Source organism: Puma concolor, chromosome A1 (genome assembly GCF_028749965.1).
Source record: "Puma concolor isolate L17-30 chromosome A1, mPumCon1.1.hap2, whole genome shotgun sequence".
NCBI lineage: Eukaryota > Metazoa > Chordata > Mammalia > Carnivora > Felidae > Puma > Puma concolor.
Genome location: NC_141667.1, coordinates 60,718,187 through 61,259,277, shown reverse-complemented (window position 1 = coordinate 61,259,277; position 541,091 = coordinate 60,718,187). Strand labels below are relative to the sequence as shown.

General features: G+C 43.5%; 3 protein-coding genes and 1 long non-coding RNA gene across 7 annotated transcripts; 2 read left to right on the top strand and 2 right to left on the bottom strand.

Moving 5' to 3' along the window:
* The first annotated feature begins 17,995 nt into the window (after positions 1 to 17,995).
* Positions 17,996 to 34,247, top strand: LOC147584184 (uncharacterized). Its single transcript, XR_015253608.1, has 2 exons — positions 17,996 to 25,294; positions 26,008 to 34,247. It is a non-coding gene; the product is annotated as an uncharacterized LOC147584184 (long non-coding RNA).
* A 55,566-nt stretch (positions 34,248 to 89,813) lies between these two features.
* Positions 89,814 to 93,614, bottom strand: FOXI1 (forkhead box I1). Its single transcript, XM_025924707.2, has 2 exons — positions 92,971 to 93,614; positions 89,814 to 91,499 (listed from the first exon to the last, which is right to left on the bottom strand). The coding sequence occupies exons 1-2, from the start codon at positions 93,545 to 93,547 to the stop codon at positions 90,940 to 90,942; spliced, it is 1,137 nt and encodes a 378-aa protein (XP_025780492.1). The 5' UTR covers positions 93,548 to 93,614; the 3' UTR covers positions 89,814 to 90,939.
* A 17,398-nt stretch (positions 93,615 to 111,012) lies between these two features.
* Positions 111,013 to 529,467, bottom strand: DOCK2 (dedicator of cytokinesis 2). The gene is made up of 52 exons (XM_086712812.1): positions 529,318 to 529,467; positions 509,389 to 509,472; positions 498,617 to 498,657; positions 497,478 to 497,533; positions 496,889 to 496,985; positions 494,101 to 494,249; positions 481,480 to 481,615; positions 479,056 to 479,210; positions 474,477 to 474,558; positions 468,712 to 468,847; positions 466,065 to 466,140; positions 465,016 to 465,092; positions 464,296 to 464,421; positions 462,963 to 463,087; positions 457,747 to 457,845; positions 455,880 to 455,952; positions 455,665 to 455,768; positions 453,719 to 453,902; positions 453,499 to 453,596; positions 451,812 to 451,901; positions 450,714 to 450,814; positions 449,740 to 449,874; positions 421,369 to 421,477; positions 409,838 to 409,908; positions 407,938 to 408,044; positions 373,778 to 373,926; positions 347,404 to 347,499; positions 206,913 to 207,011; positions 203,816 to 203,910; positions 193,223 to 193,301; positions 182,777 to 182,877; positions 182,628 to 182,686; positions 171,496 to 171,644; positions 161,983 to 162,068; positions 155,037 to 155,193; positions 153,097 to 153,137; positions 149,633 to 149,723; positions 148,775 to 148,894; positions 145,289 to 145,378; positions 143,120 to 143,224; positions 140,692 to 140,833; positions 135,975 to 136,056; positions 134,445 to 134,529; positions 132,812 to 132,898; positions 127,194 to 127,370; positions 125,682 to 125,765; positions 119,336 to 119,473; positions 117,666 to 117,793; positions 115,172 to 115,343; positions 114,076 to 114,196; positions 112,446 to 112,588; positions 111,013 to 111,558 (listed from the first exon to the last, which is right to left on the bottom strand). The coding sequence occupies exons 1-52, from the start codon at positions 529,358 to 529,360 to the stop codon at positions 111,496 to 111,498; spliced, it is 5,493 nt and encodes a 1,830-aa protein (XP_086568938.1). The 5' UTR covers positions 529,361 to 529,467; the 3' UTR covers positions 111,013 to 111,495.
* Positions 209,058 to 330,034, top strand: INSYN2B (inhibitory synaptic factor family member 2B). Of its 4 annotated transcripts, none has more exons than XM_025924914.2 (5): positions 209,060 to 209,349; positions 308,316 to 310,542; positions 311,665 to 311,739; positions 326,968 to 327,200; positions 329,146 to 330,034. In XM_025924914.2, exons 2-4 carry the CDS (start codon positions 309,197 to 309,199, stop codon positions 327,152 to 327,154), a joined length of 1,608 nt encoding a protein of 535 aa, XP_025780699.1. In that variant the 5' UTR covers positions 209,060 to 209,349; positions 308,316 to 309,196; the 3' UTR covers positions 327,155 to 327,200; positions 329,146 to 330,034. The 4 variants fall into 4 exon arrangements, with proteins under 4 accessions (XP_086569218.1, XP_025780699.1, XP_086569087.1 ...); XM_086712961.1 differs by lacking the exon at positions 329,146 to 330,034 and adding an exon at positions 251,287 to 251,462 and having other exon boundaries at positions 326,968 to 327,423; XM_086713092.1 differs by lacking the exon at positions 326,968 to 327,200 and having other exon boundaries at positions 209,058 to 209,349.
* Positions 529,468 to 541,091: the final 11,624 nt, after the last annotated feature.

Here is a 541,091-nt window from a genome sequence, read left to right as displayed (position 1 = left end):
TAGGTTGTCTCATTTAATTGTTCCAGCCGTGCAAAATAGCATTACCCCCATTTTACACATGAGGGAGTTGAGCTCAGAGAGGTTTACTGTTGGGCTTGAGATCATTCAGTTGGGAAAGGGCAGGGCCATATGCCTACTACTCCCTCACAGCATCTCTGATGTTGTAGGGGGTGTTTGCTTAGAAACTCCTCTCCCCCACATCCTTTCAATGTATCCCCTACATCTTTTTTTTTTTTAATGTTACTTATTTATTTTGAGAGAGACATAGAAACTGTGAACAGTGAAGAGCAGAGAGAGAGGGGGAGAGAAAATCCCAAGTAGGCTCCATGCTGTCAGCACAAGCCCGATGTAAGACTCAGTCCCACAAACTGTGAGATCATGACCTGAGCCAAAATCGAGAGTTGGATGCTTAACCGACTGAGCCACCCAGGTGCCTCCCAACATTCTTAAGAACACTCCAAAAACTTATGTGTTTGTTTCCTTGTCTTTCTTTTTTGCTAGACTGTGAGCTTGTTGAGGCCTGTATTGTCAGGCCTTTATTTGCCCCTGAATTGTCAAAACTTAGTCCAGTGCCTGGCTCAGAGTAGGAGCCAGGGAGTATTTATTGAGTGAATAAGAAAATCTTCACCCATCTCCTAGAGAAGGGAGGTAGTTGGAGGGCAATGTGTGTTTTAAACAACATTCTCACTGGCTTAATTTTCTTTTATACCAGGACCACAGTTTGGGAATTTTTGCTGGAATGCTCAAAAAGGACTGTCAAGAAGAATCTAGAAGTTTCTAGTAGCCTAGTGTGGTTAAAAGAGCACAGGTTTAGAATCCTGTGGCTCTGGTTTTACATCCCATCCCCTCAGTTTATAAGTTATGCATTCTAGAATACTTATCCTCTTTGAGAAGTCAGTGTCCTTATTTGTAAAGTGAGGAAATTTCAGTATTTACTTAATAGGGCTATTGTGAAGATTGCATTTGGTCATCTGTGCTAACTGCTTGACACATGAATATATAAATTTCCTATTTTTGTAGAAAAGAAGGGTCATAATTTCATGGCTAGCCAAGAACATGGATGAGGTTGGTACTTTCTCTCCACCTGACCTCAAAGTTCCTGTCACGCACAGACTACTCTTCCTGTGGTTTATTCTGGAATGAGGGAAGAGGAAGTTGGCTCTCTGGGGGTCCCTGACAAGCTGACAGATGTCTCCTAAGGCAGCTTTCAACAGAGAGCTCTTTATTATTATTATTATTCTTTGTGATTTACAGTGTGTGCCTACAAGCCTCTGGGCACGATCACGGAGTAGGAATGGAATTAATAAATTGGATCTGGTTCTTGCTTAATTCATGGCTCTGACAAAATTAAAAATGGAGACAGGTAGGAGAGCCTAAACAAACAAAGTGTCCCAAAGCCTGGATTCTGGGACACATAGTGCTGTAGGAGGAACACTCCACAGCCAGAACTGTGGCTAAAGCCAGGCAGACATCCAGATGGAGTAGAGAAGCCTGAGAACACCCTAGAAAGCAACAAATCCTTTCCAAAGGAAATCCAAACCTGTTGGATTTAAGCAACCCACGAGTCTGGGATCATATATGCATGGGTTCAAATTCTGAGTGTACTGCTTATTTGTATAATCTTAACAAATGGCTCAGGGTCACTCAGCTGGTTATTTGCAGAACTGGATTTTGATGCAAATCTGAACCCAAGCTTGTGGTTTTTAGCCATTTTAAGAGAGAAAAAATAATTTCCCCTCTATCCTTCTAAGTTCGTGGTTGAGACCCCCTATAGTAAAAGAATAATAAGAGAAAAACAGACAGAAGTTTATTAACATTGTTAAAAAACAAAAATGCAACTGGGTAAATTTTATTTATTTATTTATTTATTTATTTTTTTTTTGGAGAAAGAGAGCATGTGCACACACAAGCATGCATGGGAGAGGCAGAGGGAGAGGGAGAGAGAGAATCTTAAGCAGGCTCCCTACCTAGTGTGGAGCCCGATGCGGGGCTCAATCCCATAACTGTGAGATTATGACCTGAGCCAAAATCAAGAGTCAGAGGCTCAACTGACTGAGCCACCCAGGTGCCTCCAACTGAGTAAATTTTAAAGATCTTGCTGACCTCATTCAATGATTCATGAATCTGGCAGCATCCCATCTACTTGATAGAAAGGAGCTCTGAGGAGCTGTACAAACAAACAAAACAACAACAACAACAAAAAACCCCAAACTTATAGACAAAGGGGAGAAGGAACTAGGAAGTTATATTGGGCAAAAAACTATGTTGGTTATTGCAAGGTTATTTTCCTTTAGGGATGGTAGGGGTCTATCACGCAGAGTACCTAATAAGCACCGATCAGGTGATTCCTGATCGACTGGTTTAAGATTCCATTTTGGGGAGAGCTGAAACGGTAATTTAATTAAGTCTGGGTTTGGTGATGTGAGGTTTAATGTAAGTGACTCCATTTTGGGGATGTTGTCTTATTGTTAGCAAAATGTATGTATATGTCATGTAAACATGGGAGAAAAACTGAATACCTCTCCAAGATATCCCCAGACACCAGCTTAAACACTATCTTCCTCTAGACAAAAGAAAGATGTTGGGAAGGGGAGGAAGATGGCCAATTTGGGGGAGGTTACCAGAAAAAGCATAAGAAGTAAGGATAAGTAAGGATGAAGTCTGTGCCTTCCCCACTAATAAGAGTTTCTTGTGACTTAGACTCATCCTTCTCTTCTTGGTAGAGAGAGGGAGACACTTACAAATGGAGACTTTCTTTATGAATGTAAATGTCCCTTGCAAAAGGGTAACTTCTACTCTGTTTTATAGCTTCTCCTGTGTCTGCATGTTCTCAAAAATAATCAGCTCAAAATAATCCTTGTGCTGAAGAGGCACATTTTGGGGTGGTATATTATGCTACCCTTCACCGTTATATTGTTTATGAACATAGTATGGCATATTGTCATTGCTTAAATATTTACTGCATAACTATGAATTCCTTAAAATGAATGCCTAGTATACAGAAGGGGTTCAATTTATGCATGCTAGAAGTTTTGCTGTCTTAGATTTTTTTCCCCCTGAAATTCCTCACCCCCTCAATACCCCACTCCCACTGCACAAGTACAAGTATATTGATCACTGGAACAAGCGTCTTTGAGGGATACATCCTGAGACCTTCACAAAATACCAAATTCACAATATAAAAATAATATCTGCATAGCATGGGGCTGTCTTTCAAATATCATTTCCCCCCTAAGTCATGAGGCCCCTGGGTAAATCCTCACATCACACATTAACTATTGACTTTCCCCCCTATCATCCATCCTGTGGACACACTTCACAAAGAAACATAGTTCTAATCTTGCAAGAATTGCCCTCGTATGTGCTGTAGAGTCAAGGAGTGATGCAAGGGGGCAATGGGCAGTGGTGGGGCTCTCTGCCTCCAGCTCAAGGTCAGCAGGATTCAAATTCACCCCTCAGCAAGATGTCAACCGGCCATGTGTCACTCAGTACCCTTTGGGGTGCTGGCCCATAGTAAAAGCCAGCAAATGCCAGGCCAGAGTCAGTAGTGCTGTGAAGGCCCTGGGGGCCATTCCTTCCCCAAGGCCAGGCCCAACCTTCTTTTGGACCACAAATACCCTCTCCTACTTTGATCGTGAATTTTCTAACATTTCCAGGCTTACATCTTATCCTACTTGATGTATTGTTTTTAATGTAAATTTTTTCCTAGCCACAAAACTAAAACCATCACGGACCACCAGAAAAGCACCCAGAAAGAAAAACAAACAAACAAACAAATCACCGGTCATCTCTCCACGTAGGGAATACAACTGCTAACATTTTTGGCAAAGCCTTCCTTTCTACTCCCCCCACCCCCATCCCACTCCACTGTACAGCTTTTGAAAAGAGGTATTCCCTCAAATGTTCTCATGTTTAAGAAAAGGGGAGAAAAGGGTCCTTATGTTATCCCTTCCAGAAAGAACCCAAGTAATCCCTATTATGTAAACTCTTTCAAAGAAACAGTCTGTTCAAAACTGTCCTGAAGTCATTTGTTGCTATGGCAATGCTTGGCCCAAGAGTGCAATAAACAACCATCCTGACTCCAGCCTCTAAACAGAAGCTGCCATTATCTCCCTCAGAGCTCTTCAGGGGGGCTCATTTTGCCAAAGTTATTCATTTAAATTAGCAGCTCCTTTCTTAGTCACTTGAATTTCTTTTGCTTCCTAGGAAGCCACACCAGGGGGCTGAGAAAGCAGTTAGGGCAATAAATTGAGAGGCTGAGGACTGGGGACAGCACTCCTTCCGTGGTGGCCTTCTGTGGATCTGCGATAAAGGCAGGTTCTTTTCTCTGCTGGGTACACAGTCTAACATCTTAGATGCATGTCACCCAGGGCAAAGTAAGGTTGGGTGTTGGGCTTAGGAGGACAATTATGGTGAAAGTTCTGACAACAGCGTAATCAACCCAGGTAACTTTTCTGAACTAAAAATACGGAGCAAATCTCACAGAGAGTATTTTGGAAAGCTTTTTGCAATTTTATGTACAGCTGCAGAATATTATGGCTGAAGGGATGAGAGGTGGGAGTGGGGTGGGGAAAGATATTCAACATGCTTAACATGCATGATTTCATTGGATTCTGACGACACTCCTATAGAGGCAGGCAGCATATCTTTTTTTTTTCTTTCCTGTTTTACAGATAAGGAAGCAGAGACTTGGAGAGATTAAGTGACTTGCCCAAGATCCCTGACCAGAAAGTGGTAGAGCCAGTTTCAAACTCTTGCTCTTTATCTTGGAAACTGCTTTCTTGACCCTCACACTATACTGCCCCAAAGGGCTGGAATAGACATGCATGGAGCTCCTACTCTATGCACAGAGTGCTGGAGATTTTACATACGTTGTTTAAATGTCACAATTGGCCTGTGTAGGTGTTATCATTCCCATTTGTCAGATGGGGAAGCTGAGACCCCAAGAAGTGGTTCACTCAGGTTTGTCCAGCCAGCTCTAGTATACAAGGGTTTGAACTCATGGCTGCTAGACTTCAAAGCCTATGCTTGTTCGTCTACACAGCATTGCCTGGTACCTAGAAATCATTAAGCCCAACACTGTCTTTTTACCAACAAGGAAACAGAGCCCTGGAAATACTAAGTGGCTTGCCCAATGACATCCTTCAAGGTCTAGAGACTGCCTCCCTCCAGCCTGAGCAGGCAGATGGAAGAGAGTTCATTTGCTCTAAGCTGGCCTGGTGTGCATTAGGTCAAGTCCCAAGGGTGGCTGTCTACAAAAGCTACTGTACTTGAAGAGTGTGTGTTCAGAGTGGGATCACACTGGAGTCTTGGGCCATTTATTCTCTATTCCTGGTCATCTTGTCCCCCTAACCCAACTCCTATGTCCAGGAGAATTCATCCTGGAAGCAAAGCATCAAAGGCCTTCCTCCAAACAACATTTCTGACGTTAGCCCTTATTTATTAGGACTGTTCCCTCCCTGCTGGGTCACTGAGGCTGGTGGTATGGCTTCCAAAGGTCACAGATCCTGTCAATCAGGTTCCCAGATGACCTCCTGTTGCAGGTTCTGGTAACTGCTCTCCCCTCTTCCCCTTCAGGCTAGGGGTAGAAATGGTGCCCGGCTGTTTTTAGCCACAGGGGTACTGACCCAGAACCTTCTGTTTTACCCAATCTTGCCCACACTTTTATAAACTGTCTCTTTAATAATTGTCCAATTTGAGTATTTCCTGCTGGGACCATGACAAATACACTCCCCCAGTTATTCTCTGACTCATCACCCAATTTCTTTCCTGCCCAATACTTACCACATTCAGTAATTGTTACATTTATTTTGTATTTGCTTTCTTAATGTCTTTTTCTCCCCAGAATGCAAACTCTGGGGGACCAGGACTTTATTGATTTATTATAAAACATCGTTCCCTAAAGTCAGGTTGGCCATCTTCACAGCCCCACTGTCAGTGTTGTGGGAGCTTGCAGGAATGATTGGTTGCAATTGGCTATAATGTTGGTGACCATCTCAAATGAAAGGGCTCTTCTAAGACTCTTTTTCAGGGTGCAAGGAAAGGTTGCATGTCCGATTTACACCTGGGCCTGATTGCCATTTGTTTCTCTGGATTTGTCCTGGATACTTTCTACTGTGATGATGCCCTCAGGATCATAATTATCATCATGTCGAGGTCAAATGCATCTCGGCCAGCAAGCCATGGCCACCAAGTATGTGTGCTAGGTAGTGCTTCGGTGCTGGGGACTGTAGCCAGGAGAAAGGGAAACCCACCTGTGTGGGACCTGACCTGCCTTTGGCTGTGGTTCTCAGATGGGTGTTCGTTGTCTGGCCAGACACGCTCAGAGAAATCCCATGGAATGTACACTTGGGAACAGAAATGAAAACTCCACTCACAAGTCCATCCGGATAATTTATCAAGGGATAGTCAGGAAGAGCTGTTCATTTGGTGCCTGAAGGAAGACTCACATTTCAGACCCACAGGGACGAGCACTCTCAAAATCATGGGTCCCAGGGATGCCCCTGGCTGCCTTCGGAGGATAGTCTCAGCTTCACTTCACTAGCCAAAGCTTTTAGCCTTGCATTAGCTGCAGGGGCAGATAGCACTGAGCTTGAATTTCAGGCTCTGAAGTCTTCTAACTTGGTTCAAATCCTGGCTTTCCCACTTAAGAACTCCAAGACTCTGGGGCGCCTGGGCGGCTCAGTTGGTTGAGCGTCTGACTTCCCCTCAGGTCATGATCTCACGGTTCGTGGGTTTGAGCGCCACGTTGGGCTCTGTACTGACAGCTCAGAGCCTGGAGCCTGCTTCAGATTCTGTGTCTCCCTCTCTCTCTCTCTGCCCCTCCCCCCCACTCATGCTCTGTCTCTCAAAAATAAATACATGTTAAAAAAATTAAAAAATAAAAAAAAGAACTCCAAGACTCTGAGCAGCTTACATACAGATTCCCATCTGTATGATGGGAATGCCTACACCTTCTCCTGAGGGTTGTGAAGGTTAGGCTGAATGAGATAATGCAGGAAAGCCACTGAGCGCATACTCAATGAAGGGTAAACTGCAATTTTAGGGAGATGTCAGATTTCCCATCTGCCAGTTCTGCTCGGTAATTTTTAAACAACCCAGTTTCCCAGCCACTTACTCTTGCATCCTTTTCCTTTGAGTTTCAGTGTTTTCTTAAAGTAGTCATTTAGATTGTTTTTTATTTCCACTCCAACCAAAAGCTTAAAAGGTTTAGTTGTCATTCCTTTGAGAACCCTGATGGGCAGGTTACAGAAGATGCTTAGTGATAAGAGGTATTTGGGCTTCCCAGTCCTGCCCCAGGACTCTTTAGCCATCTCTCCTCACCTAGGTTCATTCACCTGGACCCAGGAGTGTTTTTGGAGCCAGGGAGCATGTGAACTAGTGAAGGAAGTGCAGGCTCTGGGCTGGACAGATCTGGGTTAGAATCCTGAATCTGCCACTCACTTAGATGTGCGAATTCATGTGCCCTGCAGAGTGGCTCTAGCCCCAGTTTCCTGATTTGTGAATACTGTGTGAGAAACATTTGGGCCCAGGGTTCAGAAATGGAAGCTATTTCTATTATGCTGAGGGTTTTATTCTTTACCCTGGAGGAGCTGCTAATATACTTGGGATGACAAAATGAGTATTTCTGAAATGCCTATGTTGGGTCAGATAGTGACTCCTGGTTAAAGTTCTTGAGGGGCTTCCGGGTGGCCCAGTCGGTTAAGCGTCTGACTTCGGCTCAGGTCATGATCTCACAGTTCGTGATCTCACAGTCCTGTATCAAGCCCTGCATCGGACTCTGTGCTGACATCTCAAAGCCTGGAGCCTGCTTCAGATTCTGTGTCTCCCTCTCTCTCTGCTCTTCCCCCACTCGTGCTCTGTCTCTCTCTCTCTCATAAAAATAAATAAACATTAAAAAAAAAGTTCTTGAGCCATTGCATTTCTGAGCTTTCTAATCGCATTACAGATGGCTGCCTGGGACTTCAGTATAGATCTGATCAAAGGCTAATTTCTTCACTTTCTTTCTTCCTTTTTGGAGGGAGTATGCTGAAGTTCGCAATTAGATGCTCAAAACAGGACAATTCCTACAGGTAGTACTGCCCCTGTCTGCTCCACATCATTCAAAAGAGAGCAATGACCCTGGCAGGTGCTTTTGAGGTGTGGGGCCTGCCCAGTGTTCAGTTCTTCATCACGGCCGAGAAAGCTGCCCACCGGCCTTGCCACTCGCTCTCCAGCTCTACCCAACCCTCTGCCATTCCCCAGATACACAGGTTGCTCTTTGCGGCTTTGCCTTGACCGCCATGATGCCCTCCCCTCCTGTTTTCTCCTTGTCTGTTACTTCTTCCAGGCACAGATGCTGTGGCACACCAGAGCTCTAAAGCAGTGCTTCTCAAAGCATGGGCTTTGACAGGGGTCAGTTTGCAAATGGGTGCTGGTCTACAAGGGGAAGGGCAAAGACAGCAATTTGACAGAGTAATTTTATGTCTGTTGAATCTAATAACCATAAGTTTGTGGTATGATTTTGTATATCTCTGCTTTTTAATTTTCACTTTTCTTATCGTTTTTTACAGAAACATTGGTGAGGGAACAGAAACAAAAAACAGAACTTGCTCTACCCGCACCTGGTCTGAGAAGCACTGCTCCAGGCTAATGTTACCAGCTTTGCCTTGATTGTCCCTGAGCCCTCCCCAGCCCTACCGTCCTCCCCATCTCTCCTTTCCACCATATTCCTGCTCCTACCTGCTTCCGGCCTTGAACCTACAGATGTTGACCTTCCTCCTGCTGGCGGCTCTTCTGACCTCTCCCCATTTAGCCTCTGCCCCCCAGCCATCTAGAGCAACTCAGATGTGACTTCCTCAGCCAGACCTTCCCAACGCACCCTCAGTGTCAGGGCTCTCCTTGTCCTCTTGTAACATGTGTTGTTCCTCTTTCTTCCGGGCACCTGATCCCCGCTGGAGAGTTTCCTGGGAGCTCCACTGTTTAATGCTAGACCTACCCGATCCCCCCAGCTGCATGAAGGCAGGCACCACCGTACTGGCTTGTCCATCACCATCTCCTGGTTTCCTGTAAGATGCCTAGCACATATGAGGTGCCCAGGGAACATTTTTAGTTTTGGCTCATTAAATGATTGAGGAAATGGATAATCAACGGAACTCAAAGATCACTATAGCCATATTAGTGAACCATCTGTCTGCCTCTGGGAAGAGTTGCTCATTTCATCTTTCTGACCTCTTATGCTTTACTAAGCCTTTTCTAAAAATTGCATTTCTTCCACCATATACTCCCCCAAAAGCAAGGCCTTGGCATCAGGGAGAACTGAGTTTAAATCCCAGTTTCTCTACCACCCAGCTGTACGACCTTAGGCAAGTGATCTGAGCTGAGACTCAGTTTTCCTCATTTATAAAATGGATATAGAAACACCTACTTCATAGGATTCTTAGAAAATTAGATGAGGTAGTAAAATTCAAACCACTGAGCAGACCTGTCCAGAGTAGATGCTCAACCAGTATCAATTCTTTTCTCCTCCCTTTTCTCCTCCATACTCTGTTATGACTTCACAAAGCCACAGGCAGTGCCTTGGTCATCATTGTACCTCTGGAGCTTGAGATACAGCAGGTGCTAAATAGAAGTGTGTTGAGTGAACGGATAAATAAATCATTATTAAATTATTATTATTAAGTTGTTAAATAAAAAGTAATTTTGCCAAGTGATCAATATTTTCTGTTTCTTAATCCACAAAAGGGGAGATAGTAAGCTTTATTGCTAAGAGAATTAAAATAATGTATGTAAGTGCTTAACACAAAAGCGTTCAATAATTGGTAGTTGTTATCATTATAAATAATAAAAACAATACATTAGATGGTATCTCCCAATCCTCAGGACCAAGTTTGTTGGAAGTAAATCAAACAAGCAAGTCAAAAAAAAGAAAAAAAAAATGCTGTGAACAGTGGTTTGGCTTGACTCCCCAGGTGTCTTGAGGGGGTGTAAGTAGGTCCCAAGCACTAACGCGAGTCTGGCTATAGTCAGGAGAGACAGCAGGGGGTGCTGTTTCCTCATTAAAGAGACAGCCAACTCTCACCGGTGCAGCTTTGATCCAGATTTTGAGAGCCGAGTTCGGCTGCAGGTTGAGGAGCAGCAAGTTCCTGTGGCAGGAATCCTGCAGGTTCTGAACAGAGGTCCCCTGACTAAGACTCCCATGTCTGGGGCCCTACATGTCAGCCCCTGTGGTCTTTGACTGGCTTTGGCCTGCAGGCTAATCACTCAGCCTCTTCTGCGTTGCTACCCCGAAGGGAGGCATCACAGAGGACTCAAGAGGGAGAGAAGCAGAGAACAGGACCCTAGCACCTCAAGGCGCCCTCCCCGCTGCATTTGGTTCTGTTCCCCTCACCAGACCCCACCGGGGGCAGGTGGAGACAGGGGTGGTGCTGAGGCTGCTGAGGGCTGCCCTTCCTTATTCTCTCTGGCACAAAGTCTCCCGTGGGCTAGCCCCAGCCTTTAAAGAACACCCGGTGTTCATCAGAGTACGAATATATAGAAATACCTACAAATAAAAAAATAGGGTGTTTTAAATTTGTTCCAAAATCCTGTTGACAGTGGAGTGGGGGAGAATGTAAATGAAACAAGGTTGGCCGCGAGTTGAGTTATGTGTGACGACACATGCAAGTTCACTGTACTTCTCGTTCTACTTTGGAATATATTTGAAATTTTTCCAAAAGGAAGTTTTTAAAATGGGATACATCGTGCCTTGCCTAAGATTTTGCTGGGCAATATTAGGAATCTCTCCAGTGAAGACAGAGGAGGCAGGCTACAAAGTAGCACTGGTAGGTGATGTTTATTATTCTCAAAAGTCAGCCATTATCAGAGCTGGATAAAAAGAAAGATGACAGGTAAGCATGTTGAAGCAATTCTTCCAGAAGAGGGAGGAAGATAACATGTGATTGGGCCTTGAAGCGTGCATGTAAGTTAGTCAAGAAGATAGGAGCAGACTGGGGCGCCTGGGTGGCGCAGTCGGTTGAGCGTCCGACTTCAGCCAGGTCACGATCTCGCGGTCCGTGAGTTCGAGCCCCGCGTCGGGCTCTGGGCTGATGGCTCAGAGCCTGGAGCCTGTTTCCGATTCTGTGTCTCCCTCTCTCTCTGCCCCTCCCCCGTTCATGCTCTGTCTCTCTCTGTCCCAAAAATAAATAAATGTTGAAAAAAAAAAAAAAAAAAAAAGAAGATAGGAGCAGACTTACCATGTATGTTAATTGCCCTACGCCTGGAATCAGCCATTTCTCCCATGAAGCCCTGTTTCTTTGTACTGGTTAATGGCATTTAGGGCCTATAGTCTGGAAGGGTTCCTTTTAAAAACATATCCCTACCGCCATTATCATACCTAAATATTTAACAATCATTCCTTAAAATACAAATCCTCTTAATAATTTTTTTTTAGAATTTATTTATTTATTTTTGAGAGAGAGAGAGAGGCAGAGAGAGAAGGAGAGAGAGAATCCCAAGCAGGCTACGTGCTGAGAGTATGGAGCCTGACCCAGGGTTCGATCTCACAAAATGTGAGATCATGACCTGACCCGAAATCAAGTCAGACGCTTTACTGACTGAGCCACCCAGGTGCCTCTATAAATTCTCTTAAAATAATAACTCTCATGTGAAATTTTCAAGTACATTCACTTATCTTGGCCTTCACATCCTATTCTCACAACTTACTCTTCAAAATTTATTGTGTGAGGCAGTAATGCTAACAACGTGCGCTAGTCCACCATGTGAGGGGCTTCACGTAATTCACTAACACTTGCAACATGCCAAAGGGTAAGGAATACTACCCCCGTTTCAGAGAGAGGAAAACTGAGGCTTAGAAATGAAATTACTTCCTTATGAATAGAAGCTCATACAGAATAACGTAAGTGGCCTAATTCTGGGCCCTCTGCTCTTTGTTCTATGATACGCAAGGAATAGGGCATATGTGGAAGGCAGACACAATCATTTTGTTTCAGACGTTATCATTTTAAAATGTCATTTAAATATATAGTATTTGTTACTGGTTATTATGATTCGTGCTATCCTAGTCTATATTTAAGCAACCCCTCATAAAATAAATTATCTTTGTCTTGGATGTAACTAGTCTTTTTAAAAAGTATTATTATTGGAAATAACAAAATTTCACCTCCTAGTTTGGAGAAAAGCTTGTGTTTATTTTTTCCTTCTTTATAGAGGACTTGAAAGCCAAGGATCTTAGTGAAATCAATTTTAGGGATTTTCCAGAGAGGGTTGCAAACTGTTTATCAAGTTCGCATTGATTTCTCCCCCACATGAATTGCCAACTACACAAGTAGAACAAAGAGGATTTTCTTTCCTCCTCCTTATAGCCCTCCTAAAGAAACGTCTTTGAAACAAGAATGCAGAAATAAATACACACATCCATGGTCCTCAAGGCTCTGAGGTTACAATCTGTAATTATTTCTCTTGTTTAAATTGACCACATAGTACTATTATTCACTTTGTTTAACATACACTTAGTATGAGGCAATGTTCAAATCACTTTAGAAATGCCTCCTCATTTAATCTTCCTGTGAAAACCTCTCAGATAGATGTTATCATCATACCCATCTTATAGATGAAGAAACTGAGGCACAAAGAGGTAAAGTAATTTGCCTAAGGTGGTACAGCTAGTAAGCTATGGGGCCCTGATCTGAGTCTGTGTGCTTAACCACTATGTATGCTGCCTCTTCAACTGTGGGCCTCCTCGGAAGCAATGTTCACGCCCACAGGACTGAAGACCCTGTAGCTAAGAGCCCATTTCCTGTTGGTCGATGGACCTGAAAAAAAAAAGTACCTTCGATACTAAGAATGATCTTGCCTGACTCGAGGTTTCAGACCAGATTAGCAGAACTCTTCTCTCTTGGTTCTGGACAAAGGAGATTAGGAATTTGAAATGATGTCCTTTATTTTTCTTAATCAAGTTTAAGTTTGACAAAGAAAACAGAAATCTTGTTTGTGGGGGTTGATTCTGCTTGAGGCCAGACCACCATGTGCTGTGAGACATCCAACTTCTGGATGAAGACTCCATTCTACCTACAGGTAGTCAGGCTTCCATGGCAGCGGCCAGCTGAATATCTGTCTGATGCTTTTGCCTTTAATACGGCTTTCACAAGAATCATCATGATAATAATTATAATAACATAACAAATCACAATCATAGTGGCCAACATTTATCCAGTGTTTGCCAGTGCTAAGAGCTCCCCGGGTCTAATGTTTGATGATGCTCACAATAAAGCCATGAGAGAGAGCAATGCTTGTATGCATTTTACAGATGAGGAAACTGAGGTGCAGAGAAGTTAGGTAACTCGCTTCAAGTCACAGAGCTGCAGATTTGGGTTCAAAACCAGGTCTGTCTGACCAGGGCCTGAGTGAGTTTTCCAAACTGCCCTCACATTATAGAATCATGGGCTTAACTTAAAGCCCTCATCAATGCACATGAGAATTCAGTTTAATGTTTCTCTTTAGTTTTCCTTTCTTTTTTTAATTCACGGACCAAATATTTCCTGTGTCACTGTTCTGTACTATGATATGGTCAATAATGGGAAACAAAACATAGTTCTTGCATCATGGGACTAAAAAGAACTAAAAGGGAGAGAGATTGGGCCTTTCCATGGAGATTAAGAGGAAACAAAACAAGCTAGTATCCTGGTCCTGGAGATTCCTTAGAAGGGGCACTTCTCCAGTCTAGGATTTAGGGAAGGCTTCCTGGAGAAAGTGACATCTAGGCTGTGACAAAAGGAACAAACCAGAGTTTAGCAGGAAAAATTGGAATTAGGACAAGGGGCATACTGGGCATAAGGAAAAGCATTTGCTCAAATATGAGACAAAATCAGACACTTTTCAGGAAAATGCCAGAAATTTAGCATGATCTGATCTGAACTGGGGGTGAAAAGGGGCAGTAAGAGAGAAAACTAGAAAATTAAGAACTGATTTTTTTAGGGACTTATATGCTCTGCAAGAGTTTACATTTGGCTCCTGGGGTGGTAGGGAAACTTCCAAAGGGGGTTCTGTCTTGGGATGCCCATGAACTGTCAGCCACAGAAATCAGCCTTTTCTGGCATACTACTTAAGAGTTGAGGCCTGACAGTGGGACTGGCCATTTGGTAAGGAGACCGTCCTGGGACAGTCAGAATGCCTGATGATGGTAATGTCAGCACCTGGTAAGTTGCCAATGATTTCTAAGTTCCCTGTGGTTGCTCAAAAGCCAGCTAATGCCCCAAGGCAGGATGTCATTCATGATACTTTTTAAAGATGCTTCTCCAGAAAATGAAGGTTACCCACCCAGTGCATAAGAGTGGTGCCTGGGATACTGAGTAGAGATTAGGAAATCAGGTGTGCATCTTGGGAAAAATGGTTTATTAATTGGTATGTAGTTTACTCTACTATGGAAGAAAACCATTTACTTATTTGAAATATTACACTTTTATAGAACTTAAGAGTTTGGGCTTTCAACTCAGACATATACCAGTTCAAACCTGGGCTTTGTTGTCTATTTGCTGAAGCACTTGGGGCCACTTATGACACTCTTTGTGCCCAGGTTTCCAGGTCTCTAAAATGGGGATACTAAGAGTAACTACCTTTTATGGCATTTGGGACTATTAGGTCAATTAAGTGAGACAATGTAGAGAAGGTATTTACCACCGTGCCTGGCATGTAACATTCAATAAATAATGGTGAACATTAATATTTCAGGTAAGTCTCCTTAAGAGCTGAATGACAAATAACTCTCAAAGGTATCACATTTAAACACTGGACATGTAAAGCTGAAGGAATGAATTAATAATGGTAGAATTTCAGACAGAGGGGAAGAATTAGGACACAGAACAGGGTTGAACCATTCTTGGAGTAATACCTTTAGCTTATCATACCACATCTGACAATCCCTTTCATTCTCCCTCTCTCTTTTTAACATTTTATTTGGAAATAGTTTCAAACTTACAGAAAAGTAAATATACCCATTAGATTAATCTATTAACATTTGGCCTCATTTGCCTTTTTTCTCTGCACACAAACATGCAGTTGCACCCACACTTTTCTTTTTCTTTTTTGTTTCATATGCTCTTATTTATACTTTTTCTGAATCAGAATCTCACCTTCACACACACCTTTTCTGAGCCATATGAAGAAGTTGCCTTTCACCTCTGCATCCTGTACTGTGTGTTTTCTAAGGATGAAGGTGTTCTCTTACATGATCACAGCAGAGTCACCAACACTACAACTTCAAGGTCGATACACCATTTTTATCTAGTCTACCATCCACATTCCAATTTTGTCAGTTGACCACAAAAGGTACTTTATAGTGCTTTTCCCTTCAAGGCAGTTTCCAGTCAAGAACCAAGCTTTGCATTTAGTTGTCATTTTTGTTTGGTCTCTTTTAATATGGAATGTTCTCATCCTGTTCTGCCTTGACATCAGTCTCTCTCTCTCTCTCTCTCTCTGAAACAAAAAAGGGGGCATCAGACATACCTTGGTTTGAATCATGGCTTTCTCACTTTAGGGGCTGAGAGACCCCCAGCAGCCTATTTCATGTGCCGAGCCTCGGTCTTCTCATCTGCTAGATGGGAACAGTAAGAGTCTATGGTGGGAACTCCATGAAACCATGGGTGGCGCTAAGGCACTTGGTGAGGAGCCTCGGACCTAGTAAATGCTCGGTGCATTTGATTAATGTAATAAGCATACTGTTATTAATAATGTGTTAGTAATGTAATGTTATCAGCGTAGCTCTGCCATTTCCTTGCTGGGTGACCTTGAAGCATTAGCTTTGTCTCTCAGAGACTCAATATCCTTGGCTGTCAGAATGGAGCTTTTATTTTTATTTTTTTTTTAAGTTTATTTATTTACCTGAAAAGATAGAGAGAGACAGAAAGAGAGAGAGAGAAAGAGAGAGGAAGCAAAAGAGCACACAAGCAGGAGAGGGCCAGAGAGAGGAGAGAGAGAAAATCCCAAGCAGGCTCCACACCATCAGTGCAGAGCCCCATGCAGGACTCGAACTCACGAACTGTGAGATCATGACCTTAGCCGAAAGCAAGAGTCGGACGTTTAACTGAGCCACCCAGGAGCCCCCATGACTGAACTTTTAATAGCTTCCTCCTGGGATTGAAGGACACACAACAAGTGAAGTGTCCAATGTCAGGCTGGCACGTACAAGTGTTAGGTAACACCTGTTCCCTTTCCTCTTAAAATGCCAGGTAGCTTCCATCGGCAATACCTCCTGCCTCCACTTCCCTTGTCATGCAGAATTCTCAAGAGGCAGACTTTGTGGAAATTAACTCCAGGGGCAAAGCCCTTACAGCAGGTGCTGTCCCATGAGAAGTTCTGGATCTCCAAAGATTAAGGCTATGGAGCAGAAACTGGAGACCCCACCCTCCCCGTGGCAGCTTTTCACCAAGTGTATTTTGGAATAATCTTTTTTCTCTGTTGGTCAAACAAATTGCCATCGTGGGTGTGGTGGGTGTGGTGGGGGTTTGGAGGAGGAATGGCGGTGCTTGCAGACTCACTGTGATTCATTGTTGATCGAAATTAGAGTTCCAGGATCTTTGTAACCTTCGTGTCCCTATGGAAACTCTGACGTGGTGACCACTGAAAACTGAGCTCTCCAGGGCTGTCCGAAATGCCCACAAGTGTCAGCAGCGTCACCTCCTCAGGGAAGCATTCTTTGCCCTCTGCACCCAATGTTACCCCTGTCCCCCAAAATCACACACCCTGTTTTATCATCTTTTTGACACTTAGTCCTGTCTGATAGCTGGTCTGGTTTTTCTGTATATCTGATTCTTACCTGTTCTCCCTGACTAGGATATAAACCCCAGATGTCAGAGAACATGATTGTGTTCTTCTCCACTGGATCCCCAGCCTGTGACATGGTGGTCACCAATTTCATCGGTCACCAATATTTGTAGGCTGAGTAAATGAATCTTCTTCCAGTCTGATCTCCCTGTGATGATGGGACCCAGTAAAGGTAAACCAATGAAACTCACCATGTGTTGGGCCCTGTCATGACTTTGGTCTCTGTGATGGACAGGTTAGGACTGAGTTAGGAAGATCATGACATTTGACCCCTGGGAGCCAGAAGACCAGCTTCCAGACAGACCTCAATTTGTATCTCTTTCTTACAAGCTGGGTGACCATGGATAATGCACTTTACTTCTCTCAACCCTCTTTTTCCTCATCTGTAGAGTGGCTATAATAATATCTGCACATTCCTCAGGGACTCCTGAAGAATCAGCTAAGAATACATTTTTACAGAAAATGTCATTCAGGTAGTTACTACTCTTTAAAGCCTTGTAAATTCAGATCCTTCCTCCTCAGGCAGAAATGGAACGATCACTGTGGCCAGGGCTAATGTGACACCCAAAGCCCCCAATAAAATAACAAATTTATTTTTCAACCAAATCCACAGAAACACTTGGTCTCGTTAGATGTCAGTATCCTGTGCAACAAAAGGGTTGACAGAGTGGCCTTTAGCAGTGAGTATGGGGGATACATCCTAGAGAAAAGAGGAAGGAGAGTCACTGCTCCTGTCCTCCCTCTGCTGCAAACTCCCCTTGCCCAAAGCAACACACATCCCCCATTCGTTCAACATCTCACACATCTGTGTTTAGCTCCTCAGGAAGCCAAGTCAGCAACATCTTGTCCTGAGATGTGGCTTGAGTATGGCCTGCCCCAGGGGGCCTTCCTCTGGGTGAATCTGTGTAATCCGGCTTGCTTGTGGACAGAGGTAGGTGGCCTCTAGCTCAGAGAGGCAGGCTGCAAGTGACCTTCTCTAACTTGACTCTACAGGTTTGTTTGCAAGAACACAGACACGCGAGTGGCCCCTGACAATATGTGTTCCGACATCATATACGGGGCATATTTTGCTCAGAAACATGCCCTGTTAGTTGTTGAAACCTTTTTTGCATTCCCTGAAACAAATGACACTATAGTGTATTTTCTTTTGGGGGGCAGTAAATAAAAGTCTTTTATGTTGACAATGATAATATTATATTCTGCAATCTATTTGCATTTCTCTATTCTGTGGATTTTATTGCTTGGTATAAATCCCCAGGCTGAGGCACATTAAGCTTCACTGAGGGAGAAACAGTGCATTTTATCAAAGGGCTGGACAGCTACGCGCACAAGATGTCACCTGCAGGGATTGGTTTTTGCCCAGATGTGCAGGGAATATGTATAGGGGGAAAGAAATGTCCGTGCGTGTGCAGGTTTTGGCAGGTGCGCATGAAGCCTGGAAGGATTTTCTTTGGATCCACAATCAAAATGGATTTCCAGGAGGGACCTTGTCTGAGCACATGCCTCTTTCATGTGCTGCATATGGCCCCATCCCGCCAGGCAGGTCCTCAAGAAAGCGATCGGCACCTGCTTCAGCTCTGGCCAGAGCTCGTTGGCCCACGTGGTGGGCGGAAAACTGAAAGGAGGACAGAGAAGCATCTTAGAGACTCGAGGAGGAGTTGAGTCTCTCACCACCTTCCTGCAGGTCGTCTGAATACTTCTGAGCACAGGAACCTCTTCTCTCAACAGGCAAGTCAGTAGTTATTGAGATAAAACCACAACACAGACTCGAGCCAGGGTTAATATCAACCATCCGCTGTCCACAGAGCACTGACTGTGGGCCATGCATTGTGCTAAGCACTCTCATTTAATCCTTACAACAATCCCTGTGAGGTAGGTGCTACTACTACCCCATTGTACAGATGGGGACACTGAGGCCTAAAGTTCCACAGCTGGTAACTTGCAGAATAGAAATTCCTCCCCTGGGCCGTCTGACTCCAGCTATAGCTATTTATGGCAGGAGAAAAATAGGCTAAGTGTGTCTTAAAAAACCATCAGTTGTGGTCACACAACCACTCCAAATATGAAGAAAACAATGAAACAGCAGTGGTAATGGGATAATAATATTATCCCATTATATCGTGGGATTATGTTGTCTTGTTGTCTGGCATAAGTTAATTTCCATAATGTTTTTCTATTTCAGTCAAAGCGGTCTTCTTTTTTTTTTTTTTTTTTTTCCTCTTCTAGTGACGTTTCCCAGGTGTAGAAAGTGGGAATATGTCAGGCAGCTACATTTGAGAGTCTTTGTCTCTATTAAAGAGTTTGATTGTAACTTCACCCCAAATCCCTTGGAAAAGACCAGACAGTCCCTGCTCCAGCTCCACTTGGAAGAACATCGCAAACGTGGTGGTTTCTGGGCCACTGGTTAGGTTAAGCAAATGGGTTTCCAGACATTCAACCTTTAATGGGAAAGTTCTGTGGCTTGGATCAGTAAAATCATAAAGTGCTCATTTAATTATGTTTCAAGCCCATTTATCTGTTTTTGAGTCTAAGGAAGATGTATTCCATCAGAAAGGGTAGATACAAGGGATGAGTAAATGATTTTTCTCTTTTTTCCCTTGACTCATTTGAACAGCTGCTTCCAAATTGAACCTTTAAGTATGGCATTTGTGAGTGAAATTGCCCCCTTTTATTTGCAAGGTAATTGAATCTCATTTTTCACTTTCCATTTCCTTCTAGAAGAATCAAAATGTTTTTAGAACTTGGCTTCTCCGTGGGCGATTTTATAAGGTGGGAACTTCAGCATCATACAAGAGACTGGTGTGCTGATGGCATTCAGGACAATTCAAGACAAGGGCAGTCAGGCCTGTTCTCTGCAGCTGAACCAACCCCACCAACCCCTGAGAGCATATTGATTTCACTGTGTTTGCACTTGAAACACCAAAGGAATGTCCACACCTTGTCCTTGGGCCAGGGCTGAGGGATAGGAGAGGTAGACCTTTGTCACCCTTGAAGAAGCTGAGGGGCACTATCACTCAGAGGCAAAGCCTGGAACCGTGAGCTAAATTGGCTTAGATTTGTGTCTCCGAAAGTGCTGGACAAATGAGAGCTGATTTTAGGTGGCAGGTGGATGGGACTTTAAATGATCTTGAATCCCATAGTAACATAAGACTATGTTTCCAACTGTCTTTCAATTCTTCTGATTGCATAAAGGGCAAAGTCTCCGTTTGATGCTCTGCCTTTAACATTTTTCTCATCTTGTTTTTTAAATAAAAGACCAGGCCTGAGTCTTGGGCCTTTAGAAGGTAACAGTTTATGGTTTCCATTTAATAACATTGTTTCATTTTTTATTGTTTTGTTCTTATGATAACTTTTGACTGATGGCATTTTAAAGGTCGGATATAAAGTTTTATTTTAAGACAATGGGTTAAGATTTTTTTTTACTTTTTTTTAAAGGTTATTTATTGATTTTGAAACAGAGAGAGAGAGTGAGAACTAGCAGGGGAGAGCAGAGAGAGGAAGAGAGAGAATCCCAGGCAAGTTCCTCACTGGCAGCATAGATCCTGATGCAGGACTCTAACTCATGAACCGTGAGACCATGACCTGAGCCTAAACCAAGAATCAGATGCTTAACTGACTGAGCCACTGAGGCGCCCCAAGATTTTTTTTTTTACTATTAGTAAATGATGTTTGTGGTTGTGGCAAAACTCACCTGCATGGCATCTGAGCGCTACAGCCTGGGATGCACTGGTTTCAGTGGACCAGCAGGAAACTGGAGGAAGATTGGTTTCTCCCAAACTCACAGATGTGATTCCCAGTCATTCCTCTGCCCTCACCAACTGGGTGCTTAGCTCGCTTGAGCTTCAGTTTTCTCATCTGTAAAGTGGGTGTTACGAGCAGCTGTAGGAAAGCGGGCTTCTTCTGTTTCCTAAGACCCAGACGCTGACCTCTTGGTGGAGCCTCAGGAAGTCAGGCTCTCTTCCTTTGAGGTTAGTTGCGTCCTGTTTCCTTCATGCAGAGGCTCTGAGTTTGCCGCTGGGTGGGAGAAAAAGTGAGTCACAGTTCATCACCCCTGCAGCCTGGAGGAGAAGTGTGCTCCCGAGGCCAGAGAATCAAGCAAACCCATCTGACCAAGATGGCTCAGCAGCATGAAGGCCGAAGATTTGTGCACAGGCAGGCTTTCCCTTCTCAGGCAACAAATCTTTGGCAATCGGAGGCAGGCTCTGGATTAAGCTTAATTAAAATTCAGTCTTAATTAGGGCCATTACTTAAAATCAACTCTATGTAATGAAGCTGTGTAATCATAATTAAGCCCAGAAATGGAATTAGGAAGCACAGAATGTTAAAGCCAAACACAGATGGGCCCAGGGCCTATGAGGACAGAGACAGGACTTCTGGATTCAACAGAATTTCAAATAGCTAAGGACCAATGATTGCATTGATGCGAACCTTGATGGCCATCAGGACAATCAGAAAGAGGATTCGGGATACATGGGACCCCAAGATGCAAAGCTTGTGTGACATTACAGGCAAGAGGATGGGGCAGCATCAGGCAGAGGGGACCAATGTATGTTGAGGAGAAACAGGGGCACTTAGCAACATTTTACATTGACAACTTCCTCTGTATCCAGCACCGTTCTGTTGTGTGTGTGTGTTTTTAAATGTATGAGCTAATTTTATTTTCACGATCACTCTGTGAATGGGTATTATTATTTCCTCCAACTTACAGATAAGGAATCTGAGGCTCAGAGAGGTTAAGTAACTTGCCAAGGTCATGCCACAAGTAAGTGGCAAATACTAAAGGCTGCACAAATGGTACTTATTATTATAAAGGTACTATCTGTCTGTTTAACTCTGTTGGTCAGAGTTAGTAAAACCTACAAACAACACATGTGCAGAAGCTATACCTAAGTCCCAAGTGAGGTCACTTACCCATGATTGTCCCCAGATCCAAAGCCTATGCCTCTATTTTATTTTTTTTAAGTTTATTCATTATTTTTTAAGTTTATTTATTTGAGAGAGAGAGAGAGAGAGAGAGAGAGAGAGGCAGAGAGAGGGAGAGAGAAAATTCAAATGTCCACGCTGATAGTACAGAGTCCAATGCAGGGCTTGATCCCATGAATTGTGACATCATGGCCTGAGACGAAATCAAGAGTTGGATGCTTAACTGACTGAGCCACCCACGTGCCCCAAGCCTATGCCTCTAACACTGTCAGGATAGGTCAGGCATTTAGGTTCAGAGAGGAAGGTACTATCAGGTACTAATTCCAGAACTGCAGAGCTGGAGGGGGAAGAGAAAGGAAGAGAGAGTTCCATCTGATACTTGTTTTTTGGCTTAGCATTTTAGTTTTCCTTGCTCAGGAGACCCTGGGAATTATACTCAGGAGTGGAAAGGGGATGTTCGAGCACCGGTAGCTTTCCCTCCCTCCCTGAGCTCCCTATTGTTCAGAGCATGGCTCATGTCTCATACCTCTTATGCCATCATCTATCTGTCTATCTATCTATCTATCTATCTATCTATCTACCAGCTCTTACACCGTGTGTGTGTGTGTGTATGCACACAAATACCATGCTGTCCCAGAAATACTGTCCAGTCTAGGGTGCCCTCTCAGACTCTTGTTTTTGCTCTCAATCAAGTCAGACCAGCAGGAAGGACTTCTCCATGCCCAGATTTAGAACCAGATATGCCATTGGTGCTGGAAATGTCCTGTGGTTCATGTTTCCCAAACAGCCTCAGGCCCACCCAGAGATTCCTCTCAGTGTCACTCACTCCACAGTGCTCACCTCCAGTGATGGGGACATCACTACTTACTGAGTTAAATCCTTCAGTTCTGGAAGATAGTGTAGAAGGGACATTTGGCTTAGGCCTAGGCCTAATGATCATGAAGGCCTTCCAATTCCAGACTTTTGATATCATCTCTAAATGAGTGATACACACAATCCATATGTGGAAATATTCGTTTGTTAAATGCAAATGTTTCAGTCATATCACATTTTATTTTATTTTTTTTGCAAGGATGTGTTAGCCTTCCCCATTTTTTTATATACCAGGAACCTGATTGTAAAAGAAGACACATCATGGCCTGGTCCACTATCTACATCTAGGAGGCCCCAGGAATTATCAAAGACCTTTCCATTGCAGTGTTTCCACTCTGTGTGGAGGGTTAGGGAACATTGGCTTGGTGAGTGCCTCTTGCTTATGCCCTGGGTGTCCTTAGCATGGAGGCATGGGAACTAGAGGGAGGTCTTGCTCTGATTAAAAGGGGTTTAAGTTTGCTGCCCAAGACCAACATTACATAGCCAAGAGCACTGCTGTTTTGAGGAGGAGGGCAAACTGTGGGGGGAAGAGAGGCAGTGGCCAAGTCAGGTTTCTCAGGATCCTAGAGACCCTGCTTGGTAAGGAACGGAGCAAATTCCTTGTGCACATGCCAGGCCGCCGAACCACACAGTTCCAGGGGCACCCTACGCGTGGTGTTCTATGCAAATGTCTCCCAACGGGGTTGTGCCACATGGAGGCCCTGATGCAAACCCCAATCCCAAAGGGCACTCCCAAAGTAAGCTGGTGCTACATGAGGGGGCTGAACCCCAGATTGCAAGGTATTCACAGACACTGGCTCATGAGGAGGCCACCGTCCCTCTCCCACCCATGACCTCTTTGTCCTTTATCCTGAGAGCATCTGCCTCTATTTACACTAAATAGCTCCAATGCCGTTTGCTGGTTCCTGTATTTTGGGCAAGCTGAGCTGGAGGCCCCTGCAGCCGGTCTGAGCAGGTAGCTGTGCTGGTGATGGTCACGCGGAAGGTCCTGCTCTTCCAACAAAGTTTAGCAAACACCTTATCTCCCAGAAAACAGATGAGGTAATGTTTATGAAAGATCACTCTGTCCCTTTCCACTGGGCTGAGGGGTGCCAGTGTGACCAACTTGTGCCAGAAGGTGGACTCTCCTCAGCCACCTTGCTCCCCCATTCTCCTCTCCTGCTCCCTCATTTGGGTAGGAAACCTCACTTATGTCCTTTCTCACCGTAGATGGTGGGAGAACAGGACTCTCCATTCTGGACAGTCCATTCAGGACTCACCTTGGCCTTTGTGTCCCCACTTTTCAAGGCACATTCACAGCTCCCTTATGTGAGGAAACTGAGGCAGAGAGAAGTAAAGCATCTTGGCCAAAGTTACAGGCAGGGTGGTGGCTGCACTGGGGACCCAGGGTCCTACTTCTGAACTGCTTTATTTGTGATCACCATTCATTTAAAGATTCCTTATTTTTGAGATGGCTGGCTGGATGGATGGGTGGGAGCTAGCCATAGAGACAGATCAAAGAAAGATAGCTCACAAGCAAGTAACAGGTGGAAAGATAGAGATGATTGTGTAAGTGTAGATGGTTCCTGAAGGATACAGAAAAACACCGTGGACAATAGTTGCTCCAGGGAAGGCAATGGGGAATCTGGGTGAGAGAGACTGCTTTTTATTCTTCTTTACCTTTGCTTCCTCTGAACTGTTGAAGTATTTTTCTTGCACACATATTAGTTTTTTAAAATGTTTGTTTATTTTTGAGAGAGAGGGAAGGAGAGAGAGAGAGAGACAGCAGGGGAGGGGCAGAGAGAGAGGGAGACAGAGAATCCCAAGCAGGCTCCACACTGTCAGCGCAGGGCCTGAGGCAGGGCTCAATCTCAGGAACCGTGAGATCATTACCTGAGCCAAAACCAAGAGTCAGATGCTTAGCTGACTGAGCCACCCAGGCACTCCTGTACACATACTAGTTTTAAAAAATTCCCTTTTCTACTTTTATTTGTGGTATGATTTTCATGTGTTTGTCCACAGGAGAGATTGGAAGCCCACACTCCAGGAAAGTCACAAGAGGCTCTAGGAAAAGAACAGCGGTGGTGGAAGGTGGGTGACATTCAGTCTTTGGCGTCTGAGAACCCATGTGGCTGCCCCGGTTACCTCTATCCCTGCCTCCGTTCCTGGAGGGCCTGTTTGCAGAGCAACAGCAGACATGTTTATTTCACCGGTGCTTGCAAATAGGACTGATTGGAAACCACCTATATCCCCACAACTTAGAACTCGCTAATGATCTTCAGCTGCATAATGGAATACCATGCAGTCGCTAAGAATAAATCAGAAATCCTATACTTTCTGCGTTCGGTGTTAGATTCCACAGCGGAACAAACACCTCTTGGCTTATGCAGTCTGGTTTCATGGATTGCACAGGCTCCTTGGTTGATCTGAATGTCAACCTGGGCTGGGGGCTGCTGTTCAGCGTTTAGGGTTCCTCTGAAGGGAATGCAGAGAAGTCAAGTCAAAATGTGCCAAAGATGTTACCAACAATCATGTCTTGGTTGTGATACTTTGAGTAACTTATATTATTTTTCAGTTTTTTCCTTCCATTTCCAATATGCAAATATACTTCCTAATTAAAAAAAATAAACGTTTATAAAGAATCTTGTAGATAAAGAACAATAACAGAAATCACTGCCCAGGAGGACTGGAAGGAAATAAGACAAAATGCTGCCTTTAGATGGTAAGATCATAGATGATTTTTTTCTCCTTATCTTTATATTTTTTTGAATCTTCCGCATTTGATATGTTTACTTGCATAATTAGGCATTCATATTTAAGATGGCTTTTTTTTTAAATGGGTGGAGAGGGGAAGATAGATGATGCTATTGAAAAGCCAGAGCGTCAGACTCTCCAACGCCTGTTCATGTTAACTGGTTGCTATTTCATGGGCCCCTAAAATGTACAAGTCACTGGGCTGGGGGATACAGAGGTGAAGGAGATGTGAATCAGTCAATCAAGAAAGTCACAGTTCGTTTGAGGAGATAAAACCCTTTCTGGTACAAGATACAGGGTCTCATCCTAGAGCATAGGCTATCAGAGTAATTATCATAATGCTAGGGAGAAACTTCTCTGCGTGTCTTAACCGTGTCAGTTTGGAGCCTCAGTGTCCTCTCCTGTGAATGTAGCCTACCCCACAGGATGACTGTGGAGGTCACATGGAGCTGCATGTCCGGGGCTCAGCAAGGTGCTTTGCAAACAGTTCATCCTCAGCACGAATCACCATTGTCGCCATGGCTCTGGGCACCACACCTGCTATTTAGAAGTCAGGTTTACACAGATGTGACATACCTGGGGTCTGAACCCACCTTTATCTGATCTCAAAGTTAATGCTCTTGCCCCAACCAGCCACTGTATTTCCCCTCTAAGTTTGACCTAAATGTCTTCACCCTTCAGTCTGGCCAGGAAGAAGATCTACATGTTCATGAAAACATCAAAGGAGAAATAAATGTGAAAGAACATCAGGGGAAGATGGACTCATGTCTTGGAGTAAGATCTTGCAACTTTGTCATTTTGTAGTTTGTGTCTCTTGGTGGAGGAGATTCCATCCACAGCCAGTGGTGGTGATCCAACACTGCTGGGCCATTCCTGGTTCCCTTGCTGTGAGTGTGACACAGGGTGCTGGTCCGCTCTGGCTGAAGGGAAGAGGGTCATGAATGGAGAGCAAGGGGAGGCAGAAGGGTGGGCCAGTGGGATCCGGGAGAGCCCCAAGGAGCTGGGCAACCAAAGCCAAGAGGAGCACACCAACTGCCCATGGGCTAAGGTCGGAAGTCTGGGGAAGCTGAGACAAAAAAAAAACAAAAACAGGGGTTCAGCAAGGGGCACACAGATACTCAAAGCAGAGGGGAAATTCTACTTATGGACCTTCATGGCATTCCAAAATTAGTTAACACCTGGGAGAGGCTAAATATTGATAGTTTTTCTCCCTGTCCCTCTGGCCAACTGTCTTTTTAGGGGTCCCCGTTAGCCCCATTGTAGCTCAACCCACCTCATTCCTTTCCATTCTGTTCACCCCACTCTGTGCCAAGCGCTGCTTGGCGACACCAGAGGACTGTGTGTTGGGATAAGGAAGAAACAAGGTAAACGTATTACATGACTAGTGCTGTCTTTCGGGCAGGGGCAACAAGGTAGCTGATGGGCTGAGGTGGGCAGGAAAGGCTTCCAGAGGAGCAGGTACTGAGCTGAGTCCTCAAGGACACTGTGAGCAGCCTCCCAGCACATCTGAGAGAGGAGGGCGATTTCTGGAAAATACATAAGAGTGACGGATGCCCCTGCCATGTGCCTGGTGGATGTCAGCTTCTGAATTGCAGGTGTGTTCAGAGGAGATCTGGGGCCATGAGGCTACCACACAGGTGGAGTGGCCTCCAAAGGGCATTGACTGACCTGCTGAGGGATCTGTAATGAGGGGGAGAGACAGGTCTGATTTGAACTTGGCAGTGGGTGTCCATGTGAGACAATATGGAGAGGTACCTCTGTTATCCTCGGTATTGTGTCTTCATTTGGGGGAGAAGAAATTCTAAATTTATCATTTAATCAGATGACTTTAGAAAAGTAGCTATCTAGGTGCTGAGAAAATTGGTTCATTCATTCATACTTCATTTATTCTTTCAAAACAATGCTTGTACCTCAGTTTATATTTCCTACTGCTTAAATTTCTGTGGTGTCTACACAGATTGTTAAGGCATTGTTCCAATCTCAAGAACCTTAAAAACAGAAGGAGGGGAAGGTGAGGACTAACCCCATGGTGTTAACCCATAAACTGAGCTGGTCACATCACCACCTCACCACTACTTAAAATGTCCCAGTGGGTTTCTATTTCTCTCAGGAAAAGTACAAACTTTTATCCAGGCCAAAACATCCCTCTATGGCCTCACCTCCTGAGACCCATCTCTTAGCACCTCCCTTCTTTTCCCTCCGTGCCAGCCTCATTGTCCTTTATGTGGTCCTTGCCAGACTGTCTTCAACCACAGGCCCTTGACACATGTTGTTCCCTCTTCCACTGTCATCTCCCTGGGTTCATGTGCACTCATCCTTCTAAGTGCACATCAATGCTGCTTCCTCGGGGTAGGCTTTCCTGGTCTATTTAAATTGACTCCGACCTTAGTACACAACTCATACTCCATATTACATCCTTCATAAGTCTTATCCCAGTCACAAGAATTTTTCATTAATGTACATGATAACTTTATTAATATTTGTATTCACCAGACTGTAAGCTCCATGAGAACAAGGGCTGTGTCTTTCCAAAAAATCAACTTTACTGAGGCATAATTTTTGTGCAACAAACACACCCACTTCACACGCACATTTCAATGAGTGTTGACAAATTTACACAAAAATGGATTCACTGTGTAACCACCAACACGGTCAAGATGGGGAACATTTCCATCGCCTCAAAAAGCTCCTCTGTGCCTCATCCCAGTCAACTCTCTGCTTTGCTTCCTGTCTCTATAGATTAGCCTTTTCTAGAGTTTCATATAAATGGAACCATGCAATAAGCATTGTTGTGTCTGGCTTCTTCCATTCAACATAATGTTTTTGAGAGTCATCCTTGTTGTTGTATCAGTGGTTCATTGCTTTTTGTTGCTGAATACTCTTCTCCAGTTGGTTCATGGAAATTGCCTGTGTCTCTTCAGGTAAGCCTTTAGCTCCTTAAGGACAGAGGCCACATTCTTTGACACCTCTGATACTTGGTGTGGGCCTAGGCACATAGGAGACCTTTGGGAGTAGCAGAGTCCATCTTCCCTGACCCAGGGCATGGGAGTGGCCACTCTGTACCCACATTCAACAGTCACCCTGATACTCACAGTCTTCCCCTCCATGCCCACAGGCTGACCTTCTTGGCCCAGGGCTCCCAAGCACATTTACCTCCTTCAGAATCAGTCTGATGCCTCTCACAGCAATGCAGAGAAGTCCTGGGCCAGCCACAGCAGCCTGGGAGATCACAGGCAGATCAGATCCCTCTGACACTGGGCACGTTGATTTCCTTAACTGCCAAACAGAGACACTGCTGTCTACCTCACAGGGCCACTAAGTGGGCACATGTGTGTGGAAGTGCCACTTGAAGTAGAAAACACAATACTACACAGTAAGAGTGAATTTAATCATTTAATGGAATTAACAATGGCCTGTGTTACTTGGGACCCCTTTTCCCTCTCAGAATCTTCAGTTTCTTTACCCATCAGATGAAAAGTTGAGCTAGAGTTCCCTAAGATGCCTTCTGTCTTGAACCTTCTTGGATTCTAAGGTGCTGGAATATGAGACAAAGGGCCTGATGATCCAGAATTAGAAAAAAAATTTGTGTGATTTTTTAGAAAACAACTGACTTCTCTGAAAGTTCTCTTCCTGAGTAAAGGATTCAGCTCTAGTTGTGAGAACAAACCAATGTTTTTGCATTAATAGCCTTAAATCTGCCACTCTTTCCAAGCCTGTCATGGAAAGTACTAGAGCTCCTTTCTTCCCATGTGCTGGCTGGTGCTATGTGGCACGTCTTTTGCTGGACTAGATCTTTGATGGGTCCCCATTACTGGAAGAGCAGGAACAGCCTCCCCTTTTGCAAAAGCCAGTAGTTCAGTTCAAATGACTCTTTGTGGGCCCTGTCACTCAACAAAGGATTCCTGAGGGCCCAGGTGTGTTAGGGGCTTTATAAGTGTTGTCTCTCTCTCTCTGCCTGTGCTGGTAGTCTTAGACCAAAATTTAAGATGGAGAAATGGCTCAGTGAGGTGTGTAAATGATCAAGTTGGAACTAAATCACCAGGTCCTCCTTTCTGCTCTAATAGGCCCTGCACTAGGCCCAGGGGATTCCAAAATAGTTCAGTCACACTTGAATTCTTAGAGGCCAGGAAGCGAAAGCAATAGTTTAATATTTATTGAAGAGAAACCCAAGGCTGTCAAGGTTGTCACTAACTCACCATCTCTTTCAACTCCCTCATTTTACTGATGAGCCGACAGGGGTCCAGAGAAGTGGTCTGACTTGCCTGGAGTGACGCAGCCAGCTGGCTGCCAGCAGGAGCTGTTACCCAGGCCTCCTGACTCCCAGATTGGGGCTTTCATGGCCAGAGCATGCCCTGGGGCAGAACGGGGACTGTGGCCAGAAACAAGGAAGTGTGGAATTAGGAACAAGGCTATATTTCCAAATCACTGTCTCCAGCATGCCGGCTGGGAGCGAAGAAGAAGAATGGCGTTCTGGGAACCAGTCAGCAGAAACCATTTCATAACTGCCCTTAAAATAGTACAATGCTGTGTCCTTTTCCCGTGACCTCTGGCAGACTGCAGGACAAATCTCAGAACAACCATTTTGTGAGACTGCATTTCCTTGCTCCCCCCCCCCCCCCCGCACCGAGACCCTCGCGTCAATGTAAAGACCCAAGGACCTCGGAGTAGCAATTCCCATTTTGCAATCGGTACCAACTCCGTTTGCTATTTGGTCCCAAACCCCCTTTGTTTTGAAAAATCTTGGCTAACTGTTAGGTTGTGTTTATTAATCAGTCCCCAGTTATTTCCCCCATTCTATCATTCTCAAAGACAGAGCCTCCAGATCAGTGTGAGGTGATCAGTGAATCGGTGGACACTGGCAAGGGCCCTGAGTGCCCACCACCCATCAGGGCTCATGCCGGGTAAGCATGCAGCCACCTTGGCTCCTTGGATCTTCCCACCAACCCTGGGAGGTCGGTACCCATTTTCCCCACCTCAAGTGCAGTGAGCAGCGTTCAGGAAGGCCATCGTGCCAGGACATGGCAGAGCCAGGAAATCTGAGCCCTGCGCTGTGCTGGCAAGGCTCCCCCATTAGCCTGGGTGTCTTACCGCCATCAGAAAGAGCACGCAGGCACTCTGAGCCTCGAGCCCCTGACTGCCTCTAGGGGAAGCCCTTCTAGAGTCTGAGGTGTCTGAGGAGCTGTGGAGGGGCAAGGTAAGATCCAGAAGGACCCCCAGCCATCCCGGGAACACTGGACAGGGCCACACAGGGCTCCTCAGCAGTGGGCATGGTGACTGCTCAGCCAACAGGACACAGGCTTTGCACAAGCGGGCACATTCCCACAGATGACTCAGGAGGCAAGACGATAGGATGGGGTTTGCAAGTCAGACCCAGACGGGCCCATCTCATAGCTGTGTGAACTCGAGCCTTGCTTTTCTCACCTGTAAAATGGGGCCAATACAAGCTACCTCAGTGTTACTTCAGATGATCTGGTGAGAGAGGTGTTGCCTGATGCCTGGAAGATAGTTAGGGCTTAATAATTGAGAGCTGCCCTTCTTGATGCAGGGCGGGTGTTCCTCTGAGTCCCCCTTGGCCACAAACTTGGAATATCCGATTTCTGCTTCACCCAGAGTCTGCAGCACAGTAAGACTGTAGGCGGCTGTGACCCAGGTCATCTGCACCGGCCTCCAGAGCAGCCCTCTGTGAGCCACTGACGCCCGTTGCCAATCGGGGTAGAAGCATGCCTACTCCATGCCACGACCTGGGGCGGCCCCCATGCCAGGACAATGGTGCTGGAACACTGACCTAGAGAAGCTGACCATAAATGGGGGTAAAATGGGGGTGCTAATGGTTCAGAAGTTTGTTTTTAGGGAAGATTTAATGAGGTAATATAGGGAAAGGACAGTGCCGGGCTCATAATATGTGCTCAGTAAAACTTAGCCGTAATCATAAGAATTATTATCTCCTAGTGGCCAAGTAATATCTTATTCTCTCAAAGGCCATGTAGGGGTGCAATCATCACTTTCCCATTTTACAGATGGGGAAGTCAAGGGGAGTGGCAGGAACCTCCCCAACACACAAGGTGTAGATCCTTTCACTTGCACCCCGTGGCCATCCAGGTGGCTCTGGCTGGGCTCTGGGCACCCAGTGGGCAGTGGTGAGGTGGTGCCTTGTGCGGGAGCAGAACCCCTCGAGGCTCTTCGACCTCCCTCACCCTCCCGGCCATTTCAGACTTTCCCCCCCCCCCCCCCCCCCCCGGCCACTTCCAAGCACGCCAGGACTCAGGCACAAAGCTGCAAGAGCTGGCCTCCAGGGGGCAGCAGGAGCCTGGGAAACTCTAGGCTGGCTGAACTAGGAAACCGAGTGCCACAGGCTAGCCAGGGTGCCCTGGGGGGAATGCTGACCGGCTGAGGGCCATGCTGCCTGTGCCTGGAGCTGAACTCAGGGCTGGGATGCAAGAGAGGGGGAGGACGGGAGGGCACTGAACTCAGATGCTCGGCCTCCTCCTGGCCAGCTTGTTTCTGTTCTGCTCAGTAAATAGAGGCTGCACTGATCCAGGTGCCATGGAGGATTAAATGTGCACATTCCCAGCCCTCCAGAAAGTGAGGGAGGCCAGTGCAGCCTGGGGAGTGCAGGACCAGGGGGTTCAGGTGGGGGGTGTGGGGTGCATCATGACGGAGTCTGTCAGAGAGGGCATCTTCCAAGCCACCAAAGACCATGCAGAGACCAGGATGTTCCTTAGAACTGCACCTGGACCCCTCTGGCCTCTGCCTAAGGAACTTGCTCACCACCTTGTGGTTCTAGGGTCCGTGAAGGGCCAGATTCCTGGGCCTTCCCCAAGCCTTGGAGTCAGAAGGTCTGTAGTTTTAGCCAGTTGTCCAGGGGACCTTTGCGCAGGCTCACATCTGACAGCCTCTGCTCTGAGGCCACAGAAGGGATGAATACAGCTGTTTATTGATCTCTCCTTGCCAGGCCCTGAGCTAAGTGCTCTTTAGATACCATTCTATGTATTTTCCCCCCTTCACAATATTCCTTCGTCTGTTCTTTACAAATAACGACCTGGACTATGTCTCAGAGAGGTGAAGCGATGTGTCCAAGGGCACACAGCACTTAGTACCTGAAGCAGGATCAGAACTCAGGGCAGTGTGGTTCTAGAGCATGCCTGCTTTCACTCTCCATGTAACCAAGCATGGGTTAGAGAAGCAGCAAAGGCTGTGCCTAGCCCATGGCCAAGGGAAGGAGCCAGGATGACCTTGGACCCAAGAGAGGGGCCTATCTTGGACTCTGCAGCTTGGGGCCTGGCACATAGCAAACACTGAAATGCTTCGACTTCTGTTTTTTAACATTTGGAGACAACAGGGAGAGCAAAGCCTTCTGTTCTCCCCTCCACCCCGGTCCCTGCCAGAGATGGTTCTGTCCTCCTGGTCAGACCAGAGTCCATGTGGCTCTGGTCTCGAACCCTGTGCATCTTGGCAGGAAAGGGGGTGGGGGTGGGAAGAGAAGGGTCTGGGTCTAAGGTTCCCTGGCAATCTGTTTTCCGACTCCTGAGCTCCTTGGAAGCTGGACCTTCCAGATCTATTTCCTTCAGTGTCATTATCTGAAACATAGATCTCCTGCGTCTGGTCTCACTGGCAGTTTGCAAGTATTCTGTGAGATCATGTGGGAAGAGAGAGGCCTGCAAACCCAGATGCGCAGTTCAAATGTCTACCATTACTCAGGACAACTGCTCAGAAATTGGGATCAGTGTGGGGCCATCAGACGATGACCATCTCTCTACCCCACTAGTCAAATAAGATTCAAATAGTCCACTGGAATGGGCCTGTGGCGGCCTCTAGCTCTGTTAGTTTAGACAGCCTCTCTCATCTGTGCCCCCTCACCCTCTCTAATCTGTCTCTTTCTTCATCATTCAAATTAGTTATTTGAATGACCAGAAGCCCGGATTTCCTTCCCGGGCCCAGTGGCCCCCAACTTGCCCAAGAACTCTCTTCCCTCGGGCTTCTGCAAACTGAGAAATTCCAAGATTCCCACCATGCTCAGTCGCTCCTTTGGCCACCTGACACTGCCTGCTCAACACAGGGGGCCCACAGGTCATCAGCGAAGCACCCACTTCTCCCCAGCCTGCGGAGACAAGAAAGAAAGAGGCCACATGTGCATCCTTAGGCTTCCTACACAGGTGCATCTCTTCTGTGCTTTGGCCAAAGGTGGACTTAGAATGTTGATGGAAAAGTCACAGGGAAAAGAAACACACAGAGATAGTAATAATGCTGACGGTTCCTGAGCAGAGAAATGACCTTCAGACGCTACTCACCTGTGGTGGCACCAGATCCCTTTCACCTTTGGAATCTCTCTGGTCTTCCTGTTCCAGAACATCTTCAGCTCGTGGCTCAACCTGCAGGGGCAACTATGACATGGTGACAGCTCACTGGCTCCTTAGAGATGGGCTCATGTCTCAGAATCCCCCAATTTGGGCAAGTGCTTTCCTCTCTCGGTGCTTCCATTTGCATATCTGTAGGATGGGCTCTCCCTACCCCTGCTCCCCTGATCTCAGATTAGTGGGAGGGTCTGATGAGATGGCCTGTAGATGTGAATGCTCCACACTTAGCACACGTGGGCCCCACCCTCTTGCCGAATCTCCAGGCTTTCTAGAATGTTGTTAATTGGTAGTGAATAAATCTCTGACTCCTCAAATAAGGATAAAAAGACTACTTTCATTTGACTTGACCCTGCAATTCTGGGACTCTAACCAGTAGAAATGAAAACGAAGGATGCAAGGATATGGATGATTATCACCACGCTGGTTGTATTTGTTACGAGGGGACTAGAAGAACCCTACAAAACTAATATGCATCACTAATGGAGAGGCGGAATAAACTATGGTATGACGATCACTCTGTTGGATTAAGCAGCTATGACAATAAAGAAAGTTTTCTTTTTCTTTTGATCTAGACAGACAGCCATGATGCATTCAGTAAAAAATACATGTAGGGATATATGTATAGTGTTATTTTAAAAAATATCCTTCCTTTCCCCTTTACACACACAAATTGTGTGTGTGTGTGTGAGAAACGAGATAATGTCAGAAGGCCAGTGCACAAAAAACTCCTCAGTGAATGAAATGAGAGAATTAAGTCTGATAATCCTACCATTTCCCTCTCTCAAAACGGGAAGTGTTTTCATATTGCAGACTCTCTACCCTATGATTACCTCTGAGAGAGCGGATAAAGCCAACATTGTCACTCATTTCTAATCTGGGGCTTGTCAGCCTCAGGCCAAGATCAAAATAGAAGTTGTGTGTGTGTGTGTGTGTGTGTGTGTGTGTGCACGCGTCTGTTTGGAGGAAGGAGGAGGGAAAGGTATTACCTATTAGATACCTTCTGCATATCTAGGAACATGCAAGGTGTCTTCACACACGTGCCCCAGTTCAGTGAATACAGACACAGCCCTGCAGTGAAGAGATTAGCCTCATTTTATGAACAAGGACAGTGAGGTGTAAAGGGTTTGTGACCGTCTTGCTGAAGATTACCCCCTCAAAGGCTGAGCCGGAGGCAAATAAGCCATCTGATTCCAAGTCAATTCGGGGTGGTCCCAAAGGCCCCACACTGGAAAGCTTCTGCTCTGAAACAATACTAGTTTGATAAGAGCAGAAACAGAGAGATTGCCAACATTTATTGAGCCTCAGCTCCATCCTGGCCAGACCCTTTGTACCTATTTCACATGAATATCTCAGTTAATCCTCACAAGGACCCAAAGGTAGGAACCACTATTATTCCCATTTAACAGATGAGGAAACTGAGTCAAAGGAGGATAAATTGTGGAAGAACCCAAACTCAAAAAGTGAAGAAAAGACATTTGAAGTCAGGCAGTCTGACTCTGGAGGCTGCCCCTTCGAGCCCCTGGGGACACAGCGGATTGTTGCCATGGCCCGGGCACTGGAACTCCCCAGCCAGCATGCCCTTTCCATGTAGCCAGGCTGATGTCAGTCCCCAGGCACTGCTTGAAATGAGCAAAGCCAGATGGGAGGAGGCTGTGAGGCTTAGGGTGCTCTGGTTTTCCTCTCACTTGCCTTGGCTGGTTTTAATGAAGCTTGTAGGGGTGACTTTGGCCTTTCTCTAGGTCATCTCAGAGCATCTCTGTTCTGACATCCTCTTGGACCTCCTGTGGCCCACTCCCTGGAAGTACAGCCCCAGCTACCCAGGCCTCAGGGGCAGTGACGGCCAGCTTTCTCAAGGGTTTTGCTCAGGATTGGGCTACCTTCCTTTTTTTGGGCTTCAGCCATTTCTTTCCCACCAGGACCATTTTTGTCATTTCTCATAATCACCTGAAACATTATTTACTCTTTTAATTTAAATCATCTTACTGTTTGAACAGGGGCATCTGGGTGGCTCAGTTGGTTAAGCATCAGACTCTTGGTTTCATCTCAGGTCATGATCTCATGGTTTGTGGGTTCGATTCCTGCATTGGGCTCTGTGCTGCCAGAGTGGAGCCTGCTTGGAGTTCTTCTCTCTCTCTCTCTCTCTCTCTCTGCCTCTCCCCTGCTGTCTCTCAAAATAAATACATAACCTTAAAAAAATTAAACACACACACACACACACACAACAACCAAAAACCCCCAAAACAAAAAATAAACTTTGTTTTTAAGAGGAAATCTATATCACTTCTACAAACAGAAAAGCAGTGTGGCTAACCATAACTAGAAGGTTACTGTAAAATAAAGATGATAAAGCAGAGCAAAGCCATTCAATCCCCGAGACACTGCAGCCTGCAGAGGTGCTGAGCCTAACAGGCCCACCCTCTCTCTTTTAAAATGAGAGAGAGAGCACTGGAGAGGCACCAGCTGAAGGCCTGAGAGAGGCCTGAGACACCCCCATGTGCCTGGGTGCCTTGATTATTTTTTAACTTTTTTAACGTTTATTTATTATTGAGAGACAGAGCACAAACGTGGGAAGGGCAGAGAAGGGGGGAGACACTGAATCCGAAGCAGGTTCCAGGCTCCCAGCTGTCAGCACAGAGCCCAACGCGAGGCTCGAACCCATGAACCGTGAGATCATGACCTGAGCCAAAGTCAGACGCTTAACCGACTGAGCCACCCAGGCGCCCCAGATTATTTTTTAATAATAAGAAAAATTTACATGGTATTTGACAATAATAGTGATGATGATGATGAAGACTTTCCCAAGACAATGTGGCCTCCCCATGTGCCATCCTGCCGAGGGTCCAGGTGTCCTGCCTAGGCATTTGGAAGGCAGCTGAGGTGAGCAGGTCGGAGCTGTGGCTGCTTCTCCTCAGGGTGGGGGGTGGTTTTCAGTGCAGCAGGTCAAGATGCGGGAGGACACGAAATCAGTTCCAGCTCCAGGACTTGCAGAGCTAAGGAGGCAGCATAGCTCATCCCAGATTGTGAACGTTCTAGCAGGCCAGAACTTGCCAGAGGTTGATCTTTGGCAAGTAACTCAAACCCTTCTGAGCTTTCCTGGGGAGAATACAACCTACCCTGAAGAGCCACTGCGAAGCTCACAGAGGTGCTACCCCATGGTGCTCGGATCCACAGTGTAACTCCGGCGTCTCGACAAGCAACTGTCTGTGCGAGGTTGGGCGTGTAACTTTCCCTTCATGGACCTGGGTCCTCTTACTAGCAAATCAAGAACCTGCTTAGATTGGAGGTCCCTAACTACACCCACTGGAGAAACCCAATCTTCACATGTGTTTTGTAGGCTACAGAGTGTTTTCTGATTGGCTGCCAACATTTAAAAATCAGGTACTTGGAATTAGAAATCCAAATTTTGCATGTCTCCTGAAAAATCAACAAGTCCAACCACATTGGGCCCACATGGTATCTTTGCTGAGCACTGGTTAGGGACTGCCCAGAGATGGAACTCACCGACATGGGCTTTTTAGCCATTTAAGTTATTGGGTGTTTCCTATTCACAGCAGCTATATTTTACAGGTGAGGAAACTGAGGCATGGAGAGGCTAACTTAATAACTGACCCCAGGTCATACAAAGATGGATGGAGAGCCAGGACTGGAAGCCATTCAGTTTGGTTTTATGTGTCTTTATTTCATCATGCTGCCTCTTAGCCAGGGAGCCCTGACTGTGCCTGATGCTGGGGTGACACACAGGGGCAGAGTGAGGCTCCCAGGATAGGGTCTCTCAGTCCTTCCTCTGCTGAGGAGGCAAGGGTGAGCTCTACTCTGCCTCTCCCTCCCCATCCAAGCCAGAGCTGCCAGGATGGAATGTACAGGAGCTCACTGAAGGTGAGTGAAGTCAAGCCTCCCCCTCTAATGATGGCTGGCGTTGACCCTGAGGGCAGCCCCTGCCCAGGCCGGCCCCCAGCGGCCCACAGGGTGCAGGGCTTTCCATGCACTTGCTCTCTGTTTTGGCTTGGCAGAGGTGCATACCTGGTTCCCCAGTTTCTCCAGCCCTCCTGTTTACTCTGCAAATAGCCAAATGCTCCACACTGTCATTTAGAGGCCAGGGGGTGGCTGCCTCAGGGCACCAGGCGGCCTGGGCCTGTTCGAGCTATCCTGGGACCTGCCTCACGCACACGCGCCCAGAGCCCATTTGCCTAGGAGTTAATGGGCCCCCACCCCCCTGCAAGGTGCAGACACGAGCCAGGGAGGCAGCCAGGGAAGGCGGAGGGGAGGGTGTGTGGGAAGGGGGTGTTGCTGGGCTCTGGCTGATTCAGCTCCCTTTGAGCCCTGTGACCTTGAATCTCTGGGGGCATGGTGCCTCAGTTTCCCCATCAATAGTTGACCTTCCAGAACTCTGGAGAGAAACAGACTCATGGATTAAGAAGATTCTGGTGAGGCATCTACTGTACACACGGCAGTGGGACGATAGCCACAATATTTAACATTTATCGTAGTTAGAAACATTCAACACCAGGTATTGGACTGAACCTTTGAAAATTGGTCATTGAAGTATATACCACATATCAGAAAAGTGTACAAATTATAAATATTTCACTCAATGAGTTTTCATACACTCAGATGTCTGTGCAGTTAGCACCCAGATCGTGAAGCAGCATGCCAGGAAAAGTCCTCACACACTCCTCTGGCCACTACCCACCACCCACTACCCACCACCTGCCTCGCATTATCTCTTCATCCCAGTTCCAAGAGTAGGCACCAGACCATCTCTTTCATTAATGAAAGAACAGGGACCTAGAGTGGTCAGCCACACCAACTAGGCCAAGACCTGAACCCAGGTCCCTTTCCTCCAGATCCTTCATGTTAACCGCTGTCCTGGGGAAACGGTAGACATAGGCTAAGGTCCACATAAGGTCTTAAAACATACACATCCTTGTTTTCTAGTCACTGTATTTTCAACACTGTTTCTTCATCACCTCCTCCAGGCTGGCCACTTTGTACGCCCTAGCGTCTCCTTTGTTGATGGAAAGAGCAAGCACATCAGATAACACTCAGGATCTTAGTAACTCACCAAATTCTGTCTGCAGGCCTGGGATGCTGGGATGCTGTATGGTCTCAGATCCAGCAGCCTTCCATGACTCCTCCAGGTCTACAATTCCACTCAGCCCAGAAAAGGGAATTAGGAGGCTCTGGGAACAGCTGCTACATAGCCCTGGATTCACAGCAGGTCACGATGCCTCTCTTAAGCTTAAAAACATGGTAGTGGGATGTTTTTGGCTTCACATAATAAAAGACCTGGCAAAAGTGGCTTGGGCTGAGACTTCATTTACTCTCCCACATTATAAGAACTCTGGAGCCATAAAAGTTCCTCATGTCTCTTTGATCTTTTGCACATTGGTTGGTCTTGGGCTTGTTCCTTCATTGCACCATGGGGTCTGTAACTGCCAGCGTCAGAGTTACCCACATCAATGTCCAGCCAAAGAAGCATGTTTTCTTCCATGAATGGATTACACGCACATGTACAAGGAAGCTTGGGAAAGACAGTATCTTGCTTTTCTCGTTTCCATGATGGGAAGTAGGTTCTGCTTGCAGGGAAGAAGCGGGTGTGGGTTGCGGGACAGTGGCCGTTGGTAGGGTACTCAGTAGCACCTCCCACAACTGGCAAAGAAGAGTCCATTGCCCACTCTGCCAATATAATTCCACAGGAGTCTCCCATGTGGGACATGGACTGATGTGCCTAAGGAGGCTTCTGCTGGTGTCAGCTGCCCCCGCAGGGGCCTGTTCTCTAGTCTCTCCCCTTTCTGCTCATCCCAGACTGCTCACTTCATTCATGTCCCATCACATGAGAGGATGGGGAATGTAAGCATGGAGAATCTCTTCCTACAAAAATTGCTTGCCTCTAGAATCCACAATATGCCAGGTTCTGTGCTGAGCACCTAATCCATTGTTTCATCTGTCTCCACAACAATCCCCATTTTACAGATGAGGAAGTTGAGGCTCAAAGAGGTGAAGGACTTGCCCAGGGACTTCTCGTTCCATCTGTATGAGAAGAAACTGGAGTTGGAATCCAGTTCTCTTTGGTTCTACACCTGCCTTCTTAGAAGCTATTATTAAATCATCCTGACTTAAAGGCTGTGAGACTCCATTTCTACAGCCTGAGCTGGAGCCCTAATTTTCATTCTGTTAGCATCTCTCTGGCTTAAGGCCAAGGAGGCAGTGTCCTCCTTTCCCTACCTGGCCTGGTCTCAGCTGACCCCTAACCTAGGTCCTATCTTCTGTCTGACTCTTTTGCTCCAACTAGTTACTTTCTTTGTGTATGTGAGGGAAGGGGGAGCAGGGTGAAGGAGGGGGTCACTTCTTCCTGCCACCTTCAGGAGTGCCTCTCTCCAGGCAGCTCAGACTCATAGCTACTCTGAGCCCCCTGATCTGCCCCCGGCAGGTCTCCGGAGGTACATGAGCAATCAGACCTGATCTTGGAATCGCCGACGTGGAAAATCCAGGGGAACAAATCCTGTTGGCTCTGGGCAGGTGCAGTTGTCACTGTCCCCGGCCCCACGTTCTGGCTGGCCAGCCCCCCTCCTTGGGCAGGAGAATGAAGGAGCAGAGTGCCATGCTCTCACATGAACACGCCCACGCCGGGCCCAGCGGCCCCTCTGCTAGAACAAACCTGTTCCCCATCCTGTTAAGAAAACCCATTGGTCAGAGTGAGGTTGCGCCTGCCAAATAAACATAGTTAAGCTTGTTGTGCGTTTTCCCCAAAATAAAGGCCATCAGATACCCCCAATCTCTAGAGGCAAGATTCTTAGGGAAATGACCCCCTCCTCTAACTAGTCCCAATAAGAAAATTCTGCCCCAGGGGAGAACCGTCAGACGCACAGCAAATAATCTATCACATCTTGTTTATCTCCCTCTCCATATCCTCTTCTCTGGATCTGAAATGCTCTTATAGGAAGGACAACTCATCTTCCTTGTACAATGGAGCTCTACTTGAGGGTAGAGAGCTGGTCACCAACATATATTTTTGAAACCCCTGCAGTGGGCTGAGGTTGTCCTCTCCAGCTTAGAGCACTGTACTCGCCTAGACCAGTATCCATCCATTCGTCCATCCATTCACCCCTCTGTCCAATAAGCATTGCTGAGTGCCAGCTGTGTGCCAAGGCCTGTGCCAGACACTGAGGAGCAGGGAATGTACAGAGTTTATTGGGCAGTGGAGGAGACAGACAGGTCACCCTGGGACCACAACACAGGAGCTATGTGCCTTGATAGAGGTCCATTCATGCCTCACCCCAGAGCTTTCAGTCTAACTAGGCTTTGCTATCACTTCAACTCTTTCAGGAGCAGAGGATGTTCTCAGGAAACACCCAAGGCAGGGAGTGATCAGATTTGTGTTTTAGGAAGATCACTCTGGACTTGAGAGGGTAAAATTGGAGGCAGACACAAGCTGAGGGGCTGACCCAGAGGTGGGAGGGTGGTGGCCCCAGCTGGGGCAGATGAGGAGGGTGTCGGGGGTGGGGGGAGCTGGAGAAGGGAATAGATGGAATGGGATGGAATAATAATTTAGAGGGTGGTGGCAATAGGACTGGATGAGAAATAGGATGGCATGGTAAGGAAAAGAGAGGGTCAAAGTGACTCATTGGGCAATTGGGTGGACATGGGGTCTCATGAGCAAAGGGATGCTGAGACGGAGGGATGATTCACCAGATCACTCACAAGTCAGTGGACCCAGAAGTGCAGGCACCTAGACTTCCTGTCAAAGCACTTGCATTCCAGGAGATGATGACTCTGGGTTTCAATAGGAAGAGGTTGTGTTAGCTTAGGAGAGGGAAAAGATGTGTCCCCTTAGACCAGTGGTTTTCAACTCAGGATTCTCAACCTAGGGAATGTTTGTCAATGTTGAAAGACATTTTTTTGGCTGTCATAACTTAGGTTAGGGAGTGCTACAGGCATCTAATGTGTAGAGGCAAGAATGCTGCTAGACCTCCTATAATGCACAGGGCAGTAGCCATAATATTACGATCCAGCTCATAATGTCAATAGTGATGAGGTTGAGAAACCCTGCCTTAGAGAAGGCAAATAGTGAAATTCAATCATGGAGGCTATGGAGCTAGATGCTTGGGTCCGAATCCCAGCTCTACCAGCTCATGGGCAAGTTACTTAGCTTCTCTGTGTCTCGTGTTAAGGGAGGCAACGCATGTCAGCCAGTAAGCCTTGCACATTTATGTTGAACTCTTTCTCGGTTTCATTAATTGCACCAACCCCTTACAAATATTCACTGAGCATCTCTAAGATGTCAAGCACTGTCCAGCAAGTAGAAGTCATGGTGGTGAACCAAGCAGTGGTGCCCCCGCAGGGGCACAGGAGACGGAAGCTGTTGTCAGTAGTTAGGTCAAACGCTGGTTCTGTCAGCTCAGCTGTGTGGCCCAGGAAAGTGATACCTTCACAAGTCCTGATTTTCTTATGTGAAAAGTGGCTATGATGAACCCTATCCCACAGCTGCTGTAGGGCTTAAGTGTTCCCAAAGGGTCTGATCCATAGATACCTTCAGTACACTTCAAATTTCCCTGCTTGTCCTGGCTCCCCCAGGGTCTGGGCTGCAACTCCTTTTATAACCAGGCAGGGCTTCCTCTGTCCCTGAAAATCAGCCCCGTCAGCCCTCAGACTGCCCATTCCTGGCCTGGGAGCCTCCAGGAGGGTTGAGTGGAGGTGTGTAGGCCCGGAACCCTGCCGTGTATACCTTGAGGGTGCCTACCCTGCAGAGCAGGATATGGGGAGGACGGAAGTTTCTCCCAGCCAAGAATGTAAGCACTCAGCAGTCCCATTTCTCATCTCTTTGCCTGGACACTGCTGCCGGAAACAAGCAAGGCAATAAATGTTTTAAATGTAAGGTAATAAAAATTTGGAAAAAAAAAATTGAAATCCTGCCTGAGTGCTAGCTCCTGAAAGGGCCCGTTTGTCTTATTAGAAGGCAGGTGAACCGGTTTTAATGGAAACACTGTGGCAGAGACCTGGCTCAGCCAGGAAGGGATCCCCATGGGCCTCAACCCCTGTGGCCTCGGTGTCCTAAGGTCTGCTGCTCCTGGGGGCAGGAGTTAGATTCCCTGAGAAACCTCCCTGGGTCCCGCTGGGCTGGAAGACCTCACAACCCAGTGTGCAAGAATCAGATGAGAAGGGGAAGAGGAGAGGGGAGGTGAACCGGGGGTTTTAATCCTCTTTTGGCCTCACACTACGTGGCACTGTCACTTGTGAGGTATTGCACTGGGTGCTCCGAAAATGCATCCCCTCAAAGCCTTACGGCAGCCTTACCGGGTAAGAGAATGGACTGTGACAGCAGGTACACCTGAAACGCATTGGCACTTTGATGGAGCTGGCACCCTGTTTGAAGAGGCCCCCACTCAGGGTCTTGGAATTCCAGGGTCAGCATCTGACATTGAGGGCCTCCTTCAAGGTATTGCCTCGTATTAGTCCCTGTCCTGTTTTGTGACCTGAGGACAGTGACTTTTCCAGGCCTGCATTTCCTCAGCCGTGAAGTTGGGTTTCAACAGCTCCCACTTTCAGGGTCACTATGAGTATGGAATGAAATGGGCTGTGGGAAGGGACTTAGACCAGGGGGAGCACTTCCTGAATGTTAATTGATGTCATTGCCAGGCTGATTTACAGATGAGGAAACAGGCTGAGAAAGGTCACACAGCTAGGAGGCAGAGCTGAACCAAAGCCAGCCTGGGGTGGGGGTTTTGAGTGAGGTGAGGGCTGACGCCAGGCATTTGGAGTTGAGGCCTGGGGATGGGGTGAAGAGGTAGTTGCAAGGTCAGCTGTCTCCGCACCTGCCGGTAGCAGCATTGGGGCATTGTTGTCAGATTCGGGAGCTATCATAGCATTATGGCCAACTTCTTTGAGAATCTGATGGAAGCTAGCAACTGTCTCCCCCCAAAATGCACCCCAGCCACCCCACACAACCTGGGGGAGGCATATAATCTCAGGAGGTAGGGACCTCTCTGAAGCTGTCCTTGGTTTGCACATGAAAGAAACTGTTGATTTTAGGATATTGCATGGGGGCAGAACAACATGAACCCTGGCCCATCCCTTTTCAGGCCCAGCTATGCTCAGAATTTAAGTCCATTGCTTTCTCTCCTCCTTTGCCTTTGCACTGTCCCTTCTTCCCTTGCTAGGACCTGCTTGGATGGGAAGGCAGAGCCACTGGGGTTCCCAAGGGTCCCAGGTCTCCCTCCCCCCCACTGCTTGGGAGGGCTTGAGTGGTCCAGGTTGAGTTCCCGTGTCGTGAGCTACCCCTTGGCACCTCTTCCTGCTATAGGCACCACACAGAGTGTGGGGCCAGCTCAGGTCAGAGAAATGGAAAGGGGACTGCAGAACTGATTTACTAGGCATCCCCCAAATTATGCAGGATATGTCTGTACTTTTGCCATGGTCCTGATAATAAAGTGTTACAGTGCTTGGTATATAGTCAGTGTCTCTTCCATTCAACAGTAAGATCTTTGAGGATACCGGACAACAACTTTGTTCTGTTCATCCCCGAATAAGAGATGGAAAGAGATGGACTGGAGGGGAGAGAGGGAAGGTGTCTGAACATCATAGTTTCTGCTGACCTAGCTAGAACCTCTTTCTATAGGCTGCCAATGCTGAGAGAATATGAGGTTGGAGCTGTAGATTGTTGGGAGCTATCTGGTCGGAGAGAATGCTTGTAACACAGTGGTGGAAAAAGTGAGCCTTGGCAGGATCATTAGAGCCCCTGACTCCAGCCAGACCTGAAGGTACTTCCTCGTTGTATCAGCCAGTGGTTTTTTTTTCTTTTATTTATTTATTTCTCCCTAAAGCTAGGTTGCATGGGGTATCTGCCACTGCGACTGAGAATCCTGAGTGATATAGAAGCAGGGAAGGAGTCTAGGGGGCAGGAGGAAGGGAGGGATGGAGGGGTGGAGGGATGGAGGGATGTCTGCAGCGTGCAGGGAGGCCTTTGGTACTGTGCCAGTTAGGATATATCAGAGGAATCCTAAGGCCTCCGGGGCCTCTTTGGTGTAGATGGATGGCTGGGTCAGAGAAGAGGGAGTCAGTGCCAGAGGAAGGGGGAAGGGGGTGGGAGGAGGTGGGCTGGCTGAATCCCTGGGAGGCGTGGAGACAAGATTAGCTGAGGCCTGAGCAGCAGCTCCCAGTGTTTACTGCAAACAGAAGATGGTGGCCAGCCTCTCCTGGACCTCAGAGGGGAGGGAGTGGTTGATGGGGGACTCCTCCCCCTGCCCTTCTGTGTTATTAAAATAGCAGAGGTGGGGAGTACCGGGTGGGGTTAGGGGAGGTCTGTAGGTGGGAGGGGGTGTCCTAATCTTCAGGCTTTTAGCCCTTCCTCCCTGTAATCTTAGCTTCTTTTGCCATTCAGATTTCCCCTTGCCCTCTAGGTCCCAGCAGACCTCCTTCTGTGCTCTCCCCACCTCCACACCCCGCCCCCACTGCTATTCAATGATCTAGATCCAGATCCCGACCTGGAGATCGGGATTTTGTCAAAGTTCTCAGGTGCTTCTCATGCCTTTCAGGTTTGGAAACCCCCGACCTAATTCAAAACTCTGTATTTTACAGATGGGTGACTGAGGACCGAGAAGGAATAAGCTTGTTCATCATCACACAGCACAACAGGAGCTGGGACCCAGGGCTTCTGAGCAAAGCAACAATGTTGTGTCAGGTCTCAGGGTTTGCACTGTTGATCCCAGCAAGACCTGGAGTGCTGTTTGGAAGAGGGCGAGAACACAGGCCTACCTGTGAGTTTGAGGTCCTGCAGACCTCAGGAGCAGGGGGGAGGCCTAGAGCCAGCCCTCTGTGCTGTGAGATGGTACAGACTATGGGTTAAGAAAGAGTCAGGTGGTCCCAAATGAGGGCTGAGGAGGAAGACATCCACCCAGATTCAGGGACTGGTCACGCCTCAGCATGATGGTCAATGCCTTTCTCTCCTCCTTTGGCTTTTTCAGGTTCTGGCAAAGCCTCACCTTCAAATAAGACAGAGTCACTGGGTTTTAATCTCTTGCTGCTCAAGGTATGGGCCCTGGGCCATCGCCTGGAAGTTTGCAGACGTGCAGAATCTCAGGCCCCACACCACCCCTACTGAGTCAGAATCTGTATTTTAACCATGGAGAGAATTCTCACACACACTTCAGTTTGAGGCACACAGTTATATCCACCACCTAGTGTGAGGTTAGCACAGGCAATTCTACAGCAGTGCAAACTGGCCTCGTTTATGTATTTGGATGTGCTGTGAAATGTTTGGTGTCAAATGTGTTTTTGCTAATCAGGTCTTGTTGGAAATCCACAAGAGGAATTGCTGAGTTAAAATAAACAGCAGTAGCCACCTTAAGTGTGGAAGCCTTGCTCTGTAAAGCAAAGCATTACAACCTCCTTTAGGAAGTTTGCATGTTTTCTTATTAAATGTACTTCAACTAAAGCGTGACTGTCCATCCAACATGCTCATGCCTGTTGCAGAGTTTGCATTTGGTTAGCTTTTGGTTGTACCAGGAGCTTTGCTGAGCATTTTATACCCTTGACCCCACAGAACCCTCATACCTTTGAGGGAGGTATTATTTCTATTCCCACTTAGCAGATAAGCCAATGAAGGAATAGACAGGTGAAGCGATTGGGATTCTGCCTTTCATCTTGCCTTTTACCTTTGTTTTATAATCTTTTCCTCGCCATGCCCACACCCCACCGTCCTGTGCTTTCTTAGATTCTGTATGTCTACCTGGTATCATTTACCACAGGGCCATACTATTGGCCAAAGCGTTTGCCCCTCTCCTGCAAGTCAGCTTGCCTGGACTTGCTTTTCCACGTGCAGCCTGGCTGCCGAGGCTGAGCCCCACCGACCTTACCTAACTCACGTACCAGGCCAATATTTCTCCTGCGCTAAATCATCCTAGAGGCAGGTACCACAACTAGGGACCACCCCTGCAGCCCAAAGCCCGCCAAATTATTCAAACTGGCCAATCCTAAACTGTTCACCCTGCTCTGCCTTGCTGTTTCATGGAAACCTCAATAAAGCCTGGAGCCTAGGCCTCTCCTCACTTGGGACAAAAACCTGATGCTTCTTCCCATGCAGCCCTGCATGGTGGCCCCCCCTTCTCGGGAAATGTAAATAATGAAAATTGTTCTTCTGTGGCATTGACCTCTCTGTGCTGTCACTCAGTTACCTCCATTAGTTGATACCCACCCCCATCATTGCCAGGCCTTGACATTTCAGACTTCGTTCCCTGTGGCTTCTGGCTTCTGGCATTTACTGAAGGTTGCTGTTGCAGTGCCTACCATGTGTCTCCTGGGATACGAGGCCACTGTACTCCCCGCTCTGAGGGGCTCCCAGGAAATTGCTTGTCCTGGAACTTGAACTTGGTGAGATATCAGAAAAGTATTGTGGGCTGGTCTGGGGGATTCTGAGTGTTAGGGGATAATTTTCCCTGAGTCTCTTGTATTTCTATGTGTCTTGTAAACTGGCTATGTCTGTTCCAGACTATCCTTTTAAGGATGTTTACATAGCGAGTGGACTTGGAAGATAATGGTAGTGTTTTCCTCTAGAACAAAGAGCAGATTTGTTTACAATCCAGAATAATAGAGATAACGTCTCCCTCAGGACAAAGGCCAAGTGGACCATCATAGAATATTAAGATTCCCTAAGACTGGGTTTTTTTTTTTTTTTTTTTTTCCTGTAGCACACCTTGCTGCATGTGTAAGCCTCACCTGGCCCTCTTCAGCTTGTGGGAAGTGGGACAAGGGAAACTGGTGTACATATGTAGCTCATGCTGCCTGCCCTGCTGTGAATAATAGTCCTTTGTCTCTGATCCGGGAGTCTCAAGTCTTATGCCGGCATCCATAAGACTGTAGCAGGCAAACTTAGTAGCATGCAAGCAGGGAAAAATCTTAGATCCTACATGATTCTTGACATTGGAGTCTTCTGGTTCGTGGAATTAAATAGACAAGCCATGCTTCCCTTGCAAAACAGAACTGGTCCCCTCATGAAGAAAGCTAAAAGAGGGTCATGATAGTATAGAGTATCAAAGCACTGGATGTGTGATATTTACCCAAGAGAATTGAAAACATACGTCCACACAAAAACCTACACATGGATATTTATATCAGCTTTATTCATAATTGCTAAAATTTGAAAGCAACCATGATGTCCTCCAGTAGGTGAGTGGATCAATAAACCACGGTACATGCAGGCAATAGAATATTATTATTCAGTGCTAAATTCTGAATATTATTCAGTGCTAAAAACTAAATGAGCTACCAAGCTATGAAAAGACACAGGGAAAAGACACAGGGAAACCTTACATGCATATTACTAAGTGAAAGAAGCCAACCTGAAAAGACTACATATTATACATTCAAATTACATGACATTCTGGAAAAGGCAAAAGTATGGGGACAGTAAAAAGATTAGTGTTTTCCAGGGGTTGGAGGGAAGGAGAGGTGAATAGGAGGTGCACAGAGGAGTTTTAGGGCAGTGAAAATATTCTGTGTGATACTGTGATGATGGATCCATGCCATCATGCATTTATCTAGACCCATAGAATGTACACCCCCAAAAGCGAACCGTAATGTGAGCTGTGGACTTTGGATGATCTGTCAGTGCAAGTTCATTGATTGTAACAAATTTCCCACACTGGCAGGGGATGTGGATAACTGGGAGGCTGCAGGTTTGGGGGCCCAGGGGGCATATGGGAAACCTTTGAATCTTCCTCTTAATTTTGGTGTGAAGTTGATGGGGGGAGGTGGCAGGGAGGGGTGGGTGCGTGATGGGCATTGAGGAGGGCACCTGTTGGGATGAGCACTGGGTGTTGTATGGAAACCAATTTGACAATAAATTCCATATTAAATAAATAAATAAATAAATACTGCTTTAAGAAAATAAGGTCTTAAAAAAAAATTTTTTTTTAAAAGCCCTGGGTCTGGAGTCAAAAAGCCTTGGCTTGAAGCTGGACACCTGACTTGGAATAATTTGAGCCTCAAGGTCCTCATCAGTAAAGTAGGGCTAAAAATTTTTCCTGTTGCACAGATTGTTGTGAAAAATAAATGAGAGAATGAGATAATAAGATTAAAGGAGTCAGAGCTTTACCAATGTTAGCTTTTGTTATTATTAAAAAAAATTTTTTTAATGTTTATTTATTATTGAAAGACAGAGAGAGACAGAGTCTGAGCAGGGGAGGGGCAGAGAGAGAGGGAGACACAGAATCTGAAGCAGGCTTCAGGCTCTGAGCTGTCAGCACAGAGCCTGACACAGGGCTCAAACTCGCAAACTATGAGATCATAACCATGAGATCATGACCTGAGCTGAAGTCGGCCACTTAACCGACTGAGCCACCCAGGCTCCCCTCCTTTCTCTCATTTTTATAAAAAGGTTCTATCATGGTTTTTTTTTTTTAATTGTTTTAAGTTTATTTATATCAGAGAGAGAGAGAGAAAGAGAGCACAAGGGACAGAGGGGCACAGAGAGAGGGAGACACAGAATCCCAAGCAGGCTCCAGGCTCCGAGCTGTCAGCACAGAGCCCGACACGAGGCTCGAACTCACAAATGGGGAGATCATGACCTGAGCTGAAATCAGATGCTCAACCGACTGAGCCACCCAGGGGCCCCCAGATTTTGTTATTATTATTATTATCGTGGTCAGTTTTTAGCCTCTGGTCAGTCATTCATTTCGAGGCAATTTCTGAGGCTGGAGGGAGTCCTTGATGGCGAAGGGGCCTCCAGATCAGTTGGGCAGCAGCCCTGCTTCCAGCTCATGGCTCTGGGATGCACTACACACCTCACCTCTGTGCTGCATAGTCTCTTCAGGCGCCTTCTCCACCAACTTCACTTTCTTTATTAGTCTGCTCAGGCTGCTATGACACAAAATATCATAGGCGGGCTGGCTTAAACCGCAGGGAGTTATTTTTCACAGTTCCGGAGGCTGGAAGTCCAAGATCAGGGAGCCAGGATGGTCAGGCTCTGGTGAGAGCCCTTCGTCTGGCTTGCCAGTGACCACCTTCCTTTTCTCTGACTCCTCACATGACAGAGAGAAAGCATTGGTGTCTCTTCTTATCAGGGCACTCATCTATCTCATCAGGAGGACTCCACTCTCATGACCTCCTCTAAACCTAATTACCTCCCAAAGGCATCTCCAAATACCAAAACATTGAGGGTTAAATCTTCAACATACAAATTTCAGGAAGACACAATTCAGTCTATAGAATTCTCTATGTTTGTCCACCCTCCTCTGAGCCCCAGGAGGTTAACCTAGCCTCCACAACTGCACCACCAGGCCCCCTTTCCCTCTGGCTTTTGATTGGGGCCAGCTAACTGATGGCACCAGAAGGAGATTGAAGGGCCAAAGGAAAGAGAGGTCAGAGTATTTGTTTCCCCAGGTGCTTCCCTCTGGATCACAGGAGGCACAGCTATTCCTCTGTGGGTGTCTCTCACAGCTACAGATCTGGCTTGGTTCAGATGATCATCCCCCTTTGCCCATGCCCTGGGGTGGTGATGGCATCATGTGGTTGGCGCCTGAGTGTGTTCTCATCCCTTCTGGATTTCCCTCGGCCCTGTTAACACTTCAGTAAATAGTCTCTTCATTAACTTCTCCTCAATTACCCTTCCTGAGTGTGCCATCTGTTTCTAGCCAGGACTCTGTCTACTAGAGCCCAAGTCTCCTTCAACACAGCCCAATCTCAAAAGCCGGGGATTAGCAGTCTTGAGAGGGTGCCAGTTACAGCTAGGGTGTGATCAACCCAGGCCTCCTTCCTTTGCCTTCTCAAAGTTTTTGGCTTCAAGACCACTAGGTATTCATAGAAATTATTGAGGACTCTATTTGAATCCATAGTTACTGTATTAGAAATATAAATAAGAAAATTTAAAAACACTTATCAATTATACAAAAAAGAAGCACAATACGCATCAAGACATAATGTTTTATACAAAAGGCTATATTTTCCAAAACCAAACAATTATGACAAAGATGACATCGCTTTATGTTTGTATAAATCTCTTTAATGTTTGGCTTACGAGAAAGCAATTGAATTCTTGTATCTCCTTCTGCATTCAGTCTGTTGTTTTTTTTTTTTGAAGTATATTGAAAAATAAGTGATGCTCTGCTGTTATTTTGAAACATTTCTTTGTATAGCAGATTTTCTGAAACTGGCAATAATATTACCAATCTCACCAGGAGTCTTTAAACACTCAGAAATTGTCACGTCCACCACGGCACATACACATTTCCCAAAATTCTTTTTTTTTTGTTTGTTTGTTTTTGCATAAAAGCCCTAATTTTATCAATGCATCCAATCCTGTCAGGCTTTCTTGAATTGACAGGTTTACTTCATTTTGTTTTCAAAACAATGTCTGTCAAGTACTCAAGATGGAGTAACCACAGTTGTCTGTCAGGTGTTCTTTCAGGTGAAAATGGCGTGTCATGGAGAAAGTGGCTAGTTCAGCTTGCAACTCAGACTGTGGCACACTCGATCCTCCTGGAGTCAACCATTGTACACAGATGAACTTCAAATGTAGCCCTTCTGCATTGGGTATTCTTCCTGTTTTATTCCACAGAATATTAAGGACATCTGGGCTCCAGGGTTGAGACTTAGTAAGACTAGTAATCTGTACTGTGTCATCAAGAGCATTCTTGAGTGAAACTAGCTTTTCTCCCTCCACGTCAATGGTGGTGAAGAAGACAGTGACCAACAGTGCAATGTGAGGCTACCACCTTGATTCCCTCTGAGCTTTAGCACTTTGATCCCCTATTGCTTCTGTACTATCAGTGCAAATGTCAACACAGTAAAGAAGGCAAATAATGTTTTAGTATTATCATTAAAAGAGTTTTGACCCTGCAGATCCTCTGTGGGGACCCCCAGGGGTTCTCAGATCACTCTTTGAATTTTTTTTTAATGTTTATTCATTTTTGAGAGACAGAGAGAGACAGAGCGTGAGTGGAGGCAGGGCAGAGAAAGAGGGAGACACAGAATCCCAAGCAAGCTCCAGGCTCTGAGCTGAAAGTACAGAGCCTGACGTGGGGCTCAAACTCGTGGACCATGAGATCATGACCTGAGCTGAAGCCAGACGTTTAACTGACTGAGCCACCCAGGCACCCTTCAGATCACTCTTTGAAAACCAGTGCCCTGTAGCATAGAACAAAGTAATGGAACTGCTGACCACATCTTTATTTTGTTCAAAGACCTTTTCTACCCTGAAACTCACTTGAGCCTCTGGAATCTAACTTCTATGAAGGCAGAAAGTCTTTGCAGAATTGGGCAGTGCCTACATGTGAGATGCCAATAAATAATTAGAAAGATTATTAAGAAGAAAGGTCTTAAATACTTAGAAATGCTATAAATTGTTAGAAAGATTATAAATTATTTGAAAGATTATTAAAAAGACTTAGAAAGATGGTTTAAATTCAAGGTAAGTAAACAAAATAATGTATGCTTTTGATCTCTTCTGAAAAAAGTATTAGCTAAATGGATGTAATAAAATATTTAGCTTAAGAGAAACAGCACTCTGAGCCTCACTTTTTTTATCTGTAAAATGTGCACAATTTAATATGCTACTTATCAAACTTTTCCATCTGAGGATTTTATAGAGCAAAGGAAAAATAAACAGGTATTTCTTGTGTTAGCCAGAAGCAATCTGCATTGAGCAAACACATTTTCTGAAATTTCCTGTTTTATTTACTACAGTTTTGGGGGACCTTGAAATTCTAGTCCACAGAACACCTTCCTTCCTTCCTTCCTTCCTTCCTTCCTTCCTTCCTTCCTTCCTTTCTTCCTTCCTTCCTTCCTTTTTTGTAGGAGCAAAACCAAAAGTCTGTTCTAAAAGGAGGCTGATGGCCTGCCTGGAGGCAAGGGAAGAACCATATAACCATTTTGAGCCCGGGACTATGTCTGGAAGAGCTTGGTCCTGGTAGATTTTCAACTAAGAAATGAGAGTTCTTGCCCAGAAGGAAGAAATAGGCCTGGAAGTACGCATCTGGGCAACATAGAGGTCACAGATGACTCCCCTCCCCACCCCAGAGGACTTAGTGTCACATGAGATGTCTGGTCTCAGGGCACTGCATTCTGGCCACAGGAAAGCTGGATGAGTTGTACAATGCAAACAATTGGAGTCTGGAAAGCATAATATGACTCAGGTGACTCTGAGGCATCACATGAGGAATCCAAGGCTCAAGAAGCTTGAATAACTTGTCCTAAGTCACATGGCAAGGCAGGTGGCAGAGCTGGACCCGGCACTATAGCAGGGCCTGGTGGGTAACATGTATGAGATAAGTGGACCTGGTGGGAAACACCTGTCCGTCTCTAGGAAGCAGCTGTTACTCAGAGGCTCAAAATGTCAGCTTACTCTTTCCAAATCTTCCATATCTTTCCAGATCTTTTTCAAATGGAAGCAGGAAATGTGTTTTGTTATGTGAAATTCCTCAATTTCGAATGATGGTAATTCATGCAATAAATTTAAAGACCCATGTGGGTCAATATACAGTCAGGGGTCACCATCATGTCTGTGTGTGCTTTCTTCTGAAAGGAGAAATGTTGTGAATTATGCTGGAGAGATAAATGAAAGCTCTTGAAGATTAAGACGAGCCCAATAGGTGAAGAGCCTTCAGATATAAACAAACCTTCGCTTTATAGCTGCTCTCAAACTGATATTTAGAGATTTGGGTTGAGACAAATTGAGTAATCCTATATACACCCGAGTGACATATTTCAATATTTAGGCTACAGACTAGGCTTTGATCTAGCCAGGAACAGCAAGAACTTGGGGAAAAAGTCAAGTGAAAGTTAGCAGTCCTGATTGTTTAGGGTTGCAATTAAGTTAGATAGGAAAGAATCATGTTCTGAGGATTTTTCCCTTGCAAACCAAAGCAAAGGGGATGTGAAATAGCAATCAGAGGCAACGCACTTCTGGAAAATGCTGAGTAATGAAGCGCCTATAGAAACAAATCCAACAAAGCAACTTGAAAATTAAAGAGAAGCTGGGTTGATGTCCTCTTCCCTAGTTTAGCCAAAAAACTCCAGCAAAGCGACAATGCCAACCCATCGTGGCTCTCAGGGGACCTGGTTCAAATCTCAGTCCTGCCCCCCACACCACCTGACCCGTCACTCTCCCTGCTAGCTGCTATGATCTGTTCCATGATGGGAACCTCACTGAGCTTTAGGGCTCCCGTGGATGAAATGGGAACTGTAGTACCTGGGGAGAGGGCTGTTAGAAGGAAGGAGACAGAGAGAAACATCACAGCTCTCCCTTGCTGAATGCTTGCTGAATGTCAGGCATGAATCATCTCACTTTGTCTCATTACATCCACATTCCTGCCTCCATCATTGTTGTCAAGAGGTTTATAAGCCCCTAGCATGTAAAATAGTGCCATTTGTATTATCGTTTTCATTATAGATGATGTGTATGCCTCGTAGGCCAGGGCAGGGGGCAGCTTCTCTGAGTCCTATTATTGAAGCCCTGGGAAGCCTCCCTTCACACAAGAATCCTAAACAATCTTGCCCGGGGAGAACCATCCTCGAGAACAGACGTACGCTCTCTTGTCTTTATATTCTAACCCTTGAATTGTAGTAAGCAATTTGAAATGAAAGTAGACTGTCTTTCTGGGTAAGTAGATTTGAAGATTTATCTTTTAGATCTACCCACCTCTCACGTAATGCTTGCCCTAGCACTGGGAATAAAGTACCTGCTACATAAATGTCGCAGAAAGTAAGTTTATTGTGTTTCTCCATTTTAGAAAAGTAATTTAAGTTTGTTATAATGAGCTTGGGAACTACAGGTGGTGGGAAGAAATAAGCTCTTAAGGGCAGCAGGTAATGCTAAGTGGTACAGGGGTCTTTGGAAAGCAAAATGCAAATCCCAGCCTAGAAACTAGAGGGTTGGAGGGTGGAAGCTTTCTTCACCAAACCCCAGGAGGCTGCGACGCATGGCTTATTTGTGTCTCAACATCATCTTGCTCCTCTCAACATGTCCTGGGCGAACCATAGTGCCTGGCAGGAGGAAGATGCTCTGTAAAGTTCTAACTTCTGCTCAGAGTGTGTGCAGAAGTGCTGGGAACAGGGGAGCTTCTGGTAGTCATAAGACCATGAGGGACACTAGTAATTCGTGGGCAAGAGCTAGGGAATGCGAGGAACAGTCTTGCACCCCTAAAGGTCAGGAACACAGAGTTCTGTGTGCATGAATGCATGGAGTCTGGAAGAACACACAGCCTGAAAACTAATGGTGTTAACCCTCTGGGCTGCAGAATCATGAAAGGTTTGGGGTTTTGTATCCTTTTTTCTTTTCTTTTCTTTCCTTTCTTTTTCTTCCTTTCCTTTCCTCTATTTTCCTTTCCTTTCCTTTCTTTCTTTCTTTCTTTCTTTCTTTCTTTCTTTCTTTCTTTCCTTTTTTTTTTGTTTTTTGCTTTGTGCATCTGTATTTAAAAAAATTTTTTTTTCCTGGAAAAGAACTTAGGTGATGCATGTGATGGGGTCAAGAAAAAAATAATGTATTTTCTTTCAGATTTTTTCTCTAAAGATAGGAATTACTTGCAAATGCAGTAGAAAGAATCACAGAGTGAAGAATGAAATAATTGAAGGAAGTAATTTAACATTAAGAGAGTAATGATCAACGGTTGGAAACCCTCCTAAGGGGCAGCCTACTTGACCCCAGTGGAACCAAGAGGTGCATAGAGTCCCTTCTCTTCCTCCTGGTCCCACCACAAGCAGGTGGCTACGTGAAATGTAGAAGGTAGCTTATCAGCCAGGGCGGGAACAGATGCTATCCCCGAGGCCAAGACCCACACAAAGGCCTCAGCCCCCACTTGTATTTCTAGCCCGTTCTCCCAAGATCCCTGACAGCCATCTGATAAGATGCATTTAGCTGTCTAGTTTGCATGGTCCTGACAATTTTCATTCAAAACATATGCAAATACTGGGGGCCGATTTCTGGGGATAGAGGCCGTGGTGAAATGCTTCTAAACTTTTAACCAAATGAATCTATTAACCTCAAGAAGAGGAGCTTCTGATTTCAGACTCTATTTGCATCAAAAGGACAGTTAGACCCCTGTCTATTCTTTTCCTTATCTGGCGGCTTATCTCATCTCTGGGAAGATGGCAATTAGCAGTGCGCCTGGTGACTTTCCCAAAGTCACTGGGATCCTTGGCTCCTCGTGCGGTGGTGATGGCTATGAGGCCCCTGAACTCTCCAGCCAGGCCCTGTGTGAGATGAAGCCTGGGCGGGCTCAGGGCACAATCCCAAGCCACTAGGTAGTGGTTGGAGCCAGCGCTCACCAGAAGCAGGCTCTCGGGTCCTCTGGGCACCTGCCTGGTGTGTTTATACAGCGGCAGGGTCGGCAGTTGAGGAATTAGCACACAAAGAGAACAGTGCTGCACAAACCCCGCTGATTAATTAATACTCTGACCACAGTGCATCTGGGGTGGTAACCCAATATGCTGCCAAGGGAAGGGGCTAATTTCCAGGGAGACCAGGATAATTTTTGCAGAGGCATTTCCTGCTTTCTTCCCCAGGCCTGGTGGGTTTAGGCTCTCGTCTCCTGAATCCCAGACTGGACATCCTACATTAAACCAGTGGCCTTGGGCAACACCAGCTTCACAGGCTTGCAACCAGTGCAGTCCCACGGGAGCTTACAGGAACCCTGACCTTAGTTTCATGCCCTGATGTCACCACCTTGAAGTTCTTAACAATTTTTAAGGGGGAGGGGCAGAGAGAGAGAGAGAGAAGAGCACGACGCAGGACTGGAGCCCACAACCATGAAATCATGAACTGAGCCAAAATCAAGAGCCAGATGCTTAACTGACCCAGCCACCCAAGCGCCCGTCTTAATAATTTTTTAACGAAGTTCCTCCTTGTTCAGCCTGCACCATGCCCCACAAACCATGTAGCCAGTCCTGGGCGTGGGTGACAGCATGGGGCCCTGGGGATTGCTGGAGTACCTGCAGCTTCTCAAAGACCTTTCCAATTATCTCCACATTCCACACTCTCAGGTACCTGTTGCCTTCAGCCAAAGATTCTGTCACACACCTCCCTGTCTTTGCACTTCATGTTCCTTGTGCCTCATAAACTTTCCCCTTTCCTCATCCTCCTGTAGACTCCTGTTCATCCTTCAAAACCCCGGAGCAGAATCTTCCCCCCCCTCCCCCAAACGAAGATTGCTTTAAAATCCTGCAGGCAGAGTTTGCCCCATCCTCAGTGCTTTCAGAGCCCCTTAACGCTTCCATTGGTGCTTTTGGTGAACTACATCATGGTGATGCTTCTGTCTCCTGGGAGTGTTTAAAAATATTTAAAAATATTTACCAATTGGTATGGCAGAAGCATCGACCAATGAGAGTTGATGGAAGGAGGCCAGACACAGACAAAGAGCAAGATCTCTGGAGGACCCCCCATGGGACCTGGGGTTAACCCTTCCCTTTCTGGTTCATGGGAGTCAGAGGGCTTTAGGAGCCCAGGGCAGAGTGTAGTTGATCAACTATTAGGGAGTATTTCAACTTTTTCAAAGTGTGTATTGTTGTCCTGGTGCATCCTGGCTGACCTGCAGAGCCGAGAGCTCCCCACTCAGAAATGAGCTGACTTTCAGCACAGGCCTTGTGTGGTTCATCTCTCCGTGCAGGTGTCTGGGACAGGGGTTGGTCCAGAGCTAGTACTCAGAAGAGGAGGATGGAGGGGGTGGGAAATGATCTGCAGTAGCTGGGTTCCGGGGCATCCTTCTCGGGGGTTAGGGAATAAGGAGACTGCTCTGAAATCAGGAGGCATCCATTTCTCCAGCTTTCCCCAAAGGACCCTCTACAGGGAATGAGTCCAGCATATTATAAGGTGTCCTGCAGTAGCTGGGAGAAAACACAAGAAAAAGGAGTCAGTCTCAGGCCATATACATATAACTGATGAATTACTATTACAGAAACACACGCACCTACATACAAACATACACAATCTATAGATGTGTGCTATTCACACACGCCACCTACTCCCCAATGTACCCCCACATACCCTAAAGCTGGGAGTGACCCACAGAATCCAAAGAATGGCCAAGGCAGCCTTCCATGCTGGGTTGGAAGGGTGGCCAGAGGGTGGGGGTGGCAGGAGTTCCCTGGAGGGAGAGCAGCTTGGTGCTGGAAGGGTCTGGAGAAGCAGAGGCAGGAGCAGAGGGCACCAAGGAGGGGCTGGTTAAACAGGGGGTGCAGTGAGGCACCACCCCAGCTGGGGCAGAGCATGGATCTCAGGAGGTCATGGGGCAGGAGGGTACAGAGGGGAAGGTTATGTAAAGGGGAGAGTGTGGAGCAGGGAGGAGGCTGGCATTGTGCAGAGAACCTTCCATACAGCAAGCGTATGCTAGGTACCTTGCAGACATCATAACTTCTCATTCCCACTGTAACCCTCTGAGGTGTGAATGATCTCATTTCACAGACCATGGGCAAACTCATGAAGTGGCTTGCCCAGGACTGCAAAGCCATGGATTGGAGCCCACATGTAGACCCAGGTCTTCTGGGCTCCTAAATCCCCTGTTATTTCCACCTTGCACCCAGTGGGTAGAGCTGTGTATAGTGACCTTTATTCCCTGCCCCGTACTTCTCCTCTTCCCAAAGGACGCACTGGAGTGTCTGCCCCTTATTACATCTCCACAAACTCTAATTGGGAACAAGTGGGTAATACAGCAGTGTAAGGGATTTTGGCAAGAGCCAGGTTTCTCAACTTCGACACTGTTGTCATTTGGGGCTGGATCATTCTTTGTTATTTGAGGCTATCCTGTGCCTTATAGGATGTTTTTTTTTTGTTTGTTTTTAAATGTTTATTTATATATTTTGAGACACACACACACACACACAGAGCAAGCGGAGTGTGGGGAAAGAGGCAGAGAGAAAAGAGAGAGAGGGAAAAAGAGAGAGAGAGAGCGAGAATCCTAAGCAGGTTCTGTGCTGTCAGAGCTCAGCCTGACAGAGTTCCATCTCATGAACTGTGAGATAATGACCTGAGCTAAAGTCAAGTGTCAGATGCTTAATGAACTGAGCTACACAGGTGCCCCTTGTAGGATGTTTAAAAGCCTCTTTGGCTACTAGCATCATTCCTTCTTCTCTACCCCCAGTTGTGACAACGAAAAATGTCTCCAGGTATTTCCAAATGTCCCCTGGGGGGGGGGGAGTTGAACCCCATTAGTTGAGAACTGCTGGGTTAGACAGATGGCTAGCTTATGAGGATCTAGAGGGGATTTTACAAGTCTCCTAGCCCCTCTGCATTGATTTCCAGCACTCCAGCAGAAACATGTCCCTCTTGTTTAGGTGATGATGAGTCAGGCTAAGCAGCAGGGGGGTTGACACCATGACCTCCGGAGGGCCTTCTGGGCAGCCTTGCTGATCTGGGCGGGCACCGGCCCCGCCCTCCCCCATGGGCGACTGGGCTCCCATAGAGCGACCTTGTCAGCAGCGCTCTTCCTCCTGCACCCCCAGGACGGCAGACCCAACAGCCAATTATGAAAATGAAAAATCCAGGTCTTGGCCTCAAATGAGTATTTTCCTTTGGTGCTTTGAGTCTCCTGTAATAAGCTCCTGGTCACCAAGGAATCCCAGGAATGTGGCCTTGATAATAAAAATAGGCACCTGGCCCAGAGGGGCCCACTCACTGGACTGGCACAGAGGCCTGGACAGGCGGCCTCCAAGTCCACAGCTGCCCCTCCCCTGCTGGGCAAGGGCACTTGCTGAAACTGCTTGTCCCCTCTCAGCCCTGGGCCTGTCTCTACATCCTTCTTCCAGAGCCTCGCTGCAGCTCCTGCTTCCTTAGGAAAGTGAGAAGCCTTATAAATGTGTGGCTTCATATCAAGAGAAACAAAACACAACACTTCCACCTCCAACCTAACATGGTTTGATTGTTTACTTCCTCTTATGCTATCACCAAAAATGATACTCTTCTCATTTCCATTTTAAAGAAGAAGAAGTTGAGGCACAGAGAGGTTAAGTCACTGGCCCAAGGGCTCACAGCTGACAAGTAGCTTTGCTGGGCTGTGAACTCAGACAGCTGTTTCAGCTTCATCTGCCAGGTGACCAGATTGTCTGGGGCCCTGGGGCTGACACCAGGGGTACAGGAGATCTTGACTTTGAGTGTACCCTCCCTGGGTGGCTGGGAGGGTGATGAGCTCCGTAGGAGACTGAGAACTCTGGTCGCTCCATGTCTCCCTGGCTGCAGGAGTCTTACTCTGTAAAACAGGAGGGTTGATGGGGAGGAAGGGCTATGTGACCAGGCTGCCCAGGGAACCCACCTTCCTCGGAGCTCCTCCCGAGATCCTAATTCTTTCATATTTTACCCCAAAAGAGCATGCTCCCAATTCAGGATGCCAGTCGATGGCATTTCCCCAGGAATAAATATAGGGAGGCAGTGTAGGGCAAAGCCTTGGATCCTCAGAGGGTAGGGTTAGGGCCATTTCTGCTATTTGATACTATGTGCTCTCAGCCAAGTTACCGAACACATGGGCCTTCTCATCTATATTTTGGAGCAAATGAAACCAACTTCTAGAGTTGTGCCATTCAATGAGAAAATGAATGTGGAGCCTTGAGCACTGGGCACACTGGGCATACTTGGAACACTGGGACCCTCTAGAGTTGTTTGATTATTATTTTGATGGAAGAGGTAGGGCATCATCTAAGGCCCTTGGGCCCTGAGGCAGGTGGCCAAACATCTCTTGGACTCAGCTGGCTCACCTATAAAATAAGGGAAACACTGAAGTCCCATTTCAGGGCATAGGGAGCGTCAGGAGGTGGGGACACACGTGCAGAGGCCCAGAGGTGGGTACTGCGCTGGCTGGTTCAGGATTCCAGGTAATGAGGATGCCCAGGTAGGGATACAGGAAGGCATTCACAAAAGTTCCGGCTACAAAGTGGGCTGGCTCCAGTTTTGAGACTGAGATCCTTTCCTGGCTTCTGAAGCCCAGGGACTTGTAAGTATAAGAGACAGTGACACAACCGAAATGGTTGTTGACTCTGTGCTTTGTCCCCAGCACCCGTGGGGCCCGGAGCTGGGTTCCTACAGGAGTGAAGTTCTGCAGAGTGAAGTGAAATGAACAGCTTAGAGAGGCCAGGAAAAATTCCAGGGTGGGAGGCTCCAGGGGCAGGTATCTCCTCTTCCCCTGTGCCCTGGTCCCTCTCCCACAAACACTATCATGTGGCTGATTGTGGGCACCGAGAACCTAGGACAGCGACTGGACTGGAGCACAAGACTACTAATAATAGCCACTAGTTATCAAGGGCTTTGTATGTACCAGGTACCAAGCTAAAATCTTCCCAGGCATTGTCTCATTTCATCCTTACCAGGGCTCTCTGGCATAGGGATCGTGTTCCCTGTTTCATGAAGAACTTAAGGTTCAGAGAGGTTAAGCACTTTGCTCAAGGTCACACAGCTGGCACATGCTAGGACCAGGATTCAGCTACAGGTGAGCCAATCGAAAGGCTTTAACTTTTACACTCTTCGCAGCCCTTCCAGAGACCTGTTTCTCTTAAACTTGTGATTAAGGTAAGGCAAGCACCCTATGAACCTCCTTTCCAAGCTCCCTGAAGAGTTTATCCTACTGCATTTGGAGTCAAGTCAGTTCAAGCCATAGGGAGTGACTTCTGTAAACTGTATTTTCTATATCCAATGTTCTGAGACACATCATCTTCTTTTATTTTATTTATTTATTTATTTATTTTTAATTTTTTTTTTCAACGTTTTTATTTATTTTTGGGACAGAGAGAGACAGAGCATGAATGGGGGAGGGGCAGAGAAAGAGGGAGACACAGAATCGGAAACAGGCTCCAGGCTCTGAGCCATCAGCCCAGAGCCTGACGCGGGGCTCGAACTCACGGACCGCGAGATCGTGACCTGGCTGAAGCCGGACGCTTAACCGACTGCGCCACCCAGGCGCCCCAATTTTTTAATGTTTATTTTTGAGAGAGGGAGAGACAGAGTGTGAGTGGGGGAGAGGCAGAGAAAGAAGAAGACACAGAATCTGAAGCAGGCTCCAGGCTCTGAGCTGTCAGTACAGAGCCTGACGCAGGGCTCAAACTCACGAACTGTGAGATCATGACCTGAGCCGAAGTCAGATGCTTAACTGACTGAGCCACCCAGGCGCCCCCATATCATCTATTTGAAGATGCACTGTTGGTTTAATGATGACCTTTGGAGAGGAAATAAAGGAAGGGCACATTAATCTAATGTTCCTAAATTCTTCTACTTTATATCACGGGTATATGAGCATCTTAGGATGGAGGAAATACTGGGCCAGGATCTGTGTTGAACCCATGACGTAATAATAAGGTGTACAGGAAAATTCATGCATTTATCTGTTCTTTCCAGAATACATGCATTTTGTATGTATTTTTTATTAAAGTGTAATTTACATATGGTAACATGTGCACGTATTAACTGAACTCCTTCCTATGTGTACACCCACATAACCACCATCTCTTCAATGACTGTTTATTAAGCGCTAGTTTGAAGGCCAGGGATACAATGATGAACATCATTGGCAAGGTCTCCTCCTTCCACGGGGTGCAGAGTCCAGCAGAGAAGAAAACAATAACCAAGTAAACAAGTCCACAAATTATTACAATAGTTCTTGTTCCACAAATTATTGCAACGGTTTTTGTATTACGAGAAAAACCAAGTGGTGTGTGAAGATGAAGAAGAAAGAGGAAGAGTCTCTGTTTTGCATGAGGGGAGAGGAATCTCTCCTGCAGGCAGCTGGCCCTTGAAAAATTAAAGTTTGTGGTCCCCAGGGGAAAACATTACAGGCAGGGAGGACAGAAAGTGTGAGGTCCCTGAGATGGCAGAGAGCTGGCGTTTGAGAAGGTCAGTGAAACTGGTAAGATGTGGGTAACAGGGAGAGGTGGGCATTGACCAAGATATGCCTGGCCTCAACAAACATGGCAGGGATTTGGGCATTGCTTCCGTGTACAGATGCATCCTATCTAGTGGTATTGATGGTACGGTTGAGAGGCCAGAGAAGGCTTCACAGTGTGGTAACTTCTTTTTTATTATTATTTTTTTTAGAGAAAGGGGGGAGGGAGCAGAGAGAGAGAGAGAGAGAGACAGAGAGAGAGAGAATCTCAAGCAGACTCCATGCTCAGTACAGAGCCCCACATGGGTCTCGATTCTACGACCCTGGGATCATGACTTGAGCTGAAATCAAGAGTTAGACGCTCAAATGACTGAGTCACCCAGGTACCCCGAAGGTGGTAACTTCCGACTGCCAGCTGGCAAGACAGAAAAAGGGCGCGTTCCAGGCAGGATTCTGTGTGTCCAAAGGCTCTGTGGTAGGAAGCAGGGAGTTTGTTCTCTAACACACTACCTGGTTGAAGGCTGGTGGAAAATGAGGAGTGGGGTGGGAAGTGTAAGCAATGAGGTAGAAATGGTGTGCAGAAACCAGTCCTTAGTGTGCATCAAAGGACTTTGAATTTGTCCAGAAAACCTGCCTCAGAAAGAACTTCTGAGCAGTGCCTAAGGTGACTTGGAGATAGCACAGATATGGCATGTGGTTAATCCCCAGAGACACTGGGGCTCTCTGAAAACTGCAGTGTATGGGTCTCCCATGAGCATCACAGTGCCATGTATAGAGTGCCTGGAGCACCACTGTCTGCCTTAGAAGTCCTATTTCAGGAAAAGTGCTACGTTTTATTTCGAGATCCACAGTGTCTGGACATAGTAGGTGCTCAATAATAGCTAATAGAGTGAATGGATTCCAGTCTCACATGTACCTCTTACCGCCACCCTGGCCGTCCATCCATTGCCCTAGCATCCCCTCTCTGGACTCACTCAGCACTCTAGATGCTCACCCATCCCTTTCCACCCCAGTAGAACAGAGAAGTAGTTATAGGCCATGGGGTTTAGACAGACTTGGGGTCAAATCCTGGCTTGACTGCCTGATTATTGTGTGATATTGAGCAAGATAGTTAACCCCTATGAGACTCTGTTTTCCCGTTCCCCCAAAGAGCTACCTAGTTCCCAGGGCTGTGCAGAAGACTCAATAAGCTAATGTTCATAGCAAGCCCTTCATAGGAAAGGAAGATGTCCCTGTCTGGTCTTGGTCCACCTGCCACCACCCACAACAGAACAGAATTGACCAGAAGGGTAGAAGCACAAGCTGTGGAAATTAGCAAAGGGTATCTCTCCCTCACGTGCCTCATACCAAAGGCTGGCGTTCTCCAAAGCTGGTAGTAATCTGTAAAGTAATCCAAGAGAAGAGTATATACTCCGAGATCATTCAGGGATAAGCTCGAGTCTTCTCTGCAATGACTATGGTGACTCATGAATCATGGAGAGAGATGCCCACTACTCTGTCCTTCCCACCACATGTGCCAACCGTGACTTGACAAACATTCCCTGCATCTCCAGCATGAAAAGAGCTTCTCACTCACTGGTGTGCGATGTTTAATTTGAAAATACAACCTGAGATGATAAGGATGGGGAGATCTAGATAGCTCCAGAAGCCAGGACTCAATCAGATACTTCTAATTTTGAAAGAAGCTCTCTGAACGACTTTTCTCAGAACACTAAGACTAAAGGGGCTGGTTATCTCTCCCTATCTCCTCTCCCATCCCCAGCCAAGGCATTCCCAGGATCCCTGGCTTGAGTGGAGTGATTCAGGTGTCTGGACTACCACCAGGGTCTTCCTTGGGCCAGCAGGTGGGCCCAAGGGTGATCCAGATGCCTTCAGGGGTCCAACAGGGACAGGAGAAAGTCAATCCCCCATGGGCTTCTGCATTCCAGACATATATTAAATATCAAATAATGGATGATGTTAAAAACTCTCAGGATGCTAGACACACAGTCAAACCAAATACATGTGCAAGTTGCTTAGGAAGATGCTTAAAGATCCCACTTGGAATGGAAGAGGCTGTATTCAAATCCAAATTTTTCCCCCTACTTATCACCCAACTTTGGAATATTGATTGGGATTAAGATAATGTGCAAATTAGTAATAAATAGTGTCATCTAAGTAAGATAAAAGTAAAAATTCAAATATCAACAGTCCATGGTTGATATGGTAGTCTTTGGTGCTGAGGACTTAGGCTCTGACATGCATGAATCCTCCCAAGGTTACCTCATAGGCCAATATGGATGCTTAAGCTCCTGCCATCATGCCCACATTCTAGTTGACAGGAAGAGGCAAGGAAAGAGACAGGGAAGCCCCCTGCCCCATTCTCCTTTTAAGAACACTTCCTGGCATTGCACATACCACCTCAACTTAAATCCCATTGGCCAGCTTTAGTCATCTGGCCACATCTATATAAAAGGGAAGCTGGGCAATGTCATTATTCTGGTTGTCCATGTGTCCAGATAACAACTGGAGAGTACAGACCTAAGGAACTAGCAAATATCATGTATTGAGGGACAAACAGCAGCCTGTGCCACCATTGGGAAAAATCACTTCCTTTTTCTGATATCCATTTTATTCATTTGTAAAATGGAGTTAGTAGTAGTATTCCTAGGGTCATTAGAAGAATTCACCGAGATTTTGTAAAGTGCCAAGCACGTTGCTTAGAATACGGTGAGGGCTCAATATCTTTCAAGAAATATTAGTGTTCTTGTGACACATGACTCTCGCCTTTGAATATCTACAATAAGAAGCAGAGGGGCTGTGCTTTCAAAACCCAACCCAGGCTGTATTCAAGCCCACTCTGGATGGACTTAATGTCATGTTACCTCACTGGCAACACCTGGTTTGAACGGGGAGCAGAGAGGATGCTCACAGGGGGATCAGCTGTAGGTATTGTCATTATCCCTATTTTATAGATCGGTATACCCAGGCTCACAAAGGTGGAAGGGCATATGCAAGGTCATCTAGTTAAGTAACAGAAAGTGCTAGAATTTGAACTCAATCTTCTTCCCTGGGCCTGGCTCCTAACCACTACACCACACTGCCACTCTTGTATGAATGCCCATGGACATTTTCTTGGGAAGTGTCTCTCATGCTGCAGGGACCCATAGCCAACCCTGTGTGCTCCAGCAGGATGCTTCTTGGACACTCCAGCCTGGGGATGAACTTGGTGGCCCCATCCACATCCTCTGAGAAGCTCTGCAATCCCAGGGCTGCGGGGGAAGCTGGGTTTCAGTGGGATAGGAGTTTCCTTCTGGCAGTCACCCTCCACACTCCTCAGTACCACAGCGCTGCAGTGAAGGGCTTGTGCAGGTCCCAGCCTGTGCTCTGGGTGACGTCACTGTGTTTTACTTTTTCACAATCACTACCAGTGGGTGCCCATCCGGTGCCGGGGCTGTGATTGGGGTTCCGGGTTGGCCGACATACACAGAAAGAACCACAATTGCTTGGGGCCTTCCACGTCCAGCAGCCAGGGAAGCCAAGCCAAGGAGTACTGCCAAACCTGCCTCCGATTCTGCCCACAGGGAGGAATTGGTGACAACAGGGCTCCCTCTGCCTTCTCCTGAGCTTTGGACACTAGTGCCTGGGGACCTAATACAGAGGATCCAGGACCTGGCCCTCCTTGCAGCTGTGCCTTAGAAAGTTCTAGAAGAAGTGCAAGGTGGTGGGTAGAGGAACTGTAGGGATGTAGAGAGAGGTCAGCATCTGAGAGTCTGTCTTTGGGCTCTTATCCTCACAGTATCTCCTCACTGCTCAGGCCGGCTGAAGAATAGGGGCCAAGATGGGGAGAGAAAAGGGAAGTCCCAGGGAACTGGGGAAACTGAGGCTGAGTACGACCAAGGTTCCAGTCTTAGAAGTCACCTTGGAGGGTTTAGATTTTACCCCAGGAGGATGGGGAATTAAAGGTAGGTTTAAGCAGAAGGGATAAGTGGGGTATGATTCAACTAGTGTTCTAGAAAGATCTCTGAAGCAGTGTAGAGGTCGATACCAAAATCTGTATCAGTCAGGGTCCTCCAGAGAAATAGAACCAACTGGAGACACACGTATCTATGTATATATAACCTGTATATATATAACACATATAACCTGTATATATGTTATATAAAACCTGTGTGTGTGTGTGTGTGTGTGTGTGTGTGTGTGTGTGTGTGTATATATATATACATATATAAAACCTGTGTGTGGGGGAGGGTGTGTGTATATATATATATATATATGGGTTAAAATTTATAGGTATATAAGGAGGGAGAAAGAAAGATTTCTTTCAAGGACTTGTTCACAGGATCATGGGGGCTGGCGAGTCTGAACTCTGAAGGGCAGGCTAGCAGGCTGGAAGCTCGGTCAGGAGTTGACGTTGCAGTCTTGGGGCAGGGAGACATCACCAATATGCTATGATGTGTGCCCAGAGGCCTCTGGGGGATCTAGGGTAGGCCATGCCCCTGAGCTGTGGGACGGTTTCTGCCCAAAGCTGACCTTGGTCTGGGCTTGTCTTCTCCTGTGTCAGCACTTCCCCTGCACTGCACCCCAGAAGCCATCAATGTATCTGTCCAATCTGAATTGTAGACTTCTTGAAGGCAGAGGCTGTGCCTTATATCAGGGCACACTACATTAACACAATGCCTGGTTCATGGGAGGTGCTGAATAAATATGAAAGAATTCATGAATTTCCACCCAGAACCCACACCTGTGTCATGTGTATTTCTCACCGTCTCCCATCCTCCTTCCTTCTGGACCTACTGGACACTCCTGAGCCCACCTGTAGGACAGAGGTGCTTACAGGCCATGGGGTATCGCCCTGGGGCTGAATTGTGGTTCTGACATTCACATGCAACCTGTATATAAATAAGGTTTGATGAATTGATCAATTGATTCATTCTTTTTTTTTTTTTTCCACATGCCTATTCATTAAACTTTTGTATCTAGGTAAGCCAGATTCAGGCGCTGGATTCACACAACAGAGACCAGCTATGATCTCTGATCTTAACAAGGTCACCACCTGGGCAGGGGAATTCACACACACACACACACACACACACACAAGTAATAATAAAACAGTGCATCTTGAGGACAGTGATAGGAGAGGTAAGCACAGGGTGTTAAGGGAGCATGGGGAGGGACACCTCAGCCAGTTGGAAGGAGGGCATCTGGCTTCTGCTGGAGGGGGGAGCTGAGCCGAGCCTGAATGTTGTGTAAGAGTCTCAAGGTGGAGAGCAGAATGAAGCTGGCAGGGAGAAAGCAACCCAGGAAAATAGTCTGGCCAGGGCAGCCCTGGAGCCCAGCAGACTGCAAGGCAGAGATTTCTCAATAGAGCAATCCCTTGGCACTCCTGCTGGGAATTGAGTTATATTTCTTCCCCAGGCTTTTCAGCATCCAGGCCACCTGCTCATCTGGTTCTTGCCATAAAGAATTCACCCCGTGCCAGGCTGCAATGAGACCTTCCTCCCCTCCTCCTTTCTTCCTCTCCCCCTGGCTTGGCACATATCTAGTTCAAGGGAGGCTGAACCAATGGGGAGGGACTGGCTGAGTGGCTGAGGAAGCCAGGAAGGACAGTGGGACAACCTCAGCAAGCTTGCTGTCTGCAGATGCCAGGCCTTGTAATCCACAGAAATCCACACCTGTCCAGTGCAGGCTTAGGTGTTCTCCCTTGCTCTTCCCATCTGTAAAATGGAGCTAGACAATCACATTCCAATTAGGTGAGAGCTCATCAGCCATTTTATGCCCTGAGCGCAGCACAGAACTAACCAAGGGGAGCACTGAATGTATTTGTTGAATAAATGAAAGGCCGGAGAAGACAGATACTAAACATGTGATTGCAAGTGGCAATCTGCTTTCCCTAGGCAAAGCAGACCAAGAGGAGGCTGCTTGCCTTTAGGGTCTCCTGAGGTTTAGGAGTGGTTTTGCTTATTTTCTCCTTGGGGCAGAGGCTGTGTCTTAGGGGACCCAGCAAACGGCCTGGAAAAGCCAATGAACATTTATTAAATGACCACCATATGCCAGCTGCTGTGTTTAGGCCCCTGTTGAGCGGGCTTTCTCTTGTACTTTTCACCACGGCCTCTCGCACAGTTGAGGGCCCTGAGGCACTTATATAACTGGTACTCCTCAGACATTTATGGTTAGATCAAATCACTCGGTTTGATTTAGACCAGAGATTATAAAAGGATTTCATTTCATGGGCCAGCATCTCCTTGTATGGGTCAATTAATTTGAACGCTACACTGCGAGAGATTCTGTGGCTGTAGTGGGCTAAATTGTGGCCTCTAAAATGATAGGTCCATGTCCTAACCCTTGGAACCATGAATAGGATCTTACTGGAAAGTAAGTGTTGAAAAATTTGGAAAATTAAATTCTCAGATGCAATTAAGTTAAGGGTCTTGAGATGAGCATATCCTGGATTACCTAGGTCCATCCTAAAATCATGGACAAGCATCCTTTTTTGTTTTTGTTTTTTTTACACATTAAGATCTAAGTGATATTCTTTTTTTTTTTTATGTTTATTTGTTTTTGATAGCACGCATGCACATGGGAGCGGTAGAGAGAGGGGGGGAACAGAGGATCCAAAGCAGGCTCTGTGCTGACAGAAGAGAGCCCTATGTCGGGCTCACACTTATGAACTGTGAGATCATGACCTGAGCTGAAGTTGGACGCTTAACCGACTGGGCCATCCAGGAGCCTGGTGAACAAGCATCCTGACAGGAAGCAGAAGAGAAGACACAGGGAAGAGGAGAAGGCCATGTGGAGACTGGGCAGAGCTGGTGGGAAAGCAGCCACAAGCCAGGAATTCCTGAATCCACTGGAAAGTGGAAGAGATAAGGAATGATTCTCTCCTAATGTCTTTGGAGGGAGCATGGCCCTGTTGACACCTTGGTTTTGGATTTCTGGACTCCGGAACTGCGAGAGAATAAATTTCTGCCATCATAAGCCCCCCAGTTTGTGGTGATTTGTTAAGGCTGTGCTAGGAAACTGATACTGCGGCCTTCCCAGAGCTCAGCAGGAAGGGGCACCATGACAGATGGATGATGTCTGCACAGGCAAGGGAGGGCAGAGGGGCAGGGCTGAGTATCGGCCAACTCTGATTTAGATCAACCGGGTCTTTGAGCGGGGAGACTTCGTTTGCATAAGCACATGCCAAATCATCCTATCACCATGATTCAGCACCAAATGGCACAGAAGTTCATCAGGACTTCCATCCTTTAGCTGAAGGGAGGCAGGTGAGTTGTGGGAAGCAGTGGCACGTCAGTATCCATTGTTGTTGGCTGAACGAAATAATCCTGGAGGCAGAAAACCTTTGGGGAACTTGGGAAAAGTGAAGGTAGTACCTGGTCATCTTTCTCAGTCCCCGCCTGCCACCTCTAGGTAGGACCACCAAGAATCATCCAGAAGAGATACGGCTTGATGTTGGTGGAGAAGTCATCCTGGAATGGGGGCAGATTCTACTTTTGCTGGTGTCACCCATTCTAGAATCTAACAGTCATTCCTGTCATTCCTGTCATTCCTGTCGGGGTCTCCATCATCACCTCTGTGATGAGGGTGTGACTTCACACCAGCACTTAATCCTTGGTTTTTCTGTCCTACCCACAGCAAAATATCAGCCAAACTCACACTTCCATGTAATAAGAGGGCAGTCCAATGTGGGTTCAAGCATTTGCAGACATGATCTCAAGCCCTGGCTTTTATCTTTCCCTGTGTGATCTTGGAGAACTTCCTATCACTGGTCCTAATTTTCCTCATCTGCAAAATAGAAAGAAAATAATATCAACTTCAAGGTGTTACTTTGAGGATTCAACTAGATCACAGAAATAAATGTGCCCAGTACATACACTTAATGCCTGTGCAAAACTGTTTAAAGACAAAACATTGACACAGACACACAAAATCTGTTGACCTACAGAATTCTAGACCCCTTTACTGAATTCTAGACCCTTTTACCTGTTCCTATATATTTTGTGCCCTGAACCTTTGGTGATCACCATTTATTGGGTGCTGTGTGCCAGGCACTGTGTCAAACTCTTTATGTGTCACTCAATTCAGCCCATCACAATCGCCAATCAAGTAGGCGCTATTGCTATACCCATTTAACAGATGAGGAAACTGAGGCTAAGAAAGGAGAGCAGCATGCCCAAAGTGACCTACTAAGTAGAAATTCTGTCTCTTAGCCATCATATGGCTCAGCCTCCTCACTGAGGACTCCCCTGCAAATGCTCTTTCGCTGCTCGGTATGTGGTGAGTAGACCCCAGGGTCCTATGATCCCTTTAGCCCACAGACTCCTTGGGGAAAGGGAATGAGCTCCTTTGTCTTTAGATCCCAAGCACTCCAAACTGAGTTTGGCATAGAGTAGCAATTGCCTAGGAGGGCAAAGTGAGTGAATAAAAACTGTCTTAACAAAGTGGAACCTTTGTGCTCAGACGAAGGAGATCTCAGTTCTTATCCACCTTCCACCTTTATTTTCTGGGTGACCCTGTGCATGCATGGCAGTTATTTCTTTTGTGAAATGGGGCTAATAATACACTCTTTGCTTTGACATGGAGGCAGGGTCAAGGGATCATTTTGAGAACGTTTCAGTTTGAGCAGAGCTAGATGATGACTATCTGGTTCATGCCATGTCCCCAATAGCACCCAGCAGACAATAGGTGCTCAGTGGTTATTTGCTGTATGAGTAAATGACTCAGTGCTCTTCTTGGCGGTTTCATAGTTATTAAAAGCTGCAGAATGAGCTTTGAACTGTCCTGGTTTGGAGTGGGTCTCTCCACACTCCTGTAGGAACCAGCTGAAAACAGGGTGCTGGGTTAGGGGTAGTCCATACACTCACCTGCTGTTGCCTAGGAAGGGTTAAACCTTGGGCAGCTTGGTCTGGGTGCTCTCCAACCCTGCCTTGCCCCATTACTTTGCCTCCAGCTGAGATTAGTCTATTCGTTTACTCATAAACAGGTGGCACACTCCACCTGGGCAGCTAGAGATAAGGGCAATTTTCAAGCTGAAGCACTAAATGCCGCTCTCTGTGCCTCAGCCCAACTGCTACCTTTGTCTCAGGAGTCTGGGAGGCTGTCTTTTTTTAGGCAGCTCTGCATCCTTTGGAAACCCCATATGTTTAAGACCTGGGGGGCCAGGAATGGCAACACAGACAGAAATGAAATCCATGATCAGGCTCCCAGAACTGAAGGAGTCTTGGGCCAGGAGAGCATTAGTCAAGTCCTGCCAAACCTGCCAAGTCAGGAGTAGTCTGGAGAACCCTCAATCCAGAACTAAGGCTAGATCTTCTCAAGGCTCCAGAAGCCTTGAAATTCTTTATTTCTAGTGCCATATAATCTCAATTCTTAGGCCTTCCTCCCAGTATGTCTTCCATGCCAGTCAGATAATAGGCCCAGAGATGTCCCTTAACAATCCTGGTTACCAGCAGCCCAACAATTCATGCTGGACCATGGCCTGTGAGTCAAGTCTGGCTCACTACGCTTTTTGTATGGCCACAAGCTAAGAACGGTTTTTACATTCTTTTTTTTTTTTTTTTAAATGTATTTATTTATTTATTTATTTACTTACTTATTTTTAAATATGAAATTTATTGTCAAATTGGTTTCCATACAATACCCAGTGCTCATCCGAACAGGTGCCCTCCTCAATACCCCTCACCCACCCTCCCCTCCCTCCCACACCATCAACCCTCAGTTTGTTCTCAGTTTTTAAGAGTCTCTTATGTTTTGGCTCCCTCCCTCTCTAACCTTTTTTTTTTTTTTCTTCCCCTCCCCATGGTCTTCTGTTAAGTTTCTCAGGATCCACGTAAGAGTGAAAACATATGGTATCTGTCTTTCTCTGTATGACTTATTTCACTTAGCATAACACTCTCCAGTTCCATCCACGTTGCTACAAAAGGCCATATTTCATTCTTTCTCATTGCTACGTAGTATTCCATTGTGTATATAAACCACAATTTCTTTATCCATTCATCAGTTGATGGACATTTAGGCTCTTTCCACAATTTGGCTATTGTTGAAAGTGCTGCTATAAACACTGGCTGATGCATAGGGGCAGTTGTACCCCAATGTTTTTATTTATTTTTGAGTCAGAGAGAGACAGAGCATGAGCAGGGGAGGGGCAGAGAGAGAGGGAGACACAGAATCTGAAGCAGGCTCCAGGCTCTGTTTGTCAGCACAGAGCCTGACGCAGGGCTCGAACTCAGACTGTGAGATCATGACCTGAGCTGAAGTTAGATGCTTAACTGACTGAGCCACCCAGGCACCCCTGGTTTTTACATTCTTAAGTGATCTTAAAAAGTCAAAAGAAGACTATTTTGTGACAAGTAAAAAGTATAAAAATCAAATTTCATTGTTCATAAACAAAGTTTTATTAGAAAAAGGCACATCTATTTACCTACAGTCTATGGTGGCTTTTGCGCTCTGCAGAGCTGAGTAGTTGCTGAGGTTCTAACAACTGAGGCCATTGCTTGGTGTGTTACAAATCTCAGGGATGCCACATGACACTGTCAGATGTGACATGTGTAAAATCTATTTGCAGTTCAGCATTAACACGTGAACATTTGCAATTGATTTTGATGGTAGGTGATACTCACTTTGAATCCCTATTAAATGAAATATTATCCCCATGAAAGACTCCCATCTTTTTTTCTTTTTTAAATATTTTTAAAATATTTATTCATTTTTGAGAGAGAGAGACAGAGCACGAGTAGGGGAGGGGCAGAGAGAGAGGGAGACACAGAATCTGACGCAGGCTTCAGGTTCTGAGCTGTCAGGACAGAGCCCGACATGGGGCGTGAACCCATGAACTGTGAGATCATGACCTGAGCTGAAGTCAGACGCTTAACCAAAGCTGAAGTCAGACGCTTAGCCAACTGAGCCACCCAGAAGACCCAGGAATCCCATCTTCTTATTAGTGGAAATGTATTTCAAAAATTGGGGCTCAATTATTATTATTACATTTTTTCATTAATAAAATTTGAGAGACTTTCTTTATTCTCTCTTGCACCTTTATAGTGTCCTAAATTTTGCTTCTTGGCCTGCAAAGCCTAATGTGTTTGCTATCTGGTTCTTTACAGAAAATTTGCTGACCTTTGACCTAGACTGTGCCAGAAACTTCTTTATTTTCATCTCCCAACTCCACATCCTAGGTTGTCTTACATCCATACAGACCCTAGCAATCCTTTACAGACTGTAGTCAAGTTTGGGTTCAAGTGTTCTCACCACCCTAAGGGGGCATAAAAAATTCACAGGAAGACCTGTTAAGATGTACCCCTTGTCCTGGCCTCCTGGACAGCTCTCTTCTTCCCTCCTGGCATATCTGGTTAATACTCTCAAGGAAGCCTGTCCTACTCACCAAGCGCTCATTGATTTTTCCTCTCCTCTGCTCTGAATCTCCATAGGAGAAATTTAATTCATCCTGGCCACTCCATGGATCAATTGATTCCAGACCAATGGAAAATTAATTCCCTTATGTAAACATTTATCAAACATCGTGTTAGTGGCTAGATCAGTGGGAGATCCAATTGGCATGGATCACAACCTCCAAGACCAAGTGGCTTAGGGATTCCAGATTCCCCTGGGAGTCAGGAATCTTGAGCCTAGATTTCGAGATATTGCATAAGTTCCACCACTTCTTAACTGTGTGACCTTCTCAAGTTGCTCTGTCTTTCACGGTCTGCATTCCTTCATCTGCACAAGATGGGGCTCAGGCTGAGTTAGGACCAGGCTAACCCGAAGAGTTACTTTACACTAGCTAAGTTGGCAGTGAGGCACCTGTGCTGGGCTAGCACTGAGTACTGCCAACGTACTCCTTCTTTCCAAGCAATAAACCCAGTCCTCTAGACTCGCCCATCCCCAGTCTCAGACAGAATGTCTCTGTAAGCACTTGCAGCCATGTCCTCCCCACCTTCTGCCTCACCCCTCAACCGCAGGCTCCCAAGGATTCTGGAGCAGACTCACCTCCCATAGCCCCAGGCTCAGCCAAGCCCAATTTCTTCATCCAGGATCAATTATTTTTTTCCTCTTCTTACCTTAAAGAGTAATAATGAATCACACTGTCAAGCCCACAGTCCTTTCTATTATTCCCTCTGCCTTGGATTTCCTCTTTGGTTGTGTAATTTGGCCTTTACGATATCCTTCCCTTGCTAACAGAACTCAAGCACTCGGGAGGAGGTGTTGGAGGACATTTGGTCTCCTAAGCCAGGAGCATGGGGAGTTCTTGATTCCTACCTCTCCTCACCCCCATGTCCCTTGGAGCTTTATTCACCCAATCCTGCTGCCTATTTCTCTCAAGAATGTCCCAAATTGACCCTTCCTTCCAAGCTCCACAGTCCTATTCTCTCCCTCTCTTGGTTTCCTGGGACTCCTTCCTCTTTCCCTGTAATCTACTCTCCACACAGCAGCTATGGGGACCTCTGTCAATGCAGGCCTGGTCACAAGGCTCTCCTCTCCTGCTTAAATCATTCTATGGCTCCCCATTACCCAAAGGATGAAGTCTAGGTTTCCTTACATATTGGTGGCTCACAGTTAGATCTGACATGATTTTTCTGTCCTAAAGAGTAGTTTCTAAAGTTGAATTTGGAGGTCTTTAGTAGAGACATAGGCTCAGCTGAGCCTGAAAGCATCTGAGTTTGAGTTGCCACTAGGTTCTTATTCAGCTTACCTCTTGGAATGGATATTTGTTACTCCCTCCCCACCCCCCAGATTTGCATCCAAGTCCTTTTTTCTTTCTTTTTTTCTTTTTTTTTAGGGAAGAATTCTGTGTGAGTCTTGGAAGAAAGCAGGGTCTGGATGCCACCTCTCCTATCCAGGCAGAGTGGAGGTGCAGGACCCAGCTCGGTCAAGTGCATGTTGCCCCTTGGGCTTTGAGTTTTGGGGAATGGCCCTGGTACAGAACTACTCCTGAAAGAGCAGCAAGGTGCTGGCACTGTGGTTCTAAACACAGGGCCCCAGCGGCTGACCCAGACTGCAGTTCCTGTACCCAGTGTTCCTAGCCCTCACCTCTCTCGTGAACCTGCTTCTCTGGCTTATCTTAGAGTCTAAGAGTCACTCAAGGGCCTTCCTTTGTGTCTTTCTCCACTTATTGATATGCAAAGTGAGTTTCTGTGGCTACTAATAAGATGCCCAACTGCTGCCCCAAGTCCACACCATCTATGGGCCCTTTGTTCCCTAAGCTCAAATCTCTGACCATGTTCTTCCACATCCCTAGAGATCTGCACCTGCTGGTCGTAGTGGGAGAGCAGCCAACCCTACGATGGGGGTTTTTTGTTCTGTGAGCCAATGAAATTTTCCTGGGTGGGATTTTCCATCCTTTGACACCCAAAGAGTCCTATTACAGTCATTAAGTCATAAATGTTATTAAATTTAGAAGACATTTATTGAGTATCAGCACTGGGTCAGGCTCAAGGGGAGATCAGCACTAAGTCCCCTTGGCTAGCCCTGAATTGTTTGTCCACCCTGGAGCTGTTTCCAAGGAAAAAATCAGGTGCTGTTATTAGAAGGAGGAGATGGGGAATAGGTCCTGAGCAGAAAAGCACAGTAGTCTCAGTGGATACTGGTGATCGTCTTTATCTTATTAATTCTGAAGTTAAGGAAATGTGCTTTCGTTAGGAGATAAGGGACCCTGAGTGGGAGCAGACAGGAGACAAGCTGTGGACCGGGTGTAGAACCGGCCTTCTCCAGCGAGGGTTCATGCTGAAATCCCCAGTGCTAGAAAGAAAGGACGGTCTAGACCACTTGCTCTGAGGCCTGCCCACAGCTAACTTCCTGCTCACATCTACTCAGATTGCCTTGGTGCAGATTCACCGTTTTCAAAATTCTTAGAGAGAGCCACAGAGAGAGAACATGGGATGTCTTCACTACCTCTTCCCACACCATTCTTCACGGATGAATTCAGGATGCTCCTAAGGCTGATACTCAAACACCTTGCCCTGTCTAGTCAAGCTTTTATCAATCTCTCCCGTGTCTCTGTGCCTCAGTTTCCTCATCTGTAACATGAGACAGTTTGAGTTGACTGCACTATTGACCTTGCGAGACTGCTGTGAAGATCAAGCCTAAGATTCCAGTTTTGAAACACACTGAAACGTTCAGTCTGACAGAAATATCCGCCAAAATGATTTAGAAGGTAAGTATGTTCTGTCTTTACCTGAATTCAACCATTTGGATGGTGGTGCCCTGCTTTTAGAACTCCAAGTCCTTCCCAGGTCCACAAAAGTTCTGCCTGACCTGCCCCCACCAAACCTCCAATATTATCATGTGTCCCTTTCCGCTTTGGGCCTTCCTTCTGATCCTCAAAAATGGAAGACTCCCACAGGATCATGCCTTGTGGTGACCTCTCCTGCCTCACTCAGAGCTGTCCTCTCCTCTCTCCAGTCAGGCTCAGCCCAAAGCTCACCTCCTCACGGAAGCCTTCCCTGATACCTCACTTCAAGTCAGGGGCCCTGATGCACATACTTGTAGCACTGGACTTGGCCTTCTTCGCTCTGATCACAATGGCAGTAAATTAGTTATTTGCACAAGGGGTTGATTTATGTCTGGCTCTCCTGCTAGAATATAAGCCCCTGGAGGGCAGGGACTATGAGAGACATACTCCGCGCTCAGTCCCATAGTCCAATTAAAAGTTCGTAACAAGTATTTACTGAAAAAAAGAAAATGAATAAATGCATTAATTAAATAATTTAATTCCTTTTCTATAGTAGATATTGGGGTAGATACTGATTATATCACATATTTTACCCAAATCAACGGATTGGGTAGAAAAATCCAAAGGCAGTTGGGAAGCATTAACAGATTCACAGGCAAATCTGCTCATTTAGAGAGAAACTTCATGGAAAGTATCATCATTAGTAACTTTACAATACAAGCTATGTAGTGGTCATTTGGGCCAACAGGCAGGGAAAATCTTCTTTTGTAATAGTCAGGAACAAAAAAGATCCTGAAGCTGCATCCAATATTGTCTTTGTAAATAATTAGTAAGCATGTACTATTCATAAACTGAGCAAATAATTGGGGAGTGCCTCCCGGGTGCCGGGCTCTGTGCTGTGCCCTAGGATGGCTGAGATGAACCAGACAGACAGTGTCCTGCCCTCAAGCAGTCTAAATGGGGATTTGGAAAACAAGCAAGTAAATAAATGACACAGTCCTGCAGAAAGTGTTTTCAAAAAACCCACTTTTGATGAATCATGAACCGCTCCATAAATCAGGCACAGCAGCCCGAGTGTACAGAGGAGGGGACTGAGGCTCAGAAAGAAGTGATCCACCCAAGGTCACCGGGCTCATGAGTGGTGGGGCTGGAGTTTGTTCTCCTCTTTGTCACACAGGGACTTTGTTTCCCTCTTTGCCTGGCACTTCTTGTGGCCAGATTCGTGTGGAAGATGCCAGAGGCTTTGGTGATTGAGATGGAACTGGAATTTTGCATAATAAGGATTTACTGAGCTGCATCTGGATGGCTCAGTCTGTAGAGCATCCAACTCTTGATTTTGGCCCAGGTCATGATCTCACAGTTCATGAGTTCGAGCCCTGCGTTGGGCTCTGCACTGACAGCTCTTGTCCCCACCCTTCTGGAAACCAGGGTATCATCATCTGTATTTTGGGGAAAAAATAGCCAATTTGAAGTGTTGCTGGTGCCCTTTAATTGGCAGACATATTCAGGGGTGGTCCTGGGGTGGCTGTGAGTCCTTCAAAGCGTCCTGAGCTTAGTCTCTTCTATTTCTCCCTCCACACAAACTCTTGTCCCCACTGCTCTCCCCTTTAGTTGTGATGAAATCCAAACTGTTGCCAAGTCCTGTGAGGTCCTGCTAGTTTCTTCCCCTTCACTTTGCTCACCACCCCGGTCTTGGGGTTATTCCTCAAACATGCCATGCTCTTTTCCTCTCCAGGGTCCTTGCACTTTACTGTCCCCACCGTCCTGGTGGAGTGGTCTTCTTTCAGCTGTCTGCATGGCTGGCTTCTTCACGTATCCAAGTCTCTGCTCCATGTCACCTCACTCACTGTCTGAGCCCTGACCCTGTTTGGGCTTACTTTATAGCAATGATCACTACCTGGCCTAGTATTCAATGCTAATATAATTATATAACCTGCTTGTGTTTTTTGGCTGTTTCCCCCATTAAAAATTATGGGGGAATTAAAAATTAAAAATTTTTAAAATTTTAAGTTCCATTAAAAATTAAGTTCCACAAGGGTACGGACTTTGTTCCCTGCTGTGGCTCCTACACCTAGTTCAGCACCTGGCACAAAGTAGGTGCTAAAGAGAATCTTGTTGAATTAATTAAATTCACAAAGTTAGAGGGACTCCCCCCTGCCACTCCACCCCACTTAGCTAGCTAGTCCTTCGGGTTTATAATGAGAAGTTTCCCCTTGTTTTAGGACCCACAAGGGCACCACCTGCGTTGTGTTTCATGTGAATGAGTCTAGCTATCCATGTGGGGGTGAAGTGGTATCTTACTGTGGTTTTGATTTGCATTTCTCTGATGACTAATGTTTGCAAGCATCTTTTCATGTTTTATTGGCCATTTGTAAACCTTCCTTGGAGAAATGTCTATTCAAATCCTTTGTCTCTTTTAAAAATGGGTTGTCTTTCCGTTATTGAGCTGTAAGAGTTCTTTATACATTCTAGATACAAGTCCCTGGTTAGCTATACAATTGGCAAATACTTTCTCTTACTCTGTGGCCTGTGTATGCACTCTCCTGTTGGTGTCCTTTGAAGCATGCAAGTTTTTAATTTTGATGAAGTATCTAACTTTTTCTTTGTTGCTTGTGCTTTTGGGTCAGATCAAAGAATTCCCTATACCTTCTACTTAGGTTCATATGCTTTTATGTCTTAAATTTAGGTCTTTGATCCAGTTTGAGTTAATTTATGTATATGGTGTGAGGTAAGGTTTCAACTTTATTCACTCACATGTGGCTCTCCAGCTGTTTCAGCTTCATTTGCTGAAAAGATTTTTTTCCTTCTATCGAATGGTTTGTACCCTTGTCAGAAGGAGTGGACAACAGATGTGTGGGTCTCTTAACCTTATTTCACAGGTCCCTATGTCTACCTTTGTGACAGTACTACACAGTCTTAATTACCGTTGCTTTGTAGGAAGTTTTGAGATCAGGAAGTAGAAGTCCTCCTACTTTGTTCCTTTTTTTATTTTTGATTTTTTTATTCAGGATTGTTTGTTCTGGATCCCTTGTAGATCCATATGAATTTTAGAATCAGCTTGTCAATTTCTATAAAGTAATCATCTGGGATCCTACTAGGAATTGCATTAGATCTGTAGATGAGTTTGGGGAGTGTTGTCATTTTCACAGTGTTAAGTCTTCTGATGTAGGAACATGGGAATATATTCATTCTTGAAGGATATTTTCTTATGTCTTGTGTTTGTGACTCAGGCAGCCAGTCAACAATGACAATTTTGTTCTTTCCATGGGCTACTTAAAAAAATGGCGAGGGGCCACCATAGACTCTTGGTTACTGCAGGGTCGTTAAGTCCCTAGCCTGGATACTGAGCCAGGAAGCCAAGGCCTTATTGATAGGCTCTTATTGAGAGAGTGTAGAAAATGTCACCAGGTCAAGGGTAGGATTCATGCAGGTAACAAGAGACCAGGCTTACCTGAGGTGAGGGCCTTTATCATTGCCGGCAACATCTGTCACAAGTGCTGGCCAACCTACTCCTTCCAGAATGCAAATCACACCTGGACGGTCCCATAGGAGGGACCACCTGCTCCAGCCAGACACAGATGGGGTCGTCCCCTCAAGGAAATGAACAGGAGAGAGCTGCCATGTCAGCAACTGTCAGAGCAGGAGCAGGTCTGACACTTTACCTCCAGGAACACAGAGTTGCCCAAATGCATCCCTCAGGCATTACTTTTGCTTGTTTTCATTTCGTTTTGAGCCATAATCATGTCTTACCTATAAGCTCTTCACTTGCTATGTTTTTTTGAAATCAAGTCACGGTTTCCTAAAATAAACATATTGGACCTTTATGTCATTACTTTGCAAAGCGAACCAGCATCTCTTGCTATAGAGAGAAGGCAACAGTAAAAGTAAATACAATTAAACAAACTGTTATTCAATTACCATGGGATATCATCTCCTCAAAGGGCTGTAAGCTTCTGTTAAAAAAAGAGATTAGCAAGATTAGGGAGGTGCTAAAGACAGGCCGGCACCCAGCTGGGGATTTCTCCTCAGCTGAAACCAGGCCTGAACAGGGAAAAGACAAGCTTTGGCCCAAGGATCAGTGTCATTTAACTCCTTGTCTATGAGTCACCTAAATCATCTTGTGTGCACCAGTGCCATGAGTCCCACATGCTCGGACACACAGCTGTACCTCATCAAGATTTCACAGGCATTCCATGAATAGTGAGGAGGGTGAGATGATTACTGTTATACTCATGAGAAAGTTGTGGCCTCAGGGACTTGTCTCATACAGTGGCAGGAGCCAAGGTTTGGACTGAGGCAGTCACTTTCCAAAACGTGCAATGGTTTTATTGTCTGCTGCGTCCTCTCCCCCCACGAATCCAGCTTCTGGGACCCCAGCATGGAAGAGTTAGATTCAAGAGCTATCTCTCTTGGCCCCAAGTTCATTCCATGTCTCTCTTTGTGTCAGTAGTTTCTCTCCCACGTAGGCTGGACTGAATTGTCCCCCCAAATTCATATGTTGAAGCCCTAACCCTAATGGGACTGTACTTGGAGACAGGGCTTTTAGGAGGTAACTAAGGTTAAATGAGTTCATAGGGGTGGGGACCTAATCCCACAGGACTCCAGAAATGTCTCTCTGTCTGCCATGTGAGGTCACAGCGAGAAGGGTGACCATCTCCCAGCCAGGAAGAGGAAGCTCTCAGCAGAACCTGACCACACTGGCACCCTGATCTTGGACTTTCGGCTTGCAGAACTAAGAAATAAATGTCTGTTGTTTAAGCCATCCAGGCTATGGTATTTTGTTATGGCAGCCCAAGCTGATGAAGACACCAGATCTGGGGGATTTAGGAATCTACGTTGTCATTGATATGGTCTCACCGACACTCCATGACAGTGCAGACAGCTTACAGAACCACCCTGGTCTCTCACACCTGCTCTGTCACTAGGGTAAGGCCTCACTCTGTATGCCCATCATCTGAGAAATGGAGATAATTCTCATCTACCTGTCAAGGTTCTTCTGGCCATCAGAATATGAGCATGGATGTAAAACAGATGGTCAAAGCTAAAAGGAGCTTAGGAGTTTAGTTTGTTCCACTCTTTCCTCTTCCAGGTGAGTAACTTAGGTGCCTGAGGGCCTGGGCCACATAGGGCCCAGGCCAGAGCTTGGGTCGGGGTGTTCTCCCTACCCACCCACCCACACACACACCCTGTCAAACGCTTTCTTATCTCCAGGCACCATACTAAAGTAAAAGCTGCTGGAGAAAGTGAGACTGCTCTCCTTGTAGCAGCAGAAGAGTCATCTGTGTCCAAACTCACCCTGACGTGGATTGTGCCCTCTCCCCGCGGGCTCCACAGTCCCAGTGCCGAAACGGCTGGTTATGCTCTCTTCCCACGGTTAGCCCTATTAGCATTCCTCCCCCCTCTGCTCCACGTGTCCCATACCAGGCCATTACCCAGAGCCAAGACAGCACCATGTGTCCCTGCCATGTCAAGCTCCAGAAGAAAGTGCCCCCCCACCCCCCTTCATTCCAGCAGAACTCTCTCCCGAAGGATGCCACTCTTGTATTTATGGCACCATTTGCTTCCAACCATAGTTTCCTTCAGAATGTGTGGTCTTTTCTAAATAACGGCCACCTCCCCTCCCTTCTCGCCAGAGGTGAGGCAGATTGAGAAACCTGGCAGGACAGGGCCCAGCCTATATGGAAGACCTGGTCACAGACCTGGCAGGGTGGAAGAACTTGGCATGCCTGGGCGGCTGGTACCCAGCAATTTGCTCTGAGCTGCATTGGCTTGGTCAGGCAGCCCTATTAGGAAGATTAGTATTTCTCCTTTCCCTCTCATTTTTATTGTTGAAGGACGTTGGGCTTGTGGGCCAGATAGACCTGGGCACAAGTCTTGCCTCTGTGGGAATGTGAGCAAAACAAGGTCTCTAAGACACCTTTCCTTACCTGTTCAATGGGGAGAGTAATGCCCACCTGGCATTATTATTTTAGCATTTGGCTCATGGGAGGAGCTAAAACCATAAGAGCTCTAATATGAGACTTTGCCTGTATCAGCACTTAAAGGTTTCTAAAGCTCATTCAATATCCAATATCCAAACTCGTGCTTATTTTATATAGAAGGGGAAACCGAGGCTTGGAGGGAGGGGGAGTGCTTTGAAGTGTGCAGTGATGAGTGGCAGGAGTCAGACCTGCAGCCATGGCTGTGGGTGAAAGGGCAGTGCTTCGGGGCAGCTGGGAGCTGACTGTCCTTCCGGGGCTCTCTGTCACAGGGAGTGCAAGCAGTGGCTCTCCCACCCCGTCTTTTTGAGCATTTTCTCCAAGGTTAAGCTGGAAGTTAGTTGTCCACAGGAAATGTAAATCTGAGGCACGCCTGAGTCTAAGAGATTGGGAGATGCTGCCTCATTTATTTTTTTTCCGGTGCTATGTGCTGGGAGCTTTGAGGATTGTTCTGGATCCTGGGAGCCATAGTTGGGGAAGAGGGTCCTCAGGATCCACGGGGCTCTGGGAGGAGCTGGTAAGTGTGCTGGTCCACACTGCGGACAGCATAGGTCCTTTGAACCCCAAAGATCGTATGCTGAACGTCGGTGACGTGTGCAAAACACAGAGGTTGGGGAGAAGTCTGCCATCTCCTCACAGGCAAGACATACGAGGTTTCCAAGGCGGTCAGTCCATCCCAGCAAGGATCCAGAAGGCAGGCAGTGTGCCCGGGTAAGGAATGGCCCCATGTCACTGCCCCAGCCTCTGGCCATTAGATAGAAAGGAACAAACATGTACAGCATGACCTAAATTGTATATCCATTTCCTCGCTGCTGGGTCAATACAGACCAAGAGCTGCAGCAGGGGAACAAGATGGGGATTACTCAAAGAGACAGACTCTCCTGACCATCTCCTGTGTGCCAGGCATTTTCAAATATAAATTCTCATTTAATTCTTGAAGGCTATGGTGATGGTAAGTAATGTCTAAGATTATGAACTCTGATATCCCGATTCTAGCATTTACTAGCCTGTGATGTTGGCCAAGTTACACTCTCTGATTCTTGGTTCCTTGTCCTTAAAACTAGGCTGACAATTACTTAAAAGTTGGTTGTGCAGGTTAAATGGGGTCCTCGGTAAAAAGCACCACATTTGATACCCAATAAATGTGAATTCCTTGACTCTGCTCTGACCTACCAAATGAACATGCCCAGGGCAACAGAAGCAGGAAGCATGGGATAAAGATCTTCTCCATCACCTGTCCTCCAATACTGGAAGCCTTTGCAGACGAGAGACTCATCATTGGCCACCTCAAGGATTAGAGTGTCTGGTGCCAGAGAGGAGGGGTACCTTGTAGTAAGAGTTTGCTAACAAAGGCCATTTGACCTCTGTGAGCAGGTTCTTGTGTCCAGGGCAGGAGGACATGTTCAGTTGATCTGTCATCAAGGGTTATGGAATGATAGCTCCCTGGGCATAGTGCCAACATTGTTAAGCATTGGAGGGTGCACTGGATTAAATAGCATCCCCCCAAAAATTCATGTACACTCAGAAACTCAGAATGTGATGTTATTTGGAAATAAGGTATCTATAGATATAATTAGTAAAGTTAAGATAAGGTCATACTGGGCCCTAAACCCAATTTGACTATCGTCCTTAGAAGAAAAGGAAACCCGCCCCCCCCCAACACACACACAGAAGAGGCCATATGAAGAGGCAGAGATCGGAGTGATGTGTCTACAAGCCAAGAAAGGTCAAGGATTGCTGGTGGCCGGAAGTTAGAAAGAAGCAAGGAAGGACTCCTCCCTAGAGCTTTTGGAAGGAGTCTGGCCCAGCCCACACCTTGGTTTTGGGCTCAGCCTTCAGAACTGTGAGGGAATATGTTTCTGTTGTTTTCATCTGCTCAGTTTGTGGTAATTTGTTATAATAGCTCTTAGAAATGAGTGCAGGTTCTTCTGAGCCACAGAAGGAGTTAGCCAGTTGAATGAAGGCTCGGTGATGTCGTTTAAGTAGGAGGATGTGACTTAGTAATAAAAGCTACTGTTTACTGAGTGATTGCCTGGTGCCTTACCGTCTTATTTCATTTATTTCTCATGGCGACTCTGCGGGGGTGTTAGTGTTATTCCCTTTTTACAAGCAAGGAAACTGAGGCTCCAGGAGGAGGTCACACAGATGGTAGATCTGAACCCAGTCTGTGTGACTCCAAGACTGTGTGGTTTGCACCCAAGAGGGGTTCCAGGAGCTAGTGCCACAGAGTAGCGTTCTCAGAGACTTCCTGGCCCGTGGCTGTCAACCTCACTAGTAGCATTTGAGGTCAGAACCTTGGGCTGTGCTTCTTGTAGTTCTGCAGGAGGGGCCGGGAGCCTTCCTGGAGCTTAAGGTGAGGGGCACACAAATTGCAAATCCTTCTCTCTTGCCCTAGCACCTGGGTTAGGCTGGCCTCTAGCCTTGCTGCTGCCTCCTGCTGACACTGGGGGTGGGTGGGGCATAAGCTGGGAGAGTTGGGTTCTTTTAAAAACGACTTGCGTTGGCTTCATGTCTTTCTTATAATAACAACAAATTACATTTAAAAAATAGAAAAAATAGGCAAGGAAGCGCAAGGTGGGGGGCGGGGGGGGGGGGGCGGGGCAGGGAGACTATAGAACCAAAGAGAAAAAAAAAAAGAAAACTTCGATCCATTTCAAGATGGTTATTAACCTGATCAGATACCTTTCCAAATCCCCTTTCTTCTCCCCGCCTTCTTCTCTCTGTCCCCCTTCCTGTGTTGTTTTCTTTCTTTCTCACTGGCACTGTTGATCTTTTTCTACCCCTTTCTCTGTGTGTGTTTTGCTCCATACATTTAAATACCCATAGCATATATTTGCATACATAGGGTATGTGACATATGGTTTTATAGCTTGCTCCCAGCCCCTCCCCTTTCAGTGCACCGTTTGCACCTTTCCAGGTAGATCTGCAGGGTCTAGCTCCTCCCTTTTATCAGCTATGCACGATCCCGTGATTCTCGCGTGCTGCCGCTTATTTACTCGGTTTTTTGTTCACGAACATGCAAGGTATTCCACTGCTTGACTCAGATGAACCTCCCTGACATGGACATACTTGCACATACAACAGCCCGCTCAGCTTCAAAAATAAAATTCCCAGGAGAGAAATTCCTAGGTCAAAAGAGATGCACATGAGACACTTTTAAGCACATTCTTGAAATCGTCCCTAAAGAAGATCTCTCCGCCTGTCCTCCCGAGAGTGCGGGACGAGGGCACCCGTTCCCTCCCACGTGCAGCACAACAGCTATCACATGGTTAACGTGTGCGTGGTGGACAGGGCAGGTCATTCTTGCTTTCTTTCACATTTCTTTAATCATTAAACAGACTGGGTGTCCTTTCCTATGTGCGTTAGATATTTACTTTTCTTCTTGGGTGAAAATAGATTTTCTACTGGCAAGGACTTTATCTCAACTTGTCAGAGATCTTCCTGTGTTCGGGTTGCTAAATTTTTGACGTGTATGCTATACTATGTCCCTCCGTGTGTCCCTTTGATGGTGGCTGTGCCATCCAGACACATGCCATTTGTAAATAGTCAACTTTGTAAGTTGTTCTCTTACAGTTTCTGCCTCAACTGTCGTGCAAAGCAGGGGCTCTGTCTGTGAATGTTCTGGGAGCTCAGGCTCTGCCTGTGCACGTTCTGGGAGCTCAGGTTGTACCCTAAAGCAGGAGGGGCTCTGCTTCCTTCACTGGCTGCATTTTGCTCCTGCGTGCTGAACCACTTGCATTTCCCTCTCTCTTCCCCCCCGGCCTTTGCACATATTCTACCTCTGCCTGAAGGGCTCATTCCTTCTCTCTTTCCTACTGGGGAAAGAGGAGAAATCCTACTGGGCCTTAAAGACCTTGCCCAAGTGTCATGGACTCCAATGAGCCTGCCTGACCCCCTGCCCTGTGTTAGGTGCCTCCTCTATGCCATTCTGTTGGAGCACATGCCACAGGCATCTCTTGCCTGTCTCTCTGCCAGCCAGCCCACAGGCCTCTTGAGATTGGGCCCATGTATCGCTCACTATTAAATCTCCAGACCCCAATGGTCCTCACCACATAGTAGCTGCTCAATAGACATTTGATGAATAAACAAATCCATGAATGAGTTGTAGACCTGCCCAGTGTCAATGTCCTCCAGCCAAAGGCCACCAGGGACACACTTGTGGTTGAATAAGTTGGAGAATTGTGGGCCTCTCAGTGAGAGGGTATTAGAAAGGACTAGGCACTTCAGGAAGGGTGTCAGGAAATGAGGCTTTGCTCTGGCTCAAATGCTACCAGGAGGAGGCGGGGGCAAGCCTAAGATTGGGCATCTCAGTAAATTTTGCCTACAGGGAGGGAAGACCAGACTATGGCTGGAGTTGTAATTGATAAAGAAGCAGTAGCCCCTCGCAGGAGCCAGGATGGGGGACGTTTGGTCATTTTTGTAGCTTGAACACTGTCTATGTTTTATCTGTGTTCACACACGATTACGGAGGGACTCGTTTGTGTCTTGATCTGTCTCAGTCACAGAGTGAGTGGTCCTGCCTGATGCTGATGTTCTGAGAATTGTTCATGTTCAACAGGAGAACAGAAGCCTGGCTGTGAATACCAGGCAGGGTCCCTGGGTTTCTGACCAGCTGCCCACCTGCTCAGTTACCTGTCAGCGCCACCACATCTCCCACCCTGGTCTGGCCTCCATCTTTGCCGTTCACCTCATGCTCTTGCCCACTGTCAAGACCTGCTCCTGGACGGGGTTTGATACGGGTGGTGGGGGAGGCATGTTGAAGTGCCAAGAATCCTGGACCACATAGGAAATCAGCACATTTGTGCCCGGACGTGTGTTCTGTTATTAACGGGCAGCATGACATTGGTCCAGCCCTCTCTCTCTCTGAGGGTTCAGTTTCCTCATCTTTGAAGTGATGGCCTTGGGACCAAACTTCTAATAGGTCCTTTTATTCCACTCTGAAGGGGACTGAAAAACTTCATTATCCTCTGACAGAGGCATATAAGTTTTTGTTCCCTGTTGAAATCAATGGCTTCTGACCTCTAGGGACAAGTGTAGGGGTCAAATGCACATGTAAGTGTGTGTGTGTGTGTGTGTGTGTGTGTGTGTGTTGAGGGGATGATTTTCTGGCACTTCTAAACCCCACGATGAAGCAGCCCCCATGTTGCCCATTCCTAGGGTCACCTTTCAGTTTGGGAACTTGGGAACATGAGTATGGGGAAGGGGAGCCAAGGGTGGTCCTTTGATTCTTGGCTCTAGTCTCACCTCCTCCATGCAGCCTTCCTCCAACACACAGCAAGCCCTCATCTCAGACCCTTTACTGGTGTTGGTGGCCATGTGGTCAATGGAGAGCCAGACTGTAGTGGGGGATAAATACAACGTCCAGCCAGAGCTCTGTGCACAGGGTTGAATGCTTGGTGGATGACCGGTCCTCCTTCATCCATCCCTTCCTTGCCCCTTCTCTCCAGCTCTCGTTTCTTCCCAGAGGACGAGGACCAAAAGCGGGGTAAGAAGCAGCCTGTGTAAGCTGACCAGGATGTCCTCCTCTTGACTTGGGCCTCTTGTGAGTCCTTTCCTGTGAGCTCCCGGCCTGCTACCATGAACTCCCCACGTTCAAGTGTCACAGTCCAGTGGCGAGGTCTTTGTGTTGTCACAGCCCTGCAGACTTTCCTTTCACTGCCATCCCCACTGGATTCCTGGCTGAAGAGGAATGGAGACTTGAGTGCTGTGGCCTCGATTCTAAACCACCACCTCCCACCCTGCCAGGCTGGTGTCTCTGGGCCCCTTCCCGCCCTGTGCCTTGCTAAGACTGGACCCGTGGCAGGCTTGCTGGGGAAGGGGTGAGGCCTGCAGAGCAAGGTGCCATTATCAATACAGAGGGTGGAGTTGCAGAGTCAGTTGGGGCAAATTTGGTGGCATCTAGTGTGACAGAAAGTCCTGGTCAGGGCTTCAAGACCTGAATTTCAGCTCTGCCTCTGCCCCATCTCCCTGGTGACATTTGTGAAGTCCCTTCTTCCTCCAGCCTCACATTTCCCATCTGTGCAGCGAGGGCACCACCACTGTATCTGCCTCTACCACCAGAAGTCTGGCTCCCTGTGGAAAGGGATACCCCAGGAACGAATCTCAGGGGTCTCTAAAGAGGCCTGCTTTTTCTCTTTGCAGCTTTCCTGATTTTGCTCCCTTGTGACGAGGCTGGGCTTTCAGCACTAGGTGCAGTGGGTTAGAGTTTCAGCCACAGCAGCATTTGAATCCTGGCTGTGAGTCCTGGATCAAGTTACAGAATCTCTCCAGGCCTCAGTTTTCTCATCTCTAAAATGGAGATAATACTGGTGGTTTCATTGGATTATTCGAAGGATTAAATGCAATAAAACAAGCCAAATCCTAACACAGCGCCTGACACATAGTAAACCTTTCATGAGTGCTATTATTATCATCATTGTTATTGTTACTGTTGTTGTTTACCACCTGACCTCTGTTACTCTAGGGAAAGAGAGCCCCTGCCGAAGTCTAAGTGGGCAGCTTGGCATGGCTTGTGCAGGTGGCCAGGGAGCCTGGGTTTGAGCCTTCTGCATGCATGCCCCAGGCGGAGACTCCAACTAGAAACTTCCAGCTGCCATGGACAGGTCCTTCAGCATGCACTGTGCCAGCAGCCCAGGGAATCGCCAATATATACACACATGGGCTGCTGTGAGCATAAAAGAGCTCCCACCTGCACAGCACTTGGCCAGGTGCCTGCCTAGAGCCCTCAGTGAATCATAGCCAACAGCACTGTTGTCATTGCCACTAGGTGTAGCCATGTCCAAGGTGCAGGAGTCAGACGCCCTGGGCAGGGACAGGCTGTGGACTCCAGGCAAGTGGTTCAACCATCCTGACCCTCAGTTTTCTCCTTTGCATAATGGGACCAGCAGCACCCCTTTCACAGGGTTACGAGGGGGATTACACAGAGCACAGCTATGAGGGTTGCTTGAGCTGCAAAGACAGTCATGCTCAGTTCCTGTTTTGTGTCCAATATGGATGGCTTCCTTCATGCACTTACCCCACCCCTGCAAGTGCCCCTCTTTTCACTGGGGACATTTGTCCCATCTCCACATTGGTGGCAAAGAAGACAGAATCCTCGACGCCCATTCTTTCTCTGTCTCCTGGCCCCAAAACCTTCAGCTCCAGGCTGCACTTGGCTCCATGATTAGTCGACCAGCAGCTAAGAGACAGGAAAACTCAAAAGGAAGGGACATGCACAGTGTTTTTGTTTTTGTTTTTGTTTTAATTAAAAAGAAAATGAGAAAACAAAAACACTTCCCAGGGTATGCTGTGATGACACATCACGGGCATGTAAATACATATAAAAATGAGAAAAAAGTCCCAGGATCTGCAGGCATGGACCCCTGTGCAGTGGGCTATAGGTCCCTCCCTTGAGTCTTTGTTTCCTCAGACGTTCACCTCTCCCGGGCTATAAAAAAGGAAGCGCTCATTCAGCCTTGTTTCTCTTGGAAGACTCAGCCACTTTCAGCTCACTGGTCCATGACATGAACACAGGAAGCTGGGCTTTACAAGATTTTGTAAGTGGACAGTGCTGGGGTGGGGGGCATGGGGTACGTGACTCCTCTCCCTGCCCTGCTCAAGGTCTCCGGGGCTGGGGAAGTGATGTCCCCCTGTGGGGAGAGGTGGGACACACTGTCCTTCAGGGGCATGAGCTTGGGCTTTCCTCCTGAATGGCAGCAAAAGAAGTGCCTACAGGTAAGTTGGGAGCCCCAGAACAAGGACTTGGAGCAGGATGAGATGTGCCTGGGGCCAGGGCTAAATTTTGATGGACAGCCATAGGGCAGTGGATGTGCTTGCCTTATAAGCAGCTGACACACTGACCTGCCTTGACTGTTCAACCAATTGTTCCATTCCTGCCTTTGTTCACCCAAACTCTGGGGGTCATACAGACCCAGACTCAACTCATGACTCTGTCACTTACTAATCTGTATAATGCTGTGAAGTTACTTAGCTTCCTAGAGCCTCAGTATCCTCATCTGTTAAAGGAGGAGGTTCATTTGAACCCCACAGGGTAACTGTAAATAGTAAGTGTGATCATGCCTTTAAAGAGCCTAGCATAGCACCTGGCACATAGGAAGTACTCAACAAATGGCTGCCATGATTACTGCTATCAGGAGCACCAGTATTTCCACTGCAAAGTTGGTGAGTGTGTGTGTGGACGTATGTGAGATAAACAGAAGGTTTACACAATGTTCTAGGGGAAGGATGAATTGCTCTGAGCTTCCTGTGTATGCCTGGGTAGTTGAGAGTCTTGGACCACAGCGATGCTGGCATGGGAGGCCTCAACTGCTTTCCTCCCATGCATGTCCATGTGGTTCAGGAGCTGTTCTGTTCTAAACCTCAGTGCCCTCCCTGGGGTAGAGGACACTGTTTGTGTTGATGCTGTTGTAGAAATGAGGGCTGAACTGGTTGAGGACAGAGCCTCCATAGCCGAGAGCGTTGGTGGGCATGGGGTTGGCCCATTCGCCCCCGCCCCCATGGCTGCTGAGGTTGGTGAGTGGAGTGTAGGAGCTGAAGTTCAGCAAGTTCTGCCCCATCTTGTCAGCGGGCTCAGGGCTCAGTCCTGGTGTTGCCACAGGGCGGCTCACCGGGCTCGAACCGCTCACATAGGCTGTCATGGTGGAGAGGAAGTTGTTGAGGCATGGGGTACCCGACGGGGGAGGTGAGGACTGCTTCTCTGGGGAGCTCGTGGTGCCTGGTGATGCACTGTCCAAGATGTCCTGGGCCTCTGCGGTCTTCGGGCTGCCCGCCAGGAGGCTGCTGTCTGTTTTCTCCGAGGCCAAGGATCCCGTGCTGGAGGAGACATCTGATTTTCTCTTCCTCTTCCTGCGGAAGTTTCCGTTATCGAACATCTTCTCACAATTGGGATCCAGGGTCCAGTAATTCCCTTTGCCTGGCACAAAAGTGAGAGAGGTTAAGTAGAGAGATGGACAAAATGCTCTGCTCCCGTTTCTGTGTGGCGTCACAAACTAAACACCAAAGAAACACACGCAAAAGGCGGAACAAAAGGCAGGGAGAGAGACACAGAGGAATAGTGTACAGAAAACACAGGGATCTTTAGCTCAGCTCCCTGCTCACAACTGGGAGCACAGAGGCGTGAGCCATGAAAGTGCTTACAATGCGGGCCTCTGGGAGACGTTCAGGGGCTGGGGGAATGGAGAGGGAGGGGCTCCTTCCATTGCTGATGTGGAAGAAAACTAAGGAAACACTTCAGGGCTCCCTGAAAGTTTTGGGCATGGAGTCCAAGGGTGGACTTGAGTCCTGGCTTTGCTCCTAAGTGGTGGAGGGACTTCGGGCAAGCCTCAGTTTCCTAGTCTGAAAAGTGGGTCGGTTGTACCAGTCCCTTCTTCCTCAGGCTGACTGTGAGAAAGGGCTGATGCTAGACGTGTAGCTGGGCTGCATCACCATGAGGTGCTGTCCAGAGGTAAGGCCTGAGCTCAGCCTGCGGGTGAGGCCAGTCATTGGACTGGACACTTGCCTTCCCCTGGGGCCCCAATAGTTCTACCCTTGCTAGCCTCGAAGTGGGTGAAGGTGGGGGCTCTGAGCCATGCCCTGGTTTCCTGTGGGGGAAAAAGAATGGACTTCAATTCAGGGAAATGCATAGCTGAGTTTTTAACGGCCCTGTATGGCCATTCTGTATGGCACTGAATTTTAGAAAGTCATCATTAAAAAGGAAAAGTTCACAGTCTTTGGTGGTAGAGAGACCTCCACTCAGCTTCAGGCTCCACGGCTATCCCTCCATTCTGTGTCACCTTAGGCAGGATGCCTCTAAGTGTCAGTCTCCTTATCTGTACAATGGGTTTAATAAGAGCTATCCTGCAGGGTTGCATTAAAGAAGGTTATGTACGGCAGGCAGCACAATGTGGCCCATGCTTATTCAACAAAGTTAGATCTTCTCCGAGAAGGCTGGGGGTGCACTTGGGCTTGGCCTAGTCCAACTCACCCCAAGGACTTTCTATGAGCTGAGGGCTGGGGACTCAGATTAATCATAACAGTTCCTATAGTCTACTGGGGGCTTGTTAGCACCAAAATCCCTGCATACATTATCTCATGACCCCCATCACAGGCCTGGAAAGGAGCCACTGTTACCTTCCCTATTTTGCAGGTGGGGAAACTGAGGCTCAGGGACCTAAAATGCTGGAAGTCGCTGGCTGGTCCGTGGTCCAGCCAAGGTCAAAACCCAAATCTGCCCCCTGGGCTCTCCCAGTCTCCTTCACTGACAACCTTGAGCCCCCTGTCTTGGGGGGACACAGCCATATCAGAACTGTCTAGAATGGGGTGCTGGTTTGGAATGACATGAACCTTCCCTGGGGGCGTCGGAGGCTTGCCCCACCCACTCCACACTGGGCCCACAGCCCCCTTACCCGGGTCGTCCTCATCGCGGGGCACCTTCTTGAAGCAGTCGTTGAGAGACAGGTTGTGGCGGATGGAGTTCTGCCAGCCGGCCTTGCTTTTGTTGTAGAAGGGGAAGTTGTCGGCCACGTACTGGTAGATCTGGCTGAGGGTGAGCCGCTTGTCGGGCGCCCCGTGGATGGCCATGGCGATGAGAGCCGAGTAGGAATAGGGGGGCCGCACCAGCTTCATCAGCTCCTCCTGCGAGGGGATGGGCAGCCAGCCCAGGTCGCCGCCCCCCAGCCCAGACATGCCTGGCAGCAGCTGCCTCTGCACACCGTAGGCCTGGGGCAGGAAGGGGCTGGTGTTGGAGCCCGACAGGTAGGGTGGCGGAGTCATGGCCGGTCCATTGAGCCAGAGGTAGGGGTTGGGGGTGGCCCCGTACTCGCCGCCCCCCTCGAAGGAGGGGGGCCGCTGAGGGCTGGGCACGCCCTGTGGATGGAAGAAGTTCTCATAGTAAAGGCTCATCTCGGGGGGCTCCTGGCCGATGCTGGGGAACTGGGGGCTGCAGCGAGGTGGGGAGGGTGCCGGGAGGTCGAAGGAGCTCATGCTGGGGCTGGGCTCGGCCGGAGCCACCTGCCTGGCACCTGCACAGGGGAGCTGTCCCTGACAGGTGCTCTGCTGGCCCAGCCTCCCACTTATACCCCTGCAGGCTTGGCCTGTGGGCCCCACCCAGGGGCGGCCACCTGCTGCAGACCCGCCCCTCCTCCAACAGCCCTGAGAGCCAAGGGGAGGGGGCCTCCTGGCCAGGCCCACTGCGCATGCTCAGACCGGTGCTGTAGCTGATGTCCACAGTGCCCAGGGTGCCCCTCTTCCTTCTCTCTCTTCCCAGTTCCCCTCGCCCCCTTATCTCTCTCCTTTCTCCTCATCACCTGGTTCGCCTTGTTTCTCCTTCATTCTGTCTCTCTTCCCGTTGTCTCCTCACTTGTCTCTCCCCTTTCCTCCCCTTCTTTCATTCTTAATGTCCTCTCTGCATCTCCTTCTCTCCTTCCCTCCTTGCTGCCAAATTCTTTCCCTTCTCTTCCTCCCCCTTCTCCGGATTCTGTCTTTTCAAAGCACTGTTCTGGACCCCTCTCCTTCCCTTCCTTCTTTCTCTCTCTGAGTTTGTTTCTATCTCTTTCTACTTCTCTGTCCCCTCTTGCTCACCTCCTGTGTGTTTCTGCTTCTCTCAGCTCTCTTTCACTCCTGTCTCTGTCTCTCAGTTCCTGTGTGTCACTTTCCCTGTCTCCTGTCCGCTCTTCTTGCCCACCCTGACCCCTCATTCTCCGCCCCCTCACTCAGACTGGATGAGGCACTTTACGGGAAGCCACATCTTTGGGTCTTCTGAAGTGAAGACACACTTTCTGGAGTTTCAGGAAAGAGCCTGGCCTTGGAGAATCAGAAGAGCAGAAAGGAGCCTGGCCAGAGAGGGCAGCTGATTGGCTGTAGGCACCCTGTGTGCACCCACACACACCACCCAGGGCAGGCAGGCTGACAGGGCTTGTGGACAGGCCTGGGGATTGTCCTGGAGGAACAGCAGGGCCCATCAAGACAGTGACCAAAGGAAGAGACTGTGAATGGGCTTCTGGGGAAGATGAGAGAGAACTTGCACTCTGAAAGTTTCTTTCTGCCTGCAGGGGCCAAGCAGGCCCCCGGGCCACTATCTGATCAAAGGCCTTTCATGTTTCAGATTGCAGGCCCCCCCCCCCCCCCCCCCCCCCCCCCCCCCCCGGAGAGCTGAGGCCTGGAGAAGAGCCCTCCACCCCTCAACTCAACTCACCATTCTCCTCACACCATCTCTGCCTCAGGCTCTCGAAGCAGGAGTCCAGCTCTCCCTGCTTCTCCATGTTACGGTCGGTCCCTCTCCTCCCTGGGCTTTGTTCTCCTCCTGGAACTTAGAGATGGCTTGCCCCAGCCTTCCTTCATCCCAGGCAGGCTCTCAGCTTGAGGGGAGGGGAGTGGGCCCCCTCTCAGAGGGTAGGCAGCTGTCCCTGAGCAGGCTTTGGTACAGCCTGAGTACTTCTCTCTTGGATCAGCAGATTGGAAGAAAGTTCCAGTCCGCTTTCTCTGGTCACCACCTCCCTCCTGCCCTCCTACCTTCCTTCTCCCCATTCAACTTTGTCTCACTCCTCCAGACCCCATGTGCCTGAGGGGGAAGAAGGAGGTCACTTCCTGTGTTAGCTGGAGGGGCTGCCTCTCAGGGAATCCCCCCTTCCCCGGCTGTCTGCTCTCCTCTACAGCTGTGTCAGGAGACTGACGTGTGGGAAACCTGAGGGCCATGGAATGCATCTCGTTTGCAGCATATTAGTGCTCAGAGGATGAGCTCAGGTAACTGGATGGGAGGGGTCCTCCCAGGTCCTGAGAAACCACCTGTCCCCACTGGGGAACAGTGGATGAAGTGACTCCAAAAAGGCCTGTCTGCCCAGGTTAGGCATGGGGTAAGCATACTGCGCCTTCTCTCAGAAGAGTAAAGCAAAGGAGGCCCCATCTTTGTTTCAAGTTTCTCTGCTGGGCCTGGCTTGCTGGTGTGTGTGTGTGTGGGGGGCGGGGGGGGGGACATGACTCTTTAAGAAACAGTCACATTAGAGACCACCAATACAGACCCCAGGTCTGATGGTATAGCTAACTGTACAGCCAGACCCTGCCATCTACAGCTCACAGTCACAGCACCCCAAGTCATGTGACAAGTTCACAGTCAAGCTGGTCAGGAGCCCTTCTCCTAACCCCTTCATCCACCTTTTGCCTATTGCTGGGGTCTCCTTCTGGAGAGTCATTTTTTTTAAATTCTTTTTATTAAATTTTTTTTTAATGTTTATTTATTTTTGAGAGAGAGAAAGACAGACAGAACATGAACAGGGGAGGGGCAGAGAGAGAAAGACACAGAATCCAAAGCAGGCTCCAGGCTCCGAGCTGTCAGCACAGAGCCTGATGTGGGGCTCGAACTCACAAATTATGAGATCATGACCTGAGCCAAAGTCGGACGCCCAACCAACTGAGCCACCCAGGCGCCCCCCCCCCCGAAAAAATTTTTTAATGTTTATTTATTTTTTTGGGAGAGAGAGACAGCAGAGGAGGGAGGGGCAGAGAGAGACAGGGAGACACAGAATCTGAAGGAGGCTCCAGGCTCTGAGCTGTCAGCACAGAGCCCGACGTGGGGTTCAAACTCACAAGTCATGAGATCATGACCTGAACCAAGATCAGACATTTAACCAACTGAGCCACCGAGGCACCCCCTGTAGAGGCACTTTTTTGAGGAAGCTCACCCAAGCCTCCCTGTTGCCCCTGGGCCTTGGTTCTTTCCACTGGAGATCAGAGAAAGCCTGGCCTGTCTTAGGAGTCCTGGCCCCATGTGCAGCCGACAGTCCTGAGTCCTGTGGCTGCAGCTCACAGCCTCTCATGTCCTCCCTCACCTGGCCACAGGATCAGGCCGTCAGGTAAGGGGTGCCCAGAGCTTCCCAGAGGCCCTTATCCCTGATTTTCATGAGCATTGCTGTGGTCTTCGGGGTAGGTGACAGGAGCTGGCTGTTCCTATCCCCAGGGGAAGTTTGGGAGTTACAGCCCAGATGCCCCCTGACGAGTCCTGGAGCCTCTGGGAAAGGTATCAAATGTCTCTATAAACGAGGGTCATTTTGTGGAGGAAATTATTTCAGGCTTTTGAATTTCCCACGAGTGGAAATCCTAACCTGAGAAACTTGAAGGAAATAAACAAAACGTTGGGCAGGTGTGGCCCTAGGGCAGCTTAGGGAGTGCTGAGGCTGAACTTTTCCTTCCAGAGGGAGGCCTCTGTGAATGAGAATGACCCCGAATTATGATATCTGGGATGGAGCAATAGAACATGAAAAACTCTGGGCTCTGGGCTTCTGTGGAGCTGGGTTCCAATCCCTGTCTTGCTATTGGTAGTTGTGTGATCTTAGCCACATTTCTTATCTTACAAGGTCTCGCTTTGCTTACTGTTATATGGAGCTGCACATCAAAACTGTCTCGTGGAGATTATACAGGAAAAAGTGATGTGATATGTATAAACTGTAGAGCCTGAGATCTGGCAACTCCTGGACGACAGGTTTTGCCAGGGAGGTGGCTCTGGGCAGGAGGCCTGGTGTCGTCTCCTCCAGCCCAGGTTTCACCATTGGCTCTCACCTTGGGAAAATCTTGCCATTTGGGGTGACGCCTGGGGAAAGAAGGAAGGCCTGCCGCTGTCCTGGAGTACGTGCCCAGCACACAGCTGTGTGCACTGCTGGGCCCAGAAGCCCAAGGAAGCTCAAGGCCTACAGAAAGGGTGAATGTGCACAGGCCCCATCTAGACCATGGCTGGCCAGGGCCTCCACCCCTGGCCTTGACTTTTGGAGGGGTGGAGGAGTGTGTGCGGAAACAGGCAGGCGGTGGGGGGTGATGAATAACCAGAGACAGAGGAGGCAAGTGGGGTGTGATCTGGCCAGTGCTGCATTGCAAGGCAGTGCAGGGGGCAGACAGACTTTGGAGCCAAACTTTCTGCATCTCAATGCTAATGGCTTCTTCTTCTTCTCCTTCTTCTCCTTCTCCTTCTCCTTGTTTATTTATTTATTCTGAGAGAGAGAAAGCACAAGCAGGGGACAGGACAGAGAGAGAGAGGGAGAGAGAGAATCCCGAGCAGGCTCCTCATTGTCAGCGCAGAGCCCGACACAGGGCTTGAACCCATAACTGTGAGATCATGACCTGAGCTGAAGCTGGACACTCAACTGACTGAGCCACCCAGGTGCCCCCTGACTCTACTTCTTAATATGGCACTGCCTAGTTCCTTAATGACACTAGAATACCTCAGATAGCAACCGACCGTTCTGGGCCTGTTTCTCACCTGTGATGGAGAAAACCAGCTCCCTCCGTGTGTTGCTTTGAGGACTAAGTCCCAGAGAGTTGGCACATGCTCAGTAAACATGAGCCCTCATCAGGGACTCAGGAGCCTGAGGGTGGGGGAAAAGGCCGGTGCCCACCAGCTGGGGCTACCGCATTCTCAGGCTCACGGACGTTACCTGCCTTCTCCCCAGTTTCCCTTCGGTAGGGGCTTGGCTTCTAGAGCTCTTTTCCTTTCTACACATACGACACAAGTAGCTTCCGAGTCCCAGGGTTTCCAGGTCGGGATGGGGCATCAGGGGATTTGGGACTAGCTTCATCTCTGTGCCAGTTTCTTTACCTGTAAAAATGAGTATAAGAAACTGCGGTTTTACTACCTACTGTCTGCAAATAGTCGTCTATGAACAGCTATGTGTTGTCATCTGGGCGTCCTTTCTTGCTCACCAAAGCTGTGTCTCAGAATACGCTGGGGCTTGCCATGGGGCCAGCTTCTCTGTCCCAAGTGTGGGCTTTGAGGAAGTCTGGCCCAGGCGTCAGCCAGGTTGACTCTCATCCTGGTGCTCTCTCCTCTCTGCTGTTGTGGCTTCTGGTTGAGCTTAAGGCTAGAGAAACATAGACATATACCGCCCTCTGGTGGCCATCTATTTAAAAGCAGGGAGCGGAGAGCAGAGATTCCATGACCTTTCCGTGACCTCGAAGGGGCACGTTACGGAAATGAACAACACATTCAAAGGAGCAATTGTGCCCTGGGGGCAAAAAAGAAACCCCATTGTCATTCCACTGCGATGGAAATAGTGGGAACTGGATTATCAGTGGAGCAAAATGTCTTAGAAGTCAGCCAAGTGGCAATCACACTAGCAGGAATTAAAATCCAATTCCTCAGATCGTGTTTTCCGAGTGCCTTGCCTTGCTTAATCTCTGAGCCTGTGCTCCCTCCTCTGTACAATGAGGATAACCAGGGTCACCTCCTTCAGAGGGCTGTTGCAAGGACTGAATGAGACAGCCTAGGAAAGGCCTCTGATGTGCTTGGCAGTAAGTCATCACCTCACTCATTCAGCAAATACTATTTGATCATCCCTATAGCAGCATTTCTGGGGGGTGCAGGACACTGTGACAGCCACACAGTGTTGAGGCTCCTGATTTTTCATCTTTGTGCAGTACCTGTAGTTTGATTTACTTACTAACTTTTTAACTGGCTCTCAAACTTTTTTTTTTTACTTAACGAATTTATTTAAAACATTTTTTTTGACATTTATTTATTAGAGAGACACAGAGCATGAACATGGGAAGGGCAGAGAAAGAGGGAGACACAGAATCTGAACCAGGCTCCAGGCTCTGAGCTGTCAGCACAGAGCCCCAGGTGGGGCTTGAACTCACAAACCACGAGGTCATGACCTGAGCTGAAGTCGGACGCTTAACCGACTGAGCCACCCAGGTGGCCCTTAACGAATTTATTTTGAAGATAAACTGTATATGACTTTTGGAAATGGGTCATCAGTAATCAGTATCGCTTGCCATAAATAGAATGAGAAGAATTAGCCTTTATCTAGAGTTTACAATGTGCTGGGCACAGCCCGAACCGTTACCCATTATCTCATTCAGTGGTCGCTGTAATCATCCCCATTTTATAGATGAGCAAACTGAGACAGTACAGGCCTAAGCCTGCTCACTCTTTGCAAGAAGGTGAGACCAGCGAGCATTAGGAAGGGGATGAAACACAGGCCAAGGACTATCTCCTTGGAGAAAGTACAGGGATCAGAAGAGAATAGAAAGGGAGAGATTTTTCTCGTCATGAGAGCGGTAAACAGAATAATGACCGCCCCCTCCCCATCACAGGATGTCAGCCCAGATCCCCAGAATGTGAATTTGCCATCTTCCAAGGTAAAGGGGACTTTGCAGAAGTGATTAAGTTAAAGACCACAGGGACCAAGAAGCCTGCATTATCCAGGTGGGTCCAATGTAATCAGAACTGTCCTCACAAGAGAGAGACAGGGAGATCCGGTAACAAGAGATGCGACAATGGAGGCAGAGATTAGAGCAATGTGGGCATGAGCCAAGGAATGCTACCTGCTTTGCAGCTTTTAGAGGTTGGAAGAGGCAAGAAAATATACTGTCCCCTGGCATTTCTGGAAGGAACCAGCCCTACTGTCATCTTGATTTTCACCCATTAGACTTATTTCTGGGGGCGCCTGGGTGGCTCAGTCAGCTGAGCGTCCCACTTCGGCTTAGGTCATGATCTCACAGCTCATGAGTTCTAGCCCCGCGTCGGGCTGACAGCTCGGAGCCTGGAGCCTGCTTCTGCTTCTGTGTCTCCCTCTTGCTCTGCCCCTAACCCACTCACATTCTGTCTCTGTCTCTCTCAAAAATAAATAAACATTTAAAAAAAAAAAAAGACTTATTTCTGATTTCTGATCTCAAGAACAGTAAGAGAATAGATCTGTGTTGTTTTAAGCCACTAAGTTTGCAATAATTTGTTACACCAGCGACAGGAAACCAATACAATTGGATTCCATGTTACGTGGAGCTGTGACCCTGCCCACCGGTGATCCCCTCCCAGGCTACCAGGGCCTTTGTCTTATACTTGGGGAAACATAGTCTGGTCAACAAGAAGTCCCCTACCTCCCTTCCCCCACCTCTTGGTGAAGAACACAGGTCGGGGCCGTGGATTTAGGGGTTTGGTCACTTATTTCATTCTGGGACTTTTATGGGTTGTGGTGGACCCTCTGGGCCTCAGTTTCCTCATAAGCAATTGGAAGTCAATGCTGTGTGATTTTCAAGGCCCTGCCCAGCAGGTCCTACCTATGGAGCTCATTAAAAGGCATTCTCCTGGGCCCAGGCCCCAGAGATTCTGACTTGTGAGGCCCGGGTGGGGCCTGGGCACCAGTGCTCCGAAGCATACCCAGCTTAGAGAGCAAGCGATCTGGGGATCCAGCCCCTGTGCCCAAAGTCATCCCTCAGAAAACTGCCCTCAACCGCCTGTTCCTTGGAGCCCATAGCATCAAGCCCCTGATTTACTGCTTCCAAGCTGTGTGATCCAGGACAAGGGCCTGTGCCTCTCTGGGCCTATTTCCTCACCTGTAATTTGGGACCAATAGTAATCTATACTTCAGAAGGTGATTGTGAAATTTCAGAAATTCAGGACAAAATGCTGAGAAGAGTGCCTGGCACATAGTAGGGGCCATGCACGTTGCCTCTCAAGTTACTGGTTCCTCAGCATGGTGTTCAGGACCGAGCACGCCCCCAGCCTCAGCCAACCTCTCCTGTCTCATTCTCGCCTACTCTCGGTGCCCTTCCTTGGCTCATGGCCATGTGAGCTTCTAATGAGCCCTCAGGTCCAGGCACCTTCCCTTTGTCTGGAATGCCCTTCTTCTCCACCTGGAGAACCCTGACTTAACCTTTCAATGCCAACTCACGCCATCTTCCCAGGGAAGCCTTCCTCTTGGTGTCCAGGCCGCTGTTTCTTCCCTCCGGTTTCCCTCCATACCAGGAACCGGTTCAGCCTTTGCCATGATGGCCAGTTTATTGCCTGACTTCACTATGGGGCCTGCAGTCCCTTGAGGTAAGGGTGGTAGTTTTTTTCAGGGCTTTGAACAATGTTTGTTTATTTTAAGTGTTATGTATGTATGTATGTATGTATGAATTTATTTTGAGAGAGAGAGAGAGAAAGAGAGAGAGAGAGAGAGAGAGAAATTCCAAGCAGGCTCCACACCATCAGCACAGAGCCTGATGTGGGGCTTGAACCCACAAACTGTGACATCATGACTTGAGCTGAAACCAAGAGTCAGATGCTTAACTGACTGAGTCACCCAGGTGTCCCGGCTTTGGACGATGTCAAGCACAAATTAAGCTCTAAGCACATTTGTGAGGGAGGGAGAATAGGCTGTGGGATGTCACTTCGCTTTGTTCTGTGGAAATTGGGGCCATCGTCATGACTATCCCAGAGGGTCTCCATAAATCAGAAATGAGTTGAGGCCTCTAAAGTGCCTGGCCCAGTGGCCTCCCACTCTCACCTGTGTGTCAGTGGTCACTGTGCTTACCCGGGGTCCAGCTGGGTGGATTTTCACCGGTGACCTGCCCAGAAGGCCATTCCTAAGATCAAGGGAAACCACACCTGTTCATTTGTAAACGTGGCCACAGCATTGAAAAGCCAAGCAGCCGCTTTTCCAGGAACCTAATGCTTTCCTCAGTGTTCACTGGTATAAAGCCATTGTAATTAACATTAGATTTCTCATAACGTTCGACACCAAATATATTATTTATTTTTAATTTTAAACTCTTTTTAAGATCTGTGTGAATTTTGGGGGTCTATCATAGAGACAGATTTTTCATCCACTACATCCCTTCCCCTCAATTTCATAAATAGTGATAAATAACTGGACCCAACACTTTTAAGAATTTTTCTCATTGGAATCACTAAGAAATTGAGTCTAAGGAAAACAATATGGTTTATTGTGCTTATTATTATAAGAGTTTGGTTATTAGACCTTATTATTATAAGGATTCTTTATTATAAGACTCTCAGTAAATAGAACACATTAATATTTTATAGATCACTATTGAAGTCTTTCAGCCTGGTACCTGCTCCATAGGTTTGTTAAAAACAATTCTTGCCTTTTCTTTCTTTTTTTTTTTAATTTTTTTTAACGTTTATTTATTATTGAAAGACAGAGAGAGTCAGAGCGTGAGCAGGGGAGGGGCAGAGAGAGAGGGAAAAGCAGAATCTGTAGCAGCTCCAGGCTCCAAGCTGTCAGCACAGAGCCCGATGTGGGGCTCGAACTCACGGACCACAAGATCCTGACCTGAGCCAAAGTTGGACGCTCAACCGACTCAAATTCTTGCCTTTCTGTACTCTGTCCAGACTCCCAGGCAACAGGAGAAACCCACCCTAAACTCCCAGCCCCATCCCCTCAAGCAGGATGGTCTCCTGTAATGCCTGTGCCTCTGTTCTTCACCTGCCCTACTCTCTTGCTTCCTGAGCCTACTTCTGACAAGAATCCTTGGAAGAGGACATTTGGCTTCAGAGCTGGTCCCTCCCCCTTCGAGTACCCCTCATTACCCCACTCCTGGACCTCACTCCCCCAGAGGTGTTACTCTTAGCAGAATTTAAACTTCTCCATGTACAGACCCACCATGGTGGCTCCAATGGTGTGTGTCCCATCTAGAGACACTTGTACTTTGGGGATCACACTAATGGTGCTTTGTACTGAATACCCCTGATGAAGGGGTTCTGGAGAGGAGGTATACTGTTCTTTAGCCCCTGGTCTCAGAAGAATTTATGAGTGCAAGAGTGAGGAGTTCTCTGTGCACTGTTCCTGGATTATCTTCCCTTTGGGAAAGGGAAAGTGAGTGATTTTGGACCCAGTGGCCTTGGAAGTATACCACTTTGCATTGGTCAATAAATTCTGTTCACAAGAATGTTTCAATTCCTTCCATTAGTAAACATCATCTCTTCAAGCAAAGTCCAACCGGGGGGCTGATGGCAACCTAGAGCCCCTCTCTAATGGGCAAGTCTTGGGAGTGAATCAATCACGAATCATTGAACCCTCACTTGGGCTTCAAGAATGAAGATAGTGATCACCGTGGCTGCTGTTGGGTCTCTAGCATGTGCTCTGGCACCAGAGAATGGTAGGTGCTCCCTTGCTGTCGGTCAGTGTTGGGGTAGTTGTGTCTGGGGGGCATGGAGCTGTGGAGCAGAAGTGGTAGTGTGGGGTGCACCGTGGAAGACGAGGACCTCGGAGAAGGCCATGTTCTTCCTGTTTGCTTAGTGCCTGAGACACTGCGGATCTCTTTGCAGGTCCCTAGAAGTCACCCTGGCTGGGACACTGTGCAGGTCCAGAGCTGAGGTCCGTGCATCACTGCTACTGTTTCTGCCACCAGCCAAGTGCACCCTCAGGAGAATCCCCCACACTGAGGATGCACCTCATTGGATTGGGGGTGCCAGACCAGGGCGGGCAGGGGAGTGGTGCCTCTCCCAGCAGCACCAAAGCTCTACTGTAACCACCAAAGGTCTCTCTTGCCTCTTTTGAAAGAGCCTCTTGCCGACAGTGCAATATTTGGTGAGCCTGCAGGGCTGACTCACAGAGAGCTGACAAACACCATTGCCCCACGGCCTTAGTTCCTCCAGCTGGCTTACTGTCTATCTGGCATCATTGTCACAGATGAGGAAACGGAGGCTTAGGGAGGCCAAGTGCCTTTTCCAAGGTCACGTTCTCTGATTACTTCTCTCCAGGAACCATGGATTCTTCTGGAATGACATTCCCTCATTAACGACCTTGGGGATTTCCCAGGAGAAAGGCAGAGACAAAGGGTGCTAAGCCAGCACACCAGTTCTTCCGATTAGACTTCTCTTTCACTCTCTGCAAGCAAAACAAAGCGACTACAGCAGTGGTGGGGCAGTCTGCCCAGCAGCTCCCAATGCCCAGCAAATGTTTTGAACACAAGGCTCAATGAAAGGGCGAGAGTCGTGAGGTCCGCCCCGGTGAGGTGTGGTCTGGCTGCTGTGATCCCCTGGGTTCCGGTGGGAGTGAGCTACACCTACTCCATGCTCTTCTCCGCGTCCTCCACCCCCTGGGGCCAGTGAGGAGGCATTTGGACGGGAAAGCCAGACCACCGCCCACCGACACCACACAGCCAGGCTGACCAGCCACAGTCCCTGGGTTTCTCGCCGATCGCAAGTTAAGTAAAACGTCACGTGAGGCAGTGCGAGATCCGTCTTCCCAATGCTGCCAAAGGGACTGGAGAATGGACCCTGGAAGTGCGGGGAATTGGTTCATCTTCACTCCGACCAGAGAGAAACAGGAGATGGAACCTTCTCCATGTAGCCTGCCCAGGGCTGTGAGAGCGGATGAGGAGATACACCTGTGAGCAACGTTTCTGCGGCTTGTCGTGAAGCCGTGGCCAGCACAGCCATGTGGCATCTTGAATGGCTCCCATCCTTCCCTGCCTCACTGCTCTTTTCCCTCCCTCTTGCTGCCTGGGCATGCCCTCCCGGATAAAGGGTCAGCTTCTGATCCTGGGGTTATGTTTTCTTGGTTAGCGCTTCTCAAATTTTTATGTGCATGTGAATCACCAGGGGCTCTTGTTAAAATGCAGCGCCAGTTCGGTGGGCCTGGGTGGAGCCCGGGATTCTGCATTTCTAACCGGCTCCCAGGGATGCCATGAGGAAGCTCTGCAGACTAGTCTAAATCGTGAGATCCTAGGGGACTCGGGCTATCATAATTGGAACCAGGAGTGGATTTAGGAAATACAGTTTCCAGATGGGGTTTTGGAACTACAGTGGCCTTGTGTCTAAAGGCAATAGGGACCTCACGGTAGGTGGGGGGGTAATAGCTCCTAGCATGCAGTGATGTCATAATCCCTCTTGCTTCCACCCACAAAATGAGGTGTGGGTAGAGCATGGTATTGGGGGATGAGGCAACTGAGGTGCTGAACTAGTTCCAGAGTTGTGATAATTACAAAAACTGTAGGGGTGCCTGGGTGGCTCAGTCGGTTAAGCGTTCAACTCTTGATTTCAGCTCAGGTCATGATCTCAAGGGTCATGAGTTCAAGCCCCACATCAGGCTCTGTGCTGGCAGCACGGAGCCTACTTGGGATTCTCTGTCTCTTCCCCCCTTTTTCTCTGCCCCTCCCCTGCTCATGCTGTCTTTGTCTGAAAATAAATAAATAAAAACTTAAAGCAAAAATTAGAAAACAAAACCAAACCGTAGAGTAGGGTGGCTTCTTACCATGGCCCAGGAGATCTTCCAAATAGAATGTGGTGGGCTAGGACAGTTGCAGGCATGTTCTCCAAGTCTAAGTGCCTCTGCATTAGTTTCCTATTGTAATAAACTATCACAACTTAATGTCTTAACACAAATTTGTTATTTTAGATCTGTAGACCAGAAGTCTGGGCTAAAATCAGGGTATTGACAGAGCTGTGTTCCCTCCAGAGTCTTGAAGGGAACATCTATTTCCTTGCCTTTTCCCCCTTCTAGAGGTTTCCAGCATCCCTTGGCTCATGGCCCCTTCATCCACCTTCAAAGCCAGCAATGGGCAATGACTTCATCTCACTCCTCATCCCCTGTCTCTCTCCCGCTGCCTCCCTTTTCTGCTTTTAAAGACCCTTATGATGACATTGGGGCCACCCAGGTAATCCAGGAGAACCTCCCTATTTTAAGGTGAGTTGATAAGCAACTTTAACTCCATCTGCAACCATGGCTCCCCTTTGCTATATAACATATTTGTAGGTTCTGGGATTAGGGGGTGGTCATCTTTGGGGGGCCATTATGCAGCCCCTGTGGGAGTTTTCAGAGACACTATTTCATGAAGTTGCAAAGCACACTGTGCTGAAATCAGGCCAGAGTCGGAGTACAAGGGTGAAAGAGTCTTACAGATACTAATGCAAAGCTTCAGCAAGTCTCCTGTGGTAGAGTCAGGGCGATGATAGGGAAAAAGCAGACCCTAGGGTCTGGTTTAGGACATGGGGTATATAAGCCTGAGGATCTTGAACCCTAACCTCCTGACGGACAGAAGCAGTCTCTTCTCTCTTGTCAGAAAGAAACAGCCTTCCCTCTCTTGGAGAGCTCACGGGCAGCACATGCTCTGCGGTTTGATGCTTATTCCTCTGGAAAACTGATGCCCCCTCCCCAGCCACCTCTCACCACCTCTACCTGGTAACCAGAGCCAGGTCCTGGCATAGCCTGAGAGGGGAACTATATGTCCTTCTTTGGGAGGGCACAGCTTATAAGCAAGGGATTAGGCATCTAACAGGTACTGGGAACATGCACAGGGATCGATCTGAGGGTGTCAAGGCTTAGGTGGTTGTATAAAATAAGGTTGGGTAGGAGAGAATTCACTAGCATAGGGCACTAGTTCCTTACTCTGGTTTCAGTGTACTGGTGAAAATATCTGGAGCTTGTTCTAACAGTTTTCGAAGATAGTTCCTTCAAGATTGAACTGATGGTGGCCCACAGTGAAAGGAGTGGAGATGCCAGAACTTCCTTGGCTTATTCAATGTTATTATTGAAGAAGGGGCCTGCCACCCCTCGCCCGTGTGAGTGTCACCAATGTTTAGGTCTTCAGGGGTCAGGACATGCTGGGACATGCCATTGAATATACATGACAAGCTGTTGTATTTCACATTTCCTTACACTAAAAAAGAGGCATTGAAATTGAGGAGTCGTTTTGTATTTTTAGACATAAAAAAGTTGGGAATACTGCTTTAGACTATTCATCAAGTGACTTTGGAGTATGCCAATTTGAGCAGTGCCTAGAGCAAAAATAGTCCGCAGCAGGTCCAGGCTGTGGTTCGAGCAGTTCTGCCTCCAGAACCATACGACCCAGCAGGTCTGATGCTGCTGAATTATCGGTGGTAGACGTGGATGCCAAGTGGAGTCCCTGACAAGGGACTGCGACATATGATAATCACAGCACATACCTCTAGGAATCTAAAGCCAAGCTGTGTTCTCCTCAACCCTCTGTTTAAGAAATAGCTCCCAGAGTGCTACTGGGTCCTAGCAGAGGCTGAGCACCTCACTGGAGGACACTAAGTGACAGAGCAACTGGAGATGTCCATCACGGGTGTCCTAGGTATCTCAGAGTCATAATGTGGGTCAGCATGGCAAAAAATCCGTCATATTATTAGAATCCCATGGTACCTACTTTTGCTTCACTGATGTCTTTCCTTCAACCCAGACCTGTGGACCCAGGGAGGTGTTCCATATGGCCAACTTAAGGAGAGAGACAGGACTGAAGCCTTGTTTATGGACAGGGGGCCTGCTCTGTTGGTGCTAGGCAGGAATGGACCCATGGTGCTATTGGTTTACCTAATAGAGGGAGGCATGAGCTGAGATAGACATTCATACTCCCGGGCAGTAGAACATGGTTTGGCTGGGTGGTCAGAGGACTGAAAAGAATCATACTAGAAGATTGACTACTGGGATCTAGGGAGTAGGTACAGGCATAATCCAGCAGGAGTAGATTCAAAGCTTCCTTTCCACACTTTAATGCCCACCAGAAGGACCACTGATAAGGCAGACAACGATCGAGTGAATTGGATGACCAGTACTATCAGTCAGCCTTGCTCCTCAGCTATCACTTGCTTGCCCAATGGAGCACAGAACAAGCAGGCATGGAGGCCGTGCATGGGTCCAACAACATGGTGTCCTTCTCATCAAGGATGATATAGTTGTTGCTACTGCTGAGTGTCCAGCCTCCAGAAGCAGACTGACATTGAGTCTGTGACATGGCTCCATTCCTCAGGCCGGCATGGTAACTCCCCACCACCTTCTACTTCCTCCATTCCCCTTCCCCCTTTATCACCACCCTAGGATTGCATAGCCCCCAAATACGGGTCATCAGTCATTGCCTAAGGATCTGTTTCCTTGGGAACTAGAGCTATGACTGGAAGGCAGAGGCACCCAGTGTTCAGAAGGAACAACAAACAGATGTGTTACAGGTTAGGAGGTCTGGAAGGCAGAGCCCAGCCTGATTTTAGATGCTGGGAAGGCAATTTGTTTCCATCAATTTCTCTACTCTTTGCTGATATAAGCCTAAAAGTCTGGAAGAAAGAAAGAAAGCTTCCACTCCCTGCTTAGAGAGAAGGCTTAAAAATGCCCCTCCCCTAAGAAGAGTAAATAAACTTGGTGCCCTGGATCACATTAAAGTGTGAATGGTAGATATCAGCTCTGTCTCAAAGGCAGAGGAAGGGACAGCAGAAAGCAAGGGGTCTCTGGGTGCCTAAACAGAGGATGAGGGAGTGCCACCAAGAGGAGATTACCTACAAGGAAACCACTGAGTTAGGCAGGGCTGATTCTAGATGGAGTCCTGCTGATCACAGCTATGTGGCCTTGGAGAAGTCACTGAATTGTAGGATGAAAGGGTTGGATGAAATGATCTCCAACGGTCCCTGAAAACTCTCCATCAGGAAAGGAAAAGATGCATCAAGTGGATCCTTCCTCCCATCCCACCCACCCCACCCTCCCTCCCTGGGAGCTCTGAGGCATCCTCATGTCCTTCCTTGGCAGCCCTAGCTACTTTCTGACAGACCTTGCTTATAGTAAGGGAACATCCAGGGGCACAAGGACAGTTGTGCTGGACGCATAGCCCCCACCCTCACTTATCCTGGGAGCCATCATAGGCATTGTGGGGGAGACTTTCACAATGGGTATGGAACGTACACAGTCTGACACTGAGCTGAGGTTAAAGCCAGAAAGTGAACATATGGGTTAAGGTCACGAGGCTACAAGTGGACACAGCTGGCTGTGCCCCTCACTGGCTGGGTGACAAAGGCACACGGCTGGCTCCCAAGCCTGGGTTTCCTGGGTTGGGATCCCATTGCCAACCTCATGGGATTGGTGTGAGGGTTTAAGAAAAGGATGCACGGGGTGAGTGTCTGGTAAATGGAAGCTATATCATTATTGTTATTGTTCTTACTGCCGGCATTGGTGTTATTGCCACGTGACCACAACATCTGGAGTTGTCCTGAAAAAGCACCAAGTGGGCCATCAACCCGACGAGCGTCCTAACTGAGATGAGATTTGACACTCAAACTCTGTTTAAATAAGAATCCACGAATTTCACTGTTTGCCCCATTTCTATGGGACAAGGAGGAGTGCTCAAGACCCTTTCAGACTTCATAAAAACTCACAGATACTGACAGTTTTCAGAAAACGGAATTCAGAAATATTACCACCAGGGCCACACACTGTTGAGCCAGGAGAACAGAGTGATGGGATTTTTAGAGGTTAAAGCTGACTTGCTCGGGACACAGCCACAGTCTCTGCAAGATGCCTTGGTGAGAAACAACATCTGCAATTTCAAGGCAGAGGATCGTATCTGGTTTTCTACAGTTGTGGGTGAAGGGGGAAGGAGCCATTTTCTTGTCTGTGTCAAGATTTTTTCCACTAGTAGTTGGAAGAGCAGACATTTGAAAGTTAAACGTTGGGATTTCACATTTTGGACTGAGAAAAATCACACCTGGAAAGCTCAAGCCTATAACCTGGAGAGGAAAAGGGCGGAACAGGATTAAGATACAAGAAGGGACACACAAGCTCCAGTGTCCACACGTGAAGCCATGAGATGCCCAGGAGTGGTGTCCAGCTCCTCCACTTCTCGAGGATCCTCACTTCTTGCTCTTTTGGAAAGTGAATTCAGCCAGATTCCAAACCTCCAGGAGCTGCCTCCTTACCTTAGGGAGCGCACAATGCAGACAAAATGCCAACCACCACCATAATGGGACTTTTTGGACTGTCGAGGATATTGGAAGCTGGACCAGCAACAGGTCTGGGGCCTGTTGGCAAAGGGAACCGGGGGCCCCCAGGAAGAGACTGGGGTGGACAAAGGCTACAGGGACTCAGGCACAAAGGTGTCCAGCAGATAGCACAGGGTCATGGTTAAATGCCAAGCTTCCCACCTGGCTGCCTGGGTTTGAATCCCAGCCTTTCCACTTACCAAGTGGATGATGTTAGGTCACTTCATGCCTCTGTTTCTTCATCTGGATAATAATCATCTCCACCTCCTAAATCTTGATATAGGAAGTTAATTCTCATCATGTCTATAACACTGTGCTGGGGACAGTGGAGCTCAATCAATTGGAGCTCTTATTGTCATTCTCTCTCATCCGGGGACTCTTTCTCTAAGAAGTGAGTGCCCACCCCACGTCTCTAGATGGCTCTAGCTCTGAGCCCCATGTTGCCCTGCACTTAAGATCCACCCAGTACTGACATCTTTCCCAAATGGGGTCCTCAGCCTCTGCCCACCAAGACCTCTTCATGCACAGCTCCCTCGGGCTATGGAGGTGGGCCACTGCTCCCATGTTCTGCCCAGAGGAGCTCGTCACCTTCTTTGGGCCTCATCTGAGGAGCCCAGGATTCCTCCAAGAAAAGCTACCCCTTCCGACCTGATGACAAAATCCAAAGGCCGGACTGTTAGTCCACTCTTTTCCTAACTCTTGACCATTTGGTTGCGTGGTTTTTCCATTCCTTTCCAGAAGAGGAGAAAGGTAATATGAAAATGACCTGAGGAAGATTGTGGCAGACTTTTCTGGCATCCCTACACCCAACATTCATGGAGAAGATTTCTTGGGGTGGCATGAATGAAGTGGGCAAATCCGGCACTAAGACAGTCTGGAGCCAGGCCCCTTAACATCACCACAGGCCCTGGGTGGCCTGCCATCCTCACCCTCTCCAGGCCTCAGAGATGCAGCTGGCAAATTACACAACAAGGCGAACTGGCGTCATGAAACCATTTTTATTGTCAGTGAGAAACAGCAACGCTTCAGAGATGATCAGCTAGGAAAAACACTGGTTGGTTGTATTAAAAAATGTAAAGTACAAAACTATCATCCAAAAATAAAATAAAAGAATATTTAAAAGGCTTTTCTGTTAAGTGCTAGGACTTTGAAAATGAAATAAAAACACAGCTCCTTATACCTAAGAAACTGGGTTATGAAAAGATGCGCCGAGGATACTAGGGAGAGCACAGTGGGAGAAAGTGTCCTTGCTCGCTCCTTGTGACCACAGCCCACAATCCAGGCCGCAGCATCCTCACCCACCGCCTGGGTTGCAGGGGGCCAGATCAGCCCTTGCTTCCTGAGTGAGGGCGACTGGTAGGAGGTCTCCCCGCTGTGTGAGGCATCAGCGTCCCACCGTGTCTCTCTTCCTCTGGAAACTTCTCTCCCTGGCTCCCCATGTGTGGCCCTGGTCAGCAGCATCTCACAGGTCAGAGGACAGGAAGTCAGGGATCTGTTTGCCTTCTTCAGGAGGTTTGCTGGCCAGCTTTGTGGGAGAAGAAAACAAACACCATCCCATCCCAGGATGGGATTCTCATGAGCACCAAAGTGGGGCTCACAAGGATCCCTGCCCAAAACCCATGGAGTATGAGGGGCCGTGACCTTGAATGTGGCCAGACAGGCAGAACCCCACAGTGGTTAGAGCACAGACTTGGCTGCTTCATGCACTTACTTGGGCCAGTCGCTCACCTAACTCTGTGAGCCATGTAAAATCCTCACAGGGATGGTGGAAGGTCAGATTGGACCATGTCTGCAAAGTGCTTAGCGTGGTACCTGACTCACTGCATGCTCACAGTAAACTCGGGATTATTATAGTAGCAGAGATCGGGTTTATATCATCTTGAGGATCAGAAGTGTCAACGGTACTTTTTTTTATCTCGAGTGAAGACTGACAAGTAACAACAGGAGATGGGACTTGAAAAGTCAGGCCTTGGAAACTAACTTTTAATTAGTAGGAGTTTGTAATATAAGTTGAATAGGAAAGCTCTTCAAAGGAAAAAAAAAAATTAAAAAGCACTTTCAGGTTCCAAAGAGAGCCAGCTGTTGTGGCTCTGACAGGCGTATTACCAGAGGGCGGTTTGGGGAAAGGAGGTCCCAGGGGCCCTGCTTATCCCCTTGGGACGTTCCTGCAGCCCAGCTGGGATCAGTCCTGCTCTGAGACCAGGGCCCAAGAGAACTACTGGCAGAAATGCATTCTGGCATTTCTGTCCCAAGCCCTGTGGGCCCTGACCATGCCTCCCTGGGAGGGATCACACGTGTGTGCACACATATACGTGCCTCCATTCCCACCCCCATTTTCTCCTCTTTCTGTGTTGCTTTCCTCCTTTATCTCTCCCCATATACCCTTGTCTTTCCAGCCATCTGGGTCCTCACCATCGCCTTGAAGAACTGATTTACTTTCTTCCGTTTGAGCGTCTTCTTGTCACCCTCTGAGAGAGGGAAGAAGGTCTGGCTGAGGCGGGGGGACGCGTTGGCATCATCCATCCCAGGTATGCCCGCCACAGAGAGCGTGAGGGCTGGAAGGAGAGTGGGGAGTGGGGGTGAGTGGGTGGGTGGAGGAGAGGCGGTGCCCAAGAGGGTGATGTTGGCGAGGCGGAGAGGACACAGGCTGTGGGACAGAGTCCTGGGAGGACACATCACGGTGCCAGGCAGGAGGCGGGAGGCCTGCTTGCTGCCCTGAGGGGGCCTGTTGAAGCTGTCCTCTTGGCGAGGCTTGCCAACCCCACAGACAGGGGCCTGCCACCTGGCCTGATCCTTGCCAGGGCTTCTGTGCTGGAAACACAGTGCGGGGAGGTGAAGGCCCCTTGGCCACTGGGGTCCTGATTTCCTCAGGGGACGTGGCCTTTGGCCCCAAGGTGGGGAGACAATATGAGCTTTTTTCCTTTTTCTCCAAGGCAGGGGCTGGTAGACAGAACTGGTGGTTCCAGCTCCCAGCTTGGAGATGCACAGACCTGACAAATCAGCTACCTCTTGCCCCTCGGTTTTGATGTCAGCAAAATGGGGACAAGGGCACCAGCCTCCAGGGTATTGAGGTGCTGTGAGAAGGCGACGGTGGAATGGGTCTGTGTCCGGCCAAACAGAGTTAGGGGGCCGTCCTGCCTTGTGTGGCTGGGCAGGGGTTAAGGGCATGGTTCCAGGGACAGAGGGCTTGGTCTACACTCAGCCTCCGCTACTTCCTAGCTGCTGACATTCTCCGTGCCTCAGTTTCCTCATCCACACAATGGGGCTGATGACATTATCTCCATCATAGGTATGTGTTGAGGCATAAATAAAAGATGAAGAATTTAGCACAGGGAGGGCCTAGTGCTGGGCAGCACTCGAGAAATAGCAGGCATCTTTGCTGAGATCTGCCTGCTGAGTTCCACAGGGCAGTGCTTGTGTCTTGCTCCTCTCTGCCCTGGCCCTTGGCACAGGGAGCCTGGCCCAGAGTGGCTGACCCTTGAGACAGCTGCATGTCAGATGCAGCGACCCCAGGTGTGCCCACCCCGTCATGGCTGTGGCTTCGCCTTCTGCCAACTAGGAACGGTCATCCGTGTGCTGCTAACCTCCTCCCTGGACGACGAGTGCATGCTGGGGGATGTAGGTGGCAATTATGCATTAGACACTTGACCTCTATAAGATGTGCTGGAAGTTTCTGCAAGTTCCTGAAATAGGGCCCCAGGTCAAAAAAGGAAACACGGGGCTTCTGGCCTGTGGGGAGGCCTAGCTAACTGAGAGTGCAGAGCCACCCAGTGTGAGAATGGAGTCCCGGTGAGTCCCGAGGACCGAAGTGGCAACAGGCCTTTACCCCAGCCCCAGGTGCAGCTTGCAGGGCCGCTTCCCCTACAGAGCAGGTGGGTGTGGTGCGAGCTCAGAGGACAGGGGGCCTCTGAGCAGAGCCTCTTGCCCCCAGGATGCCTGGCCCCTTTGCCGTGTAGATCCAGTCTCCGCCCATCCTCCACCCCCAGGCTGGTGGCCCCACCATCTCTGTACCTTCTGGTGCTGGTGGTGGCAGGGTGCATACCTGGGATGGTGGGCATGGACTGACTGGCGAAACTCATCTGAGAGAGGATGGATGACCTGGGGGGAATGGCTGCATGCTCCGAGAGGTTGGTGTCACTCATGAACTCGTGCTTCCTGGAAAGCTGAATAAGTACACACACACACACACACACACACCACAGAGGGTTAGCATTAGGCAGCTCTGTGCCTTGAAAAGTCAGTAACAAGGGCTTGGCAAGGCTTCTGTGGACCCAGCTGTAAGTTGATTTATTCTGTTATCTATCACTCCATGCCAGCCTGCCAAGTATGGTTGCACAGGTTACACACTATACAACTCCAGGGGTTAGGGAGGCATTGAGGCATTCATTTAGACTATCATGTGAATGATACCCTCTAGAATTGTAAAACACAGAATACTTATTTCTAGTCTTCTCCTCTGGCAAGAGTAGCCTCTGGGGTCTACTGGGAAGTTTGCGGAGGGTCTTCTCTTTCCTGGGAGGCATCTCAGTCGGCCCTTTGCCCTTTCAGCTGCCACCCCTCCCTTGCCAGTACAGTTAACCCCTCTCCCTTTCCTAGGATCCAACAATGCCTTCAACAAACCTCTCTTTTAGGGGGCGAAACTAAGATTTGGACCCAATGACACCAAGTTTCATTATCAAATCGTTATAAGACAAAAACTCAGAGTCAGGGCAGTGAGTCCCTCTCTGTGTCCCCAGCTGGGCTTCTGGCTCACTGGAGGAGCCTAGGAGGGTCTGAGACCTCAGTGGTTGGAATGGCCCTGGGGTTGGCGACAGGGGGTGGACATGAAGAAACCCCTTGCCCAGCACTGGGAGGACAGCTTCTGTCCTGTCTCACAAAGCCCTGCACAGTGGTGGGAAAGACATGCACGGGCTGGAGTCTACTGGCCTGGGTTCAAATCCCGGTTCTGTCACGTCAGGCTGTGTGGGTACCCACAGGACTTGACCTCCCTGCTCCTCAGATACGGCCTCTGCATCACCCACCTCACTGCAGACGTGAGGCCTGAATGGGACCTCATCTGGGGCCCCCCCAGAGAGTACGGCTGCTGTGCAGCAGAGATGAGCTAACGGGGCTAGAGGCGACCTGCCAGTGCCGCTCACCCGCTTCAGGTCCGACTCGGCTGCTGCCTTCTCATCCGCAAACACCACGCTGCTCCTCTTGGCCCTCTTCTTGGACCTCCGCAGCTTGACTTCCGGCAGAGTGCTCCCCACAGAGATCGTCTCCGCCGGCTCTGCTCTTGGAGTCTTCGGAGGTGCCACCTCCAGGTCAAAGCTGGAGAACGGGAGGGACAGCGGTAGAAATTGCAGTGAGAGCGAGGTTCAGCGGAACTGCCTTGCAGGGACCCAGGCTGGCTGGGTTGTCACTGCAGGGGCAAGGAGTAGCTCAGCTAACCCGACAGAGTTCGGGGAGCTGCTTGCTTAATTTGCAAACACTCAGAATGCAGAGTAAAACGAAACTGAAGGAGGTGAGCCGCAAGCCAGGGAGACTGGTGGTGAGGAGAGACACCCAGTTAAGGTGTGGGTCTGATTCAAATCCAGCACTGCCACCCTTTACTGAATGCCTTTGGGCAAATCACTCAGCCTCCCTGAGCCGTTATTGCATGCGGAGTACTCGGCTCACGTTCTCATGTCCTTAGAGTAGTGGAGTTTGGGCTGGGTGGGGATGAGGCTCTAGGACGGTGGAAGGGGAGAGGCTTTTCTTGGGGTGAGGGAGCACCTCCCCCCGGCTGCAGAGAGATGGATGGGTGCAGGGAGATCAGCTCCGCGGTAGGGACTTGCAGGGACACAGCCCTGGCAGAGGTGAGGAGATGCCAGACTGAAGCAGGACCTGTGTGGGGCTCTGGCGGCACAGATTGCTGAGCTGGGAGAACGCCAGCCGCAGGTGAATCCTGCTGGGGACCCAGGAAGAGCCGTCTTGCCTCTCAGGCCTTGAATGACCCCCTATCAACGGCACCAACGACAGCAGCTGCACAGGGTGGTTGTGAGGGTTTTAGTGACTTCTTTAAAAAGAAGGGTTGGTGGCACAAAAACAGACACATAGACCAATGGAATAGAATAGAAACCCCAGAACTAGACCCACAAACGTATGGCCAACTCATCTTTGACAAAGCAGGAAAGAACATCCAATGGAAAAAAGACAGTCTCTTTAACAAATGGTGCTGGGAGAACTGGACAGCAACATGCAGAAGGTTGAAAATAGACCACTTTCTCACACCATTCACAAAAATAAACTCAAAATGGATAAAGGACCTGAATGTGAGACAGGAAACCATCAAAACCTTAGAGGAGAAAGCAGGAAAAGACCTCTCTGACCTCAGCCGTAGCAATCTCTTCCTCGACACATCCCCAAAGGCAAGGGAATTAAAAGCAAAAGTGAATTACTGGGACCTTATGAAGATCAAAAGCTTCTGCACAGCAAAGGAAACAACCAACAAAACTAAAAGGCAACCAACGGAATGGGAAAAGATATTTGCAAATGACATATCGGACAAAGGGCTAGTATCCAAAATCTATAAAGAGCTCACCAAACTCCACACCCGAAAAGCAAATAACCCAGTGAAGAAATGGGCAGAAAACATGAATAGACACTTCTCTAAAGAAGACATCCGGATGGCCAACAGGCACATGAAAAGATGTTCAGCGTCGCTCCTTATCAGGGAAATACAAATCAAAACCACACTCAGATATCACCTCACGCCAGTCAGAGTGGCCAAAATGAACAAATCAGGAGACTATAGATGCTGGAGAGGATGTGGAGAAACGGGAACCCTCTTGCACTGTTGGTGGGAATGCAAATTGGTGCAGCCGCTCTGGAAAGCAGTGTGGAGGTTCCTCAGAAAATTAAAAATAGACCTACCCTAGGACCCAGGAATAGCACTGCTAGGAATTTATCCAAGGGACACAGGAGTACTGATGCATAGGGGCACTTGTACCCCAATGTTCATAGCAGCACTCTCAACAATAGCCAAATTATGGAAAGAGCCTAAATGTCCATCAACTGATGAATGGATAAAGAAATTGTGGTTTATATACACAATGGAGTACTACGTGGCAATGAGAAAAAATGAAATATGGCCTTTTGTAGCAACGTGGATGGAACTGGAGAGTGTGATGCTAAGTGAAATAAGCCATACAGAGAAAGACAGATACCATATGGTTTCACTCTTATGTGGATCCTGAGAAACTTAAGAGAAACCCATGGGGGAGGGGAACAAAAAAAAAAAAAAGAGGTTAGAGTGGGAGAGAGCCAAAGCATAAGAGACTGTTGAGAACTGAGAACAAACTAAGGGTTGATGGGGGGTGGGAGGGAGGAGAGGGTGGGTGATGGGTACTGAGGAGGGCACCTTTTGGGATGAGCACTGGGTGTTGTATGGAAACCAATTTGACAATAAATTTCATATATAAATAAAAAATTAAAAAAAAAATAAATACATTAAAAAAAGATGACATTATTATACCTAAAAAAAAAAAAAAAAAAAAAAAGAAGGGTTGGGAGGAGATAGAAAGGTGGCCTCTGGGACAGAGGGAGAAGTAGCAGGTGTTGTTGGGGGCTGAGGGGGCAGGAGTGCAGGGGGCTCCTGGGGCAGAGACTGACCTCTCAGAGGCGGTCTTGCTGGGGGTGCTGCAGTCAGAGTTCATGGACGCCATGGAGATGATGGACATCTGCCTGTAGGAGCGCAGCATGGACCGTGGGCGGCCCACTCGCCTGTCTTCAAAGTCGGGCTGCGGGTGGGGAGAACGGGGTGGTCAGCAGTCAGGCCCTCGGGCTGGATGGGCCGGGTAATGTGGCTTCCGCCTTCCCGCTGCCTCCTGCACCTGAACAGGGCAGGGCTGCAAGGCAGATCAGGGCATCAGGACAAAAACTCCTGGCTGGCTGAAGCTAGGTGGTGGTTGTTTTGGAAAAGAATTTGGCTGGCCTTCATTCCTTGTTCCTGGGAGGTGACCTCTTAACCCTTGCAATTTGTCCCAGTGACAGGAGTGTCATCGTTCCTTGTGGTGGCCCCTTGATGAGCAGACTCAGGCTGAAGGCCAGGCTAGAGAGACCAACCATGTGGTTATAGGGTGGGGTGGTGGGGGGCGGCTTTGAACCAGGTGATGGAAGTTCAACCCTAGGGAGGGGAAGGGGCTAGAGACTGATTTCCGTCATGTGGCCAATGAGTCACCCCATCATGACTATGTAATAATAAAAGCTTTCAACGTTTAGGCTAACGTGAGTTTCCTGGTAGGTAATCACACATCCGTGTGCTGGGAGGGTAGGAAGGGTGATGCATCCTGAGGGCATGCAAGCTGTGTGTTTGGGACCCTCCCAGACCTCACCCTGCGCATCTCTTCATTTAGTTGGTCCTAATTTGTATTCTTTATAGCAAAACTGTAATCATAAGCATAGCGCTTTCTTGAATTCTGTGAAATTCTGCGCACCTGAAAAGATAGAGGGAGCCCCCAAATTGGTAGCCAGTCAGTCAGAAGTGCAGGTGGCCTGGGAACCCTGGTGTCAGAAGTAAGGGGATTTTGTGGAGGAAGTTGTCCTTAACCTGTGAGGTGTGACCTGAGTAGGTGACATCAGATTGCACTGCACTGTCCTGTCATTGTTGAAGGACACAACCTGTTTCCTGAGAAGCTCCTGGGCCAACAGACAAGAGACCCAGACTTACCTCTATGCTCTTTGAGCAGCTCACTTCCCCCTCCGGGCCTCAGTTTTCTCATCTATAAAATCCGAGGGTTGACCCCATGGCCTCTAAGAGACTCCACAGCCTTGATGTTCTAGGACTCTACTTTCTGGGGGAGGAGGATCGAGATGTCCCTATGAGCACCAGGCCATTGGCAGCTTTATGTCACAGAGCTTATTAGTGGCCCAAAGCACTGGCTTTGGAGGCCAACAGAGCCTGGTGAAAATTCTCACCTGCTAGGTAGCCTTTGGCGAGTTACTTAACACTTCTGAACCTCCAAGAGAGATGCAAGGAGTTGAGAATCATTCCTACTTCCCAGGAGCATTGTGGGGATTAAACAAGTAGTGTCATGTGCTGACATCAAACTGGGCACACCCTAGGTGCCTCCGCAGGCAGTGTGACTTCTATTCTTAGCATAGCCCCTCAGTGCTAAGGGCTCACTTTGAACCTGACATTTACCTGGGGGTGACTGTGAGGGACCAAGGTTACAGGAAGGCTCCCCTGGATCAGGTTCCTTGCTGGGTCCCTGCCAGCCGCAATCCCCATGGCTCCCCACATCCCTCTCCTCACCCCTCCCAGCCACAGGGACCACCCGTACCATTTCTCGGACACCATACTCCTTCTCCACCTTCAATTTCAGGTTCTTGAAGCATTCTTCCATCCGGTCATGGAAAGGCCGCAGATTCTCTGACACTCTTTTCTCATGGATTTTGATCCCAGCTCCCAGGAAAGGGATCTAGAGGGAAAGGCGGTACATGGTGAGCCACAGGCTGGTCCCTGGCTGCAGCCTGGGACCTGGACCATATGAAGGTGGCTGAAGCCAAATCAGCCTGCTCAGAACTCGTGGAGGGCACTAGAGTCTCTGAGACCTTCACACAGGGTCACCAGCCCTGGGACGTAGGGTATCTGGGGTTATGCTGGGGTTGCTCTGGGAGGGAAGAAAGACCTCAAACTGCCCTTGCCCCTAAGAAGGTCGGAACCCCATTAGAGGCTGTATGTTTAGGCATGTCTCCCCCTTATGAATCTACTAAGGGGCAGAGTGTGGGGCCAGCAGGGAGGAAGCTCTGAGGCTCTGATGTAAAACCTTGCCCAGGAAGCTCTGGGCATTGGAAAAGGGAAATATGAGCATCAGAAGCTGGAAGATAGAAGAAAAGAAGAGCTGAAAGGAAGAGGAGGAGTGACACAGCCTCATCTTAGAACACGGAGGTCCCATTATAGCTACGTGGCTGCTGAAGAAAGATACGGAAGTGCTGATGTCCTAAGGTACCAGCCAATAGGGAATTTTTAAAAAGTGATGCAAAATCCTTGGGAAGATGGGGGAGGACGAGGTGGCAGATGTGAGGGAGTTAAACTCATTCATCAACAAGAGAGGTCAATGGGATGCTGTCTAAATGGCAGTTAGAAGGAGGAGTAGCTGAGCCATGGTGGCCACTACTAGAAGAAACAGCTGGGAAAGTTAGCAGTGTGGTCCTGGGAGACATAACTAAGGCTGCAAAGACGTGGAATATAGATTATTTTGAAGAAAAGCAATTAACATTTCCATGATGCAAGGAGTTGAAAATCATTCCTACTTCCCAGGCGCGTTGTGGGGATTAAACAACGAGTAGATGTCCATGATGGCGACATAAAGACATTCTGCCTCCTTCTCCGGGAGGCACCCTTGAAAGGACAAGATGAAGGAGTTACTAGAATCTGATCTGACCTACAACATGGCCAGTGGATGGAGGATGGCAGCTCGCCTTCCAGAGCAGTGGAGGGAGAGTGACAACAAGAGGCCAACCTGCCTCTAGAAACCCAGGAGAAGCTTAGGCATTGGAGGCACCAGGTACCCCGGAAAAGTTAGGGTGACTCGAGGAGCCGAACACAGAGGGATAGATTGAGATTCTGTGACAGCAGCAGTCAGGTCTCCAGGTCCTCACCACTTCACCCTGTAGCCAAGTGCCGTTTTCTCATTTCCCCAAGAAGAAGGGGCTTTCCTTCAGAACGATTAGGACAAGGAGTACTGGGCTCAAGGGTACCAGGCACAACAGAAGTCAGGGATGACGAGCCAGACTGAAAGCAGGGGGTGGAAGGGAAGTCGGCACGCTGGTAGTCAGACCTTTACTCCAAGTCACAAACTCCAGCAGCATAGTCGCCAGGATGATCTCTCCTATGTTTGAGAGAGTTCTCCCTGGAGAAAGTGAATGGCCCGTTATACAGACATTTGTGGACTGCTCCGTTACTATAGAATGATGCCATCCAGTTGACAAAGGCATCATCCATGTACCCAAGGCTTCACTTAGCTCTTTAGTGCTGCAGTCCCAACTATGAAGATCACCAGACATTGAAGGAAACTCTCTAATATGAAAGACTGAGATCCGAACCAACAGACAGGAAAGAAAACAAAAAGGAAGGAATGAAAAAAAGGAGGGGAGGAAGGGAGGAAGAAATGAACGAACTTGAAAACAGGGAGGGTGAAGAGGGCCTAAGAAACATTATTTTACAAAGTTTACTAAGTATGTAGAAACAGAAGAGATCCTCCATCCATGAAATAAGAAATATTTTATTAAAAAAAGAAGAATGATAATAGAAATACCACATATAAAAACTAATAATATATAAAGAATGAAGGTAAATTTATAGCTTTAGTTTTACCTATTAAAAAGGACAAAAAAATCAATGATCTAGGCATCCATCCCAAAATATTAGTAAAAGAACAGCAAATTAAACCCAACAAGAGTAGAAGGAAAGACATTAATAAAAGTGAGAGTAGGCCTGAATGACAAAGGAAACAAACTTACAGCAGAGAGGACTGACAAAGCCAAAGCTGGTTCTTCGGAAAACTGTTTCTTGGTATTCAGGAAGGCGAAAGATGCCTGACCTGGAAATTCTAGTACCAGATATATGCTGAGGGAAGTGAGTACTTATGTTCACCAAAAGACACGAACTAGAATGTTCTTTGCAACTTTATTCATACTACACAAAACTGGAAAGCAACCCAAATGTCCACCAACAAGAGAATGGATAAATAAATTGGCATATTATTCAGTATGTTGTATATTCATTCAGTGGATGAGGGAAACAAAAACCACAAACTTCTGATATTTGTAACAACCTGGATGAATGTCAAAGGCGCTGTGTTGAGCAAAAGAAGCCAGACTCACAGTAGTACATACTGTGTAATACCATTTATATAAAGTTCAAGAACAGGCAAAACCAACCTATGCTGATAGAAGCTTGGCTGCATTTGCCAGAGCTACATATTCTCATATACTATAAGCGACTCAATGCCTAGGCACACACCCAACAGAATTTATGCATATGTGTGCCCAAAAGACACATATAAAGATGCTCATTCCTTGTAATAGCCCCAAATTACAATCAACCTAAATCTCCATCAGTTGAAAAATAAATACATTTTGATATAGTTACATCATCCAGCTGTACAGACTATTACACATCAGTGAAAATGAGGGGTGTCTGGGTGGCTCAGTCAGTTGAGTGTCCGACTCTTGATTTCAGTTCAGGTCGTGATTCCAGGGTCATGGGATTGGCCCCATGTCAGGCTCCATGCTGAGCACGGAGCTTACTTGGGATTCTCTCTCTCTCCCTCTGCCCCTCTCCCCTGCTTGCACTCTCTATCTCTAAAATAAATAAATAAATAAATAAGGGGTGCTTGAGTGGCTCAGTCAGTTAAGCGTCCGACTTTGGCTCAGGTCATGATCCCACGGTTTGCGGGTTCGAGCCCCCCGTTGGGCTCTGTGCTGACAGCTCAGAGCCTGGAGCCTGACTTGGATTCTGTGTCTCCCCCTCTCTCTGCCCCTCTCCTGCTTAGGCTCTGTCTCTCTCTGTCTCTCAAAAATAAATATAAAATTTTTTAAATAAATAAACAAATAAATAAATAAATGAAAATGAATGAATCATAGCTATATACAACAAGATGAATGAATTTTTCAAGCATAACATTTAGCAAATAAGTTAGACCCAAAAGAATGCATACTGTGTGATTCCATTTACACTTTACATACTGTGTATATTCCATTATAAGCCAAAAATCGGCAAAAGTAAACTCTAGTGTTTAGGAATGAGTGCTTGAGTGATGAAAACTATTTTTTATTTTATTATTATTTAATAATAATAATAATAATAATGTCTATTTATTTATTTATTTATTTATGTAATGTTTTATTTATTTTTGAGAGAGCGAGCAAGTGGGAGCGGGGAAGGGGCAGAGAGAGAAGGTGACAGAGGATTTGAAGAGGGCTCTGTGCCAACAGCAGGAAGCCCGATGCCTGGCTTGAACTCACAAACCATGAGATCATGACCTAAGGTGAAATTGGATGCTCAGCCAACTGAGCCAGCCAGGCTCCCCGAAAACTATTTTTTAAAAAGCAAGGAAATGATTACTTCAAAAGCTGGGTAGTGGTCAGCCTTGGGGAAGATTAGCAATGACTACAATCTGGGCTTATAGACACAAGCTGGCTTCTGGGTGCTGGCAGAATTTTATTTCTTCACCTGGATGGTGGTCAAATGGATATACATTTTGTGATAAATCACTGTGCTGTATATTTTTGCTATGCATATTTTTTATATGTAATATTTCACAAAACATTTAAAGGACAAATGTACTGTAGACATCTTTCCATGCCAGTAAATATAGAGAAAAGCTTTACAAAGAAGAAAAAATTAAGCAATCAGTCTAGAGACCTGTGAAATCTTGAACACAAAAAAAGTACTTGGAAGGCTCTGGCTTTTGTTGTGTTGCTAGACTAGGTACAAGGACATTCCCTTTTGAAATCTACAGTTCTCTGACTTTGAGGAAAATCCAAAGTGTATCTGGCTTTGTGAAACCAAGATCCAATTTAGAATTAAGCTCCAAGAGGGCAAGGAGCAGGCCTAGATCTGTCCAGCACTATTTCTACGGCTGGGCACACAGTAGGATCTCAATAAATATAAGGTACAAGAATGAACAGAACACACAAGGAAGAGCTAATTCGCTGTATGTAGTATTGTTAGCAAGGCTGCTTTCACCCTGGCAGGGCAACATCTTTGAGTGTAAAGTGCCCAAAGTTAGGGTACCTGGACTCTGGGAGGGAGGGACGTGGCCCCCTTGGCAGTACTGAGTGGGGAGGGGCCTCTGTAACATGGTGGTTCACTGGGGGCGGGGGTCTGTGCTTTGGAGGAAGTGGCCACTAGGGGGTGTTGTCTGAAGAGCCCAAGCTAATGCTTTCGAAGTCTTCTGTCTTGGTAGTGTCTGCCCATTAGCTCCAAGACTTTGGTAGAATTGTTTTTAGAAGGCACAGCCTGGAACTAGCTGTGCTGTGAGGCTGAGGTTCATGCTTTGGGTGTGGTGGGCACAACATGGAGGATCCATTACCAGGTGATAAGACCTGCCCAGGGAGAGGCCCAGGGCAGTGTTACGGATGGAGAGTGACACCCAACACCCAAAAAATTTGTGTGACATGCTGGCCCTCCCTAGGGCATCCCAGAAATACCTGAGAAAGGGGACTAATCAAAGCCAGGCCTTCCTGATTCCCGGGTTGGCGGTGTGAGTGGGAGCTACCATTATTTGGGTATTAAAGACCATGATGACCTCAGAAAGCTGGGGATCTTGGGTATGTCTGGGTTTCACAGGTGGCACAAGGTAAGAAGGGAGAGAAAATTCCAGACACACAAAATGCATTCAGGAAACTGTGTCTGTGCAGCACTTGCTGTTTCATTTTTAAAGCCTCTCTTTGCATAAATTGGCAGAGGCAGAGAAGGACCTGAATTAGGAATCCTTATTTTAAGAAAAGAGGCTGCACCCAATGCTTCTCATTCCCTGATTTCCCTAGAGTAACAAAAACTCCCTACCACAATAGCTTGCTTTTCTTTGCAGGGTGACTGGCAAGAAGGGAGGGAGGGAGGACAGGCAGCTGCAGACAGCTGCCCCCTGCTCCCTGTGCCTCCCTCCAGCTCCTGCCCTCTGGAGCCCACCTGGTGTTCTGGGTGCTGAGTGCTCCCTGCAGAGCAGGCTGAAGTGCAAAGAGGGAGAGGCTTGTCCTTTGAAGGCCTCTGGTGGGGGGGGGGGTGGTCTGGTGGACTGTTTCTTCTCTAGGGAGTGAGAGCGAGGGGGAGAGAGAAACAAAGGGAGAGAGGGAGGGAGAGAGAAGGAGGGAGGGAAAACACAGGAGAGGGAGCTGGAGAAAGGCAGGGAGAAGGAGGAAGGGAAGTGGGGAGAGAAGAGGAAGGGAAGGAGAGAGAGGAGTAAGATGTGAGGGGCAGAGGGAGGCAAAAGACAGAGAGAGGAGGGATAGAAGCCGAAACATCTATGAGAAAAAGGGACAGATGCGCAGGAAGAAAGAGATAGAAAGAAGGAGATCATGGAGGGAGGGGGCGGGGTGCCAGGAGAGAAGGGATGGAGGGGAGACAAAGACAAGCAGGCAGAAGGAAGGACAGGGCCATCCAAGTTTTCTGGCTTGGCTCTGGAGGTGCAGAATGCAGGCTCTTTGACCCAAACCCCACCAGACAGAGGCCTCAATTATTTTCCAAACCTGGTAATCCATCTGAGCATTATCTGCCACAAACTGGGTCAGCTTTAGCAGGAGGAGAAGTACGTGTGGGGGGCCCAAATCTTCTACTATCTGATTGGCGTGTGCCAGGTGGGGGGGTCCTGGCTTTCATTTCAGTCCCACAGGGATAAGCCACCTCCTCTGAATTCAACATCCATCCGATAGAGCAGCGTTAGCATCATGCAGCACAGCATCGCTGCCCAGCACCCCAAGGGTGCAGTGCCCCAAATCCCCGTTCCAGGATAAGCCTGCTTGTGTGAGATGTAGATTCAGAAGAAGGGCTGAAAGTCAAGGGACAGGAGAAGAGGTTAACCTAGGCCACGCCAGCCAGAAGCTAGCAAGCAGAGGGCAAGGGAGTCGGAACAGGACAGAAAGCAGGCAGGGCGACCCCGCCCCAGTCCAGCTACACTTTACCTGCCATGCAATCAGGTCCTTGAGGCGGCTCAGTTTTTCCTGGTCCTCAGGGTGATCCCTCGTGTACTCCTCTGTGAAAAAGGCCTGGGGAGGACAGGCAGGAAGTTTGGATTTCCTGTTCATTTGGTGTGGACCCCAAAACCAATGTCTCTGTTACTGTGAGAGGACTCCATGTGAGGGGGGCAGGCATGAGGTCACACGTATTTGGATGGGACAGGGACCTGTAGGGACTGACACTGTTTCCTCTTCTTAGAGGCTCAGATCAGAACCCATTGGGCAAGGGCCACAAACCCCAGGGAAGGAGTTCTCCAAGTCTCCCTGGAGCGGAAGCATCAGCCTCAGTTGGGAATCTGTCAGATGTACAAATTCTTGGGTCTCACCCAGACCTACTGAATCAGAACCTCTAGGTGGGGTGGGTGGGGATGTGGAGGAAGAAGCCCCATAGGAGATTCTGATGCTGCTTCAAGTTTGAGAGCATTGCCTCAGGGAAGAGAACTCAAAGAGTTATTTCACCTGTGGTGCTCCAGCTGGCCTTACCACCTCCCTGTGTGTGCCCTTGCCCGCACTCCCACCCCCCAGCTCTTTCTGAGACTTATGTCCTTTGCGTGTGTGCACACACACAGACATATATTATTGCCTCTCAAGGCTAAACAAAGGGTTACTGATGATGACTGATGGGGTATCCCAGGGTGGCTAGGAGGACTGCTTGTGTGACTGGAATTACTGTCCCTGAATTAGACTTCTGCATAGTTTTCTTAGTTTTATATCAGTGGAGGACACAGAAATAGGGAATTCATTATGAGATATATTGGAATGAGGCATTCATTTTTCCATCTGTGTTATTAATGTCTGTACTAGGTAAAAGCACAATAAGGACTTTTTATTCTACTTTAGTGCTGGGAAAAGCTCTGTCCCTCTCCTGAGAAACTGGTATTTTCCCCAGTGGAAAATGTGACTCATAGAATTATTGGCATTTCCCTTTTTGCCATGGATACCAGGAGGCTCAAAAATAAAATCGGTGGCTAAAATGTGTAGGTATCTCTGGAGGGACCTTATGATCTGGATACCTAGATTATAACTCCCCTTTTGGAGTTGATCTCCTCTCTTTTCTCTATTTTCACAGATCCTGGGTTTCATTTATTTCCATTTGGTGAGGTCATTTTAATCATCTGTGGAAGAGATAGATTCACACAAAGTGGCATGCACTTTGATTTGTGGCTCCTGTACTTTTGCGATCTGGCTCAGATCCAGAGCCTTTCACCGATGGAGGTGCCTGGATGTGCCCAGAGGCACAGGGGATCCGTGTGATCCCTACTCCTTCCTGCCACAGCAGAGTGTAGCACTGAGGCTGGAAAGGAGATGAGAGAGGGGCTGTAGAAACTCTGGAAGACGTATGAGGTCTGCCAAGCTGACAAACAGCTACAGTAAGATAGTGACAGGCAGTTACATCTTCCCCCGGGGGCCCTCCTGCCACTGCTCTGTCGCCACTGGGGCCTAAACAGCAGCCCTCACCTTCTCGTACTTGGCGAAACCTCCCATGACAGCAGGGTCCACGATCCCATTCAGGAGCATGGACAGTGGGTTAATGGGGAGGCTTTCGTCACTCTGGTACTGGTTGATCATCATCAGGATCTTCTCATTGGCTGTGGACATGGTTTCGATGGCATTCTCCAGAGGACTAATTGTGGTCTGTTGAAAACGAGATCACCAAGAAGAAAGAGCCTTAGCAGGTCGCTTTAAAAACAGATAGAATTATTGGTATTGATTTCAACCAGGGTTGGAATTCAAATGAAGCAATGCTCCCTGAGGGACTGTAACAGGCTCTTGTTATAATTAGTGAGCTCTAGGGGCTGTCTTCTGTCTGGGGAGAGACAGGCTAACTTTCTGCTTAGTGAGAAAGGCATTTCCCCGGGGAGGTAGAGGCAGGAAGTCTCAAGCTCTGGCTGGGGTTTCAGAAGCTGGGTGTGCTCTCGGGAGAGTTTTCTCTTCTTATTACCTGGGCGAAACACGCTCCAATTCAACCCATCCGGTATTGGTTGTCCGCCTACTATGTGTGAGCTATTAGCTGTGTGAGCACCTGGTGATGTGATCACACAGCCTGGCCCATAGTAGGTCCTAAGATTGTTGTATAAAGGGTCACTGCTCCAAGGCAGGTTCAGTTTAGATGAGAAGATAAAACTAACCCCCTTTCCAACACCTCTTAGAAAGCATATAAACAGAGTGCCATCAAATGGGAACTGGCAAAACAGTGCGGTTTTCAAAAGATGGGATCTGGAATACAAAACTAAGCACAGGAGTCTGTACACTTTTTCTGTGAAAGGGTCAGGCAGTGGATATTTTAGGCTCTGCTGCAAGGATACGACCCTGCTCTTGCAGGGAGAAAGCAGCTTCAGGCAATATGTAAATGAATGAACCTGGCTGTTTCAATAAAACAGGTGCAGGTGGGATCCTGCCCACAGGCCATAGTTTGTGGACCCTTGAACTAAACAAAGTAAAGCTGAGTATAAATCTCAGCTCTGCCATTTTTTTCCGAGCTGTGTTACCTGGGGCCAGTTTCTAACCTTTCTGAGCCTTGGTTGACTCCTTGGTAAAATGTGGATAAGAAAACCCGCTTCAGAGAGTAGCTGGTAGCCGTTGTTATTAAGTCTTGTCGGTGTTAGGACAGAGACCGGCAGTCGTCCTCAGAAGGGAAGACTTGTCAGCAGGGCAGGGTAGAGGCTGGACAAAAGGGCCAAGGAATTGGAGAAGACTTCTTGGAAGAAGGGACCCTACATTTTATCATCTGTGAGATGATGGTGATATAGTCGCTGCCTCACTGGGAAGTAGCAAAGATTGTTTTAGATAATACAACACTTGACTCGTAGCAGAATTCTTTAAAAATGGGCACCTGCTAGTTATAACTACTGTGTATATGAGAAGGGCAGAACCAGCCTCTACAGCCATGTTCTTGGTCATCCTCTTAAACCATTTCCTTGGATCTGTGAAATCCGAGCCTCTTACCCCCGTGTTTCTGAACCTTTGTGAGGATGACTGCCCTCTGCAGTAAAAAAGGGTAGATGCCACCTCTGTTTCTTTCTTCCCCCTGCCACATCACATTGGCACAGTCAACATTCAGACACACACACACACACACACACACACACACACACACACACACACATGCTCGTGCGCACACACAAACACACATATGAGGGAAATGAGGTGAAGGCTGCTCGTGTTGGTGGGGGCTGCAGTCCATATGCCACAAGCTGCACCCCTGGGTCTCATTTCGGTGCAGCACACAGACCAGCCCCACAAGGGTTTTACAAAGCTGAGGTCTAGACCGAGTTCTAAGGAAAATCTGTCAGGACCACTTGGATTCAGCCCAGCACCACACCTGGATTTCAACAATAGCCTGGCATGTCTGAAACACGCAGGCTTTAAGGTGAGTTATTAAAAATGGAAAGTCCTATTGATTGGCTTTTCCCCTCATTTCTGAAGCTATTTTTGAATCCCTAAGTCTTTAGCCTCATTATAACCATCAGGAACAGAGAATGAGAATGAACATTCTTTGGGTTTCTCACCTACGACTGAATATACAGCTCTCAGCAGAGTTATGGGGTTATGTATTTGGTGGGAGGCCTGGATGTCAGGGGCTGGTAACAGGAATAAAAGCATTGATCATGAAAATGGAGCCGGCTCCATTTACTGATTGCCTCCTATGTGTCAGCCCACGCTGGGCTTATAACACTCTCGCACTTTCCTTTTGTTCCCCCCACAGCAGGTCAGCAGGTCAGGTCACTTGCCCCAGGGCAGATGACTGCAGAGCTGGGAGGAAACAGGGACAGGGGTGTTCCTGATTCCAAAGGTGAGCTTCTCCCACCACAGACAGCTCACACTCTGCTACCAAACTTGCCTTAAATTCTCTGTTAGGATTCAGTCAGCCTCTTGGATCGCTGGACACTTTTCTAAGCTAAGCCTTGGTTTCCTTTTCTGCAGTGTAGTGCAGTATAGTTGTGTAACACTTGCCCAACTTGCTGTGAGGGGCAAATAAATTATCAGGGAGAAAATACTTTGGAAACAGTTTCAAGGGGGAGAAACATCAGCCAAAAGATGAAGTGATGGTAATCCCTTGCAATCAAGTGGCTGAATTCCATGTTCTTCAAAGGCGTTTCTCTCATCTCACCCTCCTAAATCCTCTTAGGAATCCCATGAGCTGCATGAGACAGGCATAATTTACTCCTACCACTGATTACTTTGACACTTCAAGTCCCACTCTGGACTTCAGTGTTTTTATAAGCAAATAAAGGGACTGGACAAAAACCAGGAATGGCTTTGCACACTGGAGACTGATAGGCCAATCTGGGCCCGGAGAAATCTATCATTTAGCCAGTATGTGAGTTCTCATTTTTAAAAAAATTAATTCACCTGGAGGGAGCTTGCCACAGCTTCTGCCACTCCCTGTTGTCTTGATGTCACTATTTTACATACTTACATTATCCTCCTGGGTTCTGAAGGCTTTTGATTTTGCAGCTCTTGGACTAAATGACCTCTAAAGTACCTTTCAGTTCTGCAATTCCACGGTTTTTTAATCTCTATTTTGCAGGTGATGAAAACTAAAGCCCGGAAATATAGTGTTTGTCCAACATCATATAGCTCGTTAATGCCTGAGTTGAATATGGGTCTCTGATCCCCAGATTGGGGTGACTTGTAAAGACTGCATGTTTTCAGGGCCAAGAACAAGTAAAGAACCCTTAATATGCAGAACTGACACTTGAATCCCATCAGAAAACACGGCTGTATACAAACAGTCCCATAGTGTTGACAATTCATGGAAGAAACAGCCGAGATACAAATTCATACAAGACAAAACCAAATTTTTTGAAAATGAGCTCACTTGGCAGGCATGAAACCTTTATGTCTGAGACATCCTGAAGTTCTCGGTAACCCAACTGAGGGGGGGCTATTAGAGATAAGTTGATTGCAATAAACTTTTTGGAGGTCTTCCCACCCTTACATCAGAAGGTACCAGTATAAACAAAGCAAAACAAAAATGCTGGCTCTTTCCTAAATTCACAACCCTGAGTTCATAAAATAAATAACCAGCTCAGATACTATGGGGTTCTGCATATTAATTGAGTGACTATTGATGGATTTACTGAACAAATTGTCTTGAGCACCAATTATGTGCCTGAAACTAATTTTTGCACTCAGAGATGTGGTAGGGAATAAAATAGACAAAAACCTCTCTTCCTAGAGCTTATATTCTAGTAGAGATGATATTCTAATATGTTATTATATTTAAAATTCTAGATATTAAAAATAAACCTATGGGAAAATTATGTAGTCTCTTAGGGGGTGATGGGTGCTTTGAGGAGAAACACCATAATGGGGGTGGAGGGTGGGTGGGAGGGCAGAGAGCACAGCAGGACCTCCTAGGGTTTGCCCATGGCCTAGCAGGTACAGGGAAAAGAGTACCCCCAAAGGATAGGTCACAGCCAGGGCCAATGGGTAGAGGCTACATATTAGCAGAAAGTTTCTGATTCCTTACCTCAAAAATGGGATTAGTAATAGTATCTATGTCACAGGGTTTTGTGAGGATTAAATGGGATAATGCTTTAAAGCCCTTGATACAGTGCCTGGGACACCTGTCAAACCTTATCATGTACCAATGTGTCCCATGAGTAAAGGACATGAATAGTTTCTTCCTTTCCATGGTGCTGCTTATCATTGGGATGGGCTAGGGATATGCTCAGGTAGAAAGAGAGAGGGAATCCAGTTGAGATATCCGATATAGGAGGTGAAAGTCAAATCTCACTTCTTTCACTAACCTTAAATAACCTGTACATCAGTCCCCTCATCTATCAAATGGGAGAATAATAACGTCTACCTTGCGGCATTGTTGAGGGGTTTAAATGAGGTCATGCATGTGAACAGTTTAGCATATGCTTGATAAACATTTGCTAATGTCATAATCATTATTACACTTCTCCTAAGGTCTAGGCCAAGCCTGTGCACAGGAGATTGGAGGGCCATCAAGCTGCTGGCGGACATTAAAGGCTGGAGTGGAATGGCTTCAAGCTGATGATACAGTGGCTTGAACACGTCAGTCAGACCATGTCCCTCCTCTGTTCGTGGCTCTAAGGCATTCGGTAGAAAAGCTAAAGTCCTATGCTGGCCTACAGGGTCCTACAGGACTTGGTATCGGGCTCCCCCTACTCATCCTCACTTGCCCTGAATCAGACACAATCATGTTCTGTCCGCAGGGCCTGGGTACTTGCTAGAATGCTAGAATGTCCTTCTCTGTAATATTTGTGTGGTCCACTCCCTCATTTCCTGCAGGCCTTTGCTCAAAAGCCATTTTGGCAGGGAGGCTTTCGCTGGCCACCCTGTTTGAAATAACATCTCTCCTCCACCACCTTTCTTTTGTTTTTCTCCAAACTGGTTATCACCATGACATTATTATATTTACTTTGACTTTTCAGTATGTCGTTCCTACTAGAATGTAAGCTTCATTGAAAAATCTTCAAGTGCTTGACATGTGTTAGGTACTTATTAAATATTTGTTAAATGAATAAAATGAATAAGACACCCTGAATACGTCCCCACTTTTTAAGTTTCCTCACAACCACCCTGGCCTTTCCTTGGCATCCTGGGAGCTGCAAGATCCTTAGCTGTTTGAGGACATGGAGACCCTGAAGTTTATTGAGACACAAAAGACATATTCAAACAATTGCAGTCTAGCCGGTGTTTTGCCTCTGTGTGATTGCCTCTCTCTGAGCCTCAGTTTATCCAACTATAAAATGGGTTCATAGTGGGATTCTTCAGAGATGCCCTAAGTTGCTGCTGAGATAGAAAGATATGAGGACATGATTAAGTGGATGGTGTTCTAGGCTCTCTGCCTCCTCGCTGCACCCAACCACAGAAGCTCCCATTCATCAGCTTTATTACAGGACTCTATGTAGGTTTCATTTCAGTTTACCTGATGCTTAAGAAAAAAATCTGAAAGCAGGTAATCCAGATGGTACCTCAGGTCCCTTCCTGAATTGGAATTCTAGCATTTCCCCAGTGGCCTTGAACAAAAGCTTGTCCCCTTCTTACAGTTAAAGGGCTCCTGAGATGTACTATTCCCTGAGGGCCTGTAGACTCACCTGGGACATTTGAACCACTTCAAACCAGCGCAGGATCCCTGGAAGCTTGTATGCAGTTATGAAGGAGGTTCTCTCGATCCACATCGACTGTCCCATAAGCAGGGGGTGGCAAGGGTAGAAAAGAAACACACTTAGGAAACCTGGCTATTAGAGAAGTTTGGCAAGAACCCAGCCAGGCCCCCAAACCTCTCATCAACCCAGAGCCTGAATAAATGTTGCAAGACCCAGACACAAACTCCCACTTTACCCTTAAGAATTCTTTCCTGATGTGAAGTTTAAGTTTTCCCTGGATTTAGGCCTGGTAAGTTTTAACCTGGGGTCTCTGAATAGTCAGAATTTTTAAGCAATAATGAATGCATCTATCTGCATTTTCTGGGGTGGAGGGGTGTTCACAGTGTTCCCTGCATTCTTTTTTTTTAATATGAAATTTATTGTCAAATTGGTTTCCATACAACACCCAGTGCTCATCCCAATAGGTGCCCTCCTCAATACCCATCACCCACCCTCCCCTCCCTCCCACCCCCCATCAACCCTCAGTTTGTTCTCAGTTTTTAAGAGTCTCTTATGTTTTGGCTTCCTCCCTCTCTAACTTTTTTTTTCCCTTCCCCTCTCCCATGGTCTTCTGTTAAGTTTCTCAGGATCCACGTAAGAGTGAAAACATATGGTATCTGTCTTTCTCTGTATGACTTATTTCACTTAGCATAACACTCTCTAGTTCCATCCACGTTGCTACAAAAGGCCATATTTCATTCTTTCTCATTGCCAAGTAGTATTCCATTGTGTATATAAACCACAATTTCTTTATCCATTCATCAGTTGATGGACATTTAGGCTCTTTCCATAGTTTGGCTATTGTTGAAAGTGCTGCCATAAACATTGGGGTACAAGTGCCCCTATGCATCAGCACTCCTGTCTTCTGCACAACATACCATAGTGAAACTGGCAAAATACAAGGATAAAGAGAAAATTCTGAAAGCAGCTAGGGATAAACACGCTCTAACATATAAAGGGAGACCAATAAGACTAGTGGCAGACCTATCTGCTGAAACTTGGCAGGCCAGAAAGGAATGGCAGGAAATCTTCAATGTGATGAACAGAAAAAATATGCAGCTGAGAATCCTTTATCCAGCAAGTCTGTTCACTATATTCTGAAGGGCGAGTGGCTCCCAAATTTGAAGAATCAGTCTAAGGCAAAGAGCTGGGAGAGACTTAGAGCGTCCTCCTTCTGCCAGTCGTGAGAATTAGAAGACAGATCCTTGCTGGGAAGCACACAGTGGACACTGGGGACTGAAATCACTGTGTCTTCTTATTAGTATGTCCTGGAAGGTTTGACTTCATCAACACTCCTGCTTAGCCTGAGGGTCCCTGCCTTCTGGAAATGCCTGAGTGCCCTGTGGTTGAAAGGTACACCTCACACAAGGCCTGGATGGTATCTTGAAAGTGTAGAGGTTCAAGAAATGAAAACTAAACCTGATGCAAAAGACTGGAGAATGGGTGTCATCGTATCAGTAGATGTTAGCTTTACTTCTTTTTGCTTTGGATCAAATGCCCTCCCATTCTGACATTGACAGACACCTGTTCTGGTTGGGATGGGTGGCCCTGGGGAATGATCAAGGCTGCTGAAGATACTCACGGCAAATTCATTCTCAGGGTCGACGGTCCCTTTGCGCACAGGCCGGGAGTAGTGGAACTTTTGCACGTAGTTGGATTTATAAAAGCTGCAAGACAGAAAGAGGCAGAGGCTCCTGGTAGCATGCCAGGTTGCTGACACAGAACCTGAGCTGACCTTGTGCTGTCAGGGGAGGCCCACTACAGTGAACTTCAGGTCTGGCAGTTAAAATTGTAGCATTTAAAATCAGGTGCTCCTGGGGCACCTGGGTGGCTCAGTTGGTTGAGCATCTGACTTCTGCTCAGGTCATGATCTCGAGGCTTGTAAATCTGGGCCATGCATTAGGCTCACTGCTGTCAGCATAGAGCCCGCTTCACATTGTCTGTGTTCCCCTAGGTCTGCACCTCCCCTGTAGGTGCTCTCTACCTCTCAAAAATAAATAAGCATTAAAAAATAAAATCAGGTGTTCCTTGTAAGGTGATTGAGAAGCTAAACAGGTCTCATGTCCTTTAAGAACACAATACCCCTTAGAGTACCAAGGAGTTGGAATTCTACCATTAATGCATACCTAGGTCATCATTTCTGTGACCTCAGTGAAGAATCTAGATATGCCTACGGTCCTAGCCTAATGTCCTAGGGGTATCTTCCAAAGATTTCTTTAGTTATCCCAACCACCCCCCAAATCACTCTTCCTGAATCTCTGGGGAGGTTCTAACACTGGGGCCGGCAGGGCACGGTGCTAGCTGGATGGTTGTTATCTCTTGCCCCAGTGCCTGGCTGAAGAGGTTGGGGGGAGGCTCAGACCCAAGCTGAGCTATACCTGCTCAGCCTTCTGCACTGGTGTGGGGCTGCTGGGACAGACTCCTCACAAAGAGCTCCTACTTCCCACTGTCCTCCCAGAGGAGAGGGCTTTCTCTAAGGCACTCGAGGTGCTATACTGGGTACCCCAGGTCTGAGGAAGGTAAACTGGGCAGCTCCGAGGTGTGCCCCACAGGCCCCCTGCCTCATGGCCCCATCACTGACCTCACAATCTGCTACTGAACAGAGGGAGGGAGACCTTACCTTTATGCTGCTTTCTCTACTGCCCCTTCATCATCGTCAGGACATATCCACTGTCAATGCACAACCTCAACAAATGCTGAAAAGCTGTCCCTTTGGAAGAACGTGCTCAGTATGAGCACTGTCCCCATCCTCACCCTGTCTGTTGCCTGCCCAGCCCACACACTCTGGCTATGCATTCCCTGGAACCACTCTGTCACCTGAGTGACAGGCTCTCCACCTCCAGTTCAATGAAATGTCATTGCTGCTTCCTGATATTTCACTGTGCCTTGTTCCTCCCCTCTCTGGCTTCAGCCTTTTCAGGGACAGCACCCAGATTGCTAATTGGGCTGGAGGGGGGGGTCATTCTTTTCCCAAGAGGAAAAGAGATAAAAGGCTGGCTAAACCAGAGAAAGAACTGGGAGGGCACCAGGGCCTGTCCTGCCACCAGCTCAGCTTGACAGCTCCATGGGATTTTCTTCCCCATCCCTTCTTCCAATGAACTGTGGGTCTTACTTTATTATCTGGTCAGGCACTGGCTTATTCTTGAACCTTGGGTGTTCATCCAAGACAGGCTGGACGGTGAAACACTGGATGTCTGGGATTCCTGTAGTTAAGGGCTCACAACGTGTTGTGGGCTGCAGGGACAGTTCCCAGTTGAGACCTCCCACGACAGCCCTCCTGGGGCCAAGATTTTATTGAATGACTGACCTCAGGCTGCTGGCTGCCAACTAGATCCTAATGACAAGTTAGTAGTCATCATGGTCCTTATCAGAATTGCCTGTCACTTGTAAGCCCATCTCAGGGCTCAGCCCTTGCTAACAGTTGTTCAGTGGTCCTTAATCATCATTATCATTTCTATACTAACTGTAATACCATAATGAATTTATAGTTCTCAGTCAATTGCATAGCATATCCCCCATGGTCTCCTTGCATCTCGCCAATTCCACTCAGCAGTGTTATTAATGTAATTCTCCCCCCTTTATAGATGAGGACATCAAAGTCAAAGAGGCCAGGCGAATTACTGAAGGTCACACAGCTTGTGAGAACAGAACAGAGGTCTGTAGTTGGGTCTTTTAACCACACGCTTGGGGTTCTTTGACCCTAGACTGCTCCTCAGTGTGTTCCTTTGACCAGCAGCATCTGCTTCTCCTGAAGCCTTGTTAGAAATGATGAGTCTGGGGGGCACCTGGGTGCCTACATCAGTTGAGTGTCTAACTTTGGCTCAGATTATGATCTCACAGTTCATGAGTTCGAGCCCTGCATCAGGCTCCCTGCTGTCAGTGCAGAGCCTGCTTTGGATCCACTGTCCCCCCCTCTCTGCCCCTCCTCTTGCTTGTGCCCATGCTCTCTCTCTCAAAAATAAATAAATATTTAAAAAATTATAAGAAATGGTGACACCTACCTCAGACCTATGAATCAGTGTCTAGAGTTTTATAAGAGCGTCATGGGATTTAGAGGCATCTTTAAGTTTGAGAAGCACTGCTTTAGAGCATGCAAATAGATATCATTTTGCATTCCAGCTCTGAAAATTTGAAAGTAACTGCTTGTGGCAGGATTTTGAGGCCATGTCTAGGCTGAGTGGGAAAGAGTTCTATGATTGATTAGTGATGCCTTCCACGGGCGCAGGCTATGGGAGCTTCGTCTGCCTATTCTAGACCTTTATTCATTTTAAACCGATAGCATGGCAATCCAAATAAACAAAACCAGTCATCACTGATCCCATCTCCTGGCCCCTGTTTCCCTTCCCATGCCTTTCATGTCTCCTTTACTCATCTCTCTTCAGGTATCCAAGATCTCTAATCCCTTCATTCCACCCAATGATTACCACAACTCTAAAAACTCTCCCTGAGCCTGGAATTTTTGCCAACCAAGGAATCACAAGCTCTTCTTTCTGGCATTCAAAGTTTCTCTCTGGTTTCCCAAAAGATTCTACTATGCCCTTTGCTTGAAATATTTTCTCACATCACCCCCTCTTCCCGTGAGCCCTTGAGGCAAATGTCAAATACCACAGGCTCCATAAGTATTCAATTTACCCTCAGTCAGGTGTCGTTTCCTTCCTTTGACTCTCCACAGCATTTTGCCTATACTTAGGACTCTTATCTCTCCAGCTTCCTGTCTTTTCCCTTCCCAGACCCTCCCCACCAAACTGTGAGCTTTTTGATGGCAGAAGCTATGATTCTTTCATACAGAAGAAATGGCCAAAATATAATTCCAAGTTAAATTCAATTGTCCCCCTCTGATAAACTCACTCCATATTAGTATGCTGTGAATTTAATTGTTTTATCTCTGCAGAATATTTCCACATTAAATGAGAGTTCCTTAGAGAGAGAGAGAGAGAGACAGAGAGACAAAGAGACAGAGACAGAGAGAGAACACAATGCTTAACATAAATAACAAACCTCACTGGAAGGATTTCTGTAATATTCAGAAAAACCATTTTCTTTTTCAAGCCATATAGCCAACAGCTCCCTTCTCTGGGAAGGAAACCACTTTGGTTTCCACACCAATCCATTTATGTAGCAGCCGATCTATGGCTGCTCTCCCACTACAACAATAGAGTTGAGTAGTTATGACATAGAGACCACATGACTAACAAAGACTGAAATATTTCCTATCTGGTCCTTTATACAAAAGTTGGCCAACCCTTGTTCTAGAGAGGCTTCTAAGTCACATCCACTGATCTTAGCAATTGGCCTTGGACCAGGAGGAGAATCCAAACCTGACCTGAGGAAACTAGTGACACCAGAGCCTTTAAATCATGCCCAGGAGGATGCATGGCTGGACTGTCTCACTACATGTTGAGTCTGTACATGGAACTGGGACCCCAAGGTTTGGGCAGGGGGAATGTGGGAGACAGGACACTCAACTAAGAGGCCTTAGCTTTCAAATGTCTTCCCCTACTTGGTTACCTAAAAGAGAAGACATGAGATGTGCTGCCCTTCCAAAACTGCTTGCTAGCTTTTCTACTAGTGAAGGTGAGAGGACAGAGCATTCAGAGCTCAGGTTTTGGCAACGAGGAGATCTGGGTGCAAACCCTAGCTCCGTCAGTTTTCAGCACCTTGTGCAAGCTGCTTATATTTTTTGAGCCTCGGTTTTCTTATTTGCATATCCAGAGAGTAATAATACCCAACTCAGAGGATTACTATAAGGATAAAATGAAACAATGCATGAAAAATGCCTGGTACATGATGAACAGCTAATAAAGAACATCCTGTTCATTAATTTTAGTGGAAGTAATGGCATTATAGAAAGAATATACACTTTGAGACAGATCTTGGAGTTCAAATCTCACTTCCATAACTATGTTTGTAACCTTAGGAAAACTACTTTACTTCTTTGCCCTACACATTCCTTCTCTATGAAACAGGACAGACATAATACCCATCCCATAGACTTATTTGGGGGTTAAAGAAATAATGGTTATAAAGCACTCAATCTATTCATGGCATGAAGAGGACTTTTAGCAAATGTCAACCCTTTTTCCTTTTCAACCTGGTTCCTGGTGCTACTAAATCAGGCCTGCATATGATGAGATAACCTAGTAACACGTAGTCTCCCTTCACCCCAAGCTAAAATGCCATGGAGCTATTCAACACCATGAGTCCACTTAAGAAGGGCCTTAGTGCTAATCTCCTGTCTCGCCTGTAACCCAAATCACATTTGTAACCAGTCAGCCCCAGGACTAGTTGCATTTCCTCTTGCAAATACCATGGTAGAGCAGGCATGAAGGGCAGGTGAGCATAATGAAAAGGTTACAGATGAATATGTATCACCCAAGGGAAAAATATCTGGATTAAGGTTCGGCAGACTTAGCAGACCAGCCATGCAACCTGTCAACCCCATTTTAAAGGCTGTAACTTAATTTGTGCTACAGGGTGTGGTGCTGGGAGCCAGGGTGGGCTAATACATCACCACTCAGCCATCTGCCCGATCCTTGGGTTAATGTGCTCTCTGCCACCAGGAGTCTTGCCCCCTGCCCAGTGTCAGCTCCTGGACCTATGAACACCTCACTGGCATCATCTCATATCCCCCATACCCTCCTCTGTAGACTTCAGTGAGCTGGCTCCCTCCCTGCATCCTTCCCTCCTTCTTTTCTTTCTTTATCTCTCTTTTCTCTCTCTCTTGTTTCCCTTTCCATTAATCAACAAGTATTTTATTATCATTACTTTTTTTTTTTTTTTTTTTTTTTTTTGCTTTGTGCTGGGCACGAGGGGAGATGGGGGGACTTACTACAGCAAACAAGGCAGTGCAGGTCTCTGCCCTCCCAGACCTTATAGTCTAGCTTATGTGGACCTTTAAAAAGCACAAAAGATAACAGGTTGAGATCAAGTCTCTAAAGAAAACAGACAGGGTGTGAGATAAGAGGCTCATGGAGAGTTCAGAAAAGGCCGCTTTAGATGAGTGACCAGGAAAAGCTCTTCCAGGAAGTGACACCAAGTTAAGATCTGATGGGTAAGAAAGGGGTTGGGGGAAGGGCATGGCGAGAAGAGGGAACAGAAGATTCATAGGTCCAGAGGGAACCAGCTAGGTGTGTTTAGACAACAGAAACGAGGCCAGTGTGGCCAAAGAGACATGAGAAAGGGAAGGAAGAATCCTGGGGAGGGGGGCAGGGTTCAGATGGTGAAAAACCTACTTGCCTTGATCAGGAGTTTTGATCTTATTGTAAGAGAAGTAAGGTGCCATTCCAGTTCTTGGAAGCCACTGTGTTCCTTCCCACTCAAGGCCTGTGAGCACGATTGTGCTTCCCTCTGTCTGGGCCCTTCTCCCCACCTCCTGCTAACCTTTGGCTTGTTGCTAACCTTAGATATTACCTTCCTCAAGGAAGCCTTCTCTGCCCTCCCACAGTGTCCTGCATGGCTTCCTCTTGGCATTAATCCCATTTCTACAAATACATATTTAATGGTGCAATTAGTTGTTCACTGTCTCTTTTACTTGCTAGACTATGAGCTCCCTGAAGGTAGGACCACTTTGTGAGTGTGATCATCAGTGTCTTGCACAATGATTGGCACAGAGCCAGGGCTCTATAGTACTCACTATGAGAATGAATGAATGAATGAGTGAATTAATCAATGAGCACAACATTTAGAATTTCCCGAGATGGATTCTTTGGATACCATACTAGACACTGACATTGGCACCACTGCAATGATTCTGGCAGCAGCTTCTAAGCTCTAAGGTGGGGCTCTGTGGGCCTTTGCCTGGCCCTGGCTGGGCCATTCTCCAAGGATACACTGGCCTGGGGCATTCTTCACGTCATCCCCAGGGGCAGAGGTTGTGTTCATCTTCTCTGCATTGGGGAACTGGCTCATCAGCTGCATCTGGAAATCTTCTCTTCGCTCATACTCCTTCCCTCGGTAGATGAACACTTTGTTCTGCAGAGAAATGACACCCAACAGAGATCTTAGGGCCTAGGCTTGGAAAACATGATGCAAGCAAAGCTGGGGGGCTTGTGACATGAGCACCGGCTCTGGTGACCTCCTAGAGATCTCTCTCCTTTCTGCTTCCCCACCACAGAAAACGGAAGCTCAGCTCACAGACCTAGCTAGGTATACCACTTCTTTAAAAAGAATGATTCTAAAAGGAGAGGGGATTGTGGATGCTGGGAACTTTTTCAAACTGTCCTATGTATAAGTTCCAGAACTGTTCCTCACTCAGCTTTCAGTGTGTCATACCTGGTCTTCTGTTTGCATGACCACAAAAGGTCCCTCCTGCCTTTAATGAGCCATGTAGGCTGGGCCTGCAGGGTGGAAAGTACCAGTTTTTGGGTCCTTCATCACATAGCTCCTGGCTCTAAATCCATGAAAATACATTCTTTACCCTTCTTTGACTATGTTAGCCTTCTCTAGGTCAGTAGTTTTCAAATAGGAGGTGATTTTGCCTCCTAAGGGATACTGGCCATGTCTTGAAATATTTTTGGTTGTCACAACTTGGGAGAGGGGGAGCTACCAGAACCCTGTGGGTAGAAGCCCAGGATGCTACTAAATGTCCTTTAATGCACAGGACGGCCCCCTTAACAAAGAACAACATGATCTAAAATGTCAGTAGAGCTGAGGTTGAGAAACCTTGTTCTAGATCATATCTACCATCCGTGCCACCTCTACTGGCCCAGAAGCTCTTCAGTCTAAACCCACGTCTGTCACCTCTGCATGTCAGTGCTTCCAAATCTGGGTGATTGTCAGATGGGCCTAGGAGACTTCTAGAAGTTCAGATCCATAGGCCTTGCTCTAGACCTGCTGAAATGGAATCTGTGGGAGTAAGATCCAGAAATATATGTTTTTAACACGTTCTCCAGGGGGTTCTGATGTACAATCAGGTTTGGAAAGCCACCTCTACTCCAATGAGGAAACCCTCATTCTCTACCTCTTTTGCAGCCTGTGGTGCTTACTTTTGTGAGTCCACTCTGACTTCCCCATTGACTGGTAACAGTGAGTAACTTAGCTTCTCAACTAGACTGCAAATCAAGTAAGGTCAGAGATCAGATTTGCTGTTTCTTTTGAATGTCCCTGACTTTAGAATTGAACCTCAGGTTCACTGGATGAAGTCCTATGGGAAGGAAGCCTACAGCTGACCTAATCCAACTCTCTACATGATCAGTGAATAATCCACAAGAGCATTACTTCAGAAAGTATGCTCCAGAGGGGGGCCTGGGTGGCTCCATCAGTTATGCATCCGACTTCAGCTCAGGTCATGATCTCATAGTTCATGGGTTCGAGCCTCACATGGGGCTCTGTGCTGACAGCTTAGAGCATGGAGTCTGCTTCAGATTCTGTGTCTCCCTCTCTCTCTCTCTCTGCCCCTCCCCCACTTGTGCTCTGTCTCTCTCTGCCTTTCAAAAATGAATAAATGTTAAAAAAAAAAAAAAAGTATGCTCCAGAGACCCCTGAAGGTCCCTAAAACCCTTTCAGGGCCTCATGAGATCAAGGAGCACTCTTCATAATAATGGTCAGTTGTTATTTGCCTTTTTCACTACCATTCTTTCAGATGTGTGGTAGAATTTTCCAGAAGCTGCATGATATGTGTAGTCTATCACTACAGACTAAATGCAGAAGAAAGTGTAAGTACCTCGCCATCCTCTCTTAATCTAAATATTAAAGAGATTTATAGAAATATGTAGCAATCTCACTGTTGGCACACATTTTTTATGGGAAAATATAACTATTTTTTCATAATGATGCAAGTTATGTTAACATGTGACAGGTTAATTATTGTTATTGTTAAATAAATTGATAAATATTTTAAAATTTTCTTAGTTTTAATTTTGAATATGATAAATGTAGACAGCTAGAGTCTATCAATACAAAAGTTCACTGGAGACCTCAATAACTTTTCAGAGAGAAAAGAGATTCCTGAGCCCAAAAGGTCTGAGAACCAGAGCTCTACAGTGCTGGCAGGGTAGCAGAAGTCCACCGGCTCCCCTTGAACACCACACTCAAGAGATGGGGAGCTCGCTACCTCATGGGGCAGCTCTGTGTATCTATAGGAACATGGGGTAGCTGAGGGTGGTGATGATGGAGGAAACTGGGCATGTGCTGGGGGTGAGGGCAGCCCTCAGATGGAGGAGAGCACATAGTCTCAGTACAAGCGGATCCCTGAAGCACAAAGCGGCAGCTGAGAGGCCCCAGGCCCCTGGCCTGGGTCTCAGTCACCCTCAAACTCACCCGCAGAAAGGAGGGAAATCCCTGGCCATAGTATCCAACAGCAAAGTAGTCTGGCTTGGGCCTGAGGATTTTCATGATGTTTTCATAGAATTTTGCCTGCTGGATCTGGAAGGAGAAAACTCACAGCTTGTAACAACATAGATATGTGTATCAAAGGCACATTCATCTCAGAGAGCCCACTCTTTTTTTTTTTTATTTTATTTTTTATTCTTTAAAATTTACATCCAAATTAGTTAGCATATAGTGCAACAATGATTTCAGGAGTAGATTCCTTAGTGCCCCTTACCCATTTAGACCATCCCCCCTCCCACAACCCCTCTAGTAACCCTCAGTTTGTTCTCCATATTTATGAGTCTCTTCTGTTTTGTCTCCCTCCCTGTCTTTATATTATTTTTGTTTCCCTTCCCTTATGTTCATCTGTTTTGTCTCTTAAAGTCCAGAGAGGCCACTCTTGAGAGACGATCATTATACCAGAACCAAGATGCCCACTGCACATATTTGCATATCTGTGGGTATGTCTATAATCATAATAGCAATGGCTGTATTCACCCTATACCAGGTTCCACGTTAATCACTCCACCTGCACCAGCTCATTTACTCACATCATCCTCTTAACAACCCACAAGTTTCGTATGTCTGTTTTGCAGATAAAGAAATGTTTTTCGTATCTCATAGTGCAGCTAGTAAGTATGAAGCTGAATCCAGCCAGCTGTCCAGAGCCCCCACCTCGCCATGCTGCTCTCTCCTTCGGGCACACAAGGCATGTGTTTGTGGGGGTCTATGGATGCATAAATATCTCCAGATATATGTATCTTCCCTTGTATGTACCCTTGACGTATTTCATCAATTCTAATAGGTGTGCATTCTTCATATTTTAACATCTCTGAAAACAGTTTACATCTTACTTTACACCTGATAGCATCTTAGAATTGCTATTAGTCAGATAGAAATCATGACAAGGCACATACAAAAAAAGACTGCATCTCAGACTGATGGCATCTTAAATTTGATACAATATGGGAGATAAGTGTGCATGGACACAAGCCTGTGCAACATGGACTTAGAGAATGGACATGCATGTACATCAACATGTGCATGAATGTGTACTGTGTGTATGTGCATGTGTGTGTACAAATGTGTACTAAGTACGTGTGTGCATGTGTGCACATGAATGTTCACTGTGCGTATGCATGAATGTGTACTGTATGTGCATGTGTGTGTGCATAAATGTGTACTGGGTGTGTATGTGCATGTATACACATGAATGTGTACTCTGTGTGTGCACAAATGTGTACTGGATGCATGTGTGTATGTGTGCTCCCATGTTTGCAAATATCTATGTGGATGTATGTGTAGGGTAGATATAAGTGTTTCTTGCTGTGACTACATATGTGTGTTTGCATCATATCTTACACACAGTACAAACAGCTAGCAGCCCAGCTGTTTTTAACAAGAATACTGCATTCAATACCCATCCCCCCCACAAAGAAACAATAAATCATCTCTCCATGTTTGGACTCTCATTTTATAGTTCCCTGGACAGAGCTGGACTGGCCTGTCAAAATAGGCTACCATGGGGCACTGGTGTCCTGGCTCTGAAGTGGCCAGGAAATATGTAGGAGGTGTACAAGTGGGGGGAGCAGCCCAAACGTTCTGCATTTTCTCTGCAGAGGCCACCTCCCCGCCAAGCCCTGGCATCTGCAGCACAAGTAGGCTAGGCTGGCTCCCCCACTCTCCACTTACCACCCCCCCCCACCACCAATCACAAGCACCGAGGAGCTAATGGGGAATGGCCAGATGGGGAGCATTTTAATGTGATTTATCTGTTAATCAGAAAGCACAAATTTGCGTTTTTATTTAATTGGCTTAGTGATTTGTAGCGATTTTACTGCAAATGTAGCACAGTGTTTATTGGGTGTGCAACGGCAGCAGCAGCAGCCCCAGTGCCAAGCAGGTACTTACTACTCCATCCGGGAAACTGTCACTAATGAGTTTTCCCAGAATGCCTTCTTCTGGAAATATTCCCAACTGGAAGGAAGGCTTTCAGCACAGCCTTACTCAGCTCAGGCCCTACGTACATTCTTTTTCTGGTGTCCTGACCCCACCTGGCCTCCTGCTTCCTCTCCCCAGCCTCTCTGGGGAGCTGAGGCCCTGGGCACCCTGTCTTACCAGGTTCTGGCTCAGGAGCTCATAGTCAAAGATCTCCATCTCGTACTGTTCCGCCAGTTCCTTGCACAGACTGATGGCTTCTTCCCACATCTATAGGAAGGTCATGGACACAAAGGTTAGGAGGTACATCCAAGCTTGCAGAACCCTTGCTGAGGAAGGGACTCAAGGCAGCTTGACTCCTGGGACTGTACTGCAAGCCTCACTCCAGCCCAGGCCTGGCCCCATGCACGGCAAGCCAGGTACTTACCAGTGAGCATGACCCTTCCTCCGCCCCACTCTAATTTCGTGACAAATAATGGAGCAGCCAGAGACTAGGCTAAATGCTTTATCTGCATGCTTCTTGGGTCTTCACAAACACTCTGGGAGGTGTCTAGTAACAGCTGCATTTCCCAGGTGAGAAATGGAGGTTCAGACAGGCAGAAACATTGTCCTAGGTCACATGCTTAACCAAAAGCTGGGCTAGAATGCACACCTGGGTGTGACCTGAGAATTGTCAACTATAGACCTATTGTTGTACAGCAGATCTCTAAAACTTTCTCATCTTGTGTAACTGAAACTTTATACTTGTCACTTGGGGTTATTTGGAGTATATGAGTGGGGAGGGGGGCTGCATAGAGGTAGCGGTGGAGCTGAGTATAACGAGAGTGATTAGAACTTTTTGTAAATAGGCATTTTCCATTTGAAAAAAAATCCTGGAAAAGCAAACCCTTTTCCTCTGCTCTGTCTTAGGCTGAATCCGATAGATCATCCTTCCATCTTAGACTGAAGGGGGTCGGGAGCCTCTGCAGAGGCGGGAGATGCAGAGTGGGCTGGAGATCTGGCAATCTCAAGGGACACCCATCACATTTCATATTCAGTTTAAAATGGGAAATGCATCTAAATGGAGAAGCTAGGGGAGGTGGGGAAGGAGAGAGGGGAGGTTGCCAAAATGTAGTGTGTGCTGTGTAGCAAAAATGCTCTCTCTGCATCCAAGCATAAAAATAAATAAAAGCAAGTGCCGAGTGGAGGAGCCACGGCTGTAAACCCGTGGACAACTTAGTGAGCAGCATAAAAATGCTTTATGTGCCAGGAGGAACCAAGTCTACAGGCCAGGCTGGGCTGGGGCTTTCTTTCTGTTCAGCCTGAACAAGAAGATGGTGGTAAAGTCCCTGGGCTGGGTCAGGGGACTTTTTGGCTCATGTGGAGATCTTTGCAAACTCTGTACCATAATCGCCAGAAATGCCCTCACCAATGTGTTAAGAGACCACTGATGGGCCAGGGAGGGAGTCAGATATCTAGGATTTCCTCCTGAGTCTGCCTGTATGGCCACCAGGACCTCTGACAGTCACTGATCCCTCTGAATCTCATACATTGATTATTGAGTACCGGCTGGCTTCTAGGCATGGTATGGTATACAGTGATGGAATAGGCATAAATATGGACAAGACACAGTCTCTCCTGTCCTGAAATGTACGTGGGTAAAGCATACACATAAATAGATGCAAGAATTGGGTTTTGAGGGATGTAGAGGAGTCCACAAAATATTGACAGATGGACTTGCAAAGTAGAAGGCTATTGTGTGTGTCTGGAGCAATAAATCTACATGAGGGAAGGTACGGGGAGAGGAGGTTAAGGGGATGCTCAAGAGTTTGGGCTTCATTCTGGAAGTTTCCACAGCAGTGGCTATTGAAGTGAGCTGTACCCATCTGCTCTCTCCTCTCTGCTCCCAAAGTACCTGGGCACTACTTTTCTCTCCCTCATTCTCCATTATTGCACAACACCAAAGGGTAATATGCAAAGAAGATCATGATTGGTTTGTCTGTTTTGCCAACTCGATGATAAGGTCCTTGAGATTAGGGATGGCATCTTTTTCCTCTCTGTTCAGCATAGGGTGAGTTGAACTGGATACATGGCAGAAGACAAAGCTCAACATGTCCTGTTGGGGCTTTCACACCGTGATGCACTGAATCAGCTGTAAACAAATAGTAAGCTCTGACTTGATGTCAGCAGGGCAGGAGGTTTCAGCAACGGCAGACTCACTGCCCTCAAGAGGCTTATAATTGTAAATTATAAAAACAGTGGTCTCCAACTGCTCAACTCCTGGGAATTTATAAGCCCTTCCACAGACATTACCTCATTCTGTCTTTCCAGGGAAGGTGGGGAGATCAGGCTAAGACAGATACAATGAACTGCAGTGACAGAACAGATCAAAATTAAGTCCACTAAATTATGTCCAGATGAATAGTAAGAGGTCTTGTAATTCAGAGGAGAGGCAAAGCTGTTGGTAAGCTGGAGGACTCAAAAAAGGTTTGATGGAGGAAGTGGCCAATCAACTGGGGCCTTGAAGGCAGAGTAGGGTAATGATGACAGTTAAAATTTAAGAAAATATGACTATGTACCAGGTCCTATGTTAGGTGTTCTACCTGAATTCTCTTACATAATTTTCACAGTACAACTAGGAAGTAGGTACTATTAGTATCATTATTTTGGATGGGAATTGGAGTCTCTAAGAGGTCAAGGGAACTGTAGGTGACAGAGGAGCAACGTTTGAAACCAGGCTGACTCCAGAGCCTAAGCACTTAGCCACATGCCACATCTCCTACAGGATGAATGGTTGCATTTGGGTTGTGCTTCTTGAAGGTCCACTGGGGACTGGAGGATGAGTATCAGTTGGTCTGGTTAATCTTCTCCTAACCAAACATTTTGTCCTTGTTGTTTAAAGATCAATGATGGCATCACCCTGTCATCCATTCATGTAATTCATTCACTTATTCAACATATATTTATTTGTCCCTGCATGCCAGGCTCTGCACTAACCACTGGACATTCAGCAGTGGACATGTCTTTGTGTTTGTGTCATTCTAAAATGACAAGCCAAACAATGAATGTAAAAACAAAATGAACAAGGTGATGTCTGATAATGACAAGTGCTTTGAAGAGGCAATAAAGGTGACTCGGGGCAGGGGCGCTGTTTTGCCTAGGTTGGTCAGGGAAGGTGTCCTTGAGGACATCTGAGCAAAGCTCTGAGCTCTGAGAGGGAGTCTTCCATGGAAAGCTATGGAGGAAAAATGTTCGAAGATGGGAAAAGCAAGTGCAAAGACGCTGATGTGGAAAAGAATTTGGCATACAGCATGGGGGCAAGAGGGAGCTGGCAGGGATGAAACAAGAGAAGCGGTCAGAAGACAGCTCATGTGAGGCCTCACAGGTCACAGACAGGATTGTGTACTCTTTCTGGTGGAATGTGGGAGCCATTTCCTGTACAGAGGATGATCTGTTGGAGGCACTAGAGGGAGCAGGCAGATTTCTCAGAACCCATTGAGTATCCAAGTGAACAATGAGGAGGCCCTGAATGGAGGTGGTGAGAAGGTGGAGCAAAGTGACCAGACTCAGAATTGGGAGGGAGAGCTGACCAGACGTGCAGATGGATGGGGTGCAGAGTATGGGAAGGAACCACCCTTCCCCATAGCCACGATCTCCACAGAGAGAGGGAGGACAGGGGTAAATTACCTTTCCTTTGTCAAAGTAGCCTATGATGATCTCATAGAGCGTCTCCTTCAGCTGCCGGTGAGTCTGGGGGTGCTGCTGGCCTGTCTGCATGACCTGCGATGTGCACTGCTCATCTGACCACTGAGGACAAGAGATACACCAAATCACCCGGGGCTGAGAGGGAGCCAAGGGGAGGTGTCTTCCCTACTTATGAGGAGCAGGAGGAAGCTCTGCACACACGTCTGTCAGCTGGCCTGTCACCCTGGGTGCGAATGGTCAGTCAGGGAGAGGCTGGTCTGTGGTTTCCATTGGGAAGTGTCTCCTGATTTTTGCCAATTGTGCCTTTTGGACTCTCTATTGGCTCATGTGTGTGGTTTGTAGGGATTTTCCTGGAACCCCTATAAGACATGAGCCCAGCTTTTCAAAAAGCCAAAGGAAATCCTTCAGAACACTGTCCAGCTACAACACTGTTTTCAAGAGAAAGAAAACAGCTCACTGGGCATGCTAATGATTTATAGGTGATGTTTGAATGTTATATAAAACTGTAAAACATGTCTCAGGGGGGTTATTGTTGTTGCTAAATGTGAAAGTCACTTGAAACCTTATGTGACCAGGAAAAGTAGTGCAGAACAGTAACTGGCCAAATCAAGAGTTTGGGGACATAGCAAAACAAAATTTATTGGGCTAATTATTTTCCTTTTTCTTTTCTGTTTCCGTTTCCTTTTCCTTTCCTTTTATTTCTTCCCTTCCCTTCCCTTCCTTTCCCTTCCCTTCCCTTCCTCTTTCTCTCTTTCTTCCCCATGATCCTTAACTCTTTAACTTGCTGTGAAGGCCACATAGAGATCCTAACACAAATCACCTTTATCGGAAGGACAGTACCTTGAGAAGCCAGGTGTGGAGAAGGAGTGTGTAGGCAGCCTCTGTGTAATTATCACAATCCAGGTGAAGATCGCGGAGTTTGTACAAGTACCTGTTTGGGGAAATATGCTAGGTTACCAGGGTCAGTGATAAGGAGGCCGGAGATAGGGACAAGTAGGAGTCAGACAGAACAACTAGGCACCTCTTGGGATCACAGAGGAATCCTCCATTGCTGATAACCAGCTCCACCCTGCATGGGTGACAACAGCATCTGTTACTGTTTATGGGACACCTAGTGTGTGACAGGTACCAGGCTAGGTATTTTGAATGCCTTAGATCATTTAATCCACATGGCAACCTTGTGAGATGGGTTCATTGAGAAAAGTATGGTTTGGAGAAGTGTGAAGTATCATCCCAGCTGGTATTCAACTTGATACTAAAGAATCTGGCCAATGCAATGTGACAAATAAGAAAGGTGAAATGAATAACTCATTACAAGTCTTGTGCTAATAATTGGAAGAGCTGGAACATGATCCCAGGCTAATTGTCTCCACAGCTCATGCTCTGAACATTGTACCATTCCAGGAGAATGAACAAGCCACAGCACTATAAAGGACAGCTCTTCAGTGGGCTCTTGGTATAAAAGAAGTGCATTTTCTGGTAAGAGAAGGAAGTGGACCAGGGTCTCAAGATTAGATATTCATATGGAGACCTTGAGCAGTCAGTAAGGAGAATATACTATTCAACCAAAACCACATTCCTACCTTCTCTCCCTTTACAATGTGAGGTTCCAGTTCTGAACCCTGGGATGACTGCATTGTAAAAATACAGTTGTGAGCTATGTTGGGAAGAGGAGATCTGTGGTACTATGAGAACAGGACTCATCTAGGTAGGGAGAGAAGGGATTTCTAGAGAAGTTCCTATGGCATGGCAGTTGAGCAAGGATCTAAAAGTGAGGGGATGAATGAGGGATGAAGATTCCAGGTAGAAAGATTTGCCTATTCATTCATCTAACAAATGGGTACTTCAAATATTATATCAGTTCATCCTCCCAGTCAACCTTTTATAGACAAGAAAACTGAGATTTATGTTAAAGTACACAGAGCAAGAAATAGGTAGAACCAGGTTTAACCATCAGCAATTTCTGCCTCTATAGTCATGGCCATTCCACTCCCCTCCCTTTTTACCTTTTCTCTCATCAGTCAGTTATCAGTGAAATTATATGTGGCTTGCATGCTGGGAGTGTTGAGCTTGTGGTCTACCTTTAGAAGCCCCTATGTGCATGGCTGAATCCTACTTTATCTCCTCCTGCCCATCCTTCATCCTTTAGATCCTTAGATAGCTGGGTCCAAAAAGCTTAGAGCATTCAGAAGACAGATTTACTCCTTTACTGGCCAAGGCACCCTCTCTTCTCCTTTGTCAGCTCAAGGGTTTGGTGATCTACTGCAGAGCCCAAAGGAAAACACCCTAACGGGCCTGACCAGGGATTCAAACCCAGGTACCTACATAGGCCAGATGCACAGCTTGAGTGATGTAGGCAGGGTGAAGTCTGCCTACAAGGGGGAATGGGGATAATGTCATGACTAGAGTACCCCAGATTTGTCAGGACAGGAGGAGGGCCCAGTGTTGCCATACCTTCTGAGTTTTTAGAAGAGGGAAATTTTTATTTTATTTATTTTATTATATTTTACTTTTTAAGCTTATTTATTTTGAGGGGGGGTATAGAGAGAGGGGTACAGAGAGAATCTTAAGCAGGCTCTGTGCTGCCAGTCCAAGGCTCAATGTGGAGCTTGAACTCATGAACCATGAGATCTTGACCTGAGCTGAGATCAAGAATTGGACACTCAACTAACTGAGCCACCCAGGCACCCCGGGGAATTTTTATTTTTTTGTAAAATCTCTAGATTTCCAAATTTTGGCAACCAATTAAAAAATGTTTTTAAATACTGTTCCTGCCAAACAGAACAGGTTTTCAGACTATATCCTGTTACATTGTTTGGTTTAGGCAAATGCGGTTTTCCTAGATTACAACAGAACTCAAATCTCCAGAGCTTATGGAGATCTGGGGCTCACCATCTGTGTTGCTAAAATGGGAAGGAGAGAAAAGAGGTTGGAAGGATGGATCCATGTGCTAGACACTTTACCTATAGCATCTCATTTAATCCTCAAAACAGAAGGTAGAATGGAAACATTCTATAAAGGGAAACCTCAACCCAGAGAGACTGAGGGATCTTATCCAGACTCGCCAAGAAGACAAGGTGAAAACCCCAGACCCTTTGGACTCCAAAGCTTTGCACTACTATAATAAGTCATGTCTGGTGATGTTATAAATACTATCTCAGCTTAGGACAGCCTATGGAATTATCTCTTATCCAAATGATAGTTCCTATTCCTGGAATAATGCTAAACTAAGTACCTAAAAATATCTGCAATAATAGCAGAGTAGGTTCAGGCTTGGAGTCTCTGGCATTTGACAGAATGGGTCAAAAGACTTGAAAACGCTTGTTAACCTTCTGGCCAATTTCTCTTTGTGACTCTTGTCTCATAAGGATATGAGCAAGCTATAACTTGGACACATAAGATATATGTCCAAGAATTTTGTCGTTGTGCTATTTATGATAGGAAAAAGTTGGAAACAACCTAAATGTTCAACAATATAGGATTGGCTATATAAATTATGGTATATTCTGGAAAGAAAATTTTATAGTTTCATTAAAAATGATGTTGAAATTCATCTGTTGACATGGAATTCTTGTCAAGCAAAGAATAAATTATGAGCAATATGATCTCATTTTTGTAAAAAATATGCAGGCATAGAATTCCATCTCTATATAAATATAAAAGGGTCTGAGAATATGTATGGATTATGAGAGTTTATTTCACTTTTTTTTGGTCTATACTTTATGAGTTGTTTGTTGCTGTTGTTTTGATAGTAAGTATGCATTATTTTTGTAAAGAGTAAAAATAGCAATACAAAAAATTTGGAGAAAAGAATATGAGATTCTGAGAAAAAAATGCCCTCCCCCCAAAAAAACCCTTCATGATATATTCAAATAAATGTCTTTTAAATGCCTACAAGAAAATAGGTTATCATGCATCTTGGTATTTTTTTTCCTGTGCAATTGGGCTGGCCAATGGTCTAACTACATGCTTCATAAACCCTAGAATTGGGCCCCATATGCTAACCCTTCAACAAATGCAGATGTAATTCACCAGCTCGATCCATAAGATGGGTTAAGGAAACTATGGTCTGTGGACACAACAAAACAGCATGCCAGGTTGTAGAACTCCAAGTGGCGTGGGGGGCTGCTTAGGAGAATGAAAAGAGTTGAATCTGGAGAGATTGATAGGAATCAGAATACACAGGGACCTAGCATCAAGAAGGTAAGTTTAAATTCCATCCTGAAGGCAGCAGGGAGCCATTGATGGATACTGAGCAGGAGAATGATACAGCAGATCTGAATTTTAGAAAACAAAAATCTTACCTTATGTACATCTCTTCCCGATTGTTATCTTTGTAGAAATTCTAGGTAGTGGAGGAAAAACAGTGGTGAGTGTTTTTCTTTGCAGAGTGGCAGGAGTAGAGGGAGTAGTGATGGAGACGTAGGGAAGACTGCTCTTTACTATCTGGGCTCTCTGAGATGCGAGCCTGGAACTTACTTTCTTGAATGCATCAAACACCCTTTCTAGGAGATTCTACCTTGAAAGCCACTCCCCTGATCCTTAGGCTATAAAGGGACAGAGGGGGTACCTCAGCCATCACATGTCAGGGTGCAGATGGGCTATCTGCTGCACTGAGAGGTGGGTTGTCAGGATTGCGGCAGCCCAGCTTGATTTTACAAGCTCAGACCCATTACTCAGAAGGAGCTGGTTGTTCTCAAAATAATAGCAGTAATCAGAGTTCTAGGAATAGTAACAGATTTCAGGGATAATAACGGATCACAACTCCTGATAGTACAGTGGTATGAGGAGTTACGATGAGACTCCACAGGCAAAGACATTTAAACTTGGCAATACCTGGGAAGCTCGACTCAAGCTCAGGGATCATTTAGACCAGTAGTGGTCCTGGGCTCTACCACCAGATATCCTAATCTTGTGCATTTGTAAATGAGCCCTTAAAAATTTTGAGCCAGGAGGTCATGATCTGACCCATGAGCTATACTTTGAGAAAACCCTGGTTTAACTCAATGTACCCATGTGTACCTGAGGCTCAGAGGGAGGAAGGTGATGTTCCAGGTGTTCCAGGGTACACAGTGGTTGGCAGAGACACCCGAGACCTCAGCTCCTCTGACACCCTCCCCCCATCCTCCTTCTTGATGTCGTGTTTACGCCACACCAAAAGCTAGCAGGGTCTAATTGCTTGTGGATCTACCTGTCCCAAGGTCAGAGTCTGACCGTTGAAGGTCATTTTCTTCAACTCACTTCTGCCTCTCCATAGAGACAAATTGCTAAACTCCTGGAAAACCCCTCTTCCTGCTCTTTATGTAAATTGGGCCTGGTGGAATTATTAGCAATGAATTCCTTTCTGCTGTAATCAGGATATTTTAACTCCCCTTAGCATTTCAGAAAATCAATGGCAATATCTGGGCTATTAAAAAGAGAGTCCACTTAGGTTAACAGAGGCCACACAAAAGAACTATGGGACAGGATTTATATTTTTGGAGCATTGAGCATGGCGGGGGCGGGGGGGTTGATATGATGGATGCTACATGGTCTTTTGGCCAGCTTCATTCATTTAAACCACTTTAGGGTGGGCTGATGTGGTGGTGTGGGGTGTTGTGGCTGGTGCTACCTCTCATGACTGTACCACAGCACATGTGAACGGAGACTGTTCAGGAGACGGCTCTTGGCGGGTCATGTGGTATAGGGGTTAAGAGCCTGCACTTGAGATTAGCTGTTCTGGCCCATACTAATTTGCTGTAAATTCTGGTTATTATATTATTCTGTAAGAGAAGGAAACTAACACATAGGAAGCATTTAACCACGGCCCCAGGATGAATAACCTAAGAGATAGGTACTACTACTTTCTCTATGGAATGGATAAACCAACTAAGCCTTCAAAAAACTTCCTTGACTTGTCTATTCTGTTAGTTATCAGAGATAGGAGAACCTATGGGCTATGAAACTCCAAAGCTCATACTCTTAACCCCTTTTTACTGCCACTTTCCTTCCATGTGATGTGTTAAGCACTAAAGAAAACACTCATTCCCATTTCATATATGAGGGAACTGAGACATGGAATGGTGCAGTTACTGGTCTCAAGACACAGAGCTAGCAGATGGCAGAGCAGGGATTCAATTCCACTTCTGTCTGCTTTCTGAAGCCCTTAGCACTACTTCCCTATCAAGAGCACAGTGAAACCCCAAACCAGGCCTGCCCCCAGGACTTGATGGGACCTTGGGGAGAGGTGGCTGACCCCACATACCAGCAGATTCACAGTGCAGCTCATGCGGTTGTCTTTGCTCTCGTCGGTCATCACACCCCGGTAATCGAGCAGCTTCTCCAGGAGGCCTTTGACCAGGTTCACAAAGTTTTCCACTGACTTGAAAATAGTCGGGTGCTCTGCGGCACATTCCATCAGGCTGTGGGCAGAGATGGCAGGGCAGTGAGCTCATGGCCAGAGGAGAAAGAGTGTGTTGAGGGGTGGGGGGGGGGGGGCGTCGCGAATGAACCAGTGAGTCTAAGTTCCCCTGGTTCATGTGTTGGCTCATTTTGCTCATTTATTCAATCATGTATTCATTTATATACTTAATTGTCTATACAGTTTAGCAAGCATTTAATTTTTTTTTGCCCACCATCAGAATGGGAAAAAAATGTCCAATGTGGGCAGCTGTCCAAAAAAATAGTGACTTCTACACACGGGGAAATAGTCACTTCTACACATCCACATTGGGAGTGAATCAGTACCACCCTTTGTGTGGCAATTTCCACAATATCTATCAAAATTGTAAACGTACATACCCTCTGGCCCAACAATTCTACTTCAGTGAAACTATTCTACAGAAATATTCCCAGAAGCATGCAAGGATTTATGATACTTACATATTGCGTCTATAGTGAAATAGTTGAAGCTATCTTAAATGTCCATCAGTAGGCAAATGGTTAATAAATTAAAGCATATTTACAAAATGTACTTCTATGAAGATACTATAAAGTATGAGAAATCAACATGCTTTGACACAAAAAGCTCTATAAAATGTACAGATCAGTGAGAAAAGTAAGTTTCAGAACAATAATTGTTTTTTATTTAACCAACTCACATAGAACCTACCATGTCCCAGGCATTATTCCAAATGTCTCACAAATGTTAACTCACCTAATCTCCCATCATAGTCTGATGAGAAAGGATGTTTGCAGATAGGGAAACTAAGGCACAGAGAGGCCAACTAACTTGTACAAGGTCACACAAGTTGTTAAATATCAATATTCTGGCTCTGGCATTTGTGAGTGGAAGTGCATGTCTGCATCATGTGTTTCTGTGTGCTTATAAATGTGCCAAATATGGCCTGGAAGGATAAACACCAAACTCTTAATGGTGGTTTCTTCTGACAAGCAGTCTAGGTGGGGGAATAGAGAAGAGAGTATTCATTTTTTAAATTTAAATGTGCATATATTATTTGAAAATTCTACATTTTGTTATAATATTAATATTCTAAATTTTAAAAGCAAAAATTAAAAAAAAATGTGACATTACTTAAGCATCTATTAGTTGCTAGGCAATATGATAGGCATTGTGTGGGGTGGGGATGGAGAGAAAGATAAAATAAAAAAAGAAATATAAAAAAAAATGCCTACTTTCAGGAGGCCCACAGGCTAGGCAAGGAGAGACAGATGGATTAAAATTTTGATTAATGACAACTTTTTATTAATCACTTATTTTGTACCAGACACTGTACTAATCATTTTTTCTTTTTTCTTTTTTTTCTAATTTTTTTATTCTAATCACTTTTTCTTAAGAAATCATAATAATAGGGGTGCCTGGGTGGCTCAGTCAGTTAAACGTCCAACTTTGACTCAGGTCATGATCTCATGGGTCATGAGTTCGAGCCCCGTGCTGGGCTCTGTGCTAACAGCTCAGAGCCTCGAGCCTGCTTCAGATTCTGTGTCTCCCTCTCTCTCTCTCTGCCATTCCCCCACTCACACTCTGTCTCTCTAACTCTCAAAAATAAATAAACATAAAAAAAAATTAAAAAAAGAAATCACCACGATAATTGTGACTGGTAAAAATTATTCCTTTCATTTTATAGAGGAGGGAATCAAGGCTCAGAGAGGTTAAACGACCTCCTGAAATCACTCTCCTAGTAAGTGGTGACCTTGGGAATCAAGCCAAACACTTCACTATTTTCCCACAGAGAAACATTGTGGTGTGTTCTCTGGCATCTTGAGTAGACAAGCATTACCCAGGCTACTATTTGTTTCTGGCTAATACCCTGTGGCAGCTTAGGTCCCAAGAGCTCCAAGTAGGGAAAGGTGAGAAAGGCAAGGACTTCAGAGGGTCATTTCTTCCCAGAAGCCAAACCAGGCTGCAAGGAGGCGACACCTCAAACTGTGGTGTGATCAGACAAATCCATCTTCTCCGTGGGAGAAGCACCTGTTCCCTGGCTCTCAGTGAGAGACACAAATTGCCCTGTGATTTAGGCCTGTCTGGCTCAGTCACAGCTGTGCCTGACTCCTTCTGGGACCGTCACTTCCAGCCCCGTTTCCCAAGCTAATAACAATGTGACAACGCTTTGTCCAGTGTTTGGGTGTGATTCCTCACAGCCTCTCAGGCAGCTCAGACCCAGAAGGTATCTCACGGCCTGAGCACAGCCCAGACCAGTGGTTCTCAGTCCCTGCGACATGTTAGAATCTCCAGGGGAACGTTTTCTAAAGCTCAGTGACCACCCTAAAATCAATGGCTTTGTATCTTTGGGAGTGGGAGCCAAGTAGCAGTATTTTATCTTTAGAATTCTCTAGGTAATTCCAATATGCAGCCAACATTAAGAACAACTAGTTTAGTCCAGTGATTTGCAAAGTTCAATGTGCATGGGAATCGCCTGGGGATTAACAGATTCCAATTAATAGATTCTGTTAATAGATTCTGGTTCAATAGATCTGGGCTAGGGCCTGAGATTCTGCATTTCTAAAAGCTCTCGGATAATGCTAGTGCTATTGGTCCTTTGCAAAGCATGGGTTTTGAAGAATACTTTCTTAGTTTCTCTATTCTTTAGGTGTAAGATAATAAATCTGCTCATATGGTCTAGGATTGGTGAGATGGATTGGCAGACTGTTTGGAACTCACCCATCCATTCACCATTCATCACCACCTACCACCATCCACCATCCATCCACTCAACAGATATTTTTCTAGGAACCAGGGATTCAGAAATTATTAAGACACTGACTTCCAGGAAATCACAGTATAGCACAGGAAGCAGATACAAAAATAAAGACTAACCATAGTATATGATACTCCCATTTATTATTTCCTGTGTTCCAGATGCTGTGCAAACCCATTTTATTGGTTATCTTATTTAATGCTTACAAAATTTCCTGGAGTTGGACATTATTAACACTGTCAACTGATAGAGGAGGCATGAAACCCCCAGGGCTGGGTACTAATAAGGGTCTTGCCAAAGTCCCCCAGCTGTTTCTCTCCTTTGAATCCACAATGGAGGACAGATACAATGAAAAAGGGTCATGGGAATCTCCAGGTGATGCAGATAATTCCTCACTCAGAAGAAGAGGGGGCGGAGCACTTGCCAGCCACTCCCTGTCTATACTTCTGCCTGGGTGGGGGTTGGTAGGGGGACTGGAGGGAACTCACACTGCCCTAGAGTTGATTTGCATTCAGCATGGGAGGCCTTCAGAGGGAAGAACCCAGGCCCACGCTCTGTGTCGGTGCTGATGGAACTGGGTTTTCACTCATCCTTTAAAACTGATGTATGGAGTAGCTCTTATGACAGGTCCTTTTTCAGGCACTGAACTGGTTTGTGTGGGATCTTGGCCCCAGAACACACATTCTCTGTCCCTTTCACCTTTCCAGCTCCCTTACCACTTCTAGAAAAATTCTCAGGCAGATGGAATACAGCAAAATAGAGTGTCTAATTACTCCTTTCAATGTGGGGACCTTCACATTAAGAGATATGGACAGGGGCACCTGGGTGGCTCAGTCGGTTAAGCATCCAACTCTTGATTTCGGCTCAGGTCTGGATCTCACAGTTGCCCCTCCTATGCTTGTGTGCACTCTCTCTCACTCTCAAAAAAAAATAAATTAATTAAAAAAAAAAAGAGGTGGACAACTGGGAGTGGGCTTTGGGGACAGTTCTGAGGGTGGGGGGGGGATGTTGTATAAGGTTGTATAGCTTGTACACTGCACAAGAGCCCATGAGGGCCGAAATTGAGCCCCACGTCATGCTCTAAGTCTGTGCCCTAATGCAGGTCTATTGCTGCCATAGGAAGGGAAACCCTGCTCTATTCACAAAGGCACCACCATATTGCTAAGCCATGTACCACAGGACTGTGTCTGCCCAGAGAAGGTCCTCCATAGCAGTAGATAAAATGAAGGGCTGAAGGAAGGGCTAGAGGAACTGTAGATGACTAGACTGGAGGAGAAATGACAGGTATGTTCATGGCTTCAAATAACCACATCAGTGTCTACCTAGAGAGCAACAATAATAGCTAATATTTCCAGACTACTTACTAGTTATCAGAAACTGCTAAGTACTTTACATGACTTTTCTTGCTTAGTCTCAACAAAAACTGTAACAGCTGGATAGTATTTTATCCTCAGTTTGCAGATAAGGAAACTGAGGCTCAGAAAGCTCAAAGGCAGAAGAAGGGACCTGGCCCCTGGACATTTTAATTGGACCTTGACTCCTCTGGTTGGGCTTGATGAGTTTTGCAGAAATCATTCACACCTCTATCCTAGAAGCAAAAATAATGAGCTGCTTTTAATTTCCTCGACCTCTAAGGATTCCTTTTATAAATAATCACTCAGGAAGGATTTGAAAATCCTGCTGATCATCTGAAGACTGCCGCAGAGCCCCATCCGCTTATAAAAATGGAAATTGCCAGCACTGTAAATGGTTTCCCTTATGGTCAATATTTAGATTTTCCTTTTTAGAACTTTAAAATAAACATTGACTCAGGCAAAATGTCACTTTTTCCCCTGGACAGTCAGTCTTGATACCCACCCGAGGAGCAGACAGTGGGTTTCTCCTTCTGAGTTACGTTTGTGTTCCCTGTGTGTTGTGAGGGCTGTGTGCAGTGACAGAAGGGGGACAGGGCCTGCTGAGATGGTGCTGCCTGGGAATCTGCCCTGCCTACTGAGCAGGGCAGGGAGGGTCACTGTGAGGGTTAGAGCAAGGCCTTTAGTTTGCTTTTGTTGTTGGAGATAAAATATTCAAAAAGGATGAGGAAAAGAATCTGACATCAGAGTTCTATCAGAGAATCATACAAGTCTGAGAATATACAATTAGGAAGAAATTTGAAATGTCTGAGCCACATTGCTAAGCCTTGGGAGAAGTCCTTCGGGAGGAAAGGGACACTGACATGAAGACGGAAACTGGGAGTCAGATGGCTGAACAAAGTATATTTATTAAGCTTTTACCTGCTGTGTGCCAGATGCTTTATAGTTATTCAGTCTTCAAAATAGCTACAGGCTTATTATCCCCATTTTGTAGATAGAGATATTGAGGCCAAAGATGTGTGATTGGTCCAAAGTTACACAGATGCTAAGTGGTAGAATCAGGGTTGAAACCTAATGTCTTTCTCCAAATATATACAATTGGCCTACATGCACATGAAAAAATGCTCAACATCATTAGCCATCGAGGAAATGCAAATCAAGATGGCAATGGTATCAGTTTCACAGCCACTGGGATGGCTTTAGTCAGTAAGGCAGATATTAACAAGAGTTGGGGAGAATGTGGAGAAACTGGAACCCTCACACACAGCTGGTAGGAATGTGAGTGGTCAAGTACTTTGGAAAACAGTCTGATGGTTCCTCAAAAAGCCAAGTAGAGTTACCAAATGACCCAGCAACTCCACTCCTAGGCATATACCCAAGAAAATTGGAAGCATTGTGTCTACATAAAAATTTGCATGTGAATGCTCATAGCATAGTCATTCCTAACGTGAAAAAGTGGAAACAGCCTACATGTCCATCAATTGGTAAATGAATAGGGGTGCCTAGGTGGCTCAGTCAGTTAAGCGTCCAACTTCAGCTCAGGTCATGATCTCGTGGTTCACAAGTTTGAGCTCTGCATCAGGCTCTGTGCTGACAGATCAGAGCCTGGAGCCTGCTTTGGATTCTGTGTCTCCCTCTTCCTCTACTCCTTGCCTGCTCACACTCTGTCTCTCTCTCAAAAAATAAATAAACATTAAATTTTTTTTAAAAAAGGTAGGTAAAGGAATAAGCAAAATGGGGTATATCTAAACAGAGAAATATTAGTCAGCAACAAAAAGAAATGAGGTGCTGACGACTGCTACAGTGTGGACGAACCTTGAAAACATGATATACGAAAGAAGCCAGTTTCAAAGTACCATATACTGATTCTATTTACATGAAATGTCCAGAATAGACAAATCCACAGGGGCCGGAAGTAGAGGGGATGATGACTAAAGAGTATGGGGTTTCTTTGGGGAGGTAACAAAACTGTTCTAAAATAGATGGTGGTTATGGTTGCATAACTCTGCAAATATACTAAAAGCGATAAAATTGTACACTTTCAGTGAGCTGTATGGTATATAAATTATATCTCAATAAAATCTTAAAACAAAAAGACGTGTCCTGACCAAGTTCAGTGCTGACCACTGTCCACTGCCTCACGCAGACCTATTCCCTGCAGTCAGGCAGAGCTGGTTTGGGTCCCAGCTTGTCTACCCAACTAGATTGTTCTAGTTTCCTCAGACAAGACCCTTCCATGAGCCTCAGGGCCCAGCTCTATGAAATAGGGGTCAGAGAGTAAATGCAGCTAAATGAGGCAGTGCACAGACAGCATCTAGCTCAGCATCTGTGCACTGCGTGTACCCTATTTATCTTGGTCATGATCAACATATGTGTAAGATTAAAAGAGAAAGAAGGAAAAACTAGCAAGAATTATTCCACAGCAAAGAGATAACACAAGTGAACATTTTGGTGGATTGTTTTTCTCTTCACAACACAGCAAAGTTTCTTTTTATCTATCCCATTCCATCAATATCAAAGAAACAGCCACTCTAGAGAGAGAGAAATTTTAGGTTTCTTTCAAAAATGGAGATTCTCCAATACCAGGAGCCAGAAGATCGATCTCCAGGGGAGGGAGGAGTCTCTGAAGGCCTGGAGTCCCAAGCTCTCCAGCCTGCAGCTGACCTTCCCGGCTTCTCCCGCGCACGGGTGCTGAACTTACATTGACTCAAGCAGCTGCATGTACTGCTCGTCTCCTCGGCCTCCTTCCACCTCATGGTCCAGCTTGAGGATGATCTCATTTTCAAACTAAAGCAGTAGGAGACGAAAAATCAATAATAACAACATTAGAAGGCTGAATGTTGAAATTAGTCAATTTGTTATTTTAGCCACAGCTTTAGGGAGCACCTATCATTTCCCAGCATTTGTGCCCAGAACCGGGAGTGCAAAACGGAACGGGATGCTGTGCCTGCTTTTAGGAGTTCCCAGAGTATGGGGAGAAGAGGAGTGGATGATAAGTGCTGAAGAGAGAAGGAGGGACGGGAGGGAGAGAGTGACCACGTGAAGGAAAAGGGCATTTCAAGCAGAGGACACAGCGTGTGCAAAGACGTGGAGGTATGTGACAGAGCACTGCATCTTCAGGAAGCGGCACGTTGTCACAGACAGCTGTCTGCCTAGCCTTCCTTTCTCCATACTTTGGTGATCACGCTGGCTCTAATCTTAGTCCTGGGGACACAGATGAGCTACCCATACCTCCCTAGCTCCGGGTGTGGGCATGTGACCCAGGCCTACCTCTTAATCAGTATCTTTCATCATCTAGACACTAAGATTAATAAAGGCTCAGGCTGAGTAAGTGAGACTCAGATCCAAGGCTTTGCTGAAACTCTTAGCAAAGAGTCTGTCAGCAAAGTAGGCTGCTCTTACAGCTTACAGATGGAAGGCTGTAAGCCTGAGGCTGCTGGAGATGGCCATAATAGAAGAGCCTGCCTGGAAATGACACCAATACAGAGGAGAGTGGAAAAGGGGAGACAGAGAAACACTGAGCCCCTGAGCCCATCCATACTTGAAGCTCTCATAGGTACATGAGCTGATGCCTCAGAAAGTAGACTGGTGGCAACTGTAGTGGTCAGAGATCAGACTAGGTAAGTGACCTGAACATGAGTATGTACCTATAGTCCCAACATATCTTGGTACATGAAGCCAGAGAGCGTTCCATCTCCCCATTTTCACTCTCAAGAAGCATCTCACCCAGTTCAGCTCATGGCTCATGCAATGTTTTGAAGGGCCATACTGTGTCCCTTTTCATGGCTAAAATGTAAAACAGTTTGTACTTTCAATAACATGCCGTGATGAATCCATCCAAATCACGCAGTCTGCTTCTCCTCAGTTTTACCATTAAATACGAAACTGGCATCTGGAGGAGGGAAGAAGGCCCTTGGCAAAGGTCACCAAGGACTAGGGAGTCTTTGGGTACTCCTGGCTTCTTACCCAGCCTCTACTCTCAGACCTTACAATCTCTCCATGAAGTCTGGAGGTCATATTTAAGGAGGATCATGTCTAAGGGTGATAATGCATGAAAAAGCAGCCAGCCCCGGATTGGTTCCACTTCACTAAGTGTCAGGTATTATTACACATGAAGAAGTATGTGTAATGCTCTGTGAATGACAGCGACCTTTTGGCAGGCTCCTTCCAGGGCACAAAGGATCAAGCCCAGTCTAGTTGGTTGGAATCTTTAAGTGATGAAAGGCAGGGGCTGGATTCACTTTCCCCTCAGCTCACATCTGTGGTGCCATTGTTCCCTCACTTTTGTGTGCTGAGGGCCAAAAGAAAGGACAAAAAGCTTGTGCTGATACAGCACAGATGAGAAAATTTCCTGTGAGTTTCCTCAGTCGGGGAAGATTTATGGAAGGAGATACAAAAAAACCTGGAAGACGGGTAGGATTGTGATAAATATGAAGAGGAAGAGCATTCTGGGTAGGAGGAACGGAGTGAGCAAAGGTTGTAGAGGTGGGAAAGTAGAGAAAAATGAGGAGAGCAGTTAAGAAAGATCAGAGTTCAAGAAGAAAGAAAAGAAAAAAAATTAGAATGAAGACCCAGATGGGGGCCAATCTGATGAGGGTCTGGACTGCCAGTCCACACATGAATCATGTACCTTACATGATGCATTGTATTAAGCATCTTGTATGCATCAAATATCATCCAGACTTAAGGGTTGGGGCTATCATGATTAGAGATGTCTACTGTGCCAAGCTTGGGGCAGGAAGTAATACAGCTAAAGGACTGCAAGCATGGGCTCTGATGTTAGACCATCTGATTTACATGTCTGCTCCATTCCCTCCACCATCTTAGGAAAGCTATCAGGTCTTTCTAATCCCACTTCAGAGTTTATATCAGGCATCAGGGGTCGGCAAACATTTTCTGTAAAGGGACAGATTGTAAATATTTTAGTCTTTGTGGGTTAGTCAGTCTTTATTACAACCACTCAGCTCTGCTGCTGTAACACAAAAGCAACCATAGATAATGTATAGACAAATCAGCATGGCTGTATTCTAATAAAACTTTATTTACAAAAACAGGTAACAGGACAGATTTGGCCTGTGGACCCTATCAATATAATAGTGGCCCCTACTACATGGGGTAGTTAGGAGGACTGGAGGAGACTTTATATATAAAGCACCAGGGGAGAGCATAAACTCAAATGTGCATTGGGTTTGCTCATCTGCTTATGATTACTGCTAATGTTATTGTTATTACTGCTGAATGTTACTGGAAAGCAGCTTTATGGGAGAAAAATAGCATTTTTTTCCTTGTCTGAGTTGTTCAGTGTTAAGTGTTGGCATGATTCCTCCCGATGCGATGAACTTTCCTTTAGAGCAGAGAAGTGCATGGGGTAAATAAGCACTTGTCACAAGGTCACAAAGAGCCTGCAGGGAAGGAAATTACAGGGTGCCAGGGGCTGTGCAGAGCTGGATGACTCTGTGCCACGCGTGAGCCCTTCAGGCCAGGTCGGAGAGCGAAGGTTTCAGTCAAGCACATCCCATGACAGACGCCGGCCTGTTTTGTTCCCAAGCAGGCACTGTGCGCAGGAGCGGCTATGACCACAGCCTTTGGCATCCAAGAGACTTAGTTTGAGTCTTGCTTTGACTTTTCTTCCCACTATGTGATCTTGGGAAAGTTAATAAGCTTCCTGAGGCTCAATTTTCTCATCTATTACGTGAAGATTTAAAACAGCACCTACTGGGGCACCTGGTGGTTCAGTTGGTTGAGCATTCAGCTCTTGATTTTGGCTCAGGTCATGATCCTAGGGTCATGGGATTAAGCCCTGCACCAGGCTCCATTCTGAACATGGAGCCTGCTTAAGATTCTCTTTCTCGGGGTACCTGGGTGGTACAGTCGGTTAAGCGCCCGACTTTTGGTTTCAGCTAAGGTCATAATCTCATGGTTTGTGAGTTCAAGCCCTGCATTGGGCTCCACGCTGACAGCATGGAGAGTTCTTGGCATTCTCTCTCTCTCTCCCCCTCTCCCTGTCCCTTCCCATTTCTGCTCTCTCTCTCTCAAAATAAATACACTTTGAAAAATGAAAAAAATTCTCTCTCTCTTCCTCTGCCCCTCCCCTAATGGTATGTACATGCTTCTCTCTCTCTCTCTCAAAAACTTAAAAATAAATAAATAAATAAATAAATAAATAAATAAATAAATAAATAAAACAGCAGCTACTTAGAGTAGTGTTGGGAGAAGTTAATGGGAAAATACACGGGAAAGGCTAGCGTGGTACTTGGCACATAGTAAGTGCTCAATAATTGTTATCATGACACTGTCAACATTGCCATTGTCAACAGTATCACCATCTCAGTTAGTCTTTATGATAGCCAAGGGAGATAGATATCCTAATTTTTATTTTTTAAATGAGGAAACTGAGGCAAAGTGGAATCTTTGTCTTGGGTTTCAAAGCATGGATGGACTTGACCTAGAGCAGGCCCAAGGGTCCAGCATATGCTCTCACACATACACTGTGCCATGCCACTGTGCAGAGCTTAAAACAAAGGTCTGGCTCCTCCAAATCAATTCCGTTTTCTCCACAGCTGCACAGCTGCATCACATTGTTGACTCCTCACCCCACCCCTGCAAGGGGGATATTTGTTAAGGAGCATCTGCAGGTTACTTTCGCAGAAGTCAATGCTACAGAGGCCCACCAGGAATCTTAAGAGGCCCTACTCAGGAAAAAGGAAGTGAACTCTAAGAGCCCAGCCCTCCTGAGTGGGCCTCCCCCCTCCAGCAGAATGACTCATGCGGGCCTCACGTTTGCATCATGCCTTCCCCAAATTGCTTTTGTGACCTCTCCTTACTACTTTAGAATATCTTGGCTATTTTCCTTATTTGTTTGCCTAGAATCCTGTTGAAGTGTGAAATTTAGGGAACAAGAGCTCTTCTTCAAATGTCTGGTTCTGACTTTGACTTCGTATGGGAGGGGCAGAGATAGTGTGAAAGGCCAGGATGGCTGAGTGATAGGGATAGAACTGGCACCAGTAAGTCAGCCCGTGGCCTCCTTTGTTAGTGAAATGCTGGTTGTCTGGGGTGGCTGGAAGCAGACTTGGGGGAAAGCAGGAGAAGGTAGTGTCATGTGAGAAGGGATGCTTTAGGGAGTCAGTGCAGCTTCCTAATTTTCTTTGAGTTATCTTGTCTCCACCTGCTCCAGATCATTGCCTGTGGAGCTTGGGTTTGGGAACCTATAATGGTATTATGATATTCATTTTACAGATGAAGAAGCTGGGCTTGAAAGAGGTTAAATAACTTACCAAATTTATCCAGCCCACAAGCAGCAAGTCTATCTAACTCCAAAGCACACTGGCCAGAACACAGTAGGTGCCCAGTATATATTTATTGAATCGATTGTTCTTTTCTTCATTATATTCTAAGCCATCTGAAGCACCCCCTTACTCTAAGCCAAGACTCCGTTTCAGGGGATCTGCTCAACTGATATCTCTGTCCATTAATTCATTTACCAAGCAATTATTGAGCTCATGCTGAGTCCCAGGTGCTGTTCTAGGTGCTATCAAATGCTGTTACCTCTTCCATCTCTGAGAGGAGTTTTCTCTAGGACATCTTGCCTACTATGGCTCAGACCCTCAGGCTGATTGTGCCACAGTCCTGTTCTACAATCTGTAAAATAGGCAATCACTCTCCTCAGTGTCTAGACCCCAGGACTCTGACTCTTTGCCACCATCTTCACCCAGACACCCCAAAACCCCTCCCTGCACAAAAAATTGGCCAGGAAAACAGCTGGTCTACCCAGCCTCTGGGGATTACTCAAGCAATCATCAGCTACCCTCATTACCCTAAATGATGAACATATTCACTGGAATGTTCCTCCCTGTGCTAAGGCTTTTCCTCTGAAATGTGGAAGGATGCAGGTCTAAATGCTTCCATTCATCCTGGGAACATTGACATGGTTCTCACCCACACTCATGACAGGCACTTGACAAGTTCAGGAATGAGAGACTAGCCTTGGCCCCAGAAAATCTCACGGTCTTGTGATAGAGAGAGATCTATGAGCAGATCGTCATGCAGTGTGGGTCAAGTGATATGCCTGAGCCTCACTTAGGTAGGTCAAGACACATTTCACACTGACTGGGCATGAATGTGGCAAGCCAAGGCTCCTTTTGCCAAAACTGTCCTGTCCATTGCCCCACCAAGGAGTAACAGTGTGCCAGGGATGGGACATTCAGTCTGAGTCACAGGATAGGAACCCCTGAGATGGTCTTGGGTGAAGTGCTGTACTTATGAGGGGTAAAGGTTATCAGTCAAATGCAACAGCTATCTAATTTGGGCTACAAGAGAAGACAGGGAAATCTGGCAATGAAGTTGCAAAAAAACTCAGAGCAGAGAAAGAGATTGCCCCAGAGCCTCCTTTTCCCCACCCCCACACCCCCTTAAGCCCATCAGTGTTTAACCCCCTCCTGTCCCAGTTCCAGCCCATGCACATCCTGCTTGAGCCCATCTGTCTTTTGCATCCAGATGAACCACTGCCTCCGGAAGCAGGAAGGGCCATCTCAAAATGTGAGGCCTCAGCTGAAGGATGAGTAGAATCTCTTCAGGTGAAGAAATCAAAGGAAGAGCCTGAGCAAAAGCAGGGCGGCAAGAAAACCACAAGATGTTGTGTCCCTGGCCAGAGGCAGGGGTCCTGCTAACTTTTCCTTTGGGTTCTGCTATTTCCTTTAAGAAACTCAAATTTTAGAAAGGAAAGCCTATCTGTCACCTTCTAGAAACCTAGTTTTTAGCTGATAATTTTGGCATCATTCCCTAATGCTAGTTTGCATGCAAGACCTCCTGGATTTCAGACCCAGTGCTGGGGTTTGCTCTGGATTTGGCCATCAGGGCTGCTTGGGGCTCCTGGGGGACTGGCATCCTCCTTTCCTGGGAAAACCTTCATGGCTGCTTACTCTGAACCAAGGAGTCGTGCCTAGATCTGCTTACCCCACAGCTGAGTTCCTACCAATCACACCAGCTGGTTTTTTCATGGGAATCTGCCCCATTAGTCAGCTTGATTGTGCTGTCTCTTTTGATAAGGGAGAAATTAAGAGAAGCAATTGGGGAACATTATTACTATGAACACATGCTTCAAGTGAGGAGTCCAAGGATGACCCCCATTCATAAAAAACAGGTGGGTGGATGTCATGGGGATGCCACAATAAGGAAATCCTTTCAGGAAAAAAAAAATCACATTCAGGCAAGCCTCTGAAGGCCACCAAATACAACTGTCAGGTTGTAATCCAGAAATGACGGGCTTGCTTGTTTTTTAAACATTGCATACCATCAGGTACTTGGAGTGTTTCATTTGCACACCTGCCCCTAGGACATCTTCTGAGCCAGCTGGTGCACATGCCTCTGGAGGGTGTACTGATCTGAGGGTAAGTATGATGCCCTTTATGTCACATTGTGTGCCCTCTACGTGTTTCCAAGCTTCACATAGTTGGCGTCCCCCTTAAAAGTCAGCAGATTGCAAACTGCCTTCAATACCCAATCCAGTGTTTCACCTTCTACTCCTCCTTATCCCAACTGGTTGGATATGGTATCTTTCTTTATCTGAACTCCTCAACCTGATTTCTTTTCAGGCTCTTTGCTGAAAGAGGGGACAGCTGGTCACTAGCCTTTCTGGGACTAGAAAGCTCCTGCTAATTAATCCCTGGGCAGAAGCGTACTATCTCACACTGATATCATCAGAGCTAACTACAGATCTTTCTCAGCTTATAATGAGGTTATGTCTGATAAACCCATTGTAAGTTGAAAATATAGTTAATTCAAAAATGCATTTAATATCCCTAACCCACTGCAGCCCAGCCTACCTTAAACATGTTCAGGACACTAACATTAGCCTATAGTTGGGCAAAATCATCTAATGCAAAACCTATTTTATAATAAAATGTTGGTCAGCTCATGGAATTTACTGAATACTTTACTGAAAATGAGAAATAGAATGGTTAGAATGGTTATGTGGGCATAGAATGGTTCTAAGTAAATCTGTTGTTTACCCTCATGGTCACGTGTTTACCCTCATGGCTGACTGGGAGCTGTGGCTCACTGCTGCTGCCCAGCACATGGCAGAGAATCTACTGCCTACCACTAGCTCAGGAAAAGACCAAAGTTCAAAATTCAAAGTAAGGTTTCTACTGAATGTGTATCACTTTCACACCATTGTTAAGTCCAAATACCATAAATTGAACCATTATAAGTCAGGGACCACCTGTAGTCTCTTTTTCTCCTTAGAACAATGTTTTCCAAAGTGATTGGCAGAATGGCACATCCAATTGATGTTTCTTACACAAATAAGTTTGAGAAACTGGGCAGGTCTGTTTACCGTGGAATGCCTCAGTGCTTTGACTATGTTAATGTGCACTGGAGATCTCTAAGAGGGGTTACCATATGCAGTAGATTCCAAAGGTATTTAATTTCCAAACCCTCCTCCCTAGAGCATCTGGTTGGATTAGTGCTCTATGGAACATATTTTGAGAAAGCACTAATGAAGAGGATGCCATTCATTCTTTCACTCAGGCAACATTTACTGTGACAATACCAGGGACGGGATGATGCAGTGGGCACAGCATGGTTTGGGGACTGTAGCGACTTGTGTGTTGCAGCCTCTGCCCCACCTCTTTGTTGATGTGTGACTTCAGGCAAGTGACTTCACCTCTCTAAGCTTCGGTATTTTCATCTGTAAAATGGGTATCATAATGTTACCTAACTCTCTATAGGGTTGCAATAAACAAGATCGCAGGAACTAATGCATGGAAAGTACTGATGGTGTGCCTGATACATAGTAAGCACCCAGTTAATGGCAGTCATTTTTGTCATCATCATCATCATCACCTTTATTAGATAAGGTTGAGGAAGATGCAGAAAATGCTCAGAAATGAGTATAACACAAGGCAGTATATAATCATCATACCTCAGACAGATAAAATGATGTAGGAATGGAGAGAAAAAGGTCTCTTAGAGGACACAGGACTGCACTGGACTTTGCAGGATCAGTAGGAGTTTAGGTGATGGCAGGCAGAACTGTGAACATGGCAGAGCGTAGAAAGAAGGAGAAATGCATGGAGGAGGACATTGACGGAGGTAACCCAATTCACGTGAGCTGCAGGAAATAGCTGGGGAACAGGTTGGGGGGGTGGGGAACGAGGTAGGCATAATGGCTGAAAGGGCTGAGTGAAGAGCAAGGAAGGCCCTGAATGCAAGCATAAGGGTTTGCACTTTACTGGGTGAGGATTAGAGAACCAGTAAGCCAGAGAGGGGAGAGATCTGTAAGGATTTTAAGGAAACACAGTTTGGAATCTGTTGCTTTTTAAGTACCTGTCTTAAGGGGAACTGTTGGGTGGCAGGAGATGGTCTCGAGTGAGAGGCAAAAACGCTGGGGGAGGGGGAGAAAGAGCCTGTAAGGGGTAAAACCAGGTGGGAAGGTGTGGCGGAGAGGACAGCGGGGCAAGATTTGAGGGAACCTCGGCAGAGGCAGTCTGGCAAGACTTGAAGACCAACCTTCCTGAGCTGGGTGAAACTACAGAACACTGCCAGGAGCCTGTTGTGGAAATGGGTGCTTATTCCACTGTCAGAAGCTTCTACAGTGACTGGGCCCAGAGAGCGGTCCTCATCCTTCAAGTCTGATGGGACTTTTAATGAAAACATTTGGCCAATGACACTTGCATTGCACCCAAGTTGCCCACTCCCTCCATGCTGGGGAAAGCCTCCTACTGCCACCGCAGATCCACAAGTCTCTCCTGAGCAACAGGCCTTTGACTCCATTCGCTGTCATTTTCACTCATGGCTGAGTGTGACTCCTGGGAAGCTCAGCTCCTTCTAGACAATATAGAGCCTCCAAGTTGTCCCAGAAGAGAAAGAGCTGGAAAGAGGCCGGCGTGAGATGAAGGCAGGTGGGAGGGGCGGGCTCTTTGGACACACCTCGAGGGAACTCTTAGGTAGGGAAGTATGGTCCTTGTACTATTGAGAAAGGGACCAAGCTGATACCCAGCAAGAAAGCACATTTTCATCTTGGCCTTGGGCAGCAAAGCATGATAAAATAGTGACCTAATCCAATCTGCCAGCTCATTCTGGGCACATGAATAATGTCCCTTGCCTACTGTCAAGCCCCTGAATGAAGCCCAGGCAGATGGAACGAGGATATCATTATGGGGAAATGGGCTGGGGATTAGGGAGGATGGCATGGGTTTCCAGCCTCATTTTTTACCTTTTTGAAATCCCCACTCCTTTGATATTCACACAGCATCATGTCGAAGAAGATTGGTATGGTGGCTTTCCGGAGCTCAGCCTCAGGGATAAGTGTCATCTCTAATATAGGTCCCACCATGCCTGGGATGAAGCAGATTTTGTTCTGGCCTGTAAGAGAAGAGGGGCATGGACACATAAAACAGTTTTCATGATGCACAGATCCTCCTCAGACCAAGCCTGTGGAAAGGAAAAGAAGGGAGGCAGAATAGTAAAAACAATAGTTAACACATATATGGTTGTTTATGGGAGCCTGGCACCATTTTGAACACTTTACATATATTAACTTCTGTAAGAGGCGCATGCATCATCCAGAATGAGCTGTTATTAAGGATAATAACATGGGTTTGTGGAAAGCATGTCACTGCTTACAAGGGCTTTTACCTGCATGATCTCCTTGGCAAATGGAGCCCTGATGCAATATGTTGGTGACGGCCAATCACAGGGATATTTGCAACTATGCCTGTCTACATCACACACCATGTTTCTGAGATTGGAAAACATGCTTTTACCAACTATTTCATGAAACAGGAAAAGCAAAATTTGCTGCTAAGAATCTGCTACTAATAGTATGGTCAGCGGAATAGTGAAGCACTCCCACACCCTTCCCCTTGAGGGAACAGTATGGCCAATGCAATAGTGAGTGGAATGGTGAGGCATTCCTGTGAACTGCCTGTTGCTCTTGGCATTCTAGCTACACTGGCCTGCTTCCGGTGTCACAAACTCACTTTGTGTCCTTCACTGCCAGGCCTATGCACACAGTGCTCCTTTGTTGAGAATAGTTTTTCCTGTCTGTGCCCCAACACCCCCATTGCCACCTGGCTTCCCCTGGAAGGGTCCCACTGGATAGATATGTTGAGAAAAGCCCCCAGTGCGTGCCTTCCCACCCCAGGTAGGTCAGACCCTCCGCACTGGCTTCTTGTGTTGTGCCTTCTCCCCCAACTTTGCAATTATGGCTTTATTTGTGAAATAATATGATAACTATCTGCCTCCTCCATTTCACGAGAGTAGAGACAATGTCTGTTCTCACTGTTGTACCTATGGCACTGACTACAGGACATATTAGATGCTCAATACATGTCTGTTGAATGAGGAAATCAATTGCCTGACCTACCTAGCTATATGACTTGGATATACATCTTTATAAAAATGCAAAAGCAATACATATACACACCTGTTGAGAAGACCATGTGAAAATATACCTGTGTATACTTAGCACAGAGCCTGGAAGAATCAGCATCTAGGGGCACAAGTAGTGTGGCACAGTGGTTAAGGGCACTGATCCTGGAGCTAGAATTGCCTGAATTTGTAAACTGACTCCACCATCAACTGCTGTAAGATATTAGACAAGTTGATCTCACCACTTGGGGCCTCAGTGTCCTCACCTGTAACCTGGGAGAATAAGAGTATTTATTTGATAGGCTTGTTGTGAAGAATAAACGGATTTTTACCAAGTGCCCAGGACAGTGCTTGGCATGTGTCACACTTTACACAGTGTTAGCTACTACTGTTCTGGTGTGTGGCCAGAATGAACCATCAAGGGAAGCCTTGTTGAGCCAGAACTAAGCAGACTATTCAGAATACACACGAGAGAGGCACGGTGAGGGGCACTTAGGAGTCGCAGGGATTTCCCGGAAAGCGAGGGCAAGGGTATCCAGGTCACCCTATCATCAAAGCTGATGCTCGGGTGTTCCATCAGCAGCTGCCACTTCAGAGCCTCAGAGCCCAACCTGGAGCAGAGAGCTCCTGCGGGTGCAGAAACTCGGGTGGTATGGCGCACAGCCTGGTGCTGTTGCTTTCGATTAAAGTTCAGACAAGGAGCCAAGAGGGAAACTGCAAGAAAATGAATTTTCATGTAGCCTAAAATGAGGCTTAATGCTCAAGTATTTCCCCAGAATTCAGATAAAAAAGGCATCATCCTAGGACTACCTTCGGCTAGTGAGAATGAAATGGTGAAGTCAGGCTGAGAGTTTTGTGAAATATAAAGACACTTTTCCAGGATATCCACTTCATTTTATGATGCATTTGGATTACACTTGAGCTTCCAGTCTTCGTTTTGGCCCAAATAAAAAAGAAAAAAAATTGTACATTGTAGCAGGTTTATAGTAATTGCTAATCTAGGTTTTTGATTTCGTCCTTCAAGATCCTTTAAACCCACAGTGGGGTTTTAAAATTCAAAGTCAAGTGCAATAATAAGTAGAAAGTAAATGGGAAACTGTCAGATAAGCCACCACGGAATGGAGAAATTGCTTATGCAACAAAGGCCTTTAGAATACTGGAGGGCATTGGGTATGATAAGGATATATTTAAGATGGTTTAAAATAAAGAGCGGACATGCTGTAGACCAGGGATTTGTTAGATACTTTTGACCTCCATTCTTTGCAGTCAGTTGAAGAGATGTTTGGAAGAATCGGGGAAATGGAGAAAGATGCTGATCTCTAAATACAGTGTGAGCTGAATGCCCCTTACAATGCTCTGTGAAGAAATTTTATTCATTTACATCAAAAGCAGAATTTCAGCACATTGGATTTTGTGTTCAAATAATCTGAATGTGTGCATATGTGTGTCTTTATACACACAGACACGCACACACGTGCACACACACACACACACACACACACACACACACATTTGTAGTTAATTGGATGCAAACTCATTTGGAAAAAAAAAAAAATCCTCATTCAAGAGACACACCTGCTGCTGTATTCCAAAAAAGGCAAGGCAAGGAATCAGAAAGAGGGTCTTTTTTCATATAATGGAAGCTGAATCTCACTGAGCACAGATACCAATTAGAAAAGGCTTTTAAAGTGCCAATAAGCCAGCAGGATAAATCCACATGCCAAATTACATAGGCTTTGGGAAAGGCTCTGGTGGTAATGAGAGCACAGAGAAGAGCTTCGGTGTGTGGGTGGAAAGGAGTCCTGTGTGTTCTCGGGCCTGGGTTTCTAATCTGTGCAATGGCCTCATCTATCACACCTCTCAGGAGGAGACTGGTATCAGGGCACTAAGAAGATGACCTGACAGAAAAGGAAGAGGGAGGAAGGAAGCGGGGAGGGAAGGGGGAGAAAGAGACCATTGTTGTGAATCTGCTGAGACCAGAGTAGAGTCAGTCACTGACCTTGTGAGGCTGATACGAACAGAAGGGGCACTCTTTTGGAGAGAAGATGGTTCTCCAAAGGTGGACACAGACTCTGGAATGAACAGGGATGTGGACAGGTCATGACCTCCTGGATTTCAGAGTCCTGCATCCTCCCTGGGACTCTGAAGTAAAGCTGGGCCGACCCAGAAAGATCACACATTCAGTTCCAAAGGGGAAGAGAGAACACAGATCTCTGCTGCTCTGGCTCAGGCTTGGAAAAGCTCCCTTCTGGCACTGCTCTGAGACAGTCAGTCTGTTTGCTCCTCATCGTCCAGCACATACCCAGCTCCAGCTTCCCCCCAGGCCTTGGAGAATCGCTGAGCCCTACAATCAGGTCCCACTGTGGCCACTCCATGGCCCCGTGGCTTTGTGCCTGTCATTTAACTTCCCTGAGCCTCTGTGATCTCATCTGTAAAATGGAGATAAAAATAATCCCTGCTTGGTAGGATTGTTGAGAAGCTTAAAAGAGTTCATATAAACAGAGGGCTCTGCAGAGTGGCTCATTAGAAAGGCTCAGGAAGTACTGATGTTGACAGTGGTGATGATGATGGTGAGTACTATAAGCTCAGCCTCTGCTGGATTCTGGAAAAAGTAACATATAAAGACATGTTGCAATGCATGCAGCTTCCTAGAGCTTTGCACGGAACATTTTATACCTATCAGTTTACTTGTTCACCTCCAGAGCAAAGAGCTGGCATGGGGAGAGAGGGTCAGGATGGATTTACCTTTTCTCCCAGGGCTGACACTTACAACCCTGCAGACCCTTCTTTATCCCATCTAAATATTTCATAATCTGTCCTCAAAGATGTTTGAAAAACTCCAATCTGCCCATGTTGATCCACAGTTTACAATCCTTCCATGGCTTCTGTTGCTCTTGGGACCCAGCTCTGTAGGCCCGTTTGGTTCAATGCTCCTGCTCTGTACCATTCATCTTTCCTCTTGCCTGCCTGTCCTCCCTCCATGCCTGGCTCCATGCCTCAGGCACACTCTGTTCCTCCTCCTTGGGCCTGCATATGGGCCCTCCTCTGGCCACCCTGCTTTCCCTTCCCTCTCCCTGACCCCATTTCTACATGGAACCCTACCTCCACCTGTCCCCGCAAATAAACCCCACTCATTCTCTAACATCATTCTATCAAATATGGAAGCTACAGTCACATGTATCTTTTGAGCGCTTGAGACTAGTCCAGGTTGAGATGTGCTGTTGAGTATAAAAAGCCCACTAGATTTCAAAGAATGAGTTCTGGAAACCAAAAACAAAAGTTAACACATCTCAATAATGTTCTGTATTGATTGCATGCTGAAATGATAACACTTTGGAATACGGGGTTACATCAAATATATTGTACCATTAATCTCACTATTTCATTTTTCTTTTTAAAAACTTTGCATTTAGACAGGGGGCTCACATTCCAGTTTCAGAGGATATGACTGCTCTGGAGCGAAGGCTCCACACCATTCCTCATTGAGGCCATCCTCGGCTCACTCATGAGACTGTCCTTTACAGAGTCTCCAGCTGCCCCAAACTTCTGCTCTGCAGCAATCCCCTTTGACCATAACGAGATAGCTCTGCAATCAGTAGGTTGCTATTCAGTGCAATGATCACGAGTCTATGAAGTCAAGGGCTCTATCACGAACCTGTTTCCAGTTGTAACTCCAGCCAGAGGCACAGTGCCTGGCATTTAGAGGATGCTCATATTAGTTTCCTGTTGCTGCTGTTATAAATCACCACAAACTTAGTGGCTTAACACAAACAAAGTTACTATTTCATACTTCTGGATGTCAGAAGTCTGAAATGGGTTTCATTGAACTAAGATCAAAGTGTGAGCAGGGCTGAGTTCCTTCTGGAGGGTCTTAGGAAGAAACTATGTACTTTCCTCTTGCAGCTTCTAGAAGCTACCTACATTCCTTGCCTCCTGGTCTCTTCTTCCATCTTCAAAGCCAGAAGTGCATCTTCTTTAAATCCCTCTCTGACTCTCCTGACTCCTTTTATTCACTTCTAAGGACCCTGTGGCTGCATTGGGTCCACCTGGACAGTCCAGCATACTCTCACCATCTGCAAAATTCTTAATCATGTCTGAGAAGTCCACTTTGTAAGGTAATATATACACTGGATCTAGGGATTAGGACATTAACATCTTGGGGGAAATGTTATTCAGCCTACCACAATATTTTGCTCAGTATTTGCTATTCAATGAGTAAATCAATATTCAGTTGGATACATGGATGGATGGATGCCTCCCTATTTCCGTTTTCTATTTCCTGCCAGCAGCTTCCTCCAAACCTAAGAAGCCAAGCTTGTGTAGGCTGGTTGCTCTCCTGGAATACCTTTCCTTTCCCCTGTTTCTTTCAGTCTGGACATGGGCCAGACTGGGGTCTTATTCAAGAGCCACTTTCCCGAGTGGATCCATCCTTACTGCCCTTGCCTACCTCCCATTTACCTGAACTCTTGAGTCTCTACCACACACTTCACGTTAAAGAACACATCTCAGTTTGTTCTTTAAATTCTTAGTTTGTTCTACTCTTAGGACTAGATGGTGCCTCTTCTTAGAGAGGTGGGGACTGTGCCTTATCCTTCTCCAATTCTCCCACCCTTCCTGGAGGCTAGTGCTGAGCTGGGCACTCTGTACATGCTTAAAAAGTAAAGGCCCAGTTGATCTCATGGCTCTGCCAGTAGCAACCTCCCCACAGACGAGGCCATGATGCCAGCCGCTTGAATTTGTCTTTCTTTCCCACGAAGACTGTTAACCCCGCAGCCTGACGTTAACCCAAGTGAATGTGGGATGGCTAAGTGCAAAGTCATTTTGGCAAAATGTGCATTGCTTCACTTCAAGCAGAAATCAAATGTTATGATGTTATACTATCAGGAAACGTATATTACATTTGGCATAGTCCCATTCCAAAAACACAAATGGCATTAACCCCTTAGTGCTCTGGCCCTGGTAACAAGATGTGGTCCTTCTCTCCATCAAAACCTCCCACAAGTAACCTCTGTCACAAAAGCACACACAAACACAGAGACATGCACACACAAGTATTTGTCTAGGCTTTTCTCTGAAGAATGTTAAATAATCTTTAAGCCTGAGATTATCTTTGCAATTAGCTATCTTATCATCACAGGATTGCTCAAATCTTTCCTGATGAGAAGAAGAAGATGATGATGATACTGATGATCATGGTGATGATGCCCTGATTGCTTTGGGCATTAAAACAAAATTTAAAAGGTTAGTATGCATTATGATTTACTCATTATCAGTAGTCTTGGAAAAACAGTTCACTATTTCACACTCTTTGAAAATAATTTGCATATTCTGAAAAAATATTAGTCCGAATATTGGACTTGGGAACAAGAGATAGGTTCTTTCACTTCAGCTGAATCACTGATTTGTTGACCTTGGGAATGTCTTTGTGCCTCTCTGGGCCTCAGTGAGCTCCCCTATAAAATGGGGGGGGGGTTGAATTAGATGATGTATCAGTTAGGGATGTAACATAAATCTGATTACCATGGCTACACTGAGTAAGTTTTGTATTAGTTTTCTTCCTTAACAAGAAGTCAAAAGATGGTCAGTCCTGAGCTGCTCCCCCATCCTTAGCATATGACTTTTGTCTTCATAGCTTCAAACTTGGATCTTGGATACTGTACATCCAAGAATCTTGTTTTCCAGAAAGGAAGAAGGGGAAGGTCTATGGGCAAAAAATGTGTTGTGCTCATTGAATTTGTCCCCTTCCCTTTTTTGTTTTAAATTGGACAAAAAGGATTTCCTGAAGCCCCAACAAGTTTGTTTCTGTTGACTCTCTTTGGACAGAGATGCGTCATATGGCCATCATGTGCAGTAGGATGTTGTTAACTGAGCAAATTGTGATCATGAAAAAAAAGAAAACCTAGGGTTCAGTTAACCAGGAAGAAGGGAAGAATGGTATTGTGTGGGTTCTCAGCTGTGTCTGCCACAGACAGCTTCTAAGTTTCACTTGGTCTTGGATATCCCATAAATTGTACTTTAAAACCTATCATTATCTACTACATTGGTCTCTAGTGTGTACAGTGCTTAGTCCTGGTTTGGATTATCAGGTTAACCTCATTAGCATACTAGGAGAATGCATGCTAATGCCAGCATCTAGTAGAACACAAGGTGGAGTGGGGATGGGAAACCATCCATTCACTCTGCCTCCTCTTTCTGTTCACTTATGCCTGAAGGAAGACAGCTGAGGAGGAAGGCAGCTATGTAACTAATGAGTAACAGGAAAATCCCTTCAGGCTGATGTACTTTCCTCTTTATGGAAGCCCAGGCCAAGAGGTGAGGAGGGTGACCATCTTCGCAAGAGATCCTTCACTTCTTGTTTTATTCAGTGGACATCAGTGATTTTGACCACCCCCCCCCCCCAAAAAAAAAAAAACTCCATAAACATCTTACTTTGGGAAAATATACCCCCTTCAATGGAGAGAGACTTGGTGGGACGATCAAGGGAGAGGTCATCCAAGGAAGGCCAATAGAATGACATCCTCTGGGGACTGCATCTTTAAACAGGGTGATGCCTGAATGGAACATACTAAAGGCAAAGTTGTGCCACCTCCCCTGGATCCTAAAGTGGCTCTGACCCTGTCCTTCACAGCCTGGTTCTCCTTGCCCTTCTGGTAAGTACCTTCTTTGATTAAGGCAGGCACAGTCAGTTTCTCTTTCTTGCAACCCCAAACCCTAATAAGTATATCTTTTTTTTTTAATGTTTATTTATTTTTGAGTTGAGAGAGAAGAGAGAGAGAGTGCCAGCAGGGGAGGGGCGGAGAGAGAAGAAGACACAGAATCCGAAGCAGGTTCCCGGCTCTGAGCTGTCAGCACAGAGCCCAACATGGGGCTTGAACTCATGACCCGTGAGATCATGACCTGAGCCGAAGTCGGATGCTTAACCGACTGAGCCACCCAGGCGCCCCACAAGTATATCTTCTAATTGCAGTAATTCATCATTTGTATTTGCAAATAGCAAGGAGTCTGCAATACTTCAGGACAGACACTCAGGCCAGGGTCCTTGTCCTGAATCTGCTTCTTAATCCACGATCTGACTTTGTACATACCTCTTCACCTCTCTGTGCCTCAGTTTCCTCACAGGTAAAGTGGTGGGTTGGATTAGACCCATAACTTCACACCCTTCTCTGAAGTGCTTCAGGATCTTTCCCCAGAAAATCTTCAGGGGTCCACATGGGAGCTCAGGTGTGGCCCATTATAATGGGCTCTGGGCCCCCCACCCCACTTTAGTTAGAACAGCTTGGCTTTCAACCAACTTATGTATTGAGCAGGAGATTCTTTTTTTTTTTTTATTGGCCCTCAGCTAAAAATAAACGTTAGAAAAATTCTGGACAATATGATCTCTAAAGGGCCCTTCCAGCTCTGATGTTCTGTGGAATTCTAAGCAGGTGGAATATTTGGTAACATCTTTCCATTCATCAGCATAATTGGGAGTGCAGGAACGTCTGCCAAAACATAATCTATATCTAAATAAAATCTTCTGTGTGCAAAACAACGGCAATGAAGGACATTCAGGAAAGAGCAGCCTGTGTGGAAGAGCTAGAGACAAACAAAGCACAGATCCTGGTTTTGCAGTTCTGGCAACGGCTGGGGTATTGGTGTGGGAAAGGAAGCCCACACCACACACGAAGGTAAAGACGTGGCTTTACCTCGTCTCTGCCGTTGTGAAGCAAAGAGTGCAAGGTCAAACGCAAACCGAAGCCGGGCCACTCATGTTTCACTGGGCATATGCAATGTTTTTAAAACTTCCGATTAGTTATCATCAATATTTAGAAATTGGAAAATGCATTTAAAAAATTTGTTTCCTGGCTTCTTTTGAAAAACTGGAAGATGGGGACATCATTGGCCTTGCTTTCTAACAGGATGGCAATGAATCAGATCAGAACGGCAGCTGCCCCTTCCGCTGGGGGTATGTTTGCTTGACTTCGTTCCAGGCCAGCTACTTCCTCCCATATTCCTGACCCTGAGGCCATGTGCTGACTATTAGGTAGCCTTGCACTTGCACTATCCTTTTTTTTTTTTCCTATTGAAGAATAATGGTCAATGACACATAAAATATTTCTTATATCCCTGTCCGTTTCCAAAGTGGAGAAATAAAAGACTGATAAAGGCATGCTTTTCTAGAAAAATAGGGCAGAGATAGTATTTCTTTACAGCACTGGTTTTCAAATAGGGGTGGTTTTGCACATCCCTTTCCCCCTCCCCACGGACATTTGGCAATGTCTACAGACTTTTTTGATTGTCACAACTAGGGAGTAGGGAGGATGCTGTTGGCATCTAGTGAGTAGAGGTCGGGGATGCTATTAAATATCTTGCAGTGCACAGGGCATCCCTACAACAAAGAATTATCCAACTCCAAATGTTGACAGGACCCTGTGTTATGGATGTCTGTGGGTTTAACATATCCCAGCCCCTTCACTCTTTTACATTACCTGCCTGGGCCCTGCCCTATAGGCCTGCTGCTAATGATTAAAGAGGCATAACAGGAAAATTAGGTTCTGTCCTGATGGGGCAAGGATGAAAATGATGATAAAAATTCTGACTATGGGTATGGCCTCCATGGCTTTACTCTCTCAGTTTTTACTCTTATGAAACTCATAAGTGCCCTGGGAGAAGGTGCTATTTCCCCAGATTCTACCCAGTGTCACTCAGTCCCCTTGCTTTGGATCTCACAGCTTGTAAATGACAGGGCAAGGCCCAAGGCGGGCATGTGGCAGTCTGTTCTGGGCCTGGTTGTCCAGGCCACCCTTTGATTTTGTAAAGCAATTCATAGCCCTTCCGGTACCAGTGTGTGCTCTTAACCCAAGTCCGATGCTGCCAGAGACCACAGAACCCAGACTGATGGTCTATCCACTGTGCTTCCCCTGCAGTGAATGGACCTTGCTGGAAAGGGCAAGAAACTGCTGTCCAGGAAACCTGAAGGGAACTGAAAGACATTAAAACCCCTAGGGAAGCAAGAAGCAATGTCAGGAGAGGTAACTTAGGTTGAATCCGAAAACTGGGCACAGTCCCTGTGTCTCCTCTGAAGATGGCTACATCCAAGCCCAGGGCAGAGTAGATTAGCAGCAGAGAGTCAAGAAGGGCACAGGAAAATTGGAGATGAAAATAGTTCATTACTTGTAACTACTCATTAATCTATCCACCTATCCATTCATCCTTTCAACACTTATATTTATGGAGCAGGATTCAGGCCTGAGGCAAGATGTGTGGCCCCTGTCCTTGTGGGATCAAAACCAAGCTCTGGGCCTTGCAGCTGTTTGATCTCAAGCAAGTTACTTCCCTCTCTGAGTTTCCTGATCAATAAAAGGAGGGGGCATTTTTCCATCTTGCAGAAGGTGACTGAAGATTAAATAAGATCTCCTTAGCACAGGGCTGACTCAGACTCTCAATAAATGTCTCCCTGATTCCATCTCCACTTCCTTCCATCCACGGGTACCACACAGTTCACACATGAGTCCTATAGCTCACTGGGACAGGGATGGCTTCTGGGGTCACCCTCCGGCTCAAATCATGTCACAAAAGACCCTCATCTTCCACAGAGCCAATTCTCCTCCGTGGGGTTGGAGGGTCTTTTGTACATCACAACATCACTTAAGAAACTGGAGGTGGAAGGGCACACCAGTCAGCAGGAAGCATGCATGTGATGTGTGAGAACATGAGTTCCCTCAGCAGTCCTGCCCTTCCTCCTTTTTGTAAATTCCAATTTGACTTCTTAAGCCCTCAGGGGCATCAAGCAAGATCTGCGGCTGTTTGGGGGCAGGACACGGGGATGGGCACTCTCTCTCAGCAGGCGCTTATTAAGGACCCAGGATGCACACAGTGATAAACTGTTATTTCAAGCTCCCACCACTGAAACCCCTGTGGCCCTCTAACAGATGCTCTTCTAGAAGGAGCTTGGCGTGTGCAGATGTGTCTGTCTGGATACATGGGCCTACTCACCAAGCTTGTACCACATATCACGGATGGAGAAGCCAATTAGCCGTCTCATGTCCCCATACCTATGAGAAACAACAAATGTCTGCTTCAGTCTCCATCTCAGAGATTTCCATGAAGCCCCCACTTCAAGGAGATCCAAATATTCAACCTACTTATTCAGGATTTTGTTGTATTTGGCGTGCGAGAACTGCTCCAGCTGCAGAGAATCCTGAGTGATAAAAGCCACCGCCAGATGAAAATAGTTGTTCCACAGCTGTAAATGAAGGAGTAGAGAACAGTCATGGAGAGGGTCTGAAGTGGGAAAGCATATTAAATGCTGGGTAATGTGAACAATTTATGAAAATGGCAGAAGATAGTGGCAGAACCAGTTTAATTCTGTGCACTGCAATTTTCTAACTGGCATGGACTCTGAAATTAACATCCTGGCCAAAGCAAGGACAATGGATGGATTTCTCTAGGCACTGACCAGGTCCCCAGTCTGGTGACAGGGGAGGGTTTTAGGGCTGCTTTTGAAAAACTGCTTCATTTTGTGTTTTGAAAGACAAACAACTTGCCCAAGCTGAGTGCCCTGGTAGAATTAGAGGTTGATGAGGGATATGTATTTCTGGAAGTCCTCCCTAATCCACCTGATAGCTCAGAGGACCAGCCTGAAACCCATTCTGTCTTAGAACATTTTGCCTCCTCCTTCCCCTTAGGTCAATGGTTTCAAGGTATGGCCCCAGACCACTAGCAATAGCATCACCTGGGAACTTGTTAGATATGCAAATTATCTGGGGCGCCCGGATGGCTCAGTCAGGCTCTTGATTTTGGCTCAGGGCATGATCTCACTGTTCATGGGTTTGAGCCCCGCATTGGTCTCTGTGTTGACAATGCAGGGCCTGTCTGGGATTCTCTGTCCCCCCATCTCTCTATCCACTCTCCCTCTCCCTCTCTCTCTCTCTCAAAAAATAAATAAACATTAAAAAAAAAAAAAAAGAAATGCAAATTCTCTGGCTCTACCCTAGACCTACTGAATCAGACTCTGAAATCTGTGTGTTCATAAGCACTCTGGGTAATTCTGATGTTCATTTGAGTTCAAGAACCTCTGAGGGCCTGGTTTATAGGTAGGCTCGTTGTAATTATAATACTTACATGATCAGTTGGTGCTAAACCCTAGGGCTAATACAAGACACCACTCCACTGGCTTTTGTTAAAATAGAACCAGCAAAGCATTCTGCACATGGCAAGTGCTCCAAAGTATTGGCTGCAGTGATAACGATATTGATACAATCTACAGAACCTGAGAAATGGAGCCTTAGTGAACCCATCTGCAAAAGGGGTACCCCCTGTACCCATTGCAGAGACCTAGTAGTAAAGGTTACATGAGATGATGTTTTTAAAGGGCATGGATCTCTGTAAGGGCTCAAAAGCACTGGCTATATATATTGATTCCTTTGGTAGCAGAGGAAATAGTACAACCTGGCTCCTTGAGTGCTCAGGGCTATTATTATAAGATGACAAGCCCCTATAAGGAGCAGATGGTGGGGGGAACTTTGCTGCACAAACTTATCCACTTTCAGCCCCCTCTCAACACTGACTAGCAAGAGGATGGGTAACACTAGCTAGAGAAATCATTCACCATTGAGACTTTCATCCTTAATTCAAAGATATTCATTGGAGGTTTCAGATGGCCAAGACTAAGTAAAAGGCAGCTTTACCCTTGATAACATCATTACTGCTGCCCAGAGTGTTGCTTTCAAATGGGCTTATGCTTCCAGTTTCAGAAAGAAGAAAACAAGTATTTCATTTTTACCATGGGCCAGGCACTTTCCCATACATCCCTCCTTGCATCTCTTAAAACCTGGTAGCTATCATTAGTCCCATTTTACAGATGAAGATAATGAGGCTTGGAGGGGTTAGGTATTTTTCCAAAGGTCACTCAGTTTGTTACATACACAGTAGATCTGGAATTTGAACTCAGGCCTTCTGATCAAAGTTGAGGACTCTTTCTACACACCATGGTCAGTCTTTGCCTGAAGATGCATTAATACATTTTTTATTGAACACCTTCTACATGCTAGGCATTGTCGTCATGTGGGCATAGAGAGTTCACATACACAGACAGCAGTCCCTACCCCCATGGGGCTCGCATTCTGTGGGCAGAAAAAGTTTTTCTTTTTTGAAATTTATCTCCCAGGGTCCGAAAGACCAAGCCGCTCCTGGAGTACAAAGAAGCAAACTACTGGCTTGTGGAGTCCATCAAGTCAACTCTCCACACAGAGACCAGAGGATCTTCTTAAAACAAGGTGGGTTAAAAAAAAAAAAAAAAAAAAAAAAAACAAAAAAAAACCAAGGTGCGTTCTATCACTCCCTTCCTCAACATCCTTCAAAGACTTCCCATAAGAATCACATCTCAAGCTCTCCTGTTTCCGTAGTAACACTGCTTATCCAAACACACTATACAGGTCAGTTCTCCCGGCCACTCTGGCTGTCCTTCCTCCTGGTGCCCCCATGACTTGCAGGTTCTGAAAATGTGTTGCTTTGGTCTGCCTAAGCACAGCTAATACCTCCCCCCATTTAAGATCAGATGGAACAACAATCCAAGGAAACAGAAAACCCGGTCAAAGGGCATGGAAAGTGTTATTTTGAAGGTGATAAATTCCTGATTTCAGGAAATTTCCATAAGAATAATTAGGGCACAATAAGAACAAAGATAGGACAAAGTAAGTTGAATTGCTATTACTTTCAAAAACCATTCCAGAAGTGTCCCCTCAACACATCTGGAACACACAGACACGTCAAATCTAGAGTCTCTTGCTAGCCTCTGTCCTGACTTAGTCCTTCAAAAATGTTTTCTCTGCCACCCGATTCCTGTTATATATAATCCATATATCATAACATTCACTTTTTAGAGTATAGAATTCAATAGTTTTCAGTATATTCACAAAAGGTAATACAACTATCCCCACTATTAGCAGTCATTCCCCATTCTTGTCTCCCCCTTAGCCACTGGAAATCACTAATCTACTTTCTGTCCCTGTGGATTTGCTCAATCTGACATTTCATAGAAAGGGAATAATAAAATATGTAACCTTTCATGTCTGGCTTCTTTCACTAAGCATAATGTTTTTCAAGGTTCATCTGTGCTGTCACATGTATCAGTACTTCACTTATTTTTACTGCTGAATACTAATTTATCATATGGATATACCACATTTTACTTACCCATTCATCCATTGACTGACATTTGTGTGGTTGCCACATTTTGGCTATTATGAATAATGTATCTATGAATTTCTACATACAAGTGTTTGCGTGGATGTATGTTTTCAATTCTGTGGGGTAAATGCTTAGAAGTGAACCTGATTTTCCTTTGTCTTCCCTCCTTGAAGATCTTTGTGGGTTATGAGATCATAGAGCCTATGCCTCTTTTTTCTTAGTAGATCAGAAATGTGCCCCTAAGTATCTCATCCACAGGCCTAGCCTAGTTTTGCCCAGAGAGCTATGTGGAACCAATTTTGGAACTGAGGGAAGTCTGTCATGGTGAGTGGCTCTATGCAATAACCTGAGAGGTGAGCAGTGGCCAAAGCAGACATTTCTGGGTGCTCATAATGCCTCTGCTCTGGACCTTCCTTGTCTTTTGCTCCTAAAGAACCAGGACAAAATGCAATAACATGGCTTTCCAGGCCTCATTCAATTTCCAGTGTTTTCTCCCTCAATAAAGTGTCTATTCCAAGGGGGCTGATCTGCTCAGACTCCATAGACACAACATGAGCATCTTGGCCTCCTTGGCTTGGCTCACCTATTGCACCTAAGTTCTATTCTTTCATCAAAGCCCCGTTCAAGACCCACTTCTTTCACAAAGCCTTCTCAGATGGCACATCGGGTCTGCTCAACCCTTCCGAATTTGAGTAGCTCTTAGTATGTGCAACCACAGATTTGGGTCTACTGTTCTACACCTACCCTTGTGCTCTACTCACATTCCATGACAATATCATCCAGTGGTAGTGAAGAAAATACAAGCATCAGTGTCTCATGGACTACGATGTGAATACCAGTTCTATCTCTTACTAGCTGGGTTGCCTTTAGCTACTTATTTGACTTCTGAGCCTCATTTTCCTTACCTGTAAAATGGAAGAAAATAATGGTAACTACCAGAATGGATTGTTGTTAAGTGCTAGGTATCAACTGATGAGTGGATAAAGAAATTGTGGTTTATATAAACAATGGAATACTATTTGGCAATGAGAAAAAATGAAATATGGCCTTTGGTAGCAACATGGATGGAACTGGAGAGTGTTATGCTACGTGAAATAAGTCATACAGAGAAAGACAGATACCATATGTTTTCACTCTTATGTGGATCCTGAGAAACTGAACAGAAGACCATGGGGGAGGGGAAGGGGAAAAAAAAGGTTAGAGAGGGAGGGAGCCAAACCATAAGAAACTCTTAAAAACTGAGAATAAACTGAGGGTTGATGGGGGGTGGGAGGGTGGGGGGGGTAGGTGATGGGTATTGAGGAGGGCACCTGTTGGGATGAGCACTGGGTGTTGTATGGAAACCAATTTGACAATAAATTTCATAATAAGTAAAATAAAATAAAATAAAATAAAATAAAATAAAATAAAATAAAATAAAATAAAATAAAATAAAATAATATGCACATGAAATCATCCACCACAGGCTTGGCACATGTCAGGTGCTCAGTAAATGGAGTGGTGACATTGTCCATGGTGCTAGTCATAGATTATTTGTCTGTCCTGTCTTTCCAAATGTAAGCTCCACAAGCACCAAGGATCTTGTCTTCTACTTATGTGTATCCCTAATGCCATATTCAGCACAATGGCTTAAATGTAGTTGGGTGCTAGAAAATATTTATTTATTGATCACCATATTGTTAGAAAAATTCTCCCATTGTTTCAAAAGGTTCTAGATTTTTCTTTCCTCCCTGCTCCAAACTGCCTGGTGGCATGTCTATTAAGTACCCAGCTCAGCTGGCTCAGGCAAGCCACAGAGGCTTTAGTCAAACATATGGATCTTTCTTCCCTGGGGGAAGAGTTGAGGTGGCTTCTGATTGGAAATTTAATATTTTGAAATAATAGGACAATAGAAAGTTAGAACTAGAATAAATTTAAGGGTCATCTGGTTGAACTCCCTTATTTCACAAATGTAAGTAAACAGTGAGATCCACATAAATGACCACCCAAAGTCATACTGCTAGCGGGTATAACTAGAATTTAGTTACTTTCAATTAACTCTCAAAAAATTATAAGTGTAATATACACATGGCAAAAAAATGGTATAAAAGATTAAATGATAAAAAGTAATTTTCCATACTACTTGGACCCTAGTCTAATTCCTCAGAAGAAAAATTTTTTAACACTTTCCTGGATATCCTAAAAATCTTTTTATGTATAAACAAACATGTATAGACATTTTTTTTTAAAAAAGTAGTCTGCTGTACTTTGCTTTTTTCTCTCATCAATATTTCTTGCCTATGTTTCCACATTAGCCTGTACAGATCTACTTCTGTCTCTTTTATTGCTGTATGGTATTCTTCTATAAGTATATACTTTAATTTTAACCAATTACCTGTTTATAGGCATTCAGATTAACTCCAACTTTTTTTTCTTTAGCAGCAGTGCTGTAATCAACATTTTGTTTATACATCTTTATGCATGAGAGACTATAATGTAGTAAACATTCCGAGATCTGGAACTGTTAAGAGACAAGGTCTACATAGATTTTGTTGTTTGTTGTCTTTGTTGTTTGTTTTAATAGACACTGTAAGTTTGCCTTCCAGGGTTCCACTCCAGTTATCAGCTCCATTTTCATGGGCAAGTTGCCCTACCTCTCTGAGGCTCAGTTTCCTCATCTGGAAAGATGAAGCTAATAGTATGTAAAGGGAGGTAATTATAAGGGCCAAATGAGGAAATCACTGCCTAGAAAACTCCTACTTCATCTTGCAATCTCAGTTCAAAAATCACTTCCTAAGTGGGCATTGGTCATATAATGGTGAGCATAGCTGCCTTCCAAATATCACTTCCTGGGGAAGCCTTCCCAATGTGCCCTGTCTAAAGCAGATCCACCCATTCACCTTCATTACACCCTGTTCACAGGATTTTTGACATGTTTTAAGTTGAACTTATTTATTTCCTGTCTCTTCTAATGGATGTGAGCATCCTGCAGGCAAGAACCCCCTCTTTTTATTCACTGTTGAATATCCAATATCCAGTGTTGTGTCTAACCCAGCACATGCTCAGGAAATATTTGTTGAGCGAGTTCATTAATGAGCCCAGCACTCCCCATGCATTCTTGTTAATTTGGGAATTTGGGAGCGATTTTGGGAGTAAAAGCCTCCAGTCATGGATTCAGGTTAGGAACATCATGTTAGAGGTAGTCTAGAGTCCTCAAGCTGAAGCAGGTATGGCCAAAGAAGCTATCCCCAAGCATGCGACCATCTTTTGGTGTGGTGAAGTTGTCCCACCAGGATCTTCCCTGGGTGGGAAGTACTCGGGGGCGGGGGGGTACAGTGAGCCTCTTCAAGCCTTCAATGGGTGCTCTCCATGTGTGTGTATACTCTCTCACACTTTTTTTTTTTTTTTTTTTTTTTTTTGCCATTACTAGTTACATTGCCTTTATAAAGACCAAGCCTGCTTTTAGTCCTTCACTAATGACTGGGAGTATCCTTTTCATTTCATAGGGTCTACAGTACAGGTTCAAAAATGATCCCAAGGTGATCTGGTGCCCAGAAGCTGATCCAGAAATGCCTCAAGGCCAAGGCTGGAATTACCAAATGCAGAGCCAATTACAGTTTCCCCAAGTAGAGAGAATGTTCTTAGTAGTAATCAGACAGCTGCCTAAGAGAGAAACAATCTTCCTAGGGCCAAAGAGCACATCTGAAGTGTAGCCACGGATTCCTGGCCAATCAGAGTACCCAACATGGAGAATCTAATCCCACAGCCAATCATTGTAGAGCTCTCTATCCCAGATTCCAGCAAGAGCTAACTAGGGCAGACAGTGTTTCTGAAGCTAAATAGAGCTGTCTCCTAGATTTGAAAGGCACTCTGTTTTTAAGAGACAGTGCAGAAGAGTGGAAAGGGCCTGGGACTTGCACACAGGACTGAAATTGAATTCCAGCAGCTCCTGCTTAGCGGCTAGATGACCTTTAACAGAAAAGTCAACCACTTCTCTGAAGCTCAGTATATTCACCAGTAAACTGGGTATATCCCAACCTAACAGGGTTATGGTGAGGATGAAAATGCCCTAAGTAGATGCTTAATAAAAGTTAGTCATCTTTGGGGCACCTGTGTGGCTCAGTCAGTTAAGCATCCAACTCTTGACTTCAGGCCATGATCTCACGATTTGTGGGATTGAGCCCCACGTTGGGCTCTGTGCTGGTGGTGAAGCCTGCTTGGGATTCTTTCTCTCCCTCTCTCTCTGCCTCTCTTGCACATTTTCTCTCTCTCCCTCTCTCTCAAAAATAAATATATAAACTAAAAAAAAAAAAGTTAGTCATCTTCAAAAGCTTGGATGCTAGAAGGTGGATTTACAGCCTACTATATGACTCTAAGATCCTTGAGGGCAGAGCAGTGCTCTGCTCTGCTTCTGAGTTCCTCATAATGTGTTGCAGTAGTCCTGGACTCATGAGAATTGCTCTTAAACAGAATTCCTTGCTGAGTTGAATTTGAAATCCTCCCTTGGTCTTCCCTGACCATTCAAATGCATGTAAATGCCAAGGCCCAGCCTCCGGAACAGGGCTTGGGAATGCAAATTATTTTAGCCTCAGGCAGAAAACATAATTTCTATAATTCCCAGGTCTTGTCACCCACAGAGTGGCACCCACAGAGCTTCTTGCTTTTTGCCCTTCGTATCATAAAACCGCAGTTCCAGAAAAGATATTAGAGATAATCTCATTGCACCTACCCCTCCTCTGGACAGTGGCTGCCAAGGCCAGCAGCGCTTAGTGATGGATGCTGTTCCTGCTGATATTAAATGCATAATTAATGAAACCATAAGAAGGAAACAAGGCATGTTCCAGGCAGGGTACAGAGAACAAATCCATTCTCACACGGGGTGAGGAGAAGGTAGGAGAACAAAGATAAGGTTGAAAAATGATCCTGTTCTTGAATACTTTTTAACAAATATCTATGGAAGTCTCATTAGGAAAAGAGACTTATTTCATTCTGTAATGTTGGCCATTTTTCTGTTTTATGAAACTCTGTGGGTATGACAGCCCTAGGCAATGTGTGGGACTGGAAAGATGCCTTCCCACTATCCTGTTTACCAAGGACTGACATTGAGTTCCTAGATTTGACATATTTTAGGACCATCACGTCAAAATGATGACCATTATCATAATAAGCTAACATTTTATTAAATTGCTACCATGTTCCTGGTAGTGTTCTAAGTGCTTTACATGAATTAGTTCACTTAATCCCCTCAAAAATCCAATGAGGCAGCTATTATTAGTATTTTAATTTGATATTGAAGAGACTGAGGCACAGAGGAGTGAAGTAATTTGCCTAAAGTCACACAGCTCGTAAGCTCAAACCTTCTATGTATGAAATCCCCACTTCTCTGGGCATCTCTCAGATGCAGATTCTTTTTCAGGAAAACAGGATAAAACCTAAAATAATGGCATGAGGGACAGGAGCTGCACTTCTCTTGGAAAGTATCCCCTAAGGCCATGGAGGAGAGCCAGAGTCAGGGAAACCAGGTCTGAGGCTGTCATTGCCACCACCCACGGAAAGAGATGGACGGACTAGCTGGCAGTTCTATGGCCTAAACACTGCCTCACTGCTGGCCTCTAGGTATGTTACTCCAAGCTGCCCCTCCAAAAAAGCAATGACCTTATTAGCTTCCTGGAACACACTCGTACCTGAAGCCTGCAGGCATCTGGTTCACATTTGGAAGGGAATCAAACACTTCTCCTGATTCAAAACAGCCAAAGTGACATGTTTTGTTTCCATGTCAGAGATTTATAACTCTCAGCCAGAACCTCTCCATGAACCCAGTGCGGGGGTGACTCCCTATCTAGCACATGACTGTGGTGATCTGCAGCTGTGATGTCAGCCACTGCTGTGCTTTGGGCCCAACTCCTTGCTGACATGCTGTGACACTTCAGGCTATCTGCTTATCACCTCTGAGTCTCAGTTCCCACATCCTTCCAGCAGAAAAAGTACTAGTAAGAGTAACTAACTTGTAGTGTAGTGGTAAGGGCTGGGAAAGATAATGCCCATAGAATGCTTCCCATGAGATCTGCACATGTAAGCCATCAGAAAATGGCAGCTACTCTTTTTATCATCATTATCATAATAGCTCAGTTGCCTGATTTGAATGCAAGGTAGTGGGAGAGAATCTTATTCAAAGATAATGTTTATTACGTACTTATAGGATAATGCTTTCCAACAGAGTGGACCTCATAGCCCTCCACCCAGGCATCATCTCCCCAAGGAGACCTACTATGCATTGGGCACAGAGCGTAGAGTCTGTGAGTATAAGGTCTTTACACTCATGAAACTTACACTTTACTGGAGAAAAGAGAAAAAAATGTGCATGTAGACAAATAAGAAAGATAATTTCAAATAACATTTAGTGCTATGAAGAGACTACAACAGGCTAAGTGGTAATACATAAAAACCATGGGATCAGCGGGGAACCCTCAAAGGGGCTCAGTCAGGGAAGAAAGCATTTGAATGGAGACTGGTGAAACCTTACAGTGAATTCTCCCAGCAAGCCCCCTGACACATTCCAATTCTGCAAAAACCCTATGAAACAGAAAGAATAGGTATTATGAACTTTTTACAGATGAGCCAACTGAGGCATGGAGACAGCCCAGGCCTTGTCTGAAGCTGCACATCTAGTCATAGGCCAAAGCCCAGCTAAGAAATGAACACCCTAGATGAGCAGGCAGAAAATACCATTGCCTCAGCTCACCGGCTACTTGCTAAACTTGCACTGCAAGAGATCCTGGGGGTAAGGGGTTTCCCCAGAGGAGGGATCCCCTTTCAGGGACCTTCTCTCTCACATCTCCAGCCAGAGGTAGCAATCTGGGCTTTTCCCCAAGGCTTTGAGGAATTGTCTCTTCTTGCCTACGCCTTGAGCAGATGTGGCACTCTGCTTGCCCCAGGGATGTGTTTTGAGACCTCACATCTCACAGAGGCCCCAGGGATTGTCTGAACCCAAAAAGTGACTTCTGAAGGAATCATGAAATGTACTGTGAGCTTTGTGAGCTTTATTTTTCAGTGTGAGTGGCTGCTTTTCTAGGCTCCGGTGAATAGAAAACTACAAGAATGTGATACATTTCTAAAAGGTGGTTGGTACCCACTCTGACAATGGATGAACGCAAATCTCCTCTTTAGCATAAGATACATTATACAGTCACATTTGCATATGCTGCTCAGTTAATGACTATTTAATCAAGGGCCTGGTTCTAAACCCTCAGCTTCAATCAAGGGCCTGGTTCCCTCCTTGCCCACACCCGTCTGTGGAAACCCCCAGAGGCACTGGCATACCTTATGTGTGCTTCAAGATGTGTTTGATGTAGCAATCAGCCCAAGATACTAGAGCCGCCTTGCCAGGGCACCCCAAGCACACCATGGTGCCTCACACTCACCTGGAACTCAAAGTTTGTGTGTTCCAGGAACTTCTGATTCATGGTTTCTGCAAACTTGTTGATCGCTCTCAGGAAGACCCTGGAAGAGGGGAGAAGGTCACTAGGCCATCTCAGCATGCTAGGTCAAGCATCCCTCCCCATCTTCCAGACCAAAGTTCCCTCAGGGAGGGGCTCAGAGACCCAAAGAAGAGGTCAGCTGACCCACCTGCTCATACAGTAGACCTGGGGCCATGTTTGCTCTGCAAGAACTTAAGAACTAACCATTTGACTTCCCTAGAAAATGTGCATTATCTTTTGTTTAAACTATTACAAGCTTATGCCAGAAAATTTATGCTATCCAGAAAGGCAGAAATTGCCTCCTCCACAACAAACAAGCAAACAAAAAAAAACCACCAAATTTTATCACCTAGAGAAAACCATCCTTGAGATTCTGATGAACGTTATGTTCAAAGGTCTCCCTAGATGTATACACATGAGTGGTATTTGAAAGATATCATTTTGATAAATAGGGCTAAACGGCAAATGCTGTTTCACAGCTTGTCTTTTTTACTCAGCAATAAATAGTGTGTTCCTTTCGTGCCAATGAATGCAGATATACATCATGCCTTTTAATCACTGAAGAGCATGCCATTGTATGGATGTGTCACGGTTTATGTAATCAGTCATTTAGTGATGATCCTAGATGCTCAGCTCTTACAGTGTTTCAGTGATCGCTCTTTATGTATGCCTTGCACCTCTTATATATACCTCTTTTCCAGTCTTCTTCTTGAAGTGGTAATACTTAGCAAATGTTATGCCCACTTAACATTTTGGTACCTGTTGTCAAATTGTGTTTCTCCTTAAATGTCTTCCCATCCATCTCTTCCTTCCCTTCCTCCTACCAAGCCCCACTGACTGGTCTTTCAGCCTCCCATCTCTTGCCTCGTCAATATCAAGAATATTTTGCCCAATGGACCCTCCAGTCATGTTAATCACCCATTTCAGTGACTGGCCACTGTCTACAAGATAAGCCCAAACTCTTTCTTTTGACAGTCAATGGCCTTCATGACTGGACCCCATCCTTTCTGGACTAATTTCTCACTGCTATTCTGTGCTTTTTCTTGTTTTCTGATACAAAGCTGCATTCCTCCTTTGTATAGACTACCTCTCTTCTTTTAAATCTCTTTAGGGCAGGGTCTGCTGCATCTTTGTGTCCCCCAAAGGATAGTCATTGCAATTTCTTTTCTCAGAATTCATCATGGTCTAGGATGGCTTATTTGTGTGACTCAATAATGCCTGTCTGCTCCACTAGACTGTACTTTCCTTGAAATCAGAGACTCCCTCTGTGATCTCATCTACTCTCCAACCTACTTGCCTTTGGCTCCCAAACTTACATCTTCCTCCCTGGTCTCTCCCTTGAGCTCCAGCTTGCAACCCAGCTCCTTACTCCATACCCTCACATGGATGACTAATAGGCATCTCAAACATAATGTCAAAATTTCAACTCCTATTACCTGTAGTCTTCCCATCTAAGTTAAGAGTAACTCCATTCTTCCAATTGCTCAGTGGGGGAAAAAAAACCTGGAAGCATCTTTGATTTTTTCTCTTTCTCTCATATCCTATACCTGGCCTGTCAGCAAAACCTCTCAGTGTTACTTTCAAAATACACTCATAATTTGACTTCTTTTCATCACCCCATTGCCAGTGACCTCAACCAAACCACCATCATTTCTCTCCTAGATTTCTGCAATAGCCTCCAAACTGCCACATGCCAAACTGTGATCTAGTCTCCATTGTGCATGTGTTTTTGTAAAGTCTTCAAGGAGAGTGGACAGACCTTACCTGTACCACTGTCTAAAATTTTTGATTAACAGTGAATAATCAATAACTACTTATCCATTGAATGTCTGGTCCAGGGAAAATGCCTATTTGGCTTACCTGAGACACAATAGGATGCCAGTAAAGGAAGTATTAATTAGAAGGTTATTGCTTTGGGTAATGATTTTTGCTTAGGAAGCTCTGAGAGACTGTATAAAGCATACCTGCACATCAGAGGTATCCCCTCCCAGGGATGAGGAACCTGGGCTATTTATTTACTAATGCCAGCCCCTCACAAGGTGAAAATTACTCCTGAGGACATTAAGTCCCTAGCACTTCTGGCTTGCCTTGCAGATGGACTGATCTCTCTCTTGCAGCCAGAGAAAGTCCAGAGAATGAAAGAAGTAGGAAGCTCTCAGCATGTGTGGTGACTGTCCACCAAAGCTGCAGGTATACTCTGGATGGGCCAAGAGTGTGGGCAGGGCAATTATAGCATGTGCTACATTGGGCATTCCTTGTAAAGAACCTGAGCCAGGTGTTCATCAAGCACTTAAATGTTTGTTGAACAAAGAAGACAGTGCAGCCTGGTATCAGGATCCCAAGATTTGTATACCCCCCCCCCCCACACACACACACAGACACGCACAGCTGGATGTGGTTTCTGGCTTTCCCACTTGCCAGCTGTGTGGATTTGGGACATCTGTTAATATCACTTTGACATCTCAGCTTCCATGCTTGTGAAATACCAACAATGTAACCGCTTTCACAGGGTTGCTGCAGGCTTCAATGGCAAAAACATGGCAAGGGTGGAGCATGGTGCCTGACACCATGGTAACGACAGTAAGAGAGCAGCCGTGGCCACTTCAGACCCTTTGCATGGCTTCGTTCTTCTTCTGAGGTCAGGGACTGACAGCAAAATGGGCAGACAGGACAAGTTGCAACCAGTAACCAGTTCTGAGGTAGGCAGGATCACACAAAGACAAAACAATGAAAGTTTCACAAAATCCTCCCCATATCAGGATGTCAGAAAGTGAGATTTCTTTGGTTTTGCTCTTCTGTCATTTGTTAATATGCCTTTGAAAAATATCTATATTTTCTCCTTTAAGATTAGTATCTGATTCCCCAGAGGGAAATGCATTGAGTGGCTGTCATGTTATAAACTTCTTGGAATCTGTAATGTGATCCCAAAATGAGGGGTTTTACAAATTCTCAGAAGCAACAAAGCTATTAGTAGTAGTCAGTAATAGTTATTATTCTGATTATCAGCCTAAATCAGTCTCTGGTTCTCAAAGGCCAGTTGAATGACCAGGAATTGATCAACACTCTTGTGTTAATGGTGGATACTGATAGCAGATAAGGGCTGGGGGCAGTAAGTCAAGGTTCTTCCCTCTCTCTGGATTCTTCCACAGCTACCCACTGGGAATCATAATATCACTTAACTTTGGTTTCTCATGTACGGGTTTGGAAAAGTTATGTCTTTTGGTTTCTCTTTAAAAATAACTATACTTAAATCCTAAGCACTAATATGGTGAAGTAGATTGGAATTAAAACATACTCAACGATCTCTGTTACTCTCAACAATGAACTTGAATTGTTGAAAACAAAGTTCATGATCAAATCTCAACCTAACACTTCCTGCAACTCATTTGCAATGCTTAGCAGGATCTATAAAATCAATAATAATCAGAGCCACAGTTACCAGTAATGGGCAGGGCTCTCTGCTAAGTACTTAGCATGGATTCTTTCTGTGTTTCTGTTTTTCTTTTTTAGTTCTCACATTAATTCTCTCAGTTAGATGTTGTTTCCATTTTAGAGATACAAGTTTAGATAACTTTCCTAGTAACCCAGACAATACATGTGAAACCAGGATTTAAACAGAAGTACGATGCCTTCACATCCTAGGTATTTAACCACTATGCTATTCTGTCCATAAGAAAACCTCTTAATTCTGTTCAACGGGAGCTATGGGTTCACCTTATTAATAATAGCAACTACAGAAGTACAGGTATTCATGTACCCTGTGCTAAGTACTCTAACAGACACTCTTTCACGTAATTCTACAAACTGAGGTACGAGCCAATGTTACACCCATTTAACAGAAGAAGAAACTGAATATTGGAAACATAAAATGATCTCCCCACATTCACACAGCACATAAGCAGCAGAGTGCAGACCCAATCTCAGGGTTGTCTCTCTCTAAAGACTTTGCAATTAACCAGAAGGATATACTGGCTCCCTTGAAGGCCAGCCTGCACAGTCTTTTGGCGCTGGGCATGCTCGAACTCGTGCCTGCCATTCTGCCCAAAGTTCCTATACACTTTGTCCCTATCATCCTGCTGCTCTGCCCACAGCTGCCTGGGCACAAGGCCAACGCTTGACTCAGACAGTCTTCCCTGGGTGGCCAGCAGCCCATGGGTGACCTTATGGGTACCCCGTGGGGGCACCCAGGCCTGAAGTGTAGTTAAATCAAATCCTTTTAGGCAGTCCGATAGCATGACAACCAGGGAGAGTGCAGTGACCTACGTCCTGAGTAGAAGCTTGAACAGATGACTCTGACAGGAAGCAGAAGCTGTAAGAGAGAGAAGTCAGCTGCTGTAAGAAGGAAGAAACTGGCAGAAAGATCCTTGAAGGCACAGTAGGGTCATAATGATGATAGTTAAAATTTAACAAGATATTACTAAGTGTTCTATATGAATTTTCTCAACCAATTTTCACAATATCACTAAGAAGTAGGTGCTATTGGTATTACTTTTATTACATAGACTCCAGCATGTGCTGGAGCAAGTTGATCCCAGGTCAGAGTCCCACTCTGGTCCTCTTCCATGCTGTGGCCTGGAGCTAGTTGCTTGACCTCTGGGAATCTCAACTGCCCCTTATGTGAAATAAGCCATGTAAAGGTGAAATAAGATGTAGTGTATAAAGCTGGTGGCCTAATGCCTCAGCACATAGAAGTCCTCAATAAATGTCGGTCACTGTTGTTGTCATTATTGTTAACAGCCTGGTCACCTGGTAGCTCTGTGGCAGGAGTATCCAAGGCTGAAAACATTCTGATGTGACAACCAACCCACACCCAGAGGTTGTGCTGTGGAAATAAAAGGGTATGCCCTTTCTGGTGAAAACACCCAAGGGAGAGAGAGGGCCTCTCTGAAACCCATTTCCCCTTCCCCCTGCAGTCCATAGGATGCAGTTGATTCTACTGGTTAAAACCTGACAATGGAAAATAAAAGAGCTGGAGAAGGGAGCTCTCACTCCTCCCCTTGAGGCAGTGAGAAATCCATTCTCCCAGAGCCTTTAAGCTGCTTCCCTCACAACACACAAAAGCTCCATGCACCCAAGAGGTTAGAGTGAATCGACAGCTTCCAGCTCAGCGTCAAGGAACGGCTCACCCCGCGGTGCCCCTGACACCGCTCATGTAATCTGGGATTCTAGCGAGCGATGCAGTAGGCTCTTGGGATCTAGACTCCTGCAGCCTGCTGAACACCAGGATTAGCTGTGCTGTGCTGGCTAAAGAACCCATGGAGAGGCCTCCTTCTGGGCAATGTGCACTGGAGGAGGCGAGGTCCATAAAAAGGAGTAGGCACTACAAATTAATGTAGGTAGTAGGAAGGGGAAGTGGCAGTCAGTGATTTGTCAGCATCCCGTTGGAGCCACCATATGACTGCTGGGCACTGCCCTACTCAACATCCTACACTTGACTTCTGTGACCCCATTGTGTGCCTCTTATGTGCTTGAGACAATGTTAGACCTTGAAATATGTCACTGATAAAGGTAGACAAGATCTGGTCCAGATTTGCCTTTTCTGTGAAATATTTTGGATATTCCCAAACCATAGGAATGTGACAAGGAAAAAAAAAAATAGCTAACACTTATGAAATGCTTGCCATGTGCCAAACACTGTTCTAACCACTGTGTGTATATTATTTCATTTCATTTTGGCCCTCACAACTGTGATAGGTACTTTTATTAGCCCCATTTTACAGGAGGAAAAACTGAGTCATAGTAATTACATAACTTTGCCCAAGGCCATCTAACTATTAAATGGTAGAGGCAGGATATGGACCCTGGCAGTCGTAAATCCTAACTTGTCTGGGTATTCTTTGTGCTCTGAACTCACTGCAGTGACTGCAGCAATTGGTCATATTTCCATGGGCACATTTACTGTCTCACCAACTAGACCGTAAGCCCCCTGCCTTCTGGGACCACGGCACAGGCCCACTCCCTAGAGCCCTGCCTAACCAGGACACTCAATAAATATGTGTTGGTTGATTCCATTTAAGATGCTATAGGGATGTGTACAAACCCCCAACCCCCCTCAAAATGTTGGATTTCCAGCTTGAGGTGCAGATGGAAGGGGAGAAAAGAGGTTCCTAGGTATAATTTTGTTAGTTTACAATATTATGAAGAACTTCATCATTTAAAAATTTACCGTATCATGTAAATCAAATCTTTCTGAAAGCTGCATCTTACCAAAAAGAAAAAAATGTTCTAACAGAAGGCATTTCTTGCAGTAGACATGTCGCTTTGTCTGCATACACAAACAGTACACACAGCTGAGGAGACATTCAACTCTGGAAAACTCCATTCTCTCCAACAAGCAGATAAATAAATTACATATGACTAATACATACACACATAAATCGTAAGTGATAACAGAGAAATTATAAAAACAGGTAAGTTTTGTAATATATAAGTAATAAGGAAGGAAAGAAGGAAGGAAGGAAGGAAGGAAGGAAGGAAGGAAGGAAGGAAGGAAGGAAGGAAGGAAGGAAATTGTAAAGTACATACTAACCAGCATAGGAAGTAGAAATGATGTTCTGAAAAATCCTAGTCAGGGCTAAGCAAGGCTAATGTTCTGTTTGTCCAATTTACATTGAAATCTTTCACTAACTAGTTGCATGACCTTGGACAAGTTACCTCTTTGGGTCTCTTTCAGTTATCTGAGCCACTACGTATGCAGTGAGCACATCTGTACAATGCACTTCATAAAATGAGCCTCACTATTTTACAGGATAAAGCAGTAAAGATAAAGAACACGGACTCTGATCGCATGGCTTATTAGCAGTGCAACACTGTATGAGTTACTCATCTATCCTCATATGTAATATGTAGTAGTTTACATCATAAATTTGTTGGTAAGATTAAATAAACTCATACAGATTATAAGATTAAATAAGGTATTCACAGCAGGGGTGGATCTAGGTGCTCAATACATGTTAGCTATCATAACATCACAGCAAATGTAAAAGAGGTGAGAAAATTTCAAGTGCCCCACTGTGGACTGAAGATGAAGGACATCTACTGACTCATCGACATGACTTCAAGGAGAAAAGAGTCATTTTTCTGGTTGACGTTAGGCACATCCTTCTCTAGTCCAAGGCTAAATTTGTTGTCTACACCTGGAGATGCTTCTATTCAGTGAGTTTTCTGAGGTCCCACCACTGTGCTGAGGAGTCACTCATTCTATCCTCACAAAAAATACCATGAAATGGAGATTATAATTAATCCCCATTTTACAGATCAGGAAATTGAGAGTCCAAGAGATTAAATGACTTCCCAAGAAATAGAAGTGGCAGAACTAAGACGTCTGAAACCCAGCTATATTTCTGATTCTTTTTTTTTTTTTTTTTTTTTTAATGTAGAGACTTAAGTACTTAGCTGATCCTTAAGAGATACAAATATTTCTACTTAGGAGACAATTCCACTTCCTTAGATCCTTTAGAAAATCATATTGTAATTTTCTAAGTTTAAAGAAACCAAGGATTATGGTATCATCTCTTGGGGCCTGTCCCCCAAAAAGACGAAAGTCCATAGCTCGCTGGCACTGCAGGAGGGGACATTCCTCCAGACTCTTCCACATGCTTCCTCTAAGATGACTGTAGATGACGCAGAAGGAATTGCTGGCCTGGTCAGGGCTGCAGCCTCTCTGGGCTTCCATCATCCTGACCCTGTATAAGTGGCAGATGTCTGTGCATTTATTTGCCTATCTATCATCCATTTCTCCTGCTGGTAATAACACCTAGATGTTTCCTTTGGGTAACTATTCCCCCTACCTCCCCTTTTGCTCCCAGGCTTTGTGGTTTGGGTAGAACTAACCATAGCCTCCCAGTTGCAAGGTGAGTCACATGATCCAAGCTTGATGAAACAGCAAATTTCATTTTCCTGTCCACAGAAGTTTATAAATGGGCATGTAGCCTAAGCCAGAACTCTGAATATTAGCCTGGGGACTCTTGTTATACCTATTGAAGAAGAGGCCTTTTCTTTTTAGTGGGGTTGCTAATTCAAGACATATATCTGGAATTTCTAGAGCCCATTTCCTCCACCACAAAGAGAGTATCTACTTGAGAATGAAGCCAACAGAGAAAAGAGCAAAGATAGAGATACAGATTTCCTACAACACTGTTTGAGCACCTAGATACATCTATGCCTGAAGTCATAACTCTGAGATTTTTCAGTTGTCTGAACGAATAAACTTGACTCTCCTTTTACTTAGGCAAATTTAAACTAGATTTCTTTAAAAATTCTAATCAGTAAGTACTCACTGGATACACAGAGTTCATTATATGTATTTATGAATGTCAGGCTCTGCGGTAGGAGCTGGAAACACAGAGATAAATTAGATATAGTGCTTGCCTTCGAGAAGTCCATTCTTTAGTGACAGAAACAGTCATGTGAAGAGATAATTATAGTACAGTAGAATAAGTGCCATAATATGGGCATGTATAGAAACACAAAGAAAAGAACACATTCTCCTACCATGACAAGAGTTCTAGAAGCATCCACAAAGGAGAGATTATAGTGTCAAGAATTTGAAGGATACTTTCATGCTGAGTTTGGCCTAGAAGGGAGGAAAGCAATAGTTTATGAGAAGTCACAGAAGAATAAAATGGTAGATAACAGTGAATAGTTGAATGTATCTAAAGTAAAGGGTGAGTTGAAGATGACTCATGTGGGTGCTTCATGTATTTTGGCAAAGCCTGAAGACATTATTGACCAGCTGGCAGACAGTAAGAGGATTCACATCAGCTTAAGAGCTGGCTACTACCATAACATGAGATGACTGAACATTGACATAAGGTACTATCAGCTACATAATTTGTTGAGCTCAGTACACAATGAAAATGTGAATCTCCTTGTCAAAAAATTACTAAGAATTTCAAGATGATAAAGAGAGGGCATTACACCAAGTATGGGGACTTTTATAGTGTAGGGTGGTAAGCAACTGCACAAGTTGCAGACCCAGAAAGCTGGCCCTGACATAGAGGTAGAAATGGACCTGCCTCTGATCCGTGATGTGGCCTGGGTCTAATTCCCACCAACACTTTAATCATTGCAAAGCCTGACTCCCATCTGTGCGATGTGAACAGGGAGAATCAGGGCAAGGTTAGCTCAGAATGAGAATTCTGACATTTTATTGCTGGGGTGATTTTCCTCCTCCCAACATAAGCTCTGATGCACAGACATACTTTTTTCTGCCTTGAGAAACCTCTTCTTCCCTTCACCAGCCCCTAAAGCTGGCCCCAAGAGCACTATGGGTAAGTGTGTCTATCAAGTCACATGGCTAGACACTTAGGCATCCAATTAGTAGAAGAACATCTTTTCAGAGGACAGAAAGGTAAGGGATGAGGGTCACCCGGGACTGGAGTCAGCTATGAGGCATACACGAGATAGAAATTCTCAGACTGTATCCAATGACAAAATTATTAATAAGTAAATGTTTAGAGTCTTTCCTCCTTGTCCCCCATTAAGGAGAATTCTGCATCTGCCTCTTCAACTTCTCTTTTTCTTTTACCCTCTAGGGATATTCCCATTTGCCAGTCAATTCTTGGTTTTGCGATATGGAACAAGGGCAATAGGTAGAGACAGACAACAGTGTAGAGTGAAGGCCTTTCATTGGGTGGATTTAAAATAAATATACAAAGCCAAAGGGAAGTAAGTGAGGGGGAAAAAGGGGAAGGGGCCAAGAGAATCCAATTTTAAAGGGGTTTGTGGATAAGGACTGAGAATAAGATTCTAAGAGAAACCTGAATAAAGCACAGGATGTGAGAGATACTGAGAACCACAGAAATGGAGAAAGGGAATAGCAGAAAGTATTGTTGAGTCTTAGCATTTGAATTTCATTTGGATGAGATGATGCTATTTGAGAGATAATTACTTTTCTTTAATGTTGTGCTGGGTTATGTGGGATCTGAATTATACTTGGGTTATACTGGTATCCTATGAGATGTTAATAGAAATTATATACACACAGAGAAGCATACATATATGAACACCAAACGATTCCACTAACAAATAAATTTGTGAAATTCTGTATCCTAAATCCTCCAGAGAATTCCATGAGCATACTGAAGGCTCTAGGAAGTCCTGCAGCACAGAAATCTTTTCAAAGCTATTTAATCCAATGCTTCCTAAATTTATTTTACTCTGTGTCACAAAATATATTTTATTATTTTGAATAAATGTTAAAATAATATAATTTTAATAAGGCTGACCTTAAGGTCTACTGTCTCGAGAGTTTAGGGAAGGCTTCACAAAGCATGTTACTTTAACTGGTATTTGAAGAATGGAGAAGGTGGGGGCTAGCCAGCTCAGTATATAAAAAAGGCATGAGAACTAAAACATTTAAAAAAAAAAAGAAGGTTCAAGATTGGTGTGGAACTCCTTGGGGTTTAAAAGAAGAAAGACTCTGCTACACTTTTTATTTTCACCAGGGAAAAGGTATCCCCACCTTGTCTCTACGAGTGCTCTTTAAAATGATCCCTGGGGTGAGGTAGCTGTTAGGAATGAGTGACAGCTCACCTGTTCTGAACCATACTCATGGCCATCCAATCTACAGGATACACATTTTTCCCAATGAGGTCCTTGAACATGATGAAGGTCTCCATCAAGAAGTCCTGAAATTGTAAAGCGAAACACACCCGTCATCTTCTTTTGTAGGAACTCACTAGAAGTGCCCAGTGCTGTTTACATTTTTTCTTTATTATTTTTTGGAGGGGCAGAAAAGGAAAGGGCACAGCCTTTCAAATAAGTCCAAAGAAACCAATAGCAGTGGATTTTTAAGTGGAAGCTTCAAGTTAGTTACCAGGAGACTGTTTCACAAATACAAGTGGAATGTGAATATGGAAAGTGAAAACACTCTCAAAACAAAGCACTAGCAATTCTGTCTTTGGGAAGAAAGAAGTAAATGCATTTATTGATGTTGCAATTTTATAATCATCTTCCCAGATATGTATTTAATACGGAAATACTCTATACTTTGTGAAGGCATCTCAGGTCATTTAGCAAACAATTATAAACACAATCATCTAATTATCAGTAGTATAAACACAGCTCATTCATATGTCACAGATACATCCATGGGCACATTAGAGGAAACAGCCCAGGGACTCTCTTCGTCTCATTTGAAGAGGCTCAGAGTGGATCTCAACACACCCCATCAGATATTGATTGAAGCAGGCCAAGATTCTGCTCCATCTTTGGAGAATACAAATTCAAGACAAGTCCAAATGGCAAAGACCAGGACCACTGTCATGTGGACACTCCTAAGCTTGAGGAAGAAAAGTCATACTGTCTCTATGCTTTCAGTAAAATTTAAAATCAGTAGGAAACCCACCCAGAGTTCTTTCCTTAAGCCAGGGGTTTCCAAGTTATTCTAACAGCAGAATTCCAGGTCCAAAGAAAATATTACCCGGAACCTAACATATAAAATAGATAAAAGTAGGGGCGCCTGGGTGGCTCAGTCGGTTAAGTGGCCGACTTCAGCTCAGGTCACGATTTCGCGGTCCATGAGTTCGAGCCCTGCGTCAGGCTCTGTGCTGACAGCTCAGAGCCTGGAGCCTGTTTCAGATTCTGTGTCTCCCTCTCTCTGACCCTCCCCCATTCATGCTCTGTCTCTCTCTTCTCAAAAATAAACGTTAAAAAAATTTAAAAAAAATAAAATAAAATAGATAAAAGTAGAAGAGCTGTGGTGTGTGTGTGTGTGTGTGTGTGTGTGTGTGTGTGTGTGTGTGTGTTTATGGTAGAAGATAGTGAAGATGGGAGGAATATAATTTGAAAATCACTGCTTTAAGCTAAATTGCAAAATTCTGGAAATGACATCTGTTCCTTTTCAGCAATCTTTGCTTCTAGGGAAAATTACCTCAATACTTTAAGTCCCAGTTTCCACATCAGCAGAATGGGGATAACATCTAACTCAAAGAGTTACTATGAATATTAAGTGCACACTGTCTAAAGGATGCTCAGCATAGAGCCTGGACCATTGTAAGAGCTCATTAAGTGCTCGATGATAACAATGCTGAGAATTATTCATCCTTGATATCACTTGGGGGAGTGTGGGTATCATCACAGGCTCATTCCCTTCTTATGGCAACAAAGCCTCTGGCTCATAGATGTAAAACCTAGCTTCTGAGTGAGAAGCAATAGCATGCTGTCAGGGTTAGGACAGAAGTTCAAATCCTACTCTGCCACATACTTCCTATGTGGCCTTGAGCAAGCAGATTGTAGACTTGTAAAATGTGACTACTAACCCCTATGTTATACTGTTGTGAAGATTATACAAGAAAGCATATATGTTCAACAAATAAGAATTCCCTTTCCTACTCTCTTCCCACCATTCTTTCCATTGAGGATCAAACATTAGGATCCTGATCTCTCTATTTCCATGTCACATGGCATAGAGAAATTGGGAAGAAATCCTGGGATATTTGGCTCTCCTTTTGTTTTCTTTTGTGTATATCCAGAAATAGGTTCCGTTTCTTCCCAATACTGCACCCAGTGAGGAGACTATCTCTCTGCTGAATGGCTGAAAGAGTAGGACATTGGCTTTCTAATAATTCCCTTTATATGGGCCACTCTCTGAGATTGGTTCAATTCTAGAACCCTTGGTTACTCTAAGGAAAGTTGAAAGTGAGCCCCAGCAGCAGAATTCCTGACTGGCAGCAGTAAGGAGACAATGACAAAGGTGATTATGTTGAGGGCAAAGGGACTGCTATACCCTGGGACAGCCTGGGCTGGCCTTTATGTTGATAAGTCATGTGCTACAGAGCTATGAGCCTATAGGCTACAGTCCTGTGCAGACAGTTCTGTAACAAACGAGTCCTGAGAGGCTAGAAGAGTAAGGGGGTTCAGAGGCCAACTTCCTCCATGCATTTGTGATCATAATATACAAATAGCTACCTTTTACTGGTAACTTAATATGTGAGAACTTCTGTGCTCTCATTAATCCTTCCCCACACTATGACATAAATAACATCATCCGCACTTTTCAGATGGGGAAACTGAGGCTTAAGAGGGGTTAATTTGTCCATGGTCACATAGCTCTCCATGACAAATCCTGGATGCAAATCCAAGACTGTGTAACTAACACTCATGCTTGTAAGCCCCCAAATGTCCATAATTCATCAATAAACATATTTATTTTGCAGCATATTTAGACTGGACATTCAGGTTTCACCTCTGACAGACACTGAAGACATCTTTCAGAAGTGGTATATACAAGCCTAAATGGAAATTAGAACTAGGAAATCACATGAATGTGTTCGTAACTTAGACACACACATGCACAAGGTCCACTGGGACATCTTACTCTAAACTCTTTTTTTAAAAATTTTTTTTAAACGTTTATTTATTTTTGAGACAGAGAGAGACAGAGCATGAATGGGGGAGGGTCAGAGAGAGGGAGACACAGAATCTGAAACAGGCTCCAGGCTCTGAGCTGTCAGCACAGAGCCTGATGCGGGGCTCGAACTCACGGACCGCGAGATCATGACCTGAGCCGAAGTCGGCCACTTAACCGACTGAGCCACCCAGGCGCCCTTCTTACTCTAAACTCTTAAGAGCCAACAGTGTGGCATGTCTCCCCTCCACTGCCCCCCACCCCAGCATCCTGTAGACTCACCACAAGTTCAGAGCTGGTCTGGAAGGTCTCAATATAGAAGGAATAGTGCTGGTCACCCATCTGGTTTAAGATGGCTGTCATACATGCCACAAAGTGACTCTGTAAGAAATAAAGAAAACTGTCATGAAATAGTGAAGAGAGAACCATGAGATTCATCTTTTTCATTTCCTTGACTTCAGACTGGAAAACACCAAACCATCTCGGGCAAGTATAAAAAGTCCCCCAAGGGGATCAGCAAGTGAAACTTGCCTATGAAGAAATGTCTCCTTATGGTTCATTTATGGGCTCGTTCTTCCCAAAAGCATTTATTGAACAGCTATTATGTGACTGGGACTGTAGTGGGAGCTCGGATACAGAAGATAGGGCCTGACCTATCACTTCTACAGCTGCTTGTACTTTGGGAAAAGACCACTGAGTTGGTGTCAGGAGATCTAGTCTCTATCAAGATCCCGAAGACAGTTTGATTTTCTGATAAATAATTTTAATATCTAAGCCCCAATTGTTTCATCTGTAAAGCAAGACAATAATCCATCCATTTCAACCCCCACATATGTATCAAAAAGATCAAATGACTCCTATAATGCTTTGAATTCACTTATTTTCTCTATAGAGGGGTCAGTTGTTAAACCATCATGACTCAGTCAGTGAGAAGCCAGTAGCTACCAGTAACCAGCACTTGTTAAGGGCTTTGGAGGATAAAAGAAATGAGAAGAGGTGGTTCTTGCTCTTCAGGAGTTCATGATCTAGTTGGGAAAGGAAGGTTAACATCCATGAGAGAAAAAGTACAAGACCTTTAATCTGCCAAGCAGACCAAGCGTCAGAGGGATTCAGACAAGAGAGAAATCAATGCAAGGACTTGGAGAAGAGGCGGGTCTGCATGGGATCAGAGGAGCAAGAACCACATTCTTTCATGCACCAGAGTACATCACCATACCCCTTTCTGCTTTACCCTTCCAAATTTTATGACTCTGTATCAGGGTGTATTTTCTGTTTAGGCTAGTATGTGCAAGCAGCATTTAGGAATATCTACTCTGGAAACCTTGTAAAGGGAGTACCAACCACAAATCCACCAGGATAGAGGAGCCACTCAAGGTTGTCTCCTGCAAGATTCCAATGGGACTGCCATCTTAGTCAAAGGAAGTCCCACTAGGTTTGGTCAAGGGGAGGCTTATGGAAGAGGGCCTACTCAATGTGATGTAGGTCTTTCCAGGGAACCTTACTGCTAAAAGGTGTCAGACAAATGGCATACCAGAGTAGTGGGCCTGGAAGTATTATGTGTGAACCAAGAAAATGGTCTTGGTATCACAAACTGCTATCTTTGTTTAGAAAGACACACACACACACACACACACACACACACACACACACACACACACAATACATATCCTTATACACTACAGCTTTATAGTTTATAGTAGTGGAGGAACAGCCTCAATGTCCCAAGAAACTCCTTCTGTGTTCCTCCACAGGAAGTCTTTTGGATAACTGAATGTCCTCAAGATCACATTCCTAAAAGTAACTCCCAGAGAACAGGAATCTCATTTGCTTCTAGGTTTTTTCCAATTAGGATGTCAGGAATAACATGCTTTCCCAATCAGCAAGACCCACTGTAGAGTTTGTGGGGCTCAGAACAAAATGAAAATGAACAGTACTTATTAAAAATTATTCAGAATTTCAAGACAGCCCCAGTGCCCATTCTGGGCACCAGGCAAGGTCATACACCCATGAAGCCAGCCCTGCCCGCCAGTGACCACCACCACACTCACACACCATAAATGTTTAGAAAACATGCAAAGCTGGCAGAGAGTGCAAAGCTGGGACTCTTGGGAGCAACAGTGAGGACACTATGTTTATGGGGACCCGGAGCCTCTACACTGGAGTGAGCTGTCTTGACCATCCAGGAAGGCAAATCCTCTTCTGCTCAGGCCCCCAGAGGGTGGTGGTGAGTTTGTGAAATTATCAGTCCTTTTCAAACGAGACAGAACACTACCATCTCTGTTAACTTAAGCAGGACCCACTTAAACCAAGAAAGAAGATTTATAATTGTGTATCCCGCTGGCCAGGCTGGATGCCAGGAAGGAGAAATCAGAGAGTTTGAGAGGTGTGTGTGTGTGTATGTGCATGAGCGTGTGTGTGCGCGCACACACGCATGTGTTTCCTCTACTCCCTCCATCTCATCTCTCCTCTCCTCAAAGATTTCAGCCTATGACCACTAGAGGTCTTTTCTTTTCACATGGTAGCTGCCGAGCAGTTTGTTCGGCTTTTTATTTATTCCTACGTGAGCAGACCCACTACACTTCTTGCATATAAACAGTGAAAATTACAACATAAAGGACTCATTATTCCTTCTTTTGGAGTAATTCTGCTGCTTGTCAAAGCCTGGCTCATTTTGCAAGGAAAGGGAGGACATCTCTGCAGGTAATTCTACTGCTTCAAGGTAAGAGATTTGGGCAGGTTTTATTTTTTATGATCCATGATCCTCTAAGAGAAAATGCTATCGCCTCTTGGACAATAGTTTACTTTTAAAGCTTTGGCTTAAATGAGTCCTGGGACCATGAGCTTTTGTGTGTGTGTGTGTGTGTGTGTGTGTGTGTGTGTGTGTGTGTGTGTGGTTGTGTGTGGTGGAAAATCTACCATTGTCAGAACTGCAGGCTGCCCCAAATGCATAGATACGGAATGCTTGTTATTTCCAATGGCTTGATTTGAATTTGAAGTGGGGGAGAAAAGCAAAAAAACAAACCTCAAAGCTCAAGTTGCTTGGAATTACCTTGAAAAGGCTGCATTTTCTTAAGCCTTGTTTAGAGAAACTTCCATGCTTCATTTTAAAAGAAAATAAAAGGGGAAGGGGTTCTACTCCCCACCGAGAGAGAGAGTAACCATTTTACGAAAGGATCCACTATTTTTTTTATAAGGACTTGCTCAGTGTGTTACAGTCCACCAATCAATCAAAATTACTTTTACCGGCTTGTTCATTTCTTCCTTCTAACTACCACATAGAAAAACCCAGCTCAGTGCCTTACAGTACGATTTGTAGTGCAATGTGACTGAAGTTTGGACAAGTTACCTGCATTTGGCTGTTAATGAAAAATGACAGTGTTTTCCATCCGACTAGAAGCACCCCTTTTTTCCTACTATGATGTCTAGCCCACTTTAGTACCAAATCTGTCAGAAATCACACCAATGTGACCGACTGATTAGTGAAATGGCATGAGATGCCAGCAGCAGGTTTGCATTCAGAACAGGTTCCCCTCTGTCATTTAAATTAAAAAACAAATAACAAAGCAAAACAAAAAAAAAAAAAAACAAAAAAAAAAAGGAAGAAAGAAAGAAAGAAACTAAACACTCTGTCACATAATGATAGAATGATGGGATAATATTATGCCTCTCTGACGTTTATCCCTTTTTCAGTAATATCCTTAACATGGCAATCCACCTCTTAGCTTCCTGTCCCCTTCCCTTTTTACGAGTTTGAGACCTTACTTCTACATCCACCATATTTTAAATGTTTAGAAAGAGAGAGGAATGGGGTGGGGGTGTGATTCACTAGCAACTCAGATACTCCTAACATTGACATTGCTCAAACTTTATAGTGTAGGAGCCAAATCTCCCAGTCCTGTTGGCAACATGGAAAAGCCCGAGTACTGCATGGGGTACTCGACAGCAGGGTGGAGGGATGCCCTTCAGTCCAAGCTAGGGAGAATCCCCCTCTTCCCATCCCTGGCAGAAATGCTATAGGTGACATATATTTACTACCAAGGCATGAGGCAGCCACTCATCCATAGCCAAGCAGCATGCCAGGTGCCTAGATGGGAAATTGCTTCTTAAAACAGAATAGCAGGGGGACCTGCATCTTAACTCCCAGAGAGAAATTGTATCCGAGACGCTGGCACAAATCAGGCAGAGTCACCTCGGCTCCGTTCGGGGCGGTTGAAAATGTAGCTAATGAATCACAGCATGGAGAGACACGGTTTGAAACTAGGTCAAACGTGTAAAAATAAGTGCAATCATCGCAGGCACTTGGCTGATGAGGGGCTACTTAACGCCTTGAGTGGCAGGGTTTATTTGCCACATAGAACCCTCTTCAGCGATCTGCCACAATCAATCCTCTTAATTAATGCAGCCCATCAGTGTGGAGAGAAGTCTTGCACACCTGGGAGAGAGCTGAAGCTCCAAAGGGAAACAGCCAGGGTCTCTTCACTGTGTGATGGCAAGAAAGAAAAAGAGAAACCCGGTATCGTGTGATTAATATTAATTAGCTGGGATACTAGATGACTGGGATCAGGAGAGTAGCCCTCCCCAAATCATTTGGCTCCTTTGCATAGAAAAATCATCATCGTCGTCGTCATCATCATCATCATCAGCATATTGATAAGGCCGATAGCTGGGTGAACATCAGTTAACTCAAACATATCTATTTAACCACCTCTAACGCAAACACACCTACACACACATACACACAACAGTCAAGCCCCCTGCAGTGCTGAGTGGACCTGGAAGAGACTATCAGTTTGCCCTGCCTTGAAAAACAAACAAAACAGGGGGAGAGGGGCATGGTTGCTGTGGATGCGTCCCCCACTCACCTGAGATTGTGGGAGGGATGAGCTCACAGAGGGAGAGAAGCAGCTAACTTTGGGAGCTTGCTACCTAAATGCCAACATTACTACGCGATACCAGCTGGTGACACGTTGCTATAGTAACTTCAAATAATGTGCAGGGCCAAAATAAAATAAAATATAGAAAGCGCCAAGGAGAGGAGATGAAGGAAAGTTTTCATACCAAGGAGGCTCATAGGGAGATGAAAAGTTCTATTTATCAGGACATTTATTTCCTTTGGAGGCTAAGAGTGGCCAAATGTCATTCTCAGGTTGCTTCTCCATTCACTCCCACATCTGCCATGTGGTTATATAACAGATTTTATTCCTGGGTGGAATTGGCACTGTCGTGTGGTGGATCCAGGACCGGAAGTGGGAGGCTGTTGTGTTAGGAGAAACAGGGACTCTAAAACCCCTTCATCTTAGAGCTTTGTAGGCTACTCAGAGTTACAGTTTGTAGCGATTTGGGGGGAATCTAGTGTATTGTTCTGTCTTAGCAACCATCAAGTCTGGGCACTGTGCTAGGTGTGAAGGTGCAGCAGTGAGCGGGATGGATAAGGCTGTGCTCCAAAGAGTTTACACCTGGTTCTGCCAGGATGTAGAGCATCAGAGGGCCTAGGAGCCAGCCTATCTGAATTCAAATCTCAGCTCTATCTCTTACTAGTTGTGTGGCCTTGGGCAGGGTCTTGTGCCTCAGTGTCCTCATCTGTAAAAGGGGATAAAAAATATTCCTTACTTCATACAGTTCTGGTGAGAATTAAATCAAAAGGCACTTAGAACATAGAAAGCCCTCGATAATTGTCAGCTATTATTATTATTCTCATTGTTGCTGACTGTGGTCTAGGGAAACTATGCAGATTAGCCAATTGAAATCCCTGACCTGGAAGAAGGATATGATGAGATCACTTACCCATGACTGTCTGTGGACACATCAAGTGCTCCCAATAACAGCTCAGTGCCCTTTGACTCCGAACATGCCTTTGGTTAAAAACATGCCCAAAGTCCAGCTGTCAAGTATACTGAACATGTGCCTCTTGGACCAGATACGTTGGGAGGTTTCTTTTATTTGGGGACAATTGCAAGAAGGTAGGAAGAGTCACAATAGCACCCAAATTGTTCAAAAGCATGAAATACAACTGTCTTCATCAAAAACGTATCCCCCTGTCTCTGTGTGCAGTGACATTCTTTGGTTACCCAGAGATCCTGCTGTGTGATAGAGTAAACCAAGTTACCTTCTTTCAGGGGAAGCTTCTTGATGGGCACAGACCCCAGGGTTTCATGTGGCCAGCTCCACGTCAAAGGCACAACATCACAGGAAAACAGAAAAGTGCACTTGGATGCTATATACTCTGGATATGCCCTGACACATTATATCTGTACAAGATGACAACTAGTGTAGAGTTATCTGTGTGCACCTCTGCCTGGTGCTGTGGGCATTAATGATGGCTCAACTACTCAGCATTGTCAGGGCCAGAGCTGCAGGTGTCTCCTCAGAGAGCTAGCATCACTCACAAGGAGCAGGAAGGGAGGGGCAGACAAGGCTGCTTTAAATCAAGGTTGGAAAAGAAGACTGAACTGGTAACATGCTCTTTATTTGAGACGAACACATTCTGATCTTGGTGGACCTGTGCCTATGGCTCTGTGATGTGGGTCACTTTAAACCATCCAAAGGATATAGTGGGATCCCAAGGGGGAGGTGGATGGCAAGCAAATTCCATTCATTCATTCCTTGTGCTCAGGACTCTACATTCATCATGTCACTGATTCATTTCAACAAACTCATGAGGTCAACTTTATACCCATTTTATAGATCAGGAAAGTGAGATGTATGGAGGTCAAGCAGCTTGCCTAGATAGACATTTAGTATATGATGGGACAGGGATTAAAATCTGAATCTTTCTGACTCTAAAACCTGTATCTTTTCATAAATCCACTGTGTCTCCCATGTCAGCACTGTCAGCTCACCTGGGGAGAGATTTTTGTCCATTTATTCATTGCTGTATCACCAGTCTAGAATTGAACTTGCACTTAGTGTGGGTTCAGTAAATACGTGTTAGATGAGAGACTGAATTTATTATAGTATTCCTCATCTCTAAAAGAATGTTATAGGGACCACCCTGCACACACAAACTCTGAAAAGTTAGGGTCATGTGTAGACCACCTTTGCCTTGGGAGAGGCCAGAAATTAAAGAATTTTTGTTCTGCTTTTGAGTGTACTCCATCTTAAGTTATATTTGATCAAGCTACAGTGAGATCGTTCTTTCACACATTCCTTAATTCAACAAATATTTCTTGAGCACCTACTATGTTTCAGGCTTGGTTCTAGCTGCAGGGGATACAATCAGAAATGAGAGTAACAAGATTTGTTCTTAATGAGCTCTTATTCCCATTGGATAGAGGGCCAGGGATGGAGAAACACAGTAGAATGAATGAATAACCAAGTAATAATATTTTAGGCAGTGATATCTGCTACTAATGAAATATTACCCAGCAATGAAATGGGGATGGAGTGAGAAGGAAACTATTTTCAACAGGGGAGACAAAGGCAGCCTCTTAGAGAGCTGGCATTTGAATGGAGATCTGAATGATGAGAGTCAGTCATGCAAAAATCTGGCAGAACAGCATTTCTGGGCAATTGAATAGCAGATGCAAAGGCCCTGAGGTGGATGTGCTTGGAGTCCTGGAGGATCCCAAAGAAGGCCAGCATAGCTGGAAGGTATGAAATGAGGGAAGACACTATATAAGATGAGGTCAGAGAGACAGGCAGAGGCCAGATCCTATGGGCCCTTGGGGGTCAGAGGCAAGCATATGGATTTTCCTCCAAAGTGCAGAAGGAGGCCATTGATTCGAGTTTTAAAAAGCTCACTCTTGCTGCTGTGTGTTTCAAGAACCCCTCTTTAAAGAGATGGCTCCCATGTCTTACCACATAAGCCCATCTCCAAGACACTGTACTGGACTTATTCCCACGGTCATGGGTCTGTGAAAAGTGCAAGTTGTTTTCACTGTTGACTCTTCCTTATTCCTGGTAGTGTGACCTCTTTTCGGCAAATGCTTCTCACTAAATTATTATTTTATAGCGTACTCTGTCCCTCTTTGTTCAGGCAAGAGAGTGGACTCTAGTTTTATGCGGATCCCATCTATCTTCAAGCTTAGTGGGCTCATCTCCCTTTTATTTGGAGCTGAATGAAGGGGAGCCTGCTCCAGTGGCTCCCAGTCTCTGATTAAAGCCATTCCCATCTGTGGGACCTGAGAAACCTGCTTGCTGGGAAGGAACACCCGCCCAGTTTTTAATTGAACAGAAGATTTTTTTTTAATGTTTCTAATAACATTTGTGGAGGTGTGGGTGAAGTTCACAAATGTGATTGCAAGAAGAATAGTTTCAGAAGCATGGATTTATTCTCAGCACATATACCAGTGATGGGCCTCCAAATCTTTGCACTGAATGCCTCAAGAAAGGCTGTGCAAAAAGACTGTTTGGAGTCCTGGACAATACAGTATTGTCCTCAGCTCACTTCTCCCTGGGAAAAATCAAAGCCCTGAGTATCACCAGAATGTGGGCTCTGGATAAGTATCCTAAGCAGCCCCTCACCTTCTTCTACAAACGTGTGGATCAAGGTTATGTATGACACCAAGATCAACCTCCAATAGAAAAAAGATTCACAAAAGGATACTATGTTTCAGGCAGGAGGCATTGTGGGGTAAAGGACAATAACTACCATTTAAAGGGCTAAGCCTGTATCCGGCACTTTTTATAGGACTTTGTATATGGTTGTGGCAAGAGAAGAAAAGAACTGGAAGAAGGAGAAGCTAATAGTAGTCGGACATTTATGAGTCAGACACTAGGCTAAAAAGTATAGTGATGGTCACAACCACCATCAGTTATTGAGCACTCGCCATGGGCCAAGTGGTATATACGCATTAATCCTCCCAGTATCCAGGTGATCTTGATAAAACCACATGTACTTTACAGATGAGAAAACCGAGAAGCAGAGAGGTGACATGACTTAGCTAGATCAGCCTGACCCCACGATGCTTTTGTTTTTCTTAGAAAAAAGAGAAAGACAATACCATTTTGCAGACATGATATAATCTTAGTGACAGGAAAATTAAGCAAATCCTTAAAGTATACGAAGAAAGGAAAAGGGCATAACATTTTACCTCACTGTGCTCCCTGCCTAAATAGCCTTGAATATTAAGAACATTCAATATTCCATTCAATTCAATAAACTTCTCAAAAACTAAGAAATATTCTAGATATTTCCTATGCCTATATAGAGATGGAAGGATGGGTGGATGGGTGGATGGATGGATGGAGGTAGCTTGGCATATGGGTAGACACAAAGCCACATAGACTGAACTAGCTCTCTTCATGACTGTGCCCTGTGGTTTATGAGTCTCCCATGATTTTAGGCTCAAATGAGGATAAACACTCGATCTTCTGCGGTGCTTAGGGCATTGAAGGCCAAGAAGGGTTCAGAGTGGAACATCAGTGCCATGTACTTGGAAATATATCTGGTTTCCCATAGAAGCAGTTTTCCTAGAAGGCACTAGACAGGGAATCCTAAGTCTGGGAGCAAACGCCGTTTCTCTTCAACATGCTCTGGAACTTTGGACAAGATACTTGATCTCTCTGGCCTCAGTTCTCTCATCCCTGAAAAAGGGACCAGTGCTACCAACAGCACTGTTGTGAGGAGTAAGTAGAAGGCAGGTGCAGGGGTCCTGTGTAGAGCCTGGCACACCAGAAGCACTCAGAAAACCTTCTTGCAATGCTCAGCTTCAGCCCCCTCTCTGGTTCACCAGAACAGTTTGCTGATCAGCTGAGGAAGTGTGGAGTTAGCTTTTGGTTGACTCGTGGAGGATGATTTAAACCTCCCTGTGGACCTGGAGAGCTGCATTGCGGATGATGATTTATACAATCTCTCCCTGCCCTTTGTTTCCCTTTACAAAGTCTCCACGTTTAGATGAGAGGAGGGGCAGGCAGACAAATGTGTTCACAGACAACCAGGCAGCGAGGCAAGAAGGTTTTCAGAAGGGATGATTATTTTGTGGATAAAAGGATTGCTTAGTTTACCCCTTGTGTTTACTTCACAAGGAGTGAAGAAGAGTAAAGAAGATCTCTCTCTCACATTGCGTTTTAAACTTCAAGCCCAGCTTTCCAACCAGGACTCTCCCTGTGCCTCCCCAACCTCCCCCAGATAGGTCGAGTTGTCCCTGCTGCAAGTGGCCTGCTAGTCCCAGCAGAATCCGGTACTCAGGTCTGAGTATGATAATAACAGTTGGGTGTGTGTGCAGGTGGCCTCTTTGCAACACCTGCCTTGACTGCTTAACTTTACAGGGCTCAACCAAAGCAATGACACACTGATGGTTTAATTATTAATCCACATTAGGGCAGGATTTTCTCCTTTCCCAGATAATCCTCCACTCCTTATTCCCAATTAATCAATCGGTTAACAAATATTTACTCAGCACCTATTATCTGTAAGGAGCTGTATCAGGTACCTATGACACTCTGAAGATCTCAGAGTACTAGGGAAGATTATCCCTGTCTAGGTAGCTAGCTAGCTATCATTTATCTATCTGTCTATCAATATAGTGGTTTTCAACTAGGGCAATCTGTCATAATTGGAGGAGAGGGGAGGTTGCTAGTGATATCTATTGCATAAAGGCTAGGAATGCTGCTAAACACCCTACAATATACAGGCCAGCCCCAACAACAAAGAATGATCCAGCTCAAAATGCCACCAGTGCTGAAGTTGAGAAACTCTGATCTGAAGAGAGATATATGTTATGAAGCCAGATGACAGGTGCAAAATGAGTGCTATAAGTAAAGCTTTCTCTAGGCTTTTAAGAAGTGGAAATGACCTTTGTGGGTAGGGATGTTTAGGGAAAATTTCACAGAGTATGTGGGGCTTGAGGAACTACATGATTGAAAGGGATTAAGCTAAAAATGGGAAAGGACATCTTAGATCTATAGAAAATACATTTCATTTTATAATTTGATTAATTTGATCGGGAGTAACTGCCTAAAAGAGCTGTGTGGGGAATGATTCTAAGGCCAAGTCCTAGCTCAGCAGGAAAGAGTGTTGATTGATTAGTGATGTCTGCTATAGGCAAGGGAGGGGGAGGGATAGTGGAGATGCTGCGAAATTGCTGTCCCACTTTTGTATGTGGAACAGGATGAGGAAAGACGCAGAGGTGGAAATGAGCAAAGTGTTTTGGTATAGCAGAAGTTCACAGAGGGAGATCATGAGAGAGACTAGGAGGAACAGACTGGAAGGGCCTTGAATGCCAGGTTGAGAGCTTTGAGCCTCAATCTGCAGGTAATGGGACGCCACACAGGCACCTGCCTACTGGGTTGCCTTCAGGACAGCTCTGCTGACAAGGTCTTGAGAATGAAAGACAGCTGCCCAAAGTCCTTGCTCTTCACTTCTATAAAGAGAGTACTATTTCATCTGTTAACAGTAAAAACTGGCAGAATCATCATGCTTGGGCTTTTATGAAGCTGATTCCAATGATGAAAAAAAATCCTATGAAGCTGAACTCAGAGATAACTGTTTGAAAAGCTGACTCCAAGGGTTCACATTAATGAGCTCCCGTAAAGCCCTTTTGGATAGAGCATTCCTTCTGATGTCGTATGTGCAAAAAAAAAAAAAAAAAAAAAAAAAGCCTCAAGGAGGAGGGGGCAGAATGGTGGCAGAATGGTGGAAGACCATTTCTGGGGCTCATCTGCCACTGACCTTCTGGTAAGGACACTACACTGCCCACTGATGTTGTGCTTCCCGCCAGCCCCCAGATCCCCGACCCACTGGCTCCATAGGCTGTTTCCTCTCTGCCCTGGGAATGATACCTCATTGATTTATTGGTTTGCGATTTTCCGAATGACATCATACTCCATTTTTTTCATTCTTTCCTTTTGCTCACCTCCCTCCTCTTAAATTCCCATTTGTCCCACTTCTACTTCCCTGTCCTTTGGAATGGTAACAACACCTTCCAATTACTCCTCTGCAGTCCGCATTAGCTGCCTGCTGACTCCTTCTCCCTGTCATCATTAATAAAGGTGACACTGCAGCTTGGCGTGAGTGCAGGTCCGCCTCCCACCTGCCCCACCCTCCCCTCTCTTGGACCAGAAGACTCCCTAACCACAGAGCCCCTGCCTTTGACGCTTTCTTCCTGTACCCAGCTCCCTTCCCTGTGTTCTAATCCACACTCAATTAAAGAAAGATCAAGTGACACAATAAAAATGCCATCCAGAGAGCTGGCCTGGTAATGCCCAGATATCAGATCAACTTACTACAACCCCATATCTACTAATTCTATCTAGAAAAAAAAAAAAGGACGTCATAGTTGTCTGGACGGATTTGTTTTTGAAAACCCCTGCTGACTCTTTTGCCCCGGCAGGCCTGGAGAAATCCTAGCAAAAGTCTAATCAAAGTTAAAGCTTAGAATTGGAGAGATGATAGGGAGGGTGCTCCTTGGGAGTCCTGGCAAGCCAGTGTCCTTGCAGCACAAGGGGAAAGCTATGGACCAGGGAGATTAGGTGGCTTCCCCATGGTCACTCAGCAGCTGTCAGTGGTAGAGCGGGTGCTAGAATGCAGCTGTTCTGACCACAGTGTTAAATCGACTATACCATTCTCTACCAAGTCTAAATGCTGGCCCCTGGCCTCCAAGACCCCCGCAAACAAAATAACTGTTATTTTCCTATCTCAGCCAAGGGGTTGCCCTGATACCTAGAATAAATGGACCTCCACTAATAATGAAGGCTGATGTTTGATGTGCACATGCTTTATCTCCCTCACCACGTAGGTTTCCAGATTTGGGGAAGAACAAGCCATTGAGCACTAATTTCATCTTTCAAAAAAAATTGAATGGGCGCCTCTATTACCACTATTCATTCCCACTTTGATTGATTATGTTCTGTGCCCAGCATCCAAATCTGGTTAAGAACATCAAATTAAAAACCAAACGATTGATCACTGAAGTCACTCTGTGTAATGAAAATGGTCTGAATGTGCCTCGGGGCAGGAACAGGGTGGGATGTGGGAGGCTTTGCTTACAACACTTTGCTCTGAGATGCTCAAACTGGCAGTGCGCAGGACTCACACAGTGCACAGAAATGCTTTGGTTGGCATGGTATTGTTGTTGTTGTTGTTGTTGTTTTTAACATTTGACTTGTGTGTCAACTATATTCAAACAAAAAACTAAAAAATAAAAAATAAAACATTTGACTTTTTGTCAACATTTAAAAGACAGAAGCTATTCCATAAAGTTTTGAATTTTCAGCTTCTCTTGGACACTTACTTGGAAGATCCAGAGAGAGCATTCTGCGTTCCCATATGGCAGCACTGGGAGCTACCTCCAGAAGGTGGACAGGGCCTGTGGAGGTTGGATATGCACTTGCCAGGCATCCCAGGCCTGGCCTTATTCTTGGGTGACATACTTGTCTTAGCACTGAAGTCCTCTGTCCCAGGAAACCCCTCAGCCCCTGGCAAACCAGGATAACTGGTCACTCTACCTAGTTCTTCTTTTACATACTTGCCTGGTCCCTGTGGGCATGTGCACATATGGCATTTTCCCCATGGCCTCTTCCCCATGGCTCCCTTCAAGCCCACATGGTTCCCCAGAATGACATTCAAGGCTGCCCAGCATCTGAATCCTGCTTCTCCTCACTTCCCCAACCTACCTGCCATCTATTCCAAACTTCTCTTCATTCTCTTGGCATCTGCATAAGCTAAGGATGCCTTCTTTTACACAATTCCTTTTTCAAGACCCATGCAAGTGATATTCCCTCCTCCAGGAAGTCTTCTATGATTCCACCTGATGCTCTTCTGCCCCAGACAGACCTAGGTACACCCTCCCTCTGCTACAATCATTCTTTCTCCTTCTGTTGTATGCATCACCATTAACACAGCATCTAGTGAGTAGACTGTGGCGGTGGTCGTCCTAAAGAAACAGAGGGAGTCAGAATTTTGATTAAGTTTAAAAAAGAAAGTAAAAATTGTAAAACTTAATTAGAAGTCCCAGTATCTCTGTGAGTTTTTTATGATTCACCAAAATGAAAACTGAACACCATCCCACAGGAACCTGTCCCCACCCCATGACAATATTTAGCATTCCATAGTCTAAGAACATCTGGGTCTCCTGAACACTGACATCCAACTCTCCTTCTACTTATAACATGGAATATTAATTACATGCCCTCCTGTGTTCTCTGCTAGCCCTGGAGGTACTCAAGGTCAGGGACCTTCTTCCATATCCTGTATCTTCAATGCCTGGCTCATGGAAAGTGCTCAGTAAAAGGTTTTCCAAGTGAGTGAGTGAGTGAGTGAACCTCCATCAAAGGGTCCAGGGGACTGTCTCATTTGCTATGATTTTAGAAAAAGAAAAAAGGTTCTTCTTAACTGTCCCAGTGCCCACAGGACCTCTGTTTCTTAGCTGGCTGCCCTGAATCATATTACAAGCTAGAACAATCAATCTATGATTAGGGTCAAGCCATCATTCTTTTGGACATTTATCATGAGATCATAAGATTACAAAGTGTTGGTAGCTTTAGGGTCTTTTCTTATAAATAAAGAGAATTCCAGAAGTCCAACTTCCTACTGGACATTTCCCCTGGGACACCCCATTGGCAGCTCATCATAAACATGTCAACATCATCCTTCCCTCTCAGGCCTCTCTCCCTCCTCCCTATGTTTTCCTTCTTAGAATCACCCTCAGCTTAAGACAACAGCCTAGCCATAGACTTTGGTTCTGATCATGCTCCTTCTCTCTCCCTTTCCTCTCTCTCTTCTCTCTCTCTCCCTCTCTCTCTCTCTCTCTCTCTCTCTCTCTCTCTCTCCTATAAATCACCTAGGCCTGGGGATTTAGAAATTTATCTTGAATGTGTTTGTTCTTTGCCCCCACTCTCACTGCCCTGATTGAAGTTACCATCATTGCCACCTGGCTTACTGCAACGACCTCCTAAGTGGACCCTGCCTCCAGCCCTGCCCCTTCTAATCTCCATATTGCAGGCAGAGTGTGGTCTTACTAAACTGGAAATGAGACTGACTCTCACTCCTGCTTAAAATCTTCCCCTGACTCAGGGTAAAAATCCAAACTTCTTAGCACAGGATGCAATTCTCTGCATGATCTGGTCCCTTTCCAACTTGATTTCTTCCACTCTTTCTACCTGCTCCTTTAAACTCTACCATCAGGCAACACAGAATTGCTGTCCAACTCACTTATCCAGGTCATAGTCCTGTCACCTCTGACAGCCTGACACATGGTGTTTCCAGCCTCAACACATCAACACGCGTGAACATGTGCACGCGTGCACACACACACACACACACACACACACACCTTTAAACAATTTGCCTCATCACCTCTATTGAGCTTCAGGTTTCATATTTGAGATCACTTCCTCCACTAAGTGTTCTGGGAGTCTCTCCACCCCATGCTGAGTTGGGGGTCCTTCTCTGAGCTCTCATGCCCCCAGAATCATCACTTTGGTGGCACTGATCACAGTTTTCAGGACCCCTAAACTTATCTGTCTATCTTTGCTATAGGACTGTGAGGGCAGACACTGGATTAGTATCCAATTTCTTATCTCTTCATCTACAATATAGTTCCTGGCACATAGTTGGTACTCAACAAATATTTGCTCAATGAATGGCTATATGGTCTCAGATGGAAGAATAAATGGGGCACAGGTACCTAAAGGGCGTGTGCTAATTTGGGTCTGCTTTGAGGAGACACACAGATTGTTACAGGGCTGTCTTCTAATCAAATAATTTTCTCAAGGGAATTAGAATAAAGTTTGGTCTGTCATGGAAAGTAACTTCCTCACTGTGTAATGGCTTAAGCCTGAGTGGGAAGGGCAATGGATTTTGGAATCCTGGACATTCTTTCCAGCCTCATATCCCATGGACACAGTAGGAAACAACACTAGGCCCAGAATTAGCAGACCTGGATCTCGGCTCCAGTCCTGCCACTTGATTCCTGTGTGCCCCAGGGAGGTTGCTTGCTCTCTCTGTCTTCACCTATAAAACAAGGGTATGGAACCAGCTCCTTTGACTCTGAATGTGGTCACTTGTGGTTATCCATAGCTGAATTTGCATCCTGATTCCCAAATTCCTAGCTGTGTAGGCCTCTGTAAGTAATGCTGACTTTGTGGGGCTGTTATATAGATTAAATATGATTACATTCATAAGGGGATAATGCAGTAGTGCTTACAGAATATTCAATAAATGGTTACAATTAAGAGTATAGGCATATCACATGGTTAATTTTTTAATGGTTATAGGATAAAGCTACACAGAAATAGCTAAGATTTAAGCTCTTTAACTCTGAGTCATGTCAACCCCCTCCCAAAAAAAAGATTGATTGTACATATTTGCAGCCCTCTGTATCTTTAAAACAAAGCATCCAATAAAACTGACATTATGTCACAATTAAGACAATAAGGGGCGCCTGGGAGGCGCAGTCGGTTGAGCGTCCGACTTCAGCCAGGTCACGATCTCATGGTCCGTGAGTTCGAGCCCCGCGTCAGGCTCTGGGCTGATGGCTCGGAGCCTGGAGCCTGTTTCCGATTCTGTGTCTCCCTCTCTCTCTGCCCCTCCCCCGTTCATGCTCTGTCTCTCTCTGTCCCAAAAATAAATAAACGTTGAAAAAAAAAAATTAAAAAAAAAAAGACAATAAATGTTAATTGTACTGAATCAAGCCACTAATTTTGCTCCTACCATAATGGAATTATATATTTCATTTTGGAATTTTAAAGCCCTTACAACTTCAAAGCATCATCTGTCGCATGCTATCATTTCAAGATTGGCAGGATATTGTTGTAAAGGAAAACTTCCCTGCCCTTGTGATGTCAGATGATGTTCCCCAGGGCATCCACCCCCTTCCCTCAGGTCTCATTTAGTGTCCAAGGTTCCAGCTGGTGGCACAGCATGAAGATGCCTTTCCAATGAATACCCTGTGTTCCTGGAATCCTTCTCTGGTCCAGGACCCATGTGGATTATCACTTTCACAGCTGGTTAGAACAAGGAGAGGCCTGAATTCTATCTAGTCCTAACTTTGCCATCAAGGAGTTGGGTAATCTTGGGTGAGTATCTTAACCTGTAGAGGCCCGATCTGGAAAATAGTAAAGAGGCTTATGGCTTCAAATTCCAAAGGTGTATTATTGGTATGTGAAATTAGAGAGATTGCAGAAGTAGGTCCCTTCCTTTCTCATTCCTTGGATGAGGCTGGGCCGGGAAGTTGTGGTTACCAAACTTTGCTACACATTAGAATTACCTGGTAACCCAATTCCCCAGGCATCAGGACTTTTAACGCTCCCTGGGTAATTTCTGATGTGCAGCAAACTTGGAGAACCTCTGGTCCTAGGGAGTCAATATAGCTCAATAGACAAAAATGAGGCAGGCTTCCCTGACTCCAGACTGGCCACTGGTCATAAATAAGCTACTCGATCCCTACAAGCCTACTCTTCCTTACTTCTGAACTCATAAGGTTTTTGCAATCAATAGGTGAGATAATGCACAGGCACCTAAGGCTACTCAAAGCATGGTTCATTGACCAGCAGCACCAGGGTCACCTGAAAACTCATTGGAAATGAAGAATCTCAGGACCCCATCCAGACTTGATGAATCAGAATCTGATTCTCAAAAAATTCCCACGTAGGCAGCTCTCAAATATTGAAGTTTGAGAAACACTGCTCTAATACTCAGTTCAATAAAATGTACCTTTGTGTAACTTTCTCATCAGCCCTCTGAGTTCATTCATTAGCCATTCATCAACACTTGCACAGCACGTGTGAGGCCAGATGCTGGGCCCCTAGCATAGTGACTGGCTCATAGCAGGGCTTCAAGAGATGTTTGGCCATTTCATGAATGGATACAAAAGGGAATTAGACCTGCTTCCTACTCTCCAGGAAGCTCATGGTCCATGAGGAAAATCAAGATATGAACTCGCATATCTGGAACAGAGCAATAGTTACGAATGATGAAGGCTCCCCTTTATTTGTATACTTGCCACATGGCAGATATAATGCTAAGCAATTTAGGTACACGATCTCTTTGAATTCTCAAAACAATCTTAAGGATAAATACCATTATCACCTGCCTTTTGCAAATGAGGGAACTTTGGCACAGAGGAGAAAAGTAGCTTGCCCAGAGCTACACCCGATGAGGAGGTGGCACTGACAAGGTTTGAAGTCAGCGCAGCCCCAGCCTGTTCACTCTGCAGCACTGCCACTGTGAGATGAAGCACCAGAGACAATTTCTGGCTTAATAACTTTGACTACAGCCTGTTCAAGGGCAGCCCCATCCCCAGGTGCTGTGGGATACGCAGCAGGAAGCCCTGCAGGCAGAGATGCTGCCAGGTTTCTATCGCAGCAGAAGAGCCGGCCAGAGGGCCGAGAGCTCCTGCAGGCTGCTTGTCGGACACAGTCCACCACATCTAGCTGTCCCTCTCCCTTGGCTTCTCTATGCTGCTTGGATATTTTACTTGCAAATACATTTGGCAGTTGATGCCAGCCTCTCAATGACAAGTCCAAGGAACAGAAAGAAAATTCCTTATCAGAGCTTGGGTATAAAAGCAAAGAAACTTTCTGAAAATCACATGATGAGTTGCAGGGTCTCAAAGCAGGGGTCCTGAGCTCTAGGCTCATGAGAAGTTTTGAAAAAGGACAGGTCTGTGATCACCAGGGATAAAGGGTATAATGTAATTCCTCTGGGTCTTCCTTACCAAATAGAGTTCCCAAGAATCTGCGTCTAAATCAGGCTTGGCATAGTAATTAATTGAAATATTTATTTGTGCTTCAACCTTCCCATAATTTCCCTTCCCTCTCCCTCCCTTCTCCCTGCCATTTCCATAAGGGTGTCCAGGGATTTTGCTCCCTCTCTTTGCAGGGGCATTCTCAGTATGAACCGGCAGCATCAGTTTCACTTGGAACCTTGTTCGAAACACACATTCTCAGGTCCCACCCCAGAACTGCCGAATCAGAACCTCAAGAGCAGGCCCAGTGATCTCTGTTTAACAGGTCCACTAAGGGGCTCTGATGGGTCTAACATTCAAGAACCACTTGGGGCGCCTGGGTGGCTCAGTCAGCTAAGCATCTGACTTTGGCTAAGGTCATGATCTCATGGTTTGTGAGTTCGAGCCCTGTGTCGGGCTCTGTGCTGACAGCTGAGCCTGGAGCCTGCTTCAGATTCTGTCTCCCTCTCTCTCTATCCCTCCCTGACCGGTGCTCTGTCTCTCTGTCTCTAAAAAATAAATACATGTAAAAAAATAATATAAAAAAATTTTTTTTTAAAAAGAACCACTGCCTTGGACAGTTTTGAGGGCAAAGCAGCCTCAGTGAGCAACTGAGGCCAGTAAGAAGGAAGGGGGACACAAGACACAAAGAGGGACAAGAAGACAGAAACTGAGGGGGGAAACAAAAGGATGAAAAGAGATTCCTAAGACTAGCAGGGGTGGTGGTGGGTTGAGATTCTAAGTACCACAGATCAGTAACTCCTGCATGCCTGAGGGGACTGTGCCTCTAGGATGGCCCCAGCAGTACTGAACTAGCAAACTTTCACCCTTAGGGATATGCACGATCCTTTAATGGCTAACTCAGCAGTGACTAGAGTGTACATAAGACTAGAGGGATCTCCATGAGTGCTCAGCTGGGCATAAGACCGTAAGGACTTCTCTATGACCCTCTGGGTAGGGAAGAGGAAGCTGAGATTGAGTCTGCAAATGCTGGCTGAGTCAGGCCAGGGCTGCTCCAGGTGAGATTTAATTTCATTTAGAGAAAGTCAAGGATTTATCATCTTGTATCTCACAACAGTTCATGGATGTAAATCTCTACCCACTACACCTGGGTGACTTTCAAGAGGCACTTTTCCAAGAACATTCTTCGTCCTTCCCAAACTTTCTTTAGGCAAAGGCAACAGTGCCTTATGAACACAGAACACAGGGGTGGGGAGGTTTGATTCCCAGTACAGATTTCCCAGAGGCATCCAGTGGAAATCCAAGAACACAGACTGGGACCAGAGACAGCCCAAAGGACCACTTATGTCCTTCTCATTTCTAAGGAGGAGAAACAGCAGGTTCTCCAGACCATATCTGGCCAATGTCCCTCCCATTACTCGGCTTCTTCCTGGTGAATAGTTTTTCTCCAGACCCTCATTTTAACCATCAAAACATCAATTCTCACAATCTTGGGTTTAGTCCAGATACAGCTGAGAGGTTAACATCCTTCCACCTCCTAGCCTATGCCTGGCTGGGTGATGGTTGCAGAGCACCATCCAGGCGAGTACAGGTGCTAAAGCTTTCTCTCTTCTGGGCAATAAGAATTCTGCCTCACCTTGAGTCTGGCCTTAATGTCCTGTCTCCTCACTCTGACTTCTACCTTGATGTCCACCATCCACCATCTCAGCAGGTAGTGCTTTTCTTCTGCTTTCAACTCTTAACCTACTTCTTTCTCTCTCTAATGATGAAAAAAAAAAACATTTCCTACCTTCAAGGGCAGTATTTTCTAATATGTCATCTTAAGCAATAGGCATTAAGTTCCTGGAAGTCAAGGATCATGTCCTACATACATTTTGTACTGCACCCACTCCAGTGCCTGACACAAATTAGGTTTCTAGTGAATGTTTACAGAATGACTCTGTAGACACTACCTGTTTGATAACTCCAGGTGAACATTTTACAGGTATCCTAAACTCAAGATGTTCCATTTAAATTTTTGATTTTCACCTCTTCACTTAACTTCAAATCTAATCCTCTTTCTGATAGAGGTAATAGCACCTCTGTCCTCCCAGTTGCCTATATAGAAAGATTCAGGCATCTTTGAGACTTTAATTTCCTGGCCACATCTAACTGTTGACCAAGTCCTTTCCAGTTCTATGTACAAAATATGGCTGGACTTTCTCCATTTCTGTCTACCACAGTTCAGTCCACCACCATATCTCCCTAGCACTATAGCAATAGCCTCCTAACTAGTATGTGATTCCAATCTTGCTTTCTCCCATCCAGGGAACAACCAGAGTTGATTTTTAAAAAAAAATCTGAGTCTCATTGTTCATGTTTCTACTTGGCCAGAATTAAACCTGAAGTCTTTCCTTTGGTTTCATCTCCCACTACTCTGTTCAGACACAGTGTCTTTCTCTAAGTTGGACAAGTTAGTTGGTTCTAATAGGTTTCTCATTTTATTCCTCTTACAAAAACTTTATATTTTTCCTTCTAAGCAATTGTCACAATTCTTAACTAGATATTTATTTATGCATTGACATGTTTAGTGCTTGTTTCCTTTCCTAGGTGGAGCTCCTCAAGGGCACGGACAATGTCTGTCTAGTTCACCAATGTCTTCCTAGCATCTAACACAGTGCCTGAATATAAGAGGTACATAATTAATATTTTTTAATGAACACATGCTTAAATTCTAAACATTATGCTCAGCATGCTACACTTATTCTTGCTCTGTTGTTAGAGTTGATTAGCTAGCAAAGGTGAGACATTCCCCTGATGTAAAGCGAGATTAGGCAATTCAATTTAATTCTGTTCAGTGCAGTTCAAGTCATTTCAATTACATTCAGTTCACTTTAATTTAATTCAACAAGTCTTGATAGGTACCAAGAAATATGACAGTTTTTATGCTAGGGTGTGGAGAAATCAGTGATAAAAATTATCTACTTCCTGCCCTCAGGAGGTTCTCCATTTATAACCCCTCATGTTACAATGAATGACAATTGTAGGACATATGACTAAACTTACCTATGCTCATTAAATTGCAAATAGACAACTGGTTGACCTAAACTGGACCTCGTTGCCATAACTCACCAGTGTAATGTATTGGGGTGTCTGATGACAGTTACAGAGGTTTAAATATTGCACAAGACCAGTGGAGGTGAATAATGAGATGGTGATGAAGAATGTTGAGTCCAATGACTTACCCTCCATTACTGGTCCTCTCCAGTGATAGGAATTCTCCAATCCATATTGAGATTCTATCCTAGAATCTCATGTCCCTTTCCAACTGATAATTTCTCCCTTTTATTCTGTTCCATCTTAAATATATGAGATCTTAGCCTACTCACTTTCCCTAAGACGTGAGGTGAATATGAGATAAAAATGTTAAGACATATTATTGATGTCCTAAAGTGAGATTATCTATTAAAAGAAGCAGAAGCAGTGACTTTCAGGTATCACCACTGAGCATATGTAAATACCTAGAGATATGGCTCTGAGTCCTCTAGCAGCTAAGGCAGAAGAAAAAGGAAAGATATCAATTTATACAGTTTTACCTTTCAGACATGGAAAAGCAAGAACAGCTTTCTGCAGAAATGACATGATTTTCTTCTCTGTAAATGTATACTGGCAGAAATTTATCATGAATCCTTATAAAAGGACTTAAACATCAAGTCAGAGGATCTCATAACTGGAAGGACTCTTTAAGGCCAACACTCGCCTTCAAACATGATGCCCTCTGCAGCATCCCCAATAAAAGATCCAATGACCTCTGCTTTAATAACTTGAGAAAGAGAGAAATGCCCACATAATCAGGAATTCCCCTTTCCTGTAGACAGAATTGTTAGAAAGTTCTTTCTTATATTGGACTGTAAATGTTTTCCTTGTAATAGCAAGACATTGAACTAATTCTGCTTCTGGAGAAGATTCCCCTAAAATATTCCGAGAAGTTTATGCTTCTCATACACACCCACTCCTGCTCACTGGAATATTCTGCAATGGCACCTAAATTTGCATATGTTGTCTCTGCCCTGTCCTTAGCTTAAATATTTTGGAAGTCAGTAATTTATTACTGGACTCTATTTGATCTCGATTCTGGGAACCTGTGTCATTCCTTACCAAACGTACCATGAGCTGGTCATGCTGATAAAACACAATCATTTGAGGGACACAAAGCATACTATATATTTTTTCCCTACTGTCTTAAGTATTTTTGGCAAAAGAGAGAAGTGTGAAAAGGTGAGAGCCCTTTACCCCGAGTCAATTATGAGGGTGACTGGGTGGCTGATAAATGACAGCCACTTCTGCATGAATAGCTTCTCTATTGCTAGGCATTGCTGGCACACCAGCTTTTTTTTCCTGGCCTTAGTACTTATTTAACAATCTTTCAGAGAACTCTGTGCCTAATATTGAATCTTAAAATGTGACATTGTTCATATAAAATGAATATTTAAACCACATGCTGCAAATTCATACCCCAAAAAAGGGGAAAAAAATATCCCCTTTGTCCTCTCTTTTCATAATAAAAAGGAGTGGGGGTGCTGAATGGAACAGCCACACTGCATGTGTATAGAGAGCTATAAATTCAATGTGTACACCAGGATTTCAACAAGAACCTTCTACACTGTCAGCACTGTTATTCGAAAGATGGGTTTTTTGGACTTTCTGTTTGCCCTGCTCTTGCTTGCCCACCTCTGGGGCTTTTCATTGCCCTTAGAAATCCAAACTTAGATGGGGAAGGAAAGCAAAGATGGTGCCTAACAGTCTTAGAGCCTCCTCATTAACAACAGACAATAGGTGTGAGCCTGGTAGGTTCCTTTTCCAGCAAAGCAAAGCTTCGAGATCATCTGTGTGTCCCTTTCATCAGGACTCCTTCCCCATCATGAGGGCAGATAATCAAGTTCACTAAGAACTGTGCTTTATTCATGTATGTGCATGTGTGGATATCATGTTTCCCATATGCACATCCGTTCACTCTGTTCGGGGAGAATATCCACCAGGTGAATTTTAAATGTGCCTGTGCTGCTTTAGTTTTCAAGAGCACAGTGCCTCGGTGAACAGTTGAGGTGAGCTGGCAGGGAGGGCCTCTCTGGCACCGTGCTCACTCAAGGTAGATTTTGCAGTAGAAACCGCCCCCTTCTGCTGATGAGCTCAGTGTGTCTTTGTAAGCAGGCCTGTTTAAGGAAATACTAAATACCCACAAGCTGGGGGGTGTTAAGGGGGTGAGGAGGAACAGCCGCAGTAACTGGAACTCAACTGACCCTAGAGCTAACAGGGCCACGAACAGATCAGGAACCTGGGAAGGTCAAAGCTCTTCACCCCACAAAACCAGGTCCATCTGGAAAATGACCCAGAACAATCTTGACAATGAATTGAATCCATTTAGTTATCTCTGAGAAAGACTGCATTTGTTCTCTTCTTTGCCAGAGTCTGGAAAATCCAGAAGGATTCCCAAGTGTTCCTGAGCCTTCCTAGTGCATTGCCTCTGCTGTTCCATTAGTAGAAATGAAGTCCTGATGTTTTCATTCACTGACTGTCCAGCAGTGGAAAGAGGTCCAGGTCCACCTGTGATCTTATACCTCTGAGTCTCAGTTTTCCCATCTATTCAGTGGGGACAGTTATACTTATCCTCACAGGGCTGTGAAAAGGACAAAATAAACATTACATTGAAATAATAATAATACCTAACATTGCTTGAGTCCTTATTATACGTCAGGCAATGTGTTAAGTTTTTCTATCTCTTGTCTCATTTAACCCTCACAACAATCCCATGAGGTAGAAACTCTTGCTGTGCCCCCACGATATGGATGTAGAAACTGGGACTCAGAGCAGTTAAGTAACTGGCTAAAGGTCACACAGCCAAATAGTACTGATGGTGCCCATTTTCACTCATTCATTTATTCACCACCATTTATTGAATGCTTGCTACACACCAGACACTGAGAAGCAAAACCCCACATAGGCCTTGCCCACGTGGCTCTTATAGTCTTGTTACTGGAACACCCCAAGTGCAGATTAAATGGAGGTGGAATAGAATCCCAAATTCTGCTCAACTCAGTGGTCCCCAGATCAAACCCTCTGGGACAAGCCTTGCCTGGTGCTGATGATCAAAACATGCTTAGGGTGACACTGCTGGTTCTATAGATCATCCAGGGACAGAAACCAGGCATATTGGCCAAGGCAGAAAGCTCTTGTGAGTTTCTTTGCGTGAAGCATTCCCAGAGTTATAGGTCTGAAAGAAACCTTGAGAATGAATTGAATCCATTTCTCTACCTCTGAGAAAGACTGCATTTGCTCTCTTCTTTGCCAGAGAGATTTAGCCAGGGAAACTCACTTTAAAAACCTGGCTAAACAGAGTCTGTGTTTACAAACAGGTGAGTTTAAGGGCATTCCAGTGCCTTTAAATAGTGAGCACTCCTGGTGCATTTTAAATGGGATTGATTCAATGCATTTTCTTAGCACACAGCTTTTCAGGAATGCAAAATACACCTGTGCCCAGCATCTTAAGGCTTCTAAAAGGTAGATGATGCTTTTCTCCTTGTTTGGTTACATGCTTACCTCTTAAAGCATTTGTATAGAAGTCCTTCTTTAAACCTAACTGGCATCCCACCTGAGATACTGAAGGTATCGGCCATACTCTTTCTAATACAACTGAAGAGAGGGGGACTTGAGGAAAGAGGGTGGATTGGGGCAGATCACAGCCTTGCGTTGAGGACTCCTGCGAGATCTGGGGCAGTCTGTTGGGTTAATAACATCACTTGTGGTTGAACCATTTCCCTAATTCTGTTCTAGCTGTTCCCAGACATGCAGTCCATTTCTGAAAACCTTTTTCTTGGAGATACTTAATGCAGCATCTGTCATTTTTGCCATGAAACCTAGCACCTGTTCAACCAGGATGGATCATACAGGTCATCAAGCCATTCCCTTGCAGGACAGAGGAGGAAGTTGAGGCTTTGGGAACTTGGCCAAGAATGTGCAGCAAATATGTGGCAAAACTGGGAGGACCATCCAGACTCCAGACCATAACCCAGTCAGTGCCCTGCCCTTTGAAGATCCAAGTCCTCCCCACCCTCACCTAACTCTTTGTCTCTCTAAGGTCCAGAGCAGTGTCTTGTTCTTTCTTAGGACCGCCACAGTCCAGGTGTAGGCACATTAGTTGCCTAAGACACATCTGCCTTGCTTAGACTTGAGCAGGCAAGACCAGGCAAGACCACCTTGGCCATGAGACATGAAGAGCCTCTGTACAGTACCTGTTCATAAATACACTGTTTGTAAATAGACTTTGCTTAACCAGGTTTTTACAACAAGGTCCTCTGGCTGAATATGTCTATTGAAGAAGACTATAAATGCAGTCTTCCTTCCTTCCTTCTTCACATGCTTATTGAATATACTCAGTTATGTGTTGGAGCCCAGAGCCCTCCCACTGGAAAGAAATGCCCATTACTCTCTGTGCATGCCCTGGCACTGTCCAGATGACCTTCTGTCCCCAGTGGTCCTGAGCAGGGGCATTTCCCCTTCTTCTCCTCCCGGACTACTTTGAGCCCTAAGTAAATGGAGAAGGCTGGCATTCTCATCTCCTCTGGGAATGTGCAACTCCCCAGCTTTCCATCATTCCTGAATCTCTGCAAGGCTCAGGAGGGCACAAAAGTGCTTAGCTCTACCCAGGTTTGCTCTCGGTTGGTGGCAGCCTACAATCACCCTTCCACTCCCTCAAACTCCCCTCTTGGAGATTTGCCAGTCACAGGAGGCACTGCCTGCATTTGATTTCTAATGCCTCTGCTAAGTTGTTTTCCCTTAAGATTTTTTTAAATGTTTATTTATTTTTGAGAGAGACAGACAGAGTGTGAACAGGGGAGGGGCAGAGAGAGAGGGAGACACAAAAACCAAAGCAGGCTCCAGGCTTTGAGCTGTCAGCACAGAGTCTGATGCAGGGTTCAAACTCACAAACTGAGCTGAACTTGGACACAACCTACTGAGCCACCCAGGTGCCCCACCCCTGCTAAGTTTAACAACTGGAGAAAATACCTGCTTGTATTTCGCGACAGCTCCCTAGCTGGTGGTCCAAGTCACTACTGATTTAGTCATTGGGTTGCATACATGTACAGCCCACATAGACCCATCAGAACCTTTCCAGGCATCAGTGACCTTGACCACTCATGTAGTCACTTCCCTTGACCTTGGGGGCCACCCTTTAAGATGTCTAAAAACCAAGGACTCTGCATCTGGGGATCAACTATCTTTTGGGCAAGTCACTCCCCTCCTTGGACCTCAGTTTTCCCATTTATAAAATGGGAGAACAGGTATAGATGAATCCACGGGTCCTTTCTGAGGCCAAGTGTCATCTGACTGCTGAGCCACAGCTGTGGGAAGGGAGGTTAGAAGGGTCTTGCTGGCCACCAGTTGACAGCCTGTCATAATTAACCTTGACTGAGGCCTGAAAAAAATCTTTTCTGTTTCAAAATGTAAAAAGAAAATTATATAGATGGACATTTGGGCTCTTTCCATACTTTGGCTGTTGTTGATAGTGCTGCTATAAACATGGGGGTGCATGTATCCCTTCAAAACAGCACACCTGTATCCCTTGGATAAATGCCTAGTAGTGCAATTGCTGGGCCGTAGGGTAGTTCTTTTTTAAAGTTTTTTAAGGAACCTCCATACTGTTTTCCAGAGTGGCTGCACCAGCTTGCATTCCCACCAACAATGCAAAAGAGATCCTCTTTCTCCGCATCTTCGCCAATATCCGTTGTTGCCTGAGTTGTTAATGTTAGCCATTCTGACAGGTCTAAGGTGGTATCTCAGTGTGGTTTTGATTTGTATTTCCCTGATGATGAGTGATGTTGAGCATTTTTTCATGTGTCGGTTGGCCATCTGGATCTCTTCTTTGGAGATGGATGAATGGATAAAGAAGATGTGGTACACACACACACACACACACACACACACACAATGGAGTATTACTTGGCAATCCAAAAGAATGAAATCTTGCCATTTGCAACTACGTAGATGGAACTGGAGGGTATTATGCTAAGTGAAATTAGTCAGAGAAAGACAAAAATCATATGACTTCACTCATATGAGACTTTAAGAGACAAAACAGATGAACATAAGGGAAGGGAAACAAAAATAATATAAAAACAGGGAGGGGGACAAAACAGAAGAGACTCATAAATATGGAGAACAAACTGAGGGTTACTGTGGGAGGGGGGGATGGGCTAAATGGGTAAGGGGCACTAAGGAATCTACCCCTGAAATCATTGTTGCACTATATGCTAACTAATTTGGATGTAAATTTAAAAAAAATAAAAAATAAAACAAGTTAAAATTTAAAAAAAGAAAATTACAAATCAAAACGAGGAAGTGTTTAATTGAATGTTTACACATTAGTAAATGCCATTAATTGTTAAATTTGGTGTTCATAAAAACTTTCATTATATTTAAAAACAATTTGTTCCTTAGGATTTCTCACTTTGAGAGAATGTTAAAAATATGCCTGGTGACTGCTGAGGGCTAATAGCCATGAGTTACAGCCAAATGCTTTCAACAGCCAAATCATAAAGAAATCCCTTTTAAATATTTCACAGCAAAAAAAAAAAAAAAAATACTAAGGTGGAATGTGGGTAACTTTCAATGTGTTTGATAAGATGTAAAGTAAAATCTCCAAAAATAAGAATGCCTAGAGCCTTTGAAAATCTTAACACTGTATGAGTACCATACCAAGAACTAATATTTATTAAGCACTTGCTCTGGCCAGCCTCGTTTTCTGAGCCTTTTGCATGTATTAGCTCATTTAATCCTTGAGACCATCTTTGAGTTAGGTACTGTGCCCATGTTATAGGTGAGGAGACTGATGCAGAGGTAAGTAGTAACCTTCCCAAGGACACCAGTTAGTTACCAGCACAGCTCAGGCAGGAAACCACTGTTCCAGGCCCACACTTGTAGCCACTCTACTGTACAAGATGCCTGGTGACCCTGGGTGTTTCCAGAGGAGAAAACAAATGCTGGCAGTGTGAGAAGGAAGGGATGCATGGCTCTACAAATTAGGAGTGCAATTTATGTGGCATCAAAAGACTCCATCCCTGCTCAGCCCAGCTGCTTGCTGCTATCTCCCCTGTGGTGTTCTTCCACCCTCAACATCTCCTATCTAGCTCACTCTCAGCCCCACCGCATGCTATTGGTAACACAAAAAATAGTTTTTCTTAAAAAGAGCTGATACCCATTGACAGCTCCATCAGCATGTTATATAGTAGTTAATCTCATTCAATCTGCACAACAAACTTCATTTTATGAACAAGGGATTTGGAATTTAGAGTCTTGAAATAATTTGCCCATGGTCACATAGCTCTCAGAAGCAATGGAAGCTAGGACTTACACTCTGGTTTTATTCAAAAGCCTAAACTCTCTTTTATAATAGGAATATATATGTATTGTTTAAACAATTCCATTAATAAGTATCATGAATAAAAAGTGAAGCCCTCCTTTTCCCACAACCAATCTACTCTTCTCTCTCTGATCCCCTCTCCCTATGTGTCCACTGTTCATAGTTTAGTGGGCATCCTTCCAGGCTTTTGCTGTAGATTTAAATATCTTCTTAGATATCTATCCATCTACCCCTTCCTTCCTCACTTATTTATTCTGGCTTCACTCTCTACATGTAGCAACTCCCAGGATGGAAAAAGCAATGACAGTGCCTTAATAGTCATGTCAAAATTCCAAAGGAAAGGCTGACCAGAGCCCTTATATACATCCATGGGATGAGGAAAAGCTTTTCACCCTTTTACAAAGTTTCTTTGGCTAACCCACCAGTCTTGTCTACTCCTGCCTGGTCTCATGTGCTGAAATAGCACACTACCTTCTCAGCCTGGGAGGTCTCTGGGCTCAGCTGGCTCAGATCCCACCTGTGGGGATCTTTGAGAAGAACAGGGCATCTGCATTAGACTCATGGTAAAACTCTGACTCACTGCTGCTTCTCTGTCCTTTGCTCAAAGGGGAATCACAATCAGAATTATCCAGAAAAGAGAATCAGGCAATAGACTGAATTACGTGGGGACAGGGTCATGCTACACTGGTTTTTGCATACTCAGCGCCAGCAGAGAATTAAGTACACAGTAGGTACTAAATAAATTGTCAAATGAGTAAGTCTGTAGAATAAGAACAGGGTCTCTTCCCAGTGTTGCATGCAGAAAAGCTCTGTTACAGTGAATTTTTTATTTGAAAAAATGACAGAGTTTTAGGCCTCTGGTGGATTGTTTTTTCTTTTATTTTCATAGTCACAGTTCGGGGGCAAAGAAAAGCCTCTATCTCTCTGAAATAGTAGGAGATGCCCATGGGGTTTGGGTAGCTTAAAATACAAGGCTCTCTTACACATGTTGTAACAATGGGAATATTTAACAATGACATCGACAATGTCATCTGTGCAAAAGAGGTGATTTCCTGGCTGAGAGATCCTCAAGACAACACTGTGCCTAAGAGTGGGCAGTCTGTGAGTTTAGGGCTCTGGTTCTGGTGCCTGCTTCTTGGCTGTGTTATCTTGGACAAGGTACTTAACTTTTCTGTTTCCTAGTTTCATCATGTGTAAAATGGTTATAATAATAGGACCTGCCTCATTCAGCGTATAGACGAGCACAGTGTTTGATGTACGTGTGTGTGTGTGTGTGTGTGTGTGTATGTGTAATAGTCTAGACCCTCATCATTATGCTATTCTTAATATCTAAGAACTTGATTTCTATCGACAACCAGCTGTTGAATGACTAAAGAATGCACTGTAGAGCAGGGTGAGATGCTGAAATAGATGTTCCATCTAAGGCGTCTGAGTCCCCAGTGTTGGGCAGGCGGCACATAGCAACCTTTCTAGGTGAGTTAGCCAAATGTTCCTAATTGAGAAGCATAAGTGGGGAAGGGGGAAGGAGCTCTAAACTTTTATCCATAAGATCTGGATTCAAGCCCCAAATTTGCCATTTATCATCTTAAGTGGAAACATTAAGAAATCTTCTCTATATGGGGCCCCCGTGCAGCTTTAGAAGGACTATCCATGGAATACAGAGAGAGATTCAAACAAGAGACTCAAAGAATGTGAGCCAGAAGGGCCTCTAATACTGTCTAAGCTAGGGGTGGTAAGACCCAGAGTCTTCCCATTTTTTATAAAGTCAGTGTAATAGGGGAACCTGGGTGGCTCAGTCGGTTGAGCATCTGACCTTGGCTCAGGGCATGATCTCATGGTTCATGAGGTCAAGCCCCATATCAGACTCCCTGCTATCAGCACAGAGCCCACTTCAGATCTTCTGCCTCTCTCTCTCTCTCTCTCTCTCTCTCTCTCTCTGTCCCTTCCCTGCTCACGCTCTCACTTATAAAAAAGAATAAACATTAAAAAAAAGAAGTGGGTATAATAAACACTCCCCTTTCCTCTTACTTCTACTGTACCCCTGCAAGAGTCATGATAAATGAGGGCAGCAGGGGAGACAAGAGGGAATGGTTTGGACTGTGCTCAGCTAAAGCAGGCAGCTCTTATCAGCTTTAGCCGATCATCACCATGTCCGGCAGACCTAGCCAAGCCAGCTAGTCTGACTTTATGGCAGCTGGAAATCTTGATGATCACATAAAACCTCCCAAATTTTATATATTCCCCTCTAACTCAGAATTAATTTTATAATTTTGAATGGGCCAGCACCATGAGGACATCCAAACACTGTGTGCCAGTCGCCCCATGGGCTGTGTTTGACCTCCAGTCCAGTCCAGTAGGCCGAGCCTACAAAGCCAGACCCTGAAGCACAGATCCCACAAGGAGCCTGCTTAAGCTGGTGGTTAGTCATACAGAGGCAGGGATGGGATCTGATCCTGATACTCCAGCCAATCATAAGAGATCAAATAATGCTATGTCAGAATGTCATTGTTATAGGGAATAATGACAAAGTGCCTGAAAAAACACAGCACTAAAAAAAATAGTTCCTAGGTGAAAATAGCATATCTGAGGCTTTCTGTCATATAGAAAACCCACAGCAAAATCCAGGGCCAAGAACCAAAACCAAAATAGAAACATATAACCCTCAGTGAAGGATTCTTCTGCCATAAGACAGAGCTATATTGTGTGACCCCAAACTCAAGCCTCTCAATCCTGGTCACAGAGCGATCTCCACTCCTGTTTGGCCAGATTTTTCTTCTGAAAGCTTCTGTTGCTTGAAAGTCTGAAAAGGCCGTTGTGCTGAGATCATACTAATATTTATTGAGCTCTTAGTACATGCCTGATGCCGCCTAAGTTCTTTGCATATGTCAGTGCACTTAATCCTCAAAACCCTGTGAGGAGGGCTTACTTGTTCCCCTATGAGGAAATTGAGGCCCAGAAAGGTTAATAACATCCCCCAAAAGCTCAGAGCTAGAAAAAAGCAGCTCTGGGGTTAGAATTCAGACAGGCTGGCTCCAGAATCCAAGCTTTTAGCTACTGCCCATAATGGTTCCTGCTTAATCTTATGGTACCAGAACACACAGAGGGCAAGGATGCCCCCAGCTACTGAGAACATTGCAAGACGGGCTACAGGATTTAGTTTGGCTGTACCCTGAGCGTTCCTCAGAACAGAGGGTACCAGATCCCCTATTGAGCAGTATCTATGGTCCCTGAAGGGACAGACCTTCCTCCCTTGTGACTTTTATTTCATCTAGTGAATGTGAATTCTGCCAGAGGACCATCTAAACCAGTATTCACACTAAAAGAAAATCAGAAAAGGAGGGTTACTTGCTAAGTGATAGGAGGATGTATGTATATTCAAGTCTATTTGCATTCCTCGTTTCAAAAATGAGACCTCTAGCTTTTTTATCAAGAAGTCTTAAATGACGGGGTGATATGATATCCTGCTCTATCGGCTCCTTTAATTAAATGAACTCTGAAAAGTTACACCTCTGTGTACACTCAGAAAATCCCCTACCCTGTTCCCTTTTGATCTCTGTAATTTATTTTAAAGATCACATTGAACATATTATTTGCTCTGGGGCCATGGCCCAAAGAAATCAAATTCTAACCTGATCATAGCAATCCATTCCATGTCACTCCAGTCATTAAAAAGCTGCCACACACCCCCACCCCCAGTTACCACTGCCTCTGAATCAAGTATAAATTCAGTCTGGAGTTTCAGGCTCCAGACACCTTTCCAAGTTATTTTCCACTTTTCATTGACTGATTCTCCTGCCTTTCAACTAAACTGGGCTACTGGTTGTTATCTCTTTCATGGGATATCTTAGAAACCATCCCTTCAAGCAGCACAATTACACGTGGACTGAATTTTCTCATTTTGGGGGTCTCCATGAGGCTTCCCAGCCATCTGTACCTGTAATTCTGCCCATGTTGGAATCCGCATTGTCTTGATCTCCCTCTTGAGAAGTATAAGCAACAGGAGGGCAAAAAAATTAAATCTTCAGTGATTCCCTGTCACATTTTACACATAGTAGGTATTCAGCAAATGTTTCTAAAATTGAATTAGTCACCTGGGGAACTGATGCATGAATGGAATAGTCTTGGATTTTGTGTTTACATTCAAGACAATACTGAGGGAACCCTACCACTGAGTTATACACCTCTATCCACATGCTCTGGTTTTCACTGAATAACAATCCTCTCTGTTAGGGATCACAGTTCTAAGTAGAAAGGGCACTCAGTGGCTTCTCTTACATCTCTGTAACTGGATGAATGTAAAAATAGTCTGGAGATATTCTTTTAATTTGGTAACTTAACAAATCCTTGTAATGCCTGCCTTATGCTGAACAGTGCTTTTGGCATGTGGGAGACACAAAGGAGTAACCAGGTGCTGGTCACTGGGGAGTTCCTGGTCAGCATAGGAAACAAACTGCCCTAAAGGTCTGGCCCTGGGTGGGTGGCCAAAATTATCTGTGGAATGAAGGAATAAGGTAGAGGAGAAGGGATGGAGGGACAAAGAGAAAGAGAGACCTAGAAAGAATATATAAGGGGCGTCTGTGTAGCTCAGTCACTTAAGCCTCCGAGTCTTGATTTTGGCTCAGGTCATGATCTCATGGTTTGTGAGACAGAGCCCCACATTGGGCTCTGTGCTGACAGCACAGAGCCTGCTTGGGATTCTCTCTCCCTCCCTCCCTCCCTCTCTCTTTCTCTCTCAAAATAAATAAACTTAAAAAAAATAATATATGAATGTACATGTGTCTGTATATGTGTGTGGGTGCATGATAGATAGATAGATAGATAGATAGATAGATAGATAGATAGATAGAAATGTAGATCATGGATGGGTAGATATGAAAAAATAGAAAGAGGTGAAAATAATCATTGTCTCCTCTCCATCCTGTCTCTCTCTGTAACATTATCCTATTTTACCTTCTCTATAGCACTTTTCATAATATTAAATTAATTTATGTACATGTTTATTTACCCTTTATTTTTAAAAAAGTATTCAGAATCCCCCTATCAAATGTAAGCTCCATATGACTGGGAACCTTATCTGTACTGTTACTCGCATATTCCCCGGAGCCCAGGCCATAACAGACAAAGGGCTATTTGTTTAGGTGAATGAATAAAAGGAGCTATCAGGTAGAATTTCACACCTAGATTTTGAACCAGAAAGTAAGGCAGGTGTACTATCCAGTGGTGGTCCACTTCTTCTTCTGGGGCCTTACAAGAGGAACTCTCTGGGTCTCCCAAGAATGGGGTCAGTCCCAGGGGGAAAGGTCTAGGGGAACAAAAATGGCATCTGCTGACCTTGCTTCTAAGAGCAATTGCAATGACCACCCCTGTCCCCACCAGGGCATAGCTTTTCAGAATGCTCATGGTGTGGCATTTATTTTTTATTTATGAAATGCTTGTGTGCTCATGCCAACCTAGCAGGCACTATGACACACAAGGACCCATTCCTGTTCGTCTCCACCAGATAACAGGCAATATGAAGAACAATGCATGCATGCTGACAGCTGGCCAGCCCCTCCCCACAAAACAAATGCACTTATTGTTATGGTTTTATCGTAGTTGGAAATCTTCAGCTCCAGTTTTAGAGGGAGAAATAAGAAATAACGAAACAAAAAGGAGGCAGTTTTATATGGAGGGTCAGATAAGCCCAGGTTCCAGGGAAGACAGACCTGAATCCCAAACAAGATAATCATGAATTAGTTGAGTGGCCCCAGGCAGGATGAATCTGAGCTCTGCTTTCCTGTCTGTAAAAAGGGGGTAATGAAATCTACCTTAGAAGGTGGTGGCCAGGCTAATGGATGAGAAAGCGTGTAGCCCAGTGCTTGGCACTCAGCCCGGGCACCATCAATGAATGCCAATTCCCTCCTTGTTCCCCTTAGAAAATGCTCCCTCTTATTCTAAGATGCACCTCCTCTTCCTAATCATGGCCCAATTCATTAATTCAAGTGGGTTCGCAGTGACGGTACTGGGTAGTGTGTCAGTTCAAAGTATAGGTTCTGCTAGCAGACTGCCCTGGTTCAACTCATGGCTCTGTCACTCATTTGGTGTGTGACCTTGGAAGTCTGAACTTCAGGTTCTGCAGTTCTACACGGGAACAATTCTAGGAACTCAGTAGAGCTATGTGAGAATGAAGTGGATGTTGCACAAAAGACATTAGAACTGTACCAAGAACATCATAAATGCTCCAGTATTAGTGTACTCAGTAGTCCACTCTGCCCCCTCTGGCCTTCGTTCTGTCCCTCCAACATGGCTGAACTCCCTCCTGACTCAGAGCCTTTGCCTATGCTGTTCCCTCTGCCTGGAACACTGTGCCTCCAGATCTCTGCATAGCTGGCTCTATCTCAATATATAGGTCCCAGCCCGAAGACCTTTTCCATAGTGAGATCTGTGCTGCCCACTCAATCTCTATTAGCTTCCCTCAAATAGGACATTGTTGATGAGGAAGTCCTATTGTATGATTTTCAGAACACTCAGTATCACCTGAAATTATTTTTCCTGTTTGGTTTGCTCATTTATTGTCTCTCCCCACCCCACCAGAATGTAGCTCCGTGAGAGCAGAAACCAGCCAGTCTTACTTCTTGAAATAGTGTCTGATGTATAGCAAGTCTTGAAGAAGTGAATGGATGGATGAACTAATGGGTGAATGAATGGCTATACCTCCAGTTGAGAGAGTGAGCTGGGACATCTGGCTCTTTGCAGTGCTTTGTTGGGCTTCTGCTCACCTGATGCCCAATACAGAAGCTGTGCTAAAGGCCAATTGCTAAAACTCTCCTGCACTTTCCTCCAGATATGAAAAACAGCTTAATGATAGACTTAATAGATAAAAATAAAGATAAAAATGCTAAAGATAGATCCTGGGAGAGACCTCTGAGACATCCTGTGACTGATCCCCCTCAATCACCCCACTAGAGGAGCTCACACATCTCATCCCTCAGATTCCTGCCTCCTGATGCACCAGGCTGGGCTGGATGTGGTTGGGTGGGGCACTACTGCCTTCACTGGCCCCTTCCAGAATGATACTGGTGGCTGGAGGCCTCCTCTTCTTTTCAAGTGACCTGAAACTTGGGACCCTTTCTCCCTCAAGGGCAGAAAGATGGCTAAATTTCACCTTCCTCACATTTGTTGCTGCTGAGATCACCTGTGGAATAATCTGGGCCTCTTGGGTAAACACAGGTTTGGCTCTGAAGAACCTCATTCAGCTGATGGTTTGTGAAAGGAAGGTGGGTAGCAGAGGAGGGAGGTCATGGGCTGTTGCGCCATGGAGCCTGGCTGGCCCGGGCTGTGTGTCTTCCTCGAGCCAGCAACGTGGGGGATGTTCAACTTTCTGGAAAAGAACCACATCAATATTCTGGATGACTCTTACACAAGTAAAGACAAGTCTTGGGGCTAAAAGCCAGGAAAAAAAATCAGGCCACACAAAGGACCGAGGCCTTGGAAAAATCAAAATAATAAGCAAAAACCAGAGGTACTGGCTTCTGGAGAAAAACCTTGGGGCTATACTTCCACAGGGAAGTATTCTACAGGCTGGAAGAATGAGTGATTTCCAAGTGGGAGGGATACACCCACAATCCTTTCTTCTTAGTGTACACATAGGCTGCTGACACAGCCCAGCCAGTCATTAATTGAGGGCCATGGGCAACTTACTTCACTTCTCCGAGCCTCAATTTTCTCACCTCTGAAATGGGGACAAGAATACCTTAGGGAAAGAACTCTTAGGAAGATCAAATGAGACATGATACAAAATGCTTAGCACCATCTGGGCACAAAGCAGAAGCTCAATTAATGGCACTGTTTATTATCATTTTGGTTGAGGTTATTCCCACCAAATTTTTACTCTAAGACCCAGAGTTCAATTATATTCTATCCTACCCTCCTGATCTTTCTGCACAAAATGCCGTATCTTCTCTAACTGGAGGAGGGAAAAGAACTACCTTTCATGATGTACCTGTTATGGCATTGACCCACCGCATGGATGATAACACAACCCCAGAGAGGTGAAGTGACTTTCCCAAGGCCACAGAGCCAGTAAGTGGCAGAGCCAGGGCTGTTTGGTTTTAAACCCATACCTTTTGAACCATGCCAAAGGATTCTTCCTGGGTCAGGAGGAAGAGAAAGGAACTATATCATATTCCCTAATCTGGGAACAGAGGCTCTTCATGGTTGCAAATGCTCTTTTGTCCTAATCTTGTCAAGAAGGAACTCTGAAGTTGTAATATGGATCTAAATCCTTCTAGAGTTATTTGCCAGGCATTCTCAGGGGAGACAGACCCCAGAGAGGAGGTCTGAAAGGAAAGAAAATTAGAACATTTGGCAGATGGAGATAGGGCAATGAGACAAGACATCTGGGAAGTGAAGTGTTCCAAATGAATGGCGCCCACTGGGCTGACTGAGGAGGGAGGCTTCTTCCCACTGAGATCACTCAACTTCTGCATCATCACAGCCAATACTGCAAGGGGCTCCCAAGGCTGCTCAGAAGGGGCATGAATACTAGTGTGGATGATAGCTCCCCAGTGCCTTTATAAACCTGTTTGTTCATTTAATCCTCCCAACCATTATAAAGCGGGTATTGTTGTCCCCATCTCACAGATAAGGAGACTGAGGTTCAAGCTGGTGAAATGCTCCCTCAAGGTCATTTGGGTCTAGCACTTTGTAAGGGCTAGAGCTGGAATTCCATGAGGGCTGGGCAGGGGGTGGGGTTTCAAAGCCTGGCCGGTCCTCACTACACATGCTTGTTTGTTCTCCCTTTCTCCAAACCTCCATATTCCCACCAGCCCCACTTTTGGGGTCCTTGCCTGCTGCTTGTCACTGGGGCAGGGCAAGACCACTGCTGCCATGCTCTATTTCTGACAATACTTCTTGCTTAGCAGAAAATGCCCTGCCTGCCTTGAAGGGCCAGCCTGCTTTGTTCTAAGGTGCCAGCCACAACATTCTCATTACCTTTCAGACACTTCTCCATGCAGGCAGAATATCAGGTAGTCAAGGGCTCACCAGATTTCCAGGTTACATAAAATCAGGGTCCTCTGTCAGGGCCTCTGGCATGTTGTTTCACCTCTGTGCCTCATTTTTCTGTTCTGTCAAATGGTCCCTTTTGAGGACCACTGCAACAGTGAGAGCTAAAGTGCTCAGCCCTGACCTGGCACATGGAGAGTGCTTTATAAATGCTAGTTATTAGCCCATAGACCTGAAGCATATAGAAGTGTGCTAAGTCAGAACACTCTTGGAAGCCAGTTAGTCTCTAATTCTCCCACTTTACAGAGATGGTGCATAAGGCCCCCAAAAGTAAGGCAACTTTTCTAAGCTTTTACAGCAAGGGGCAGTGATGACTTAGAACCAGTTCTTCTCATTCCCAAGCATGTGCACCTCACTCCAGGATAGAGGTCCTCAAGCATAACAAGCTTTAGTGTCACCTGAAGGCAGGCTAAAACAGAGTTCTGGGCCCACCTCACAGGTTCCAGTTCAGTAGGTGTGGGTGGGGCCTGATAATGTGTATTTCTATCAAGCTTCCAGGCGATGCTGATTCTGTAGGTCCTGAAACTCTACCTTGAGAACCATTGTCATAGAGTCTGCAAACTCTAATGTCTGGGGGAGGCCAGGCAGGTAGTTAATGTAATATGTGAGCTAGGATCTGAAGGCAACTGAAAATTATTGCCAGGCCTTGTGGGAATAACCACTACTCCACATGAGATGGGCCTTGTCTAGATATGTGGATCCTATGTATCCAGATCTTCCGTTTTCTTAAAAGAAGCCATAAGTATGTCCTTTTTAATGTGAAAACTCCTAGCATTTAAATATTAGCATGTAGTTCACATTTAAAAAAGTATTTGAGCCAAGAAATTACATCCATGTGTGGAATTTGATCCATAGGCCACAAGTTGAGGAACTCAGTGTTGCCCAGGATCTGAGTGTGGAACCAACCCTACATACAGCTGCTGCTTATTTGGCAGAAGACATATAATCCAGAAAATCATGGTTTGCCCCAAAAGGGAATGTGCCAATGAATATTTTAAAATCTATTCATCTGATTCACATTCCTGAGGCATTCTCCAAAGCTGAAACTCAGCTTCATGTACAAAGCAGGGCATTTGATCTGGATGCGGGGAAAATTCTAGTTAACCCCCCATTTTATGGAGTAGAGAAGCTTCAGGGGGCATTCCAAGCTGTGCAGACTCATCCAGCTCATCCTGGAACATTCCTATATTTATTTATCTCTCTTTTTTTTGGCTATTGCTATCAACAACAATGTTTGTTGTATGTATATGATTTGCTAGAAATTTTACATATAGTGTCTCATTTAACCTGAATAATATTGTGAAGAAAGTGTTATTATCCCGGTACTTCAGCTGAAATAAGCAAACCTATACTTAGAGAGAGCCCCTATAGTGGTCAATTATGGAGGAAAAGCTTACACCAGGTCTTGAGAACATTAAAGACCGTTAAACTTCTAGTAGGTTGATTGGTGGTTTAACTGGCTCCTGAGCCCTGTAGTGTCCCGTATGTAAAGGTCAAGGACTATCTTATATTTCCCCGTAGCCCTTATAGGGCCAAAGTCAGACCCTACCCACTTCATATCCTCAATGCATAAAAGCTTCAGCTAGTGAAACTGGCACCATCTTGGAGAAAAATTCCTCCTCATCATCAGAGGGGGGACTCGGGAGAGAAAATTACAGTTTTCTGTAAAATATGGAAATAGATGCTTACAAACAAGTTCAAATTTATGATAATTTCCTGATACCTCAAGACATCTCACTTGAACATCTGTGTAGTTCATGGACGAGTGCATGAACTGTTGCTAATCAGAAATGAATTGTGCCAATTCCACAGACCCATGTTTCTTGCATTTCCAGATTTTTCCCCTTCAAGCTAGTCTCCTTCTAAGTTAATTAGACCACGATAGAGGCATGGATACCCTTCCATGAATCATAGTAGGCAGAAATCACTGGCGGAGAGAGAATAGACCAAGGAAAATAGTATTTTTCTTGCCTTGACAGTTGATTCTTTAACTCTCTTCTCCACCACCCATACACACACAGCCATAAATAAGATACACTACAGACTCTCTCAGGTGTCAACATCTTAATGAGTGAATCTGCTTTCTGACACTTTGCAAAAGGTCAATAAAGGAAAAAGAAATTAGACACAGGCCTGCATCATTCTCATGTGGAAGTTACTCCATTCACACTAACAGCAGCAGTGGAATTGTTATTTTGCAACTGTAGAACAGATGTGAAGCCCAAATGATATGGTAGAGTTTTACTTTTGAATGGTGCATATTTTTAAATTGGGGGAAAGGATGGGGTTTGACATTTATGGGTGACAGAGTTCCTGTTGCAAAGCGACCCTGCTGTTAAGCTTAAGCTGAAACAGGCAGCCTTGGAGAAGGGGGGCTCTGTTCTGGAGGGACCTGTCCCCATCCCATCCCTCCAACCTGGAGACAGCTCATAGCATGACATGTCTGCTAGTTTCCCATGGCCACTCTTATTCTCCAGTCTGTTTTCCACAACATCATCACAGTGATTTTTTCTGACCCAAACAGAATCGGGTCATGTCCTGCTGAAAGGCGCTTCAATGGTACCCACAACTCTTAGGAAGAAGTCCTGAATCCTTAAAGTAGCCTAGGCTTTCTGCCTGGTCTGATCCTCCCTTCCCTCATCATGTACCACGCCCCTTGCACAATCCATTCCAGCTCAAGGGTCCTCAAATAGCCACTTGCCCTTGCTCCACAGGGCCTATGCACCTGCAGTGACCTGTGTCTGGAACACTGTGTCGCTCTACCTGCCCTCTGCAGGCTTCCAACCTCAGGCTGTCCAGACCTCCCAGACAAGGACTCCTTGCCATGTCCTCTCCTTGCACCACACGCTCTTCCTTCAAAGCACTTCTTCAGTTTTTAATGAAAGACTTGTTTGTGGGTGCCCTGATTGATAGCTGCCTACCCCACTGTCCATGAGGACAGGCTCTATATCTGTTTCTGCTCACCTCTGAATACTTAGACTTAGCATGGATCAAGGGTCCTCATCCTCAGCACTACTGACATTTGAGACTGGGTAATTCTTCACTGGAGTAGGAAGGGCAGTCTTGTGCATTGTAGGATAAGCAGCAGCAGCCTTGGCCTCTCCCCACTAGATGCCAGAAGCAATTCCCAACTTGTGAAAAACAAAAATGTCTCCAGATGATGTTCAATTTTCCCTTGGGGGGAGTAGGGAGGCAAAGTCACCCCCAGTTGAGAATCACTGGATTAGAGCCTGGCACACAGTTGGCACTTAATAAAGGCCCACTTACTTTCCAAAGCCCTTTTTATTTCCTTTTGTAAAGCAGGAGGTCCCTTTCTAAAAATCAGTGGAATGCTAATACAGAAAACAGTGGAACAGGTGCTGCTTCAGCAGATGGATGGGGATCCTGGGACCCACCTACTCACCCCTCTCCGCACTGCAGCGGTCCCAGGGCTCTACAAAATGCCCAGGGGGATGGGGGCAAATAGGTCTGGGGGTAAAAACAAAAGATGACTCTGCCAGCTAACCTGCGCAAGTCACTTAAATGCCCAGAGCCTCCATTTTTCCATCTGTAACTGGGAAATGAAAGTCTCTACCTTACGGGTTTTTTGGTAAAGGAAGTAAGTTAAAGTGAGCAAAGAATCTTGTACTGTCTGACGCATAGGAGGAGCTAACAAGTATAGGGTGACTTTTTTTTTTCCTGTTTCTTATATCCTTCAGGGGCCTTAACAGAGAGCTGAGTCGCTTACAAGAACTTTAAGCATCTTATTAATTTTATATGAAAACAAATATTTGGACATGGGAGATCCCTGAAAGAACCGTTTATTTTTATGCAAAAAAAAAAAAAAAAAAAAAAAAAAGAAAGAAAGAAAAACAAAAGACTTGTTTAAAGTGGCAGTTGTGGTAGCTCTGTAAATAAATATTCCTTGAATGATTGTAAGCATTGGGGGGGGCAGTTCGCCCCTGCAGGGTAACTTCCATGGCCAGAGGATTATAGGGACACAATACAGGTTAGCTTCAAAATGTACAATCTCAGAATTTTAGTCAGTTTGCGTTTTCACTATATGACCCACCGCACCTGGAGGTGATGACCCTGGTGATGCCACCAACCGCCATGCTGTAAAGGGCAGGAGAAGTTGGTTTGGAAGATGAGGAACCGAGACAGAACAGTTCTCCAAGTTCAGGTGAATGGACAAAGGGGCCCACCACTCGAGTGAGAGAAGAAAGATTGCATTTCAATGTTCTTAGTGACCATGGGTAACATGGGTGGCATGCCTGATGCCTGCTGAATTCCAGACCCCAGTTGTCCAGGGGTAACGAGGCACAGAAAAATCATGCCCTTGAGCCAATTACCATCCAGTAGAGGTTGGGCGAAAGTGTTATATACAGGAAGTAAATATAAGGGAGTTTAGAAGAACGGATAAAAAAAATAACAAGTCATCTTTCTTCATCTGAAAAAATAATTATAATATCTACCTCATAGTGTTGCTGTGGGTATTGAGTTGATATATAGAAAGAGCTTAGAACAGGGTCTGCCACATAGTAAGTACTCAGCAGATGTTTCTATCATCATTAACCCTTTACTGAACACTTACTATGTGCTGAGCACAAATAAGCATGTTACCTCACCTCATTCTCACAGCCTCAGGAGACAGGCTTTGTATTATCTCCATTTTACATTTAAGGAAACCATAGATCAGGAAGGTGAGAAAGATCTATCCAAGGTGAGAAAGATCTATCCAAGGTCAGGCACCCTAGCAACATAGATCCAGGAAGCAAACCCAAATCTAGGGCTTGGCAAAAGTGTTCATAAAGGGTCAGATTTTTCTTTTATTTTTTTAAATTTTTTGAAAATTTTAATGTTTGTTTTTGAGAGAGACAGAGCACAAGTGGGGGAAGGGCAGAGAGAGTGGGAGACACAGAATCTGAAGCAGGCTTCAGGCTCCAAGCTGTCAGCACAGAGCCCAACACGGAGCTTGAACCCACACACCGTGAGATCATGACCTGAGCTGAAGTCAGACGCTTACCGCCCGAGCCACCCAGGTGTCCCAAGGGTCAGATTTTTCTTAAACAGATAATGCATTTTTAGGTTTTGCAGGCCATAAAGTCTCCACTGCAGCTCTTCAACTCTTCCATTGTAATGTGAAAGCAGTCATAAACAATAAGTAAACTAATGGGCATGGCTGTATTCCAATAAAACTTTATTGACAAAATCAGGTAGTTTGCTGGCTCCTCTAAACCACTGCCACACATAGTCTCTCAAAAGATGTCTGCCAGCTGAAGATAACAACAAGAGCTGTCAAGACTGATTTAGGTCAAAGAATGTAGGCTGGGGTACTGCCTTGGAGATTCCCCTGACCATAAGCTAGCCAGCCCCTAACAACTCACTAAATACTACCCCTCACCTCCCAGAGGGTCTAAGTCACAGTGTTTGCAAAGCTGTGGCAAGCGAAGCGGTGGAAGAGCTAATCCATGATGGAGAAGCTTTGTTTGATTTTTCTCTAAGTATATTTGAATTATTAAGTGTCTTGCTCATTAAGCGAAGGGTGCTGTTATAATTCTATCACTAGAGACAAAATTGCCATTTAAATTGAGTTTTGCCAATTTAGCTAATTTAGTAAGTGGGCATTGCCACATCTTAATTATTATCCTCTGATTACAGATTATTCATGGGGATGATGCAGTGTTGGTGCACCAAATCTATAGGCTGGAGTGCATGCACCTTCCTTGGAAGGTTGTCCACTCTGGGAAATGCTCTACCCTGTAGTGAACGGGTAGCCAAGCCGGTTTCTCCAGTGATGTCCAATTATTTACTAATTAATAAAGAAAAGAATGACCAATAATGACCACGATAAAGACCTACTGATTCTGTCTCCTTACCAAGACACACAGAATAGTTATCGTTATTCATTTTGATTATCTTGCAGTTGGCTATGTTTCCTTCTCTCGGCTCTAGGTCTGCTATTGACTAGCAGTGAGACCTTTGACGAGTCACTTCACCTCCTGGTGCCTCAGTTTCCTCCCCTAAAATTGTCAGGCAAGTTCAGAGTTTTGGTGCAAAGTTGAGACTAGGGGGTGGGAAGAGAGGTGCCCTGAGCTTGCATGACCCTCATTAACGTTGCCTTTTTAAATGCTCACTCTGGGCCCCTTCCTTGAAGCCCCCTGGCCCCAACTCTTGTAGAGGCACTGGCATTGCCTTCTGTATAAAATGATGTCTGACAGTGTTATCATTCTTGGGTCTCTTAAAAAACATTTTATGCTTCTGGGGTTTGATTCTGTGCATATCGTCAAGATGTAGACGTTGTTGATTTTGTTCTCTGTCTCCTGAAGGGCAGACAGGTGGTTTTGAAAATTTTCAGACAACTGGGGAACTAATTTGTTCTCATTTGCAAAAATACTTAGGAAACAGAAAAATACTTCCTTAAAGTTGTTTTTCCCCCAAGAAAAAAAATTTCTGCTAACTTCCTAAAGGGTAGCTGACTTGACTTGTCCTTTCATTAGTTGTGTTGAGAGGCATGAAACTACAGTCATGTAAGGATGTAGCTGATAGAGAATGGCTTTTTCTGTGTGCTGTGCTGAGTAAATGTCATTCCTAATTATTATTTATCTGTAGGACTTTTAAGCTATAATGTTTTGTTCTACCAGAAATGTCTGATTTTTGATATTTTTAGAGAACCCGTTTTTCTCCTATGAAGTCAGTGTACTGTGCACAGTTTGACAAGTTTTAAGACAGAACGTAGCGGTTGGAACTCTAAGCAAAATAATACAGTAATGAAGAATGACTTCTCCGCATCTGCGATGTTCATCACTGCTCTACAATGAAGACCTTCATTTCACCGCTAAGTAGGTAGGACATGATAAAGCACTGAATTCTCAACTAGCATATATTAATGTTCGCTTCTTAATGCAGTCTCCCAAACCTTGACCTGATACTCAAATGGCTGCTGTCCAAAGGCTCTAGTGGTTTTAGAATCCAAACTTCTCTGCTGAGCTGCCTTTCAGCATGTCAGACCTTGCTGACTGAGCACCAAAGAAAGGAAAGAGAGCTAGAACAATCCAGTCCTCTGTGACGCCTTGGCAGGATCAGAAGGACATGCCTGACGTTCCGTTTTCCTACACTGTCATTGTGAGTCAAGATCTTCTTTGCTGATTTTAAATTTTGATCCAATGATGTACAGGAGAGGGCATCTCTGCTGTGACTCATGGATTTTGGCTCTTCCAAGCTGTGTACAAATGCACTCAGAAACGGCAATAGTACAGTGAACTGCAGACCATCCCTGTACGCTGTAGCTCCCTCCAATTACCAGGACTGTGCACACACAGTGCAGGCCAGTCCTGGAAACTCTGCCAATGTGTCTTCACCACTGCTTACAGCCTGCTCAATGGACTCCCTCTCCAATGCTCTACCAGAAGTTCCCGAGATTAAGCTCCCTAATTTAAGCCAGTACATAGGTGGATAAGATTCACATCTGGCTGATAGAGCATTAGCTTACTCCTGCCTGGTTCTTTCACCTCACAGACCACTTAATTTTTTTTTTAAATCAGACTTAATACTAAGGCTAGATGGTTAAAGTTGTTTTGGCAACATATCATATTATATTTTCCAATTTGTAGATGATGTGATAAAATGACTGTATCACATAGATAATAATGGAACTGATGATAATAATGGCATGATAACCAACATTCATCGAGTCATAAGCCTGTGAGCAACACTGTGCTAACATTTAGCATACACTATCACATTTCATACTCATTAGTGCCTGATAGGCTGGATCTCAGAACTAGCTCCATCCTGGAAACAAGAGAGACAAGTCTTGGCAAGGTGAAGTGTCTTGCCCAAGGTCAGGCAGCCAGGAAATAAAAAGCAGGATTTAGATCTAGGTATGCATGAATCTAATGTATGCAGTTAGCTTGGGAGAAGTGTGAATGCTGACAAGTGTTTGGTTCCTTGCCTGCCTGCATGCATTCTCCTCATATGACAGGTGCTGTGGTACCTTGCCCTTAAGGGTTTGTAAGTCAGTGGTGACAACACAGGGTGGTTTCAACTATGATGCACTTCAGGGACAACTACCAGAGTACTCAGGAGGGGAATATAAATCAGACCAGACCAAGGAAGTCTTACTCCCCGGGGAAAGATGGTGGAGGGAACTTGTCCCAAGGGATTTACAATTCTGTTCCTTTTCTACTAAATGAAAAATAAGGGAAGTGACACAGGCCTTGTTCTGGTTCCTGGTTACTGCCACCCCATATCTGGCATCTATTTGGTGCCCTGCCTCAGCACTTCTCAACCTTGGGGACACCCCACAGATGTGAGGTGAGCTACAAAGCAAATACTAATCCATGCACAGCACAAAGGGAAGATTAGCGCTCTGTGCTCCACATGGTTAGGTCTAACATGGTTAAGCCTATTAGCCACAGACTCTGGTCAAGCTGAGTGAGGCAAAAGCAGGCAAGGTCCCTAAGTCAGCACCATTAGAGATGACACCAGAAGTATGGTCAGGAATCGTGGGTACTCCCTGGAGTACACTTTGTTCATTCTTCTCAGTGATTACATCAAGTCTGGACTCCAGCCACCCCCATCAACTCCCTGCCTCGTCAATCTGCATGTTGAAGGAAATCCAAGAAGGGAATGCAAAAGATAGCAACTGCCTGGAAGTTGGGGAGGTGGGTGTCTGACCCCAAAGCTGCTTGAAGCCTCATATGGACAAGCACTCTGCTAGCATGCTATGGCCAAATTTCCAGAACAAAGGCCAGCAAGGCCCCTTGACATCCACATGTGTTGCCCCTTCTCATCAGGAATGAGACTGAATCAAAGGAAAGGACATGAGTTGAACTAGAGATGCATTGTTTCTGAAAGGTGGACAAACGAGCAGACTGCTTCCCCAGCTGAAAGTGGTATCAGTATTAAAATAAAAGAAAGTACTGAATTCATTTATGCTGACTCCTGATGCTCAGGATAATGACTAATTTGCCAGAACAGGGAGAGCTGACCTCCAGCACTGGCTCTCAACCTTTGCCTGCACATGAGAATTACCTGGGGATGCCCAGGCTGCAATACAACTAATGAAATGGGATTGTTGCAGGTGGGACCCAGGTGCCAATATCTGCACAGCCCCCAGGTGATTCCAGTGTGTAGTGAAGGTTGAGAGCCACGGTCCCACAGGCTAACATGCCACACTCCAATAGAGGAAGCTACTGGTAAACACAACCTGATTTCCATGGCGACGTGTCACTGAGCTCCTCTCCCTTTCAGAGCACACCAAGAGGTGAATTATTTAGTTTCCTTGTCCCTATCCCCACCGTGTTTCAAGTGATGGGGCCTCAAGTGGCAGGGAATCTCTCTTATTTAATGACTGGAGGCTAGGATGGGAGCATGATATAATCTTGCCTGTAAAGACCTGCTGGAGAAACCATTTCTTTGCAGAGAACGGCAGGCAGATGTGGAGTGTGCTGAGGAACAGTTAGGATGTGGCAATGGGGACAAGAGACAGACTTTTCTGTGAGAATTGCTATAGTTTGAGGATGCCACATTGATACTAGAATATTCTGGTAGTCTTTCTTGGGATTTGGTTCCTTGGAAACTATGATATCAGATCTCTCAAAAAAAAAAGAAAGAGAGAGAAGGAAACCACTGTTTATCTTTAAACACTGCATTTGTGTTTGTGTATTTATAGGAAAATATCAGAAAGATACACATTTCACTTTTAAGACTGGTCACTTTTGGAGGCTGAAATTTAGGGAACAGTGAAAGGGACTTGATTGTTTTTTATGTAACGCTTGTTTACAATGTTTGGATCACTTAAAACAAGAAGTATATAAATATTGGCTTGGTGGGCCAGCCTTGCTCTCACTCAGTATTCGGTTCCATATGCCCCAGATCCAAGTCCCCCATCACCAAAACCTACATCAAGAGTGTCAGTCACACACATCTTTGCTGAGGGCTTCATGAGGAGGCCTAGGAGTGTGTCACATCAACTGGGAAGTCTCCAGCACTTTCCCTCCCTCTCCCTGCTCACATCTCCCCATGTGGTAGCTGCCTTCTCTGCCTCCCAGTGATCTCCCTACCTCATGTCACCTACCTGAACCTTGTTTCCCTTCCTCAGCCCCTCCTCAGCCCGGCTTATACCAGTGGTTTTCCTGCCTCCTACATCCCCTGCCCCCAGGATCCTCATGACATGTCCTCCTCACTTCATAGAATAGGGGATCTACCCTCCTCACTGTGCATATGCGTGTGTGTATGTGTACAGGTGATCTTAAAGATCACATGCTGGCCATTAACATTAAATTGGTTTCCATCACCTCCATCATATCCCTTTGTCCTATTTTACCTTCTCTATAGCACTAATCACTTTCTGACAGTATGTCTTCATTTGTTTATTGCATCTGTGTCTATCTTCCCACTAAAATATAAATATGTGGTCAGGATTCTGTTCACTGCTATAACCCTAGCACCTATAACTGCTCCTGACATGCCCTAGGCTCTCAGAAGTATTTGTGAATATATGGTGGATATATGAATGAATGAATGAATGAATGAATGAATGAATGACATTTTTTTTCTGACACACAATGGCACAAGAGGAATAAAGAAAAGGGCTGGCAAGAGGGAAGTGATCAAATCAGAGGTTCCCTGGAGGAAGGTTTCACACTGTTTCTGGGACTGGCTGGGAACTGTCTCCTGGATTTCTTGGCTGTGTCTCCTAGAACCACACCACATGTAAGCCACTACACCAGAAACTTCACATTCCTCATTTTAACCCTCACTGTCATCCTACAAGGTAGCATTAGCCTAGTTTCACAGATGAGGAAACAATCTCAGGGATCTTTTGTCCCATTCTAGTCAAACAGCTAGAAAGTGACAGAAATGGGATTAAAACTCCAATCAATCTGATCCCAAAGCACTTTCCACAAAACTCTGCTATCTCATAAAATAACCAAATCTCATTTTATATGCCATGGGCTTAGTGCACTTGGATAGGTGGGAAGGGTTTCTTCAAAGAAAACTTCAAAGAAAAGTTCAAAGAAACCAAGCAATTATTCATTTCCTGAGAGACAGCCACATCAAACCAAACCCCCTTGGAATGGCTCTAGCTTGGGTGTCCTTTCTACTGACCCACTGTGGGTAGCAAGGCACATGCATTGATGGCTTTTGTTAGCAAAGGGCTGATGTGAGCCAAGCCATTCTCTCAGTGTTCTCATGTGCATTTTTAAGATGGCTTCCCAAGTCTGGGCTCTGTACAAAGGAACCCTTCATGATTGAAAGCATCCCACATACAAGTCTTAATCCTGAGATCAAGGATGTCAGTAACACAGTGACTTCACCAAGCGAGCTGACCAGCCAAAGACATTTTATCTTTCCCAGGAGGAAAATGAGCTCACATGAATTCACTTTCCCCAGCGTGTGTGCTCCCCTTGTTCTGGCGAGTGCGTGCCATGGCTGTGAGGACACCCCATGAAGGAGGCTCACCCATGAAATGTGATGAGGATGCTTTCTTCCCTGTTGTTGCTGGTTTTTTAAAAACACTTATTTATAGAGCTTAATTGTGCAAATGTGGGGAGAAAAACAAATGTAAACCTTGATGGATTGCTGAGAGCATGAGAAAAGAAACCAAGGTTGCTCAACAATCTAGAGAGGCTCACACGTAAAGTGCTTTCCACCATCACTCTAGGGGTGAAGAAGATGTAGATTTAAGAGAGAGAAACAACCCTTCTTGAAATTAATAATTCAAGGCAGAATCACAAAACTTAATTGCTCCCTGTCAGCCACAACTCATCCTTGTCTTTCGTTATTTTGCACAAATTGATTTGGCAGCATTAAATAGCCACCACATTCATTTTTAAAGGACTTTCTTGTTATCTTTAGCCTGTTAATATGTTCATCCTTCACCCCCCTTAAGTAATTCTGGGCAGATTTTTACTCATTGAAGTTCTCATTTGATCGGAGGAGGGAAATTGTCCAAGATGAAATGTTATCCTGGAGGACATACATCACCACCCTAAGAGGCCCTCACACCCAGACATGCAGCCCAGAAGTGGGTGCGTTAAAAAGGAAGAAAAGCTGGAGTGTCTTCTGAAGCTGTGCTTTAACCACTCCTCATATGTGGCTACTTAATTTAAATTAATTTAAATTTGTCAATTTGTCTGTCAGTCACATTAGCCCTATTTGAAGTGCTCACGGGCACTCATGGCTAATCACCACCACATTGGTACCACAAAACATGACTTCTGTCATCACGGGAGGTTCTGTTGGATAGCACTGGTTCAAAGCTTTCAGCCTCCAATAGGGTGGCTTCTTACTACCTTACTCATTCATGACAAGGTATGCCAGATATTCTTTTTTTTTTTTTTTAACGTTTATTTGTTTTTGAGACAGAGAGAGACAGAGCATGAACGGGGGAGGGTCAGAGAGAGGGAGACACAGAGTCTGAAACAGGCTCCGGGCTCTGAGCTGTCAGCATAGAGCCTGATGCGGGGCTTGAACTCATGGACCATGAGATCATGACCTGAGCCGAAGCCAGCCGCTCAACTGACTGAGCCACCCAGGCACCCCAAGTAAGCCAGATATTCTGCATACAGTTTGCCATAATTGACTTTGTGGAAAATCCAGATGTGAAAAGCTATGGATTTCATGCCTGTTCTTACCCATTTGGGATAGTCTCATTGGTGTCAATAGAACAAGGAATGGGGAATGTTTACCATGTGACCAAGGATGGATGTGACAGAAGAATACTGGTCCTTGGGAGCCTGGCTTATAAATGTTTTATGCAGTGAGCTTGAGAACATCTTTCACCCCTCCTGTGCCTAAGTGCCATTTGCATATATGCGGCAGGTGGCCTCTGAACCTGCGTAGGCATACTGCATAGATACTGTGATTTCCTTTTCAAGGCAGAGCACAGTAGAACTTCAGTCTACTGGGCCAGTTGCAGGTTCAAGTTGACCTTGAGCATCCCATTCCCTTTTCTCAGGACACAGAGATAAAAGGAATACATAGATACCCCTCATCCTACATGTTTGGCCTTTAGTCTACCACCAAGCAAGCCTTGGTATAATTAATAGTGCAGTTATCTGCCAATTATTCCACTATTCAAGCAGCACTAGAAGTACCCGGGGCATAGAGTGAGCATCATGTGCACAATTAATAATTTTCATCACTCAACTACTTGTGTAGTATTTAACCTAATAGCATTAGATGTGCATTATTGGGCTTTGATTGCTGTTTTCTTCTATCCACCCACTCTTGTATAGCTGTTCTCTATGAAGTTGTCATGATTTGTTGACAAATCATATATTTTTTTCTAATTTCTTACACTTTTCAACAGTTTGCATGTACCTGAGCCTCTCCTTTTTAAAAATGTTTCTTTCCTTTGGCTTCCATGACACTGTCCTTTCATGGCCTCTCTTTTGGATAGACCATGCTTCATGTCATTCACTAGTTTTGTCCTTCTGCCCAGCAAAAGTTACCTTCAGACTTGGATTTCCTCTGAGCAGCACATGGCAAGGAGTTAAAATTGTGCCCTGGTGGAATTGGGACTGGAGAACTTAACTGACCCCATGAAAACAGTGGGGCATTCCAGGGCAGGGCAGGGCACGCTTAGACCTAGTTCATCTAGGTGGAGAGTGAGTGTCCCTGGTCAGCAGCACTGCCACTGGTTAGCACCACTGGTTGGAGGAATTAGGGGTTTGTTTGTTTGTTTGTTTACTTTAGGATGCAGGAAGTAGAGACCAGACTACTACAAGATGGTAGAAGAGGAGGATCATAAGAATGAGCCTGTCCACCTGGGATCACTAGGTATAATATATGTAGCAGCAAGACTAACTATAGACCCTATCTTCTGGTGGACTGAAAACGTTGCCAATATTCGCTTGTCTTTGGGCAGGGCAAGCCAATGAGGTGGCTGGCCCCAAGTTTTCAGGGGGAAAGAGTTGGCTAGGAGGACCTAGAGAAATTCCAGGTTGACATCATCATATTTCTGCCTCTTCTTCCTCTACATTTGTACCCTCTCTACCACCCATCTTTGAAAGGCTTAGGGATGTGTGAATTCCCATATCCACTGAAACCCATGAAAGATTCCTACTAGCTATACTGTTTTATCATCCAAAACCAACTAAAGACTTTTTCCTCCATAGTTCACCCCCAATCATATAGGATTATACCTTTGTTATTATCTTTGATTCCTATCCCTCTTAAACCCCACACTTAGTTGGTTACTAAATTCTGACAATTCTATTAAACATCTTTCCGATAGGTTCCTCATGGCCTTAGAGCAGTGGTTCTCAAAGTCTGGTCTCTAAACCAGCAGCATTAGCATCACTTGGGAATGTGTTATAAATACATATTCTCAGCTCTCACTTACAGAATCAGAAACTCTAGAGATAAGGCCCAGACATCTATGTTTAACAAGCCCTCCAGATGGTTTTGACTCATGCACAAGTTTGAGAGCTACTGCCTTGAATCACAATTCAAACTCCTTACACTGGCCTCCAAGGCTCTAGATAATCTGGCGCTTCCTAATTCTCCAAACTCATATGAAGCTGCTTCAATGCTTCAGCCACAGTGGTCTTCTTTCAACAACTAGGAGGGCCTAAGATCTTCCCACCTCAAGCCTTTGTAAATGCCAAGTTCTCCATCTGGAATTCTCTTAGGTTCTTTGCTCTTCTTCCCACTTTTCACATTGCAAACTCCTCTAATCTTTTAATTTTTAGCATATATTATAGAAGTTATGCTTGGCCAAGCTACCTAAAGTACCTGCCTCACATCTGCCCTAACTTTTTTGGATATTCCCTATATCTGTTCCTTGATTATTTGTTTTGTATCACAATCTCTCTCTATATTTTTTCTGGTTACTGGCCTTGTTTGAAGAAGAAGAGGAAGATGTAGACATGAAGACATCACCTGTTTTACTCACCCTTGTGTTTTCAGCATGAAACCTGAGACACAGTGAAAGCTCAAAACAAAACAAAACAAAACAAAACAAAACAAAACAAAAAAACCTAGTTGTTGAATGAATGCATCTAGCCTGCCTTCACCTCTACGTATAGAGCTATAAACATTGGAGGCCTTGGTTTGTTTATCTTCAAATGATCCTCACAGTCCCCTCTAGCTCTATGCCATGGTATGATGGGTGAAATACTATATAATATGATGCAGCAAGCATCTTTTCCTCTGAATAGATTCTGGTCCACCCTAACTTGGCCAAACTTTGAGCCAGGTCATTGCTCCCAACTTGCAGCCTTACGCATCCATCAGATTCATTTTCCCTCAGTCATTATTTTCACCATGCCCTCTTTGGATTTGGCCATCAAACTCATGAAAGATCAAAGCAAGCCATTCCCATTCTAAGGTTCAGGCAATTAGGAAAAAAGGCCTATTTGTTAACAATAATGCCAAGGTTTGTATGGCAGTTCAAAAAATATAGAAGGTAAGAGGCTCATTTTGCAGATGTTCAACGTAAGTAAGAAAAATGTGTCTGTATGTAAAGCTTCTTCCTTTTAACAACAAGGGAGATCAAGGTGCTGAGATAGGTCTGCATGTAGCATGTGAGAGACCTTGAGTACCCTCCCCATGGTCCCCAACTGGGCCTGGGTCTGTAGCTATGGGAATTCTTGGTCCTGGATCCCTTTGGCCTCACTGGCTTCTAAATCCATGTTTTCTCAAAGCATTACACTTGATCCTAAGAGAGGAATTCCCTTTGCCAAGATCAGCTCCAAGGAGTGGGTCCAAAAACCTGAGCCAATGACACCCTGCCAAGGCATGTGAGCGCTGCTGTGAGTCCCTGGGCACATGGTTATGCTTACAAAGTACCTTTAGGCACTTCACAGTTTGTTTTTGTGGAAATATGAGACTTAAACCAGGTGATGATACACCTCTTCCTCAGGGAACCAGAACTTGCTAATTTCCAAGAATAATGACAACAACAACCATAGATAATATTTATGGAGGAATTACTCTATTGGTCTGGCAACCCGTGAAGTACTTTACACGAATGGTCTCTTTTAGTCTTCCAATACAATCTTATAAAACAGGTGCTATTATTTTCCTGCTTTATAAGATGAAGTACAGAGGTCCCCATGGGTCACACAGCCAGTCAATGGCAGTGTTGAGATTCCACCCAGGACAATGCTCTGATCCACCCACTGCAGCATCTCCATCATCTTTCCCATGAGGCAGTTTTGACTTGCCACTTTTTAGGTCAGGAAACTGAGGATCAGCTAGGGCTGCCCAGCTGCACCAGGTCCTTAACTCCCTCCTATGAAGTCAATGTTGCTCCTCTTCACTATATGTTAAACTTTGTGACTTTCCATAAAAAGAACAGATGGGTGGGAGACAGGGGAGGGTAGTGGAGAGAAAGTATCACAGAGAAAAAAAAAAATTAAAAGAGAGGGAGAGAGCACGTGAAGTCTAATGTTCTAGGTGGTAAAATTAATTAGGGAAAACAGTCCAAGACAGAACTGATAAGATGGAAACCTTCGCAGGAAGACTGAAAAGGAGCAATTGTGCCTGGGCAGACTGTTCACTTTCAGTTCTAGGGGCTTCTGGAGGGTGTAGTTACTAGTGAAGCCCCAAACTGCAGAACTGTAACTTGGTCTTCAACAATATGAGTACCTACTCATGACAGTCCAAAGAGAATTGCAGAATCCTCCAAATTGATGAAAAGAAAAAAAAAAGGTCAGAAAAGATGGTTTTGTTAATTATTAAGTTGTTAGCCATTCTTCAGGAAATGTATCTCAGATCCACTAAAAGGCAAAGAGGAGGCTCTCCATTTTTTTAAGCAGGATGGAGTTGTTAATAAGAAGTCTCAGTCCCTTCAGGTGAAGAATGTGATTGAATGGAGCTGAAGAGACAAAATGGGTGTTCACTGAGTCTAAATTGCTATCTAAGAAGCGGCCAAAAGATCATCTAGACTTTTGGGTCCTAATACTTCTTGGGAACAAATGAATGAGAAAAACCCACCCTACTTGAGGGAACACACAGGGAAATCCAGTTTGCCAATGACATGGTTGGAGGAAATAAAAATGGGTTATTGGATGCCAAGAAACTGACAAGGCAGAGGTTGGGTTTTGAGGGAGAAAAGATAAGAGAGAAATAAGATGGGGGGCAGAGAATTCCTATTTATACTAAAACTACTCCCTGCCTGAAGCCCAATGTCTTGCATGCCTGACCTCATTTCCTACTGGCCCAGGACCACAGGGCCAGAGCTCATTTGTATGGACAGTACTGACTCATCAGATGGCTGTGGCCCACTGGGACTTTCTGGACACCATGTGGGGAGCAACATAGTGGGAGGATGCAGGTGCCTCCGCCTCTGAATTCAAGAGGGCACACACAGCAGGGCAGGAAGAAGGTGGGGGATGGCAGGAGGAGGCAAGGGGGGTCAGCTAATTACCAATTACCAAGCCCTTTGCAAACACAACAGCTTCACCTGAATGATAAATGTTATTACTCTAGCTCCATTTTGCCAACTGCGATGTTTCTACTTGCAAATTTAGAGAATTCTCCAAGGGAGCAGCAGATTGCTTATCCCACAAAACTTCCACCCTAGCTCACATCCTGACTGGCTAAAGGCTGCAGGATAAAATTCTTTCCAAAACACAAGTTGTGTAACATCTATGCAAATAGCCAGGAATGGAAACTTTCAAACACATGTCATAAATGTCTTTACCTAAACAGAGTCATTTACATTTTATAGCATTTTTCAACTTATAAAGCACGTGCACATCCTGTGTCTCACTTAGTCCTCCTAACCTTCTGTGGAGTAGTGTTATTCCCCATTTATCAGATGAGAAACCAGTGGCTCAAAATAGTGCAGATATGCTCAAGGTCACAAAGGCATGTGCAAAAAGGAATGAAGAGGGGTTAAATACAAGGTTCTTGGTTCAAAATTTCCCTCATATGAGTGTGTGACTGTGCATGTATGTGTTTGTGTGTGTTTGCCAATATATCAGTTTCAGCGCCTAGCATAAAGGGTAAAACTCCACACTAGAGTAATTGTTTTCAGTAGACACCCTTTTGTAATGATGAAAGTAACACATAAATACTGTAGAAAATTTAGAAATGATATGAAAGTATAAATAAAAAAGTGAAAACCTTCCATATAAGCTTACCACCTAGACAACCTCATGTTGTTTAGAACAACAACAAAAAATCTCTCAATCTGAATCACCCTTGGCCTGATTCTTCTACCCAATCTCATATTTGCATAAACAGAGGAAAGGAGAAGGAGCCAGAGAGGCTGTGTGCAAATTGTAGTTCAAACAGGTGGTATCCTCAGTAGAGTGATTTAACCTCCCTGATCTTAGTTTCTTTCTTTTTTTAAAAATTTATTTTGAGAGAGAGAGAGAGAGAGAGAGTGCGAGAGAGAGAGGAGGGGCACAAGCAGGGGAGGGACAGAGAGAGATGGAGAGAGAGGATCTAAAGCAGGCCCCACTCTCCATGCTGAGTCTGATGCAGGGCTTGATCTCATGACTATGAGATCATGACCTGAGCCGAAATCAAGAGTTGGACTGTTAACTGACTGAGCCTCCCAGGCACCCATGATCTTGGTTTATTTTGTAAAATGGAGTAAAATTATATCTGCAGAGTAGGACTGATAAGAGAAATCCACAACTTGGCATTTACAAAGTGTTTAGAAACCTATGACAATAATCACTGTATAAAAATTTGTTAAATAAAAGGGTTACTCAGTCTCAACACACAAATCCAAAGCTCCCTTCCAGATGATTCACCTTGGAAAGCCCCCCCAGAATATATCAGATACTCAAAAGAGATAGGTTATAGCCAATCGAACAGCTCTGCCTGAGGAACTCTGGGGAATGAGACAATACAATTTAAGGGAAATACAATGGGTTAGGTTCTGGCTTTAGCTCTGCTATGCATTAGCTGTGTGACCATACACAAATCACTTAAACTCTCTGAGTACTGTAAATCTATAAAATGAAATAACTCAATCAGTCCAGGAAGTAATGTAGGTGATACTCTATAAACTGCAAAATCCTCAATTATTAAGGTTGTTTTTCTCATTGCTGTTATTATTATAAAGGTAACAGCCAATACCTACCTTATTGAGATAATTAAATGTATTAGGCCTACTTCAAATACAATAGCAAGGGCATTAAGAAAGCTCTAACCTGGCCAGGTAAACAGATTCTAGATCATTCAGCTAATGGCTTCAGTTTATTGACAATATTTTTATTCACTAACACTATTTCTTGGTATCCCATAATATTACCTTGGTTCTACCTGCATAAACTAGGGATCATCTACTTTGAGGCCCTACCTCTCATCCATAAAGTAAGAGAATTCTCTTTGGAAGCAATAAATACCTTAGGCAATGTGGATGCTCTATTGGAATTCTTTCTGGGAAGCTTCCTCCAAAAGCTGCACGCCAGCTATGCAAATCCTGAAGAGTGACGTTATTGCAATTTGAGTTAACGTTCTTTCTCAAAAGTGAAATGGCATGAAAGTTAAAGAAATGCATGAACTGAATAGAAAGGCCACTTGGGTTATGACAAAGCTCTTAAATAAGGTTTATCAAATCCCAGCAGGCACATGGCATTCTGATAGAGACAGAAATGTTCTAACTTCCAACTCCTCTGAAGCATTTTTTTTAAAGATCATCTCTCCATTCTTGAGGGGTCACCACACTATTCTCTTCCTTGCAGCAAAGGGGCAAAATACTGTGGTTGTGCACGATTCGACTTAGGAACTTAAAGGTTCAGTTAAGATCTTGGGTAAAGATTGTCATTAATACTGTTTATAACTTGTTCTGGACAGTGGTCCCTAACCATCAGCAAAAGCAGTTATCTCCTTGTACTCTGTGGGCATAATCCCCTCTCTGGAAGCATCTTCTCCTGAGCACTTATTCTGCACAGGGGCTCTGATGAAATGGGTTGGGAAACATGGGTTAAACAAAATTAAGCAGACATCTTTACTGGAGGCAGGAATTCTCAGAGCTTTTAAGGTATAGCAAATTCCTAGGCGAGGGATAAAAGTGGCAGAGTTTCCCTCATTAATTTGACCACAAAACTGATCTGTAGGCCTGAGTTTCCATGGAATGTGTTTGGGTAAGTTTGACTCATCTTTAAAAATATTGTAACAATTTTCAATTTCTCAAAAGTCCAAGCTTATTTTTCTGGATAGCCTCTCAAAACTTTGCATTAAGAAAGAAAAAAATATATGTAAATAAAGATCACATGGTGTTAGAGTGGCTGGTTAGCTCAGTTGGTTAGAGTGTGCGGCTAATAACGCCAAGATTATGCAGTGTTTCTTGTTAGGAAATGATGATCTTGAGTGTTATAATCCGAAATCTCACATCAGGAGCAATATGGATTTAATTCAAATTGCAAATACGATTTCCTGAGTGCTTTCTCCATTCCAGACATTTTTCTAGGCTACCATTGCACTCATTCCCATTGACCATTATCTGACATGCCCTTCCTTCATGGCACAAAGACACTGACATTAGGACTCTTTCTTAAACATTTGTAGAAGGAATTGACAAATAAATAACTGAGAGAGATAAATAGCATACTTGAAAAGGTAATTGAGAAAGTGTTTCTACGCACTAAGTGAAGACCTAACAAAATGAATTTTAGTTCATAGAGCCAACTTTAACTATATATTTTGACAATAAGAGCTGCCAATCTCTAGGAAAACAACTTTCTGTCACTGGGCTTGGAAGAGCTCCAGGTGTCCTTGGGTGGAGGGCAGAAAGCTGAGAAGAGCCTTCTACATTGATCATGGTAAGTTCAGTCATTCAGTTCTTAGGCTTTCCTGTAAGTCCAAAGGAAGGGCCAAGTTCCAGCTATAAATTAAGTCTGCAGAAATGAATGAGTACAGAGGTGATGTGCTCTCAAGGGTTATGCTGTCCATCACCTGCCACTGGAGCTGCGCTATCACCTTTTATGACATCAATGGAATGCTTCAGCTGAGTTACAGCTATGTCCTCTTACCAAACCCACCAGTTACTGCCAGTTACCCAGTAAGTGAGCTCTCTGTGTGGTGTGAATAGTGAGATCTGGGGTTGCATTTATCTCCCAAGTGAGAGTGCCGGCCAGTAAACTGTTGAGCCATGAAAGAAGGGAGGGGAGGAGAAGAACCACCTGATAAACTTTGCTCAAACCCACCCAGTTTCTGGAATTCTATTAATAACTCCCAGAGAAAGTGTTTCCACCCTATCCCCTTGGCATTTTTAAAATTAAAGTATGTAAGTGAGTCCCCACACAGCTAATTGCATATAATTATATCTTACATGATATTATATTTTATTGTATTACATTATATTTTGTACAGTCATAATAAATGCATAATCATTATTATGGCACAGGCAATATGGCATAGTGGTGAGGAGCTGAGGCTCCGAAATCACACTGCCTGGGTTTGAAACCACCTCTGTCTCCTACTGTCTGACATTCACCAAGTTCCTAAATTTTGAGAAGCCAATCTTCTTCTTAGTGTTTATCTATTCACTGGAGATAAAAATAGTCTCTATCTTATTGTTTTGTAGATTAAATGACATAGTTCATATAAAGTACTGGATTCTAAATCTAACAACACTGATGACAATTATTACCAGGATGTGTATTAATATTAACAAAGTGTAGTCATTTAGTATAATTTCAGGAAAATTAGGAAAGCAAAAAAAAAAAAAGTTCAATAAAAGCTTATCTACTAATACTAATCTACTGGTTAATATCTAAGATTTTACATTTAAAATACCATCAAATTTAACTTAAGGTCCTGATCTCTGTTAACATATAAACACTTCAGGGAAGAATAATATTTTAGCTGCTTTCAGCTGCCTACACATTAGCAGGTTTCACTGGGGCTCAAAGAATTGCTGTTGAAGAGGTCATGAACACACTGCTTACCTGAAGAAAGATGGTGACACAAATCAAGGCAAGTGACTCCATGATCATTATAATGAAAACATCAGGACAATTCTACTTGCCATACACTCACCACTTCTTCAAAACATAATGGCCACTTTAATGTTGACATCAAATTAACACATGCTGGAGAAATAGGGGCACAATTACACCAGATAGCAGACCCCAGAGAATAAGTCAGGTGGCCACCAGTCCAGGGTAAACTGATGGGCTCAGTGGCCCTGGACATTAATTTTTAATCTGGAATTTAGAGGAAGTAAAATTTGATGAGTGTGGTCAAGTTTGTGTCCAACAATTCATTTCCATGGAGTTAAAGCAACTTAATAAATCTCATGAACCTTGGAGTAGAGCATTGTCCAGTGACAGAATAAAATACAGGGTATCAGGAGACTCATTTGGGCCCCAGCTCTGCCCCAAATTGATGCTGTGCCCCTGGAAAATTCACAAGGCTTCTCTGAGCCCCAATTACCTCAATTTAAAACAACAAGTTGAACGACATCACCTCGGAACATTATTTTAAATTTTAAATTATATTTAAAATCATTTATCAATTCCACAAGCCATCTGGGCTTGAAGTGTCCTTGTGAAAAAGCTGAAATGTGATAGGGGTGTCTGGGTGGGTCAGTCTGTTAAGCATCTGACTCTTGATTTCAGCTCAGGTCATGATCTCATGGTTCGTGGGATCTAGCCCTGCATAGGGCTCTATGCTGACAGTGTAGAGCCTGCTTGGGATTCTCTCTCTCCATATCTTTCTGCCCCTCCCCTGAACACCCACACTCATCCACTCTCTCTCTTGCTCTCTCAAAATAATTAAATAAATGTTGAAATTTGACAGTTAAACTTACCTTTAACCACCATATCAAATCCAAACCCATCACTCCTATACAGTTTACCCATTACTATTTTGGCAAATGTTCTTTCATTTTCCATCTTTACATACTTGTATATGTGGCCCCTATAATACGTTTTTAATTAGTTTGCATTTGTTAAGTAACCTAAGCATTATCATAATGGACAATATTCTGAAAATTGCTTTTTTCTCCCTTATCTAGGATTTGTCCATTTCAGTACTCACTTTTTTTTTTTTAGAGAGAGAGAGAGAGAGAGCACATGAGTGGAGAGGGGAGGAGAGAGAGGGAGACAGAGGATGTGAAGGAGGCTCTGCACTGACAGCACTGAGCCCAATGTGGAGCTCGAACTCAGGAACTGTGAGATTATGACCCAAGCCGAAGTCAGATCCTCAACCGACTGAGCCACCCAGGCACCCCACATTTTTTTTTAATTGCAAGATGGTGCTCCTTAGGATGAATGCTATGCCGTTTATTTGGCCATTCTCCTCCTAGTGAGCATTTGTATGGTTTTCTATGTTGTGATATTACAAACAGAGGTGCAATAATCTCCTTGTTTATATGGGTGAGTAATTTTTTAGATGAGATACCAAGCAGAGGAATCATTGAGGTATGATGGATTATAATTTATTATCCAAGTAAGAACTCAGAAAAATATATTAATAATTATACTAGTATAATAGGCAGAAGCCGGGACTATTCAAGACAAACCAGAATGTATGTTCTCCCTAAACAAGAAGAATATATGGTTTTTTTGTGTTGTGTGTGTTTGTGTTTCTGTTTAATTTTCTTTTTTTATTTTAGAGAGATAGAGCACAAGCAGAAAGAGGGGCCGGTGGGGGCAGGGGGTGGGGAGGAGAGAGAGAGAGAGAGAGAGAGAGAGAGAGAGAATCTCAAGCAGGCTCCATGCTCAGCACAGAGCCTGATGCGGGGCTCGATCCCACAACCCTGGGATCATGACCTGAGCCAAAATCATGACCAGTTGCATGCGTAACTGACTGAGCCACCCAGGCACCCCTGTGTTTAATTTTAATAGATAGCAGCAAGTGACATCCAAAGTAAATCGAATGGGATATTTTTAAGCTTTCATTCTACTATCTAAAGTTTGGTTTTCCCCCCTCCCCAAATGAAAGACAGAATATCAAAAGCTTATGCTTCCTTAGATGCCAGCTAATCTTTAGCCTATGCTTCCTTTAGATGCATCATTTTCACTGAGAGGCCATCATTTTCTATATGGTATGGCTAGGAAAAGGCCCTTTTTGAGTGTGACAGTATGGCTTCCATCATCCTCAATTACCTTCCCTATGAGCCTACCCTACAAACATGTACTTTTTTTCAACTTCTATTTTTCATGCATATCTAGTTCCTTTGGGACTTTCTAATGTTTCACAATCACTAAAAAAATGACAAAAACTCAATTAAGTAATCATCAACAAATAACAGTCAATTTTCACTTTATTCTGCCATTCTATTCTCCTGATTGGAAATCAAAGATTACCAGCAGAGCCTCACTTCAGTAGAGAACTTTCTTTGCAGACATAAGAGAGATGGTGATTTCATTATCAAAGAGTAATTTGTCCCATTGTTATTCAATTAGAAAGCACTAGAGCCACAACTTTGCACCAAAGTAAATTCTAGAATTCCTACCTTGACTACTGAAAAATTATGTAAACAACAAGGATTGTTGATATCAGGGTACAAGATAACTGGAACCAATTCATTCACTGGTATTTATTAGAGTGCCCAATACTCATGAGTGTTGTGGGAGATAAACTGTTGTATAAATATGGCCTAGTCTACCAAGAATTTATAATCTAGTTGGGGAAACAATACTAGTGAGAGCAATTGAAAACAAGGTGGCTAGAAGCACCTAGAATCCTTAGCCAGATTGGTGGTTGTGAGCTTTCCTTCACTAAAAAGGCTGAGTCTTTGATCTAAGAAAATGCTGTGATTATCAAATGGCTTAATTATATCAACCTCACTGGCCTTAAACTGTAGGTAATAAGGGAACAATACAGGCTCTTTTGCCCCAAGCTCTCAGAGATCAAGGATATTTGCAATTAATGAATTCAGTGTTGGATTTGGAAGAGTAAGCAAATATGGTTTGCATCTCTTTATGGCATAGTGGTTAAGAGCATGGGTTCCATAGACTAATGCCTACTTTCAAGTTTGGTCTCTATTACTTAATAGCTGTGTGACCTAGGGATATTATATTTCTATGCCTCAGTTCTCCGAACTGAAAATAGAGATAATAATCATAGTATTTTGTATATTCTGTATATATAACATATATTTTGAAAACAAAATGACAATACATGCTAAATTCTTAGATTGGCTCCTGGCACATGAAAGGTCTCCAAATACTATTTGTTATTTAAAGCAGTATCTGACACTGGGAATGTGTCAGGGAAATGTTATTTAACAGCCCCTAGCCTAACTTAACCTTATTATGTCCCAGGTGCTATTCTAAGCACTTTAAATGGATTAATTTGTTTGATCCCCCCAACAATCCTACAAGGGAGTTACTATGATTATCCTCATTTTATAAATGAGGGAACTTTGTCAGAGAAAGGTAACCCAAGGGTGAGTTTATGGCAGAGCCATGGTTCAAACCTAGTGCTCTTAACCAGTCCACTAAGGGTGTTCTCACCACTCCAAGTTCCTGCGTATGCACAGGTTGCCTCAGATCTAGCACAGGGATATCTGGGATGGCCAGGAACACAGTGTGATCAGGAAGACAGTGACAAAAGGACCCCTGCCAAAGTGGCTGGTCCTTAGATCCACATGTATACAGACATGGGTCATAAATAACAGGCTCTTGTTTTAACAAACACACCTCAAATAATTTTGCCTCACATGTAGCTAGTAGAAAGCTCATTTAGAATAGGTTCTTTGTGAGTCCCACACCCTGAGAGGACTCTATTCTCAGAATTTCAGCAGCTTATGTCTCATCCTGCTGAAGTAAAACAAGACTCAGGAAGACCTAAATCCAGTCCGAATTCTCATTAACTGTCTAGATGACCCTCTGTTCTGCCTTAAGAGCTCCCCATGATATGTTTGAATATAAACATGACAAAATGAGAAAGGGTCAATCAAGGAGCTTTTCAAATATTTCTGGTTTAGTGTGACACATTACTTATAATCTTAAAGATTCAGCATAAAATTTTTTGAGAGGTAAGATTTGCCCTGTTAGAATTTTTTTTCTTAGCCAAATTACATTCTTTAATAATACTTACTATGAGGATCAAATCCTGAATCACCGATATCACACTTGGATTTCTTGTATTTATTTACCAGCTTGCTTTTGGTGTATCTTCTAGTTCCCTATGTGGACTCCTCCATAAAACACCTTTATCATTGGTCCTTGATGGTTTAATATAGCTAAAATGATCAAGACTGAAATTTCCTGTAAATATTATAAATAGATCTAGATAATGTAGAGTGGGGAAAGATTCTGCTCAACCCCTCACACTGGAGACTGCAGCATTATTTATAGAAGCTTTACACTAATGGAGTGTATGTGTGTGTGTGTGTGTGTGTAATCTGTCAGTCCTTCATTTCTCCATATAGTCAGGAAAATTGATAAATGAGTCAAATTATTAACACATTTGAGAAATTAAATTCATCAGTTAGATGACCTTGGACAAGTGACTTAATGTCCTTGGGTTTTCATTTCCTATCTGTAAAATGAGGGTAGTGGGTTAAATTAGGGGAGATAGACAACACATAAAAGACCTGCAATTAATATTAGCTGTTGTTATTGCTTCTGCTGCTGACTTTGAGTCAAGATTTTCAAAGCAAAACCCAAACAAGCTTTAAGAATACTAATAATCAGCATTATTCCTCAAAATATTATCAGACTTTATTTGCTTTTGATCAAAGGTTCTCTTCTTATTTACTTATGATTCGGTTGGCTCTTACCAGGGATAATTTCTAATTTTATGGATTTGTTGGTTTTATTGACTTGCACTAAATCTCTGGAAAATGTTTAAGTAGTAGGCCCTCAACATCAAGGCCTGGAAGAGATGATCCTGGGGTGAGAACAGCCAGTTGCTGTCCAGGAACTGAACGTGCCCTGAGTTTGCCCTGTGATGATCCAGTGTCCTCTTAGATCCACACAGATTACCTTTGTCTGGCTGCCAGTTCTGGTCCAGGCACCACCTCTGGGGAGAGGCCACAGTGGTGCCATGGAAAAGCCAGACAACCACAGCCATGTCAAGATATGAAGGGACTCTGAAGATCATTTACTCTGCTAATCACAAAATCTAAAGTGTGTACACGGGTCAACAGATAATGTAAATGAGTGCAGCCTAAGCAGGTATGGTTGAAGCAGATGTGGTAAAAGAGCTCACCCCACCCAAAGGGCACATTCACATCAAAGGGATTATGGACTGGTGCCTTATGGGGACGGGGACTCAGGTAATCACTGAGACCCCAGAATCCAGGTGGTTTTCTATGTGGAATCTCTTGGTTTTAACATGTTAGCAATTCAATTTTTAAGACATTCCACAGACCAAATTAAAAATAAGTCTTTGCTGGGGCACATGGGTGGTTCAGTCGTGTAAGTGTCTGACTCCTGATTTTGGCTCAGGTCATGATCTCCCAGTACATGAGATTGAGCCCTGCACCCAACTCTGTGCTGACAGAATGGAGCCTGCTTGGGATTACCTCTCTCCCTCTCTCTCTGCCTCTCCCCAGCTCATTCTCTCTCTGCCTCTCTCTCTCTCTCTCTCTCTGTCTCTCTCTAGTCTCCAAATAAATAAATAAATGAAAAAGATAATAACCATTTGCCACATCTGCTAGTTTTTCCATTCTGATTTAGCCCTGATATTCTGAATCTAAATTTAGTGCTTTGCTAATGGTCCCTCTAGCCAAGAGAGTGAGGTCCCGAAAACAGGAACCTGTCAGTCTGGTTCACTGATAGGCCCAAGAGCAGTTCCTGATTTTGAGTGGGCACTAAATATTATTTTCTTTCCTGAGTGAAGCAATCAATGACATTAATCTAAGAAAGGTTAAGGAAGAAAAAGTTATTAAAGTAGTTATTAATCTAGTTATTAATCTAGATTATAGTCAGAAACAATGAGGTAAGACTACTTTAGCTTTAGCATGAGGGAAGCATCAAGTTGAAAATCAACAAATCATGGGGATAAGAGGAAAGCAGGTCAAAGAGAATAAAGGAGCTTCACTGGAGTCAAGGCTGGCTTCAAAGGGCTGTGTTCAGGCTGTAAAAGCCAGAAGACATCCATACCACATAACTTCTGAGGAATGAACGCATGGGTTTTGTTTCTTCATTCAAAAGCTTCATTTGAAACTGCATCCTCAGTAAACCGAGGGTGACAGTCCACGTCTGCCACCGACCTGAGTTTTCTGAACCTATTTCTTCATCTGTAGAAATGAACATGATCCTAACTGCTTTATCATTTTGGCAGCCAAAACTGAGGATTAAAAGAGATAATGTTGTCAGAGCCTCTTGCGCAGTCTATAAAAATTCTTAAATGGGATCAACACTGCAGTTGTTATTATAACACCTATGCATCTAATCCCTCCTTGGGATAAAATGAGAGGGTTATACCAGTGAGATAAATTTTTAGACCTATTTTGGATAGGTCTAAATGTCCACACAGAGGCCATAATTTCCATACCATCCTCACTAAATTCAATAGCAAAGTTTGAAATAGCTCTATTCATAAACTACTCACTTCCAGAAAGCAAAAAGCATAAAAACTGCTACAAATATCATAGGGGATTTTAGTGTGCTGGTTTGTTTTTGTTTTTGTGTTATCTCAAATTTTCTAGAGCTCTTTTTTAGGTAATACATTTAAGTACCATCTTCTAAAGAGTCAAAGAAACAGTTGAAAATTAGACCCAACCTGTACTCTACCGTCAGTGAGCTTCCTTGACAATGAGCTTGCTCTATTCCCAGGGTATTCTTGGGGAAAGAAGAGGGCAGGGCAATCATAAACAGGTTCTAGAGAGGCTCTATATCGCCCTAGCCATATATCAGCCTGATAAATAAGACTCAAGCCGAGTGGAATTTAAATGAAGCTACTTTGTGTACAAAAAGAAATGTTATCTCTACTCTTGGGATGAGTACAGCCAAATAGTTTCCATCAGGAACCTCAAAGCTCTATAAACTTCAATAGCACATTCTAACTCTCATCGCACACTAATGAAATAGTAAAAGTATAGTTGTCCTTTCATTGTTTGTGCCTGAAGTTATGACCGGTTGCAAATGACAGGAAATTGGAGACAACATTTTAATGGCTATGAATGTATTTATAAAGAAGCTTTGGTGTCTAATGAGAGTTGAGAAGGCACAACAATTGAGCAACAATTTACTGCCAAGAAATCAATTTGAAAATTCTATACAAGATTATCACCCACTAAATTGTCTTTCTTCAAAACTGTAGGCCCTAAAATGTTACTTCTGGACAAGGAATTTCACAAACAATAAATGCTAATTAAGTAATCTATTCAAATGAGTTGATTGAAAGGGAAAAAAGGAATCACCTCTTGTAAAAAAATTTCAACACTCTTGGCTATATTCCTGCTGTTGCTGCTTTCGGTCCATCTTTCTTTATTGAAAACTAGTGGCATTGGGCAATAAACCAGGCAACTCCATTTTTCTATCCCCTTAGTACATTATAATACAACATGAATGAATATTCACACACAGACTCATACAGACACACACACACACACACACACACACACACACACACATACACATTCTACCACACACAATGACACACAAGGAATTCTGTTTCTGATGTAACAAACTTAGGTAGGCAGAGATAATTATATATTGCAGTAGTTATAAAGGTAGAAGAGAATGTTGATGTCTGAATAGGACCTTAAGAAAACATACACATGTACACGCACACACACACATGCTCATCACACAACAAAAGAGGAACTTGTGTGCAGCTCAAAGCTATTTAATACCTTTTGCAAACAGAGCAACAAATAACCTAAAAGCCAACAGATAACCACAGGACAGGGCATGCAAGTTAAGAGCCCCCCTTGAGCCAAAAAAGCTAATATATTTTCTGCCCCCAAATAAAGAATAGCCTGGCCTATAGCTGAAAGACAAGACCAAACAACGAGGCACATGAATCACTTTATTCTTCTCATATCCAGGGTGCCTTACATCATCAAGAGTCTTTAGGTAGATGCTGTTTTTTTTTTTTTTTTTTTAAGAGAGCAAGGTGCTTTGGTTGCTCTCCAGCCCAACATATGTGGATACCCAGTTAGCCCTTGCCCTCTGGTCTCAGAGATCACAGATGATAACACCATGGTAGAGAAGACACCAATTTTGACCCAGCAAACTGCATGGAAATGAAATCAAAGGACACTTGTTAGCCCTGTGGCACTTTAGAGTAAAAACAATGGGGCATTATTTTCTCCAACAGTCACATCCTTCTCTTTATTTCTTTTCCTGGTATCTAGGCTTTTCATGGAACTTGTGGATATGAGTTGGTGATCCAAAACACCTCTGTCTTGTGCTGGATTTGCATAACTTAAAAAAGGGTGTGTGGTCAGTTTTTACCATTTGTGTGGCACCAACTTCTTGGCTAAGTATGGGAAAATTTAATATTGTGCCCTTTAACTTGAACACAGAAAAGTATTAAACAGGAGAATTGATTTAACATTGTGTGAAATTAAGCCTGAAGGACATTATGTCCTCATAAAGCATAATTACTCCTAAAGTTTTATCTCAAATTGTCTCAGAGGAACTGTCTCAGCAGGTAATAAACAGACTTGGAAAAATGTCACTGGCCACATTAAACATCCCCTAGTCTGGATATGGAGGGCAATTTAATGTGTAGTTAAGTGTAGAGGGAAGAGCTCTTGCTTCTAAAAGCTCCACTGACCCAGATGTCTCATGAACACTGCCACATGAAGAGAGAAGTTAAGAGGGGTTCTATGATAAAGAGCAGGCTGTACAAGACCTGTATGTGTATAGAATGTGACATAGCCTTAATAAGAATATGAGAAGGACAAAAACTTTTAAATGAATAATAATTGTTCTAATCCTCTGATTTAAGTATAGCATATACCTGAACTATTAAATAAGTGAACTGAAGAGGAGCCACTCTGACAGTGTAAAATAAAATGAAGTAAAGATACTAATGAAATACAAATGCAGGAAAAAAAATGAAATCACTGAGCTCTTAGCAGCCAGAACCACAGCTGCTGGCAAATCCTCCAACGAACACCCACAAAAGTGGAAACACTTTTCCAGGGGGACCCTGGAGGGACCTGAGGGTTTTGCTTGTTGCTCTCACCTCCAGATAACCCACATCCTAAATATATTAAGGACACAGAGACTGTGATTTGCCTGAAATAGTGCCCAGGGGGAAGATGGATAACCTAACCTGGATGATAAACGAAATGAGTAAGCTTGAGAGGGTCTATGGTTCAGAGAGAGCAGAAGTGGTGGCCTCACCAGAGACAGAAGGGACATCTTCTCTAGAAAGCTGTGAGCTAAAAAGTTCATGGAGCAGTCCATATTTCTCCAGAATCCCACTTAAAGTTGCCTATCTGCCTCCCTTAGTCTTATAGCTGCAGGCAAAATAGTTCACATAGGGGACTTTGTTGCCATGACCCTTTTAGGGTCATCTGCTGTGAATGTGGTACATTTATTGTTGTCACTGAAGGCTAAATGTTTAGTGCTATGAACTTCAGAGAAGCTCCCTGAAACAGAGGGGAATGATGCCAAAAACAGGTCAGTGATGTTTTATGAATTAGGTCTGAGAAAATGTAAGCATGTCTCCAACTATAGGCAGCACAATCAATCTGCTGATCTTCTTTAAAAAGTTAAAAGAGTAAGCAATAAATCAGCAGTGAGGGGTAGGTCCTTTGCCATCAAACTGTCTTGAGATGCAATTTTAAATGACTTTGTAGTGACCTTGCCTATGTAATTTCAGGACTCAAAAGAAATTTTCCTCACATATTCCATGTGGCAACTCTCTTGGACAAGTGTCCTGCTTCTCTTAGATGGCCACTTCTAACAATTAGATGTCCGTACTGTGACTCTCCTCTTTCTTATAAATGGACAGACTTGGGATCTGGATCTGATTCTAATCATCTGAAGCTGAGAAAGTCATCTGGGCCAGGAAGGTGTGTCATAAGAACATACGGCTCAGCTAACACCAGGCCACAGACAAGGGAAAAAGCCTGGCTCTAGTACCATTAAGAGTAAACCCTGTCACCACGACTATTCCATGGCAAACCTGTTCCAAATACTGAAAGAAGAAAGGCACCCTGCTGTCCTGTAGAGTCATAAAGGAACAATGCTGATGCAGAAGTGGAGTGTCATTTTGTAACTCAAGCTGTGCAAAGGGCGACTGTGTGAGAGGAAAGAAAATATTAGAGGGTTAGGCCCCAGGAAGGGACTCAGTGATATTTAGCGTAAAATATGTCTTGTGAGACTGTGATATTGTTTATCCACTCAAGTCCTTCCAAAAGCTCCAAATCCTGATAAACTTTATAAGTGATGATCTTTGAGTGTATCTTCTTCAAAGCAATATTGACTTTGGGGTAGAATCAAAGTTTTTATTTTTCTTGAGGACTCATGGTGTAGAACAAAGTAGATGCATGGGTCTGGAGAACAAGTTGTAATTTGGATCCTTGCTCTATTACTTAAAAGTTGTATTTGCTGGTCAAGTAACTGAACTTCAGTTTCTTCACCCATAAAATGGATTATCATAAAGATTAGCACAAGTTAAATATCCCCAGCTTCATGCCTGAGAGTGGGTTCAGAACAAACATTTAAACCTCTTCCTTAAAAAGCAAACACTTCGATTAAAAAAAAATATTTCAAATTGAATAATACCTCTCCAAAATACTAAATACCCCACAGGTTTTATTTCCTTAATTTAGTCACGATGATCCAGTGTCAGTCAACAGAGTGAAATGTTCTGCACTGTCCAGGATGGTAGCCACTAGCAACATGTAGTCATTAGCACTGGAAATTGTGGCTAATGGGACCAAAGTACTGAATTTCTTATTTTAATTTTAATCAATTTAATTTAAATAACTTCACATGGAAAATAGCTCCTATAGGGCCAGACAACATGTCAAGTTTGAGCTCTGATAGATAAAGAAGGAAGGCTTTGGAAATGTATACATAGCAAAGGTGGGGAATTATCCATAGGCTCTTCCCCATTAGCAGCAGCCCCTGAAGGCAGGTGAGCTGGGTCAGCCTTGCTCAGACTCACTCTACGGACTGGCGAGGATGAGAGAAATAGGGCCAGACGGTGGCTTTCTCTGACAGAGCCAAATTCTGTGACCTTGAACAAGTTTCCCAATTTTTCTGAACATTTTTTTCCTCATCTATAACTTGGGATAATACCTCAGGGTTATTTTCAAGGGTTAAATGCAATAATGCCAAAATATATTGAAGCCTGTAAAATGAGGGACAACTAAAAAATAGTTTACCATATTCTTAGTAGTTTTGTAACACTGGCCATGACTCATTGTTTTTCTTTCCAGCTTGATTGAGGTATAATTGGCAAATAAAATTGTAAGATACTTAAAGTATACAACATAACGATTCGATATATATAAACATTGTGGATGGACTTCTCCCATTGAGTTAATTAACATATCCACCACCTCATATATTGGCCTTTGTGTGTGTGTGTGTGTGTGTGTGTGTGTGTTGAGAACACCTAAGTTCTACTCTCTTAGCAAATTACAATTATACACTACAGTGTTATCATTTATAGTCCCATGTTATGTATTAGGTCTTCAGAGTTTATTTTTGAGCTCAAAGTTTGTACCCTTTTTACCAACTTCTTCCTATTTCTCCCACCACCCCCAGCTTCTAGGCAACCACTTTTCTACTCTATGAATTTGATTTTTTTTTAAGATTCCATGTATAAGTGATAGCATGTGGTACTAATCTTTCTCTGTATGACTTACTTCACTTAGCATAATGCCCTCCAGATTCATCTATGTTGCCATAACAAACAAGATTTCCTTCTTCTCTTAAGGTTGAATAATATTCTACTGCATAGATATACCCTGTTTTCTTTATTCATTCATTTGTCAATAGACACTTAGTGGTTTCTATACCTTGGGAACACACCTGCTGCTATAAACATGGGTACATGTACTCAAAGAGTACAGATATCTCTTTGAGATAATAATTTTATTTCCTTTGGATAGATACCCAAAGAATAGATTGCTGGGTTGTGTGGTAGTTATGTTTTTAATTTCCTAAGAAATATCCATACTGTTTTCCATACTGGTTCTTTCAGTTGACATTTTCACCAAAAGTGCACAAGAATTTCCCTTTCTCCACATCTTCCCAAACACTCATTATCTCTTATCTTTGTTATTATTATTATTATTATTTATTATTATCATTGTTGTTGTTATTTTGAGAGAGAGAGAGAGAGAATGAAAGTGGGATAGGACAGGGAGAGAACAAGAGAAAGAGAATCCCAAGTAGGCTCCACACTGCCAGCACAGACCCCAATTTAGGGCTCCAACTCACAAATTGGGAGATCATGACCTGAGCCAAAACCAAGAGTCAGACACACAACCACCTGAGCTACCCAGACGGCTCATCTTTTGTCTTTTTTATGACAGCCATTCTAACAGATGTGAGGTGGTATCTCACCATGGTTTTGATTTGCATCTCTCTGATGCTGAGTGATGTTGAGCACATTTTCATGTACTTGTTGGTCCTCTGTATGTCTTCTTTAGAAAAATGCGTATTCAGGTCCTCTGCCCAGCTTTTAATAGGCTTATTGATGTTGTGGTTGTTTATGTTCTGTTTGGTCTTGCTTTGCAATTGAGTTATGTGGGCTCCTAATACCTTTTGGATATTACTCTTTATCAGATATGTGGTTTGCAAATATTTTCTCCTATTCCCATAGGTTGCCTTTCATTTTGCTGATGGTTTCCTTTGTGTGTAAGCTTTTTAGTTTGATGTGGTCCCATTTGTTATTTTTGCTTTTTGTGTCAAATTCAAAAAACTCATTGCCAAGATCAATGCCAAGAAGCTTATCCTTCCAAGTTTTATTCCACTTTTATGTTTTCAAGTCTTACATTCAAGTCTAATCCATTTGAATTGATTTTTGTATGTAGTGTAAGATGTAGTGTAAGGGATCCTGTTTCATTCTTTTGGATGTGGATGTCCAGTTTTCCCAGTACCATTTATTGAAGAGACTGTCATTTTCCTATTTTATATTCTTACCTTCTCTGTCATAAATTAGTTGATCATATATGCATAGGTTTATTTCTAGTCTCCCCATTCTGTTCCATTGATCTATGTATATTTTTTATGCCAATACCATACTGTTTTAATTACTATGACTTTGTAATACACTTTGAAATCAGGCGGAAAGATGACTCTTGCTTTATTCTTTCTCAAAATTGCTTTGGCTATTTGGGGAATTTTGTGGTTCCATACAAAATTTAGGATTTTTTCTATTTCTGAAAAAAGAATGCGATTGAAATTTTGGTAGAGATTGCACTGAATCTGTAGATCGCTTTGGGTAGTATGGACATTTTAATGATATTAATTCTTCTAATCAATGAATGTGGAATATATTTCCATTTACTTGTGTTACCTTCAATTTCTTTCATCAGTATTTATAGTTTTCAGGGTACAGGTCTCTTACCTCTTTGGCTAAATTTATTCCTAAGTATTTTATTCTTTCTGATGCCTCATAAAATGGGATTGTTTTCTTAATTTCTATTTCTGATAGTTTGTTGTTGGTGTATAGAAATGCAGCTAATTTTTGCAGTTATTTTGTATCCTGCAACTTTACTAAATTTGTTAATTAGTTCTAATAGGGGTTTTTGTGGTGTAATTTTTAGGATTTTCTATATATAATATCATATCATCTGCAAAAGAGACAATTTTACTTCTTTCTTTATGATTTGCATGCCTTTTAATTCTTTTTCTTGCCTAAGGGCTCTGGCTAGGACATCCAGGACAATGTTGAATAGAGGGTGTTCCTGATCTTAGAGGAAAGGCTTCAGTGTTTCATCTTTGAATACAACGTGAACTGAACTGTGGGCTTGTTGATAGTCTTTATTGTGTTGAAGTATATTCCCTCTATACCCAGTTTGTTGAGAGTTTTTGTTTTGTTTTATTTTTAATTTTTTTTTTCAACGTTTATTTATTTTTTTGGGACAGAGAGAGAGACAGAGCATGAACGGGGGAGCGGCAGAGAGAGAGGGAGACACAGAATCGGAAACAGGCTCCAGGCTCTGAGCCATCAGCCCAGAGCCCGATGCGGGGCTCGAACTCACGGACCGCGAGATCATGACCTGGCTGAAGTCGGACGCTTAACCGACTGCGCCACCCAGGCGCCCCTGAGAGTTTTTAATCATGAAAGTATGTTGAATTTTGCCCAATGCTTTTTCTGCATTTATTCAGATGATCATATTATTTTTATTCTTCAGTTTGTTAGTGTGGTTTACCACATTGGTTTATTTGTGGATGCCGAACCATTCTTGCATCCCTGGAATAAATCCCACATGACCACGGTCTATGATCCTGTCAGTGTATTCTTGAATTTGGTTTGTTAATATTTTGTTGAGGATTTTTGCATCTATGTTCATCAAGGATATTGGCCTATAGTTATTTTTTTCTTGTGGTGTCCTTGTCAGGATTTGGTATCAGAACAGTGCTGGTTTTGTAAAATGAGTTTGGTAGTGTTCCCTCCTCTTCTATTTTTTTTTTTTTTTGGGGGGGGGGAAGACTTTGAGAAGAATTGGGATTAGTTTTTCTTTAAATGTTTGGTGGAATTTACCCGTGAAGGCATCTGGTCCTGAATTTTTCTCTGTTGGGATGTTCTGGACCCTAGTTACTAGTAACTGGTCTGTTCAGGGTTTCCAATTTTTCGTGGTTCAGTCTTGGTAGGTTGTACATTTATAGGAATGTATCCATTTCTTCTTGGGTGTCCAATTTATTGGTATATAATTATTTATAGTAGTTTTTAAATGTTTATTTATTTATTTTTGAGACAGAAAGTGAGAGAGAGTGTGTGTGTGGGAGGGGCGGAGAGACGGAGAGAGAGAATCTCAAGCAGGCTCTGCACTATCAGCACAGAGTCTGACAAGGAGCTTGAACTCATAACCGTGAGATCATGGCCTAAGCCAATATCAAGAGTTGGACACAACCTACTAAACCACCCAGATGCCCCTTAGAGTAGTTTTTATGATCCTTTGTATTTCTGTGGCTTCAGTTATAATGTCTCTTCTTTTCATTTATAATTTCATTTATTTCAGTCCTCTTGGTAAGTTCAGCTAACGGTTTGTCTGTTTTGTTCATCTTTTCTTTTAATTTAAATCCAAGTTAGTTAACATATAGTGTAGTAATGGTTTCAGGAGTAGAATTTAGTGATTTATCACTTATATATAACATACAGTGCTCAACCCAACAAGTGCCCTTTTTAGTACCCATCATCCATTTAGCCTATTCCGTCACCCAACACCCCTCCAGCAGCCCTCAGTTTGTTCTCTGTATTTAAGGATCTCTTACGGTTGGCTTCTCTCTCTGTTTTTATCTTATTTTTCCTTCCCTTCCCTTATGTTCATCTGTTTTGTTTCTTAAATTCCACATATGAGTGATATCATATACTTGTCTTTCTCTGACTGACTTATTTTGCTTAGCATAATACACTCTAGTTTCATCCACATTGTTGCAAACGGCAAGATTTCTCCTGTTTGATTGCTGAGTAATATTCCATTGTGTGTGTATATGTACGTATGTTCCGTATGCTAACTTTGGGTTCCATTTGTTCTTCTTTTTCTTGTCTTTGGAGGTATACAGTCAAGTTATTTATTTGAGATCTTTTTCTTAACATCTGTGTGTGTATATATATATACCACCATCTTTTTTATCCATCACCAGTCAATGGACATTTGGGCTCTTTTCATAATTTGGCTATTATTGATAATGCTGCTATAAACATTGGGGTGCATAAGCATTTTTTTTTCTCCTTTGGATAAATGCCTAGTAGTGCAATTTCTGGGTTGTAGGGTAGCTCTATTTTTAATTTTTTGAGGAATCTCCATATTGTTTTCCAGAGTGGCAGCATCAATTTGCATTCCCACCAACAGTGCAAAAGGGTACCCCTTTCTCCACATCGTCACCAACATCTATTGTTGCCTGAGTTGTTAATTTCAGCCATTCTGACAGGTGTGAGGTGGTATCTCATTGTGGTTTTGATTTATATTTCCTTGATGATGAGCGATGATGAGCAGATTTTCATGTGTCTGTTAGCCATCTGGATGTCTTCTTTGGAAAAGTGTCTGCTCATGTCTTCTGCCCATTTCTTCCCTGGATTGTTTGTTTGTTTGTTTGTTTGTTTGTTTGTTTTGAGGGGGTGTTGAGTTTGCTAAGTTCTTAATAGATTGTGGATACTAATCTTTTATCCTATGTGTCATTTCAACTATCTTCTTTTATTCCATTTGTTTCCTTTTAGTTTTGTTGATTGCTTCCTTCACTGTGCAGAAGCTTTTTATCTTGAAGATGTCCCAATAGTTCATTTTCACTTTTATTTCCCTTTATGTCTAGTAAGAAGTTGCTGTGGCTAAGGTCAAAGAGGTTGTTGCCTGTTTTCTCCTGTAGGATTTTGATAGTTTCCTATCTCACATTTAGGTCATTCATCCATTTTGAATTTATTTTTGTGTATGGTGTAAAAAAGTGGTCCAGTTTCATCCTTCTGCATGTTGCTGGCCTGTTTTCCCAATACCATTTGCTGAAAAGACTATCTTTTTAAAAAAATGTTTATTTATTTTGAGAGAGAGAACAGGGGAGGGGCAGAGAGAGAGGGAGAGAGAATCCCAAGTAGGCTCCATGCTCTCATCACAGAGCCTGATGTGGAGCTTGAATGCACAAACCATGAGATCATGACCTGAGCTAAAATCAAGAGTCAGATGCTTAACCAACTGAGCCACCTAGGCACCCCAAGACTGTCTTTTTTCCTTTGGATATTCTTTCCTGCTTTGTTGAAAATTAGTTGGCCATACATTTGTGGGTTCACTGTGTACATGCACATACACAGGGATTGAGCCCAGTGAGATAAGCAGCACAGCCAAGTGGAGAACAGAGCTGTTCTGCACCCACCATGCATTCTGGGCACATCTCTCAGAAGACCAGCACAAATCCCTTCTACTTGCTTAGTCTACTGACAATCGTGTGCTGCATAGTTTCAGTTCTAGGGGAAACTGGATCTAACTTCATTTGAGTTTCATTCTGTTTGCTTGTTTGTTTTGCTTCTGTTTTTGCTTATTTTTTTCATGTTTTCAAAGAATCAGTTTAGTTTCACTGATCTTTTCTACTGTCTTTTCAGAATCTATCTCATTTATTTCTGCACTGATCTTTGTTATTTCCTTCCTTATGCTAACTTTGGGCTCCAGTCGTTCTTCTTTTTCTTGTTCTTGGAGGTATAAAGTCAAGTTATTTATCTGAGATCTTTATTTTTTCTTAACATCTGTTTTATTGCTATAAACTTCCCTCTTAGAACAGTTTTGTCACATCCCATAAGTTTTGGTATGCTGTGTTTCCATTTTCATTTGTCTCAAGAAAGCTTCTGATTTCTCTTTTGACCCATTGGTTTTAGAAATATGTTACTTAATCTCTATGTACTTGTGAATTTTCCAGTTTTCTTCTTGAGCTTGATTTCTACCTTTACACCATTGTGATTAGGAAAAAAATGCTTGATATAATTTTCATCTTAAATTTATTGAGATTTTTTTGTGGCCTACATGTGATTTACCCTGGAGAGTGTTTCATGTGCTCTTGAGAAGAAGGTGTATTCTGCTGCAATTGGATGGAATGTTTCTGTATGTATGTTAGGTCCATCTGATCTAATGTGTACTTCAAGGCCAACCACCTTGCAGTAAGTTACTACAAGTAAGTTACTTGTCTCTATGAGTAAATAAAAGCATAATTTATGACTTATACATTCTGAGGAATTTCATTCTCCTAGCAGGTGGGAATTCATTTGTGTTCCTTTCTGTTAATCATTCCAAACTTGGCCTATCTCATAACTTGGGGATCATATTCAGCAGACAAAATATCCTCATTTGAAAGTTAATTTTAAAACACAGAATGGAGATGGGAATGCAAGCTGGTGCAGCCACTCTGGAAAACAGTATGGAGGTTCCTCAAAAAAACTAAAAATAGAACTACCCTATGACCCAGCAATTGCACTACTAGGCATTTATCCACGGGATACAGGTGTGCTGTTTCGAAGGGACACATGCACCCCCATGTTTATAGCAGCACTATCAACAATAGCCAAAGTATGGAAAGAGCCCAAATGTCCATCGATGGATGAATGGATAAAGAAGATGTATTATATACATATACATACACACACACACACACACACACACACACACACACACACACAATGGAGTATTACTTGGCAATCAAAAAGAATGAAATCTTGCCATTTGCAACTATGTAGATGGAACTGGAGGGTATTATGCTAAATGAAATTAGTCAGAGAAAGACAAAAATCATATGACTTCACTCATATGAGGAATTTAAGAGACAAAACAGATAAACATAAGGGAAGGGAAACAAAAATAATATAAAAACAGGGAGGGGGACAAAACAGAAAAGACTCATAAATATGGAGAACAAACTGAGGGTTACTGTGGGAGGGCAGATGGGCTAAATGGGTAAGGGGCACTAAGGAATCTACTCCTGAAATCATTGTTGCACTATGTGCTAACTAATTTGGATGTAAATTTTTTTTTTTAATTTTTTTTTTCAACGTTTATTTATTTTGGGGACAGAGAGAGACAGAGCATGAACGGGGGAGGGGCAGAGAGAGAGGGAGACACAGAATCGGAAACAGGCTCCAGGCTCCGAGCCATCAGCCCAGAGCCCGACGCGGGGCTCGAACTCACGGACCGCGAGATCGTGACCTGGCTGAAGTCGGACGCTTAACCGACTGCGCCACCCAGGCGCCCCAAATTTGGATGTAAATTTAAAAAAATAAAAAATAAAATAAAAAAAACCACAGAATGGAGGAAGCATATTCTTAGAGCATGTATGATTATGCCTAAATGTACATGAGGAGTCAGAATTATATTTGCAAATAGCACAAGAATGTGCTTATGTACTTTATTGATTTTCCACAGTTAAAAATACCTTAATAAATCTAGTTGCTACCAATGGACCAGCTATAAAAATAAAGCCTGCTTTAAATTAAAGGTGAAGCTATTAACATTTGTCCTACAGCCTATAAGACTCTAATGAGTTCCTTTCCGGCATTAGTGAACTTGAAGCTTAACTGAAATGGGGCTGCAAAACCCATTGGGGTTTCTGTTGTTCTGTTGTTTATTAAATGTTTTTCTTGGGACTGGCTTGATCTAAATTGTTTCATAGGTGCTTAGGTAAAGATAGAGCAAGTGAGGATGTAAACATACCACTTCAACAGATATTGGGAATATTTTATAAAATACAAACGCTTCAGCAAAAAGTGTCCATTCAAGAGATGTTTAGTTATGATGATAGAGCACTATGAAGCACTGGGGCTCTGCAGTGGGACTTCTCAACTGAGACTCTATTGACATTTTGGGCTGGAAAATTATTCATTGCAGGAAGCTGTTCTGTATATTGCAGGATGTTTAGAATATTCCTCGCCTCTAGCTATTAGATGCCAGGAGCGACCTCCTCCTAGTTGTGACACCAAAGTTGTGGACAGACTTCCTAAAATGTCTCCTGGGGGTCAAAATTGCCCCTGGATGACAACCACTGCTCTAGACAAAGTCAGACTTGCTTCAGTTGTCCCTCTGCCATTCCCAGCTGTGTGACCTTGAACAAGAATTTGACTTCTCTAAGCCTTAACCTTATTTCCTCATATGTAAAATAGGGATATTGCACTTCCATTTGTACTTGGTGGTTTGTGAGGATTAAATTAGATAATGCATGTAAAGCATTTACCATAACTTCTGGCAAATACTCTTTACTAACTGGTAGTTACCATTGTCATTAACTACTTTGACTTTCTCAAATGTTCCAAGCAAACAAGCCAGAGACTCTAGCTCCTTCTCTGCATGAGCCCAATTACCAGGTACTTGGTCCAAACAGAGAGTAAATGGAAAAGCAGAAATTGCCAAAAGAATCTTCCCAAGGGCTCCCTCTGGAAATGCTTTGCTATTGCCTCTGGATGAAAGCAGGCTCTTCTCCTAACATAGGGCTTATTGATATGACCTGGACAACTTGATTTATCTTCAGTAGCCCAAAGAATGAATGGAAACCAAATGAAAAGCCAAGTTGCCTGTCAATAAGCAAAAAACCCCATTTCATTAGGGAATAAAACTCCTCAGTGGCCATCAGATGTGAACCCCAGATGCACTTCTAGCCACATTTTTTGCTTCCTTTCGATTGTCATGTCTAAAATCTCACATTTACATTTGTACATCTTTCCATCTATAGGATCATGATAGATCCATTACTCCAGGAGGGAAGTGACTCTGCTCTGCTCACTGCTGCATTCCCAGTGACACAGACAGTGCCTGGCTCAGAGAAGGAGTCAATAAATATTTACTGAATTATAGCACTTCCCTCTAAACAGCATTTGTGTTCTCAGCACCCTGATCATTGATTGCTCTTTTGCACATTTCCAGTAGAAGGTTGCTGGCTGGCAGTCTTTCTTCCTCAGAACCTACCTAAATCCCCTGTAGTCTTCACAGAGCTTAAATTTAGGATTGCCCCTAATTCTTTTTGACAGTAAAGCAAGGAGACAAGGAATGGTTTGCCCCTGGCAAAGTGATTTGGTTAAAAACAAACAAACAAAAACAAAACAAAGCAAAACAAAAACAATGGGCTTTGGTGACTGACTGATCCCAGTGCTGACACTTGCTAGGTGTGTGGCCTTCAACAAATTAAATGATTGCTTTAAAACACGGTTTCCTCCTCTCTTGGAAATAGGGATAACAGTAATATCCCAAAGGTTGCAGTGATAATTAAGACAAATGATCATTTGGTAGCTAATATTTACTGAATACTGACCACAAGTATTCACGGTCTGTGTAATCCTTTGAATATCATATGAGAGTTAGCATTATTATCCTATTTTACATATGAGGAAACCGAGGCTCTCTTAGCAAGCTTCAAAGCCTGTATTTGGTCTCAGAATTTTCTGATAATCCAGGGCTCTTTGCACAATGCCTGCCTGGTGTGTATTAGACACTTCATGTTTATTGAATGAATTAAAAAAATGGTCATATTTGGAACACTTAGTCTTAGTGTGAGAAAAATTTCTTCATATTCATTTGCAATTAGGACCCCATCTACTTCCAGTGGGCCAATACCTGCTGAAATATTAAACGTAGCATAAGAGAGAATGTTTTTGGGTAAAATGGAGCAGAGGATTTTTTCAAGGCAACAGACATTTTAGATATAGTCAGGTTCAAGAGAGTTGACCTTAGGAAATCAATTTGACTCCACAAATGAATATGTAGACATACTCTTTTCAGTAAAAATTACCTGGCTGCTATAGTTACCCCAAAGTATTGTCACTTGTTTTCAAGTCTCAAGAGGGCAGAGGAGCTGAACTGTAGCAGCGGTGAGCACAGCCCACGTGAATGATGTGAAAGTCCTGGGTGTAGTTTTGCAGGCCATTTTGCTGGTCACCCCCTGGGGACTCTCTACCACAGCATATGACACGGTGCATTTGTCCAAGCCCTGCTCAGACCTCCCTATTTCAATATGATTCTGGGCCTGATGAGTGAGTTGTGCTACCTTCGAAGGAGTGGTGGCATTTCATTACTCTGTGACCTGCCACAGACAGCTCCCAACATGCTTTGGCCTGGGAAACCTGAAGCTATTTATACTCAGAACCCAGTTTTAAATTATTCTTGCAGAAAAGAGAACCCAGAGGTTGTAAAGGGGCAGCTTTCAGATGTTTTTAGTTTGGCCCCCAAATTATTTAAAAATTTTAAATCAGTTACCAACAATTAAAGGTTGGTATTTTTAACACCAAATCCAGGAGTCTTTCACAAAATCATTGGTTCTAATAATAATGGACCTGGATATCATTTGACAATGAGGGTTGCAGGTGAGCAGTAACTGTCCCCTTGATGGCATATCTCTCCCTGCCAATTTTTTCCCCAGCCTACTTCACTCACCTAAGTTGCTCTGAAAGCAAGTGGGTTTGCAACGCTCACTAAACACACTGTAGAAAATAATAATAATAATAATAATAATAATAATAATGGTATCTCATTTTACTGAATACTCTCCAGTGCCTCATATCGTTCTGGCCACAGCCCAGTGAGAGGGTTATGACTAGTATCTCCATTCTGTAAATGAGTAGCAGAGGTTCACTCAGAAAGTTTCAATAGCTTGCTCATGGTCACACAGCTGGAAAGTGGAAGAGCATGGATTCAAACGTAGGCCTCCCTGGTTCCAGAAGCCAGTTCCTTCCCTATAACTGAACTGCTTTGTTTGGGGAGCAGTCACAAAGGTGCCCCTAGTCCTCTACGCAGACACTCCCATGTGGAGATGGATCTTTGTTAGGAGTGATTGGGGGTTAATTAACCCAAAATTATCTCCATAAAGTGTTGCTGAAGGGAATTCCAATGTGGCTAATATACTTAAGGCTTGATGAGCTGTGGCTACCCATGGTGTCTGTATCAGACTGCCACTGCCTGTTCAAATGATTGGGAGTCTTCGTAATTGACTGAGGAGCCCTCACGAGGGAAAGGCCTCCATGTGAGTGAGAAAGGATGAGCTGAGGGGGCTCCTGAAGTTGCCAGTCCTTCCCTCCCCACCACCCCTACAGGTTCTACTCCTACCCATTGAGATCCTTTCCCCCAATGCCTGTTACAGAGAAGCTGCCTAGAAATGAGACCTAGAAGTGTATTTGAATGCATTGGTAGAAATCCCACACAAAGGTAGCTGATAGAGAGGGAATAAGTAGCTCTCCAGAAAATAAAACACATCTCAGCTACTTGGCAAGCTCAATGTAAAAAGCAGGAGGGACAACTTCCATTAAGCCTCAGAAGGAAAGCCCTCCTCAGAGCCAAACAAAACCACTTCCTGGGGCCCAGATCACCAGGCCTCCTGCCAAAGACTCCATCAGCACATCACTTTAACCCAAGAAACATACAAAGGATCCACTGCCCCAGAAAATGTGTTACCTTCCTCTCCCCTCAAACCCATGGGAAGCTTTTTACTGCTCTCAGAGTGGAACCCAAAGTCCCTGACCTATTTGATATAGCACCCGTCGGCCTTTTTCGAGAGTTACCTCTGTTCTCATGCCTGCTCCGAGCACCTTCTACCCTCTGGTGCCTCCGAGAACCTGCTCCCTACTAGTCCCATACTCAGAGGTCTCTGTGTCTAGTGTTTCCCAAAGTGCTTTCTCTCCCCCATTGCCCCATTGGCTTCCACTCCCAAACCCTTCACCTAGTTAAGTCCTACTCATCTTACATGCTCACACTAAATGCCCCTTCCTTTGAAGAGATTCCCTTACTATATAGCCTTTCACACTCAAACTACCACAAAAATGTGTCAGGGATTCATGCCACTCCTGTGGACTCCTACAGCATATGACTTCCTCGTGGTGGGTGGTTATCACATTGCACTTAAATTAAACCTTTTCTCTTATGACTCTTTAGTACCTTGTGAACTCTAGAGGAACATCTCAGCTCATAGCTGTATCCCCAGTACCCATCCCCGTTCCTGCAGATCAAGGGTGCTTGGGAAGGATTTAAAGAAGAAATATATATGTGAACAGAAACAGCCCTTTATAGAAGGTTCTCCACTCTATAAAACACCCAGCACCACATTGGAAATCTTAGTTCCCAAATGGGCACCACAGAACCTCAGGAGCATGCAGCCTACAGAGCCGCTAAGACTTGGTATTTCCTTCTTTTCTTAGCTCAGATCAAGGCCTTCTCTGCTATGGGCCTTCCATTCTATCTCACTTAAACACAGAAGCTAGGAGCATGAGCTCTGATACAAATATCTGGTTCAAAGACCTGTTACACTATTTACTGCTATGGGAGATTAGCAAAGTCATTCAACTTCTCTGTGCCTCAGCTTCCTAAAATGGGACTCAACTGCATAGCTGTGAGGATTAAATGAAATCACATTTACAATCTTTCAAACAGCACTCCATAGTAAGTGCTCAGTGATATTGATTAATATCATGCCTCTTCTCTTCTATGTGACTTCTTAGAAATTTATTAGCTCCTTTGTGGGGGAGCTAACACATGCCTGGACTAATCTATTATTTCTCTCCTGTACTTTTCTTGGTCTTTTTAGTATTTCTAGCATTTCTCTCCAGCGTAGAAAGCTGGAGAACCAAACAGTTCACCTGATTGGGCATCTGGGTGGTCTTTCTCTTCCAAAGGGTGGTGCTTTAGGTGGGATGGGGCACACGGTTTATGTTCCAAACATGAGAGTAGGAGAAGACATCACTACCTCCAGAGACATATGCTCCCACAAGTTGACCACCACATAGAAGAAGGAGGTGTGTTCTTTACCAAAAGATATAAGCAAACTTGGTAGTCACATCACAGCCCATGGCTGAGAGGATCCAGAAAACCTCTTCAAGTCGCCCTGGAAAACCCCAGTTGAAGCCATAAGTTTAACAGACTCAAAATGTTGTTTTCCAACTGAGGTCAACTCCAATCAAATTAATTTCCTCACTCTATATCATTTCCCACTCACCACCATCAATAACTAATCTATTACCAAATTTAACTGAAATAAGTTTTTAAATTTATCTAATTCACACCATCTTCATTATTACTACCTAGTCCAACTGCTTCCATTTCTCACTTGGATGACTTTAATAGTCACTTTGCTGTCACCCTGCTTACACTTTTGTCTCTGTCCAACCCATTTTTCTCAGGACAACCACACAAGTCATTTAAAAACACAAATGTGCTCATGTCCCCCCACCTCCACCCCGCATGTCTCCCTTTCTCTCCCTCTACCCCAAACACACACAACTTAAAACTCTTAACATCATCTTCTCGTTTTCAGAATCAATCAAAAGACTTAACATGGCCTTCAGGACCAACATTATTGCTCCTGTCTGTTTCTTTAGGGCCACCTTTGGCCTGTTCCCTAGGCTCCAGCCCTAGTGGCCTTATTTAGTTGTTACAGAGGCCAAGCACCTCTTGCCTCAAGGCTGGTATGAATGGTACTCTTTTGCCTGAAACACTGTTTCCATGCCCATCTCTTGATAATCCCTAGGTAACGTCAATCATCCCTCCTGAACTTAAATGTCACTTCTTCAGAAAGTACTTCTCTTATGCCTGCTGGAAATCCAGTCTCCCTATTATTCTCTTATAGGACCTCATCTTTTTTTCTCAAAACACTTAGCATGGTTTATAATTACATATTCAAAATCAACTTATTTTATCATTCTAATTATTAAAGGCATGTATAACTGCTAATCAAAGCTTCTAATTAGTAACAGTGGACCAAGAAGACAACATTTTTGAGATAAATACAGCCCAAACATAGAAACCTGACATTTAAGTTTACCTCATAAATGTATACTTTACCTAAGCCTTGAAATGTTAAAAGTAGCTCCAGAAGATGTATTTGGCCTGCAGAATCCTTCCTTCCCTGCCTCCTGCCAGCCAGTCCTCTCCTGATACTTGCTACTTATCCTTGCCTTGCCACAATGACCAAGTTCAGATGGAAGGAACATTCATTTTCCTGTCTAGATTAGGCACATCATCAAGTATGCTGCTTCCTCTTCTTCACGTACTTGAATTCCTATTCATCCTTAAAGGCATGGCTCAGGTGTCCCCTCCACTGGGAAGCATCTCTCCACTACAGCAACAGGTTAGGCACCCTGAAGGTGGCTTTTCACAGTACCTTGACCTTGTTTAGAGCTTGCCTCTTACCATACTGTCTGTAACATGCCCATTTCATCCTTTAGACTTGAGAACTTAATGGTACTCCTGATGCCCAGCATGATGCTTGGCTCACACGGCACATAGTGGGTGTTTGGTAGAAGTATACTGGAAGAGAGAAAGGAGAGAAGGAAGGGAAGGAGAGAAGGAAGGGAGGGAGGGAGGAATAGAAGGAGACTGTGATTTCTAGGGCTGAAAAAAAATGGACATTTTGTAAGAATCCCATGAACATAGCTGAGAAAGATGACATAAGTTGAAAATCAATACCAATTAGTATATGATGAAGGAAGGGATGCCTGATAGCATTAATTGGTGCTGTAAGAGTCCATTTTTTTTTTTTTCTAAGAAACCTGATACGGTCTCCCTCTCTCTCTGCCCCTCCCCCGTTCATGCTCTGCCTCTCTCTGTCTCAAAAATAAATAAACGTTAAAAAAAATAAAAAAAAAGAAACCTGATACAAAAAAAGTATGGAATAAAAACTTAGAGGTAAAAAAAAAGCACAATATGAACATTAGGGAGACCCATTTGTTAAGCAGTCTTCATGTGTCAACAGGGAGTGGAAAGGAACATCGTGAGCCTCAGCTCTGACAGCAATAACTTCCTCAAATAAAATGGGATATGCAGACAGGTCCATTCCAGGACACTAATATCAACCAAAAGCAATCTAAGCCAAGGGCCTTCCCATACTTGCTCCAATCTTGAGTCTCCAAGTGGCTCTTCGCAGACCAGGACAAAAATTCATATGCTTCATTACAGATCTTTTGGTCCTGCTGACCTCAGATCCACTTGGGGAGGGAAAAGCTGAAATGCCAAAGCTCATTACTGACACACACAGAGACTGCAATCGTTGATTTTGATACTGACTTGACATAATATTTCTAGGTAGGGGGTGGGCAGGATCTCCCTCCATGGTTCCATTACAGCTGCCTCTTCAGGGAGAAAGCTGGGAGTACTGGCCCTATTTACAGAGAGTGAAATAGGAGGCTCAAGGCAGGGTGCCAGGTACTCTCAGGATCCAAAGTCCTTGCTCTACCTAATGAGCCATACTCTGTGGGCATCCTTGAGGAAAGGGGAGGCCATCGTTCAGTTTGATTTAGTTAAGATCAATAGTCACTTTGTCATCATCATTCTGACTGATGACACTTACTGAGCTCTTACTATGCACCTGGCCCTATGTCTCATTATCTCTTTTAATCCACATATCAGCCATTTGAGATAGGTCCCATTTACTTGCCATTTTGCATTTTACATATTAGAAAGCCAAGGCTCAAAGAGTACACACCATTCATCTCAACCAGATTTAACCCCAGATCTGTCTCTATAGGCTGAGTTCTTAACCACTGGGTGGTACTACTGAAACCACCATTCTACCACCTTTTATTTCTTCCCATTAGCCTCTGTGGTTGCTTAAATTTTCCATCTGGTCATCTGACTTGCTGCTTCATATAATTACAGGGATTGGCAAACATCTTGCCCACAACCTGTCTATGTAAATAAAGTTTATTGGAATACCACCATGCAAATTTACTTATGTATTATTATCTATGGGTGCTTTCATGCTACAGTGGCAGAGTTGAATAGTTGTAACAGAGACCACATGGCATTGAAAGCTGCAAATATTTACTATCATCTGGCCCTTGATAGAAATAGTTTGCCAACCCCTGATATGATGAAGCAACCACTATGCTAAAAGCTTAACTTTTATTTTCTCATTTAACTTATACTACAATTGTGTTTGTATGTATATGGCTGTGTGCGGAGAGGGTACTCAAATCAATCCTATTTTACAAATAAAGAAACTGAGTTGCAAAGAGCTCAGAAACTAGTAAATGATAGAGCCATAATTCAAACCCAGACTTTCAGGCTCTAGAACCCATGCTCCTCACCATACACTACAGATTGTCTACTATGGGGCAAGCTCTCCATAGGAAGTGCTCAAATGATGCTGAGCAAAATATGGCACTACTCAAAGGAGTCCTGCTGAGAAAGGAGAGGACAGAAGCCCAGGTGATGAGTGCCCAGATGGAGGAGAGCTGGGGTAGAGCTGCGGGAACCTGAGAGATGCACACTTGCTCATGCTGATTGCAAATGGGACACATAGAGGAGGTTGGCGGCCAGTAATGTAGTTATTTCTGACAAGGAGAATGTCTCCCCCAATCTACTGACAATTACTTGGACAAATGATTTCCTAATGGTCTTTATCTTAAATAATAATTTTAAAAGATGAGTTGGTAGCCAGGCTACCCCTTGATGTCTAAGTGAGTAGCTCTATAGGGAATGGTTTTTGTTAGTTGTTAATCCATGTTCAAGGGAGAAAAGCTCATCTCTCTCTCTCTCTCTTTCTTTTTTCTTTGAAAGTCTGTTCCTATCTTACATAAACTTGGAGAATATGAAAGTGGCCTGGGATTCAGGAGTCATCTCTCTACTCCCTGACAGTGCAGTGAGCCTTCTCACATGGCCGTGAAGGTGGCCATCTAGACAACATTTGCATGGAGAGGGACCTCATGGGCCACTTCACTGCACTGTTGGATTACTTGAGTTTGGTGACTTTATGACTTTAGCTGAAACTCAGTTTGCATTCTTGAGGTATCCCACCAAGGAGTTCTGGTTCTATTTTCAGAAACATCACAGAACAGTGCTACTCCCCACTTGGCGAAGTCTTCAAAGGAAACATCATGTTTCCCCCAACCATTTCTCTTTTTTGGATTAAAGAGCTCACATCCCTTCAACCATTTTTACTGTGATGCCATTCAAATCTCATCAGAATTCCCTTTTCTCTTGGAGTTTAGACCTGAAATTTTAGATTTGCAAAAATTTCATATGCTCCTGCATAAGAAGAGGCTGCTTCTCTCCAGGCTAGGTGGCAGTGGGGCAGGGGGTGAGAAGACTTGGCTGAGTGCACATGGCTAAGAGTGAGAAGCTCCTGAACCTTCAAGAAAGGGGTACATGCACCCAACTCAGTGCCTTTCTCCATTTTCTACCCTGGAGGATGAGAAAGGGGCTGGGCTGAGTGTAGCCCAGGCTGCTGCCAAAAGGTGATGCCTGGCTCTCTTGTGATAAGTTTTTCTTAGAGCTGAAGTCTCTAGTGATGAAATTATGTACTTCCCAGCACTAAGTAATGATAATGACATGTCTCATTGGGTTTCTCTTTTTGCTATGGCTTACTAGGAAGCTCACACTAAAGTTACGCTTGAATTTTCTCCTCTTTCCTTGTTTTATTTTTGGCCTCTTATTTCCTTTCAATTACTATTGCTTTCAGTTTTACTGTATCTACTTTTTATGTAAACTATCTCATACATACACTTCTGTTTTATCAATCAATTCTCCCGCCCACTATGTGCAGCAGCTTTGTTGGTTCTCACACTTTGATAATAATGATGATGATGATGCCAATAGTAATGATATTAGTAATGATAAAAGAAGCCAACGTTTATTAAGTGCTTGTGGCCTGGCAGGCGCTTTTCTGAATGCTTTAAAAGTGTGATTTCATTGAAACCTATGGTCATCCTATGAAGTAATATTTATCAGCCACACATTATAGATGGGGAAACCGAAGCATAGAGAGGTTAAGTAAATTTACCCTACATTATAGATTCAGAAAATAGCAGAGCCAGTTTGAAACCTAGACAGTCCATCTTCAAAATGTATTTCCTTGTCCAGTGTGCAACACTAACTAAATTATCAGGCCACTTCAAGCCACTGCATATCAACTCTAGGCCCAGAAGGTTTTGGATCTCATCCTAGGGAGTACTGATGAGGGCTTTGAGGCATTGCTCACCATTGCCCCCAGCAACAGTGGTTGCTGGCTCCTTCACTGTCTCATGCTCTGGGTACTCCTTCCAATCCTGTGCCCCTGTCCAGCAAGCCAGACTCAAACACAGGACTGGGATACAGAGAGGCAGCCCCAGGCATGGGCCCAGCTGGGATCATGGAGGGTGGCCAGGCCCTGGCTTGAGAACCATATCATTTGTATAAAGGTCCATGTCCAGGCAAGACAAGGGCGAGGTGGGACAATCAGGGAATGATACACAGGCCAAAAAATAGGAACGAAGGAAGACAGAAAGCCAAGAGGTCCTCTGGCTGATCCTTACTATACCTATTATGTGCCAGATACTTAATTACATAAGCCAGTTATTCTTCTCATTCTGAAAGAAGGAAACTGAGCTCACAGAGATTAGGTGACTTGTTCTAGGTCATTCAGCAGTATAGGTATAAGCATGGAAATAACTCTTTGTAGGAAAAAAGTCTCACCATATTAGTGTAAGTATTTCATTCTAGGAGATGGGAAGTCCCCCTACTCCTAGGGGCTGTGGTTAGAGTTGGGGATGTGGAGGGAAGGCAATACCCCCAGTGGCTAGAGTCTGAGGAATGCATGGGGGCACTGGGGGAGATCCAGCATGAGAGGAGGCTGCTTCTCTCCAGGCTAGGTGGCGGTGGGGCAGGGGGTGAGAAGACTTGGCTGAGTGCACATGGATAAGAGTGAGGAGCCCCTAAACCTCCAAGAAAGGGGTGCATGCACCCAGCTCAGTGCTTTCTCCATTTTCTACCCTGGATGATGAGAAAGGGGCTGGGCTAGGTATAGGCTGGGCTGCTGCCAAAAGGTAATGCCTGGCTCTCTGTCCATATATCCTTACCCTTGCAAGGAAGGGAGGGAAAGAAAGGAAGAGAAGGAAAGAAGGAGGAGGAGAGAAGATATTTAAACATGAGCTTCTATGCTTTTGTGAGGTTTATCATAGGAAATCTTTGTTCTTAGGCAAACACCGTGGGCCTGTCAAGTGAAAGGGAATGAAAGGTGTCCTCACTGGCCTGTGATTTGCATGGGAGGCAGACGGGGCTTCACAACTAGCACTGGCAGGGAGCATATAAGAGAGCCAGAAAAGGACACTGGCTTCAGCAATAGTCTGAGATCCCTGTAATAGAGGACCAGGAAGGAGTCAGAAGGAAATGGACCACAAAAAGCCACAGAAAACCTCTTGGTTCCTTGGAGGACAAACAAACAAACAAACAAACAAACAGCTTCACAAAGAACAACAACAAAATGAGAGGAGACATTTAAAGCATTTTCTCTGAAACTTCATTTTTATTAATTCTACCCTTAATATTACTGGAGATTTGCCACAACCTCCAGCGAGGACTTTCACCTCCTAGAATTTTGTGCTATCTCTATGTGACCTGAAGCCCAATGCATAATGGTAGTCATGATAAAAATAAGAACAGTGGTGTCCACTTGTTGGGATGAGCACTGGGTATTGCATATAAGCCAATTCAACAATAAGTTATATTAAAAAAAAAAGAACAGTGGTGTCCATTGTTTATTGAGTGCCTACTATGTGCCACACATGATACTGGCTGGGCACACCATTTGCTCATCTCAGAAATGAAGGGTGGGCTCTTTAATAGCTCTGGAGTCCTTTGTTTCTGCAACTGCTGGCTGCCACTGAGCTCGCAGTTTATCTGTGATTAGATCAGACCATAAAGTAACCCCCCCTTCCCTTCTCCTTGTTAAAATTCTGCAGTGTGGGCAGGGATCCAGAAATGGAAAAGCCTTCATTGCAGTTGCCTGCCAATGTGTTGCAGTGCCACAGTGGATGGAGCACTGCAGAGTCCAGGGCTTGACAACTGTCCCTGGTAGGTGTGTGGTGTGTGTGTATGTCAGGGGGTGAGGGTCCCTTGCAAGCTCAGGCTATAGGCTCTTCTGCTGGCTCCCACCCAAGGCACCTCTGGTGGGCACTCAATTTCTTCCAGGCCCCAGGGAAGCTCCCTGATCTAATAAAGATTTGAGGTCCTTGGGTTCTGCCAGACCACACTCATCTTGGGCAAATCCTTCTTCTGCCTCCCACAATTTCCTCATCTTCAAAATGGAAATGATAATGCCTGGTCTTGGCAGGAATTATTGTGAGGCCAAAATTGGCTGGTAAATCTGAAAACACTTTGAAAACATTAACATTGCTAGTAAAAAGTGGAGGGGTCACTGGAGCCATTCTTATTTTAGTGTAAGTACATGCATGTTAATCAACCAAATATGTTGGACTGGTTTACACAGAAACATAAATCTCTTTGGAATGGGAAGACTTTTCCAATTTATTCCTAACAGCTGTAGATAATCTATAGGATGAAGTTACCAAGTGTAACTTAGACTAAATAACAGCGAAACAGAGTTCCCAGGTGCCACAAAACCAAAGAAGGTGTTACTAATGGGGGAGGCGTTTCCTGCCTGCTTCTACTGCCACTGGATCCCACTCCCATGCTAAAACAGGAAGTGTCAATGTCTCAACATTGGAAAAGAACCTAGAAATGACCCAAGCCAACTCTACCCTATGAATGAGTCTGTTTATACGAATGCAAATCACTGGTCTATTTGTCGGCTTTTCTGGACTTGAGCTGATGGAGAAGGGGGTGAGACATAACCACTGAACCTTGCACCCCTCACTCCCATCTGACACATAGAGTTATTTGTCTAATGATAAATCCAAAAGGGTCCAGATTCTTCCATATGTCTGAGGAGGCAGGTTTCCCAGTGTCTGGTCCCAAGAAGAGTAAATAAAATTATTTAAAGGTAAAAGACTACAACCTAAAAAGTGGCAAGAAAATGTTCCCAGTGATGCAGGGAAAAGAACTGCAGCGAGAGATATCAGAAAAACCTTCTGGAAATGCTGACTAAAATATAGAGGTATATTGGGCTATTGCTCTTTCCTCTATAAGAAAAAGCTGGACAAAATGGCCATAACTTGCATCTGATGGTAGTAAAACTTTTACCCTAGAGAAGGCAGGCTGGAGGTGACCTTTCAGAAGTAGCAGCAGAAGGATCCAGTGCCTCTAGCCAGGAGGACATGTGGACCAAACAACTATCCTCGTAAGGGCAGGTACCCTAAGGTTTATAGGAGAGGCAATTCCAAGAGATACGGAGTTCCCACCCTTAACACTGAACAGCCAAATGAATGAGTCACTGACCCACGAGAACTTATTAAAGATGCAGGAGAGAAGAAGGCAAGAGAAAGGGATAATGAGGAAGAGAAGAAAAGGAGAAAGGGACAAGGATAAGGAAGGAGAAATGTGATGCAGAAGGGGGCAAGAAAGGTGGCAGGGCAAAGAGGATTGGGGGAGAAGATGGGGAGAGAAATCAGGAGAGAAGGGCAAGAGTAAACAAAAGAGGAGACACAGGGAAGGCAGGAGAAGGGAATAAAAGGAGAGAGGAGAAGGAACAGAGGGGAAAGGTTTCTGCTGGATTTGTAACATTTTCTTTTGAAACTAGGCTGTGTTTTTTGTTTATGTTCATTACATTCTCCTCCATGCTGTTTTGCAGGCCTGAAACATTTTCTAATTTTTTTAAAAAAGGAATATCAGGGAGAAGAAAGAGACTAAGAATGAAGAGGACGTAGAGGGAGATGGCAAGACTATCTTCCCAGCTTTCTTTGACAAATGTAATCAGAGGGTTGGGGTTTGGAACCAAATAATAGAATTGGTGGCTTCCTCATCCATGTGAAAGGTATTTGGGAGCATGAAGCTGGTTTTGTCCACTAGGTCCAGTTCCAAGTAAGGCACCTGAACCTGAACCAGATGGAAGTCATGATCCTTCCACCATCCTCACTGCTGCATTAGAGAACAGAGCTCCAGAATGGCATCCAGTTCCACTTCTGCCTTCAACTTACTATGTCACCTGAACAGCTCAACACATGTTCCCTGAGCTCCTGCTCTGTGTCAGGAGTCATAGTGGGGGCTGGGATACAAACCCTTTCTTTTTGAAGAGTTTATGGGTAGAGGAGAACTTCTCAGAGCCTCAGTTTCCCCATCTGCAGAATGAAGGGGTTTGACTCAGTGGTTTTCAACTTGGGCTTGTTTGGAGCCCTAGGATTCCAGGTTGTGGCTCAGAGTGACTGGGGGTGCACTGCATCCCCCCTTTTCTAGAACTTTATTCTTTATTTTAAAACTTTCTAGCTTTATTCTGTCTCAGATATTGGGATTGGACTTAAGCTTGAATTCAGAAATATTATTTCACTTCCAAAGAAGATATGAAAGCCATTGAATGAGATACTCCACAAGGTCTAAAGTTTTAAAGCTCTCTGTTTTGTTTCTAACGTTGTATGAGTCCTTAAAGACTCTAATGATAAGAATTCATTTGGTCATTCACTCAATAAATGCTTATTGAGGTTCTCAATAAATTGGGACAATCAACAAATAAATAAACAATCTAATAAAACAGGGTAGTGGCCACAGAGGACATGGAGGATGGAGTAGAGATTAGGGAGGGCCTCTTGGGACATTCTTGGAGCTGAGGCTACATCAGTGCGAGTTCAGCCTTGGAAAGATCTGGGAGAAGGGCAATCTAGACGAAATGAACAGCCAGTGCAAAGACCAGATGACAGAAATGAATCCAGCATGTCCAGGACTGGAGGATCCAGGTCATAGACAGCAAAGGTGAAAGTGGTATGACATAAGATGGAATGAGGAACATAGGCGAGGCAAGATGCTGTAGGTTCTTGCAGATTTTGTAAAGAGTTGGGACCTTACTTTAAATTCAGTAAGATATCTTTGGGGAGTTTCAAAGAGAGCTCTGATGTGATCTGATTAAACTTTATAAAGATCACTCTGGCTGCTGTGTGGCGGATGGATGGTAAAGGGGGCAAAATGGAGACCTTTCTTTGTTGGTATGGATGATAGATGGTGGAGACACGAGAATAAGTAGTAGAAATTGTGAGAAAAGGTCAAACGTGGCACATTGAAAAATGAGAAAAAGATTTCATGATCACTACATATCCAATACCTTTCTAGACTCCAAATATATGAGTTCTGATCTTAACCTCACCTTTTGGTGTCTAATTTTGCCCAAGTACACCTATGCTTAGTAATTCCAGAAGGCAAAAATAAAGCCAATTCCCTTTAACTTCTTGACCATTTGTGGGAAAGTATAGATTCAAATAGGCCCCAAAATGTACCAACTCTCTGTTCCTTATTGAGAAGGCTGCTGGGGCAGTTCTCAATTGGAAAGACAAAGACTTGGGCCACAAACATTAATTCTTTAATTTCAGATAGGTATGCAGTAATGCACACCAACAGATCTGACCAAGCAGTTAACTGAATGTAAATGGAAGGGAATCTAAACTTTGATGTGAAGAACCACAAGATCTAGTGGTAAGTGATCAATAATTATTTTTGAAGTGTCTCCCAAAAAACTCAGCACTATGCCTCATACTTTGAAGAATATAAAAGGAATATGAGACATATTCCTTCCTTTTACATATGTATCCTTCATCTGGCAGAAAATGACCAGTGCATAAAATAGACATCTGGCAGTCCAAATGGAGTGGGGGGTAGTAGGGTGGGGACTGGTGCTCTCCACCGGATCCAAGCTGGCATCAAGGGAGCTTGGGTTCCAGCTCCACCTCTGTGTCTTAGGACAAGTAATTATTCTGGAAGTGATTCCTCTTCTTTAAAACAGGGGTGATGTTTCCCAACCTTCCTAGTAGGGATTACATGGAATTTGAAAATGCTTTGTAAGTGGTAAAGTATGGTATAAATAGTAAGGGTTATTATTACTGACTCTAAGTACAGAAGGAGAAGGGAGATGGCAATGTATCAGCAAATAGAGCCTTTTCTGAAAAACAAAAATCTAATCAAGCCTCCCTTGCTCAAAACCCATCAGTGACTCCCCATTACCTAAAGCAGGAGGTGGCAAACCTCAGGCCAAATCTGCTCCATTGCCTATTTTATAAATTAAGTTTTACTGGAATACAGTCACAGCCATGTCTGTGACTGCTTTCCTGCCATAACAGCAGAGTTAAACAGGTGCAACAGAGATCGTATGGCTAGGAAAGCTGAAAGTATTTACTATCTGACCCTTTAGAGCCAGAGAGAGAGAGAGAGAGAAACTGCTGACTCCTGGCCTAGAGGATAAAGTCCAACCCGATTTAAAATGTAAAGTCTCCTGGTACTTGAAGCAAGATTTGAATATATAAAATGAACCAAATACCTTCCTCCAAGTCATCCCCAACTCTGTACAACATTTTGTACCACTTCCAAGAGATTCATTCCATATGAGGAGGCATTATCAGCTACCTCCTTAGTGCTACAATGGGGATCAAGAATTACTCTTTTTTGTAAACTCCACAATGTTTATCACAGTGCTCAAGTTATAATGTGTTCTCAATAAAGCTTAACCAAATTCAATCTGAGTCGTAAATACAGCAAATATAGTACACTGAAGGACAAACATTTCATTTGCCCCAGAGACCTACTGTTGATACATCATTGATAATATATCATTAAAAGCAAAAGCAATTGGGAAGTGAATTAATTAATTTTCTCTTAATTAATTAGTTGCACAAGTATTTATTCCATGACAACTATTCCATGCCATAGAAGCTAAGGCAAATTAGGTAATATGGATTATACTCATTGCTTTGACAAGAAGTAAACACCAGTTCTGTGTCAAGCTGGAGGTAAGGGCCAGGGGTTGAAAGTGACTACGACCACCTTCTGTTTTCAAGGAGCCTGTAGTCTAATTGAGGAGGCTGAAGGTCAGCAGATAATCATGGCACAGGGAGACAAGTGTAATGCCAAAGTGGTAGAGAAAGCATGGAGATGCAGGGAAATGGACAAGATCCCTGGGAATGCTGTATTGTACACTTCCTCCTCTATATTTACCTACAGTTTATTCCCCCAAGGAAAAGTAAGTGAGCCAAGGCCCACTCACTAGTATCCCATGGTCTCCAGTTGAAAGCTATCTGATGAGCTCACATTGTGTTATTTAATATAGATAATCTTATTTAATCCTCACAACAACTCTGATTTTATGAAGGCCAAGTCACTTGTTCCAGGTCAACAGTCAGGAAATGGAAGATTATACTCCCAGTCAATCATCATCTAAAGCCTAGGCACTTAACCCTTTACTGTATAGCCTAATTACATGTCAGAGAAGAGGACTAGGAGTCTATTTTAGAGAAAGGTTTCTAACCTACAGATATTGTACTAAATGTTTCTATTCCTACTAAATGGACACTTATTTCATGAGGACTATCAAAAGTGGACCAAAGGCATGGCTGGAACATAAATAGTGTGTGTTCAATAAGTCAATAATCAAGGGAGGAAGGAATAAAGTGTTGCAGAGATCAGCAATAACTCCCAGTCACTGGGCATGCAACAGACTACTGCAATATCTCTGGGGAACCATTCTGAACTCTGGACAAGATATTAATTAAGCCCTAAATACCACGGCTAGGGAACTCCCTATCAATTAGTGGCCAGCTAGGAGCCTGTGAAGACCTGAGGCCTACAGAGGGTGATTCCTTTTAACCAGGTGTACTCACCAGAACATCTGTGCAAAGGTCATGATGGGAATTGGGAACAGAAGAATTGAATATAAACAAGCAATTTTTTTAAAGTGGAAATTTTTATATTTACTAAGCTTCCTAGGTTATGTCTAGGACACAACAGTTTCCACATTAACTTAATTATTCAAATTGTCATTTTCAACTTTTCATTCCAAATGTAGTATAAAACCAATAAATATATGGAAAAATGCCCAATCTTAAATTCCATAATGTGAATAATGATATATAATTCTTTCCCATTTTATTGGCAGGGATTGGCAAACTATGCCCTTAAAAAAAATCATCAGACTGACCAAACACAGCGACAAAGAGACTCTGGTAAAAGTCCTTTTCATGCAGTAAGGGTGGAATTGCATAGTAGAACTTTCTGGAAGGAAAAGGGGTAATATCAATAAAATGTAAAATCTATGAGTACTTAGACCCACTAATTCTTGTTCTAGAATTTGTTCTAAGGAAATCATGTTCCAAGATTCACATACTTTAAAAATTTTATTTACAGCATTAATAAAACCAACTATTTAGAAACAACTTAAATATTTACACACACAAAAATACTATTTAAATAGATCATAGTATAACCAGACAATAGAACAACAGAGTCCTATTAGCCTACCTAAAAGAATGGTGTGAATCTATTTGCTTTAATGTGGAACTTCCTCCATGCTGTTTGGTTAAAAAAAAAAAAAAAAAAAAAAAAAAAAAAAAAAAAGGCTTCCTGTAAACCTGCAAGTGTATGCAGTATGCATGCAATGAATGTGCAGATGGTACCAGCAAGATGCATAGAATGAACTTTACCAAATCAGTGATGCCTAGTGGCTCTTTCTGGATGGTGAGATTTTAGGTGATTTTTTGTCCTTCCTTTTTTTTTTTTTTTTTTTTTTTTTTGATTATATACATTATTTGAAGTTTCACAATGAACATGTAATACCTTTAAAAATGGAAAACCAACTGTTTTTAAATATCAAAAGAAAGGGTACATAAATTTCCTGTAGAAAAAGCAGGGCTAGGGACACCTGGGTGGCTCAGTGGGTTAAGCCTCTGACTCTTATTTTCTGCTCAGGTCATGATTTCACATTTTGTGGGTTCGAGCTCTGTGGATGTGGGCTCTGCACTGACCGCTGTGGAGCCTGCTTGGGATTATCTCTCTCCTTCTCTCTCTGCCTCTCCCCTCTCCCCCAATTGCTCTCTATCTATCTCTCAAATAAATAAACACTTAAAAAAGAAAAGAAAAGAAAAAGCAGGGCTAAACTAGAATAATGGCTGACTTTTAGAAGGAAAATATAGAGGAAAATGAAACCTGTCTGACAGCCTTACACAAGAAGCTTAGTCCTTCCCCAGTCCTAGAGAAGGCAGGAAGGACCAGTGGTTAGGAGCCTGTGTTCCAGGATCAGTCCTTGGGTTCAAATGTCAGTTCCATCATTTACCAGGTGAGCGACATAGCAAATCACTTAACCTCATGTGCATCAGTGTCCTCATTTATAAAATTAGGGACAGATAGCATTTGCCTCTAAGATTGTTGTGAGGATTAAGGACTACAGTAAATGAAAAACACTTATACAATGCCTGTCACATAATCAATGTTCACTAAACATTAGCTCTTATGAAAACCAGCTTCAGCCAATTGTAGCCTAAGTGAGTTAAGTTACCCAGAATGAAGAGCTAATGAATAGTTAAGGAGAGGAAATAGACAGTGGACAATTAGGCAAAGAAATCCACAAAAGTAGACATACAAATATCTAGACTCCGCAGCACAAACATTAAGGGTATGGGCTGTGCAGTTTCAGGCAGGTGACTTAACCTCACAAGTCTTAATTGCTCATTCTGCAGAATGGGGATCACATACAGAAGGCCATTTTAAGGATTAAATGTCAAGTGCTAACATAGTGCTTGGCTATAATAAGTTTTTAATACATATTTGCTATGATTAATAATTATTATTGGGACATATGGGTGGCTCAGTCGGTTAAACGTCAAGCTTCAGCTCAGGTCATGATCTCGCAGTTCATGAGTTTAAGCCCCACAGCGGGCTCTGTGTTGACAGGTCAGAGCCTGGAGCCTGCTTTGAATTCTGTGCCTCCCTTTCTCTCCACCCATTCCCTGCTCTGTCTCTCTCTCTCAAAAATAAACAAACATTTAAAAAAATTGTAATAATTATGATCAACTATGAGATTAAATGGTGAGCTCCCTGTCATTATAGGTAACCAGGTAGGCTTACTTGCTGCATGCAAGGATGACGCAGAGAGGACTTAAGTCATGGAATAAAGGGATGGACTACTGAATTTTTCCAGACCTAAAAATTCTGCAGTCATTGAAACATGAAACTGATTACAAAAGTGGAGTTGTTTGGGACTGTCATACTGAGTGAGGTGGGAACCCATCACCAGCAGGGCTATCTTCCCAGAGAGTAGCGTGGTGTTGCAGCTCCCAGAAGCCAGCCCTGCTTTTCAGATAGGCAAGGTAAGTGTGAGGTAATTCCCCCAAACACTGTCCATTCTCTGTCCCAAGAGTGGTTCTACCTGCTCTGAAAAAGCTGTGGATAGTGGTTCTGGCACTCACAACAAGGAAACCTGGCTGCAGATGAAGAGGACAGTATTCATAGCAACAGCTAACCCATACTGACTGCTTACTGTAGGCCTAGCTTTGTCCTGAGAGATTTGCATAAATGTCTCATTGACTTCTCTCATCAAACTCCTGCATCTGTGTCTATGCTGTGAGCATCACCTGCATTTTAACAGATGAAGAAAAAAAAAAAAATGAGGCTCAGACAGGATAAGTATTACCCCAAACCCTTTAGCCAGGAAGGGACAGGGGTTTTAACTCGGGTCTAAGGTATATTCAGAATGTGAAGAGTCATTGTAGGGCCTCAGGCCAACTCATTAGCATTACAGATGGATCCTATTCCCTTTCAGATCTGCCACTCAATGGCTCCAGCCCCACAGGCTTAGTTGGTCTTTCTCAAGGTAGTTGGGAGCCTGGAAAGCCAAAGTTGCCATGGGCATTATCTAATAATTCCTGACTGGACACCACAGACAGAATACTCAATCAAAGATACCCAAATACTTAGCACTTTTATTTTCCTTTAAAATCCTTTAGTCAACCCAGGCAACATTCAAATTTGTCTCATCCCAGGGCTGTGGGATCCACTGGACTTAGAGAAAACAGATTTTCTTTGCCATGGCCAGGCCAGGGGACAGCTCCCTGCACCTCCCCAGACCTGCACAGGCCTTCAAACTCTGTTCTCAAATCACAGATATAACCTGCCTTACAGACCAGGAAGACCCCAAGGGGGCTACTTCAAAACCTCATGGGTAAGAGCACAGGCCTTGGAATCGTGAACTCCCGGGCTCACATCTCAGCTCCTTACCCTCTCTGAACCTCAGTTTCCTCCTCAGTCCAACAGGAGTTCCAACACTTATAGATTTGTTTTAAGGATTAAGTGAGATGATGCAATATTGGAGAGGCAATGGAGTGTAGAGGTGATGAGCACAGACTAAGTTCAGACGCTGCTATCATTAGCTGTGTGTCCTTGGGCAAGTTACTTAAACTTTCTGAGCCTCAGCTTCAGCTGTAAAATGGGGAAAATGAGAGTATCCACCTCTCTAAGGTAGGGAATTGAAAAGTTGTATCTTGTAAAGTGCTTAAAACAGCACCTGGTAGGGACGCCTGGGTGGCTCAGTCGGTTAAGCGTCCGACTTCGGCTCAGGTCATGATCTCACAGTTCGTGGGTTCAAGCCCTGTGTCAGGCTCTGTGCTGACAGCTCAGAGCTTGGAGTCTGCTTCAAATTCTGCGCCTCCCTCTCTCTCTGACTGTCCCCTGCTTGCACTCCGTCTCAAAAATAAATAAACATTAAAAAAAACACACACACACAGCATCTGGCATATTAGTAAGCACTTAGTAAATGCTAGCTATTATGATTAATACATGCAAAGACCTCAGTATGGTAAAAGTAAGTGTTCAATAAATGGTAAATGTTTTTACTACAAAGTACACCTTCCATGGATAATTTTATGCACATTTATCTTCTGGAAAGCAATTGAAAAATGAAGACATTAGGGGAAAATCTTGTCCTTAAGTAAATGTTACAGTCAAAGCAGAGAAAACTCAGCACCCTGTTGCACTGGCAGGATGCCCTAGGACCTCCGTACTATGCCCAGGCCTCCTTTGCTTCCAGGGGATCCTTTACTTAGCCATTCACTCTTTCAACAAATGCTCATTATACACCCAAAGTGAGCCTAGAAGCAGGCTGGAAATATCCAAGCAGTTAAAAAAAAAAAAAAAAAAAAAAGGCTCCATCCCCAGCCATCCTGGAGTCCACAGGTTAGTGAGGAAGACATACCTAAATACATGCAGACACAAATGGTTCTTTCAGGACAGCTGCAGTTTGTGTTGTGAAGGATGTGCTGAGAAGGTATAATGGGTCTTGCTGTGGTCTAGCACTGAAGGTGTATATGAGGGAGGAGTCCTTGGAAAGGCTCCCAGAGGAAGTGGCACGTAAGCTGGGACTGCAAAGATGAATAGGAGCTGGCTGACGGGTGCCTGGGAGTGAGTGGGAGGAGGAAATGGTCCAGGCAGACAGGCATTTTGTTCCCAGGCTTTGTGGCCACAAGGTGGTTGCCGCACCAGGGGACTGGAAAGAGGGGCGGTGCGGCTGACTTACTCCTAGAGCACCCACTCAAAAGCACTAGGCGAGGATGCTGGGATTGGGAGAGAAACCCAGGTCTGAACTTCATTCTCAGTTACAACTATTCTCTCTTCCCTTTCAGACGCTCCTTGCTGGCTGGCAGGACTGCCAGGCCTCAGACCCCTGCCCCCAGGCCCAGTGAGCTCAGTTCTCACTCAAATTCCCAGAGGCTGCAGACGCGGCTCACTTTGCCTACATGTGAACTTCAGCCAAGACACTCCAACAGGGTCTCTGCCCTCTGAATGCCCTCGGATGCTTCAATCCTGTCATGGTCACACAGCACTGAGTTTTGTGACAAAAAGGGAAACAGCATGAAAGAAAACAATGGCCCCAAAGGAGGAACTTGTGATTGACACAAATGGGGATGTTCCCTTAGGGGCACCATGTATCATCAAAGAAGCCAGCCCCCAGGTCACTGATTTCCCTGTCTGCTTACATGCTATGGAAAGAAGATGTGTTTAAGTTTCCTATAGTTTTACAGTGGAAACTGATGCTCTGGGAAAGGAAGCTGTATGTTCCAGACGTAGCAGGTTTCTTTTGGAATTCACACACTGGGAGTCTGGCGCTATCCCCTAAATGGTACTTTTGTTGTCTTTTTGTTCAAGACAGCAAGCTTCTTCCAGGATCAGAACCGCCTGCCAGCCTCTCTTGATAAACAGCCCACCAGCTCTCTTGGTACATCAGATGTTTAATGATTAGCCTAACTCATTGTTTATCTAAGTGGCAATTACCACCGCAATGAAATAGTATTTTAACTGCAGGGGGAGCATTACGGCTAGTTCTCAAGTAGAATCTACTGTCTGGGAATGGCCAACAGAGCTTCCCATACACAGAGGAGAGGACCACTTCATCCTGGCTGGCAGATCTCCATGCCTGAGATGCCATCATTAGATGCTGCTCCAAAGACCTAAGGAAATGTGCCCCGGAGAAGTGTACGGTCCCAATCCTCTCAACTGAGGCTCAATGGCCCAGCAAAATATGAAAGTGCGGCCTGTGCTTCTAAAGCGTAACAGCCTAGAGTCAGTGGAGTTTGTGAAGCAACCCCACCACCGCAGGAGCAAATCTCAACAGGTTCGATTCAAGGAAGATGGGACCAGTAAGACTCCACCTGGCCTAGCTGAGGCTGATGTCCAGACTTCTGAGGACCAAGGTGCGATGGGTAAGACTCAAGCCTCCAGGCACCATCACCTTCCCACCTACTCACTCTCCTTCCCCAGGTCCCAGAAGGCAGGGGGCTTTCGGAACATTGCGATCCAAACCTCCCCCAGTCTCAGGAAGCATTTCCCAGTTTTCAAAAGGAAGAGACTCACAGCCAGCAAGTCCCTGGTAGAAATGCCAACAGCATCCCAAAGTGCCATCCAGGTCAACGGCAACCTCTCTGAACAGGACATTGTGTCCTCTGACCTTGCCTACTTAAGATTGGCTCAGCATCTTGAGGATGGGCCTCGAAGGGTCAAAGTGTCTCATCCATTTCCTCCTAGAATGTCCAAGGTGCAGAGCAATGGGCCTATTAGCATATGCTTGGAAGCAGGGGCTTGGAGGGCCTCAGAGAAAGCAACTGCTGCCATTCAGGTCCCCGATGATATTTACCACAGTCCTACCTGGGCAGCTAGAAAGTCCACTTTCAGCCCAGACAGGTCAGGTGATATAAGCAACTCCATACATCCTTTGGTTGACATATGTCCAGGTGATGGGAGAACAGTGCCACTATCAGATTCAGAAAGATCCCCTTCCTGCTTAAATGCCACCAGCGATGCCAGCCACATGCCAGGCACAGGGAAACTTAAACCCGAATTGCTTTTGCCCAAAGACAACTCTGATGACAAAGACCTTGGACCATTGTCATCTCGGTCAAAGGAAACATGTGTTCCCTCACCTCCACGGACTCACCGCTCCCCCTCACCAGGCTCCCACAGCCAGCCAGCCCATCCGGGAGGGGCTTCAGACTATTCTTCATCGAGCAACAATCACCAGGATCTGCTGTCACTCAAAACTAACAGTGTGTCAAAATCTGTCCCCATGTGTCAGGAGCAGATGGCAAAGAACCCCACCCAGTCAGACACCCAGGACTTTCAAAATTGTTCAGGAAACAGTCACCTCCCAGCTCCTCTTCCAAGGAGGGAGACCACACTGCAGAGCAGCAGAGAGACTGGTGGGATTAATCCAATTCACCTGGCACGGGGGGAGCTCTGTGATCTCCAAGGCAGGCTGCAGTCGGTGGAGGAATCTCTGCATTCGAACCAAGAGAAAATTAAAGTCCTTTTGAATGTAATCCAAGACTTGGAGAAAGCTCGAGCTCTCACAGAAGGGTAAGGTGAATTTTTTTTTTATATTGAAAACTACTGGGCTAAGTCATTTGCCAAGACAAGGGCAGAGAGAGAGCATTGGTTTCTGTTAATAAAATGTCTCCAAAGTCTTTGAGGTTCTATGGTTTCCCCAAGTCATTACCAATGGCCTCTCTTTGTTGCAGATGGGTTTCATTAATTTCTAGGCTTTGGTGGATTTCCATTGCTATTTGTTTTTGTTTCCAGACATCAACAGACTGGAGAAAGGGGGGGCAATGAAACAACAGGGTCAAAAATTATTTTCATAAAGAGAGGGGGTCAGTTAATGATGGGAGAAAATGACAGCACACAGGTACCCCCCCCACACACACACACACCATCCTCTTAGCAAGTTGCTGTATTTGCACAGGATTTTAGTTATTTGTGTTTGTTACAAAGGACTTGAGGTTACTGTTGACCTTCCCTTCCACAAACCACTCTGATGGATCCAGCCAGCCCATCACTGATCTGCTAGGTAGGACCTCAAATGAGATCACAATTCTGCAAAGAGGAAAGAAGTCACAAAATGCTTTCCTGGGTGACTCAGCACCAGTCTGGGGAGGGGGAAGGCAGTTGTTTAAGTGTGGAATGCTTGTCCTTTGAAAAAGTTCTCCCTAAAGAGTGAGTAGAAGGAATGGCCAAAGCTAATGAGCAAAAGGGTAGAAGAGAGAAGTAAATAACTGGCATTTGCTGATATGAATTAGAACCAACATTGCCTTATAAGAGGGAAGCAATGCAGTGATACAGAGAAATGCATTGAATGACATGGTCAGAAGTTTTAATAATCTCATCTCTTCTACTCATTTGCAAAGTCCCTCAGTTTCCCTTCCTATGGAGTGGGGGTAAGAGTAACTGACTCATCTCACGGGCTTATTGTCAGCATAAAGAAAACCTCAGATATGAAAGTGCTTAAACATTTATTAAGCCCTCCAGAAATGTGAGATCCTAGTATCATGGGTTTCTTGTTTCTTTATTTGTCATGCAACTCCAGAACACTGCTACCCAAGAGAGGGGCAGTGCTATGCTGTAGGAAATAAGTAGCTAGAATGTGTGCATCCCATGGGGCTTTTGCCCACAGATTTATCCAGAAAATGCTCTATCTTGCAGGCGCAACTTTTATCGAACTGGCCAAGATCTCAACAACTGCAGTACCTGCCAGAATACAGCGTGCATCATATACAGGTACCTGGCCACAACTGAGGTCTGCTCTGTAGAGCACAGAAGCTGTGGGGGCCGCAGAACAAACACCCTTGTAAACTCTCTTAGACATGTAAGGTCAAGTGAGAGGCAAAGACAGGAGGCCTTGGAATGCCTGAAAATTTTAAAGAACAAGGTGTTTAATTAGGAAATGTTAACATCTGGTTCCAAGACAGACATTGCTTTGTGTCCTTACAATAAGATCTGTGAGCAAATCCTTTTAATCACCCTACATTTATTGCACACTAAGTATAGGCACCACAACTAAGCTCCACATGCATATTTGCAACTCATTTCACAATTGCACCTTGTGAGGCAGGTGTTAATGTCCTCAGGGAAGTTGAGCCATTTGACCCAGCTTGCATTAAACATTTTCAGAGAACAGAACGGGTCAGACTCAGGACTCAAGTCCAGATCTTTCTGATGACAAGCCCTATGATCTCAATTATTCCACCACACTGCCCCTTCCTCACAGTGGCAGTCACCTGCCAAGCATGCACTATGTGTCAAGAATCGAGCTAAGCACTTTGTGTTCATTACTAAGCACATCATTTCCTTCTGGCAGAGGGTAAGGTTGCTGCAATAAAGTAGATTTTTATAAGCGGTTGATGGGAAAAATCATATAGTGATAAGTACACTAAACTTGAAGTCAAAATCTCCAAGTTTGATGCCTGCTAAATTACCTGGGGCTCAGTTGCCTCACCTATGGAGTGGGAACAATAATCCCTATTAAGTGTTGCCAAGAGGAGCAAATAAGATCAGATAAGTGAAAGTCTTTTGTAACTGCAAACTTCTATACAAATCCAAGGGCTTATTACTGTTATTACTAGAAAGATCAATGCCCCCTTAGCTGGAAGTCCACTTTTGGTTGCACAGTAGAAAAGTGGTCAAAAGCAGTCATTTCAGTTGATGGCATCTAATTTTGTTTGACTAAAGTATACAGTTTTGCTCTCTCTATTACTTTTTCTATCTTGGAGGAGAAAAGCAGCAAGAGCCTGAGCAAATTGAAGCCCAAATTGTGTTGCCAGTGTCTTTTTGAAATCTCTCATTCTCTTTAGCAGAATCCTGAGACTTTGTCCTAACAAGGGATTGGGGGTAGGCAGAGGGGTGCTGGAACAGGAAGTCAGGAGCCTCCTACACTTAGATGGGGTCTTGGGCATTTTCTAAGTGCACCTTATATCCCCCCGTCTTAAGCAAATTTTCTAATCACTAGAACAAAAATTATCAAATGTCTAGGGGAACCTGGGTGGCTCAGTTGGTTAAGCTTTCCACTCTTGATTTTGGCTCAAGTCATGATCTTACAGTTTGTGAGTTTGAACCTCACCTCTGACTTTGTGCTGTCAGGGCTTGAGATTCTCTCTCTCTCCCTCTCTCTCTGCCCCTCCCCAACTTGTTCTCTCTCTCTCTCTCAAAATAAAAATATATTTTTACATAAACTTAAAAAAATTATTAATTGTCTATACATTTAGGAAGGGCAAAAAACTATTCATCATAAACAAGAATTATTTTTAACTAACCTCCATTTAAATTTTGGATGATCTCTTTTTTTTTTTTTTTCAGCAGCAGATGATGTATTTTCTACTATCTTAAGATGACTTTTTATTTAGCTCTGTAAGTGAAAAGGACAAGTGGTTATTTCCCAATCTACTGTGAGCTTCATGGCCTGGCCTTGGGCAAATCATTTCTGGCCTCTGAGTTTCTTCATCTGAAAAATGAGGGCCTTTAATTAGATGGTCCCTATGGTTCCTTTCAGTTCTGACATTCTGATATTTTATGCTAAATTGAAAGTGGCAATATTTGACTAAATTATGACCTTCCAACAAGTCTGAGAATGTTTGCATTTTTCTGGTACTTACTTCAAACATCCCAAGCAAACATTCTAAATTAAGTGACACCCCTGGATGGGTTAGCAAATCGTCACACCCACATCCCTTTCCAGTTTTTCAAGAACAGCTATTGTATGTATCCAACCCTTATTACCATTCAAAAGCAGACTGCTCTCCCAGACATTATCTACAGTCTTGTATCTAAGCCATTGCAGAACGGGCAATTAATTTGATGAAAGCAAAGAGATCAGAACAACATCCCCGTCAGGGTAACAGTGGGAAGATGAGAGTTGTCAATTTTTTTTTTTAACATTTCAAATGACTTCAAACCTTGTGTTGTGCCCTGGAAAGTCAAATCTTACAAACTAATGAATAAGTGATGTGAAATATTCATCCTCAGGCCTTGTTAAGCTGCAGTCTCTCTCCTTGGTGATGGATGGGCCCAGTGCACATCACTGTACATAAAGTACATGGGCGTGTGATGAGTTGCCTGCTGGGTCTTCTATGGAGATGTTGCTGCTAAGTTAAAAACATAAGGTTTTCCAAGTGGCCCCATCAGCCAAAGGATATGGCTCTGCTACATGTGAGGTCATCAGTTCTATCCCATTCATTCTCCCTGCTCTACGAGCCTTCTGGGTGCCCCCACCCCATGTCTCCTTGGCTTTCTTCTTACTGGGGATCATTCTGGCAGACCCTACCTCACCAAGGAGAATAGTACTAACACCAATGCCTACAGAATCCATGCATAGCTCTCAGGGACTCTCAGGGGCTTCTATACAGCCGGCAGAATGGACTCTTTGTTAATGTGACTGCCATAGGTACCAAGGCAAGAGTGTGGGAATTGCCTCTAGATGTCTCAAGCTGGTTGCAGGCTGTTTAGTCCCCAGTCACTCTCCTCACCTCTCCTTAGTATTAATCCTAGGACAAGTTACTCAAAGGATTGGGTGAATGCCCATGTGGTATCTAATGTGGTTCCAACATTAGACAACATTGAATTACCTGGTGAGAAGGTTGTCCTTTTTTCAAATTTATTTCGATCCTTCTGCTTATCTAGGTGGGGGTGGGGGGGTGGGGTGGAATCTGAATTTGGTACTAGAATATCTTCAAAGCCTTTCTAATGCTTGCTTATCACGTGCCTTTGCCAAGAGAGAGCAGCTCTCAGGTTCATAGCCATAGGCAAGCAATAGTATCCGGCCAGAAGGTAATCATTTTACATGTTTTACTTAAGTTTTTAACTTTGAAAACTAGTCCCCCCTATATATCCATTGCAAGTGATACAGGTCTCCATTTTCAAAAGTGATATTACTTGTTTTGTATAAATGTTCAAGTTTAAAAGTGAATTGATTTAGAGAGGAAAAAAAACAAGTAAATAATTGTGTAGATGGCATGGGGAGTTTCACAAAGACCTTAGAGGTGGTACATAAAGGATGAAGTTTGGGAAATGCTGTCCTAAGGGATAAGCTCCCTTCCCTTTTCTCAAGGGCCTGGGGTCCCTCCATGCCATATTCCTCTTCCTGTTCTCTGCTTTTCTAGCACTTCATCTTCACATCCACGGCCACGGACACTCTAAAAATAATCACAGAGCCTCTTCGGAGGTCTTTGGCTACACCAATCATGCATTTATTTTCTGTACGTAGATCCCAGGAAAATAGCTGCTTGGTTTAAGTTGTAAAATGTCTCAAATGTTTTAAGGAAAAAAATAGGAAGTCTTTCTCAGAAAAAAAAAATTCTCCTCCCATCTAAGTGTGTTGCTTAGGAAATGGAAACAAAGTTCAGGCTACACATTTACCATTTGAAATGGCTGAAGGAATGAGGTTGGCTACGTAGGGTTTGAAAGGTGCTAGAGAGCAGAGAGCAGCAGAAAATCTGCAGTTTGTGAGAAAGTCGACCTGGATGGCTGTCTCCTGCCTCCTCTGCTCATCCTTAGCCTCTTTTCATGGCTTTCACTACGCTCATGGGTCTGAAGTTTATTTCTGTGACACTACCCTTCCCTACCTTTCCATGAGCTTGCTCTTTCCCCTTCTCTCTCTCTCTCTCTGTGTGTGTGTGTCTCTCTCTCTCTCTGTGTACCTATGAATATTTCCATATTTGTATCTCAAAACCACCTCAGATTCACCATTTATCAAAACACACTCCTTATTTTCTCCTACAAAATTAATTCTCTTCCTGTTATTTAGTTTGCTCAACACCATTGACCATGGCTCCATAAACTATAGTCCCCACTGCCTCACTCTTCTCCCTCACAACACACATCAAATAGGCTACCAATTCTACTTGCTAAATCCATCCCCTTTAGCTTCAGCCCCTCTGTCTCTGGTCAAGGCCCTCATCACCTGTCACTTGAATGCTACCTCATCTTGTTGCCATCAGTCCCTTTTGCCCCATCCCAAGTAATCCTCCACATAGATTGCTAAATTACCCAAAAAGTAAAATCTTAACATGTCACTCCCCTGCTAAACAATCTTGCCGTGGTTCCTGCTGTTGCATTTAGCTAATTTTTCAAGGCTCTTTGAATGTGATACTAACCTTCTCACCTGCTGGGTCTCCTATTTTTCCCCAATCACAAGGAACTGGGCTAACTTCAAATACTGTGTGTTCTGTCACATGTTGGTGCTTTTGCATAAGTCCCCTCATTTCCTGGAATGTCTTTTCCACCCTGCTTTGTCTGGGAATTTCCTCATGTTGTTCCTCTGGATAACCTTACATTCCTTCCTATGGAGGATCCCCATGGCATGCATGTCCCTCTGCTATACCATTTATCCTATTGCATTGTAATGTAGTGTTGATGAGTTTCTTTCCTTCAGTAAATGGCTAATATCTCAAAGTTGTGGGACAGTGTCTAATTCATAGTTGTCACTCAGTAGATACTTGTCAAAAAAGGGAACACTATATTGACTGGGGCAAAGATAAAAAGCAGTGGTGGGATTGAGACAGTTATTTAGATTGTCCAAAAGTAAAGCCATTATTACCATTTGTGTGTGCCCCGACCCTTAGTTAATTAATGAAATGTTCTTATTAGGGAAGGAAGGCTTCTATGCAGCAGGTCCTCAGTAGATAATTTTGAACTGAATCATACACCTGAATGTAATACAGAGATTGTCAATTTTCAAATACCTGGAGTGCTACATACTCTCAACAAGATGGAACCTAATCAAATCTTCTTTTGATGATTCAGAGAGCTTGTTGCAATTTCACAGGACATTGAGATCCTCGTTCATCATGGCCATCCAATATTACTGCCCAGTACACTTCTGTACTGGCTGTGGTAAAAAGGCAAAGTTTGATTTGTGGCAAACCACATACTCCCTCCATGCTCCAGTATCTCCCTTCTCTGGTATCTGATCTGCCCCCAATGATGTCTTTGGAAGAGGAGATTAAGACATTAGAGATCTGTGGTCTTTCTTGGTAAAATATCAAAACCCAATGTGGTGAGCAGAATAATGGCCCCACAAGATATTCACATTCTAATTCCTGGGCACTGTCAATATATTACCTCACATGGCAAAATGAACTTTGCGATGTGATTAAGGATCCTGGGATGGGATGAGTGTCCTGGATCGTCCAGGTGGGCCCAATTTAATCAGAAGGATCTCTATAAAGGGAAGAGAGAAACAGGGGATACAGAGTCAGAGGAGGTACGCAATGGAAGCAGAAAGTGAAGAGAGGTATCACAAGCAAAGAATGTGGACAGCCTCTGAAAGGTGGAAAAAGCAAGGGACAGAACTTCTCACAGAGCCTCCAGAAGGAACAGAGATTTGCGGATACCATGACTTCTGATGTTCTGGGGACTTCTGATCTCCAGAACTCTGAGAGTACCACTGGTGTTGTTTGTCACCACTCATGTGTGGTGATTTGTTTCAGCAGCAATAATAATACAACCAGATTAAACCCTTATGATTAACAAACTACTCACATCTAATTGGAAGTCAGTTTATTTGACTTTTTTTTTTTTTTTGGATGATTTTTACAACTATGACAGCTAGCTGAGGGCAGGGATCTGTTGGGAAGAAAATCGGGAAAGAAATAAGAAGTTTCTATTATTACTTGTCATTATAAATACCTTTTGTTCTCACCTGTAACCCTCACAACCATGTGAGACAGATAAAAACACTCCCATTTTGTAGATGAAGTAAGAAGTTCAGGTACTTGCACAGTACTCAGATTATACAAGTGGGAACAGGTGAGTGAGGCACTCTCACATTTACTCTGAAGCTAGTAATGACAAGATTGGGATGCTGTTCTAGGACCTGCTGGCTAGATTCCACAGCATGCTACCTTCAGAGTCAGACCTATTTGAGGAGTGTCAGCAGAGCATTACATGACTAAGTTCTCCTCAGCCAAGGGCATCGTGAGGGCTTGAGTTGAAGACGCAGGCCTTCAATAGTGTTCTCAAAGGGTGATCGTGGACTACCTGTATGGCAGTCTGCTGGGTATATGTGAATACTGGTCGCTGGCCTTCACCCCCAACCTTCTGGAGAAGAGGGGTGGGGTGGAGGATGGGAGTCTGGTTACAGCAAGCTTCCTGGGAAGGTCGGATCCATTATAGCTTCAGAGACAGTCAATCAGGGTCTTGAAAAGAGGGGGTGGCAGTTGATTTACTAGGCACTTTTGTGACAAACAGCTCACATGTCTATGAATAGAAAATTCTTGCTAATAAAATAGCCGAGTAAGTAGTTTTTGTCTTAAATACATCATTAGAAAGATGACTTTCCCTTCTAATTACAGGTTTAGGTGGTCATATACAGACCTAAATAGGGGGTGCAGGTGAGGGTGGACACAATGGGAAAGGAAGAGAAGGTCAGGGGCTTGCTCACAGAGTAAGTGGAACTTTTGAGGTCTCCTGTTTCCAATGAAAAGGGAAAACGAGTCTCTGTCAGTCCATTTTGAGGTCCAGGCTTGCCTTATGCATTACTTAGGGTATTCATTTGTAGTCACTCCTTCCTGCTACATCTCCCAGCTCCTCGGGCCTCATCTGAGATCAGAAATGAAATGGCAATCCTTGCCCACATTCCTCTTCCAATTAAGGTTAAGACCAATTAAAGCCCAATTCTGCTGCCAAGCCAAGAGAGCAAATGCTAGGAACTATCCTCTGGTGAGTCCTGGAGCAGTCACAAACACTAGGTGGGGTGGGTATGCAAAGTGCTGCCCAGCACCACCACCCCCTGTTCAGGAGAGGGCTATAGTCACCCCATGCTCGTGAGCCAGGTAATATGCATAACACTGAATGCCAGAAGCCTCCACCACCATTTCCTCAAGCTCCACAGACCACAGGCTGCATTTTCACCATTATTGATTCCTCCACTGTTATAACTCCTTTTGCACCAGACAGAGATGTTAAGGATATGCAAAGGGAGATTTACAGCAAGCGCCTCTCCGTGTACCCGGCAACCAGCTTCCTCATTCCCGGTGTCTCTCCCTTACAGTTTTGATATTCAGAGCTCATTAGAAGGCGCCTCTCTGGAACGCAAGCCAAAGTCTTACAGCTGTGTGCCCTGCAGGAGAAGCCAGGCCAGGCCTGCACCTTACCAAGGAAAGAGGCTCTGGAGAACTACGTGAGCCAACTAGGGGTCAGCAGCCCTGAGCGTCTTCCTTGCGTTTCCATCTGAGGTGATGCTTTCTGGCCACGGGGTCTTGGCCTGCCACCTAAAGCTATTGCCTGACCAGAGAAAAAGGCCTTAGTTTATTAGAAATGTGATATGCACCCAGGTCTGTGGGTTTAGTAACCGACTTTCCACTTAAATTATTTAGTATTTTTCCTTTTGTCTGCCTCTGATGCTCTCCCAGTGTGGAGCTGGGTGAACTGTGAGAGCTTTCTCTGCCTTCCAGCCACAGTCCTCCCTCTGGCCAGCAATGAAGTCCACAATGAAAAATAATTATAAATTACACAGCATATTTGTTCTTTCTGGTAACCACAGATGCACTTGCAGCCCTCACCACATTTCAGTCCAGACTGAGCAGCATTTATTGCAAACAATGGAATGGGAACATTACAGCAATATCATCCAGTATCCCCCAAACAACTGCCCCAAACATGGTTCAAGCTATCTCTTTAGGAAACAGATATAGAGTTTGGGGTACAGGTGGAAATTTCTCTGAGCCCTGACAGGTTGATCCCCAAGACATTTGCCCCTAGCCTCTGTTTCTCTCAGTAGCTTTATCCCTTTCTTTCCTGTAGAATGCAAGGAGAAAGTATGATTTATTGCATTGGCAATTTATCTGAAATAAAAATTAAACCCTATTTTAATGCATTAATAGCTAAAGAGGCTGAAACATGCCATAAATATAAAATCAATCAAGTTGAGAATTTCACAGGAATAACAAATGGATGGCTGCTGGCACGGAGGCCACGGTTGACCACAGAATGACCCAATCTTTATTTCTCTGTCAAGTTAATGTAACAATCATTACCATTTGTTGAACCAGGCATGGTGCCAGGCGCTTTGCTAAACACTGGACATGTATCATCTCACTTCGGACTCCCAACAAACAACCCTAAAATGTGGGTATGGATATTGTCACTCAGCAGAGGAGGACACTAAGACTCAGAGGGGCTGCATGAAGATTTGTCCAAGATTCAGTGGAGCCAGAGCTCAAACCGATCCTGCATTCAGGAGATTTTCCTGCCCCTCCTACCTTTTGACCTTGCATAATCAGTGAATATATGTTAAAGTTCTCTGACATGGCCTGCCCTTTCTGAAGGCCTAACCTGAAGGCCTTCTTGACACAGAGCCACAGAACACAGAGCACAGATCTCTTTCATAGACAGTGATCAGCAGTGAAGACTTCTACAGCTTGGTTCTGCTTATCTATGTACCAAGGAGAGCACCTGTGATTCTCTGAGGATTCATCAGCAGACAGATGCCCTAGGAGAAGAGGTGCACTTGCCAACTTAACATGGATGCAAGTTGTGAAGCTTGAAATTACACCCTATAAATAATGAGAAAACTAGTCGTTAGAAGAAAGTTTTAGGAACAAAATCCCTTCTATGCTGGGGGGGGGGAGGGTATTGGGAGGGAGAAAACAAACTAAAGCCCCTACTTTCCCAGACTGTAATTCTTCCCCAGAGACACTTTCCAAAGCAGCATGGTTTATCCAAGTGGATAGGAACCAAACTATCCTCACTGATTCTATTGATTCTTACAGCTAATTCTTTAAAAAAGAAAGTGACAGGAGGTCAATAAATCTGTGGTTTTCTTGGATTCCATGGCAAGAGGGGCCACAGAAGCTCTCTGATGCACAGAGATGATGAAGAGATGGAGAGGGGTTTGGAAGATGTTTTATCTTCAGGAAGATGCTGTGGATCATTAATTTCTCAGCCAACTTGCCTGGAGTGTATGGTTTATGGAAGTGGCTTATCATCTTTTCTCTTTATAAAAGAGCAAGACTCACCTAAGAAGGAAGTGCACAAAGCCTACCGCAGACCTCAGCAGCCTACAGTAGACCCAAGATTGCAGAGCCCCTATATTGCCTTGAGTAAGCTGCCTCCTAAGGGGGTTCCCATCTTCTCTGGGAATGCAGTGTCACAGTCAGAACTGCTCTGCAATCTAGAAACATTATTACAGAGGCACCTGGGTGGCTCAGTCAGTTTAGCATCCAACTCTTGACTTCAGCTCAGGTCATGATCCCAGGGTTGTGGGACTGAGCCCTGTGTCAGGCTCTACACTAGAAGGGGAGCCTGCTTAAGATTCTCTCTTTTCCTCTCTCCCTCTTCCCCTCTCCCCCACTTGCACTCTCTCTCTCTCCCTCTCTTTCTCTCTCAAATTAAAAAAGAAGAAGAAGAAGAAGAAGAAGAAGAAGAAGAAGGAGAAGAAGAAGAAGAAGAAGAAGAAGAAGAAGAAGAAGAAGAAGAAGAAGAAGGAGAAGAAGAAGAAGAAGAAGAAGAAGAAGAAGAAGAAGAAGAAGAAGAAGAAGAAGAAGAAACACTATTACAAGGTGTATTGGTCAACTGGGTCATAAAGTGCCCTTCATGCAGCCCAGCCCCAGGTTAGGTCTGGTGTCACAGGGGGCAGTGAGGTCATTAGGGTGCACCAGGCCTTGGTCATCACACCTCACCACCCCTACCCCATACATATTGGGCAAATAGAATCTCACACAGATAGAGACTATTATGTTCTTTCAGTGCAATATATCTTAGTGTACAAGCTTTGGAGCTAGACAAAGGAGGCTCAAATCCTGGCTCTATCACTGACCAGTGCATGCTCTTGGCAGAATATTTAACCTCTCCTTGGCTCAGTTTCCTTGTTTGTAAAATGAAGTTAATTGAGAAATACATGAGACATGTAAGAATTACTGAACTTGTAGTATAGTATCAACAATATGGATTACTACTAGTTCTTCTCTTTCTACTCCCTTCCTCTCCCTCCACTTCCTCCTCCTCCCTGCCTTCCTACTTCTCATTATTGTTATTATTATTCACTTAAATACTACATGTCCTCACCTAATGCGGTACAGGTCCTCTCATTCTTTCTTCTTCTTAGAATAAGACCCCCAGTAATAGACAAGCCCCAGGCTAAAACATTTGACCCCTCTTTAGGAAAAACAAAGGACTAGGAATCAGGAGACCAGGCTTATATTCTGATCATAATTCGTGGTATGACTTCCCTTTGCCAACCCCTTTTGTCAGTTAAATGGGGATAACAATCTTCCCATATTTCTGGGCTATTGTAAGGGTAAAATAAAAACACAGATTTGAAATGTTTGCGGTTTGAAAGTGCTATATAAAAGTAAGAGGTTTCCACTGTTTGTTTCTATATAAACTTTTATCTCCTTTTGGCTCACCCAACTTTAGTTTGCCTAGCCAAGATACTACATCCAGAAACCAGCTCTATTGTTTGCTTATATATTTATGTATTTATCCTCTTTTTGCTTCTCACTATTTCTTCTTCTAGACAAGCCATGACTTAGGCTTCTCGCTGCTTCCAATTACCTAGAAAAACATCCTTCTACTTTTCACCTAGCATGATAGCTGAAGCATTGATCTGTCAGTTAGATTAGTGAGGTGCCCTCAAAAGGAAAACCTGAAAGCTCTCTTCCATTTCTACTTTACACACAGCTCACTTTCTAAATCCAATGTGGTGCCATGCACAGTCATCTTGGGTAGGAAGGGCTTTAAGGCTCCCCAGTGAACTCCTCAGTGCCCCCACCCCTGAACCAGGTGTTAGGTATTCCACACATCTTCAAAGGACTAACCTCACAGACCTTGAATACTCTGGACTATCTCAATGGCTCCAGGTCTGAATCCCATACTGTAACAATTTCTTGACCACTGTTTGGCCCAAACTGTGAGCCAGAGCTCTACACAAGCTAGGCACTCAACATTTCTCTCCTCCATATGGAATATGAATGCAGAAGATGATAAGAGTGGCAGGGTAGGGAAATTAAGAGGAAGAAAGAAGCAGAGGTGAGGCTGGAGAAGTTACTGGTGTTCTATGTCAATACCAACCTACAAAGAACCCTCTGATAAGACTTTACTTGAATTCTTACCAAGTAGGCAGCTTATTTCCCTTTTCAAGAGGTTGCCAACTTGGTGTGGATTGGATAAGTAGGAAGTTAAGGGATATCTCCTCTTCTCTACTCAGCCTCAAAATGAAAACAGATGAGAGAGGGCACTGCCCCTGCCTATTTATAAGGCAGCTGCTACCAAAACAAAATATACTCCCTCTCCTCCCCTCCAAACTAAACAGTAGTTTGTCAAACGGATGGATAAGAAGAAAAGTGACAATTTTCCTTTATGTTAATAAATTGCTTTGGCCGAAAACACATTAATCAATTTCTTTCCAAAGCATACATGCTTCCCTACACTATGCTATTTCCCTGGCCTTGAAAAAGAAAGTCACTTTCAATCCCCTTTAAATTGTCAAGACCAGTGGGGACAGTTGCAGGAGCGGGGTGGGGAGCCCTAATGATTATAATGGAACCCTGTGGTGTTTCCATAGAAACATAGTGTGTTCTTCCCCGAATGTATACCGAGGGGAGGAGTGAAGAATGATGTTGCCGACAAGGTGTACAATTACTGAAGAGCTAAAGGTGTGAGTGAGGAGGTAAGGCATTCAGTCCCTAAGATAGGGAGACAAAAGACTTATTGAAGAGTGGAGTAGGCAGAGACCATATCCTACATGAGGACATTTCATCTGTTATTTTGTCCCATCTGCACAACTACCCAGTGAGGTAGCTTTATAATCTCCTCTTTCAACTGAGTCTCAGAAAGAGTAGCAACTTGCCCAAGGTCACCCAGACAGTAAGTGGTATAGCCTTAGTTCAAACCCAGGAGTGTTCTACTCAAGCACCCCTGTTCTCTTCTCTATATTGTGCTGAACTTTAAATTGTAATGAGGAGACTGAGTTTACATTGTCTCCTGGCTCTTCTCTCCCTAGGCATGCCAATTCTATACACATCCTGGAATCACCCAGAGCATTATGTTTTCTAACTGATATTAGGACACTACTGTGAGTCTTGGCAAACTCAGGTGATTTGCTGTTGTTGTCATTTGTTTGTTTGAATTATGAAGTCAGAGAAATGTTACAGATGAGAAGAAGGAGGCCAGTTTATGTGTATGTTCGTATCATTTGGTAGACATATATGGATGAACAGTTGGCAAGTAGGGGTAGTGGGGATAAATGCAAAGCATATTTGTAAAGCAACTGTTAGTTTAATCACATACCTCAAATACTGGGATGTAAGATCCACTAAAGCAGTAACCACATCTGTCTGACCAGCTGGTTGGCTGGCTGGATGAATGGATGGTAGGTAGGATGGATGGATGGGCGGATGTATGAATGGATGGATAGACACATGGATGAGTGGTTGGATACATGGATGGTTGGCTGGCTGGCTGACTGGATAGACGGGTGAAATATCCTATACCAGAAAGCACAAGAAATTCCTGGAACGAGCAGGGAGTACCCACTTTCTTGGGCTCTATCTGGTGCTCTAAGATTAAGGTCATTTTTGTGCCTTTGGGGGAAGGATAGGGATATTTCAGGAGGTAGGAGAACTGTGAATATGGATGTTCCCTACCTGTGAACTAGTGCTAGAGGGGGTAAGAATCAGAGTTTGCAACATACTGCTTGGTAACATACTGCTTGAAGCAGTGCAGAGGTTGCTGAACAACTCTTCCCCAGCCCCCAAATCCATCTCTTTAAGTTTCCACAAGGGAGAGTGAGGTGCAGGTAGTGCAGACAAAAATTCACCCCAGGCCCAGAGACAAAGAGGAGTACAATGCTGATACTGCATCCTGGAAGGAAAGCCTCACTGTTTGAGTCTGTGGATGCCTCTGCTCACTGACCTAGCGAATCCTGGGCTGTGACTAAAATGCCCCTAATAGCTCTTGACTTTGGCTATCATTTACTGAGGACACAGAGCCACTGGACTACCAGCATGAGGAGGCCATAAATAATGTTTATCTACCATTCCTTCCCTAGCACCTAGCATAGGGCCTGGCACATGGGTGATAATAAATATTTGTTGAATGACTGACTGAAAACTTGATGCCTTGCTCTGAGCTGAACTTCTTAAATTTCACTGAAATCCTATGAGTAGATATCATGTTTATTTTGCAGATGAAGATACTACTGCTTAAAAATAAGAAATGACTTCCCCAAGATCTCACAGCTAATCAGTTGTGGAGCTTTGCTTTGGAAAATACAGCCATTATGTAGGTCATCCATCCAGGAGTATATCTTTATAGAGGGCACCAGGGAGAAATGGAAAAAGAAAGGATGACACCAAGGAGAAGAAAATCTGGGTGAAGCTTATCAAAACTACAGAAATGAAATAATCAGAAACACCTTCCCAATACTCCCTAAGCACTGACACCACATCCGTCTGGCTACAAAACATGCCATCTGGCTCTTCTGACTCTTTAGCTTCTTCCATCTCAGAATGCCCATTTGGGGACTTCATTAGTCATGCATGACAACCATGATTTGCCTTTCCAGCAGCGCTTAGTCTGATCCTGGGTCTCTAGAAGGTGATATGGGATAGCAGACCAGGACCAAGTATCCTTTTAATGACAGCTCTTTTTCATCCCTTGCTGGTTAGAAAGGCTTTGGACAGTCATGTCACATGGCAAACCAATGTGGGGTCTTTCGTCTTCAATATGAAACATTTGATTTCCCTTCATGCTAAGCAAGGAGAATGTACTGTTTCCATGACTCTGCATTTCCTCTCCTTTCCACACTCCTACACTGGTTACTCATCTTGGGCCATCTGAGGCCTCTAGAATGAAACCAGGTAAAAATACAGCTAAAAGCTTAAGAGCCTTCTTATAAGGATCTCAGCACTGGAAACTCCTCCATAAGTAAATCTCCGAGGGAGGAAAGTGGACAATTAAGGGCAGAGGGAGCCCCTGCACAGCCTTCAGGGACATCTGCAGGATTCATTCTTTCTGGCCTGCCTCTCCAGCTTCTGGGAAAACTGAGCCCGAGTTATGAGTCAAGCTGACAAACCCTAACACACCTGCAGGCCTGATTCTCAAGCCCTCAAGGACACAGGATGTGTGAGTACCCACTATGAGCAAGCCAGAACTTCTGTACTCCCAGGTATCTGACTCTCTCAGCCTCTGGGAACCCTGATCCCCAAATACATCATGTTTAGCTCACAGACCTGTGTACAAATAATACAATGGAGTCTGTACATTAACAACTCCAAAACATACAAATAAAATAGCAAAGAAAAAAATGAAGATTAGGAAATGCCCAGTGAAGTATTTAAATATGTCTACATTGAGGAATATTACATGGTGAATGTATATGGAAAGCCCTCTGAGACACATTGTTAAGTTGAGAAGCAAGGCAAAGAGCAAGACATAATGTATTAGTGGCAATAGTCGCAATGGTGACTCATAGAAGCTACCAAATATGGAAGCCTTACTACATGCCAGGTATTGCCCTAAACACTTCCTTTGTATTCTTTCACTTGGTTAATATACATATTAATTGCAAAGAAAGCTTTTGGAATAGTTGCTATTATTGTGTCCATTTTACTGATGAGGAAACTGAGTGGTTAGTTCTTTTGTATCTTCCCCTGTATTATTTAAATCTTTTAGAATGAGGCAGCTTTCATGCAAAATGTGTAAAAATAATTAGCAATTAGGGGCATTAAATAAATGTGAGAGAGATTGTAGCAATATTTACTGAACACCTACTATCAGGCTGTCATATTACATGTCTCATCCTCAAAAGGAAGGCATTACAGGTTCCAATTCAACCAGTGAGGAACTAGTGGTTGAAAGGGGTGGCACAGTTTTCCCAAGGTCAGCAGGTACCTAAGCATCTGGAACTTGATCTCAAAGCCTATGCTCTTCCATGTCAGTTAGATACTTGGTGATTCTAAATCAATAAGTGCTGATTTGAATTTACTTTCCTTCCTTCTCCTCTGTGTTTTTCAGTGTAGAATATGATTTTCGACAGCAGGAAGGCAGGTTCCATGAAGTTCTACAGAGTCTGGAGGAAGCAGAACCAGTTGAGGAGGCATCTCCCCCACCAAAGTCCCCAGCAGAGCCTCCAGTCCCTGAGAAACAGGACTTAAGGAGGAAAACCAAGAAAGTGAAGAAGAAATGCTTCTGGTGGATCTGAGCTTGTTGGGTCCATTCCCTTTGCCCTCCCCAAGTACCTCCCCAAGGTGGGGAAACCACTGCCCTCAGGCCTTCTCTACTTCTTAGCACAGGCCCCAGGTGGTGAGCCATTCAACTTGCAAAATGGGAAAGACTCGGAGCTGGTTTAGCTGCTGCTGGACACCTGACCACTAATCTCACCTAAATGAGTGACACTTGCTGAGGACTTTATGGATACTAGAGTGACCACTTGCCTAGTTCCCTGTCACACATGACCAGTTCACATCCTTGTTTGATAGCCTAGGTTCCTACCATGGGCAAAAACCCCATCACATCTTCTAAAACCTCCATGATGCTAAACACTCCCTTCCCATCCTGAGTTCATCATCCCAAAAGAAAAAAAAAAATGTTGCACACAACAGGAAAATAGAGGAATGTTATAATCAGATACCCCAGGGTGGGGGGTGGGGGCGGGGGGGGCGCAACTAGAAACATAAACTGGCAGTTTTCTAAGATATTGGCATACGTAAGTACATCAGAAGCGGGTAGGGCATAAAAATGCAAGATCACTTCATGGATTGGGTAATTTTCATTTTTAGTTAGCCCTTAGATCCCATGGGACCCAGATCCCATGTCATCTCATGCTATGTGAGCTTTACAGTCTGTGGCAGAGTAAAGTTATGGCAGGATATAAGGAACTTGTTGGTATGGCCATCCTGTAATTATAGCCGCTGCAGGGCCTGCCTTAAACCATTGTGATTCTCAGCTTGGGGCCTCAGACCTGTTGGCAAATGGGTGGGACCTGGTTTGGGCTTGAACTTGAAGGTTCCACAGTTACTGTCCCTGCAATATTTAAGGCCATGAGATCCAGCAGCCTGTCTGTCCATTTCATCTCACCAGTAACATCAGACTAAGATAAAAACACAACACTGGTTCTTGTTCATTCATCCCAGCAACAGCCTTGTAGATAGGTTCCAAAGTATATTAATCTACACAATTTCCCTTTGTGATGACCAGGTGATGGTCACCTGATTGAAGAAGCAGCAGGACTGGGGATGAGGATATATTTTCTTCCATTTTAGTATTAAAGACCTTTCCTTCCCAAAGTCTGAATTCTTTTGAAGTCTGACTCATTCTTTTGGCAAGATCCTCATACATGTGGGTCCAGTCAAACTTGCATGGCTGAACAAACTACTATAATGTAATTAATTGCTACATACTCTTGGGGATAAGGGGTAGGTTGGAAAGGCTCGCATTCCTTTGCATTAAATTCTCTAGCAGCCTGTGGTTGCATTGATGCTGCTTAGAAAAGGGATCCTAAAGCTCCACAGGCACTCAATGAAGAAGGCATTTTATAATCCCCTTTGCTGAAGATCAGGTCTCTGAGTTAGAGTCTTTGTGGAGTGCACGTGGGATGTACGTACCCCACTGCAAATTGAGACTCACTGAACAAACCACTCCGACAGATTCACCTTTCCCTGTCACCGTGCTGCAGTGCACAAAGCTATTTCGGTGAGAGTGAGAGGGAAATTTGGCAAAGAGTCTCAGCTTGCACTATTTAAGTCTTGGAATGTCATTCAAGATGTTCTCATTCTGTTTCTAGTGTAATGTTTAAACCCACAAAATGAGACCGGAATACATAACACTAAGTTGGAATTAAGATAAATACACTTGTCATACTTAAGAAGTCACATTTCAATAAGATATGCTACCACTGGCTAAAAGCCACAGATCTTTCTGTATCCACACAATCAACTCTCAGTTGGCCCCAACAGTGGAAAAGAACAGCACAGAAGATAATCCAATAAGACAAAATCATTTGGGATGTCTTATGTAATTTTATCTCATAGTAGAGCTTCCATCTTAATTTGCTTTGCTTACACCGATTTTCAAATTAATTTATATTCTTGGGTAGCATGCTGGGATGAAAATAATCCTGTTCCCGGAATTAAGAGACCCAGGCAACAGAACAGTCTATAACACTAACCTTCGGCAAATTGCTTAAATTTTCAGGGCCTGGTTGTCCATTCTTGAACGGAGATGTAAACACCTACTCTACCTACTTTGTAAGCTCTGTGCACATTCCAACATCAAAATGAGCAGAACGACCCAGAGCTCAGTTGGATCATTTGCCAAAGTTACCCTGGAACGATGAAGAGGTGTCTGAGGTAACTCACACAAAAGGATAATCCAACTCTTAAATGATGAATCTCACCTTGTCATACACTTGTATTGAGTGAGGGGCCTGAGATAAAGCCTCAACTGAATTAAATGAAACTGGGGTTGGAAAATTTTGACATTTTGAGAAAAAACAAACAAACAAACAACAACAACAAAAAATGAGGCTATATAATTCTATACCAAAGCACAACATAGCACTGCTCAGGCCACCAGCCTGAAACCAGAAAGGTCTCTTCTGAATACTGAACATTTAAAATAGTTAGGAGGGAAATGGATTCAGTAAACACCTTCCTGCTACACAAAAATGGTCATCTCCATGTTTTGAAGAACATACAGATACATATGTCAAACCTCTATCTATACTCGTCTACCATGTGAAATCACTTCTTTGTAAAATACGATGTAACATCTACCATGCTATTCTACAGAAATGCTGTACTTGAGGTTATATGGTTTTATGGAGAGATATTAATTTGGCAAAAATTACTTTTGTAAAATTGAAGGGAAAGAGACTCACATATCAACTTAAGTTGCAGGAGTTTGTGTAGCTGCTTTCTCTGTAGTTAAAAAAATAGGTACTCACTATACTTGGAACTTCATGCCAGCTCATCTATAGAGAGCACCTTCTTCAAGACTGTGTACCAATGTAAGGTTTTGTAAATTTCTAAACTGTTTTAAATGGGATATTATCTTTTGCAATAAACTTACGTATTTTTCCTAGGTTTTAAGACTCCATTACTAGCTTGGGTTGATTTGGGTTATAAATTTAAACTTAAGAAGGATGCCTCAACGGTCCTAGGGACAGGGATAGTTTTCATTATAATTGCTTCTAATTGTGTTCCAGGAAAACAGATAAACAAAGAACACATTTACAATTTAGTGCCGCAATGATCACATGAAGCCCCACATGTCCTGAGAGTGAAGGAGGCAGTTTAAATCAATGGAATAGTTCCTAGCTTCATTTAGATGGATACACTTTCATATTTTTTATCATTATTGTGCCCATACACCTGAACTATAATTTATTCAACTTAAAAAAATTTTTTTAATAATTTTCTTTCTTCCTTAAAAGTTCCCTAAAAGGCAACTCTATATTGCCACCATAAGGAAACCAATATGATGCTCCAAAAATAGAAGATGAAATCAAAATAATTTTATTAAACTCTTGCTAAGATTTTTGAGTGTTGAAGGTGTTAAGCCTGAGACCAGCTCTCTTTGTTAAAAAGGGAAATTAGCAAATATTCAACACATGCTAAAGCCACTTTAACACCAAACACATTTTCTACTTGACTAATCAGGACGTTTGAGAGAGAACTGAAAAGAAAACAACTTTCCCGTCATACAATTCCTTTTTTTTTTCCCCTGCATTGTCCATGAGCCATCTAAAGCCAGCTTGTTTACCAATTTAAGGTGGGAAGAGTCATGAGCATAGAATCAGAAGTCTTGGGTTTGATATTATTCTGCCACTTTCTTTTTGCTAGGTGACTTTGGGAAAGTTAACCTCTGGGAGCCTCTGACTCCTTATAATACTGAACATAACCTTTGTCTTACAAGGGTCTCTGACAATGAAGTGAGTAAAAGCCCTGAGCACAATGTAGGGTACACAACAGGTGCTCACTAATTGCATATTCGTTCATTTGCTGATTGGAGTAAATTGGGAGAGAAGATGCAAGATGCCTTCATGGGGCTGCGGTAGGTTTTCAGAAGCAAGCTTAAGATTTTCTCAGTCAAAAAATGGTGTTGATAAGGAGTACACTCTTCTTGCTTTTATTAAGACCAGAAACCATGACAATGAATTGTTAAGTGACAAAGTCCTCAGTGATCCAGAAGAATATGAATGTATATTAAACACAGCATAGCACTCTGAGAAAGGAAAGATCCTTGTTGCATGGAATAAATATCCTTGAGGTGAAAGACACTGCAAGAGCTGGGTCTGTGCCATTTTCAGCATGAGGCAGTCAAGTAAGGCTCGATGAGTCGTCCAAGGGCTCATAGCAATCACTTGGGGAAGTCAGTGCTGGAGTAATGTAGTGGTGGGTGGAATATGTGAAGGTCGATGGGACCCCATGGCCCCGGGTTAGTTCCAGGAACCACTGACACTAAACTTGAGACCAATTCCGACTGGCAGGTTCAACTTCCTCATTAGCTGAGCAGAGGTCTCAATACCCTTTGCTTGAAAAGGCTTTCATTTCGAGCTGCTCAAGGCAACTTGCTGTATGCTAAAAACATATTTTTTTTTAAGTCCCAAGAAACATAGGCGTTTTATGATCATTATGCTCATAAAGCATGGCTTGCAATGAAAAGAGCTGCCGGACAAAGCCACACCCAACCAACACTGTTTGTGTTTGGTGTAAACTATGTTTGACAAGCTTAATATTCAAAAGCCCTTTGAGCTCCATCTCAACTTCATCCCCATCTTTTAACCAACTTACAGCTTGAATTCTTATTGATCACATCTATCACCCCTACTCCTGAGGTTTCCCAAATATATGATTTCAGCCTGCCTCCTACAGGACACTCAGCCCAGGAAGAGCAAACATAGAGTTTGGTTTTCTCACTGCCAGATGAAGCCAGGTTCCAAGATAAACATGCCTCTCCTCCACTGCTGGCATCCTGTCCCAAACCCCTTCTCTCAGATGGCCTCCACAAATGTCCCAACTGGTCCCCCAACATATACTCCCTTTCCCTTGCAGCATATTCTCCACATTGCAGCAAAGACAATTACTGCAAAATTTAGATCTGACCCATGTCACACTCTGGCTTCCTGACAAATTTAGAAAGTAAGACCAGGTCTGTCACCCAGAAGGGCCCATCTGACTCTCCCATGGAAGCTTCCATCTCAGGCACTTCCCCTGTCTGCTCTACAGACCCATTATCCTAACACATACTTAAGGATCTGTGTAAGCTTTTCTGTCTGCCCGGAATAATCTACTCTATGTCATCCTCCCCTGGTCAGTTTCCAGCTCTACTGGGACTTCCCAGGTAAGGTTTTCCAAGACTACTACCACCACCGTCCTAGATCACATGAAAAACTCCTTTTGTATACTCACCTGGCACCAGAGACCCCTCCATCAAAATTCTTGACACAGTTGACCTTGTACATATATTTGTGTCATTCTTTGATGACTATATTTCTCTCTCATTAGCCTATAATCTTCTTAAGGTAGGAATCCTGCTTATTTTTGCTTACCTTTGTGTCTCTAGCACTTAGCATAATGGAATTCAAATATCTGATGCAGTAATAAATAATGAATGAACTGGATCCAGTGGATCAACATGAAAAAATGATTCCCAGGGTTTTTTCATTTGTTTGTTTTCTTGCCTATCAGTCCTCCAGTGGGGATGGTGCCACTGGAATCTATAGGCTCTATCTTCCCCCCAGGAATATCCATCCTTCTACTGATTAGTAAGCAATGTGCTCAGGGCTTGTAATTCTACTATGGTCTACCTGGCACTCAGGACCCAGGAACGTCAAACCACTATCATCCTACCCCCACTGCCAACCTCCTAATACCTTTATTCTGAACGTTGACAGCCCAGTTTAACCTTGTTTCAGAACAAATTGCCATCATAATTAAATCCCAATGCATTTTTCACATTTTACCAAGATACTGCCTTACTATATGAATGAGGAAATTAGTTTTGAAATTAAAGCAGATTGTTAACTATTTTCTCTGTAATGTTTTCATTAAAATGCCAAAATGTATTACATGTGACCTAGTCCCTTTTATAGAAAATGCAATTTAAAGGAGACAGGGTCTATGTAACTGAAGAAACATTTTGGGCAGAGCATTTTGCCTTGGTTTAAACCACAACTAAAATGAAAAGACAATAAGCATCAAACCAAAGGATTATTCGCTCCAAAGCAAATAAAGCATTTATTATCACGAATGGCCTCACAAATTCTTAGAACCCACAACCATATTATATTAAACTTCATTCAAATAAAACCAAATTTTTTTCTCCTGGCAAAACTTCAATATGTATTTTTTTAAATCATCAGCTAAACACAATGACCTCCCATTGGTGCTTGGGTTTGGTTTCCCAGGTAGCACATGTGTTGTGATACCCTGGTTATGCTGACAGAAAAGCCTTCTTTCTCCTGAGCCAAATGGGCTGAGTCACTTTAATTGATGAAATTGAGAGTGGTTCACATAGCTCTTTCAGCAAGCACTCCAAGCCTGACTGAATCCAATCCCACATGCAGAAATCCCATATGGGTGATGGAGAAGAGAAGTCATGAGCTGTTGCCATTGTTTTTTGTTTGCTTGTTTGTTTCAAGATAGAAAACAATGTGCTGTCTATAGTTAGGGATCAAGGGGAGCAAATTCAAAGCCATGTAATGAACTCACCACTGACCTGAATGGATTTCCTGAATAGATCCTTCCCTCTTCTCCAGAACCATGTATCCACCAGCTCCAGGGAAACTTCTCAGATCAACCCCAGCCCTAATCACTTTTTTCCAACAGTTATTGATTCCCTTCTCTGTGTTGGTCAAGAAAATCATAGATGCAGCTTGCCTTATAGAGCTTATTATGGCCCAGAGAAGGGTGATGTGTTCTGACAATAGCACATGTCCTTTTCTGATTCACGCACCTGTATGTAACACCCCACCTTCCCTCCTTTTGACCCTCTTAAAGCAGTCTTCGTTATTCTCTTGTGATGATTATTTGTCTTAAATTATAGCTATTTCTAGTCCTCCCTTCACCCCTTCTTTCCCCACTATATGTTGTGTCCTGAGAGTGGGAACTGCTTTCCTCAGTTTGTAAAGTCAAGGAGGTCCTTGTTTAACTGAAATGAATGACTTCACCATCATGAGCCCTTGACTGTTCTATGTAGACCACTGTACTGGCCTTCAAGGGCTACTTTCTCTACTTTTCCAGCTCCCTTGGATCCAGCTCTCTCCTGGCTGCCTGAGGGATCTCTCTAAGACACACATCTGGCCATTACCTGGTTTCTACACCCTTAAAAGCATCCCACCAGCATCCTAGAGCATAACAATCCTCCCACAGCAACACAATTTCCTTACAATCTGACTGCAATCTAATATGTATTGCCTAACTTCCTACTATTCTACTTCCCCCTATCCCTGCCTCCTTGTCATCTTGCAAAAAAGTCAGAGGCTATTGCATATCAGTGACTTAACCCATGCTGTTCCCTCTACCTGGGACATTGTTCCATTACCTATCTATCATGGAAAATAATTTTCATTTGGGAGGAATAAATGAATATGAGCCATATTACTACTAATTATGATAATAAAGGCTCTAGCTTCTTGAAGTTAAAATGGGCTGTTAAATGCTTTGCTTCCATTAACTGATTTATTTCAAGGTAGCTTACAACCACCCCATTTTCCAGGAGAATAATTGAGGCTTAGAGGGTAATAGTAATGTGTCCAAGTATACAAGTATGAGGTGGTGAAGACTGGAGTGTCTTCAAGGTCTGCCAAGCTTGGGAGCCTGGGCTTTTACCTCCTATGCCAGACAGCAAGTTGCAATTTAAATGTCACCTCCTCTCTGTAACTTTTTCTGATCATCCCCCGCCCCTGCCATGGGATTAGTCACTCCATCCTCCCAGTACTCATGGAGCTTTGAACAGGCTGCTGCTTATATTATCTTGACATTTCTTTTGTCAAGCTCTCATGCACATCTCCACCAGGGAGCAAAGTCCTGGGGGACAGAAATTGTCATCTGAATCTCTATGGCCCTCTAGGTGTTTATCACATTGCCTAAGATGCTATATGTGCTTCATATATGATTGTTGAATGAACTGGGAGAAAATAGGGAGATGAAAACGTTAGGAGGAAAAACAACCCATGGGACAAAGACCAGAACAAGGCTAGAAGTACTGACTTCTGCCCCTGACTTTCTGCACAATTTTGAACAAGTACGTTCACCTCCATCCCCCACATCTGTCTTTAAAATGAAACCATCTGCCTTTCTGGCTTCACAGGCTGGTTAGAAGAAAAGTAAAATTATATACATGAAAATGCTTCAGTAAGTTTGACTATCTCATTAATTCCTATTTTTAAAGAAATAGTGTTTGAGGATTTTTTTTCCTGATTATAAAAGGAAAGCAAAATCATTTTAGAAAAAAGTGAAGCTACAGAAATGTACAAATCATGTGTCACTTAAGCAGAAGATATCAACATAATTTTAGCTTCAGAACAGAGTCTCTGGGCCTGACCTCTGGGAGATCCAGGGATTCTGGTGAAGGGCCACATGTCTTCCCTCCCTGGCTTCCAGGATCCCTGATGGCTTTCTTTTTATTTTTGGGTCTTTTGACCCTTTCTCTATATTTAAGACATAGAATTTCCTCATGTTATTAAAAAATCATCATCAATATTTAATGACTGCACAAATGCATCACTGGATGAACATAGCATAAATCTAGAAAAAGGGGGTTCTGATCTTGAAGAGTCATTTGATGGCATTGATTCCTTTGAGTCCCTTTAGAAGGTCAACACCTGGGAAAGAACAGCATGGACCCTTGTGGGGGAGCCTGCTGCACTCAAGGTCGTGCTGACAGGGTCTCTCAGGATGGCTCCAGCCCCACAACAACATTCCCAGGGAAGGACCCTCTGTGATGGGATTTCTCCTTCAAGCTTTTGTAGCAGACATATGGCATCTGGTTTCATCTCAAGGGGGCTTTGTGCACAGCCCAGCTGTAGCAATAGCTTAATAATACTTCCCAAATCCAGGAGAGATCCCAAGTCAGGGCCACAAAATAGTTTGTCATCTGATACATAACATTTGTGTCAAAGCAAGAGAAGACTCCAGTACTGAAGGAGAATAATAATGGCTCTTCTTTACCAAAGACCTGCTAGGTGGTAAGCCCCATGTGATAGGCTTTAGACATGCTTTTTCATCCAATCTCCACCATTATACCCCCATTTTATAGATAAGGGAACTGAGGAACAGAGAGCTGTGAAGTGAAAAGACTTCCTAGCTGTGGAATAAGGTCTTCTCACTCCTTAAGAAAAGTATGACCAGTTTCCAACTAGTAAAATCCTTTCAAACTCGAGACCTTGGGCCCCAACTCCACAGCCCTTAGAAAGCAATGTTGGGTGTGAGAGCACTCAGTCAATGCCCAAATGGCAGACATTCTAAAGTTTCCAAAGTTTCCAAAGTTCTCCAAGGACAAGAAAAGGCTGTCCTCTCCTCCAGTGCCAGGAAATAGGACCGCAGATATAGTGAAGTCTTACCTTTAAGAATATACTTAAAATTACTTGTTCAAAATCAGGTCTGGCTCCACTTACGGAAAGCTAAAAGGCACTGAGATATTTGGATGTAATTTCATTAGGGCGATGATGTACCAGTCATGCATTTCCTAGTACTCCGTATACAATTCCTAAACCACATCTCTGTCTCTCCCTCTCTGGGTGCTAACAACAGTAGTGTGTTTCCTATGCTGCTTGCCACCAACTTCTCCAGGGCCTAAGCTCACCTCCTCTGTAGAATCACATGTTGTGTGTCACTGCATCACACGTGAGACTGTTATGGTAGCAGCAGCAACAGGAGAGTGCTTATTATCTAGGAGCATTCTGTCCTCATAGCAGAGGTTTGCTCAACTGGACAGACCAGGGAGGCTGCAGTAGCTGTTTTAATGAATTTAGGAACCTCACATTTCCCTTTCATTTTCATCTCTGTGGCTCATCATGGAACAGAAGGAAGGTTGGGAGAATGAAACCAGCTCTTTTTTATGCCCCAGTTCTGAAACTTTGTCTGGAAGAATTCTACCACATAGGGCTCATGAAGTATTTGGGAATTTTATATAGGAAAGACCTTCATGGGAAAGCTTGACATGAAACAAATCTTCTCTCATATTATTTTTTAAATCAGAATTATTTTAAAGCTAGACATTAATTTGTACTTTTCATTTTAGTTTGTTCTTTCCATTCATTCATTTCCACAGCTTGGATAAATGCCAGCCACATGCCAAGTCCTAGGCCTATGGACAGGATCTTCAAAGATAATGGGATACAATCCCTTTCCTCAAGAATCTTAGTCTACTGTGGAACATAGACAGGTAAAGAGAAAATTCCATTATGATATGGTAATACTGTAATTTAAAAATGGGCAAAGAACAATGAGATCACTGAAGAAAGATGATCTTGAGGAATGAGAGAAGATTTCACAGACCAGGAGATGGAGATAAGGCCAAAAATACTGCTCCCTGTTTCAACCCCCTTACTCTTCCTCTCCATCTATTCAAATTTTCATGTTACTCAAGAACTAGACCCAATTATATGAAGTCTACCTTGATAACTGACTTCTGTGCATACATGCTATGGGTTCCTTGGAAGTTGAGATACTAATTAATTTTTTTTTTGCATATATACTTTAGGCCATGTACTCTTTAATATGCAATTACCAAAATCCTTTTTAAAGTAAAACTTCCCAGGGTGCCTGGGTAGCTCAGTTGGTTAAGCATCTGACTCTTGATTTTAGCTCAGATCATGATCTCATGGTCATGAGATGAAGCCCCACATCAAGCTCTGCTCTGGGCATTGAGCCTACTTAAGATTCTTAAGATTCTCTCTCTTTCTCTCCTTCTGCCACAGCCCTGTGTTCTCTCTCTCTCCCTCTCTCTCTCTCTCAAAAATAAATAATAAAATAAAATAAAGTAAAATAAAATAAAATAAAATAAAACAAAATAAAAAAGTAAAACTTCCCCACCCACAGGACATAAGCACCCTCTAGAAGACCATATCAAGCAGCAACCAAGCTACCCCAAGCTAATGACGCCACCTCTTGGTACCAACTGGAATTTCAGGACTCTTATATAATGTTTCTTCTCTTTCTTAACCTGATCTCCCCCTAACACATACACATACACTTACACATACACACATTTACTCTTTTATTTTTTCAAGTTTTATCTCAGAAAAACAATGTCCCAGACATGCACAGTGAAATGCTTAAGATGGTGGCTTCAAACTCTGTAGACCTGGATTTGGATTCTGTATTCCTCCTTCCCCTGAATGTGATGCTGGACAAGAGCTCAAACCCTCTGATCACTGTTTCCTTTCTGAGAGCAGATAATAATTTTTTGTCAACCTCACAGATTAAACGTGATAATGTCCTCAAATTTCCATCTCTGCCACACAGCAAGCACCCTAGAAATTTTAACTGTGATCATCACCAACATATATATCCTCTGAAGAAAATGAATACATCCTTTCCCCAATTCTTTACATTTGGTCCAGTTATTCAATAGCAATTCTCTCTCCTCCCTTACTCTCCTAGTCTAATCATGCCCTAAGGGTGATAATAGTAACACTTGCATAAGGGTAATGCAAGTAACACTTGCATGTTAAGGAAAAGAATCGTGGTTTGTATGTAAATAAAGTAAATAGCAGAAATCTTCCATTCCTTCAGCAGTGTTCATTCAGGTCATCCTATATGCCAGGGACATTGTGTTTCCTACAGATGCAGAAGTGATGAAGACATTGTTCTCTAGTGCTAGGAAGAATGTTCTCGTGACCGTGTGATGAGTACATGAGACTGGTTCATGCTGAAGAGAGCAGAGGGGTACCAACTTGCATGAGTGGAATGTGGGTCAAGATGTGCCTCCAGGCCAATACATGAAAGAAAAAGAGGAGTTTTCGAGGAGGAAGGTTTTGCAAAGAAAGGTAAGAAGAGTATGTTCTAGACAGAGGGAATGGCATGCAGGAGAATGCAAAGAAGAAAAGGAACATTCTGTAGCTAGCAGAACAGTTCCATCAATTTGGCACAAGAGCGGGAGGTCAAGAGCATAGGGGAAAGAGGCAGGCCTGTACTGGGCACACTGAAGGCTGTGGTGAGCAGCTGGGCCATTATCTTCAGCCACGGTGAGGCCACTGAGGCTTGCCCACCAGGAAAGCTCTACGTGATAAGACCACATGGGCTGCAACGGGAAGAATTCAAAAGGGACAAGAGAGGAGGCAGTGTGTCTTGGTAGTAGCTACAGCAGAGGAAGTGGTAAGAGACAGTCATTGCCAGACCCCAGTTAGTAGCATTGATGGTAGAGGGAAGCTCTGGATTGGAGAGGCCTTTAGACATAGAACCCGGTGGTCTGCTCAAGAAAGTGGACACAAGCTGTATGTGGAAGGGGAAGGAGACTTGAGATCATTTCACACTTCCATTCTAGCTTTGTCTTCTGCAAAACCTGCTATTTTGTAATTCCCAAGACTCCAGGCTCTTGTTCTGACTTTACAGATTCCCATAATTGAGGAGATTGATTCTAAATATATCACTGTCATTACAAAGCCACCAAGAATCCAGTGCCACTTCGCAGGTTTCTGAAAGTTGACATGTAGGTCATCTTACCAGACTGCAAGGTCTAGGCAGAGCAGCATCTGGAGCTTGGAGGTGCCCATTATTACCTTTAAAATATTCGATGCCTAAAGAACAATTTAAGGTCTTAGTGGTGTAGGAGTATATACTATGCTATTTAAGAGGAGGAACTCTACAAACAGCTTTGCCTGGGTTCAAGTCCCAGTTCCTCCACTAACAAGTTGTGTGATTATAGGTAAGTTATATAACCTCTCTGTGTCTCAGTAACCTCAGATGTAAAATACAAGTCTCTGAGGCAGGTTGAGAAGTAAGACACATAAGGTGCTTAGCTCTTTGCCTGGAAAACAGATGATTTGCTCAATAAGTGATAACTTTGTTGTAAGTATTGTTTGTTAACAAAGTGTTGGGTTGCTGAGTGAAGGTGTGGAGTCAACCAACCACTTCTGGCTTGGAACCTCACATCCTCCTGTCCTAGACAGTCCTCACACCTGCTCTCCATGGGACAGGTTTGGGTGGAGGTGGCACTGACTGTCTTGCTGTGGCCCCTGCACAAGCATCTTGAAGTCTGTGGGCTCACAGTGTATCAGAGAGTGGTCATGTAGGTGGGCCATTTGCCATTTGGAAAGTGAAGTCAGAACTTGAAAAGCCTGGCTCTCTGATGACTCAGGTGTTTTCTGGAGTCTTCAGCACTATTGTGAGGTGAAGCAGTGGAGGATGGGGCGATTACCGCCTTTTTTTTCCTTCCTTTTTGAACAAACTGCTCTGAATTTCCGGAGCTGGCTTGATGCCAGCTGCATTTACCTTTATTTAATCACTCAATAGACTCCTCTGCAAAAACCGGGGTAATTAGGCCCAAAATATATCACCCAGAGGCTTATTTTAATTACCCGAAATAAAAACTAGATCCCAATTTCAACAAAATTACCAGATTGTTCCCCTTCCAAGAATTTCTGGCAGTGTGTAAATTCCCTGGTTGATTCTTCCTATGAGATTGTCCATCCCCAGCACTAAGGACGCCACACACAGGGAACAGCCTTCTGTAGACCAGTCAGCAGAAGGATGTAACAGTCAGGGAAGGTTCTCTGAGACAGCCCCTCACCTACCCAAAAAAATCTGAGAAGTTTTCCTCGCACTGTTCTAAGACCTACAGGATAGCACAACAGACACACGCTCTGATGTTGGACATCCCTAGTTCACATCCCACCTTGCTACTAGCCATACATATGACTTTGGCCATGATGTTTTCATCCTCTGATGCTCAGTCACTCTATTCTCCCAAACAATGGGAGATGATGACAATTACCCATGAGGAATCAAAGACATGCTCCATCACATCTGATTTCCAAACTTTTTTTTTAACATCTCTGAAGATTACAATCAATGCAAAAATAAGCCTCTGTGTCACAGTTTAATTGGTAGCATGATCTCTTTCATATGGGCACATAAAATCATAGTGATTCTTACATTTGATAAAATAGGACATGTAGCACATAGAATCCATTCCCTGGTAAAATGTTAAGTTCTCAGATTATTTTTTTCCATTACTCTTCTGCTCTTATACCACAGCCTTCTTAACCAAAAATATGCAAAAGAGAATATGGGTCCTACAAGAGATTTTGGACTGGGCTGGAAAAACACCAAAGATTTTAGTCAATACATAGTATTTGTAAGTATCCTGCATACATCACTATTCTAGAATCTTATGCTTATGACAGACATCACTAATCAATTCAGTACTTCTTCCCCTGAACACAGATGTAGCCTCTGATTCTTTCTCAGGGCAGTACTACAGGCAGCTATTACCAATGCACCCGACCTAGCATATGAAGCAAAATCTATTTTACATCCCTGACTCAGGATCTTGGGAGATGGAAAAAAGAATAAGCATTGGCCAAATCAGAAAAGTTAAATATATGAAAAAGATCTTAAAAATGATAGAGTTAATTGCACAGAAGAAACCAAGGTCTAGAGGGGTGATATTGGCACAAAGTCACAGAACCAACTACGCAGAACAAGTATGGACAATTTCTCATGTTCACTCTTTTTTTTTTTTTTTTTTTTTTTAAAGGACTATGTTTTATTTTTTTTTTTTCAAACGTTTATTTATTTTTGGGACAGAGAGAGACAGAGCATGAACGGGGCAGGGGCAGAGAGAGAGGGAGACACAGAATCAGAAACAGGCTCCAGGCTCCGAGCCATCAGCCCAGAGCCCGACGCGGGGCTCGAACTCGCGGACCGCGAGATCGTGACCTGGCTGAAGTCGGACGCTTAACCGACTGCGCCACCCAGGCGCCCCTCTCATGTTCACTCTTAAGGACAGGGAACTAACCGGTGGTTGCCAGAAGGGAGGAAGGTAGGGGGATGGGTGAAATGGAAAAGGGGAGTGAACTTATCTTGATGAGCACTGAGAAATGCGTGGAATCGTTGAACCACTATACTGCACACCTGAAACTAATGTAACACTATATTCAATTATACTTGATTAAAAAAAAAATTTTCCTATTCTCTCATCTCCGAAATGTCCTTTCTACCAAACCATGCTGCCTTTCTTAGCATCAAGGTCAAACTCCTGGGTAACTTTAGTTAACAAATGTATATATGATTGATTAGACTCTTGGCAAAGAGAAAAGGGGGAAGCAGTCGTGTAAAAGTTTTTTTGATTTTTGTTTTTGTAAAATTTCCTTTTGCTCATTTGCCACCATCAACACTTCATTGTTTAGGCAAGCAATTTACAGAAAAATTCAGGAATGGCTTTCCAGAAAATGATAATTACAATGTGCTGCACACAAGAAGTGATCCATCCTAGCCCTATGGTTCCTGTAATTTTAATAGCTAACACCTTTTATCACAATGTTCCTACTCCTACAAATTAAAAAAAAAAAAAAGTCACCACTTAATCCCACATAATGACATGCCAATGACCATGCACCCCACATCCGATCAAGGTCCTCTCAGGATTTCAGAAGTATTAGGCATGTCTGGTGTTTGCCGTAAATATTGTTTAATATTCCCAGGCAATAGAAACTAACCAATAAAAATTATATCTGGAAAATTGAAAGTGATGGTTGGAATGGGGCTCTCTCCTTCTTGTCAAATTTCAATTTGAAATTAAATTGGGGCCTTCAGCACTAAGACAGGGACTCCTGACCTCTGAGTAATTACTTTCCAACATCATTTTCTTTAATTTGGAGGAGATATTTCTGTTCTAAAAGTGCTAGAAAGGACCATTTTATGAAAATAAAGCTACATCTTGAGAAAAATCTGTTTATTCCTTCCTTCTAGTTCAGGCACATTCCTGCTCCTAGTTAGGTGTGCTTTCTACATACCTCCAATACTCCCCACTCAGCCCTCCTGTTGCTGTAATCACACCAACAAACTCAAGAGTCATTGAGACTAATGACACAGCATGTGACTTAGAACCTCTGCAAGGCTCCTGGAATCAGCCCAGGGGATGGGAAAGTATGAACAGACAATTCCTTACACTGCGCCCACATTCCCTGAGATACGGGTTCCTGATACTGAGAGGTAACATTCTTTGAAGAAGGAAAAGCATTCTAAACTAAGAGAAAGACATACAAATACATGAAGGTATGAAACAACATAGCATTTCTAGGGATTATTTCACTCATTAATTTGCTTAACAAACATTCATTGAGGACCCATGGTATACCAGGGGCACTGCTGGAAGCTGAGGGTAAAAGAGTAAGCAAACATGGTCCCTGCCCTCAAGGGCATCCACAGAATGTAGGGAGACTGGAGCACAGAGACAAAAAAAATCACCTTACAATGAACTAAGTACAATGAATCCAATGGCTGAGGTGTATAGGGGGCTCTGAGGGCAAGCAGGAGAGCCAGGTGGGGAGGGACTGAAGCCAGATGTGCAGAAAACAGCAGGATTTGGTGGGAGGCTAGGAGGACAGGCAGATGAGTGAGAGGGAGGAATCAAAGGCGGCTACTACAGTTCTAGGTCAGTACTGTAAAATGGGATCCTAAATGAAGGGAGAGTATGGAGCAGGCTCCTGGGGGGCTGGTGATGAATTATGTTTGGGGCACAGTGAGTCTGAGGTACTTGAGAAGCACCCCACTGAAAGAGGTCATGGTTTTCTTGAGGGCACAGACCATGCCTGACTCATTTCTGAGTCTTCATGCTGAGTATATAAGAGGTTTTCATAAAATAGTGAATGAATAAATAAATGAATATTATGTACAAGAAACTCATGTGCAAATGCTTTTTTGTGTTATTTCATTTAATTTCCATAGGAACCCTATCAGGAAGGTCAAGTATTACCCCCTTTTATAAATAGGTCTAAGCCTTAAAAGTTCTGTGGTATAAGAGAGGAGCTATGTATGGCAAGTTCACAGATAAAAGTGTCTTAGAGAAAGAAAGAGAGAGAGAGAGAGACAGAGAGAACACATGGAAAAATACTCAACATCATTAGTCATCAGGGAAATGTAAATTAAAACCACAATGAGACACCATTAGAATTGTTATAAATCCACTAGAGTTGTTAAAATCCAAAATACTGACAATACTAAGTGTTAGGGAGGATGTAGATAAATAGAACCCTCATATTGCTTATGGGGATATAAAATGGTCACTATGGAAAACATTTGGTAATTTCCTATAAAGTTAGATATATAATTCCCATATGTCCTAGCAATTCCACTTCTAGATTTCTACACAAGAGAAATTAAAATATGTTCATTCAAAATTTTTATATGAATATTCATAGCAACATTATTTATAATAGCAAAATGTTGGAATCAATTCAAGTATCTATCCACTAGAGAATGGATAAACAAAATGCTGTATATTCATACAGTGTAATACTATTCAGCAATATAAAGGAGTTAAGTACTGATACATCCTAAAATATAAGCTTCAAAAACATTATTTTAAGGAAAGAAGCCAGATGTAAAAGACTTCAAATTGTATAATTTCACTTACATGAAATGTCCAAAAAAAAAAGCAAATCTATAAAGACAGAGATTAGAATAGTGGTGCTTAGGGATGGATGGGGGATAGAGGGGTAAGGGTGCCAAGCAGAGGGACTGCAAATGGAACTTTCAGGAATGAAAGGAAGTATTACAAACTGACTTGTGGTCATGGCTACACAATTATACATTTACTAAAACTCATACAAATTGCAATGGTTAAAATTTAAAGCATGTAAGTTTCACCCCAATGAAAGTGAAAGAAGTAAAGAGAGAAAGAAAGAAAGAGAGAGAAAGGAAGGAAGGAAAGAAAAAAAAGAAAGAAAGAAATTAAGAAAGAAAGAAAGAAAGAAAGAAAGAAAGAAAGAAAGAAAGAGAAAGAAAGAAGGAATAAAGACAGCTGTGTGATTTAGAAGAGGCAGGGAGGTCCCAACCAGGTTGGTGAGATTTGAGCAGCTTCCTAAGGGATGCATTTGTGCTGGACCTTGAAGACTAGATAGTATATCAATAGATTGAGATGGCACACTAAAGGATTCCAGACAAAGAAAGCAGCATGAGTGAGAAAGAGCCAGGCATGGTTGGGCAATATCCAGACATCCATTTTGTCTGAAAAGCCAGGTGGAGAAAAGTAGATGAAAAAGCTGAGACATGTGGTTGTGGCCAGATCACAGATGCTGAGAATGGTCAGGCTAATGCATTTAAGACTTAACTGGGCACACAGTGGGAACCCACAGAATTTTCCAGAGTAGGGGAGTGTCCTGGCAAAGATTGATGGGGCAGCAGTGAGGAATGCATGTCGGAAGGGCTAGCAACCAGAGTACAGCCTTAAATGAAAGGCTCAAAAAACTGGGTGTAGTGAATGAGGGCCAAACTATGCTCACATGCAAAGGACAGAGAGATGCATTGTATCAGATAGAAAGGAAAATAATAACAGACACCAGTTATTTGGTGCTTCCTATGATCCAGGCACTGTTTTAAAGAATGACTGTCCTAAAGGAGAGACAGAGAGTTAAGACCTGCTATAAGTGGATAAACCAAATAGATGGATGGCCATCTTTAGGTCTAGCTCTAAAGAAGAGGCATAAAGATTAGGGAGGTAATAAAATGCTTATCTCAGGCATGTTATGGAAACCACAGACATGGAAGCTTATAACTAAATAAGATATGATGAGACTTCTAAGGAGGAAGGATGGTAAGTTAGAAAGTGATGGAGACCAATTTACATGACTCTCTGTCCCAAGAAAGCAGGAGTACCTGGCCCTGAGAGCCCTCTTTATGAATGTCACCACTCCTTTAAATTTACACAGTGTATGGTAAGTAAACATGCATTGACATGACTAAACAGAGCCAAATGGGTCTAAAGAAAATGTTTACCCTCTGTTGTTTCTAGGGATCAAATCCTTACTTGCCCAGCTTTTGTTGAAATGACACTCAGCCCCTTGCTCTGTATCCATGAAGCAAGACTAGAGCATATCGACAATCAACATCCCAAACCTAGCTGAGATCCCAAACTAGCTTCCTGAAAGCTGAATCCAGCTGTTCAGGGCTCAGAGAATGTTTACAAATATAGTTTCTTATTAGCTGCCAACACTTAAATATCAGGACATTTCACATTTTCAGCTTCTCTTGAGAAGCTGGGAGTTTTGGCAGCTATATGGCCCAGTTCCATATGGCATCAATCAATCACAGCTGGGTAGCACTTGTCCTCATTAAACATTAGAGTCCCTGCCTGGTTCATTCACTCATTCATTCACTCATTCATTCAACAAATACATATCAAGTACCTACTATACGCAGGGCACTGTTGTAGGGTCCAGAGATACAAATGAACAAAACAAATGAAATCTTTACATTTTGGAGCTCATTTTATCACAAGGAGAGCAAGACAATGAATCAATCAAGGTATACATATTTTTCTAGGTGGTGAAAAGTACTAAGAAACATAAAGAAGTAAGGTGTGGAGCTTGAAAGAAGATTGAGAGGTGCTGGGTATTATACACAAGGTAGTCAGGGAAGGGAAGCCTCTCTGATTTGGTGACAACTGAGCCAGGATCTGATTTACATGAGGAAATAACCCCTCAGTCCTGAGGCAGAGATAGGTCAAGCCGAGGGAACAGCAAATATAATCATGTTTTGTGTGTGGGAGAAATGAGGCAGAGGACATTTCAGGCCCTAGCAATGGTTTGGATTTTATTTTGAGTGAGATGGGAAACCACTGGTGAGTTTGAGCAGAGGAGTAACATAGTGGAACATACTCATTTATGTTGGTGACTGGTCCCCATAAGCATTATTTTTGGCCCTCAATTTAAAGTAAGATGGGCAGAGGTTAAAGGGTTAGAGATGGACTCTTTCTGGAGAGGGAAAATAATCAGACTATGAGGCAGGAACCTCCTGATCTTCAGAATGTAGCATTTGTACAGAAGAATAACCCAAAAATTAGCAGTGACTTGAATTAATTGACATCTACGGGCAGAGTTAACATACAATGAATCCACTTAGAAAACCAAGCACACAAGACACTGAGACTGGACATTGTCCAACTCTATGTCAAAAGAAAAGGCTCCTGGTGGATGTGAATGTGGAGCATTCTGTCTGGCCACTTACAAAAAGCTTCTCTCACTCTTTAATCTTTACCAGTGACATTCCATCTCCATTGGCACACTCACCTTAGTTGACAAGTCTTAATTCTTGTTTTATTTCAGCAACTTGAGTTAACTCTTGTGTTATCCCAACTCAGATAAGAAAAAATCTAACTACTGTACTCCAAAACAAAGTAATGATTGGTGCTAGGCTTTCAAAATAATCTGGAGTTCCAGAAAATCCATTCCTTGACCCTGAACAGTTTGAAACGTTTGACAAGAGGAAGAGATGTACTCACAATCAGAACATGATCCCGCCCCATCGTGATGACCGTCCGATTCACTGTACGAAGAAGCTGGACCATGATTTCTTGGATATGGTGGTAGGTAAAGGCCTGTAACATAGAGACATCTGTGTGACAACCAGACATTGTATCTGCACATCTCTTCCAAAGAACATCCAACAGTGGTCAGATGTGGTCATCACCAAGACCTCCACCACCACAACTGCTATCACCACCACCACTATCATCATCACTGTAGCCATTGTCATACCTCCATGACCATCATCACCTGGCACTGGGCACGAGGAATTTCATTAACCACCTTAACTATAAGGTAGAGATTAAGAGCCTAAGTTATGGAATCAGAATCTTTTGTTGTAGAATACTAAGTACAGAATTATTGTGCTACATTGGCTGAGTTACTTCTCTGGACCTTGGTTTCTTCATTGGTGTAACAGTCAGGATCTAACCTGGGATAGGTAGGGCATTTACTGCAGGAAATTGGTTACATGGGTGATGAAGAAGCTGAGTCACCAAACAAGATTACCTAGGGATCAGCACTAGAAGGAAGTCACTATCACCTCTGAGCTAAAGGGACAAATAGACGAGGTAGTGTTTCTGGAGTCTAAGACTGGGTTTCTGTGATGGAAACTATAACCTTGGGGGAGCTTATGCAGTAGAGGCTGCATTATCCATCTTGGGGAAAATCCATGGTGAGCCTGGTTACAACATCTACAGGGTACTACCCACTTTAAATGCAAGCCACTGAACCTTGGGTAGAACTTATCAATGCTTTCTGAGCATTTGCCATGGTGAGCAAGAGTTTTATGGATGATTACAACACAGATTCACTACATCCTCAAATCCTCTTAACAGCATAGCCTTAAGGCACAGAGTTTCATCTATGCATATCTGGGATGGTGGTCATGAACAAGTGGAAAGGCCACCTGGAATTCTAAGATCAGCAGCTCCAGGTATGAGTTCCAACTCTGCCCTTACCAGCTATGTGGCCACACTTGTAACTTAAACTCTGAGTCTCAACTTCATCATCTACAAACTGTGGAAGGTTCTCTCACCAGCCTTTCAAGGTTGATGTGAACTTAAAAGTGACACATGCAATTTGAAACAATGCACTCTAATTCCACTGCAGGAGATTCTGTGGGTCTGAGAAATAGCTTGGGCATCAGTAATTTCTGAATTTTATGTGGGTTATTCTGATGGCTGAGAACCATGACAAACGTACTGTGAAGCTCTACAAATGAAGGCTGGAATATGGAAACAGCCTGTGTCTCCAGGACCCAGCCAGAGACTGACATAAACAAAATGCTAAAGAAATGGGTGATTTAAAAAGTGGGTAACTACTCACACTCATTCCTAAGTACCTCATTAACCTTTGCTGCATTCACCTCAACTATAGTTTGTCTTTTAATGTAACCAATGAAAGGAAATAGACTCGTAGTTGGGGGAGGAAAAAAAAAAAAAAAAGAAAGAAAGAAAGAAAGAAAGAAAGAAAGAAAGAAAGAAAGAAAGAAAGAAAGAAAGAAAGAAGGAAGGAAAGAAAATGTGCTTATTAAAAAGCCCCCTCATCTCCCAACATGCTCTCGGTGACTATTGTTTTCCAAAGATGAATAGCCCAGAGCTTGCTTCCTCTCTCTGTCCCATACTTGCTTCTTTTGCACTTTGGCTATAACCCCCAATTCTCCAGCCCTGTAGAGCTCACCAGCAAGCATATATTTTACAGCAACAGCAGTCTCATGCTCCATGGGGTCCAGCTGGACCTCAATCTCTTGCTAGATTCTCTTACTAGATTAGGTGAGCTCCCCACAACCATCCAGCCCTTTCCCCACATCTACTCAGGGGTAGGGGTAAGAACATCTCCCCTCACTTCTTGGCTATAGGTCAACCTCTCTCCTGATTCCTTCTCCTTTATTTCTTCAAGCCTTTTTACTGACTTACAATCTCCTATTTCTTACATTACATGACTGTGATGCCTATGGTAATAACAATAATAGCTAACATTTCTGAGTGCTTACTAAATACCTGGCACCTTGCTAAACGCACTAACTCATCTCACAATGTGATGAGCAATATTACAATCTCCATTGTTCACATGTAGAAACTGAAGCCCAGAGAGGTGAAGTAACTTGTCCAGAGTCACACAGTTAGAAAGTTAGGGAAAAATGATTCAAACCCAGCAGTCTGGCTCTAGAGCCTGCTCCTCACCCAGGCAGACTCAACAGGAACACAGATCTCTGGCTGCTACTTGCCAGCCTCTTTCCATATGTCAAGATACATAGACCCCGACTTCAATTGAGCCAACTTCTAACTGCCTTCAGTGACTTCTGATCTTTTCTCTCCTTTTTAGAAAATCTTCAGTGCTATGTATTCATGACTCCCTTATCTTTTCTGCATTCCTTTGCAATTTCATCAACCTAAGCCCACTGCAAATTTATATAATGGTTTCCATTTGATGTTATTTTTTTTTCCAGGATTACATCTCTTCTTTTACCAACAGAGATAATAAAACCCCTTTTCTCTTGACCTCCTGCCTCCTGCTTCTTTTAAATAGCCATTTCATCTTAGTCCAAAAAGCGGCAATTAGACTGCTCAGGAAGTTTGGTATTTAAAAGTGGAAAACTGTCAAATTCAATTCATTTCACTCTGAAAGCTCCCAGTATGAGAGGCTGTATGGCAGAGTGTTTGGGGATCAGACAGACTTGAGTTTGAATCTCAGTTCTGCTAATTTGAGCTAGGGTGACCTTGGGCAAATTACCTTTATTCTCTGAGTTTCAATTTATTTATAAAATGTGGCAAACCTCATAGTACGTGTTTGAGGTATAAATAAAGTAATGCAGGTAAATCCCTTGATATTAAGGGTTGGCACATAGTAAGCCCTCAATAAGTGGTGGCTGCAATTCATATTCCCCTGGGTCTGCATCAGCATTCAGGCTAGGCTTACAGATTCTCAGCACGTAGCAGAATATGCAGTATAAGGCAATACATAATCTAAACTCTGGATGATATCGAATGTCACCTAAAAAAATGTATAGCATATATGCAAATAGAAAACTTTCAAGATGATAAACCTGTGCTAAGCAGTAAAAATGCAGCCACAAATCACCTACTGTTAATTGCTCTAGTGCCAGGCAAGTGGAGGGAATCTCTAGGAAAGTGTCTTCTGGGCTCAAACTAAGCAGTGGCTTATAATTGAAAAGACAAAGTCAGTCTTCCCTTTATGGGCCTGGCAAAGATATTAATCCATCCAACCTAAACACACTGCAAATAGTAGTGATTTTTCTTCTTTAATAATTACAGGCTGTGATACCTGGATGGATCTTGGAGTACTTTCTATAAGTGAAATCTTGTACATAAGCCCTGTTATATATAACATAGTGGAAGGAGAGCTGGAAAGCTGGCGGGGGGCGAGGGGGGTTGCTTCTTGCTTCACTCGAGCCCCTATGCCAGCCCTGGGACTTTGCAGAATGCCATTCAGAACCAATCCCCCACAATGTTTCCAGAATAATAATAGAACATACCATACATGAGATGATTTTCAGTAATAATATATAGACACAGCATTTTCAAACACTGAATCAAATTATGCTGAAGGCATCCTCTTTTTTCATTCAAGGTTCATTCCTTTCATTCAAGGTTTCAAACAAGGTTCAACCCTTGTTTTGATCTCAAGCAGAAAAATCTCCCTTTGATGTGAATATGTCTTTTTTTCCCCCTTAAGTTTATTTTCTTATTTATTTTGAGAGAGACAGAAAAAGTGCAAGTGGGGGAGGGGCAGAAAGAGAGGGAGACCGAGAATCCCAAGCAGGCTCTGCACCATCAGTGAGGAGCCCGATGCCAGGCTTGAACACACAAACCACGAGATTGTGACCTGAGCTGAAACCAAGAGTTGGATGCTCAACTCTGAGCCACCCAGGTGCTCCAGTTCTTTAAAAAATTTTATACTATATTTCCTCTGATTCATGATTGTCTCTTATTTTTCAAAATTCTATTTTTAAAAGTTCGCTTTGCCTCGCAGAGTCTCTTTCCTCCAAGTTGCTTCTCTTCTGTTTGCTTGTTTTGCACTCTTTTTTTTACATTCAAATTGTTCTCTGTTCTCTGGAATGGGTGATGGTATGTTCATATTTTGGTGTGGGTAACTGAAAGGCTGGTTGCCAACTCTGAGCATGTGAGTAGAGCTTGTGGTCTGTGAGCTTCTCTGCAGGGTGAACCAGTTGGGACAGTTAGCCAGAGAGTCTCAAATACTCAAATATACAAGTCTTTTTTTTTTTTAATTTTAACATTTTTAAATTCTTTTTGTTTTAATTTTTTGAAAGAAAGAGTGAGCACAAGCAGGGAAGGTGCAGAGACAGAGCGGGATACAAAATCCAAAGCAGGCTCCAAGCTTTAAGCTGTCAGCACACAGCCTAACACAGGGCTCAAACTCATGAACTGTGAGATCATGACCTGAGCCAAAGTCAAACCCTTAACCAACTGAGCCACCCAGTTACCCCTATACAATTCTTTCTTCTTGTGCTGCTCAGATTCCACACACAGGCATTCTCTCACCTCTTGCCTGAAGTATTAAGCGCCAGCTGTAGCCTTCCAGAAGCCAAGTGGGACAAAAGTGTCTGAAGCTTCTGCTTCTAGGATGCATACTTTGATTGATACCTTGTTTCTAGTATGGCATCATTGACTTCCGTTTTGATGAGTGTCTCCTAGTCCAGCCCTGTTTTTTGTTTTGTTTTGTTTTGTTTTATATTAAATTTAATTTACTGTCAATTGGTTTCCATACAATACCCAGTGCTCATCCCAGCAGGTGCCCTCCTCAATGCTCCTCACCCACTTTCCCCTCTCCCCGACCCCCCATCAACCCTCAGTTTGTTCTCAAACTTCAGCCTCTACTACAAAGCTGTTTTGTCTTTATAGATTAAACCTCCAGTGACCCAGCTGCACCGAGTCAGGCTGCTTCTTCAACAGACCTGCAACCCGTCTTCCTTGTTACAGTTCCTCTCCGTCATCCCACCTCCAGGGGGACCTGGTACTACCACTTTCTGAAACGTTGGGGGAATCTTTGCTTTAGATTGGATGGATGAGTTCTCAGCTTTCCCCAATGCCAGCCTATGAATTACCTTTCCTGGGCCTGCTAAGTCACTTATTCACTTTCCATATGATATCCACCTTCTTTTAGAATCCTCCCTTATCTTCCATATCAGGTTTTTGTGAGGGAGCAAAACATGGGACTACAGTTTATGTATCACCTTTACAAGGGGTTTCTACACTAAATTTTTGAGTTTAAATGTTTATAAGTGAGCCGATATCATTCAAAATATTACAAGTTCATGTGATAACGTTAAATAACAAAAAATGTGATTGTGTAATGCAAATGGCTGAGGTTTTGAAAAGAGTTCCAGTGCAACCCCTAAGTTTACAGAAAGAAAAACTTCAGCACTGAGAAAGGGGGGTGGAGGTGGGGGGTGGGGTAGGTCATGTGACCAGTGGCAGGTAAAGTCATCAGAGCAAAAATGAAAAACCAGTTCTGCTGAGCAAGTCCAGGCCAACAGCTTCCTCCACTCCAGCAGGCACACAAGCAGCCTTGGTCTTTGCGTTCATGCCAAGAACAATCCCAGCTTCTCCACCTGCTTTGTCTTTAGATCTCTTTAGTAGGAAGATAAAGATCTCAAGGTCACAACTACAGAGTTAAATCCAAAGACCTTTTTTTTTTTAAGCCAAAAAATAATGCATTTTCTGACCACAGAAACAGCTACAATCTATGGCTGCTACTATTTTTCCCTGCTCTGCGTTTCTACGTAAGAGGCCTTTTAAACTTCTTTCTTATCTCAAAGGAACCACAAACACTTAGCTAGAAAGAAAATATCCTAACTTTCAAAAGATAGTAACAGTATCATCTAAAGTAGAGTCACCTCTTTCTATGACCCCTTGAGGCAATGTGATTTTCCTTTTTTTCTTAAACCTGGAAATTGCTTCTTTCTTTTCTTTCTTTTCTTTTCTTTTTAGAGAGAGAGAGAGAGAGAGAGAGAGAGAGAGAGAGGAGAGAGAGACAGAGGGAGAGAAAGAATCCCAACCAGGTTCCACACATAGCACAGAGCCTGACGCAGGGCTTGATGCCATGACTGTGAGATCATGACCTGGGCCGAAATCAAGAGTCAGATGCTTAACCAACGGAGCCACCCAGGCACCCTGGAGAAAATGTGATTTTCTCATGAGTTCTAGGCTTAGTGCTATCTGCCTTCTTTCTTCTTGTTTGAAGTAGTTTCCGTCCGGAAAGATTTGCCTTTAACTGTATAACACTACATTGTGGGGAGCAAGTGACAGAGGCTGCCAGGGATTCAGAGGAGGGGGAACTGGGGGTCAGCAAAGTCTAGCAGGGGGCTTTGTCACTCCCCATCATCTCTGCCTCTCCTACCCACTGGGTGACTTCCATTTCCCAGGTAGGACTTAAGCAATACCTTTATGTGGTCATAGGTGTCTCTGAACCATAAGTTAGCCTTCTTGAGAAGGGGGGAGTTTGAGTTGGTGGCAGAAAGATATAATAAAGAAGAAAAGAAGATATGGGTCCTCATCCTGACACTGCTATTACCCAACAGTCTTGAGGTCATACCATATGCCAGGAACTGTGCATGTAGATTTGAAACCTATAATCTTACTTTTTTTAAAGGCCCATTGAAGTCCAAGATGAAATACGAGGATCGAGAGGTTTATAAACTTGCCCAGACATTATCCACTCCTAAGTGGACACGCCTGAATGCAAGCTCAATTCTGTCTAATTCTGGGCTCTTTCCAAAGCATGGTGGTTGTGCTGGGAGGTGAGAGTGCTTTGGATTCCAGGCTTATAACTACCACCGCCTCCATGTTTTAGGATCACAGAAATGAATAGATGCAGCAGCACTTTGTAGATGATAAATCATTCTGCAAATTTGTCCAAAGTTAACAATAAGACAAACATTTGTGTGCACAGCTGTTTATAGCATATTGTATTGCTTTTAATATCCAAATGCACCAAGCAAGATAAACATCCCCAAGTCTGGGATCCTATTATATAAACGACAGCTTATCCATGCAATAGAGTAGGAGAAGGTAGATATGCCTTGACCTGGACAGATATCTTTAACACACTCAGTAAAAAGAGACTACAGAGCACCATTCATAAGCCCATTTATGTTTGTGAAAAAATATTTTTCTATGTCCAAAAAGTCTGTAAAAATAATGGTACCCCAGAGCAGAGGTAAGAACGAGAGATGTGAGGTTAGAGGGATAATTTTACTTCCTGTGGTTTGTTATAATTTTTCATAATAATCATATATGATAATAAAGAATATAGAAATTTTTCCCAACTGGAAAAGAATGAATGTCAGTCTACACACCCAAGAAATCGTATTCACAGGTATGGAGTGGATACACAGCAGGGGCCACAGTGTGCAGGCAGGCCTGTGGTGAGGCGCGAGGGCACTCCCCATCCCCTAGACCTTCCACCCCATGTCAAAGCTGCCATAGAATCCTGGTGCTCACAAGTTGGAGTGAAGTTGTCAGTGTTACTGAGCTGACAAAAGAGCGCTACAAAGTAACACGGATTAACCCTTTTAAAAAGGCACAAGTATGAAATGTTTTATCCATTTATCAAATGCTTTTAACTTCCATTTTCTAGAAGGTAGGGGGAAAAAATCTGCTTAAAGCAACCAGGAAAAAGCACAAAACCATCACGTCCAACAACAAAAAAATCCCATTGTGCTTAGAGAGAAACGTTGCTGTTATTCAGATCCTGTAAGTTGCTTTGTGGGAACTTTTATTAAAATACACTGGACCCTCCAACCTGCAGCCTAGAGTGAAAAAAATTAAGCCTTCTTAGGTCTGTAAGTCTAACATCTCAGCGCTGATGAATGGAGACTGGTTGGACCGACTTATGAAGACGTACCACGGAGATGCTCTACTTTTGTGTTCAGTTCTTCAAAACGGGAGGAGTCTATGAGATTGTATAAGGAGAAGTGGATAAAGAACACAAGTAACAATTGTTGAATTCTTACTGTGTGCCAGACTATGGACTGTGTGCTTTGTATTTATAATTTCAGTGTGTCTTGGGAAAACCCTGGGACAAGTATTACCCCAATTTAAGATATAAAATAAGATTCATTCTGATTGTTAATACCATTCAGTATTTATTGAACACCTAATGTATGTCATTTACCATAATAATACTGTTTTACGTGAACCATCTCATTTAATTCACTGAATAATCTTAGAAAACTGCTATTCTAATTCTTCCTATATTACAAATGAGGAAATTCAGAGGTTAATGTAACTTGTCCTAAGTCACAGAATTACAAGTGATGGAGGTGGATTTGAATACATGTCTTCTTGGTTGCTAGGCTTATGTGTTGTGTACACAGGTATTTATAGAAATTTTGTATTATTTACAACATCTAAATGTAACAAGCAAGATACATGTGCAAATGGCCCTACAGCAATGGGCTCCTTTAAGATTTCCATTGTAGAAATGGAAGTTTGTAAACTTTTTGTAATATTCCAAAAAAAATTTAACAGAAATTGTACGCTCATTCATCTTCAGTATCACCACACGGGCTTATTAATTACAATGTCAAGATTTCTTGTTTGCATGAGAACTACAGGTCAATACTCTGTTTAACTCTGCTGGTCAGAAAATTCAGAATGGTGCTTATATATTATTCTTTTTTTTTTAAATAATGAGTCAACACATCACAACGTTTAATACATGTTTCTTGTTTGGGAGACAATGTATTTTAAAACGTGCATCCAGTGAAAACCGGTGGGTGAAAACTGCTTGGTGGTGACAACATTTTCTATTATTTATCCAGAAAGTCATTCAAAATGTGGCTTCTGTGTCTCCATGCCAGGGCTGCCTGATGAGCTTTCTCCCTCCCTCCAATACTGACCTCCTCTCCATCCCCTCCATTGGCAGCCTAGTGTTTCTATTCTCTTTCCTTTGTTTACTTTTGCTTTATGCCTTTGCTTTATCACCATACTTCATCCCTGATGCCAGGATGGCTTCAGCCACAGGCAGAGAAGTTGCCTGTGGAGATCAACATGATTCTTCCCCACCCCAAATGAATTCCCAATATATCTCCAACTGTTTATTGATACTTGAAATTCCATGGAGATAATGTCATTCTTTGACTTAAGGCTAATTCTCTCCTGTTAAAATGCAGCCCTGATTGAAAACTTTAAAACATTAGAATACAAACCCCTGTGAGTTAAGAGCCATAATGCATCCACTACTATAGGTTGTGCATCATCCCTGAATTCCTTGAGGATAGGGATTAAATCTGGTTATTGTTTTAGGTTCAACACCTAGCACAAATACCTGGCACACAATAAGGAATCACCACATCAATTTAATTTAATTAATTAATTAGAAAAGCTCACATGAAGTGTCAGGTAATTTGTCAAGATGCAAGGAGAGGTTCTTAGATGAGGGGATGGAATCAGAATGGAGATTCTGGAAGCTTCCAGGCATGGACTTCCTCAATTGTACTGATAACACAGCTTGACCTCACACAATGACTAAAGGGTTCTTGGACAGGAGAAAAGAGGAATAAAAAAAATATACACAATCTTCCACCCTCCTTCCTACAGTGAAAATACCCATAATCACCCAGCCATCCTCCAGAGAAAGAACATAGACATCAGACAGCTCACTTTGTGATGAGTGATCTAGTTTCCTCACCAGGACCTCCCCAAATCAAAATCCTATTGTCCTCTTTTTTTTTTTTTTTGTAAAATGGAAGCTCTCCCCACAAATCCCTCCCAATTCAGGTAGGCATAAAACTAAGTTCAGAGACAGATCTCATGAAACACCCCAGTATCCTATGCCTCAGCCAAAACTCAGAGCCCACTCTCACTGACTGCTTAGGAATTGATAACACCAGAAACTTTAGAAAAATTACCATCAATGTGAGGCTTTAAAATCTTCCTGTCCAACCTCTTTTCCTTTGCCGGGAAATTATGGAGAAAGTAGGCCAATTTAAAATGTAAGAGAATTGACCAGCAAAAAGCAATAAATCTGAGGAATAAATGTGAATCCTCTGATCTACGTGTGCAGTTACACAGACATCAGTGCTGTTTTTTTAGCTCAGACTGGATATAATTAAAACCCTCTCCAGAATCTCATCTCAGAACAAGCAATAGAGGCTGTGCATCTCTCCATGGTGCTGATAAAACACTGCCTTCTAGAACTAGGGCATTTCTCCTCTTGAGAAGTATGAAGTCTCAATCTCTCTCTCTCTCATGCTCTCTCTATATCCTTCTCTCTGTCTCTATATCTCCGTCTCCCTTGACCACCACAGTGTGTGTCTTTGCTTTAATTTTGATAAATCATTTGCAATTTATTTTATTGTTCCATAATTGTAATGATGATTTCAATATATTTTTACACTCCTATCATGTGTCTGATATTTACTATCATCCCCACCCAACTCTTTTTGGAAAGTTTAGGTTGTATGTTCCCTCTTCTACCACTATCTCTCTGTGGCCAACCTATTTCCCACAACAAATTTGGAAGGGGGAGAACTAGTTTATTTTCTGATTTATTATAAATTTTCCAATTTGATCTATGGTTTCTGGTGGTTTTTCTAGATGAAAAGAAGATGCCCACCTTACTTCCCAGTCTCCATAATATACTCAGCACCACCACTTATAACCCATATCTCTGATCCTTCCCTGATCAGCTGCAAACAGGAAAGCCTTTCTTCTGAATGTTCAGCTCCTTTATATGCTCAGCCAGTGACAGCCCAGCCTAAGTGGTTAGTATAACCAACTCAGCTTGAAACAGATCTATGTGTTTATTCCTAGAAGTACATTAAGAGTTTCTTTCCAATGAGCGTGTGACATCTAGAAGTAGTATTCTGCTTTCAGTGTTCGTAGGTCTAGAGATGAATTTAGAACTTTGGGGCAGTGCCTAAACATTGAGTTGCTGCCCCACCCCAAACTCCTATCCTACAAAAATGAAATAGCCAGGGTAGCAGTCATTATCACTCAGTATCTCCAGAAACATACTTTGAGTATCTATTTTAGTAGTTGATACTATGGCTGCATTTCTAGAATAACCTAGGGACTTTCTAAATATATAAATATTTTCATGCCCAGGTTCTACCCCAGACTAACTCTAAATCTCCAGGCATTTCTATTTTTTTTTGAAAGCTCTTCATATAATTCTGATATGAAGTGGAACTGAATACCACTGACTTACTAGGTGCTGTGCTGTGTCCTGAGTTCTGGGGATTTGGGGACAGAGAAAGCCTAGTACCTGCTTTTAAGAAATAAGTCCATTGGCAGGGTATTACTAGGGAAGAGCCATACAGTGAGGAAAGGCCATAACAGTGTTATCACAAAGTGCTGAGTAAACTCAGAAAAGACATAAAAAACCTAATCTAGGGGAATCTGGGATGATGTCCTGAGGGAGGTGCTATTACAACCAGCCAGGTAAAATCTGCACTTGATATGCTCTTTGCTATAATAAGTAGGGCTTTATAATAAGAGTGCTTTTCTCTAATAAGAGTATAATCTACCAACACATTACTAACCCTTATATATTCTTCCAACCCCTTTCCCTCAGCCTGTGTCAAGTCTCACCCTGCTCGCATACATTCTTACCTGCTCCCTGGAATTCTGATTATGATCTTCCCATAATCACAATGTCTTCATAAAACAGAGTTTACCACATCTTAGCCTTGGACTGCAGGCCACTCCTTGAGGAAGTTCAGCCCTTTGAGTCTGGTGAGGTTTTATTTCTTTCAGGCACTAACCCAGCTATCCTAATCATCTGCAGCCAGCTCATCCTTCCCACAGAGAGCAATCAGATGGGTTTTTACCTGTGTTTGAGATCCCCTTCTCCCCCTGGTCACCTGCCAATCTCCTACTCAAATAAAAAAAAAAAAAAAACAGTTCAATAATCATCTTCAGGAAGCCTTTTCCCACTCGACCTCTCTCAACCCCTACCTCACCCTAGGTAGGGTTGGTTGTTTTTTTTGAGTTCTCACAAAACCTTACTCAATATTTCTTTGAACTAAGGTACCACATCTATCAATTTTGAGTGTCCTAGTGTAGCATCCACTTGACATAGCACCAAGTACATGTATAAATATGTGAAGTGAATGTGTCAATGGATGGATGGATGATTGGACAGATGGATGGAAGGATAAATATATGGGAAAATGATACTCCTAAATTTATTTTGTATCTTATCAATTCAGAGTTTAGTGCAAAATAATAGATGTGCTAAGTTATCTCTTCTCAAAGCAAAGATGCTTTCTTTTTCTTACATGCACTCTTTCTTTTCTTCTTTCACTGTTTACCCTATAACCAAGATGTGGTGTTATAACTTGTCTTTCAGAGTAAGTTTCAAGTGGATAAATAATTAGTCTTCTGAGGGTATTCTGGAAGATTATAACTATTCCTTTCCAACCTTCCCTGAATTGTGTCATTTCTTGCCCCTAGATATGAAAGCATTCCCTCTGCTCCCTAAAGACTGGTTCTATTCACAGAAGAAAAAATATTCCACTTTTCACAGTGGTTGCTTTCAGACTCTACTTATCATATTTCTAGCACCTCTCCATGAGTTTCTTTGAAGCATATCTGCCCTTTATTACCTACCCACAGCCACAGTGACAGTCAAGCCAGAGGAAGACATAAACAATACCAGTCTTGTCTCCATTTATACATTTCTGATACCTCACAAAAATGTGTATGATAAATTATAATGTCTAACAAAATCAACTAACTCTTTTATATCCTAAGATTACACCTCTAAATTATGTGGAGTTTTAAAAAATTCACTATTTATTGCACAAACATTATCAAAAACAAAAATGACATCATATACCCACAAGCCCAGCCCTGAAACATATCTAACTTATTGTTCTATAATGCCTTCAAGTCTTTTTCATGAAACTCTATGCAGCATGTAGACAATTTGTTGCCTGCTTTTTCCACTTAACATGGCATAAACATTTTTATTATCATACTTTTTGGCCAAAGGGAAGGCTCTGTTTGTACTTACCCTCTGAGGTGGTATAGGGGAAAGATTTAGACACAGACAGATTGAATTCTGGTTCTGCCAATAACTTGCTAGGTAGCCTAAGTCTATTTACTTAAACTCCTGTAAGCCTCAGTTTGTTCATCAGTAACATGGGCACGATAACAGCTAACTCACAGCATTGTGGTAAATATTGACATCTGTATATACGTTGCTTGACAGTGTTTGGCTTAAAACAGGCATTCATGGATGTGTGACTCAGGCGTAACAGTAATATTTTTAAAACATGGATCTATCATGAATTAGAATACAAAGTACACACAAATAATTAAGATAAAACACAAGGTTGAATTAAAGTAAATTCCACCTTTGGGTTCCACCCCCAGAACACTGAGAGTTTATATTCACTGGCCTGAAGTTAGAGATACTTAGGTAGAAAAGCTTGAAAATAACTGAAATCTATCAGCACTCTTTCATAGATATATTTGAGCGATCTGCCTCAGATCACAGACTGTCAGGACTAGAACTGGAAATAGAGCTCACGTGTTCTCAAAAGCTGCTGAAAGGCTTTAATACCAAATATCACCTTTCCTGTTACCACCACCTCAACCAATACGGCACAAAAAGGAGACATGATTAATCAATTAATCAAAACTTTTTTTTGAGGGATTACACTGTGGCAAAATGAAAGAAGAAACATAGACTAGGTATCAACATGGTAGTCACGACTAACAAAATATTAGGAACCAGTAAACTAATGCTCAGAGAGGCCATGGAACTTCTCCAAGAGCACACACTTAGCTAGCAGTGAACTTGGGAGGCTGAATCCACATCTGCATGTCCCCGTAACTTTCAACTAGAATTTAACTCAATGAAAATCATCAGATATGTTCTGACTGCCCAATCTGTGCCAGGTGCTGTGTAGGATATGGCAGTGAACAAGATAGATACAATCGTGGCATCCAAGGGGCTTGTTGTCTAGATGAGAAAACAGACCACTTAAAGGTGAGCAAAGTGTGGTGAGTGTCAGGTAAGGGAAAGCACTTACAATGTTTGTAAAATATTCAGACAATGAGGACATGTAAATGTGAGCCTCTACTCTTTGTCCCCAAATTCAATTACACTATAGGTTAAACATGCTTACACAGGCTGGCCTGGGAATTTGACCACCATTACTCTTCTGCATCATTTCTGTGGGAAAATGTGTGCTGAATTCTAAACTGATTCAGGAGCACAACAATGCTCAAAGCTGGGAGCACAACCATAGTCAAACTTGGTACCTGCTTTTTATATATTGTTTTAATGCATCAGCAGCAGATTTACCTTTCTCATTAGCTTCTGCTGACTATCAAACATAAAATTAGCATCAGCATGTATTTCTAGAAAGTAGAGCAACTGGGATGGGAGGATCAATCAAACCACAAAGATTAATTATTGAGTATCTGCTTGGAATTCGGCACTGTGCCCAGAAAGTGCAGAAATATAGAAGAAATATAAGACTGGGTCAGCCCTATCCTTAGAGAGCCTGTGAACCAGATATAGGATATCCTATATCTACATAGGAGTAATTCCAGGAAGTAATAGGTTGTGTCAAAATTTCGAGAGACTGGGGTGGACATATGACTGTGGAATGGTTAGGTGAATCAGAGATCAGGGAAGTTAAGCCCGGCTTCAAAAGACAGCTACAATTTGGATATTTGGGGAGAATTCATCATGGCAGTGGGAGGAGGTTCATCGTGGAGAAAGGCATAAGATAAGATGGGTTCTGAAATAATGAATAGACCATTGAGACTAATGTTGGGAGTATTGGGGAATTAGGTCTTACAGGTAGTTCTGAATGAAAGAGCATTTTGTCTTAATCACTTTTGTGTTCCCAATGCCTAGAAGGGTACCTGGCAAATAATGGGTCCTCAGTTAATATTTAGTGAGCTGTGAAATAGAAAGACAATGCATTAGTTGAAAAGAGAAAATAATTTTTAAAAAGTGCTAGTCCTCTTTCAACATAAGCCAGACAAGCATAACATGATAAGAACAAATGTAAAACTGCACATAATTAAGGGCTAAATGTGATAGTAAAGCCAAAAGCTGTCAGAATGCAGCAGGGAAAGTAAGACAGGGCAAAAGAATCTGTGATGATTTTTTTCTTTTTTCTTTTTTTAGATTATTTATTTATTTTGAGAGAGAGAGAGGGAGGGAGGGAAGGAGAGAGAGAGAGAGAGAGAGAGAGAGAGAGAGAGAGAATCTCAAGCAGGCTCCACACTTTCAGCACAGAACATGACATAGGTCTTGATCCCATGAACTGTGAGATGATGACCTGAGCCAAAATCAAGAGTCGGTCACTTAACCGAATGCCCCTCACCTGTGATGATTTCTTAATGGAAGAGGCAATTTCGTCAGGTTTATTAGGAAGGGTAAGGTTTGGCTCTCAGAAATCACAATTCAGATGCTCACAGGGTGAGGCAGATAACACAGACACGAGAAACCTATCATCTAGAAGCACGACAGGAAGTGATGGCACTGCGGCTTTTACTAAATAAGTTGGTGAGCCAGACAAAATATATGTGTGGACTAGATTCAGGCTGTGAATCACCAAGTGGACAACTGGACGGCGAAAAGAAGAGAAAGAGTACATTCCAGACGGAGGAAAGGGGTAAAGGACAAAGAAGACAGAGCATGAAGGCCTGGGGGGAGCCCCAGAGACTGGTCTCACTAGAATGCAGAATGTTGGCTGAAGACAGTAGGAAATGGAGTTGCAGGACAGAAAAGCTAAGCTGAGTTTGGATTCCAGGTAGAAGAAAAGGTAATAGATGGAGAGTCAAAGATAGCTTCAGTATGCTGTGTTGCTTGGAGAAACTGTGCTGAAATTAAACATTTTATTTTCTAATCTGAGCTGCTAAATCAATGACCTTTATCTCTAAGACCAATGTTGCCTGAAACTTCCTGAGAATATGTCCATTCTAGAACTCTTCGATTGTTTTCTGAAAACTTTTCCTGTCCTATTGCCAGCTGCTGCCCCCAGATTGTATATGACAGTTGGGGCGCTATAGAGAGCGCTGTGGATCAAAAGCATCTTCAAACACAGAGCAATTCCTTCCTTGCTTAACACATTTCACTTAAGGATTTACATTTACACCAGTTGAACAAATCAAAGTTATGGTTCCCTCAGTAACTGTAACCTGGACCAAACATTGCTATATTTTTCTGCTGCCAAGCAGGCTTTTAACTCATGCCTCCCAACTGTGAAGGGGAGATTTAATTCAGACATTATGCAAGAAATGCTTTTTGGAAAGCAAGTGGCTGGCCCAGCAAAGGTTTCATGTAAATGGCTGTTCCTTGCAACATGTGCTTTTATGCAAAGGTTCCCTGCAGACAGAAATCTTCCAGAGCCCCTCCACAGTCTTTCATGGTGAACAGAGAGGTAACTTCTCCACTCCTGCAAGCTGTCACGCTTGATCATTCATGGGTCAGAGCCCAGCTTTGTTATATTGAAGGCACTCAGTGTCAATGAAAGGCACTACATGGAGCCAAGACTGGATGACAGAGTAAGGCAACTAGGGCACTTGCCCAGGAGGCAAAATTTAAGGGGCATCAAAAAACTCAGTAACAGATACAAATCAAGTTTAATGTCATATTTTTAGAAATAAGAATTAGTGCAAAAAAATCCATAATGAACAGGAGCGCCTGGGTGGCTCAGTTGGTTAAGTGTCTGACTTTGGCTCAGGTCATGATCTCATGGTTCATGAGTTCAAGCCCTGCGTAGGGCTCTGTGCTGACAGCTCGGGGTCTGGAGCCTGCTGGTCTGGAGCCTGCTTCGGATTCTGTGTGGGTCTCTCTCTCTGCCCCTCCCCCACTTGCACTTTCTCTCTCTCTCTCTCTCTCAAAAATAAACATTAAAAATTTTTGAAAAATCCATAATGAACAAAATATCAAAATGTATTTTTTTAAATACTGCATTGATATATTATTTTTTCTTGATTACTGAATTTTGCTGCCCTCTTACACTTTGCCATCATCCCAAGCAAGTACTTCATTTGCCTTACCCTTTTCTGTCCCTGAGGGGTAGTCCAGGTGGGTGAGGGACAGAACAGAGAGAGCAAATACGGAGAGGCCATTGTGGATTTGGCTGTAGGCAAACTCCTTTAAACTTTGGTCATGGCAGATAAAGGAATATTAAAGAACATCTCAAGAAGTATTTCTAGTTGGTATTGATGGAACAAAACGTGTTGGATTATTAATTTTATTGGAGAGAATTTTAGTCAACCATCAACAAAAGCTGTCTTCTAATTTTCCAGGTGGATTCTCTGAGAATAAACGACACAAGGACCATCTGGTAAGTTATGCCAAACTACTCACTTTCCAAGCCTACCAAGCAAAGATCAAGTGACATTCAAGTCCCACATGTTGGCCGAGGAAACATCGAATGGACAGTGTTGTCAAATAGCCCAAGTGAAATGCTATAGCCTGCAAAGTCCTTGAGCCCAGGACAGGATTTTATGCTCTTCCACATACCCAGTCCCCAGAGCCTAGTCCTGGGTTAGTGCATGCTAACATTGGTTTAATCAATTGCTCATTCAGTGGGAAGTTACATTTTGCCTCCAGATAGGCTGGAGCACTTCACAGGGTGGAATCCTCCAGTAAGGCCAATCATCTGTTGGCAGATTTTGCTATTGTCTCTGATAAAGCAGAGAAAAGCCCTTATCTAACAGAATCCCTTCACATTGGACTAGGCATGCTTTGGGGAACTGTTCATCCTCAAAATGCATTCTTTGCAAGTGAGCAATCATTCCTCAAATACTTCAAAGATAAGCTTTTAAATTTTTCTGAAATATTGTTAGCTTCATGGACAAGTTGCAAAAATGGTACAGAAGTTCCTATGTATCCTTCATACAGCTTCCCTTAATGTTAAAATCTTAATGTTAACATAACCAGAGCACAATTACCAAACCAGAAAATTCACATTGGTACAACATCATTAACTAAACTATAGACTTTATTCTAATTTTTCCAGCATTCCTTCTAACATCCATTTTTTGGTTCATGATCCATTTCAGGATCCCACATTGAATTCAGCTGTCATGTTTCGTTAAGTCCCCTCCAATCTGTGACAGTGTTTCATCTTTCATGACCTTAACTTCTGAAGGGTCCTAGTCTGTCATCGTTTAGAATACCCCTCAGCTGGGGCTTGTTGAGCATTTTCTCATTATTAGATTGAGGTTGTGCATTTTTGGCAAGATTCCCCACCAAAGTGATGTTGTCCTTCTCAGTGCATCTTATCAGAAGGCGAATGATGCTGATACGTATCTTTCCTGGTGATGCTCCTTTCATCACTGGTTAAGGTGGTGGCTGCCAGGTTTCTCCACTGGAAAGGTACTAGCTTTCCTTGTGTCATTAAAAAGTGGATTCTTTGGGAAAAATACTTTGAGATTATGCAACGACCTTGTTTCTCATCACACTTTTGCCCATCATCTTTAGTCCCCATTGGTGGTTCTTCCTTGTAATAAGATTATTGTGGTGTTTGCCTAATCAAAAGTGAATTTTAATGATCTATAAACCCTATTTAAGGTCCAAGGACCAAAACCTGCTGAGGTAAAAGACAGCACTCTCCTGTCAAATGTACCTTTCCCACAGCTTTGTGGGGTTGGACACCCAGTTTAGGTACAGCAAGCCTCTGGCACCCAACTCATCATCCCCACCCCTCACCTATGCAGGAATTGGGGCTCTCTTTCTCACTGGCCTATGTAAACACTCAATACTACTAGAGAAGAAACCATTGCCAATAAATAAGAATCACCATGGGAAATGGAACATATTTCTATATCTCTGCTCTAGGTTGAGTGTTTAGTTTGTCTTAAAATTGCTACATCCCTGGCATATCCTCTCTTTGACCGTGAGAACTTGTAGACAGTAGAACCAAGCCTGTTAGGGAGAAGAAAAGCATGGCAGCAGCTTCCCTGTGCTTTGGGGTTTTTATTGTTTTTGGCAATTCCATTGGGTCTCGGCAATGGTGTGCTGGTAAAAGTTTATCGACTGGCTCTCCAGGAAGACAAAAACAGAGGCCTGGATATATGGTGTTTGCCAGTTCTGTGGTATGAGGACTCCTTTCATGATTGATTTCAAGCCACCCACATGACATCACTGAACAGAGTTAGAGAAGAGATGGGCAGCCGCAGAAGAGCGTTAAACAGCATTCCTATTGCAGACACAATAGATTCAAATAACCTCACGCACACAAATAAGAATAAAGTGTAGTAAGATAATTAGGAAGGGATGTGTTTTGAATATCTATTTATCACATTTGATTTTAATATGGCTTATTTAATTATAGATACCTATATAAATTTTTAATAATGGCAATTATTTAACAAATAACTCATAAAATTCCTAAAAATTTAACACTTGGTTCCCTTGAGTGGTGTGAGCCAGCTCCAGCACACCACCTCATACAGTAGTTATCATGAACTAAATTCAGGAACACCCCAAAGGAGCCCCTGAAAAGGGAGGACGACACTTTTCTCCAGACCCTCCAGGAACCCATATGAAGTCCAGATTCCCTGCAGGGAGTGGCTTGGCTCCAGCAGCAGCATCTGTGGCCTTTTGGCAAGCCTGCTGTGGAGGCTGTGAGGGCTTCAAAGCATCTGGCTGCCACCAGGCCTGGTTCAAGATCTACTTTCGGTGCTAATAGGGTGCAGAGTCCTTCCCAGGCTCAGTACCTATTTCCCATTCTCCCAGGAGGCCACTTGACCCTTTACTCTTCTTAAAAGAATTATAGGCTTAGAACAATGGGAGGAGCATAGGAGGGAAGGGGAACAGAGAGGCAAGAAGAAAAGTCACCTGTACTGAGTATGGATTATATGCCAGGTACAGTGCTGGGGTGGTTTCACAGATGTTCTTGTTCACTGTAATCCTGGCACATGGGGAAATAGCATCCCCATTTTACAGACAGAGTATATGACTTCTCAAGATTCCCAAGCTAATAAGATGCAGATCAGAATGTATCCCCAGCTCTGCTTATCACTATAGCCTCAGCATATAGAACACTGCACAGGATAACACCTCTAGAAGTATTTGTGGGATGGATACATGAATGTAGCCTGACTCCAAAGTCTATGCTCTTACCTCCACAGGGAAATGAAGCTGGAGAAAGTGTTCTTAAATAGTAAAGTGTACATGTGAAAAGGCAAAAGGCAATGTGATGTGTGAGGGTTTGTTGACTTGAGAGTGAGATGAAGGGATTCCTGCCAGGCTCTGCCTTTTGCTAACTCTCTGACCTCATTAGGAGTGCTACCTACTCTCTCTCTGAGGCTTGGCTTCCTCACCAGTAAAAGGGGGATAATAAAACCTACCTTTCCCATGTGGTTGCCAGAAACAAATAATTATAATACATGAGAGAGCACTTTGCAGGCTAAAGTGTGCTGGGAAAGAAAGTGTCTAATATGTCACCATCCATGACATCATAATGTTATTCTACTAGCCTAGAAAGGGCAGATTTAACACCAAGGAAGCAGAGGAAGAGCAAGGGGTAAAAAGAAAATGGCCTTGGACATAGCAGAAGGTAGAGGATTCTCATCTATTTCAGCTTTAATTTGGAGGCTTAATTAGCTGCTCTCTGTTTGGGATGCACCACAGACAAGAGAATTTTTGCAGGCCTTGTCTCCCTGCCTTTTGTTTGAAATATGAGGGAGCATATAGGTTAGAAGAAAACCCTGCTGCTTCTGCATGGCAGTATTGATTCCTAGGAATTAAATGGTAATTCAAAGAGGCAGCAGTGGCCTCCCTTCAACCCTGCATCAAGCAGGCTGCCTGGGATTATCAGAGAGCCCAGAACTAGGGTGGCCCTGGGGGGTGCACTTCAGAAAAAGACACCCAAGTACAGACTTGCAGAGTCTGCTTCTTTCCCACATGGCAGGTCAGAGGCAGGGCTGGACCAAGAACACCCTCTAGCCTAGACTGCTCCCTGCGTCCACCATAGTCCCTTCTCCACCCATCGGAACCCTAACAGAGCTGCTGATACTATTTCCCTTTTGTGTCAATATCTGATCCCCTTCACAGGAGAGGCATGAGTGTGAGTATTCATGTGTGTGTGTGTACGTGTGTTTAAAAATACGTGTACCCCACATCACATGTGCATATTCAATATATTAGACAAAGCAGTCATAGCAGGTGGGGGAAATAGGGGAATGGGGAAAAAAAGATGGAGATAAAAGGTAAGAAACCCCCCCTCCCACACACACACACAAACAAAAACACAAACAAGGGAGGACCTTGCACATACCAATGATGGTAACATGTTATAAACTGAGGGTAGGTAATTCAAGCCCTGCACCTGACATCCAAGGAATGCAAAATGAAAAAAGATAATACCTTCATAGCTCTCAGAGCAGAAGACCTGAGGGGGCGGGGGGGGGGGGAATCAAATTCCACCACTGATTTGGGCAAATAATATTCATTCATGTATTTATTCCTACAGCAGATAGCTTCGTGAGCCAGGCATTATGAGGGGAGGGTTGCTGTAAGATTTGTCTCTGTCCTCACAACATTCCTGATCCTACAGACACAGAAGTCTGCAGAGGATGACAACACAGAAGCCACGACAAAGTGGGCACAAGCTGCTCCTAGACCACAAGAGAGGGGTCAGGGAAGAGGTTAGTGAAAGAGTTTTAGCGGAGCAAGAGGATGGAGAACAAAGGTGGAATTGGTAAGAGGTGAGGCTGAAAGTGTGAAGCTTTGCTCCCTGAGCTCAAAGCCTGGCAGGGGACACACACAGGAAAGTGTAACACCAAGCAATTAGTGCTATAATGTCAGTCTGAATCTGCGGTTAGGAAGACACAGAGAAGGAAGCCCCGAATTCTGTTTAGGGGTTTGTGGAGGGGGAGGGGGAGGGGGGGTGATGAAGACATGGAACTGAGAAGACTTCAGAAAGGAAATATTATCTGAGCTGAACCTAAAAGGTAATTAGGACTTTACTTGCATAGAAAGAATGGGAATTGAGGACATTCCAGGCAAGAGAAAATGAATGAGCAAAAGCCTTCCCTACCAGTGTCTAAGCTGATAAATACAAATATCAGAAATCCCACTGACTATGACCGATAGAGTGCCTTGGTTAACCCCTGCCCCCCACCAAGATTTAGTCAATGGGTTCAAAGAGTTTTAAAAAATAAATAAAAAGCTGATTCTGCGCATTCTCTACCTCCGTGAGGCAAGGCAGGTATAACCAATACCATCTCCTGTTCAAAATTAAGAGTCATCTTTACATACTTTATGATTGCTAAGCAGGGTACAAAATGATGACTCTCCTTTCTGTTAGAGGAGTGAAACATAAAAACGAAAAGCCTGTTTTAAGAGAGGGAAAAACACTCCCTCTGGGTTTGGCGCAAAATTAAATCTTATGAGTTACTCAGCAGCCAGAAAGGCACAGAGCAAAGCCAGTGTGAAACAGCCTTTCAAAGTAACTGGAGTTGACGGCTAACCTTGCTCAGTAAGGGGGAAAGAGGAGCTACACAGGCAGAAGTCAGGCCTTTATCCTTCACCTGAGCCTGTCCCTTTCCTATGCCAAGTGCAACTCAAGCAAGCTGGAGGAGGGAATTTAACACTATCATTAAAAAAAAAAAAAAAAAATCCATACCCAGGCTAAGGCAGACATCATCCCCTGAGTCATATGCCACCCAGGGTTACACTGAATAAGGTAATAACAGGAAAGCAGAGCTTCCTTATGCCAGGCCTGCTGTGCTGGGCTGTAATTACCCAAACGATGACAATCAATTGAAGACAAGCATCCTCTCCCATCCCCCAAACACACAATGCCCCCCAAAAGGAAGCTTGGCATCCTGCACTATAATTTCTAGATTTCCACGCATGGTTCTACCCCTGAGCAATGGTTCCCGCAGGTAGATATAGTCTATACTTGGGAAGGGAGACAGGCCAACAAAGCAACAGTAAAAGGGGATGGCTATGCTACTGTCAGCAGAGAAGAACCAAACAACCAGAAGAAAAATCCAAGACATTTACCCCAGGAGGCTTTTTTATTTTTCCTCCAAATTTCCAATTTTGAGAAGTCAGTGCCTGTAGAAACCAAAGAGCACACCCGACAGTCTGGATTATCAAAGTCAGATCTTTGCACCGGCCATTCCCCACTACCGCATGAAAATGAATTTATGAGTACAAATGAATGTGCTTGAAGATTTTGCCATTTTACGGTTTATTAAATGCCATATTGGAAGACGCTAGGTTTTATAGACTGGAAAGGGCTCTTTAATTGAGAAGGTAAAGGAATGAGGATGAGCCCAACCATTCTTCCATTTCCAGTGAATATTGAAAATAAAGAAAAAAATAGGTCACATTAGAGTGATGGTTCTTAAAGTATAGTCCTTGGACCAGTAGTATCCACATCACCTGGGAACTCAGAAAAATAAATGATCAGGTCCCATCCTCCAAATGTAAGGATCAGAAACCTGTTTTAACAGCTCCTCCAGGTCAGAAAGTTAAAAACTTTCTGCAACTAGAGCTGTGGTCCTCTGCCTTGGCTGCCTCTTATCACCACCTGGTAAACTTGCCCTTGTGATGCCCCTGCCAATCCCAAGCCAATTCAGTCAGAATGGCTGGGACCAGAGCCTTGATGTAGCTGCTTTAAAAAACTCCTCTGATGATATACATGTGCAGCCAGAGTGGAGAGCTGCTACATACCAGAATAAGAGAGATTTAGATTAGATACATGGGGACTTCTGATTGTCAGTTGAGTTCAAAGGGATAATGGCAACTAAATGAGTCTCCTTGGTGGAAGGAAAACCTTTTGAGAAGAGAGGTTTCCATGTTCATGAGCTGAAGAGGTTTGCTGCAAAGCTCACGTAGAGCATCAGAATCTCATACCAAACCCAATGGTAACAACTGTATTTAATAAGTCATCCAGCAAAGAGAGTTGCTCACCCAGGGAAAGGGGTGGGCTAGGCCCCATAGGCAGAAGTCATTATAAAAGCAATGCACTCAGAGGCAGTAGAGTGACACCACACCTCCCACACACCTCAAGTCCAAATGCTGCAATCCTCCAAGGGGAGCTCAGAGCCTCCCACTCACTTCTCATCTTTGAAGCCCCCACTACCCAGAGTGTGTGAGATAGCAGCCTCTTCTCACCAGTGCCTGATGTTACCCAGTGTGCAAAATGATGACAACCCATCAGAACAGAACTCTAGGAGGCCACTCCCACTGGATGGGCAGAGCCTGAGCACCTCTGCTTCACAAATGAAACATGAACTGGGGCCATCCTTCTACCCAAACCAGGGAAATGGTCAACCCATTATAAGTGTATTCCTTACATGGGGGTCCACTGGCATATCTCAACAAGCTAGGCTGTTTTCCCCCATGAAAAGGGATGTGAGGATTACTAAACTGTAAGAAATATTATAAATTCTTTTCAACAGGAAGAAGCAATATCTTTAGGATGTTCTAGAGAAATGATGAGTCAACTCTCATGTTCCTACACTGCAAGTGAGAGTAAGACCAAATTCTCCCTTAATTTTTTTTTAAAGATCAAATGGCAAAGACTGGAACCAGTTCAACAGCTGGTTGGTGAATGTACTTATAAAAACACCACCATCATCATGACAGCATCACAAAGTGAATCCTGATGATCCAAGAACTTGGGTATCATTCTCCCTCTCCCCAAGCAAAAGGGTGAAATGAGAGAGAAAAGCACTTGGGTATCATTCTCCCTCTCCCCAAGCAGGAAGAAAATGAGAGAGAAAAGACCATGCTCTTGTATCTCCAATGCACATGATAATTCAGACTTTGGAGTCTGACTGACCTGGGTTTTAATGACCCTGTCATTTATTTGCTGTCTGGCCTTGAAAGTTAAGTCCATGAATTTCAGGTTTTTCATCTGTCAAATGAGAATAATAATCCTTAGCACCTATCAAGGGTGAGCAGAAAGAAAACAGAAATAGCATTTAGCACAGTGCCTAGAAAATAGCAAGTTAAGTAGCAACTGTGACCATTAATTATTTATCCTTGAACACCCAACTTCAGTTCCTTTGTGAAGAATTCCTTGACAAAAATGCTTACACATAGACTCACACACACACACACACACACACACACACACACACACACACACAAACACACACAAACACACACACACACACACAAACACACTCAAAGTTTTTATAACTCCAGTACTGTGTAAATCCAGATTTGGTTATTATATTACTTTGCAATTGTTTATTTACATATTCTTACATATATTCATAGATTTTCTTAAGGAAAGAGACCAGGCTTGTATGTCCTCAATGACTGGCACACAGCTGGTGTATCATATATATTTACAAATGAATAAATGAATCAAGCTACTGTATTTATCTGGTAATGAGATAAGAAGCTTAATTAGGATGGCAAACATGGAAAGGACAACAGACATAGAGAAGTTGATAATAATGGTTGACTATGGGATATAAGCAGTAAAGGAATAATGTTTTGCTGTGTTTTCTAATTATAGTCAATCATAGATACAGTTCATCTAGAAATGACTTCTCTCAGAATTTTCTAGGGAGGAGAAGGGGTGGGAGGGAATGCTCACCCCAATACTTAGAAAATACTCAGTTGTTTAAGTCTACCCAGTCTTCTGAAACCAGCCCATCTAGGAAAATAGACCTCTTGGACATTACATAAAGACAAGGTGAGGCTGCCAAATGAACATGAGTTAAATCAAGAGCCTTCCCTTTCTTCCAAATCTTAACAATTCTAGTTTGTCTCCCCATCTTTACTGTTACCACCAACCCCTCTTCTGCAGACTCTGCCCTTTGGAGGCCCTCTACTTACTCCCCTGAAACTTTCCTTTTGGTGCCATCCCTGACTAATCTCTGAAGGATGTCTACCAAATACACCTTGGCTTCACTGCCATAGCCACCCCCCAATCACCATCCTACTCCTCATCCTGAGCACTCTGTTCATCCAGAAAGAGCCTTAACCATTTCACCATTGCAGGAGATAACTAAGGAAACAAAACCAATGTAAATCAGCTAAGAAAACTGATGAGGGTTTTCTTGACTGTGCAGGCCTAGGAAACTCCCCTCCTCCCTCTGCAGACAACAGTTTTAGTAAATGGACAAGTCACCCAAAAAGTCTGCAATACATCCATACCTACATCCCAAGAAAGCCTGTCCAACAAGAAATATGGTGACATAATGCTACATGTTTAACTCCAGTCCCCAAGCCATCTTTCACAGCCATGGGGGTTAGTCACTGGAAAAGTAGGCCCGCTGAGCAAGCCATTGACTTTTATCTTTAGACTTCAACTGCTATTCATCAGCATCAATATTTCAGAGCTTAATCAGCTCAGCGTTAGTCTGAGTCCAGGACGTCTACATCATCATGAGGACTCACCGCATCCTGACAGCTGAGGACCTCCAAAATGCTGTTGAGTAATTCGACACAGTACTTCTTCTCCTGGACCTGGTGTTGCATCTCATCCCTCTGCTCCAGCAGCTCCTTCAGTTCTTTGGTGATGACAGGAAGCAGAATGTCCCGGCATTCTGGAATGAAGGACATTCAGAAGCATTTGAGCATCCTCCTTCTTTTTTTTTTTTTTTTAATTTTTTTTTTCAACGTTTATTTATTTTTTTGGGGACAGAGAGAGACAGAGCATGAACGGGGGAGGGGCAGAGAGAGAGGGAGACACAGAATCGGAAACAGGCTCCAGGCTCTGAGCCATCAGCCCAGAGCCTGACGCGGGGCTCGAACTCACGGACCGCGAGATCGTGACCTGGCTGAAGTCGGACGCTCAACCGACTGCGCCACCCAGGCGCCCCGAGCATCCTCCTTCTTTAGTTTTCTTTCTTTCTTTCTTTCTTTTTGATAATTTTTCACTAAATAAACAATTCATGAATATATTTTCCTTGTAAAAAATTTAAGTGTTAAAGATTAGGTTCAGGTTTCCTTAGAACATCATTCACAATTCCAGTCCCTCCCCCAACACCCGCTCCCCAGAGGAACCCAGTTCTTTTATTCCATACATGTGTGTGTAAAAGAACTGTATGTGCACATATGCAGCTACAGAGCCAACATAAATAAGAGGAAGACATAAGAAAACAAGACAAAACCCAGTGCCTTCACCTCCTGGGAGTAGCAACCTGTTAGGAGTATTCACACAACAGAGCTGTGAAGTAATGAAGGTCAGGTTTTACCTTAAATGTTGATTCTGTTGGTGTTCTAGTTGATAACTCAGACCCCATTACAAAGATATGAATCCAAGGGAAAATGCCAGTTGGGAGATTTTAGATATTAATGAATATCTCCTTGGGAAGTCACCAGACTTTAAATTCTACTTCAAATTGAACTAAAATAGTAAACTCTCATTGGAAGTTCTGATAGTGACCGCCCCATTCCTACAAGTATTTAAGTAGTAGGTAGCTGTCTATGGATAGGGGTGATGAGAAGGTATTCAAAGAATCAGATGAAGGGGTGAACTAAATGGTTGTTAAGTCCCCATCCAGAAGTCTATGATTCCCACAAAATACACATTCAGAGGAAGCGGCAGGCAGAAGGATATATTTGGTAGGGGGAAAGACACTGGACATGTTTGCAATGTTTACAAACCACTGCTGATGTTGTGGGACCTGCAGACCAGTCCCCAGCAGAAGCAGTGGTTTATCAATCTGAAAGTCACCTACTTTACAGATTATCAAAAACAGCATCCCCATGAGACAAAGCCTCCCAGTGCTGAGAGTCAGCAAAATTTTAGCTGAGGAGGCCATTAATAACATGGTCTGTTTTTCAGAAAGTACTTTGTCTTCTCATTAACCATGATTTCTCAGAAACGTCTGGCTCCTCTGTTTTGAGATGAAATAATTTTTCTCGTTTGTAATTGGAGCTGTGAAATTATATTAGTCTGTAAAGCTTCAGGAAGCAGCATTTCTAAATTGTCAAGCAAACAAATCCAAGTATTTTTAAAAGACAAATGTTGCAGAGCCTGAAATCAATCTTTACAGGCAGAGCCAATGAGTATCAGAGACTTGCATACCCACCCTGGGTACCTGATACCTAATAAAGACTGGGAGATCTCCCATCTGGCAACAAGTCAAAATTGTAATTGGACCAGCACTTAGGAACCTGCAGAGCTATTCAACTCTGTATTTTCACAGGAAGGTGCTTTCTTTCATTGAAGTGATGACAGAGAGGACAAAGCAGTGTTTCTGGGCTCTGGTTTCTTCCTTCTTGGAGAAAGTTTTGTCCTATGGAAGGTGCTACTACCTGAATCTATAACTCTCTTGAAGTGTGATATTCTTTTGCAATAATTTTTTTTTTTTTTTAATTTTTTTTTCAACGTTTTTTATTTATTTTTGGGACAGAGAGAGACAGAGCATGAACGGGGGAGGGGCAGAGAGAGAGGGAGACACAGAATCGGAAACAGGCTCCAGGCTCTGAGCCATCAGCCCAGAGCCTGACGCGGGGCTCGAACTCCCGGACCGTGAGATCGTGACCTGGTTGAAGTCGGACGCTTAACCGACTGCGCCACCCAGGCGCCCCAATAATTTCATGACTCAGGGATACTTTAAATAAGAAGGTCCTTTTCCTCGCCTCCTACTCTGCAATATTAGTGCCGTGGAAAGAATGAAATGGAGATTCTTAGCCCACTTTAGAAAACTACCTTGAGATGAATCAGGCCAAAACTACATCTGTGACCACAGCCCCAGCCCCAGCTCTAGAGGGAAGCATGACTAAGAACCACATGTGAACTCCCCATCTTCCTTACAGGTCCACTCCTTCTCTGCTCTGTCTCAGAGTGGAGACACCTTAGTCACACAGTCAACCAAACAAACTTGCTTCCTCTCTATGAACCCAACATCAATCCATCATGAAATCATATCTATCCACCCGCAAGCCAGCCTTCTCTACCCTCTATTCCAATCCCAAACCCATCTTCCTATTTCCAATCTCAGTAGCAGGAACTTCCCCCAAACTCAAGCCTGACCATAGGTCTCCCTGCTTAAAGTTCTTCATTGGTTTCCAATTGTCCTCAGGGTGAATTTTGTGAACTCTTTGGCATAGCTGAAGGCCCTTTGTTACCTAACCCTTCCTTATCCGCCCACTGTCCACCTTGCACATTGTTCCTGACGTGGTCTCTCCCTCTCCTGCTTCTCAGTTTTTGCACATTATTTTCTTTGCCCAGAATGCTTTTATCCCACCCATCTTTACCTGACTTTTTCTTGCCTTCTAGGTCTTAACTTAGATGCCAAATCCCTAGGACAACATTCCTGACACTCAAATATGACTTGGCTGACCCTCTTCTGGGATCCTGTAGCACTCAGACTTCTGTCTTAACTGTTTGCCATACTATCTGGTCATTGTCTGTGTAATGGGATGAGCAGTGAGATCCTCCTTCCAGTGAGAAGATGAAAACAAATGGTGTGATTATCTTACATTCTAAATTCAAGTCTCCAGTTGCTAGGGTACACCACAAGGTTTTCTGAGAGATGCCAGTTCAGCACCAGCCCAACACCAATCTGCATGCACCTCATCCCAGAACCGAGAGAGGATCAGCAGAGGCCTTTGCATCTAAGACAATGTCCATAAAGAGAAGCCCCAAAGTGGGCGTGGACTGAGGAAGAACCTTCACGAAATTTATGAAGACGGGACTGGCACCATACCTCCCCACTAGGGATTTGTTGGCTGATCTTTGAGCCCAGATGCATCCCCATTCTGCCAATGGAATGGGGAGATGTGGGAACACTCAGGAGTCCCGCTCTGACCAGAGGGAGAGGGTTAAACACAAGCAAGGTGTCTTTTCAGGGACTCAGTCACATCCTCAGCGTGGTTGCCCATGTCCAAGCCTGCCTATGGCAGCCTTCACTCAGAGTTCCACTCCACACACAGCCAGCCCCTTACTTTGTCACCAACACAGGTTAATCGACTCTTCAACCCTGTTCAATATTTTACAGGCTTTAAGGTGAAACTCATTCTGCTTTAGCCAAGTTCCTATTGACCGAAAGGTGAATTCAGCTCAGCTCAACCCTCTTGGGGAAGGGTGAGGAGCGTTGTCACGCCTTGCCCTGTCCTCCCCACAGCCCTTTTGGCAAACATAGTAGATGCCTAATTGAAAGCCAAAATTCTCCCTGGGTGAGGCTGAGTGGTACGCACTTGGCTTGGTGCTTCTGTTTGTCCGAGGAGCGTTCACAGATGTCAGAGGCCACATGGTTAGGTCAGTTGGACATAAAGGGGGACCTCCACACACAGCTCCAGTCTGACAGATAGCAATTTGTTCTCATAACCTTCCTCCTCCAGCCAGTGTGTCACAAAGAAAAGTAATTCCACCCACCGGGAAATCAATAGCTACCCACAAACTTCATACTCCCGATCAGGTCACAAGCCTTTTACAACTCTACTAGCATTTTCCCCCAACGCATTCTTCAGCAGCAACTCATGATTCACTTTCCTTACCTCCCTGAAAGCACACCTAATTACAATATTCAGAATCATCACTCACTCCCCCTCCAGCCTGCATCTGCCATGATGTACATCTTTACTTTATGAACCCTGAGGGCCAAAATATGTCTCCCAGCTAAACAAACAGCCTATTTAGAGATTTCAGAATCCAGCACCTGTAAAAAGTCTCTTTAGGTATCTTAGAGGGGTGAATGCTAAAGAAGAAATGTACTTCCAGAACTTTATTGTAGATACTCACTGGAAGTTCATTCCAAGCTATTGCTTCTACCACATATCTCTTATATTTAACATAAAACATGACATTGCACCAAACCTATAAGAAAATGCCCTGTAATAAGTTGACATTTGCCATTCAGAAACAGCGATGGGAGGAACGGTAGATTGATATGTAACTGCTGGAATTTTTAAGAGGATGTATGTTTGTGCCCCAAAATGTCACACTGATTATAAATATACTTTGTAAGCTCTGATAGTCTGTATGTAATCTATTTATGTCTTTGAGTATATATGGGCGGGGGGTGGGGACGGGAGAGAGGAAGAGAGAAAGAGTGGGGAAAGAGAGATATAAGAAATAAATACTGCTAACAGGCATGGTTCTAGTGGATATTATATTCTAATGGAGTATCAAAAATAATTCAAGAGGATAATAATTGTCTTAGGTTGGATTCTCCAGGAGCAAACTCAAGAGATGAGGTTTGGGTGAAGGTGACTTACTTATTAGGAGGAGTTCCAGAAAACGCTGAAAGGGGAGTGGAAAAGTGGGACCATGAAGGAAAGGAGGCCAGTCAGGCTGCAAAAGCAGTTAAGTGTCACAGAAAGGGAGCTCTGGACACAGAGAGGGCCATAGGGGGACATAGGGGCAAAGTGGCTAGGGTATTTCAACCCTGGGGACAGACAGCCACAGGCACTATGAATGCCCTCAGTGCACGGGCAAATAGGCCCCTACAGCCTAAGGGCAGCACAAGGAGGCCGGTCCTGGCTGTTGGGAGAGAAAGTCCTTCCAGAGCTATTTTATGCAAAAATAAATATTCATGAATTACAGGAGACACAGTGCCCTGGAGTGGATGTTGCAATGACAAATACAAATATCTGATAGTAAGACAATTAACTAGGTAACAGGAGAAAGAAAGTCTGGGTGTGTGGAGAGGACTGTTCCACGTGAGGCAGTCAGGCCTCTCTGAGATGGAGATTCCTGAGCTGAGACCTGAGGGTGAGAAGGGAAAAACCTGCAAAGATCTCAGGAAAGAGCATTCCAAGCAGAGGAAAGGGCATGTGAAGGCCCTGGGGTAGAAATCTGCTTAACACACCGAAGGACTCACATGGACAAAGTGTGGCCAGATTATAGACTATGGGGAGCACAATACGAGAGGACAAACTTGGAGATTCTGGCTAGGGCCAGGTCTCGTCAGGCCTGATGGCCCATGGTAAAGAGTTTGACTCTTGGGTGGAGATAAACATGTTTTGTTTCATTTTGTTTTGTTTTGTTTTGTATTTTTAATGAAGCTTGGGGGTGGGCCTAGAGAGGAAGGCAGAACACTGAGGAGGCTTTTTGAGAGGGGGAAGAAGAGGTCTAAAGTTCACTGAGCCCTCACGATCTACCAGCCATTCTCTCCGTGAAAAGTATATCATTATACCTATTTTGTAGATGAGGAAACAAGTTCAGAGAGGTTCAGTAACTTGCCTAATATCACACAGCTGGGATTTAAACCTAGGAAATGTGCTTCCAGAGCCCATGTTCACATCTGCCAAGCTATCCTGCCTCCTTACAGTAACAGTGATGGGGAGAAAAGATGAAAGCTTGACCAGTTTGTGGCAGGAGGGTCAGACAAAAGCAGAGAGACTTGGGGCAGAGTCGACATGTCTTCCTGATGGATTAGACATGCTATATCGATGTGTATTTTGAATGCATTTTGAACAACTGCGTGAGAGAATGATAGATTCATTTTAGGGTTTATCAAGTTAGGACCCAATCACGGAGACTATTTCATCGCCTCAACTAGCAAGTAATGAAAGATTCCCATCAACATTTCTCAGATGGTGTGAAGTGGTGCAGCAGTGGCCTATCATCACGCCTTCTGAAAGCTGTTAGGGCATAATTGGTGTGTTCTGACAGGTGCCTGCACTTTCACTTACCCCTCTGCACTTTCCGAGATCATTTTCACTGTCACTGCTGACCGGCTTCCTCCCAGCCAGCTCACTCATTAAACTATAATCCAGCTCCATAGAAAGTGCTTTTAGGAAAATAAAGGTGCAGATATGGCCAGTTGAGTCATGACCCAAAATTTGATTTGTCCCTAATGCTTAGAACAATTACATTCACAATGCCATTCCAGATGAGTGTAGCTCAGCCTGTTAGAAGACTGTCTCACCCACCTCCTAACCCTGGCTAATGGAAGGAGAAGCAAATGAAAAAGCCTAGGGTGGAAACAAGTGGCCTCTATACTGGATAATCGGAGCCGTTTGTAAAGGAAGATTCCCATCAAAGTAATAGGCTCCATTTCAAATTCATGCAGGAGGAGAAAAGAGTCAAGTTAGCTTTTTGACTGCAAAGAGCTATGTCTTACATCCCTCGCGCCCATTTGATTCCAATTCGGTGACATCTGGAATTCAAATTAATTTATAAGCACTTAGGACACATATTATAACAGTCAGTACCACCCACACCCCTCCAGGGCTTATCATCCCTGACCCACTGCCTCTCTTCTGTACCATGCCACACAGATCCCTTAATCCCTTCACCCCCAGCCCTTGGCCCTCTGGAGACTCACGCAATTCCCTGGCTCCATGAATTTCAATCTGTTCTTGACCAGGAACTCTTTCTGAGCTAATCTGTGGTCATACACTCAGAGTTTTCTCAGCAATGCGAGTCCTTATAACAGCTATGTTTTAAGAAAGGGTAGAAACCATTTGTCTAGAAATCTGTTGAGAATGAAAGAGAATGGGAGAAGGGAATATCAAATATGAGATATGCAACCTATGTTGAACTCCTCCTCCTGTGAACTCCAGACACCACATTGAGAATTCATTTGGTCCTTCTCAAAACCTCTTCTGGCATATTGTGTTATCCCCATTTTACAGATGAGACAATAGGAGCTCCAAGAAGCTTACCCAGGGTCACTTAGCTAGGGTGACCATAACCGAGGCAAGATTCCAACACAGGCCTGTCTGACCCCAATGCCGGTGCCACTCCAACTTCACATGTGCATGAGTACGGACAATTATTCCCAATTCCTAGATCCTGCCAGCATGAGGCAGCCACCCTTTGAATTTGTTAGCTCCCTCAAGCTGGCCTGAAATAGAAAATCCAAAACCCTGGCTGCCTGGTTTGTTTAATGGTTGGTTGTTTTGTTTTGTTTTGTTTTGTTTTGTTTTGTTTTGTTTTGTTTTAATAAGGGTTATGGTCCCAGGTGAACAAAACAAACAAATTCTGATCCTAGAATCCTAAACAATAATGAGCATTCATCAAATCGGTGATTTAACCTTTAGTCCAGTCATTCACTTTCATTTTGTTAATTCAGCCAACCATTTATTGAGCAACAATTGGTTGAGCTTACCCATCTCACTGCAGTTGGTTAGCAAACAGCAGTCATGACCTTCAAACTATTCACTACCTTTTCCTAGAAGACAGTGAGAGCCTGGAGCGAGATGTCTAATCTCAATCAAGTCCTGTCTCCTACAGTTCCTGGAACAATGCTTGTCACACGGTAGGATCCTAATAAGTGTTAGATGAATGAACAAGTGTTTGCCGATTTCAGAGAGGGAGCCTGTCTGCCTACATTGAGGCCAACGCTCACAATCAGAATGCTATTTAGTGTTGGATTAGTGCAGTATTTATTACTCTGTGCTGTCCTTGAAGAAACCAAGTGGCAGTAGCTGGTGGCTGGAGGAGGGGTGTTTAAGGAGCAGAACTGTATGTGTGTTTCTTCCCCTTTCCCTCCTCCCCTTGAGCGGCTCTTCTAGTAAGACCCTCCCATTCTTGGCTTTACCCTATCATAGGGGCAAGGGTGGGGAAGTGGAGAGAACTCTGGATTTACCGTCCAGAGCCCTAGGTCTGAGTCCCAGCTTACTACTGGCAGGTGGTGTGACTTCAGACAGGTCATTTTACCTCCCTTCCTCTAAAAATGGGGATTAAAATGCCTAATTCATAAGAGGCTCCAAATAAAACATCATACACATTCAGTTGTAGTTATTAAGTATAATGAGGTATGGGGATCTAATGTTATGCCTAAGAAGTTTTGAATTCCAAAGCAAAGCACGTTGGAACTTTAGTTTCCTTCAGCTGTAGCTGACATCTACACTTGACAAAACGCCTGGACCAGGCATGCCGGAACAAAATGGATTCGAAGCTATTACCTGCATCATTCAAACAAAGTGTGCTTCTGTCTGAAACACCAAACTCGGAGAACTGCGTTCCAAGAGGTGGATATAAATTGAAATGATTGGAATATATGCCTCAGATTTTTATGTTCCCTTTTGTATGTGGATAGACTAAAGGAGAGCTTGGGCATGCTTTTTCTGAACATCCTTTTACATTTCTGCTTGCACCTTAGAATAATAATGCCACTTACCCGCAATCCTCAAGCCGCCCGTGAGCGATCCTGTATCGCTGCCATCATAAAACTTACAAATACCAAGAAGAACAAAAACCAACAGCGATGCTTTGGATCAATATTGAGCAGCCAGCATTCCATTTCTGGGAAAAGCGCACATTAAAAGCCTCTTGTTTACATTTTAAGGCTAACAGAGGGGCCCTTCATTTCAGAGAATTAAATGAGAAAATTCTCCTGGATTCAAGCATTAGCAAAATGGAATGGTTGTGTAATTGTCTCCAATCATCTCTGTTCCTCTTACCTTCCCCATAACAGCTCCAGGGGAGAGGAGGGTGGGGTCCCTCTCATTTACAGCCCTACACGTTAAAATTCCAGTGTTGCTCATTACAAAGGGAAAACAGAGAAATGTAATATATTTGAAACAAGCCGACTAATTGCAAACAAGCTTCAAAGAAGAGGGGAAAATCACTGCCTTTTACCCCCCTAAATAAAAGTGGGAATGGGGAGAATTTCTCCTCTGGCCTGTTCTTCTTTCCTAAAAGCACTCAGCTAAGAAGGTGGAGAACAGAGACAGCCCTAAGGGGGCAGGGGTTCTGCCTCCTTCCTTTCTCCATTCCTGCAACAGAGCCAATGTGAGCCCTCCTCTGGAAGGCCCAAAACAAAAGAGTGACTTAAGAAATGAATCACCTACTTAGGCTGGATATTTTAATGAGAGGATCAAAGAGATCCTGTTTGGACTCTGAGGCCAGCGAAGAGGAAACTGAGCTAAGCATGAGACAGGAGAAAGTAAACAGAATAAATATCAGTCACCAACATGTAATAAGCTTTCTGTACTAAGGGAGGACAATATATGGTCCTTACCCTTGGGGCAGTCCAAGTATAATAAAGAAAAGAACCTGTCAATTGATAGGAACAGTATAGAAATCACATACAATGAAACGCACTGTTTCCAATTACGTTCAGTCCCTGCTGATGAACCTCGAACTGTACTTCTATGAAACTGACACTAGTATTTTATTTGGGGCACGACATGTTGATATATTTATTATTAGTTATATGTACTCCTTCCCATGATACCTTACTCCAAAAAGAAGAAAAAAACAAAAGAAGAGGACATACCAATGTAAAAGTTAACAAACACAAGGGCTCCAAGTGCTCATAAAATGGGGCTCCTCGCTTGTCTGATTATCAGGGCAATAAAGAAAATCAACCAAGGTCTAGAGTTTGTTGGCCATTAAGGTAGAAGAGAACTAATTCTGTAAGAGAAACACAGTTTTGTCTGGAACTAAATTCTTACAGAAATTTTTCATACTGAGTTAATGTTAATGTTCTTCATTAAAGTTTAGTAGTGTTTAGTTGCTTTTGACATCAAACTGTGGAATTTTAACTCTGAAAAGAACCTGAGAAAAGCTAATGGTTTCAATTCCTTGCATGTGTCGAGTGCCCATGCAAAACATCAAAACAACAAATGGAGGAGGGCTCAGGATTGCACACTTGTCCTCACATGGCAGCTTCATTTATTTTTCATGTGAACAAGTATTTATTGACTGCCTAGCAAATATTAAGCATCATAAATGGCATAGAGGTATATAGAACCAGGATATAAGTGGTAAAGATAGAGAGAAGTGACCAAATTCAAGGTATATATAAGAAAGATTCAAAGGCCTTAGTGACTGATTGAAAGTGAAAAATGAGGGGTGCCTGAGGGGCCCAGTTGGTTAAGTGTCCAACTCTGGTTCAGGTCATGATCTTATGGTGTGTGAGTTCAAGCCCTGCATTGGGCTCTCTGCTAGCAGCACAGAGCCCATTTCAGATCCTCTGCCCCCTTCTCTCTGTCCCTTCCCCCCTCATTCTTTCTCTTTCAAAAATACATAAACATTTGTTAAAAAGTGAAAAATGAGGCACAGGAAGATTTGAGGGCTAGTTCAAAATGACTGGCAAAATAATGGAAGAAGAAAAGCTTTTCGTGAACAGAATGAATACAGTTTTGGAAATGTTGAGTTGGAGTGCCTGTAAGACATTCAGATGGAGATGCCAAGGGGACAGCTGGATAAATATGTCAGAAAATGATCTTCTACAAATGGGTAAGCATTACTTCAGCTATATGGAAGATACATAGAACACTGCTGCCTCCCACAAAGAATTTATAATGGGCAATTATAGTGTATTTAAAAGACAGCAAATTACTAAAGCTTATTTGGTGATGGTCATGACAACCATGATGAAAGGAAAGGAAAGAGAAGGAAAAGGAGGGGAAAGATACAGAAGATGAGGAAGAGGAGCAGGAGAAAGTGAAGGTGGAAATGGAAAAGAACAACACCTGGGGTCTGAAGCAGGACAGCTGGGGATACATGTTGGGACAAGGGAGCTCAAAAGAGCTTGGAAACATGAGGGATTTTCATTAGAAAATTGTGTATCATCACAAGGACAGGTTTAGATAAAGCCCAAAGATGGTTAAGCAGCCCAAACTGCCCATTTGCTCAAGCAGCCCAAATGTATTGATCTAACCAATACATTTGTCAACACCATCTCTTTACTAAGTGGGAGCAAGTAGGAGCTGGAGGGCAGGGTTTTCTGGCAACAACAGTTAATCACTATTTCTGGAGCACATCCAATGTACCTGATTGTTAAAGCTGGGATGGAACATAGCTAGAGTCTGTCCCTTTCCCTCAAGGACTCTCCTGCTAGAGCATCACGCACAGCCTACTAGCCCAAGAAAAGGCACAGTGATAAATTGGACTATGAGGAGGAGGGATGGAAAGAAATGTCAGCCATGAAGGAGGCTCCATTCTCATTCTTCCGATGCACTAAGTGCCAGGCCACACAATGAGTGCTACAGAGTGAATGGTAGAGGATATTAAGAGCAGGAATCTCTCTCTATCCTTGTTTCCTTCTCTGTAAAGTGGGGAAAATGAGAGCACCTCTCTTCACAGAGTCATAAGAATAAAATAATATGTATAAAGCACTTAGAGTGGCACACCTGGACCATGGTAAGCACTATAAAATTATAAGCCTTTGTTTATTTATTTTAAAAATATTGTTTATTTTTTAAATTTCCATATGTAACTTTCTAGGTAGTAAAATTATGCTGTATCTTGTATGGATGGTGATTGCATGGGTAGATGCATATGTAAAAAATTCACTGAGCTGTACATCTATGATCTGTGTATTTCACTATATGTAAATTACACTAACATTTAAATATATATAGTTAGTTATCAGGTAGGTAATTTTAGTTTCCCTTCACAGATGTACACAGTGGGGCTTGAGGAAGTCAAGCAAATTGCCTGAGATATTGTGCCAGATCTCAGCCTGTGTTCCTATTTCAGTTGAGCCTTGCTCCCTGACAGGGCTCAAGACAGCAGTTACCCAAAGATGCTGTGCTACACTCTACTTCGAGAGTCTCCTGCATGAAGAGACAGCAGCTATTCCCTCCTCTCTGCCATTCTTTCTCCCACCTTCCACCCTCTTCTCATCTCAGCTCAATTCCATTGTCTCATTAACTATTAAAACAAAAATCCTTGCCAAGTAACAACCCACAGGGAAACACCCAGAGGAGGACTGGCAGTGATTAAGGACTGAAGGGAACACACCCAGAGCTCTGCAAATCCCTCAGGGGCCTAAGGTGCCCCACTACGCACTGAAGTGTACCCCCTCTAAGTATGCATGCAGTTCTTGCCAGGACAAAGAGCATGAGCCAGAGAAGAGTGAGTGCTCCTAATTTAAGAAGTGCTGTAGAAATTAATTTTGTATGCCTCCTCCATTAGCAGTGTGTCTGAATTAACTTTAATATGCAAGTTATCATGTTAATCTTTGATACTAAAAAAGAATGTATCATCATTAACCTTCCTATCCCTGAATTTAGCAGTGCAGTCTTTTTATTAGCCGTACGTAATAGAAGTAGCATGATTTCCTGGCATCTCAGTACTCTACCTCTCTGTATGCAGTTCCACCAGTCACTCTGTAGAATCTCTGCTGATTCAGAAGTCCATTTTTCAAACATTTGACTCTAACTGCCCATAAGTCACCAGAAGCTGACTCCACCTCCCCATCCTTTTTTTTTCAGATTCTTCTAAATGGGAATAAATTTTCCACTGCAAGCACATTCCAAAAAAAAAAAAAAAAAGAGGCCATGATGGTCAATGGAAGGGGGCCCACAGCAGGAAAGAGACATGAATAAGTTCTGTGTCATATTTATGAAAGGCAAGCTCATGACAGACTAGCAGTAACTGGTCTTCAGAGCTCTAGGATATTTGGGGGACTAAGTTATGGTTACAGTAGGAACTGATGCTTCAAGGGATAGGTAAACAAATTAAGCAACACTGGAAAATTAGCTGTTAAGGATAATAGGAAAATCATCCAATAGTATAACCTAAGACATCTTTCTTTTTGTGTATTCACTTGATATATGTAAATTATAGGTAAAGGAAAGTTACCTATACCTCCATTTGATGAATAACTTTAACATTCCTGTTCCACTCATTCCATACGTTCTAATCTTTAAAACGTGATAATAGTGCAAAATAAATTGCATTTTGCCACCTTTTTATTTCACACCCTCTCGTTGAACAGCAAGATCATGAGAAATTAAAGAACTTCTTAGAAGGGGAAAATAAGACAAGAATGAGGTCTAAAATAGAATCTTAAATCATCAGTCCTTGAAAAATAAAACCAGTTTCTGTTCTCAATAAATGCAACAGCATAGAGTTTAAAATTATCTACATATTGAAACTAAATTGGCTACCAATCCAGCTTTTCTGCTTGTAGGAAAGCTACCAGTAATACAATTGTGGACATATCTGAGATCATCTCTGGTGTGTGGGTAGTTTTTATGTTCTCCTTTTAGATTTAATAATTGCTTTTCTGGCTGCTACCTTAAGAAGGTACGACATGTGGGGCACCGGGGTGGCTCAGATGGTTAAGCATCTGACTCTTGGTTTCAGCTCAGGTCATGATCTCACCATTTGTGAGTTCAAGCTCCACATCAGGCTCTGTGCTGACAGCACAGAGCCTGCTTGAGATTCTCTCTCCTTCTCTATCTGCCCCTACCCAACTTGTGCACATGCATGTGCATGTGCGTGCACATACTCTCTCTCTCAAAATAAACAAACTTCAAAAAAAACTCATGATAGGAATAAGAAGGCAACTAGTATTTCAGCCAAATATATCTTCAAAGGGCTGAGAGCATTCTAAAAGGCAGAGTCAAATATTCTCCAAGCTTTAACCATTTATTTTCCAAGTTAATCATTATTTTTGCCAATGTGAAACCCACCATGTACTGCTCATAATTTACACCCCGCACTATTAATTACTTAATATTTTTATAAAGTAGATGCATTCTAATCTGCTTATATTCTTTTAAATGAAAAATTTGCTATTTCAAATGGAAAATCAGTATTGTCTGCCATAGATGGAAGGTACCAATCAATACTATTAAAACAAAACACTTTAATTAAATTCTAAGAGTAACTTAAGCCTGAGGTCTGCTCCCTTGTTATCAGAGGAGATTAATAGAGAAAGATTAAAGACAAAACAGCAAAAGTCTACAATCCTTGACATAACTAGAAAGACTGAAAGGGAGTTAGAAGAGAATGGTCTTCTGCTTCTATGATATTGCAGTTTATTTGTGCATGCCCAAAATTATCCTTCATGCCAAGGAAAATAATTTTGCATATGGTAGTACATATCCACACTTTGAAAAACACAATTGCTAAGAAATAAATCAAAATTGGGATTCCTGGCTTCCCATCTCTGCAATTAACTGATGGTGTGACCTTGGGTAGGTCTTCTGGGCCAGTGTCCTGGGCTATAAAATGAGAAGGCAATCTCTCCAAGGAGTTGCTCAACTCTATGTGTCCGTTTTTGTGAAACCCTTAAACATGTTACAGCATATCTTCTCATCACCTGAAGTTTTCAGTTGTTAATTGCATTCACCCTCTTATCTGAAAGTCTTACCTAGAAGAAATAGCAAAGATTTGAAAAGATCAGCTACTTTGGGGCAGAAGAACCTTTTGAAGCTGTTGTGTTGGAAAAAATCAATAAAATTGACTGCAATCCAGGCACCACAGAGGCTGACTGTCCAGGATATATGCCTGTGCCTCCCTCAACTTTGGAAGCCAGTAGACAAAGCCTGTCTTTAAATCCATCTTATAAGCCTAAATGTCCGTCAGCTGATGAATGGATAAAGAAATTGTGGTTTATATACACAATGGACTACTATGTGGCAATGAGAAAGAATGAAATATGGCCTTTTGTAGCAACGTAGATGGAACTGGAGAGTGTTATGCTAAGTGAAATAAGTCATACAGAGAAAGACGGATACCATATGTTTTCACTCTTATGTGGATCCTGAGAAACTTACCAGAAGACCATGGGGGAGGGGAAAGAAAAAAAAAAGGCTAGAGAGGGAGGGAGCCAAAACATAAGAGACTCTTAAAAACTGAGAACAAACTGAGGGTTGATGGGGGGTGGGAGGGAGGGGAGGGTGGGTGATGGGTATTGAGGAGGGCACCTGTTGGGATGAGCACTGGGTGTTGTATGGAAACCAATTTGACAATAAATTTCATATTTAAATAATAATAATAATAAAACAATAATAATAAAATAAAAAACAAATCCATCTTATATACCATCACCTGATCACTTGCCTGGGTCAAGTGGTAGTTTATGCCAGGTGAGTAATAGAGGATCCTGATTCAAATGACCAATTTCCCCCTCCCTATGAGAAAAGTAGGTTGACGGGGGGGGGGGGGGGGGGGGGGGGGGGGGGGGGGGGGGAATCAGTTAAAAACCAGTAGGTAACTATAAGCTTGCTCATCTGCAAGGTCTGGTATAGTTAAACAAGTTTCTGTATTTGTAAAAGAATGACAACAACCTCACTTATAAGGTTTATATAAGAAATTACAAAAAGTCACTATTATCAGAACTATAGTAGTACAGTTTTTTCCCCCTGTCTTAATATTCTAAAAAAGCCAATTTAACCAACATTTTATTTTTAATGCTCTATGTTGGCTCCACCTCTGAACTGATAATAATGAAAATGAATACAATAATTATGGGTGAAAATTTTATGAAAATAATAATTATACTTATATTAATTTTAAGCGACCACTTATGGAGCATTTGTACCACCCAAAGACTGTGCTAAGCACTACTTCATTTAATATTCATATCAACCCTATTATTATCCCCATTTTATAAAGAAACAACCAAAGAAGTGATATGACTTTTCCAAAATCATAGACGGATACAACTCAGAGATTATGAAACAAAATGAATAAACCCCATAGTGTCTTTCTAGAACTAAGTAAGTCTTTGGTAAAGAGATCATACAAGAAACCTTTTTCATACATTTGGGGCCAAAATCAAGAAAGCCATGAAAAAAAATTGGGGAGAAAAAGTTCTGAAAAAAAAAAAAAGTCAGGGATTACCAAAATATAGTTTAATATATTGAGAAAGACTAAATATTCACAGCTCTGAAGCTCTCTTTTTGTTTTGTTTTCTTAAATAAATTTTTAGATGTTGTAAACAAGAAAGACGGAATCATCTAGCTCTCTCCTCTGAAGTCCCATGGCACTGTGCTCATATCTCTACAACGGCATATTCATCCTGCATTTTAATGAAGAGTGCCTCATTTTGCAAATAAAGGCAAGCTCCTTGAGGACATCACCACGTTTTTGCCAAGTTTGTATTTCTAAATGGCTTCCCAACGCTTTGTTTATAGTAGCGAATCAGTAGCAAAACATTTATTGAATTGAAAACCCTATTCTAAATGCCTCTCTTCATCTATCCTGTATGGAATTTGAGATGCCAGGGAGGCAGTTAAAGATATGGGTCTTCAGGTGAAAGCAAAGACTTGGACTGCAGATTAAGGTTGGGGGTTGCGGACCTCGCAATGGCACTGAGCCACCAGGGTGGACGGTCTCCCCCAGGCAAGAACAGACAGGGCGGAACTGGAACGCAGCTGAGTGGTTGTGGCATGAACTGAATTTGCTCCATGGCAGTACTCTTTCTCGCTCTGTATCCCCGCTTCTGACCCTCGGGCATAGAAAGGAACAGCTGCAGATCTACAACCATGCAGCCGTGCATTCTGAGGATGTCCCCCTTTTCCAGGACCAACTAGGGAACAGAAGCTATGGAGGGCTACTCAGTGTTTTCCCCTGCGTTGGCAAGAGAGGGAGAAAGGTAGGGCAGGGGAGCAAAAAGCCTGGCCACATGGAAGGAGCCGGGCGTCAGACGCACAAAACAGCCATCTCTCCTGCTCTACTCCTCAAATCCCGAGGTCTCTTGATGCGTGTGGCTGAGATCTCCTGATGAACTAGGACGAGGGAGCAACACATATTGTGCTCAGAGAATTATGTTCTCCTTTTCCTACTGAACCCACAGTACAAGCCATTCTGCTATTCACAGATTGGCTCCACTATCCACCAAGGTTTGCAACTCACTGTATGCCCCTGAAACACCACAAATTTTCCTGAAAGGTGACTGGGACCTCTTGATTTCTCAGCATGAGTGTTGAACAGACAGCAGAGCACTACAGTGAACCTCTTGCTACCTGGGCTGTAGATTTTAAAACCTGCAGCTTCAACCAAAAGGAAGCCCAGAATCCCTGTAAACCAAAGCAAACCAAAGAAGGCATCTCACGGCACACGTAGGTTATGGCAAATCTGGGACATTGGCAGGGAGGGGCAAGTCTGATGAAAATGAATTTCTTGAGACCCACAGAAATATTTGTATAAAGAGAAAAATCCGCCTGCAAGTGGGGTTCTGTTGTCCTCACTGCTATTCCCTCTCCAAGTGCTCAGAAGACGGATGGAGTCCCACGTCCCCCACACCAGGAAGCACAGACTCAGCCCTGACAAACCTCTTAATGACACACTGTGGATTCAGCTAAGGCCTGTGTGAACAACGCACTGCTCAGCATACATCTGAACACAGTGAGTTCTTTGGTGTCTTTCATGTCAGGCTGACCCTAGTGCCCTCAAAACCTCAGGATAACAAAATGCTTTTCAAGCAGTCTTAATTGTACTTGAAGTTGCTGCCTCTTTTTCTGTGCCGTTCTGGCAATGCAGCTTTACTGACACAGATGGACACACTCTTCGAGATCCAACTCTCTGACGATACACACGAGGAACAGAGCCCAGAGAGGTTAAGTGGTTTGTCCAATGCCACACAGCTTGTTAGTAGGTTTACTGGACTAGAGTTCAAATCTTCCAATTTTTAGTACAGTATTTTCTCCACCAGACTATGTTACCTTCCTTAAATTAAGATAATTGTTCCTTCATTCTATAAACATGCATTGAGGATCTACTCAGTGCCAATTATTTAGAATACAGGAAAACACTCTTTACCTGAACTCAAGAAGGTGCAAATATTTCCTAATACCTCGGGGAAGTGTCAAAAGAATAAGAGCCTCCCCAGACCCATAATATAAGGATTCTCACTGCATTTATTTTATTTTTGATGAAACAAATGTGAACTGGGAGGAGTGCCCCGTGTGGCCAGAAGCTGGCGTAAGAGGCCCAGAGCTACTATAGTAAGTGCCAACTTCTCTTAGCTCATTCTCACACGAGGAGAACTTAACAATTTCCCCATCATCTTGAGGAGCCTGCAAAGAGTTCACTCGGGGGAGGTATGTTAGAAGAACCCAACACAAATTTTGTAAAAAACAAAAATACAGGGTTGCCTGGGTGGCTCAGTCAGTTAAACGTCTGACTCTTGATTTTGGCTCAGGTCATGATCTCATGGTTTGTGGGATCGAGCCCCACACTGGGCTCTGAGCTGACAGTGGGGAGCCTGCCTGGTATTCTCATTCTCTCTCTCTCTCTCTCTCTCTCTCTCTCTCTTCCTTTCTCTCTGTTAATCCCCTGCTTGTGTTCTCTCTCAAAATAAATAAACTTTAAATACATACATACATACATACATACATACATACATACATAAAACATACTTTCATTATGGAGGGGAAAGATGCTTAAAATTTACAATCTAATCAGAGCTGACTCTGTCCTTCCTGGGTCACAGAGCCACTTGTAGCCAGAGTAGAGTGGCAACTCTGAGGGCAAAATGGGCTTAAGCTGGGTGGGAAAGAGCTGCAAGCCTCCTGACACAATAGTGGCAGGGTCAGCTAATCCAAAAGTATCAAGGCCAAAGCCAAATTAGTAGGGGAAATATGCTTCCTTCAAGTGAAATTAGACTGTGCTGTGTCTGAAAAAAAAATAATAATAATAGTGCTCACCATGGCAAGGTGTGCTTCTTAGATGAGCCAGATAGAAAACTCTCCCTGTAACTCTCTTGCAACTCTCTTGTAACTCTCTCTGGCAGGGCAAGTTTCATGGGATAAATTCCTACAGCCTACCCTCTCTCTATGAAGCCTATAGTCAATTACCATCCTTACCCTACATTCTGGAACCAGAGGGGATGGGCAGAAGAGGGCCTCACTCAGAATCAGCTAATGGCTGATGCAAACTTAAGAAGAGGCCAAGGGGCAATGGGTAAGATTTTGCTCCAGGGCAGGGGGGAAGGCAGCAGATTTAAGGAAGAGGCTGCACAGGGAACATGTACAGGCAGGATGAGAGGCCTGGCAAGGACAGAGGAGACAGGCAGTGAGATGGACAGACCTGCAGAGCTGGGGGCTGGTGGGCTGCGGGGTAGGCACAGTGTGGGTCTGAACAACCACCTAATCACCTTGTGAGTTCCTCCCAAGGCAGCCCTGGGAAATCATCACCACCGCTGGCTCACAGGCGGTTGCTGCAGGGACCGTGATCCCTGAGAGCCAGCAACAGCAGACATATTCGCCAACCACTGGCCTACCATGGACGGGAGTGATGAAATAAGTTCCCCTGCCAGCTCCCTAAGTCACTAGCATGTGCCTTGAACCAGAAGGAAAGAGGCCCCTATCACACTTGAGTTACACTTCCAGTAACAATTTGTGTGTGGGCAGCTAACTGGCCTCATGGGAGCCAGCCAATCTTTGAGGGCCTTTCCCCTTCCTCTGCAGACTGGATGGCAGGAGGGACAGCTCAATTTCTGTTGGTGTGTATATGCTTACTTGGTGTTTAACATTTTTAAAATAGACACATTTTAGGGGCACCTGGGTGGCTCAGTTGGTTAAGCTTCTGACTTTGGCTCAGGTCATGATCTCACAGTTTGTGGGTTCAAGCCCCACATTGGGCTCTGTACTGACAACTCGGAGCCTGGAGCCTGCTTCATATTCTGTCTCTCTCTCTCTCTCTCTCTCTCTCTCTCTCTCTCTCTCTCTGCCTCTCCCCTGCTTGTGCTCTGTCTTTCTCTCAAAAAATAAATAAACATTAAAAAAATTAAATAGACATTTTTAGAGCAGTTTTAAGTTCACAGCAAAACTGAATGAAGGAACAGAGTTCTCATGTACCCCATGCTCTCCCCCACACACACAGTCTCCCTCCACTATCAACAACCATCATCAGAACCAGATCAATTTTTCAGAGATTTCTTTAGATCTAAACTGTGTAGAGAGGGGGGGGGGGGGAGAGAGGGAGGGAGGGAGAGGGTGGGCAGGCAAGTGAGAGAGTGCTACTCTTGTAGAAGCAGGGGAAGTGAGCTGACTTGCTATCCATTTAAGGGTGAGCCTTCTTCTTCAGATCTTCTCTGAATTGCTAAATTTGACCACTTCTGTACAGCTGGTTGCTAATGTCCCTTCTAGCTCAGACATTTGATCTGCCTCCTGTGTGCTCAATACTTTAACACACACATGCATATACAATCCTTTAGGTCACTCTCAAAACACCCCACCAGGCAAGGAGAACAAGTATTTATCAGTTTCGTTTATGTTAAATAGAGCTGAGGTGTCAGGAGCTGTCCCCAGAGCCTGACAAGAGTTTCCTTCCGGACTTCCGTATCTATTGTTCTGGAGGGATTGAGTAAAAGTATGAGCACAGTCCTGGGTTTCATCACCATCTCAGAGATTCAGAAGCCTTAAGTGCAGCAACAGATATGTATGCTGGGGACATGCATACAATTAAGGGAAGTATGGAAGTCAGGAGCCTGGAGTTGAATCCCAGCTCCCAGTCTATGCAGAAAAAAGAGATAATTATAGCACCTATGAGGTAGGGTTGACAAGAGGCTCCACAAAGAGAGTGATACACAGCTCTCAGCTCATGTAGGCCCACAAACGTCAGAGTGAGAGACCTGACATGACCCCAAACCCTTCATCTGAGAGACAAATGAAATAAAACTTAGAGGTCCATTCACTTCTAACTTAGAATAAATAGGAAACTGTGAGGCTGAGAACCCAGCCAGCTCTGGTTTCACATTCTGTTCCACTATCAGGTGATTACAAATGACAGTAATACTAATAATAGTCACTGGTGATGATGGTGATGCTCCATTTATGAGCCCTTACTAAGTACCAGACCCCATTACACCTCTCACAGGCCCTATTGCATGTGAGGCTCACAATAAACCAATGAGGTGAGCATCCTATGCTGTTCCCATTTGGCAGATCAGTAGTCAGATGCTCCTAGAGGTGACGTGTCCTGGTAAAGGCAACAAAGTCAAGAGTAGATCCAAGCTCTTGTTCTGAACGATTGTCCTGTGCTGTGCCTCAAAAATGGGATGTCTTTCCTCAAATAATTGTACCCTCTTTAGCTGAAGCCATAATTAGAGCCTTGTTTGCCTTTGAGTAATTGGCTTCCCTCTTTGCTCTGGTGTCTGGTTCCACTTGGGCAGTCGCTCCAGCCTGGAGGGTATCACACTCAGCAAATCCACTTTGGCTGCCTGGGGCTAATGAGGGCTCTTGAGGTGGTTTGCATTTAAGTGCCTGGTACTGCAGAGAATATCCACACACAGACACACCCCCTACCATCAAGGATGACAGTGGAGTTGTAAAAACATGTCCTTCCCAAATTGGATCATACCACTCCAGCTTTTTGCAGAGGACAACATGGTCTGCTTTCTGCTGAGTTTATCCTATATGGAAGAAGCACAATCCTGTGTGACAGTGTGTGTGTGTGTGTGTGTGTGTGTGTGTGTGTGTGGGTGGGTGGGTGTACATGCATGTGCATGCATGTGTAGGGGAAGAAGAAGGGACACTCAAAATCCTTGATAAGCCCTGGGAAAGTTGAGCAAGATTTGTGTCCAACAGTGAAGAAATAATGAGCACAGAGGACAAAGATTTGTCTATCAAGGTTATGAATTCCAACAAGTTTTTCTAGCACTAAATTAAATGAACCCAAATGTCCCTAAATAGGAAAATAATGAAATCAGTTGTAGCTCACCTATACGATAGAGCCCTATGAAGTCCATAAAAATGACATGGGAAAATATCCCAAACAATTCTCAGTGAAAGAAGCAGATTACAAACTTGGTAAAACATTATCTCAATTATATAAAATACATGACATGAAAGATGGGAAGAATAAACAATGTTTATCTCTAAATTAGGAGCTCATAGATGCTTTTATAGATTTCCAAATGTTCTACAAAAACACAGTATTTTGATAATACTAATTTCTATAAATAATAAATGTCATCTTTCCCAATCCTGGACCAGCATTCCCAGGAATATGCCCAATGAAGCTGATGATGTGGTCAGAGGCCCCCATTTGCAAGGGACTTTGTCAGGCAAAGATGAACGCTGAGTTCTGAGGCTTGAAAGTCAGGGTCTTTGGAGAGACAGGGTTCCACCTCTGACGCAACAAGGTTGACCCAGAGGCAGTTCTCCAGAAAGGGGCTGTAGCGCACTCATTATTCTCTGATGTTTGGCTGATACCCTTCCTCCTCCATAAACCTGTCATTCCAAAAGCACTGTTCTCACTGAATTCTGGTAATAATCATACTTACAGCATTATTTGTAAGTAATACTATAAATTTGTAATAAACTTATTCAAACCCTATAAATCATTTTAAGCCCATAAATCATAAATTTACCCCAGAGTCTTGCTGTCCTGGGTCCATGCGTAGGTTTTACTTGGCCCGCATATTGTTTTAAAAAATTTATCAGGGGCGCCTGGGTGGCGCAGTCGGTTAAGCGTCCGACTTCAGCCAGGTCAAGATCTCGCGGTCCGTGAGTTCGAGCCCCGCGTCGGGCTCTGGGCTGATGGCTCAGAGCCTGGAGCCTGTTTCCGATTCTGTGTCTCCCTCTTTCTCTGCCCCTCCCCCGTTCATGCTGTGTCTCTCTCTGTCCCAAAAATAAATAAACGTTGAAAAAAAATAAAAAAATAAAAAATTTATCAGCAGGTTCCATATAAAAACACATTTGTCGAACTTCCTTCCAAAGAGGGGAAGATCAGGTAGCATTTGGGCCCATGTAATGACGTGGCAATGATTCCTTGGCACTGATTCACAGCCCTCCTGTCTACCCAAGGCATGGACGCCCCCTCCCGGTCCTCACCACTCCCTGTCGCCTCTTCACCATGAGCTGAGTTGTAATTGATCATTCTCACTCTGTTTTCTTAGTAGCAGAGAAAGATTTCTCTGTATACTTGTCTCTGTCAAAGGTGGGGAAATGAATGATTAACCAAATGGTACCATGCTTTAGGAGAAAATAGAAGGAATCACATTTCTTTCCAAAATGAAGAAAGTTCTCACATGTTTCAAAGGCAAGAAAAAAATCTGTTATTAAAAATATATATAAGTGAAGATTGCATTATTAAAAAACATATTGATAAGGTTATCTTATCAAACAGCATAATTAGCTATCACTCTGCACATTCATTTCTATTACCTTCACGTGTAGGCTCAAGTTGGAATACCTCTGGCGTAAATCTTTTCTCTCTCAACTGTAAGCTCCCCGGGGGTGTGGGCAGAAACCCTTCTGTTCAAACACTGCACAGCAATTTGGAGCGTGTACTGGGAATCAGACTCCACCTGGTATCCTGGCCCTCTCATGCTATTGGTCTGTGGCTGCTGGAAGGTTTCTCAACCTCTCTAACTATCAGTTTCCTTACCTGTAAAATGAGGATATTAATACCTACCCTGTACAGGGAGGTCATGATAATGAAATGAGAATATGTGTGAAAAAACTTAGCATAGCATCTGGTACCAAATAATGGCTAAACAAATGGTGGCCATAAAATTATTTATTACTATATTTCTTTCATACTCCCCATAGCATAGTGCTGGCTACGTTTTTAGATTCTCAACAAATATAATTTGAATTGAAATCAATCTGCAGCTGGTTTTCAATTCAGCTGTATTGTGGTCTTAAGGAAACTTCCTTCTATTCTAGGAAAATTTTGGTGGGGGCAGGGGGAGGAATCAGCAAAATCAAACTTAAGTCCTCCTAAAAGCCTCAGAATGTCCTAAAACCCTGACTCACTATAATTTAAACCATCTACAACTGTAATCTCACAATGAAAACAAACAAAACAATTTTGGAGTCAACATATAAATGTGTAAAGATTTACATAAGCTTTCTCATTGTGTATGTTTCCACATATAAAGAATCACTCCCAAACTGGGAAAGAATCCCATGGATCATGGACTGAAAGGCACAGAAACAGCCTGATCCTGCAGTTCTCTAGTTTTAATGAGGTACTTTTTTTTTTAATTGCTGAAGAGTTGATTTGGATTGTCATTAAAGAGGTAATCTGGGATTCCCCCCAATTAAACCATACTTCATAATGTCATTAAAAGCTACTATTCTAAGTATTTTGGGAGGTTCAAGAGGGATTCTTTTCTTTGATTGTATGCCAATTTTTTTTTTTTTTTACCTCAGACCAAAAAAAAAAAAAAAAGGACACTTTACCAAATCTCTCTTGGATTTATTCTGCAGCTTATTAAATCACCGTCTTCTCTGATTCTAGATCTGAAGGTTTCTTCCCAAGACTGAATTCTGCAATCAGTCACATTGAAAAGGAAAGAGATGTGAGGGACAGCCTCTTCTCTGATCTCCAAGTGTAGAAGGGACATTTTGGAACTGGATGTAGCTTTGTAACACTGTAGGTGGGAGGGACAAACCCCTATTTGAAGAACTTTGATGTCTCCAAATGCTCTGATGAGAAAAAAAACTTAGGTCCTCAAAACTCAACAGCTCTTTCTTGAAGAAAATAAATTGGCCCCAGTACGTAAATCCTTTTACCTTTTCCAGGGTACTGAGCTTGGCTGTGGGGCCTTGAGGGCATCATGCAGTTTCCTTCATCTGTTTGACTTTGTATAAAATGGCCTCATTCCTTGCTCCCAGCTCAGGCAGGCTATTTTAAAGTGTTGGGGGCAATATGTGGGAGAGGAGGTTTTTAGGCACTAAATGATGGTCAAAAGATTCAGCAATATTATCATTGTGAATCAAAGAATGATTTTTTAAATCACAGGTTTTCATATTGGTAGATCTCTAGAAATCTCATTATTGTTCAATCTATGATTGTATAGTTGATCTACAGAGGTTATGTGACTTGCCCAAGACCACACAACTATACAGTAAGTGAGATAATGTACATTAGTGTGCAGCACAGAGCTTGGTGCATAACAAGCACTCAGTAAATGTCAACTGCAGTTGCTACTGTTGATATTATTGTTGTTTCTATTATTCAGGTCTCTTTACCCTTCGTTCAGTGCTCTTTTTATCAGATACATAAAGAAACCACCCTACGGGCCCAGTCATTTCTTGCTATAAGAAAAATGATCATTCGAAGGAACCATCTCATTTCTTTCATAACTGAGAAGGTTCAAGCCTTGAGAAGTGCTATGTCTTGCCAATAACACAGGAAGCCAACACAACAGAGGAGCCTAAATTTGGGACTTGCCTGTGGAAGGAGAGGCCTGACCCTTCTGATCTTTCCACCCTTGACTAGTAATAGCACAGAGGAATTGTACACTGTGTACCAGGGATTGAATTCAGGCTCCAGCAACCCTCCTTACCCTCAAATCTCTGGGGAAGAATAATGTCCTGGAAATAGAAAATGACACTGGCATGGAGAAAATAAACTCCCACACTTGAAACTGGGAACAATGTATGGTCAAATGGGGAAAAAAACCAAAAAAGATTAAAGCAGACTCCTACCTCACACCATATATAAAACATAAATTCTGTTGATTGATTACAAACTTGTGTATCAAAAATAAAATGATAAAATTCTTAGTAAAAATATAAATGAAAATCTTTTAGCCTTGGGATTGGGAAAGATTTCTTAATAAGGCATAATAAGATTTGACTACTAAAATGATAAATAAATTGATATTAAAAGAACTTCTGTTAGAAAAAATGCTCTTAAGCAAATGAAAAGGTAGGTTAAAAGTATATAAATGAAAGGAGATATCCTTAATACATAAGATCAGCAAAATATGCATATGAAGAATACATAAGATCCTGCAAATCAATAAGAGAAATACAATCAACCCAACAGAAAAATGAACAAAAGAATTGGACAGACCTATCACAGGCATGAAACACAAGTGGCAAAGAAACATAAGAAAAGATTTTCATCATCACTGGTGATCAAGGAAATGCAACTCAAGACAGTGAAGACTTAACCTCACACCTATGTCTTTGGTAAAACTTGAGAAGTGGGACAATACCCAGTGTTGAAGCGACTGTGGATCCACAGGATCCCTTATGCATCACTGATGGGAACGTAAACTGATGCAACCACCTTTGGAAAACAGTTTAGCACCATCTCTTGAAGTCAGGTATTCAGGTCCCTTATGACCAGGCAAATCTTCTAGTAGTTGTTTACCCCAAAGAGACTCTTGGATATTTGCAACAAGAAGCATGTACAAAAATATTCTTAGTAGCAATGCTTACCATAGAGAAATACTGAAACAGTCCAAGTGCTTAAAATTCCATAGTTTATTCACAATGAAGCCCTCCACAGTTGTCAAAACAAGGAACTCCAGCAACATGTAATATGGATGAATCTTAGCAAAATATTAAGTGAAAATAAAGTAAGTGTCCCCCCTTCCACCAATTTACTCATGTTTCAATACTCTTTTCAGAAAGATAAAATAACCAAAGCACTAGATATATAGAGATGCAATAAAACTGCATAAAAAGGAAAGCAGAGAAATGATTAAAGAAGATTCTAGAATGTGGTCACCTTTGGTAAAGAAAGATAGAGCCACACAGTTACATGCCACTGATTGTTAAGTTTCTAGTTTTTGTTTTGGGTAGTGAGTGTATGAATGTTTAATTTATTGTTAACAATAACTAAATGAATATGCAAATAAACAAAAGCAGACCCCTGTGTGGACCAATGATGAGGTATATTATGACTCAAGTGCTGTGATGCCTCCAGTTCTGTACAAGTAAAGTCCTTTCTTTCTTTTCCCTATTTGTAAGCAACTCTGGCCATTTAATCGTATGACTGCCAAGGTCCAAAGACCAGTTTCTGAAAGCTGGTATCAATGGAACTCTAAGGAGAGTAGGCACATAAAGAAATAAATCATAGCCCTTATCCATAAGCAGCCCGCTCCATCAGCACAGACAGCCCCATAAACAGACAAACGAGACTACAGGATGTCAAGTATCACAATGGAAGTCTGCACTATGCACCGTGGGAGCCACTTCTCATGACCTGCACTGCTTTCCTTTCCCTCACTCAGGCTCCTGGAGTTGTGTTTCCAAATCCAGAGGCGTCAGCTGGAGGGCTACCTCTATCAGAATCTCCTTGGAGGACTGATACCATGCACATCACTCACTCCCTCACTCCATCTTCAGAGTCACAATCTTTGGCATAGGGTCCAGGATTCTGCAATTTTAATGAACTCCGCAGGTGCACCTAAGGTTTGAGAAACCACCCTCACAGAGGGTCTGTGCCTTGTTTTATCCCCTTTGTAAACCCAGGATAATACTCTGATCATACTGAACTCTCTACCATCACATCTTCCCCTATTGGTCAGGTACCCTGGCAGCCACCCCACTTTTATAGCCCCTGGGGAAAGAGTTGGGGAAGGCTTCCTCAGAAAGGAAGGTGTGACAGAGGGGAAGGCTAGCGCCCCCTCTGCTTGAGGTTGAGACCTGCAGCCACAAGACATGTGTGTCCCAACAACCTCTCTTGAGCCAAAGTCCCAAGGAGAACCATTTTAGATAAGTTGTGGAGAAGGCCAAAAGCAGTCTTTCTTCCCTTTCCTAATTTGGTCCCTGGGACACAGTTCCAGATGCAACTTTGGAAAGAGGGAGGGGACTATTTTGAAACTGAAAGACTGGTTACATCTGAAGCCACAAGGTACCACTAAATGAAAACATTAAATTGCCACAGTACAATGTGAAGTGAAAACTCAAAAAGATTAGATTAAAAACAAACAAAAACTAGAAGCTGTATCATCTTTGCACACTGAACTTGATGCAGAAATTTGCAAACTTGCGACTGTTGTGTCCCCACTCCCAGGCTCAACCTACACTAGAGACTGAGTAAGTGCTGAATGGGGCAGAGGTGACATGCCTACTTACTGAAGACTGGACATTTGGTTTGGGTCTTAAAGGGATGAGTAGCAGCTGCTGGTTAGTGGCTGGGGGTAGGGGAAGGCGCTGGGGAGGCAGAAGAACTCATCCTAGATAATATTTGCAAAGAATAGAAGTATGGAAGGCTGTGTACAATAGTGTACAATGCCAGGAGAGACAAGAAGCCCTCCACAAGATGAGCTCATGTCCTGGAGGAACAGGACTTATTCTCTTACTGCCTTTTCCTTCTGAATGGTCTCAGAGCCCAGCCTGATGTGGACATTCCAAGCTCCAGGTGGCCTCCTAACACTACTGTTTGCTGCAGCTCTGCTCTGAAAAGTTATAGCAAAAGTTACAGCATCAAGAGTTCCATTTCCCACCCAGGCAAGGGTCCCTATACACAGCTGTCAGAGAGTTGCCCAGCATTTGAAACAGGGATAAGGAGTGGAGGATACAAGAAAAAAAATACCTCAGGAGGAACAGTGAGGCATGTCTCCTAATATGAAAAAGAAAGCGCTTTCAACAAGAAAATAGGCACTGTCTTCTCCTTTTTATTCATTCTGAGAATAAAGCACCATATAGTAGAAAGAAGATGTGTTTTGTTATTCAAATGACTTGTGCCCTGAATCCAACTCTAATACTTACTACCTGTGAATGGCAGAGACAGCACTCATCAAATATTCCATGTGTATCCCATCACTTCCAGATTCCCTTGCAGCTAGGTTAGGAACTTGTGATGGGTTCTGGCCAAAGGACTGTGGATGCACTTGGTGGGTGTCACTTTCAGGCTGACATGGAGGCCATGGTACCAGCTAGAATAGCTTCAGAAGGGACAAAAGGTGCAGGACCCCCCATCAGACTTTACAAAAGAGAGAAATAAACCTTTACATTGCTAAACCACTGAGATATAGGGATGTATTTCCTACTGTGGCATCACATAGCCCGATACATGAATACCCTAATATACTGTGTAATATTTGGTCTCATTGGGATGAAAGTTACTTGGTATTCCAGGCCTTGGTTTCCCCATCTATAACATGGGAATAATAATACCTATGATATTAGGTTGTGAGAATTTAATACATGTTTATGTCCTTTATAACACTTAATGCATAGCTAGCATGTAATAAATATAAGTCTCGCTCTAAAATGCTATTGATAGCATTATTATTCTTGTGGCTATTACTGTTATGCAATAGATACAATAGATACTTTTAAGTACACAGCAAGTATGTAAAGTACTCTGCTGGGTAGTTTTACATATGTTATCCCATTTTTGTAGGTAAGAAACCAAGGTTCAGAGAGGTTACTTGTTCAAAGGAACACAGCTAGTAAGCGACCAGGCCAAGACCAGAAACAAGAATTACCTGAATCAAAAGTCTGTATTCTTATGGGAACAGTCTTACTCACATTCTTCAGATGTGGAATCCTGGAGGTTCAGAGATGTTACATAAGTTCACCAAGCACAGTAATAACTGTAGAGCAAGAGGACTCTCCTCTGCTCCCAGGCCAGTGCTGCAGGGATGTGCTGATTAGCAAAGATAAACCCCATGGCACTGGGCACAGCCACCTGTGCCCCCACCCCCCTGGGGAGCTGTGGGTATTGTGGGCAACAGACAAGAGGAAGGGGAAAGAAGGAAATTACATCCTGATAAAAGAAAAACTGGATGCTTTGTACTCACAGAAGAGCTCCTCAATAAAGTTTCCAAAGAAAAACCTACTAGCTGAAAATAAACACCAGAAGAATTTCCAGATCTCTGTCAGCACTGTGTCTCTTGTCTCTGTCTCTGTCCCTTTCTGTCTCTTCATTCCCTTCTGTCTCACTTTCTGTCTGTCTCTCTCTGTTTCTCTTTGTCTCTCTCTGTCCTTTTGTTTTTTTCTTTCTGTCTCTCTCTTTTGGTCCCTGTCTCTCTCTGTTTCTCTATCTCTGTCTCTGTCTCTCCCTCTCCTCCTCCTCTGTTTGTTTTGGAAGTTGAGAAAATCGAGCAATGTGGATCCTAAAGCAGTTTACACTGAACCAGATGGTTCATCTGATTAGCATCAGACTAAAAAGACACATTACTTAGAGATTAGGTTCTCATAGGGACAAATCTGTTCCAAAGGCACATAAGGTTTGCTTTTCTCGCAGACTCCCCCCAGAGCTTTCTCAGGGCATATCTATTCCTTTCTCCCATCACCACCAGCGGGCAAGTCTGAGCTTGACTTAGAGAAGATAGCAAATTAGTCTCCACAGATTTCTTAGTCTCCTCTCACTGAACCCTGAAATCATTCACACTGGGTGGGCCACTCCCTGTGCGACCTTGGCTGCTTGAGACTCTTAACTCCCTCACACCCCAGGCTAAAAGGCCATATTATGCCATTGAGTCCACACAATAACCCAATGATACCCGTTCTGTGGTTATTCCCACTTTTCAGATGAAGAAATTGAGATTTACAGGATTAAGTAATTATTAAGTAATTTACTCAAGATAATAGGTCTAGGAGAAGTTGAGATTAATTGCTTCCATGAAAGAAAAAAGGGGGGAAAGTGTGTGTGTGTGCTCGCACGTGTGTGTGTGTGTGTGTGTGTGTGTGTGTTAAAAGAGTCCTACAGAACCATCATAAAATATGGCTGTCAAGTGTTCCAGACTGTGTAACTATGTTGAGGTCTACAGCAAGACAAACAATAAAATGAGAAAGCACAAACATCTCACTCTGACCTGTATTTCTTGTAGCATACATAGCACAGGCCTTTCGCAAAAATAAAGGGAAATGAAATTAAGATTGAAAAAAAAAACATTCAAAATCAGAATAGGAAGCACACATAGGCCAAGGCCTTTTTATTGAATAAGTTCTGTGTTTCTCAGAGGTTGAGGATATACATGTAGCTTCCAGGGAAGGAAGGAAGCTTGGCTTCCATGCAACTGTCACATATGAAGGGACCCTCTTATTGCAAGGAATTGGGAAGTCAGAACAGAAGCTAGGAAAATGGAAGGGGCAGCAGGAATAATAACCACAACACCCATAATAACAGCTATCACTTAGTATAGGACACTGTGCTGTGATAGGTACTTTAAATGCATTATTCACTTCATTAGCCACATGGTAGCCTTCTGACATAGACATGGTTATTATTTTTCCATTTCACAGATGAGCTTGCTAAGGATCTGAGAGGTTAAGTAAATTGCCCATAATCACACAGCTAATAAGAAAATGAACTAGGAATTCAACCCAGGCCTAGTGATATACAAGAACGGTGTCCTTAACCAGTAAACCTTGTCTCTCCCCCCTCTCCATAGGATCCTCCTGAAGATAGGCCAATAGGATAGTCTGCCAACATTTCAGAAAGTGCTTAAAAGCCTTCTGGCCCCTCTGCTTGATGTCAATACACATGTTTAAGGCTGTGAGTACAAGCTAATGTCACCGACAATACTCCAGGCAATTTGCACATCTGGCAGTTAAATGAGTGCAGGCTCAAAGCAAATCACATCCCTGAGGCACAGGACACTTCACAGGGAGAACAACAGGAGGGATTTCATTTCAGCTCAAACTTGGCCAAGGAATCAAACTCACCTTATTTAAGGGTATAAAGGAGATACCCAAGAGCCAATGAGACCCAGCAAGCACGTACGAATTCAGATTGTATTAATTTGGAACCTGAGCACTTAAGAAGAGGCATAAGCTGATGTTTCCCTTTGGGGTTATTTTGGGAAGAGGGTTCACTTAGCAAATCAGTAGTGGGAGAGGAGTTACCTTTAAGCTGTGCATACTGCTTTCACATGTGAACCAGTGATGGATAGACTAATTACACATTGCCTCCCCTTTGAAAGATGTCTCCAAAGAGTTCTCTGTCCACCTATTTCTGGTCTCTGTAAGTGTTTAAAGGGAAGAACTTTGCATTTCTTTTCCAACTGTGTACAACGCTGGGGCTGGCCTTCTGTCTGTTAATATTAATCAGAGGGTTTTAACCGAATCTGAAACTCAGAGACACAGCAGGACTGGTGGGTAGCAACTGTCCAGCCTGTGATTATGCTGACTCTTGGGGGCCACCACCAGTCCGGGAGATGTGACTCCAGTATAGGAGTTACTCCGACTTCCACCAGCCTGGAGTCGACACCACATGCCCAATCCAGGACGGTGCTGGCACTCCATCTGGCCTTGATGCTAAGCCGGGCCCCTGCAATGACGGCAGCTCTGAACAACGAGGGGAAGCCAAATAGCCCCACTCTCTGCTGCCTGTGCAGTGCAGCACCATACGTACCTGAAGTCGTCCTGGTCCCTAGGGTGGGACTCAATTCATCTCTACAGTCTCCACAGTGACACCCCCCTGAAATCCAGGAAGAAACTGCCAGGGCAGAAAGGGGCAGGCATATTTCAAAGCTTTCAGAGTGAGGGCAATTCAGTCTGATGTGGAAGTCAGAACATGAAAACCACAGAATGTCCACTTAAAAAACCCAGTACACAACAGATGCAAGAAGACTTACCAGGATTAGTTTCTAATCACCTTGCCACAAAACACCTTGTACAAACAAACCATATATTTGTTGCATTCATCTGTTGTCACACATCTGTCTGAATGGTCAGGAAACCACAGACACAAATATAAAATCACAAGAACGCTTTTCTTCCCATGCCCTTCTCCTACCCTTAACTCCAGGGACAGGAATTCAGAGAGCAATTTTGGATGCACTATGTTAACCAGGCATTGGGGGAAAAGAATATTTACAGTGAAGTGGCTGCTGAATATTTCTGTGATTACTAGGCAATTTACGTAAGTATTCAAGCCCAGCTCTCTGGATAAATTTCAGCTGGGTGAGGACAGATTCTCTGCCTTCTAAGACCTCTTGCTTCTTGCACAGTTTGCTTCTCATTTTATCACTGACACCAGTGTGGACACAGAGGAATTAAAAATTGGGAAGTGTTGGCCTTAGCATACAGAAAACAGTGCTGACCCTCAAAAATCATTTTTTTCTCATCCTCACAGATAGGATTGATATCAGAAATGTCGGGGCGCCTGGGTGGCGCAGTTGGTTGAGCGTCCGACTTCAGCCAGGTCACGATCTTGCGGTCCGTGAGTTCGAGCCCCGCGTCAGGCTCTGGGCTGATGGCTCAGAGCCTGGAGCCTGTTTCCGATTCTGTGTCTCCCTCTCTCTCTGCCCCTCCCCCATTCATGCTCTGTCTCTCTCTGTCCCAAAAATAAATAAACATTGAAAAAAAAAAAAAAAGAAATGTCAAATGTTGCTGGAGATGAGGTGAATGATGAACTGACTTCTAATCCTGCCTGGCCATATCCAGAGGTGTGGCCCTCTAGGTCACTTAAAAAACAGGGCACCCCAAGGCTCTTAGCAGCGGGGCACTGGTCAGAGGACTGGTGGTTACCAGAGATCAGTTTGGGGTGAGCAGAAGCTCCTGCCCAAAACTAGTGTCATTCCCTGCTCTTGAGAAAATACCATTAAGTGAAGAAAGGCAAAGTACAGGACAGTTGGATATTACACTATTATTTGAGTAATAATAATAATAAAAGATCAGGGAAGAACGTATAGTATAAATGTGTCTGATCGCTTATACACGGAGTATCCCCGGAAGCAAACATAAGAAACTGGAACCATTGGTTGCCTTTGGAGAAGAGATCAGAGAGATTATGAAGAGGGTCTGGAGGAACTCTTTTCATGTGGTACCTTTTCATACCTTTGCATTTTGATCCATGTAAACACATTAGCTATTCAAAGGTAATTTACATTTTGCAAAACTAAAACAAAAACCCCTCTAATTTCTACTCCATCAGAATCTGAGGTGGGTCACAGGAATCTGCATTGGCTCTCTAGTTTATTCTTACACTCTGGAAACTTTGAAAACTTCTCTGTTACAGGTTCTTTCTACCAAAAAAAAGAAACTTTACCTACTTCTTCTCAAGTTGAAGACGTTCATACAAGTATAAACCATGTAGGGGAAAATCTCATGGCAGAATGACCTAAAGATATGACTCCAAATTTACCACCTCATTAAACTCTCTCAGGAGGAGCAAACAATGCAACCTAAGCTTTCCTAAAATCAATTTAGATTCCGATGGCTAAGTTGTCAGCTACTTCCTACTTTTTGCATTTATTCAGACTGAGGGAGTTGTTAGAGAAGAAACCTTTGAGTCACTGGGTAGGTTTCTCTGGCCTGTTGAGCATGTGGTTTATGGCACCATCCACCCAGCCAGGATGCTTTGCACTCACCTTGCTTTTTAAAGAGGTTGCTCTGGACTATCTCATTCATAGACTGGACTTTCTGCTTTTGGAGTTTCACAGGGGGGATGCAGGTGTAGAACTCATATAGGAGTTGGCTGAGGACAGGAAAAATAGGAATGCAGAAGACAAGTTAGATCAAGTTAGATGTTTCCCACATCTTGGCACTTACAATCCACTCCCAGACTGCCAGCTCTGTGGAGGCAAAAACGACATATATCTTGCTTCCTTGGCTCCACAGTTCCCGGCAAAGCATCAGATGCATAGTAAGCTTTTATGTCATTGGTGTTAGTGTTGACTACTAATAGCATCCAAAGAGATGTGAAAACCTGAAAATGATACCAGTAACCCTGAGCCCTTATGTGTATCAGACACATGCTTTGCACTTTACATCCATTATTCTAGTTAAACCTCATGACTCTCTGAGATAGATACAATACTTATCCCAATCTACAAGTGGAAAAACTAAGGTTCAGAAAGGTTAACTAACTTTCCTAAGATTGTGTAGCTGGCGGGGGGGGGGGGGGGGGCATTGAAAAACAAGGATTTAAAACCAGGTTCTGATTTTGTTACCATAACATTTTATTTACTAACGTTTTATAGTTAGTAATGCTTTATAAGTCTTAAGATCAGAAGGGTCCTTATTTTTTAAAAAAAGCTATGAAAAGTTGTGAGTTAGAACTAGTTTAGGACATGAAAAAGAAGATAGTTCTTCCCAGATAGAGTGAACACAAAGACACCGCTGAAACAGAATTATAGCCCCTGTCAGCTTTCCAAAATCATCTCATTGTGCTCATTCATTCTTTCAAGTACTTGTTAAGCATCTATTTAATGTGTGACAGACAGTGTGCAGAACAGTGGGGATACAGTAGGAACAAACTTGGTCCCAGTCAGCATGGAGCTTACATTCTGATGGAGGTCGACATTACAACACAGAAGCAAACAAATCAATACAAAGGGATATGTGCAATGAAGAAAATAAATAGGAGTTGCATCACAGAGTAATGGGGTAGGGGGTGGGGGAGAAATTTAATTTATTTACAATATTCAGAAGTAGCTTCTCTGAGAAGATAACATTTCATTTGAGACCAGAAGGATGAGAAGAAGCCAGCAGACATCTTGATACAAAGAAAAAAAGGACATTAGTGAGAAAACCAATGAGATCCAAATAAAGCCTGGGATGCAGTGAATAGAATTACAACGGTGGTAATTCCTCAGTGTTGATGGATATGCCATAGTCACGTAAAATTTGAACTTTTTAAGAGAAGTTCGGTGAAGGGCATGCTATCTTTGCAACTCTTTCCTAAATCTGAAAGTATTTCAATAAAAAAAGTTTTTAAAATCATCTATATGTTATCTCAGAACTTAGGTGAATTTAGGAAAAAGAGGAAAGGACATACTGGTTCAGATGCCTCTATCCTAACAGCATGATCACCCTAAACTAATGTGTTCATCTCATGAGACAAGTGGGGTAAAGAAGGAGAAAGCAAACGGGAGCCTATCCCTATTATTCCTGTAAGGTTGCTCCCCATTTGTAACTATCTGGCATAGAGGACATAGACTGGGACCCCCAAATAACCTTCAAGTCCAAATGAAATTAAGACATTTACAGCAACTATCAGTTCTTTAATCTATATGTTTGCATGCTGTATCATTTGTGTCACCAAAGAAGGAAGTTTATTTTATGTCGGTGTTCACCAAAGTCTGGCAAAATAAAACCAGAATGTCAAAATCCCACAGTGGAGGCCCTATACCAAATTCCCACCATGTGTCCTCCCCACCCTAGCTCCAAGTGCCCATCTAGAACCCCCCCCCATAAAAGCACTCCTCCATTCCCGCTGAACCCCTGGCTTGCCATCAGAGCCCAGGAAAGCACATGGTGAGCTCTCACCTGAGTAACTTCGCATCAAAGACCGTTTCCACATCATGGAGGACAGATGGGATGTATTTCAAAGCTGCCACCTAGGTGGAAAGTGAAATAAACATAAGGGATGCCCACATCCGACAACTCCACATGGTGAGGAGGGTACTTCACAACATGAGAGGGATCAAGAGAGAATGACCCTGAATCTTGGGCACTCCTACAGAGAGATACAAGACACTGTATGTAGACTGAAACATTAGCATGCACTTCTTTGATTACAAAAGTAAGGCACAAGTTCTTCTATCTTCAAGGAGGAAGTAATGTATACAATGATCACAGACTTTGAAGTTAGACACCTGCTGTCAAATCCTGGTTCTACTCCTAGTAACCATGTGGTTGTGGACAAAACTTAACTTCTCTGATGTCTCAACGTCCTTGTCTGTAAAATAGGGAAAACAGTACCTATTTTGCAGGATTGGAAAAATTAAAAATAATATACATGAGGCATCCAACAGAGAGCCAGCATACTTATTTTGGAGACTGTTAAGTGGTAACTTCTATTATTATTGGAAGATAGTATGTTTGAATTGTATTGTTGGTGGCAAGGACAGCTTGGACTAAGTTATTCATATTTTCTCACCGTGGCCAATTTGTGAACAATGGTGGGAATGTTTTGGTCCACTAGCTGGGTTAGCATACTAGCTGTGCTCTGCTTGTTGCCTGTTTCTTTCCTCGGTGCAAGTTAACTGATGCCGCCAGAGGTATGAGACACACCCCCAGTCCCCCACATAGCAGCATCCTTTGCTAAGCAGCAGAGAAGACTGCAGTTTCTACAGAAGGAGTTTTAAGTCACATGGCTGGAAAACAACACTGAAGAATCTAGTGGAAGGATGCATTTTAAACTTTTCTTTTTATTTTTCTTTATATTCTAAGTGTACTATAGTTAACATGTATCACCCTCTAATGATCAGACCAAAATAAAAATACTGAAAATTCCTTTCTTAAAGAAAATCTTACTTCTAACCATATATCGCTGAGTTTCTTAGTTAACATAAATAATAATTATGACTATTCATTCTCGGAGAACTTTGACTGGGGCAGGCACTGAACACCTGACAGACTATCTTCTTAAACCTTATGTCAGACCTACAGGAGAAATACTATTTTCATAGATAAGGAACCTCTGGTGCACCAAGATTAAAGAGCCAAAAGTCACAAAGTTAGCAAGTAGGAGAGCCACGATTCAAACTCAGGCAGGCTGCGTGGATAGCCACCCCTCAGAAGCCTTAAGCTACGTGCCCACCTCACTCAAACAGCAATTGTCTCTCTCTATGCCTTCATCCTTTCATTTGTTCTCATTGTTTATGATTTTCAAAAGTCAGCAATATAAGTGCAATGTACAAAAACATCACACAGGATAAAGTAAAGTATTAAGGTGAAGAGTGTCACTGAAGTCCCACATCTCCATCTCAGCCCAAATCCTTATTCCCCAGAGGGGCCACCGTCAACACTGTGGTGAGTTTCCTTCTTGACTGTTTTCTATGCAAGAATGTGCACAGGTGCACACACACGTGTGTATGTGTGTGTGTGTGTGTGTGTGCTTGATTTATACAGTTCTGCACCTTGTTTTTTGCAGTGAGCCATCTAGCACTGATATCTTTGCATGCTATCACATAGACTGCACACCCTTCATATCCAACCCCTAGTTAGCAATGCCCTTATGGGCACATGGTACCTTCTCTAACCCCTTCCCTACTGATGGAGTTCACACTAGTTTCAGTTTTTCTTTATTATAAAATATGTAGTAAGAAAACAGTTAGTATAGGGGCGCCTGGGTGGCGCAGTCGGTTAAGCGTCCGACTTCAGCCAGGTCATGATCTCGCAGTCCGTGAGTTCGAGCCCCGTGTCAGGCTCTGGGCTGATGGCTCGGAGCCTGGAGCCTGTTTCCGATTCTGTGTCTCCCTCTCTCTGACCCTCCCCCGTTCATGCTCTGTCTCTCTCTGTCCCAAAAATAAATAAATTAAAAAAAAAAAAAAAAAGAAAACAGTTAGTATATACAATTGTGTACCTATGAGAATCCCTACAGGAGGGATTGCTCAAAGATGAATTAGTGCATCAAAATGTATATATATAAATAAATATAGAATATATTTATAATATATTATATGTATTTATATATTATAAATATATTCTATATAAATACATATATTATAAATATATTCTATATTTATTATATATTATATAAATTATATTATTTATATGTTTGTATATTATATATTTATTTATATATTATAAATATATCATATATATTTTTATATATAGGAAATATTGTCATATTACATTAGAAAGAAGTGATAACCAATTTCCTTTTACTCCTTTCCCTATGCTAACACTGGTATACAAATCTTTTTAGTTTTGTCAATGTGATGTATAATTTGCAACTAATTTACAAATCTTTGGTTTCTAGTGCATTGGGCACCTTTTGTATATTTATTGAACATCTGTCTTTACTAACTTGCTTGTTCATATCCTCTCCTCATTTCCCTTTTGGGTGATTTATTTTCTTATTGGTTCGTGAAATTCTTTATGTATCACTAAAATTAGCCATTTTGCAGTAAAAAAAAAAATTGGAAGAATTTCCTTTTGCTTGTCCTATTTGCTGCTTGTCTTTCAGCTTTGTTTATCAGAGCTTTCATTGCACAGAAGAACTTTAATCTGTATGTTGTCAGATTTGTCAGACTTTTTCTTTATAGTTATTTGATCTTGTGTCTAGGAATTCATTTTTTATTCTTTCAAATCAAGATGACAAGAGATAACAAGATTCTAAAGCTGATGCTCTATTGGGACACTCTTGTTCCACAGGATGGTGTTGGGTATTCTGTGAGGGGAAAAAGGACTTGCAATAAAATAATTTGGGGGAAACTTTGGTTTAGGCAAAAATAAACCAGTGAGCTTTCTTTTTTGTTTTAATTGCAGAATTTTTCAGAATTGCGATATGCTAAGACACATTATAACATCCTTCCAGGCAGTTACAGTGTCTAGCACATTCCAACCTCGTTGGTCAAGGCCATTTTTGTCAGGAAACCCCAAGCAGACGTGGCAAAAACAGATGCCTGAAGGGCTGGGAGAGCAAAAGAAAGAAGTGAAATGGAATGAGTCTGGGCCAGTGGGAAGTAATGAAGTGTGTGGAACCCACATTCTCTCTAAAGAATAAGTTGTTCTGGTTCACCTCTTTTAACACCATGCTAGCCAAATCAAACACATGGGCAGGCTGCGCTCCCCCCACCATGGGCAGCTTGTTTACAATGTCTAAATTCTAAAGAGATGCCCTGTGCTGAGGCGCATGCTCTGATAAAGGCTGGTTCAAGCACTCCTAGCAAACTGTCCTTCCATTCACTCTTAGGCTAAAGAACACAGAGCTCTGGGCCCGCAGGGGCCTGGACAGGAACCCCAGCACTCCACCTAGCCCCTGCATGCACCAAGGCCCACTTCTTCATGCCCTGAGCCTCAGCATCTTCATGTGGGATAAAAGGGAAATGACGTGAAATAACGTATATCATGTACCTACTGCAATTTCCAGCACACAGTAGGCCCCCAAAAGTGTACGTGCTGAATTTCACCTTATTTCATCCCTCAAACCCCTGCCCTCATTCCCCAGCACCTGGACAAAGTAGAATATGTACTCATCATAATTAAGACCAAAGTGAGAGGACAGAAACAGAAATAGAACCCTCAGCAAGTTGAGAAAGCCAAGACCTCAGTGCCGGCAGCAAGTTATTGGCTTTCAAGGGCTGCATATTGTTCCAAGGCTTTGAAGTGATGCTGTAGAATTGCAGTCACCAGAAGTTTACACTGACACACATAAACACTTCAGCTATTAGGAAGGAGAAGTTGGACAGGGCTGGAACAAGGACTGTTTCAGAAGGAGCCAATCTTCCCATCTTCTCAGCTCTGGGCTGGCAGTAAAGTAAAACAAACTAAGTAGCTGTCGCCCTGAGACTCAGAGGGTGTTATCAACTCAACTGGAGAGTATCAAACTTCCATCTGGTCCAGGCGGCCTCACAGAGAAGCAGCAGGCCTGTGGTTTCCTTTTCCAAGGAGGGCAGCTCATCTCTGACCCAGGAAGTTTGCAGCACTGGCTGCAGGGCTCCTGTCCATAGTTCTCCCCTTCACATGGCTCTTACACACATGAATGGAGTAATAGCAGGTGGGTGCAGCAGGAGCAACCACCAAGCTCCCCCAGAAGGCAGAACAGCTCAGCCATAAGATCCTCTGGAGACCTCCATTTGTTGCATGTTTCTAAAGCCTGGAAACCGGAAACAGCTTGGCATTCTAGACCCACTGGCCTCTTGGGAACTATGTTACTTTGTTGGCATAATTTGCACTCCCATTAATACTACTATTATACATAAAATAATATTTCCATGTTGTTACGTTTATTCCATAGTATATATTCCTGTATTGCATATAATATTTAAGAAAAACATATACAGACAAGTTTATGTGAGTGTATGTATATAAATGTATATAACAGTCTTAAAATAACAACCATTACTAGAAACTTTAAATGCATTAAATACTTTACATGCATGATCTCATTGCACTTTACAACTACTCTAGGAATAGATACTGTCATCCCATTTTACCAGTGAGTAAACTATGGCAGAGAGAGGTTAAATAATTTGCCAGAAGCCACACAGCTACCATGCAGCATAGAAAGAATATGTACCTGATTCTGTCCAGCTGGCCAGTGTGTTTTGCTACCACTCACCCTGCTGTAAGGAAAGGCTTCCATGTTAGAAGATGAGGAGGTTTTGATGGGGGAGAGAAGGATGATTTGGGAAAGGAAGCAGAGAACCTTCCCCTTTTTATAAGGATAATTTTTGAAAAGAAGGTACAGTTTTCCTGACATCTCCTCAGTGAAGAGTCTTCCTCACCACATATATCAGGGGTTGTAAGAACAGAGACCAGGAAAACATTTGCCAACTTAATAATTAGCTTACCATGTGGCACCAAGTGGTCTTCTAGATTAGTCACGAACTCTGGACCCCTCTCAAAGGCTATCAAAGGCTAGTATCAGCCTCGAGAAGACAGCCAGGTCCAAACCAAACAGTAGTGGTTTCACTGACCCAGAGAGAAGTCATGGGAGGTCACTTGAGATGATTATTATCCAGATGGACTTCTCTAGAATTGATAATCCTGGGCTGCTAGGAAACAGCAAGTATTTAAAAATAACAACAAAAATCAAAACCAAAGAGCTACACTCCCTCAAAATCAATGTGGATTTTCTTTTTGAGTGTTTCTTCCAAATGGAGGAAGATTGAACTGCACCGATGCCAGTAGACAGAATTTTAGCTAAAAAGAGCACACCTTGCAGTGATGCAAGATCATACGAGAGCACTGGACCTCTTCCTCACTCAAGAACACAGACAGTATTTCCAACCCACCAATATTCAGTCCTATAATTTCTGCCAAGCGATGGATGGTTAAGGTCCATGGAAACTGGACAATGTCACAGAAATTCACCACAGCATGACCACAAGAAGACAGCTTCCCTAGAGATGCAGAGCTGTCCCTAAGGAAAGTACATGCAGCTCTCTCAGGACAGTCAGCCTCCTCACCAATATTTCAGGGAAAGAGAAGGAAATAGGGACCAACACATTCCAGAATACATGAGTCTCCATGCTTTCCATGATGCAACATTATGCTGGCCCCCAAAGCTTGGTGGGAACAGGGGAGTTCAGTGTTTACAAATGGCTGGCTGAAGAGTGAGATTGTCTGAGTCAAGTCCCTGTGGACCACTTTTATCTGTGTGGCCTTGGGGAAGTTAACTCTGTGTTCTAGTTTCCTCATCAGGAGAATGGAGGAATAAAGTTACCTAATTTAGAAGCCGATGTGAAGATTAAATATTAGTTATCCATATTACTACAACAGCCTCACTGGAACAAAATTTCATCCTCCCCACCACTGAATCCATTGTCCTCAAATATTACGCGTAAGTATGGGGTATACAATTGGGAAGGGACAAGTTAAATAATAAGTCTTGTTTCTCCTACTTTGGGAATTTAGCCTACAGCTGTAGGCCACTTCACAAGAATGGACCACTTTCTTCCCTTAGTTCAGGCATTTGAACATTTTACACTAATAAACAATGAAAAGAGAGGAAAGAAAAATGTATTCTTAATTAGCTTGCCTTCATGTCTGTGGACCAAACATCTATCCATCTTTACTATTGTTTACTGTCACTTACTGCTTATCTCCTTGGCATTTTGCAGGAAGACTTGGGTCTTTCATGAAACTATGCTTTGTTTGGTGGTGATTAGGAACTCAAACTCTGAACTTACACAGTCTGGATTCAAATCCCAGACCTGCCCCTTCTTAGTTGTGGTTAAGTTATTCAACCTCACTAAGACTCCATTTCCTCATCTGTAAAGTAGAGATAAGAAGAGTATTTGCCTACTAAGGATGTTGTTATAAAAATCAAATGAGCTAACAATATATGTAAAGCTCTCAGCTTAGTATGTGATACATAATAAATGTGAAAATACAAAACAGTGGAAGCTTGTATTCATTCTTTCATTCATTTAGCCAAAAGAATATTCGAGTACCTACTAAGTGGCAGCTGCTGGTTCAGATACTGGGGATACAGAAGACAGAGCTACCCTACCCTTTTGGACACTCTAGTGGCATTATTAGTATGCATGACAATCATAGTTGCCACGGGAGAGTACCATTCAATATGAGCTGTTCATTTATTTTCACTTGCACCATCAAATTGGAGCATTATGATGAATCCTGGACCTGAAGGAGAATGGAACAAATGGGTCTACATAATGTCAACAAATGTCCTTTCCTCGTAGTTAAGCTATATCCAATTCACTAGTGTCTGATTTTGATCCTCTCCACCTACCATCAGTTTTATCGACAGTGCTCACAAGGCTGGCACACATAGGGACTTGTAAGCTTATGGCCTGTTACTGAAAACACATGGAGCAGTGCCTGGGTGGCTCAGTCAGTTAAGCACCCGACTTTGGCTCAAGTCATGATCTCGTGGTCCAGGGGTTCGAGCCCTGCATTGGGCTCTTCTTGTAACAGCTCAGAGCCTGGAGCCTGCTTCAGATTATGTGCCTCCCTCTCTCTCTCTCTCTGCACCTCCCCTGCTCATGCTCTGTTTCTCTCTGTCTCTCTCAAAAATAAATATTAAAAAAAAAAAGAAAATATGTGGAAACTCCCATCCTAATCCATGCCTTGTGGTAGAGAAAACATTAATTTTGGAATCAAGAGACCTGGGAAGATTCAAATCCTAGCTCCACCACTATGGATAGGTATAATTTGGGATGAATTATTTAACTTTATGAGCCTCCCGTGGACACCAAAGACAGTGATTCCTTGCAGATCTCTGGCAGGATGAAAAACACTGTATGTGAAGAGCCCAGCTTCATGCCTCGCACATGGTAGGTACTCCACCAAAGAAAGGTATTTTTAATGATCTTCTACCTTCTTTGAATGGCTGGTTTTAAATTCTCCATAGTTTAGGGTTAGCTGCTGCCATGCCAACTCTGAACAATAAGGAAAACTACAGGAAGCAATTCACAAAAGCCAGATGAGTCTTAGAAATGAGAAATAACTTGATTAGGTCCCAGAACCCACAACGGACAAAGCTGAGATTGAACCAGACCTGCTCTATGCTAAATTAAAGCGGACTTGAATGACGGCTTCCACCATAAGCTGCTATTTGTCTGGAAGTGTAAAGTTGGAACCAGGAATGGTACTCCTTGGCATTCTCACTCTACCCTCTCACTCAAAATTTATGGAAGCCACTACTAATCGATCACAGAACTCTTTCCCACCATACCCCATGCAGGCTTGGAATCAGGACTCCAGCCATCCTTGTACTATTTGTCATTTCTTTCTTTCCTATAGAGCCAGTTCATGTGGGTTTATTCTCCCTGAAATTTATATCTATGTTTCTTGATCTAGCTGAATAACCAAATGTCCTAAAACTGTTCAGCTTCATATGACAAGGTGAGGAATATAAATATCCCCTTCCACTCCAGGAAAATGCTCCAAAATCTTCTATTTTATGGTGAGGTATAAATGGCTAAAAACAATCCATTTAAATTGAAATGTGTAATAGGCTCTATATTTCTTGCTTTATATATATTTCTTTATTTAATCCTCTTAACGTTTCCTCTAAATTAGACATTAGGCCTTCCATTTTATAAAAGAATAAACAGAGGCCCGAAATTCCACCCAGGTCTCTCTGGCATGAAATCCAAAACTCTTTCTCCTGTGGCAAATGTCAAAGTCCAAGAAGATTCTTTATATGGAGTTTGTTAACATTAAGTAAACTTGACCCCTCTCCCCTCATTAGCCCACACTTCACATCCTAAAACAGCATTAAATCTTCAAAGGTTACTGCCTTCCATATTTATATATGGCTACATACTTCTTTGATAACTTTTCAATAGCCATAGAAATACGTTAGAAATTGTCATTGATTTTATGTAAATCCTGGAAGCTATATTTGACCCTTAGAGCAAATTAAAAAAGAGATGAAGCCCGTTTTGATGGCTCTGGGGTGGAAACCCATGAGGAGAAACCAGCAAAACCTGGCCCAAATCCTGGGGGAAATAAGGCTTTTTTTTTTTTTTTTTAGTGTTTTTAGTGTTTATTTATTTTGAGAGACAGAAAGAGAAAGAGCATTGTGCACTTGTTGGGGAGAGGCAGAGAGAGAGGAGCTGTCAATGCAGAGCCCTATGCAGGGCTCAATCTCACAAACCATGAGATGAGATCTGAGCCAAAATCAAGAGTTGGACACTTAATAGACTGAGCCACCTAGGTGCCCCAAATAAGGCATTTCTAACATAACTTCCCAGACAGTAAGAACTTAGATAAAAAGACTTATGCCCAGACCATAATAATCACATTAGTTCCTTGCATTTGCATAGGATTTTATAATCTGCTCTTTCATAGCTGGTGTTTTTTGATCCTCACACAGTGAAGTCTTACAGATGAGGAAACAGACAGTGAGAGGTTAAATGACCAGCATAAAGTCATACAGCTGAGCAGGAACACTCTTGTTGACCCACGTCTCCTCAGTGCCATAGATACTCGCTGGTTCCTCTTTGCTTTGTAGCTTCCTTTCTTTCTCCTCCTTTCTTTCTGTCTCCTCTTTGTTCCTTCCCCCAAGATACACGTAGTTCATCACTGGAAAATAGGTGCTGACATTAGGAGTGGCTCCATGATAGCTGACTCCCTGTGTCTTTCTCAAGGCCAGTGGTCTGTCTCTTTCCTGGCACCTCTACTCTCTGGGGCATCTGCTCCTTTCTCTCCCCAAACAACTGGCTTCCTTCATTTGTCCATCACTTCTGCTTCCTCATACTTTAGCTTCCTTAGAGCTATGTCTACCCTGACTCGATGCTATAGCCTCTCTTATTGCAACCAGTCAAATCCAGCCCTCAGGAAACATCCTAACACTGTGTGGCCTCCCACTGGGAGCTCGGCTGCTTCCAATATGTTATAGGCGGGGTGACAGGCTCCAGTTCTTATCACATTTCTTTATGCTGTCCCCTGCTCTTGTTATCCTCTTTTTTGTAAAATGACGGAGGTTTGAAAAATCATGAGGGAAGACTTAAAAAAAAAAAACAGCAAAAGGAAAGGGAAGGTAAAAACTCTAAGACTCATCTCCAGTCATATCCTCAGTAGGTGCTAAAGGTATAGCGTAAAGAACAGTGTAATGGAGCAGCTCAGAGCATGGTCTTCAGAGCCAGGCAGGAGGAGATCTGAACACCAGCCATACCCCTGACTACCATGGAGCCTGAGGAAGTGGTATCGACTCTGAGCTTCAGTTTCCACATCTATGACATTGAGATTTTCACACTTATCCCAGGAGTCATTCATTCAACAGGTATTTATTAAGCATCAACTATGTACTAGGACTGTTCAGGTACTAAGGATACATTGGTGAACTAGACTAGACAAAGCTTCCCACTATACACACACGCACATGTGTGTGCATGCATGCATGCGTGCGCGCACACACACACACACACACACACACACACACACACACAGAGTTCCCTAACATCTGTTCAATCAAAAGAAGCCATTAGCAGAGTGATTCCTGAACTTTTTTTTTTTTTTTAAACTCCCATTTGCCCTGGTCACACTCCATACTGATTAAATTAGATTGTCTGGTGGTGGTGACTAGGCATCAGAATTTATTAAAGATCCCCAAGACTCCTGGGTGGCTCAGTCAGTTAAGCATCCGACTCTTGGTTTCAGCTCAGGTCACGATATCTCACTGTTTCATGAGTTCAAGCCCCATGTCAGGCTCTGTATGTCAGCATGGAGCTTGCTTGGGATTCTCTCCCCCCCCCCTCTGCCCCTCCTCCATTCAAGCAATCTCTCTCAAATAAATAAATAAATAAATAAATAAACAAATAAACAAATATTAAAAAATAATTTAAAGATCTCCAAGACATTCAAATGTGCAAAGTTTGGAACCCGTGCATTAGCAGTGGATACTCCCTAGACAGATGTTTGCCTCTGACTCCTCATCTGCATTCTAGCTGGACACTAGTACCTCATTCGTTCTAGCCAGAGGCTGGGTGATCCCAGTCAGAGTCATAGCAGATATTTATATTAGCAACCAAAAGGATAACTCTGATTAAAAGTAGGAGAAGAAGTCATCTATATTAACTCACTGGTTCAGACAAATGTGTTTGCTTCTTATTCATATGACATGAGGCAGCCCCTCCTGAGCACTTATGAGTCAATTTTGTGAAAGTTATGAAGTCTCCTTGAAACAGCCTCTTCATTCAGCTTCTCTGCTGCTAAACTCTTTCTCAAACTTAGGGGTAGGTCTCAAGGTTTCTCAAAGATTTACAGAGTTTGGGGGCACCTGGGTGGCTCAGTTGGTTAAGCATCCAACTTCAGCTCAGGTCATGATCTCATGGCTCTTGGGTTCAAGCCCCGTGTTGGGCTCTGTGTTGTCAGCTCAGAGCCTAGAGCCAGCTTCAGATTCTGTCTCTGTCTCTCTCCATCCCTCCCTGTACTCTCGCTCTCTCTCTCTCTCTCTCAAAAATTAAAAAAAAAAAAACATTAAAAAAAATATTTACAGAGTTTGTGGAACCATCAATTAGAGGACCTCTCTCCCCAAAGTGTCTCCTATTTATTGAGGAGACTCTAACCCACAAAGGGGATCTGAGCTTATGGAGCTGAGAAACAAAAGTAGAGGAATTTCAGAGACTGCCACCTGTCCCCATTACAAATGGATCAAGGTCAACCTATTACCTTCCAGGTAGCAAAATCTTCAGAATTATTAAAAAAAAAAAAAAGAGGCACTGTTATTTTCACAGCAACAGACAATAAATACACTTTCTCCCGCCCTGAGGAGCCCTTTGGTGTCCATGATCCTTGTGCCATGTGGCCAGCCCAGGCCTTCAGTTAACACAGGGCTACACGCGCAAGCAAAAGTAGACATTATCTCAGCATGCTGTTATTTACCAGATGACCAAGGGAAAAGAGATTTTTTTTTTGTAGTGTAAACCAACCTGCAAAAGGATGGTTGTTTTATACTGACTTTTCATCAGGTTGTTGATGGATTCAAAGAGCCGTCTCATGGATTCTTCAAACTCCATCTGTTCTTTGCCTTCATAAAGCCTGAAAGAAGACACATCTGGGTCATTTCTCAAGCCTGCAGGCAATATCTGTGAAAGTGTATGCCAGCCACAAACTTCATTTGAAATTAAGAGAGAGGGGTGGGAGACAGGGACTTCAGCGTGAGGGTGCTGAGTCAGCAGGCTTTGCATGCATAATTCACTCCTGGGAAAACCTCTGTCCACACCCAGAACAGATACCCTCCCCGTGACTCCCATCTGTTTTTTAAACCCTGAAAAACTTCAAGGGAATGAAACTCGTCCAAGCTGAGGGGACATTAATAATTTCACCCTCTGCAAGAATCAGAAGGGAGACTGTGGTCCCCAGGGTAATCCCCAAAGTGTCTGGGAAGCATCAAGGAGAAATATTTTCAAGTATACCGCCCTTCCACTTAGCCATTGCCTGGTTGTCAGATAAATACACACGTGACTGTTCCATGTCAGGGGCCACTATTTCTCTGGCCCTCTAATTTCAGGAGTGTGCGTATCACTAGTGGAAACCTCTTATTCCTCTGATTACAAAGGCCCTACATTGTTATCGTAAAAATGCAAACATAATAGAAATGCATTGCTTATAAAGTGAGATCCTACCTGAAGATTAGGGATTGTTAACATTTGGACAGTTATTCTTGCAGAGATTTTCAAGGCCCACACCAATATACACATGTAACTTTTCATAGAAACCATCCCTTCATATAAAATCAGTCTCCAGGCTCCTGCAGCTTATGGCCCTCTTGGTCTAGCCCTGGAGTGTTGTTCAGCCCAAGGCCTCTCCAGACAAAGCTTTATCGTCAACCGTGAAAAATCTGCAGCCTGATCTGTGGCGTCCTGCATGAAATACAGAGGAGAGTGCTCTTGTCTCCAGTTCAGATAAAGAGCATCTCCTGTCACTGCCCTACACAGTCAGACACCAGTCGCTGTGGCTGTGGGAAAGGTGCTTTCCTTAGATAAAGTGCTGACACACTTAATGGGTTTGTTTGCTCCATCAACCACAGGAAGGGTGGTCCATCAAGTGCTGCTGTCTCCGCTAAATTCTCACCCATCCCTTTACCTCTTTTCTTTCTGCTTATCTTCTATTTTTTTCCTCTGTTTTTAAGCATGTGTCTGCTTCTCTGCTTGTGAGTATTATTTACTTTCTGTCTCTCTGGGTCACTATGTTTATCTCTGCTTTTCTGTCTGACCCCATCTCCCTCTCGCGCGCTCTCTCTCTCTCTCTCTCTCTCTCTCTCGCTGTGTGTGTGTGTGTGTGTGTGTGTGTGTGTGTGTGTGTGTGTTAGTCACTCTCTGCCTCTCTTCTTTTTTTCCTAACTAACAGCTCCCTAAAGCCCTCCTGAAGTAAGAAGCTTAAGGGAAATCCAGTACTGAATGTTCCAATCAATTATAAGGACCTGGAAATTGCTACTGACTTTCTGGGTATCTAGTTCAAGGTCATAGAGCCAAGGCCGTGAGAGGAGCCAGGAGTCCTGAAGCAGCTCTCTCCCTCTCCCTCCTCTTCTTTAAACTACTCACTCCTGAATCTTCTTGTCCTACTAGCACAGAGATGTCTGCCATAGAGTATATGTTTTAGATTCAGTCGGCTCTGGGTTTACAATCTCCACCTTGCCCTGTACTAAAGACCTTTATCAATAATAGCAAACATTACTGTGCACTACTCTGCCCCAGACACTGGCTGCATACATATTAAATCATTTACCCTCCTAACCATACCATGACGTGGGCCCTATCATTATCCCCATTTTACAGATCGATGAAACTCAAGCAATATGCCCAAGGACTCCATGCCTGGGAGTGTTAGAGTCAGAGTTCACACTTGGCCATCCAGCTCTTGGGCCCACTGTCTCAATCAGTTTGGACAACAGTTTGCTCTATGCTTGACTGCCCCTCTTCATTCCCTCAAGCCCTGGTTTCTCATCTACAAAACGTAGGCCATAACAGCACTGTGTCCAAAGACTGTGAGGAGACCAGCTCATGTGTGAAGTGCTAGGCATATGCCTTGTGCCAGCGAATGTTAGCTGTTGTCTTGTTGTTAATTTTAGGACTATTACTGTCATTCCTGCTTCAGAGATAAGGACACAGAAAACTCTCAAGAGATTGAAACTTGCCCAAATCCCATCAAAGTACAAACTATGGGACCAGATCTGGTAGAGAAGGAGGGCAAGATCCTAATTCAAGTGGTGGTTTTACTTTTTGTCCAAAGCTAAGCTAATGAATGGTCCATCCCCCAAGGCTTTTGCCTGGAAATCTGTTTCTCTTTCCACTAGCCAGAGCTGCCTTAAAATGTCTAATAAACAATCTCACAATCCATATTATGGTCTATAGTGTTTCTGACCTACATTTAACTCTCAGACATGACTCCCCATGGTGGAGTTGTCATTATTTATATACAGATGGACTTTCTCTGAAAGGCATACTTATTAGCCTATTTGCATGGGGCTGGAGACAGTTGGGTTTCCTACCAGGTCATCTTCTTGGGAACCACCTGTGAGCCTATAAGAGTGGCCTCCAGCAGCTTTTTCTACTGGTTGACCCTGCCCACCCCCACCTTCTATAACTGAATGGTCTCTCGGTAGTGCTCTCTCTGGAATTTGTTTTGTTTTATTTTTAACACAGAAACATAAAAATGGGCTTTGTTGGGAATCATCCTAATGGCAGCACTCCAGGGGAATGCTCCTGAACTCCTGATGAAGAGATCCCTAAGGCTGTCCTGGTTCCCAACCTCTCTATTGTTTTTTTATTTGCTTGTTTTGTTTTAACTCTTTTTGGATTGTCTGAGCTGCACAAATATCCTTCTAATAAATTCCTTTTTTTCTTAGACTAGCTCTGGTTGGATTTGTTGCAACCCTGTCTGGTCAGAACTCTACAGGGTGAGACTGGTTTCTTGCTGCTGCCCTCTGGAATTCTGAAACAAGAGCTGAGGGGAAGGCCAGTGAGCCCCTAGTCCGTGCTTCCCATTGTACAAAAGAAGAAACGGGAGAGCCAAAGTGAGCAAGTGACTTGGCTTCACTGCCATCTTTTAAAAGTCATTTGACTGAGGTGGGAAAGAAAAGAGACATTCAGGCCATGAGACCAAGTGAGGACTATGTACCCAACCTTAAACTTTGTAAGAACCTGAATTTAATTTCTACCACCAAGAAAAATCTGATTTGCTCCAGGTCACACTGTGGCAGTGGTATAGCTTGAACCAGAACTCAGCGTTCTTCTCCTTCTGCACTCTGAGAATCTAACCCAGGAGAGCAGATAACAGATCCCACGAGGCCAAGATCAGGGGCATCTGCCTCAGTGGGAATCCAAGCTGCTCCCTGTTATTCATGTCACAAGTTCAGCACCTAAACACCACACTCTGGTCCAGAGAAGAAAAAATATTCTACACCTACCTAAGTTTCATCAAAGATTAAAAAAAAAATTCTATGGGGAAATGGCTTGCCTTTAACAGTGACTACATCATTAAGTAAAATTGTTGCAGTCTTATTTACCAATCGTGTGTGTGTATGTGTGTGTGTGTGTGAATTGTTAAGCCTAGAGTTTTACTTGGTAGAAATAGGAAAAAGAGTTGGAGGAAAATGACTGAAGATGAGAAGAAGTGACCCACACGGCTACTTAGTGCAAAGGGCTTTGCTATCTAGCCAGACTTCTCCATATAATGGCTATGTGGCCTTAGAATCTTCTCCTTCCTTACTGGCAAGATGGGAGATAGAATGCTCACTCAAAGGATTATTTTGAGGTGAGAAACAATGAGATGATGCCTTTCAAGTGTTTAATATTATAGCTGGCACCTAATAAGTGTTAAGTAAATATCAGCTACTATTCTTACTGTTGTTGGTTCCCAAGCACAGAGGTGATCACACTGGGAAACTCTGATCTGAGCATACATAAATAAAAGGAATATATCCAGGAAGGAGTGACCAAGGCAAATAAAATACACAAGGGTTTAGATTACACGGAAGAAATAAATTGATGATGGAGGGCCTTCAGCAACGTGGGGCCTCTCCTGAGAAGCTGGAAAAGAAAAAAAAAAGCCTCATCTATCTGCAAGGCTTTAAGCATGGCCTTGAAGTCAAGGGCACGGCAGATGTAGTTTCAAGGTCCTTTTTTAGCACTTGGTCTCTGTTATAGCTTCAGGAGGGAAACATTTTTTTTTGGCTTCAGAAGGCCCAGAAAGATGCTTCTGAAAGCAGCTGATCATGCCAGGGAAGGAATTACTGAAGGGCCCGAAGGCCCTGACCACAAGGAAACTGGAACAACCTGCAAGGCACTGTTCTGGGGCATGTGAGCCTAACCACGGCAAGCACTGGGCTCCCAGGGCTTGGATAAATATAGCGATGCTCTGCTTGCATGTGATTCATTAAGGAGACACTGTGCACAGCTGAGCACTCGCTAAATGCAAATGGGGCCCCATATGGTGTGTACGATGCTTTGCACCACCTCTTCCAGCAGGTACATAAAGTCTCAGCCTAAAATGGAGATGCCAACCTCAGGCCAGCAGCCCGGGGGGGGGGGGGGGGGTGCAGAATCTAACCAAGGAATCCCCAGGCTTGGAAAGGCAGCAGGAAGATTCACTTTGGAATCCAGGGGCGGAGGGTTTCCTGGCACACCAGCCCCATTTCATTTCCTAAGCCTTAGCCACTTCCATCTCCTCTGAGACACATTCACAGGCACCCTCCTGATTTCTTCCCTGCCTCTTTAAGGCAAGATAGAAATTTAGGTAAGACTGTGTGGGTTCCAAACTCTGCTCTGACACTTACCAGTTGGGTGACTTTGGCTAAGTTTCTTAACCTCTCTAAGCCTCAATTTTCTCATTAGTAAAGGATATTAGCCCCATAAGGTGGTCCTACAATCAAATAATACATGCAAAGGAATTAGCACGGTTCCTAGCATATAGTAAACACTAAATAAATGCTAGCATTGTTAGCATTTTCTTACAGATCCACCCACTTTTGCTTCCTAAGCATTAACAAAAAAAATCAGCATCTTCATAAAGACTAAGATAATTTATTGAGCACCTACTGCGTGCCAGGCACTGCAGTGGAAATAAACATAAGTAAGAGCCAGTCCCCATCCACCCCCCCACCCTCCGAGAAATCACAAGCCAGGCCGGCAGGTAAATTATGTATTGCTACATAGTAGAAACATTGGACAATAAAAGTTTAACATTATTATTGAGTGTGTCCTAAGGGTCAGGCACTGTGCTAAATTCTTCACATGGATAAGCTCATTTGGTACAGACTATTATTATTTACATTTTACATCCGAGAAAAGGCAAAGAAATTAAAGAGGCCTGACCCAGGGGAATGGACGGGCAGAGGAGGGAACAAGGGCTCTGGTGGACACTGACCAGAGTTATGGCCTACCTGGGGGCACCTCTCTGCCCTCAGCAGCCCCCTTCCCTGGCCATCCCCAAGGCCTATCTGCCTCTCCTTCCCTCCTCCCCAGCAGTCCCATCAGTGCCCTGTAGGATTAGACCTGGGCCCAGGTTTCCATGGTCTTCCTCACCTGGTCAAATCTTTGCCTAAATTTGCTCTTGGCAAGACACATACCCGACTCATTTCACAAGTGCCTGGGAGCAAGTCCAGATTAATTGAAAGGTTTTTAAAATGAAAAATGTATTTTAAATGTCTCTGTGATCTTACATGGAAAGAAGCAAAATTACTCAACAATAAGGCTGTGTTACACCATTCTGCTACTGTGCCACACAAGTCAAGATACTTGTATACTCCCAGATATGAGGCCAGTCACTGGAGGAATACTACAGGAGGGAGGCCACTTATTCAGTGAATTTCCTTAGATGAATGGCATGCACTCCACACAATGTGAAATCAGACTCTGACGGCATCTGAGCCCTCGCTGTGGGAATACTTCATTCTTAACCATCACTACTTGTCTGTTTTCTCCATTAGAGTATAAGCTCCACACTGCCAGAGCCAAGGCTATCTCGGTCTAACTAGCAATAGGCCTGGACCATCAAAAATGAGTTACAAACAAAGGCATCAACTAATGAGAAAGTATCAAATGAATGAACTTCAAACACCTTCAATGCAGCTGTACAGAAATGTCTTATGAATCAGTTAGTTCTAGTAGTGCCTGAACTAGATAGTACTGATAGTCATCCTCAGCTATGCAGCCTTATTTCTATTACCTTTACTACTAAGACGACGACTACTATTACTAGCTGCTACTTACTAAGCACTTGCTATGTACCTGGCACTACGCTAACTGCACAAGGTCACCCAACTTGTAAAAGGCAGAGTCAGAATTTAAGCCCGAGTGTGTCTGGCTCCAAATTTCACTCTTAACCACTAGGCAATTCTGCTTCCAGAGAATAGAGCAAAGTAAGAGCCAATTGCCAGGAACTGGAACAAGTCAGAGTGAGTACAAAAGCATCATTTGCCCAGGGAGTGATGTTACAGGACTGTCCAGGGAAGCTAAGCGGCTGGCTCTAACCTTTTTCTGTTCAAGCTCTAAATCCAAGGTGACTTGGCTGGTTTTCCTATCCTTGAGCCAATAATTCGCTCTATTAGAGTAGGTGTAAATTAGTGATTTTACAAAAAGAACCATTAAGCCATTCGGGGTTTCAGAAGAGTGATTGATTAGTTGGAAAAATCACAACATTCTATGACCAAACCTACCTGCCTCTCTGCCTCACTATCTCCTCTCTCTCTCTCCTTCTCTCTCTCTCTCCCCTCACTCTCATTCTCTCCACCCACCTCTCCCTCTCCTCTCTCTCTTTCACACACACACACACACACACACACACACACACACACACACACACCCTACTCCAACCTGGGATGCAGAATAATTGTAGTGAAGCCAGTGGCTGAGTCTGTCTGAAAATCATCCTTGCATTTATTGATCCTACTTACAGAAAGAAACACTTGAGTGCACTCAGCAGGCACATTTAAGTCAAAGCAAGGAGGCTGGAAAAGGATTCATGAATGAGAAGGCTCCCCTCCTGATTCACCTCTGCTCTGCGTGGTCCTTGTCACCACCCCGACCCCTTCCCCTATCACCAAGGTCTACAGACCCAAGATGAATCCAAAATTGCAGATTAAGACAAGGAATTTTGGTCCAATGAGTCTAGAGTGAGGTGTCCAGCTCAACAGTGGCCAGAGAAATTCTCTTTTGAAGGGTAACAACTTTGAAACATAAGGCATTATTCCCTTAAAAGAGAAAGAGTAGAGCCACATCTGAAAGAAAATATGCAAGGAAAGGCTAGTGTAACTACAATGTTGCCTATGTGGATTGCCAAGTAGCCTGGCCGCCAGAGAGAACTCCATGCAGACTTCATTTAATGCATGAAACAGTGGAGAGACAGGGCTCAGACAAGTTCGTGGTGCCAATCCTTTTGTCAATGACAAAACTATTTCTCCTTGAGCTGTTATTTTTTCCGAAGTCTGACATTTGAGGAGGGATCACCCCTTAGGGCAAACTGTAAAGAAGTTTCAGTAAACAGTCTTCCTCTTATAAATCACCCCAGGGAAGAATGATTTGCAGATGAGAGAACAAAAGACAAACTCAACATGTGGAGAATCCTGTTTTGAAAAATGTCTAGGATGAACACACAAAAATTAATGCAATCACTGAAGAAAAACCGCCTCAGGTGGAAGCGTAAACAGCCTAAATAAAAAAATAAAAGTTAACAATACAGAAGGAATGAAAGAAAACAATCCATCCAAAATACTCACTTTACTTTAAAATATGGCAACCCTGTGCAATAAATTAATAGTAAGTAGGTAATAAGATGCAGGCAAAAGCCTTGAAAAGGACTCTAAGTTATGAATAGAGTATGATGGGTGCCCCAGCCATCCTTCATTCTACTGAGAGGAGCTGCAGCCTTTATGTAATTTGGCAAGAAGAACTAAGTTGCATAATTCTGCACTTAAGTAAATTTCTCTATTAGCATGAAAAATAATCTTCAGGGTTTTTCCCCTCAATATAATTAGAAATTGAGTGTTCCCAAAACAATGCTCCTAAACAGAAATAGCAATGCACACACACACACACACACACACACGCGCGCGCGCACACACGCGCACACTCTCCCTCCCACTGCACCCCCCCTTCCATGTTTCCAAGACATATAGAGAAAAATATAGGTTGCATCATTTAATTGAAAGAGAAACTAATAATCTGCAGAGGCCTTCCAGCATTTTCTCTTTAGGCCAAGTTGGTCTAAAAGTTTGGGTACCAAAAAGAAATTAGGTTTTGGCTGCTTCTCTGACCATTTCTTCCTTCAGTTTTTTAATGACCTAGGAAGTGTCCATAATATCTTAAGTGATAGCAGAAAAAATTAAGTTTCAGAATGATTACACACATACACACCCTTAGTAAAAATCTGGAAATCTATACATAAGTTGATAATATTGTTATCTCTCAGAAAAAAGATTGTGTATGTCAACAGTCTCCTTACACACTTTTATGTTAAATAATTTTTAAACAAGTAAATATTATATTTAATTTTCAGAAGAGATATCTACTCTTCCTTTGAGTGAATGTTTCTTGCCTTCCAGCTCCTTTCTACAACAATCTTTTGTAGCCCCGCTACATATATTTATTGAGAAATGATTGCCACAATTATAGGTGACACATCTATCACCTCATATAATTACAATTTTGTGGGGCGCCTGGGTGGCGCAGTCGGTTAAGCGTCCGACTTCAGCCAGGTCACGATCTCGCGGTCCGTGAGTTCGAGCCCCGCGTCAGGCTCTGGGCTGATGGCTCGGAGCCTGGAGCCTGTTTCCGATTCTGTGTCTCCCTCTCTTTCTGCCCCTCCCCCATTCATGCTCTGTCTCTCTCTGTCCCAAAAATAAATAAACGTTGAAAAAAAAAATAATTACAATTTTGTGGGTATGTGTGTATGTGTATGTGTTTGTGTGTGTGTGTGTGTGCGTGTGTGTGTGTGTGTGTGTGTGTGTGTGTGTGTGTGGTAAGAACATTCTAGATCTACTTTCTTAACAACTTTCAGATATATAACATGGTATTGTTAATTGCAGTCACCAAAGCCATTTGCTACCCTCCATTGTCTTTATCACCAGCTTCATTGGGGTCCCCATCACTTTTCACCTGTAGCAGTTTCTGAACCCACCTACCTTCCTTCAGTTGTACCCCCCGTTTCAATCCATTTCTACAAAATGGCCAGAGGGAGCATTTTAAAAACAAAAGTGATCATACCATTGTCTGTCCAAAATCTTATACTAGCTCCCTGTTTTCCTCAGGATAATGTCCAGATGCCATGCCCTGACCTTCAAGGACTTTGAGATCTACCCCTTCCTATCTCTCAAGGTGATCTCCTGCTACACTATCCATCTGTCACTGAATTCCAGCCACCTTGGCCTTTCCATAACTCAATTGAGTCAAGCTCCCTACTATGTTGGGTACCTCCTTCCAGCTTTATTTTCACCAATTACACTCTCATCCTCTTCACCTGCCACCTCCTACTCATCATTCAGGTCACAGCTTAGATGGCACTCCCTCCAGGATATCACCTTGACCTCATGAGAGATCTGACCTTCTTATCCCATGCTTTTAGGGCACCTCACTTCCCCTTAACTTCACATGCACCCACAAGACTATCTGCTTAATGACTCCTTTCCCAGCTAGGCTATAAAGTCCCATGAAGACCAGGCTTGAGTCCATCCAATTCATTGTCATATTTCTAGTGTCAAGCACAGTGGCCTACTGGCTACTTGATAAATATATCTCGGATAAACACTTGATCGCCAATGCATACGAAACTTCTACCACTAGACAAATATTTCAACTAGATAGAAACATTCATTATCAACTCAAAGGCTTAAAAAGAGGAACAATGTTGGGGCCCAGCATGCATGAAACAGGTGTGTAATGTGTCAGTGCTGAATATAAGTAAGAACAGATGCTAAGTGAAAGGTCTTTCAGAAGCTGTGAACCCTAAGGGAAATTCGGGAACAATGTCGAGAGACACCATGTCGCAAAAAGCCATTTACCATCTCTAGATTTTCAGATGCTGAGATGACCTGTGACTTAGTTAGAACAGCCACTGTGGTATGTATTTGGGTGTCAATCTTTATTTCTGGTATAAATGCCTTGATAGCACAGTGATTGGAAAATAGTAGGAGCTCAACAAATACACATGTCTTTTTGAGATCATATGTGAAAGACAAAATACATGGGCAATGTATCTGAAGAGATTTGACTTAGTTTGGGAATCTTAGGTGACCGGGAGGAGACAGTAAGAGAAAACTGGAGGGGAAGAAGAGGAAAGGGCATTCCACTCCCAGGAAAGCAAGCATACAGGTCCTGTAGCAGAAGGGAGTCACGTGGGTGAGAGTGACTGAATGAAGACCCCTGAATCTGGGGTGGAGGAAATCTGGGTTAAGTCTGGTGAAAGGAGACAGGTGGGTAGCAGGAGCAAGACCCATAGACCCTCACAGGCCACGTGAAGTTTTGTCTTCATCCTCAAAGCAATGAGAAGAAATTAGAAGACTTCAGGAAGAGGAACACCCAGATCAGATTTGAACTGGGGAAGATCATTCTAACTGCAGTAAGTTTAAAGGTTTCCATTTCTGAGTAGTGTGGTGGATAAAAATGTCCTGGAAAATGACTACCAAAGCCAAATTTTCTTTTCTTTTGTTTTTTTTAAATCTTTTCTTTTTAAAAAATGTTTATTTTTGAGAGAGAGAGAGAGAGTGAGAGAGAGAGAGAGCACATGCAGGGGAGGGGCAAAGAAAGAGGGGAACAGAGAATCCAAAGAGGACTCTGTTCTGACAGCAGACAGCCCGATGCACAGCTTGAACTCAGGAACCATGAGATCATGACCTGAGCCAAAGCCAGATGCCTAGCCACCTGAGCCACTCAGGCACCCCTAAAGGTGGATTTTCAAAATGAATGGGAAAACGTCAGGAAAGTAAAGAAACCATAGAGGAGAAACACAAAGCAAAAGGGAAAATCTGGATACTTAGAGAGCAATAAAGCCAGCTTCTGCCCCCAAGGCATTTGTTCAACCTTTGTGTCCTTAAATTTCTATTTAGGTGGTCGCTTGGGGAATAGAAAGAATGAGATCAATTCGAGGGGCCGCTTGTTGGAGACCCTTGCATAAAGCTGGTATCCCAAACTGTTATGCCTTCTCACAAAAAAAAAAAAAAAAAAAAAATCTATTGCATGAAAGGGAACAATAGAAAACTACCTGCTCCTTGGTGCTGGATGGAAAAGGACAACACATCTCCATTGAGTTTCTTAAGCATGAATCAGTCCTCACCTGGATTTTGTTTTGTGCGTGTTTTTGTTTTTGTTTTCCCATACTCATGTTCCTTGCTTGGTTCCACAAACAGAAATTTTAACTTGAAAAGGTTTCTGCTTGTTAGCATCCCTGTTTTCTTTAGAGCAAAATAAAAACTTCATTTCAAGACTAAAAATATATAACAATTGATAAAGTTCTAAAGAAATTTAGCTTTAAAAGGGGCGCCTGGGTGGCTGAGTCTGTTAAGCGTCTGACTTTAGCTCAGGTCATGATCTCACGGTTTGTGAGTTCGAGCCCCGTGTTGGGCTCTGTGCTGACAGCTCAGAGCCTGGAACCTGCTTTGAATTCTTTGTCTCCTTCTTTCTCTGCCCCTCCCCCACTTGTGCTCTGTCTCTCAAAACTAAATAAATGTAAAAAAAAAAAATTTTTTTAAGACATTTAGCTTTCAAAAATAATAATAACAACAAAATGTCCAGGAATCATGGTCACCCAAAACAGAAACAGTGGAATCAGGCCCACAAAGACTCACTCAATTATACAGCAGAGAATATAAAATCTTATATTTAATATGCTTCACAATAGAAAAAGGATGCTTTAAAATATGACCAAGAAATAAAAACTATAAAAGTGAAAAATTATATTTGAATAAGAACTAAATGGAATCTTCGAAAATACTTAAATAATTAAAATTCAAAACTCAGTGAGTTCAATTGAGTAATAGACATAGCTAAAGAGAGAAATCAGTTAGCTAAAAAACAGGTTCAAAGAAATTACCCAGAATGAACCCCCAAAAACAAAAAATATAGAAAATATGAGATATGGAAACATGGAGAAAAAGAGGTCTAACATACTTCAGTTGACATTTCAGAAAGGTAATAGAATGTATGGGGGAAACACAAATATAAAAGAATAATGAGTGAGAGTTTTTTATAATTGGTATTAAAAATCAAACTTCAGATTCAGGAAAATGAACTTCTAGATGTATAAAATAAACCCACTCTTAAGTAAATCATAGCAGAAGTGCAGACTATACAAGACAGGGAAGTGATCTTAAAAGCCACCACAGAAAAGAGACCAGAATGCCTATAAAGGAGCAACAGTAAGACTGACAGTTAACCTTAGCAGCTGATCACACTAAAAAAAAAAAAAAAAAAAAAAGCTAGAAGCCTATACCCAAGAAAATTTCCTTCCAACTTTCAGAATAAAATAAGAGTAATTAAAATTGAGAGAATTTACAAATAAAATTTGCTAAGGTTAATTATAAAAGATTTACTTCAAGAAGAAGGAAAACAAAATACAGAAGGTCAAAGATGACAGAAGTTACAGCCTTTTTAAAATTGTGCTAAAAAACATATAAAATGTACCATTTTAACCATTTTTAGTGTACAGTACAGAAGTGTTGATGAAATTTTATTGGAAAAAACATATAAATAGATACTGTTTAAAATTATAATAATGTGTAATTTATGGAGTATCCGAAAGCCAAACTAAAATACTGCACAATCCTAGTGTAATATTTAAGAGGGAAGTGACAGTATCTTCTAAAATTCTTCTATTATTCAGGGGGACTGTAAAGATATTAACTTGAGATTTTATTACGTTAAATACGTATGATAGAATACCTAAGTAGCCAAAGTAGCCACTAATAAAATTGAATATAAAATGTAACTTTCACAGGCATCTGGGTGGCTCTGTTGGCTGAGCATCTGACTATTGATTTCAGCTCAGGTCATGATCCCAGGATCGTGGGATCAAGCCCCACGTCAAGCTCCATGCTGAGCATGGAGACTACTTAAGATTCTCCCTCTCTCTCTTTCTCTATCTCTCTCTCTCTCCCTACTCCTGCCCCTCCCCTGCTCACACACATGCTCACTGTCTCTCTAAAAAAATAATAATGTAAAAAAGTTACATGTAAAAAAATGTAACTTTCATATTAGTAAAGGGAAAAAAGCAAGTGAGAAAACTGAAAAACAATTTAAAAGGAGGAAAGAAAAAAGAAAAAAAAAAATGATAGAAAAATCAGAATGGTGGGGAGGATTCCCAGCTAAGATGGTAGAAATAAATTCAAAACATTAGTGATTGCAAATAAAATCTAATACTGCATTATGGTGAATATTGTAATCAAACTACTAATACGGAGGGACTTCCTAAAACCAATAACAAGGCATCTAATATTTTTTTTTTTTTAACGTTTATTTATTTTTGGGACAGAGAGAGACAGAGCATGAACGGGGGAGGGGCAGAGAGAGAGGGAGACACAGAATCGGAAACAGGCTCCAGGCTCTGAGCCATCAGCCCAGAGCCCGACGCGGGGCTCGAACTCACGGACCGCGAGATCGTGACCTGGCTGAAGTCGGACGCTTAACCGACTGCGCCACCCAGGCGCCCCAAGGCATCTAATATTTTTAAACCAATACATAATATATGTCACTATTGTTACTTAACACTGACCCAGAATCTTAGCCAATGCAGTCAGATAAGGAGAAAAAGAACTAGGATTAGAAGGGGAGAAACAGAACTTTACATATTGACAGAATATTTTAACTGTCTACTTAGGAAATTCGAAAGACTCCATAGCAAATAGATTATATGGAAGCAGCCAGACCATTATAGTAACACAGTAATGCAGGTGTGAGATGATGAGAACTTTGTTTAGGAAGTTGGCAGTGAAAATGGAAAGATGTGTATGAATCTGAAAGACATTTAGGAAGGAAAGGTAGAAACTCAAATGCAGACTATGTGGGAAGAAACAAAAAATAAGTTGTCAGGAAAATCTTAATCTTTTTTTGACTTGTGCAGCATGCTGGATCGTAGATCAGTGTGACGAGGGACATCATGACTTTGGTTCTGGATATGTTAACTTTGACTTGCCTTTGAGATATGAAAGAGGAGGACAGCAGGTAAATGGACACACGGATGTGGAACTCAGCGAAAGGTCAGGCTGCATTTCCGGATAGCAGAAATCTGCAGAGCAGGGGGAGCTAAAGCACTGGATTTGAATTCATTCACCTAGGAAGAGGGAGCTGAGTAAAAGAAGGAACAGGCCAATCTTTACGACTTCCAAAGAGTCTGAGAAGTATGAGGAATATGAAAAGAGTTCTGTGTTATAGATGCAAAGATAAAAAAGTGTTTTGGAAGAGATAGGTCAGCAGTAATAAAATACTCGGGCTCATGCTATTTGGGATATCCTTAATTGTTGACATAATAGCATTATCATCTGTGGCTTATTCACAAAATATATTTGATTACGGTCAAGCTCTTCATTGTTTATCGCCCCTAGGGTACTCAAGACCAGTGGCTCTTCTCTCCTCCTAGAATACCCATCTGATAGAAACTCAGGACGTGATGATTAATGATATGACTTAGCCCAGCAAATTGTGATTTGGAAGAACATCCTTCTGAGAAGAAGTTCACCTGTGCATGAGTATGAGTCTCTACAGAGCACACTCTGATGGTCAAACTGAATGACTTTGACATTAGCCGCTACTTTGGGTAATATGGGTCTTTACATTATCTCTAATACATTAACAGAGAATTGAGAAGTGACTACAATCATATATTTAAAAAAAAACACTGTCCAAAATTTCAAACCAAAAATTCATGGTGGCTGAAACGTATATGGCTTCAAAAAATTGTAAATGTTGTGATCATAAGACAATGATGCTTAGCAAAGTTGAGAGAGTGCAGGAGAAACCAAAGGGACTCTGCAGTGATTTGAGGAGCACAGGCCATGTCTGTTCCTAATCTAATTAGAGAGTGGGCAGTTCCTATCACGTGTGTCTTACAGGAGGCAACCAAAGAGGCTAGTGGGAATATGAAACACACATTTTAAATTTTAAATACAGAATTACTATAATCCAAAACACAAGTGCCTTGCAGGACAATGTACACTCTTTTTGAACTCAGAGCCCTTCACTTCTGTCAGGGCCTGTGTAATTAACACAGGAATTAATGAATCTATCACTTCCCACTGAGCTGCTCAATGTAGGTACCACTAATCGGTCACAGCTCCCTGTGCAGCTACTACCTCTAAATGCAGCCTCAGTGTCCTCCTCAACACAAGTCCAGGCAGCCACCACCAATCCATCCTTGTGACGTGTGACACCAGCCCTCCTCACCATGTAAGTGTCAGCACACTACCTGGCATGCCAGAATTTTCAGTGAAATGCTTGCAGAATGTCTGGGCTACACACTGGCAATAAACCCTGCATATGGCAAGCTCTCCTGCTCTCTCCCAGTCCACCTTCCTGCTATTCTCCCCTTTGCTCACTAGCCACACTAGTCTTCTTTAACTTTCTCGGAAACTTCAAGCTCTTTCTTATTCAAGAATACATGCTCAGACTTTCCCTCCATAAAGGACTCTTCCTTTTATCCCTTGCATGGCTGGTTCATTAGCCTCCTTCACAGGTCAGTTGGAATTTCACTTCTTCAACACTGTGAGGTAATCCCAACATTAGACAAAGAAACTAAGGCACAGAGACTGTCATTTGCCCAAGGTCACGTAGATAATTAGTTACCGGGATTCTTCACCATTACATTATACCACATGTCTTAACTACTCGCTTATTTCCCTCATTGGTGTTTAATATGGTTTGCAATTAGTTGGTGTATTTCCTTACTTTTTATTTTATCTCCCTCAGTACTAGATGAGGGCAGAATGAGGGGTGAACTACATCTGTCTTCTTCACTGCAGTGTCCTAGCATAAAACTTGGCCAAATAGTAAGACTCAAAAATATTTATTGAATCAATCAATGAACTGGACTGAACTGAATGAGCTGCATTAGCAGAGTAGATCTGAGTGACAGAGGCTAGTTTGGAGACTTGAAGGACGGGCGACCATCCGGGCCTCATAACAAAGTCCTTTTTTAATTTTCCATCCACCCCAAAGACACAATTAGCAGCAAGCCCAACAACTGAGAAATATATTATTTCCTATTAAGGAAACAAATTCCACTTTGAGGTGACACTGCCTCGGGTGCATTTGAAGTAGATCACCAAGTGTGCCCAGCCACCCTGATTCGGTTCACCATCCCTGACAATGACGTCAGCTTGAATCTCACCCCTCTGGCGAACCAGACCTTTTATTATCTTTCATGTTCATATTTAGTTACAGGGGATTTGCAAACACATTTCCTAAATCTACATATTTATTCAGTAAATTGATCTCTCACCCAAGTCATTCTCTGAGGAACTGTCAGCCGCAGCATTTGACAGGAACAGCCATTTTTTGCACGAAGGCAAGGATTCTGCCAGCAAGCTAGGCTTCTAGATGTCTAAGGAGGAGTTAACAAGAAAAGGAAATACTGCTTCAACCTGGACGAATGAATATCTTGTGTCATCCATGGCTTTTCCCTTAACTATCTACAGCACAGATAGTCTTGTTCTGCAAAATTAAGCCATTTAAAGGGACAATGAAAGCAGACAGGCCCAGTGTTTTACACTTTGCTGTGAGCCAAGTAAGAGATCGGCACCCAATAGAAGCGGTTTACTCAGCCTCTGAAGGATCGGCAGGGAGAAGCCAGTCCAGCATTACACCCGGGCAAAGGACAATCCACAGTGTAGGTAATTCACATGAAGATGATGGGAAATCGACAACACCTCAAAGCCCTGATCCCTCTGCCTCTTTAGGGCCTCCAACTGGATATTAGGAAAGATGCGACGCTCTGGGGAAGGGCTGGCTAATTCACCGAAGACCTCCTCACTGAAAAATATCTTGCCTCTGATCAGTTTTCGGTCCCCATGACTTTGCTATAGCATGTGAATATTGCTGATGCTGCCTCCTTGAAATGCTCTCTTTCCTGACTCCTGGAATGCCAGTCTTCCTGTTTCCCTTCCTATGTCCCTGATCAGCCTTCCCTGGAAGGACTGGCCCCTCCTCCATCCCTTCAACCTGCTAATCTCCTGGGTTTCATCCTGAATTTTATAGCATTGCTCACCTTGTGCTATAGCTTCAAATACCTCTTTGGATCAATTTCTACCACAACTATATTTCTATTCTTCACTCTCCTGAACTCCAGATTTGTATCTAACTGCCTGCTGTACATTTCTATCGGGCTATGCCAATAAACACCTCAAAATGTATCAAAATACACCATTTTCCACCAGAACTTCTCCTACCCTGTATTCATCATGCTGATGAGCAATGTCTAATCAAATAGGCCATAAAGTTCAACCACAGATAAGCTGATCTGGCCCTTTCCTGCAACTCCACTCCCACACACATTCAGTAAGTGTTGGCAACTCTGTCATTCACACACCCGTATCTTCTTCCTCCCCTTCTCCAGCCCCACTGTGACTGCCTTAGCTCAAGTCTTCTTGCCTGGATCCCTGCAACCCCTTCATGATTAACCTCCTGACATCCCTCCTCTACACCACCTTCCACACACTCACCTTTCTTCCTCAGTGATCTTTCTAAAAGGTGAATCTAAATCACGTAAGTCCCCTGCTTTAGAGCTTCAGTGGCTCCCACTGCCAAAAGCAGGGGTTTCTAAACTGCATGATGAGAAACCAATTAAAGCGTGATTCTCAACAGATGCTTATTTATTCATGAATTATAACCAAGTGTTATTCTAAGTCAACTGTTCTTAAAGTTTAATTTCTCCCTCTTGGAACAAAATAAAGAAATGTTCATCTTTCTACCTGATCCCAGCAGATGAGTCTGTGCACCCACTGGGGTGCTCACTCTGTGCTCTGAAGATGGAGGGCAGCATTAATGATGATTGTTCCTGGGGGATGACATTAGATGACTCCATCTGGCATTCAAGGTGTCCCCAGTCGAGCTACCTGTCCAGATGCAGCATCCCCACTCTTCCACCAGCACAGCTTTGCCACCAGCCACTCTTCCCCACAAACGTGCTGTCCATGGCCACAGCACAGCACAAAGAACCTAGGATTCCATGTCATATCCTTCCCTGCCGACGTCAAGCTGTGTGACCTAGAGTCCCTTTCTATATCTTTCCGGGCCTCAAGCTCCTCTTCTGTGAAATAAACATCATAATATCTATCCTTTGCAGGGTTGCTGTGAATAGTAAGTGAGGCAGAGTAAAAAGTGACACAGGGCCAAGCACAGAGGAGAAGCTTCATAAGTGGTATCCTGAAGGTAACAGGAACAATTAGAAGTTCTGTTCCACATGCCATTCCCTCTACTTGGGACTCGTGATTCTTATCCCCAGACCCGCCATGGGCTAATTTCTTGAATACCTTTCAATGTTTAGTTTAAAGTGTCACCTCCTCTGAGAATTACTGATCCTCCAGAGGTGGGGTTTGTCATTTAAACCCGTCTGCACCCTGAGCCTTAGTTGCCTCATACCGTTGACCACTGCTCATGCCAGGGAGCTGGGATTTGCTTGCTGGGATGCATATCACTCATGCCCACTGGGCTGCTGCTACTTAAGGAAGCCTCTCTTATTAATTTCAGAGTCCCCAGCACTTAAAGTGCCTAGCACATAACAGGTGCTCAGTGAATGTGGGCTAATATTTTTATATGCAAAGGAAAAAGAGGGCTGTTTAAGATGCACGCATATGCACAATTTCATGTTACAATGACGGCTACTTACTTCATGGTTTACAAAGTGCTTCCCCGTGTTTGTAATAAACAGGCTGTTAGCTCCCCCTCAGCACTGTAGCCACTCACAAAATAGATAATAAATTAAAGAGAAGTAACTGTTTGACAATATCCCTTTGATGACAGTTTTCTCTTCCACTCTGATCTGATGCCAAGTTAATGTTATCATAAAATAATTCCATTAACTGCAATTGTGCAGTTTACTGAACCATTACTGTCATCAAAAAGTTAAATTATATTCAAAACCGAAAACAGAGGCTTACATAGGAATAAATGGCATCAACATGCAAATAAATTATATGCAGGAGAAACAGGAATAGCAATGTGATGGGCACTCCAGCCCAGGCTCGGCATAAACAGATGATTACATTTAAATATTTATTCATACATGAACAATGAAAACAAATCACACTGGCAAGTGCCTTCGAGTTAAATTCGTATTTGTTTAAAAAGGCAGAGGCTTATGTATTCCCTCTGACTACAGGCTACATTGAGCATGCCTGAGCTTTATTTAGACAGTCTTACCGCCTAACATATGCATGACCAGGAGGGTGAACTAGTGTATAATATTTACATAAGAAGAAACTGAACTAGTGGGAAGGCGAGGCAGGGACGTGAGAGGGAAGATGCACAGAATAAAGCAAGATGCAAAATAAAAAGCAAAAGAGAGCATCAGAAAACATCTGATCACCTGATGCTGAAGGCAAGCAGAGAACGGGCAATGATGTCTGGCCCTGGATGAGTTGAGCCAGACTGAGGGTGTCCACTGGAGGTAAGCACCATGCTCCTTTGACGCCTATGCTGATGGAGTGGATGCTCCAGTGCAGGCGACTGGCACTGTGCACACCGTGGCCATCCTTCCTGGCTCCCAGATGAAGGGCTGGGGAGTAGGAACACTCCCGAGATCTTACGGCTCCTATCAGGACGTTGAGTACATTTCTCTTTCCCTGTCTAGTGACTCCTTCAAGGAGTGTGAGCTTACCTGGCCTGGCCCTATGTCAGCTTTTCTTTCTTCATTCCTTGAGAGGATATGAAGGTAAAGTCATGGTTGCCTGGACAGCTTTGCCACAACAGCAAGGAATCCTTTCCTGACAACTTCTGCTCCAAGTCATTTTTTCCCTACTGAAATCCTACCATATTTAGGGATGACAGCACCTAAACTTGAGCATCCTCATGCCTCTCCACAGCCCTGATGATGATACCCAGCAAGTCCCCCCTTCCAGGAGCAGCTGTCGTCACTCAGGACAGCTCCCCATCCTGGCCAACCATACTTTACACTTGCATGGCCCCCAACAAAGTTCTGGTTCTTAAATTTGCTTAATTAGATGAAGTAGAATGTGAAGCCTTACTCTGCTAATTCTTAGCTGTGTGACCTTTTTAAGTTTGAATCAAAACCTCAGATTCCTTATCTATGAAAGGGGGACAGAAAAGGCATCCCATCTCACAGTGAACGAGTGTCAGTACCTGCCATGTGCTGTTCTCAGCGCTTTGACAGTATGAACTAGTCAAAGACGGGAGCTTGGGAGCTGCCATTCTAGCAGGGAGATGGCAGTAAACAAAAGCATACTTAATTACTGTACAGTCCGTTAACATGTGATTAGCTCTATGGGGAGGGGGAAAAAGACTACAAACAGAGTGACAGGGAGGGGAATCCAAAGTGCTGGGGCAGGAGTTGCAGTTTTCAATAGAGTAGGGAAAGAGACATGTGAGTGAGGATGTGAGAAAGGAGAGGGAGTGAGCGAGCAGATATCAGGGGGAGGTGTCCAGGCCCTGAGTCAGGAGCCTGGGCCACAGCAAAAAGGCCTGTGTGGCTGGCACAGAGTGAGTGAAGAGAAGGAGGAGATGAAGTGGGGAGATGAGGTTCTCCATAGGATTTTTGCAAAGACTAATGGAGGGAACAAGTGAAATGCGCTTAGCAGGTAATAATAACCGTGGCTGCTTGCTATGCGACAGGCACTGTGCTGAATGCCTGACATCCATTAACTTATTTAGCCTGCACCACAACCCTGCGAGGGTTTGTACATACATGCAAGGACACTGAGCTTTAGGCAGATGAAATAATCTGCCTACAGTCATAAACATCACTAAATGGTAGCAGCAGGATTCCAATGCGGAATTCAAACCCAAGTAGCTAGCTCCAGAGTCTATGCCTTTAACTTGAACTAAGTGCCTCTCCTAAGCAAAGGGGGTTGGGAGGAGGGAGGGGAGGAGGGATGTAGAGATGCAAGAGCATCCCAGGAGACTGGGAGCATACAGAGAGGGAGGAGAAAGCAAGAAGTGAATAAGTAGATCCTGAAGGGGAGCAGGAGGCATGAAACAAAAGCAAAGACAGGCAGTGCAAACAGGAAGCAGAGAGCTGGGTACATGGCTGCTAGGGCCCACAGGGCTTGACCACACACACAGCAGACATAAGCAGGGGCCAGCCAATGGGCTAGCAACAGACCAAGGTGAATTCACAGGGCCATAAAAGTCCTACATTGTGATCCTCAAAAAGCAGACACCTGGGAGAGAGATCCCTTCCTCCTTAAAAACAAACAAACAAACAAACAAACAAACAAACAAAAACAGCAAGACAGCTTTAGGATAGCATGAACAGTAAGCCAAACTCTGAGCATGGATCAAGACACCATTTCTTAACTTAAATCTGAGTTTTTGAAATAAACACTCCTGCTGTCTTGCCCTGGTAAAAACATGGTAACAGGTAACGTTTGTTACATTTGTGAAATGAAGTACTGGATGCTACATGGAGAAATTTGTACATGTAATCTCACTTCATCCTCAAAACACTAAGAGCTGGTTTATCCCCATTTATGGACAAGGAAACTGAGGCTCAGAGAGGGTAGGTCACTCACTAAGCTGGGTGCAGGGACAAACATATGACTCCCTCCCAGGTCTGTCTCGTGGGAACACTGGCCATCACTGAGCCAACATTGACCAGTACAACATGAACATAATCATTAGCCCACATTGCCCCCTGAACTCTAGCCTATGGCAGCATTACGATTTGGAAGGAACACAGGTAAGTGGGAACAAATCCCTCTGTAGTGCCACGCTCTGGGTTTTCTCTGTCTTAGAGAGTCATCCTTACAGAAACACCACAGCCTTACTTACTTCTATGTGCCTGGCCAGCAGGAACGGAAGCTATTCAGTGCCCATTATGTGATTCAGGGAAGCACAGGCTACTTTGGACTCTGAGTAATTCCACAGCTCAGAAATCTTGGGGATCAGCTCAGCTGGTTGTCTGAGCTTCAGGATAAAAGGCACTGCGAGGAATTTTATGAAGAAGCTCAACGCCTAGAAGATAATCACTTCCACTCTTTCTGAATGTTTCTCACTATGCTCTGTGTCTCCCAGAAGCTCAGTCATTCCAGAAAAGCCTAATGGATATTGGTCATATTGATGGCTACTGAGCATATTTTGGACACATTTCCCACGATTTAGGAGTTTCCCATATTTTCAAGCCTGCCTCCCTCTAGCAAAAACTTGAACCTGCTCTGCCAGCTTCCACTGCAACTATGGCACAGGTATATGCCCAGACACCTGCCCCAGACTTTGGCTCAGGAGCCAGTGACATAAGGAGAGAGGACAGGAAAATCACATTATTTGGCTATGTGATAGAAATAAATAATCCTTAAAAAATCCAATCTTTTTCAACAACTTCTCTTCCTCCCTTACCCAACTGCATCCTGCATATTGATACAGGATAATTCCTAGCCCTTGCAAACATTCGTGTGCAGTATGTGCAAAGAAAAATGGCAAGGGAATAGCTAATGGGAGCTAGATTAGCTGAAATTATGCACATGAGACAAAAAGACAAAGAATAACAGGAAAAAGAAACACAATATCAGACACAATAAGTCCCCGAAGCAATAATTATATTATGATTTCTCACCAGCTGGTTTAGAAATTTCAAACCTTCTATTTTCTAGTTTCCTAAGTAAAATGCCCTCCTAGTTTGGGGAAATACCTCCATCACTTCCCAATGTCCTTGACGCCACCCTAGAGAGGAAACCATTGATAAAGATTCTAAAATGAACAAGACACAGGAAAGCTACCTTCCCTCACCATGAGGCCCTAGAACTTCTTTGCAGGTCAGCCTACACTTTGTTCATGAGAAAGGATTCAAGATTAGGCCTGGATTATCTTAGAGACATCTCTTCTAACCAAATGCATTGTCTTAGCCCTCAAAAAGAATCTTGTGCAATAGGCATTTGATCAGTATCAATGATGTTCTATATGCTATGCTGAATTAACAGAGCACCTCACTCCTTAAGAAGCCAAAAGTCACTGGGGTGCCTGGGTGGCTCAGTTGGTTGAGCATCTGACTTTGGCTCAGATGATGATCTCAAGGCTCATGAGTTCGAGCCCCAAGTCAGGCTCTGTGTTGACAGCTCAGAGCCTAAAGTCTGCTTCGGATTCTGTGTCCCTCTCTCTCTCTTCCCCTCCCTCACTCATGCTCTCTCTCTCTCTCTCTCTCTCTCTTTCTCTCAAGAATAAATAAAACATAAAAAAAAAAAATTAAAAAAAAAAGAAGCCCAAAGTCACTTACACTTCCAGCAGCACTGAAGAAGGAAAAGGACTTCCTAAAGAAGAAATAAGTGTCTCAAATACACAACTAACCTTACACCTAAAGAAGCTAGAAAAAGTAGAGCAAATAAAGGCCAAAACCAGCAGAATAAGTGAAATAATAAAGATTAGAGCAAAAATCAATGATATCAAAATTAAAAAAAAAAACATTAGAACAGATCAACAAAAATTAGAGCTGATTCTTTGAAAGAATTAACAAAATTGATAAACCCCCTAGCCAGATTTATCAAAAGAAGAAGAAGAAGAAGAAGAAGAAGAAGAAGAAGAAGAAGAAGAAAAGAAGAAAAGAAAAAAGAAAGAAAAAAAGGAAAGGACCAAAATAAATAGAGTCACAAATGAAAGAGGGAAAATCACAACCAACACTGCAAAAATACAAACAATAATAAGAGAATATTATGAGCAAATTGCCAACAAATTGGGCAATCTGGAAGAAATGGATGTTCCTAGAAACATAAAAACTACCAAAACTGAAATATGAAGAAATAGAAAATTTGAACAGACCCATAACCAGTAAAGAAATTCAATCAGTAATCAAAGATCTCCCAACAAACATGAATCTAGGGCCAATGGCTTCCCATAGGAATTCTACCAAACATTTAAAGAAGAGTTAATACTAATTCTTCTCAAACTGTTCCAAAAAACAGAAATGGAAGGAAAACTTCCAAACTCATTCCATGAGGTTAGCATTACCTTGATTCCAAAACCAGACAAAGACCCTACTAAAGAGGAGAATTACAGACTAATTTCCTTGATGAACATGGATGCAAAAATTTTTAACAAGATACTAGCAAGTCTAATTCAATAGCACATTAAAAAAAATTATTCACCGTGATCAAGGGGTATTTATTTCTGGGCTTCATGGCTGGTTCAATATTCACTAATCAACCAATGTGATACATCACATTAATTTAAAAAAAAAAGGATAAGAACCACATGATCCTCTCAAGAGATGTAGAAAAAGCATTTGACAAAACACAGTATCCTTCTTTGGTAAAAACCTCCAAGAAAGTAGAGATAGAAGGTACATACCTCAACATAATAAAGGCCATATATGAAAGACCCACAGCTAATATCATCCTCAATGCGGAAAAACTGAGAGCTTTCCCCCTACCGTCAGGAACACAACAGGGATGTCCACTCTCACCATTGTTGTTCAACAGAGTACTGGAAGTCCTACCCTCAGCAATCAGACAACAAAAAGAAATAAAAGGCATCCAAATTGGCAAGGAAGAGGTCAAACTTTAACTCTTTACAGATGAAATGATACTCTATGTGGAAACCTGAAACACTTCACCAAAAAAATGCTAGAACTGATACATAATTTCAGCTAAGTCACAGGATATAAAAATCAACATACAGAAATCAGTTGCATTTCTATACACTAATAATGAAGCTGCTGAAAGAGAAATCAAGAAATTGGTCCCATTTACAATTGCACCAAAAACCATAAGATATCTAGGAATAAACCTAACCAAAGAGGATAAAGATCTGTACACTGAAAACTATAGTAAGCTTATGAAAGAAATTGAAGAAGACACAAGAAATGGAAAAACAAACATTCCATGCTCATGGATTGGAAGGACAAATATTGTTAAAATGTCGATACTACCCAAAGCAATCTACACATTCAATGTAATCCTTATCAAAATAACACCACATTCTTCACAGAGCTAGAACAAAAAATTATAAAATTTGTATGGAACCAGAAAAGACCCCAAATAGCCAAAGTAATGTTGGAAAAAATACCAAAGCTGGAAGCATCGCAATCCCGGACTTCAAGCTTTATTACAAAGCTGTAATCATCAAGACATATGATACTGGCACAAAAACAGACACATAGATCAATGGAACAGAATAGAGAACCCACAAGTGGACCCACAAATATATGGCCGACTAATCTTCAACAAAGCAGGAAAGAATATCCAATGGAATAAAGACAGTCTCTCCAGCAAATGGTGTTGGGAAATCTGGACAGCAACATGCAAAGAATGCAACTGGACCACTTTCTTACATCACATACAAAATAAACTCAAAATGATTAAAGACCCAAATGTAACTCAGGAAACCATCAAAATCCTAAAGAAGAAAACAGGCAGCAATCTCTTTGACATCAGCTGTAGCAACTTCTTACTAGACATGTCTCCAGAGACAAAGAAAACAAAAGAAAAAATGAACTGTTGGGACATCATCAATATAAAAATCTTCTTCACAGCAAAGTAAACAATCAACAAAACTCTAGGCAGCCTATGAAATGGGAGAAGATATTTGCAAATGACATATCAGATAAAGGGTTAGTATCCAAATTCTATAGAGAACTAATCAAACTCAACACCCAAAAAACAAATAATCCAGTGAAGAAATGGGCAGAAGACACGAATACACATTTTTCCAAAGAAGACATCCAGATGGCTAACAGACACATGAAAAGACTCTCAACATCACTCATAATCAGGGAAATACAAATTAAAACCACCATGAGATACCACCTCACACCTGTCAGAATAGCTAAAATTAACAACTCAGGAAATAACAGATGTTGGTGAGGATGTAGAGAAAAGGGAACCCTTTTGCACTATTGGTGGGAATGTAAACTGGTACAGCCACTCTGGAAAACAGTATGGAGTTTCCTCAAAAAACTAAAAATAGAGCTACCCTATGAACCAACAATTGTATTACTAGGTATTTATCCAAAGGATACAAAAATGCTGATTCGAAGGGGCACATGTAACCCAATGTTTATAGCAGCACTATCAGTAAGAGCCAAATTATGGAACAAGCCCAAATGTCCATGGACTGATGAACAGATAAAGAAGATATGGAAGGGGCGCCTAGGTGGCGCAGTCGGTTAAGCGTCCGACTTCAGCCAGGTCATGATCTCGCGGTCCGTGAGTTCGAGCCCCGCGTTGGGCTCTGGGCTGATGGCTCAGAGCCTGGAGCCTGTTTCCGATTCTGTGTCTCCCTCTCTCTCTGCCCCTCCCCCATTCATGCTCTGTCTCTCTCTGTCCCAAAAATAAATAAACGTTAAAAAAAAAATTAAAAAAAAAAAAAAAAGAAGATATGGAAAACTACTCAGCCATCAAAAAGAATGAAATCTTGCCATTTGCAACAACGTGGATGGAACTAGAATGTATTATGCTAAACAAAATAAGTCAGTCAAAGAAAGACAAATATCATATGATTTCACTCATATGTGTAATTTAAGAAACACAATAGATGAACATAGGGGAAGGGAAGGAAAAATAAGAAAAACAGAGGGAGGAAAACTATAAGAGACTCTTAAATACAGAGAACCAATTGACGATTGCTGGAGGGGAGTTGGGTGATGGGCATCAAGGAGGGCACTTGTTGGGATGAGCAATGGGTATTACATGTCAGTGATGAATCACTAAATTCTAATCCTGAAATTGTTACTACACTATATGTTAACTAACTTGGATTTAAATTATAAATAAATAAATAAATAAATAAATAAATAAATAAATAAATAAAATGTAAAATTTGCATCAATTCTAAAAGGGAAAAATGTAGACTTGAAAAAGAATCTTAAAAAAAGAAGAATGCACATGACATATGTTTTGTGACATGGTACAAGACAGTCATCTCTTTCTATTCTCACCTGAAATCTCAAAGAATGTTTCAGGACAATCGAAATGATTCACATTTCAGGTGCCTTGTTGAGTATGAAACTTTTGTAGCCCATCAATTGTCATGATCAAAATGATGACAACAGACTTCTACTGTCTTTTGGGAAGCCATCTCTCCAATTAAACAAGTCTATACAATAAGTGGGTGACCCGACCCATGGCTCCAGAGGTACACATGAGACCACAAACACATAATCTGCATATTCATTTCCTTGGTCATACTGTTTCCTTAGCACATGATCAAAGATAGTCCTTGGCACAGGATTTTACTGGAACAACAAAGAGCTTACAGTTGTTTAAATTAAACTACGAACCTGAGGCTTCCAGTGGCTTTAACATTTAAAAACTTGCCTCAGAAGGTAACCAACAAAAGGAAAGCAGAGGCAAGATCTAGAGAGACAGGGACTATCCTGATGGCATTCAGTATCTTGATCCAGCCATACCTGAGGCCAACTGCCCTCTGGGTTTTTAAAAAATGTGAAATAAAATAAAGTCCTACTCTTCCTAAATCAGTTTAAGTTGAATGTTCTTCATCTGCACTGATGAGAATCCAGACAATACATTCCACGTATGTTTTTTCTTACCTCCCATCACACACAACCAACCTGATCGTACACACAAGCACAACCAATCCCCTGCCTAGCTTTACCTTCCTTATAGCCAGGATGAATATAAACCATTCTTTTGCAGGTTGCATTTGAATGCCTCCATCTCTGAAGCCCTTCAAAAGAGCAGCTAACCTCTGTAACACTGTTCATCAAACATCAAATCTCTTAGGTGTTCTAACATGTCAGCTCAATTGTTGGCTACTAGGATCTCAAGGACAGATAGATCAACTGCAAATAACAGCTCATCTGTCATGCACAACTTGCTAGAGCCAAATAACTGTCAAACTCCCCAAGTTCTGCTCTCTCCACTCCCGGTACCTCTATCATTGAGGATTCCTGGAAAGTTTTCACCATATCTCAAATCAAATGAAAAATTATAGATGAAATACAGAAGAGCCTCAAATCACAAATCAAGTCCATTGGATGAAACATAACTCTATAACATGTGAAGATTTATATTTTTCCCCGAATGAGCTTAGAGGGAACAATTATAACCTATTCATAACTCTCTGTGTTGGATTTTTAAGTTGTTTTTGATCAATGGCTGGTTGTAATTTTATAAAAGAATCTCTCCGATGACACAAACACTGTTGTATCCCAGAGGAACTGCAGAACTAATCAATCACTCTTACATAACAAGCACTCACTGTGAAAATAATGTCCTCGACCGAACAATGAACTTGAACACATATTCCAAAGCTTTCAGAGTTCGTAGGATCGGCTCACATTGCTCCCCTCTGCTGGAGGTATCCAAGTAAGTCTTCAGCACCGTCATCAATTTCCTGAATAAGGGATTATATTTTGAAAATACATCTCTTTCTAACTCACAGCATGGTGATTAGTTTGCTCAGTAAATTATAAAGCATTCAATCAAAGGTTAAAGGTGGTGGTACAGCTAAGCTTACTCACTCGTTTACAGCCATAAAAATAACTCTGCTTAAAATATATGTATTTAATACAGGGAGTAAATTAGTATTTCCTGCCCATAAAAAGCCAGCAAAGGAAAAACTAGTGAGGCAAAAAATCTTTTGACTGGGAAAGCTAGTCATAATCAGGATATGAGTGGAAATAATGGTGGTGATAATGTTCTTTTCAGCATTTGCTTCCTATAAAATAAACTTCTGGTATTATCATGGAATTCCCTTACTGAGAAACTTTCCATGTTTCTTCATTACCAGCGAAGCAGACTTCAAACTATTTGGCCTAAACTTCAAGGCCCTTTGGAAAACTGATCTCTCCCAACCTCTCCAGCATCACCTCCTATCTGTAACCATCAGTTCCCTGTGTCCAAGCTATAATGGGCTACTTGGATGTGCACTTTCTCTTCTCTAGCCTCTGAATCCCAGTGTCTACCTCAAGTCCTGCTCAATAAATGCTGGCTGACCGACTGAATGAATGAATGCTTTCATGTACTGCTACCACAATAAAATATTCATTCTAACCTATGGGTTTGCACATTTTTATTTAATTCAAATAATCCATCATGGACTGGGTCTTATCAGAAAGGGAGAACTCACACAGCCTGATACAAAAGGAAAATACTCAAGATCCTTGTGCCCTGGGCATCCTGGCAGGGCAAGCAGGAGATGGACAAGAAACTCCCATATGTACAGTAACTTACTTGTAAGCCAAGGTGGCACTGAAATGCTGTTGAATGTAAGCCTCCAGAACAGTGTTGAAGTGCTGGAATTTCCGGTCAGCAATGAGTCCGATTATGTAGATCTGAAGAAGATTCAAGGAATCAGGGTTTGGGGTTAGACCCAAGGCAGGAAGCCATAGTCACATGGCATAATTAAATCTCCAGCAAAATTATTTTGCCCAGGAATTAACTCACTAATATATTGTTAGTCCTTTTCATTACGGTAGTATCTCTCCTAAAAGGCATTTCATGAAGTGTGTTACAGGGTGTTATAGGATAAAAGGGCTTCATGGCCAGGTAAGTTTGACAGATTTCAGGATATCATTGTTAGACTGTCGTCTTCCCTTCAGGGTTTTTTGGAGTCTTTAACATATCTACATGCATCGTGAATCTCTGAGAGGGTCATACAATGTCTAGCACTTCTTACAGGTTACCTTTCCAGAAGCCCTCTGGGAAGCACTGGATTAAGTCACAGTTGTTTCCAAGTAACCTCTTTAAAATGTAAATGTCACTGACACAAGCAGTTAATGCACTAAGACTTCATTGGTCACTGATACCCTAGTGTGGACATGACACTAAGAAAACATGAGTTGGGACACAGAGGAAGAACAGATCATTTGGGAAGATGTTAGAGGAAGGACTGGGATTGTGTGCTACCATAAAATGTTCTGGGTGGGCAGGAGGATGTAATGATGCTGGGAATTTGGAAACTATGAGAAAGAAGAAGGTAGGAAACATTTTGGGTGCTTCATAACCTGGCCAAAACAAGCTCCCGGCATTCATGGAAAGCTGAAGCCATTATTCATGGCATCTAGCTTCATGTACTTGCAACCAGTACTAATATGACATCAACATTTAAAATTCCCCTTTAACTCATCCTACCATGCTTTCAAATGAACTAGAAACAAACACAAACTCCCCAAATCCTCAGCCGCTCATTCATTGCTCTAATTGCCAAAAGTTACAGTGCCTCCAAAAAAATTCATGAAAGGGCCACAGGGGACACAAGTTCTCAGTGTTCTCACAGTGAGACACACACTAATGTCTAATGTCACTAAACACCGGTCCCTTCTTTCTTACCAATGCATCGAAGACGAGGATGTCGTACTCATTACTTTGAGAATGCTCCATCATGATATTGAAGAGGGCATCCAGAGTATCCTGGAGAAACTGGACAAAGTAATGAAGGTCACATTAGAAGAGTGAAGAAATTCCACTCCTCAGTGTATCCCTAAGGGAATGAGAGTACACATCCAAGATGTGCTGCCTTCAAAAGGTCCAGGGAGCTTTCTTCACAAGAGCCAGAACTTGCAGCAACCCAATTGCCAATCAACAGCATGAATGAATATATGACAGTGTTTTAATAATACAGAATACTCCATAGTAATAAAAAAGAGCAAACTACTTCTACATTCAACAACAAGGATAACCCTCATGAGAACTGTGTAGAGTATGATAAGTCAGACACAACAATGTACAATATTCATTACTCTATTTTTATGAAATTCAAGAACAGGCAAAAAAAATCTATGATGGCAGTCAGTATAAGGAGGTTGAGAAGGAGTAAGAGAGAGTCTACTTCAATGCCAAAAATGTTCTGTATCTTGATCTAGACGGTGTGTATATCAGTATGTACGTGTGTAAAAATACAGTGAACTGTACCCTTAGGGTGTGTATATACTTTAATAACATTTTTTTAGAAAAATAAAAATATAATGCAAAGGTAGAGACAATGTAATTCCCTCCTCGATGCTTCTCCAAGCAGTCCAAACATGATAGACCTTATGAAAGGATGTCTGGAGAATTTTCCTTCTACTGCTGAATCAGGTAGGTGGATCAATGGTGCACATTTTAAAGCACTGATCTGAAAATTCTACCTTTGCTTCTCCATGTATGGAAAATTAACTAAAATCTGATACTCTTCCTTCCTAGGAAATGAGTCAATATTTCCCATAGTCCCTGAAAACACAGAGCTACCAAATACAGATGTTTAATCTCAGAGTTTCTAGCTGACCAAATTCCTGAGGAAACAAGATCACCAAGACCTGTGGGAAATATTTGTCCCAATTTATAGAATTGAAGAGAAGGTTGCTTCATTAGATCTGTACCTCAGACACTATATTCTCCAACACCATGTGGACACAACAACACATCTGACATGTGTATTATTTCCTGCTTGTTTCACTTAAAATGTGAGCCCTGATGTCTTTCTCTTTCATGTATGATGCATAATACTCTGTAAGCAACAGGAACTAAGAATACTTTTTATTTCTAACACTAACAGTAGGTAGTACTAAAAGATCACACTTTTTAGCAATTTATACCAACAAAAATAATGAATAGTTACTATTTATTCAACTCTGTATGATTTACGTGTTTAGTAGAACATTGTGTAAGAGACGACACTAAGTAATTTTTAAATATTATTGCCTTGAATGCTCACGACAACCCTGCAAAATATGTCACATCCGTATTATCACATAAAGTTGGCGAGTGGTTGAGCTGAGATCTACACCCAGGCTGATCTCCTTCCAGAAACTAAACACAACCATAGTTTTTTACCACTCAACATGTTTTCAGCATCATTGAACCAAATCAGCCTCTGGATTTCCCAGTAAAGGTTTCTCATGGCAATCTGAGACGTTATGTCCCACTGTTAGAGAAAAAGTCCGATCTTTCTCAACACTTCATTTGCCCCCAGAAGCCACCCATGATTTAAATCTCTGTCACTGGTGGATGAATACAAACAAAACGAAGCCCCACTGACCTTTACCACCTCCTCTCCATCGACAATCTTCAATTTTTCTAAGTTTTCCTGTAGCAGCTGAGGCTTCATACGCCACTTAAGCAAACCCAGCAAGCCCACTGAAATAGAGTCCAGATAAGCTGAATTACTATTACTAGACTAAACTGTTCATTCAGCATCTTCCTGGACTTACACACATACACACGCACTACATATACACAACTCTTGATGGTTTCATTACCATTCTGGGTGAGCTTTGTGGAACACACCAGGGTGGAAATGGAGAATACATCCCGGGAGCTGACAGAGAGCCCCCCAACACTGCTGGAGCTTCGACTCAAGGTGGCCCCCTTGTTTTCCACATGGTGTCGATAAGAAGGAAGTGTCAGGTAAGCACTGGCATCCTCCATCTTCTTACTCTCCCCCTGGGAAAAACACCTTGGTTATTTCCCCAAGCCGTGGGTACATGCCCAATGCCACACAGAGTTTGAAGGTGCAGAGGATCAGAATTTAAAAAATCATCAGAGAAGCAGTAAATATCAGCTGGTATGGCAGGGCTATCTTTCCACAAACCAGGCAAGAACCCAAAGTTACATTAATGGAAAAAAGACTGACCAACCATTTGAAGGCTCTGTGGACTTCATTAACAGTACAAAGGGAATTTGAAGATTCCCCTGGCAGTTCATTGTGATTCCGCCTACATTCCTTGAGATCTTAACACATGCCCATGAGCAAGACAAGGAATCAGGTTAAAGGAGAAATTAACAGCAAAGGCACCAGAATCTGAAAGTCCTGGGATCTAGACCCTATTCTACTACTCACAAGTCTGTGTCATCTTGAACACATTGTTTGGATGTGTCTCATTTTTCTCGTGATTAAACCGACGATTAATCATATTACCTACTTCCTAGAAATTTTGAGCAGACTAAATGGGAATAATTCATATAGAGCTCTTAACAGAATTGATAGACACCTAAGTCCCTTGGAATGTGGAAATGAATGATTAGAGGTAGGCATTATAGGAGTTAATGTTTATGGATCCCTTACTCTGTACTGGATACTGCACTAAGTACTAAGTATGCACTAAGTATGCTTTAGTTCATTCCATTTAAACCTCACAATTGCTACTGGCACTGTTGTATACATTGCTATCACCCTCGGTTTACAGATAAGAAAAGGGAGACTTAAGGAAGATAAGTAAATAGAAAACTGACTACAACTGGGCCCCTGCCTCCAGTGAGTTCACAATATGTTGGGGAAGAATGGCTTTCAAGCCAAGAACTACCTTGATGTGTCATAAATGAGAAGACAGCAGCTGTGCAGAAGAAGGGAGGTGTGGGTTTCCAGAAAAGCCAGAGAGACTCAGAGAAGAGTACCTTATAATGAAGCCTTGATGAGGCTATGCTTGCCATGGAGACCATAGGCAAAAGGATGTTTTCAGCCCCCAAGGTTGAAAAAGCCAAGGACAAGAGTTGGATCCCTGTGCCTGTCCTGTTTCACAACCACATGCTTTGTCTCCAGTTAGGTGCTAGCATAGGCATCCTGCTGCCATAAGAGGGGTTGCAGGAAAGCATGTGAGTGAGATCAAGGCAAACCTCCCCACTTCTTGAAAATAGTCCAAGTCTCATGATGTAAAATAATGACAGCCGATATCTATACACCCTTTTATACACAGCCCTTCCACATGGGTCATCTCACTGGTTAGTCATAAATATTACCATCACACTTAAGAAAAAAGAAAACTGACACTCAGGGAGACATGTGAGATGATTCCAGATTTAGTCAGGGGCAGGATCAGGATCCCAGCATCTGATATGTTGCCATTAGCAATAGTGAGGCATCTCTCAAGTGTTTCTTGCTGGTCTTTAATATATCCCACAGGGCTCTTTACAGTCAATAGCCTATTCTGTATGTAACAATAACCTTTTCCACATATTCAATGTTCCATGTACCCATCACAGTTGTGTTTACAGGAGCGGTCTCATATGATACTCACAATTATTCACTGAGGGCTCATAGAGAGGGAAACAGAGGCAGAGAAGTTAAGATTTTGCACAAGGCCACATGGCTGGTAAACCCTGGTGTGTGTGATTCTGTGGTCCCTGCTGTTAACCACTAAGCAATCCTGCCATCTTCCCTTGGATTCCTGGACCCTACTCACTGCAGAGTTAATCCAACTCATGGTACCTTTAGGACGACCAAGTCATGGCACCCATCTTGCAGAGTGGTCCCATCTTCCTTCATCAACTTCACATAGGACATGGCAAAGTTCTTTTCTCCTTTATCTTTAGCTGGAAATAGCATTGTGAGGTCAGGAAAGAAAATGACACATGGGTCACCCAGTTATCTCATTTCTCTCTCCTTAGAGGAGCTTCAGAGATGCCACTTGGTCAGGTACTCACATTCCAGGGATGACCGATGTCGAAACATGAATCTCAGATGGATTCTCTGCATGTCTTCAATAGGGACAGCCACCTTGGTAGGCAGAAACCAGAATTCAGGAGACAATGAGTTAAACAGCTTTTCCCACTCCAGCACCCCCACCCCCCGCAAAAGGCAGCCTGACCATTTAACTGAGAGAGCTGCATGCTGATTTATTATCCATCCATCAAGCCTGATGAACTGTAAATAAATTACATAAGAACTAGCTATGAAGAGAAAATAAAGTACCAAATGTAATCCATTTGGCAAATTGCATTCCTAGCCAATGAAAAGAGGTTCGTAAATTATAGTGGGTTAAAATGAATCTCCCCAAATTGATATAAAAGTCACATAACTTTAGCACAGGATTTGATGCACTGCACACTGCACAATGCACATTTTCCTTACACACTCCAGGAGTTCTGGCAATTGCAGCAGGGCTTAGCAAATTAACAATGGTCATTACAGGGTATGCCTGAGGACTCTTGTTTATGAAAATTCATAAAAATGCTTAAATCCAACAATATTTTGGAAAACCCTAGGGCTCATTCCCATCCTTGGCTGGACAGATACCCAGATGTTTTTACCTTTGAAGCCACTGAGCCAAATCACCCACTCCTTGGTCACCCATTTCACTGCCCAGAGGGTGGTCTATTGAACCCTTGATTAATACGTATCAGGCCTGGCCATGGACTGGCCACCTCCCAACACCTCACAGTTCTCTCCATAACTTGCAATTCAAGCCAAAGCAAAGTTTAGCTACCTGTGAGGAAGCCACTTTGATTTTTTAAAGGGACAAGTTTACACTGTAGAGATGACTATTAAAAGCCAAACCGATGTATACTTTGGGACACTTTCTGCTCCAGAAAATGAAATTTGAGCCTGAAGAGATCCATCATTTGTAATTTCAGACAGAAGAAAGGGATTTTTCTGAGAACCTCATGAACGACTGCAGTCCAATTCATTCTTTTGCTGCGAATTTAATGGCTACTCCAAGCTATGGTCATGTGATATGCTGGCCATGTTAATGTAAGGCAGAGGCCCTGCAACTCAAAAAGCTTATGGTTCACATGGGGAGATGCATATTTTAACAACCATATGACAAGGGCTAGCAAAGGGAAATAACTAGTGTACAAGAGAACACAGAAAAGAGAAAAACAACTTGGTTCATCCAATAGCTTTCTGACCCTGAAGTTGGGTAGGTCATTTTGAAGAGAGTGAATTTGGGGAGACCCACTGAGGAAAACAGGAATATAAGTGACAGGGCAAGAACCACTGAGCTCTGGGTAGCTATCTCAGAAAAGGAAGTTAAACGAACATCTTGGGTTTGGGTTCAGAGAACAGGGCAAATAAAGACTGCTACTAATTATAAGGTAGAGATATTCAAGCTTCCCTGTTCACTGAATTAATTCCAAACTCTTCTTCCAATGCATGATATTCCCTTCCACTTAGTGTGACAATCTGGTAGTGTGAGTATTTGTGATTAATGCCACTTTTGTCTGAGACATATTCCCAAGAGAATATCTTTCAGGCATCAAGTGGTCTTTTATAGCCTCACATTTGCTTGCAAGCTCTGTCGCTCCTCACTGCTGAGTAGAGTGACATAACTTGGTAGGCTAGACACTGTCCACAAGAAGAACATATGACAATTCTCTAGTGGCTGGTCCTGGGTCAGTGAAGGGTGATCAAGAGAAGCAGGTTGCTCATGCTTTGGGCCACCATTTTTACTCCCTGACACACCACTGGGGTATTGCTTCAGGTCTTAGGGAGGTGTCTCAGAGCCCCTAAATACATGTGTGCTATCATTATTATTATTATTATTATTATTATTATTATTATCATTATTACCTTGACTGTTTCATTCCACCGTGGCTGTTTGACTTGATAGTACACAACGGACCGATATTCATTCATGGGCTTGTCCCCAGCTCCTACACAAATTGCATTCTGATCCAAGAGGGAAAAAAAGAGAAAAAAAAAAAAACACTATAGAACTGCCATTTTCTGTGCTTGGGCAATTTTGGTTCCAAGGCCAACAATGGCCTTAGGGCCTTGGAAAACCCTCCCTTCACCAACCCTTCTGCCAGGTACCCTTCTAAATTACAGATTTATACATGAACATCCCTGGCCCCAGGAGTGACAGCTGCTTAACTACAGAAATTCTATTACTTGCATTCTGGAAACCATTGGAGCACACCAGGCGCTGACGTGACTGACTTATTGTAAATGGTAACCAGCCTTGGAGTTACTGCATGCTGCCAGTCTTATTAATCCTATTTGTTTCTTAAATCTGAATGTGCACAAAGTTTACAACAGGCTCAGATCAGTCAAGCAGCAGCTCATTCTGATGTATTTCTGATGCTAACACAGAAGCTGGGCGATGGGAGGGAGCATGGGTTGCAGACAGATACAGGGGCAGAGGGAGCCCCACAGTCACGGAGCATCTTCTAGTATCAGGCCCATGCCAAGCACTGGGAAATGGGCATTAGTCAGATATTCAACCTGACATGAGAGTTCACAGTTTTGCAGAAAGATCTTTAGATAAGCAGACAAATCACTAAATGCAATGTAATGGCAGACATATGTATTTATTACAGTGGAGCACAGAGAAGAGACACTTAAGTGTAGCCTGAGGATTCAGGGAAGATTTCTTGGAGGTGATGACAGTTGAGAATCTTGAAGAAAGATTCCAAGTTGGCTCTGAGCAGAAATGTGGGAAAGACATTCCAAACAGAGAATGAGCACAGAGCAAGTATACTTTATAGGATATTTAGCGTTTGCCATAAAAATCACATTCAGAGTAATAAGGAAGATCTGCTAATAGAGTGTGCTAGCACCTTAATTCTATCTCTTTGTATTAATTCTAGCTGTCTGGCCCCAAAACAAGATTTTAGCTAGGGTCACCCAGAAAGGGTCTAAATGTTTTATACCAGACCAACAGAATTTTATTTACTTCTAGTCTCCAGAGATGTAGGGACAAAAGGATTGATTTTAGAGCGCCAGGCTCCCTAACTGCAAAACTGTGTGTCTCTGGGCATTTTTAGGATGACAGACTCCTTGCCTCTTACAGATTCCATCCAATTCACCAATGGATCCTTGAAATCCCCTCTACCACCACCACCAGGCTAAATGATCCAAACTGGCCACACGCAAGCACTTTGGTACCCCCAACAAGAGAAGCTAACTTGTGGGAAGTAGAATCCTGCTTGTGGGAAGTAGAATCTCTCCCTGGAATTCTCCCTCTTTACTTCCAAGCTGTAGGGCAACAATGATTGAGGGTACTTGCAATCCAACTGAATCCATTTCAAAATAAGGATATAGCATCCTTTCAGAACTTACCTCTAAGAACAAACAAACAACAAAAAAACCCAAGAATAACCAGTGAACTAAAAATGAAGAAAGACAACTCTCTTGGTTTTCAATGGAATGAATGGAATGAGGGCTTACAGAAATTTTTGAGGCACTGATCTATAAACATACTTTCAAAGTTTTTCTAACCATTTAGAGAGTGCTTTTTGTCCAGCATTATGCTGAACGCTTCATACATACTACCTCACTTAATCCAATCTTCATAACCACCTCAGATGATCACTGCTATTATCCGCATTTCAACACTGAGTAAACTGAGGCCCTGAGAGGTTAAGTCACTTGCCCAGAAAGGTAGCAGAGCTAGCACACATCTCGACCCACTAACTCTCTGTCCAGTGTTCCTTCCATAACAACCTTCCAGCCTCCCATGATTTATATCTAGTGACATTTATGGGCTTAGAGTTTCTGTAGTTGCAGTGAATCCCATGTAGCTTATAAAATCTGAAACTCGTATATATCTCTGGTGAAAGTAAAATTGTTGTATGGCGAGCAACTGAATTCCACAAAACTATCTTGATGGTGAAAACTTTTGATGGCCTAAGGCTGTAGAAAAAAGTTTCAGTACTACTCTGAGAAAGGCCTAAGACCCTCACTCTCAACCCTTCCGAGATAAAACTGAATGTTTCCACGTGTCGAGAATCATGACCAGGGACTGAGCCTGGTTTTAGAGAAAATATAGATTTGTAAATGTCTCAAGTAAGCCTGTTCAATAATTTTCCCCATTGCCCACCCCCATGGTACCCGTTTAGCAGTAAGAACTCCTAGTAGGTTTCAGGTTACTTGAAGGCAATCTGCATAGGAATCAGGAAGCCTGGGGGCTTTAATGCTGAGTTAGTCTTGGCAGACACACTTCAGCAGGAGGAAAAATCAGGCTCCTCACACACGCCCTGTCTACCTGATAGTAATCACCTGAGGAACAAATGACACCATGGATGCAAACGCACTTTGAGAACGAGAGTGCTCTACACCAACAGAGCCACATGCCAGGAAGATGCCAGTTAGCAGCCACAAGGCAAGAATCAAACCAGAAGACTACTATACCTTTCTAGTAACTAATTTTAATGAACACTTACTATGTAGATCACCTTATTCGATATTCACAAAAGCAAGGTGCAACTGCTGCAGTCTCTGATTCAGACAGAAAATTGTAGGCATAGAGAGATGATGTAATTTGTTCAAGGTCATCCTGCTAATCCAGGCTACACTGGGAATTGAGCCTGGTTGCCTGGCCCCAGAGGTCATGGTCTCAACTGCTATACTATTCTGTCCTCTATGCCTGCCTCTACCCCCGTTGGCTAGCTGAGCTCAGAAGAGGACAGGTTTCTCAGCCTGGCATCTAATCCTTTTTGCTTCTCCTTAAACTTGCTTCAGGCATCCATCCTCATTGTAGTGACCATCTGACTGCCTCAGTTCCTGGTCAGGGCATCAACTTGCAGTTGCTCGCCCTTCTCTGAATGTTACCCCCCTTCCTGTTTCCGCGTATTTACTGCATACCAGGTGCCTTACCCTTACCATTTTGTTTAACTTGCAACCCTGTGAGGAGGAAATTATGACTCTTCTTTTATAGACAAATAAACCTTATCCAAGATTATACAGCTACTAGGAAGGGAGGTTGGGATTTTAACTTGATCTATTTGATCCCAGAGTCCACTGCATTAGCTTTTCTGCTATGGCCCCTCCTGTAAAAGGTTGCTGAGACCCCAAAGTGGGCCAAGGACACGTGTAACTTACTCTGTCCTCTGGCCCTGCCTGCCAAGGGCAGTGTGCACCTGCAGCGGGAAAAGAAATAGATATCTCTGAAGGCAACTGTTTCCACAGGAACCCACCAGTATCAAAAGTATTTGAGTGTGCTGCCTGACACTTAATTAGGCAGTAATATTTATTTCTGCAAATAAAGAAAGAACAGCCTCCCACAGGCTTCCTTAGCAATTTTCAATAGTCAGTCAACTGAACTCCCCCATAACTTCCCTAATAGAGGAAACTGCAAATTATCACCGTGCCCCATAGTTACCTCTCCATTTCAGCCCCCAGAATACCTGCTTATATATTCATCTTTGATGAGCGTGTTTGCGCAGCTTGGTCGGGTGTGACTGGAAAGGGTGGCAGAGGTAGAAGAATGGTTCAGGAGCAAGATTCGATGCCTGCATTCCTGCTAAATGTTCCTTCTAATTTGTCCTTTGACAACACTGAAGGTGAGCATATCAGTGTTTTTAAAAATGAAGCTGAGGTTTAAAAGTTCTTCAACAGGTAGTCGGATAAAAATAACTTCAAAGCAATGGTCTATACATTCGTGAAATGCAATTTCCCTTTCAGATAAAAGCCCTCCGCTCTTCTTTTGTGATCTTTTGAGCAAAATGTCTCTCACTTATTTTACTTTTCAGAGCCAACAAGAAGAGGATGATTTAAACACTTGGATTTTTGCTCAGCTAGATATTAATTAATGGGGCCAGTCTTTACCAACAAACAAGACAATTGGGGTTTTCTTTAAATTTAAAAAATAATTATTAATCTTCCCAGAATCTGAAAGAAGTGGTTATTAGCATCATTTTTTGATATAAGAAATAAACTGGAGGATTTTTTTTAATGGATAGGCATTATAGTGAAGTATTTAAGAGGGCCTGAAACCTGGAACCAAACCCCATCCCTACCATATACTAACTTTATGTATGTACTTAGAAAAGTACTTAGTACTTATGTACTTAGAAAAGCAGTTTCACTTGAAGGCTTAGTTGCCCCCACCCCCATAAAAATGGGGATAATAATGGCAATGCATCATACTTATCCCAGTGCCTGGCACGTAGTAATTCCCCTGTGAATGCCATTTATGTTCTTAGGTAGAGGGTAGAAATATTTGCCTGAGCCCCAGGCCCCAAGGCTAGAGCAGATGACTTATCAATACTTAACGCCCCCACGGTACTGTGCTATCTAATCACCTACTGTGGCCTAAGAGGAATATTTGCCCACGCTGAAACTGCTGCTGAGAGCTGATTTTATTTTCAGCTCAGTACTCCAAAAGGAGAAATGGAGAAGTAGAGCCCTCCCACACACTGGACACAATTGCTGACAACCTTTGAAGAAATATAAGTAAATAAATGTAAACACACATGACAAATATTATATAGGACATATGCTGTATAAATATTTATAGCAACGTGCTTTGCATTCTTGAATACACTGTGTTGGCCCTCTGGAGACCAATTTACGAATAAGGCTTTCCACCAGAATTCTAGCTGAGCACTAGGGAGTTGGATTAAGTGTTGGGAATGTCTGTTTTGAGGCCATCCTGAGTCTCCACACTAGCCCAAGGCTCTGTATTGATCCTTTTTCTTGTCATGGATTTTGCCTGAATAAACCAGCTCAAGTTTCAATGTGAACAACATTTTAACAGCAAAAAACTGACCTATAAGCTGAGGTCAAGCAAAAAAAAAAAAAAAAAAAGGAAATAGAAGAAAGAAAAAGGGATTATGAAAGGAGAGAGACAGACATTGAAAAACTGCTTTGATGTAAAAGACAACACGATACAAGGTCTTACTATGGGCCAGTATGCTAACCAAGCTCTAAAGGTGTAGATCATGTTACTCAAGGCATCCCAAAGGCTCTTGGCAGTTAGCAGATTGGGATGAGAAAAGCAAATCTTTGAGAGCAGAAGCACCCATGGTGGCCGGGGCACCCGGGACAGCAGCAGGGGCCCTTACAGGTAGCGTTTTGCCATCCTCTGCACACACACACATGATCACTTCAACATTCCTCTGTGTGGTCTTGTTGTACTTGTCAAAGTCTCCTTGTAAGAGAGTGATGTAGATGTCGTTCCTGACATCCCCTGCAGGCAGAGGGAGAGAGAGACAAGAGTTGGTGTCTGTGCCGCAGGAGAGACACTGACTGGGAAGCACAGGGAGTGGGGGACTGAGAGGAAGTGCCCTGCCTTGACATCTACTAATGAAATCAAGATCAGACATGCTTGAAAAAAGCATTGCTTCCTCATCAGGGAGGCTGGGAAGATAGGTAAAAAGGGGATGGACGAACGCCAGGACATCAGTTGTAAAAAGGTAGGCGGGATGGTCAAAATTGGCTGTTTTTCTCCCCATTAAAATCATTTAATTTCCATCCTCTAGTGACACCTTCTGGAAAGGCAAAGGAAAGCTCCAATGGAGCTGATCTTGGCCCGTGAACAGCAACCACAGTCAGCCACACAATCTTTCACTGTGCAGAAGATAGAGTGCCTTTTCGAGTCCCCAAGGAACACGGAAGGAGGGTCAGGAGGTGTTCAGGAATGGGGGGCAATCAGAACGGAAAGCCCCACAGGGGAATGCACACGGAGTTGATGTCACAGGTAAAGCAGGTCCAAATGAACCACAGGGCAGGCCCCTAGGGGACCACTATACATGGTGGGGAGGAGGAGGAGTGAGAGCAGCTATGCATGCAAGTCTAAGACGGGATTAAGATGAAAAGGGAAGTTTCAGAAGAATGTTATTATATCATCTCATTTATTTATTTTTTTATTATATACACGTTCAGAAAATGTTAATAGCAGTTACTTCTAGAGACAAAGATTTGAGGGAGCTTTTAACGTTTCACTTTATACCCTTTCATGCTATTCTAACATTTTACAGTGAGCATGGAGTCCTCTGGTAATAAAAAAAAATAGTTTAAAAATTTAAGAGAATGACATATCCTCCCCAAAAGAACAGAATTATTCAATGTGTAGTAAAGTAGAAAGAATGTCCATGATAAATTATTAAGTGATAAAGCAAATCAGAGAACTCTATATAAAGTATGTAAAGTAATGGTATATAAAGCATATGAAGTGTGATCCCATTGTGAGGGGAAAAAGTGCATGTGTGTATATTTATGTGTTTGTCTTTATTACGTGAATGTTTGGAAGATTTTTGGATATACAAAAATCATTTCCAGTGGTTACCTTCAGGGAAAGAAACAGAAAAGATGTAGTAGAAAAGTAAGGAGTTGACTTTTTAAAGGGCAAATGGATGTGACAAGCTAGATCTCCCCCACCCCAGGAGAAGGCCAGACCTGGCATGATGATCTCTGGGAAGCCCAGCTTCCTGGCCACCACAGTAGTCCTATCCACCAGGTGTGGGTAGTCCTTGCGGATCTGAATGATGTCACCCACAAGCATCTTCATGGTCACCCAGAGGCCTGGAAGGGAACGCTCACCATGAAGAGGCAACTTCAAGGTATTCTCAGTCTCGCTGCCCCCACCCCCAGCCGCCACCATTTCTCCCCTTGAGCTCCTTCTGGAGGACACCACTGGAAGCAGAGAGAAACAATCTCAGAAGCAGTGACCCAACCCAGGAGGAAGGAAGGTGGAAAGCAGATGGGCTCTGGAGCCAGACATCTGTGGGTTTGAATCCCACTGGTGCCTTCTAGCAATGTCAGCTTCTGTCAAACTAACCCACCTCTCTAAGCCTAGCCTCTGTAAAGTGAGGTAGATACCACGTATCTCACAGGAATGTGGGAAGAATTAAATCAATTAAGGAGATATATGAGAGTGCCTGACACATAAGAGATAGGATATATCAGTTCCCCTCTTCCTCTAGGCACTAGGACATGCCTCCCAGATTCAGGAGATGCGGTTTTCCATCTCCACAGATCACATGCTTCCATTCTTCACAATGGTCTGTCTAGAAGGAAGGCTATGTTTCCCAGGGTTTAGGATTTTGAACTGTTTTCCAAAGAATCAAGAGCTCCCAAGACAGAGCCCAGTCCACTGGGCACATTGTGGCATTTTACCTTGCCCTCCACTGTCTCCCTTGGAGGCTGTGACTTTGCCCAGCAGGCTATGGAGGAAGTCATTCTCAGCTGTCACTCTGGGAAGGAAAAGAAAGCACAAAATGCTTATGCGGCGCTGTCAATAAGGTTCCCACCTTGTGGTTCCATGTGTTCCAGAAAGTTACCCAGGCCCTCCATACACCTTAGGTGAAAAGTGAGACTGCCCATGCCAGCTCAGACAGCATAGATGCCATCAGGAAATGCCACAAAGCAACATGGCTCGGAGATTTGGGAACATCATTGCTATAAGTAGAGGCCATTTTTCTTTCCCTAGGAAGACTCTTGGAAAGGAAGGATTCCCAAGCCCTCAAAAGGAACATCTGTTCAGTAAGGTGGCAAAGGCTTTAATGAGAGTCACTGACCTCATCGCCAATAACAAAACACCATACTCCCTGGACATCCTTGGGGTAACAGAGTAAAGACAACATTCTCAAACTGGAGGTCCTGCTTTCTTACAGACACCTTTTCAGAGCAGGAAAAGGACATTTACCCTCCTCACTATCCTCCTCTCAAGTTATGGATATTTCCATCCATGAGAACCAGGTAACGATTCCCTGTTCTATGTTCTTGATATGTTATTGCTTCACAGAATCATGGTTCTTGTATTACTTGTAATCAATGCATTAATCTTTTGTTGATTATTTAATTCCCCATCAATTCCCCAAAATATTCCCCAAAATATATTTTAATTCCCCAAAATTAAGATCCAAGAAGACAGGCCACGTCTATCTTATTAACCACTTCGTGCCCCATGCCTACTGCAGTGCCCAGCCCTCTGCCAGATGTCAGTCAAACTCTGTCAAATACAGAACAGTTGATGAACGAATATGTGAAAAGCAGGTTGGTCTCAAGTGCCTTGGCACAGAGACACACTCGTTCTTTTACTGCCCTCCTCTTGGGAGGCCCAATGGGACCATCGCCAACTCAGGGAATTACAGCCTACTTTCCAGCAGCCTTCAATGAGGAAGGGTGTGGTTTAAAAGAAGGGAAAGAAATGGAAAATCTCTCACGGGTGAAAAGGAATGAAGTGTTGCTTTTCTTCATCACTCTCTGCTTTCCCCTTGATGATGTCTGTTATGTCCATAACTAAAAAAAAAAAAAAAAAAAAAACATGAAAGAAAGAAAGAAAAAAGAATTAATGACTTACACTCTCCTGCTCCCAGGAAGGGATGTCAATGGGATGAGACTATAGGATAAGAGAGGTTGGGTCAGAAAGTCTTAAAAAGCAAGCAAGCCAGAATCAGACAATACTCAGACAGCAAGGGTTCATAATGTGTAGCACCTGGCAAGCACTTCTGGGCAAAGCAGGTTGGGAGGTCAGTAGGCCACAGAAATATCCAAGAGACTGTGGTTTAGCAGAAGCCAAGAGAAAAGAATCAGAAGAGTGTCTATGAAATTAAACAAGCAGGATTGGATTTGACATAGATATATTGGGTGTCTACTGTGCCTACAAAACCCAAGCACAAGGACTCCCTATGGGACCTGAGAATCTAATGAAATCTACTCGCTCCCTTTTCATAAACATGCTCATATGCACGAACACTTAACTGCAGGATCTTTGAACCCTGCAATTCCAGAGGGATCTTGGACCCTCTGAAATTTCACCTCAAATTAGCCACTAAAGGCCCATAAAACCAAGGTGAAGAACTCCTGAATTAGAGAGGGGATTATAGAAATGGTGGTGAGGGCAGGGGAGGGGCATGGAGAACAGCTAGTCAAATATAGCCAAAACCCTAGTGACATGAAATACCTCAAACACTTCATGCCCATTAAAACTGTCTGGATAATAATCAGCCAATGACTGCATTTAATCGAAGAGGGGAGTCAGGGAGTTGACAGAAGGAAGGGGAACTGTTATTTGAATCCATTGTCCACTCCTGTGATCAACAGACACCCCCCCAGCCCATTCTCAGTGGGCATGGTTTGGGTGTAGCAATTTCCCTCTGGCTCCGGAGTTGTTCATATGACTTGTCCAGTCAGAGGACCACATCCCCATGCCCAGAGTAAGTGCTTCAGGAATGAGCATGTTGCCTACATTTATGATCCTGGGGCTTCTACTAACTAATGGGAAAGAGGTGTTTTCTTTCCGCTAGATTACTAAACTGGTAAGATGCAAGCTTGGAACAGATGGCCCACATTTTGCCAACTAACTGGACAGTCATCTTCAGAATAAGTCAGCAAGAGGACATAGGAGCTGAGAGATAATGAGATATAAATTCGAGTTCCTGGATCCAGCTATACCTGAAGCAATCTATGCCTGAACCTTTCAGTTACATCAAATTGCTTTCACCTGAAGCCAAAAGAGCAAGCAGACTACAGCTGAGGACAAAGGCACGGTTTGAGGTAAGGTTGAAGAACCCTCACTGCCTTAACAGGGACACTACGATGTCAGGAATATCCTGACATCAGCATTTCAGAGCAGGGCACAGATAAATCAGTCCAAGTCTCTCATTTTGCAGATAATGAAACTAAGTCCCTGGGGAAAATGCTTGCCAAGGTCACCTAACTATCTAGCTAGCAACAATGCCAGGCTAAAAAAAACCAGTTAGGTCATTATAAGCTAACTTCATCTACTCCACCACTTTGCAAACAGTGCCAGGGGACTAGTTGGAGAGCCAGCTGGTTTGTGCTTGCAGATCGGGGTATCTTGAACGGAGAACCTGAAACACAGGGTTTAGAGATGATACAGAGGAATTATAAATGGTACATGATTTAAAAAGTATATTTTAGGAGCACCTGAGTGGCTCAGTTATTTGAGCATCTGACTCCTGATTTCAGCTCAGGTCATGATCCCAGGGTTGGGGGATCGAGCCTGGTGTTGGGTTCCACACTGAGCCTGGAACTTGCTTAGGATTTTCTCTCTCTCTCTCCTTCTGCCCCTCCCCCCCCCCTGCTCTTTTGCACTTTCTCTCATTCTAAAAAGCCAAAAAACAAAACAAAACAAAACACAAAAAAGCATATTTTAATAAAAAGAAATAAAACTGGCATATAAAATAGCTGTTTTCACAGGTATTTAAATGGTCTTCCAAAAAGTGTACTTTAGTTTAAAGTGGGCTAATTAAAAGAAAATATATTAGGTAAATAATAATGCAAGTTATAGTTAAATATAACAAAAACCATAAAAGCGGTTAAAGAATGATGAAGCCTTGGAAACCCCGAGAGAGAGCCAAGGCTTGGAGAAAAATGAGGAGGTGAGGCTGCTCTAAAGCAACCTCATTTGGTCACACCAACTCTCCAAACGTCCACTTCCATCTAGAATTTAGATGTGTGGCCAGTGACTCATTCTGTGTAACTGCATTTCCTGTCCTGGATATTTTTTAAAAAGTGATTTGTGCCTCATAATTAGATCCCACCCGAACTGTTCCTCCTTCACCACGCTGGGGAGCAAAGGCGCCAAATGTTCAGACTGCAATGCTCTCCCAACACTCTGCTGCAGACACGAGGAATCCATTATTCACTGCCTTCATCATAAATCTGGATTTAGCCACCAATTATTTTTATTTAGTCACCAGAAATGTAGGTATTAGGAGCTGTCTGGTATAAAATTTTTTTTTTGGCGGGGAGGGCAAAGAGGAGAGGGAAAGAAAGAATCTTTAAAATTCAGCCATATAAAATGTCCACTCCAGTAAAAGTTAATGGTGTGTAGTGTGTCATTACCTGCAACCCCAAAGGGCCGTCTCAGTCCCTGAGTGCACTTCTTTGTATTAGTATCCTTGAGATCCATCTTCCCAACTCGGACTATTTGACAAATCAAGTAAATTTTATCCCTGTTGAGGTCTTTGTTTCCGAGGTCCTGTAGGGCAGGAAATTAATAGTTACCATGTGTCTAAAGAAGTAGAAAAGGAAGCCTAGTGATAGCAAATTCTGGGGCAGATGTATTTAGCACTTAGTGTACAAGGACCAGTCATACAATTAGTCACAGGAAAGGCTGAAAACAAGACGATACACCCATTCCATAGATAAGAACTGTGAGTTTTAGAAAGTTCTAGAAAGGAAACTGAGGGACAGGTCTCTGGTGTTCAATCCCCATTCTTCAATTTCAAACCAATGAGAAGAGGATAGAAGTACAATATCAGTCATACAGGCAACATTTCCTATATGCCAGCTGATGGATCCAAAATAGCTTTTGCTACAAATGACTTCATTTGTCTCATCACCACTCAGCACTACTGAGGGAGAAGGCCAAAGGAAGAGGGAAAGCTCCCAATAGTTACATTCACTGAGCACCTGACGTATGTATATCAATCAGGAATGGGTTGTTGTGGCACAAGTAATCCCAGCATCTCAGAGCTTTATAAGGCAACAGAAGTTTACTTCTAGCTCAGGCTGAATGCCAAATGCAAACAGCTGTCCCCCACCCACTCATCTCCCACCTTGCTCAACTACCCACCCTGGGCCTCTAGCTGACGGGCGAGCCATCTCCTCAGAACAGGTGCTTCCACTGTCCCCACAGCAGGGGAAGGAACTGTGGCGAATCACCTTTTGGTCTTAAAGCTTCCACCCAGACAAGGCACATCACTTTGGCTTGCATTTCAATGACCAAAGCAAGGCAGGCAGCCGCAGCTAACTTTAAGGGGGGACAGCTGAGTGCCCTCAGGTGTGTGCCGTGAAGGAAGAACACTGAAACCGGTGAACTACACTAATGTGTCCTGCACAGTGCTGTATTTCTCACATGCCATCATCTTGTTTGATCCTTAACAACTCTCTCAAGTAGATACTGTTTTTGCACCCCATTTTACAGAGGGGGAGACTGAGACATGAAGAAGACAAGGGGCTTCCAGAGGTCATGACCTTAGTCCTTAGAGACACTGTCCAGTCATTCTAACACCAAAGTCCATAAACCTAACTACCACAAAATATCTCTCTCCCCATTAGAAAGATACACGGGAGGGAAAACCACCCAGGTCACCTCAGTATCTGGGTGTCCTGCTCAAATCTAAAAGCTTCAGTGTTCTTGGAACCCCCTTCCAGATGGGATCAAGGCAAGTTGTTGGCGTCTGAGCAGAGAATCCTGGGCCTGGCCTCACTAGGGAATAGCTGCTTTTCCTCCAAGTTAATCCTCATATAGGCATATGCACTGGGAATAGCCTGTCAGCTCACATAAGAGCCAGGGTCCAGGCAAAGCAGCCATCCCCAGGCTCTCAGTGTGTATGGTGTGGAAAGAAGAGCATGGGGGTGTGCAGAGTTTCTGGGGACAAAACATGGTCCCAATGTAGTGCACACCTTCCTGCTTCAGGCTTGTGATAGTTAATTTTTTTTTAAGTTTATTTCTTTATTTTGAGAGGGAGAGAGAGCATGCGCACGAGCGAGCAGGGGAAGGGCAGAGTGTGAGGGAGAGAAAGAATCCCAAGTAGGCTGCACACTGTCAGCTCACAGCCCAACATGGGGCTCAACACAGGGCTCAGCCCCACAAAACGAACCTTGGGACCATGACCTGAGCTGAAATCACTAAGCCACCAAGGCGCCCCCGTGATGGCCACATTTTATGCACCAGCTTTGACTAGGCCATGGTGCTTAGTTGCTTGGTCAAACACTAGTCTAAATGCTTCTGTGAAGGTATTTCATAGGCCCGATTAACATCTATAATCGATGGACTTTAAGTAAAGGAGGTTACCATACATAATGTAGATATGCCTCATCCTATCAGTTGAAGGCCTTGAGGCCTTATTCACTGTTGTACCTCTAGCACCCAAACCTGAGGTTTTCCAGTGAAGGACGAGTTGTGCCTCAAGACAGTAATAAAGAAATCCTGCCTGAATTTCAGGCCTGCTGGCCAGCCCTACAGATTTCAAACTTGCCAGCCCCCACAATCCTGTGAGCCAAATCCTTTGAATAAACCTACATATATATCCTATTGGTTCAGGTTCTCTGGAGAACTCTGACTGATACAAGGGCTGTCCTTTCACCTGCTGAGGGAATGGACATCTGCTCCCTGACTCTCCTCAAAGTCTCTCTACTGGGCAAGGGGAGAGGAAAGTTAGGGGAGAAGGGGGCTTTCTGGCTAAGGAAGCTCAGCCACTCATTTGTATTTTCTGCCTTGCCCTATAGGCAACTGAATTTGAGATCCCAATTATCTTACATGCAGATGGTTGGAAAGCCTCTTCTCTGGCCTGCCTGCCTCCTTCCTCCCAACCACCTTGATATCCCTGAAAAACTCATCTTTAGAAGCCATGTTCATTATTTCATTTCTCTCCCTGCAACAACCTTAATAGCTCCCTATTTCCTACCCTATTAGTGCTAATCTTCCCCAGCTGACGTGAAAGGTCCCAGACATAATATATTTCCAGCTGTCCTACCTGACCAATTCCCCACTATTCTCTGCATGTAAGTACTCTATTTTTGTCACAAAGATCCCGTTACTGCTCCACAAACACACAATGCTCACTTTCAACTCAATCTTTCTTCCTAAGCCCCCTGTCCACACCTCTGCCTCAAATACTTACCTCTTACTCCTCTATATATCCAAATCCTTTCCAACCTTAAGAGCTCAAGGCTTGCTTCCCTTATAATGATTTTCATCCCTAATTACTTCCCCCCTCTCGTTAGAAATTTTCATATTTTTGAAACATCTAGTTTGGTATCTTTCAGAGGCATTCCAGAGTCACAAAGACCCTGGCACCTGAAGGATCCTCCCTAGATGTTATGGGATGAATTATGTCCCCTCAGAATTCATATGTTGAAGTCCTAACCTCCCAGAACCTGAAAATGTATTTGGAGATAGGGCCTTCCAAGAGGTAATTAAGCTGGGGTGACTGGGTGGCTCAGTCGGTTGAGTGTATGACTCTTGATTTCAGCTCAGGTCATGATCTCATAGATTTCTGGGTTCAAGCCCTGCATCAGTCTCTATGCTGACAGTGCAGAGCCTGCATGGGAGTCTATCTCTCCCTCTCTCTTCCCTCTCCCACTCACAATGTCTCTGTCTCTCTCAAAGTAAATAAAGAAACTTAAAAACATAGGGGCGCCTGGGTTTTGAGAGAGAGAGACAGAGAGAGAGAGGGAGAGAGATAGTGCAAGAGGGGGAGGGGCAAAGAGAGAGGGAGACACAGAATTTGAAGCAAGCTCTAGGCTCTGAGCTGTCAGGACAGAGCCTGACACAGGGCTCAAACTCATGAACTTGAGATCATGACATGAGCCAAAGTTGGATGCTCAACCAACTGAGCCACCCAGGCACCCAGACCATCTTAATATGTTATGCAAGCACAGCAAAATGCTCAAACACATTGTTTCTCTCTGGAGAGTGTATAAATGTGTGATCCTTCCTCAGAACTGTGTTCCAATTTGTGGTGTCTCTAATTCATTTTTACGCTGACCTTATAAAACTCAGACATATTAGGGAAGTTGAGGCAGTGCAATAAAACTTAAAACATGTGTCACTTGATTTAGTAATTCATTAGTACTCCTTTTATTGTTCAGTCTTGTTTCCTGTATGTTAGCAACAACCCCCAAAGTGGGCAAATTCTTAGGGAAACTGGTAGTATATTCTGCCTTCCTCTTACAGATCTAAGGGGTTGAATGCTTATAAAAGAGACAGAGGGGAAGTTCACCATTGGCCCGACACATGTGCCAGCTCCTAGGGCTTTGCCCTCAAAGAAGAAACTAGAAAGAGCTAACATCCAGAGAAAAATAAATAAGGCCAGCAAGGCACATACCTACCAAGTCTCATCTCATCTCTAACTTAAATATCACCTCAATGTCCAATTGAAAGTAAGTCCCAAACACCATCATATCATCCTGTTTTAATTATCTGCATTGCATGGATTGCCTTCTGACATTTTCTTGTTTATTTACTCATTTATTTATTTTCCGAATTCCCCCCATCATACCATGATAGAAAGGTTCAATAAGCTTATTCAATGCTATATCCCCAATACCTAGCACAAAGCACATGTTAGGTACTCATTGAATTCATCTTGAATCAATAAAAGAAGTTAGAGCATCATGACTTTCCTTGTCCCAAAATGAAGACTTCCATCATTTCAAGACAGAGAAATATCAGCCTGTTGAACCAGTCAACGAAGGTTCCCAAGTTCATTTGTTGTGAGAAGAAGACATAGCAGCCCAGGCAGAATTCCATGCAAGCAGAATCACATTCTCATTAATATTGAGAGACACAAATTTACCGATGCCCTTTCCTGCATGTTTACATCATGAATTGGTTCTCTGCAAAATGAACCACTGATTGATTCCCTGTCCCTGTCCTTCTCGTGAAACATCTGTCTCCTGGTTTAATCAGGAGGCCCTATGGGACTTTCCTATTTATCAAGAAAATAAATAGGCTCCTCCTTCTAACTAATAATAGATAAACATGACTGAGACACATTTATATATGCCAGGAAAACTTTGTCTAAGCAATTAGGACTCTGATCTTATTCCATGCCTCTGGCCCATTTTTCAGGAAATAACAAACAAAATAAATCAGCTGCACTCCAATATAATTGTGACATAACATGAGACATTGCACTTAATGGGCTGTAACTGGAAAATTATTGTAGAGCAACGTAGGTTAATGTAGCATGTCGGTCACTCCTGGATCAAACTCATAGGTTTGGCCAATGCCCAAATCCCTCCCTGACTCCTCCTCTGTAATTTTCCTTGCTAACACATGCATCAGAGTGAAAAATCTCATAAATGCTCTTCTCTCCAAAGGATCTTGCAGAGAACACCAATATCCTTAGGTATCTTAAGATAACACTCTTAACACACCCTCATGGAAATAGGACAAGAGAAAGGTCTTCGCTAAAAATAATAACCCTTATCTTCTGATTTCCACTGTTTGTCCTTCCCACAACTAAAAAGCCAGGTTCACTCTCAGAAATAAGTCATCCAACTAACAATTGATTTCAACATTTCTACATGTGTCTTGCCCAGCAAGTATTGGTTTTTAGAAGAATGATCTCAGGGATCCATTAAGATCTTTAGTCATCTATGACTTAATTTTATTCAGAATATACAATTTATCAAGGCAGCCAATGTTCTTAGGAGTTCTTTTTTTTTTTTTCTGATACATTTTAGAAAGGTTTTTAGAAAGTCTGAGCCAAAGAAAGGAACTCAGATTAACCAGTGAATTTACTGATAAATCAGAATAGCTGCTGTATCTAGTTCACGCAGACATTATTGCTGGAAGGAGTCTGTGCTTGTTTACACAGCGCTCTGTGTGTATTCTCAGTGTGCACATGAGTGAGAAAGAAAGAGGGAAGAAGATATAGAGAGGGGAAGACCCACCTCCCTAATAGCTTCTTTAGGGCACACAACACCCGCCCCCCCCCCCCGGGCCCCCCATCTGTTCTGAATCTTTCCAGAAAGCCCAGAACACAAATCTGCCCCAAGGTCATGCTCCCTCCTGATCAAGTGGCCAGCCTCTCATTTCCAAGATTGTATCCTTGCGAGTGTGGAAGATGGCTACAAGAAGAATGTACACCCACCGTGAAGACCACCTTCAGATTGTTGAGCATCTCAATCTCCTTCGGGAAGCCCCTGCTGCCCCATCGCACCAGGTAGTTCTCACTGTGGGAAGAAGAGTGGCAACTGGTTACTGCCTGGGGCTCAACACTGCTTTGGAAAAAATATTCACTGAGCCTCTACTGTGTGCCTGACACATGCTGGCTACTGGGGACATGGTAGTGTTTGAGACAGATGTGGTCCCTCCCTCTAAGATCACCACTAACAGAGACAGGGGGCAAAGAATCAAGAACATGTGTGCATTCATAGTCTCTTTCCCTCCCGCATTTGCTAAGCAAATTCTGGCCCAGCTACCTAATATTTTTGAAGAGAAGCAGCATTCTCTGTAGCATTATTAAGAGTGGAAGAGATGAGGAGGAAAGGATTTTGGTATATTTTGCTGGACATTAAGAATATATTTGCCCTTCTCATCTCATTCCCTTTTCAAGACTGAATAAAGATTTGAATTTTTTAAAATGATCCATTGGACATAGGACTGTTTTCTTGAATGGAATGTCACAGTATGATGGGCCAAAGATGGCCTTAGTCATTATCTGAGATACACTGAAATAACTATATCTAAATGCAGTTGTGACAACTATTTATATGCAATTGTGCTATCAAAACAAAGTTCAGGGTGTTACAAGAATGTATATCAAAAAAGTCTGTCCTAGTCTGGGTACTCAGGGAAGTCTTTGCTGAGGATATGACATGTAAATAAAGTCGGTCAGGAAAAGATAAAGAGAAATGTTTCAGGCAAAGCAAACATGCATTTAAAGGCCCTGAGGCAGAATGGAGCTTGATGCACCTACAAGCCAGATCCAAGGGGTGCCTGGGCTCAGTCAGTTAAGTGTCTGACTTTGGCGCAGGTCATGATCTCACAGTTCATGAGTTCAAGCCCTGCGTCAGGCTCAGCTGTGCTGACAGCTCAGAGCCTGGAGCCTGCTTCAGATTCTGTGTCTTCCTCTCTCTCTGCCTGTTTCCCACTCGCACTCTGCCTCTCTGTCTCTCAAAAATAAATAAACATTACTAAATAAACAAATAAATAAAATAAAATAAAATAAAATAAAATAAAGTAAAGTAAAATAAAATAAAATAAAATAAGATAAAAATAAATACAAACCAGATCCAAGGGGAAAGTGGTAAGAGAAAAATTAGAGAGGACAGACCATGTAGGCCTTGTAGGTCACCCAAGGATTTTGACTTGATCCTAAAAGTAATGGATACTCCCTGAAGGGTTTTAGGAGGGGCAGTCACACAATTCTGACATATGATCATTTACCATCTTACATCTTCTAGCAACCATACCCACCCTGTGGGGTACATACTAGTCAGTCCAGCCACACTGGGAAAATTAGGAGAAACTTAGTAGTTTGATGAGTTGAGTCATAAGGTTTGCCATGCCATACAGGAGTATATATAGTTAGTGTTAAATAAATGCCCATTATCTTGAATTAGGATAAAAACAAAGCAAAGCTCAAAAACCAAATCATCCTAAAAAAGAATATTAAGAATTTAACAAAGTTAAGGGAAGTCCCTTGTTTTCAGAGATTTGTTCTCTCTGATGTCTTGTTACTCTCTCTCTACTCACCTCTAGAAGACTGATGAGAGTAGTCTAAGCAAGGTCAAGGGGGAAATGGCACTGATAACAAAATGAACACAGCTCTAGATTAACCACTGGTTAAAATTCAATCAAGTTAAATGTAGTTTTTCTTTTTTCTTCCTCCCTTCCTTCCTTCTTTCCTTCCTCCCTCCCTTCCTCTCTTTCTTTCTTTCTTTCCTTAGTAAGTTCTAAATATTTCAGTGGAATTTTCAGCAAACTAACCAAGAAGCCTCCAAGGTTCCATGCATAATAATAATAATAATAATAATAATAATAATAATAATAATTGTTATTATTTCCCATTGGTTATCTCCAGAATGTCACAGTGAAATACCTGGGTATTTCCCAGGACCTTTGATCACATGTAGCATGACCAACAGAGAACCAGCCCGTTAGGTCTAAACATCAGGCACTAGCAATTTTCTTCTAGGGGAAATACAATAAATAAGAAAAGCAACTTAGAGGGCTGAGCTGGCCCTATCCATCCATGCCCAGCAAGACCTGGGTGGTAAGACCAAAGGCCTACCTGGCACCGAGCCAGGTAAGATCTATTGCACATGACAGTCTCCTCCAAGGAAGGGGAGGACCATCCCAACTCCTCCTCAAGATTTTTTTTTTTTTGAAATTAGCCTTGCCACTGGCTTGATGTCTAAGATGCTTCTTTTTTTGTCCTATAAAAATTTACCTTAGATTTCCCAAACTTCTCTTTAAGCATCCACTGGAATCGGACCATGATTTATCCCAAAATTGAAAGCTCTGTCTCAGCCAAATTGTTCCCAGTTCACATTTGGGCCACACTGAGAATGCCCTAACTTGTCTTTGGTTCATTTATGTCAACCTGCTTGGTAAGAGGGGAGAAGATTGATTTCTTAGGGAAAAAACAGCTGTCCAGAGTCAGAATGACATAGGGAGTGCTTTCAAGTTCCCCTGCCCCTTTCTTGTATCATGCCTCTTCTCATCTTTCTTTGTTTTCTACTTCTCTCTCTCTCATTTTTTTTCTTTTGGTTTTTGCCCTTTTTGTTCCCTCTCTTCCTCATCTCTCAGTTTCCTGAGGGCTTCCCTGTATATCTGGCACTCTCAGAGACATCACTCAGGCATGCCCCATTGAGCATATCATCCTGTATGGCACATCAGGGAACAGAGCTGCCTTGTCACTGATCCATTGCCTCCTTCTACAGAGCTGGCTCAGGTCATCCATCACTTAGATAGGCCGCAGGCCAGGCACCCTTGCCAATTCGAATATAAGGAAACATGTTTTCTGAGAGGCAGGAAGGGTCCTCTGAGTACTTTCAGGATCTTTGTCACAGGCACCTTGGAAAAAGCTGACAGGGAATGGCAAGGGGCCTATGACACACAGACCATTTCAAGGTGGGTTCTGAGGGAAAAGGGACACTCACTTCCAGTGTTCACTGAGGCCCACCAGGTGAATTAGGCTGACTCTTTAATGTTAGGGATTTAGATCTGCTATAAAGAGTAGCTTTCTACCATGACAATGCTGACACTCTGATGAGAACCATTCAGGATATTTGATACAACTCTTTCCTTGGTGACATACTAAAGTGGGAACTAGCTTGTCTTTGGAGTTAGATAGATGGACCTGAGTAGAAATCTCAGTTCCACCATTAATACATATGTACGACTTTGGACTAGTCACTTGACCTCCCCAAGCCTCATTTCCTCACCCAAATGACATGGGGTAAAGGGAATTAAATTATATCATGTACAGACCTCAGTTCATTCTCCTTAGATGAACAGTCCCTCCATGTTTCACAAATGTCTCCAGAAAAGCCATTACTTTCTAAAGTACTCCTCTTCACTAGGCATTGTACATGGTCTCATTTAATCAAAACAACCAAGCTAGAGAGGCACCACTTTCTCCATAAAGGCAGACGAATTATGCTCCAGCTTTCTTCCAATATGTTAACTGGGCCTTCAAATATGGGACTATGTATTGGCCCAAAACCCCAATGGAGGAGACCAGCAGGGTCACCACCTGGAAGGATGGTCTAAACCACAAGCAGGGGCCAGGGGCCTAGTAGTGGGGGCTGGAGGTATACCAGAGTCTCCTCCCTGGAGATTCTCAAAGGTGTGTTCACTTCGTCAAGCTGAGGCACCCAAGGGTTCCCTTACTTTCTCTGTTCTCGAGAGCAACCAGTTAAAGTAGTAATAATAATAGCCACAGCCTCTTGGAGCACCACGTGCCAGGCTCTGTGCTTCTCACTGATGTCTGAAAGAAATGACCCTGTGAGGTTGGCGCTCACATTTTGCAAATGGGCAACTCAGGGCTAGGAAAGATGAACAATTTGCCTGAGGTTAAGAAAGAGTAAATGGTGGGGCCAGGATGTGAACTCAGGCAGATCTCAGAGCCCACATTCTTAACCTGGTACCGCCCTCACCACTCATTTCTTAACTCTGGTTGTGTTTTATTTTATTTTTGTTTGTTTTATTTTGTTCTGTTTTTATTTTTTACTTAAGTTTTTTTTTTTTTTTTAATTTTAATTCCAGTTAGTTAGCACACAGTGTTACAATAGTTTCAGGTACACAATCTAGTGGTTCAATGCTTCCATACATCACCCTGTGCTCATCACAAGTGCCCTCCTCAATCCCCATCACCTATTTCACCCATCCCCCTATCCATCTCCTATTTTAAAAGTATGAATTTTAATCTATCCAATGCCACCTGTATGAATCTCATTACCTCTGGTTGTTTTCCAGAATCACAAACCTATTTACAAAACCCTGCTGTGTAACCATAACCGCACTATGGGAAAAATTTGGTGGTAATATTTCCACCTGACTGTTACATCCTATAAAAAGTTATTTCCACATTTTCAGGCTCAGTTTCTCTTCCAGGTGGGAATTTCTCCACAAGTGATGGCGGAAATAAAAAGGATGTTCTGTGCTCTGCTAACTCCAACCTCCCATATAAACAGAAGTCAGGCAATACTGAACACACCTACCTTATGACAGTTTGCTTGTTGGGGTCATAGAGAGACATGAAAAGCTCAGCATCTTCCCCAATTCTGCACACAAAGTTTCTCACAAAGACATAGAGGCTGTGGGTGGGGGATGAGGAGATCCGGGAATACATTCCATAATCTGGCTGGTCTTTTGACTGAGAGGTGGCAGGAAAAAAGGAGGAAGGTAGAGAAAATTAGCCCAGCACCACTGAGGACGCAAGCCTGAAGATTTCTGCATTATAACCAGGTCTACAACCAAAAGCTTCTGTAATCTGAGCCAAGTCACTTTGACTCTCTTGGCCTTGATTTTCTCATTTTGGGAAATAGTACTATTTGCCCAGCCTTCATCATAAAATTAGTGTCATAAAAATCACAAATTACTTTTTCAAAAAATGCTTAAATGGTCTTCATTGAAACTAAAAACTTCTGCTGTTTGAAAGATGCATTTAAGAAAATGAAAAGGGGAGGCACAGACTGGGAAAATATATTTGCAAAAAGATATATCTGGTAGAGAATTTGCATTTAGAATATACAAATATACAATCATATTTAGAATACACAAATAATTTTTACAACTCAACGATGAGAAAATCAACCCAATTAAAATAGGCAAAACATCTGAACAGACATTTCACACACACAAAAAAAATTACAAATGGCCATGGCCAGTAGGCACATAAAGAGATGCTCAACTTCACTAGTTATTCAGGAAAATTCAAATTAAAACCACGATGAGATACCATCACACAAGCACTAGAATGGCAGCACCAAGTGTTGAAAGGATGCAGAGCTACTGGAACTCTCTCATATACTACTGATGGGGATGCAAAATTGTACGCCCCTTCTGGAAACAAGTATGGCACAATCTTTATAAGTGGAACATACACGTATCATAGGATCCAGCAATCCTACTGTCAGGTATTACTCGAAAAGAATGAAAATGTATGTTCAAACATGTGTTTGCAAATGTTCATAGCAGTACTAGTTAAAATACCCCCCAAGTGGAAACAACCCACCTGTCCAAAATGGACAACTGGTCAATGGTATGGCAACTCAGCAATAAAAAGGGAAAAATAATATATACCACAACACAAACCTCAAAATCACCGTTCAGAGTAAAGCAAGTCAAACACAAAAACCAAGGGGCACCTGGGTGGCTCAGTCGGTTAAGCATCCGACTTCGGCTCAGGTCATGATCTCACAGTGTGTGAGTTTGAGACCCGCGTCGGGCTCTATGCTGACAGCTCAGAGCCTGGAGCCTGTTTCGGATTCTGTGTCTCCCTCTCTCTTTGCCCCTCCCCTGCTCATGCTCTGTCTCTCTCTGTCTCAAAAATAAATAGACGTTAAAAAAAAATTTTTTTTAATTCAAACACAAAAACCATACGATTTCATTTATATGAAACTACAGAAAAGGCAAAAGTGTAGTCACAAAAAAACAAATTAGGGACTGCCTGCAGCTGGAGACTGGGGAAAGGAGTCAACTGTAAGGGGACTCAAAGAAACTTTCAATGTGATGCAACTGTTGAGATCTTGATTGTGGTGGAGTTCACCCAGCACTGTATTTTAGCCAGATTCAGTAGACTATAGTTTATAATGAATTGATTTCATTCTGTGAAAATTATCTCAATAGAGCTAAAAATAAACCTTCTTTCAAATAATACACAGTGGATAAAATGATTTTTTAATCATAAATCAGAGTATGTTAACCTTGAAAAATAAAATTACATTTCCTTGAAATCTTTTGTCAGTTTTCTACCACACTTGGAATAACAAATCTTAACTCTTCTCCATGATGCCTTGGGCCTTGTGAGATCTGGCTACTGCTCCCTATGTCTCCAAATCATTGCCTACCCTCTCCCATGGCTCAGCATGCACCATCAACACTGGCCTTTCTACTCCTTGAAATTTCAGAACACAGTCCTACCTCAGGACCTTTTCACTTACTGTTCCCTATACATGTCCTTAGATCTTCCCAGGCCTGGTGACTTCACATCATTCAAGTGTCAACTCAGATGTCTTCTCTGAGAGATGCCTTTCTTGATGGTACATTTTTAAAATAGCTCTTGATGCACTATGATTCACAGAACCCTAGCTTATTGTCTTTTAGAGACTTATCACCATCTGGAATTAATTTGTTTGTTTGTTTACTTTGTATTGCCTTTTTTCTTTTCTCCTCTCTGGAATATAAAAGCTCCATGAGAACAGGAAACTTGCCTGGCATTAAACTACCTGTGGGATGGATGCAGAATGAATTACAGTCCCAAGTACCAAAACAATAAAATGCAGATGGTTATTGATCATCTCAGGTCATAGGACAGATGCCTCCTTGAATAATATACACTCTAGTTAATTAGCCTATTATTTTAAGTTTATGATATGCTAAATAATGCCTCACTTGGCTAAAGGCTATTTTACAAAGCTCACCAATTCTTCCTTGATGCGCTCTGTGATTTTATCAGTCGCCTCCTCATGTGCATGGAACAAGCTGATGACGCTGGTATTATCAGGGTCCAAGATATTTCCATCATCATCTCTGACAATCAGATCAAGCTCAAGAATTCTGCAAAGCAAAATCCATAAGTGAGGATAAATCCGTAAGACTTTACGATGTTGTTGGGAGGTTTATACCAGAAAATTTGCCTGGTATCTGAAGATTGCAGACTTTCACAGAACAGCTCTACACCAACAACCTTGCACACAGCTTGTGAGCCATACTGGGACAGTTCATCCTCTTTGGGTAGTACTGTGGCAGTGTGTATTAAATTTTCCTAAAGTGTATCTTTCCTGCGATATTAAATCTAGAGAAACATCCACATTTGAACAAGAATGTGTGTTACAGCATTGCTTACATCAGCAAAGTGATGAACAAACCAAAAGGTCTGTCAAAGGGAGAATGGCGAGGGAGGAGGGGCCAACATGGCAAAGAAGTAGGGGGATCCGAAATTCCCTCGTCTCAAACAAAGCAGGGTTGAAACCAAAGGACTTTGGGTTCGGGAGGCAAAGGGCTTGGGAGGCAAAAAGCCAATTGCTTCCAGGGACCCACTGGCACAATCCGATGGGCCATAGGTGCGTGATTGAGAACCCGAGAGAAAACGAATGGAGGGGAAGGATCCCCTTCTGCGGAGAGACAGAGGGAAGAAAGAGGCTGGGGAAGAATAGGACTGTATCTGGACAAGAGAAAAACCAGACAGGGATGGAGAAAGATCCAATCTCTAACTGAGGGGCTTTCTCTGGTCTGGGGCTGGCTGCCCGGATCACGCACCTTGGGGGGAGGGGAGCCAGCCCCAGGCTCCGTGGCTAGGTCAGGGGCGCAATCTGCAGTGGAAGACAGCGATCCCCTCCCCGGAGTGCTGTGGGACAGGACAAAACCTGCCTGCGCCCACCAGCCAGGGACCACTTATCGGGTGGTGCACAGGTGCTTCCCCAGTACCAGGGCGCGTGGAGCGAGAGTTTGAATCCCAGACAAGCGCCAGGCACAGGAGTCAGCGAAGCAACACAAACCACCTCATTTGCGCCTGCGGCACAGTGAGGACAGGTCGAACAGAGTGGTTTGGGACACCCGGTCTGTGGTGGAGAGACTGGGGTGTCGCCATTTTTCTCCCCATCACGAACAAGGCAGGCTTCAGAGAAAGGACAGCAGGCCCACAGTGGAGGCGGGACCCGCCTACACCTAGCCACGCCCCTCTGCGCCGAAGGTACGGGAGAGGTTGACGCTGAGGAACCAGACAGCCCCGCCTCCAGACCAGCACTGTTGGATTGCCTGGCTTGATTCTTGGACAGTTCTTACTATACAGATATATTCTTCCTTTTCTCCTTCTTATTTCTTCCCTCTAGTCTGGTTACTCTGGTTGTTGGTTTGTTTAAGCAGACATATTTAATCCATTATCTTGATACATGTTCTATACCTCCTTCTTTATTTTCCTTACTCTCTCCCTGGATTAAGCTGTATAGTTTCTCTGTCTGGTCAATTTTCTTTTCTTTTTCCCCTGCCTCCTTAACTTATTTTCCTTTCTCTCTCTCTGGATTAAGCCAGTAGGTTTTCTGGTCAATTTTCTTTTCTTTTTCCCCCGCCTCCTTCTTTATTTTACTTTCTCTCTCTCTGGATTAAACCATATAGTTTCTCTGTCTAGACAACTTTCTTTTCTTTTCTTTTTCCCTGCCTCCTTCTTTATTTTCCTTTCTCTTTCTCAGGATTAAGCTGTATAGTTTCTTTTTCTGGTCAATGTTTATTTTTTTCTTTTTCCCTGCCCCTGTCATTTCTCTCTTTGTATGGGATAAGGTCTCTTCCATCAGCACTGCCTCCACCCTGTTATTTACTTGTAGCTGGTGCTTCTGGTTTTCTTTGTTTGTTTGTGTGTTTGCATGTTTGTTTTCTGTTTGTTTTTCTTTATTTTCCTTTCCAGGGCTACTTCAACAAACAAATCAAAACACACCTGGTGGAGGGTATAAAACATCACTACTAGTAGGGACATAAAGTACAAAAGTCACAACAACAGAGAGCAAGTAACACTTTCCAAAAAACACCTCCTGAAGGGCCAGGCCCTGGGCGGTATATGACCCCTCTTTAATATAGCAGTGCTGGCAGGTACAGGGCACATAACAAGTTTTTCAAGCACATAATGGACAGAAAACTAGCCACAATGACAAAAGGGAAGAATTCTCCTTAAAAAAAAAAAAAAATCCATGAAGAAATGACAGCTAAAGAATTGCTCAAAACAGATATAAACAATTTAACTGAACAAGAATTTAGAATAATAGTCATAAGATTAATTGCTGGACTTGAAAAAAGCATAGAAGACATTAGAGAATATCTTGCTGCAGAGATCAAGGAACTAAAAAATAGTCATGATGACTTTAAAAATGCTGTAAATGTCGGGGCGCCTGGGTGGCTCAGTCGGTTGAGTGTCCAACTTCAGCTGAGGTCATGATCTCATGGTTCGTGAGTTTGAGCCCCACGTCGGGCTGTGCTGACAGCTCAGAGCCTGGAGCCTGCTTCAGATATTGTGTCTCCTTCTCTCTCTGCCTCATCCCTGCTTGCACTCTGTCTCTCTCTATCTCTCAAAAGTAAATAAATGTTTTAAAAAATAAATAAAAATGTTGTAATGAGGTGCAAAATAAACTAGAGGCAGTGACAGGGAGGATTGAGAGGTGGAGGGGAGAATGGGTGAAATAGAAGATAAAATTATGGAAAAAGATAAAGCTGATAAAAAGAGATAAAAAACATTCTGGATTAAGAGGGGAGAATTAGAGAACTAAGTGATCAATGAAATGGAACAATATCCATATCATAGCAGTTCCAAAAGAAGAAAATAGAGAGAAAGGGGCTGAAGGTGTACTTGAACAAAGCTTAGCTGAGAAACTCCCCAATTTGGGGAAGGAAACAGACATTGAAATCCAGGAGGCATAGAGAAGTCCCTTAAACATAACTTCAATCAATCTTCTGCATGACATGTCATAGTGAAACAAAATACAAATATAGAGAATTCTGAAAGCAGCTAGAGATAAATGGGCCTTAACCTACAAGGGTAGACACATAAGGGTAGTAGCAGACCTATCTGCTGAAACTTGGCAGGCCAGAAAGGAGTGGCAGGAAATTTTCAATGTGCTGAATAGGAAAAATATGCAGCCAAGAATCCTTTATCCAGCAAATCTATCATTCAGAATACAAGGAAAGATAAAGGTTTCCCCAAACAAAAACTGAAGGATTTAATCACCACTAAACTAGTCCTACAAGAGATCCTCAGAGGGGGGGCTCTGTAAGTGTAATGTTGCAAAGACCACAAAGGACCAGAGACAACACTATAAGCATGAAACCTACAGATAACACAATGACTCTAAACCCATATCTTTCAAAAATAATATTGAATGTAAATGGCTAAATGCTTCAATCAAAAGACATAGGGTATCAGAATGGATAAAACAAAACAAAACAAAACAGGACCCATCTATTTGCTGTCTACAAGAGATGTATTTTAGACCTGAGGACAGGTCTTTAGATTGAAAGTGAGGGGATGGAGAACCATCTCTGCTACTGGAAGTCAAAAGAAAGCTGAAATAGCCATACTTATATTAGACAAACTAGGTTTTAAACTAAAGGCTGTAACAAGAGATTAAGAAGGGCATTATATAATAATTATGGGGTCTACCCATCCAGAAGAGCTAACAATTATGCAGCAAATTCAGGAGCACCCAAATATATAAAACAATTAATTACAAACATAAGCAATCTTATTGGTAATAATGTGATAATTGCAGGGGATCTTAATACTCCATTTACAACAATGGACAGATCATCTAGACAGAAAATCAATACAGAAACAATGGCCCTGAATGATACATTGGACCAGATGGACTTGACAGATATAATCAGAACGTTTCATCTTAAAGAAGCAGAATACACATTCTTCTCAAGTGCACATGGAACATTCTTCAAGATAGATCACATACTGGATCAAAAAACAGTCCTTAATAAATATAAAAGAATTGAGATCATACCATGCACACTTTCAGATCACAATGCTATGAAACTTGAAATCAACCACAGGGAAAAGTTTGGAAAACCTCCAAATGCATGGAGGTTAAAGAATATCCTACTAAAGAATGAATGGGTCAACCAGGCAATGAAAGAAGAAATTAAAATATATATATGGAAACAAATGAAAATGAAAACACGGCAATCCAAATGCTTTAGGATGTAGCAAAGGCAGTCCTAAGAAGAAAATACATTGCAATCCAGGCCTATCTCAAGAAACAAGAAAAATCCCAAATACAAAATCTAACAGCACACCTAAAGGAAATAGAAGCAGAACAACAAAGAAACCCCAAACCCAACAGAAGAAGACAAACAATAAAGATTGGAACATAAATAGACAATATAGGATCCAAACAACAACAACAAAAACAGTAGAACAATCAATGAAACAAAGAGTTGGTTTTTTGAAGGGCGCCTGGGTGGCTCAGTCGGTTAAGTGTCCGACTTCGGCTCAGGTCATGATCTCGAGGTCCGTGGGTTCGAGCTCCGCATCGGGCTCTGTGCTGACGGCTCAGAGCCTGGAGCCTGTTTCAGATTCTGTGTCTCCCTCTTTCTCTGACCCTCCCCTGTTCATGCTCTGTCTCTCTCTATCTCAAAAATAAAAAAATAAAAAAAATTTTAAAAAAAGAGTTGGTTTTTTGAGAAAATAAACAAAATTGATAAACTAGCCAGACTTTTCAAAAAGAAAAGAGAGAGGACCCAAACAGATAAAATCATGAATGCAAATGGATTTATCACAACCAATCCCTCAGAAATACAAGCAATTATCAGAGAATACTATGAAAAATTATATGCCAACAAACTGGACAACCTGGGAGAAACGGACAAATTCCTAGACACCCACACACCAAAAAAACTCAAACAGGAAGAAACTGAAAATTTGAACAGACCCATTACTCATGAAGAAATTGAATCAGTTATCAAAAATCTCCCAACAAATAAGAGTCCTGGACCAGATGGCTTCCCTGGGGAATTCTACCAATATGTAAAGCTGTTCCAAAAAATAGTACTGGAAGGGAAACATCTGAACTCATTCTATGAAGCCAGCATTACCTTAATTCCCAAACCAGACAGAGACTCCACAAAAAAAGGAGAACTACAGTCCAATATCCCTGAGGAACATGGACGCAAAATTTCTCAAGAATATACTAGCAAATCAAATTCAACAGCATATAAAAATAATTATTCACCATGATCAAGTGGGATTCATTCCTGGGCTGCAGGACTGGTTCAATATTCACAAATCAATCAGTGTGATACATCACATTAATAAAAGAAAGGGTAAGAACCATATGATCCCGTCATATGCAGGATGCAGATGCAGAAAAAGCATTTGACAAAATACAGCATCCTTTCTTTATAAAAACCCTCAAGAAAGTTGGGATAGAAGGAATAAACTTAAGCATCATAAAAGCCATGTATGAAAAGCCCACAGCTAATATCATCCTCAATGGAGAAAACTGAGAGCTTTCCCCCTGAGATCAAGAACACGACAGGGATGTGTACTCTCACCACTGTTGTTCAACATTCTGTTAGAAAGTCCTAGCATCAGCAATCAGACAACAAACTGAAATAAAAGGCATCAAAATTGGCAAAGAAGAATTCACTTTCACTTTTCGCAGACGACATGATACTCTACATGGAAAACCCGAAAGAATCCACCAAAAGACTCCTAGAGCTGACACATGAATTCAGTAAAGTCACAGGGTACAAAAATCTATGTACAGAAATTGGTTGTGTTTTTATACACCAATAATGAAGCAACAGAAAGAGAAATAAAGAAACTGATCCCATTCACGATTGCACCAAGAATCATAAGATACCTAGGAATAAACCAAACCAAAGATGTAAAAGATCTGTGTGATGAAAACTATAGACACCTTATAAAGGAAATTGAAGAAGAAGGAAATTGAAAAAAAACATTCCATTCTCATGGATTGGAAGAATAAATATTGTTAAAATGTCAATACTACCCAAAGCAATCTACATATTCAATGCAATCCCAATCAAAATTGTACTGGCATTCTTCTTGAAGCTAGAAGAAACAATTCTACAATTTGTATGGAACCACAAAAGACCCCAAATAGCCAAAGTAATATTGAAGAAGAAAACCAAAGCAGGAGGCATCACAATCCCAGACTTTAGCCTCTACTACAAAGCTGTAATCATCAAGACAGTATGGTATTTGCACAAAAACAGACACATAGACCAATGGAATAGAATAGAGAACCCATAATTGGACCCACAAATGTATGGCCAACTAATCTTTGACAAAGCAGGAAAGAGCACCCAATGGAAAGAAAAGACAGTCTCTTTAGCAAATGGTGCTGGGAGAACTAGACAGCAACATGCAGAAGAATGAAACTGGACCACTTTCTTACAGCATACACATAAACTCAAAATGGATGAAAGACCTAAATGTGGCACAGGAAACTATCAAAACCCTAGAGGATAGAGCAGGAAAAAACCTCTTTGACTTCAGCCACAGCAATTTCTTGCTCAACACATCTCCAAAGGCAAGGGAATTAGAAGCAAAAAGAACTATTGGGACCTCATCAAGATAAAAAGCATCTGCACCACAAAGGAAACAATCAATAAAACTAAAAGGCAACCCACAGAATGGGAAAAGATATTTGCAAATGACATATCGGATAAAGAGCTAGTATCCAAAATCTATAAAGAACTTATTAAACTCCACACCCGAAAAACAAATAATCCAGTGAAGAAATGGGCAAAAGACAAGAATAGACGTTTTTCCAAAGAAGACATCCACATGGCCAACAGGCACATGAAAAGATGCTCAATGTCACTTATCATCAGGGAAATACAAATCAAAGCCACACTGAGATACCACCTCACACCAGTCAGAGTGGCTAAAATGAACAAATCAGGAAACCACAGATGCTGGCGAGGATGTGGAGAAACGGGAACCCTCTTGCACTGTTGGTGGGAATGCAAACTGGTGCAGTCACTCTGGAAAACGTGTGGAGGTTCCTCAAAAAATTAAAAATAGATCTATCTATGACCCAGCAATAGCACTACTAGGAATTTACCCAAGGGATACAGTTGTGCTGATGCATAGGGGCATCTATACCCCAATGTTTATATCAGCACTTTCAACAACAGCCAAATAATGGAAAGAGCCTAAATGTCCACCAACTGATGAATGGATAAAGAAGATGTGGTTTATATATTCAATGGAATACTACTTGGCAATAAGAATGAGTGAAATCATGCCATTTGTAGCAATATGGATAGAACTGGAAGGTACTATGCTGAGTGAAATAAGTCAGTCAGAGAAGGACAGATACCATATGTTTTCACTCATATGTGGAACTTGAGAAACATCACAGAAGACCATGGGGGCGGAGGGGTGGGAGGGAAGAAATCGTTACAGAGAGGGAGGGAGGCAAACCACAAGAGACTCCTGAATACTGAGAACAAACTGGGTGGATGGGGGTGGGGGAGAGGGAAAAGTGGGGGATGGGCACTGAGGAGGGCACTTGTTGGGATGAGCACTGGGTGTTGTATGTAAGCCAATTTGACAATAAATTATATTTTTTAAAAAATAGGGAAAATGGCTAAATAAACTGTGACCTATAATGCAATTCCATGTGCATGGCTTAAAAAATAGGGTATAGTTTTAATATGTTTAATGATACAGCTCAGTGAGAAAAAATAAAGTATGGGGGCACCTGGGTGTCTCAGTTGGTTAAGTACCCAAGTCTTGATTTCATCTCAGGTCACGATCTCATGGTCGTGGGTTCAAACTGACAGCATGGAGCCTGCGTCGGATTCTGTCTCCCACTCTCTCTATCCCTCCTCCGCGCCCTCTCTCTCTGTCCCCTGATCATGCTCTTTCTTGCTCTTTCTCAAAATAAATAAACATTAAAAAGCTAAAGTATGGAAAAATGCATATGATATGTTTACGTAAACAAGTAAGTCAAGCCAGATATATTACCTGGATACATGCACATGAGTAAAAAGCAAAGAGAGAAAGGACTGGACAAAAAGCAGCAAACTACCAATACTACTAACAAGGACACCTGTGAGAAGTAGGACCTTGGGTGGAGGGGTCTAAGGAAACATGTGCCTTATCTTTGTTTTATAATATATTATAATGTAATGTAATGTAACATAATGCAAACATAGCAGAAAAGGTATTTCTATGTTATCTATTCAACAACATTTTGAACATAGCTGTTGGGGGGGAATCTCAGATATACTGCTCATTACCCAGAGCTTGCTCATTAACTCTTTGACTTCCAGGCCACAAGGTTTCCCCTGCTTGGTATTGATTTGTTGCAACAGCATCTGCCATTCTGATTGGCATCAGTGATACTGGTAACAGCAAATGCACAGCACTTGCGGTAAGCTCACGTATGTTGAATATTTTACGTATGCTAATGAACTTAACGCTTACAAAAACCTTATGAGGCATATATACTGTTAACATACCCATTTTACAGATGAAGAAAAGACCAAAGAAATAGGGGCTAATTAATTTGCCCAAAGTCACATAGCTAGTTAAAAAGTAATATGGCATCCTGGTCTGACTCTTAACCTCTATGGTATACTTTCTAAATAGGAGGTGCTTAGGCGTGGTACTGGATTAGGGGACAAGGGTAGGTTTGCAGAGGCCTTGATGTGAGGCTGCTTTTGCACTTGATGTTGAGATGGAGGGCCTCAGCTGTCTATACAAAGAGAGCTGGTGGAGACTCTGAGAAGGCCAACAGGAGTCCTGCTTAGGCACCACTACTGAGTTCCATATTCTGCAAGGGCAGCAAAGACAAGTGAAGGAGACGACGTTTTCATCTCTTATTTGAGAACTGGACTGAGAAGCACATCTCTCATCTCATCCAAATGCAAACAGAAGGGAGCCAAGGTTCACCCATTTGTCCACATTCGTTAGGAGATTAACTTCCAACTAGATATGACTCATAACGTTGCACAGCCATGCTGCCGAACAGGCGATGCTACGGGGGTATAAATGCTTTCAACTAATGCTGAGCAGAGACTCGCGTGACCTCAGAAAAGATGGAGCATAGCCAATACATAATTTAATGCCAAGATCTCTCTAGTTCTTTCTCTTCAAAATTTATCAAAGTGGATTCGGTTCTAAAATGTATGAATAAAACATTCTCTGGGTCCAGCTATCTTGGGATTTGGAGGAGTCATTTGAGGATTCCTCACTTCTTGGAGACCAGGAAGCTTGCCCATTACCAGTCTAGTGTGGAATTTTAGCAGCTTTAGTAGTCACAGGCCGGGCTGTCAGGATTCCCACAACCCAGGGTCAGGAGAGGCTGTCTCCCAAATGAACAGCAGACCATTTGCTTTGGAGAAATAAGCATTTTAGCAGTTTCTTCTCAGAGGTAGCCCCACACTGCTCTCTTCTGTTCGAGAAAGTGATAAAATGAACTGAAAACAAAGGCAGGGGAAGAAGCTCCCACTGCATGCATTTTCCAAAAACAAAAAAATTTTAATGGTAATGAAAACAGAAGTGGCTCCTTATGTGGCTCCAGATCGTCTGGACAAATCCAAACTTCTTTACTTGGCACTTAGGCCCTCAAGTTTCCAGCCCCTGTCTGCCTTCCCCTCCATGCTCTCGTTCTCTGAGCTCCTCCCATTCTCTCTCTCTCTCTTTCTCCTTCTCAATTTTTGTCCTAATCATCCCCACTAGTTTTGTTACATTAGGGCAGATGCTAGCCACCTGCCTGTCTCCTCCCCGCCCCCAACCCCCACCTTCTGGTCCATGCTTCCTGCTCTCATGAAATGCATGAATTCCTACTCAAGAGTCTGTTCACTTCTCTCTCTCCCATATTAATCCACAGTCCTTGGAGGCAACAGAATGCAGTAGTCAAGCACTTGAATTCTAAAGCCAACCTACTTGGTTCAAATTTCAGTCATCTGGGGAAAAATGACCTAATCACTCTTTGAGCCTAAGTTTCCTCATCTGCGAAACAGAGATGATAATAGCACCCACCTACCTCATAGAGTTGTCATGGAACCTAACCGCGTTAATGCATGAAAAGTGCTTAAAACAGCGCCTGGCAGGCTCTTAGCAAGTTATTGTTGGTTCTCACTGCTTGCTTTTTGTTGTCCATATAGTGGCTGTTTTTTGTAAATGTTTTTTGTAAATGCTAGGCCTCGAGGCCTAGCATGTGCTCAAAAAGTTTGATGTCTGAATGAAGGAACAAAGAAGAGAAACAGGCTGATTCTGGTCAGTCCTCCATCACTTAATTCCTGGCTCAACAGCCTGAGGATGATGTACCTCACCACAGCTCCTGACACTCTGCCCAGAGGTCTGCCCTTTTGGCTTTCAGGAAGCCACCCACCCCATATCAGAGCTCTGACCTCCCAAGACACCAGGCCAGTGTTAATTGAAGGTGTCCAAATCCCCCTCCCTGCCAGCTGAAGACATCAGGAAAGGGAGGCAAGAATCATGGGCCACCCCCCAGCTCAGGGCCTCAGTCTCCAAGGATGCCTCTCACTTCCCCAAAAGGAACTGAAACTGAAAGCTCAGGGTTGGTTGAGGCAATGCTGCAGAGACACAACTGAAGGGGGCAGGCACCCTCCTCCTCTTTCTCCTCTCACCAACATTCATGTATTCATCCAGCCATCATTCACTGAGTGCCTCCTGTGTGCAGACCCTGTTCCCGCCACAAGAGATGAATTAAATGGTCACTGTATTAGAAAGTGCCCATCACAGCAGGGGAGACAAGCCAGTAAAGAGGTGATTACTCTTGGGGTTCTAAGGGCCTACAAGAGCACCTAACCCAGCCAGGGGTGGGGAGGGGACAATCAGAGAAGGCTTCCTATGGGTGGTGACCATTTCTTCCATCCTTGGCCCCTTTTCTTAAAAAGCCTGTGAAGAAACATCTGAAGGTCACAGATGCCATTATTGCAAAGCAGCAAAACTCCCTCACTTCTCACACTCTCAGCTGCTACTGTACTCAGCTAAAGATGTCACCGCACCAACGGTGGCAGCAGCTGTGTGGCAAACTCTTCCTGTCGCTCTGGGATGATGTGCATTATAAGCAGATTTGGACACGCTTGCCAGCTGCCAGCAGGGGAACCGGCAGAGGGACCATGCTTCTGGGATGGGAAGCAGGTGTAAGCTGGACCCACTGACTTTCCTAGTGCATATGGATCTTCTTCCTCAGTGCATATGACAAAAGCAAGAAAGACTGGCTGCTAAGAAATTTTCTTCTTACTCCCATTGAATAGACTCTTTCTACTTCCCCCTCGGACGTAAGTCCCAGCCTTCTGACCCATTTCACAATCCTCTAAACATGCCATGCTCTCTCACACACTACTGCCTTCCTTTTTTTTAGCCTACTTAACACTTCTTTATTTTTCAAAATTCCCCTCAGGGTTATCTCCTTCAGGAAGCCTCCTTTGACTTCCTTCTCCATGGCGAATTAAGAGTACTCTTGCTTGGTAAGCCATCAAACTTAACACAATACATAACAATAGTTTACTTGTAGCTTCCTCCTAACCAGACTGGTCTCTTAGCAGACAGGAACTTTGACATCTACAGCCTCAACAGCTGGCAAGATATCAGGCCAATCATAAGCGTTCAATACATGTTTGTTGTTGGGATGAATAAACAAACAAGTAGGATTTGGAGGGCATCCAAATGCCGGGAGAGGGGGTGAAGATTTACAGTTCTCCAATGCTAACCAGGTACCATAGTGGAGAGGCCCATGGACTCTGGAGCCAGACTGCTTGGTTCTAAATTCTGGTTCTGCCATTACTAGCTATGTGATTCTGGACAAATTACTTGACCTCTTTAAAAGCCTTCGTTTCTTCATCTGAAAAAAAAAAAAAAAAAAAAGTGCGGATAATAAAACTGCATGCCCCATAGGGCTGTTATAAGAATTAAATAAGACAATAAATGTAAAACACTTAGCATCAAGTCTGGTGCATAACAACTCAGATTAAATGTTACTTTATAATATTATTATCACTACTATTATTATCAGTGGGTTGTCCTGCCTCAAAAAATTGTTTCATGTTCTCCTTAACTTCATAACATCTAAATTCCATCCCTGCTTCTTCCCTTTTGAGGAAACACTTTTGTGACTATGCATAGGAGTTAGCTGATGGCATGTGGGGTGGATAATTTAGGATGGGGGAAGGGACATTTAAATCTCACACTGGGATATAAGGGAGAGTTTTGTTAAGTGCAGGAATAAAATGACAACTAAGCCAAAAGTGAACCAGCATCACTGTGTTCCCCAGCCCCTCGGAAGTAGGTTAAATGAGTGTCCTAAATCTCTCAGCCCAGTAATAACCCCTGTAAAAGCAAGCCCTCCCTCCACTTGCATGTCCCCAGATCCCACCGGGGTGATAAGAAAGGCACACAAGCATGGCGTTGGTAACAGCCTTCTCTCAAATAGAAAGTGGCAAACTTGTATCTAAAAATGAAACCAAGCTTCTCTGTAGGGAGACAGGAAAGAAGGGGGGTGGGTAAGAGAAAAGAGCATCTTTGCAGAGGAAAGAGAGGTTACTTGTTGCCATAGTCTATTTTGGATGTGACTTTCTGCTTCAGTTCCTTCAACTCGTCCTTAGGCAGAGTTCCTGAGAGAAGCTGGGACCGCCACTCCATCAGGTCGTACATCATGGCTTGCACCTGCAGGAACCGATCCTTTTTGCTGGCCTACGAGAAAAAACAATGCACAGTCACCTGCACCGAGGGTGTGTGTGGGTATCTATGTGGCAAACTGTGCCAAAGTCAGACATGTTCAGGGGCCATGACTTGAGCATCTCTCCTGGCCCCTACCCAGCTACAAAGGGGGATTAGGTGGTAGTCTCAGTCATCCACAAAGTTCCTCCCCCTGGGCCCCAGGGATTTCCAGAAATGAAACTAATAATCCCAATCACTTCTTGGTTAAAGAATGGGTGATTTCTGACTCTTATCAGAAAAGATACTTGTTGAGCAGCAATGCCATGAATATCTGCTGTAATGCAGGTCCCAGTGCTCAGGACATTTAAGGCTGGAAACTAGGGTCATTTTTCTGGTGATAGAGGCCTATTTCTAGGGCAGCAGTCCCCCAAGTGTGACATGTGCACAACCTGTGGGACACAACAGCTTTTGGTGATAGAAAGACACAATGTTAAATAACATGGATGCATATGGTGATTTTCTTCCATTCTTCCTCCATCCTTCTGTACAAAGGAAGGAGAAAGGTGCAGTTTCATGGTAATGTTGTCTTTAACCCCTCTCTCACATTTGTCCATTTTTTTTTTTTTAACAGAGAGGTCTTCAGCTCAGAGCTTTTGACAGGTACTATAGCAAGCACTTAATAACATTGACTTGTTTTCATTGTATTTATTTGATAATGTTCTTCTAATTGTGCCAAGCACTTTTGGCTTTCCATTTGGGAAAGCATGTGTGATATAATAATATATATATTATTGTGATATAATATATATTATATGTGATATAATAATATATAAATATATATAAATTTTGTTCTTTGTCCCCAGTTCTCGGCACAGAGCTCCTAAAGCCCTTGGAACATCCTGAGTGATAACAGCATTTTTTTTTTTTTTATTCATAATGAGCTCCTTTTGACCATACCTGAGTTTATGCTAATGATGTGACTCCTGATGGTCCCCTAGACAGCTTCAGGATGGGGGCTAAATGTGGGAGGAACCCACTATGTGATTAGAGAGTTGGAACTTTCAGCCATACCCCCCTCACTCTTCCCTTCAGGGAGGGCGGGTGGCTGGGGATGGAGCCTAATCACCAATGTCCAACGATTTAACAATCATGCCTATGTAATGAAACTTTGATTAAAACTCTCAATCAGTAAGGTTCCTGGCACTTCCCAGATGAGCATGCTTCGTGCAGAGAAAGTGGCATGCCCAGAGAAGGCATGGAAGCTCTGTGCTTACCCACCCCATTCCTTTACCTGTATATATCTTCCTTTTGGTTTTTCTGCATTGCAGCCTTTATAGTAAAACAGTAACCATGAGTACAGCTCTTTCCAGAGCTCTGTGAGTTGTTCTAAGGAATTACGAGCCCCCACATAGAGGTGGAGAGGAATGATGGACCCCTGAATTTGTATTAAGTTTGGACAGAAGTGTGGGTAGCCTGGGAACCCGGGACTTGCAACTGGCATCCTAAGCGAGGGCAACCTTGTAGGACTCAGTCCTTAAACCTATGGAATCTGAAACTGACTCTGGGTAGGCCGTGTTAGAACTGAATTGAATTATAAGGCATCCAGTCAGTGTTGGAGAATGGGAAATTGTTGTTGGAAGGCATGGAAGGCTGCACAATTTATTAAGTAAGTTATTTTAGTTTACTAAAAAGGGAGCCAATTTAGGTATTAAGTAAATATCGTACAGGTGGTACATAGACACGGCAAGAATCATGAAGGTGATACTGAAATACCGGAAGTTTAAGGTTCTCTTTACTAGGGCAAACGGCACAATGGACTTGATATTTAAAGATTTTTTAAGGGAAAATGACAAGTTGCCACATTGCGTGTGTATGCTATGTTTAAAAGGGGGTAGTGGAGGTGAATGATTAACCGCTTTAGCTTCAAGTTACTGTTCTCCCCCTAAGCTTTCCTAACAACTTTTGGGAAACCTATACAACTGGATGTGCCCATTACCATATAATACGAAGTATCCACACGGGAGTTGATATTGATGACCATAAAAGTTAAGTCTACAAATAGCATGTGTACATACCAGCAGGTGAACACAGGGCTGTAACAAAGATGCGGTAAGCCCCGGTTGACGTTTTCACTCTCAGCTTACCGGTTTTCTTAGCTAATTGCTTTCATTAGGAAGTTTAGAAGCATCAAAGGAGGATTTAAAATTAGATTTGCTTCAATACAGGGAAAACACATGTAAAATGCACTCTTTGTTTTTCCAGGGTCAAAACTTATTCATAGATCTAAGGACAATAACCATTAGTTAATTAAAATATAAGATGGTATTTCTCAAGGTATTATCAGTAGACTACCAAATTAAAGTCCCCAGGGTTTATTAAAATGTAATAAAAAGTCCCATTAAAGGAAGCTTTATCTTTTAACAAAAACTTTTGCACTAGTTTTAAAGCCGAAGGATCACATCAGACCCCTGTTTATTATGGCTCAGTCACAAGCTTGCTGTGTGGCTTTGAGAAAGTTACCTAATCTCTCTGGGCCTCGATGTACTCCTACTGTTTGTTCTCTACTATGATGCCGAGGCCACCTTGGCCTGCCCTGCTCAAGGATGAATTCCAAATGTGAACCATACAAAGACTGCAGTAAGCATCCCAGGGATCAGGGTTTTGAGTCTCACCACGTAGAGCTGTTTCCAGATGCTGCCCCACTCCCAAAGTGTCGTTGTCACTTCTTGTGCCAGAGGAATTTCTGCAGGAATGATGTTCTCGATATTTCTATTTAAGGTGGGAGACAGAACTCTGTGAAATTGAGACCCAGGTGCTAACAAGATAAAATGCTGGCAAATTTGCATTAAGCTGCAGCTGCTAAGAGGGCCCTTGTTGGCAAGAGACTGAACCGCCTCCAATAGCCACACCAATTACATTATGCAAATGCAAGGAGCTTCTTTTTTAATGTCCTCCTTCACTAGGGTGGGCCCTTCAAGCTCGTTATTCAGGCTTAATCTACTTTAATATAGTTCAAAGGCAGCTGCCAGTGAAAAGTTTGATTCTCCAACTTCCTAATACCCCCTCAGCATCAGGTCTGAACAGCAATCAACTTGGATTAGATCTCCCATTTCATGAGGAAAAGGAGACACACAAATAAACATGGGCACGAAGAAGAGGGATCAGCTGATTCACATCTGCCAAGTTAGGTTTTCAAAGCAGACTGGACAGAGGCATCTGGGAGCTGTGGGAGGGTCAAGTCTGGTGAAGAATGACAAATACCTTCTTTTCTCCACTGTCACTTCCTTGATGTGGATAAAGGATTTAGGGAAAATGCCCTGTTGGGAATAAAATAAGATAAAATAAAATAAAATGACATATCCTTACAGAAATGACCTGAGGCCTTTGTGGTTTTTCCCAAAAGCTATTGACTGGTAAAAACCCTCCAACTTTAAAGGAATAATTCATTCTCTTAGGTCTAGTTCTTTCTAGCCAGTTCTCCACCAGTTGTTCTAGATCTCATAATAGCCCTAGAATCCCGAGAATGCTTCAGTCCTATTTTGGACAAGACAGGACAAAAAAAAAAAAAAAAAAAAAGACTCGCTCTAAGAGAAACAAGGTGCTTTGTCTCTCCCCTCTCCTGCCCAATTTCAGGAAAGCAGTCACTCTTCACAGTCACAAATAGCTAGAAGGTCAGGTCCTAAAGCAACAGTGTCCTTGGTTGCATGTGGGCTATTTGATATAAGACCTATTTTTCCCTGGATTTATTTCATTGTTCTTTGGACAGCAGAGTGGGATCATGCCTCCCAATACAGCAATGCCAGAGAGGAGGGAAGAAGTGTCTTATTTCCTTCCCCCATAAGCTTGTCTCAGTTAGCAAGAGAAGTTTATCAATTTCTTGCAAATTCCTTCATAAATTAACCAGGGTGCCCGCTGGAGGCATCTGCGTCCACCCTAGACATGGTGAGCAATAAGACCAGTAAAACAGGTGCCCGCTTTCATGGAGATGATGGCGTAACATGGGGTTGCAACAGGTGAACTCCCCAAAGGCAGAGACTGGACTTGTCTCTGTGAGGGGAGGAAATGATGAATGCACCCAAACAACTCTAGAGAAAGGCAGCAGAAGATGAATTTCAAACAGAACATGTACATTTCCATGGGGAGTCAAGGAAGGGGGAAATCATATGCAACTGGCCTATCAGAAAAAGAAGGAACAGAGAGCTGCGGAGGTTAGCCTTAAGTGGAAGGGAGCTGAGACACAGCAAGTGCCGAGGTGTAGAGGTGGAAAAGCGCAGGACACAAAAAAGGAGAGATGAGACAAATGTGCTGATGAGCTACAGAGGTTGGTAATTGCCCAAAGGGATTGCAGCATCATGTAAAGACATCCAGTATTGTTTCAAGTAAAAACGAATTGACCTTACCTGTAACATTTTGTGCTTTAGGAGGTATCCCCTATACCAATCTGCAAAGAGAAAATAAACAAACAGGTCTCTTATCTACTCTTACAAGCTTATTGCTGGTTTTTGTTGTTGTTCTTCTTGTTTGTTTTTTTTCTTAATTTTTTTTTCCAACGTTTTTATTTATTTTTGGGACAGAGAGAGACAGAGCATGAACGGGGGAGGGGCAGAGAGAGAGGGAGACACAGAATCGGAAACAGGCTCCAGGCTCCGAGCCATCAGCCCAGAGCCTGACGCGGGGCTCGAACTCACGGACCGCGAGATCGTGACCTGGCTGAAGTCAGACGCTCAACCGACTGCGCCACCCAGGTGCCCCTATTCTGCTTGTTTTTAAGTAGCAAAGAAACTACTGTGAAGTGCTTTAGACCTCAGGCACAAATCCAAGTCTGGAAGGCCCTAGGCTTCAACAAGCTGTTGAAATCATTGCCAACATCTCCAAAAATCATCTAAAAATACAGAGATCTCACACAACAATGAGAATTTCCTCCTTTTGGAAAAATAGGAGGCCCAGTGACAGTGGCTAGTGCTTCCCCACGGCCTCAGTAGGCTGACGGCGAGGAGCAGCTGGTCTCATCACACAGAACAGGTGCCTCAACTCACCAGCCTCCACCCAGCCCCTCACTTATTCCCATTACCTGCCTGGGCCCCATGTTCAGATGCATGCTTCAACCTCTTCCTTAGAGACGTACAAAGGCTGAGGGAGTTTGGCAAACATACTAAAATTATACCCACAGTTTTAACAGCAGCAAATGGTGTCTAATATGTGATTTGCAAAAGTTAGTCATTACAAAACAGACAAGTTCAGAGATGGGTAAAAGGACAGGAATTTTAAAAGATTCTTCCCTTTGCAAGAACTTCAAAAATGATTCAATTAACAGAAATCCAAATTATACACAGTCTCAAACAAAATGAGCCTCGGTGTAGCAAGTATTGATGACTATAATGAGCCCACTGGCCTTTGGAATAATTCAAGCACAGTCAAGTGGTGGCATTTGTCATCTTTGTAAATAAAAAGCGTCTGTCGGGAGCCTCATTAGCAAACCCTCATTACTGGGCTGACAGATTGTTGTCGAAATATGTTCTCAACAGACATACGTGCAAGCCCCCAAACAAACAAGTTGAAATGCAAAGTCACCATTCACAGTCATGAGGCAGCTTGAAGGTCAGGTCCTAAAGAAAACTCAAAGCAACAGGTGCCCACAGTGGCTCCTATTTTGAGAAACAGAAAGAAAGGGAAGGAGAGAAGGAGAAAAGGAAGGAGAGAAGAAAAAAGTTAGAGAAAAGGAATCTCCGGTTTGGAATAAAGTACTGTTTTAGGCACTCTTCATGTATGAAGTCTCTTAACCCTCGTGACCGCGATGAGGTAGGAACTATAATTATCCCATTTTACAAAAGAATGACCTACCTGAGGCAGAGAGAAGTTAAGTAGTTTGCCCAGGGTTACACAGATAATAAGTGACAATGTCAGGATTTGAATGCACATGGCCATCACACTGCGCTTCCTGTCTGATGCAGGAAGGAGTATGATGGTTGCCTAATATTTCCGTCCTCTCAATATCTGAATCCCCAAAACTATATCCCTACTAAGCTACTTTCCAGCTGAATACTTCCAGTGCTGGAAAACATCATGAGGCATCACATTCTATGTTTACACTCCTAATAATCTGTCCATAACTACTGGGAATAATTAACCATTAGCAATAGCGTCAATGCTGGTAAAGGTTTTGTTTTGTTTCTTTCAAGTTATAAATTAATCTTCACAATAATCCTATAGAGTAGATACTATTATTGCCTTAGTTTTGCAAATGAAAATAGAGAGGCACAGAATGATTAAGCAGCTTGCTCATGGTCACACAGCTAGTCGGTGATGTAACTAAGATTTAAACCCAAGCATCTGACTCCACAGAGATGACACTCCAGAGCCGTACACTATAACAACTCCTTTGTTTGCAGTTCTACCCCATGCCACCAACTAAATAAGAACATCTTTGGAATATTACTAGCCACCATTTTTTGATTGCTTAATATAGGCAAAGCTGTGTGTTAAGTGTCGTACATGCATTTTCTCATTTAGTCCTCATATCAATACTATGAGCCAAGTATCATCATTCCCATTTTATAGATGAAGAAATTGAAATTCAAGTCAGTTGATGTACTGAGCCAAATCACACAGCCAGGGTTCAAGGGCAAATCTGTGTGGCTTCAAAGCCAGCCCTCAATGCTTTTCTGCCACATTAGCCACTGTGTGATGAGTACATACACAGAAAAAGTTCTCTTAGAGCACAAATACAGACAAGAGTCTCATAGTTGTAGTGACCTGAATCTACCTGATGGCCAAAGCCACCAAAATCTACCAGAGACTAGGAAGACAATCAAGGGACCAAAAGTCCCTACCCAGAGCTCATGTGCACATCTGCTTCTCCATGACAGGATCTCCATGATCAGGATCCCTTGAATCCCTGGTCCAGGAACTCTGCCTGCTCAGACCCTTGAGGCTCAGTTACCTATGGACGCCTTGTAGCTTTTCTTTTTTTTTTTTTTTTTTAAATTTTTTTTTTCAACGTTTACTTTATTTTTGGGACAGAGAGAGACAGAGCATGAACGGGCGAGGGGCAGAGAGAGAGGGAGACACAGAATCGGAAACAGGCTCCAGGCTCTGAGCCATCAGCCCAGAGCCTGACGCGGGGCTCGAACTCACGGACCGCGAGATCGTGACCTGGCTGAAGTCGGACGCTTAACCGACTGTGCCACCCAGGCGCCCCGCCTTGTAGCTTTTCTGATTCTTAGAACTTCAGCTCACTCCTGAGCAAGGAATCTATTGACTATTACCCAGCATACACGTTCTGTTTCCAAGATTCAAGTTCAATCAACACTGATGGTTCACCTACCATGTACATGGCACTGGGCTAAGTACTTTCAGAAATAAATATCCTGTGATCCTGGATGAGAAGGGCTTATTACCACCTCCACTTGCAAGATAATTATAATGCATTGACTGCATCAGGGCTCTCCTTAGGACTTTTTTCTGACATCTCCACCTCTGCTGGGCCATTGACTTCCATGACTCCTGATGTCGGCTCCCTAATCTGGTCATCTGTCAGCTATATCTGGCTGTACTCCAAGACCTGACCAGGCAGATAACAATAGTTGGCATCCATAGCAAAATGCACAACAATGAACACCATGATCAAAAGCAGGCACACAGCACTTGCCATATCCCAGGACTTGCCCCCAGGCTGAACACCTTTTCCTATTAAATAATAGCAACCCCATCCATGAGATAAGCACTTCTGTTTTAATAGGGAACTCATAAAGTGCATCCTGGGGGAAGATGAGAAAAGGAAAATGTTTACCATTCTTCTTGACAGTTAGAAAGTACCAATTCTTCAAACTGTCCTCCCTTCCCACATCCCAAATACTAAAACAAAATGTACCTAAATTCTCTAATCATCTAGCATCTGTGGAGAGTAGGGAGAAAGTTGAGGAGAGATTAAAAATATCCCAGGATAGAGACGCCTGGGTGGCTCAGTCGGTTGAGCGTCCGACTTCAGCTCAGGTCATGATCTCACAGTACGTGGGTTCGAGCCCCGCATTGGGCTCTGTGCTGACAGCTCAGATCCTGGAGCCTGCTTCAGATTCTGTGGCTCACTCTGAATCTGTCCCTCCCCCACTCATGCTCTGTCTCTCTCTCTGTCTCAAAAATAAATAAAGCATTAAAAAAATTTTTTTTAAATATTCCAGGACATTAAAAAAAATCGATGGCCTAAAGATCCAGTCTTCTCTCTGCTATCTATAAGCAGCATAATTTTTGGTCATGTCACTAAAGCCTGAGTGTTTTCATCTATAAAATGAGGGAAATAACATGCACCCCACAGGGTGTTACAAAACTATTTTTAAAACATGATTATGAAGTAAACCATCTAGTAAAGGTATAAAACCTTGGAGGGGAGGAAAACACCAATTTCAGGATAAGTATTACCTACAGTATGGACAAAAAGACAAGAATAGAATAGAGGAGGGATAAACAGAGAGTTTCAAATGTATCTAAAGTTTTTATTTCTTGAAGTCTGAAGTAAACGTTGCAAATTTTAATATTTGTTTATTGAGTGGCAATTGCTTGAATGTATTTTACTTTCCTGTATGATTTTGATTTCCTGTATAATATTAATATCAGATATAAGTTAGCAGTTATCAGTGGTTAAGAGTGTGCTCTCTGGAAGCAAAGCTCAGATTTGTATGGAGATCTACAACTTACTGTCTGTGTGATCTTAGACATTTCTCTGAGCCTCAGTTTTCTTATCTGTAAAATGGAAATAATAATAGTGTCTGTCTCATAAGGCTGAAGTTAGATAAGGAATTCAGAGTTTGTCCAGTGCCTGGCATATGGTGAGTGTTCAAAATTAGTAAATACCATTCTCTCTTTTAAAAATCAAAAATCATCATCAATAACAACCACTACCAGAGAAAGTTGGCAGGGCATATTTTCTATTTTATTTACAGAACGTACAGATTTTTTTTAAGTTTATTTATTTATTTTGAGGGCAGGGAGGGATAGAGAGAAAGGGAGAAAGAAAGAATCAAGCTGAGCCCAATGCAAGGCTCGAACTCACAAACTGTGAGATCATGACCTGAGCAGAAAACAAGTCAGACATTTAACCGGCTGAGATACCTGGGCGCCCTGAGAACCTACAGATTTTGAATACCATCACTTTTTCCCAGTGATGGTCCCAAGAAAGTAAATGACACATGCTTCAAATTCAACAAACTAGAAGTTTACTGATGATTTCGCCTCACCCTCATTCAGAAGAGAAGTTCACTTTCACAGGACCTGTCTCTAAAGCAGACCCAAACAAAGGGACATCTCCCTGCAGAGTGGCACTTTAAAAGGATGCCCTGTCAAATGTTCATCAAGACCCTCTCTTACCCTAAGAGTAAAGAACTTTGATCAGTCTCAGTGGAGTTGTTAGTACAGAAGCTGCTACATGGCTCCGGGTCCACCCTACTCTGCGAGTGGTAGATTCAAAATTCTCTTTGCAAACCTCTTGGCAGCCCAACAAGAACGAGGTAATGCACACATGCCAACTTAGAAAGAGCTCCAAATATTTTTAAGTGAGAAAAGCAAATCTCAGAGTGGGATGCACAGTGTGGTCCCATTTCTAGGAAACAACCAAAGCTATGCCTTACCTGAAAAAACAAAAGAAACTATGTTGGCCTCCTCCTTCATACCTTCCCTTTGTTTCATTTTACTGGTGAACAAAATTCAAAAGTTCCTTGGGAACCACTGTACAGAAATCTCATTCTCTTCCCACTAAGAGTGGGCCCCCATGACCCAGACAAGCGTATTTATCAGTAGATGGAATGAGACTTGACCTGTTGTTCCAGAAAGAAAGCAAATAATTCAAGGAGCATTTAGTCCCTCTGAAGGGCTTAGAAAGAAGAGTCTAAACAAGCAGGATTCCTCCCCAAGACCATCCCCCACCATAGTGTATGTCATCAGAAAAGAAAGAGAGACAGACAGAGAGACACAGGGGTCTTTGGAGGCGGTAGTCACTGCCTTCAGAGCGCTTGGTATAGCTTCTCCACCCACAAGCCAGACAGGCATGAGGGGTAGAGTCCAGGAGATTCACAGCTATGGACATTTGGCATCTCATACCCTAGCTACATGACTATTCATGCAGGGGACTGGCTGATCTTTGGGCTTATTTGATCAAGGAAGACAGAGATTTGGAAAGAAAGCATGCCAAACTCCCTCCCACCCCCAGCCTTGCTTAAGCTGGAGAAGGAGGGGAGGCATTAAACTGGATATAAGATTGAAATCTTCTTTTGAAATGTCATTAAATATCAGGAAAGATGTCAACCAAATATGACTGAAGGAAGTGAATGAGGAAAAATAACACTGATTTTTTTTTAATGTTTATCCTCCCATAAGGACTTCTGAGTGCTCAATAAACATATGTATTTATGTGTTTTTTACCCAGAACATAGAATCAGAACATAGAATGTTTATGCTACCTCTGGGTAAAAAGGGCAGCCTGAGAGATATACTATGGACCAAAAAATAAGCATTAGGATATCTAAGGCTTAGCAACAATGGGTACCCTTCTGAACTGTCTGAATTTTCAACAGGACAAAATATTAAATTTAGTATAGGCAAGGAAGGGCTGGCCTCACCTATTCCAGGCAATCAGAGAGCCAGCTTCCAGATTCTCTGGGCTATACTGTAGACAGATATACCTCCCAGTCTCCATGTGGCTGTATATAATGGGAGGAAGGATGGAATTAATCAACACAAAACACCTAAGAGTGTTCTAACATAGAGTCTAGCATGGTGCTAGACAGCTTCTTTACTTTCTGTCATGTTATCCTCATAACAACCTTAAGAACAGACAATGGTAACCCATTTCACAGGTAAGAAAACTGAAGCCCACCTACCCCAGACCATTCAACTAGTGGGTAGTGGAGCAGAGAATAACTTTCTGATTCAAAAGCTCATGATCTTTCCACTCCTTTTTTGTTTGTTTGTTTGTTTGGGGGGAGGATTTAAAAACCATCGAAAAGTACAAAAAATAAAATGACAACCACTCACATTCCTACCACCTAGAATTAATCATTACTAATATCTGGAGATGGGTGCTTCATATCTTAAAGACTGTATTATCATTTTGTCTAAAATAGATATGGGCTGTTACAAAGAATTTAAAGTAAGAAGGAAAATATAAATATAGAAGCTAAAAGAATCATCCTGAATCCCATTACCCATAAAAAGAAAAATACTATTAACATCATTTTAGTCAACTTCTCATTTATATTTATATACACAGAATAACAGATGGATAAATAGATAAAATATCATTTCCAAAAATTCTCATAAAAATTAGCATATAGTAAAGATATTATGCAAATAAAAATCTCAAATACCAAACTTAATCTTATTTATTTGTATTTAATAAAAGAAAAAGAAATGGAGTGAAATTGAAGGAAATGCTGAAACTTTGGTTAAATGTTTCTTCTTAGGGGAATCCTCTTGCACTGTTGGTGGGAATGCAAACTGGTGCAGCCACTCTGGAAAACAGTATGGAGGCTCCTCAAATAGTTAAAAATAGAACTACTGTATGACCCAGCAATTGTACTACTAGGTATTTATCCAAAGAATACGAAAATACTGATTCAAAGGGATACATGCACCCCAAAGTTTATAGCAGCATTATCTTCAATAGCCAAATTATGGAAATAGCTCAGTATTCATTGACTCATAAATGGATAAACAAGATGTGGCATATACATACAATGGAAGATTACTCAGCCATAACAAAGAATGAAATCCTGCTACTTGCAGCAACATGGATGGAGCTAGAGAGTATTTTGCTACTCGAAATAAGTCAGTCAAAGACAAATACCATATGATTTCACTCATGTGTGGAATTTAAGAAACAAAACAAACGAGCAAAGGGGAAAAAAGAGGGAGGGCAGCAAACCAAGAAATAGACTCTTAACTATAGAGAACAAACTGATGGTTACCAGAGGGGAGGTGAGTAGGGGGATGGGTGAAATAGGTGGTGGGGACTAAGGAGGGCACTTGTGATGAGCACTGGGTGATGTACGAAAGTACTGAATCACTGTATTGTACACCTGAAACTAATATTATTCTGTATGTTAATTAACTGGAATTTGAATAAAAACTTAAAAATAAAATTAAATAAATAAATTTCTCTTCTTTACACACACAAAAAAAATCCTGAAAACTCCTTAAAAATAGTTATGAAATGCATTAAAAGATTGGTGTGGTTAAAAGTTTGTAATTGTTCTGTTTTATTTCTCATATTGACCAACTCTCTGTTAGGATAATATCATAAAGTTAATCTATTCCCTTCTACCCCTCACTGCTCAATTTTATGTGCTGTGTTTTTTTTTTCTTTACATTGTCCATTTCCCTAACATTAACATTATTTTTGGTAGTCATAAATATTGTGACGTTTAATATCAATCTCTATAAATTCATTCATTTAGACTCAGTGCTCACCACTATTTCCTTTTATCACAGCCTTTTACTTCCTGTATTATGAAATTTTGATTCAGCTCTCAATTGGCTGGATTTTATTTTTCATTTAGGTTTCTATAAGAGGGTCTCATGAGCATACCCCCCAGGTCTTTTTATTACCTCACCTTGACTAATTTTTGACTGACACTGTGGTTTTCACCTTTTTATGTTTGCCAGAAACAGGTTTTCAATCAGATTCATAGGCAGAACTTCACATCTGCAAAGCAGACAACACCGGACCTGATCTCAGAGACTTTAGCTGTCCAAGGCCCTCAGGGAAACCTTAAAATCCCATAAATTCCAGTTTGAAAACTCCCTATGGATATGGATGCATGCATGATGAGTCTTGATAATTTGTATACCAATGCTTCAGATAAATAGAATCATTTTAGCAGACTTCTGAACATTGAATATACATTTTCAAAGTACTCATGAACTGGCAATCACTCGCTTAATTAATATGCCCAGCTCTTTCCAGAAAGGCAATGTGGCTGCTTCTTGTCAGGATACATTAAAATAAAACTAATAAAACAGAATTAAAAGAGGAAAACCAGAACCAAAGAGGTTAGCAACAAGGACACTAATCCCAAAGACAAATAAAGGTGGCTTGAGTCATCAAGTGTTACCTTTCCGAAGGTCGGGACCAGGCCAGGCAAGGGAATGAAAGGCTCTGACTGTGTGCTACCCGTGTGGTCAGTTTACTGGCCTCAAGCTCTTTCTCCAGGAAAACGAAATGGAAAATACTTGTCTGAATCTCAAAATGTGGGATGAGGCAAATAATGACCAGGTTTTTTTGCTGTCTTGGTAGCTATGGAGTGAAAGAAAGGCTGTGGGCTTATACACATGGGGAGGGAAACACAGCCACACTCCCTGTGTGACCCTCAGCGAGTCATTTCTCTTCCCTGAGTCTTGTTTCCTGACTTGCAGACGTGAGGCCTCACGCCTGTTTCTCAGGATTAGCATTCAGCAGCATGGGAGACACAGTGAGGAGAGTTGTCATCTGTTTATATTTTCATTCTTTGACCTTGCTGGATACTCACAGTTTGCTTATCTGCCACTGGGTAGAACCAGATTTGTGAAAGATGGGTTGCAGTGTGGAAGGGGGCAGGGGGGTTGGAACCATATACTCTCCTTCCTGTCCCTGTCCCATTCACTCTGTGTGTAAAAGGTTTTAACAGTGCCAGACTGGGATTTTCAGAGGCCTGGACTCTAAAAAGTGCTTCGTTTCACCTCACATACAACCCAAAATAACAATAACACTAAAGGATAAGACAAATGTAAGGAAGGTGAACAAAGTTCTCATTTCTCCCATGATGACCCGGCTAAAGCTGTTTTGAAATATCAAATATCAAATTCTTTCCTCCTCACAAAAGCTTTTCTGCTTGTTTGCTTTTTGGTTTGCGTGTGTGTGTGTGTGTGTGTGTGTGTGTGTGTGTGTATGCTTGTGTGCATGTTTGCATGTGTGTGTACGCGTATCTGTGAGTGTGCTGTCTGTGTATGCTTGTGTGTCAATCTGCAGAACAGCCTTGGAAGTTACATACAGCTAATCTGGCACTGGAGATAAGACCTGTCCTGTGGGTGGCTGTGAGGAGTAACTAGACTAGCATGTCAGCATTGTCTGGAATTTAGCACAGTGCCCCCAGTACATGGTAAGCATCCAACGATGGCTAGTTCTATAGGCATCTCTGTTCTTCTGGCTGGCTGTTTCCCCTGGAGGGGCTCTCCTTCACAGTAGCACACCTGTTTCCTGCCCACCCCTCATTCCCATCACAACACAGGAGAGCATCACCTGAGGGATTAGCTGGGAGGGAGGGATGGGCCTGGGTGCTCAGTCCACTCACCTCTTCTTTCTTCTTCCTCTGCCCAGCTACAGGAAGGACATATGCTCTCCACACAGTCAAATTAGTGGCAGGCCCAGGGAAGGGGAGAACTGTGGAGGTCTTGCTCTGCCAGTGACAACTGGGAGAGTCTGGCTCAGAGTGGCCGACACATTGGCAAGTTTCTTTAGTATTACACCCAAGCCACACTCCCAATATCAATTTTATCAGTGACATAGGTTATATATTGATTCATAATGGCCTAACTCATGGGTCCAAGGCCATTAGCTTTTGTGCAAGTTTTAAAGAGTACCCCTACGACCACCAGCATCACCATGGGTAAACACAGCCCAGTACATGCTTGGCTTCACAAGAGAATGGCACCTCTGTGGGAAGAAAGAGATGCCACTTTGCCCAAGACAGGGCCCCCAGCTCGGTGCAGGGTGTGAGCACTGCTGGACCAGGCACAGTGCCTATACCACACAGTTGTGCATATCAGTTCTCCTGGAATCAAGGGTATAATTTCCTAAGCCCTTCAAACCCCTAATAGTGCTGATTTCCCTTTATAACCTTATTAGTATTGATACTAAGAAAGAAGGTGGGTGTCATAGGCCCTAAGAGCCTCATGGCTATGGCAAATGGACAGCACAACAAACATCAAACCACACAGTCAGGCCTTTGCTACTAAGCATAAATTGCTAAAATAACAAAGCATTATTTTCAGTACATTCAAATTACTAATATTATCAAAATTCATAACAGACCACACACAGCTCCAGGTTCCAAGAGAGGGCTGGAGGTGCTGGGTACATGCTGCAGGCGTCCCAACACCATCAGCTAGGGGTCCTGGAGTCCCTGGATCACCTGAGCCAGTGACTCACCTCCGCAGGTCTCCTGTATTCGCACCACATCACCAATCTGCAGGGAGAGCTGGAGGGCTCCACTCCCTTGGAAGTTGTATATGGCTGTGAAACAGAAGAGAGGGGCAGCCTGGTCAGACTTCTGGATACTGATAATCACTGTTCCTCCCTGTTTTCCCTGCCTTGAGTTTACCCAACACCATGCAGACTACATGGGCTAACAAGACTAATGCAGAACCCACTGCCTACCACAGGACTGAATGCAGCCCCAGCCTGGCTGCTAAAGGCCCTCACTCATTGACCAAACCTGACCTCTCCCAGCACAGGTTCTGCACTCCAGTCTGCATGACAAGCACACTGTTCATATCATCTACCATAGGTTGACCTCTCACAGTGCACCAGGCATGTGCTCTGCACATCTTCTCATTCCCTTCTCACAGCAACCCTGTGAGGTATAAACTGTGATCCCATTTTGCAGATGGAAAACAGAGGTGCCAAAAAGGTAAATAATCTGGTGAAAATCATCAGGCCAGGAACTGACAGGAAAATCAGTATCTAACTTCCATATTCTCAACCACCATGATGAGGTACTTGCTGCTCCCCAATTACTCCCCCCTGGTGACAATAGCCTGACATCCAAGGATGTGCTGTCTCCCAATTTCCATTATCAGTGCCTGGGGGCAGTAGTTGGCTGTGAAGTAGCCAGAGTCCCCTCTGTGCTGTCAGAACCTCCGTTAACCCCTTGGAACACGACCTCATGCCATATCATTGCAGTGCGTAGGCCGTGCTCAGCGTCACTTGCTAAGTGAAGACCAGGCCACATTGTTAATCCATGTTAGGGTTGCAGCCTACTTTCCAAAGGCTAAAAATGGAACCACCAGCTTAGTAGGTCTTCAAGAACAGAATAAGACACAATGCATGTGGTTTGATTTAAAGAAAGTCTCTCAGGAGACTGAACAGTATGATCCTAGAATGTTGTCATCATTCATTCATGCAGCAAATATTCAGTAAGTGGCTATGATGTGCCAGGCACATGCTAGGCACTGATCTCACTCTATTGGTGAACACAGAAATAAATACAAGTTTACAAAAGATGATACATGTGAAAGAGAAACAATAGAGCCTGGTATAGAGTTATAGGGCACATCACATTTTGTTGGGGTATTTAGGAAAGGCCTCTCTGAGCTGATACACAAAGTAATTGAGCTGTTCAGCTGTGGGGACACTAAGGGAGGGGCATTTCAGGAAGAGGGAACAGCATGTGCAAAGGTCCTGAGGAAGGAAGGCACTTGGCATATTCAGACAACATCAAAAGAAACCTCTGTGGATGGAGTAAGATACGAGAGGAAAAGGTGATACAAGATGAGGCTGAAGAAGTAGGGACCAGGTCCCGCACAGCCTTGTGATGAGCTTAAGCTTTACTCCAAGAGAATGAGAAGCTGGAGGGATTTTATTTATTTATTTGGGAATAGATTTATTGGGATACAATTTGCCCATATGAGGTATATAATTCAACAATTTATTCACAGAGTTGTGCAGGCATCACCGTGATTAATTCTAGAACAATCTCATCACCTCAGAAAGTTACCCCAGCCCCAAGTGGCTACTAATCTACTTTCTGTCTCTATAGATATGTTTATTCTGGGCACTGCATACAAATAGAATCATATAATACATGGTCTTTTGTGACTGGCTTCTTTCACTCAGCAGTGTCCTCAAGATTCATCCATGGGGTAGCAACTGTTGCAACTCAATTTACTCCCTCTCCCACTGGTCCTCAGTTTCCTCATATGTCAACAAAACAAAATGTATTCAAAAACTACTTCTTCAGGTGACTTCAGCAAAAATGGCAGAGTAAGGAACTCCACGTGCCTGTCCCTCCAAAGAAGTAATGAGAAATCTGACAAAAGCTGTCAGAATCAACTGTATCAGAACCCTAGAAAATAGTCAAAAGTTTACACCAAGAAAATGCTTAATCAAGAAAAAGACAACTGAAACCTGGTAAAGCTTTCTGGCATTTTAACTTACCCTTACTCCCCACCTCGGTGGTGGTCTTGAAAATGGTATTCTGTGTCCTTTGTGTGGGTTTCTAGAGCCAGACGGAGCAGAGAGGACCTTGTTCTAAGAAACTGTAGTTGTCTGTTTCGACCTGTGTGTGGGCTCCCCAAAGGATTAGAGCTATGAGCTTGTCCTTTATTATTGTTTATTATTTATGCTTTGGAGGAATGAGAGGAGTAGAAGTAAATTAAGTCAATGGTAAGACTACCAGGAGGACTCAGGATTCCTCTCATTTAGCTCAATCTATTATCCGCCCTGTTTGGTCACACGATTCATCAGCAATGAGCTTCTGTTTGGTTTGGAGACCACTGGGATTAGAGAGACAGAACAATGGCCTTTTCATGGGCCTTTCCACATTTACTCTGCCCCCCTCCATCCAATCGCCACACATTAGCCAGAGCAATAGTCAGTGCAATGGGATTATATCACTCCCCTGCTTAACTAACACTCTTCTGTCTTCCACCCACTGGCATGTGTATAAACAAAAGATAGTCTATCCATACAATGGAATATTATTTAGCCACAGAAAGGAATAAAGTAGTTACAGTTACTACAATATGGATAAATATGGAATGAACAATACCCACATATACCAGGGGATCTGGAAGGCTATGCACATGGTTGGACATGCTAATAAAGGATGGAGAAGGCTGTAAACTCTCAACTCTGACTGACCTTCAAGCACCATGCTGTCAGGAAATGCAGGCAGGCTAAGGCAGAGCTGCAAGTAGCCTGGTTAAGTGTTAAAAGTATGCCCCAATACACACATACAGAGTCCAGCTGCAAACAGCAGATTTTTTTTTCTTTCAACTTCAGGCATTTGGAGATTTGAGTGACCATATTGCAACAAATAATACAGTCTTCACAAAAGTACTTTAGAAAAGTCATTAAACAAACAAACCATTATATCCTATATTAAGCAGCTACAACAAGCCCTGACAAGGAAGAGAATCTGACATCTGAGCTAGCACATTATAATATTCAAGATATTCAATTTTCAACACAAAATTATGAAGCATGTAAACAAACAAACAAACAAACAAGAAAGTATGGCCTATTCACAGAAGAAAAAAAAGAAATTAATAGAAATTCCTCACAAACGATATACATTGGATTTATAAGAAAAAGACTTTAAATCAATTGTCTTTATGCTCAACTAGCTAAAGAAAACTATGGGCAAATAACTAAGTAAAACCAAAAGAATAATGTCGCATAATATAGAGAATATTATTAAATAGACAGAAATGACAAACTAATAAAATAGAAATTCTGTAGCTAAAAAATACAATAAAAAATGTTAGAGAGGCTCAATTGCAGACTTGAGCAGTCAGAAGAAAGAATCAATAACCTTGAAAGTAGGTCAGTTGAGATCAGCCAGCCTGAGAAGTAGAAAGAAAAGAGAATAAAGAAAAATGAACAGTGCCTAAGTGACCTGTGGGATACTATCAAGCACACAAACTTCATACAATGGGAGATTCCATAATTAGAGAAAAGAGAGATAAAGGAGTAGAAAGCATATTTGAAAAAATAATGGCCAGAAACTTTCATTTGATGGAAGACATAAATCTACAGACCCAAAAAGGTCAGTGCTATCTGAGCAAAATAAACACAGATATCCACACTGAGACATAATGGTCAAACTGTCAAAAACCAAAAAAAAAAAAAAAAAAAAAAAACAAAAACAAAACCCAGAGAATTTTAAAAACATCAAGAGAGAAGCAAATCATCATGTACAAAGACTCCTAAATAAAATTAATAAGTGATTTCTCTTCAGAAACCACAGAGGCTAGAAGGCAGTGGGATGTCATATTTAAAGTGCTAAAAGGAAAAAAAAATCAACCAAGAATTCTATCTCTCAAAAAATTATTCTTCAAATATAAAGAAGAAGTTAAGAGATAAACAGAAACAGAGGTCCATCACTAATAGACAACTGGAAAGACAAATGCATAAAATAATAATTATAAAATCTATAATACACACATATACACAATGTATAAAAATGTAATGTGTGACAATAACAACAAAAGGGGAGAGAAAGATTTGTACAGAAGCAGAGGTTTTGTCTACTATTGAAGCTAAATTGGTATTAACTCAAAATATATTCTTATTATGGTAAGATGTTAATTGTGAACCCCAGGTTAACCTCTAAGAAAATAAGCAAAAAACAGAGAAAAGTAAATGAGAAAGGAATCAAATCAGTAAACTAGAAAAAATCAATTAAACACAAAAGAAGGTAGTAATGAATTGAAGAACAAAAAAACATGTAAGATACATAGAAAACAAATAGCAAAATGTTGGAAGTAAAACTTTCCTTATGAGTATTTACATTAAATGTAAATGAATAAAACTGTCTTGGCAAAAGGCAGAGATTGGTAGAAAGATTATAAAACAATAACCAAACACACACACAGACACACACACACACAGACACGCACACACACACACCCCACCATGATCCAGCTGTATGTTATCTACAAGAGACTCACTTTATATCCAAAAATACAAGTTAGGTTCAAAGTAAAAGAGTGGAGAAAAAATGTTCCTTGCACATAGTAACAAAAAACACTGTAGTGGGTATGGTAATACCAGACAAAACAGACTTTAAGTCAAAAGTGTTTCAAGAGACAAAGAAGAGTATTATATATTGGCAAAAGGGTCAACACACCAAGAAGATATAGCAATTATAAACAGATGTCCCTAATAACAGCACCAAAATGTATGAAGCAAACACTGACAAAATTAAAAGGAGAACTAGGCAGAGGCTAATAATAACCAGAGACTTCAATGTCCCACTATCAGTAATGTACAGAACATGTAAGCATAAAGTCAGTAAGAAAATAGAATATGTGAGCCATACTGTAAATAACCAGACCTAAAGGACATATACAAAATACTCCATCCTGCAACAGCAAAATGCACTTTCTTCTCAAATGCATATGGAACATTTTCTAGAATAGCCCATAAGTTAGGCCACAAAACACATCTCAATACATTACAAACACTGAAATTATACAAAGTATCTTTTCCAATGACAGAGGAATGAAGCTAGAAATGAATAAGAGAAATAAAACTGGAAAATTTACAACTATGTGCAAATCAAACAATATACTCTTTTTTGAGAGAGAGAGAGAGAGAAAGAGCGCACATGTATGCACACTAGCAGGAGAGGGGAAGAGGGAGAGGGAGAGAGAATCTCAAGCAGACTCCTCGCTGAGTGCAGAGCGCAACTCAGGGCTCAGTCTCAGGACTGTGAGATCATGACCCGAACCAAAATCAAGAGTTGGCTGTACAACCAACTGAGCCACCCAGGTGTCCCTAAACAATATACTCTTAAGCAACAAGGTATCAAAGAAGAACTCACAAGGAAAATTAGAAAATATTTTGAGACAAATGAAAATGAAAACACAACCTCACAAAACTTATGGATGGAGTGAAAGCAGTAATCATATCAGTGAAGGAGCCTTGGAGAAGAAATGAGATCAGATTTCCTCCTCAAACATAAAAAAGAAGCATTTATAATATTGTTTCACTGTGTCCCAGAGAAGCATATTCTCAATTGTCCTTTTGTGTTGTCTTCATAACTACTACACGAGGTAGCTACTATCCTCATTTTACAGATGAGGAAAATGAGGTACAGAGGGTTTGAGTGGCTCACCCATAATCTCCCCTTACCCTGTTGGTAGTAAGAGCCAGGACTCTAACCCAGCCCTGTGCCTTATTCATTCTCTGCACCTGTTTCCTCCCCACAGAACCTAGATGGCAGGTACTCAGGTGTTCACCAGACCCTGCTTCACACTTCAGTCTTGCCACATTCTCTACGGGGAAAAGGAAGAAATTTAGAGGCTATTTAGTCCAAACACCTATACAAATCAGCCCTTTCACCATGGGACCAACTAGTGTTTGTAGGTATTCATAGTAATGGAAAATCTCGATCCTGAGAGACGATAAAACTTGGGAGTCAAGAGTCTATCTGGAGTCACGCAGATGTGGCTCCTGGGCCTCATTTTGCCCTTTATTGGCTCTGGCCTCAAACCCAGAGCCACAGCATGTGATTATACAGGTTTTGCCCTGCAAGGGGTGACCCATTGGAGGTTAGTGTGCAACCTGTGATCTGGGCAGGGGAGGGGTATTATTTTTGTAATCCACCCAAAGTCACTGTAAGGGCCAGTGGAAGGCTGCTGGAGCAGCTTCACACCCCTGAGTCTCATTTTCCCCAATCGTAGAATGGAGGAGATGATAGTCCCTAATTTGCAGGGTTCTTAGGAAGCTCAGCTGACATTAAAACACAAAGGATTTACTGGTGTCTGGCCATAGTAAGTCCTCAATAAATGGTCATCATTTTTCTCTTTATTAGCATTATAAAACCTCCTAAAGCAATCTTTTCAGAAGAACTCCTTCAGAGCTCTTCTTTAGGTCACCTTAAATCTGTCTCCCTGCAGTTTGCAACAAATGACACTGTTGGTCAACACTGAATAAAATGAATCCTTTGTTCAAAACCAGACCTTGAGAAGGCCCTCAGGGGACTCAGGAATCTCTTCTCCTGCATAAACATAGCATGTTTCTCTGTTGCCTTTACACTTGGTCTGATTTCAAACCCTGTCCCCACACAGGCTGCTGACATTTGGACCTGCTCCAGCTTGCTGGTGCTCTAACTCAGACCCTCCCACTCCTTGCTCCCTCCAACCCCAGAAATTTGGCTGAGAACATGCCTGTCACAGACCTGGGCAGGGCCATGGAGGCAACTGAGATTTCTAACAGAAGAAAGAATCCCATCCACAAAATAAGTTGGCCTCTGGGGAACTAGTAAATAAGGTCTGTCCATCAGACATTAGGAGGGTGGGGTGAGACTGTGTTTTGTTCCCTATTTCCTCTCCATCTTTCCTTAGGAATCCCTTCCTCACCCTCTGCCCAGCTTCATCAGATTAGAAGGTTCCAACTGATCAATTTAAGAAAATGTTTTAGATAGATCTTGAAACATGGTATTCAACATGAAGGTCTGTATTCATTCCAAAGACTCACATTGTATGAAAATGAAAGTAACTGATGTTGCTGTTTAATTTAAAAATGTATTTCTGCGTTTGCATAAGGGCCTCTATTCTCAAGGCTCCATTTGGGGAAAATCAGACATTACTGACAAGGAAGTGGCTTTGCATACCAATACCCTATTCTGTTAAATTTTCTAAATGACTAACAGGAAACTTTGAACAAGAATGCTACTGTTTGCTAAAGTTTGATTGCTTATCTATGATCCTCATTTGAGTTATTTCTGACCAGTGTAGAAACAGATCACCTTTTCCCCTATTCCCTGTAGGCCTAACCACTGTCAACTTTTGAATGAGGGATGAAAGGGGCAGAAAAACATGAGCAAGATATAGGACAAAAAATAAGTAAAGCCACTAAAATCATAGCCTGCCCCACCCTAGCCATGCCCACCCAAGGAAGATGGAAAAGTGGTGGGTGGCAGGATTCCCAGAGACACCCATTCTAGCTTCCCCTTTCATATAAGGTCTCCAGACACTGGAGAATACGGACACATCTGCATGGAGGATTTGACTTCTTCCTCCATCAAAGTACTATACCCAAGAACCAAGGCAGCAGTTGGTTACTGACAAGCCGGCTCAAACCAAAATACTTATAGCTGAGGATCAAAGGGATGTTTAAAGTACCAAGGTCATCTGGGCTCATTAAACCCAATGAGGACTCTCATACTGGAAATGTGGGTTGGCAAGCCAGTGGAAACAGCTACTTTGAGACAGGTGAGACTTTCAACAACCCTAGAAATAGAACCCATTGATTAGCCACCAATTCCACTTAAACATATTGAGATACACAGTTCATCAGGAACCTAAATTGAGAGAAATAAAAAGTAAATACCATTGTTATAGCATGCAGTACACAGAAACAACAAGGGTGGGGTCGCTGTAGTTTGTGCAATGTTAGGAGGTAAGTACATGTTTCTCTTGGATTTATAGGTGAGGAAACTGAGACACAAAGAGGGTAAACAACTTATCCACCTCATAATTTAGATAGGTCAATTGACTGATCCAGAAGTCTGCTTTCTAACCACTGCACACACTGCTTGCCCACCAAAAAAAGGTAAACACTTATTGGGCATATATTATCTACCAAGCATATATGATTTTTGCAAAGATATTCATCTGAGCACCTACTGTGGGCTAGGTACTGTTCTGAGTCCTGGGGTTATAGTGACAGATAAGACAGATAAAATCCCTGGCATTCTACTAGTATCACTGCATTTAATCTTCACAGTAATCCTCCAAGCTATTATCTTCATGTAACAGGTGAGAAGCTCAGAGATTAAGGAACTTGCCCATGACCACACAGCTAGAAAGTGGTAAAAAGTGGATTCAAGCCCAGATCAGAGTCCAAAGTTCTTGCTTCCCTTACCAGCCTATTTCTGATGTTACAATTTAGTGTGTGTGTGTGTGTGTGTGTGTGTGTGTGTGTAGGTATATATTTACATATATGTATATATATACACACACAGTATACACTAGACTTGTTCATTTCCTGTTTTCTCCAGCCTCGGTGAGGATGAAGATTGAGTCTGCCTTTTGACCACTGAATTCCCAGTGTTGTTCCCACAGTAGAATTCAATCAATATTTACAGAGCTTTAATAAATACTTGTTGAACTGAAGGGATGCGAACATGAAGGGCAGGTATGCCCCTTCTTCTGGTTAAACTCTTTCATGAATTTCTTAAGATTACTTCAGGAGATGCTGATTCAGCTTAGCTGCCAATTTGATTGCAGCCAAGTGCTCTGTGATCTTTAGGGTGGACTTATACCTCACCTGGGGCCCTGCTCTTTGCTGACATGTTTGAACGTAAAAGCTTCAGCAAATACCAAGTGTTAATAATAGAGCTTGGAAAAGTAGATACATAAGAGGAGCAAAAACAATAATGGAGAAAAATAATACAATTGCCTTGAGTTCACTTCTCTAGTCCCTGAGCTGGACTTTGGAGGGTCTCTAACCTAGGGGAGTACTCACCTACTGGCAGGCCCACTTTGAATTCACATGAAACACACTCATTGTAAATGCACAAGCATTTTGCCTGAAGTGTCTGGGCAAGGTGTTGACAGGCTCAGCACCAAGGCAACATCCTGATGTTGCATCAGGGAGGGCAACTGCCATGACCCAGCAGAAGCTTCCAGCAGCAAGGCAGAGCTCACATCCAGTGATGGTATTGAATAAGGTTTGAGAATCACAGCCAGAGGTAACCAAGGAGGAAGTATTCCTCCACTGACCAGGAGAAGACAGAGGAATTACAACCTCCACTGAGCTTTTCTGTGCACTAAACACTATTCCAAGGGCTTTATCCATAGTCACCTACTTAATCCTCACCATAATTCTTGGGTACAATCATTGTCATCTCCATTTTACAGATGAGAAGACTGAGGTAGTGTAAGATCAAGTGAATAGTCCAGGATGACACAGCCAGGAAGAAGCCAAAGTGCCTATCACTGTACTCCATTAAAAAAAAAATTTTTTTTTAACATTTATTTATTTTTGAGAGACAAAGAGAGACAGAGCATGAGCAGGGGAGGGGCAAAGAGAGAGGAAGACACAGAATGCAAAGCAGCTTCCAGGCTCCAAGATGTCAGCACAGAGCCTGATGTGGAGCTTGAACTCATAAACTGCGAGATCATGACCTGAGCCGAAGTCGGACACTTAACCGACTGAGCCACCCAGAGCCCCTGTGCTCCATTTTTAGTAAGCCAAAGGGACATGCTCAGCTAACAAGAGAAAGGTGGGATTGCCATGAGTTCTCTAACTAAGGACAGTGATTCTCAACTAGGGACAGTTTTGCCCCCAATGGAACATTTGTCAATGTCTGGAGACATTTTCAGTTGTCACAGTCTGGAGGGGTAAGAGGATGAAGTGAAGGAGCTTCAGCATCTAGCTGATAGAGGTCAGGGATGCTGCTAAACATCCTACAGTGCATAGAACAGCCCCATAACAAAGAAGAATCTGGTCCCAATGTCAATAGTGTCAAAGTTGTTAAGTACTACTCTAAAACATCATGATGGGATTCACTCTCCTTTCCAGGGCTGCTGTAGGTGCACACGCACACACTCACACACACACACTCTCTCCTATATTAACCCACTCACACACTAGAGTTGGAAGAATGGCTTTATGATGAAACCAAGGGCTGATTTCTTCAGCCCCTCACTTCCAGGGAAGGGAGTGTCTGACACTCTGCTGGATCCTGCAAGTTAGAAAAGTGAGATGAGAGGGGATAGTTCCTACTGTCCTGGAGCTTTTGTAAAATCTAATTGAAGAGACAAAATTAACCCAGAAAAAACAAGAAACTCTTAAAAATAAAAGACTAAGCTGTGGACCACAGCAGCTGTAGAGTCTCAGAGGAGAGAGATCAAGAGAGGCCCCATGAAGGAAGTGAGACTGGAAGGAGAGGGAGGCACAGAGGGAGGGCAAGGGGGAGAAATGGAGTGAGAGCCCCTGAGGAGGTGGGTGGAGAATAAAGGTGGTTAGGGCAGGGAGGAAGAGGGGGAGGCTTGGTGTGATGTGGACATAGTCCCAATGAGGGACAGCTGGACCATGTGAATAAAATCCCAGGGTGACTCTATTTGAGTTTGGGGACAGTGGCCAACTACAGGGGTCCATATGTTTAAGGAAGAGTTCAAGAATACTCCATTCATTGCTGTGCTGCTCTCATAGAACCCAGCCTCCTGACAGGAAAGGGTTAGGGTTGAGGACATGAAGGCAAGACAGGGCAACTCAGTCCATCCGAATCTTATGAGACCACCAGATAGTGAAAAGCCACCCATAACCCATCACCTCCCCACCCCTACCATTCATTCATCTACCCACTTATCTACCCACCTGCTCATCCATCCACCCACCCATCCATCCAATTAACAATTACTAATTGAGCACCTGCTCTGTGCCAGAGAAGAGCAAGAGTCATTGTCTTGCTATTATGGAGTTTACATTCTAGGGAAGAGCCAAATAATTCAACATGAACCTGCAATGAAATATGATGAAGGTGATGGAAGAGCTATGGTAGCATGAAGCAAAAGGTGCACCTGTGCCCAACCTGTGAAATGGAGACATTAGTACTAATAATGGTGTTGTTTGTTGCCTTGAACAAAAAGAAGAAAGACAGATTACTACTGAATTGTAAGTTTCCTGAGGGCAGGGACTGTGATTTTATCAAAACCAGCTCAGGACCATCACTTAGCATAATACCCAATTTAGGACCATCACTTAACACAGGCTTACTGAATTTAATTGATATGAATAGGCAATAAAAACAGCTTTCTTGTCCTTCACAGCTCCCAAAACCAAAAATTTATACCTTGGGCAGAATGCCTTCGCTGTGTCTATTGTATTGGTTTACTAAACAGTTACTGAGTACTTTTACCGGGCTCTTACTTAACTCACTTTCATGGACGGGCCGTGATGAAATTGTAATGCAAAACGGCACACGTACAGATTTGCAAGAAGGATGTTTATAGCGTCCACTGGATTCCTAAGGGGTCCCATGTTACAATAACAATTACTTTCTCTTATGTAGCATGTTCTTGCTAGTGCCTTATAGCTGGATGGACTCAAAGTTGACCCCAAAACAGAGCTCTGCCCTCAGACAATATGCTATCCAGTGGGCGAAGTGACATGTAGTTTGTTACATAACTAAAAGGTGAAAACTGAGTGCTTCAGTAAAACAGAAGAGGCTCCTCCAGGAATGAAGTGTAAGGAAACTGCCTGAAAGAGTTTGCATTTCAGTGAGACCCTGAAGGTCTCTGCTCCTCCATTTCCTTATCTGTGAAAGGATGATAAAAGTACCCATCTCACAGGGTGGTTAAATGTGGTAGCACAAGTGCTCTGTAAATGTACCGTGTTGAAAAAAGGTGAGCAATGTTAGTATTTATGACACTGGATAACTCAGATCAACAGTTTAAGTAAGGAAGTCTCGTATGCAATTCCATTCTCCCTGCTGCTCATACCAAAAACCTTGGAGTCACTCCTGATTCCTCTCTTTCTCTCATACCTAATTCCAATCTATGAGGAAAATCCCATTTTCTCCACCTACAACACACACATCCAGAATCTAAGCAAATCTTACCTCCTCCACTGCTGCCTCCCTGGTGTGGGCCACCACCATCTCTTGCCTGGGTTATTGTAGTAGTTGCTGGACTGGCCTTCCTGATTCCTCATTTAATTCCCCTCTCTCCATCATAAAGCATCTAGAATAATCCTTTTCAAACAACTCAGAACATTCTGCAATTCTACTGAAACCCCTACAGTGTCCCACCTCCTTCCATTTAGAGTAAAAGCTGAAGTCATTGCAACATGTGCCAGGCACTACTCAATACAACCTCCCGTCAGAGAATTCATTTCCTACTCTTATGCCTCTTGCTTATTCTCCTCCAGCCACAGGGACCTCCCACACATCAAAGAGGTACCCTCTTCACAACCTTTGCATTGACCGTTGATTCTACCCAGAACATTCTTTCCTGAGACAACTCTCTACTGACACAACTAGTGAGGCAAGCAGCAAATTCCCACTTCCTTGGCAAATCCTCTAGGTTCAGCTGGCACTATGTATGTCCCTCTGCCAAAACCCAACATGCTGATCATGGTGTCTCAGCCCTGGCATTGCCACCACTCAATCCAGTCCAACAAATGACTGCTCAACATCTGTTCTATTCAGAATCTGTGTTGGATCTTGCATCTATGCAAGTCACAGTGTCTACCTGTCTCCTTCTACCATCTTAGTTTAGGCTTGGATTCAAGGGATCATGTGTTGTCAGGAAAACTCTAAGTGCCCTGGAGTAATGTCTAGAGAGGGGTATGGAAAAGTGAGAAATGAAGTCATATCCCCTTCCAACCCCAGCTTCTATGACTGTAGCTTTAAACTAGTGCAGAAGCTGACAGTGTCCTATTGAGGTCACAGGAGATGACTTTCTCCAAAGAGAACTAAAAACCAAGTAAGACTTAAGAGGCTTACAAACTCAGCCTTACTGTGTTTTAACTCACATCAATTAAATGAAGTAGGAATATGGGAGAAAGTGCCTATTAAAGAGAACCTTTGTAGTGTCTCTACCCAGATTCCTCTGGATTTGGATGGTGATGAGCATTATCATTTCCCATTTGCAGAACATTTGCTACAGAACACAGACTGTGGCACCCATGTGTAATTGACTATTAAAGACCTGTAAGCTTTAAAAAACAAGCAAACAAACAAACAAAAGTCCAAAGATCCAGAAATTATAATATTATGGTGACTACATTGCCTGCCTCAACATACAACAGCAATATAAGGATGTTGATCTCAGGAAGAAGTAGAGCTTAGTAAACACAGTCTGTTAAGGTTCATTCAAATACAAACATTATGATTGGGAACAAGATAGCCACTAACTGATGAAGCTCTCACAAGCCTAGGGATTAGGACCATCTCTTTAGTGGACTCAAAGAGCAGGCACTTCTGAACAATCCCAAATTGCTGATGCTTTAGACAGTGGAAAGCCAGGCACCTAAGAATTGATTGCTAGGATGGAATCAGATTTCCAATACATGTTTTTGTTGTTGTTGTTGTTGTTGTTGTTGTTGTTGTTGTTGTTGCACCAGACTAATTTCTAGGGACCAGTCCAAGATATAGTTGGCCTCCATAGCAAAGATACATGTACTAAGATCCCTCCAAGTGTTTCCTTTGGAATTCTTTCCTCCATTGTTCCTCAGAGGCCTTCTCAGACCCTTCTCTCCAATATTCTTATTCACGGAACAAACTCTTTTCTTACACTGGCACATATAATGTAATTATATGTTTATTGATTTTTCCACAAAGGCCTTTTTTTTTTTTTTTTTTTTTTTTTTTTGTCTCTCCCACTAGACTATAAGCTCCAACACTGTAGAAACCATATTGGTCTAATTCTAGTAATTTCCTTGTCTAGCATAGGGCCTGGCACATAAGAAATCCCCAATAAATATTTAAGAAATAATGAAGAATGAATGAGTAAATGGCTGAACAAGTTAATGAGTGAAAAATGCTCTTTATCCCTCCTCCTTGATTATTACCTTGGCAAATGTGAGTCCATCTATTCACATCTCCTCTCTCAGACCTTTGAACAAATAAATATGGATAAAAGATTCAGTAGACACTTGAATTGCAAAGTCATGCAGAGTTGGTGTGGGTGGCATGTTGGGGCCACTATTATGATGTTATCAGAATATCAAAGTTATGAATGAGTGATGGAATTAGAAGGAGTTGATGAGGAGAGAGAAGAGAACAGTGCTGATGTGTTAAGAGAAGCTGGGTTGCCACAAGAAGGGGGACAGAGGTTTCCAGGGTGGTCTCAGTTCAGACCCTTCTAGACACCTGCCTCTCATGTATCCTGGATTTCTTTTTTATTTCCCCTGATCCTTAAAATATACCTACCCCTTCCTCACATACACATAAATACTGCACAACTTTTAATTGAACCAGTCTGAATGGATTTTGTTCCTTTAATAAGAGCCTGTGCTGCACGAGATTCAAGTACCCACTGCCCACTCCAAATCTGTCCATTTTGGCATGGAGCAGCTCTGTCTAGGGTCCTGCACTGCAACAGCATCACACGCATTCCTGTATGTGGGGGTGGTCTCAGATTCATCCATATTCCCCAATCAAGACATGGAAAAAGACCCTTTTCCTACTTTTGCAGAGCCTAGTATGGTTTGCATTGTGCCCCTCCCACAAACAAAAGATGTGTTAGAGTCCTACGCCCCAGTACATCAATGTGTGATCTTATTTGGATAGAGTCTTTACAAAGGTAATCAAGTGAAAATGAGGTCATTAGGGTGGGCCCTAACCCAATAAGGAGTGGTGTCCTTATTAAAAGGAAAATTTGGAGAAAGACACATACACAGGGAGAACACTGTATGGAGATGGAAGTAGATATCAGGATGATGCCTGTGCAAGGCAAGGAGCACCAAAGATTGCCAGCAAACCACTAGAAGCTAGGGAGGGGCATAGAACAGATCCCAAACAGCCCTTAGAAGGCACTACCAATGCTCCCCAACACTGCCAGCAAGTACTCAACCATAACCAGAGACAGCCTGCATATAGAAGAGGTTTCTAGGCATCACTGAAGCCCCCCGCACCAATTCCCTCCCTCACTCTCTGTCTGAAAAGCCTGACCTGTCCCTAAATGTCATACCACAGACAATGGGTCATCCCTTAGGGACTCAACTGTTATCCATGCCTAGTCCCACAAATTTGTTTGTTGAAGCCTTAATCCCCAGGACCTCAGAATGTACCCAAATTTGGGGATCAGTTCTTTAAGTACATGATTAAATTAAAAATGAGGCTGTTAGTGTGGAGTCCTAATCCCATATAACTGGCATCCTTCTAAGAGGAAGAGACACTAGGGGTGAGCGTGCACGGAGATGACTGCGTGAGGACAAAGCCGTGAGACGGCAGGTGTCTGCAAGCCAATGCCTCAGGAGAAACCAATCTACCGGCACCTTGGCCTTGGCCTTCCAGCCTCCAGAACTGTGAGGAAACAAATTTCTATTTTTTAAGCCACCCAGTCTGTGGTACTTTCTTATGGCTGCCTTAAACAAACTGACATATCATCCCCCAAATCCTTCTTCCCCTTCTTCCTTAGAAATGGCACTCCTAATTTTCAGCGGGGTGCATGGCTGCCTGCATTACAGACTACATTTCCTAGCTTCCCTCCTCAGTCACGTGATTAGGCTTTAGCTAATAGGAAACAAGAGGAAGTGTTAAGTGGGCCCTCAGGTAGGTGTCCTTAAAGAGAAAGGCCATGTCCTTCTGCTTCCCTTCATCCTTCTTTCTGGCTGGAAGGGGGACTTGACAACTGGAGCTTGAGCAACCAGCTCAGTTCAGGAGGCAGCAGCCTCATGCTGAGGAAGCAGCGTAGTAGACCATGACCCCCTCTTCATGGACCATTTCTGGGCTTTCTATTTGAGGGAGAAATAAACTTCTAGTTTGGGTAAGCCACTGTTTAGAGGCATTCTATCACCCAGTCACACTTATTCTTAATTGATACTGTCATACTCTTTCCTCCTCTCCCTTTTCTGCTCTCCCTTCTCTCCTTCAAGGAGGAAGCTCTCATCACTGAGACTCAGGCAGAGAGGATTAACACAGTAAAGGTGAAAAGGAAATGTTATTATAAGTAGACTCTTGCAGGGTTAACTAATCAGGCAGTTAATAGGTAAAAGGTCACTTACTTCTGTTCTTGTATTCCTACATCCAATCCCCGCCCTTCTCACAATTAATTATATTAAATTCTTACGGGTGGCATGCCTGCTCAAAACTTCCATTGTACACAGAACGAAGTCCAAACTTACAAGGTTGGTGTTCAAAGCCCTTCACAATCTGGCTGCAACCTACCTCTCCAAAGTTTTTTGTTTTGTTTTGTTTCCCATTATAAACATCTACTAAAACCAAAGCAGAATATTTATTGTTTGATCCAAATGCCACATGCATTCCAACATCTTGCCTTTTTCTATGACATTCCCCTTCCCAGATTCCATCCTAGTGTGGTGCAAAGGGCCTGTAAAGTCAATTGAATTTAAGGCCACGCCCAAGTGCTTCCAAATTATATGAACTCTGGGCCTTGATTTCTTGATGTATAACATGAAGATAATGCCTCACATAAATGTTCTGGAGCCAAAGATATTGTGCGAGAATAGGTCTTATAAACCACAAGATATTATACTCTTGGAAGGCATAACTGTCCTGAATCTGGCATTACTCTGTGTTTCTCTTGGCTCCAGAGCCATTAGGTAACCCCCTTGACCTTAGTAGGTAACTTTCATTGAGCCAACCACATTACTAATGCTTTTCCTGAATTACCCCATCCAATCCTCACAACAATCCCCCAAGACTGACATTATTCATCATTACCCCCACTCTATTGATGAGGAAACAGGCCCATATTTGAAATCAGTTCTGATTTCACAGCCACAGCTTCTAACGTTACATATATCTCCTCCAAGGACAGAGTCTGTGCCTTTTCTTACTTCAGAGTCACACTGTTTTGTCCTTGGAAACACCTATCCCGCCTCTGGAACTCTCTGGAATCCTAATGATCACATGTTTCCTTCCTTTCCCAAGGAAGGAAAAATAATCTGACTATAGATCTATATGAAGGGTCAACTGGCATGCCTACCAGACAATAAGATGAGCAAGAAGCCAGTAGTTCTGATGATGAAGGAGCCTCATGTAAAGCCAGCCCCGAGACAAATAGACACCAGCAATCCTTGAGAATTAAGACAGAAAAAGACTGGCTAATGTTACCAGCAATGTTTGGTTTCCTGACAAGGAAACCAAATAGGAAAGCAAAGCTCAGATTATCCTTGTGTTTTAGGCCTGGCTGGGACTCTGGAGATATTTCAAGAACCCCCTAATCCTTTATATGTTTCTCTTTTCTTCTTCAAAGCCCCGATAGTCATTATCTCAAATGCTCTTCATAAAAGAACACCTTGAAATCAAAAAATATTAATTCTTTAACTTACAATGAGAAAACGAGAGCATAGATCTGTCTGCATATAGTGATGGTGTTGGAACTAGAATCCAGACTCCTTACTGTAGGTTTCTGTTCTTTCTGTTCCATGACTCCAGTCCCCTATTTCATCATAACCTAAACTTTGCCTTTTCCTTCCATCTACCCAGGACCTAAGAAAGAGGGCTGGAGGCTACCTTCTTTAGTCCAGCATTCATTTGCAGAGAAAAGAGATTCTTTTGATGAGCAGGCACCTACCAAGTGCTCTCTGGCTCCCTAGAGGGTCATAGATCTTCTGGCCCCCCAGTGAAATAGAATTTTCACAAGTAGACATGAAAAATGTCAGCCATACTATCAGATCAACAAGCCTCTGAGCTTAGGGCCTAACAGAGCTCCCAATCTCTGAGCACATAGGTGGGATTTTCCTCTTCTAGAGAGTGTGGGAACCCCACTCCATCCTGTAACTCTATCCCATCCTGTGATGTCATGTCCTCAACTAAACCTCCATGCAGAGGACAAAGTCTAAGAATAATAATTGATAACATTTAGTGAGGATTGCTTTGTACAATTGTCATTCTAGGGACTTTATGTGGATGAATTCGTTTAATCCTACAATAACCCTGGGAAGCAAGTACTATTATTATCCCCATCATACAGGCAAGGAAACTGAGGCCTGGAGAGAGTAAGTAACTTGTCTGAGTCACAGGGTTGGGAAGTGTCAGAAGCTGGAATCCAAGAACAAGCAGTCTAGCACCAGAGCCCATGATCTTCACACCATAGCACAGGGCCTTCACAGCAGGAATGCACTGCAGCCCTTGGGATGGAGGCTGGGACTCTTCCATATCACTCAATCTCCCCCATTAACTGCCCTGCTTACCCTAGACCACCAATACTGTCTCTTGTCTGCTGCCCAGGCACCTTCGCCCTTCTGTCCACCCAAACTTCCTCCACACTGGCTGCAGCATGAATCTGCTCATGCCTCTTCCCTGCTCAGAAGCCCTCTTTGGTTCCCCACTGCCAAAGTAGAAAGAGTCTCAACTTCTTAGCCTGGCATTTATAGCCTTCCAAAATGTGGCTCCAGCTTACTCTGAGCATAAGCATTCCCTTCAGGTGAAAGGCAAACCTCTCTTCTTTCCTGGATATCCCCTCCGGGTCTAGCTTTCATCTTCTACACTACATTGGCCTCTCCACCTACAATGGTCTGCCCTATTTAACAGTCCCCATCTTAACTTGAGAAAAATTTCAGCCTAATACCCCTAGCTAGAGGGGCCAAAGTTAGAGAAGCTTTGAGGTTAAACATGGTCCTTTTGGGGTTTAGTTCAAACTTCCCATTTTACAGATGAAGAAACTGAGCCCCTCAAGGGTATAGATTATTATTTGTTGTCGGGATGGGGACCATTCGTCTTAAAACACTCCATGGTGCCTAGAGCCCATTAAGTGAACAGATAAATGTTGAACTCTCCAGGGCAGTATTTCTCCAACAGTGGCCTTGGGACTACCTTTAGTAATAGCGCAACCCCCCCCCCCCCCCCGGACCCTCCAACCTCTGACCTCTTCAATCCTCATCTCTGAGGGTGGTGTCTGCCATACAGCGGTTTTCAAATTCACACTTGAGTTTGAAAACCACAGTGAGTCTATGGAGGTTGCACCACGGGTGCCACTTAGTAGAATGAGCCCCAGTACCTGAAGCCTCCCTTCCCCCAGCTACCACTTCCGCCCCTGAGCTTGAGGCAGAGGCTTCTGGGAGCTTAGATGGCTGAAGCTGATGAGGCTGGCTTCTTGGATATCCCCAGATAACCTGGCAGAGAAGCCTTTCTCCCCATAGGCTCTCCAGGGCTGAGTGAAGGACTCCGCCCTCCATTACCACCCCACAAGCTAGTATAGCCCTCTAGACCTTCTACCAAATCAGGGGTCATCTGACCCAGAAGGAACAGGCAGGAGAAGCAGACAGATGGGTGTCACTGGGCCAGGCTAGGCCGGGCCAGGGGAGAGAACGGGCGCTCCTTTATGAGGCCCGCTCTCTACATGGGGCAATGGAGTCCACTCATTGAAACACTGGGAGTCTGGCACACAGAGCCAGGTTGACAGGCACTGGGCTGGACTGCTTCTAAGGGATGCACCAGCACTGGGGAGAGGCAGGGGGCTGCGCGCCGGGCGGGAAAGGGCACGGGCTAGGCGAAGCCCACAGGGCGGGGTGCCCTCCTTCCTCTCCCTCTGCCTCCTCTTCCTCACCCAGCTGGCCCCCGCAGCAGGCTGAGGAAGCCACTGTGCCTGTAGACCTTGGGTCAGAGCTCCCGGCCCGCGCCCATGCCGCCGCCTCCCGCAGCATCTTTCTGCGTGCGGTTCTCTGGCCAACTGCCCTTCCCCCAGCTGGGGACCCCGTGCCCGCACCTACCCACGCCGTGCCGCTCCTTGTCAGTTTTGCGCCAGGGGGCCATGGCTGGGCCAGGGGGGCTGCGGGCGCCTCGCGTCGTTCTGTGGGGAAGCAACCAGGCTAGGCGCTCCGCCGGGCCCCACTTCCTTCCTCTTTTCAAACTCCCTCTCAGGGCCCGCCCTCCTCTCCCCGGGGCGCCCGCTCCTCCTCCCTCCCATTGGGCTGGGGCGCATTAGGAGGCCAGGAGGTCCGCTCCAACCTGCTCTTCGCTAGGCAAGTGGGCAGAAGCCAAGCAGGTACTTGGGGCCCCCCAGGCCACCACCACAAGGGCAGGAAGTTCCCAGACAACTGAGCCTAGTGATTGAACCGAACTCCCTCCCCTGGCTCCGGAGCAGGAGCTTTGGTATCTGATGTGAATTCAAATCCACACTCTTTTGCTTATCAGCACAGGATGGGATATGCCTACTTTATAGGATTGTTGTGTGGATTAGAGGAGATAATGTACACAGCAGATGACACATTATGGTAAATATATACCTACAGAGGAGGTCATTTGTGGTTTTTATCCTGTTGGTGCCACGGACTCATATGAAAGTCTGATAAAAGCCCAGAATACTCTCCTGTGAAAGTACACAAGCTTGGGATTTACCAACAATGCCAGAAGGTAAGGGTGCTCTGAAAGCCAGCAACAGGGCCCCCAGGAAAAGAGTCCTAGAGGTAAGCTAATAAAGACATTTCTTGGAAAAATCTCATTTTTGCTCTGGGAACAGAGTCTATCAACAAACAAAGAAATAAGGGAGCCTGGATGCCTCAGTCCGTTAGGCCTCTGACTTCAGCTCAGGTCATGATCTTGTGGGTCCCTGAGTTCGAGCCCCGCAATGGTCTCTGTGCTTACAGCCTGGAGCCTGCTTCAGATTCTGTGCCTCCGTCGCTCTCTGCCCCTCCCCCACTTGCACTGTGTTTTTCTCAAAAATAAACATTTTTAAAAAGTTTTTTTATTAAAAAAAAAGTCGCTTTGACCCACAGTAATAAGACTGAATTAAAGTCTTCCCAGATTTTCTTTATTCATAACTCTCACTACTCTTTCTGCCTTAAAAAGTCAATTAGATTAGGCAATAATATCACAGCTGACATGCAGCTATGGCAAAATATTAATTTCATTTTGTATAAAATTATTTCCTTTTTCAGGCACCTGGGTGGCTCAGTCGGTCAAGCATCTAACTGCAGCTCAGATCATATTCTCACCGCTTATGAGTTCAAGCCCCACATTAGGCTCTGTGCTGACAGCTCAGATCCTGGAGCCTGCTTCGAGTTCTGTGTGTGTGTCTCTCTCTGCCCCTCCCCTGCTTGTGCTCTCTCTCTCAAAAATAAATAAACACTAAAAATAAAATAAAATAATTTCCCTTTTGGTTTTCTAGCAGCACAGTTTAGGTGGTATGTTTTGTAGTGAGCAGTTGAATCAGTCAGGATTCCACCAGAGAAACAGAACCAGTAGGATAAGTATATAAATATAAAGAAATGTAATGTAATGTAAATATAAAGAAATTGGCTTATGTGAATGTGGGGCTGGTTTGGCACATCTCAAATCCATAGGGCAGGCCATCAGGAAGTGCAGGCTAAAAATTTTCAGGCAGGAGCTGCTGTCCACAGATGAAATTTCTTCTTTTTCAAGGAAAGCTCATTTAAGGCCTCTCAACTGATTGGACCAGGCCTTCTCAGACTATTGAGGATAGTCTCCTTCACTTAAAGTCAACTGATTGTAGATGTTAATTACATCTACAAAAGGCTTCCACAGCAACACCTAGATTGGTGCTTGATTGAATAATAAGGTCTGTAGTCTCACCAAGTTAACTCATAAAACTAATCATCTCAGCAGTATTACAAATCAGACTGTACATCAGAGGTTGGTGGACTTTTTCTGTAAAAGGATCAGATAGTAAATATTTCAGTCTTTGCAGGCCAATAGGCAAAATCGAGGATATTATGTAAGTACTTATATAACAAGAGGGAAAACAAATTTCCACATTTTTTATTGATAAAATTCTAAATTTGATATTAATAATTGAGTATATTCTTTTGTGAGTAGGTCTAATAATGAGAAAAATAAATTATGGGGGAAGATCACATTTTACTTCATTGGAGTTAAAAATTAGCATTCCCTTTAATCAAAACAGATTGCAAATATTCATGTTAATGCTGATCTGTAATAAAATTTTACAGGTTTCATCTTTGAAAATGTCTTTTCCCACAGGTGGTATGTAGTGAAGCATTAATCTTACCCAGTAAGAGGTCTGATATTTGTCCTCAGCTACTAGGAAGTGATCTTAGGCCCTTGGAATGTCATGGTTTGCTTGGGAAACTTCGATCACACTGAACAGTCTAAAAATGTGATTTAGGAAAGGGGCTGACCATGTCAAAAAGACAAAATGTGATATGGCCACATGGTATCAGTTGACCTGGAGGTTGATCAACTATTGTGGGCAATCAGTCAATCATGCCTATGTGATAGAGCCCTAATTCTACTCTATGTACTTCTTCCCTAGACTATGAAATCTGTATGCTTTCCAGTAACAAATGGTAAGTGAGCATAATAGCTTTTGGTAAGTGAGCATAATAGCTTTTGGTAAGTTCTGTGAGTCCTTCTAATGAATTATTGACCCCAAAGGTGGTTTGGGAAATACCCCAAACTTGTAACTGGTGTTGAAAGTGAGGGTTATCTTGTGTGAAGTGAGTGCCCTCTAAACTTTGTAGTTGGCTTCATCTCACAGTTGGTTAAAACTCTCAAAGGAAGGTACTGACAAATACTGATTATCAATCCGTGAGCATAAGATTTTATTAAGCATTTTCACTGCTTGGAAGGCATCTATAGAATTTTATTAAATTTTCCTTTTAGCATGTCATTATATTGCAGATTAATCACTTCCAGTTGAAGGTTATATGGAAGCTCCTCAATTGCTCAGATAAATGGATTTTGAAATTTAAAAGTTTCTTTTGTACTTGTATTGAGGTCTGAAAACCATTGTTAGAACTATAGTTTGAGCTGGGAAAATATGTTCACTGAAAATTTGTGTAGTAATGGAAATCTCACTTTTTAAGTTTTGACAGCATAGGAAGTTTTTAAAGCAGCTTGACATTACTTGTGATTTCATCAAAATGACTTTACTACTCTGTATATAATCGTTGTTTTGTTTTAAATTTTGGTTGAATCCATTAAGAATCATTATGACATCAGGGGCACCTGGGTGGCTCAGTTGGTTGAATCCGACTTTGGCTAAGGTCATGATCTAGTGGTTTGTGAGTTCGAGCCCCATATCGGGCTCTGTGCTGACAGCTTGGAGCCTGGAGCCTGGAGCCTGCTTCAGATTCTGTGTCTCCCTCTCTCTCTGCTCCTCCCCTGCTCATGCTCTGTCTCTCTCTGTCTCAAAAATAAATAAGCATTAAAAAAATGTTTTTAAAAAAGAATCATTATGGCTTCTGAAGAAACGGCTAATTTCCAAAGCCATCCAGTGTTCAATAGTAGTGCTTGAAGACTGTTCTCTTTAAGAAAAATGTCAATCTCGACCCTGAGCTCAAAGTCACAGGGCACTTATAACTGTTAAGCGCTCAGCAGTATGAGTTGGTAAGGCAGGTCAGGATATTCAGCTTCTGTTTTTGACAAAAGTTCACAAAACAGATAATGGTTAAGTCCAGAAAAGCTAATGAAATTCACCTTTGACACAATTGGTTCAATAACACATGATAGATTCAAATACTTTCTACAAAGTACCTTCTGATGACTATTGTAATAAATTAGCATAGGCTATGTAAATTGTAAATTCGTCCAAAAAGCCATTCTGTGCTCCACACATATTTTCACCTCCAAGAGTTGTAACACATCTTAGCAGATTCCACTTCAGTTTGTACTGAATTAGTGTTTCCTCATTTTCTTTGAAAATATTTTTGCCTATAGTTTTTCTACATGGACTATTCATAGAAGCTAATTCATCATTCACTTCAAACTCAGCATGAACTCATCAAATAACACCTGAGCTGTATTGGCAGCAGCTTTTAACTTATCAAGAGCTGAAGAAAATCACTAGAAATCATTTGCCTTGTTTTTAAATTGATTATTGATGTTGCTCCCAATGTCCTCAGCTTTTCAGGCAACCACTATTATCAGAAGGCTAATGATCTTAAACTACTTCATTTTCAACGTTTATTTATTTTTGGGACAGAGAGAGACAGAGCATGAACGGGGGAGGGGCAGAGAGAGAGGGAGACACAGAATCGGAAACAGGCTCCAGGCTCTGAGCCATCAGCCCAGAGCCCGACGCGGGGCTCGAACTCACGGGCCGCGAGATCGTGACCTGGCTGAAGTCGGATGCTTAACCGACTGCGCCACCCAGGCGCCCCAACTACTTCATTTTCAAAGACACATGTAAGATGTGTCTTTACTGGTGTGATAATAAATGAACCACTTAGAAATGCACATCAGTTGTTCATTTTCATGTTTTATTTTCATGAAGAAATTATGGTATGATGACATTCTGTTTTAAATTTTCCAATTTTTCTGGCTATTGCTTTCTTGTGGTTGAGTGTTGTGATGAATACTTACTCTGTTATAACTGTATTCTTTTAGCACAGTTGTGTCACTGCATAGTAAACACACTGCTTTCCTGTCTAATTCAATAACAAAATAACTCACACTCCACCGTGTCTTAACACCATGACATTTGGATCCCACTACTCTTCCCTTCTCTTCCTTCTCCTTCTGAAATGATGGCTATTGTACTGGTCATTAAAATAAAATAAAAATAAAAATAAAATAAAATAAAATAAAATAAAATAAAATAAAATAAAATAAAATAAATAAAATAAAATATTGCTCTATAAAAATACACATGGCACTTGAAACACTGTGGAGTTATAACCACATACCTGAGATTTGTAGGTTGCTGAACACTACTGCAAAGTAATGAGAGCACCATAAATCTTTGTCACAAGTTCTCACCTTTGCCATCATAACATGAAAGCTCCTATTGATGTTATGTAAATGAATGGACAAGACTGTGTTCCAATAAAACTTTATTCATTTATGGACAATGAAATTTGCATTTCATATAATTTTCACATCATGAAATATTCTTCTTCTTATTTCTTTGCAACTATTTAAAAATATAAAAACTATTCTTAGTTCATGCTCCGTATAAAAACAGCTGGTGAGCCAGAATTTCGCCAATGAACCATAGTTAGTCACCTCTTGCCATACACAATTCTATCATCTTCATAAACCCATATCCAGGTGTTTTAAAAGACACCTATTTTTTCACCTTAGGTTTCTGATATATACACAGACAAGTCCACATCAGCAGTATGATAAAGTACTTGGTAGGGGGATAAGAGTAGGTGCTAATGTCAGAAGGTAAATAAGGTTGAGATCTGAGGAGGACTAAAGCTTGTGACACAACCTAAAGTAGGGGTCTTTCTTTCTTTTCTTTCTTTCTCTTTCTCTCTCTCTTTCTTTCTTTCTTTCCCTTTCTTTCTTTCTTTCTTTCTTTCTTTCTTTCTTTTTCTTTCTTATAATGTTAACATATTGAAAGAGTTGAAAAATTGCTTGTAGTCCAGAGAGATGACATTTGGGAAGTTACCTTTTTTTTGGGGAAGTTATCTTGACCAAAGATTAATTAACTTCTTAAAGGAAGTGTTTTTTTATTTTTTTTAAAAAATTTTTTTTTTTCAATGTTTATTTATTTTTGGGACAGAGAGAGACAGAGCATGAACGGGGGAGGGGCAGAGAGAGAGGGAGACACAGAATCGGAAACAGGCTCCAGGCTCTGAGCCATCAGCCCAGAGCCTGACGCGGGGCTCGAACTCACGGACCGCGAGATCGTGACCTGGCTGAAGTCGGACGCTTAACCGACTGCGCCACCCAGGAGCCCCGGAAGTGTTTTTTTAATACAGAAATCTTTAAACATCATACTGATTAGGATATGGCTTTTGTATTTCTGAAATATAGGCTTTTTATTATAGTTACTGATTATATGGCATCATGAAAAATTTTGGCAAGTGAGACTGATGGTCAAATGTAAAAATCTGACTAAAACCACTTAAAGAATTTACAATTATCTTGATCACATAATTTTATTAAACACGCTCTGGCTATTTATCAAAGCCACAAACCTGGTTATTAGGTGGTGCACTATTCATGACTATAATTTCACAGACTGAGATATGAACAAGGACTTCTCTGGCCAAGACCCTCCTGAGGTCCAGATCCATGTGTCCAACTTCTTCCTGGACTTCCTCTCCTCACCCCACTTTTACATCTCCTTTTCCAAAACCAAGCTCATCATCATAGCCACATCCCGGACCTGTCCCTCTTTTGATGGTTTCTATCCTATGTAACAGGTAAAGTGACCAGACACTACTCCAACTGATATGCTAGAATCCCAACTCTATCACTCACCTCACTCTGTAGTTTGAAGCAAATTACTTAACTTTTCTAAGGCTGTTTCCTGAAGAAAAAAATTGCTAACATTTATTGAGGACTTACTGCATGCCAGTCCCATATTTAACATTCTACATGCATTATTCCATTTAGTCCGCAAAGTAATCCTATGAAGTAGGTACCATTATTATCTCATTTTGCTAATAAGTATTCAGAGACCAGAGGGATGAGACCCCTTTTATAGCCACCAACCACTATGACTCCCTATGAGCAGTATCATTACTTTCTCTTTCGCTCAGGTCAGAAACTTGACTCATCTTAATCTCCCTTTTACTCCATATGATCATATCAAAAACAGCTCTTGGATCTGCCCTCTCCTCCACACTGCTACCTTGTCAAGATTCTCATTTGAAACTTGGACTCAAGCTCCCTGCCTCAAGTCTTGCCTCCTTCCAATCTCTTCATCACGTTACTTCCAGGACACTTTGCCCAAGCAATTGTGGTCTCCTCAAAGTGTTGAACCACACTAGAAAAGATAAACAAAGCAGACTTGTGGTAATGTGGGAAATTTTACTACCTTTGTAAAATCAAGACATTGCACAGAATAGTGCCATGCAAAGCTTCAAGTGAAGGTCAAAGAAATCCATCTGGAACTATGTTTAGGCAAATTGTAGAAATGTCTTTCCACAAGGCACAGCAGAAGGGGAAGTTTTTAATGTCTATTTTTCTCAGAATCCTAGATTTAGGTCTCTATTTTGCTACATTTCACTAGTATGGCTCTAATGACTATTAAATATCGAAATATTCCCATGTTAAGTTGCTAAAAAGCCACTGTTCCAAGCCCCTGAAGTGGCCTCCTTCTATTCCTTTCCTTGGGAAGTCCTCAGTGGGTACCAGTGGGGTCACTGGTGCCTGCCAGCTTGTCCCCTATAGATCACAGGGGTGGGGCTTCTTCCCTGTGTGTCTCCCTAGTTCTCAGCCAGAGTGCATCTGGGTAGGGAGGTACCCAGGGTAGGGAGGTAGCACTGGAATGTCAATTGGTAAATGCTGGGAGTCTTCTGGCCCATCCACTGGTGTCTTTCATGTGTCTGCCTTTGGGAACATCAGCCTCCAGGGTATTATTCAATATTTTTACCATCATCTCTTCTTGTGTTACTCATGGCAAATAGCTTCTATGAGCATGTTCTGATCAGTTCAAACAATCTGGAGTGAAAACTTACACTACCCAACTTTCATTTACCAGAGTAAGTCCTAGGTCCCTATCAGGACCAGAAAGACTCTAGGTAAGAAGGATAAGCATACTCAAAAGTAATTAGCTACACTAAAGGAAGCAGCAATTGCAAACATGAAGATTTTATGTGATAAGGAGGCACTCAAATAATTCTGCCATAAGGCAACAGTGAAGTCTCTAGAAGTGAATGTGGGAGTGGGGGTTGGAGATGAGGGAGGATCAGAAGCTTTCCTGCTTAACAGGATCCAGTTTATTCCATTAAATGTAAATAGCCTCAAACCTTACTGCTAATTAACATTCCACAGGCTGCCTGGGAATCTGTCCAAACTGCAAAGCTAAGATGTCAAAGCCCTAGTTAATGTCCCTCAGTGCATCCTCCATACCCTTTAGGACACTAGTGAAACTCCTAAGTAGAACATCATCCAGGCCCCTCATGATCAGATTCTAGCTCTCCTTACAGCTTCATTTCCTGCCTCCTCTGCACTGCCCGTTCCTCCACCACCACCTCTCCCTCCCTGTACCACACACACACACACACACACACAGTCACTCTCCACCACATGACACCATAGAACAGAGGTAGTGTCTTACCACATGTAGTATTTGAAGTGTCCCCACACTGCCACAAGTTCTCACATCTCTGTATGCTCTTGTCTTTCCCCCCACAATAACACCCCTTCGTCTCTAGGCTAACCTGTTCTGAGAAGACTTCCTCAGTAACACCCTCCCCACCTCCCAGCTCCTCCTCCAGCCACAGCCAGACAACCCTCCTGGGCACCCACAGCAGCCCATGCTCACTGCTATCCTCACTCCTTAGCTGCTTATTCTGTCCAGAAGCTCTGTTCATGTCTGACTGGCACCGACTGGTTGCTCATCTAGAGACAACTACTTTCAAGAGTTCCAGTGCCAACAGCCCAAATGCCAAATCTGGAGGGTGGCCTATTAGTTGAATAAGCTCATTTGATTCTCAGTGTTTAATGAAAATTAAATATTACCAAGAACTAACAACCAAGGGATTTCACCTAAACTTCTAGATTTTGAGTTTTTCTCGAAATAAATATGAAAATCTAGCAACTTGGGTTTGCACTTCCACAAAGCCAAAATCAGCCAGAGCAAAGTCCCCAGAGCACATTGTCTTACCAACCGTGGTTCTCAGCCCTCCCCTTTCCCCATCCAGTACCGAGGCCAGGTCTCCACCACCATTTGTCATTAGATTTACATTATTGGTTTTCTTAATAAAGACAAAAATGATAAACTATTTGAGCTCATATTCTATCAGAAGTGGGAAAACAAGAGAGACTGAGAGGATAGGATTCAGGAAACATGGGAGAAGGGGTATAGGTTTTGAGATGTGAAGAACAGTTCTAGATGGAGGTCTATGTCCAAAGAGTTCTTAAGTTGCCATAACCCAGTTTACTTCACTCACTTAAGGTGCCTGCTTAGTCCCTATAGACATTTGAGTTGTGACTCTTGGTAGGTGTGCTGGAAATGAGGTGATAGCAAACCAATACAATCAGGTTCTCTCATTTCGAAAGTATAAATGTAGGTGTTCCTAAGGAAAGCAAATCGCTAGAGCCAAGAGTATCTCTTGAACAATGTCAATCTTGCAGAAATCAAAACCACATCAGGTATATGGCTTAACAGGAGACAAGAGATTCCTCATAAACTCTTGTGTTCTGGCAATAAGCCTCCAACAATTTGGGTGTGACTCATCCCCAAGAAGTCCAGTGCACACTTGCACACCATGTTGTAATTGTTGACCTACTTGCCCTCCACCCATCCCTAGAGGTTGAGAGTTCCTTTACTCCACAAAAATCTATTGACAGTCCCTTATGTGAAGTACTATGATAGGCACTGAGGATACACCTTGGTGAACAACACAGACAAAATTCCTGCTCTCACAGATCTCATAGCCTAGCAGGGAAGGCAGAAAACCAACAAGTACACCATAAGGTTTAATAAAGAAAATAAAACATAGAAATGATACAAAAATGTCTTGCAGGTCTGGAAAAGGGAAGAGTCAGGGAAGAACTCCATGAGGAAGTAATATTTAAGAAGTGATATTTGGGAAAAGAATATTCTAGGGAGAATTAACTGCAAATATAAAAGTCCTAAAGGGAGAACAAACTTGGAGCATTCAAAAAACCAAAAACAAAAAAAAGGGGGGGGGGGCAGTGTTAAGGGAATGCAGTGACTGTGTGGTAGGAAATGAGTTTGGAAATTAGGTAGGAACCAGATCATGGAGGGCCTTGAAGGCCATGGTAAAAAGTTTGAAGTTTAATCTAACACTGGGAAGGGAGAAAGAGACAAGCAAGCAGCCCTGTACCATCAGGAGCTGGCCTGGCACTCAGTCTATGGTGTTGTTCCCACTGAAGATCAACAATTTCTCAAAAAATTAACATCAGATGATCTATGGCCATGATGGATAAAAAAACAAACAAAACTACTCTGTAATCATGACTAAACACAGAAAATATATGAACATTGTATAAACCAGAAAATGACCAAACATGTCCCTATCATGGCTAATATGAGTGGCTAATGCTTTTTTTTTCTTTTAATCAATTTCAGCTTTAGCCTTATTCTAATCTTCATCCTTCTAGGTGAGATTTATTAACACATCTAATAATAGAATTAACCCTGCTTCCTTCAACACTACCCAAAATCACCAATACAAGCCCAAATCCTATAATAGAGTCCCTTGTAACACCTATGGCTCCCTACAGCATACAGTTACAAGCACTTTAGGTGTGTTGCTGGTGGTATTTTGATAGACAGCATTGCCAAATGTTACCAGAGGATTTTAAGTAGGAGGTGATATAACCTTTTAAAATCATTTTCATTGTGAAAAATAACAACAAGCCCTCTAGGTAAAGAGTAGAAGAACAAGATGAGTGTGAGGCTGTTTAAGCAGTCAGGGAAAAATGATGGTAGGTTGGACCAAAGTGGTGCAACAAAACAGCCAAATTCAAGATATATTTCAGAGATGCTGTCAGTAGAACTTGCCTGTGGAGTGGGTGGATATATAAAGTAGGAAACCAAAGTCAGAGATCCAAAATAAAATGAGCTCAAATAAGATAAAAGCCTATCTCTTTTTCATATAAAGTCCTGGTTATGGCATTGCAGCTCTGTGAAATCACCAGGGGTACAGTCTCCTTCTTTCTTGCTCTTCCACTATCCTTAAGGTTTACAAACACTAAGTGCAGGATCCAAGATGGCTCATTACTACATTCCCATTCCAGCCAACAGGAAGGGAGACAAGGATAGAAGAGGGCATGGCTGAGAAGTGTCACTCATCACTTTTGCTCATATTCCTCTGGCCAGGATTTGGTCCTGTGGCCACACCTACTTCAAAGAAGTTTGGGAAATATACACTTCACCTGGGTGGCCATATGTTCAACCAAATGGTCTGTTTCTATGAGAGAAAACAGTTATTGAAGAAAGACAAATCCTGGTTGGATTTAGTTAAGGAGGGAATATAACATAAAAGGATAGAAGCAGTGAATATAATCAACTCTTTTGAAGAGTTTTATTAGAATGGAGAACAGATAAATGGGGTAGCAGCTGGCTGGAGACCATAAAATCAAGAAGTTTAGAGAGGTGTAGTGACAGTGAATATGAATCTTTCAAATCTCCTGTGAAGAACATAATTGCCTATGGTCCAAGGTGCTGTTATGAAATCCTTTCCTCCTCATTCATACCAAGACTATATGTCCCATGGCCTACTCAAGGCAGTAACTAGGGGTGGCAGAGAGATAAAGGTATGTATGTTCCTGCATGACACAGGACTTCTCTGACCAGCAACTTTGGCCTGAGGACTCAACCTTGGCATTGCTAAAACTTTCTTAGAATTGCAATGCAACCTAAGACCTTCATCTGTCCCTCCTTCCCTCCCTCCCTCCCTCCCTTCCTTCCTTCCTTTCCTCCCTCCCTCCCTCCTTTCCCTGTCCTTCACAGAGCTCAAATCTGCATCATGATCTGATCAGCTCTCCCAATCTTCTTACCATTTTCCCTCACTAGTGTCTGAGAGAAATGTCTCAATACATTGTTTACACATCTATTTCTGTCTTGGAATCTGCTTCTTGGAAGACCTGAACTGATGCAAGACTTGATTTCAGAGCATGTTTGTAGCCTGAT

Excerpts from the sequence above, each read along its gene's own strand:
- FOXI1 (XM_025924707.2), bottom strand. The coding sequence starts at position 93,547 with ATGAGCTCCTTCGACCTCCCGGCACCCTCCCCACCTCGCTGCAGCCCC. Across the intron at positions 91,500-92,970 it reads CCGCGATGAGGACGACCCGG|GCAAAGGGAATTACTGGACC; the intron begins GTAAGGGGGCTG and ends CTTTTGTGCCAG.
- INSYN2B (XM_025924914.2), top strand. The coding sequence starts at position 309,197 with ATGGCCCAGCAAAATATGAAAGTGCGGCCTGTGCTTCTAAAGCGTAAC. Across the intron at positions 310,543-311,664 it reads GCTCGAGCTCTCACAGAAGG|GCGCAACTTTTATCGAACTG; the intron begins GTAAGGTGAATT and ends TCTATCTTGCAG. Across the intron at positions 311,740-326,967 it reads ACAGCGTGCATCATATACAG|TGTAGAATATGATTTTCGAC; the intron begins GTACCTGGCCAC and ends TGTGTTTTTCAG.
- DOCK2 (XM_086712812.1), bottom strand. The coding sequence starts at position 529,360 with ATGGCCCCCTGGCGCAAAACTGACAAGGAGCGGCACGGCGTGG. Across the intron at positions 136,057-140,691 it reads GAAGAATGCCCCAGGCCAGT|ACATCCAGTGTTTCACCGTC; the intron begins GTATCCTTGGAG and ends CAGGAATCCCAG. Across the intron at positions 134,530-135,974 it reads GTGCCTGACCAGATAATAAA|CTTTTATAAATCCAACTACG; the intron begins GTAAGACCCACA and ends TCTGTCTTGCAG.